General features: G+C 42.5%; 5 protein-coding genes across 42 annotated transcripts; 3 read left to right on the top strand and 2 right to left on the bottom strand.

Moving 5' to 3' along the window:
• Positions 1 to 29,951: 29,951 nt before the first annotated feature.
• Positions 29,952 to 106,363, bottom strand: PAPSS1 (3'-phosphoadenosine 5'-phosphosulfate synthase 1). 3 transcript variants are annotated; one of them, XM_045019551.1, is made up of 12 exons: positions 106,099 to 106,363; positions 97,449 to 97,563; positions 88,806 to 89,041; positions 87,490 to 87,628; positions 85,759 to 85,877; positions 69,853 to 69,966; positions 68,109 to 68,220; positions 63,061 to 63,266; positions 60,475 to 60,610; positions 56,911 to 57,179; positions 43,465 to 43,694; positions 29,952 to 30,636 (listed from the first exon to the last, which is right to left on the bottom strand). In XM_045019551.1, the coding sequence occupies exons 1-12, from the start codon at positions 106,144 to 106,146 to the stop codon at positions 30,498 to 30,500; spliced, it is 1,863 nt and encodes a 620-aa protein (XP_044875486.1). In that variant the 5' UTR covers positions 106,147 to 106,363; the 3' UTR covers positions 29,952 to 30,497. The 3 variants fall into 3 exon arrangements, with proteins under 3 accessions (XP_044875486.1, XP_044875485.1, XP_044875487.1); XM_045019550.1 differs by having other exon boundaries at positions 106,087 to 106,362; XM_045019552.1 differs by lacking the exon at positions 106,099 to 106,363 and adding an exon at positions 105,868 to 105,886.
• Positions 106,364 to 141,407: 35,044 nt separating this feature from the next.
• On the top strand, positions 141,408 to 226,024 carry SGMS2 (sphingomyelin synthase 2). Of its 24 annotated transcripts, none has more exons than XM_045019817.1 (12): positions 141,451 to 141,471; positions 147,852 to 147,883; positions 157,716 to 157,855; positions 166,301 to 166,399; positions 167,758 to 167,945; positions 168,708 to 168,823; positions 169,643 to 169,727; positions 210,684 to 211,354; positions 212,567 to 212,684; positions 218,462 to 218,615; positions 221,488 to 221,654; positions 222,397 to 226,024. In XM_045019817.1, the coding sequence occupies exons 8-12, from the start codon at positions 210,900 to 210,902 to the stop codon at positions 222,598 to 222,600; spliced, it is 1,098 nt and encodes a 365-aa protein (XP_044875752.1). In that variant the 5' UTR covers positions 141,451 to 141,471; positions 147,852 to 147,883; positions 157,716 to 157,855; positions 166,301 to 166,399; positions 167,758 to 167,945; positions 168,708 to 168,823; positions 169,643 to 169,727; positions 210,684 to 210,899; the 3' UTR covers positions 222,601 to 226,024. The 24 variants fall into 24 exon arrangements, with proteins under 24 accessions (XP_044875760.1, XP_044875752.1, XP_044875746.1 ...); XM_045019811.1 differs by lacking the exons at positions 141,451 to 141,471; positions 147,852 to 147,883; positions 157,716 to 157,855 and adding exons at positions 157,226 to 157,670; positions 208,185 to 208,255; positions 210,006 to 210,095; XM_045019827.1 differs by lacking the exons at positions 141,451 to 141,471; positions 147,852 to 147,883; positions 166,301 to 166,399; positions 167,758 to 167,945; positions 168,708 to 168,823 and adding exons at positions 157,226 to 157,491; positions 210,006 to 210,095.
• Positions 226,025 to 233,069: 7,045 nt separating this feature from the next.
• On the top strand, positions 233,070 to 270,658 carry LOC123371846 (cytochrome P450 2U1). Of its 5 annotated transcripts, XM_045019721.1 has the most exons (8): positions 233,070 to 233,502; positions 245,823 to 246,458; positions 251,354 to 251,515; positions 253,409 to 253,576; positions 254,117 to 254,369; positions 256,017 to 256,156; positions 262,764 to 262,844; positions 270,576 to 270,658. In XM_045019721.1, exons 1-5 carry the CDS (start codon positions 233,070 to 233,072, stop codon positions 254,293 to 254,295), a joined length of 1,578 nt encoding a protein of 525 aa, XP_044875656.1. In that variant the 3' UTR covers positions 254,296 to 254,369; positions 256,017 to 256,156; positions 262,764 to 262,844; positions 270,576 to 270,658. The 5 variants fall into 5 exon arrangements, with proteins under 5 accessions (XP_044875656.1, XP_044875655.1, XP_044875652.1 ...); XM_045019720.1 differs by lacking the exon at positions 270,576 to 270,658 and having other exon boundaries at positions 262,767 to 263,771; XM_045019717.1 differs by lacking the exon at positions 270,576 to 270,658 and having other exon boundaries at positions 262,764 to 263,771.
• Positions 270,659 to 271,317: 659 nt separating this feature from the next.
• HADH (hydroxyacyl-CoA dehydrogenase) lies at positions 271,318 to 307,134 on the top strand. Its single transcript, XM_045018478.1, has 8 exons — positions 271,318 to 271,473; positions 278,187 to 278,315; positions 283,949 to 284,106; positions 291,140 to 291,266; positions 297,682 to 297,771; positions 299,383 to 299,455; positions 303,427 to 303,543; positions 306,631 to 307,134. Exons 1-8 carry the CDS (start codon positions 271,348 to 271,350, stop codon positions 306,747 to 306,749), a joined length of 939 nt encoding a protein of 312 aa, XP_044874413.1. The 5' UTR covers positions 271,318 to 271,347; the 3' UTR covers positions 306,750 to 307,134.
• Positions 307,135 to 315,909: 8,775 nt separating this feature from the next.
• On the bottom strand, positions 315,910 to 416,965 carry LEF1 (lymphoid enhancer binding factor 1). 9 transcript variants are annotated; one of them, XM_045018760.1, is made up of 13 exons: positions 416,443 to 416,965; positions 416,073 to 416,092; positions 415,612 to 415,788; positions 413,266 to 413,329; positions 411,677 to 411,810; positions 359,725 to 359,857; positions 349,990 to 350,080; positions 346,953 to 347,036; positions 345,071 to 345,193; positions 343,801 to 343,963; positions 338,332 to 338,439; positions 333,105 to 333,153; positions 315,910 to 317,060 (listed from the first exon to the last, which is right to left on the bottom strand). In XM_045018760.1, the coding sequence occupies exons 3-13, from the start codon at positions 415,756 to 415,758 to the stop codon at positions 316,981 to 316,983; spliced, it is 1,176 nt and encodes a 391-aa protein (XP_044874695.1). In that variant the 5' UTR covers positions 415,759 to 415,788; positions 416,073 to 416,092; positions 416,443 to 416,965; the 3' UTR covers positions 315,910 to 316,980. The 9 variants fall into 9 exon arrangements, with proteins under 9 accessions (XP_044874695.1, XP_044874697.1, XP_044874696.1 ...); XM_045018757.1 differs by lacking the exon at positions 416,073 to 416,092 and adding an exon at positions 332,412 to 332,452 and having other exon boundaries at positions 315,930 to 317,060; positions 415,612 to 415,862; positions 416,443 to 416,939; XM_045018758.1 differs by lacking the exons at positions 315,910 to 317,060; positions 416,073 to 416,092 and adding exons at positions 325,369 to 325,472; positions 332,412 to 332,452 and having other exon boundaries at positions 415,612 to 415,862; positions 416,443 to 416,939.
• Between the last annotated feature and the right edge of the window lie 159,751 nt (positions 416,966 to 576,716).

Raw genomic sequence — 576,716 nt, 5'->3', positions numbered from 1 at the left:
CCAACTACAGCATGGAAAAGCAATGTTTTTTAAAAAGTATTTCTTTTTAGCTATCTTAAGTGTGATGAAAGTTTTGCCCTTGTTAAATATACTCACACTTTCTGCTTTCGCTCTTCATTGTGAACTTTGACTCTTGGTTCCAAATAAGAATTCTGCCAAAATCACTGTTTAGCTGCAAATAAAATAAAATTATTGTTTACAGGATGAATATAAAACCCACAGTAAGATATTTAACCTACCTTTGTTACGGTGCTTGAGATCTGTGAATGTAGGCTGCAATTTTCAGAGGAGTCTATAGGAATTACAGAAAGTACATAAATTCTGCCTAGTTCACCTGGGCCCCCTTGAAAATTCAAGCTGAAAAAGCACAGTTTGAGCCTGATCCAAAGCCCATTGACGTCAATGGAAAAACTCCCATCAATTTCAGTCAGGTCTGGATCACTATCAGAGCTAAGTATCATTATGTTATGATGGGACAATAATTTTTATAGACAATTTGCACTATTGCCCAATTAGAACATAGCCCAGTTTGAACCATAGCTATTGGCAGAAGGGAACAACCAGTTCACTGAAGCACCACAGCAATTTTCACATTATTTGCAAATAGATGTGAGCAGAGCCTTAAGGAAGATGTGAAGAAAGTTTGCTGCTAGGAGACACAGTTCAGTTTGCCCAGTCTGTTAGGCTTAGTAGATTTTAGTGTTGAAACACTATAAAAAGAGGGTGGGTGCTGTCTATCCAAGTCAGATGTATTTATTGCCACTCTTATCCCCTCACCTCACTCCACCCCATTCCTCTCTAGGAAAGATTGCACTCAGAGATCCCTTGCCATGCTCCCTGTCTGTGGAAAGGAAGAGGTTCCCATCCCCAGGCAGAGGGACAGGGAACATGAGGCCTGCTGATCAGCCCCTATGTCAGTCCAGCTCCTCCTCCCCAACTCTCAGTGCTTCCCTGGCTTCTCAGAGGGGTTTCACTGAGCAGGGTGGGAAACCGTGCCAGTGAATGCTAACCTAGTTTGTATTGAGTGGTCCTGCTGATAGTGGCTGCTGCACCTGCCAGAGCATTTGGGGGAAAATATCCCTCAAGTCCAGAACCCGATCCTTGCCCAACACTTTGTGTTCCACTCTCTTTGCTGGGAGGAGGGAGTGACGCTGGAACTTTGACTTACACAGTGGCATTGCAATAAATCAGATTACTCCCTGAAAATTAGCAACCTTCACTTTTCTGTTCAATCTTCTAATCCTGTTACCCCTGTTTGGTTCTGCAATGAGTCACTGCTCTCTGTCAGAGAAAGGGGCTCACTCAAGTACTGTTGAACTTTACTAAACAGAAAGGTGTGAAAATGTAACCGAGGGCTATAAATACCTGCCTCATGTTACAAGGCCCGGTGCTTTCACATTAAACTAAGTTATACAACAGCCACCTTTAGTGGCTCGCTTTATGGTTTACATTTGGATTACTGGTTGTGAAAATACTTCCAATAGGCACCAAATATGAGAGGGAAACTTCCGTTGTAAAATTGACATGCTGTACGTGACAAGAAAACAAATGACAGTAATGGCCCTTTTAAAAAACTGCAGTTCTCAGATTCCCACTCCCCATGGTGATCAGTGGTAAGAATAGAATTAATACCTGCTAATCAGTCCAGCATTCTGTTGCCTTGAGCAGTACAGGTGCCCTAGATCTAGATTAAATGCAGAAATCATGCATGCTTTCAGAGGTTGTGGGTCCTCCCTCCCCACAGTAATCTATAATACTCCTGGCTATAAATTGTTCCTTCCTAGCAACCACATGCTATGATTTCACTGGCTATTTTTATTCATTAATACCAGCTGCTTAGCAGTGCCTGAAGGTAACAGAAAAATATGCATAGATGTTTTTACCACATGGTTTGTTAAAAGATGATGAAGCCCTTTCATGTAAGGGTGGGTTTGTCCATTCATACTTGGTTAAATTTACTCCTGTGCAGAGCACAAGACCTACTCAGCATTTGTGCCCTCGGTGGTTTATGATATTGTGTGCCAGACCCTCAGCAGGTGTAAACTGGCATAGCTCCATTGATTTCAATAGAGCTCCAGTTTACATCAACTGAGAATTTTGCCATTAAGAGGTGCATTGGTCTTGTGCTGGCCATCTGCACGAGTGCAAATTTCACCCACTGAGTTTGCAGAAGAAAACTTATCAAAGCTAGTGAGGGATCATGCTGCAAAGTGACAAGTTCTTTTTGCCACTTTTAATTAATGGTAGTCTTTGTACCACAGCAGTGAAGATGCCTACACTGTTCAAATGCCACAATAAGCTTTGCTTTGAAATCACCCAACAGATTATACGGAGACAAAGCAAAAATATGATGAGCTATTTTCTATGTTAAATATTTGAGTGAAGCTTGTTTTAACTTTGTAAAAGATTCTTTACACTTATGATTTTGTCTTGGTTACCACTTTAAAAAAACAATAAGGTTTAATCAAAGCTTTTTGCATTTTTTTAAAATTGATTATTTATTAAATGTTTTCAATCTTTTTTCTTATAACAAACTAAACAAATTCTAGGTGCCCACATATACAACAAAGTACAGAAGTAGCATACATCAGAGAAGACCAAATATTGACACAATATTTGGATTTCCCATGTATTCCCAGCACATGGACTTTTAGGTCACATATCAAAAACAAACAAATAAAATTAAGGAAACTGAGTCAAGAGGAGAAGATGTTGGGGGGAGGGGGGAATGGGCCACAAAGAAGAGAGGATATGGGAAATGGAGTGTGTTTGTGTGGATTTATCTTCTGCCCAGGGGCGGCTCTAGACATTTTGCCGCCCCAAGCACAGAGGGTCCGCTGGTCCCGGGACCAGCGGACCCTCAGCAGGCAAGCCGCCAAAGGCAGCCAGCCTGCCTGCCGCCCTCCCGGCACCGGCAGAGCACCCCCCACGCGCTTGGAGCGCTGGTGCCTGGAGCCGCCCCTGCTTCTGCCTGTCATCTAGGCCTCCTACAGGGATCTTTAGTTGGCCAGTTTTAGGCAACTGATCCAAATGGATTCAAATATATTTGGGGTTTGCTGTCTACTGAATATAGTCCTTTTGTTCACAGTCAGGTCAGCCAGCCCAGTTTTTTAATTATTTTGAAAGTATTTCTACTGAATGACATAAAATCCCTTCTATTCACATAATAGGCATTAAAAAAAGAGAGAGAGAGAAAACCTTGTGAGTTACTCACTCACCTCACCTCAGTCCCCCTTTTTTTTCCTCCCATTCCCTTCAGTTTTAAAAATGCTGCTTACTAACATGTCCAGCTATCTTGAACATTCATTTGCATTGTATCTTAATAATAAAAATCATCATAAACAAAAAATATTGGGGGGGAGGTGCAGGAAATCAGGGCATAATACCTTCAAATTTCCCACTGGCTCAACTTGAGAAAAACTAACTTTAAGGGTGGAGTGCACATCAGTATTACTTGCAGCTAAGTTTTCACAGAAGTCTTTACTAATATCAAGAGGTAAATTCTACTCTATGTGGCACCAACTTCAGTTCTGCCAAGGGATTTAAATTCTATAAATACAGAAGAGTTAATTATGAACATTTTTTTAGTATATTCTGCATAAATATGAAGCTAATTCAAACCATGAGTTTTCTGTATTACATGTTACTGAAGGAAAGAAATTAAAAGCCTTTTTGAATTTAAAACAGGCTTTGTGAAAGCTGGAACAGTAATAAAAGCTTATTGCAATTAAAAGTTTCTTTATCTTTGAGCTTACCTAGAAAACTTTGCTTAATCAGAATTCTCCAGTATTAACTACTCTGTCTTTGCAGTTGGGTACACACAGAGTTTTTCCAAGAAAAATCAATTAAAGTGAGGTATTGCTAAGCAGTATGTGCTGTTCTAGCTGGAGTGGACATTACGAAGAATTCTAAGAAGCTTCTCCTGACAGTTTTATTAAGATAAATCAACTGGAAAAGAACAAGGATTCTGTAGGTTGGTGCAGGTCCATGAAAAACATTGGTTTTCATTAACAATTCCTTATGTAATTACCAAATACAAGAATTAAAATATGCCGCATACTGTAGATATAGATCACATTTCCTGTAATGCTTTGTGCACCATTCTTGTGGTCATTTACATATAATTACAAGTGTGGAATGAGGAAAGGAAGAGAAGAATATGGAAAATGAGGGAGAACGAAGAACTTCTGTCTTCAAAGATGCTGATTCTCAAACTACTGGTGCCATGAGAAAGTTAATTCTAGTTCAAGTTAAAAGATGAAGATTTATGTCTACACGCACATGAAAGCAACAAGCTTTTTTTTTTATGTTGGCAAAGTAAGACCTCTTCTTGTGTTGACTTCAGGAATGTTACTAAAGTCTGACATACAACACAGGCCCCCATTAAATCTCAGCCAAGGAGTCAACCCTGAAAAAGTGTCATTTCAGCTTGTGGAGGTTTTCTGTGTTTGTTTTATTTTATAAAATAAAATATTTTATTTTAGTTTTGTAATTGCTAGCACAGTAAACACAACCTGAGATCTGAAAAATCAGGTTGTGTTCTTTCTGCTTATAAAGATTGCACAATCAGAACGTAGCTGGCTGTTCGGTTGATAATGTAGAATGGAACGTAGCTGGCTGTTCCAGAGCTGTATTGATCTGCAATGCCAACAGGAATAAACACTTGGTTTTGTTGCTAAAGAAAGCAGATGAGACTCTAAGGATGCACATTTCTTTGAGGAAGCAGATGCGATTAGACTAACTTAAAATCTGATATGAATTTTACATCACTGGTGCTCTGACTTAAATGGTGTTGCACCCAGTTTACCCAGGCATGAAATCAGAATCAAGCCTCAATTTTATTTGCCTACTCTTCTGATGCTGATAAATCTAATGTTTTACTATTTTAGTCATCGCATAGAATGAGAAAACTGGAAGGGACCTCAAGAGGTCATCTAGTCCAGTCCCCCGCACTTGTGGCAGGACTAAGTATTATCTAGACCAGTGCTTCTCAAAGTGGTGGTCCGCGAGCTATCGGCTGCCAGTCTGCGGCAAGTTTCCTCATAAGACTGTCAAATAGGATAATAATATGGCACCGGTCCCTGGCACATTGGAAAAAAAATTGCCGGTCCCCCATATCAGATAGCTTGAGAAGCACTGTTCTAGACCATTCCTGACAGGTGTTTGTCTAACCTGCACTTAAAAATCTCCAATGATGGAGATTCCACAACCTCCCTAGGCAATTTATTCCAGTGCTTAACCACCCTGACAGTTAGGAAGTTTTTCCTAATGTGCAACCTAAATCTCCCTTGCTGCAATTTAAGCCCATTGCTTCTTGTTCTAGCCTCAGAGGTTAAGAAAAACAATTTTTCTTCCTCCTCCTTGTAACAACTTTTTACATACTTGAAAACTGTTATGTCCCCTCTCAGTCTTCTCTTTTCCAGATGAAACAAGCCCAATTTTTTCAATCTTCCCTCACTTTTCATGCAAGCAGGTATATGGAATTTTGAAAATTTAGCTATTAGCTATGATAGTTCATATGAGCTGAGCTCTTGAAGAGAGAACTGTATAAATTATTTTTATTACAGTAACACCTAGACACCCTGATCAAGTTCAGAATCCTATTGTGCTAGGTAAAGTACAAACAGAGGCAGTCATAGCTTCTTCCCTCTAGGACTTGCAATCTAAGGAGTGGTAACTTTTATTCTAATTATTACAGGTATATTTTGATTTCTTTTATTATTACACCATGCTATGGACTTCACACAGAAAAAAAATCAATGTTAGCAGCTTGGTCTTCAAGAGAAGCTGGATGACAGAAAAGGAGAATGTTTCAAATGCTTTATTTAGTGTGCAATCTACAACTGTCTGCATAAAAAGAAAACCCTAATTGCCCTGTAATCCTATTCAGTTCCTGCATTCTGATTTGGGCAAAAGATCAGAGTGAATGGAAATAAGTGTGTCACATATGAGTAGAAGGTCTGCTTAGTGTGCAATTATTGGAAAGATATTACAGTCCTGCTTGTTCAGCACAAAACTGTGTGGAGAAACGTTTATTCTTCCATGTAATATCATTTATTGAGCATTTTATAGTTTTACAAAAACTACACAGATAATAAGGCAAAGAAAAATCCAGTAAGATAAAAAATGAAGACATTTCTGAGACTTTCAGGCAATATTCCAGCCTCATAGTCAACTCATTCCAATTTAGAAGAAAACAAAGCTTGTTTGGAAAAAGGTCAAGGATTGACTATACCATTGGGACATTTTCCTCACAATTACACGTAGTAGCCTTTCCAGGGCAGGGGGCTAGATTCAGCTGACTTCTGCCAACAAAGACTGCAGTAGAAGACTCAAATAGCCGAAAGTCCAAGAGGGGTGAGTTTGTGGCAGTTGCCGAGACTGTGGGAGGCCTGTGGGGAACAAATAAACAGGGGCGGCTCTAGGAATTTGGCCGCCCCAAGCATGGCGGCATGCCGCAGGGGGGCGCGCTGCCGGTCCCGTGGCTCCGGGGGACCTCTTGCAGACGTGCCTGTGAATGGTGCACTGGGAGGGCGGCAGGCAGCTCCGTCATGCCTGCGGGAGGTCCACCAGAGCCGCAGGACCAGCGAACCCTTCGCAGTCATGCTTGGCGCGCTGGGGTCTGGAGCCGGCCCTGCAAATAAAACCCCAAAAATGTGAAGTGCTGACAGAGAAGGGGCATGGCTAGGTAGCTAGAGAATGCACTGATACAGCTATCAACAGAGCAACTTCTTCCTATCAAGTACTGGGCCTCATTAAAGCTGAACACATCAAATTAATCCCTGGGGAAGGTATGGAAGATCAGGCTGGTGCACGGGAAATTGACCCTGCCCAGAAATGGCAGCAGGATTAGAGAAATATAGAGGGGTGCTTTATACCACCTTAGTATATACACTGTAGATCCAACCCTAAATTTTCAGACCAGGTTTAACACACTAGTTGTAGTGTAACACACCTTACTGCAAAATGTCCTACAGTTTTAGCCTGATATAAAAACAAAAGGTAATTCAAAACAAAACCTTGGCAAAGAAGTTCTCAGCCAAAACATGATTTTATTTTATTTACAGACTTACGGGTGGGGGCGGGAGGAGAGAGGGAGACACACAAAAAAAGTTTGGCTATTTTTAAGTAATACAAACATTTAAAAAAGAAAAACCCATTAGAAGTTTACCAGTTTCAGATGCTTCCCCCCCCCATACACACACACACACATATAAATTAAAAAACTGTGTTGATTTAAGAAATTAAATCTGACAGTGCTTAGACTAAAAGTGAAAGCTAGTTTTAGAACAAGAAGTGGCAACACTCGCTATAAAAAAACAACAGACCCGATCATGCAGTCCTAATGTATGCAAAGTCTCAGTGGCAGTTTTGTCAGCATGAGGCCCAATATTAGTCAAATAATTTAATTTCTTTTCTCTTTTATTGCATCTGGTTTCAAATAGCCTTTAAGAAATTTTCAAAATATTTTGCCCCCCTTACTGACTTGGTATGTCTCTGTCTGGAGCGCATCAAGATTTCTCCTTCCTTCTGTGTTTCTAATGGAGCTTGAAATGAAGATGGCTTTTTGATTATTTCCTGGTTTGTGCATCAGTATCATGGATGATGTTAGAGCAGCTCTGGGAACATTTTGTCAGTGAAGTGATGCTAGCAGGAGAATAAGTGTATGACACATTGCTAAACTAGAGGATTTTCCCCATCACCATTATTATTATTTATACTACAGTATAGACTTGAAGCCCCAAATCAAGGATCAGAGCTGCATTAGACTAGCACGGTACCAATAGGTAACAATAAAAATACCCCCTGAACCAGAGAGCTCATTATCTAGGTATCAGACAGGACACAGTAGGGCGATGGTGGGGATGAGTTGGGAAGATAAGGCAACAATAAAATGAACAGAATTTAGTAGGAAAGCAAAAGTCACAGCTAATCACTTGCCTAACCAAAACACCAGCGAGAATATGTTTAAAGTAGGTCCAGTTTAGAACTTCATCTGCTTCAGTGTCCCTTAGACTTAGAAAAGCTGGTGCTGCTTTTCCTCAGCAAATCCAAGTTTTGAGGCCCACAGGAGCCTTTCTGATTTTGGGGACTAATAAATGGCAAAGCTGCATGCCAAGGTAGGAAGAAATGAAAGGACTTCTGCATTCTAATTCCAGCTCTAGCACCAACTCCTTCCTTGGACTACATTATTTAATGTTTAGATTACAATAGTGCCCAGAAGTCTCATTCAGGATCACAGCTTTATTGAGGTAGGGGCTTCACAACCAAAGGTAGCCAAAGGCTCTGCTTTGAAGAACTCATAATCTAAGATGAACACATGAAAGGCTGGGCAGAAGGAGGCAGACAGATGTATCCCATTTTTATATACTTACGTTGGTTTTACATAAATATTAACTAATTTTCTCCCCAAACTCTCAACCCACCCATACTATAGTGATGGGTGTCATTGTATGAACCTGGGCAGAAAAGCCATCATATGTTAGCTGTTTCTTGTAGACATACGAGAAGAAAAGGAGTTTGGGTTAAATAGAAATGTGTAATTAGCTGATGGATACTGCTTACTTCATCCACCTTCTGTCCTTCTTTATCTTTAATATTTCCCCCTCTTTTTCTTCTGTTTTTATTTCTTCAACTGCACCAATTCCCTTCCCTAATTTTATATAAAAAAAGAACCCATGAACTGTTATATAAGAGCTTGAGATCTAAATAGGCAAGACTGCAAAAAGGTGAAAGAAAAGAAATATTATCCCTGATTTACAGACAGGGAACTGCAGCACCAGAAGATGAAGCAATTTGCTCAAAGTCAGTCTATGGCTGAGCTGGGAACTGAACACAGATCTCGTGAATCCCCGTTTAGAGCCTTAACCATGTAACCATCCTTCCTTTCATGAACTCCTCTCTTACTGTTACCTACATTATTTTAATTCCCCTCTCCTAGAGTATGCCTACACTGCAATTAGATACCCACGGCTGGCCTGTGCCAGCTGACTCAGGCTCGTGGAGCTCAGTCTAAGGGGCTGTTTAATTGCAGTGTAGATGTTTGGGCTCAGCTGCAGCCCAGTTTCTGGGACCCTCCCACCGTGCAGGGTTCTAGAGCGCAGGCTCTAGCCTGAGCCCAAATATCTAAACCACAGTTAAACAGCCCCTTAGCTGAGCCTCACAAGCCTGTGTCAGCTGGCATGGGCCCATCATGGGTATTTAAATGCAGTGTAGCCACACTCATACACTACATTTCCCCTATCTCTATAAACTGGGGAAATGTAGAGTAAGAGAGGAAAGTAGTCCCTTCCCTTCTGAGGCATTTTAAACTGTGTGGACCGTCTCTGTTTCCACTCACAGTTGGGTTTGATAATTACGTGGCTTTTTACAAGTTGTGAATCCATGATGAGAGAGACATAATTTGGTTGAGTTTTTCATAGTTTACATGATAAAACTCTTAACTGTGGTATTTTTCTTGCAGATATGTCCAAATTCAAGACAAACTTTCAGCCTGAAACAATAAAGGACTCTTTTATGAGAAAAGGAAGAGAGGATACAGGAGTGGAATGCCCCATGGGCACGTGTTTTATTAAAATTGCACATGGAGGTTGAATAAATATTAAATATCCCACAGCAACCATAAAATGCACAGTAAATGTGTACAGTGTGGAGTCATCTTCAAAACAGGAATCCTTTACATTAAATGCATCTCCCCTGAGGAAACAAAGGCACAAAGAATTGTGGGATATGGTGGGCAATAGGACACATTTTTGTTCATTTTGTGGGTCATGGACCAAAACATTTTTAAAAACCTAAAGTAAACGTTATAGAATCTTCACTTAGCTATTTAAGCCAAGTTCATCACAATGAAGTTCCAAGCAATCTTGTCACAGTTCACTTGGTGGCTTTTCCCATTTCCTGTCATCAAACAAACCCTGCATGTTTATAGCCCACTTTCAGTCACGTAAGAAGAGAACTAGCTCATTTGAGATGTTTTGCAGAGACACTCAGTGAGTCTGAATCACAGTTTGTCCACAGCCAGCTAAGTTTTTCTTTAAGCTGCCATTTTAAAGACTGAAGATATCTGGCTGACTTCTTTCAAAATGTTCTTCATAAAACTGGTGTGAGAAGGCTTCCTGAGCATCAGTGTAAAAATCTGTGCTCCAAAGATGTGATACTGAATGCAAGATTTGAAAGTAGTTTTGGAAGAGGGAGAGAGATTACTATTGGCGGAGAGGCATGTGGATGTTGCAGGATGAGAAAGGCAATGACTACCTGCATAAGTAGACCAGAGACATTCATGCATTTCTCTCCTTTGGTTGCTTTTAAACTCACAAGTGAAACACACAACAGAGTATTTGAGTGAAATGAGCAGTTTTTGGTTTGATCAAAGAGCTGTTGCAAGTGATGTCCATAGGTCAGTTCAGTGAAAATGTTCAGCAAATTCTCTCACTGATGATGATTCAACAGTTAGATGAGAGAAACAATGGAAGCCAGTAGCATCAAGGCTCATGTCCAAATATAGCACAAGAGAGACCTGATCATTCTAGTCTCAGTTATATGACTATTTTATGGGCTCTATAAAACACATCTTTTGTTGTGAAAAATGTGTTCTCCAGAGAATACTTAAAGGATTAAAAGGATGATTTTTCTATCAGGTATATATCCAAATGACCAAAGGACATTCATTCTCCCTTTTTTTCCTGTTCAGTTAGAGATTGCTTTAAATCTAGAAATGTGTATTTGTTTTGCCCTTGAAAATAAAAATCCTCCACAGGTAATTAAAACAATGAGCTATAAACTATTCTTTGTGAAGATATAGCAAAAATCTTCTGCATTACATGAGGTGATCATTTATTTAATTTATAATAGATCCGGTGTTTCACTAATTCAGTTTGAGGGTTCATCCTCTCACCACACTGGCTTTAAACAAAGCCAAAATCTTATCTCCAGCTTTTAGAGTTGGTGTTTCACAAGAAGCAACTGCAACACAGAGGGCACTGAGCTGAATACTTGTGTAAGAAGGAAATAATCAGACCGCAACTGTTGACTAGTGGCTTCCATTTGAACAGTTTTCTGTATGCAAGCTAGCTATTCTCCGAATAAGATAGTTAGCCCTTCTAGAGACAAAAATTATAAAACAAATGTAAAATGTGACCCAAGAGGGATGTTTAGTAATTGACAACTAAATATCTTAAATTGGTGCTATTGTTCACAAGAGCCTATTAATTTGGAGTTTAAGAATTAGCTACAAAAACCCTACAGTTAGAAAAACTTGAAGCAGAACAGTAAATGCGAGAGCTGAAAATAACCAGTAGTTAATTGTTACTCAATGTTAACTGTCAAGTAGATTGGGAGACTTCTGACTCAAGCATCTGTGCTTGTGGTTTAGAGAAATAACCAATAAAGCAATAGTAATAGAAGTTACTTATAAAGGCCTCTAAATAATTAGCAATGATCATACAGAGCTCATTTATAGTGTTTTTCATGTTGGCACCGATGGCATGTTCCACCAAAGGTGCCTCACTTCTGCCCTGCTGGCGCTCTCAGCTAGTAAGTCAGGGAAGCTCCAGCTTCAGAAGAGCGCACAGTTGACCGACAGGCTCCTTCAGCTTTGGTCGTGGGTAAAAACTACAGACTTGCATTCTTGCCTGGAAAGTAGGACTGAGTTGTATCTGGTCTATGTTTCATGCGGCCAAAGTATTGTTCAATTTCACAGCCTTCAAATTTCCACCTGGATGCCTTTTGGAGAGTAACATTTGCCCAACCTGACATTCACCCAGAAATTGTGTCTTAAAAGTAACTACAGACTTTGGGTGTTTAAGTTTCTGGGTGCTCAAAACTGACACTTAATGGGGCCTCATTTCACAGTTCAGCCATTTCTGAGAGTCAGGCCTCTTTAGGGTGTCTCACATTAGGCACCCAAAAGCTGAGTCATCCAAAATCACTAGTCAATGAGGCTATGTCTGCACTCTGAGCTAGGGGTGTGATTCCCAGCTCACATACACATATTTGAGCTAGCTCAATGATAGCTAGCGTGAGGATAAAAGTAGTGTAGCCTCAGTGGCATAGGCAACAGCAGCACAGCTTAGCCATGCCAAGTACATACCCACAGGGTTCAGGTAGGTTTGTATTCATTATGGCTAAACTGTGCTACCACTGCTCATGCTACCATGGCTACACTACTATTTATACTTTCACCAGCTCTCATTGAGCTAGCACAAGTATGTGCACTGTAAGCTGAGAATCACACCCATCGCTCATAACCTAGACATAGTCTGAAAGCGGAAAAGATTTTCATAAATCTTGGAGGGCAGATTCTGTTCACAGCTATGCTAGTACAAATCTGAGGTAATTCCTTTAGTGCGTTAACTCCAGATTTACGTCACTCAATGTTTTGGATAAGTATCTGACAGTGTTTTCAAGTCATTCCATGGAGTAAATGTCAATGTATGGAATAAAATTCACATTCCTAAAATCTATGCCCATTTTACAGTGAACTACTATTGCATGGTGCTCAGCACAGAGATTTCTGGCACTAAAACTATTAAAACCATCACCTCCTCCTCAAGGCGCCTGATCCACAGCCCATTTGAAGTCACTGGGAGTGTTTTCATTTGACTCAAATGGGCTCCAGTTCAGACTAAAAAAAGACAAGAAAAGTTTAGTGAGCAAGTCCTGGAAGGCTTTATAGAGGAAGTTGTTAACAAAATATAAAATTAAATTGAATAGAAAGGATCCTGGTCCAGGACTAGGGCTCCTAGGCACTATGGTAATACAAATAAAATAATTATATATAGCAGAGTTCTCCTAATTTTTTGTAGCGGGGACCACATTTTAATACAGATAATGTATATGTCACTCCATTTGTGATTACATTTCATCCTTGTTGCAACAGCAGCAGGTCCTAAGGTGGAAGAGTACTTACTGGATTCAGCAGCTAGAAATGAGGCAGAAAAGCCAACATCATGTGCCCAGCCATCTCTCGGCAGGTAACAAAGAAGTGCTCTATGTGGTCACCAGACCTCCAGCCTATTTATAATGCAATAATGGATTTATGCAACACGTTATACACCGACTTCACAATTCTCATCTGACATTTTAAGACCCCATGGCTTACTCTCATTAAAGCCAATGGGGTTTTTGCCATTGGCCTCAATTGGTCATAAAACCTTTGTGCTATTCACTTTCTCCATAACATTCATGGTTTTATGGACCTCGATCATATCCCCCCACCTTAGTCAGCACTTTTCTAAATTAAACAGTCCCAGCCTGTTTAATCTGTCCTGGTATGGAAGCTGTTCCATACCCCTAATCATTTTCATTGCCCTTTTCTGTGCCTTTTTCCAATTCTAAGATATCTTTTTTGAGATGGGGCAACCAGAACTGCACATAGTACTCAAGGTATGAGCTTACCATGGATTTATATAGTGGTGTAGCGAGGCAGTGGGATACCCCACAGCCCCGCCGAGGGATGAACCGCCCCTAACACCAAGGTGGGCGGAGCCACCAGGTCCTGTGCCCACCCCTCAGAGGTCACGGCGCCAACCCGGAAGTATAAAAACTCACCAGCAGAGTTCAGTGGAGAACCAGCCACCGGAGAGACCAGACGTCTGCGACTGAGCTCCCTCCTGGGAGACAGCAGCAGGCCCCGGCCAGCCGGAGGTCGCACCGGGCCAGCCAAGCCTACTCCTCGCTCGTTACCCCGAGGACTGGCCAAGCCTGCCCCTTTTCAGCTACCCCAAGGACTGGCCAGGCCTGCCCCTTGCCAGCTACCCAGAGGATGAGCCGAGCCTGCTCCTTGCCAACTACCCCGAGGAGCAGCTGAGTCTACCGGTCACTACCTACCCGGAGGAACCGATGGTGTTCGAGACCGCCGAGGACGCTAGCCTGACCAGGTACCCTACAAGGGGGGGTGTGGAAGTAGCCCGGGGGCAGCCGACCCCAGTCTGGCTGCAGCACTGCCTGAACCTATATCAGTGTGTTGCAGCCAGGATCCTCACTGACAGCAGCGAGTCTTTGCCGCTGCTAGGGCCCCGGGCTGGGATGCAGTGGAGCGGGAGGGCCTGCGTCCCCCCTGCCACCCACTCCTTGGGTGACAGACTCCCCCTTTTTCCCTGGCCTGGAGAGGCTAGGGCTGCTATTTAACTACTGACTCAGCCCCTGCTTAGAGGCCTGAGTCCTTGACTGTTTAGTTGCTGCCCCGCCCTGACCTAGGGCCTGGGCTGCTTTGAACTATTGACTCAGCCCCTGCTTAAAGGTCTGAGCCCCTAACCATGTGCTTGCCGTCCCACTGCCGCAGAGCCCGGACTGACGGCGAATTAGAGTAAGGTGGTGTTTATCTACGTCTGATAATTCTGTTCTTTACTATAGTTTCAACGAATTAATCTCAGCCAACCAGCAACCCTCAGGAAATGGCCCAGCAAGATGTTATAACTGCTGTGACAAAGTTCCTCCTCTACCTTGGTGGGTCCTGCGCTTATTGGCAGATTTGCTCACCTCAGTGATCTTCCCCACAGTCTGTATCAATTCCTCCTGTGTCTGATCAGGAGTTGGGAGGTTTGGGAGGAACCCGGGCCCGCCCTCTACTCCAGGTTCCAGCCCAGGGCCCTGTGGATTGCAGCTGTCTATAGTGCCTCCTGTAACAGCTGCATGACAGCTACAACTCCCTGGGCTACTTCCCCATGGCCTCCTCCAAACACCTTCTTTATCCTCACCACAGGACCTTCCTCCTGGTGTCTGATAACGCTTGTACTCTTTAGTCCTCCAGCAGCACACCCTCTCAGCTCCATGTGCCTCTTGCTCCCCGCTCCTCACACGCACTTCCTCTCCTCTGGCTCCCTCCTCCCCCGCCACCTGACTAGAGTGAGCTCCTTTTTAAACCCAGGTGCCCTGATTAGCCTGCCTTGATTGGCTGCAGGTGATCTAATTAGCCTCTCTGCCTTAATTGGTTCTAGCAGGTTCCTGATTACTCTAGTGCAGCCCCTGCTCTGATCACTCAGGGAACAGAAAACTACTCATCCAGTGACCAGTATATTTGCCCTCTACCAGACTCCTGTACCACACTGGTCTGGGTCTGTCACACTGCTGTTCTAAGATGAAACGGGAAGAGTGAAATAAGAGTAAATAATAAGAGATGAAATTTCAAGTGGGATGTTTAGGATATGATCCCTTGAGTGCAGAGGAATAGCACGAGGCCTATGCACCACTTATGTCCCACTGGGATTTACGTTGAATAAGATGCCATTTTATATACAGGTAGCCTTCTGACTATAACCACTCTGCATATAAGTACTTTGAAAGAGGGAATCCTTTGACTGAATCTAAGTCTTATGGAATTTTATGGCACACCTCTGTGCTCCGTTTTAACTTGGAACTATTTATTGTCTTTAAGAATTCCAGATGTACTTTAAAGCACTGATCTAGTTTTCAGTGATGCTGCCTTCCCCCTTCAGCTTCAAAATGATATCAAGATGGTGTTTCTAGAGCACTCAGCTCTGGTAATGTCACAAGAATGATACTGGTGCATGCGCACACACACTCCTACCTGCCCTCCCTATAAAGGAGCAAAATGTAACATTTTCATAAAAGCTAAATAATGAAAGGGATACATGTAAAAACCCCAAAAATCGTAAGGGTGGGCACGAGGTTTGCAAGAGACTCAGAAACCTCATCTCCACTTTGAAGGGTGTGTAGAAGTCCAACTTGTTACATAATCAAAACAAAGTTTATTATGAAAGTAGAAAACAAATTTAAAAGAGGCCCTGCTATTTCAACCCTCAGGCTTTCTTCAAGGTAAAACAACACAGCTGTGCAGAAACTCTTACATGTTCCTCTCTCAAATCACGAACTGACTAACAGCTGCTGCATTGTCAAGAGCTCTGTGGTATCTAGCAGGCATACTGACCATAGGGCAGGCTTACACTTTTAAAATTGCATGATACAGTCTATTGACTTTTTTTTTTTAACATTATACATTGGAAGAAAAGGGGGAAAATACCAAATATCAAACTCATCTTTTAAAGCTCTCAGATTGAAAAACAAACAAACAACCCCAAATTCTGAGTAACTTCCAAGAGCCAATTCTTGTGCCAGGACAAAGTACTAGTTTTGAGCCAACAGTTGCTCTCTCTTTCAAGCATCCATTAGTCAGCGCACTCATGCACTTTAAGATCATCACTTTCAGATTGGAATTTCTAGCCGCCTTATAGTTTTAGCAAGATATTTTATTCCACTTATGGAGTAGGTTGAACTCAATGAAGACACAGTGACCTTATTTGCACACATCTTAGGAAGAGCAGACACCAGAGAAGGGTAATTTATGCTTGAATTAGGGAGGACGCAATGTCCTCTGTGGCTTTTCAGCTAAACATTGACCAGTGACTCTAAGGCTAGGTCTACATTTGCAAGCATATTTGGGTAGTTGATCATGTACATGATCGCCCATATGCCCCACATATGTGCAGAGTGTCCACATATGCTGTGCTGGACATGGGTATATGCTGTCTCTATTTGGTATGCTACATTAGCACTATCATTTTGGGGGCAGTATTCCCGGGTCATAGAAGACACTCTAGGACGGGGTGGGCAAACTACAGCCTGTGAGCCAGATGTAGCCCATTGGACCATCCTGCCCAGCCCCTGAGCTCCTGGCCCAGGATACTGTCCTCCCTCTCCTGCAGCCTCAGCTCGCTTGCTCCACCGCCGGCACAATGCTCTGGCTGTGAGCTCCTGGGGCAGCGCAGCTGCAGAGCCCAGCCTGACCTGGTGCTCTGTGCTGTGGCGGTGGCGGCGTAGCCCGGCTCCAGCCCGGCGGCGCAGCTGTAGCACCGCCAGCCACCAGTGCTCCAGGCAGCGCGGTAAGGGGGAATGGAGCAGGGGGTATTGGATAGAGGGCAGAGGAGTTTGGGGTGGTGGTCAGGGAGTGGGGGTGTGGATGGGGTCGGGGCAGTCATGGGGAAATAAGAGGGTTGAATGGGGGCAGGGATCCCAGGGGGGCAGTCAGGAAGGAGGGGGGGTAGGATGGGGCAGCAGGGGGAAGTCAGGGGCAGGGGTTCTGGGGGCGGGCAGGGGACAGGGAGAAGGGGTGTTTGAAGGGGGCAAGAGTCCCAGGGGGGCTGTCAGGAATAAGAGGAGGGTTTGGATGGGGTGGCGGGCGTCCAAGGGCAGTCAGGGGACAGGAAACGGGGGGATGGATGGGGCAGGAGTCTGGGAAGGGGGCAGACAGGAGGTGGGGGTCAGGCCACAACCCCCGCCTCTAACCGGCCCTCCATACAATTTCCGAAACCCGATGCAGCCCTCAGGCCAAAAAGTTTGCCTGACCCTGCTCTAGGAACTGTCTTGCAGAATGTAGTTGGTACTCTCCACCACCTTCTCTCATTTGCCCATGGCAGTTCCCACTCACCTCTCTCTTCTGCCAAACTTGAGGAAGACTTGGAACAAGTGAACGATTATGTGGTTCTGCTCCTGCTCTATCTCATGGCGCAAAAGTTTCTGCAGTGCAGTAGTCACTGAGATAATGGATAGAATCAGGCCAGAACTTTCTGACATGCCAAAGAAGGCTGACTGAGAGGGTAACTGACTATCCACTATGGTCCCATGGAACAGATATGGAGACTGCCAGTGTTGCCACCAATGCAGGAGAACCAGCCTGGTGTGGTAGGATCACATTGTTTTGGAAACCTGGGATGATGAGCAGTGGCTTCAAGGCAATCAATACTATCATCTACACATGGGTGGTTGCCATAACCCAGACATTCTACCTGGATTTTAGAGGATGGGGTTTTCTGAACAGTGCAGGGACCATCAATGGCACTCACATCCCAATACTTTGCCCATCAAAAGGGGCATGTGAGTTTGTGAATCAAAAAGGTTACTAATTCATTTGTTCTGCAAGGCTTAGTGTACCACAGAGGATTATTCACGATTACCAAGACTGGAAACACAGGAAAGGTTCATGATGACAGAGTGCTGAGGAGATTGGGATTGTACTTCAAGGGTGGAGATGGGAATTTATTTCCCAAACATGACATGGTTTTCTATGGTAGTCTGTGACAATGGTTATTTTGGGGGACCAGACACACAAGCTCCTAATTTGGATCACAAAATGGTACCCCAACATCCATGATCCAGGAAAAAGTGACTTCAGCTACAAACTGAGTAGTTGCAGAATGGTCATGGAGGGGGGAACTGAAGGCTCATTGGCATCCAGACAGGTGTGTAGGCCTCGCAAATGTGGCCAACACAATTTGCATAATCATGACCTGCTGTGCCCTCCACAACATATGCAATGGTTAAGGGGAGTATTTCTGCACAGAGTGGGCACAAAATGGGATTCGTTTGCAAAGCCTTTTCAGCTAGCCAGAGCCCACCCATGTGCACACTGGTGCTGATTCCCAGCAGACAAGGAAAATCTTGGATGCCATATTTGCACACATCCTGGAACAGGCGGAAGACATTGGGTGATGACTGCCTGTGCCAAATGACACCATCACGCCATATGCAGCTGCTGAAACAGCACAAGAGAGAACATTGATACATAGCGTGACAACATACCTTTGTGAGGGTTTTGTTCCCCTCTAGCCGACGTTTCTGTACCGATGTAATTAGCCATTCATTTCTGTAACTACTGACTCCTGGTAGGGTACCTCCACAAGGTTAACACCTCAGAGGATGGCTTTTGTGCTGCTGAGGGTGTTGACCCAGTTCTATTGGGATCACTGTGAAATGCTTTTGTGTTAACTTCAAACAAGTGTTAACATTAACAATTTCAGGAGCACTCAATCAGTTCAAAGATGAAAATGTTCTTTAAGGGTCCAGAAGAACTTCAGAAATTCTCTTTTCACACTTGACTGAGTGTGGTGATAACAGCACTCATCAGCTATTATGCATGACTACACCCAAAATTGAAACAGGTCAAATTTTGGTGGGGATGAGGGGCCATTTAATCACTGTTCAGTGCCTGGTGTCTTTATTGTTACATTAATTTAATTGTGTTTCCTTGTTCTGTATGTAACTTCTGCCAGGTTGAGTCATCGGCCATGAGGGCCAGGTTCAATATCTAGGGGGTTCCTCTTAATGATACAAAACAGAACCGGCTTGAGCCTCCAATAACTAATCTGGGAAAATTAAACACCACCCCAGGATGCCTCTAAGAGGCAATACTTCCCTTCTCGCAAATACTGAGTCTCTATGTAGCAAAGAAAACTTTTAATAAAAAGAAAAAAAGGAAGCCAGCATTAATTTGGGAAAACACCATAACTATGATTCAAAAGTATATAGCATGAGAAAAACACCCACCCCAGAGTACATTGGGTAGTTTCCTTTGTCTCAGTTTCTCATCTTGTGGTGCAAAAGTCCAACAAACAAATGTTCCTTTAACATGCCACTCCCCTCTCCTCCACCGCACCCCACTCACCCCACAGTTGCTGTCCTTGGTCAGCAAAGACTCAGAATTCAGAGGAGCATTCGCATGTGTTCAACACCTCCCACCCCAGTGAGGGGGGAAGGCGTCCATCAAGACCTCATCTGCTGTGGCCACCACTGCAACTGTCTCACAGTTGCTACTGTTCACTTTGCATTGCTGCCCAACGCTGCCACCATTGTCTGCTGAACTGTCATACACTATGCTGCACCTTAGCTTCTTTGCTGCACCTGCCTCTCTACTGCACCCTCTGTGACACCACATCTTGAGGTCCCACCACTTAACCGAGCTCTCCATGATTTCACCAGTTAGTGGGGAACCTCACTGCTAGAGTGCAGGCTGTGCAGTGTCTTTCACTAACACATCCCACACCACGTCTAAAGCTTAGCTCTCAGACCTAGTTATCAGTGATTTCAGTTCTAATAATCACTAAACAAAGGAAGGTCTGGCAGTTGAGTCTAATTAGCTCAATCTTTAAACAATGAAGAAAGAGAGAGTTAAATAGTGCCTAGGACATGTTAGGCAGAACCTACACCACTGGGTAGGAACACCTGTCCCACCCTCTCTCTTTCACTGGGATTTGGCATCTCAACCACCTGTTTAGCAAGTGAGGTTCAGTTGAGGTGACCCATTCAATCAGGACAAACTAAGTACAGTTAGTTTGCTGCCCGTTGTTAGTTTGCTGCCCGTTACTCATACCAATCAGGGTAATATTTCATTACACCAGCAAAATTGATCACTGACAAAGCAGTTCCCTCTGCTGAATTCCTAGGCAGAGTAGGTATGTTTATGTAAATGCGGTCTGTTCCTGAAATCTTTTCCCCCAGCTCATCACTAGATGTCAAGGGAGTGGGGCGGGAAAGGTCATTCAGATCCTGCTTACGTGTACACCTCTACCCCAATATAGCGCAACCCGATATAACATGAATTCGGATATAGCGCGGTAAAGCAGCGCTCCAGGGGGGTGGGGATGGGGCTGCGCACTCTGGCAGATCAAAGCAAGTTTGATATAATGCGGTTTTCACCTATAATGCAGTAAGATTTTTTGGCTCCCGAGGACAGAGTTATAGAGGTGTATATGAACCAAGCCATAAATAAGTTTATTTAACCTTTCTCTGTTTTGTGACTTCTGCACATGTTAAAACTACCTGTGCATTATGAGCACATCTTACTTTCCCCATCCTTCTGGTATATTCTTTGGAATTTGGATATTTATGGGGGCGTGAAGTGGGTGTGGGAGGGAAAAATAATTCTTTGCAGTGTGCTGACTCCACAGAGTGTTACACAAATCAAAGTAATGAGATTTGAATTGGGGGCTCTATACCAAACCAGAAGAAATGTCCTATTCAGGCAGGAGGGTCCACACACAAGTCAAGGAAACTGTAACATTTATTAAAAGTGACACGTATCATAAAAGTAAAACTTTTTAAAGAGGAACTGCATGTCAAAACACAATGGGTGCCTCACTCCCTGAGCACCATACATTCATTATCGTGTGAACTTGTCTCCTTATCAGGGCTGGCTCCAGGCACCAGCGAAGGAAGCAGGTGCTTGGGGCAGCCAATGGAAAGGGGCGGCACATCCAGATCTTTGGCGGCAATTCAGCGGCGGGTCACCCAGTCTCTTTGAGCTGCCGCCAAAGTGCCGATCAACTTTATCTTTTTTTTTTTTTTTGCTTCGCCACTTGGGGCGGCAAAAGAGCTGGAGCCAGCTCTGCTCCTTACCCTCCCACTCCCTCTGACAAGAGAGGAAATGGCTACAGAAAACAGTTCAGGGTCGGGGGAAGGAGAGTAGGGAACAACTGGGGATGTCTCCTGGATAGGGTTGTCTACTTTCTAATTTCTGAAAACCGAACACCCTTGCTCCGCCTCTTCTCCTGAGGCCCAGCCCCCTGCTCAGTCCTCACCCCCTCACCCCGCATCCCTCGCTCACTCCCTCCTCTCCCAGGACTCACCTGCTGCCTGCAGAGTCAGGCTGGCAGAAGCTGACTGGAGCCTGCCCACCTGCTCAATTGGGGCACAGTGGGGGGTTGGTCCCTGGAGCAAGGGATTAGGGCAGGGAGCGGTCGGACTGTTCCGAGGGCCAGAAGCTGCTCCCTGCCCAGAGTCTCTGGGTCCGAGCCTTGTGAACGGAGCCCATCGACTACACGGTTTGGTCTTTGTGTCATGCCATAGGGTTGCCATGGAGATGGGCCTAGCAGCCTAATCCTGTGCACTGGAGGTACCTGGAGCCACCGGCCCAGCCCTGAGCATGCCCTGCCGCCTGTCTGTGAGAAGGGTGAAAAACAGAACCACGCAGAGGGGAGTTGTTAGAATGCCAGCAGACCAGGAGTTATCAGCCGGGTAGTGAACACTGGGCTGGGACTAGCCTTAGAAGGGAGGAGGGAAGGAGAGAGGGGCCTGACAGAAAGGGAGAGAGATCATTCATTCACAGACAGAGGCATTACATACACACACACACACACACACACACATGATTTTTGGCTCAATTGTGTGCGCAAAAAAGGCACACTCACAATTATGGTAGTTGTATGTTCAAATAATCAAGCTGCATGCTTGTCCATGATAATTGCAATTGAAATATTGCAGGTGCTTTTTGTATTATTATTATCGCATATGCAGTTCTGCACTTAGCACTTGAAAGAGCAGACCCAGGGTGTGTGAGAATAGGTAGGGAGAGCGTGTGCGTGCTCTCTCCTCTCTCTCATCTGCAAGTAGAAAGCCACCATCCTTGCTGTTTAGCTCTGAGCATTGCAGACTGAGCAATGCAAGCATAGGGCTGACTACTACCTGGAGCTCGGAACTGCAGTCAACTGCAACCAGGAACCTTGGGTTCTTGCAGGATGAGGCCTGAGCGAGGTGCCCAGAGCCACCTCTGACTGCGAGGAGAAGGTGAGGAGCAGCTGCAGCCCGGAAGCAGGGCCCAGGGAGGAACGGGATTGCCCGAGCAGTTTGTCCCGCTGTGGAGGGAGCTGCTGCATGCAGGTGCTGGGATGGGATGGAGCTGACAGCTACTGTGCCTGACCGGATGCTGCCAGCTTTATGAGGGCTTTCAGGTGCTGATGGAGGGGTGTTTGTATCAAGAGTCATGCAGGCTCCTCCTAGTCACTCAGGGGGGTTGGGTCCTCCACCACAGAAGCACCTTATTAGACTGCAGCTGGAGATGGTGGTGGTGCCAGTTCCCACAGAGGAGCAGTGCCCATGGCAGCAGGCAGGCCCCGAATTCTTTCAGCTACCAGTTGTATGAGTGACCACCAGGGCATGCTCCCATTTTGGGGGGGCAAGCACTCATTCCCTGTGGCGTGCATCGTGCTCCAGGAACTGGTTCATCAGTACCTCTTCCTATTAAAGAAACTGATCCTCCTGTGCTCTGAGGAACTGAAACTGCTCCTGGTTCCTCGTCTCCATATCAATGAGCAAGTCCTCCGAGGTCCTTCTCCATCTGCCTTGGAATGGTTTCCCTCTCTGCAGCTCAAAGTCCTACAAGACAAGGATAGCAATTTATTTTAAATTATTTTGGACAAAGCTAACCACCCCCCGGCCCCCAGCACATAACTTTGCTGTTGAAGACCACAATATCAATACTTTTTAGCATTTCAGGAATGCAACTGTTAAACTATCCTTGCTTCTCAGACAACTTTTGCAGTCCCCAAGGAGCAGAGGCTAATAATGGTAAGATACATATAGCAATGCTTTTAAAAAATAATTGTTAGTGTCTCAAGTGGGCAGTTGGGATGGAGTTCAGGTCCTTCAAGGGGCTATATTACCAATTGCCAATTTCTTCTTTAAAGGCTGGCCAGCATTTGGAGAACACACTAGTTTTCAAGGTACCAGAACGAGAGAGAGAGATGTGGCTTTTCAGTCCCACGGAGATGATTCATCAATCAATGCCAGAGAGATGTTTCTGTTAATGATTAACCCTCTACATATTGCTGAATGGAGGGTTTTGGTCAGCTATGAAGGTGAACCACATTTGCACTGCTGCTGAACCTCAAGAACCAGCTGGAATTTCTGCTACCCCAGAAATTTGCTGAAATATGCTTATGGGTGTGGGAGGCAATTTGACAGGAAATTGATTATATTCTATGCAAGCAGATGGAGTTTCCATAGAAGGAGAGAAGCAAACCACTAAGAACATTCACCCATCCCCAGCTGCCCCTGCATCACCAGAAAAATCCGGCCCCTGTGTCCAGCAAACAGCAGTGAAAGGGGCAGGGAAGGAAAGAGACACACCACCACTTTATTTTGTTCCCTGAACTTCGTGATCAACACTGCAAGCTACTCACCAGTCCACTGCAAAGGAACACTGCATTGTGTTTTCGCAACCGCTGAAGCGGATACTGCACCCAGCCCACACCTCTCCTGGCTTCTCAACATGGCTAGGAGCAGGGAGATGCCAGACACCACGGCCTGGGAATGGTTAAAAAACTCTATCAATCTTCAAAGGGAGATAGGACTGCTGTGATATTCCTTGGACAACCAAAGGATTCCCTTTCCCTTCCCATATCTAACCAACCCTTCACCCCCTCAGGCCCCCCAGTTTCACACAACTTTCATTTGTAAGAGGACAGTAAGCCAGGGTGAGGAGAAAGGGTTAATTCAGGTAAATCATTCAAACTTTTTTGTAATCGTCAAAGGAGACAAAAAGACAACTGTAACTGTGGACAACCGTACGTTTTCGACAACTATCCTATCCCCAACCAGGCATTTTCCAAACCCATCCCTTCCCTTGGGCTGCTTGGCCCCAGGACTATCGCTGACAGCACGCTGGCCAAGAAAGGCACAGACACAAGGGCACAATGATAGTTCACTAATAATTTGTTTTATAGCTTCAGGTCAGGAGCTAACCAACAGGAGCAGCAAAAAGGGGAGTTTTGTGAGGGAGTTCTCCAGGTGAAGGAGGAGAGACTACGTGACCCTTGGGGAGAGTGAGTTTGTTAATTTGTTTGTTTGCTGCGTGCAAACTACAGTGCAGTCTCTTCTGGGGGCTGTGTGCAGAGCCAAAGGGCCAGCAAGGCTAGGCTGAGAGCTTACTAATGAGACTCTAGTCTGCCATCCTGCTAGGGTGATCAGATGTCCAGATTTTGTAGGGACAGTCCCGATTTTGGGGTCTTTTTCTTATATAGGCTCCTATTACCTCCCACCCCATCCCGGTTTTTCACATTTGCTGTCTGGTCACCCTACGTCCTGCAATCCCTTGACTGGTGCGGGGGTAACTCAGTAGAACAGGAGTTTAAAAAGCCAGGAGCAGCAAACGGGGGAGTTTTGCAAGGGAGTGTGAGAGGCAAATACACCTAACAAACATGCTCTAAACTTAGGTTAATAAACCCACCCCCGCCCCCCAAAAGAACTGCAGGAGTACAAATAAAGCAGGCAGAAGTCCAGCAGCAGAGTGAGGGCTATCCACTTCACTGCACTAAATGCAGCATGTGCAATTATCTGCATTCTGCAATTCTGAACAGGTGGCATGGGTGTGCATGCAGTACAAGCAGCTCGTGGCCCTCTGACAGTACAGGCTCTTGAGGACAGAGTGGCTGAACTGGAGGAGCTAAGAGAGACAGAGAGGTACACAAAGGAGACTTTAAGGGACACAATAAAGCAGTCCCACCACCAGTCTGACAGCCTCTATGCTGTTAAAGAGGATGAAAGTCTCAGAGAAAGATAACATCAAGCTGTAGCAGAAGGAAACAATCCCATAGTTGGGACCCTCCTTCCAGAAGATGTCACATAGTATCCTCTCACACTGAGGATACTCCTCCTAAGGAGGGAACCTGTTACTAGGAAGAGCCAGGCAATAGTAATGGGTTTGTGACAATCAGGAGAACTGCATGGCAAATTGTCGGCTGGGTGCAAAGGGTGCAGATCTCACAAAACATCTAGACAGACTTATGTGCAGTGCTGGAGAGGAGTGGTCAAGGTACATGTAGGTACCAAAGACATAGGGAAAGATCCTGAAAGCCAAATTTACACTATTAGGTAAGAGATTAAAGTCCAGGATCTTCATGGTAGCATTTTCCGAAATGCTTCCAGTTCCACACACAGGGTCAGTTAACCAGGCAGAACTGCAGAGTTTTAATGGAGTGAAAGGGGCAGACAATGGTGTAGGGAACAGGGTTTTAGGTGTATTAGGAACTGAGGAACCTTTTGGGAAAGGAGAAGCCTATGCAGGAAAGATGCATGTATATAAAATCATGTTCTGCCAAATACATAATAGTGTTTCATGGTAATTCAGTAAAATCATTGATTTACAGCCATGTCTTGCTTGGGGACCATTCTGAAGTAGAGTGGAGATGGGGCTGGGCTTAAAATCAGACATGTAGCCCCAGAGCATGAGGGGATATTGGCAGGGAAGAGGCAGGGGTGGGTCTATTAGAGCTTACTAGCCTTCGGTACTTATTTCTGCCTTGGCTCAGAGTCATCCCCAGGCTCATCAGTGGGGGCTTGCTCAGCTGTCTCCTCTAGGTGCATAGTGACAATCTCTTCTTCCTGTGGGACTTCTGGGGTTTCCTCCACAGTCCCTGCTGCCTCCTTACCCTGGCCCTCATTGGTATCCCGATAGATGACGAGGCTGTCAGGGTCGAGGTAGGGGGAGTCATTAGCCAATCCAGGCTCTGCACTGGGGACCTTAGATTCACCCAGTCCAGTTTATCATAGAATGGGCACGTATGATCATCCCTCCTGGAGTGACTGTTTTGGTCTCCAGTACAGGTGCCTCAGGTGTTCCTGACGCTGGGACAGAGTCCAACAAATGCCCATCTCCTGCAGCCTCTGTAAATTTTCCCAGTATAGATGAAAGTTCCTGCAGCTCTGGGAGAAATCATGGAGGACAGTGTATTCCAACCACACATTGACCAACACCCATGTGTGCTTGGTGGACTAGGCAGCTGCTCTCAGAACATGATCCATGTTCACCTGTATTGATCAAAAGAGTGCAGCGGAAAACACATTCTCAGTTGGTCAGCAAGTTCGCTACGCCCAGTGACAAGGGGCAGACAGGGATCTTTATAGATTGGACCACCAAGGGATCATTGCATTGTAGAAGTGGGGCTGGAGAACTACTGAAATTTGGCACCTGGTATTGGCCCATGCCCTCATCCCTACTGCCCCGTAGGATGGATATGTGACTGTGCTAGTGCGAGATGTGCATATACCCACACTCAAGTGTGTTGGCTTACATGCCCTGTATTCATCTTCAGACAGGCTTCAGGGGATCTAGATGTGGGAAAGAGAAGGGTTATGGCACAACTATGAGCATGGACATGTGTACAGTTGTTAGTGTAGATGCACCTTAATTCACATTCCATCGGGAATAGGAATAGGAGGGCCAGGACTTCCTGGTTAGCATTTCCTGAGTTACAAACACTATGGCCCAAGGTGTATTTTTCTTGTAGATCATTAATAGTCATTGGGCCTGATCCTGCAAGGGGCTCCACTCATGGAACTCTCACTGAAGGCAATGAATTAGGGCAAAACTGAAGTCCAGATACAAAGCACATGGAGGACTGGCCCCACAGCAATTAAGATCCACTCTAAGATCTATGATCACTCAAATCCTTTTATTCCCCATCCAAAACACTGAGTATATTTGATTCTTGCTGATTTTTATTGAAGAATTATTCCAGATGTAGAAGTTTGGGTTATCTCCAGGCTTTTGCCTTAATAGTTTATGCAACCTATTCCACATTTTCCATGTCTGGAATATTACTGAGTTGTTAGTGTTTAGATCCCTTATTGAAATATATAGATAGGAACCAGTATCCTCAGTCTTTGTTAGCTGCTTTTCCATCACAAACCAGGGCATCTGATTTGGAACATTACGCCACACAACTTACACTCACAAGCAGTTTGGTGTAACCTTAAAATAGGCAGCCTGAGTTCTCCATTCTATGCTTCCTGGTGACTCCACAGGAAAACTCATACAATTTTTTCAAGTTGCTCAATGCATGTTGCTGGAATTGGCATCATCTGGAATAAATAATGTCACTGAGGAGCTGTAATCATTTTGTAACACTTATTCAGCCCCAAAGACCAGGACTTGGTAAACTCCATCCACCTCATTAACTCTTGCATTTTGGAAAGCTGGGTCCAGTTTGTCCCTGCATCATTGATACAGGGTTTTAAAATCAGCAGGAAAGGGGCTTAGTTTTTTGGTGTTTTATTACTTTTTTAAGCCATTATACTCAATATGTCAGAATGATTTGATAGTGGTGAGTAAGAGTTCCAGGGCTCTGCAAAAAGTATCGGAGAACAGCCATATGGTCCCCCTGTGTAAGATCAGAAGGGGAGGCCACTGCCCATTTGTAAGGATTTTAGCCAGAGAGCGAGAGGGGAAAAAAAAAAAAAGTCACCTTGAAATTTGTGTCTAATCCAAATTCTTTGAGTCAGAATCAACTCTGGTCGGTTATACTTTAGGAAGATGATCTTCAAAAAGAAGAACTTTGGATGGGTGCTCTATTATCGTTAAATAAATACATCTTTATCTTTTTACAATTCAGAGCTACATCAGTATTTCCAAAAGTTGTTAATTTCACTTGTTCCTGAGATAAATAGTTCCTGTTAGCCTTTAACACCTTGGCCAGTCTTCAGTTACATCAAATGCCAAAAGCTACGTGGATAGGTTTGGGATAAATTTACCTCTCTAATTCATTAGTCCTGCTACTACCTGTGTAAGGCACTTATTGCTAGTTTCTTCATAAGGCTCTCAAAGTTATGGCCCCCTGGTAGGTAGCACCCACTGTAAAGAAAAGGATGCCAGCGCCAGGCAGTAAAGGACACTGAGAAGCTCCTCTAGTTAAGCTGCAGAGCAGCTATAGAAAAGGTTCTGAATCACTATATAGGCATGAATGAGACACCACAGAGGAGTCTGTGGCAAGGAGCAGCATTTCTGTTGTATGCCTCTTTACACAGAAAAAGCATTCTGAAGAGACAGTTTGTCTACAGAGGAGAAGCAGAATTAATCACTCAGTTTCATTACTGGGAGAGGGAGAAAAAGAAGATTAAGGTACAGCCAAAGCACATGGCGAGCAGAGAGCTGCTGCACTAAGATCCAGTGCTGCCCATACAGACCAGTCTCTCCACTCCTAGCTGAGCCTTATGAGCCTGCAAAGGACAGTGGGGATGGTATGGGCTGCTTATTTAAAACAAGAATAAAGTTGAATGCTTGTTAATAGAGAGGCTGGTTAGGAGACACATCCAGAACTAACAATGTAACAGAGTTTCAGCCTCAAAGCGGCCGAAGTGTGGAATCTAGAGTTGCCCATTACCCTTTTTATATTCTGGTCTCTACATTCAATGACGTGGGGGGGGGCACATTCTTGAGCCTGCCTACCTGTTCACACTGGATTTCTGACCTTTACATCATACAGTGGAAACTGTATTTTTACAGTATCAATTCTTAAGCTGAGCTCTTATGCCTCTGTGTTTGCATCTCTACACCAACTATCTGTCAAAGTATTGTAATTATATGACATTATAGCTAATGGAGTTAGCAAACGCGACAACTGGAGGCCAAGCTCCAACTTTCATTGTAATCCACATTTCAGCTGCTGCTAACATTAGCTCACCCAGATGTTACAACTGGAAACTTTGCATGTGCAACTTAAAGAAAGTGCTGAGCTAATTTTGTTCATACTTCTCAAGTGTTGTAGATCTTGCCGAGATCTAAAAAGAAAGCAAAGTTTGAAGAAAATCTGTACAGCAATGTTAAAGTGATAAGCTTTTACAATTTTCCCCCTCACTCAGACATTGGTTAGAAGCTGTTGATGTGCATAGGTGCAATCAGTGTTCCCTCTTTGCTCTCTGCGATAGCACTGTGCTCTCCGTAAATGGGGATAACTTGATGGAATCCCAATCGCTCAGTTTTATTTTATACCGAAAAAGACTTGAGAGCCAGAAAGTTGTATTTCACTCTTCTGAGAATTTGCTTTTTGTAATTTTTGCAATAAATATTGATTTGGTTGCTGAATTAAACTAGTTGAAGATTTTTACTGGACCTTTGAAGTGTGTGTTGGCTTCACCGTTTACATAAACTAAGAAGTTCTAGGGAAAAAAAAGGCTAGATTTTATTTTGCATCAAGAACTCTTGAAAAGATGGAAATAGGGAGTTCAAATGTTGGGCTAAATTCTCTCATGAGACATGTATTTATATTGCAATAGTAGCCAAGACAAAGATTTTTTTGGTGAGAATGAACGCTGCCTAAGAACATATGCAGAAATAGAAGTAACTAGAAAAATGGATGCATGATTTCCCACAATTTTTTTTTTTTTTTAAGTATTGGGGTCATGAGACAATAATTGGCACCAAATACTGGGAACACTTAAAATCCAACTAGATAAAATATTCACACTAAGTACATATTACACCATTGGCAACAAGCAAATAAAAGAAATCCAACCACCACCCTAAACCTCTGGGATAAGCATTACATATAATTAATAGTAAAGCCTGTATTTTTTTCTACTCATGAGTTATGCATTTTCTCTCACTTTGCTGCTCCAATGCAGAAGAGAAGTACAAAATAAAATAATAAACACCAAAATGTAATACAGAAAGCAAAAAAGTTTAATTGAGCTGCATAAAGAAGTTTTCTCTGAGATTACATATAACAAGAGCTTAAAGTTACAATGCTTCTGTGATCACTAGTTGACAGAAAAAGTATTGAGTTTAGTTTTAAAATATTTCATTTACTTCCATAGTTCTAATCATTACATTTATCCTGCAAACAATGAAATCAAAAACTACCAGACTGCTTAAATAGTGTATGAAAATTTTTTTGCATCAATATAACAGTTGCAGAGTTCATAGGACAGAGGCATAAAAATAATATAAAAAAGACAAGAGTTAAAAATCCTACTGCAAGAGTATTGACTGCAATAAAACAGAAGACATTAAAACCAGCAGTTTGTTAGGTGCCAATACATAATAGAACCCATAAGACAGGCAACGAATGATGCTAAGTTCGGGAGAAAGAGTCTGTTTCCAGGGAAGAACTTCCTGACAGACACCACAACAAAGCAGCATGAACGGTGACTGTGTGGTCCCCTGCTTGGTAATAAATCAAGCGTCAAAGATTGATCTGCAGTTAATAAGAGGCCTAAGCCTTCTCCAAGGATTTGTAGTACTCTGTCAGCACAGTCCAGGCTTTGGGAGCCATGAAACCTTCAGGAGGGTTTTGTCCTTCCCGAGCCAACTTGCGCATGCGGGTTCCTGATATAAACTCAAAGTCTTCATGGCTAAAAATGTAAATAAAAAGAGACTGTAAATTTAAAAGATGGAAGTTATAGCCGAGACCGATCTTACCTCCTCTTTTTTTTTGATAATGACTTTATACTACTTTCATAAAACCCCACCTTGGAGTGTGATATTTGAGAACACAACTGTGGTTTCAGACATGCTGCTAATGAAGAGTACCAGAAAATCCTGAAAATACATACACCCTATAAAATATACATAATATATTCTTAAGATAAATAAGGGGTACGTGTGTATGTCCGCACATGCTCAAGATAGATAGTTTCATCCTGGTCCACCACATATCTTCCTACAGCTATAATTCCTAAAGATAAAATTCAGCAGGAGACATGGAAAATTGAGAGCAATCAGGATTATCTATCATCATCTAACTACTCAAGATCAACATCCTACAGCATTTTAAACACCAAAGGCAATAGTAATCCAGTCAGAGTGGGTGACAAGAAGGAAAAATCCCAAGAGTTCTAACCAGATAAACTACTTTCTCTTCATCAGAGTTAAACACAGTCGAAAACAAAGACACAGTGTCAGAAAATCCACCAAGTGTTCCTAAGCAAAAGTGATTTATTGTTAAATTAAATACAGCAATTTTACTTACTTCATTTGTTCAATTTGCAACATGTATTTGTTACTCATTCTTCCCTGGTCTGTTTGAAATAAAAGCCAAATACTGACCTCACATGCACATGGTTCAGACTGAAACAAATGAGAACCAAGTGTGTGCATCAGAGGGCAGAGTTTAGCTTTAAGTGCTAAACCATGCTTAGTAATGAGCTGGAGGTTAGCAAGGTACAGAAAGCATTCCACAGTCCCCTTTCACAATGCATACCATACAAGCTGTTAGCAGCACAACTTTTTGATCTGAATTGTAGTCTGGTGGAGAACAGTAAAGCCTAGAATGATCTTCCTGCTCTCAGTAGTGTTGATGCCCAGATTGTGGAAACAAAGGAGAAATATTTATATATATATATATTATATATATAAATATTAATGTACTTCAACTACACAGAACATATAACACACATCAGATAAGAAAACTTAACTGAACTATTTTTTTAAAGGGAGGGTACTGGAACGGAGAAAAGCTGTGCTCTGAATTAGACCGAAAAATAGGGAACATTTATCAAGTTTCTTCCCCAGCATAGATAGGACTCTGGTGTCTAACAGCCTCTCAATAACTGTGTTGGAAAGAGTTTTGTCCTATCTACACAAGCAGCTGTTTTCTACTGGGTGCCTCCTCCTGCAAACTACTGGTTAATTTCCTACTGTGAATAAGACAGTGCAGCGTTTACAGATTAAGTCAGCTGTAGGGGAATGGACTCCCCACATTCTAACTCTGTGGGGTGTTAATTCTGAAGCTTGCGTACAATTTATATGTCAACACTTAGCTGTTTAGAGGCAGGGAATGGGGTGGGAATTTGAACAGAGGCTCAAGTTCCCAGAAGGGATCAGAAGAGGGTACCAGCCTTTGGACTTAAAGAGACTCAGATATGCTATTTAAGTGCATCTCAATAAAGGCATGGTCTATTTGACCTCTTCCTGGCCCTGTTTGAACAACAGCACCCCTAAGGAGCAGCCAAGTGGAGCACAGACCTGAAGACTTCGAGCAAGATGTGTCAGATGGCTAAGAGCCTCTGATGAGAGAATTATAGGGACTATTATAAAGTCACCTAGGGGTCCACTGCTGCATTAAAAAGTTTTAATTTTTTAAGAAACAGGAAGAAGTTTTAATATCTAAAAAAGATTTACACACATTTTCATAAAATTAAATTTTGGTTTGGTCAAGGAGTTATTCCTCCTCTTCCTCACTTTTCTTTTTTACTCCAGCAAACATTTTCTTTTATAATGCATGGCTTTTATAATGCATGGCTTTCCAGTGAGCCAGATTCTTAGCAGCTGGCATAAATAAGTTTAGCTAAACTGACAAATGAAACTATTCCGATTTAAACCTGCTACTGATCTCATCCAATAATGTTTGCTTAGCGTATTAGCAATGGAGGATGTAACTAGCAAGAAAAGCAAGCCTTGTCCAATATCATTACTGAAACTGTAGAAGCAGCAAAGAATCCTGTGGCACCTTATAGACTAACAGACGTTTTGCAGCATGAGCTTTCGTGGGTGAATTTGCACTTGCATCCGAAGAACTGGGTATTCACCCACGAAAACTCATGCAGCAAAACGTCTGTTAGTCTATAAGGTGCCACAGGATTCTTTGCTGCTTCTACAGAACCAGACTAACACGGCTACCCCTCTGATTACTGAAACTATGATTCAGTAAGACCCAGCATTCTTTTGAAATAACACATATTGGTAAAGGTAATTTGCTTCCAGATGAAAAAGGTGCTACTTGAGAAAAACAAATATCTTAAACAACACAAATCAAGGAGGACTGCTAAGGAGGACTCCTGGATGAGTTAGGAGTTCTTGGGCTCATTACTCTGTAGAATGGGAAATTGGGCAGGAATAAAATGGGATGAGGAAAGGGAGAGAAAGACACCTTTACCATCAGAGTAATGTTGATGTTGGGTGGACACTTCAAGGGCACCTAAGTCTGATTTCCAAAAAAGACTTAGGCACTTAGAAACTTAAATCTCATTTAAATTAAGGGAATTTAGGCTCCTAAGTACTTAAATCACTTTTGAAAATAGGACTTAGGCACGTCTGAAAATTATATCTACAGGATGGAATTAGCTTTGACTGAGCCAAGTTATATTACAATATATGCTTCCACAAGTTATTTACTATTATTTTCCTGCCAGTTGTGTTTCAGACTGTAGCACTTATGTGATGGAGTACCTTTTACAAGAATAAAGGTTACCCACAGCCTTTCAGAAGTGGCCAACAACAACAAAAGAGAGTGGGTCCCCTTAGTTTATTTCCTCCTTAGCCTGGTAACATTTAAACTATTTTTGTTTTGGGGAGCAGCTATATGGATTGGTTGGTACAGCAGGGAATTTCATGAAGGATCTGCACAAGGATTAACATCTCCACTTACATTTACAATTTGTGGAGCAACAGCAATTAAACACACATTCCAAAAAGACAAGAATAAATCAGCTATGAAAACTGTCAACATGGCGTGGGAAACAGAAAACTTGATCTTCAAAATATGCACCAGTGAGATGATGAAAGTTTCTCCAAAGCATACTGTACTGGAGCTCTGTTATATTGAAGCTGTAAAATCACTCCATGAGAGTGCTATGAAATATGTTTTGTGAGCGGGCATTGGAGTTTGGGGTATATTGCTCTATTAAACCCATAGCTGGGGTGGGGATGAGGGAGGGAGGAAGAAAAAGCTCCATAGTATTCCTCATGCCTCCACTGTAGCTGAAAGGGCATTTGAAGGTCAATAATGCCCCAGATTTATAGCTTGGTGTAAGCCTGAGACCCAAAAACACCTACAGTCTGTTGTAGCTCAGTTCTAAAGAGCTAGACAGTTGAATAGGGGGGAAATGGCAATAAGTCAATTAAAAAGACAAGATGGATAGAGAGAGAAAGGGCATTTTACATGTGGAAACCTATATTCTATTAGGATGCAAGCAGAGAACAATTTGGTGCTGTCCCCTTGGTCTTCACATTACTCATGTTGTATATCAGTAACAAAACAGGACTATACCAATAATCACTATATAAAAATCAAACAAAGTATGTGATAATTGACAAACCAGACAAAACAGATTAACAGTTCATTATCTCCTTTCATTTTTCAAGACCAGAGTTCTTATCACTCCGGTAAAATGGGCTTCTCTCTCTCTTTAAAGATTACAAGTTTAACCATTCAAGAATTTTTTGCATTAGAGTAGCATCAAGAGGCCCCAGCAGAGATCAGGGTCAATGTTGTGCCCTGCTATGAGCTTTATATACAAAAAATACGAAGAAAGTCACTAACCCAAATAGCTTACAGTCCACATAGGCAAGACAAAGGGTAGGAGAAAGGAAATATTACCTCTGTTTTGAGATGGGGAATTGAGGCACAGAAATTAAGGGACTTGGCCAAGGTCACATAGGAAGTCTGTGGCACAGGCAGGAACTGAACCCAGCTTTCCAGAGTCTCAGTCTCTGTCTGGTGCCTTAACCTCCAGGAAAGTGTCTGCTCATAGCAGAACGATAGCAGGCTACTGAGAAAAGTGCAATGTTTAGTTTAAACAAATTGAAGTTTCCCCCCACACTTTTAAAATAAGTGTTTAACATTTTAAGTTTACCATTTTCTATTGGGAGCACCAAAAACCATTATCAGGGCCAACGGAGTGGGATAAAGAAGCATCCTAGTTCATCAGCAGAACACTTGAGAACAAAATTATCCTTGCATATGTAGATGCACTAGCTTCATGCACATTTTAGAGAGAGGACAAACAGCCTGCTCTGGTAGCTGTATTTATGGGCTTCCTATGGCTAAGAGGATCTCACAGAGTTCTGTGTTAAGACAGAATTATTAATTTTTCCAAAGATTGCTGTGGTTTCTTTTGATTGTTAAACAAATCAGCTGCCTTTTCATCGTTACCATCATAGCATATTTTTGGCTAGCAAGCAGATTTTGCACCCACCTAGTGCACTGTTATGATTACAATTCATTTGGAAGGTTTCTCCAAATGTCTTGGTTGTATTAATGTTAACTGAGTCAGTTATCAGTGGGTAAGTATGATAAAATGTTACATTAAAGGTTAGGGTTAGCACAGGACCATAGTGCTGTACCATCTTGGTTTCTGCATGCAGTAGTTCACTGAAGTAGAATGTACTCTTGTGGGGAAATTCTACAAAACTTCAGCAAAAATGCTCAAGTTTTCCTGCAGAAAGGTAGGTGAGATCAGCTATCCGGCAATGCAAAGAAATGGTAACACACCATGCTAGACAATTCTGCTTTGATCATTTGACAAAAGGAAAAGCACAGAACCCATTTAAGTCTGTTTTCCCCTCCGCAATGCCAAGCTCTCTGAGACCCCAGGTGGTTGGCTTGCATTCCCTTTGTAAAAGGATTTAAAACTCAGCTTCCTAAGCACCTCTTTTTCTGAGAGTGCTTCACCATACAAAGGGGAGTTCTGTTGTCACATTTCAACAGAAATGTCTGTTTTGCTGTCTGTTGCTGGTTCCCTTTCACACAACTAAAGAAAACATTTTTCAGTTGCTTAATTCTCTAGTTCCTAGCCCCACATTTGTAGTTTTTACTCTTTACATTACCCTTTCCATGAAGACTCCTCTTGACTTGCCCAATGTTTGGTTGGATATAATACTCAATATTAATTGCTACTGTATCTATTGCAAGGACCCTTAAATAGTAGGTTAATCTACTGGCCGTGCCTGCATATTTATTCAATGCACTAGCAGTGACAGTACCTTATCAGTATAATATACGGATAGTCTCCCCATGCACTATCCCATGTTACAAGTGGGTAGACTCAATGATTTAACTTTCTTGCCATTGCTAACATTGCTGATTTAGGACCACATGGCACATGATATCACTATACTCTGACATCTTCAAGTAACAATATATTCACGTCATTAGTTTGACATTACTATAAAAGCTTGTAGTTTATTTTATACAAATGCTGAAACATTTAGGTGCTGTTAGTAACTTTTAAATATTAAGTAGTTCTACTGCTCTCAGTTATTATAAACAACACCAGTCCAAACTATGTACGTAATCCCTGTCCCTAATCCCACATTAGCTTTTAAAATTAAGCCTTTTTAAAAAATAAACTGGGGTAAAATTTACAAGAGGGACTAAGTCCCATGTTCAAAAATCACTTAGACACTTAGGGCTTGGCTACACTTGCGAGTTACAGCGCAATAAAGGAGCCCCGGGCACCATAGCTCATTCCCCATCCACACTGGCAAGGCACGTAGAGCGCTCTGATTCCGCAGCTACAGCACTGCTGGTACTCCACCTCGGTGAGAGGAATAACGTTTGCTGCGCCTTGGCTACAATGCACAGGTGTCAGTGTGAACGAGGTGCTGGGTTACTGTGCTCTGATCGGCCTCCGGAAACATCCCACTTAAGTCAAGTGGCCACTCTTGTCGTCGTTTTGAACTCCTGTAGGAATGCGAAAATGACCTTTCAAAGCTCCGTTTCAGACAGCCAGCATGCAAGCCATTAGTGTGGAATGCTGTGTGTGTGAGAGAGAGAGAGAGAGAGAGAGAGGCGGGGGGTTGCTGCTGTCTGAACTTACAAGATAACATGCTGACATGCTCTCAGCCCCCCAAAACCTCTCTCTCTCCCCACACATACACACAACACACTCCCTGTCACACTCCACCCCCATTTGAAAAGCACGTTGCAGTCACTTGCATGCTGGGATAGCTGCCCATAATGCACCACTCCCAATGCCGCTGCAAGTGCCGCAAACATGGCCACACCAGTGCGCTTGCAGCTGTGGGTGTGGAGAGACTGCAGCGCTTTCCCTACTGCGCTCTATGAAGGCGGGTTTCACTCACAGAGCTCTACATCTGCAAGTGTAGCCATGCCCTGAGGCCTCTGAGGCCTGGTCTACACTAGGACTTTAATTCGAATTTAGCAGCGTTAATTCGAATTAACCGTGCACCCGTCCACACCAGGAAGCCATTTAATTCGACCTAGAGGGCTCTTTAGTTCAAATTCGGTACTCCACCCCGACGAGGGGAGTAGCGCTAAATTCGACATGGCTATGTTGAATTAGGCTAGGTATGGATGCAAATCGAACTTACTAGCTCCGGGAGCTATCCCACACTGCACCACTCTGTTGATGCTCTGGACAGCAGTCCGAGCTCGGATGCTCTGACCAGCCACACAGGAAAAGTCCCGGGAAAATTTGAATTCCTTTTCCTGTCTGGACAGTTAGAATCTCATTTCGTGGTTGGACATCGGGGCGAGCTCAGCAGCACCGGCAGCGATGCAGAGCTCTCCAGCAGAGGAGTGAGGGGCGAGGAGTCTGTGCTTTCGGAGCTGCGCTCCAAATAACGGAATGCAAAGACCTACGAGAAGGTCTCCAAAGCCATGAGAGACAGAGGATACAGCCGGGATGCAAGGCAGCGCCGCGTGAAAATCAAGGACCCCAGACAAGGCTACCAAAAAATCAAAGCGGCAAACGGACGCTACGGAGCCTGCCACCACTGCCCCACCAGTGACCATGGACTCTGACGATGGGACAGTGTCGACGGCCAGTTCCTCGGCGATGTTCGCGGACGGGGAAGATGAGGAAGGGTTTGTGGAGGACGAGGCAGGCGACAGCGCTTACAACGCTGGTTTCCCCGACAGCCAGGATCTCTTCATCACCGTCACGGAGATCCCCTACCAACCCTCCCCGGCCATTAACCCAGATCCTGAATCAGGGGAAGGAGCAGTCGGTAAGTGCTTTAACCATGTAAACTTTTATTCTTAATATAACAGGAATCTGAAGTATGTGAAAAGGAGGTCTTTCTATATATGGGGATAGAACAGAAATCCTCCTGGGAGATCTCCACGAAGCTCTCCTGGAGGTAATCGAAAAGCCTCCGCAGGAGGTTCCTGGGGAGAGCTGCCTTATTGGGTGCTCCGTGGTAGCACACTTTTCCGCGCCAGGCTTTCATGAGGTACTCAGGGAGCATTGCCTCCCCGAGCACGGCTGCGTAGGGCCCTGGTTTGTGCTGGCTTTCACGCAGCATGTGCTCTCTATCTCCTTCAGTGACCGTCCTCAGGGTGATCTCGCTCGGAGACTCCTGCATCTAATTAGGGGAATTACTGTAATGTTACGCCTGGTCAAAAGTATTTTTAAAAAATCTCCGGACAGACGGCATAGCAGAGACTCAGCATGCTGCTGCGTGACAAGCGTAACGGAAAGCCAAAGAATCAAATGGACGCTCATGGAGGGAGGGGGGACTGAGGACGCAAGGTATCCCACAGTTCCTGCTGTCTCTGAAAAGGATTTGCATTCTTGGCTGAGCTCCAAATGCTTCTAGGGTCAAAAACAGTGTCCGCGGTGGGTCAGGGCATAGCTCGGCAATTTACGCAGCCCCCCAACCACCCCCAGAAGTGAAAGGGAAAACAATCCTCTCTTGACTCTTTTACATGTCACCCTATCTTTACTGAATGCTGCAGATAGACGCGATGGTGCAGCACTCAACACCAACATCCTTGCTCCCCCCACGCTATGGATGGCTGATGGTACAATACGACTGGTATCCGTCGTCATCATCAGCCTATTGGCACATGGGGCAGTGCAAAAGGACTGGTAACCATGCAGACTACCATCCGTTAGGTCGATCAAGGGCGCCTGGCCCTAATTTTTCCTGGTAGATGGTACAATATGGCTGATAACCATCGTCATCATAGCAACAGGGGGCTGAGCTTCATCAGCACCCACCCTTCATGTGTAAAGAAAAGATTCAATTGCCCCTGGACTAGCAGCAGGATGCTGGGCTCCTCTCCTCCACACTTAATGTCCTATCTGAACTATCATAGCAGCTGGAGGCTGCCTTCCACTCATTTCTCACTAACAAGTCACTGTGTCTTATTCCTGCATTTTTTATTACTTCATCACACAAGTGGGGGGACAATGCTATAGTAGCCCAGGAAGGCTGGGGAAGAATGGAATGAACAGGTGGGGTTGTTGCAGGAGCACCCCCTGTGAATAGCATACAGCTCATAATCTATGCAGGATCTGACACAGAGCAGCTGTGCTCTCTGGTTCTCTGATACAGTGGTTCTCTAGTATACTTGCCCATATTCTAGGCAGGACTGATTCTATTTTTAGATACCAAAAAGGAGGGATTGACTCAGGGAGTCATTCCCAATTTTGGCTTTTGCGCCCCTGGCTAAGAGCAGCCAGGGGCACTTATGACAGCAGCAAATGGTGCAGTGCAAAAGGACTGGTAACCATGCCCATCTTATTACCAATTTATGGTGTGGTAGATGGTACAATATGGCTGGTAACCATCTCTGCTGTCATGCAAAAGCAAAAGCATGCTGCTGTGTAGCGCTGCTGGACCGCCTCTGTCAGCGGCATCTAGTACACATACGGTGACAGGCACAAAAGGCAAAACAGGCTCCATGGTTTCCACGCTGTGGCGTCTGCCAGGGCAACCCAGGGAAAACGGGCTTGAAATGATTGTCTGCTGTAGCTTTCCCGGAGGAAGGGATGACTGACGACATTTACCCAGAACCACCCGCGAAAATGGTTTTTGCCCCATCAGGCACTGGGATCTCAACCCAGAATTCACAGAGACAGATTAGACTGTGTTCATTCTTCGCAAAAATTTATCTTGGCAAGGAATTCACTCCCTTTTTCCCCATCACACAGCTTGGACTGTCTCCAGACCTGCCACAGCATCCCCCTCACAGAGGCTGGCAAAGATTAGGCGGTGAAATAAAAAGACACAGGACGAGATGTTCGCTGAACTTATGGGGTGCTCCCGAGACGACGCGGACCAGCAGAGCCAGTGGAGGGAGACCCTCTCTCTGTACCAGCGCTCACACAGCGAACGGGAGGAGAGGTAGCGTGAGGAAGACAAGCAGGCGACTCAAACGCTGCTTGGACTAATGAGAGAGCAAACGGACATGCTCCTGCGCCTTGTGCATGTTCTGCAGGACCTCCGGCAGGAGGACAGAGCCCCCCTGCAGTGTATCTGCAACGCCCTCCCCCGCCACAAAGTCCCATACCCCCCTCACCCAAAATAACCAGAAGGAGGGGCGCCAGAGGCCGTGTAAACTGTCACTGCACCCCAGCAGAGTGCTCAAGTACCCAAAAGCTCTCATACCCTAAATTTTGAAAAGTCCTTTCCTTCCCGCCTCACCCAAGCCCCCATCCCAGTTTCATCCCCTAACTGTCTAGTTGATAATAAAAAATACTTTTCTGTTAATTACTGTATCCGTCATGTTCTTTTAGAGGAGACTGTGTTTGAAGGGGGGGAAGGGGGTTGGTAATTTGACAGGACAATCACCTTTACCAGGGTACAGACATGGGGGCAGGATCAGCAGCAGGTCACACACACACTGCAATCAGTACGCACCCTGGTCGGTATGGGAGGTGGTTTGCAGGTTCTGGGTGGGTGGGGGGGTACGTGGCTTTGTAGCGGGGGAGGGCGGTTACAGATCTCATGCAACGGTCCCTGTCCTGGACCACAGAGCCACGCAGCAGAGGAATCTGTATCCATCCTCCCCCGCCAAAAGGCCACATAGCCCACGCACACAGAGTCCCAAAAAGGAGGGATGGCAGGCTCCGTTGAAACATCCAGTCCGGCACTGCAGACCGCTCTGGGAGCAGGAGCCTGTCATTCCTCGAGTTTACAGGCGGTCTTTACATCACTACACACCCTACCCAGCACAGTCCGTGTCCCAGTTTCAACCCTGTAATGCAAAGTCATCAATAAAGAAATCTTTGTAAAGTTACAGTGGAACATGTATTTTATTTTTAAACGTGTGTTGGAAGTTGGGGAAGCGGGGTGGGCGGGGTATGTAACTGCAGATGCTAGTCAACAGTCACTTGGTAAAGAAACAGGGGCAGCTTCAGCTTCTCTGTAAAGAAACTGAACAGTCACAGGTCACGCTGCTCACTGCTCGCTGGTACTTGAAGAGTTCCTTGTCGCTGTGCAAGGCGCCTGCATAGGGCTTCACGAGCCAGGGCATTAGCGGGTAGGCTGGGTTCCCGACGATCACTATAGGCATCTGCACATCCCCAAGACTTATTTTGTGGTCCTGGAAGAAACTACCTTCCTGGAGGCGTCTAAACAGACCAGAGTTCCTGAAAACACGCACGTCATGAACTTTGCCTGGCCACCCGACGTAGATGTTGGTAAAACGTCCCCCATGGTCCACCAGTGCTCGCAGCACCATTGAAAAGTAGCCCTATTTCTCAGCAGCTGACTGTGGAAGAGGTGGACAATAAGGTGCGAGGAGTTGACAACGGCCATAACTGCAGCGGGATCCGTGCTCAAAGTGCTGTGGCGCCCGCGCTGTCACTGAGCAGAAAAGTGCACGAACAGATTGCCCGCACGCGCTTTCAGGGAGGGAGGGAGGGAGGGCGTGATTGACGGTTCAATGATGACAGTTACCCAAAACCACCCTCGACACATTTTTCCCCCCAGCATGCATTGGGGGGAAATCCCAGGATTCCAATGGGCAGCGGGGAGTGCGGGAACTGTGGGATAGCTTCCCACAGTGCACCGCTTCCAAAGTCGACACTGGCCCCGTTACTGTGGACTTACACAGTCGAACTAGTGTATTTAGTGTGGATACACAACTTCGACTTCATAAGGTCGATTCCACAAATTCGAATTAAGTTGATTCGAAATAGGGTACGTCTACACTACAAGACTAAGTGTTGTAAACACTTACTACAGCGAACGAAGCAGTTCTTTCATCCACTTCTCTGAGAGCCAGTAGGTAGGTCGATGGAAGCATTCTTCCATCAACCTAAAGTTGTCTACATTGGGGCTTAAACTGGTTTAATTACATTGCACAGGGCATGGCATTTTCCCCAGCACTGAGCGATGTAAATAAGCATGCCTAACTCTGCAGCATAGACCAGCCCTTAGTCTCACTGAAACTCAATGAGACTTGGGCGCCTTAGCACCTACAGCACTTTTGAAAATTACTCCAGCTCAGTAGACACCCAAAACTACTGAAGCATCATACAGGGCCCAGACACAACATGGTTATATGAGCTGTCCAAATGCCTGCATCACTTCCCTCTGTAAATTTGCCATATAATCCTTGTCGGCACTGCTGCGAGGCTGAACATAGCAGGTCTGTCCACCTTTTTCTCTTCCCCACCCCCAGTCAGCCAGCTAATGTGAAGGGGATGGGAATGCCTGCTCAGCTCTACAAGAGTGAAAGCCATGGTCCTATGGAGTTATTTAGCTCCTGAAAAAACACAGCTTCAGTCACTTTCAATCTTGCAGAGTTTAGGATATCATCTTAGTTCAGAATAGCATCTTAAAGCCTCCCTACTTCCATTTGCCCTCACTCCTCTAGTAAAAAAACAAACAACATTTAACCTCTCTCTTGTCTTAGCAATTGCCTGGGCTTGCAAGCACTAGCCTCAAACAAATGATAGGAGAAAAAAAAGCACTGTCTCTCTTATATGGCCCTCATCACCATGGGATCTGGATGTCTCAAATCACCGACTGATTTTATCTTCACAATATACCCCTGGAAGGTAGGGAAGTATTATTCCCATTTTACAGAAGGGGAGCTGAGGCATGAGGTAGATTGAGTGATAGACCAGGTCAGTATCCAGAAGGGACAGGAAGCTCTCACAAAGGCTAGCCACTGGGGGGGGGGGGGGGGGAGGAAGAAATGCCACACAACACCCCTCAGCAGGCCACGTGATCAGGGCAAGCAAACTGCCTGTATAATTGAGACCTGATAGATCATATAGCATACAGATGTAGTATAGGGTAGATGTATGCTATAGACATAATGTACCTAATTTATGCTGTCTTTTTAAAAAGACATCTACCCTTGCTGCTTGTGGCGATATCAACTATCATCAAATGAAAGCAGCTGTGTTTTAAACTCCTGAAGAAAGTGGGCTGAAATGAAATGGCAAATGATCTCCACCTACAGTGGCACTGCACTGATAGGCACAACAGTAATATATATACAGAAATTGTTTTTAGACACACAGAGGGAACAACCACCTCAAAAGAGGTGGAGCTTAAAATAATTTCTTCTATACGAAGATCATAAAACAAGTTAAGAAGTGTGAACTGAGACTAAGTGTTCCCAAACCAAGCCCTCTTATCTCTGAGAAGCTTCTATTTATTCAAAAACTAGGTAATAAATGCTGAAAGACTTAGCAAAAAAAAAAATTGTTTTTTACTCAGAATGCTTTAGTTTTAAAATTAAAACAACTTACTGTTCAGAGTCATAATAATCCATGCCCTTCTTTTTCTTATTGTAAGCTGCAACTCTGAAGGGTACAATTTCCAATGTTTTGAGGCCTGGTGCCATAGTCAGCACTTTTGCACCATGGGTTGGTTCATAGAGATCTTTCCCAGTCTCAGGGTGTGGCATGCCTGCTGGATCCCGTCCCACGATGTAGAAGTTAGCTCCTGCTACCATCCGTGACCTGCAATGCCATTGAACCTGGAACACAATTTGGGAAAAATAAATGAACAGGAGACAAAGAGCAGCTGTGGGGAGGCAAGGGGGATGACCAACAATGCTATCGCTACTGCTAAACTAACACTATTGCCTATGATGCAGAACTATGCTCTGGTGTCTCATGCGTCCCAAGAAAATAAATAAGATGTGCATCTCTGTATATATTTTTGTTGCTATTCTATAGTCAAAATATAAAACAAGAGTTTGCATGAAAGCAATATTACATCTCAGTTTGCTAAGCAGTTCTCAAGCCATAAATCAGCGAGTGTTCAACAGAGCACTTGCTATTAGGTTCATGAAGACCTGACTGGTCTCAGTGCTGGTTTTCCCATTGCCAGCTGATAAGTTTCATTAAAAGACAGTCAGGCTACAATGAATACTTCCCGCTTACTTTTCCATGTAACCAATTGCTGTAGTTGCCCTAGGGATGTCATGTTAAGATGCAGGGAGAAGCTTCTGTAGGAGATTAATAGGACTACATAGCTTGGAAAGAATATGTTGACATGACAGATGAATGGAATGAATAACGAATGGAATGGTCAGCTGGGACCTCTAAATTTAAAGGCACTAAATTAAAAAAAAATCTATAAGGGCAAACGCTAAGTAATATAATTAGCCTATGCAACTCCCTTGTGTAGGATAGCGTGGAAGTAAATAGCTCAATCAGATTCAAAACAGATTAGCTGTTCACGTGCATAAGAATATCTGTAGTTGTATTAACAACAATGAAGTTAAAAGAGTTATCATGTTTCAGCCTTCTAAACATAAGCTTAACAGCTAGGGAAGAAAGTTTCCCCTTGAGGTGAAAAATTGGAGTGTTAAAGTAGATATATTTCAGAGATTTTTTACACCTTCCTCTGAAACATGTGGTATTGCCCACTATAAAAGACAAGAGACTACAACAGAGACACCTAATGTGTAAATCACTATGTTTTTAATGTTTAACAGCAGTGTCAAAATTAACCTGCCTGTAGAGAGCAATGCAGAAGTGCTGTTCGGATAAGCCTACAAAAATCAAGAAATGTAACTGAACTAACGTGCCATGTCAGAAGAGTGTCTCTCGCCCTTCAAACAGTGGATGACCATAGGCAGGTAGCCTCGATTGATAATACAGAAATGACTTCCACATCCTAATCTAAACACAAACAAGTTTTTCCTCAAATATTTAAACATGTAAATACAAGTCTTCATCTAGACCTAGCCTAAAATTAAATCAGTTATCTGCATCATTTTTATATGTATTGCCCATAAGTGGTGCTTCATCTCCAGGCAATCCAAGGACATCTAAGATTGCTTTGGGTCTTTTACACATTTAAAATACAGTAATTTAGCATAGTGTTTGGAACACTGATCTGAGACACGAGGGAGCACATATCCTGGAGTATTCTTGAGGGTAATAAAATACTAAAATAAATTACAGCAATAGTTTAGGCCCAAGCACACACTATTTCTCCATTCCGTAATATTACAATTTCTAGGAGCAATCCTCAATACTCTCCCCAAAATGTAAAAGTTAATCTGATGGACTAAAATGCACTTCCCTAAAAGATTATGCATTCTCTCACAATGTTGTTTTTCATCAGCAAAATTCGGAAATGCATATTTAAAAGTACACCAGTGTTCAATTAACTATGCTTCTTATTTTGTACTAAAAAGGAAAAAAAAAAAAGTCCATGAGCTGAATATACAGTGTCCCAACAAAATGTTAAAAAGCAGGTACGGTTGCTCAACTGCATATATCACCAATACAACAATAAAGAAAAAAAAAGGAAATAAAAAGCCACCACAAGAAATCCCTAACTCAATGCTCACCCATCCACCATAGTTTTGCCATACGTATATTACTTCACCCAGATACACCCACCATAATACATGTCTGTCCTCTTCATCTCAGCATAAAATGTGCAACATTTATCTCCAACCATAAATGCCAATTACTGGAAAAATAGTTATGTATAAAACACCACATCACTTACGTAACACGGACGAACAATAATTTCCCATATTAATACACTGCAACCTATTGTTACTTTAAAAAACTCCCGTCGTTAACAAATCACCCAGTATAACACACTGAAACATAAACCATTAATTAAAATCTACAGGATTCACACATTAGCCATCTACTTCAATATATCAATTCAATACTCCAACCAGTAAGAAGGAGGCTATTTCTAACCACACAGTTGGGGTAAACATTGCACTGTTTTGCATGGAAGTAGGGAACACGTAGCGCACAGATGGCTCAAGCACTCTGCACCCCGGGCACTCCTGCTTTGTCTCTCAGCGAACCAAGCAAGAGTGGAGGTGGCTATGAGCACCTCTGATGAGATTCTGGGCTCCCTGCTCTCAACACCTCTGCATATCACTGCTAAATCCAAAGCTCCCCAAAGCCTCTCTCTCAGAAATCCTGCTCGGGTGTTTTTGAAAATCCCACTAGGTGCCTATCTGCATCTCTCAGCACCTAAACACCTTTGGAAATTGGGTCCTTAGGCACTTTTGAAAATCCCACCTGCAAATCCTAATAAACTATATTATTATTATTTTGGGGGAGGGGGGCTGAGGTGGAGAAAAGGGTTGTTCGTTTGTGTTTAACACAGTTGGGAAGAAAAATTAAGCAATCTAATTTTTTTGTTATCCTTTTTGGGAACACTTAGTAGTTTCTCTGAACATGTTTTATTTTGGGGTAATTTATTGGCCTATAGTATAATGACATTTTAATACAAAGGAAGTCTTTCCATCAATGAAATGTGATCTGGCTCCACATTTCCATTTTAAAATGAAATACATTCCTCCTCTAAAAGACATGCAGCCCAGTAATTCGCTGCCAAAAATCCCATCAGAGCAATAAAAAAATTACATATATAAACATTTTAATTGCAAGCATTACTATAGGTTAATCAGTACTATGAAATAAACATTTACCCACTTTCAGCAGTTTTACTTCTGCCAAACTGAAGTCAAACTAAAAACAACTCTCCATCTGCGTTTCCCTGGCCTTCCAAACTGCACTGGGTGGCCATAGTAGATCAGGAGGCATCTGGCATCTTGAAGACAGTTTGATCAATTAGCAAGTTCTGCAAGATGGCAAGAGACTAAAGAGACTGGTGGAAGGCAGAGTGCCAAAGGACTGCATATTCCCCACCGTCCTTTTCTTTTATCATAAGGAGTTTTCACAGTAGAATAAGTCAGCAAATTACAAGAATTGAGCAATTAAATAGAAAAATGTTAACTTCTGATGAATGACTTTTAGGTCATAATCAAAGTTATACTGGAATGAGCGATTTCTTACCTGATAATTTTCTGTTAACAGCTTCTCTCCTCATGCATCACTACTGGGTTAATACCATTTACCTAAGAAATTTGGAGGCAATCCAGTGTTGCTGTAGGCTCCAGCACTAAGCCCCACCCTGCAGCAGCTAAGGCCACCAGAAGAGTTCTTCCAAAACTGTAAAAATCCTCCAGCAACGGATTAGCATTAAAATAATAACTTGATTTATATATAATAACCTTAAAGCAATTAAGTGTTCATCAAGTCTTCTTTAGAGAAAAATTCCAATTTGTTACAAATTGCATTCTAGTCATTTACCAGACCACCAGGGTAGGTTGAATAAGGAGAGAATCTGCTAACAAAGAGAATTACCAGGTCACAAATTTCTCATTCTGTCACACAGCTTTTCTCCTCTTTCATCACTAATAGGAAGTAGTGTACCACAGAACCACTGAGTGAAAGGATAAGCAGAGTTTTAATTACTGTAATAGAATTACAGGCAGAAACCGACATTCCCCCCATATACTGCAAGAGATTTGTAATTTAAAGGAATTATTTGGGAACCCAGCAGCACCTCCTACAAGTAGATACCTCTGCAGAGAAATGGAAACCTACTCTGCAAATCTTCCTCAGATGAGGCTTCCTGCAAGGCCACTAGGAACACTGTAGCGGGAGCTTCATAAATAGTTTTTCGGATGCCTAGCATTCCAAATGGTCCAACATCTTGCCTGCAGCAACTTTGAAGACCTAGGCTGTGCCATTTTGGATAGAATGAAATAAAAGTGGTACAACTGGCATGTGCTTGAAATATAACTTTACAGCTCTAGGATGACCAAAGCGGTGCTAAGGATTGGAACAAGATGATGCGAGAATTATTTCCCACTAACTGTGGAAAGAAGAATTCATTTTGGGTCTAAGAGATCCTGGAGCTATAAGAATAATCTTTTCCTTACAATGACAGGATAAAACAACTAATTCTAAACCCTGCCTTTCAGAGGTAACGGCACCTGGAAAGGCCAGCCACAGGCTTGTCTAATCTGTCATTCTGATGATACTCAGATTCTCTGATCTGTCTGCATAAAGAATGCCATTAGGGCTGTTACACACTCAGACTGGATTCCTACAACCAAGCACCATAGCAATCGGCTTGGAGAAACTCTAGTGTAGCCAGGATCCCTCAAACTTTATGATTATTTGTCTCTAGATGCTACAATAATAGAAGGGCCCCACCATGCTGGGCAGTATACAAATAAAGAGACAGTCCGTGTCCCAGATCGCTTTCTGTTTCCTCTCATACCAGAAACGTGATTCCATCTAATCAATAAATAAAATTTCCTTGTTACATTTTGTCTGGATACCCCCAAAATACCGATGAAATGAATGGAGAATCTCTACTGAACTACACTTCTCTTCCCATGACTAGGCTGTTAGCTGTAGGTCAACCAGCTTCAAATGAAGGAATTCTTGTTTCAAGAGATCTGGAGTTTTCTAAAAGTGCAATAGAGGTAACTGTCTATCAAGTCTGATGTACCTTTCGGGCTAGTGGAGGAGAACTTCAGTTTTCCCACTTCCTCTAGTCTGCACCTTTTACGTGAACTATCATGAAAAACAGCAGATTCTTCTCTTTCCAGAACACTACTTCCATTGCCACAGAGAGGCTTTGACCTCTGGTTACTCCTTGGTTTTGTAAGGCCTGGTCTACACTAGGGGGGGAAAATCGATCTAAGATACGCAACTTCAGCTATGAGAATAGCGTAGCTGAAGTTGACGTATCTTAGATTGACTTACCTTCCGTCCTCACGGCGCGGGATCGATGGCCCCGGCTCCCCCGTCGACTCAGCTTCTGCCTCTTGCCCTGGTGGAGTTCCGGAGTTGACGGGGAGTACATTCGGGGATCGATCGCTACCCACTACCCGCTACACTCATGCTTCAATCATAAGCAAACCAACCTCTAACAAAAAGAGAAAGGAAACTTCCCCTGGGAGCCCCATAACTGCCCACTACACGGTTTCTTGTACACTCCTCTGAAGTAAATGCTACTGGCCATGGTCACAGATAGGACAGTGGACTTGACGGAGCCCTGTCTGAACCCGTGTGGCCGTGGCTGTATGCTTTTGTTCAGACACACCACTGACACAGTTGTCAATGTGAACTAAAAGGATGTGTACTCTAAGATTCTGGAAGTTTGTTTTTCAACTATGCTGTCCTACCTACAAGGCTTGCTTCTGCAATAAGTCTAATGGAAAAACTGGACTGCCTGTCAGCATATTGTTTGTATTTACCCTCCCACAAAGGGACATTCAGATATGATCTGGGAATGACACTTGATTTTCCACTCCATCCAGTGAGTTGTTCCATGCCCTCAGAAAAAATTCCTGGGGATGAAGCTGATACATGGCACCAGCAATCCTAGCTGCTGGAGATAACTGGCTATGGATGACCACTGCCAGGAAGTGATTGATAGCATGAAGTTTTGGATCTTTGCACACCTTTACCACAATGGTAAAATTATGTCCATAGCAATGTCTGTTTTGACCTCTGGGTGAATAATTCTCTGCATCAGATTTTTAAAAGTCTTGATTTTGAACATCTGATAGGTATGAATCCTTTCCAGCCCTGTGAAAGTGTGTCTGGGAGGAAAAAAGCCTCAGCAAACACATCCCCCTCAGGATGGGAAGTCAGACAAAGGGTTAAACCCCACTTGCTCATTAACAATATGAATTATTGCATTATGAAGGGAGGTTTGCTTTTGCCTTTTTTGAAAGGCTCTCTGGAGTTCACAACTTAGCCCCTCACAGCCTGATGAGGGGTTTTCTTCATGAAAATTCTCATGCTCCTGGTTCAGCCTCCCATATTCGAGCCTCAACCCTGCCCACACACCTGTCTGAGTCAAAGCCCCATGTCCTGGCAGGGTGAGTGCTTTACAGCTGCTGGGCACAATTTGCCTTCCCAAACCTGTACCCTAGCAAAGTGAGGGTCTATGGTTTATGATAGCAGGGCAGCTCGCCCCCTGAGGGTCCCAAAAATCTGCCTACAGCACATCTTGGACTTGGTTCAATGGTTGCAAGGCTGCTCTGCTGTGTTTGGGGGGGAGGGCAGGTTAGGGGGGGCAGGTGCTGTACCAGAGAAGCTGAAATAAAGTCACTACTGCACAAAAACAAATACAACTTAAAGTTAAGACAAAATGGTCAGGAGAAACTAAACCACTATTTTGTTATACCACTGGATGCAGAAGATCTGGTGGCCTGAGCTGAAGGGCAAAGCTTAGTCCTGGAGACTCCAGCAGTAACACTGGACCACATCCAAATTCCATGGGTAACATTACCCATTAGTGATGGAGGAGGAGAGTAGCTCTGCAGCAGAAAGGAGATGAAATCTCAACTTTCGAGAGTTGAAGACAGATTAGCTATTAGGGATTAGGATGAGACTTTCATGGGGCCATATTACCCCATGTCAACCTATCAAGCAGTTGCTTGCAGCTTTCTGGCACCATCCACTGATGGAGATAGGATACTGAACTAGACAGACCTTGGGTCTGATCCCATACGGCTATTCCTGTGGGAAAGAGCAGTTCTCACCAAGAACTACTTCAAGATATACAGAAGAGCCCAAACTGACAAACACAGGAAATGAAGTTTTTCCATTTGGCATGCAAGTTGCCTATACTGGAATTGGAAAAGGTTCAGAAAAGGGCAACAAAAATTATTAGGGGTATGGAATGGCTTCCGTAAGAGGAGAGATTAATAAGACTGGGACTTTTCAGCTTGGAAAAGAGACAACTAAGGTAGAATATGATTGAGGTCTATAAAATCATGACTGGTGTAGAGAAAATAGATAAGGAAGTGTTGTTTACTACTTCTCATAACACAAGAACTAGAGGTCACCAAATGAAATTAATAGGCAGCAGGTTTAAAACAAACAAAAGGAAGTCTTTCTTCACACAACGCACAGTCAACCTCTGGAACTCTACAAATCCTTTGCCAGAGGATGTTGTGAAGGCCAAAGACTATAAGAGAATTCACAAAGGAACTAGATAAATTCATGGAGGATAGGTCCATTAATGGCTATTAGCCACAATGGGCAGGGATGGTGTACCTAGTCTTGGTTTGCCAGAAGCTGGGAATGAGTGACAGGGAATGGATCACTTGATGATTACCTGTTCTGTTCATTCCCTCTGGGGCAGCTGGCATTGGCCACTGTCAAAAGACAGGATACTGGACTAGATGGACCATTGGTCTGACCCATTATGGCTGCTCTTATAAAGATCCAGAAGATGTAGGGACATCATTTCTGAAGTGTTCAGTACTCAAAACTGGGGCTATTTGTTCTACGAGCTCAGCACCTATTTAGGTACCTCAATGAAGTAGCGAAATTTTCAAGAGTGTTCAGTACCCAGCAGCTCCCATTAGTCTCAACAGATACTGAGCACAAATGAAAAATCTGTCCACTTTGTTTAGGTGTTTAAACAGGAGCTATTGCATGCTGAGCTCTTTTGAAAATCTGTCCCTTAGAGTCTTAGAAGATGGGTATTCCCCATGTCACATACACTAGAAATACTGTACCTTTGTCTATTTCCAAAGTCACTGCTATTTCTACAATACCCACCTGCTGAAGTGAAAAAACAGATTGACAGAGCCAGAAGAGTACCCAGAAGCCACCTACTACAGGACAGGCCTAAAAAAGAAAACAACAGAACACCACTAGCCATCACCTACAGCCCCCAACTAAAACCTCTCCAGCGCATCATCAAAGATTTACAACCTATCCTTAAAGATGATCCCTCACTCTCACAGATCTTGGGAGACAGGCCAGTCCTCGCTTATAGACAGCCTCCCAACCTGAAGCAAATACTCACCAGCAACCGCACACCATACAACATAAACACTAACCCAGGAACCTATCTTTGCAACAAAGCCCGATGCCAGCTCTGTCCACATATCCATTCAAGTGACACCATCATAGGACCTAATCACATCAGACACGCCTTCAGGGGCTCGAACACCTGCACATCTACCAACGTGATATATGCCATCATGTGCCAGCAATGCCCTTCTGCCATGTACATTGGCCAAACCGGACAGTCTCTACGCAAAAGAATAAATGGACACAAATCTGACATCAGGAATCATAACATTCAAAAACCAGTGGGAGAACACTTCAGCCTCTCTAACCACTCAGTGACAGACTTGAAGGTGGCAATTTTGCAACAAAAAAACTTCAAAAACAGACTCCAAAGAGAAACTGCTGAACTTGAATTAATATGCAAACTAGATTCAATTAACTGTGGCCTAAACAGAGACTGGAAATGGTTGGGTCATTACACTAATTGAATCTATTTCCCTATGTTAAGTTCTCCTCACACCTTCTATGGGCCATCTTAATTATCACTTCAAAAAGTTTTTTTTCCTCCTGCTGATGATAGCTCATCTCAATTGATTAGTCTCTTCCTGTTGGTATGCATACTTCCACCTTTTCATGTTCTCTGTATGTATAAATATCTCCTGTCTGTGTGTTCCATTCTATGCAGCCGAAGAAGTGAGCTGCAGCTCACGAAAGCTCATGCTAAAATAAATTTGTTAGTCTTTAAGGTGCCACAAGTACTCCTGTTCTTACTGCTATTTCTGTTAGCAATATATTCAGGCAGACTAGGTTGTCAAGAGAAAGATTCAGGAACTTAAAAGAATACAACTTTACTACAATTAGTTCGCCTACAACAAGAGAAATAGTTTTAAAACTGCAAATCTTAACAGTCAGAAAATGTGAAAGTTACAGTTCCCACAGCAATTTTAAACACAGCCGTACTGCATCTGTGCACTATTTCTGATTACTTTTTAGACTGAAATATATCCTGAATTTAAAAGTGAGGAAATAACACTTATTTGAAACTTTACCTTTGCATTTCCTGACTTTTTGTTAAAATTTCAATCTTAAAGCAGCATTGACATATTAAAACATATTTCGGGGTTGGTTTGTTTTTAATATGCACTTATATACACACACATTTTAAAAACTGACAACTTTTTTTTCCTACATTACTTTTTGTAAAGTTCATAGTTACAAGTGCTTCACTCATTCCATCAGCTCGACTTTGTCACATTTTTCCCCCTATAGCTAAGCTATTTATTGAAGGCAGAATTTTTTTTTCTTTAAAAAGCAAATTCTGTGTACAGGCTATGCCACATTAAACAGAACTGACATTCCTCTACAGCCAAACACAGAGAACTGTTTTCAGAGAACTGAGGAACTCGTTTAACTTTTGTCTGTAGAAAATCCTCATTAACATAATAGGTGGATAGCAGATTGCAAGTAATACTTACCAGATTCCAAAGTGTAACATATCCTGTGATTCCATGTACGTTTTAGATATTTTTCCTAGTATTCAAAATAAGCCTAAGGGATTTGGGCATCCAAATCCCATTGAATTTCACTGCAAGTTGAGCACCTAATTCCCTCACCTTTGAAATCCCAATCTAAGTGCGCTATGAGTAAAACCACTTGGAGTCTTTTTATGATGTAATCTCTGATAGGACAAAGTAACACCTATCAATTAAATATCTTTGGTTCTTACGGAACTAGATTTTTTGGTAACCAAGTAACAGTTCTGTGGCTTCTAGGATAACCAGTTATACCATCAGATCTTAAGCAAATTTTCTTGTTCCATTGCTGGTTGTAATATTTTCAGTGTGTGGCTTAGCTGTACAATATAAAGTAAGTAATTGACTAAAAATGATAGAGAAGTTCAGCGGATATCAATTTATCTCCTTAACGGGAAATATTCTCATGTTTGTCAACCTTTGCACTTTAATCGGAACATCTTTTTGATGTGCACATGTGGGGGAAAATTAAATACAGCTTAACAAGTACAGCACATTGTGCATGTGCACATTTTCGTTCAGTGTACAGTCCTGAGGCCTTAAAATTCTACTTATCTTGAGGAAAGGTGTGTCTTTTATAGGAAATCAATAGAATTCACCCTGCAAGTTAGAAAATTCCCTGCAGGGCAGGTGACTTTTTAAGACTCCAAGAGTGTAGCTTACAGAATTTTGCACTTGATAATGTGAAGACAAAATTTAAAAAATAACTATAAACTAACATACATAATATAAAATAGACACACTCAGTTAGACAGTAATTAAAATGTCTTAAAAGAAAAATACCAGGCAACCACTGAGAAAAAGTAATACAGAAGATCCATCATAGGGCGAGACTGTTATGTTACTGTGACATTATAAACATGCAAGTTTAGAAATAATTAATTGTGTCAGCAAAAAGTTAGGTTTAACAGACTGCTGCAGACACCTATAATCATCTTCCTACTCCAAACATTTACATGCAAAAATGTAAATTCACATTTTTACAGTTTTAAGAGTCAAGAGCCTGCTTCTGCAGCTGCTTCATACTCATATATCCTATTGAAAGATGAATATCCTTTGTGTTAATTACTATGCATGACATTGTATTCTGCATTAAATTATACTGCAAGTCTTAACAGTGTTAACAGGGCAAGAAATATAGGATTTAACATTTAAGAGGGGAGCTCATATAGTATCTAAGTACTGTGCAAATACTGGAACCAGAAACAAATTACTGAATTACCACTGTACAACTGGTATGAATTTTCACCTTGACCACAGCTAGACAGCACATGTACCGGATTCCATTGCTGATGAGGGCTATGGGTGCAAAGAAAGCATCTGAAGTCTGTTAGGCATGCCTGCTATTTTACACATTTACACCACAAAGACACCATCACTTACACAAGCAACATGCAGATGGGCCAGTACAGCTGGTGGGCTTTTCCTGATCTCTAAAGGAAAATTTTGTTTTCTACTATCATACTAATAGCTAATATTGTCTAATAGCAACCAAGAAATCTCAGCCACAATGAGACCTGGTGGAGGATACCACTGGTGTTTCATTAGAATAATTTCAAAAAGTTTTAGAATCATATAAAGTGTAAGTGTGAGAGGCAAGAAAATAATCAGCAGCTATTGTCCAAGTGTAATGCATTCGTATTCCATGGCACAGGGCCGGCTCCAGGCACCAGCGAACGAAACAGGTGCTTGAAGCAGCCAATGGGAAGGGGCAGCACGTCTGGGTCTTCGGCAGCAGGTCCCTCAGTCCCTCTTGGAGTGAAGGACCTGCCGCCAAATTGCCGCCGAGGAATGAAGCAGCGCGGTTGAGCTGACGCCAACATGCCGCCGACCGCAGCTTCCTCCCGCCCCCTTCACTGCTTGGGGCAGCAAAAAAGCCTGAGCCAGCCCTACCTTGGCATGTGGTCATGTTTCCCAGTGGGTGAAGCAGTTAAGGTTTTTATATGGCATTTACCCTTTTTGGAATTGATTCTTTTCCTTCAGAGATAACTGTCAGGACTGCAAATATAGTTTCCTAGCTGGTTACCCAACACACCATAAAAAGAGGTTTTTAAAGTACAAAAATGCTAAATTGAGGCCTACAAAACATGCCCATTAAATCTTTACAGACTGGAAAACCATGTACATCCTGTTGATAACCATACTGGCTCAACAGCTGCCTGTTGTTCTGTAAATCATTTGCACTAAAGAAACAAATCTGGTACCAATGTCTTCTAAATGACCTACAGAAAATGATTAAAGGAAGAGTGTCTTTTTTTTTTCCTTTTTTTCCCCTAACTGGTTACAACACATTACTGGCAGGCTGCTTTCTGAGGTCATTGGAAATGCTGCATAAAGTAGGAGATGTTTCTTATTTTATTCAATATCACGACTGAAGGCTGTGGGTAGTTTTGTTCAAATCCCTCTTACACACTCAAGATTTGCACTTGGAAAACATGGAAACAGGGACATTGTATTCATAAGCAACTTAATTTACGGTTGTTTGGTTTCTTAAACCACAACACAGTACAACAAGCAGCCAAAAGCAAAAATATTGTTAATGTCGAAACGGAGAATTTTTTTAAAATACTGCACGAGTCTAGTTTTAGTGAAAGGTGGCAACACATCCACCGCAAGCAACAGCTCAAGCTTCCCATGGTGCCTGGCTAACATGACTCAACTGTGATCTGGGGCTACCTTTCTCTGTGGGCCAAAAGGCAGTTCAGTCTCCATAACTACCTTGCCTGCCAACAATGAGAGGGAACCGAACATTAAATGCGACTGCTGATTTTTGCTATGTGGACTCCCTGTCTATGGTAACTAGACTAAGTCCATCAAAACGCCATCCGATGGTTAATTTTCAGTTATTGTGAACCTAGTCAGTATCTGAACTTCCCATGGCCTGAAGAAAAAAAAAAATCATAATGAGATATAGAACCAATGTCCCCCGAGTCAAATAATCTCCCCCAAATGTCAACATTTAATTCTCTTCACTGCATCCCACAACCTCTAGCGGGTTCAATTTGAATGCAAACCTCTAAATAAAATCTTGCCAAAAGTTATTTCATAGTCATTTTATGTAACGCTGTAAAGCAATTCTCCCTAGATTAAGTTTGCCAAAGACACACACCCATCCACCCACCTCACTGTCCCATTTTTAATTGGGACATAAAACTGTGATCTCTAAAATCCTGTTTTTTGGCAATTATTCAATATGTTAAAAGACTTCACAACTTCATCTAAAAAGAAAAGGTGAAGAGATAATACATCATCATGTCTTTTTAACTGTAAAAAAGGAAACAGCATCTAAAAATTTGACACTGCTCTGTCTCCCATCTCCCACTTTAAACCCTCTAAAACAAACAGGAATTACTGCATAGAAACATGGATATTTGCCTGGATAGGAAAGGGATTTCTGTGGTGCTGTTTGCTAAGGAAGAGAAGATTATTATTAAAGGCTCAACTGCCAGTTTAAAAAAAAATACTAACCACAGCACAATAATACACAGCGCAATAATACAAAACATTACAGAGTAACACTGGAATTGTTTTTATACTCTCAGAATTTATCTACCTCCGTTGGTCCGGCATACATCATGGGAGATGGAAATATGGCCACCACTGTTGTTTCTGGATTCAATATTCCTTCCTCCAGTACTGCTGCATGTTGCTTCATACGCCACATCAGGGGAACATCATCATCTTTTGTCCATCCACCAAGTGGATGCAAGAGCAGAACTGGACGCCGGTAGCCCCGTTCTAGAAGCTGCTTATGGGTATCCTGCATTAACAGAGCATGGCCATTGTGCACTGGGTTGCGCAACTGGAATGCAAAGACAGCATCTATGGGAAGAAAAAAAGGGCCAAAATGGTTAGAGTTACTATTTGCGAAGTTCAGACCATGAGCAGTGGGCTGCAAGATTCAACAATGTTAAATTGTGATCGCTGCTCTATGTATTTTAATCAGCATTCTGGAACTAGCCAAACAGCATGGAGTCACAGCTTACTCACAGGGCAGAGGCAAAAAATAAGTCCAGGTTTTGGCTATCAAGTTGTGTCAATAATGGATTGCCTATACAGTTACATTAATCACCCAGAAATCAGACTACTGCAATGAGCTCTACACAGAGCTACTCCCCCTTCAATGTATTCAGAAAAACAGACTAAAAAACAAGTCTGCTTATTAAGTGGGGAATCTCTCCAAGAGCATATTGCAGCCGTGATCCATGATCTGCACTGGTTACCAAGAGGTTCTCAAATCATGGTCCACAGAAAGCTAACTGGGCCCATGGTCTCTTCCATGCAGTGGTCTGCGTCTCCTGTCTAGGAGCGTGACCAGGGACAGCTGCTGGTGAACCTGGTGCTTGCCCCAGTGGGTAGGGCTAGGGGCTGTACAGCCATGCCGTAGAGCTGCCCGGGATTGGGCACTTGCTCCTGCAAGTGGCGGCCTGACCTGCTGATGCTTTTGCTGCTGCAGTTCCTGGCACGGTTGCTGGCCATGGCCCTGCTGGTCTTGCTCATTTACAGGTATCTCCACAGATATCCGCAGATATAAATTTTGTATCTACTCAAGGCTCTACCTATTGGATTCTGGATGAAATTGAAGATATTGGTTTTGTTTTAGGAATACATAATATCCACAGAAGAAAATGTTATCGAATACACAAACTTTTCTCTATACGCAACAGCAATGGCATTTGCTGAATATAAAGCTGCCAGAGTGATCCAAATCCAGTAGCTTGCTGCTGAACTCTACCAAACAGGCATCACATTATCAGTGATTCCAGAACATGAAAGGTCTTTGGACACGGAGGTCTTAATGAACTAGCCTACAAAATAACCGGCCCATAAACTTGAGGAAGCACGCAGTCTTCAGAACATCGGAGATGCCAATAAAATTCTTCTAATATCCCACCTTGCTTCCTGCCCCTTCCCTCCCCTTCCTCCAGCCCCCACTATAAAAGGAATGTAGCCTACCTTTTACAAAGGGATTTGACACAACCTAATACGTCTCTTCCACCTTTAATCATCATAGTGGAGTTTATGCAGTGTAAGCAGCTGACACAGGTAGACTAGAGTTAATATTACCTTAAAGTCATTTCAACAATACATCAAACCAAAAAAACCCGGTGTTTCTCCTTCCACTGAAAATCAATGAGGTACATGAGGATAACGTATGACTGCACAGTAGCACCACCACCTTGTTATAAGGAAACAATGAATAACAGGATAACAGGCTTTTCAGGTGTCAGACAACTGTCTGTTCACTGGATAACTAAGAGTTAAAGTAAGGATTCTACATCTCAAACTCTGTATATATGGGAAAACTCAATTTAATGTATTATAAAACAGAACCCAGACCTTAGCTGATTTGGGTTCCATCTTTCACCTCTCTCTCCCACACCTTATAGTGCTTTCTTAGCAGCCTGTTTGTTGCTGCTCTGCTAGAAGAGCAAAGAACAAACAACTATACTGCCAAGCCATTACCACTTGGTCTGTTACTTATTTATCTAACACGAACCTCTAAAAACGGAAAACAAATAAACTAACACACGGTGGTTACTTTTCTCTGATGTGAAGCTAGTAATTGGACCCCAAATACTTTCAAAAGAGTGCTAATACCTTTTGTTAGGCTAGTTTCCTTGCAAGGCTCATGTGTTTTGTTCCCAAAGAGCAGCATGGAATAGATTTAATTAAAAAGAGTGTAAAAGGCAATGAAGATAATATGTAAGGAAAAACACTAAAGGCATTCCAAAGAATTAAACACACAGAACACAAATAATATTTGGCTCGTTTAAAGGGCAGTCATCAAAGGTGACCTGCAAAAAAACTATACTTTTGCTTTTTTGGTTTCTTTATGATGTACAAAGGAGGTCTGAAAGTTTTTATTTTCAAGAAAGGGTTAATTTTTTGCCATTCAAGCCATTAGAAATACCAATTGTCTTCCCTGTTTTTGCTGGAGGACTTCTTTGAAGACTAGGAACTGAAGTGGGAGCGTTCTTGGCATTCAACTGAAAGATCAGGCATGTCAAATCTTTCACAGAAAAAAGCCATGTACCCACCCCCTCCATCCCATCAAGAGTTTGTCAGGAGTCTGAGTTTCACAGGTATTATCAGACACACACAGTTTTAGACAGCCTGACAAAAAATAGCTTCCTCTCCAACTAGTTCAGATTTCAGTCTTTAGTTAGTCAAGCTAATCCAGTCCTCTAACTCTGTGTGTGTGTGCGCGCACACACACACACACACACACACACACACACATTATTTCTAACAAACAAAAGCAGAGAGTTTTGAAAACAGTCAGGCTCTCTTTATACATCTGGAAGGAGAAAAAAGGCACTGTCTTGTTTTTGAAGATTACCTTTTTGGCTCAATATTGCAATGGCTTAGTGAATTCTTTCTGAAGAACTGAATTAAAACAAACAAACAAAAAAATCAGACTTGCACTCTTTTATCCAGCTGGGAACATAGGACTATAACAGCGTTTAAAAGAGAACTGGATAAATTCATGGTGGTTAAGTCCATAATTAGCTATTAGCCAGGATGGGTAAGGAATGGTGTCCCTAGCCTCTGTTTGTCAGAGGATGAAGATGGATGGCAGGAGAGAGATCACTTGATCATTGCCTGTTAGGTTCACTCCCTCTGGGGCACCTGGCATTGGCCCCTGTCGGTAGACAGATACTGGGCTAGATAGATCTTTGGTCTGACCTGGTACGGCCGTTCTTATGTAGTATACTGGGGAGAGGTTGAGTGTACATCTACCTTATGATTATTTAAAATCATGCTGCACCACAATCTGGTGTTACCTTCTTTTCTTGAGTTGTGGAATGTAGTTGTGGAGCATCTGTCTAGTGGTTTCTGAAGGGTTCTGGGAAGACAGGACTTCAGTGGTCACTGACTTGCTATGATGCCTTAGGCAAGTCACAGCTCACCCAAATTTTTAAAAATAATATGTCTGTCCATTTTCCATTTGGAAGACAGAATTTCAAGTTTCCAAGATACTGAAAGCATTTTCAAAATACATGTCCCACAAATGATGTTTGTTCCCACTAGGGAAGAAGCCCATTCAGTCTTGCAGCAGTAAACTTCTGGATAATACGGAGAATACTAGAATACAGCTACAAAAGTGACTCACCAGCATTCATTTCTTTGAACTTCTGCTTTAGTTCAGCAGGATTGAGACGGTATTGATCAAGACCATCATTCCAATAAATACGGTCAAGGACTTGTAGATCTCCACCAATAAGCCAGTCCCCTTGCTCCATCACCATCTAGGAGAAAGAGCAGAAGAGGTTTTGTCAGCATATAAATTAAAACAAAAACACTTCAGTTACAGAAGACAGTTGTCAGCTGTCCTGAGCATCCCATCCAAAGGATTTCACTTCAATGTAATGGCCAAAATCTGTTTTGAGTTAATTCTATTTTATAGAGACTCTCTGAGTCTAAGTGGTAATTTTTAAAATCACTGAAATGTGATCTGAATCAGTTATAGTGTAGGGCAAAGAAGGTGAGAATAACTAATCCGTGACTGACGCATGTATTTCTCTTCAAAATACTGCACAATGCATTGCTGCATAGAAATGTAAAGTAGCTAACATCTTAACCAGTGTAATTACGCAACATCCACAGCCAAAAGATGTGGATGCCTGGGAAGCTTCCTACTTCAAGTCACATGCCATTTAATTGTTGTTCAAACTTCTCACTCCCAGTATTGGACTGAAGCCTACAAAAACTCTGGTCAACCCAAAATCAATAAGTAACAACAAGAATTTAGTAGCAAATAAGGAAATAAAGTTTTGGATGACTATTAATCCATTACAATGATTTACATTTGTGAATAGAAGTGGAATCTTAGGGAACTTAAAAGTTTTTAGATTTATTTTGCCTTGACTTTTATTGATCGGTGTCATAACAGGTATTTACTTATTTATAACTTTTAAGAAGTATTCTATTAGTGTCATCTCATCCTTTATCAGCAAATATTAATGTATGGCAAATTTTAAGTAGACAGAGAAGTAGTATATGTGTGGAAATCAAGTAAGAAATTCATGTTCTTGAAAGGCTAGAGCTGCCTTTCTGTGAGGATACACAAATGAGCAACTAAGCCAGTAACTGTCCAGTTGTACAAAAGAGCAATTGTGTGCACAAATTTATCCTTAAATTCCAGCATTATGGAATTTGAAGAATACAAAATTTGTGCCACACCTGCATGCAAAATGTTACAATAAGGCAGTAATACGGGAAAGGGTGTTTTTTTTAAACTGCACAAATCAGGATATTGAAGTAACAAAGCCTAGAATATCTGCTCCAGCCAAGTTGCACTTGATGGCAAATCTAACTTATGTTGTGCTTCCAGTTCTCCAAAGGGACCATTACAACAGCGAGGGATCACTGCAGTTTAAGAATGCCAAAACGATTCCCTTTTCTGGGGAAAAAAAAAAAAAAAAAAAAAAGGACTGCTGAAATGGAGGCCCAAGGGCAGAAAAAAGTGGGCATGTGGAAAACATATAGAAACTACTATGATACCTAGACAGTCCCCTTAACTAAGGGGAATTCTAAGGGGCCAGATCTACTGCTCTGGGCTGACAATGTGGTGCAAAGCTGCCAAGCAGACATGAGAAGAGGGCCCATATTTTCCACACCAATCTTAACCAAGTCATATTGCGATTGGTGGCATACTATAAGGTGGCATTCACCTGTTGTATGCATTCCATTGTCTTGGATTTCTTTAACCGATATAATTGTCAGCTTTCACTGAACTTGCAATCTCACCATCCATCTGTCATATCCACAGGACCTGTCATTGTACAGGACGGAATGCATGATCATTGAAATAATTTTAGCTGCAGCTAAATATGCAATATTCCAGATATAGTCATACTCCCGCAAGAATGTCCAACAGCGCTATGTTATTAAAAAGGCTAATGTAAAGTAGGGCAGTGTGCAGTTTTCAAGTTTGTGTAAGTATTAGTTGTATATTTTTTTTAAACATATCAATAACTTTTCCTTTTTTTAGGACAAAGTCACAGTTAGTCTGAGTTTTTTAAAAAATAAGCTGGTTTTCAGTCATTAGTATGCCAACAAGACTACTCAAAAAATATCTCCACTAGGGATAACCCAGGTAATCTTTAATACAGTATCCACATAGAGCTTACAAACCCTAACACACAGGAGTTTACAAACCTTAAGACACAGTCATGAAGACTACTCAATGATCAGAACGTGCATTGGGGTAGGCAGAGTGCAAGGAAACAGGAAAGATAATTATCGCTATGGGAGGGGAGACAATGTTTCAATACTTTCAAACCACCCACTATATATTCAGAAAGGATAGATACACTCCATATGCACCATGTTCATCTGCTGCTTGAGTAGTTTTGATGACCCATCTGGGCCCACCTTGAACAGAAGGTTGCATTTCCTAAGTGTACCCAAGGATCTCTTCTCTGATCTATTGCCGATTCTATGGCACATTCTATACGTTTCACATGCAGATCATCCATTGATGTTAGAATGCCACACTAACAAGTGAAGAGTATGCAACAGAGATCAGCTGCATCAAACAGAAAAAGTTGTACTTTTGTCTAAAAATTAAACAGAAGAGCAAAGAATTTTGGGTCAAGGTAAACAGTTCCCGGTGTCAATTCTACTCCACTTGCAACTATAACTCTACAAACAGGATAACTTTAATTAGAGTTAGATAACACAGCTTTCAAACAACCTTGATGTAGGGATGTTCCTTGCATATTGTTCCCCACTGTCTGGCGCAGCGTTCCTCTTTCCTGTGTTCATAAAACTCTGGGTTACGAAGAATGGCCACACGACGCCCCTCATACACCAATGCAAGAGCTGTACACCCATCCAGTCTCTCTTTGTCTTCCCGGCTAGCTGTCAGTACTATAGGCACGGACAGGTTAATCACTCCCCCTGTAGGATAAAGAATACACACTTAACAAAGGGTTACCAAAAGGCATATGCAAACCCAATCTTCTCTTTCTAACAAGTTATAATACAAGCTACACATTCCATGACACACGGTTCAAGTAATTACACTTAACTGGTGCTAAAGGGGCAAATTTTAGAATAAAAAACTTGAGATTGTGCTCCTGTATGAGATACAAGGTTGCTATACAGTAATCTAGGCACCAAGTCTTAGAGAAAGAACCAGCATGTTTAAAAATTGGTTGTGACACAATCAACATGTGCACTAATAAAAACGGTACCAAAACCTTCTAATCTACACAGACAGAACTATCTGTCAAAAGATTGACGCTAGACACAAATACTTGGAGTCTAAAGATAGTCCATGTTTTATGGCTGCCGGAACAGCCTTACATACTAGGATATGTGGTTCCAGAACTGACATTCAGAGAGTAAAAGGTGGCTCTTCACTTCTTGTTCAATGTTGCCTTTTAAATCAGAAGATCATCTAAAAATCACTTCGGCACAAATCTGCATTTTAACCTCTGGTACCCACTAACATTTTTGTTAGTTGTACGTCAGATGCTTGGGAAAGTTCAATGTGATGGAAGGTGATCAAAAACATCAAAACAGCTAGTGTATATTATTCAATTAATTCAAAAGTTAAGTTTTACTACTATAATATTTAGAGAACCAACATATGGGTTCAAGTAGTTCAGTCAGAAAATATGTATCAAAACAGATTAACAACTGAGTTGGTCAGACATTTAGCATATGTTTGTTTAGTTGCAATCTTATCAACTGTCAGCTTCCCACAAAACTAGCCCACAGCATGACAATTCTAAAGCTACATGTGCTCTTAATTTTTAAAGATTTACTTCATTACTACATGCTGGAAGTCTTATTTTTCTTGACAACAATAAGGGAGTTAGGTTATGAGAGACTAGTGGACTAGTTATTGTAAATTAACTGCAAAAGCTTGAAGTCTTAATGTCATACTTACCATAAGAATGAGAAACTCCAGGGTATTCACCTAGGGCAAAATCCTGCCCCCACTGAAGTCAATGGGAGTTTGGCCAATGAATTCAGTGGGGTTAGGAATTCACCTCTGGCCTTATGCTAAACTCGCATCTATGGACAATACATTTTAGAAACCTTTCAAACCTGCCCCTAGAGTCAGGAAGTTAAAAATGATGAAGTTGGCTGGAAAAGATTAAGAGAAAATGCAGTATTTTTTTATTCCCAGTCTCTCGTATAATCTGAAATGAAAGGTGTGCTGCATACTTGCACTCAGAATTTAGTCTTAGTATCCAGATTCTTTGTTTTCCAAAGCAATCAAAGGATAAAGCAGCACTTATCAAGCACTTAGTTGTACAGAAGAGAAACATTTACTGTGTTGCAAAAGTGTCAAACCTTTTATCAGCCAAAGTCTACTTGCCCACCACTAAGGTTTCGTTGCAAAAAAAATGTTACATAATTAATATTTCACTTGACAGTCAAAAATTGCTAACTCTGGTTTACTATAATTTTGTAAAATGCATTAATAAATGCATACAAACACACTGGAAGTTAAGCAGCCTTATGACATAGGTGAGAAAATTAAGGCAGGGTTGGTGTCCAACTAGACACCTCTTAAAAAGGACCTGATTTTAGACACCCACCCATTGGAAAAAATAAGGCCCCAGTCAGACCCTCAAAAATTGAGGCACCCATGATCATGGGTCATTTCTGAAAATTTAAGCTGATTTTTCCACTTTTCCCTATTTTTCAAATGACAATGTAAAAATAATAATCAGCCCGACAAAAAAACTTGTAACATAATTAACACAGTTACTTTGATGTTAAACTTATCAACCTAAGAGTCTCACATGCAGTTCACTTTGTGCATTGGAATGCACTTTGAGCAGAATCAGTTTCACTCCATAGTTTCGGCCCTTCACTCAGCAATGGGGCTATGGCTACACTTGCACTTCAAAGCGCTGCCGCGGAAGCGCTAAGTGTAGTCAAAGCGCCAGCGCTGGGAGAGAGCTCTCCCAGCGCTGTCCATACTCCACCTCCCTGTGGGGAATAACGTACAGCGCTGGGAGCCGCGCTCCCAGCGCTGGGGCTTTGACCACACTGGCGCTTTGCAGCGCCGCAATTTGCGGCGCTGGAGAGGGTGTGTTTTCACACCCTGCTGCAGCGCTGCAAATTTGCAAGTGTAGCCATGGCCTGAAAGAGAGAATTTTTTTTAATTGGAAGTTGTGAGTGTAAAAACCACAAATGTCACAGAGGGGACTCAGGCATGTGCAGTATATGGGGAAAAAAAAATTCCCCCACCTCCTTGTTGTTTTTTAAGAGTCCCTTTAAAGACAGCTGATTTCAGGTTGCATCAACTTTATTAAAACCTCAGGTGTGCAAGTATGGAGAATGAGGGAGATATCTGTATTGTGTTGACTAGAATATATACCTCGGTTTACCTGCTTGATATTATTCAGTCTGATTACACAGAATTAAATCAAAGGAGCCGTTAGCAATAGCAAACAGAAAGTGAAATAACAATAGAAACACCACCACTTGGCTAAACAACTTCAAGGAAGTTAAGATAACAGTGGCTAAGCCATTAATTGGAAAGATGTTGCTTCCAGGCACCAGCCAAGTTACAGAGCAGTTTTGCCAAAGCCAGAGCCTAGAGATCAAAATGAGCATCAGTTAAAAAAACCTGCCTAGAGAAGGAAGAGTGGGGAGGAGTGGGAAGCAGCAGAAGAGATGAAGTGGGAGAGACAGAGAAGAAGAATGCAGTGTGTCTTTCCCAGCCTGGAAGTCAGGGTACCTAGGCTGGATGAAGCTTCCCAGAACTTTCAAGGAAAGGAAAAGATTTAGCTAAGATTCAGACATGTAGGTGTTTTGTTGTTTTAACTCACATCTCTGAATGCTATGTATCTTTAGGTGAATAAATTATGCTTCCCAGACAGAAGTTTCATGCAGGTGTTAAACACAATTGGGGCCTGTCATATTAATATTGTTCAGAACCAGTGTGGGCTGCAACCCAGAGATCTAGTGTAGCAGTGATTGAACCATGGGGTTCCACCTAGAGAGGTGGTGAAGGCAGCATAGCCTGTTGCCTGAGATGTACACTCAAGAGGAACTGTAAGGGGGTCTAAAGCGCAATTTGCTCTATAACTGTGACAGCAAGTCTAGGGCTGCAAACTAAAGCTGTGAAGGAAAAAATTGGGGGCTATGTACTTTGAAACTGCATTGTGCTGAAGTAAACTTTATTCGCACAAAGAATGGGGAAAACAGGGGAATGCATGTTGTTATTTGTTCAAAATAATTTTAGCTTGTAATTAACTGGTAATACACAAAGAGAAAAATGTAAGGAACAGAACAGGTGAACAGAAGAAGTGATTTTGGGACAAAAGCATGTTTCAAAATGAATACCACCAAACTAACACTACCAAATGGCTGCTATCACCTCCTTAGGCACCACATTTCCTCTCTACCTTCAATCTGAAAATTGAAGTTTCTTTTCTACCTCACTGAAGGACCTGCCCTCAAATGACCATCTGTGAAATGACAGGCCTCTGAAATGTTGAAAAATCTGTGATCAAAGGATAGATTGTAGGTGTACTGACAGGGGTGCAGGTGTTTCTACCCCTCACCCCAACATCTTTCTTCCCACATGTTCCCTACAGTGCTACTCTCTCCATGTGTCTGACCTAAATAAGAATCAAAGGAAGAAATGGAGGCAATACTGAAAGCTGCTGCATTTACAGATACAACCGCCAAAATAACAGAATTGCAAGACAGCTAGGCACAGACAGAGATACATTCTGTTTCAAAAAAAGTAACCAGATATTCTTCCAAAGAATCTTAAAATACTCCCCCATTTTAAAACTCTTTTCACTAAACTTTTTATCTGCATTTATAGTTCCACTACAAAAGGATGTATATTTTGTTAAACAACAGTACATTCAGTCACGTACAAGATGCAAAAAGAAGCTGAAGTCTCTATATGAATGAGCTTTACAGGGCAGCGAGACAAAGAAATTGAATGGTATGGAAAGAGAGAGAAGTCTCAGAGGGAGGTGCAAATGAAGAGTATGAAATAATGATGGCATTTTATTATACAGGTTAGCATTTGAGATATTTGTAAAAGAAATATGGGGATTTAAAGAGGTATTTGTATGAAGAGAGAATAGGTATCTGGAACACTGGGATAAGACAGGAGTAACAAGTGTTGGAGGCAGCATGGCAGACAAAGAATAGTAGCAGGAAATGGTGAGACGGGAGTCATTTCTGTAGCAAAGGGGAGCTGTAAGAGGCAAAAGCAAAATCAGACAGGGCTGGAGTCAAGCAGAGCTTCAAAGAGGACCAGAAGGGGCATGAACCTTCTTCTTGGTTTTGTCTGCCATGGCTCCAAGCCTCAGCAGAGAATCATTTTGCACTCCCTTCACTCCATCACAGCCACAGAACATGTCTTTAGACAATCTTGGTCTAGAGTTGCATACTAAGAGTTATTTATCAGTAATCCTGAATGCCAAAAATTAACAAGACTGGAGAAGGACAAAGTTTTTCAAAAGTGAATAGAAAAGTTTGAAAAACATATACATTGCTGAAGATAATTATTAATTGTGGAAGGGTTTTCATTTATGAAACTAATCCAATCACAAGAAAGCAGGAGCTAAAAGCAAGATATTATTTCATATTAAGTTTAATCATTTGCAAGTTTTGATTCTCTGTCCTCAGGAGAGGATACACACATCTAATGCAGTTCTCTCCCATGACAAATCAACGTACCACAACAAAGCTACAGAGCTGAGTGCTTCAATTGGTTTTAAAAAGTATTTTTAAACTGAAATGCCTTACCATCCAGAAGACAGTCAAAATGAAGGCACTGCAAGTATTCTCTCTCTCTCATAAAGCCATTAAGTGGTGTCGCCCAACCCTCTGCCAGTACTTGCACCCATTGCATATCCACCTGGTAAAGAGACAGAGATACACACATGCTAACACCAGTGAACTCCATGCACTGAGCCAAGTAACCTTTGAGAATTTTTTTCAGAATACAGATATATCCTCCATACTAAATCTAATGTGTGTGTAAGTACAGCTCAGCTTTTAATAGAGAGCATTAATCATCAGGAGCACAGAGCTCGAAGTCTCTTCATTCAGAAAAAAATGTCTTTTTCCTCCTCACAATTTATAAATATGAGCTACTTTTCACATTTCCAGCATATCATTAGCTGAATTTCCAATGCTATGCTAGAAATAAATGAATTGCAGTTTACAGGGAATTTCCTCCCTTAACACTTAGTAAAGGCCACACAGTGAGATGTATCACAACCGTTTTATTATTTCTGTATGTACATTACTGAGACTGAGTCAAGAGCTTTTCACAAGGAAGAGCTTGCTGAGCTTGTACAGATCCGTTGTGCAAGAGCGCATGTAATACAAGTACATGACTAATATTTACTACTTTGTTTACCTCATGTTGAGACAATTAAGATGCAGATTTCTCCCACAGCTTATGCTATATACTTGTTTGGTAGTTAGTAACAAAAAAAAGGAGGGGGGGGAATTATTTTTCTAGACAGATCTATTTTCTTACCAATAGAGAGGAAGCAATTTACAATAAAAGACTAAGGAAGCTTGATACTAGTGACCAATAAGCTACTTTAATTCAGAAAAGCAACAGATAACTTCACAGAAAGCAGCAGAGCAAGGAATCTAGTAAACTGCAGTGAGGGGAAGTGTTAAAATCCACAGGTGTGGAAAAAAAGACTGGAAATCTTAAGACATCCTTCCAAGACAGACTGAGACCTTGATCCCACAAAAGCACCTAAAGTTAAGCATATGCTTAAGCACTAGTAACCTCATTAAAAAGTTAATAGGAAAACTCATGTGCTTATAGTTAAGTCTGTGTTTAAGTGCTTTGCTGGCTCATGGCCCAATTCCTCTGAAAAAAGAAGAATACAAGGAACAAAAAGCAGTCAGTCTGTGTTTTCAAAAGACTGCCTCAAATCTGAACTGGAAGAGCAGCAAATTAATCAAATAAGAACAGAGTAGGTCAAGGCATCCAGCAGGGAAGCCAAGAGGAGTGAAAAAGCAGCGTGATGTCATGATAGCCAAAGGCATAAAAGAAAAATAAGTGACAGGAAAAAATAATCTAACTCGGTTAATAAAAAGAAAAGGATGAAATTACTAAGAGTCACCTTCTATAGTATAAATCTGTTTTTAAGAAAAATAAAAAAGTCTGGACATTTGTAAAATAATTAAGACCTTATACAAAAAGCTATCAATAAAAGGCAGGTAGGAGACTGCTTTGCTTAGGAAACTAGAAAACATATATCATCCAGACCATCTGACTCATATGTCACAGAGATGTTAAGGGAATTAACTAAAATTTATTTTAAATGCTAACGATTAGTTCTGAGGTCATGGAGACTCAAAAATACTGAAAGAACAGAAAAGCAAATGTTGTAGCAATCTTTAAAAAGTTACAGTTTGTAACTAGTTTAGGTACTATGCTATACCTCCTGAATGACAGATTAGGCTCTGGCTTCAGCTTCAGAAATCAAATCACCGAAACACAATACAATTACTCCTCTACCTTATTTATTTCCAGCGTTAGCAGAGTCTCTGCATCACTTTTGGCTAATTTGAGCTTGTTTTCTGGCACATACAGCTCTTTCACCTCATAAGAGGCATCCACCGGTACAATGTCCTACATAAAAAAAAAATCATAATTCAATACTCACTCAAAATGCTTTTCAGCTGCTGAACATATGGTCAAGGTAATATTTTATTGTTGCAGAATCTCTCTACTGAGCAGTATATATCTTAAATCATTTTTATTCAGTTGAAAACCAAATGTATTCTAAAATTTTGATATATTGCTAGCTAAGTTGCTGGCTAGAAGTATTAATTTTTCCAGAGGTGAAGTGCCCTGATAAGAAACCTTTTTCTGAACTCTTATAATTATATAGTATGGTATACACTCTAGCAACTACAGAGTAACTATTTATCACTGAACTGAACACAATTTTTCATTAGTACTGTATTTGTCATTTACAAAATTAGCTAGTGTCAGAGCATATAAAAAAATTTTTAAATTTATTTCTTAAGCAGAAAGACAACATTCATTTTGGAATTTAAGCAACTAATTGCACAGGAGACTTTAGCAAGGTTAACAAAGCAGGTGTAAAGTATGCTTCTTAAGCAAATTTGATTACTGGCACAAATTTAAATATTACATTTAAATAGTAGGATAATACAAGTACACCAATCGAAACACTAACATGAGTAGTTTCACGCAAGAAGTTTTACTGAGTTCAATGGAAACAAACACTCTATGCATAAAGTTACACATGTACATAAGTGTTTGTAGGATTAGGATTTGAACTAAAGTCTTGACAAGAGAAAACTGCACAGATGAAGAAATTTCAAGCTTCCTCTTCTGTTTCTTGGTATTCTATTGTCATCCTCAGTCTTTCTCTGGCCCTTATCCTCCCAAGTTCAAGATATATGACATGGCAGTCAGATAGCAACAATAAAAGTACTATGATAGCTATAACCCAAAATCCAAATCTACATCATTTAAAGTCTAAAATAAAAATTAAATGTCTATTCCATGTCTGTCTACTTTAAAAATGTATATTGTATTGTGTAAGAGATTCCACGAGATGTACAGGACACACACAAGTGTCCATTCACCATCTTAGAGAAGAATGATAAATATTTGAAGCAGGAAAAGGAGGAATACCATATAATTTCACCAGAAAATTAATTCCTCTCCAATGATGGCTAGTTTCAGAATCCAACCAAGTGTTCCACCCGTATTAGTAACTAAAGTCAGTGAAACATTCGTCAGTCAGCTACCGTAATTTTTAGATTATGATGTTCATTTTTGCAAAAAACTGTTAATTGCGCTTTGCTTTTGATGCAGGAAAAAAAAACTGGTCCAGACAGCATTAAAATAAATCATTTGCAAAAGCATAGCATGAATATAAATCTATTCCTAAATTCTTCCATTTCCTGCAACTAATATACAGATTGGTGCTTCTGTAATTCGCTGAAAGTTTGTTCTCAGTGTTGCAAAAAGGAATGTTTTCTGCAACTGGCATCATTTGAGTAGAGAGCATGACAGATAATGGGTATCATTTGCAGAAATCAAGGTGGGACAGAGAGGTAGTAAGTGATAAAGCACCTGTAGTTATGGAAAAAAAGAGGACTGGCTGGACAATTATTAGACTAGTAACTAATAAATCTCCATAGACAAGAGTGAAAATAATGCCATCTCTTAGAACTAGTTTATGTGAAAAGAAAGCTCCAACAAACGTACATGGCACAAAAGCAGTTGGTTTTATTAGCTGTTCATTAAGATTTGCACAATACATGCCACTGCAGGAAAGAAGGCAAAATGAGCATTCTACTCCTCCACAAACAACACAGCAGACTCATGGCTATGAGAGCTATTTTGCATAGTAAACCATCTTCTCAACCCAGACTGCACATCCTATACACCAGACTCAAGCATCGACTGATGTGAAGAGCAGTCTGCATACTTTGCTGACAAGGTCAACTGAATACATATGGGGCTACCTGGGAAAGAAGATTCCAGCACTGACCAGATAGTATTATCCATTCCACTGCACCTGACTGAGTTTGGACCCATCACACATGCCAAAACTCAAGAAGCCCTAAAAAAATACTCTAAGACACTGTCTCCACATTCCACTGAAGGTACACAGCCGCCATTCATCAATGTGGTAAAAGCCTCAGGATGCTTTCTGACCACTCAGTAAGCTTGAATGAAGAGGAAACATCAGTTTCTAAAAAATGTCGTCTTTCACCTCCAGTTCACTAGGAAACTTCATCCCTTCTTCCCAGGTCACATAATCTGGTCACAAGGGTCCATGCATTTGTCACATCTAGGCTAGATTACAGCTGAACGTGAAGCCTATGCACAAACTTTAGATGTTCCAGAAAGCATCTGCTAACCTTCCCCATGGCTTAGGCCACTGTGAGCGTATCAGGTCCATGATCAAATCTCTCACCTGGCATTCAGTCATCTTCTGATGGTCAGCGGTATAAAATGCTGAGGTATATAAGATTCAAAAGGCATATGTTGACATTAGAAATACTGTGTTATCTTCCACATAAAGAACCATTTTAGACAATCTTGCTAAACCAGGAGTCACTGACTAACCCAGGAACATAGCAGTAGTCATCTATGCTTCCATGCAAAATTGAAGGAGGGTTCTCAAAGAGCTCAATATAGTTATTCAATTTGAGAGCGATACTGGCAAGCAGGACCCAAAAGACCATCATCTAGACCTTCACATAAGAATGTTGCGAGCCAAGCAGGGAGGATTCTAGAGGTAAAAGCTGCAGAGATGCATAGTCCACTAGGAAAAGAGCAAAAAGTGCATCATTAATAATATTTAGGCTGTCAGTATGTTCCCTTAAGTATTTCGGGAAGAATCCAATTTATTTATCCCTAACACAAAGAAAATACCATTTCTAGACAGTTCCAGTTGAGCAAGATAGATCCTGGAGATTTCTTAGGTACTATCTGCTAATCCTTACAGTTTCTAAACAAGATTACAAGTGATAATAATTTGTTCATGGGAACAGTCTGGCAGTTATTTTGTTACAAGCCTGATGTGTTTGTACACATGAAAAAAATTAAATATTACATTCTTTATTTTAAAGAAAAATCTTAAACTCCACAGTGCAGCTTTTCAAAATCCATACATTTTTCTACCATAAAAATGTTAGTAAAAATATTTTTTTTAAAAGTTGATCTACTGCAGAGGCAGAATGCAAAACAAAAATTAAGATATTCAATTTTAATAATTATGAATATAAGGAGAAAATACAGAATCAATTACATTCATAATTAAATGGAAAAAGTTACATAAGATCCAGCTAAGAATACATCAATGATATGTATCTATTATTGCTGCCAGATCTCTCATTTTTAAAAATAAAATTTTGCAATGTTTATTTGGTCATCTTTCATACATCTTAATGCTTAGCCTCTGTTTTTATTTTAACTTCCATCACATGGCTATGAGAAAATTATAGCTTCAACTAATGATAGAGTCAAACCATTGCTCCCTCCCCCTCCCACCAAAAAAAAATTATCAAGAAACAAAAAAATAAAAAAGCACAACTTTGACGCTCATGGAGCAAACTGAAAGAGAGGTGAATGACTCTTCCTTAAATGTAAAAGCATTTTGGTATATTGTTAATAAAACACTGTGCTCTCACATAACATTATGACATTCCCACCTCCCCCATTTTCTGCACCAAATTTCCCTTTGAAAGTTAAACGTAGTCATATTTTATGTCTATTAAAATCTCTGTCTGAACTGTATAATGTGTATATTACACACACACTCCCCCATCCAAAGGGGTGAACACTACTCAATGATATATTTGACAGCACGTTAAAATTCGTTTGCGAAACCTGTTTTTTATGTGCAGTGTAAAATTCACTTTGGAACATTAAACCATTTCACAAAGAGACAGACATTTAAATAACTTATAGCATTAGTAAATCTAGTGTTCCTGGTAGATATAAAAACAGTATTTAAAACATCACTTTAGATTAAAAACAGCAGCAAGAAGAATCCATATGTCTTCAAACCATATGAAATTTCAGTAAAAAGGCTATGCTAGCAGGCCATCTAGTGACCACTTTAGGTTGATAAAGTTGCACTGAACATCCCTCAGTGCTTATAAGCATTTCCCTTTTTTTTTGGTACATTTATATAATTACATGCCAAACCAATATAAAAATAAAAACTAGGCATTTCAAGAGAATACATACTGTATTTAAAAAGCTATTTATTAAGCACATCAGATAGTAGCGGAAAACATACACTATTAGAGGAAGGAACAGTCAGTCTTCAGTTAAGTTACACCAGTCATTCAACTAACATGGAGTTAAGCCCACAAAAAACAGATATTAAAAATGAAGTAGTACAGACACTTGCTGTACTGCAATTACCATTAAAGTTCTGATACTTTCAGCTTAGAATACCATTTGCTGCAGTAGTCCAAGTACAGTCTCATAGACAAGGTCAGAGTTGCAGTGAAACAACTGTCAAGATCTTAATGGTGACCACTGTATATTCATATTAGTCACAAGTATTTTACAGTATTAAAAAGACATCAGTGTTCATTGGGAATTTTAAATGTTGTGGTGGCCGACGGGTAGCAAACTGGGTACATGACACTGATGATATTTTCTGCTTTAAATAGCCTTGGTGAAAACAAGTGCACTTAGAGCCCGCTCCAATTATGGATCAACATTTTAAATACACTTTGTTTTTTCACGTGAAAATAATATTTAGACAAACAGTAAACATATTTTAGGCCAAAGCTGCAAACGTAGTTAAAACCACAATACATGCATAAGTATGTATATTTTATGCATGCACAAATAGTTTTAAAGATGTAATTATTTGTTTAAATACACCGTGGGTTCAAATTAGGCACCTATGTTTTCAAAGTTACCCCATATTCTGTAAAAAAAGCAACTTAAGAGGAAGCGGGGCAGAGGGAAAGTTTCACTCCTACACCTTTTCTGTATTAGCAAATCAGTCCTCCCCGATCCTTGTTTATAGAAGTTATAGACAACATGACATACATTGAGAGCATGTAGCATTGGATAAAATAGAAACCACAGCAGAACCTCATTAATGACTGGGAGATTCAGTGCAAGTTTGTAAATCAGCAAATTAATTAACTCAAACCAATTATACCTGTATTTTATTCATTTGATCAACTACAGTTTTGTTTTATTTTTATACCAAATAGCATACCCCATCAACACACTGTAGTATATTTCGTAAAGATAAAGAAAACTTATGCAACTTAAATACCATATGTGCTGTTCAATTTTGCAAAGAGATATGGGAAGAGATCCACTTTGTGTGTTGACTATATGATGTGAAGATTAGTGAAGTTTAATGTATATAGAAATTCTTCATCATACTTAATATTACGAGCACTTTTTATGATGCAGGCTTTTCTCTGCCCACAGTGGTTGTGTTGTGTGTTCAGATCTTCAATTTAGAAGTATAAAAGTATAAAAATAATCATATATTTTAGGAATTAGATAGAAGTCTCTTTAAACCAATTCACCAGTGTTTTTCCCCTCATTTGTGTCAAAATATAGCTGTCATTCTTATGATGCAAAAACAATGTATTTCATTCAGACCATTATGTTAAGTCATTCTCTCCCCCTCTTACTACTGAAATTGACTGCCAATCTTATTCTTACACACTTACAAATCTCCTCAAGGTAACATCAACAATGAACTTTTCTCCATTAACTTATCTTTTGATATCCCAGAGCATGCAGTGCTGGCACACACTGAAGATTTAGAAACAAGCTGCTCAGTAGATTTCTTCCTGTGCATTACATTTTATCCGGTAAGTCCTTCCCACACCGTGAGAAATCTATAACTCAGTTAAGTTACCTTATACTCAGCACTTTTTCTTATGACTTCAAAGAAGTCCCACCCAATCATCCTCTGTGATAGATAGTTAGCTAAGAAAAGGTCTCAAGGATTCAATGGGGGACTGCCTAGGAATACAATTGGCTACTGGGGACATTTGGGGGAGAGCATGAGACAGGAAAGAAGGTTTTACGTAAAATAATTATTCAAAATTTACTAAAAGATGGGTATAATCAATTGTGTGTCAAATGCACTCTATTGCTTCCCTAATTTATATTAAAATGATGAAAATGCAGTGGATTCAAGATTATATACGCATGCTTTATGTTGATATTGAAAATATTAGGCTCCTATGCTTGAAATGGCCTAAGTTTCTTAATAAAAGAATATTGAAAGATGTATGTGGGCCTGTAATAATTCAATTTTATGACACAGGGGGACCTCCAGAGTGCCCTTTACTCTTATTTTTGAATATCAAGGTATATTTCTGTTCCACTAAACAGACAGATACAAATCAAAAATATAGCACAGATAATACAGAATTTCTGTATATGTTTATGCATATTTACAACTGTGTATTTTCCAGGAGCCATGTGAGAAACAGAGAGCCTTATCCTTTAGTTCCAGCAAAGTATTCCTACAGACCTCACTAAGGGCTTTCTGCACATAAGGACTGGCTTTCAGGTTCCTATTGTCTTTATAAAGAAAGCCCTCCTGGGCGATGCCCACTCATGACAACGTAATATCTTGTATTGAACCAACTTGTGTTGGTGGAAGGTATACGCCTTCAAGCTACAAAAAGCTCCTCTTCAGTAGGTCGAATAAAAGATATTACCTCACCTACCTAGTCTCTCTCTTATCCTAGGACTAACATGATTACAACAATGTTGCAAACAACTATGCTTCACTGGTTTAACACATACTAGCCAGTAAATTTTGCACCAGCCAGTAGAATAAGTTCTATTTGTTAATGTCTCTTTGGGGCTCCATGAGAGCAATAATCATTTCAACCAAGAATTCATTAAAAACCTGTCTGGTCCCAGATGGAGGATGGTCTTCCAATAGCAGACTTCTAATAAGACAGAGACATCCAAAGATCCAACACACAGATAGCAGCCACAGGGCCCTTTGTCTACTGTTTCCAGATGCAATGAGATTGATCAGTTCACCAAACTGACTTTAAGATAAGATATATATCTGGGTGTAGCAGCAACCCTGCTAATCTGGCTTCTTGGTGTTCACATCCCCCATAGTTCGCAGTGCGCAGAGACAGGAAAGTTTGTTCTGCCCAGAACTGAAGAATCCCCTCATAATAGCAGTGCGGAAAACTCTTTCAGACATACCAACTATCGCGATCAGAACAAGTCTGTTATCCATGGAAGGAGCAGTGCTCAGAGACCTCAATTAATCGTGTTCCAGCGGGTGGCTGCTGGGCTGAACTGGGTAGATTCCTTCAAAAAATCTGCCTCTTTGCATACACCAGTTGTGGGAAAGAAGACTGTGCAAGTGGGCACCCATGTGCCAATGGGTGAGACAGGGTAATATGGCTGTAGAGTGGGTAGGAAAAGAATTCGGAGTTACTGGGCAGGTACACGTAATGGCGTTTTGACCCCTAAGGGCCTCGGGCCCAACCAGCCCTGTTCTGAGCCAGAGACCTATTAAGAACAGGTGTTTGGGTCTGGTAGAGGGGATTATCAGCTCCAGCTGGGATGGGGGGTTAGGTGATTATAGGAATCAGGTGCATATCAGGCAAAGACTGAAACTGCTCAGTTTCATGAGCAGGGGCTCCAGGATGCAGATTAACCCCTGTGACAGGAAGACCGGGGAAGAGTTGCCAGGAACAGGGAAGCTCTGGCAAAAGGAGAGGTAGCTGTTTGACTTTGCTGAACTGTTTTATTTTGCAATTTGCTGAAAGTTATCAATGCAATGAATAAAGGGTGCCCTGAAGAAAAGGCCTGAACAGACTGGGCATAGTGTTTAACCCTAGGCTCCCTATACAATGAACGGGTACAGACAGGCACCTAAGAACCAGCGCACTAGGCAGGGAGATACCTAAGGTAGCCTGTGTAGCAGATGCCAAGGAAAGGGGTGTGTTCTAAGTTCTGCCCTTTTCTGGGAGTTAGGCACCTGAGTCCGAGTTGTAAGTAGGTGCCTCCCTCTGCTTGGGATCCACAGCTTCTCTCCTGGAGTTAGGCACCTAAGCAGTTTTTTTGCAAGAAATGCCAGAGGAGGTGGTGGTGATGCCTCCCTTATTACTCAGAACACTCACTCAGAAGGTGAGACGCCCAGGTTCAGTGCCTCCCTCGGCTGTAATGAGAGAGGGTTTGAACAGGTGTCTCCCACTTCTCAGGACAGTGTGAAAGCAAGATGACAGCCTGGTGGTTAGGACGCTCTCCTGAGAGGTGAGGTCCAGTTGTCCTGCTCCAAATGGCTAATTAACTAACCAACGTAGAACAGCTTTAACAGGGGAGAGCAAGAGACCCATAGCAGAATACCCCATAGCTCAGTTTTAGGGCACTCTCCCGATTGGTGGGAGACTCAAGTTCAAACACTCCCTCCCCATCAGGCAGTGGGGAGACTTGAGACACAGGGAACACACACAAGATCAAACAATAAATGATCTAAGTTGTGAGAAGGAAGAGGCAGTTATCCAGCTGCAAAACAGAATTGGCTGAGGACAGAAAAAATGGGAATGCTTTAAAGATAAGCCTTCATTATGAATTTTAGATGTTTCAGTGTCCTACTCTGCTTGTCCCTGGTTCTGAGCCTAGAAATAGGACGGGAAGCAGATCACAATGCTCCACTCTGAAGTAAATGACGGATGCCTTCATTTGTGTTGTGGCCTTCTGGTGGGTTGTTGAGACTAGGAATAGGACAACACTGCTCCTGAAGTTCTTTCACAGCTCTGCAGCATACCACTCAAGACAGCGTCCAGGAACCTCAGATGACCAAAGCTATAGGTAGTCCTTTTTCTCCCAAACGGAGAGAGCCGGCACTAAGTGAGGGTCTAACTCCAGCTAGGGTGAGTTAAAAGATCTGTAGATAGCGCTGAGGCAAAAGAGAGCAACTTCTGACCCTGATCTAGCAACTTGATCTAGCAACCACGTGCAGAGGTATTTTCTCCTGTTGTACTTCAGACTACTTCAAAAAATCCCTTTCTAGAACTGGCAGGGGTCAGGATTTTAAGCAGACTTTTCTAATGACTGAATAACCTCAGCTCTCCATAAAGTTTCCTATTGCATGGCACCAAGATAACTCAGAACTGATTGTCTGAGCACCTGACTTCACAGACCAAAGCTCCATACATCTGCCTAAAATAGATCTGAATCCCATTCCCTACAATCAGCAAGACAGAAGCCCTTTGACTGCACACACAGGAATTTTCTGGCCTTATACAATGGAGAAAAGAAATGGTGGGCAGAAAGGAAAGGGGAGTTAAGGGGATAATCTCTTCAAGAACCGAATGTAGCCCCGGACAAAGCCATGGATATATTGACCTGAAATGTTAGTTTGAAAATTGGAAATGAAGTTTGGAATGGTCCTCAATAATGCTCTGCAATAAGAAGGTCTTGCTAAGCCATTGTCTGCTGCAGAGACAGATAAAATCGTAGGTTATTTCAGAAAGTGGGACATTCTCCTGTTGCCAGTAACTGACAGGTTCTGCCCCCACGCTGCAGTACCATTGTAATGAATCTGTGGACCTCAGCATGAAGGAAAATAGCTTCCAACCCACCTTAATATTGGTCTATCACAAAACAATACTTTATTTTATCATGTTAAACCATTTCTTCTTCCAAATAAATCCAGCAGCAGGGTGGACACTGATCTATTATCCCTACATAAATTCTCCAGGGTGACTTTCTATGGCTTGTGTGTGACTAGTGTTCCACATCAAGTTAATAGAACACATTGTTCAGTATTTCAGTAACATCACAGGCTAAACACAGTGACACAAGGCAATTGTTTTTGTACTACAACTTAAACATGGTGTTCTATCCTGTAATCATCAGCCTTTTCCTGTATTTTTTTACCCCACACTGTGCATTCACAGTGACAGATTGGGACACTCCAAAATAAATATTAATATGAGTCAATACTGTTAAATAGTCTGTTTAGTTGTTTCACATTTGTATTTATGCTATAGAAGTCAGTGCCGTCCACATTCATATGTTATGTTTGTTGCAGTTTATTTGAGCAATTTTTAAAATGCATCTCTTTGGATCTTTACCTTAAGAGGTATATAGCTCTACTAACTCCTTTTGTGTAAAGTTATAACATGCTGTACCGCATTAATAATTGCTTTGAATAAAAGCATCAGCTAAATGATTTGGTGGTGGTGGTGATAATGATTAATAAATAAATAATAATAGCAACATTTTGCTCAGTTAGAATGTTGGATGGTTCTGTTCCATGTTTAATATGTTCAAAGTCTAAAGAAGTTACTTATGGTAAATGAGATGTTTCTCAAATGAATAAAAAAAAAGATGGTTTCTAAAACGAGTTGATTTCATCCACACTTTGCGATTCCCATTGTAAAAATCAACCACTTATAAGAATTGAATCATCTGGGATGTATGTGATTCTTCTAAAAGGAGTGCACTGTATGAGAACAGAACCAACACTAATTTGAACTCTAAGAGTTCACCCAGAGGTTTCCTTGGCCTTTGTTTCAATTTCAATATTAAACCCCCCGTCAACTATTTCTTAATACCACGATATTACCGTCTAACTAAAAATAAATGAAATTACGTATTCGTTAATCAAAATTAACCCCTGGAATGCCACACATAGTTGTCATTTACTTTGCTGAAAGAGGTGGTCACTGCCCAGAGCGTGGCCTAATATCATCCTTTCCCAGCAGAAGACTCAGTGACACCATTGCAATTTAAACTTGTATTTTATACATTTTATATACCTGCAGATTACTGGTTATTGCTCATAGGATGGGCAGTGTATGTCCTGCATGGTATTGCTGACCAGAGGAGGTGAAACTATGATCAATAAGAAATTTGAGGGAGACCAAGAACCCTAATGACAAATAGCTTCTTCTTAGAAACACCAGTGAGAAACTGGCTGATGAGCAGCAATGAGGTTCTAGGCACCACAGCTTGTGTAAATTATAAGAAAGTAACTACACCTCTACCTCGATATAACACGGTCCTTGGGAGCCAAAAAAAAATCTTATTGCGTTATAGGTGAAACTGCGTAATAACAAACTTGCTTTGATCCACCGGAGTACACAGCCCCACCCCCCTGGAGCACTGCTTTACCACGTTATAACTGAATTCGTGTTATATCGGGTTGCATTATATCGAGGTAGAGGTGCATCATCAAAACTAGAGAAAAATACAGAAAAGCATAGAAGACAAGAGTATTTTGCCAAAAGACAAAAAAAAGCCAGAAGATATAGGTCCAAATTCTGCTCTGTTACAACTCTACAGATCAGGAGCCAATCCAGTAAATTTAATGAAGTTACTCTAATTTTACAGTAATATGATAAAACCAAATTTAGATTACAGGAGATGCAAAGCCAGTTTTTAAACGATCTCAAGGATGTTGCTAGAGACAGAAGCTTTTCCTCTTGTTTGCGGAATAAACAACCATAAATGCATGTCTTTCAGACACACAAGCTATATTTCTATAAAACACTATTTCAGGCTACGCAAAACCAGAGCTCATTTCAAGTGTGTGACAGCACTTTATCAATGCTGAATATAAGAAGAGAGAAATTCTTCCTATTTATAGCCAATACAAAGTAAGCAATCTGTTGGCATGTATACTGACTTACACATTTGTGTTTAAAGGAGACCCCCGATGCAAGTATCTTGCTGAGCTTTTGACACTCAAGTGGATTGGAGAGTATGGGGCTTTGAGTTCTGAAGGCTCTTGTGATTCAGACTCTGCCCATATCTTGGTTTCCTTAGTTCTCAGTTAGTGTAATACCCTGAATCTCACAACTACCATAAGTTTGGGGGGTTTTTTTGTTGTGGGGGAGGTTTTGAGGGGGGGGTTAAATAAAGGCTAATATCTTTTTTGTTTGTCAAGGCTTTTGGCATACTGCTGAAATTGTGCTCGGATCTTATTTGATTGATTTTGTCTTAATAGCTGTTCTTTGTTGTGAAATGTATAAAACACTAGAGGGGACAGTGTTTCAAACACAATGTGTTTTTTAAGACTGACAGAATCTAGGATGTCACATCCTGGAAAGTGTGCCAGCTAGGAGAATTTCCTCAGAACAGATTATGGGACCATGTGTAACTAAGCAAATGAAGGGAATGGAAAATAATTAGCCCTAAACAATAAACAAAAGAAAAACAGCTAGCAACAATATCGCTGGTAAAATTAAGCACCCTTCAGGTATGTCTACACTGCAATTAAAAACCTGCAGCTAGCCCATGGTAGCTGACTCAGGCTCGGGCTCAGGGACTATTTAATTGTGGTGTACATGTTCGGACTCTGGCTGGAGCCTGGGCTCTAGGACCCAGATCTTGGATGGAAGCCTGAGCCGGAACATCTATACCACAATTAAATAGCCCCTTAGCCTGAGCCCTACAAGCCTGAGTCAGCTGGCACAGGCCAGCCACAGGTGTCTAATTGCAGTGTAGACATACCCTTAGAGAACAATTCATTATTTCTAGCTGTTCACATCACACACAGGCCAGTTCCCCTCCTGGTTTAACAATGAGAACATTAGTCTCTCAGGCACAGACAAGGAAGTTTGAGCGTTATCCATTCTGCTGCAATATAGGTTTAACAATCAGTAAAAAGCATATTGGTAAAGGGAGAGCATATTTATACGCTAGTTTGTCATTCAGGTTTCTTAATTTTAATATGTGGGGCAGCGGTGAGAAGGTTCTTTCTTTACAGGGTGCTTGAGGTTTTTCAGCCACCAAACCAACTATAACCAAAAGAAACTCAAATTCCTACATTTCATCTGTGTCCTAAGTCCTTTCTTTCCCTCCTCTCTTCTGATTTCCAGTAAGGTTTCTTCAAAACCCCCTTTGATTTCTCACTTCTCTCCCGTACTTCCTTATTCTCTAGTCTCCCTCACACCTTTTCTCCCAGGAGCCCCTGGAGATGTATTTTGTATCTTCTTCCCCCTCTACATGCACAGAGTCCCATTTCAGAGTCAATTTCTCATCAACTCTCCTTCCCGAATCCCACTGATGCTATTTCTTCAGCTATATCACCAAAGAGCATATGAACCAAACCCAGCAAGAACTAACATCTTCTGCTATTTCACTACTACCTTCCATCTTTTTGTATATCTCCACAATTCAACTCTTAGTCTGAAACTCCCCACTGAAACTCATCTTCTCCTTCTATTATTTGTGGCTCTCCATGCCCCCTAGTGGAGGACTGTACCTGTACAGTAACTCCTTGCTTAACACTAGTTATGTTCCTGAAAAATGAGACTTTAAGCAAAATGATGTTAAGTGAATCCAATTTCCCCATAAGAAATCATGTAAAGGAGGGGTTAGGTTCCAGGGAATTTTTTTTCGCTATACAAAAGGGGTGTGTGTGTGTATACACACACACACACCCACCATATATATATATATATATATGTATATATACATATAATATATATATATATATGTATATATACATATACACACACACCTTATACACACACACCATATACATATACGCGTGTGTGTGTGTATATATATATGTGTGTGTGTGTGTGTGTATACACACACAGTATAAGTTTTAAACAAACAATTTAATACTAAACACTGCAATGATGATTGTGAAGCTTGGTTGAGGTGGTGGAGTCAAGAGAATTATGTATGCATTTAGCACAGATTTCAGGAAGACATCAAAGTTGCTTGTTTCCATTCAAAAAATTGGTCATCTGAAATTCAAGAAATACTAACATTTTGCATAAGGTTTTGGTTCATAGCTATTTTAAACAAAATCAAATTTTTTAATCCTTCTTCCCTCTGCTGCTTTTCCTCTGCTAGTCTTAACGGATTACTAAAGAAGAAAATCCACATGCTTATTATAGGTAAAATACTATTCCTAATAGAGTCTTAAAGCCTACATAATTCACTTGAGACTAAGGCTATATGTCTACACTACAAATTACTTTGATATAACTTACATCACTCATGGGTGTGAAAAATCCACGCCCCTGAGTGACGTACATTATACTGACCTAAGCACTGGTGTAGACAGCACTATGTGAATGGCAGAAGCTCCTCTGCCAACATAGCTACCGCCTCTCGTGGAGGCAGGAGTTAAGCCGATAGGAGAGTTCTGTCCCATCAGCTTAGAGGGTCTTCACCAGAAGCACTACTGCTGCGCCACTGTAAATGATGTAGTGTAGACGGTCTCCGGCACAGCAACACTCACCTCCCTTATGGATTCACCCTCTTCGTCCGTCAGGGGAGAAATGGCAAGAACATCTCCCACGCCCTTCCCTAAATAGTTATTCACTCTCACTCTTCTTAGTAAGTGCTAAAGTATGGCCTAAGCTAGGGGCAGGGTAAACCCTGTTTAATTGAGACAAATGCCAAATCCTATTCAGCACAGCAGACCCAGTGCACTAAGCAAAGAACTGGAGGCTCGTTACATGGGCTCACATGCTGCTAGTCTCTTGAATTATGAAGTTTTAGAACAAAGATGGCTTTTCCTACTAGCAAGTGCAAGAGATCCTGTGATCCAGTTATTACTAGCATCCTATATATGCAGGGCTGGCGCTTCCATTAGGTGACCCTAGGCGGTCGCCTAGGGCGACAGGATTCAGGGAGCAGCATTTTGTGCGCTCCCTATGGGGCGCACGGGAGCTTCCGGTTCGGCTCCCGTCGCGCCGCCGAAGAAGGACCTTCTGCCGACGTGCCACGGAAAACAGCGGCAGGCAACTGAACAGCTCAATGAGAGAGAGAGAGAGAGAAACTGCAGCCTGCCAGTTACACTCTGGCTCTCACCATCCTTGGTTATACTGCAGGGTAACCACATCACATCCTCAGTCCCAGATTCCCCTCCCCCGAAATGTACCGTATGTCTCTTGGACTGTTCAAATGTATTAAGTCAATTATTCTTTTAAGGGAATAATGTACCAGCTTATTATCTTAAATAGTTACCCAGACACTCAACTTAAACACACTGGAATAGATAAAACAAGTATATTAACTACAAAGACAGAGATTTTAAGTGAGTATAAGTAATGAGGCATAAAAGTCAGAAATGGTTACACGAAACATCAAGATAAAACGCTTACTGGTGCCTAACAAAGTATATTAGATTGAAGCAAAATTTCTCACCAAACGCTTCCAGCAAGATTAGTTACCAAACTCTTCAGGTCAGGACCCACACCCCCTCCCAACCTCTCCAGAATCCAATGGCTGTTTTCCTCTGTCTTCTTAGGTGCCATGCCAGAGGCAGATGGGGCGTGGGGGGATCCCTTGGGGTGTTTGCCCCTGTTCCTCTTTTACAAGCTTTTCCAGTTGGAAACTAGGAGACTGCCCAGCCTCAGGAGGAAAAAATCTCCATGCTGTTTCTGTGCTAAGATGCAAGTCTTTGTCCTTGCTCCCCTTGTTTTGTAAATAATGGCTCATTAGCTTTGTTGACATCTGGCTGGGGCATCAACTTGCCCTTTGTCTTTGAGAAACTGGTTTAACCACTCCCCAGACTTAACTGGGAGATATTCTTCAGCCATGATTTCAGTTTATGTTCATAACTATATATAATGTTGCTATATGCAACCTTACCATGATATTACTGATGAACAAGTTGTGAGGCATCAGAGCACCTCACTTTTTGCGTCTCTCAGCTTGGACAATGAAAACAGATTAAGTTTCATTTTTGTTTACAGTGCATTTCCATTTTCATGTTTTTACTGCTACGACGTTTGTTTTTAAGACTCTGCAGGGTGTTTTTAAAGACAAATCTTTACAGTGGTATTTTTTTTTAATTGTGGAAAAAGTTTTTATTGCTCTTTAGTTTTATAAAACTTATTTTTAAAAGAATTCAAATTTGGAGATAAATTTAAATCAAAATTTAAATCAATATCAGAAGACACCACCATATCTCCTTACCCTTTCTTGAAGGAGTTCCACTACTTGTTGAATGCAATCATTCACGTCACAGGAATCAGTTTTCAGCACTAGTTCTGGCGCCTCAGGCTTTTCATACTCAGAGTCAATACCAGTAAAACCTGCATGACAGAAAACAGAACTGAAAATTCCTCCATACTTCAGATTGGTTCTTGTATTATTCGACTGTGGCTGCCTGGTTGTAGGCAGACATGCAGTATGGCAGAGTACGTAGTTTTAACTTCTTTGATGCTATTTTGTATGGTGACTGAATTTTTTTTTAAATGAGGCCCTTTATTATCACTGCCTGATCTTTCTAAATGCAACCTTCTACACTAAACAACAGAATATACCATGGATGAGGAAGAAGGAAGCAAAAGCACAATGTGCAACAATCTTGAGTTACTAGTTAGACACCCTTTTGGCTGTCCTTACTGTAATTGCTTTGATATGGAATGCATTGTTAAATAATCTTTTTACATATTTTGCTTATCTGCACGCAAGACTGGTTAACAAGTTTTTGATTCAACAGGCAGAACGCTAAAGGGCAAAACATCACAGTGGTTTTTCTGGCACGCTGGTATGGCTAATAGAGCTGAAGTAGTTAAGTGAGCTAATAAAGCCAGCTATACATGGCTATTACACTCCTAAAGACTGCATTTACATCCCAAATCAGACACCATATAATTTTCTCTGCCATCTCTACTTAATATGCTACTCTGAAACAGAGGAGCTTTTAACCAATCATGCCTCTCGTCCAGGGAGGCAATCCCATAATCACCGCCACGGAAATCCAGATATGCATTAAGCAGTCTTTGATTCGATAGCTTCATCTTCTCTAGAGAAAAAGATGGTGGATTCTCTGTAACTTGAAGTCTTTAAATCAAGATTTCAGTAACTCAGCAAGAGGTTATGGGTTTATTGCAGGTTTTGTAGCCTGCAACGTGCAGGTCAGACTAGATGATCATGATGGTCCCTTCTGCCCTTAAAGTCTATGAGATCGAGTAGCTGAAGCAGATACTATACAACACTGTTTTGCTTCCAAATACAGGCAGAATAACTATTGCTAACCACTATAAGTTGCAGGACTACTATCCAGCAAAAAGGCACTTCTACGAGGTTATCCTTAAACAAAATTGCTGACTGATTCCAATCCATTTGGATATGATTTCCAGCTTTAATTTTTTCTAGTGGGGCTTATTTGTGGTATTAAAATGCAACAGGGCATCAGCACACAACCATAGCTTCTTCAGCACCACAAAAATAAATTTGTAAAAGCGTTCTTCATGATGCAGCTTTACAGAAGGAAGGATTGTGAATGTACTTTGTTTCCATTACTTTTTGGGCAGGCCATTATGAGCATTACAGTAGTGTCTGCACGTGGAAACTAGATCAGGGCCCCACGGTGGTTGGCACTGTACAAACAGAGTGGAGAAACTGTTCTTGCTCCAAGGAGCCTACAATCTAAATAGAGAACACAGATAAAGGGTGAGAGGGGAAACAGTCGCAGAGAGACAAAGCAACTTGCCCAAGGTTACACAGCAGGCTTACAGCAGAGCAGGGAATAGAAATCAGGTTTTTTTGAGTCCAAGCCCAGTGTCTATCCACTGGACCATAATGCGCCTTAATGAAATGTGGCCTGGAGTGTGCCATTTATTTATTTGTCCATAAAGCCAATCACTACAACATCATCAAAGTTTAGCATGGAAAAGATGTGACTATACTTAGATTCACCTTTAATTTCTCCAGCCCGAGCTTTTTTGTAGAGTCCTTTGACATCTCTCTTTTCACAGACATGCAGTGGAGCATCCACAAATACTTCAAAAAAAGGCAAATTTGCACCTTCGTGAATCTGCCTGGCATTGCTCCGATCCTGAACGGGGAGGGTGGAAGGGGGAAAAGAAAACAGATTTTAAATAGAATTTTGAATCAGAAAAAAAATTAAAGAAGAATATTTGAAGGACATTAGCTTATTTAAGATTGCGATCACAAAACAGAGGGAAAGGGGAAAATAGATATGTTCTTTTCATAAAGTACAAACTACATATGATTAGTTGGTCTGCTGCTTTCAGCATAGTAAAATTGACACCAAATTCAGAGGTAGTTTATACAGAACTGGATTTATATACCTAAGTCATATGTACAATGGGATATTCTATTTCCTACTCTCTCCCCCCCACACCCTCAAAAATATTAGGAGTTACCTCCCATTGAGAGTAATACATCTACCCCATTCTCACTTTGAAACTTTCACACTATAGACCTCATGCATAAACACTATTTTTAAAGATGCTCCCTGGTGTCCATTCGCCAACTCTCTCTCCTTCATTCACTGAGTAGTAATCTCCACAGACACAATGAAAAATTCTTAACAGTATAAAATGTACACACACATTTAGGCTGTATTTCCAAAAAAACACATCTAAATACACATGCAAAACTGCAAACAACAACAAACTGAACAAGTTGAACACAGTTACCCATTTTGCAAGCTCAACTGCATATTTTTCTTGCACAATTTAGGCACAATTTTGGGAAGTAAAGACCAAGCATATTCTCCACCTTCTTGGTATTTAAAAAGCGAGGAAATCCAGATGACTCTAAGCTGGACAAGTGAAAAAAACCCTGAAATTGTGGTTTGTCTTTTCTCCTTTTCCCTCTTGTCCTAATACCAAATTTGTATCTCTCAGCTGTGACAAAATTACACTGAAAGGCAGCTACCATTTTAAATTTAGTAGAAGCAGGGACTGCACTAATACTGAAAAAAGTTCAACTTGTCTAGGAAATTCATGAGATGTCACCTACAGTTGTATCTCTAAGGCAACTCAAAGGAAATTCAAGCTTAAATATAATTTAAAATTTTAGTATGTATCAACTGGAGAGAGGCTAAATGGAGGATGCCTAGAGCTCAAAAATTTTCCATGAGTGACACTGACTTATATTTTGCATGTGTTTTCTGCAGTGAGACTGGTGATATGAACATATTCGTGGCATAGCAAAACTACTGCATCCTGTAGCACCATAAATATGTATCAGGGCAGTATGCTTACCTGCGTATAAGGAGAGATAAAACTAGCAATGCACACCAGACCAGCATCTGCAAACAACTTAGCAACCTCAGCAATACGTCGGACATTTTCTTCCCTGTCTTCCGGACTGAAGCCCAGATTCTTATTAAGGCCTTGGCGAATATTGTCACCATCCAATGTGTAGCATGGAATATCATGGCACACTAAATACTCCTCCAATGCCATGCTAACTGTGGTCTTTCCAGCCCCAGACAGCCCTAAACAAATCAAAAACAAAAAAATGTTAGACCAATTCACCGTTCAACATACATCACTTTAAGAAATGGGAGAAAAATTACGTTAAACTCCATCAGCTTCCTCTATTTATATTCAGTCACTCTCTCACACTCCCCTCAAATATTTTTAAGCAGATGAAGGAAAATTGAGCCAGAGAGGCTATATGAATAGGAGCGCCACAGTCTACAATAAGAAGCTGCTTACTGCACTGCTACTTTCACATTCTAGACTTTGACTACCCGCTGGCAGGAGCCAGCGGACGGAACCCCAGACTGACAGCAGGTTGAGCGGCCTGGGGTTCCGACCACCGGCCCCACTCAGCCCACTGCGGGGCCTGGATAGATGGAACCCTGGGCCGACAGCTGCCGCCGGCCCGCTCAGCCCGCTGCCAGTCTGGGGTTCCATCTGCTGACCCCTGTAATCGTTAAAATGTATTACGGGCACGCCAAACCTTAAATTACAGTGAATAAACGAAGACTCAGCACACCACTTCTGAAAGGTTGCCGACCCCTGATCTATGGGATCCAACAAGAATTAGGTTTCCATTGTGCTGTCCAAAAAAGTAAAACAGAGGGAGCTCATCATCTGCAGAACCCTCTGACATCCTCTATACAAGTTTTAAAATCGTGTATTGTTTTGTGCAGAGATAGCCTTAAACTTTTTTGCATCTCTTATAGACTTTTAGTAGGATTTTGAAAAGCGATGATGCACCTTAGGAGCACGTCCCATGGAGAGTCTTGTGATCCTAAGTCACTTGCCACTTTTGAAAATCCCATCCTTTTGTAGTGCAGCTTCAAGGTTTTTCTGAAACAGCCCTTCCAACTCTCTGCCTGGAGTCTAGACTGGCAATAAGGGGCCAATTTCATCCTGTGAATCCTGACAGAAATCAGTCCTTTTACTTCTGGTTTTCCTCCAAGTCTGCTTACCTCGGTGCTTAGAATTTACCATATTTATATTTGGAACCAGCAGTGAGACCTGAATCAATCCTGGTGGTGTATTTCTAGTCCTAAATCAGCAGAGCTATCAGTCCATCATCTTGAGGCACATGACTTCCCCTAATAGTCTTATTCTAGCATTCTGTTCCCATAGATCTTAATCCTCCTACTCGGTCCTTTATCCCACCTCTTCCTCAACAACAAAACTGAGGGACAAAGATTTCATTATTGAGGCAGCTTCCTGGAAAGGTGGTCACATATTCTTAGCTGCCTAAGTCCTTACTGCAACTGTCTGGAAAAGCGGTTACTGGGAGTCAGAGAAATGGTCTGCAAACTATAACAGTTTAAAATGAATTCTTGCCTGGTTTAGTGAGTGTGTGTTACGATGAAGTTGTACTACAACTATAACAAGTTATATTAAAAAAGTTATTTGACAAAGTTTTTGACTTGCATATTGTATTTAAAAATAAAAAGCTTTCCCCTCTCCATTCCAATTTTTGTCAGAGGGACCAGCAATTAAAAACTTATCCTGGCTCATTTATATGACTAAAGCAGCATAACAATGTGACTTTCACACTTGCAAGATAATATCAAAAACATTAGACTAATCCAGATCATGTCTATGAAATACTTAGTGCTCTCGGCAGACATAACATGCAACTCCCCAATAGACAAAAAAGAAGTCTGAAGATTACGACTAAGGGTATGGCTACACTTACAGATCTGCAGCGCTGGTCGTCCAGCTGTGCAGGGCCAGCACTGGTGTGTGGCCACACTCACAGCTACCAGCGCTGGTGTGTGGCCACATTTGCAGTATTTGCAGCGCTGTTGGGAGTGATGCATTATGGGCAGCTATCCCAGCATTCAAGTGGCAGCAACGGTGCTTTTCAAAAGAGGGGGGTGGGGTGGGGCGTAGTGTGACAGGGAGCGGGGGGAGAGAGAGAGAGAGTGGATTTTTGGAGCCAACACTGTGTGTTACCTTCCTGACTTGAAAAATCAGAACATGTTCCCGATCCCTTAGCCTTAACTCTTAACTGCAAACAGCCTGCAGCCAACACGACTCCCTTTCTCCCGGCTGTTTCTGTCAAGCAAACACTCACTCCCTGCCTGCCTCATTATCTCATTTGATTGTTCACAGATTGATCACAGCAAACAGGAGCTGTGTTTGTAGATAAACAGCTCCGGGATCAACGGAGCTCCGGAGTTCACAACAAAACAAAGAGAGGCTGCATAACAAAACAAAGAGAGTACGGTAATTTATAAAAGCATTCTGGGATACATCCTTATACCCTGGAGGCCAATCACAGCGCTGGTGTGTGGCCACACTTGATGACCAGCGCTGGAATCCTTATTCCCCATGCCGAGTGAGGTGTACGGCCAGCGCTGCAGCCAGGGAGTTGCAGCGCTGGAAGTGCCCTGCTGGTGTGGCCACTTACTAATTGCAGCACTGGTGGAGGCTTTCCAGGGCTGCAACTCGCCAGTGTAGCCATACCCTAAGGCTGATCAAGACTGGTGCATAGTGCTGTAGAGATGTGGAGAGCAAGGGCATCAACTTCTTATTACCCAAAGAGTGAACATGATATAACAGGCTGAATTCCAAATGTGCTGCTTGACTGGGCTCCTTGGTTGATGTTTTTTCTACCTTTGTCATTATCAAACCTTTCACACAAGCTTTATTTATGCTAGGGAAATTTCCCATAACTAGAGTTTGTTCCCCATAAAACTATAATGCCACATCTTGTGTCCACACCCAAGAGTGATGCAAACTGGTTTGCAAGTAGGGTAAATTACTGTTTGGTTTTTTTTTCAATTTAAGCCTTTAAGAACTCCACATCAGAGTTCATTTAAAGCTCGAGGTAACATTGATATATAGATATATTTAAATAAATTAAATAAATAAAATAACCAACCACCACAGGAGTTAGGAAATGCAGTCATCCAAAGAAGCAGCACCTCTCCTTCCTCCCACAATTTCTTTTATCCCTGGTCATCTGACCAATACAGCTTAAAACCATGACAGCATTTTCCCACTAAACAGAAATTCCACTGGGTCAGCATTCAGCCAATGCCCATTCAAACAGATGGGCTTTGCATTGCACCTGGAACACCTACAGATTCAGGCTCTCTTGGCCCTGAGAGATGTGGGGGTGAGAATATATCAAAGAAAAAGGGCCCTGACAGACAATGCTTTGCCATTAGCCTCCTCCCGCTTCGGGCACATCTACACTTGCAAAGTTACAGCACCAGCAGTTACAGCGCCGCTCAGAGAGCGCAAAAGGAAAAACACTGTTCACACTGACAGCTGCCTGCGCAATAACGTGCTCACACTTGCAGCGCTATTTGGAGCGGTGCACTCTGGGCAGCTATCCCACAGAACACCTCTTTCTCTTTTGCCGCTAAGACTTGGGGGAAGGCAGAAGGGGTTGCGGGGCATCCTGGGTTCTGTCCCAATGCCCCATGATGCATTGCTTCACATCTCAGCAATCCCTGTGCTTCCATCCACATTTGGCGCCATCTTTCAATGGTTTGTATACTGCACGCCCTGCCCTGCCTCTTTCGGGCTACAGGAATGGATCCTGAGCTGCTGACTAGTATGCTGCTCACACTGACCAACACGTCACGAATGGGGGTGGAGTTATTACTTAAACTACACAGGCAAGAGGAGTGTGACATTGATCTCACCATGCATACTAGCTATGACAAGATTACTTGTGGCATTTGTGGAGGTGCTGATCACAGTGGAATGGCACTTTTGGGCTCAGGAAACAAGCACAGAGTGGTGGGATCACATCGTGATGCATGTCTGAGATGATGAGCAGTGGCTGCAGAACTTTTGCATGAGGAAAGACACATTCATGGGACTGTGTGATGAGCTTGCCCCAGCCCTGCAGCACAAGTACATGAGAACGAGAAATGCCCTGCCGGTGGAGAAGTGCGTGGCAATTGCACTGTGGAAGCTGGCTACTCCAGACTGTTACCACTCGGTCGCTAACCAATTTGGAGTGGGAAAGTCAACTGTTGGGGGTCATGTTGATAGAAGTGTGCAGGGCCATTAATCGCATCCTGCTCCGAAAGATCGTGACTCTGGGCAACGTGCAGGACATTGTCGATGGCTTTGCACAAACGGGCTTCCCTAAACGCAGAGGGGTGATCGATGCACATTCCAATTCTGGCACCAGACCACCTAGCCACTGAGTATATTAATCGCAAGGGGTATTGCGATTAATACCCCTCAATGGTTCTCCAAATGCTTGTGGATCACCGTGGGCATTTCACAGACATTAACACAGGCTGGTCCAGAGAGGTGCATGACACACGCATCTTTCGGAACACTGGCCTGTTCAGGAAGCTGCAAGCAAGGGCTTTCTTCCCTGACCAGAAGATCACTGTAGGGGAAGTCAAAATGTCCATTGTGACCCTGGGAGACACCCCCCTACCCCTTAATGCCATGGCTCATGAAGCTGTACACAGGGCAACTTGACAACAGCAAGGAGCAGTTCAACAACAAGATGAGCAAGTGCAGAATGACTGTGGAGTGTACATTTGGCCGTTTAAAAGCCCGCTGGCAATGCCTGTATGGGAAGCTGGACATGGCTGATGACAATATTCCTATGCTTATAGCTGCGGTGCTGTATGCTCCATAATATTTGTGAAGGGAAGGGTGAAAACTTCACTCAGGGCTGGACCACAGAGGCTCAGCCCCTGGAGGATGAGTTTGAACAGCCAGAGACCAGGGCTATTAGAGGGGCACAGCACGGGACCATAAGGCTCAGGGATGCTTTGAGGCAGCAATTTGAAGCTGAAAGCCTCTAATTTTTGTTGCTATGCTCAGGACTGCAGTGCTTGTAATGCTAGGAGGTGATTGGATCACATGATGCAAGAAGGGACTTTAACATAATTGTATGTTGCTTTGCAGTGCTCTTTTTGCTTTCACTTAATAGAATAAAGATTGCTTTCAAACAAACAATTCCTTTATTGAAAGACAACCACCAGAGGAGAGAGTCAAACGAAAATCATCAGCAGGGAGGGTGATGGGGGGAAGGGAACGTCTCAAGAGAAGGAGGGGTCCCGGGACAGCTACAGATTTGTGTATGTCCACAGATCATACCCAACCTTCTCCTTTGGAATACTATGCAGCGGGTGCTGGACTTCAGTAGGGCCAAACTGCAGTGGGATGGGTGTTGAGTGCAGTGGGTAGTGGAAGTCCACAGTGCTGAACTGTGAGGAGGGAGGAGTGGAATGCTGCAGGTAGAGAACGGAGCCAGGAGGTTGATAACAGTGGGGGGGGGGGCGGTGCATGGGAAAGTGTTTTGCGACAGGGGAGGGTAGGCGTGGAATTGTTCGCTTTGAAGAGCTAGTATCGCCTGGAGTGTGTCCGCTTGGCGCTCCATAACTGTTAAGAGCCGCTCTGTGGCTTCTTTCTGGTGTGCTGCGTTCTCCTTTCGGTCCCTCTTCTCGCTGTCCCGCCACTCCTTCAATTCTTTTTTCTCGGCGGTGGAGTGCATCATAAGCTCACGCATAAAGTCCTCCTTAGTTGTTCTTGGCCCCTTTCTAATTCTGCACAGCCATTCTGCCGCCGATAAAGAGGGAGGCTGTGCTCCCAAGGTGATCTCTGTGAAGTTTAAATGCAACATTTTACAGAAGCAGTATTGTTTGCAACACAGACACTGTTTCAGTGCTTTAAAACACAGCCAGTACTCTCACACCTGTCACTAACTGGCTGACCCCAGCAAACACACATGAGCCACAAAACCCTCAAAATGGTGAGTAGCTGCAGGGCCAGCACTGTAGGTGGGGGCCTGATAATCATTCTTGTCCCCACACTTTCCACAGGAGGTGATCATTATGGAAGATATCTCACTGCTGAGGGTGAGCAGGGAAATCAAAGGGGGGTCTTCTCCAAGCCTGCAGCTTCCGCCCTAGCGCCTATGCAGCTAGCCTGTGTGCAGCAATGGTCCCCCCACCCGTCACGGCAAAGTGTCATAGGGAAGTTACCATTAATGGGGCAAGAAACAAAGCAGCTCTGCCGAGGAACTTGTGACAGCGGATTGACCAGTATCTCCACGAGAGTTTCCTGGACATCTCTGAGGGAGATTCCCGTGAACTGAGGGAGTCAATCAACAGCCTGTTCCGCTCAGATTAGGCATGAGTGGGAGACAAGCCTGCTTTCTGCAACCCTTCTGCCCCCAACAACTTGCTTCAGCAATTCCCAAAATCAGAGCCACTTACCAGGGGCCTCCTCTCCTGTTTGTGCTTCATCAAGATCCAACAGCTGTGACTGGCTAGGTTCCTCCGGAGTAGAAAAGAGCTCCTGGCTGCATGTATCTCTGGCCTCTGAGTCATCCTCTGCCTCTGGGTCCCCCTCCCCCTCTTCATCAAGATTCCCTCCTCCTAGCTCGGTCCACCTTGATTGGCACAAGAGCTAACGAAATATCCACAGGGTGCTTCACAATGGAGGGCGGGGGGGTCGCCACCGAGTATCACGTCCAGCTCTTTGTAGAACTGGCAGTTCATGGGCGCAGCACCAGATTGGCAGTCTGCCTCCCGCACCTTGTGGTAGGCGTTCAGCAGCTCCCTCTCTTTGACCCTGCACTGCAATATGTCCCGGTCATGGCCCCTTTCTATCATGCATCATTAAATCTGTCCGTAGGTATCATAATCCCAACGGCTGGAGCACAGCTGGGACTGCACTGCCTCCTCTCCCCAAATGCTGATGAGGTTCAGCAGCTCGGCACTGCTCCATGCAGGGGACTGCCTGGTGCATGGAGCAGGCGTGGCCACCTGGAAAGATGCGCTGAGACCACTGCACGCATCACTGAGCAAACAGGAAGGGGACTATCAAATCTGCAAAGGAATGTACGGGGTGGGGCTGACGGTTGGTTACCTGAGGGCAGGGCAGTAGAGTTCAAGCCAATGGCCAGAGAGGTGAGAACAGGCATTGTGGGACACCTCCCGGCAGCCAATCACAAAGCTGTAATCATCATGGGTATCTACACTGGCACTGCAATGCTGTAGCCCTGGCGCAGAAAGCTCTACGCCTCTCGTCTGGGTGGTTTTTTTAGAGTGCTGTTTCTGCGCACTAAGTGGCTTGGCAGTGTGTACACCTTGGGCGTTACAGCGCAGAAAGCTGCTTTACTGTGCAGAAACTTGCCAGTGTAGACGTGGCCTTCTCCATCTTTGCTTATTTTTGAACAGAGGCTCGAGCTCAATGACCTTAGCTGTGGAACCGAAACCCCACCTCTCTCCATACCATAAATAGGCAGGAACCAAGCCAAGCCATTTAGGACCTTATAGGTCAAAAGCCAACACCTTGAACTTCACTCTAAATCCAATGGGCAGCCAGTGCAGTTCCCACAGCAATGGTAGCTCTCAAGAAGCTCCACTTAACAGGGTGCTAGATACTGCAGCAGGTTATATTTGCAGCTGGATTCAGTGCCAGTGTTAATGCTATCTAGCTGTAATTGTTCAACTAGTCCTCCCACAATAGTGCTGTAATATACTGGTAGCCTTTTAAAAGTCCCATAATGCACTGCTACTGGAAGTTGTGCTGAGAAGTGAGGGATAGGATTAGGTACCTAGACAAATCTGCAAATGAAGCAGTTTAAAACAGCGTTAAGTGTGAACATAAAGCAAATATGTAGGGGTATAAACCCTGATCCATTTGGGTTTAAACCACTGCAGTACAATGGGTTAATTTACACATAGTCCAACTCTGGTGTAGAAAATGCCCCAGCAGCACAGGTAATATGCTGCTTTAATAATGAGTCTGATAACTGAATCAGGTTTTTGTTTTTTGTTTTTTTGGTTAAAAGAAAGAGACAGAAATCCAAAGCCAGAGTAAAAGGAAAAATCATGAAAAAACGTTAAAAAGGACTTAACAAAAGTGAAAGAGAATGACTCAACAGTGCCATTTAAAATGATATTTTGAAGAAAATTCTTGATCCTGGCATGGTGCTGTCTTGTTTACACAAATGTAAGCTATTTGGCCTACTTGAAATTATGTTAAAAGCAGAAAGACCATTTTACTGTCTGTCTTACAGTAAATTCCTGCAAGCCTGACCAGGATCCCACTACACAGATTTATAGAGAAACGTTTGCTCTCCTACACAAACTTTTTGTATTTTATGAGACCTGTGATTCTACAGAACACTGCCCTTCCAAGAACCTCTCTTTAAAAAAAGAAAAAAAAAAGGAAAAAAAAGAAGAAAAGAAAAAAGAAAAGGGACTGAATATCTCCTTTTACAGCTAACACTCAGCTCTCTGTAGGACATAAGCAAACTTTTCCCTACTCTGACTGTGAAGTCAATAAACTAGCAGTAGCCCCTTTGTTTTAATCTAAGCCTCATACCGACATTTAGCAAGAAAAAGCTGAAAAGAAGAAAAAGAGAAGATACAATGGGCAAACAAAAATGAAGAAAAGCTTCATAAATCCATGCAGAGAGTTTGACGGTACCTGTTAACCAGACTGTGCAGCCCCGAAAGCCACCTCTCGTCCCCACCACTTGGCCTCTCTTGCTCCTGCTGACATGATGGGCTTGATAAGTGACATTGGTAGCTCTCTGCATTCCCTGTAGATAGGACAGTTGATTAGGTTAAGTTATTCACGCATACAAAGGGAGACTGACAGGCACACTAATAAAAGCAAAGATAACATTCAATCAATCCTCAGCTGCATAAAGCCAAAGGGCACAAAGGAAGTTAAACAGACCACCTGTGTGGACTACATATATTGAACTCCCCACTTTCCACCATAGGGATGGCTCGGCTAGTCAATTATTGCATGCAAATTTGACTGGCTAAAAAATATGAGGTCAGATTCTAAAACACCCTTATTTAGGTAATTAGAAAACTAGTTAGATTTTTTCAGCAGTACTGTAAATTCTTTAGATTAAAGAGAAACTATTCTCACAGGATTGTAACAAGGTTCCCATTATAAGGCTTAATCTTGGCGCCTTTCTAAATTCCCCAAAAAGGGTCCTTTTCCCTGCAAATTGTGCACATGTGGTCTGATTTCCAACTAGACCACCTTGCCTTTAGGTAAATCTTCTTTCAACCTCTAACATGCCTTCCACTATCATTCCAACCTAAATGTAGCACTTTGCCTATGGTCTTATAGCTATATGGTTTTCTGCCATGAGACATTCAACCCCAAAGTGCTAGCGGTGTCCTGGAGACTTTGAAGGGCAGGGCTGAAATTCTCTGCCTTCTCCACAAGCAAGGCAATGTCGGTGGCATAGTCTTGATTAGTGGACGCTTCTTGGCCAGCCTTGATTCCAACACATGGAGCAGCAAGTCCTAATATCCAGTCAGCGGCTCTACAGAAGAGTGCTAGGGTTAGAATGCATCCCTGCTGCACACCTGAGATTTTGCTGAAATGCAGCAGAAGCCATGACTCAAAGTGCACTCCTCACTGGTGTGAAGATTGCGTGCCAGGTTTAACAAGACATCTAGAATGCCAACTCCTTTCAGTCTGAGCCCAAGTGTTGACCTATCAACCAAACTGAACACCGCTTTGATACCAATAAATGCCATGTGATGCAGGAGGTTAAATTCTCAGCACAGCTCAGCCAGGAGCTGGAGGATAGGGACAGCATCCAGTGTCAATCACCCATCAGTGAAACCTGATTGCTGTGGATGACAATATCTGTCATGCAGCAGCTGCATCCTACTAAACAGAATGAGACCAAAGACCTTTCCAGGTACTGATAACAATGAGATCAGCCTATAGTTCCCAGACTCGGTGCGAGATTCTTAGCCCTTGTTCAGGGACACTATGATGCCAACTTTCTATTCTGGTGGTAATTTGCCTGCACTTTTAAGAACAGTCGATGCTCACTGATTCCAAGGCACTTTTGAGTAGCTCAGATGGAATACCATCAGGTCCAGCAGCACTTCCATTCTGCACCTTTGGGAAGGCCTGTCGTACTTCCTCAAGTGACAGAGGATTAGTGTTTTCCCCATGCGGGCCATGCAGTTTACCAGATCACATAGCTCTGGACAGTTGTCAGCAGGTGTGTGGTTCAATACACTTTCATAATATGTTTTCCATCTGTCCAGGACATCATTTGTTGATGAGAAAGGATTACGGGGAGAGGGGTTAATAGCTTTGGCCAAGATGTTTTATAAAGAATTATTTTATAATATAAATAACCTACTTATATAGCACTGTAAGCATGTGTGACACAATCTAGTCAAAAAATAAGTCATTCCTGTCAAGGTGACCTTACAATCTAAGGCTCTAAACCAGCAGAGTGATCAGCATGGGCGGTCCCTTAAATTCAGTGGGATTTCATAAAGGCTTAGAGGGCTGCTCATGTGAATCAGTGCAAGATTGAGGCCTAAATTAGGTAATCAGACAACAGATCATAAGAGATATGACAATAAAGGAGAAAAACAACAACACAAAGCACCTTAGAAAAGGATTCTCAAAAAATGCTGAATTTGCTTAAACAAACACACTGACATGACTAAATTCACTTTCTGGATTCAGCAACTGGTTAGTTTTAAAGTGAGGTTTATGAGGGACAGGTAGTTTGGAGTCCAAAGTGAGATGCTTAATTAGGAGAAGTTCAGAGATATGATACAGAATACTAAAAATGTCCACTGCAGAAACAATAATGGGAAAATACCAGCCACCCATATTTAGTATGTTCATCAGCACTTCGCTCTTAGACCCATGTCTACACTTACCGGTAGATCGGCACTGCTGCGATCGATGCAGCGGGTGTCAATTTAGCAGGTCTGGTGAAAACAAGCTAAGTCAATGGCAGAGCGCTCTCCCGGCCACTTCTATCCTCCACCTCCCCGAGAAGCATAAGGTAAGTCAGCGGGAAAGCGTCTCCCATCAACACAGCGTGGTGCAGACATCATTGTAAGTCAACCTAAGCTATGTTGACTTCAGTTACGTTATTCACCTAACTGGAGTAGCATAACTTAGGTCGTCTATACTACCGCGGTAAGTCAAGGCCTTACTTTTGCTTCAGATATCTTCAATAGCATGGGAAACCTTATTCCCCCTGCCACATAAATCTCGCACAGTCTCAACTGGGGCGCGGGGGGAAAGACAGTCAGTGGGAAGCAACACACTAGCATCTCCTTTAACAATAACCTGAAGTATTAAAAAAAATTAGTATTTTCCCTCAGTTGTATGTACAGAAAGACCCTGTTTAATCTAGTAAAAGAAGCATTCATCCATCATCACTATTTCCAGTGGCATGCACAATGCCATCCTCATTCTCGCTTTCCCCTATCCCCCAACATACAGTGTCAAAGACACCTTTCAAAACAAAAACCCAGGGCACATTATCCCAGAGCTTCAGCTGCTGGCTCTCCCAAGCTGCAGCAGCAGCAGTCATAGTTTTCCCTGGTGTTATAGAGAAAGCTGTAGGCAGCAATGAAAGTGACAAAGATCAGGTCATTATCATTCTGCGGCTGCTTGAAAGAACTGTGAACTGCAGCAGAAAGAGGCGGTGGAGTCATTTGCTAGGGAGGAAGACTCAGTCTGAGTCTGACCAAGGATAAATTAGCAGACACTTCACAAGCAGAAAGCTGAGGGAGTGGAGAAGAGAGACACACACCCAGCACAGCAGCCAGGCGGCTCTGTGGGTGTACACCTCCACCTCAATATAACGCTGTCTTCGGGAGCCAAAAAAAAAAAAAAAAATCTTACTGCGTTATAGGTGAAACCGCATTAGATCGAACTTGCTTTGATCCACTGGAGTGTGCAGCCCCACCCCCCGGAGTACTGCTTTACCACGTTATATCTGAATTTGTGCTATATCGGGTCACATTATATTGAGGTAGGGGTGTAGTCATGGCTGGTACCCAGCAAGCTGTGGCCCAGGTCCTGCCTGGTCCAAGAGTAGCCAATGTGTAGAATTCAACCTCAGGAGAGAGAAAGGCCTGACACCTGTGTTGGGGTATACTTCTTGGGGTCTCGTGGAGGAACAGCAGTGCATAAGTCCAGTAACAGTGGCAGTGTTGCATTTATGGCCTTTAGGCTGTTAAAAATCTTAGGCTTTGGCTACACTTACACTTCAAAGCGCTGCTGCGGCAGCGCTTTGAAGCGCTAAGTGTAGTCAAAGCGCCAGCGCTGGGAGAAAGCTCTCCCAGCGCTGTCCGTACTCCACCTCCCTGTGGGGAATAATGTACAGCGCTGGGAGCCGCGCTCCCAGCGCTGGGGCTTTGACCACACTGGCGCTTTGCAGCGCTGGAGAGAGTGTGTTTTCACACCCTGCTGCAGCGCTGCAAATTTGTAAGTGTAGCCAAGCCCTCATAGTATAAAGGTGCTGTTGAATTTGGCCAACAAGAATGGCTCATTTATATAAATCTAATTATATCCTTCCAGTGCTGATTCACATCTGTAGATAAACCTTATTATATTGGCACCATTCATTCTGATATACATAAAGGCTTTCTCAGCATTTATATTGTAAAATATAAATCCCTGAATAAATTAACTGTTCGCTTCTTCCAACTGAAATTAGATGTACATAAACGTATTGCCAGGAAATACTGTATTCAAGTAGAGCCAAAAAAACAAACAAACTGTCTTTAGACTTTGTGTACTTATTATTTTAGCACTTTTTGGTCTTTCTGCAACCTTTCAGACTATAATTTGAAATTTTACATTTAAAATCAACTTAATATTTTGGAAAACTGCACATTTTGAGTGATAATTGTTAATTTTTCTTAACATTTAAGTGTGATATGCAAAATTAAAACTATTGCATATTGCGGATTGGTGCAACAGTGCAATATTGTGCAATATTGATTTGTGTCACTTTAAGATCCCAAAAGTGAGATTTCCAAAAGCACCCAAGTGACTTAAGAACACAAGTCTTATAAACTCCAGTGACTTATGTGCTTTAGAAAATCCCACTTTAAATAACGTGTAAGTGTTATGAGTATGTTTACCTAAGATAGTAAGTGTATGTTACATGCTTCCCTGAGACTTTTTCCTTACAAAAGAAAATTATTTTGAAGTAATAAGACTGGGACGTCCTTGTAATGAATGAATGTAATATTCCCGGGTTGTTGTATAGATATTTTTGTATCAAAGGTATATAAACTTTTTCTGGAAAATCAGTATTTATAGTGTCTGTCTATTGGAACATTTACTCTTTCACAAGTGAATGGCTTATTTCTGTTAAACGTGACTGGGTGGGTAGGACTGAATGGATACTCTTGTTCTCCTCTACTGCAGGGCCAGCTGTTCCAAATACATATTTTTTTCCTTCTTTGAAATCAGGAAGTGAGACTAGCCAATCAGCTTTCTGGAGTATCTCCAATTTATTATATGTACCTGAACTAGTTTGTTTCTTGAATCTATTCCAAAGTTGTCTGGCTACTGAATTAATACATTGGTTGTAGCTTTATAAAAGCCTCCTTGTTAACTTCTGCAGGCAGACAGAGCAAGAATTGGGAAACCCGCCTGCTTACTGCTCAAGTGGGAATCTTACATGGAAACTGAAGAAGTCTGAACCATTAGTTAGTGTGGAATTCAAACTTTCATTGAAAAAAAATTTCAAAGGTACATTGGTGCACTATCGTTATCTTTAATTAGAAAGAACAACAGCCCTAGTGTTCCTGCAACTGCTCTTGGTTTTGCTAGCACAGTAAGATTGACTGGATGCTTTTGCATTTCAGTGCAACCCTATGGGCAGTATTAAAACTGGCAGGAATCATGACAATTTTGCTCAACTTTCCCAAGCAGCTGATCCTAAGCCCTAGAGCTGTTGCTTGGATCAAGCTGGTAACCATTGCCTCACATCTTACTCCCCTCTCTTTTTTTGTGCTGTTACCTAGCTGGTTGGTTTATACCTCTGACTCATATGATTGGTAAATTTCTGGAGCCCTGAGGTCAGCTGGAAACATACCCACAGAATTACTGAAAAACCCTTTTGTTCTGGAGGTATTTAAATCTCCCAAGTGTTCAAATGTTGGAAATTCTTCACCAAAAATCAAGCTGAACACAGAGGTCTATGTCAGCTCTCCCAACCCTTCCCTTCTCCAGCCAAAAATGCTAGAGAATCATAGTTTGTCAAACATAATGCAACATGCCCAAGTATAGACTGCAAAATAAACAAGCCAAGGTTAAGATGTGGTACAGAAACGGAGGTAATTTTCCATTATTTAGGGCAGTGGTGCTAGAGCTTCTGAGGCTGCTGTGAATCATTCACTATAAATAATCCCGTTTTCTGTAGCACCGGCTGCACAATTTGGTGGTAGGCTGTCTAGACTAGGAAAATTTGTGTTGCATGAAAACCGGCTTAATTTCCCAATTATGCTCAATTGAGAACAAATTAACAAAGTCATTAAATCTTAGTGTAACTCTGTATTAAAAGCTGCTCTCAAGAGATTTAGTCCAGATTCAGCTCTCATTTGGAGTTATGGGGGTTTTGTCATTTACTTGAGAAGTAATAGTATTGAGCCCTTTGGTTTTAAATTTGAACTGCAAAATGAAAAATTAGTTGTGTTGTTAGGAAAGGGGTGTATTCTGGGATTCATAACCTTTGGAACCTTTTTATGGTTTCCTGACTCATAGCTGCCACCCATAGGTTTTTGACACTGAAAGCACACCTCTACCCTGCTATAACGCGACCCGATATAAACACAGGTTCACATGTAGCGCAGTAGCAGCAGGGCTCCAGCGGCGCTTTAAAGGGTCCAGACTCCCCGCAGCGGCCGGAGCTCTTTAAATCACTGCTAGACCCCTGCCACCCCTACCCCGATATAACAAGGTTTCAGCTATAACGCGGTGAGAGGGATTTTTGGCTCCCCATGACCAGGTTATAGCGGGGGTAGAGGTGTATCATGCTGACTTCCACAGTAGCCTCACTTAGGGGAACATCCAGCACATATTGGTGAAGTTAATAGCATTTGCTACTTTACCTTTGTAGGTTACTCACATCACCACAGTTAAGTATTACACAGTACTAGAGAAAACTCAACAATGTACATGGACTATTGACATTAACTGTCTTAATGAATAAAAACATTGTTAAAATTAAGTGACACTGCTGAGGCAAATTTGCCCTGACAATTTAGATTTGGTAAGCAAGTGAGTTTATACAATCCTAAAACCAACAGACATGGGGAAGGAGTGTGTTAAAATTCCAGATGAGACCAAAACAAAAACATCCCCTGCAGTGTTTATAACTCAGGCAATGAACTAACCCAGGAAAAAGCAAGACTGTCTATAAAACAAAAATAAGAGTGACTAGCCTTACATATCTTTTCAGTTATATAAAACACCAGCAGGAACAGTGACCAGCAGGGTTTTTTTTTTAAATGTTTTAAAAACACATGGAGTTGCTAGTAACTTGTTTTGTTTTTCAAAATATTTGATTTTAACCAGTATTCCCTTAATGCCAACTGCCCAGAATGTCATAAAATACTAGGTTTCAGAGGGGTAGCCGTGTTAGTCTGTATCAGCCCTTGTGGCACCGTAGAGACTAACAAATTTATTTGGGCACAAGCTTTTGTGGACTAAAACTCACTATGATGAAGTGGGTTTTGGCATAAGCTTTTGTGGGCTAAAACCCACTTCATCATAGTGAGTTTTAGTCCACAAAAGCTTGTGCCCAAATAAATTTGTTAGTCTCTAAGGTGCCACAAGGACTCTTCAAAAATACTAGGTGAAGACAATGGACAAAATTCATTCTTACATAAACCCATTGTAGTCAATTACAACAACGATTTTGGATCAAAGGGTTCTCCTACACTAGAAGCCAGAATAACTGAACACAAACAGTTTAAGAGCAAAAGATTAAAAATATGTCACATGTTCCTCATTCTTGACACAGAATTAAGAACTTCCAACAATTTGATACAATAAATTAGTATGGAAACAACTTACAGGCACATGTTATGACCAAAAGTATTATCTCTAAATAATACCGAAGGAAAGAGTTGAACACCAAACAATTTAGGAACAGAGATCCCACCTGTTTTGTCTAACATTCATGTGGTCCTACATCAAGACATACTAGTTTTCAATTTTGAAGTTTCCTTACCAAAGGAATTTGTAGGAAACTACAGATCAATATTTTGACACTAGCTGCTTGATTATTTCTACAATATTAATGGTATAGTAAGAAATATTACTTATTATGGCAAGGAACAGAGGCCAATCTCTCCAAATCACATCTGCTTAAAGATAGCATTATTTTCAAACTCCCAATCATTTTCACACACTATCAAAAATAACATAAAAGTGTTCTCAGGGAAGGATTCTTCTTTCTCCCTGGTTTGAGTGTCTTTGGCCTGCACTGTAAATTGATCTGCCCATATGCCCACACCTCTATGAATAAGAACCATGGTTTTCATTGTTTGGCTTAAATCTTACTTTGACAGTTTTCCATTTAGCCACCACATTACAAAGAACCTCAGTCTTAAGCTGCCCCAGATTTATGAATGGTTACATTGTACATTGAATCCTTCATCTTTCCCTCTGCCAACATATTTGAAGCAGAGGAACCAAGGTGCAAAAGACAGGAGTGAAAGCCTGAAATCTGCATTCTTCCCTGTGCAAACCCACCTTCCTACCTCTTCCCCCGGAGCCCAACTTTCAAAACATAAAGAACGGCCCCTGAAGGCAGAGCCCCAGTGAATGAAGAGATGCGCTGGTACCCAGACTCACTCGCCGGGGAGAGGGAGGCTTTCACGGGTATATTCATTTTAAGGAAACATTTACATTCTCTGAGTAGGGAGATTCTGATGTTTCAATGAGACATTTACAATCCGATTGCACCGCCACACCCTATCCCATCCAAGTACCAAGGATTCAAGTCACCGTCGCTCGAAACTCACACGCACACACCCACCCCCGTGTGCAAACGGCACGCACATCCTCCCTCGCCGCCCCTCACCTTCTGCAAACTGCAGACCCAGCCCGTGCAATGGGGACCGCGAGCCGGGGACACGGGCTGCTGCTGCTGCTGCCGCCGCCTCTCTGGAGCTAGCAACCCGGTCTGCAGACGAGCAATGCCACATCAGCACAGGCAGACAGAGAGCCACCAGTTTCCCAATTTCTCTCCCTCCTCCCCCCCCGCCCCTGCGCTACCGGTGCAGCTCCCCAAGCCGCTCACCCAGCTTCGCACCGCGTTGCTCAGCTTGACTTTCTTGCTCTGACTCCCAGGCCGCTCCATCGCCAGCAGAAGGGCGCGCGCGGAGCGAGGACGGGCGGGGTGGGGGGAGGCTTCCAAACAGGGTGTGGGGGGTGAGTGGCGGAGAAGAGACTCTTCGAACGCTGCCGGCTCGCGCTGAGCTATCAGTTGCTCGTGCGCGAGCGCCAGCTGCGGGAGGGCGGGGCGGGCACGCGCCGAATCGCCGAGACGGCAGAAGCGACCTATAGCAGCAGCAGCCGCGCGCGCCCCAGCCTTCCGCTACGCACAGGGAAGAGAGAGAGCGCGCGCGCGCCGCTCGGTTGTGACGCGCGAGAGGCCGGCGGTACCACGCACACACCCGAGAGGGAAGGGCAGGGGTGGGTTTGGGCTCTTCCGGTGTGGCCGCTCTAGCCGCGCGGTCCTTCGCTCTTTTGTCCCCTAGAGCCGGGCAGGGGGGAGGCGCCAGGCCCGGGGGCAGGAGTGCGATGGGTGATTGATGTGCTGCTGGTAGCCCAGGCCCGGCCTCATGCACATCCCCGGGGCAGCTGGCTGGGTCCCTCCAGCCTGGCTTGGGGGGCTGCCTAGAAATCCCTGCATAGGGAGCAGCCCCCTTGTCCTCCCCAAGCCCCTGGCCTCAGGTGTGACCAGGGTCCCAGACTGGGACGGCGGCACCGGGTTGTGGCAGCTCAGTGAAGCACTCCCCATCAGCACACAGCATCACCGCTTAATGATTGAGTTGTACAAGTTGTATTGCAGTACTGCCAACAACCATCAAGGCCCTGTGGGCTAGGCCCTGTACATGCACCCAGTAAGAGACAGGGCCTGCATTGAGCTATCTACAATCAAAATAGACAAGACAAAGCTGGGAAGGGAACCAGTGGCAGAAAGGGGAAGTGAAGACATGTTGCCGTAACACCCGACTGTTGAACCACAACATTGTCACACCACATCAAGGATTTTTTGACACACATTGCTTCACATCATCACCATGTTACATCATGACATGATGAAAACTTGTCACGACACATTGCACCATTGTCACATTACATTGTGACACCTCACAGTGTATTGTAACATCGTTCTGTTGTGGCACAATGTGTGATTCTGCTGCGTTGTTGTCAGGTTGGAGAATGACAGCAAGCTATATCCTGACAGGATGATATTTTAATGTACCACCATCACTTTGCAATGCATTGTGCCAATGCAATGTTAGGAATTTGTAACACATAAATTTGCCTCTTAAGACTGATTTACAAAATCAGCCCTATTTTGATTGTGCCCAAAAGAAGAAAAATGTTTTTAAAATGCATCTTAAAATGTTTATTCATGATATCATCTGACATACCATTAAAAGCTGGGGTTATAGAGAATCTGAGAGCAGTGAATTCACTGATGCCTATAATCAAAGGTCCAGCTTATGTAATCTGTACACCAATTAGAACAATGCATACGCCCAGCTATAGCTGGCCACCACTGCAAACAGGTGAAGAGGGAATGCTGTGGCCAAGGGAACTTACAAAACACGGAAAGAAGAAAAGCAAAAACATAACAAAAAGAACATTAAAATAAAAGCAATCACGGAAGTGTTCCAATGATAATATTATACTCTCACAGTGCCTGATCTTACTGAAGTCAAGACCCCATTGGACCCCTGCTTTTGTGTTATTTTATATTCTAGGAGCCTTTTCTTAATGGACATTGGAAAGAGAGAACTTGCAGGTCCCTAAGCATCAGCTTTATCACTTGTGCTAAATGTAAGAGAAATGATAGTGACAATCTGTACTTTGAATCACTGATATGTAATATATTTACTATATAAATTAGACATTTTACAGATGTCTGTACATTGTATGTTATCTGACAAAGGCCCTGTTCTAAGGAGAATGTTTCACTCACAACCACAAGTTAGAAAGATACCTTCTCAGAGGTACCGACTTGCAAGGTTTATGTATTCATCTAAAGTTTAAATCACTTACAAAAGTTTGAGAGTTCTTTGAAATGGGAAAATTGTTGGAAATATGCCCAGATAAATTATTAGCAAGAAAGAAATAAACAAACAATTAGCAAATCAGTATTAATAAATGTATGGAATTAGGAAATACATTTATTGTAGTTGTGGATTGAGGACTGAAGTGAATGATAAGGTAACATTCAGCCTGCTAATGAAGAACTTAACACTGGGTATGGTGTGGGGGGAGGCTTTTCAAGAACTATAAACAGATGATCCCTTGTTATCTAGGGACACACTGACCATGATGGAGATTGACAGTCACAGTCCTTGGATAAATGAGTCTCACACAGACTTCCATAGATTGACAGAAAGAGCATCCAGCTGCAGAACTAAAACTTAAAAATGTCCTTCTGTTTTACTACTAGGTTGAATTAGGTCAGGCCTAGTTAACTGTTTCCCACACTGTAAGTCTAGCTACTATATTCAGCTTAATTTTTGTGTGAGATTTTCTATTTATTTTCAGCTGCATGCTGTGATGCTTCCACGGCATACCCAGGGTTGTGAGGTGCCTCGCTACCAGCTGCCCTTAGCATGAGGAAGCCTTGCCTGTGCCTGCCATAGGTCAGCAACCTGATTCCACTGGCCATGAGCAATGCAAGCACTTTTCTTTTGACCTACAGAAGCTCTGCTGTCCCTCTGCAAGTTAGCGATAACCATGCTCCAACCCTGGAGACCTCTGAGCAACCCCCTGGAGCAGGGATAGACAACCTATGGCACGGGTGCCAAAGGCAGCATGCGAGCTGCTTTTCAGTGGCACTCACACTGCCCAGGTCCTGGCCACCAGTCCAGAGAGCTCTGCATTTTAATTTAATTTTAAATGAAGTTTCTCAAACAATTTAAAAATCTTATTTACTTTACATACAACAATAGTTTAATTATATATTATAGACTTATAGAAAGAGACCTTCTAAAAACTTTAAAATGTATTACTGGCACACGAAACCTTAAATAAGAGTGAATAAATGAAGATTTGGCACACCACTTCTGAAAGGTTGCCGACCTCTGCCCTGGAGTGTCCAGCCCTTGGTCCCCTGAACACTCTCAGAATTCACAGATTTGCTGCTCCCAAAGGAATAGTACCCCTCAGTTTACCAGTTACACCTCAGATCACAGCTCTGCTTAACACACATCACTTAAATATGTTGATAGTGAAAAAAGCACAAGTTTATTTAACAAAAAGCAGAGATTCTAAAGATAAGAATTATTGGTAACAAATGATTACATATAAAATAAAAACATAACACACATTTTAGAGCCTAGACTTACTTAATTAGTTTACTAGAGATACAAGGTGGGTTAGGTAATATTCTTTTATTGGGCCAATTTCTGTTGGTGAGAAAGACAAGCTTTTGAGCTGCACAGAGCTCTTCTTCAGGTCTGGGAAAGGAACTCCCAGCATCACAGTAAAATGCAAAGTGGAACAGGTTGTGTAGCATAAGTAGGTAGCACCTATTGTAAGGGACAATTCAAGGTAGAGTGGGCCATTAACACCTCTACAGTTACATCTCTTACAAAACTGGGTGACTGGGCAACAAAATGGCAGATGAAATTCAATGTTGATAAATGCAAAGTAATGTACATTGGAAAACATAATCCCAGCTATACACATAAAATGATGGGGTCTAAATTAGCTGTTACCACTCAAGAAAGAGATTTTGGAGTCATTGTGGCTTGTTCTCTGAAAACATCCACTCAATGTGCAGCGGCAGTCAAAAAAGCAAACAGAACGTTGGAATCATTAAGAAAGGGATAGATAATAGGACAGAAAATATCATATTGCCAATATATAAATCCATGGTAGGCCCACATCTTAAATACTGTGTGCAGATGTGGTTGCTCCAACTCAAAAAAGATATATTGGAATTGGAAAAGGTTCAGAAAAAGGCAACAAAAATGATTATGGGTATGGAACAGTTTCCGTATGAGGAGACATTAATATGACTGGGACTTTTCAGGTTGCAGAAGAGACAACTAAGGAGGGATATGATAGAGGTCTATAAAATCATGACTGGTGTGAAGAAAGTAAATAAAGAAGTGTTATTTATTCCTTCTCATAACACAAGAATTAGGCAGTCACCAAATGAAATTAATAGGCAGCAGATTTAAAACAAAAAAGTATTTTATCATACAACACACAGTCAACCTGTGGAACTCCTTGCCAGAGGATGTTGTGAAGACCAAGACTATAACAGGGTTCAAAAAAGTACTAGATAAGTTCATGGAGGATAGGTCCATCAATGGCTGTTAGCCAGGATGGGCAGGAATGGTGTCCCTAGCCTCTCTTTGCCAGAAGCTGGGAATGGGCGAGAGGGGATGGATCACTTGATGATTACCTGTTCTGTTCATTCCCTGTGGGTCACCTGCCATTGGCCACAGGATACTGGGCTAGATGGACCTTTGGTCTGACCCAGTATGGCCATTCTTATGTAAAGTCATAGGACAAAAAGAAGGGGTTAGTAGGTTACAGATTGTTGTAATAAACCATAAATGCAGTGTCTCTGGACACCAAAAATCATGGACTGAACAGAGACACTGGATTTATCATTTATTACAATAAACCATAAATTATCCCAAATCTCTATGGTATATCCATTTATAGTATGAGATTATTAAACAACTTTTAACTGTTGATGTCTTCAGAGAATGATGGCCTGTAGTGGAGGTATGAGACTAGAATTGGGGTATGCTGAATTTGTCAGGCCAGTGGAAACTCACTACCCGGTACCAGTGAGTCCCTTGCCCTCTTGCATTGGGATGCTGTTAGAATCACAGAATGCTACTTTATTTCTATTTTAAATACTTTGGAGATGCTCAGATATCATATCATGAAGATGGGAGCCATATAAGTACCTCACAACTGGATCTTCCAGTCACTAAAACACTACATAAACTTGTACTGAAACCAGGTTATCAAGACCTGTTTAAATAATCTGTACTTTGATTTCTGCACTAATAAAATCTGCTAGTGTTGCTGATTGTCCACTCTATCTAATCTCTCTCTCTTCCTCCTATATATTGCCTTTTATGATCAGGTTTATAGTATTCTTGCCAGCAAGTTAAAGAAGTATGGATTGGATAGAAAGCTGACTAGATTGTCAGGCTCAACAGGTAATGATCAACAGCTCCATGTCTAGTTGGCAGCCAGTATCAAGCGGAGTGCCCCAGGGTTTGGTCCTGTGGCCAGTTTTGTTCAACATCTTTATTAATGATCTGGTAATGGGATTAATTGCACCCTCAGCAAGTTCGCAGATGACACTAGGGTGGGGGGAGTGGTAGATATGCTGGAGGGTAGGGATAGGGTCCAGAGTGACCTAGATAAATTGGAGGATTGGGCCAAAAGAAATCTGATGAGGTTCAACAAGGACAAGTGCAGAGTCCTGTACTTAGGAAGGAAAAATCCCATGCACCTCTACAGGCTGGCTAAGCAACAGTTCTGCAGAAAAGCACGTGGGGATTACAGTGGATGAGAAGCTAGATATGAGTCAGCAGTGTGCCCTTGTTGCCAAAAAGGCCAACAGCATATTGGGCTGTATTAGTAGGAGCATTTCCAGCAGATCGAGGGAAGTGATCATTCTCCTCTATTCGGCACTGGTGTGGCCACACCTGGAGTATTGTGTCCAGTTTGGTCCCCCCACTACAGAAGGGATGTGAACAAATTGGAGAGAGTCTAGCGGAGGGCAACCAAAATGATTAGGGGCTGGGGTACATGACTTATGAGGAGAGGCTGAGGGAACTGGGGTTATTTAGTCTGCAGAAGAGAAGAGCGAGGGGGGATTTGATAGCAGCTTTCAACTACCTGAAGGGGGGTTCCACAGAGGATGGAGATAGGCTGTTCTCAATGGTGGCAGATGACAGAACGAGAAGCAATGGTCTCAAGTTGCAGTGGGGGAGGTCTAGGTTGGATATTAGGAAACACTATTTCACTAGGAGGGTGGTGAAACACTGGAATGGGTTACCTTGGGAGGTGGTGGAATCTCCATCCTTAGAGGTTTTTAAGGCCCAGCTTGACAAAGCCCTGGGTCAGATGATTTAGTTGGTGTTGGTCCTGCTTTGAGCAGGGGATTGGACTAGATGATCTCCTGAGGTCTCTTCCACCTTAATATTCTATGGGTCAAGGAATTTATTTCAAGGATAGCTTTCTTGGTGTTTTCTTGGTTTTCTCTGAGGCAGTGCTACTTGTATAGCCAGGAGAGCTTAAGGTACCGTCTAAGAGTAATAAGAAAGATGGAAACATAGTCGTAACTGAGCAGGCAGATGAAGGCAAGAGATTTACAAGTACCTCACCAACACTTGTGGCAAGGAAACTTGCATAAACTATGTGGTTTTGGGGAGAGCCATAAGACCTGAAGAGTTTTAGATGGGGATTATAGGTACAAGGTATCCTGGCCATACAAGTAGCACTGCCTCAGAGAAAACAAACCAAGAAAACATATATGAGGGGAGAAAGAGAAAGAGATTTAGATTACCACATAGCAGACAATCAGCAACACAGTTTCAGCACAAGTTTATGTAGAGTTTTAGTGCCTGGAAAATCCTGTTCCATTTAGGTACTGATGTGGCTCCCATCTTCATAATATCTGAAGTAATCCACATTTTTTAAATTGAAATAAAGTAACATTCTGTGATCCTAACAGCATCCCAATGCAAGAGGGCAAGAGCCTCACTAGTATCCAGTAGTGAGTTTCTGCTGGCCTGACTAGTTCAGTGCAGCCCAATTCTAGTCTCACGCCTTAACTACAGGCCATCTGTGATGCATGGCTAGAAAGGGTTAAACATCCTGCAAAATAAATAACCCTCAAAAGACATGTGGGGACATAATGTTTGTGTTTTTGTGTATTTACAGATGTATGAGTAGGGTGGACTGTAATCAACAGTCCCAGTCTATGCTGTATTCTGATATCCCATGTTTACAATTTATTTAAATGATATCTCGGTATTGATCTCTATTTGAAATGCACTGTGAATAGTGGAGGAAAAAGCAAATGGCCTTATGTTAATTTGTATAGCTAAGTACCGGTGATGGACCTCCTTCAAAGTCATCCTAATTACCTTTTGTTCCCCGCCCCCCAACTTGTCAAAGAGGACAAGAAATTGTATAAAAGATCCTTGGGTCCTGATTCTGTCATCTCACATCTGCTTAGACTTCATCAGGGGAAGTTTGAGTCGCAAGACTGAGGTCCCAGTTATGCTGGTATGCCCTGATGATGAGATTTGGACATTGGACTATGACCTCTATGACCTGAATTCTAAAGGAACTCTTTGCAACTACAACGCTCACCATCTCTGCTGTGAACCTGAACCTCAATGAATTGAACTCATGTCTGTATGTATATTGATCTTTTAACCATACTCTCTCTCTTTGTTTTTTAATAAATTTTAGTTTAGTTAAAAAAAATTGGCTGTATTGTGAATTTGGGTAAAATCTGAAACATTCGTTAACCTGGGAGGTAATGTGTCTGAGCCCTTGGGATTGGTAGAACCTTTTCTTTTATATGATGAAATAAGGTTTACAAAAATTATCATATTTGACATGGGTACCTGGATGGAGGCCTGAGGCTGGATCACTTTAAGGGAACTGTGTTGTTTGGACTTCTGACTAACCAGTAAGGTAATAAAGAAGCTGTTTTATGCTGGTTTGGTGAATCTAAGTATTGGACTATCCACCAGCTTTTGGGGGCTTGGTTGCCCCATTCTTTGCAGTTCACCCTAACTGAGTGACCATAGCTGGCCCCCACTAGGACCTTGGTCACACCATCATTCTGTGAGGTTGTCAACAGTTAAAAGCTGTTTAGGATCTCATGCTATAAATGGATATACCACAGAAATATGGGATGATTTTTAAAAACACTATCCAGGAAAATTATAGGGGGCTCACTCTTAATTTTTAGAATGAATAAAATACTGGCTGAGCTCATTAGAAATGTTAAATGGTTATAAATTATATGCAAATAAGTTTTCCAAATGGATTATACTGCTGGGAAGCAAAATAGTGGAGCTAGTTTTCATCATACAATATATCCCTCTCCCTTGGTGGTCACTAGTGTAACACAGGATTAGAGCTATGATGATTTAATGAGTCATCTTTCTCAAGACAACATCAGGTCTTTCAAAGCCCAGAAAGTGCTGGAATCTCTCTCTCAGTGTCATAATCTAGCTTCCCTTTGAAAAGTGAGTTTTGGTATGTGTAGAAAGTGGGTTTTCCATTTTTCACATTACAAGATTTCTGAAATACTTTTTTAATTAATTCTACCATTGTAATATTGGTTGAGCAGGATGAATTAAAATGAACAATGAATTGCAAAGGAATACACACCTTTGTATAGGAAACCATTTTGACATTTGGAAAAAGCCTTATGTAGCTAATTGAAGAGGGTTTTTTTTCCCCCTATTCACTAAGATTGAAGAATCAGCAGCAGCCCCTCTTGGGAACATTTTTAACTGACAAACATGAAACTTACCCACAAAACAAAAACAAACAAACAAACAAACAAAGACAGTTGCACATGTCCACTGCTATTTTATCACATTATTTCATCTATCAGCTAGCAAAACTGATTTTGTAGGTTTTCCAGCTATACCCTCATATGCAGATCATTTTACGGTTTGTAAAACCCCTAGTGAGAAATAGGAGGCTGTTTGAGTGGGGAAGTTGACGGTTTGTGCATTTGGAGTTTGTTCTACAATTAGTTCTCAAAACTATGTAGAAATTGGAGCCATAACGGGAATCTAGCTAGGTGGTGCATCTGTACACATGCTTGAAAAAAAAAAAAACCACAACTCACAGGGAAAGGACATCCTGCTAGAAAGGTTGGGGTTTGTAGCTTACCATTAGTACTTATGCATTTTTCTCTGGGGGTATGTTAATTTAAAGGCCTAACAAACTTAATTTCTTTTTACATTATATATAAATTAATTGGCATTCTTCCATCATGACATGACATGAAAAATCAGGCTGGCCAGATGCTGATCAGTGTATATCAGAAATGGAGAAACTTTATTAGCTTGAACAGAGTTATTCTGAATCAATTCATGTTAGAAGGAGAGTTCTCTGTTCTTGGGAAGAGTAAAATCTGAGAAAGGCAGTTTAGTGGTTCGGGGAAAAGCCTAGGATATGGGAGACATGAATTCAGTTCTCTCTCTACAGAGGAAGAATCAATGAGTGGCATCTGTCCCCCTCCCCACCTTTGGGGATTGGCTAGCTTTTCACAGTGTAAAATCAGGAACTAAGACAAGGAATCATGGGAGAAGGGTTTTGGTGAGGGACCAAGGAAGTTGGCAAAGTAGGAAGAAAAATGCTGCCAGTTCACTGTCATGCTGTCTGGAGTGGCTCACAACTGCCAGTACCTACCTCAGGGCAGACTGTCAAAAACAGGACAGACACCCCAAACTGTTGGTGTGTTCTATAATTAGTTTTCACCAAGTCAGTAACAAATGTGAACTCCGAATCACTGTAACAGTCTTACCATCGAGCCACAAACAGTCCCCTTAGACTCGCCAGTCTATCTTGCCACCCAGGCAAGCTGGACTTAGTCACTTACACCAAAAATCATAAACTATTCTGATTGTTTCCAGCCCCAAGAGACCAGTCACTTACCCCAGATCAATTGATACCTACATTTTACACCAAAACAGCTCCTGTAGCCAATCCTGTAATAAACTACAGTTTATTAACTAGGAAAAATAAATAAAAGTATTATTTACAGGTTAAAACAAGCAAACATACCCACAAATGAGTTGCAATATAAATCCTAAGGGTGACAGAACTGTCGTGAGTTGTCAATTCAAAATGTCTTTCAGAACAATCCAGGGTAACCCCAGGGAATATCTGGCTTCAGTTTAGTGTCTCTGGCCCTGTGAGAGTTCAAACAGCAAAGAGATGGAAAACTCTCCTGTAACTTCCCCCCCTAGCCAGTGCCTGTCTGTTTAGAAGAACTATCAAAATGAGATGGGCCATCAACGAACATCTCAATACAAAGGATTGGTTAATGGCCCTATTGCACCTTGGAAATATTATGTGCAAGGAAGCGCTTCCTATAGACTTGGAGGCTGAATGAAGGAAATAAAACAATCTGAGTTCACAGCAAACATTTTCAAAGTTAGAAAGCCAAACTTGCATATTTCCTTATAGCATGGAATATAGACATCGCAAATGCATGCAGCAACATTCTATAGAATTTAAACACTAAAAACATTCTTATAAGACTAATACCTAGTTTGAGCTAAATCCTATTGTTTTAATGCATAAGTGAACTGGTCTGGTCTCCAGCTACGAACTTCTCAGTTCTTAGCTAATGCCTGCCCTGCAGCCTTGGCAAAAACTGGCAGGTGGCCTGCCAAGGTCACAAATTCCCTCTCCCAGCTTTCCATTCTGAGATGCTCTACTGTAAAGGGAAGAGACCAGCATTTATCCCTGTGATCCTTTCACTGTTCTCTCCTTCTCCCAACCTCTCTCCAATCTAGCTATTATCATGCCAATTCTCCTCAATACACCACAAATTCATCCATACTAATCTTCATCCACCTACACTCATCCCTGCCAACCCAACTGATTCTGATCCCAGCTCAGGTCTTCCCCCAAGTTGCCTCTGCTTCCTCTGATCCCACATCCTCAGCATCCATTTCCCACCAGACCCTCGCATCCCACAGCCAACCCTCACATTCAGCCTTATCAAACTCAAAAACCTCTTTCCTCCTTAGTTTTAAAACACTCCAGGCTCAGAACACCTTTCTGCCCAACTTTCAACTTAAGACTCTTTCTCCTTACCACCTCAGCCCTTCCTCCCAGCTCTGAAACCTCTCCCCTTCTTTGTCATGGTGTCCAGTTTTCAACTGGAACACCAAGTCGAAAAGGGACCCTCCCCAGCCTAGTGCAAATGAGCGATGGAGGGAAGGGGGATGGAGTGAGCAGGGTGGGGCTTCGGAGAAGGGGCTAGGTTTTGTGTGCTTAGAAAGTTGGCAACCCTATGACATTGTCTTATGATGACATTGCTTCCCTGCAACCTCACCATGGGGTTAACTGTTGAGAGTCGCTCTTGAGAATGGGGAAGTCCAGGTAAAAGATTTGAGCTGGTAAAGAAGAGTATCCCACTCTGGTTTCATGTAAACACCAAAGACCATCACATTAGGTGAAGAGTGCTTGAAAGAAAGACAAGAAAGACTTGGCACAACCATCTTCCTCTTTTTATTGAAACAGGAGGTGAACCAACTATGCTCCAACAATGGAACCAACTGTGATTAGAAGAGACTAAAGATTAACTCCATAGCTAATGAAAGGGTGTCTGGACACAGGGATCTGTCTGTAAAATTAGAAACTCAGACACATACAGAATTTTAACTCCAGATGTATTACAGCTGTAATGATAGTATAAGTTATAGCTCTAAAATACACTAGGCCGGAAGAAAGATGCCTGCTTTGTGCCATGTGGCATTCAAATACACTGGAGCATCATTATTCCATTAGCCAGTGGGCCCTCGATGTGTATAAAAGGTGGGTCCCCATCACAAATGCAAGATGGCTGACTGCAGCCATTTACCATGACAGGATGTCAGGTTTTGGAGCTTGTCCACACATGAAAGTTACTTTGAAATAAGATAGGGAGTGAATTTAAAGCAGGATACATATTCTGGGATATCTCAAACCCTTCTTTATGCCTCTTGACTCTTATTCCCATTGTTGTACACAGTATAGTTGTAGCCATGTCAGTCCCAGGATATTAGAGAGACAAGGTGGGTGAGGCAATATCTTTTATTGGACCAACTTGTTGGTAATAAGGTTATAACTTTTATTGGACAGAAGATATTAACTCACCCATATCGTTTCCTTATTCCCCTGGCAGTTATGTTCCCAGAAATGTCATTGGGCTTTACAAACATGCAAGGGTGGCCCTGGGACTGGGTGAGATTAGGGGATAATTAAAAACTCACAAGAGAGCTACATTCAGGGGATTGGCAATAGGAATGCAGACCCCTTTGCCCCTAGATTGGTAGTTCAAATCTTCCAACTATATTTGGTAGTGACCCAGAGTCAGTATACCATGTGAGAGCAGCTTTCTGTTTAAAGAAGTTGAGCTGCAGAGGGAGCAAGTGAGCAGCTGATGCAGGGAGTAGAGGTGGAGAGAGTGACAGATGTACAGAGAGGAGCAACCAACTCTTGAGGTTGAGCAGTGGACATGCAAGAGGTAGTGGCACCACACAACAGGAAGAGGTTGACCCTGAAAGGAGCAGATGACATACAGGAAGTAATAAGTTTCCCCTACTAAACATCAAAAAAGAGTTTGGGCAGGCATGATATTGAAGGTGAGTCCTTACTTGATTTTTTCTCCTCACCCAGCATGTCAAAACATCCAAATAGACCATTAGATGCTACAGAGCACTCCTTGTGGAGGGTCTCATTTAGTAACAGAAGAGCCAATGCAGACCCTTTGGAGTTCCCCTCTGACTAAACTTGGGTAACCTTTATAGGTCCAGGTGTTTGTTTACTAGTCAGGCACCTGGAACACTAAACAGTTAAACATTGTTCGTGCTTACAAGTATCGAGACATCTGCCTGCCATGGAACTAAGCAAGTTACCATTTACCTTTTAATAAAGAAACAAACAATTCAAGCATATGAAATATACAGTATGAAGTAAGGGTTTCATTTTAACAATATCCCTAATTCCCTTCATTTGTAAAGTGTTTTTATAGGGAAAATACCCTGTAATGGAATCCCAGACTGTATTATACTGTTCAGCCACTAGATGACCCCATATATAAAATACCTGGGTTGGTAATAGCTATAGCCTGCAGTGCATTAAAGGCTCTTATGGAAACCTCTCTGGTGTATTTGTCTATAAAAGAAGCTCTGTAGCCACTTCTTATCTGGTACAAGAGCTTGACCTACTAGTAGCAGCCCTGCTACCTACCCATACAAAGTGTAGGACCTCCATGGTAGCATTCTCTGAAATGCTTCCAGTTCCATATGCAGGGTCAACAGTTAGGCAGAACTGCAGGGTCTCAATGCATGGATGAGACAATGGTGTTGGGAGGAGGCATTTAAGTTTATTAGGAACTGAGGAACCATTTGGGAAAGGAGGAGCCTATACAGGAAGGATGGGCTCCGTCTAAACCAAAAGGAACCAGATTGCTGGCATGTAAAATTAAAAATTTATAGGGGAGTTTTTAAACTAAGAGCTAGGGGAAAGCTGACAGTTGTGAAGGAGCACGAGGTTTGGACAGAGACATCCTTTAGAGGAGGATTTGTTAGAGAGGATACTCTATCTATATCCTAGTAAAGAGGATAGGATAGAAACTGATAAAGGTAGAAACTGAAGAGAAATAGTCAAAGGAAAGAGTTCCATTCAGTTACATCAGATGATAGCAGACAACTAAATATTCACAAATTTTATAAGTACTTGTATACCAATACTAGATCTCTAAATACTAAGATGGGTGAACCTGACTGCCTTAGTATTAAATGAGAATATTGATATAGTAGGCATCACAGAAACTTGGAACAATGATAATCAATGGGACACAGTAATACATACCCAGGTGCAAAATATATAGAAATGACAGAGTAGGTCATACTGGTGAGGGAGTGGCACTGTAGGTGAAAGAAAGCATAGAGTCAAACATAGCAAAAATCTTAAATGAATCAAACTGTACCATAGAATCTCTACAGATACAAATTCTGTACTTGAACAATAAAAGTATAGCACTAGGACTATACTGATCACCTGACCAAGATGATGATGATTGTGAAATGTTCAGTGAGATTAGAAAAGCTACAAAAACAGAAAATGCAATAATAATGGGGGATTTCAATAATCCCCACATTGACTAAGTATATGTCACCTTAGGATGCAGCTGCTACTTTCTGTCTGGGTTGAGAGAAGTAAGTGAGTAGCCATCCTTCCCCTACTACTGTCTCCCCCTTTATAAGGCCCAGGTGCCCTCCCTTAAGCCCAGTTGGGTAGCAGGTAATCAGTTACAGGTGCACTGGGGCCCCCAGCCCCTTAGAGGAACCAGGGAGACAGGGAGAGATGGCTCCATAATAACTAGATTGAAATGGGAGAAGTTAAGACAAGGGGAAAACAGGAAAGGAATCACAGAGAAGTAAATGCTCTTTTCTACCACTCTGTCTTTTGTTGTAAAATGTCCCCATTTTTCCTTTTTGAAAGAGAGAGGTTTGTAAAAGAGTGTAGTGATCAGGGTCTAGAAGGCATACCCCAATTGTGAGTTCAATTGTTGGAAAGTGGGTAAAGATTCATAAAATATCACAAATCACTGGTAACAGTGAATGTAATAGAAAAAGATACCAAAGCAAGACTGATTGGATTAATCCAAATAAAAAGGTCTATTTATACTATCCAAGGACAGTTTTAAGATCATGAATGGATACATAAAAGAATGGACTCAGAAATTAAGGAACCAAAACTCATGTGGGGAAATCTATGTGATTTTGGACGTGAATGATGCCACAGAAAATGGTTTGTCCTTGGGCCCATTTCTCTACAGCCAGTCACACCGTCCAAAACCCAAGCAGTCCAGTCCCAAATATGTAAAGGGCACATAAGGGTTTCTGTGGTATCAGAGAGAGAGTTACAGTGCCACTTAGGTTCAACCACCCTCTAATTGAAAATTTTGGGCCATTTAAAAAATAAAATACAAGTGGGGGTGGGGGAAGGGGGAAGAAGAAAGAAAGAAACAAAAAAAGATGATCTGTCCCTACATACTGGCATTTACACTGATATGAAATCTGTAATGGTATATGTCCTCCACTAGAGGTCACAAATGAATGAGAAATAATGTAAAGCTGATGATCTTTAGTTTTCTTTTTTTAAAAAAAATGATAGCTAATGTTGCTCTACTATTTTTCTTCCTTTTACAACAGTCAGGAGTGGCAAATTAAATAAAAGTTTTGGATTTTCATCTACCATTCTGATGGTGTAAAACACAGATATATTTGTGTGGTAAAGACTAGGTTTTCCACAGGGCACTTTAATCATGCAAATATGAACAATAATGTTCAAATTTTCTCTCTCAGAAAAATTCAGTTTGAAAAGTGCAGTAGAAATACCTAGGAAAAATTAAATAATTATTTTGTCTCCCTTCTATGAACAGTGTAATTCAGCTAAATTATTGCCCTTAGTTGTTCACACAACATATCAGATGTTCACAAAAATGCAGGGAGAAGCTTGTGAACTTGTAAATATCCACTGAACAATACCTCGCCAAGCCCATCATCTTCAAACATATACGCATGAATATGTTGATTTGCTCCAATATTATTATGTATCTCATATCCACTATGGAAACTGCCTCTAGCTTCGTCTTCCTCTTCATCCAAAGAGTAAGACAAACTAATAGGAGGTGAACTTTATTTTTAAATGATACTGGGACAAAATAGTTATTCAGCTTAATATGTTTAGATATCATATTCCCATTCCTTTCACAGACATGACTGATAGTTTGTCATAACTATATCTTTGAAATATTCACTCCTCCATAGAAACTCAAGAACTCTTTGTTATTAACAAGATAAAGGGTAAAATTTCAAAAAGCACATATCTGTACCTTTAGGGAAGATTTTAAAAGGCATTTAAACATCTAAAGATACAGACAGATGCCTAGGTACTGTTGAAGATTCCACTAGGCACCAAACATCAATGGGAGTTAGGCACCTAAGTCACTTAGGTACTCTTGAAAATTTTACCCCAAAGCATCTTTTTTTCTGTTCTGTCTCATTCTTGGTCAAAATGCCTACAGTGAAAATATAGGGTATATTACTATAGAGTAGGAGCAGTATAGGCACATTTGGCAGCCTATTTCAGTTGTACTGTAAGACGTACAACAAAATTGAGGATCTCTTTCCATGACTAAAAGTTCTTTATCTGAATTGTGCTGTTAGATTAGACATGTTAGATTAGAATGTGTTGTTAGATTAGACATGAAAAAATGTCTTTAAGAGTGTTTGTTAGACAGCAAATTGTGTTTTTAGATCTTGTGGGCCCAAATGCAGAAGTCCTGGAATGCAGGATTTGGCTGTGTTTATTAAATACTAAAAGAGGCAGAGGAAAATAAACAAAAAGACATGCTAGAGAAAGCAAAGGAAGTCGATGGAATTTTGCTTATAAGATTGGACCAAGGAATTTAATAAATTAAATAATATATATTTATAGAAAGTCTGTATGATACAGTCAAAATTAGATATAAACATGGTTAAATTTACCAATGTTATGAATGTTTCCTGGGGATGTGAGGACTATGGATATGAGGTATATTATTTCTTTAAATCTTTAGTGGGAAACCAGTCAGGGCTGAGGATAGGGAAGGCTCTAGACAGAACTCTATAGTGAAACAGAGAGACAGAGAAAGAGACTTTAGACTTTTAAAACATTTTTAATAAAATCAATACAGAAACAGTAAAAACAAGACAATAAATTACAAATTCAAAAGTAATTGCCCATCCTGAGCAGTACAAAGTGCATTTCCGATAGCCCACCTCTGAATAGGTTGATCCAAATTGCTTGAGTATAATATCTAAACTCCAAACGAACACGTAAAACCACTACAAATTAAAAAAAGCATGCATAACATCGGCCACCCCAGTATCACATAATTTACATTGTCTCCTTTTTAAAATAGCCAACTATGCTTGACCCCAAAATAAATTTGCAAGGCATACCATAGATCAGGGGTAGGCAACCTATGGCACGCGTGCCGAAGGCGGCACGCGAGCTGATTTTCAGTGGCACTCACACTACGTGGGCCCTGGCCACCAGTCTGGGAGGCTCTGCATTTTAATTTAATTTTAAATGAAGCTTCTTAAATATTTTAAGAACCTTATTTACTTTACATACAACAATAGTTTAGTTATATATTATAGACTTATAGAAAGAGACCTTCTAAAAACATTAAAATGTATTACTGGCATGCAAGACCTTAAATTAGAGTGAATAAATGAAGACTTGGCACACCACTTCTGAAAGGTTGCTGACCCCTGCCATAGATCTATTTGCGAACGTATGCTTAATAGTAAAAATAAATATAGTAGGAGAAAAATCTAGGGACAATAACTGAAAAAACCCTGAAGTAAAACAAATAATGAAGTAAAACAAGTAAGAAACATGTGTCTCCCTTAGTCATTTGAATTGTAGGAAATAGAGAGCAAAGCATTGCAAACAGAGTGCTTTTCAATAATTCATTATTCCTTAACATGCATATCCATGGCCTAAGTACAGTACAGGAGCACAATTTGTACCTCTAACTATGTTTAAAGGATACTTGAATAGTTAAATAGATGGTTGTTTCCCAGGCCCACTCACTTATTTTGCAGTGGCTCTTAAGTGCTACTTTTTGGAAATAGCTTCAGGTGCAATTGCCTGACGTCACATTTGCCAGTGGAACTATGGCACATCATTTAAAAAATTTAACCCAGAAGCAATTTATTTTAATGAAGTTTCACAAAACTTATTTTATTCATCTTTACCAGTGAATAAAATGAAGTTGGATCAATTTAAATACAGTCAAGTTTTTAAGCTTTAAATTGGTTTCAATTTTTTAAATGAACCTTGGCAACTAGTTCATGATAACATATATAGAATAGGCTACCAAAGACACCAAAGAAGAGTTAGAAAAGCACTTAACGTGGAACATTTTACAGAGTACCAATGTTACGCATGTGGACAAAGACCACATATGTGGCCCATTACTATATTAGCATTAAACATTAAAAACAGCTATTATGAAATTTGTATTACAGAATTACAAAAGAGAATACAGTCTTTTGGTTAGAGCAGAGGATAAGGAGTTAGGAACTGTGCATTCAGTTCCCAACGTGTAACATTGGGGAAGTCGCTTAGGTTCCAATTCTTAAAAAAAACTCCATCAGTTTTTGGTGCCCTCAATTTTCAGGTGCTCAGCTTGAGACACCTTGATCTGATTTTTAATTTGCTGGATGTCCACTCTGCAGTTTAAGAAAATAGGAACTGTAGATGCCCAGTACCGCTTGAAAATAAGGTGTCTCAAAGTACCTTAGTTGGGTCCCCCAAAATCAGTGATCACTTTTGAAAATTTTGTCCTTAGCCTTTCTATGCTTCAGTCTCCCTTCTGTAAGATATGAATAATCATGTCTATTTTACAGGGATGTTTCAGGATGAATTAATTTTTGGAAAATGCTTTGAAATCCCAGAATCATTTTGTGCAAGACCTAAATATTATTTTATTTACATAACTTTCTGTGATATCATATGCATTTCAATTAAGTACAGCCAAGGGCTAAGCTGACAGATATGATCAAAACCCTTTTAGAATTCAGTTTATGAAGTGATTTATTCCCAGTAATTAAAGTGCAGGCAAGATTAATTTTCTTTTCTAATCTAATATCTTTAATAAAAAGATATAATTTTCCTTAAGGTAAGAAATATATAGGAGATATTTGCCAAACTGGCAGGCTTGAAACAGCCTAATCTGAGAGGCTTTCTTCAGAACATCTCTGAGAAACATCTCTTCTTCTGTCTTCCTAGTTTGTGGGAGTTTACAGAATTAGGGCCATATACCACCCTCAGTCTGTGATGGGTCTCCCAATGGGGTTTGTGAGTATGGATCAAAGGCAGTATAGAATATTGCCTATAAGATCTCTGTAAGATCCCTTCTAACTAAAAGACTCTCATGACTTCAGTTAGCAGTGGATCAGGCCCTTAGTGCTTTCATCCCCCACCACCTCACAGGAGGCCGTTCGTATTCTATCTGGCAGGACCACTTCTTTCTCTGGCTAGATAGTGATTTTCCCCTACTGAACTCATCCTGTTGGCTAAAAAGTCTTGCTTGTCCCATATCTCTAACTAATCTAAACTTTGCTCATAAGACCAAAAATGTTAGACTCATTCTTGATTTTTTCTTTTCTTTTACAGCTTGTTCATAAATCTGCCTATTCTATTTCAGAAAATTACAACCATTTGTCCTTATTTGGAGTCTCTGCTATAATACACATTTTATGCCTTTGATACTTAACTATTGCAGTTCCCTCTTTCTAAATCTTTACTCTCTAAATTTAAAGTGGTATAGAATTCTGCAGCCAGATTACTCTCACTCCCTGAAAACAGAACCATATTATCCCTATTTTGCATCACCTGTAGTGGCTTTCTACTGCATACTCAGGTAGCAACAGTAGTGAGAAGTGCCTTTCTCTGCCCACAACTTGCCAGAAAACTACTCATCTTCCTCTCACTCAAGGATCTATATGTTCATCATACCCAGGTTAGACTATTCTAATTCATTCTGTCTAGGGCTCAAGCAACATGGAAACTCCAACTAGTGTAAAAATGCAGCAGCCCTCCTCCTTAGCAAGAAGAAGCCCTGAGAACATAGCACGCTGGTTTCTGACATCTTCATCAAATTCCTAGTTCAGTTCTGGTGCCAGTTCAAGGCTGGTTATCATCTTTAAAGATTCTCAGGTTGAGGGATGGCAACATTACAGACAGCATCTCCCTTTGTGACCAACAGAAGCAGCTATATTCCTCTGAGACAAATACAACTAACACTGATCATGGTGTCAGATCAATTGAGCAGGAGAGAAAGCATTTTCGATTGAAGGTGGAACAATATATCAGATAAAAGACTGATCCCACAGAGTTGCAAGGCTCACTTTTTTGCAAAAGCCTTCTTGCAGTAACCTGACACAAGGAATTGTAACAACAAGCAACAATAAGTCATTGGGAGCTGTAGATGGTCAAGGTACTGGAACCTGTGAAACTCAGGCCAGTTATTTGGATTCAGGTGCTTAACTTGATGATGTATCAGATTGCTAACCTATCCCTACAATACTATGAAACCAGAATGCTGGCTGGTCATCCACCCAGTAGTATGGTCGTCCATCACACACAATAATCATATCAGATGGAATTTTTCCAACAGACGGAATTTGTACCTGTGTTCCGGGCTTTAACTTGACCAGCTTAGCATGTGTTAAGCCATACACTGCTTGTTTACACTAGACTTTTAGAACATGTTAGCATATGTTAGCTACATATTTGAACTAACAACACACATTTAAGTTCTATCTTAGAACAAGTCTACAGATCTGCTGTCAGAAAGACTAGAGCAATGAGATCTTTCTGAGAAAGTTCCCACTCCCACCCCAACCCCATTGTGAGAGAAAGGGCACAGCTTACTTTGGCCTGGTCTACACTAGGCGTTTAAATCGGTTTTAGGAGCATAAAACCGATTTAACGCCACACCCGTCCACACTAGGAGGCACCTTATATCGATTTTAATGGCTCTTTAAATCGGTTTCTGTACTCCTCCCCGACGAGAGGAGTAGCGCTAATATCGGGATTAACATATCGGAATAGGGTTAGTGTGGCCGCAAATCGACGGTATTGGCCTCCGGGCAGTATCCCACAGTGCACCACTGTGACCGCTCTGGACAGCATTCTGAACTCTGATGCACTGGCCAGGTAGACAGGAAAAGCCCCGCGAACTTTTGAAATTCATTTCCTGCTTCCCCAGTGTGGAGAGCTCATCAGCACAGGTGACCACGCACAGCTCATCTGCACAGATAACAATGCAGTCTCCTGAGAATCGAAAAAGAGCCCCAGCATGGACTGCACGGGAGGTACTGGAGCTGATCGCTATATGGGGAGAGGATTCAGTGCTAACAGAACTGCGTTCCAAAAGACGAAATGAAAAAATATTTGAAAGAATTTCTAAGGCTATGATGGATAAAGGCCACAGCAGGGACTCAGTGCAGTGCAGAGTGAAAGTTAAGGAGCTCAGACAAGCCTACCAGAAAACCAAAGAAGCAAACGGAAGGTCCAGGGAAGGTCGAAAAACATGCCGCTTCTATGCTGAGCTGCATGCAATTTTAGGGGGCTGCGCCACAAGTACCCCACCCCTGACCGTGGATTCCGAGGTGGGGGTTGTAATCTCTGCCATGGCTGAGGATTATGCAGACGGGGAAGATGAAGATGAAGAAGAGGAGGACGACCTAGCAGAGAGCACACAGCACTCCGTGAGCCCCAGCAGCCAGGTGCTTTTTATCACCCTGACGGAATTACCCTCCTCCCAGCCCTCCCAAGCAACTATCCCAGACAATGACGCCATGGAAGGGACCTCTGGTGAGTGTACCTTTGCAAATAGCAAACATTTTTTTTAAGCAAGCGTTTTTTAATTATTGATTTGCCCTGAGGACTTGGGATGCATTCGCAGACAGTATAGTTACTTAGAAAAGTTTGTTAACATGTCCTGGGATTGAGAGGAAATCCTCCAGGGACATCTCGATGAAGCGCTCCTGTAGGTACTCCAGAAGCCTTTGCAGAAGGTTTCTGGGCAAGGCAGCCTTGTTCCGCCCACCATGGTAGGACACTTTACCACGCCATGCATGTAGCAAGTAATCAGGTATCATTGCATGGCAAAGCATAGCAGCATATGGTCCCGGTGATTGCTGGCATTCAAGAAGCATCCGCTCTTTATCTTGTTCTGTTATCCTCAGCAAAGTGATATCGTTCAGGATAACCTGGTTAAAAATCAGGAATTTAAGTAAGAGGGATGGCTTTTTTCACACTGGGTTCGTGGACTGCAGCAGCTTAAAAAAAAATCCTTTCCTGCACGTAGCCAAGCGGGGGGAGGGAAGGAGTGAAATGCCGATGATCTTTTTTGTGTTTGGTCAGCGGGGCTTCCCCAAGCTACCAGCCACGCAGTGGGTGGGGGCGTGGGGGGGTGGGAAGGGTGTTGATTAGCAGGGACCTAGTATTAGCCATGCGTTGGGGGGAGGGGTAAATCACTACAGAAGCCGAAAGACAGTGGCTTGCAATGGCCGCATGCAAGCTGAATTCTGATGCCTGGACCTGTGTCTGTGAGATCTGTAACTCCAGAGCTGCAGGCACTCAGTATTAAGATGAAAAATGCAACCTTGTAGGGAAATCACATGTGCTATGTAAGGTGAATAGTGCTGTTCACTGTGAAAGAGTATAACCATTGTTCTGTAAAATGTATCTTTTTAAATATTTCTCTCCCTCATGCAGCTGCAAATTTTTCAAGCGTCCCTCCTCCATCCCAAAGGCTAACACAGATAAGGCGGAGGAAAAAGAAGACGTGAGATGAAATGTTCTCGGATATTATGGAAGTTACACGCAATGAAAGAGCTCATCTGAATGAGTGGAAGGACGTGGTATCAAATTACAGGAAAGAGGCCAGTGAACGTGAGGACAGGAGGGACACCCGAGATGAGAGGTGGCGGCAGGAAGACCGGCAGGAAAATCAGCGGTGGCGGGATGCAACTCTGGGGCTGCTGCGTGATCAAACTGACATGCTCCGGCGTCTGGTGGAGCTTCAGGAATGGCAGCAGGATCACAGAGTGCCGCTGCAGCCCCTGTATAACCACCCTCAACCCTCACCATGTTCCACATCTTCCTCACCCAGACATGTAAGAACGTGTGGGGGGAGGCTCCGTGCACCCGCCCACTCCACCCCCATGGACAGCCCAACCAGAAGGCTGTCATTACTGTGAAATTTTTTTAATGGCCTTCTCCATCCCTCCTATCCTCCTCCCAAACCACACCCTTACTTCTCTCCCTCTTTTTATAATGAATTAATAAAGAATATATGATTTTTAAACGAGAGTGACTTTATTTGCATAAGTAAGCTGTACTCGAAGGGGGAGGGGGAGTTGCTTACAGGGAATGAGTCAATCAAGGGGGGGTGGGTGTTCATCAACAAACACAGCAGTCACACTGTACTCTGGCCATTGATGAAGCTCGTTTTCAAAGCTTCTCTGATGCGCACCGCTTCCTGGTGTGCTCTTCTAATCTCCCTGGTGTCTGGCTGCGCGTAATCAGCGGCCAAGTGATTTGCCTCAGCCTCCCACCCCGGCGTAAAGGTCTCCCCGTTACTCTCACAGAGATTGTGGAGAATACAGCAAGCAGCAATAACATAGGGGACATTGGTTTGGCTGAGGTCTGAGCGAGTCAGTAATGTGCGCCAGCGCGCCTTTAAACGGCCAAATGCACATTCCACCACCATTCTGCACTTGCTCAGCCTGTAATTGAACAGATCCTGACCACTGTCCAGGCTGCCTGTGTATGGCTTCATGAGCCATGGCATCAAGGGGTAGGCTGGGTCCCCCAGGATAACGACAGGCATTTCAACATCTCCAACTGTTATTTTCTGGTCTGGGAAGTAATTCCCTTGCTGCAGCCGTGTAAACAGAGTAGTGCTTCTGAATACGCGAGCATCATGAACCCTCCCTGGCCATCCCACGTGGATGTTTGTGAAACGTCCCTTGTGATCCACCAGTGCTTGCAGCACCATTGAAAAGTACCCCTTCTGGTTTACGTACTGGGTGCCCTGGTGCTGCGGTGCCAAGATAGGGATATGGGTTCCATCTATCGCCCCACCACAGTTAGGGAATCCCAGTGCAGCAAAGCCATCCACTATGGCCTGCACGTTTCCCAGAGTCACAACCTTTCGTAGCAGCAGCTTAGTGATTGCTTTGGCTACTTGCATCACAGCAGCCCCCACAGTAGATTTTCCAACTCCAAATTGATTCCCGACTGACCGGTAGCTGTCTGGCGTTGCAAGCTTCCACAGGGCTATCGCCACTCGCTTCTCTACTGTGAGGGCTGCTCTCATCTTGGTATTTTGGCATTTCAGGGCAGGGGCAAGCAAGTCAAAGTTCCATGAAAGTGCCCTTACGCATGCGAAAGTTTCGCAGCCACTGGGAATCGTCCCACACCTGCAACACAATGCGGTCCCACCAGTCAGTGCTTGTTTCACGGGCCCAAAATCAGCGTTCAATGGATAGAATCTGCCCCATTACCATCAGGATCTCCAAAGCGCAGGGGCCCGCGGTTTGAGAGAATTCTGTGTCTACGTCCTCATCACTGTCATCGCCGCGCTGCCGTATCCGCCTCCTCCTCGCCTCGGTGTGAAGGTCCTGGTTCACCATATACTGCACGAGAGTGTGCGAGGTGTTTAAAACATCCACGATTGCGGTATTGAGCTGAGCAGGGTCCATGCTTGCTGTGCTATGGCGTCTGCACAGTTCACCAAGCAAAAAAGGCGCAAAACGCTTGTCTGCTGCTTTCAGGGAGGGAGGGGTGAGGCTGTACCCAGAACCACCCGCGACAATGATTTTTGCCCCATCAGGCACTGGGATCTCAACCCGGAAATTCCAAGGGGTGGGGGAGGCTGCGGGAACTATGGGATAGCTACGGGATAGCTACCCACAGTGCAACGCTCCAGAAATCGACGCTAGCCTCGGACCATGGACGCACACCACCGATTTAATGTGTTTAGTGTGGCCACGCGCACTCGATTTTATACAATCTGTTTTGCTAAACCGGTTTATGTAAATTCAGAATAATCCCGTAGTGTAGACGTACCCTTTGACACAGAACCTGATAGGGTAGTTGAATGGCTCTGTAAACGGGCGGTACTCACCCCTGCGGCGCCTCCTGCTGGTTGGTCTCGGAATTTCCCGCAGTCCAGCCCTGGAGCGCCCTCGGCAGGCTGGTGATCCCCCTGTTCGCAGGCCCCCATGTCCCTCCCTGAACCCGGTGCCCCTTTCTATAATTGGGTCTCCCCCCTCCCAGGGGAACCCCCACCCTACTATCCCCACTTTGCCTCAGTAGTGGCCACTGACAGTCATGGTCTAGCCCCACACCCTGGGGCAGACTACAGTATCAGCCCACTCATCACAGGCAATAGGGGTTTGGACCTGCTGCTTGTCCTACCCCTGGGCTGCCCTCTGCAACCCCCAGTACCTTTGGCCCTTTGCTAGGCCGCAGCCTGGGGCTTTCCAGGCTGGAGCTTCCCTAGCTCCTCAGCCTGTTCCCAGCCCTGCTTCACTCAGGTATCTAGCCTCAAGCCCTAAGCAGCCAGGCCCATCCCTCTCTGAAGGCAGAGAGAGACTGTCTGGGCTCTGGCTTCCCTGCTTCTTATAAGCCCCAGGGCTTCAGTTTGGGGCGTGGCCCCCAGCTGCAGCCACTTTCCCAATCAGCCCAGCTCTGTCAGGCCACTTTTAACCCCTTAAAACCCCGGAGCAGGGTCCACCCTGCTACAGGCTCCCTTCTGGAGTGTCTAATGTGGCAATGTGCACTCTGCGTATACAGAACACATTATCATGATCACATTTATTGTATTATGTTTCTTTTGCTCATGACTTAAGTGATAGGGGTTTGTTTGGCTTTTGTCTAAATCTGTCTTTAAAGAGACGTATGTTACCTGTGCATAGTATTTAAATTTATAATCGCTTACATACTAATTCACACAGAGAAATCAGTAATCTACAGTGGGATTCCTCACTGATAGAGGTTTTAGAGATTTTAGAGATTAGAGATTTTACTGGGTTCCCATAGAAATTCTCTTATCTCAATTGATAATTTTTCATATCAAAAGTTAGATTGCAGTGATGTATAGTATGGCCAGGCAGGGAAAAGAACCTTTTAATAGTGAGTTTTTGTTCTCTAGGGAATTATACCATAGAATAACATTTCAAGATGTATGGAGAGAATGAAAAATAAAGGTCCCAGTATCTAGGAGCATCTGGATAGGAAGGACAAACTGGCAAAAAGGAAGAAGCTACTAAAAGCTAAAGAGGGAGAAAACAAAGAATGCTTTGAATGTTAAAGCTAAGGGTAACACCAACAGAATCATCAACATATTTTTGTTCATATTTTCCCCTCCACGTTCCCTCTCATTTCAATCTGCTCTTAATCTGGTCATCTGGGCAGTTCATCAGGATCAAATGGCTTGAAATTTAAAGTTATGCAGACTAAAAGTTACTCCCTTAATAAAATCACTCTTCCCAAGTAAATTTTATAAACAAGTGGCAGTGATCCATAAGCATCATTACAATACTTGCAATGCTTAAAACACTGACATCTGTTTTAGGACTTAGAGTTTAAGGCCCGAAGAGACCATCATGATCATCTAGCCTGACCTTCTGCATGTTGCAGGCCACAGAATTTCATCCACGCAGCCCTGTAATAGGCCCATCCCTCTGGCTGAGTTCCCAAAGTCCTCAAATCTTGATTTAAAAATGTCACATTACAGGGAATCTACCATTATTTCAAACTAGCAAGTGACCCATGCTGTAAAAGAAGGTGAAAAATCCCCAAGCCCTCTGCCAATTTTACTTGGGGCAAATTACTTCATGACCCCACATATGGCAATCAGTTAGACCCTGAGCATGTGGGTGAGACCTACCAGCCACACACCTGGCAAAGAATTTTCTGTTGTAGCTCAGAACCATCCCCTTCTTGCATCCGATCTCTAGCCATTGGAGATATTTGCAAATAGCAGTCCCAGATTAGCCATATGCCATAGTAGGCAACCTCATCATATGGTACAATGCTCTCTGTTATCAAGCTCAGCCTTGAAACAAGTTAGGTTTGTTGCCTCCACTACTCCTCTTGGAAGACTGTTCCAGAAATTCACTCCTCTGATTGTTAGAAACCTTCATCTAATTTCAAGACTATACTTGATGACCAGTTTATATCCATTTATTCTTGTGTCAGCATTGGTCCTTAACCTAAATAACTCCTTTCCTTCCCAGGTGTTTATCCCTCTGATGTATTTATAGAGATCAATCATATCTCCCCTCAACCTTCACGTAAGTCACTCTGCCATTGCCCCGAAGCTTCTCAATATCCTTATTAAAAACTGAGGCAAAGTATTTGTTTAGGCCACACTGTGATTATTCTTAATTTCCACCCCATCCTCAGTGCTTAGCAGTTACACTTTTTCTTTCTTTGTTTTCTTTTTATTTATATGGCTTAAGAATCTTTTACTATTGGTTTTAATTTCCTTTGCAAAGTCCAGCTCTGCTCGTAAAGACGAGCAGAGCTGGACTTTGCAAAGGAAATTAAAACCAATAGTAAAAGATTCTTAAGCCATATAAATAAAAAGAAAACATCTGGGCAGTTCATCACTTTTTTAAATTAAACCAATAGTAAAAGATTCTTAAGCTTTTACTATTAAACCAATTAAACCAATAGTAAAAGATTCTTAAGCTTTTACACTTTTTTAAATTAAACCAATAGTAAAAGATTCTTAAGCCATATAAATAAAAAGAAAACATCTGGGCAGTTCTCACTTTTTTCGCTACACTTTTTGACCTCCAAGAAGTAGCTTTCCTTGCTGATCCATCCCTTCTTCCATTATTTGTAGGCTTTCGGCTTTCTCTTAATAGCCTATTTAAGATGCTTGTTCATCCAGTGTGGGCTGCAACAGTTCCTTAGGAATTTTTTTCCTTGCTTGGGATGCAGGCTCCAGATAGTTCTGCAACTATGACTTAAAAGTAATTTCAAGCCTCCTCCAAATTCAGATATTTGAGTTCTTCAGTCCAGTCCACTTCCCTAACTAATTCCCTTAATAGTTTTATTTAACTTTCCATTTAGTTTAAATTGAATTAACTCATGATCACTCAAACAAAAGTTGTCCTTTACAATCAGTTCTTCTGAGGTCCTCACTACTTACCAATATTAAATCTAAAATGGCATCACCTCTTGTTGGTTTGATGACTATTTGGTGAAGAACTCTGTTGACTATCAGATCCAGGAATATCTGGACCCTACCATTATTAGTAGCATTTGTCCTCCAATTTATATCTGGGAAATCAGTCTCCTATAGTCACACAATTCCCAGGAGTACTTATTTCATTAAAAATATTAAAGAGGTCTCTATCCATATCCAAATTGGATCCTGAGGGGTCTGTAGCAGACTCCAAGCACTAGAGAGAGCCTTTGTTACCATTCTTTCCCAAAGTGATTTTGATCCAAACAAATTCTGTTTTATCCATTCCATCAGTAATTTTGGAGTTTTAGCTTAGATCTTCTGCCTTGATTCCTTACCTAAATTGACTACATTGATATAAAGCACTCAGATTCCCTGATCATTGACCTGTGACTCTCCAGGGTGGACACACAGAGGTATATCTCCTTCCTCTAGCCAATTGAGATGGGGCAGAAACTCTGAAAGAACTTCACCCAAGAAGCAACCTCTCTCTGGGAAAAAAAGACCAAGACAAGCCGAAGAGGCTTCATGGCAAGCTGAGAGCTGAGCTGGAAAGCTGTATTGGGATTCCCTCATAGACCTGTTCTCACTTGGCTTATCCAGAATACCTCATCCAGTTTTCTAGAATCCAAAAACTCGGTTTGACTCCAGCTCATCACTCAGGTTGCTTTATTAGGCAAGTAACAGTTCTTTGCCCACACAGGAGAGGCCAAGATGCAGGGCTTAGGTTCAGGGTGATACCACAATTCCAATTCATGTTACACGCTACACAGTTTATATACATCTTTCCTAGCTATTAACATCTATACTTCTTCCATATAAGGACCAATCACTTTGCAGACTGCATAAGAACCAACCACTTCGCAGATTGTGGAAAGCAAGCATAAGTTCAGGGTGTTCCTACCTACTTTGTTTACTACACATGTACCCACAATAGTTAGTTTAGTTAGTAAGGGCGACAAACACTATAAACAAATTCACAATAGTTAGTTGTTTCAGCAGTTACTTTTGTTTGGGTTTGTTCAGCAGTTACTTGATCAGGCATGTCTTGTCTTAACTTGGGTCTGCTCATGTCAGCTAAGTTAGCCCTATATGCTGGAGTTGGAGGAGCTGTATGGTGAACTGAGAAAAGCATGGAGTAGCAAGCTGGGAGCAGAGCCGGGAAGCAGGCTGTAGAGAAGTCAAACAAGGGAGCAGAAGCTGAAGAGCTGCGTGTGGAGCAGGCTGTGATGGCAGACACTGAAGCTAGATATAGGGCTGCACAAAACTTTTGGGGAGCAGCAGAAATAGAGCAGAGAGGGGTCTGGAGAGAACTCTTGGGAACATAGAGCCAGCAGCTAGATCGGGTTGCTAAAGGGACAGGAGTCTGAAGAATGCTATTGCAGATAAGGTGCCCTATACATTGGTGACTAGACTCGGAAGTGGTCAATGTGCTCTGATTAGGGATTGGACCCAACAGAAGGGACTACTATCCTTGTATACAGCCAGGCACTGGGGGGCCATCTATCCTAGCCACCACTGCCACTGGAGCAGCCCATTTTCAGGAGCTGTGGAGGAACTGCTGCCTTACCAGCAGCGAAAGTGCAGAGGGGCCCCCAAAGACAGACACAATGGACTGGTCCCTGCAAGGAAACCTGCAAGTTACCTATTTCCCTTTAATACTGGAAAAGACACCCAAGGCACTAGGGCTGACGAGCCATAATCCTCTATTGAACTATCCCCAGAAGCCAAGCTAGGAACCACTGTAGTTTTACCTTGAATTATAATTGGTTACGCCACTGTACCTAGGGAATTTGCTTCCTTTTCCTGCCAACCCTAGTAAAATATCCCTTTCTCCACATGTCTCAGTGCTTGTTGGGAGTCACCAGCGCTAGCGGCTATATGGCCTAACAGCTGAAGCACCTTCAGCACCTGCCTCCAAAATGTGTACAGCTGATGCTTTGGAGAAGCATAAGAGGTGTAGTGTACCACAGCACAGAGCAGCTGTATCTATTACAAAATCTTTTGCACGTCACCTTTAGCAGCTAATTGCCTACTTTCTATTATTTCTGACAAGAGAACAGATACCCATTATGTTGGAAACACCCACTTGTTAATGCCACAGCTAGTACTTGTATTTCATAATAATATAAATATTATTTAAATAGAGTTTGTAAATCGCTTTGTGATCCTTAGAGGCAAGGTGCTATAGAAATGGGGATGGGCAGGAAGTTATACACATTCAAATATAAGTTTTCTTTCATATAAGCCAGCCTCTCATTTAAGCAATGTTGAAACCAATAGTATTGACTTGTGAACAAGCACTCCACCTCTCACCCCAAATGATGAGTGGAAATTTATACATAAATTTTGTAGCATATACACTAATATATATTGTTAAATGTGTACCAAATGGACACAGAAGATTCTGTAGCAAGCAATACTTCCAGTTGTAACACTATCATGGGCTGACTTGCACTCGTGACGAGCAGCAGTCTGGCTAAATCACAAGACTGACCGCACAGTTTGTGTTGGTGTTTTTCCTCCCTTCCTTCCTTTCTTTCTTTTAAAGTCTAAACTTTTAAAAATACTGTTTTGCTAACCAGTGGAGTGGGGTAGGATGTGGAGTGTACTGTTGGACTATGGAGTGAGGTAAAATATAAAAAGAGATAAAAGTTCCCCTTGATATTTTCTCCACACTCTTTTCTTGCCTTGTAGAATTCCAAAACCAGAAGATGATAAACTATGATAATCATGGGAACCATCATGACAAAGAAGACAACCAGAAACAAACAAGAAACAATTTAGATTCCAAATTCCTCTAATCAAGGTAACTCAAAACATGAGAGCTGGGCATGAAGTTCTCTCCAAATCAATTATTTCATTTCTGCTTGCTGTTAAATATTATTTTCCCCTCTCTTAATGTTTTAAATTGCTTGATTCAGGTACAGTGTTTTCATATAAAATTCACTGTTTTGATTTTATTTGTTCCTACTCTTACTGATTTCTTGTCCTATGGTTTGGTAGTTTGGGGACATTTTTCCTTACTTGGCTTGAGGCTGATCTTGCTTTTAAGAGTTTATTTTGAACAGCTGGCTAGCCACTAGCCACTGTTTATACTGGGTACAGTTTCTCTCCCTGTGATACCGAGCATCTGTGTCTAACACCTTTGATCTGGTTAAACTGCATGATATTATAAAATTACCTCACATCTTTCTTCCACTCACATTTCATGCTGATTTGTGTGCCTGGAACAATATCCCTTTCCTTATGCACTAAAACACCTCCCTCCCTTTCACCCTCCTTTCATTTAACTCTCTCTTTAACAAAACACTCTTTATGTAGTCTTTTGTGATATCAGCACTAATCATTATGGATCTCTCTATATATATAAACAGTTATCAAATTAGGGTGTGATTTATCTCCGTGCACCAAAGATGCTGGGCATTTGTCCACTTTGGTCCCTGAAATCTCCTCAGTGACAGCTGCAGAGGGGACCAAGAGGAAGGCAATACAACTCTGAGTTGAAGTAACTTTTTGCCTAGATTTCTGCATGGAAATTGTACACATAGTGGTATCTCCTCCTGTCCTATCCTTCCTGCTCCCAGCCATTCACAGAGCCTGGGGACATCCTGGGGTGTGGGTAGAGGACATCTGCTCCGAGACACGGAACGGGAAGATGGGGCCATAGAGTCAGCACTCCACAGCTACTCTGTGAAAATTCAGAAATCCAGACAAGAAAGGAGTCCTCCAGGTGTGGATCAACAGAGGGATGAACTGGGGGCATAATTTGTAAAGTGCTTTGAGATAAAGGGTGCTATAGTACATGTAAAAATATTACCACAGTACAATCTACTTCATTGGAATAAGCTGGCCAGACTCCCTTATCAATATAAAGTGAATAAAATTCTCCAGATAAAAAGCATAGGTCATGTGTCACTCAGGGTACAGGGTGGGTAGACAAAGGGGTGATACTTGTCTTATAGGCAGGATCAGGCTCTGTGTTGAGGAGAATCTCCCCATGCGGCTTCCAAGAGCCCACAGCAGTAACCTGTGTTATGGAAGAAGAACAAAGGGAGCTGCTGAGCATAGAATGGGAGACTTGCTCCAAATTCTGGGACAAAATCCTGAAAAAATAGGACTGTCCTAGATAAAACAAGACATATGGTCACTTTATATAGTCTTATGAAGTTACCAAGTATTGTTTTTAAGGTTGTTTTATGGCTACTGTGACTCTTTATTCTAACCTTTTTTGGTTTTATAAAGAGCTAAAAATGAACAGAGGGATTTTCCTAGAACCTGTAGTTAGGTCAGCAGATGCACACAGTCAGTGAAAATTACAACAGATGAGTGCCTAGTGCAATTAGTGTGGGAAACCACATCAAGCACCAGTCTGGGTCTATTTACACAGCAGCCAATAAAGCATTATTCTGATCTGACATATGACTGTGTCCTCCATAATTTTCTGTGTAATTTAAAGTTTTAGAAGCACACTTTAATGGATCTCTCTTGGCTCAGGGAATGCATTCGTCCTCTGAGAATTTAGTACCTCTTGGGACATTTCCCAGAGATGTAAGTAAGCGGGGAAGGGGTTTCCTGTCAAAAAATAGGGGGCAGAAAAGTAGAAAAGGGGGACAAGCAAGCCAAAATAAGCAAATTACATGTAGTCTTCTTTCAAACATTGGGGAGGGGGCAGTTGAGGGTAGAAATCTAAACCAGACTAAGATTATAAAGGCATCTTTATCTGGTTTGACAGGTACTAACTCAGATGACAAGTACTAACTCACCAGATATCCAAAGTCATGGTGACCATTGGCAGCATAGCAAGGGTCATGCTTTCACAAAGAGGAACACTTCGTCCAATGTGTAAGGTACAGACAAGCTTTTCTTCATATGCTTTCCTACCCACCTACCCTGACCCCCCCAATTTCCCTTTCAAACAATACAGATGAGTTTTTTAAACGTAATTAGCTCAGATTCAGCATTTGGTTTTCAGTGGCTTGCTGCTTGGTTAAATTTACAGTAGCGTAGGCTGAAGTACAGAAAGGTCATGGTCTTTCCCCAAGGTGGCCCAGGGAATCAGCATTTCTCATTGGACTAGAAAATGGGATAAACAACTCCTTGTTGAAGTAAAATAACCAGCCCAAAACTATGTGCATCCCATAGAATCTAAACCTTCTTCAGATTCAGATAAGTCACCCATGACCTCACTACAGCTTCCCTCCTTCTGACCTACAGCCATAACTTCCAGCCCATTAATTTGTCAGGGCCCCATTAGAGCATTAGATGTTTGGCAGTTTCCTGTGGTGCATCCAGATGCTATTTCCTCAAATCTTGAAGTCACACTGGAGCTTTCCTATTAATGATACTCCAGAGTGTATAATACATGTTTGAAGTGCCTTCTCCATTCAGATTTAAAATGCTTTGAAAATATCCGAACAAATTCCACTCTTGAGTAATGATTAAGTCCAAGGTTGTGCAAAGAGTGAAAGAGAGCGAAAGCCCAGAGGAGAGCCACAAAAATGATAAAAGGTTTAGAAAACCTGACCCATGAGGAAAGGTTAAAAAAACTGGGCATGTTCTGTCTTGGGAAAAGAAGGAGGACCTGATAATAGTCTTCAAATAAGTTAAGGTCTGTTATAAAGAGGATAGTGATCAATTGTTCTCCACTGAAGTTAGGACAGGATGTAATGGACTTGACCTACAGCAACGGAGATTTAGGTTAAATATTAGGAAAATCTGTCTAGATTAAAGGGTAATTAATTTCTAGAATAGGTTTTCCGGGAAGGTTGTGGAATCCCCATCACTGCAGGCTTTTAAGAACCGGTTGGACAAACACCTGTCAGGGATGAACTAGATATACTTGGTCCACCCTCAGAGCAGGGGGATGGACTTGATGACTTCCATCCTTACATTTCTATGATTCCATGACCAGCATTCAGTGACAAGACCAACAATCTAGGACATCAAGCACATGGAGGCCAGTACAGAGATGAATCTTCAGGGTCAGGGTGTTAGAGAAAGTTGCCCTGAAGAACCATGAAGCCAACTAAGAGCTGAATGGGATGCTCACAGAGACAGTAGTTTACTGGTAGCTCAGAGAAGAGCTGTTTCACCCAATTAGTGGGGAAATGGCCTCCGGTGAAGACCAGATCCATGGGCTATGCTTCCAGCAAACAGATCTCTGAAGGGAACTTGTTTTTCTAAAGAACAGATGATTAAAGGGGTAACTGCACTGTTGGGACAACTGGTGGGCCTGACTCAATACTGAAACCATCACAATTAATTAGAAGGGTCAAGAGGTTTTGGCCTTCCTACTATACACTCAGATGTACAGACAGAGATTTAACACCTCCATCCTGTTCAAAGCAGAGGTTTATCACCTCTCACTCATTAATGCTATGGAATCTGTGGTAACTATGTGCTTTAGAACAGTGCTTCTCAAAGCCGGTCCATCACTTGTTCAGGGAAAGCCCCTGGTGGTCCAGGCCGGTTTGTTTACCTGCCGCGTCCGCAGGTTCGGCTCCCACTGGCCGCAGTTCGCTGTCCCAGGCCAATGGGGGCTGCGGGAAGTGGCGCGGGCTGAAGGATGTGCTGGCCGCCCTTCCCGCAGCCCCAATTGGCCTGGAGCAGTGAACCACGGCCAGTGGGAGCCACAATGGGCCAAACCTGCGGATGTGGCAGGTAAACAAACCGGCCCGGACCGCCAAGGGCTTTCCCTGAACAAGCGGTGGCCCAACTTTGAGAAGCACTGCTTTAAAAGATCCCATCAGGGCTAACTCTCACACTAAAAATCATGAGATTTTAACGAAAATCATGAATTTGGAGATCTGGTTCTTGAGCCTTTTGGGTACACTGGGGTCACATTTCCAAGCTTTTCTTCACAACTGTGAGGGCTCAATTTCAAGTTTTGGAGAACCTGATTAGTCTATTTTTCTATAATATTTTCTATAATAAATAGCATTCTCAACAGTTACAACAGCATCAATATGGTGACATTTTTCCAAGCTGCTGCTGTGGGTGCATGTGTCCCTCCATTTTGTCAATTACGCTTTTGCTCCCATCAGGGCAACTAAGGGTTTATCTTCACTGTGATAAAGACTTAGGGAGGGATTCTATCTGCTACCATTACTCCTGTAAAATACGACGAAAGCCCCTTAGCCAGCACAGGCATCCTTGCAAGTCCTGGCATGGGGTGGGGAGTTGTCATGAGAATTCCCTTTTTACCCAAAACATGTGTAGCTGCGGAGATTCTTCACTGCTGCGGAGCAGCCCACAGGCAGCAGGGGGAAGGTGGATAATTTAGAGAAGCTCCTGGCTGCTTTGCTTTATGCTGGGGACTGTTTTGGTCCCCAGAGCAGCCTGAATCAGATGAGTGCAAAGGTGACATAAATCCACCTTTGCTACCTCTTCTCCTGAGCTGTGCCACACTGTGCTGTGCCTTGTGGAGGTTCAGCACAGATCTCAGCCCTAGTTTTTAAATCACCCTTTCTGAAGTGATACAGTGTGTCCTTGTGTAGACTTGCACCTATGCAGTGTTCAGCACTGGTTCAGTTGCACCTATTGCTGACACCTGTGGTCAGCAAACGTCTTTTGCAATGTTGAAACGGCTTAAGAGTAGTTAGGTTTTTTAAACCAGTTTTATCTGAAGCCCTGAGTTGTCACCAAATAGGGACTAATGGCCAGAGCCTACTGAAGTCAATGCAAGTGATTCCAGCTGTGGATCAGGCTCTAAACTGTAATGGACTGGCTGAGCCTGAGTGTCCCAGCACAGTGTGGTGAATCTGCTGGGGGTGAATATGCTGCTGCTCTTTTCCTCCTGCTCAGCAGGGATACAGGTCACCAGGAGGAGAAATTGCCATGGCAGTTGGAAGGCAGTTGGTGAGGAGGGAGGACAGGGAGGGGGTGCCTGGGGCCCTAGCGGGAGCAGGGTGGCAGCTGGCGGCAGGCGGGTGCTTGGGGCCCTGGCAGGAGCAGGGAGGCAGCTCGAGGAGGGTGCTTGGGGCCCGGGCGGGAGCAGGGTGGCAGCTCAAGGAGGGTGCTTGTGGCCTGGGCGGGAGCAGGGAGGCAGCTCGAGGAGGGTGCTTGGGGCCCAGGCGGGAGCAGGGTGGCAGCTCGAGGAGGGTGCTTGGGGCCCAGGCGGGAGCAGGGTGGCAGCTCGAGGAGGGTGCTTGGGGCCCTGGCAGGAGCAGGGTGGCAGCTTGAGGAGGGTGCTTGTGGCCCGGGCGGGAGCAGGGTGGCAGCTCGAGGAGGGTGCTTGTGGCCCGGGCGGGAGCAGGGTGGCAGCTCGAGGAGGGTGCTTGGGGCCCGGCCGGGAGCAGGGTGGCAGCTGGGGGGAGGCGGGTGCCTGGGGTCCTGGCAGGAGCAGGGTGGCAGCTCGAGGAGGGTGCTTGGGGCCCGGGCGGGAGCAGGGTGGCAGCTCAAGGAGGGTGCTTGGGGCCCTGGCAGGAGCAGGGTGGCAGCTCGAGGAGGGTGCTTGGGGCCCGGGCGGGAGCAGGGTGGCAGCTCAAGGAGGGTGCTTGGGGCCCTGGCAGGAGCAGGGTGCTTAGGGACCTTTGAGTGGTAGCTGGAGGCACCGGGAGGAGTTCTGTTTGGAGCTTGCCAGGTGCCTGTCTAGCAGCTGAAAGCTCTACAGCACTTGCCTAGGAGTGGTACCTGACATGCTATGGGGGACTGATGACTGCAGTGCAACAGCGCTCACAATAGTGGGTGATAATTAATTTTTTTGGTTTAGGGATACATTTTATAGCAAGGATATCATAAAGGCATAGGAAAATTCCCTCTCTCCTCCCTCCCAGCCCCAATGTTTACATAGGGATGTAAAATAAACAGCAAAAGACAACATTTACAATTTCCCAAACAACTACACCCTAAACCGGTCATGCAGAGAAATCTGTCCAGAACTTACTTTTTTTAAACCCATTGTTTTCTACATAGAAAAAGATAATATTGTTAAGGGAGCTGTATTTTCAAGTTCTTAAGAATATTACAAAAACTTAGAGTGAAAGAAAATTAAAACTGACAATATGTCTTTGATTTACACTTGAATTATAAATCAAACCCTGCTTTAATCTCACTCAAGAAAAAGGAAGGCTTTACAATAACTTTTGATCTCCTCCACCAGGCACACATGCACATTAACACACGATCTGCTTAGGAATTTTCCTCCCATTGAATATTTTTTCCCCCATAATTTCAAACAGGAACACTTTTTTTCTTTAAATTAACGACATTGGATCCCAGGATGTTCAACAGGGGAAAAGCAGGGAAAAAACAAAACAAACAAACAAAGCAAAATACATAGGGAGACAGAATTTAGGATCATCACATTTGAAACTCCTCTGTTGCTATACTACCCAGTGTTGTGGTGTTTAACAACTAGTAATCAGAGGATATTACTAAAGCCACTAAGTGTAAAGAGCTAGACAACAGCCCTGATACAACTTCATTGGTCTGATTCTCCTTTCACCTAACTTTTGTCTATTAGAAAACTTGCACGGGTAAACCTAAAATTGATCCAGTTACAATGGTGCAGCCCATAATATAGATGCACTTAAACAGATTTAAATTGTCCTTAATCCAGTTTAAACTGATTTAAGTGCATCTCTATTAGGGATTTGCAGTGGTGTAACTAGATAGATTTTTAATTACATTGATGGATGTTTTGTTATATAGACAGCGCCTTACACCCATTTTACCCTAGTGTAACTGTTTTATTGGAATTATTCCAGTATAAGAGAGAGGGAATTAAGGCCCACACATTATAACTACATCTGCAAAGAGGCTACAAAGGGCCTTAAGAAAATATTTATTTTACAGAGTCATTGTATTGTATTTATGTTCCATTTATTTAATTTCTTAATCTGTGCTTCAGATTTATTTACTTTATGTTATTTATTTTAGTGAATGTAGTTCTCTTGAAAGCTACTGAATGGGCCTGGACACAAATCTTCTGTTTCTCCCAGAACAGTTGTAACACACACTGTGGCAATGCAAGGTCCCTACACTGCCTCACAGCCTGGATCATATTTGTGGTGAGAGGGCAACTCTGCCTCCATGTCCATTTTTAACTTGGCATGCCTTCTGAGACAGTCAACATTTCTTCCAGATACTCAAGGGTTAAATCAATAGAGAGTGCACTCTTCTTCCCCTGCTAAAAGCAAGGGGTCAGCTGCCCCTCCTCTCTTTGGCTGGGGTAAGCAGTGCTCCCCTTTCTCCTTGGCTGGTGCAGTGAGAGCTCCCCACTCCTGTGTGTCTACTTTAACCATTGCAAATAGTCATAGTGATGTTTTGTGATGCAAAGATATATCCACTGGAAACTGGACTGTGAACACCAACTAAATTAATACAGAACTCATTTGGTACAGCATTCTGGTCCCTTTCAAACTGTGTTGGATTAGAACTAGTATCCTAGCAGTATTAATAGGCTTAGAGCACATCAATTACAAATTCCTGGAGCCATCTACCAGGGCTGGTTCCACATACATATGGGGATTAGTAATCAGAACACAGGAAGTTCCAGGAACTTCCAGAGTTCTAATTATAGCTCAATTGTCTTCTTCTGTGACCAGTTTATTAACCTTACTAACATCTTTTCCCCAATCTCTTAAATGGGAGAAATATTTACCTACTTCACAGGCTTGATGTAAGGATTATTTCCTTAGTCTCCACTTTGAAGAGAAAAAAGTGCTAATATTGGGATGTGTTAATCTGGGAGCAAATGGATCCTGTAGCATTTTATTTTATACTGCTCCTATATCACAAGGCATCACTTGGTGCAGGGTATTTTACTAATTGGTGTAATAAAATGATGTTATGCATTGGGGAGATTTTCCTTCCAGTGACGTGATTCATCACACTCTGGATTCTACTGAATCATGCCTTCTTGAGACAGTTTTTACTGTTGGAGCTCATAAAAATATTTCAAAAAAAAACAACCAATATTTTAAACTTTTGGAATGTATCAGATTGTACTATTAGATATTGTCAACTTTTTTCCGTAGTAGAATGCACCCAATCTCCATTCCTTTACAAGGTCATCACCCTGCCCTAACCTGCACCCCTCACTTCACAATACACAAGTTGAATAGTGTGTAACTATACAGTGCTATCAATACACTTAGTATATATCAGGGGTCAGGGTGGGTGCAAGGATGTTTTGCACACTAGGCCAAACTTCCATCTTGCACCCCCCACGAGCCCTGTGGCAGCTCTCCAACCCCCACTCTGCCCTAAGGCGCCCCCCGTGGTAGCTCCCCAACTCCCCTCTGCCCTGAAGTGCCCCCCCATGGAAGATCCCCCTCTCTGCCCTGAGGCCCCTCCCTGCGGCAGCTCCCCCCGGCCCAGGAAGCCGTGCGGCAGCAAGGCAGGTGCAAGGATGTTTCGTGCCCTAGGCGAAACTTCCACCTTGTGCCCCCTCCCTGAGCCCTGTGGCAGCTCTCCACCCCTCCCCTCAGCCCTGAGGTGCCCCCCTCCACAGAAGCTCCCCCCCTCTGCCCTGAGGCTCCCCCGTGGCAGCTCCCCCTGGCCCAGGGAGCCATGTGGCAGCTCCCCGCCTCAGCTCACCTCTGCTCCTCCTCCTCCCCGAGCACGCCGTTGCTGCTCCACTTCTCCCACCTCCCAGGCTTGCGGCGCCAATCAGCTGTTTGGCACCGCAAGCCTGGGAGGGAGAGAAGCAGAGTGGGGCGGCGTGCTTAGGGGAGGAGGCGGAGCAGAGGTGAGCTGGGGCAGGGAGCGGTTCCCCTGCGAGCCGCGCCCCCTCTTACTTGCTGCAGGCGGCCCTCCTCACGCCCCCCTGCCCCAGGTCCCTCCGCCTAAATGCCGATGACAACTGGGGCGGCCCAAGATCCGGCCGCCGCAGTCACCACCGAAGGACCCAAAATGCTGCCCCCTAAAGGCTAGCGCCTTTGGCGACCGCCTAGGTCACCTAATGGGTTGCACCAGCCCTGTCAGGGGTCCTCAAACTGGGGATCAGGACCCCTGAGGGGGTGATGAGGTTATTACATGGGGGGTCGCGAGCTGTCAGCCTCCACCCCAAACCCCACTTTGTGTCCAGCATTTATAATGGTGTTAAATATATTTTAAAGTGTTTTTAATTTATAAGGGGAGGGGTCGCACTCAGATGCTTGCTGTGTGAAAGGGGTCAGTACAAAAGTTTGAGAACCACTGGTATGAGCCAGATCCTGAAATACTCACTCACAAGTAATCTTTACTCATGCAGCTTGTCCTAGTGATGTTCATGGGAGTACCTGAATGCATGAGAATTACTCATGTAAGTGATGATTGAAGATCAGGATGCATATTGTTTGAGACCAAAGGGAAAATTTTGCTGCAGAAGGGCACTTAATAAAATTGTTTGCCAGGTGGTGCAGCCTTCCTCCTTAGTTATGAATATGAGAAAGTCTTTTCGTTTAGATAGGAAAATATATGAATAGATTCCCCAACTCACCTCTCATGTCAGCAGTACATGTGGTCCTGCCTGCATGGGGTTTATCAAAAGCTAAAAAGGAAAAAATTAATGTGAGAGCCCTTCATTAAAATATTTCACTGTCAGCACATAATTGGACTGTTACGGGAACACAAAGTAAAATATTTTATTAGCAAATGAACTAATTTACAATTACTACCCAAAACAACCGCACATCTTACATCTGTTATGAAAAATAATGCAGCTATAAAGATTAATTGAGACCTTTCAGGGAAGTATGGTGATTCTTAATCATAAATGGAAAGGCCATCTTAGATGCTGTAAAAAGAAACTGAAAAAAAATTGATTGAAATACTTTGAGCCTGCGATGCTGTACAATCCCATGTGTCCACACACAAATGCAATCACCATTATTTACAACCATTGATTGTACCAGGGGTTACAATGCTTTGGATGAGGTCTTTAGCTCAGGTCTACATGAAGTGATATATTCAACGATAATTTCGCCCCAATGTGAACAGGAATACAGAGGCCCTGTTGTTGACTCTGTTCAGCCAGTCCTCCTATCTCCATGCCACAATACAGTACCTTGAATTTAGAAATTACCCAAAAGCCAAGTGCTAGATAAGTATGCCATTGTGCTAATAGATAGTTGCTCCAGACATCCCAGGGTGCACTGGTACAACTTAAGTGGAGAGAAAGAATAGCTTCAGGGACAATATTGTCTTATAGCTGATCAAATTCCTTGTTCATAGAATATTAGGGTTGGAAGGGACCTCAGGAGGTCATCTAGTCCAACCCCCTGCTCAAAGGATGACAAATCCCCAGACAGATTTTTGCCCCAAATGGCCCCCTCAGGGATTGAGCTCACAACCCTGGGTTTAGCAGGCCAATGCTCACTGAGCTATCCCTTACATGCTTGAAGACTGGCTTTTCTGTGATTTCTTGTCATTGTCACATAACACCTCTCCAAATACTGACCCAACCTGAAACCTGCTTGGTTTAAGATCCGATGAGATTATAACACAAAGTGGCAGAGCTGCACACCATGCTAGTTACAAATACTCAAGACATATGCTTTGACACCCCACTCCCAAGAATCACCAAGTCAATGGCTGCAATCCAGAATTCCTAAGAAACCCCACCCTATGCCAACATTTAAGTGGGCGTGCAGATTGAAGGGAAAGCCAGTTGGAATAAATTAAAAGGAGAGATTTTCCAGCTACCACTGAGTTATTTTAACTTTAAGTAATACCTCAATAACCATCCTTTCAAAATGGAAAAAGCAAATGATATCTACCTGTCACCTCTTTAGATTATAGGATCCAGCTCAGATTTCTGGAGCAAATAGCCTGAAGACGAGATATATTTGTAGCTACCAATTTCAAGCTATCACTACTTAGCACAAAAATATCTTTCCACTTTGTTTTCTGAATAGGGAGTACTTTATACTTTTTTCTTCCTACACATTATTGGATCCATGCCTTGCATTCCCAGAGCACCAAGAGGACCTTGACCCTGCAACAGTTGTCCACAGGCACACATCTCCCACTGAAATAAACAGTGGGGTTCTGTTCACAGTGACTGCAGGATCAGGCTTCCAAAGAGCAGTTTGCAGCAGTGCATTTAAGCAAACATGATGAACTGATATGTGGAGAGGCCCATTTGAATTAATGACAAATTATGTAATAATCTGAGTAGCAGGGTAATAATTAATAATGCTTTTGATGACAATTGATGACAATTTCTAATTCTAAATAATTAGAAAGGATAATTCCATAATGGGCAAAAGAAAACGTTAACAGCATTTTACTGCTTTCCTCCCTTTTTACAGGTTTTTCCAGACCTGCTGCACTAAAATGAAGGGTGAGTAAAGACAAATATTTGGATTTAGTACAATGTAAACTTATTTCAACCTATGCATTATTCATGAACTATTGAATTCCATCAAGGCTTGCAAAAGCGACAAGTGATATTGGCTGCCTCCATTTTTGTGTGCCGAGTTTAAGACAATTTAAAGATCCCAGATTTTCAACAAGTGCTCATCATAAACCCTCTGAAAATCAGGGCTCTTTAAGGTGTCTCAAGCTGAATACCCAAAAACTGAGGAACCCCAGATCACTAGTCACTTTTGAAAATCTTGTTCAACTATATCTTAAACCAGGGGTTGGCAACCTTTCAGAAGTGGTGTGCCGAGTCTTCATTTATTCACTCTAATTTAAGGTTTCGTGTGCCAGTAATACATTTTAATGTATTTAGAAGGTCTCTTTCTATAAGTCTATAATATATAACTAAACTATTGTTGTATGTAAAGTAAGTAAATAAATAAGTTTTTAAAATGTTTAAGAAGCTTCATTTAAAACTAAATTAAAATGCAGAGCCCATCAGACCAATGGCCAGGACCCGGGCAGTGTGAGTGCCATTGAAAATCAGCTCGCATGCCGCCTTTGGCACTCGTGCCATAGGTTGCCTACCCCTGTCTTAAACTATTTGCTACTAGTTCTTCAGTGTCGGCTCAGTTCTGCCACCCTTACGCACACTGAATAGTACCTTACTACAAACTAAGGGTTTAATCCAATTCCCCTTGAAGGTTGATTAGGCCCATAGTCCCATTCAGTGGGATTAAGAGTGACAAAATCAGGCCCCATGTGATTAATTTATTTAAGTCACATGCCAGCATGGTATTGTTTCTGAGACATAAAAAGGACCAGCACTTTCGGCACAAATAGAAAATACCAATATATGCACACAAATACCTATGTGTGTAAATATAGGCATTTGCACAAACAGGCTTTCCTCAACATTAATGTGAGGAAAAATCCACCCACACAAATCTTCTTGGTAATGTGAACATAAAGGAGTGCAAACGTGGCAAACTGGAAATGATTCACAAATCACAAAAATATTCAGGAAATAAATTCCCACTACTTGGCCAGTTGTACTCATTATGCATCAATAGCTTTATTTTTCAATGTTTGAGAATAGCTTTTCACATAATTGGTGGAGTATTATTAGCAACTGAATGGTTGTCAGAAATCGCTATAGAAAAGCCAGCTGACTTTACAGTTCTGTTGCTCTTAACATGGATTGCAGTAAGGTTCTCTTCAAGTACCTGATTTATCTTAGATATGCATAATTTATAGACTTCGTTTATAAAACACCATCAAGGATCAATGCAGATATAAAAAATATCAACTATTGTAAATGCCTAAACAACAGCGATTGCAAAATGCCATGCTGTTCGTTTCCCAGAATGAACTACACACATTAATATGGGTTTAACACAGATTGTTTTCCTTAAATTATGCATGCCCTAACTGAAATACATGACTGTGCTGTGGAAAGAGCTACCCACACATGCATCAGCTAGTAGTGAATGTAAAAACTGTTAGTTCTTATACATTTCTACTAATTATATTGTCAGGTAACAAGAAAGAATAAAGCTGTTTCTTATCAGTGTTCAGATTAGACAAAAAGAATGGATACGCTCTTCTCAAGACCCATTCATTTTTTCTAGCCAGGGGCGGCTCCAGGCCCCAGCACGCCAAGCGCGTGCTTGGGGTGGCACGCCGGAGGGGGCGCTCTGCCGGTCGCCGGGAGAGCGGCAGGCGGCTCCAGTGGACCTCCCGCAGGCATGCTGGTCCCGCGGCTCTGGTGGAGCATCCGCAGGCACGCCTGCAGGAGGTCTATCGGAGCCGCGGGACCAGCGGACCCTCCAAAAGCACATCTGTGGGAGGTCCACCGGAGCCGCGGGACCGGCGACCGGCAAAGCGCCCCCTACGGCGTGCTGCCATGCTTGGGGCGGCGAAATGGCTAGAGCTGCCCCTGTTTCTAGCTACACTCATAATCCTAGAGAGATGCATGTTTCTGCCAAAGAGATCAGTAATGAAATGGGTAACGGTGTTGACAGAGCCTGATTTTTCAAAATGGAGGTTGGCAAGGTGTTTTACATGTGCATTACCATAGTAACGCATTTGTGTGCTAAATACCCAGAAGTGCATTTGAAAATTGGATATTTTTAGTGCAAATAGTTAGGTGCCCTACTATCCATTTGCTTGCCCTTCTATCCAGAGATAGACATGCAGCATGGGTAATTGCACGTAAATGTATTTGAGGGAGCATCTGGTTTTGGGGTGGGGTTTTTTTTTGGTAAAACAAATTGAAAAAAAATAAAATCATCCCTTTTATTGTCATAAATAGGCTCCAAAGTCAGCATTAGTATGAATGGGGCTATGCAGTCCTATCTTAGTTCATTTGAGCCAATTCAGAAGTTCTTTTCTAAGGTTGAGACACATAAGTTAGGCAACTTAAGCAATCAATATATGCAACAGAATGGAGGACAAATCTAAATTTGTTCCATAAGCACTATGAGTCATCAATGTGTAAATAAAGCTTTGAATTGAAGTCTACTCTCTAATGACTTATGTTTAATACCAGAAAATCCCAATGTGAGGATGATGACAGACCTAGAGTGGTTAGTATCCGCAAATAGCAACATGTTCTGAAAATGTATTACATATACAACACACCCATAATTAATGGTTTTAGCTGGGTGGCTTTCTATTTAAACCTCAGAAACTTATGGCAGACGGCATAAGTGGAGAGTTCTCTACCCATCAGTTACAGTATAATACTGTAACCAAGATTTGCCTGGCTGGGAAAAAAAGCAAACAAACTGATGTTTCTTTAAGCCATTTTGATCAGGGAGAAGGTAAAGATTTAAGCTAGTTACATTTCTGCATACAATTACACCAATGTTGCCAAAATTGGGCCCGTGAGAGAGAATGACTCTTTAGCCCAGTGGTTAGGGCACTCACCTGGGAGATGAGTAGTCAGGGTACAGACACCCTGCTCCAATGAATGTTTAACTAATAATCAGTGGGAGAGACAGAGAGACCTGCCCCAAAATACTCTGAAGCCTAGTGGTTTGGACACACACCTGGGATGGAGGAGTACCAAGTTAAAATCCCTCCTTGGTGAATGCTTTAACTACTGGGCGTGGGTAGCAACCTCCTCTTCCTCTGGCTATTTTGCGTAGCTTTAGGTATGCATTGAGAATGCCTATTTGATCAGGTCCCACAAGGGAATGCCTCGTTTGAGAGTCCCACTCAGGTTTACACATGGGATACGTGCCTAGACTGAGGCAGCTGTGCGCATACTTACTGGCAAAAAAATAGGTGCCTTGAATATTTTAACAGTAGGACTTTAGGCACCTACAGAGTTCGGTGACAGCTTAGCAGGCATTTTGGGAATCTCAGTGGTGACTAAATGTTGAACTCAGGTGCCTAAGTCCTTTTGTGAATCTTGCTCATACTGTTTTTTCAAACCAGACTCCACCATTCCCTGTGCCACAGAAAAACTCTCTCTTATATTCTGATCTCTGGCTGTTCAAATTCAGCCTCCAGGTGTTGAACCTCCATGGTCCATGCCTAAGTGAAGCTTTCTCCCTTCCCTTCACAAATGTTATGGAGGGTACAGCACACGGATATAACCATAGGGATGTTGTCATCGGCCAGGTCCAGCTTCCCATACAGACAGAGCCAGCGGCCCTTTAAACGGCCAAAAGCACACTCAGCAGTCATTCTGCACCGACTCAGCCTGTTGTTGAACCGCTCCTTGCTGCTGTCAAGGCTCTCTGTGTAGGGTTTCATGAGCCATGGCATTAAAGGATAAGCGGGGGTCTCCAAGGATCATAATGGCCATTTCGACTTCTCTTACGGTGATCTTCTGGTCTGGGAAGAAAGTCCTGGCTTGCAGCTTCCTGAACTGGCCTGTGTTTCTAAAGATGGGTGCATCATGCACCTTTTCGGACCAGTCTGTGTTAATGTCCATGAAACGCCCACGGTGCTCCACAAGCGCCTGGAGAACCATCGAGAAATACCCCTTCCAATTTATGTACTCGGAAGCTAGATGGTCTGGTGCCAGAACTGGAATATGCGTCCCATCTATCACCCCTCTGAAGTTAGGGAAACCCATTTGTGCAAAGCCAGCTACAATTTCACGCACGTTGCCCAGAGTCACAGTTCTTCTGAGCAGGATGCGATTAATGGCCCTGCAAACTTGCATCAACACGATTCCAACCAGGGCGGGTGCAAGGATGTTTCGCATCTTAGGCAAAACTTCCACCTTGCGCGCCTCTTCCCCTGAGCCCTGTGGCAGCTCTCTGCCCCTCTCCTCCACCCTAAGGTGCCCCCCCCTGCAGCAGCTCCCCACCCCCCCTCTGCCCTGAGGTGCCCTCCTCCCCGCTTCTCCCACCTCCCAGGCTTGCAGCACCAATCAACTGTTTGGTGCCGCAAGCCTGGGAAGGAGAGAAGCAGAGTGGGGCAGCGTGCTCAGGGGAGGAGGCAGAGCAGAGGTGAGCTAGGGCGGGGAGCAGTTCCCCTGCGTGCCGCGCCCCCCCTTACTTGCTGCAGGCGGCCCTCCCCGCGCTCCCCTGCCCCAGGTCCCTCTGCCTAAATGCCGACGACCGGGATGGCCGAAGATCCGGCCACTGCGGTCGCCACCGAAGGACCCAAAATGCCGCCCCCTAAATGCTAGCACCCTAGGCGACCGCCTAGGTCTCCTAATGGGTTGCACTGCCCCTGATTCCAATGGTCAACTTTCCCACACTACACTGGTTAGCGACCAATCGGTAGCTTCCAGATTGCAATTGCCACGTGCTTCTCCACTGGCAGGGCAGCTCTCAATCTCGTGTCCTTGCGCCGCAGGGTGGGGGCAAGCTCAGCACACAGTCCCATGAAAGTGGCTTTCCTCATCTGAAAGTTCTGCAGCCATTGCTCGTCATCACAGACTTGCATGATGATGTGATCCTACCACTCAGTGCTACGTCCGTGAATGCCACAAGCAATCTCATGTCATATGTGTTATGCAAATCAACATCATCTTCGGACTCCTCACTGTCACTTTGTAGCTTAAGGAGTAACTCGACTGCAGTTCGTGACATGCTGGCGAGACCCATCAGCATATTTCTCACAAGTTCAGGATCCATTCCTTCAGACCGAAAGGGAAGACAGAGCGCGTGGTACAAAAAATGTTCAAAGATGGTGCCAAATGTGGACAGAAGCACACGGGTTGCTGAGATGTGAAGCGATGCATCACGGGGCATTGGGAAAGGACCAGGGGTGAAAGTAACTTAAAAGACTTACCGGTATGCCGGAGTCCTGAGCGGGGGCGTGGCCTCAACTGGAAAAGGCAGGGCCTTTCAAGATTTAAAGGCCCTGAGGCTCCAGCTGTGGCTGGGAGCCCCAGGGCCTTTAAATCACCCCGGAGCTCCCAGCTGCAGAGGCAGCTGGGAGCTCCGGGGCTCAGGGGCAAATTAAAGGGCCTGGGGCTCCAGCCGCCGCAGAACTCCAGGCCCTTTAAATCACCGCAGGAGCCCGGATGCCAGAGCTCTGGCCGTGCCTTAAAGGGCCTGGGGCTCCCCACAGCAGCTGGAGCCCTAGGCCCTTTAAATCACTGCCGCGGAAGCCGGTCCAGTCCAGCACGGCGTAACGGCTTACTTTCACCTCTGGACAGGACCCAGAATGCCCCGCACCCTCCATCCCTCTTCCCACAAGCCACAGCGCCAGAATGGGAAAAGGTGTTCTGTGGGGTAGCAGCCCATAATGCACTGCTCCCAGTGCCGCTGCAAGTGCCGCAAATGTGCCTATGCCACTGCACTTGCAGCTGACAGTGTGAACACACGGCAGCGCTTTCACTGCTGCGGTCTCCAGCCCTTGGTGCTCTACATCTGCAAGTGTAGCCATGCCCTGAAATTTCATTTACTGGTGAATCAATTAGGCTGGCTTTTTTGTAAAATGTTTTGAGATATCTAGAGTGTGAAAAAGCTATAAGAGCCCAGTTCTATGGAAGAGATAACAGTTAGGAAGATGGAGCTCAAATTGTGTTGAATAAATGGCATTCCTGTTCATTATATTATCTGATTCTAAAACTTTACCATTTACTTAAGTTTGTAGAAAATGGGCATTTCACACATACCAACTTGAGCTGGAATCAACTAATGTGGTGGTTTTCTATATAAATATGGGCTAGTGCACTTCAGTTCCATTCTTAACTCTTTGCTTCATGACCAGAGAAAATTAACTTCCCTTTGACTCTGTTTACCCATCTCTAAATTGGGAATAACAAATAATGTGTACCTACTGTACATAGGGCTGTTGTGAGAACTAGGCTCCAGTTTTGCAACTGGATGTGTGGGCACATTGCAGAATCAGGGTCTTGGTTTTTAAAGCACCTAGAGATTATCAGATGAAAGAGGAGCTCTGCTCTAAATGTGGGTTTATGCTACAAAAAAAACTTGTCTTTAAATCTCCCACTGATGCAGCTGCACAGCAGGAGTGTAGCATGTGTGGAGTTTGGGAGACCGATGGTTGTAAAACTTCAATGGGATTGCACAAATAGGTAAAGTTAAGTATGTTCATGCATGTTTGCAGGATCTACCCATTAGGTCTGCATCCTGAAATATTCTCTGAAAGGGTGGCTCCCTGTGCCCTTGCAGAGCCCCATTCACTTCCACATACCTGCCAAAGTCTGCCTGCCTGTATCTTATTGCAGGATTAGGTCATAGTTTGTACTGCTGTTTACCATGACTATAAACTGTAAGATCAGTTTGAATGAGAAATTCCTATAAGCTTATTCCGTATTCTGATGTCTCAACCCTTCCCGCTCCCCCCAATCACAGATACAGCTTTAGTTCTGTCCCATGGGCCATGTGCAGCATTCTAGCTGCAGTGTTTCCTTTGAAAATTGCCTAGCATCTTTTTGGAAATAATTACAATTTTAATGCACAAGCTGGCTTTGTCCATTTATAGTATTACTGTTTCCAATAATATCCCTGCTGATCTCATGGAAGAAAAAAAAGTAATGAAAAAGATGCTTGGGTTTGCTTCAGCTGACATGAACAGTAAGTTCTCTCTGATCTTTCTTTTTCTCTCCTCCCCACCCTCAAAAATGCTTAGGGAAAAATGATATACTCTGATCTGCCCATGGAAATCTGCACATGTTGGAGAGAGCAACATTTTGGAGAACAGATTTTTTTCCTTAAAATGATAAAACTCCTTTGAAGATCTTAAAGGGCCACATTCTCCTATAGTTATTTTAAAGGGACAGTCTCATTTTTAAAATCTAATGAGTTTCAATTAACAAATTTATGGTTGTTTCAGTACTATACTGTCCCTGAGTCCCCTGCCAATTTTTTTGACTTTCAAGTTATTTACTTATTTTTAAAATATTTTTCTTCTCATTTCTTGTTGTGTGAAAGAGTCCTGCAAAAAATAGAGAAAAGCAACTATGGCCCAGATCCTGCAAGCTGATCTGCATGGATGGATCTTTGTGCTCACACAGAGCCTCAGTGATTTCAGGAGTTCCACACTGACACAAGCGTCCACCCACATGGCTCAGCACTAATTTGGTATAAACCAAGTGCTGTCATGGACAAAGTAAACAAATGAAAACAGTAGATATACATTTTTTTCCTCCAATGATCTCTTTCAGCTATAGTAGTCTAAGGCATTACCTGTAACCAAAGTAAATGTAACATTTTAAAAAAAAATTGTTGAAAATAAATATTTTGGAGGAATTGCTATCAACTGTTCACCTTGTTACATTTTATTATGTAAAGGAATCAGAGACAAATTAGTTTTAAAAAGAAAAAATTGACAGACTTGTTAAGCTAAATGTACTTCTATGCCCACATCACTGTAAGAAACTCTTACTCTTATAACCCCTATTTTCCTTGCACATTCCTCTACCCGTTGTTTGTTACCCTCTCATTATATCGCATCTTCAGCTAAGATCCAGTCCTGTACGTTTGTGCATAAGTAGGATCAGGACTTTAAGCTTTAAGTCCTTCAGGGCAGGAATCTCATTTGTTTGTATTGTTCCTTTCCTATAAAGCAACTAGCAAACTTTTGGATGCTGTGGAAATAATACTTTACAGCACCAAAAGACCATTTTGCACTTTACAGATGGAAGTATAGATGTATTTCCCACTATTACACTAATACTTGTGCATATCTATCAGTGATAGCATGAAGAGGAGCATTATTAGTTGCCTTTGCATAAAGCATTCTCATCTGGTGCTGCCCATACTAGCTCTGACTCTAGAAGATGCAGTACCTACAACTTTGATGGCCACCAGCAACCTGTTTATACTAGCATTTCCTCTGTTGCTACCACTGCTGGTGCAATCACAGGAAATTTTAAGAAAAATGCTACTGTAGATAAGACCACAAATAGTAAGAAGACATGGGCCAAACCTGAGCTACAAGTGCACATTGTTAATCCATGCCTGATTTCTGTGGGTGCAGTTGCACCCACAACATGGACCCAAGTTAAAGCTGCCCCAGGTAAAACTTTAAAAAGTGACTTATTCCCATTGACTTTAGGATTTAGGTTCCCTAGTCACTTTAGCACTTTTGAAATTTTACCCTCAGGTGCCTGCCCCAAAGAGTCTGTGGCTTCAGTTTTTCAAACAGACATGAGCTTAACTTTGCACCCATGAGCAGTCTCTTGGAGGTCAGTGGAACTATTCACATGCATAAAGTTAAGCACCTCTGCAGGATCAGGACCAATGTAACTGAGCAATGATGGTTCTGTGGTCTTGGATATTCTGTGGTTTGGATATTTTATATAGAGAGATGTATTTTTGTCAGCCAGTTGAATATGACTTTGAGGGGGAGGGTTTTGTTGTCTCCTGGAAGAAATGTGTTTTAACCAGGAGAGGGGGTGGGCATATAGCGTTGGTTTTAGGGAGTGGACTTCAGCATAGGGAGAAAGCAAGGAGGTCTGCCAAAAGCTCACACATGAGAAGGAGGGCTCGTTTGTTTGGGTATTAATTTTAAGGCAGCTTATACACCTTCGGAAGAGTTTTGCCGTACGTTTTTAGTCAGACAAATGCAATCTCGCTCATTCACATTGTCCCTGCCTGACAGCTCTGTATTAAGCGCTTGTAGCAAGTAAGCAGGCAGGCACTGAGCAAACTCATTCCTTAGGTCAGTGCCAAGCTCTCTCTCCACCTTTAGTAGCCGGGGGGTGGGTTTCTTTACCGGTGTTACCGGTTTTTCTAGCCTTGCCTTTGAATAGCAGCAGCACTCGGGTGAGTCACTGTTTGGAAATGGAGTGGGCGGGCGCGTGTGAGTGTGTAAGAGAATGAATGATGTCAGGCAAGATTCAGGCGCGGGGGGGGAGCAAGGAGCATGAAACTGACTGTAAACACAGCAGCAGCAGCACGTAGAGAAAGCTGCCTCGAGTTTCCCCTCGCCCTCCCTTCTGCCTGGAGCCGCCCTCAATCAGGAGAGCTTCTCCAGCTGTAGCATTGCTGAGGTAACAGTGCATACGGATCTGGCAGTCATTTCAAGGAAACCTTACTAGAAGTATCGCCCTCCCCGTTGTCCTTAAGGCCAGTCTCCGTTGCCAGGAAGGAGAGGAGAGGCGCAAGAGGCTGTGAGAGAAGAGAATTGTAGGAGAAGATAAAGGTGTGGGCAAACTTTCTAGCTGCTTCTTGCTTCAGCTACCACCCAGAAGTGGGAGTGTCTGTGTCTTTGGCCATAAAGAGCTGCAAAGCCCAAATGTCAAAGAGTCCTGAGGCTGCAAAGGAGACCTCCCTGCTGCCTTTGGAGGAGGAACTACCTTCAGCTCCAGTGCTTCCTTGTGGGTACGTTGACAATGACTCAAATCAATACAACTTTGTATTCTGCAGAGTAAGGATGGGAATGATGGAATGTGGCTTGTTACTGACGTGTACCACGACAGCCTGAGTATTTCACATAAGATGTCCAAAACTAGACTGGACAGAGTACTAGAAAATGCAACTGTAGAGAACAATCCTGCATTGGCAAGGTAATCTAATAGGTCTTTTTAATTTCTAACATGATTTATTAATTTCTTTCACAGACTGTTCACTTCTTTACTTCTGCCAAATCATTTTTACTTTTTTAAAAAAGTGTTTCTTTAACGGAGGAAAAATATTGTAAGTGTATGAGTGATACTATAGGCTGCTTTGTTTCTCTTATAAATACCTATTTAATGTGAGGAACAGATTTATGTATCTTTTAAAATATACATTCGTTACCCAAGAGTTATAACTGGACCCTTTGGAGCCATGCTACGTGCATATTTGAGCAATGGTTTGTAAGAACTTTTAAAAGTTCTTAACTTTTTTAAAAAAATGTTTGTACATTCTAGACCACAGTGGCTTTGTAAAGTCAGCTTCTTGCTCCTATTGATGCTTATGGGACTCTTGCCCTTGGCTTCAATGGGAGCACGTCTGGCTATAAATCTTTATGAAGTTACCTTCTATATTAATTGGATGAATGCATACCTAAGATGCACTTTTTGCAGAGTAAAATAAAACTTAAAAATCCTTATGAAATGTAGTTACAGCATAGGAGAAACTGATTGAAATGTAGAATATTGATAACTTTTTTTTTCTTAAAAAACCAAGTGATTAGATCATACTATGGACTAGTTGCTTTTCAACTTCTTTTGCAAACAAAACTGTCTTTTTTTTTTTTTTTTTAAATTTTTTTGTTAATCCTTTGAGCTTTATAAAATCAAATAAAACTCTTTTTATATTCAGGACTCAAGAACCAGTGAACAGTTTGTTTTTGATATTGGAAAGAAAATTATATTCTAAAAATGTCTGTCAAGTTTTGTTTGAATGAAAGTTTCCTGTCAGATTATAACCCTATAAATAGATATTTATACATCTGAAATGTTAATATTGTAACAGTGGGACTACAGGTCTGTCGCATCTTACGCACATTTAACATGCGCGAATTCAGCTTTACGTGGTTGGCAAAAACAAAAAAAAAAGAGAAAAATAACAATTTAAATACTGTTCCTGTAGTGCGGGCGATTCTACCCGCCATTACACTCAATGTAATTTTGACTATACGCGGTTTTTGCTTGACGCGCTGGCCGCGGAACGTAACCCCAGCGTAAGATGAGACAGACCTGTACTACTCTATAAAGTTAACCAAGTGTTTAAAATTTGCAGGATTGGGGCCTATGGTAGCATTAGCAGTTGCCATTTAAATTAAAATATAGTCCTCATATTTGGATTAAATTTAAAGAATGATACTTTCTATCACTGCAATGTATGTGTTTTCATTCTCCCTCTTTGGATCTTATATTTACAGAAGGTGGTAGTTCTGTATTGGAGTTAGGTATTAGGCATTGTAGTGTAGTTATGGTGTTTAGAGGTGCTGTTATTTGAAAGATTATTTTAGTGTATTTTTTTATAGGGATAAATTATATTACCCGTGTAATTTTTAATAACTTCATTTACCTTTATACAATTAGGATAGGGTTTAGATATGTAAGTTAAATAAAAGCTGATCTAGAGCCTGATCCATTGCCCATTAAAGTCAATGGCAGTCTTTCCTTTCCATTGATTACAGTGGACATGGTATAGGGTCCTTAGTGCTGTCGGGGAAGATTTCTTAGTAGGGACCCTTGATACCTAAGAAATATATGGAGATGCTTCTGTGTTCTTCCCAAGGACATTTAAAAAATGTTCCATACAAAGTAGGCTTAGTAAGCGGTGGCATTTGGAACCCCCCCTAAAATTTTAATGGAGATGGGGCTTTTCCCAACTATATTCAGTAAGTTTTATGCTGTTGGCCCAGAGAATTGCAGAATGAAGAAACAACCAAGTCTTCCAGACTTTCATGCTCTGGTGGGCATCTAGTGAGCATGATGGGTCTCTAGATAGTGATACTCTTTATGAAGTAACCAACTAAGAAAGCCAATCTTTCAAATGAGCTCGCAGAGAGGACAGTAGTTATGGCACAAAATGAAAATGAGAGAAAAAGTATGACCGGAAACCAGGAGTGTGATGCTCAGTAACATTTCAAAATAAAAATGTTAGAGTTAGTCTGTACGCAACTTGTGTTTTCACAGGCTTTCTAAATAAACTCCTATTTTTTGAGCTTTGGTTGAGGAGTTGACTTGCAAATGTCCCTTTCCGGGCCGTAAAACCTCCTTCTGATTTAACTCCTTTTTTTTTTTTTAAACCTTACAAACAAGCTACCTCTCACAATTAAGGGTCAAATGCTGGTATAAGTTGCACTGATAACAATTGTCTACAATGGAGTTATTCCTCGTTTCCACCAGCAATACTGAGAACAGAATTTCAGTCAACATGTTTAGATTCAATAATGTAATTCTACTGTGGCCCTCATTACAAGACTTGAAATGACATTCTGCATTGCCAGTTTGGATTTATGCACACACTGTATTCTCCATCAGCATCTCCTGTCATTTTGTTTGCTCTCCTGAAAAAGCAATAATTTATATAAAATCACTTATGCACCATTTTAGGACTCACCCTGTAGTCAATCCCCTCCTGACTGAAATTTTCCATTGACTTCAAGGGGAGTTGTGTGAGCAAAATTATTGCTGATTGGGCACAGTAATTACATATCAATATATTTTCACAGAAATTATTTCTCTTCTGAATTTTGCCAGATACCTCAGATTTTAAAAGTGCTTGTATTAAGTGAATAGTCTTTCAGGAAACTGTGTTCAGATGATTGTCTACTGTTTTTACTTATCAGTCCCAGAACAGAATATTTCTCTGGAGACCCAAATTATACACCAAGAATACTGTAATTTGTAACACTTCCTTTTTTTGTCTATATAGATACCATATTTAGAGGCAATCTGTTAAGCCACACACTTACCACCTAGGTTTGCAAATGAGTTTTTTAGGAGTTGTTTGCTTCGGCAATGTACACTGATATATCTCAGATAATATTCTACCATACCATCAGCTATTTGCCACCTCAGACTCCAAAGGTTAAACAATACCTAAACTCTCAGCTTTGGTATCTGTAAGCATAAAACCATTTCCCCTGTCACTAAAGTTATCTTGCAATAGGAAGAGATATTAATAGGCTATGATATTATGAGGTAATAGACACCCTTGGGCATTAAAACTATATAGTCACACCTTGTAAGGAGCCTGTCTTCTTGGCTAATATAAACTTATTACTTCGACAAAAGTCAAGTTGAGTTACCTGAGACAGAAGTGCAGGATTGGGTCTACAAACACAAACCTAATTTTTATTCCTGGAACTTTATTCTATTTTGCCAAGTAATTTCTGTGCAAAGGAAGAGACTAGTCTGTTTTCATTATCTGTGCTGAGAAACATACAAAAAGTACACAAGCAGAAAAAAGTAGGAAACAATTATATTTTTAGATTCTTCCTATTTATTGACACAAGTCAGTATCTCTTTAAAACTCCCTCTTTATAGTCTTTAGCCTCTAGGAACAGTGTTCTGGAGTATTACTCGTCCACATTTTCTTTTCTAATACAAGACTTTACTGTGAAGCTGAAATTATTAGTAACCAATACATATTTTTGTTTAATTTATATTTCTATAGGCTATCAGTTCACAAGATAGTTTCACAATATTAATATAGGATAGAGTAGACAATGCAGACGGTATTTATTTAGTATGGTTACAATACTACAGTACTAACAGAGGCTGGGAATATTAATGTAACAGAGACTACTGTCTTCACAGATCTGTGTCTGCTGGGAGAATTATTGTACCATGGACACTACTGTCCCAGAAGATGCTCTGAGACTTTAGGAGCTAAAACAGGCATTGATGGGAAAGTTTACGTAACACAGATACTACTGTCTTCTCGGATCTGTATCTGCTGAGAGAGCTGCTTAACCATACTGGGCATTACTGTTCTAGCAGATGCTATGATATTTTAATGACAACAGGCCCCACTGTCCCAGCATATCTTTGTTTGCACTATCACTGTTACAGATTGTTAGTATGTGTATGTGTAACATTCACACTAATAGAAAATAGTGTAGCTATAACAGTGTAGCTAATTGGGAGGTGGGGTAAAATAAAATTTCCTTTCCCAAGTTCATTAGTAAGTCCTGTTGTATAAATTTTGTTGGACGGTGGATATTTATATTGCCAAAGGTTCTGGGATGCTCAAAGTACTTCTGAGCCTCAAGAGGTGTTGTTTGCTTATCAAGGGGTGGAGGGCCATGCAGTCATTCATTATGGTTTCTCACCCTGGAGATGCCCGTGGTCTTGATTTAGTCATTCATTTCAGATTCCTGCCCCACCCTGCTCCCTCATACCAGATACGAAGTCATGTATAGATCCTCTCAGTAGTTTTTATAGTGTGTGCTGTTAGATTGCAGAACAGTCCTCCAGTGTCAATGATGAAAATGTGTTAAGTTTTAAAATTCCAAAGGACTGTTTTCTTGGAGAAATCCTCAAATGCTACGTTTTTGTTTGTAAGGTGTGTTTTTTTTTAAGCTCAACAGTTTTAGGACCCATGACAATTTTGAGTTTTGGGGATTCCTTGTATTTGATTTTCCCTTTTGCAGAAGTCTAGGTATGATCACTAGATGCCCCCTTTTTTATCACCAGGCAAGATACGATAGAGCTAATGCCATGCTTCCTCGCTATTACAGTAATTTATTTCAATCCAGTTTTAGTGAAACTGCCTTTACCAGGTATGGTAACCCATGTGCCCATGAAAATGGGAGATGTCACAGTTCTCAGGGCCTGTCCCAGTCACGTCTTTTTAAAAAAAAAGAAAAGTGATTGTTCATGGGTCTACATACTCTTCACTCTGGCCAGTTGAGCCATTGAAATTGACGAGAGGCTGTCTTAAAGCACATGTGAATGTCAAGGATCTCCCAACTAGGATATTTTCTTAAAATTGGTGAACAAGAGAAGTTATGAATCACTCTCAGGTGAACTATGAAACTTCCAAAATGTACACTTAAGTAATATGTGCAGCTTTGCATTCCTGAAACTGTTGCCCTTTTCCTACCTCCTCCCCACTATGCACCTGTTGCATCTTGTACCTATTTAGATTGTAATCTCTTTGTGGCATGGAATCGTGTTTTTTTAATATTATGTTTGTACAATGCCCCACCTAATGGAACCTCAACCCTGAATGAGGCCTCTGGACGCTATTGTAACATAACAAAATATTGCTACCCTGTTTTACCCATGTATCTCTAAGTCAGTCTCCCTCTCCACTCAAGTCCCCATCAGTCTTCCAGTCTCCACATAGGTTCATACTACTTCTGATTCATGGCACTTCTGTGAGCAGCTCAGTTCACATTAACTCATTTTCTTCTGATCACCAATCTGCAAGCAGACTCTTAGAGAGCCTCCTGGGTTTCCAGTGGAGAGCAAACCAATCAAGCATTTCGCAAAATGAGCTGCTTCCTAGTAATGTGCAGGATGGGCAGCAAAGTTTTTCCACAGTGTACTACGGTCCTAGTGCTAGAGTAGCCATATTTCAGGGGTAGGGGGTGCTATGGACTCTGGGATATGGTTACTTTGACTCAGGTTTGTGCACTGAAGAGTGGACACCGAAGTCTTAGGTTTGACATAGATTAGAAAAGTCTTACCATAGGGTTAAAATACAATGTAGATACTCAAGCCCCAGGAAATGGAACTCAAGGATCAGCTGACTTGAGTTCCATTAACCCTGGGCTTATATTGTGGTGTAGACATAGCCAAAGTACATTTATTCCTCAATTCATAATCTAATCTCAAATCACCCCATTTTCATTGCATCTGTGCAAAGCTGCATGAAACAGTTCAGAATTATTTTCTGATTAACTGAATGAGTGATAGACATCAGAAGGAACTTGCCTAACACTTTAGCAAGGTAGCTAACACCATAGTTAATGGGTCAGTTGTCATTACCATTAATGTGCCAAGGTATCACTGCTGAAAATGGTAAAAGGTTATTTTACAAATTCTGGTAACTTTCAAGTGAAAAAAACCCTTTCACCCAGCGTAGTTCAATGATACCTTATTTCCAGGTAAGATATAACATATTGGAACACTTTACATTTGACCCCTTTGCTTTCCAAAATTGGTAATTTGTAAACATTGTATATACATTGATACATCTTGGTGTTGATGTCTGATTTTTCTGCAATTGCTGAACTAACTAGGTATAGAAAGCCTAAAAGTAAAATAGATTTTAGGCCATAGTGTGAAACTGCGTTCCCTCAAAACTAAAAGCAATTTGCGTACTCAAAATATTATTGTATTTTGTTTATTTACATACATTTCTTTGGTATATATCACCATTGTATCTGAACACCACAAAACCACTAATTTATCCTGACAACATCAGGGAGGTATTATTAGGGATAGAGAAGTTAAATGATTAGTCCAAGGTCAAACAGGAGGTCTCTGGCAGGAGCAACAATATAGAACCCAGATTTCCTGACTCCCAGTTTAGTGACCTAAGTATAAGATCATCCTTCCTTATACTGCAATACAGGTAGAGTTATTTGCATCAAGCCAATACTTTTCTTTATTAATGTTTCACCTGCTCTTCCTGTATGTTTCCCACCTGAAATGTTTATCTAGATTTTCAGGTGTTGAGTGCTTCAAGAAAGCTTAACTTATTTATTTTAAGACTCCAAGTATCTTCAACTGCCAACCAATTAATTAACAGAAAGAGCAAGGAATACTGAATTGTTTCTCACACTTAGTTTCAGTTACATTTAATTTACATAAACCAGTGACAAATTGTTTGCTTACCCACACCTCAAGATCCTGCTTACATTGACACATTGAAGTTCAATGGTGTTGAGTAGTGGGGTAATTGTACAGACTTCCTGTATTATCTTAAGGAACATAATAGCTGTTAAAGTGGAATGACAACAGGGACAAAGGTCATGCCCCCCATGGTAATTAAAGTCTTTTTTACATAGGGAGGACACAACAAAAGTCAAACACCTGGTAGGTGGCTCTGTATATTTCCTGTCACAGCAATTCCAGCTTGCTGCTGCTGCTTTTGTCCCTCCCCCACATCAACCTCACAAATGGGGAAACAGCACTTGCTGTTTGTAGATGCTTTATTAGGATGCCAAATGCTGCAGCCAGTGTCCGTTTGAGTCTGAACACAGGCTGTATTGAAGCAAAGTGTTCTCATCACCGCAGCCTCAAAAGAACATGTTAAAATTGGAATGCCACATTCTTGCTTTGGCAGTACTAAAAAAACATGCTGAATGTAATTTGTACATTATGTAGTTTGATCTTTTCTCATTATTCCCATTTAAATTTCTATACCATACAAATTTTTAATTCTAAAGAATTAAAAATAACTTTAAAAGATACAAGTTTTCTAGTTCTAAATTTAACATCTAGAAACATGAAGTGCTACAGTTTTAATTGGCTTAATTCATACTTATATGTTCAGATTTGCTGATAATTTGTTAGCTTTGTAGGCTCATTCTAAGGGATGTTGATTTAGATTTTACTTACCCGTATCGGCGGGTAGCAATCGATTTCTCGGGGATCGATATATCGCGTCTCATCTAGACACGATATATCGATCCCCAAACGCGCTCCTGTCGACTCCGGAACTCCACCAACCCGAACAGTGGTAGCGGAGTCGACATGGGGAGCCGCGGACATTGATCCCGCGCCGTGAGGACGGTAGGTAATTCGATATAAGATACTTCAATTTCAGCTCAGCTACGTTATTCACGTAGCTGAAGTTGCGTATCTTAGATCGATTTTTTTTCCCCCCGTAGTGTAGACCAGCCCTAAGGGAACGTCTACACAGCAACTAGAAACCTGTGGCTGTCCCATGCCTACCAATGCTCGGTTACAGGGGTTGGGCCAGTCACAGGTGTCCTGTTGCTGTGCAGACATACCCTAAGAATGCTATGTAAATGACAGTGTATGAGTAAAGTTAAGTTCCATTTTTGGAAGCATGAGCATGGTTCCTGGTGACTTCACTAGGAGCTTGCACTCAAATCCAACTGCATAATGTGACCATGAGAGCCCATTCCTGTCCTCCAGCGTAACCAGGCAACTCCTGTTGACTTTAACGGGGGTTGTGTATGACGATTGAATTTGGATCTCACAAGTTTATTAGGTAATAAGGCCAAATAAAGATGCTGTTGCCCTGTAAAAGTTACTGACGTGCCGATGCTGTAAGGTCTGCAGTCCGCACAGAGTGGTTTTGTTTTTGTGTGTATATATGCTTTGCATGGAATTTTGAGGTGTGATTTGGAAAGTAAAATCAATTACACTATTTTGCAATGTGATGCAAATGAACAAAAGATTTCAAATGAAAAAATCTACATGCTTTAGAAATACAAGATGTCGTAACTAGTATGTTGGTATTTTTCTTCAAAATAAGATAGAAATTAGAACACAGCTTGGAACATAATCAGTTGTGTTTTCACAGCCTGAAAAAGGCCCTAAGGCTGATGCATTGTTTTGAATCTTGTTTTTCTGTTTTTCATACAGGATTACTTGGAACAATAAATAATATATTTTTCCAGGTCATTTTAGAAGGACTTTGGGCTTTCACATTAGACTGTAGTCTCAACAATAAACAAACCCCAAGTAAGTCCCTTACCTTTGAAATATAATGAATTGTTTCAAAGAATTTCTTCCCCCAAGATTCTCAGACAGTCTTAAATATTATGTCACAAGACCATTTATTGACAAATCATTGACAAAATTTATGATGCATTTTTCAAAGATGATGCCTTTTTTGAGATTATATCCTGTATTTGTAGGCAGTTGTGCTCAATAATAAGTCTTTTTTTTTCCTCCAATTTCTGCTATTTATTTTATAAGGTGCATCTAACTAAAAACAAGTTATTCAACTTCAGTTGAGGTTTCATGTCTAATATCTTTGACCTGCAAGCACACTGTTCTGAGTGACAATCATGGTTACCTTTAAAACTGGTAATTTAGTTTTAATGTTAAAATTTAATATTAGCTTGACATCTGCTCAATTTTTTAAAATGAGTTTAAAAGTAGATTCAGATTGCTCCTCCCAGTGATTGTGGTTTTACAGTAACTTCTTCCTGCTCCATATGGGTTTTCCCCCCCCTCCCTTTTGTATGAAAGACCCCTCTGAACAGAGGAAATGGACTATCAGACTGACTGTATCAGCAGTTCTTAAACTCTTGCATGTAGGCTGCAATCAATATTACTAAAATCTAGTATCAGAATAAGAATTGGTTTTAACTACACTAATTAAAATTAAGATGACATACTAAGAACCATTTAGTTTTTGATGTGGTACTATAGGTAGACTTTACCCAAAGTGCTGTCACATATATAAACTAAATAAACAAGATTAAATAGAGAAACATTTGTTGTTTGCTTATCCCTTTCAGCTACAGTAGTAATTGTAGTTTTAAAATGATCACACTTCTATTTGAAAATTCTGTTGACAATTTTCCTTTAACATTTAGACCCTTCCCCATGTTGAGAAGGTGTTTTGCAAGGAATAGAGTCATCTGCCAGATTACAACTGGTTTATACTATTATGGTTGTAAGTAAGACTTATAAACAAACATAGAGCAGTCGGCAATTTTAGGAAATTACCTTGCATTGCAGCATGGATATTTTTCATAACAGGTTTCTGTAGTCTTTCAATTTGAATATATGAACATACTAAAATATCATAGTTCTCTCATGCTAAGGGGAACATTTAAGCATACAAAAATCTACCTGTCTTTCAAATGCTGTTATACATGACATTTTTTAATATATTGGTTAGTTGGAAATTAATTTTGTACTTGTACTCCTTCACCACTGAATATATTTGAATTATTGCTCCTATGCAGGGTGAAACTTGGAGTTGGGTGGGAAGTTGTTGAGGGGAAGGAGGGCCATGTGCTGCAACCATCTGTTTACATAGCTGTACCTGTCTGGGGTCAACAGGTTAAACAGTGTGCTTTCCCCAGGTTCATCCTAATCTTATTTCATCCTGCACTCAAGTCATAAAGCTGGTCTTTTGGTATCAGAAGTCCTTCCAGAACAACAGACTGTGTTATGAAGATAAACACAAGTTAGACTTCACGGTGGTATCAGGCTGAAGGAAAAGTTGGCCTACCAGCTAGGGAGCTCTTGCAATTAACATAGTTGTGACACTGTAAGTAGAATACAGAAGATGAGTACTTATGACATTTCTTCAGATATAGAAACTTCAGTGTGAAAGTCCCTCTTCAAGTAAAATATCATTCCAGAAGTTTGTTCATTTGTTATTTCATCAAAAAGACCAACATCTTGTAAATGGCAGGGGACTGTATTTGTGGTGATGCCTCTGTGTAATGATGTGGTTTAGTAAATTGAGATCCATAATTTTACTTTTAGTTGTGGACAGAAAATGTTTACTTGTGTGCACCAGTCATCTCCCTTTCATGTCAGTCATGATTAATATGTTTCACCAATATTCCAGATTATTCTTTTCATTTCTCTCGTTTTCTCCATTTGTCACAAATCAGCTAAGTCTTGGATAGACAACTGTACTGCATCTTTTTTGTTACTGCTCTTATCATCTCTGTATTGTGTGGTAAGATTAAACGTGGGAAGGGATTTTTAGAAGCACTTCTTTGTTGGTTCAATGGACCATGCTGATCATTGTGTTAATTAGCAAAAGGGTAAAGGAAAGGTCTGTGTCTCCAGCTCCAGTTCCCTCTTATCAAGTGTCTTGTGGGGAAGCTTGACCATCTCTGTAGACAGCATCCTCCTCAGAGCCCAAGCCTGGACAGTGCCTTCTCACCATCCAGGCAGGAAAGACACTGGGCAGGTTTGGAGAGACCAACTCTGCTAGGGGAGATGTAGGCACTGTCTCAGCAGCCCAGTCCTAGTAGGGTTACCTTGCTTGCTGTCTTCAAACTCCCCTCTATCCTAGGCAGCAAACAAGGCAAGCAGGCCGGAGTGGAAAAGCTGGCTGCAGAGACAAGTGGCTCCACATCTCCATGAAGGGGGCAACTCCAGAAGGGCAGCATGCCAGGTAGAAGGTTGCATGTAAGTCTCTAGAACCCATAGCAGCAGCCATGCTCCTGATTACAGAGTTCAGCCACTTCACCTAGTCAAGGCATAGTTGAACACAACATGGACACTGCTAGTTAAGTGCATTAAAAGGGTCATCAAACCCTACTACTTCTATAACAAGTTTTCCAGGGCTTTTTTGCTTATGTTCCAGGGTAAGGCTTTCAGAGGAAAAGCAGATTCGTCAGTCTTGTGGAGAGTCCATTCTTGAATCACATCCCACTCTTTGAGAGACCCAGAATGATCCCCTGAGAGACAGGGGACATAATAAGCCCACCTTATTCAAGGGCAGGAACAGTCCAGATAAACTGAAACTTTTCAGTTGTACTCCCTGTGCCCAGTTTCTTTATCACACTCTGAAGCAGCATCGGAGGGCCCAACATTCAAGGGGGAAAGAAATAAAATAGTTTAAAAAAAAAAACCCAAAACATCACCTACATGGAATGCAGCAAGATGGACAAGTTCGGGGGGTGGGAAATAAGACCTGGGCCTACACTTATTTCTCTGTACAGAAAATGCAAAAAGTACCTCTAGAGACGAGGCCCAGTTGTTTAAATCAGAGTCAGGATATCAAAATAATATAATTTTTATAATAAGATATAAGTTGTCTTTTATAGGAGAATTTTCATTTAAAAGAACAGCCCCAAAAGCATAAACAAATGCCTTAATTAATATGCTATCCTATAGAGAGTGTGTGGTGTGGTGTGTGTTTTTTTGTTTTTTTTTTTGTTTTTTTTTACAAAACTGTGAAGGATTTAAGAGTGTAACTGAATCGTATTTTCTTCCTTTTTACAGACCTGTCAGGGAATAATCTTCTACCATACGTCACTTCAGAAAGAGTCATGTTGAATTGCCTGTCTCTTTTTCCATGTCTATAAATGTAAGTTTGAAGTTTTAAACTTTGTTGTAACTTTGCAATATAAGGGAATAGGGAGCAGCCCCCATAGCTGTCTCATGTTTGCCGTGAAGTCTAATGCAAAAAATTAGTATTTTCTACTTATGGTTTTCTTTTATAAAAAGTTGCTTGTTTTGTAAAATACATGACTGTCTTGCTGTTGAATTTTTAAAACCCCTTCATCATCACTTACAGCAGAACTACTGAGTTGATCCTTTGGTAATTCAACGCTTATTTGTATGTGGCAGAAATTTTGTGTGAGAACTGTCAACCCAGATGCATCGCCTTTGATAGATGATAGGATTTTAAAATCACTTTGAACACTAATATTTACTCTCTAGTGGACTCTGTTACACCCATTATAATGTCCACAGGTTGGACAAGTTGTAGACTTAAAACTGTATTATGGTAGTTGGTGATAATACTAAGTGGAGCCAAAATATTGTACAGTAATTCCAATATTGAAGTAACACAATAGCTCTGGTTCTTCAGATATCCTACTGTAAATATGGTATCTGAGCTTTTGAAGTAAGGTGCAGATGAAAATTGGGCTTAAAATGGAAAGCAAATTATAATTTAACTATGGAGTCAATTCCTTCACTTTGCAAAAGAAAAGTGATTGGCAGTGATGTTAGTACCATAGATTAAACTTTTTCATCAAAGAATTTGAAAATACAGAAAAAAGTATTCAGCTGGGGTGCACTCTTAAATGGCTATAGTCACTATGCCATGTTAACTAGCATTTTGATTAGCTAAGAGGGTTTGAAGTGTCTTATACTTCAAACAGCTTCCATAAAGGAGGAGACTCGGACAGAGGAAGAAACAGTGTATTGTAGGAGCAGAAATGACAAGAGGATATCAGATATGAGTATCTCATCGAGCTGGAAGGCACCCTGAAAGGTCATTGAGTCCAGCCCCCTGCCTTCACTAGCAGGACCAAGTACTGATTTTGCCCAAGATCCCTAAGTGGCCCCCCTCAAGGATTGAGTTCACAACCCTGGGTTTAGCAGGACAATGCTCAAACCACTGAGCTATCCCTCCCCAGTTTGATACTAGTGTCAAAGGCTGTCTTGAGAATAAGGATGTAGAACGGGGCTTTATCAACACAGAATGGCTAGCTGAATGACTTTTATGCTGTGGCCAGCACAAAACTCAATGGAAAATGGTGAAGAATGTTTTGTCAGTGGTGACTGAAGAGTGAGACACAGTAACTTTCTCAAGCACTTTGCTGACAAAGATAATTTTGAAAATTAAGTCAGTAATTAGTATGAGGATTTAAAACACACTTGACAGTAGCAGACTTTAGAGGACTGTGGAATGTACCTGAGGCAAACTAATTGTCTTAAGGGAACTATTGTGTCTCAAAGAACTGTAGGGGACAAGGAAGGAAAAGGTATCTGTAGAGAGGAGGACATATTGTTACAGGTTTGAATGAAAAGAGGAAATGAATTCCTCACACCTAGTTGAGAGAGAGGAGAAGACTGTTCTCCTGTTAATAGCAAAACTTGAACTTGCAATCTTACCAAAAGCAAACTGGTAGGAAATCACAGGGCTATTTGACTATGATCATTTAAAAAAATGTGTTTTTCATGTAAAATACCACCCACCAAATCTATGAAACACAACAAAAGAATTCTGAATAAGGGTTTTCATACAAGTTCTGGTGATGTCACAAACCCCTCCAGCTTTGCTCTCATGGTTACCAGGATGTTATTGGAATCAGTTGATATTACCTTTGAGTTCATTCCTTTTATGTAAGTTTTTACTTTCCATTCAGGCATGTATATAGGAAGAACATGGATTAGATGCTAGTTAAAATTGCTAATAAGTCTGTCACTTCTGCTTCATAAAGCTCTGGCATCACTTTCAAAAAGATGTGGAGTGAAGGAACATGCACTGATAGCAGGTCAGACATAGTGGGGAGGGGGAATAGTAAATATGGGGTGGCTTTTGGGAAGAGGGAAACTTAGTTTCCTGTGTCAGTGCCATTTGAATGTGGCATTCTCAAGTATCCAGCCCTTCATTCTCTTGATTGAGATCAGCAATGATGCCATCAAATCTTACTAACTAAGGACATGATGATGACTCAGTACTTGGATGAAAGACCTCCAAAGACTTCCTAAGAACGTATGAATTGTCTCTCCCCTTGTGGGTTTCAGGAAAAGCTGGTCCAAGAAGCAGTCCTTTAGGGTGTCTACAATTTTTATCTCTGCATCCCTTCCTGAGGTGACACATATCTACTCAATATGAGAATAAATCCCCATTATTATTGCATTTTCTGTCTTTGTAGCCTCTCCAATCTCTCTGAGCATTTTACAATCATCACCACCATCCTGGTCACGTAGTCAGTAGTATATTCCTACTGCTGTACTCTTTAGTATTCAAGAATGGAATTAATGATTCGGGGCAGGTGTACACTACAGCCTAAGTCGATATAATTTGTCTTTCTCAGGGTATGAAAAAGCCTCCCCTCTCCCAAGCAACACAAGTTTCACGCTGTACACACCATTGCTACGTTGGTGGGAGATGCTCTCCCGCTGATATAGATTCTGTTTCTTGACGAGGTGGTGTAATTATGCCAATGGGGGAGCGCTCTCCCATCATCATAGTACGTCTTCACCAGTTGCACTACAGAGGCACAGTTACATCAGTGCAGCTGTGCTAATGTAGCGCTGTAGTGTAGACTTGCCCTCCGTAAATGAAACTCTTCCAAGTAAATAATGAACAGGATCTTCATTAGGGCTTGTCTATACAGGTAATGCTCAGGAAGGATAAGCCAAATCAACTAAAGGCGTGAATTTAAAGTGTGTTAATGAAAGCACATAAAAATCCCTGTGTGGATACTATTGTTCAGAAGTGAAATGGCCTGAGTTTGGTTTAATTTTATCCAATGAATTCAATTCTATATATCTATTAATTCACTGACTAAGCTACAACAAACTAAGCTATTTTACTTCTGAAAGAGAAGGTTCACACAGGGTTTAATGTGCTGTAACTGATTCGCTTTAAATTTGCACCTTTTGTTAATTCAGTTTAGTTTTCCCTGAGAGCCCCTGTCTAGATAAGCCCTTAGAATAGTGCTAAGAGGTGCTGTTGGAGCTTCTGACTTGCAGGTAAAATATAAAATGAAAGTCCTGATTATTTGTGGTTTTGACTATTAAAGACACTTTTTGCAAGAGTATGGATGGTGTTCCTGATATTCTGAACAAATTCCATTCTGAGTTATTACATTTGCCCTACCTTGTTTATTGCTGCTGTGAACTGCTGGAGCTGCCACATTCAACCTCAAAGGTGAATTGTGCATCAGTGGTAGGCAAAGTGATTCCAGAGGTGGAAAAGATGGTCCCTGTTGAAGCACTTTGGACTCTTTTGGGATCAAAGAGGCTACATATTTATTCTGAAGTTTTAGGTTGGTAGTTTTTATTGTACTACTGTATAGTGATCTTAGTGCATGGGTGAATATTTTATGAATATTACTATTAATTCTATAAATATGAACTGTTTATTCTTCTTCGAGTGATTGCTCCTATGCATTCCAGTTAGTTGTGCGCGCCGCGCGTGCACGGCTCTTCGGAAGATTTTTACCCTAGCAACTCCGGCGGGTCGGCCGGGCGCCCCCTGGAGTGGCGCCGCTATAGCGCTAGATATATACCCCAGCCAACCCGTCCGCTCCTCAGTTCCTTCTTACCGCCCGTGACGGCCGTTGGAACAGTGGAGTGCTCCTTTGACCTCCACATCCCTAGCTTATCTCTCGTTCTTGTTGTATTTAGTGTATATAGTTATTTAAAATAGTTAGTTTAGTTAGTTTGTTAGTGGATTCGGGGAATCGGGGGGGGGGGGGGCTAGCCCCTCTTTTCCCGAACCGGTGCGGGCTCATGCCCAAGGCACCGGGGTTTAAGCCCTGTTCGGCTTGCCAGCGGCCCATGCCGATTGGAGACCCTCACGACTCCTGCCTGCACTGCTTAGGAGAGTCCCATCGTGCAGATAAGTGCCCTATTTGCAAGTCGTTTAAGCCGAGGACAAAGAAAGAGAGAGACTTTCGGTTAAAGCGGCTCTCAATGGAGTCGGCACTTAGCCCTACGGTGCCGACACCAGCAGCTCAGCAGTCGTCTTCGGTGCAGAGCGCACCAGCGGTCCCGAGCCGGTCCGGTACCGAGACTTTGAAAAAACAACAGCCGGCACCGACGTCCCGGCACCGTTCCCTTTCTCCTGCGAGGAAGCGTAAGCCAGCGCAGACGACCTCCAAGCCTCCTGCACCGAGACCGCTCGCCCAGCCACCGCCGGTACCCCCGGCACCGACTGTGGTGGTGCACAAACCGTGCACAGTACCGTCGACTCCGGCACCGCAAGAGCTGTTGAGTCCGGTACCGCCCTGCTCCCCGGTGCAAACCGTGGTCGAGCTGCCTCTCCCGTCGACGCCCGAGACTTTCTTGACGGCGAGAGAGCTGATAGAGCTCACAGAGCCACCGTGTCTCCAGCCCCCGGCACTGCCGGTGCGGGCTGTGAAGTCAGTGGGCAAGCCGGCCATCATGAGGCCTCCTTCCCCTGACAGACGGGATAGAAGGCATTCCAGGTCCCGGTCCCGATCCCGGAGACGTTCGCCTTCTCGCCGATCCAGATCCCGGCGCCGGTCACAATCCCGGTACCGTTCTCCATCTCGGCGCCGGTCACAGTCCCGGTACCGCTCCACATCGCGGTACCGGTCGCACTCCCGGAGACGATCCCGGTCCCACGAGCGGTACCGACGAAGGTCCGGATCCCGGTACCGCTCGTGGTACCGGTCATCTCGCAGCCGCTCCCACTGATGTCAGTCGAGATCTCGGTCGACCTCCCGGCACCGGCACGGTTGATGGTCCCGTTCTCGCTCCCGGCACTGCGACGACCGGCACCGTTCCCCAGCACCGTCCAGGGACAGACCGGCGGCATCGACGGCACAGTCTTACAGTGCCTCTGCCCCCCCGTGGCATTCCTGCCTGCCTTCAGTCTCCTCCCAAGCGGGCAGTGTGGGTGATCTACGCGCCAACCCCCAAGGGCAGGACCACGGCCCCCAACAATGGGGCTTCTGGACCCCCTGGGCCTATCACGAGGCTCAAGGGGTCCCCTTCGCTCAGCGGCCCAGGACTTCCGATCACAGGGCACCGGAAGCCACGGTCAGCGGACCTCCTCCATCACAGTTGGTGGAGGAACCGCCGCCACTTGTAGTGGGAGAGCATCCCACAGACGCGGAGGCCTCGCAGCGCATGGACGAGCCCCCACCGGAAGCCCTGACCCAGGGCCTGTCATCGTCTTCCTCACCAGATGAGGCAGTGGCGGGGACATCGGCATCGGGCCCTCCACCGATTGACCTGCGGGCCCACCAGGACTTGCTTCGATGGAAGGCCCAGAACATTAACCTCCCTGTCGAGGAGGTTGCTGAGGACGATGACCCGGTGACCAGCATAATTGGAGCTGAGGCCCCGCTGCGGGTGGCCTTGCCCTTCATTCGGACCATACAGAGAAATGCCAATATGGTGTGGCAGTCACCGGCTTCCATTCCTCCCACCGCTCGAGGGGTGGAAAGGAAATACTCAGTTCCACCCAACGGGTATGAGTATTTATACACGCACCCAGCTCCGAACTCCTTAGTAGTGCAGTCCGTTAATGACCGGGAGCGGCATGGGCAACCAGCTCCAGCACCAAAATCAAAAGAAGCGCAGAGGATGGATCTGTTGGGCCAGAAGGTCTATTTGGCCGGTGGCCTCCAGCTAAGGATTGCCAATCAACTGGCTCTCCTCGGCCGCTACACTTACGATACCTTGGTGTCACTCTCAAAGTTTACGGAGCTGGTACCAACGGACTCCCGACCTGAATTCTCAGCCCTTATTGAAGAGGGCAAGAAAGCCTCCCCGTCATCCCTCCAGGCCTCTCTGGACTCAGCAGACTCAGGAGCCAGAACTCTGGCCTCGGGAGTGACCATGAGGAGGATCTCCTGGCTGCAGGCCTCCACCTTGCCGCCCGAGGTCCAGCACACTATTCAAGACCTTCCATTCGACACGAAGGGCCTCTTCTCTGAGAAAATGGACTCGAGGCTTCAGACTCTCAAAGATGGCCGAATCGCCATCCGCACCCTGGGCATGCACACGCTGGCTACCCAGAGGAGGTCCTTCCGGCAGCAGCCATACCGCCAGTTTAATCAGGTCAGGCCACGGCCTGATAATAGGCGCAGAGGCAGGGTGAACCGCCGTAGACCGTCGGGCAACCGGGGTAATCAGTCCCAAGCGCCCTCCAAGCCCCCTCAGGGGCCTAAGCAAGCCTTTTGATGGGACGCCCGAGGATGGCCCATCAGTGTATTCACCGGATCCTTCCCCGTTATTTTTCGACCGTCTTTCCCACTTCCTCCCGGCGTGGTCCCAGATAACAATGGACAACTGGGTGCTTCGCACGGTGGAGTATGGTTACCGCCTTCAGTTTGTTTCGCCCCCTCCCCGTCCCTCTTCAGGGACCCCTCTCACGAGCAATTCCTCTTGCAAGAGGTCGAGACTCTGTTGAGTTTGGGTGCCATAGAGGAGGTGCCGAACGACAAGCGAGGCAGGGGATTTTATTCCCGATATTTCCTAATCCCCAAGGCGAAGGGAGGTCTACGACCTATACTAGACCTCAAGTTTCGCATGGTAACCCTGGGGACCATTATTCCTTCCCTGGATCCGGGAGACTGGTTTGCCGCCCTCGACATGAAGGACGCGTATTTCCACATTGCGATTTACCCTCCTCATCGACGCTACCTGCGTTTCGTCGTCAACGACATGCACTACCAGTTTACGGTGCTACCCTTCGGCCTCTCCACCGCGCCGAGGGTCTTCACCAAGTGCATGGCAGTGGTTGCCGCAGCCCTCCGCCGTCGTCACATACATGTGTACCCGTATCTCGACGACTGGTTGGTCCGCGGACCATCCCGCCAGCTGGTAGCATGTCAACTGGCCGAGATCCTAGCCCTTTTTCGACGCCTAGGACTTATGATAAATGCCGAGAAGTCCACTTTGGCTCCATCACAGAGGGTGGAGTTCATCGGAGCGGTCCTGGATTCCAATTTGGCCAGGGCCTGCCTCCCTCGACCTCGGCACCAGACTATGGTTTCCTTCGTTCGGGACCTACAATCCTTTCCCACAACAACGGTGCGGTCCTGCCTCCGACTCCTGGGCCACATGGCGTCATGCACGTTTGTGACCATGTACGCGAGGCTGCGTCTTCGCACATTTCAAACTTGGCTTGCGTCGGTGTACCGCCCGCATCGCGACTCCATAGACATGGTAGTCACAGTCACAAAACCGACCCTCAATTCGCTCAACTGGTGGCTGGACCCAGAGGTCGTGTGTGCCGGAGTCCCATTCCATCCTCCTCGCCCGTCGGTCACCCTGACCACGGATGCCTCGGCATTGGGGTGGGGGGCACACCTCGGCGACCTACACACCCAGGGTCTCTGGTCGCCCCGAGAGCTCTCCCTCCATATCGATGTCAGGGAGCTGCGGGCGATCCGCTTGGCATGTCAAACCTTCCACGCCCATCTCCAAGGGCGCTGTGTGGCTGTTTTCACAGACAACACGACGGCGATGTTTTACGTCAACAGACAGGGCGGGGCTCGCTCCTCCCTGCTTTGCACGGAAGCGATGCTCCTTTGGGACTTCTGCATAACCCACTCTATTCACCTGGTAGCGTCATTTCTTCCAGGAGTGCAGAACACGCTGGCCGACCATCTCAGCAGGTCATTCCTCTCCCACAAGTGGTCCCTTCGTCCCGATGTGGTGCACACAATTTTCCAAAGGTGGGGGTTTCTCCAGATAGACCTGTTTGCCTCCAAAGAGAACAGGAAATGCCACCAGTTCTGCTCTTACCAGGGTGGCTCCCACGGCTCCCTATCGGACGCATTCCTGCGCCCCTGGTCGGGTCACCTGTTATATGCCTTCCCTCCGTTTCCCCTCGTGCACCGCGTGCTACTCAAGCTCCGGAGGGACAGGGCCTGCCTCATACTCATCGCTCCGGCCTGGCCAAGACAGCACTGGTACACCCTGCTGCTCGAGCTCTTGGTACGGGATCCCATTCCCCTCCCATTATGGCCGGGCCTGATAACACAGGACTTCGGCAGGCTTCGCCACCCGGACCTGCAGTCCCTCCATCTTACAGCTTGGTTCCTACGTGGCTGACCCGAGCGGAACGTGACTGCTCTGTGGCGGTGCAACAAGTCCTGATGGAAAGCAGGAAGCCTTCCACTCGAGCGACCTACCTAGCGAAGTGGAAGCGTTTCGCACTCTGGTGCGACCAGAAGGGTCTCAATCCTTTCACAGTCCCTATTCCTACGATACTGGACTACCTCTGGTCTCTCAAGGAGCAAGACCTCGCGGTCTCCTCCTTGAAGGTGCACCTGGCGGCAATTTCTGCCTTTCGACCTGGCATAGGGGAACGGTCCATCTTTTCCAACCAGATGGTTTCCCACTTCCTTAAGGGACTAGATCGCTTGTACCCGCCCATACGGCGTCCTACACCCTCTTGGGATTTGAACTTAGTTCTCGCTAAGCTTATGGGAGCCCCATTTGAGCCCTTGGCCACATGTTCCCTTCTTTATTTATCATGGAAAATGGCCTTTCTCGTTGCTATAACATCAGCAAGACGAGTTTCCGAGCTACACGCCCTAACGGCTGGTCCACCGTATACCATCTTCCATGCGGACAAGGTACAGCTTCGGCCACACCCAGCCTTCCTCCTAAGGTGGTGTCGGCCTTCCATTTGAACCAGGACATTTTCCTCCCGGTCTTTTTCCCGAAGCCGCACGCCTCAAGTCGTGAACAACAGCTTCACACCCTTGACATCCGCAGGGCCCTCGCATTTTACATAGAGCGGACGAAACCCTTCCGGCGTTCGCCCCAGCTATTCGTAGCGGTTGCTGATCACATGAAAGGCAAGCCGGTTTCCTCTCAGAGGATTTCCTCCTGGGTAACATCATGCATCCGGACATGTTACGAGCTTGCTCGTGTGCCAGCTAGCTGCCTCACCGCTCATTCTACGAGAACGCAAGCCTCGTCTGCCGCCTTCCTAGCTCATGTCCCCATCCAGGACATCTGTAGAGCGGCCACCTGGTCTTCTGTCCACACCTTCGCTTCCCACTACGCGTTGGTGCAACAATCTAGAGACGATGCAGCCTTCGGCTCAGCAGTCTTACACTCTGCCACGTCTCACTCCGACCCCACCGCCTAGGTAAGGCTTGGGAATCACCTAACTGGAATGCATAGGAGCAATCCCTCGAAGAAGAAAAGACGGTTACTCACCGTTGTAACTGTTGTTCTTCGAGATGTGTTGCTCCTATCCATTCCAGACCCGCCCTCCTTCCCCACTGTCGGAATAGCTGGCAAGAAGGAACTGAGGAGCGGACGGGTCGGCTGGGGTATATATCTAGCGCTATAGCGGCGCCACTCCAGGGGGCGCCCGGCCGACCCGCCGGAGTTGCTAGGGTAAAAATCTTCTGAAGAGCTGTGCACGCGCGGCGCGCACACCTAACTGGAATGGATAGGAGCAACACATCTCGAAGAACAACAGTTACAACGGTGAGTAACCGTCTTTTTTCCAGTTGGCATGGCATTCCTTTCAGGAAAGGTGTGAATAACTTGCTTGACTGCTAACTCCATTGCTATTGTGTCCCATGGCATAGTGGTCATTCTGAAATATTTTCAGGATGAGACACAGTGGGTGAGGTTATTTTTTTATATATATATATATATATATATATATAATATATATAATTTTTTTTTTTTTTTTGGGACCAATTTCTGTTGGTGAGAGAGACCAGCTTTTGAGCCACACAGAGTTCTTCTTCAGGTCTGGGAAAGGTACTCTGAGCATACAGCTAAATACAGGGTGTTACCTCACCCACCTTATCTCTCTTGTACCAACACAGCTACACTGCATATTTTCAGGATGTCTCATGCACAGTGAACTGTTAATAAAAAGGAAGTCACTTGCTTCCTGATAACTGCCTATTGACAGACACCCTATAGCAGAGGCACATTGAATTACAGATTACTCAATGCAGTCTCCACCCTTTAGACATTATGACTAAACTATTACTCTCTCTGGGGCTCTCTGTTTCAATCTTTACCCTTCTGCAACTAGGGGAAAGATTTTGAATTGGAAAGAAGAGAGCAAGTGTTGTATGTGACAACTTTAATGTGGAATGTTCAATCCCTTTTACATGGAATTTCTTGTCCCCTTGATCACTGGTTTTCTTCAAGTTTTATTTGATGAGGGAGAGAGTGGGCATTTGGACAAGCATTTGTGGTGCTTGAGTTGCCAACAAACCTTGACACCTATTCTGGTTTTTACAGGATAATCTTTTGTTGTATAGTAGTGCAGTGATGATGGCCAGTGCAGCAACAGTAGAAAATCCGAGTCAGAGATCATGACTATGTTGATGAAACCACAGACCCCCATCAAAAGTGGGACCCACAGTACCGGTCATATAGAGAGATTTTTTTCCCTTTTATTTAAAAAAAAATAGTGATTTTGCTCTTCTCATTATGATGGATATTTCTCCTCAACAGTTCATGCCAGGCAGGCTTGCCAGCTAGCTAGCTGGATCCCCCTAGGGATAAACCTTGCCCATGTGCAAACTTCAGCCTCCACACTTTTTTTTTTTTTTGGAGGAGAAAAAAGCCCCTATAAAGCCATTCTCAGGACCATCCATGGAAGAAGTTTAGTCAAAATACATATATTATGTACGAACATTCTACAGTACCTCGGAACAAAAGCCATTTCAAATCAAGATTACTGGACTTTCTTGTGGCTGTAATTCTTTTTGTTTATGACTTTTTAAAATCTTTTTCGGGCAGAGTAAAACTACTGTACCACCATAGGTCTGTAAGGCTTGTGGAATATTAGTTGTGAATAAGATCTACACTTCAATGAGTGGCAAGATAACAGTAATATTTCTCTGTAGTGTTACTGAATATATAGCAGTAGAATCCTTATTTATTTTTGCGTTGATTGAAAGTTGTCTGAATTAAGAGAGTGAGTGTTTCTGAGTCATAACTTTGCCTCTGCAGTTTTTAAGTTTAACTTATTGCATTTTTTCTGTTAGATCTAACCATATTGAAATTCCTTTGACCCCAGTAAAGGATAAATTCTTTAGAATGTGAGATTAAATGCTTTTAGTAGCTTTTATATGACCCAGAAATTTGTGGCTAGATTGCAAAAGTTTTGTTAATAGCAGTTTTGAGGGCATGATTGTTATCCTTAAAGTCCCTGGTAAAATTTACCTATATCTAGCAAGCTCTTAGACCATGGGTAGGCAACCTATGGCACGTGTGCCGAAGGCGGCACGCAAGCTGATTTTCAGTGGCACTCTCACTGCCCGGGTCCTGGCCACCAGTCCGGGGGGCTCTGCATTTTAATTTAATTTTAAATGAAGCTTCTTAAACACTTTAAAAACCTTTATTTACTTTACCTACAACAATAGTTTAGTTATATATTGTAGACTTTTATAGAAAGAGACCTTCTAAAAACGTTAAAATGTGTTACTGGCACACGAAACCTTAAACTAGAGTGAATAAATGAAGACTCGCACACCACTTCTGAAAGGTTGCCGACCCCTGTCTTAGACAGTGCTCTGTATGCTAAAAGATATTCTAAATTAGGGGTAGGCAACCTATGGCACGCGTGCCAAAGACGGCACGCGAGCTGATTTTGAGTAGCACTCACACTGCCCAGGTCCTGGCCACCAGTCCCGGGGGCTCTGCTGCTGGCCTGGGGTACCGGCCACAGGCCCCCTGCCAGCTGGGGTTCCGTCTGCTGGCTCCGCTTAGCCCGCTGCCGGCCCCAGGTCCTGGTCACCAGTCCGGGGGGCTCTGCTGCCGGCCTGAGGGCCTGGCCATCAGCCTGGGACTCTGAGGGGTGCAGGCAGGGGCAAGAGGGAGTGCAGCTCAGCAGCCCCACCTTAAAAATTGTTCCAGTGCCACTGTGCTGGGATATTTTTAAGTCCTGATTTGCTGCTTACATCACTGCATGGAACAGCGCACTGCGTTTGATGTTGAGATTAGAATGTATGTGCAAGAACAAGAATCAGAATTTTCTGACCGATTTTAAGATTTCTAGCTATTTGGCCTGATGCTTTCTTTTCTAATTAAACCTGAAAAGTTCAACGAAAGCGACTTGGATTTGTCTGTATTTCAGTGGATGGGTGCTGAAGGTTTCGAAATGCAGCTCATTCAGTTTAAAAACCTCAGAATTGTGGGCATCAAAGTTTGGAGATCTGTGGAGTGCACTTGAAGCTACCGAGAGAGATCATGGGGCCTCTATGCTGACCTGCTGGATGTCCCTGCCAGTGAAATTTAACTGTTTGAAGAAAATTTGTGTTTGCAATACTTTCAGCATTTGGATCCAAATACCTGTGTGAACAAGTATTTTCACACATGAAATCTGTCCTCTGTCCCTCTCGGAGCTGGTTAACAACTGATCACTCAGAAGCCTGTGTGTAGCTTAAAGTATCCAAATACGTGCCAGACATTGGAAAACTCAGCAAGGATCACACTAAACTGATAAGATCTGCATTTTAATTTAATTTAAATGAAGCTTCTTAAACATTTTAAAAACCTTATTTACTTTACATACAACAATAGTTTAGTTATATATTATAGACTTATAGAAAGAGACCTTCTAAAAATGTTAAAATGTATTACTGGCATGCGAAACCTTAAATCAGAGTGAATAAATGAAGACTCGGCACACCACTTCTGAAAGGTTGCCAACCCCTGTCTAAATAAACCTATGATTTTGGCCAAAGAAGGCTGAACCTAACCTTTCCTTTCATTGGCTGAAAGGATGAGGAGAGGTAACACTTACCATTGATAGTGCTGCTCATCTTCAGAGAGCTGTAGAAGCATTAGCAGGGAGGTAGAGATCTGTCCCCTTTTTATAGACAAGGAAACTAGGCAGATACCAAACAGTTATTCTCTTTGCAACTATCAGAGCTCATGTAAGAATGCAGGTAATCGTTACTCCTGGCCCTGTTGCCTCTTCCCCAGTGGGGTCTACAGAAGTTCAAACCCCATTGCCAAGGACTGAGTCTTTTGATATTTGGTGGAGTTCTTTTGTTTGTTTGTTTTTCCTGTATCCTGTTGCTCTCTTTCTCTCTGGTGGCTGCACAATGGAGAGGCAGAAAGGCCTCCTGGCTGCTTGAAGACAGGGGCCTCAGAGGCCCATGGTAGGCAGGAGAAGCAGCTGCAACATCTACCCACAACCCAATATAAGAAGGAAGATCACAGCTGGGACATGGGCAAGCATTATGTGGCTGCCAAATAAGAAGGTCACCTCAGTTGCATGACACTTCCCTGTGCTGCAGAGCTACTACTAGTGATGATGCATAAAAAGGAAAGAACCCAGCTAGACTGAATCCCAGATTGAGGTTATAAGGCTAGATGGGAGCAGGGGGGCAGGGAAAGAAATTATCCAACTTCTATAAACTGACATTTTGTTCTGGGAATCGTTAAGGGACAAATGTAGAATTTCAACTACCTTTTTGCAAAGTCATATTTCACAGTGAAATAATTCTTTCTTTAAGAACGTACCCATGATAACGACATTCTGCATCTGTGTGCATGTCAGAACTTCTCATTATTATTCTGAAATGCACAATAAATCCAGGGTCAAGTTCAAAGACTGTATATCCATTTATGGATAGTGCTGTTCTGGCCTCATAAGAGACCACTCCCACTAAAATCGACAGGAATCTTTCCATTGACTTCAGTAGCTGCTGGACTGGGCCTTCGTTAAGGAACGGAACACTGAAAAACAATCCTCTGTTCTGAGGAAAACCATTGTTTCGTTCCATGGAAACTGTACCATTGCAATCCAATCTTAAGTCTCCTATTGAGCTTTAGTTTGGATTGGGTGCAACATCTGAACAGGCAGGGTATCTAGGAATTTCTCTCAAAAATTCCTAAACGGTTCTGTTAACAGGCATCCATTTATTCTTGTAGACATATATTTATACAGGTGTGGGTACAAGCATCAGTACTGGAGTTCTGAAAGTTTTCAAGTGCAGTACTGATGAGCATATTCACTGTAGAAAATATTTTATGTAATAAGTAAACCTATGAAAATATTTGAGAATCTTGCAAACAAATTTGTTCACACTTAATATTTTGTTATGATCTTGGCTCAAGTCAAGTCTGACAGTTTTATTTTCACAGATATGAGTTCTAGACTAGACATGAATGGCAGCACTGCAGATCTGAAAGCTTTCAAAAGTCCTGTCCAGCAATGTGCTGAGCACTGTCCACTTCCATTGCCTTCAGTGGGAGTGAGGGGAACGCAGTACCTCTTGTGGTCTGATCCCAGCTGCATCCTAGTAGATTATATTCAGTGTAGGAAAATATGATTTATAATGTATGTGATAAGTAAACCTTTTAAAATATTTGAGAAACTAGCAAACAGTTTATTGACATGTTTTGTATGATCTAAGATCAGGTATAGCACTAATAACCATCTTTTACATAATTTTTCCTGATCTCTCAGAGTAAGTGGCTTAGCTATTTCTGAACTGCCTCCAAACAGTACATATATACTGCTCTGTCTCTGGCATTCCTTTCAACACACCCCAACCACAAATATAAAACACACACAAATATTATTTAGAATTGTTTTCATAAGTGTGCACATGCCCTAATAAAGCTATTTTGCTTTGAAAGTAAAATTATTGAGAAACTGATTTACATTTAAAATCTAAATTTATAGAACAGCACATATTTAGCATGGAACCTAATGAAAAGATGCCCTTAATAGTAATATTTGTTTAAAATCCTCTTCAAGGGCATTTTTATCAATGTAACAGGAATACCTAATTATCCTCACTTAGGGTAGCATAATTACAAATTGAAAAGAAATTTGTAAATTCAGAAATTCTGTGCAGGTGTTCCAAGTTTCTGCAGTAAAGAATCTGATACACAAATTTTAGGATTATTGCATGTATTTTAAGAAATGCATGTTGATTAAATATTTAAAAATCAGTGTAAATGTTTCAAATCTTGGAAATAACTAGCACAAAGAATGAACCTTGCATGAAAATCCTGAGATTGACAAAGAAGTTGAGTAAATTGCATATGTTCTTATGCACTTACCTCTTCGCACCAAAGCTTTCTTAAAATAACAACATTGCTGAAAATAAAATAATTGATTGGTTATACAGCCCAGAGAAGATTTCTTGCCTGTAACACTCGAGAGAGGACTACTTGCCAAGAATGGTAAGAACATTCTGCTATCCCACATTTAAAAGCTGCTTGTAGTTTATTACAGCCATTTACCTTTTTGTTTTATATACTCTGCTCACTTGCTTTTTTTCCTCCAAATTTGTCATCTTTGAAACATGTTAATTACATTAGTAATTCTTATTCTTATGATAACATCACTGGCTAAGCAACTCTGCTTCTTGAAAAGGATATTTTTATTTTTAATGTCTTTCTGTTTACCTCAGTCTTTGCAGCTCAATCCTAAGTGGCTCATTTAGGGAAACTAAAATCTCATCAGCCATATTGTAGAAGACAACATGCCACAGTGATATGTTCTTATAGCTATGAAGCATAAGTCTGAAGGACTGGATCCCAAAATGATGCAAAGATGATGTAGTTCTGCTTTTTCTTGGGCTTCTTCCAGTGTTGCTATAGCTACAATGGAACTTTTCCATTTCAATCTTCCTGCAGTGCAGTCTATTAATAAAACAAAATGAAAGTTTGGCCAGCTAGATAATTTTAGTGGGTAGTTGTCACAGGCTGACTGGTTCCTTTAAAAGGGAGCAGTTGGGCCAGTGCCCGTGTAACTCAATTGGGCTTAAAAAAGGACATCTGAACCCTAGAGGGGAAAATATTTGGTGAGTTGGAGCCTGAGAGGGGTCAGGAAGGGGCAGGTGAGAGCTGCCAGAGACCCAGACAAGAGAGAATTAGCAAGAAAATGGTGGCAGGAGTTGCTTGGAGGAGAGCTGAGTTTGGAAGGAAAGCAGTAACTGTGAGCTGCCGGTGAGGAGCTTGGCAGAGAGCTGTTGGGTGAGAACTGACTGAAGCTGGGGTCCCCTGACAAGCAGACGGCATGGACAACGGCCCCTAGGAAAAGGAGAAGATCTGGCTTGGTCAGGGGAAGCCGAGCCCAGAAACAAGAGGGTTACTGCAGAAGGGTAGATCCTCTGTGCAGGGGTATGACTCAAAGGCATGGAGGAGTGGAACACTGCAAGATGGGGAGCCCTCGGGATGAAGACCTGAGTGAAGGGGTGTGGGAAGACTGGTCACTCTCAGGCTTGAGGAGGCAGATGCCTGGCTCCGGGGCCAAAGGAACCGAGACCGAAGTGCTGCTATTGACTCTTGGGTGGGTGACTTGCTGTTGATGTCCCTGGAGAGAGGCATGGGAAACACCTGCTGTATGTTTGTTAATTGTGGAAATTGGAAATTGGTTTTACTACAGGGTTTGGGGGAAATACTGCACTGGTGTATGTGAATATATTATACCCAGAGGTGGGCTTTATGTCAGATGCTAAGAGACTGTCCCTTTGATAGGCAGAAGGATGTGGGAAACTGAGGCAGATGAACCTGTCATGCTGCAGCTTGCAGCAGGAATGCATCTCAGGTGGGAGTCGCCTTATCCGAGTAGTGCAATTTAGGTTTATATGAATGCTGATTAACAAAGACCATTTGTAATGACCTGGCTGCATCCCCCTAGTGGACAGTCCTCAGTCTGTTGTAATTGAACTCAACATTTGTGTCCCACATGCTTTCAAGCCAGCTGGTCAGGGCAGAGTCCAGACTCCATTTCTAGCTCTGGATTTCTAAGGAACGCTCACAGGTGTGGATTACCTGTCTGCGGCCCTCTGTTGGGATGTGGGATTTTGCATTCCAACTGCCCAAGACCATGAAACCAATTCTGACACTTCCCAAATCTCCCCAGTTATTTATAAACACTTCCTCAGAGTTTCACCTCGCCATGGAGGTACGTTTGTTTATAGTTTTAACTCTTGGGAACGACGTGGCAGGTAAGATAAGGAATACAGGTTTAAGCCTTTAACTTTTTTACCTTTTAAAGCAGATGGAAGTTACAGATATGCGAGGAAAGACAGTGAAAAACCTATATAATCTTTCCCTGGGGCTATGCTGACCTCTTCTTGTGGGTCCTAGGTTAGGTGAATAGACCTCTTTCTTGAGTTCTTCTGTTGTCTGGGAATGGTCAGCCAGAGAGAGAGAGCCTGGAGCAGATCCTGTTCTTAATAAGGTTTTAGTTACCCCTCTCATGTGACCAGCTGATCAGCTTCAGAACCCCAGTCAGGTGGCTAACTGGTAAATGCCAGCCCCCTTCTCCCAACTCCAAACTGGGAAAACCAGTTTCCTTTGGTCTGGCCACTTTCTGTAGCAAAACCATTGTTCTAGGGGTGGACCCCTTTGATTGGAAGACAATCAAAGTTTATTACTCTTTGTGTAGCCCTTCAGAGCATTGTCAGGCATTACAGTAAGCTGTCCTTGGTCTGTCCTTGACCTGTAGGTAATTACAACGTAGGTCACATTCTTTAAAATGGTGTGAGTACCAATTAAAAGTCACAATTTGATACAGACATTATACTGATCCTTCACACTACTGGAAATAGATTTGTATTGTTCTAAGAAGCAAGCTGAAATTCTGAAAGCAAACAATTCTGAAAGAATGGGGTAATAGTTTATACTCTGTAATGGATTGTCAGCTGTCAGTCAGTATATTTAGTACTGCTGAAGATTAATTAACTGCTTACTGATTCACTGTTCCATTCACCTGGCTCTTAGAAGGTGCGAGCATCCCTGCGGTATAAGTCTCAAGCTGTCATTGTCATTAGTGCAGTTCTCATGGTTTCCATTAATAGTCTATAGATTTAAAAAAATACAAAGACTTTGCCTAAATCTTGTGATGTTATAGCTGAAATAGTCCAGTGTTATATTAATAGATATGTGAAATTTATAATCTCTTTCCTCTACTTTGCACATCTGAGATAACTAGTTAAAAAGCAATATTGCCATATATGCATAAATACAGGACTTGGGGGTATTTCTCAGGCCATCAAAACTGCCTCAAAAATCTCAGGATTCTTGTTTGTGCTACAGATACTAGGCAGTATCTGTAGCATGAAATAGACTTAAGACAAAGAAGAGAGCTGAAGGAGATTTCAAACAAATAATTGGAGTTCTTGAGCCCCTACCATTGTCAGTCTACCTAAAGTGGCTGTCGCTTTAAATTAAGCCTTGATCACAAAGCATGCATTGCTTCAAACGATCTTGCTATACATAGAGCATGAGAAGTGGTAGATCAATATACTTTAACTTCTTCAGTAAAGTTTCAAGAAACAAGCACTTCTCCCATACACTTTATGAATAACTTGGTTTTAAATATGCAGTTAACAAAAGTGCCTGACTGTCAGATAAGTTTGGTTTGAGTTAGGGTTATCCCTTTATTTGATGGTTATCTTCTATGTCCTGGAAGCTACACTTTGAAGTCATCAAGTGTCCTGAAAAATCAAGTATCATTGGTGCCAAAGCATCATCATCACATCATTGTGTACTGATGACTGTTTTCTTTTTTAAATAAAATTGTAAAGTGGAGGTGAAGGAAGAAAGGGAAAAACTGTTGTCTTGACCTAGTATGTGATGGCCATTCACTGTTATGTAATTTTTCGTAACTAAAATTTCTCTGCTTTCCTGGGACAATTCTGGGTATAGAAAAGAGCTTAATTTTTTCCCCCCAAATCTTGTGGACATAATTTGATGCAAATAGAGGTCTTTATAATATCCTCTCAGGTGAATATGTAGGTAGATTCTAAGTAAAAATATTTTGAGGAATCAAGGGCAGGCTAAAGCTGGTAATTTTCCTTATATTTCCGCATATGAAGACCTAGAAAATGGAGCTCTTGGTTAGCTCCATTAGATGTGTTCATCAGGTCAAATATCTTCCTATAATCCATGCTGGATGCATGCAGTATCATAAGGGATAGATATATTTGGGAGAGAATTTTGATTTTGGGGGGGTCTCTGGGTTAGCCATTGACCAGTTTTTTGGGTTTTTTTTATATATAGGATAATGCCCAAAGCTATTAAGTATGGGGATTTATTATGTAAGTAGTCTATTGGACTAAAAAACTACAGACTGGAGCCCATAGTTGACTGTGTCTTTAAGGACAAATATTTTTAAGGCATATAAATTGTCCTGATATAGGAGGAACAATCCTGATATTTCATAAGCAAAATATTTAATATTTTGTCAGACTGTCATATTTTAAGAGTTAAAAAGTATATGCCTATATTTTCCCACAAATGTCCCTGTGGTTGCATTCACACATTGGCAGGGATGAAAGATCGAGGGAGAGCTTTCCCAGGGTGAGTTAGATCTTCTTGGCATTTAGGTATATGAAGTGTCTGAATTGTATACTTTGGAAAAAGGGGACTGGGTTACCAACAAGTTTATAGATGACCTTGATGGGCAATGTGAGGAGGAGATATAGATGCTGTTTTCAAGTACAGTTTTATCTCTCTCTTTATCTACTGCTTGACCAGGTTAATCATAAATGTCTTGGACGGGTCAGAAGAACTAGTTTAAATCAGGGCTGCCCGGGGGGGGAGGGGGCAAGAGGGGCAATTTGCCCCGGGCCCCGCAGGGGCCCCCACGAGAGTTTTTCAGGGCCCCTGGAGCAGGATCCTTCACTCGCTCCGGGGGCCCCGGAAAACTCTCGCGGGGTCCGGGCCCCTGGAGCTTTTTCCGCTCCGGGTCTTCGGCGGCAATTCGGCAGCGGGGGATCCTTCCACTCCGGGACCTGCCGCCAAAGTGCCCCGAAGACCTGCGGCGGCGGGTCCTTCTGGCACTTCAGTGGCAGGTCCCAGGCCAGGTCTTTGGCGGCAATTCGGCGGCGGGGGGCCCCTGAATCCTCTGGGCGGCCCTGGTTTAAATAGTCATTTTACTGGTAGTAAAATTATAATTTCCTAGGAATGCATTCAGGCTTTCATATGTAGGGTATATTTAAATAAAAGAAAATACAAGGAACTAAATTCCACCCTCATCATACCTGTGCAAAGCCATTGACTTCAGTGTGATTGCAGTAGTGCAACTGAGGCCAGCATATGGCTCTGTGTTGGGGCCTGTAGCAGGTTAGTTACTCGCTCCTGCCCTTGGGGGCTTAAAATAGCCCAGGAGAGGGCTGTAGCTGGGGCAAGAAGCCTGGGCTGATTGGGAGAAAGCAGGCTCAGCTGTGGCCAGGTCCCAATCAGGCTCAGCTGGCCCCTATAAGAGGCAGTGAGCCAGGCACCCAGACAGTCTTTCTCTGCCGGTAGAGGGAGATGGGCCTGGCTGCAGGAAGCTAGAGACAGGGTACCTGAAGGAGCAGGGCTGGGGAAAGGCAGAGGAGCTGGGGAAGCTCCAGCCTGGAAAGCCCCAGGCTGTGGCCTAGCATAAGGCCAAGAGGTACTGGGGGTTGCAGGGGGCAGCCCAGGGGTAGGCAAAGGCAGCAGGTCCAAACCCCTTTGCTGATGATGAGTGGCTGATACTGCAGTGTGCCCCAGTGAACAGGGGCTAGATGGAGACTGGGCAGTAGCTAATACTGAGGCAAAGTGGGGATAGTGGGGTGGGGGTTCCCCTGGGAGGGGGATACCCAGTGAAAGGGGCACCGGGGTCCAGAGAGGGACATGGGGGCCAAGAGGACAGGCGGATCACTGGCCTGCAGAGGGTGCTCCAGATGCTGGAATGAGCTAATTCCTGAGAACAACCAGCAGGAGGCGCCGCAGGGGTGAGTCTGGCCCGTCTACAGGGCCCCTTCAGTTTCCTTTCTCTTTGCCTTGCACAGACTGCTCAGACCTTCTTTTGTGTAGATACCACCATGCAGTGTATTTACCGTGTTACACTCTACCACCTTCTACATGCTTGTGCAGTCACAGTATTTATGATGTGTTTTAGTTTTACTATCTCTTCTCCAAAGGGTGAGGAGAAAACATGTCTCCTCCCAGAGAATGCCCTTTCGTCAGGCCCTACTAGTCTTTCTCTCTCTTCTGCTTCTCTCCCCTTGCACTTCCTTCCTGTGCTCTTTTATCCAGTCTCCTAGTTAAGGGGCTAATCAGCCCATTAGCTATCTGGCCCCAATCTGATCTGGTAATCAGAAACTCCTCTTCTTAATCAGGAGTTGGATTTAGCTTGGGGGGGGGGGAAGAGAGAGAGAAAAGAGACTTTTTTTATAGTTAATGAACTCTGTCATGTAAATTCAGTCCTGCATGGCCACCTTTGAAGGCAGTGGGTGTTCTGTGTGCAGAGGACTTGAAGGATTAGGACCTTTGCTCTTCAGGGTAATATTGAAAGGACATGCAAGACTTTCTGAAGGGTGGAAAGGGGATTTGAAAGGTCCTCCACCCAAAGTGCATTTTAGTTGTCTGGCTAGCTTGGAAGGACCATGTACAATCTCATCAAAACAACACCAGAGGACCTAACGAAACTTCAGTTGAAGGTGAGTTTCAGTCACCGTATGTCTGGTAATCTGAGGTGATACTGCAGTGTTTTAACAAGGCAGGACGTGGAATACACTCTTAAAATGTCCCTAACTGGGAAAGAGGCAGTTAAATTCTGGAAAAAATAGATTTTTAGGTCCAATATTAGATAACACAGCAATCTTTATGTGCCTTCCTTAGTATGAGTGTTTCAGTTAATACAAATGAAATTAAGTATAGAGCTACTCATGTAGCTTCCTGATAAAAGTACCCATTATGTATCCATGTTAAAGTGAACTGACTGGTTAGAGGTTTCCTCAGATTGCTGCATTTTGCTTGGATCTCAGTCACTGGAGCTTATTTAGATAGAACTTTTAAAAGTTTACTTACATATTTTACCCATGCATCCGACGAAGTGGGTATTCACCCATGATAGCGCATGCTCCAAAACGTCTGTTAGTCTATAAGGTGCCACAGGACTCTTTGCTGCTTTTACATATCTTGTCCACATATGTTAATACAATGCATACCTAAATATGTACAATATAAAACAAAATGGGAAAGGACCCAAACCTGAAGAAGAGCTCTCTCTGGCTCAAAAGCTTGTCCCTTTTAACAACAGAAAGTTGGTCCAATAAAAGAGGATTTATAAATTAGTCAATTTTTGCACAAGGCCTTATCAAAGAAAGGGAAGCTCAGCAAAAACCAGAGGAGCCCTTCTCTTTTCACTTCCTCTTTTATTAGTCACCTCCAGAATATAGAAGCAAAATCACACAAGGAAATGACCAAAATATTAAGATAAATGTGATTCTTTACGCACTCAATCCAGACAAGACAGGCTTCTTCCCTTGGAATATTTTGAAACTATTAAGGACAGTAGCTGCTTCTTGAGTGATTCATCAGGGAAGAGAAAGAGTCAAGAGTTGGAAGTAGGAAGAAAGAAAGGGCAGAGAAATCATGCAAAAATCTTTTCCCCCAGGCTCTATGCTATAGGGCGTATATCTTTATGCTTAAGAAATGATGTAACTAAGTCAGAATGGGAATCCCCAGTAAAACTAAAATGCCTTCAGCAGCTCCAACTTGTTTTGCAAGAGGTGACCTCATTAGTATCCCTGCCATGTAAAATCAAGAAAACACAAGCCTAGGGGCAAACTTAGAGATCTCTGGGCTTCTTTATTTCTGACACATTACCTGGATGCACTACATTCCTGACTGGTCAATAACTTCTCATGCAGGCACATGTGGCTCTGGAAGTGAAAAGCAGCTATTGGATACTTCAAAATTATTGAGAGAGAATCCTTTTGAGGATCCATTAGACAAGGCTAAGAAACTAAAAGATTTCTCCTACCCACTTGGTAATACCAGGAATAGTATAATGATATTACAAAATTAAGCAATCTTTTTTTAACAGATTCATTCCTCAAAGAAATGTGAAAAGAGGAAAAAGTCAATGAAACAGGATGAGGGTGATTGAAGAGAGAAATATGTTAAGTGACAAGGTGATCCTTGCATAGGTGGCAGGTTTGTATAATTTTTGGTGGGGCCCAAAATGGTGGTGCCCCCCCGCTCCCTAAGACAATATAAAATGAAGCTACAACACGTCAGTGCCACAAGATTACAAGGGTCAATTAAAAGTGGAAAGTCAGAAGCAGCACTTGCCTACTTCAATATACAGTATTATATTTTGTTGCACCTGTTGTGATGAAGTGGGAATGTTCTTAATATTTTCTCTGAATACTGTGTGGGTGCCTCAGTTTCCCCTGCAAGATGCCAACTGAAGGTGTTGGGGACAAAGAGATCAGGTGGCCTCCTTGTCCGGAAGAGACACAGAGGCCAGAGGAGGGAGTGTCAGTTTGGAGCTGTCTGGGGAAATGGGGAGAGACCCAGAACTTGGTTCTGGGCCCCCCAACCCCCCCAAGATGGACCTGACAGAGGGGTTCTGTTTTCTGTACCAACAAGCTCTGTTTAAACTGTGTTCCCGTCATCTAACAAACCTTCTGTTTTACTGTCTGGCTGAGAGTCACATCTGACTGCGGAGTGGGGTGCAGGGACTCGCTGTGGAAAGTTAATACTAACAACTGGTTCCCTCCTCCTCACCCCAGGAGGGGATCATGCCCCCCCCAGGGGACTCCTGCCCCATCCAACCCCCCCATGTTCCTTGACAGCCCCCCCCCCGGGACCCGTGCCCTATCCACCCCCCTTCCCTGTCCCCTGACTGCCCCTTGCCACCCCATCCAACCCCTTCTCTCATTCCTGATGGCACCCCGGGACCCCTGCCCCATCCAACCTCCCCTTCCCTCTGTCCCCTGACTGTCCCTGGAATCCCTACCCCTAACTGCCCCCCACTGCCCCATCCAACCCCTACTCCTTCCTGACTGCCCCCCTGGACCCTTGCCCCCATTCAATCCCCCTGTTCCCTGCCCTCTGAACGCCCCGACACTAATCCACCCCCCCAACTCCCCTGCCCTCTATCCAACACGCCCTCCCTGCTCCCTTACCGTGCTGCCTGGAGATGGGGGCCGGGCTGGGCTGGGGCTGGGAACGGAGCCACCCGGCCGGAGCCCGGGGCAGGAACCGCGCTGCCTGGCCGGAACCCGGGAGCCGGAGCCCGAGGGCCGGGGCAGGAGCCGCCCGGCCGAGCTTGCGGCAGGACCCGGGGGCCGGGGCAGAAGCCGCGCTGCCCTGCCCGGCGAGGTCGCAGCTCGATCCCGGGGGCCAGGAGCCGAGCCACGCTGCCCAGCCCCAGGGTCCGGCCGCGACCTCACCGGGCGGCGCGGCGCCTGGAGCCCTTCTTCTGCTGGCGCCCCCGCCCTCCAGCCTCAGCCCCAGCTCAAACTTACCTGCAGGAAGCCACTGCTTTCTTCTCAGCCCTCCCAGGCTTCCCGCGCGAACAGCTGATTTGCGGGAAGCTGGGGAGGGGGAGGAGAAGCTGGAGGAGCATTCAGAAGAGGAGGCGGAGTGAGGTGAGGTGGGGCCGGGGGAAGAGTAGGGAGCTGCTAGAGCTTTTATTAAATTTAAAAGCCCTTTTGGAACTAGTTGTTCCTCCAGGAACAACCGGTTCTAAACGGGCTTCTAAATTTAACAACCAGTACGAACCGGCTGCAGCTCACCACTGGGTGAGAGGCGGGGGCGGGCGCTCCAAGCAGGGGAGAAATCTAGCTCCAAATATTGGTGGAGCAGAGCCCCTGACTTTGAATATTCCTGGGGCTTTAGCCCCAGGAGCCCATATAAGTTGGCGCCCATGGATCCTTGGTATACAATTTTCACAAAATACTGTAAGTCCTGAGCAAATGGTACCTTTGGGTGAAGGATATTACATGCCTGAGGAATTTTTTTTTAACGGTGTATATTTTGATCAGAAATCACTTCAGTTTTTTCCTTCCCCAGTTGTACACATCTCAGAAAAATCCTACAGTGAAAATCTGTGGACTGGCTTATGATGAACAGAAAATTCTTTTTTTTATACCTAAAATTGTTTTTCTTCAAATCAGCAGGTCCACAAATCTGACCCACCCAAGATCAATTTGGGACTCAGGGAAAGCTGCCACTCTGCAGTAGCACAATTTCTCATTACATTATCTGACATTAGTCTGTGGTGCAGCTGGGACTTAAACTACAGTCTCCCCATACCTAAGCTAGTGAACCATCCTTCCTCTTCTTCTACGGAAAGGTATTCAAAGGGAAAGATTTGGCCTGTGTTACTGACTGACGGGCCCAGAATTACTTCTAGAGTTGCAAGTAGACTAAAGATCCACTGGGTGGATCTGTGGATCTGCTTATGTAAAGAGAGAGGAGAACATTCAGGTGAGTAGAAGCACATTTATCCTAGAATAAGCATTATGGGCTCAAGACAGCTAATTTTCCTGAGGCTAAAATGACATAAAGATATTATCCTTATTGTTAAATTTGGTAGTATTTTTCTTTAGTAGGACAGTAAACCTTTCAAGTGGTCATATTTTTTAATTTTGCTAATATATTAAGGTCTGATAACAGTGTTCGAGTACAGTCTTGCTTTACTTCTGGTGCCTCAGCAGCCATGTCCTGAAGGGCTTTTGTAGAGAACAGAGTTAATCTTTTATTATTCATATACAATTTTAGTACAGCACAAACAAAGCTTAGGTGGTTTATTTAGGTGAGTGTGCATTTTATACATATATCCTCTTATGCCCCAATCTTGCAAATACTTACACATAAAAGTTAAGCATGTATGTATGAGAAGTCTTGTTCAAGTCAATAGAAATACTCATATGAATAAAGTTATGCTTAAATGTTTGTAGGATCAGGCCCTACAGATTGAGGAGATCATAATAAACTGATAAGTCTTCAAATATGTTATGGGCTGTTATAAAAAGGATGGTGATCAATTGTTTTCCATGTCCACAGAAGGTAGGACAAGAAGTAATGGGCTGCATCAAGGGAGATTTAGGTTAGATATTAGGAAAGACTTGCTATCTATAAGGGCAATTAAGCTCTGGAATAGGGCTCCCAGGGAGGTTGTGGAATCCCCATCGTTGGAGGTTTTTAAGCACAGGTTGGGCATATAACCTGCCAGGGATGATATTGGTTTATTTGGTCCTATCCCAGTGAAGAGGGCTGACTTCTTGAGGTTCCTTACAGCCCAGCATTTCTATGATTCCAAAATATTTTATATGAGATGGTAAAATAATGGCAGTTGCTGAGCTGTATTCCACTGATCCATTTGACTCTTCTGGAGTAATTTCCAGGCACCATTATTTCAGTATGTGACTGAATGTAACAGTTTGTAAACAAATAATCCTGTAACATAAAATACAAAATATGAAAAATGTAGGGACTATGTATGTGCTGCTGCTTGCCTCCTTTTGGTTTTATATTTAAAAATCAAAACCAATACACTTAATATAGGTGCCACACACACACACACACACACACACACAAATATTAAATTAGTTCCCATTGCTACAGTAATATACACCTTGCAAAAAATACATACCAGAAACATTCCAGTTAATAGGAGCTATGGAATAAAAAGTATGGAAATGATCAATTAAGGAAATAAGGATAAATATTGCAGTACCCTGACAGTTCATAGATTGTCTTAAAATTGTAGATATGGAAATTCTAACAACATGAGTAGCTTCATTGAAGTGGACTGGAGAGAAAAATATGCTGCCAAAAATACTGATATTTATTGCTTGAAAATGATCCTGTGTACAAGGTTAAGATGATTATTTACTAAGTAAGACCTTGATCTTGCAATCTATTCTTTGTGGGCAGATCCCTATACCCCCACCACAATGCAAGTTCGAGGCCTAAATCTTTAGCTTGATTACAAGAAAATGGTAGAAACTTCACAAATTTCAGAACAGTCATTTCTTCAACTGAAAAAAAAATGTTTTTTTAAATTTCCTTCACATTTTGGGGGAAATTGCTACTTTTTCACAGCTAATCTTCAAATTTTGGAAACAGACTTTTCTCAGTGTTACAAAATGAGAGTTAGAGGTGAAAAATCCTGCTTACAATTTTCTCTTTATCTATGCATGATATCAGCCTACTTTCTGTGCAGCAATAGCTCTTCTATTTTGTGATCTACGTTATCATGGTAGCCTTTATGTAGTAAGAACATTTTGCTTTTTTGATATAATCAGTGTCTCAGAGATCAAGTTAAAACAGATGCAAGTGGAACCTTTACTGACATGATACACAAATGTAAAATGTGTGCCTAAACCACCTGGCAGTGCCCTTTTTAATATGCCATTTTAAACTATACTGTCAGCTACTTAAATAATGTCTGTGCATCTTTTTTTACTCCTACATGCCTTTTAGAAGCTTAATAGAACAATCCCATTTACTGACCATTGTCCTTTTTCTGTTTGTCTTTTCCCTTTGTTTCTAATGCAGCAGAAGCAGCTCACTCTGTTATTTAGTCTCTGGTATTTATTAATATACATATACAATATCACCATAAATAAGAGTGCTTCTGCTGCATTTTGTATACATTCAAAAAAAAAAAAAGGGGGCTCTGTCATCCTTAGTGATGTCATCAGGAATATGTTCAGCTCTGGGAGCAGTGCTTGTTGGACAGAGAACCCATGCAAGGGGAACAAGAGAGGATTGTTTTAAAAAAGTTCTATTTTTGGATTTGCTTATCTATAAAAGAGTGGGAGAAACACTGGTTCGGTGGATCAAGTATTGTCTTGGGAGTCAAGACACCTAGGTTCTAATCATGGCTCTGCAATTAATCTGCTGTATCACCTTGAGTAAGTCGCTTCACCTGTCTGTGTGGAATTTTCAAAAGTGCTCAGCTTTGGTCTAATTCTGCTTCAAATGAATTTTCTAAAGCATTGTTCCTCCATTTTCTGATTGGTAAAATGGGGATAATGGTTCTTTCCTTTTAAAAACAAAACAAAACACTTTTGAGATGTATGGAAAAGCTCTTTTGTGATCTCACTAGCTGTTATAACGATGTGTTTGGGGAGGACAGACTTCGAATTGATATTTATAGATGTTCCCCATCACACTGTAAACCACTGTAAAGACTGATGCACGATTCTTTGCTGACGTACCTCGCATGATTTCGGTGGAATTATACAGCATTTGTGGCAGGGAAAATGAGCCACATGGATTCAGTTTGTACCCTAATTTGAGTCTCCTTTAAAAGCAAATATGGATTTTTGAAGGACAAATATATGCATCTTTTCACTACATTTACAGAGGAGCAATCATTTGTAGGCATGAGCCATTCAGATGGCTAGTCTCTCATTTAGGAAAGCAGTATTTTACCCAAGACAGTGCCTTCTTTTTGTTTTGAATTTATCTTTCACTAGCTGCTTTCCAAAAAGAGGTGAATCTCTTGAACGGCCTCAGAGGCTGCATGTAATAAATTTAACAGTGCTGCTGTTGCTAGGGGTCTGTTGCTTCTGCTATTGTACAGATCTGCTCAAAATCTCTTGCTTCCCACAATAAGAAACACCACTGCATTTATTTATTTATTTAAACAGCAGGAAGATTTTAAATGGTTAGAAATATGGTATATTGTTTAATCTATGTACTTTGTACACAGTTAAATGGAAGGGAGGGAGTGTGAAAGGGGATACTGTGGTCGGAACATGGGACTAGTTGCTTTGGAGGACTCTGCATCTTCCTCTTCATAAGCAGATTTTCCTCAGATCTCTACTGTGTTTCCTTCAGTCAAGACTGCTACCTGCTCTTAATTCATTACCCAGTCCTAATTGTGTCTAGATGCCCTGTAAAAACAACCATGTCAAGGGACCTGGTTAAAACATAGTTGTCACCTGTCATGGTAAAAACACAGTTCCATCAAGCAATACTACAGCCTCCATCTGTCCAACATCCCACAGACCTAAAAATCACAAATTGAATTTGGGTAAGAAAATCCCCTTGCATCTCTCATGGCACTGTGTCACAATGCCACTGGATCACCACTAACTTCATGACATAAGATTTTTATCTCCTACTTCCAACAGGATAACTGTCAAGGGTGGTGACCCTACTTCAGTCTTCTCACTTTTCTGAGGTTTATTCACTATTGCATCTCTTGGTAACAGTGAGACAAAGTATTTGAACTCTGTAGAAGCAGCAAAGAATCCTGTGGCACCTTATAGACTAACAGACGTTTTGCAGCATGAGCTTTCGTGGGTGAATACCCACTTCTTCGGATGCAAGTGACTTGCATCCGAAGAAGTGGGTATTCACCCACGAAAGCTCATGCTGCAAAACGTCTGTTAGTCTATAAGGTGCCACAGGATTCTTTGCTGCTTCTACAGAACCAGACTAACACGGCTACCCCTCTGATATTTGAACTCTGAAACTTGGCAGTTTGGGGTCATAGAAATTTGTACAGACCTTTTTTTGTTTTATTTTTTCTGTTTTCTGTTCATGTGGGTTTATATTCCCTGATCTTACCACAAAACTCAGAGTGAATAATTAATGAACCTAAAAACGGAAATCAAAACTCAAACAAAACCACCAACTTTTACCTAGTTGGGGGTAGACATCCTGTGAAATGGCCCAGTTTTTCATAGTTTCAATTCAAAATGGCAACTAGTCAGATTCACTGAACACCTTGCCATGTTGGCCTGAGTTTCAAGTTGGTAAGATGACCCAAAAGCAGTTGATTTCTGCCACATGTTCATTACTACATTAAATGTTTCACAAAGTTCCATTTGGTACACAAAATAGAAGCTAGCCTTTCTGTGCATGAAAGACACAGCAGCCAACTGCGCATAAGTAGAAGTCTGTGACTGCTTTATTCCTGAGTTTGGGTGTAATTTGTGCATGGGTCCTAGGCAGCTTGTGGAAAAGTGCCACAAGGTCAGGGAGGTGGAACAAGTGCTGGTTTTCAGCCCAGGCCTTGAGGGCAGCCAGCTTTGTTGGCTTGAAGTATAGAGCAGGTGCCAATTCATAAGAGATCCGTAAAACTCAGAAGGAAACCAGTCTAACGTACTGGCTCTCTTTCACGTTTCCTCTCTCCATGTCTATTAAGCCTTTCTGTATAGATTGTGACTGTCTCCAGTGTACAAAGTTTTTGTATACCCTAAAATGTTTGGGATTAGTTTCAAACCCTGTAATCTTTATTACAATAAGTCAGAAAGAGAACGGGCAGGAACTCTTCCAAATGAGATGTTATCCACCCTTTAGTTGCATGACAAATATACATCACTTAATATGGTTTTTATCTGTCAATATTTAGATTAGCAAATCAGAAACAAATATTTTGGACAAAGATTTTTCCTGTATGTATTGCATTTTATTTTAAGATATATTAAAATATTTACTTAATAAATATTGACCTGCAAATTTAGGGGCCCAGAATCTGATCCAAAGCTCATTAAAGTGAATGGATGTCTTTATGTTGATTTCAGTGGGCTTCAGTTCAGATCCTCAGTGATTATCACAATGACCATTTATTTAAAATGAGGTACTCGTGGCAGTAATAACTGTGCCTGGTAATAAGTGTTTGTAGGATTAGGCCCTTAATTAGATTTTTAAATACCCTGTCCTTGTATCGATGTAAATTCACTGTTACACTGTACTTCATTAAATTGTCAGTGCAGATATCATTAAAGAAAAAGTAAAAGGCAACTTAGTAACTTATTTTTTTTGCCAGCTTTCAAAGGAAACATTGGTAGAAATTTTAGAATTCCTTTAGTTTCATGTTATTTTACAATTGATAAATCCTAATTTCATAGAAAATGTTTACATATGATTTTCTGCTGTGATTTGTACACAGTTATATTTATACATTTCTGCTTTTTATAACCATTGCTAACTAAACATTTTTAGGCTGTGTGCATGAAGAAGGAGGTAGCTAAAGTGTAGTTTTATGTATCTTGGAACAAATTTTTATAAGGAAGAGTATATATTAAAACAGACAAGGGTTTTGCCTCATTTTAAGAAATTCAGCTATGTAAATCGTTATTCCATTTTGTGTGCATGTATTATGTAAATATGAAAACCAAGTAGGAAAAAAAAATTTCAATAAGACTATAAACTTTACCTGTGGAGTTAGTCTCTTTTTAATAGTGCTGCAAGATATTTTATCCTTTTTGCTTTTTCTCCAGTATATTGAATTCAGGAGATTGTTCTTTCATCTACAGTGACTGCAGGGAGTGTGAATCTTCTTGTTTGTTTGCAGAAAATGATCCCTGAAATATACACCTCTACCCCAATATAACGCGACCCGATATAACACAAATTTGGATATAACGTGGTAAAACAGTGCTCGGGGGGGGGGGGCTCCGCAGTCCAGTGGATCAAAGCAAGTTCGATATAATGCGGTTTCCCCTATAACGGTAAGATTTTTTTGGCTCCTGAAGACAGCGTTATATTGAGGTAGAGATGTATACTGAAAATGAAGATTAAATGGTGGGAAACAGAAAAATGAGTGGCTTCATTTACAAATGTTGCATTAGTATAATATTCCATTAACATAATTTAGAGTTGCATTTAAATTCTGGTGGCAGAAACTGGAGCCAGACAGCTACATTTAGTTGTGGGGAAGGTTTTTTTTTGTTTTGTTTTGGTTTTGGGTTTTTTGTATTTCTTTTTAAAAAGTGACTTCATGCATATTTTTTATTACTTTAGAAAATTAAGACTAAATGCAGGTTGTATATTGTCAAAATAACACTGTAGTGTAAGAATTACTTCCCTTCCCCTCACTCCCAAGAACAAAATCATGGTTACACATTTAGCTAAGCATAGAAGTCCCCAGTTTCTATTCATACCATTTGGAACAAAAGCCTAGGTGAAAGTCAAATCCTTGAACACAGTGGGCTGAATTTACCACTGACAGAAATGGGCACAATTCAGTAGAATTTTATTTGCTTATGATAGAAATAAATTTGGCTTACAGTGTTCATTTTTAGGGTAGAATAAAAGGATATGTGATGTATTTGATCCTGTAGCTGTCATCTACACACACGCATCACTGAGTATTGAGTTCTTTGCTCATTCACCATGCTTCCATAAAAATATACTAATCGCAAGTTCCAGGTTAGCTGGTTTAAAGCAATGTTTCAATAGCATTGAGGCAGGGTTTGGAAGTTATGTAATGTCTATCTCTAATACTTTTATAATCCATACTACAGTATCTAGGCATCAGCTTTTGTGTTTTGACAACAGTAATATTTTAATTTTAACATACAGAAGGGAAGGTAACATCATTGTTCTACTTCAGTAGAGTTTCCAAATGAAGGGAGCATATCCTGCATGGCATTTCTGTTTGCGGTTCTATCCACTGATCAAAGAAATGTGAAAACAAAGGTGAGCCAGAGCAAATGTATTTAGTGATTAGAACATACAGTTAGTATATGAGTCACAGATCATTCAATAGGGGAAACCAGTAAGTGATTCTGATCTGTCTACTTTGAGGCGTAATTGTAACCACCTTTCTCAGACTGCTACAAATATTTTTTTTTGTTTTGTTTCTTAACCCAGACATCAAACAAATAGGTGAAACTAGGATTAGGATGGCTCAGAAGCTTGATGATGAATGTGAAAACCTTTACTACCAAAGTTATTGGTTTAAATCCATCCCAGGTCAAAAATGCCTTCAAGTCATTGGCCTCAGATGGCTGTTCATCCTATATCAAATGATTTGTTGTAATCTAGTTGTCACTGGATATGTGTCCATGTCATTATGATTGCTGTGTGGTGATGCTCTTAAAGGAGAGGGACAGTCTAGTGATTAGAATGCTAGCCTGGGCTGATGACCCTTATTCAGGTGCAAAACCTTCCTTTGCCACACACTGTATGAGCTTGTGCAGATCAGTTTCTCTGTACTTCGGTTCCCTATCTGTAGAATGGGAATAATAGCACTTCCCTTCCTCGCAGGAGTATTGTCAGAATCAACACATTAAAGATTGTGAGGTGCTCAGATGTGACAATAATGGGGGGCCATATAAATAGCTAAGATAAATAAAAGTGTATCATAAAACCTGTTAGCAGTCCCGGTAGAGAAGCATAGGTCTTGAATGGTTTCTGCGGAACACAGATGAGTTAGTGGGGTATAGGGTGACCAGATAGGATGTGGAAAAATTAGGACACTTCCCACCCCCTCAGGGAGAGGGGTATAAATGCATATATAAGACAAAGCCCCTAATATCTGGATATCTGGTCACCCTAATGGGGCGACAAAGATGAAGCTTGCCTTGCTGCTGTTTGTTCAATATCTGTTCTGTAAATAACCATGGTTGGTCACATGATACCTTTCCTAACTCCAAATTCACTTTAAAAGATATGTTCTACTGTTGGGAGTTGAAATGTAGAGAAACATTTAGTTTTCATAGGTTTATAGGTTCACAGATATAGAAATGTATTAGATAGAGTTGGACAGGAAATGATTTTCCCATCCTATGAAAATTTTAAGATTTGACATCTTTCATGTTCTGCTCTGGGATGAACCTGAGGCCTTTTGACACTTTTTTTTTTTTTTGAGTGGGGCACAAAAAACAAAGAGAATAGCCAATAAGCCAGAGGGTAGGGTACTCACCTGGGATGTGGGGACCCAGGTTCTAGTCCCTGTTCTGCCTGATTCAGCCTTTAACCTGCATCTCCCACATCCCAGGTGAGTCCCTTACTCACTGAGCTAGTAGCTCTTCTGGAGTGGGTCTTGTTCTGTGGCCATAACCAGAAATTCCATCCTGGACCTGAGAAATCTTTCTTGAGAAGTTTGATTTTGACAAATTGTAATTTCTTGAGCGAGTGCCATTTCTTTGAAAAATTCCTAACCAGCTCTATTATAGGGCCATGTAACAGGGTTGTCCTCCAACTGAGCACTGTCTCCAGGCTAGAGGTCATGCTGTAGCGCCTGCCTCGGTTTTCCTTCTTGGCTGCTCAGTAACTCATCACCATCCAAAAGGTAATTAAAACTCTCCCCTTCTGGGGTTCAATTTATTTAATCTTTACACACATTGGCCCTGCAGGCCCCATTCCCAGTTTAGTGCATCTCTCTCTCCTCTAGGTAGGGAGTCCACAGCCTTCCTTCCTGGAGCAGGGTCTAGGTTCACCAGCTCTCAGTTCTTTATGTGGCTGGACCTCAGCCTTCAGGCTCTGACTTCCAAATTTGCTTGGCTTAGGTTATTCACAGTCCTCCTAGCTAGGACTTGAGACTCCCTGGTCTCAAGGTCTTCCCTGCAGAAGCCTTTCCACAGTCTCTCTGCAGTCTCTGTCACTTTAATAATCTGGGTTGGCTAACTCCAGGCCTTCCAGCAATCATTAAAGAACAAGCCACCCTAGTGTAGACCATCTAATGCATTTTCCTGTTAGTACAGTATTGTGTCCTATCAATGGTTCAATCATACTGTTTAGGCACAGCCCATAGTAAGGGATTCCTCCCTTAGCTTCTTGGTGCATGGTAGGAGGACACCAATTGCTGTAGCCTTTTATAGCATGCATCACATTCCAACCTACTCTGCCTCCATGTTGCTCTTGCTCTGCGGTCTGAAGACTCACTCAAGAGCTTGGAGGATGGAGCAAGACCAGGCCTCTGCCTTTGTAGGGACACTGTGCACCCCTGGGTAGTATGTAGTCTCACTGCTTCCCTGAATTGCCTGGCTCTTAGAGAGACCCCACTGAGGGGCAATAATGCTTTGAGTGTAGCACTCACACACTAACATACATTTTGTAATTTAAGTGTAACTTTTTTGATGGAAGAACGTGGTGGAATGCCAGCCAGGGCTATATCTTCCAGTGCCCTATCGCTTTTAAGGTTTGGAACTGTGCTAAAGAGGCTCAAGGGGGGAAAAGGTCTGGGGAGCAAGATGTGGTCAAAAGAGTTGGGTGTTCCTGGTAAGCTCTCCAGCAATAGGGCGCATGTAAGCTGTGATGTGTTGGATTTTGACACGTTTTAATAAAATGCTTTAGTTTAAAATAACACTCTGGTCTGGTAGTGTAACACTGCATACTTCTCTCCTCAGTGTATCTGCATGGAGGGCGGGGGAGAGGTACAATCTGACCTATAGTTTTTAATAGAGAATAATTAATATATATAATCTTTCTTTCATTCATTTGTACATAGCTGCCACTTACAGCAGATGAATCCAGAAACAGTTAATAGCAAACATCCAAGCTGTCTGTTTTCTGTTGTTGCATTTTGTTTAGAGACAGTCTTCCTTGGATTTATTCTTGGTGGAGCAGTGTTAACATCACTTTGTTAAACAACTTGCTTTCCATTGCTAATCTGTGGATACTTGCCATAGAAAATTAACATTGTGTGTTCTTTCTAAACTACTGCTAAAAAAGGTGTCCTGTGAGTCAGTCTAATTTTTAAAAATGGCATAAATGAATCTGATATATAATGACATGTTTGACATTTCTACAGGAACTTAGGATTTCTCACAGAATACTGGGAGTGTACAAAACATGGAACAACATGGAACAATAAAATCTTTAAAAAAAAATCAAAATCTAGTTTTCAAGAAACATCAAATCAGATTATTAATAATACTCCTGAAATATGCAATGGCATTAGTAAGAAAGCCTTAAAACTATAAAGGCTCGATCCTGCTTCCATTGAAATCAATGCTAAGACTCTGTTGATGAGTATTATGTGTTCAGGATTGGGCCTTAACTGTATCAAAGGTTAAAAGATGGAAGTGTCCCTTGCATTTTTTAAAAAACAAAAATTGAGTAATGCTTTGACTAGTTTCTGTGTTATGATGATAGTTTTTTGAGGAAGGACCTGCACAAATGTGTTGTATTTAGAGTGTTCTTGTGTACGTTCTCTCTAAAGATTCATAAGAAGTTCGCTAATGTTATTGCTAGTAGGGGGCTATGGACTACCACAAAGAGCCTATTACTATGCTAACCTGAATACCATTATACATACCATTACATTGAAAGAACATTATTAAGGCTGCAAAGTCAAGCATTCAAAAATTAGGCCATATGACACTACAGCTGGGATTGATGCTCTGAGATCGACCCACCAGCGGTCGATTTAGCGGGTCTAGTGAAGACCCACCAAATCGACAGCAGATCACTCTCCAGGCAACCCCTGTACTCTACCCCCGACCAGAAGAGTAAAGCAAGTGGACAGGAGAGTTTCTCCAGTCAACCCCCCCGCAGTGTAGACCCTAAGGTATGTCAACTCCAGCTACATTAGTTGTGTAGCGTAGGTCAACTTACCTTGGTAGTGTAGACATAGCCTTAGAAAAGTCAAGAATTAAGCTTGCCTGTGCAGTGTTAATTTAGCCCCCTTGTGTTTATGCATTATGACACTTCCACACAGTCCTTAATTTCATGATCATAAATTATCTTTTTTTCTACAGGACCCTTGTCTCCTTCAGAGCACAGGAAAGATGGTGCTCACTTAAGGACCTGCTAGTCAATATTTTATTTTCTCCATTGTTCAGTGTGTTACTCCAGGCCTTATTTACTTCTCCTTCCCCCACCTCCCATTTCTCTTACTGGCTTTTTCTATTTCTCCAGTCCCCCTCCTCACCAACTCCCAGTATCCCCAAACTCCTTGTCCCAAACTGCTCCTTTTTCTCCCCTCGCCCCTAATTCAGCTTTTATCTCTTCTGTATTCAAATTGGATGGTTTCTTCCTCCATGTTTGCTGGATGCCAGCAGAAGGGTCATATAAGAGGGAGGCTTCCTGTTCTCAGTTCCAGTGTCTGACCCAGAGCAGCTGGGAGCAGTAATTACAAGGAAAGTTTTTCTGATTTCCCCCATGTACAGTCAAGTCACACATAGAAGTTGACAGGCTGGAGCATGCTTCTTGAGGAGTGATTATCTGGAGATTTTAGCTGTTAAAATACAAGAGTTCTCTACATATGTGAGTCTCTTTAAAACCTTCTTGCTTGGCCAATCTTGGGTGGATTTTCATGATGAAGGCAAAAAGCATGTTGCTGGACACAAAGTTGAACTTCAAGTCCCTCCTTCAAAGCATATGGGAGCTAACGCATTTCAAAGAAACAGTCTCAATTTTTTAACATGTAAAAATATATTTTGCCCCTTGCCTCATTTTTGGAAATGGCTTAACTCGTTTTGGCTGAAAATTCCTTTTCTCCTCCTCCTTCTGCTCCCCCCCCAAAACAAAACAAACAAAAACAGAACAGCCTGAGGCAGATGCAATTTTGGCCCAAATGGTTATTTTTGCAAAGTTATAAGTAAGGTTACGATTTAGTCACAGAGGTCACGGCAGTCACGGATTCTGTGACTTTACTGGACCTCCATGACTTCTTCCGCTTCAGCTGTTAGCAGCTGAAGCTGGGACTGCAGCCGGGCTGTGCATCCCTGTCCCGCAGCTATAGCCAGCTCCAGAGTGGGGGCTATGCTGGGGCCGCGTTCCCCTGGCCAGCGGCTGCAGCGGGAGCCATGTTCCCCGTTAACGGCTTCCCAGAGCAAGGCACTCCCCCACCGGCTGCTGCTTTGGCTTGGCAGGGGCTGCAGCTGGGTTTTGCGCCCCTGTCCCACAGCTGTGGCCAGCTCCAGAGTGGGGGCTGTGTGCCCCCCATGGCTGTGCCCCCACTGTAGCCGCTGGGGCTGTGCCCCCCACCTTGGCAGGGGTCTCATCTGTCCGTCCCCTCCTCCCCCGTGGGATTCCATTCCCTCACTTACTTAGCCCAGGCCCCAGGTATTTTTAGTAAAGTCACGGACAGGTCATGGGCTCTGTGAATTTTTTGTTTATTGCCCGTGACCTATCTGACTTTTTTTTTTTTTTACTAAAAATAACAGTGACAAAATCTTAGCATTAGTTATAAGCAACTGAAAACAGAGTGTTTTTATGGGAAGCGTAGGGAAACCTTACAATAAGCCCCACCTATAATATTGTTCATTGCTAGTAATTCAGTTAAATTTATGAGAAAGTAAGCAGTCTTCAGCCCTACCAAGAGAATAATCTAATAATACAGATTGTAGTTTTTTTCCTTTCTTGATTAAACTTCACCCAATTATTATACTGACATAATTTTAGATTTTTCTCCTTTTTTCTTAGTCTGTTATTTTTAATGTAAATTAAATCAGAAGCATTTATATGTGTGTTTGTTCATTTGCCTTCTAACTTAAGGCTATGCATAGACTTGCTTCCATTATTATGACATGAAGAGGGGCAGAACGGTCCAAGTCCTGCAGAGAAGGACTTGGGGTGAGAGGAGGAATGTTCTTGTAACACTACTGAATAGCTCATCCTCTCCCTTTTGCAGCTGCTTTGCAGATGCATTCTCCTCTGCTGTAGGAGGCATAGCTGAGAGAAGTCAGATGACCAGCTGCTCTGTGAGGCATGCTCTCCTCTTAGGGCAACAGAATTTACAATTCAAAATAAAGCCTCGAAGTTACTGCTGCCCTCATTAAATCCTCCTCTGTGGCTTTCAGACATTGCCAGAGGAATACTGGGGGGGAAAGACAGCCAATGGCAGCACGCCAAGTTTGCTAGATGTACTGCAGTTACTGTGAGAGGCCTAGATGGGAACATCAAGTATAGTGGATTTTCATGATATATTTTGCATTTATTCCCACAGATCTTAGTCTCAGTGTGTTTTGGAGGCCCTGCCCACTTCTCAGACCCAGCTCTGAGAAGAGAAAGTGGTGGGTGAGGGATGGGAATTAAAACTGCCTATGTTAGATATTCCCCTGTGAGCCTGTTTTCAGAAGGAAAATTTTAATTGGTTCATTTTTTAAAAACATATGTTTTGCTTGTCCATAAAATTTGCTGTATTTATAAAATTTTTAGACTGTGTAGATTCACAATATGACTTTTTTTTTAACTATCATTCTGTCAGTGAGGCAGGAAGAAAAATAGAAATGTTGTTTTGACATAGCAGGTAAAGCACACTTTTATTTTGCTAACTTACAAACACTCTTCCTTGGACTGCATAAACACACCTATCCCAGGTTTTAGGTTTGTAATGAAATTGTGCAAAATGATTTTGGGCCTTACTACAAATATTACAAGTTTGTATCATGAAAGTTATCTAGAGCCCAATCCCAAGAGTCTGTATGCTGAGGATCTCTGAGAAGGCATTCATTAACTCAGAGATGAGGCCAATAGTTTGGCAATGAATATGCCCAATTGTTCCATCCATACACTCAGCAACTTGACTAGAGGAAATTTGGACTAGGTGGGTCTTTCTAAGGGCGGGAGAATGAAAGAGCAGAGTTGCCTCTGAGAACTGCTTCTTTAAGAGGAAATGAAAAGGAGCAGAGGACCCAACTGGGTGGAAAGCCAAAGCATCCACAAGAGCAGTATGAACAGTAGTTGCAGAGGAGCTCTGCAAAGTGGTCGGAACCAGCATCTGTTGTTGTTTTGACGTGGGACATCATTAATTGAGTCGATTGGGTAACAGTGGTGGCCAGAATTAGTTGGTTAAATGGATTGTCTCCCTCCAATAAATCTGTCAGAGTTGTGGGTTTTTTGTTTTGTTTTTGTTTTTTGGTGGGGAGTCAAGATGTGACAATATAATTCAATTGGTGTGACTTTGGGGGGAGGGTAGTTTTGGAGGGTATGGGAGAGGTTCTCCCATGTTAAGAGGCTTTAATCCTCACATGAGGTGTTGGAAACTCTCAATCCTTGAATGTGTTGGACTTCTTAAAGTCTTTCATCATATTTCAAAAGCTCAATAATTACACTGAAGTTATTTTTCAGTAGTTTTTCTTTAAATCAAACTCTGACATAACTCGGACATATGTGATCTAATGATGTAAAGTGCTATGAAAAGCCAGGTGATATTATTATAACAGTGGGAAAGACTGGCAACTCTACTTCCATCATGATATAATACAAAAAGTATGCTATCCTCCATCCAAGCTGTGGCTACTATGTCAGTATGATGGAACATGAGGTGATGACAGTGCTGTGCCTCTGCCCATAAAGAAGCCAGAAAGGGTGAGCATTATGAGTACTCACACTGTTAGTTGAAGGTAAATGTTTTGCAGATAAGTGGGCTATTATTCATAGCTTCGTCTGAGCCATATTGAGTCATACAAATTTGTGTGCCATAGCTATGATATGAATGTACAGTAGCATAGGACTTTCAAATCAATAGGAAATTTTCAGCCATTATTTGAGCACTACAGTCTTGGAGATAGACTAGCCGTTTCTGTTCTATAGATGCAAGTAACATTCCTTTTCTTTGTGTAAAAGTTCCTTATAAAAGCACATTCTTGTGTAATGAAGATATTCTTCAGTAAAACTCCTACCTTTTTTTTTTTAAATGCAGCCTGAAACATTTTTACAATAGTACCAAAATATGCTTCCTATGCCTACGTTACAATCATACTATCAAAAAGCTTGCATAAACCTAGGAGTAAATATTGAACTCATTTGTATTTCCTCAATACAGAGTCAATGCCTGCTTCTGCTCTGCTGAGGAAATTCTCAAAATGTGCACACATGTCAGAAGCTAATTAACAGATTTACTGCTGAAAAATTGGTGAGGCTACACCAGGATCAAGTGAGGATCAAGCCCAAATAGTGTTTTGCTCTGAGTTTCTGGCCCATCCCCAGGGTTAAATAAGCCATTTGTCAATTTTATGGACATAATTGACTAATTTCTGGTGTGATCTCCATGCAGTTGTGTTGAATTTAGTAGGGTTGCTGTGGGGCGTAAGCCAGCATGGAATTCTGTTCAGTGTGTTTACATTTAATATGGTCAATGTCTGGGGAAATCTTGACTCATTGACAATTCAGAAAATCAACACTGTAATGCCAGCTGCTGTTCAAGCCATGTAAATGCTAACTCTTTGGACGAGGTTGATACCACCCACTAAAAGGACCGAGTCAAGATCAAAACCAAGTTATTCCACCTTAATTTAAAAGTTAACACCATCTACTTGGATTAACCTAGTGAACGTTTTTAATACTGCCTAATATTTGGCTGCTTTGTTTCCACAACTTCCATGTGAAGCAAACTGTGTTGATATTTAGAATGCAGATTTCCCTAAGCTATTTTTGTATTTCATTTGTGCATTGTCATGTTGCCAGCTGTACAGTTTCTGAATATGATTTTGTTGTTTTACAGATGATACAGTAAGAGCTTTTGAGGAAATAAACTGAGATTTATCTCAAAGATCTGTTGCAGAACAACTGAAAAGAGAGAGAGAATGGACAACTTCTGAAGATTTTTATTAGAGAACAAAAATCAACTGGAAACATAAGGTGGACTTAGAGGAGTAAGAAACTTTAAAAAGCATCCAGAAATTGCTAATTCCCTGGTTTGGCTCAAGGTCTTGGGATAATGGATACCATTGAGACTGCAAAGCTTGAAGAGCACATGGAAGGTCAAAACAATGACACCTCAAATGGTTATGTTCGACCTACGCTATCTGTCAGTGAGGAAAGCAAAAATGGCAATACCAAACCGAAGGGTTTACCTAATGGTTTGCGAAAAAGCACAAAGAAATATCCAGACTATATTCAGATTTCTATGCCTGCTGAATCTAGGAACAAATTTCCTTTGGAATGGTGGAAAACAGGCATTGCCTTTGTGTATGCTCTCTTCAATTTAATTCTAACGACTGTCATGATCACCGTGGTTCATGAGAGGGTACCTCCCAAGGAGCTCAGTCCTCCATTGCCAGATAAATTTTTTGATTATATTGATCGTGTGAAATGGGCTTTTTCTGTATCAGAAATAAATGGAATGATACTAGTTGGATTATGGATAATCCAGTGGCTATTTCTCAGATACAAGTAAGTAGCTGTATTTATTTCTGCTTCTACTTAGTAACAGAATTTGCTTCTGGCATCCTTATTCATGTTGAGTAGCACTTTTCTCTGAGTAGTTACGGTGATTTCCCAAAATGAATATAGGTAATAGATTGTTTTAAAGAAAACTTGCAGCTAGGCTCTGCACCCATATGTTGGAGTAGAGTTGACTTGAAAACCACAATTAAGTTTCATGAGAAATGTTGAGGTTTCAAAATTTTGTTTTCATTCTGATGCAGAATAAAAACAAGACCTATTCAGAGTAGGGACCTGAACCTTGGTCTCTCTCATTCCCACAGAGCAATTTAATCACCAGGCGATTGGCTATTCTGAGATAAATCTCTGGCTATAAATTCCATTGTTGATTTCAGAGACCTTACAGATGACATTTTCATTAAAGTGATACCATTCCCCAAAACGTTTCAGTTTTGACTAAACTGCACTCTTTGACAAAGTGCTGTGAGACCTTAGTACCCCTAAGTAGAGCTGATTGAAACATTTTCAATTAAACTTTTTTTTTTTTTTTAATTTCTGACAAGGCACTAGACAGTTCACTAGCATTATACAGGATGCTCGAGCTAGTCACATCTCTGAGAACATCAGCCCATCTTTCCCTCCAGATCACCACCTGTTTCCTCAAGAAACAATCTCTACAGATACTTTAAAGGAAAACAAACATTATTTGACATGCGATTGAAAATGAAAAGGAGATTACAAAATAATTACCAAGCAAAATAAAAACACTGCTAGGAGAACACTAGAGCTATTAAATAGGCCTGAATTTACTTACCAGCTAGTGGTTAAATTAAACAAAATCATTACATTTGCAGCAATTTCTTTCTCTCTCTTAACTGCAGCACACTCATGTTTCAATTTCTGTCTCTGCCTCTCGTTTTTCTGTGTGACATAACCCAGAAAGATGTGTCCAGACATCTGTGTGTGTGTGTGTGTGTGTGTGTGTGTGTGAGAGAGAGAGAGATCTCTCACATGGAAGTAGTACTATTGAAACTTTGTTTTCATATTGGTTAATCACAATTTAAAAGCTCTAATAAATTTAAATGTAGGGTGTTAACCATTTAATGAGGCTACGGCTACGCTGGAGGCACCATACCTCCCTCTCTCCTTGTGACAAGTAAATATATCCTGCCTTCGAGTTTATGCTTGCTTTCTTCTCTCTCCCTCCCTCCTTGTTTTCAGATCAATAGTGGGACGCAGGTTCTTTTTTATAATTGGAACTTTGTACCTGTACCGCTGTATTACCATGTATGTTACCACCCTACCTGTGCCTGGAATGCATTTTCAGTGTGCTCCAAAGGTAAGAAATCTTGGTATTGGCCAAAGTATTACACCAAATACAGTATCTGAAAAAGACATATTGGTACATTCATTTATTTTAATAAAGTTAATGTTTTTCTCCAGATATTATATGATACTCTTCAGAGATAAGAGTGGCTCCTGGCAGGTGTCTTCATATTTTTATTTTGGTGATTGCTAGGTTTTTCATTTTATTTATTGCTGTTAGTAAGGCAGGATTTTGTGAACAGTGAGCATCTTTTGTTCTTGGTTTTATGTACATATAGATATGTCAGGATTATTCCAGGCTAGAGTTTATTTATTAAAAAATCAGCCATCTAGGCTCATATCTTCAGAGAGATTTTTTTTCATCTGAGACCTACATAATATACCTTACTTTACTTTGTCAGCTGACGTACAAACCAGCTACTTGGAGGACAAGCCAGTAAAGCCTTGCATGGCAGCTAGATTTTTTGAGAGGCAATGGTGGCATGCTGTAAGCATGTTTGCCAGTGATGTTGTTTTGGCCAGGGCTGTCTGGGGCTTCTAAATCCAGATTGGGCAGCTGATACTCATGGCAATAGGTATGTAAACATGGGAAAAGCAAATATTTGTGCAAATGTAATTGTTTGTCAGTGGTACTTCTGTTGCATTTAGAGCACATCATCATTTAGTTCTGAAGATTGATTTTTTTTTCTAGAAGACATTTAATTAAATAGTCCACTACACACTGGCTTGTAAATACTAGTAAAGATATACATTATATCATAGAATGTAGGGCTGGAAAGGACCTCAAGAGATCATCTAGTCCATCCCCCTTGCTGAGGCAGGAGTAAGCATACCTATACCATACCTGAAAGGTGTTTGTCTAACCTGTTCTTAAAAACCTCCAATGACAGGGATTCCACAACCTCCCTATGTAACCTGTCCCAGTGCTTAACTATCCTTGTAGTTACAAAGTTTTCCTAACATGAAACCTAAATCCCCCTTACTGCAAACTAAGCTGATTACTGCTTCTCCTATTCTTGGCGGGCATGGAAAACAATCCATCGCCATCCTCTTTATAACAATCTTATACATGTGAAGACTGTTTATCATGACCCCCGTCAACCTTCTCTTTTCCAGACTAAACACACCAGTTCTTTCAACCTTTCCTCATAGCCCCCGTTTTTTCTAAAAAAAATTTATAATTTTTGTTGCTCCCCTCGACTCTCTCCAATTTATTAACATTTGTCTTAAAGTATATAGTAAGCAACAAATCAAAGAGTTAACTAATTAATAGTGGTACATGCAGTGTTTGTTGTAGCCATGTCTGTCCCAGGATATAAGAGAAACAAGGTGGGTGAGGTAATATCTTCCATTGGACCAACCTCTGTTGGCGAGATAGAAAAGCTTTTGAAAGCTTCTCCCTCTCACCAACAGAAGTTGGTCCAACAAAAGATATTCTTCAACACACATTGTCTGTCTAATACTGGTACAGTAAGAAATCAAACATTTTCTTCCAAGTCAGAATATTAAGTATACAGACTGAATTTAACATCCAAAAAAAAAAACCACACTAAAAGAATGTGAAGGTTGATAAATCAAGCAATGAAAAGTTAGGAACCACCAGCATTAAGGATGCCTGTGCAAATCTAATTCAGCCCCCACATGCTATGGAAGTTATTACAGGATTCCAGCAATATGTGTGAGAGAAGCAACAGCCCCAGGGAGGCTGTTCTGTCCCCTGCAATGTGACCCGGGATGCAGGAAACGTGCAAAGGAGTAAGGGAGAGCATTACCTTTTATGGCCCCTTTACTCGCCTGTGCAAGTGTATATAGTGAGTTTTGATTTTCTCCTGTGTGATTCTGTTCAGAACCTTGTACTTTATATACAATCTGTGCCTAGAACCTTGCATTTCCCTGGAGCCGCTGGTTAATTGAGGAAGGAACAACAATTTTAGCATTAGTCAAGGTGGCTGCGCTTTAACTGACAATGGAAACAACTTTTGTCTATCTATAAATGCGTTCTTTCATAATGTCTACATCTCACAACCCAAACACGGTCCCACCCACTCAGCAAGAAGCAAATTATGCCAACAATTTTTTTTTCTTTTTCTTTTTCTTTTCTTTTTTTTTTTTTTGCACCATACCTATTTGAGTCCCAGTTCTGTATTGTGATCTGTTTGAGCAGACGGCTGTGCCCACACAGAGCCCCTCTGAAGTCAGTAGGGCTCTGAGCAGGGCCTACTGACATCAGAGAGGCTCTGCATGGCACAGCCGTCTGCTCAAACAGATCACAATACAGGATCCAAGCCGAAACTTGGCAAAATATTGCCTACTGTCCCAATAAAATTATTTCCAAAGCTTATTTTCACTATCAAGAAGAAGTGGGGGGAAAAGGCTACAAAGGTCCAAAGTCATTTGAAGTGGTGATTTACCTGTTATGAAACAAATTTATAGGAAAAAGTAAATGTATAAGTAAAAGAATTGGCTTAGCCAAACATGTAGTTAGTTAAATTACTTTATTATAATTGGATAACAACAACAGGAAGATTTATCATCCACCTACATTACTCAAGCTGTCATGTTTTGCCATGTCAATGAATTACAGAAGAAAAAACTGTTCATAAGATTTAACAAATACACAATAGCAGCTCTTTTTGGTTCACTGAATAGAGATAGGCCTTGGCAAAACTGAATGTAATATCTCCAAAGAAGTTATTTTTATGTACACAAAAATTTGTTTGCATATTATAAAATAAAGTTGTTTGTTTATACAGTATTGACATGGGATAGAAATCTGCTTATGCTATCTGTCTCGGAGAGTACCCACTTCACAAATCATATCCGTTATTTTTAGTTCATACCATGTCAGATTTAAAATGCTGCCTTAAGTAAAACTGATGCAGATTTCTTTAAGTTATGGGTCTGAATTTTAAAATGTATAAAAATCAGCAATACCACAATGCTTGGAAGAAGTGTAGAATAAAGAATGAAAACACCAAACTATCAACATCAAGCAAATTTAAAAAGCAAAAAAAAAAAAAATTGATATATTTTCCTAGTGTAGACAGGACCAAACACAGTACCACACAGTAACGTGTTATCACTGGAGGTCTCGCAGCCAAGTACAGACCACGTTTAATTCTGCTTAGTTTGAGAATTTTGAGAAGTTTACACACCATGATTGCAATTTTTAATCACAGTGAAATAGTATTATGTATATATGAAATGTTAAATTATTTTACTAAAATTATTCTGGTACCTGATTGTATGTGGTGATGGTGGAGAACTGGCTTAGGCTTCTGTTATGATAACTCCAGGTCGCCAAACTAAGATTCCATAGCCCCTTTAAAAAGATTTCTTTATTGACATGTTAAGGACCGTTGAATTGTTGCTTTTTGGAAGTTTTTCTAATACTAACGTTAGCACGTTGCAGCATCTACACTAGAATTTGTATTTTAAATTGCACATTTCTGATTTTTGCTTTCAGTATTAATCCCATTCCTGAATGCTGCAATTAAAATTGGATATATGGCAATTTAAAAACAAACTTTATCCTATCAAGTATCACAGAACAAACAGTAGAATTACTCGGGACAGCTTTGGAGGAACAGAATTTCTCACTAGCAACTCAGTTCAATGAATTAATATTTCATGGCTATTCTAGAGATGGGGGGGGGGGGATATTCATTCTTGATATAATTGCTTTGTCTTAATTGGAGTTAAACCGGGGATGAACTTGTCTGGGGAATATATATTAAAATGTATGACTCTGGCACACTCTAGAGCTTTGCAAAATTTGGTTGGTTGGTTTGCAGTGTATGAATCATTTCTTCAGTTTTGATTCTGGTGGATTCATGTCTTCCCTTTGCCCCTCTCCCCCAGCCCACAACAAGTTAATCTTAGTGAAAACTGATATGAAACTGAGCATTTGCACAGTATCAGTAAGAAACTATAAATTAGCCCAAGTGTATTTGAAACGTCTATAAACATGTCAACAAACCTAGGCTGACTTTTGACTATTAACTAAGCCCCAAATTGGGCAAATTTCGTGTAGTTTGAAGTCTTGATTTGTGAACACTTTACTCCGCTCTGGATAAAGAGTGAATGACTTGCATGCAACACCTCACACAGTGATAATTTATATTGGTTCTGTTTAGAATAATTTCTCACAGTTCAGGGCAACTGAACCTGTATTCCCTTTAGTGATCCAGCAAAGGCACCCAGTCTCAGGTTTCCAGGCCCCTAGTCATTGCCTCTCTCGGGTAGAGACCTGTGTGTCTCTCCATCCTGACTAGGGCATTTCCAGGCTTCACAGTCCCTTGACTATACTGTGATATCTCCAGCAAAAGACAAGCAGCCAAAGCAGGCTTCTCCTGCTTTCTTTTCAGAGACTACTAACCGTAATTGCCAACAGTTGCAAGTTACCACATAGCACTTCCTATGAAAGCATATTTATTCTTATGGTAAAAGCATTACAGAGAAAACATATTAAAATAATAAAAGAACCTACACACGTGCTAATAAGCTTACCAGAGATCACTCCAACTGCCTCTAACATGGGCTCTGACAGGTCAGTCCTTCAAACCTCCCAAAGGGTTCTCTTTTGTGGTCACAAGTTCATAACAGCTTCAGTTCAGAACCCAGTCTTATGAGGCCTCAGGAGGCAAAGTCCTTCCAACCCTTCCCTAAGGATTCAGGCCCTCCATGGACCAGAGTTCCTGTCTGTTTGCTGGATCAGGAAGAAAGCCCTGAGTCAGCTTTAAACTCAGGCTAGTTATTCAAAAGTCCTCTCTTTGTTGCTCCCTGGAGAAACCAAACTGGGTCTTTCAACTGTCCTCAGAGCAACAGGTGATCAGCAGACGACAAGTCTCCTGTTCAGGACGAAGCTTCAAAGGCTGAGTTCATAGGTACTTCTTAGAAACTCCACTTCACACACATTGTCCCAAAAGATCAATCATGTCTGCTATATTGTTTAACATAGTCTTTTGAAGTTCATGATATCTCCTTGTTCCTCCTAAAAATTCAATAAGGTTTAACTTAACTCCATAAGGTTGCCCCAGGCTATTGCAGATACTGGCATGTGTCACCATTCTTGAAAGAGTTCTGGGGTGCGTCACACAAATGACATATATGTAATATGCACTTACACAATTCTTAATGTGTCCACCCTTTTGAAATATACTGATCAATATTATATAATGCATACAGAAAGCTTTGCGGTTATTTTTATGAAGGACGTGCACACTTTGATTGGAAAACAAGAAACAAAAAGGTTTAAAATCCAGCAAAGCATATCCTAGTCCAGGGATCAGCAACCTTTGGCCCACGACCCACCAGGGTAAGCACCCTGGAGGGCTGGGCCAGTTTGTTTACCTGCTGCGTCCGCAGGTTTGGCCGATGGCAGCTCCCATTGGCCACGGTTCACTGTTCCAGACCAATGGGGGCTGCGGGAGGGGCAGCATGCACATCCCTCAGCCCGCGCCGCTTCCCACCACCATCAGCCGAACCTTCAGACGTGGCAGGTAAACAAACCAGCCTGGCCCGCCAGGATACTTACCCTGGCGGGCCGCATGCCAAAGGTTGCCGATCCCTGTCCTAGTCTAATCCTGTAATGCCCAGCCTTGGTTGTTGACAGATTTTTTTTCTGGTAAACATGCTATTATCTTTGAGAAATACATAGACAATAGACAAAGAAGATTCAGATGTTTTAGTAGATAGAGCTTTTCATTATTATATTTTTAAGCACAAGTTGACTTAAACTTCTTGTCCAAACATATATGTTCTTCATCTTGAATTTTTCTCATTTCCCAGTTGAATGGAGATTCACAGGCTAAGGTGCAGAGGATCCTACGATTGATTTCTGGTGGTGGTCTGTCCATAACTGGATCACATATCTTATGTGGAGACTTCCTGTTCAGCGGTCACACAGTAGTGCTAACACTCACCTACCTGTTTATCAAGGAATGTAAGTTACAGTATTTAAATACAGTTGTGTTGCTGATGCCTGTGTTACAAGAAGAGCACTTAAGCTAAAACCACTTTGTTGTATTCATACATGTTTTATTTTTTTACAACATAAAACAAATGGCAAAACTGCAATACACAGTTTGACAAAATGCACTTGACCCTTCCAGAGGGTGGCTTCTGGAATGAAAGTACCACTGGCAAACATCTGTGTGTTTTGGGAGACTGATGATGTGGGAGGGGGATGGTGAAGGTAAGGTTGAGAGACAGGCTGAATCAGCTAAGTGACTATCTGTCTTTACCTCAAACAGAAGTGATATCAGCAAATAATTCTCTAGTTAATTATTTGAGAGAGAGAAATGACTCCCCTTGCTTCAATGGGAGTTATGCCTGCCTACCCCAGTGCTGAATTTGGTGCTGAGTTTGGCTTGCACAATGGAGGATACTTTTTTATAACCTCGTTTTACAGTGGTCTGTCAAAAATCTAGCTCCTGAGGGCAGTAGGGAACTCTGTGGCTTCTGGAGTCTCCCAGTATGAGTTTCAAGATTATGTAACTGAGGATCAGACTGTAAGCTGTAATATGGAGAATGCACCACTCGGACCTCAATAATTTGGCTACTTGTTTGACCATATGTCAGTACAGTAGCATTTTCTTTTAAATTCACGGCATGGCATGTATCTTAATATTAGAATCTGTCCCTATTTTATTGCTGGTTTCCTGAGTACTTTGATTGAGGCGTTAGACTTCATTACATTATTTTTCGAACTTCAGCATACAGGATAACTTAAAACATTCTTTTTTGTAAAAGAACGTCCCATCATTTGATGATTAGGCAAACAATGTTACTTGACAGTGTAAAGAGAGACCGAGAACTTCCATGTGGACATAAGACCTTTTATTTCCTTAAACAACAAAGGATTATAGCATGGTGACTATTAAGTCTAAGTCTTTGTACTATGAAATTTTCTGGTATTGTATTGTGTGTAATTAATCAATCAAAACTGCTAGAAGAACAGATGGCAGTCAGCCTAATGTTCCATGAGTAGGTGGCGACAGGATTTCCTGCTTTCTGTTTTATTAATTTTGTACATGTGTGTGTTATCAGAGCTTAACAGTGGTCATTTAAATCTTATCCTGTAATATATGCCACAGACAAGATATATTTAACTCTTTTTAAAGATTTTTTTGGTACAGTAGCATAATTCAGATGTCTTTAAATAGCAGGGCAAGAGTGGGGGAGAATAACAAGCAGACTGTACCTATAATAAGCTTTGTAAATGCTGCTTAAGAATTGGCCATGTATCCCATCTGAATTCCTCTGCTTTGTAATCAAAGTGCTCTGTACATCAGAAGTGCATAATGTACCCATTTCTATTTCCTGTGTAATTAGGAAAATGTAGTTTTCTGAGCAAGAGCATATACTAGATCATTGTTTTGAATTAGAGGTTACTTACAATATGCTCTGCTGGTCTCTTTGATCAGGCACGTTTCTTGTGAGCGAGACCTTGTTTATTTCTAGGTGTAGTTCCCCCCCGCTGCTCCCTATCCTCCCATCTTTGGCAATTGTCAGTTCATTTTACTCATAGGCAGGAAAGGCCAGGGGAGCTTTCTCCTGACCCCATGCTTCTTTCTCTCAGAACAGGGGAAAATATACTAGTGTGGAGTATCACTTCTGTCTGGAGCTTGCTTCCTCAACTAAATGACAGGATGAGACTCCAAATCCTGGTCCACAAATCAGTGGGGTGGACTCAGCCTTAGCATTTTGAGGGGGATTCTATGATGATTTTCAGTTTTTCCCCCCCCTTCCCCCCCTCCTCCAAAACATAACTGAGTCCTGACTACAGTGACTAGGTAACATTATGCACAGGGCCAGCCTCTTTGAGTAAGATCACTGATATAATATTTACGGTACCCCAAACCTAACAGACTCATTTTACATAAAAAGTGGGGTTGGAATCTTCGGGGGTCCACCACCAGCCTCCCACTCCAGGAGAAGTGTAGACAGCTGCCTGTCATGAGGTCCATAGTTGCCAACGTCAAAAGCATTTTTCAAGGAAAAATTTCCAGCTAAACTGCCAGCTGCGAGCATTCTGGATAACTTTAGCACTTGCATACTGCTTCACAAACATTAACAAATTAATCACCACAATGTACTCCCATATGTGGTATACAAGCCCCATTTCACAGACCAGGACACTAATTTAGAAAAAAAAGTTGTCTTGACTAAAACCACAGATCGTGTCAGATCTGGAATTAAAACCCTGGAGTTCCTTGCTCCCAGTTCCACATCTAACCCATTAGAATAGATTGCCTCTTACGCTATTGAGCTTACTCCTCTTGTGGCCAGAAGCCATTTTGGATGTTAAGCAGAAGAGCAGTTTCAGCTGAAGGTAGCTGGCTGGGAGGCATCTTGCAATTAACATCCAAAACAGGAGCTTGGACAGCACCACCCACCCTCAGCTGTGAATTGGTCTTGGTTCCTCTCTCCACAAAATGGTGGAAGGACTCTGAATTAGACCATGATCTTTAGGGAAAATTACAATGACAAACTTTTGAGTCTTAGTGGTCAACTTTTGTCCTTTCTTTAGTAATATGAACTAAAAACTACTTTACTTTAAAAATGAAAGCTTAGATTAGTCTTAACCTTCATCGGTTCCTCAGCTGAAGGTCTATGGGCCCTAATGGCCATATTTCAGCAGATGATACCTCTGCATGAGTAAACTTTCTTAGTTGTTCAAAGTGCATTTTTACTAAAGCAGAGATTCATTCTCTCTCTCTCTCCATACCCATGCACATCACATAGGTTCAAAAGTTCTTCTAAAGTTAATCTTGGATATTTTATAGAAACGTATAATTCTCTCCTTTTGACAGACTCACCTCGCCACTTTTGGTGGTATCATTTGATCTGCTGGTTGTTGAGTGCCGCTGGTATAATCTGCATTCTTGTTGCCCATGAACACTACACTGTGGATGTTATCGTTGCTTATTATATCACCACAAGGCTCTTCTGGTGGTACCACTCAATGGCTAATGAAAAGGTGAGTGCAAAGGATATATATAATGCACATATTTTGTGTGTGTAAACTGCTATAAACCCAATAATGGCCTCTCCTTGTAAATTCCACAGAAAAGGTCCTAATGGCCTTCAAATTATTAGATGAGATCTGGGGCAGAAATAGAATTTTGCTACAGAAATTGAAGCACAAGTTTAAAGTTAAGCAGATGCTTATGTGCCTTCCTGAATTGGGTCCCACGTTAAGAAGAAAATAATCTGTCATTTCTGGCATGCATATGTTTTTAAGATCTAACGTCTTTCTAAACATGAATACTTTACCACTGTTTTAGGTAGATAGGATAGGCCACACCATATCTTAATTAGTAAATAGTAGCTACTAACATTATTAGAGATCTTAAATTACCCAGCCTTTTTAAAATTCCAGTTACATTTCCTGCAGTAAATTGGACAAAGGTTGGCTATATCCTTTTTTAAATTATTCCTTCTGTTGGCTTTAAATATACTTCTTTTCAATTTGAGTCTCCTCTTTATTCTTTTTTTGTGTGACACACTAGAAAGAAAGTGTTCAGTTCTCATTATGGAATACTCAAGTCACATCAAACTGTTTTCCTTTCTGGGTTAAATAAACTTACTATTTGCAGAATTTCATTCAAATATACTGTAATTGTCATACTCTTCTTTATGATTCAGCTAATGTGATTGGTTCTACTGTCTAAACTTGTTTTGTTTCTTCCGACTCGCCCCCTTCCCCTCCCCCAATATAGAACTTGAAGATCTCTTCACAGACTAATTTTCTCTCTCGAGCATGGTGGTATCCGATATTTTATTTCTTTGAGAAGAATATACAAGGCTCAGTTCCTTGCTGTTTCTCATGGCCAATATCTTGGCCTCCTAGCTGCTTCAAATCTTCGTGCAAAAAATATTCACGGGTTCAGAAGACAGGAGAGGACAATGAAAAATCCACCTGAAAGAAAGATGAAGAAAGGAAAGAAATCATCTGCTCTTCATTTTACCAAAATATTAATGCTATAACCAAAGTTCTTAAAAGGACTAGATTGTAGGGGAATAAGTGGACCAAATTCTTGTGCAATTGTACAAGACAATTGTAGACAAAATAAAACACACATTGACATGTTTTCTATTCATCACATTGTACAGAGCTATTCTACTCTTCAGTGCTAGGAGTGCACCACAGATAGGATTTTTCCCTGAGAAAGAAAAAAGAAGCAGGAGTTTGATTTACTTATGAGATTGAGGTGCCAAAGAACACATCACACCTTTTATTAATGATCACTCATCCACAAAAATCTCATATTTAGAGTTCTGGAATTTGAGGGCAAAAGCATACTAAAATTTAAAGTTACAATATCTGTCTACAATGGTGGGAAGTAGTTTACTGTATTCTTCTTGCTAATGAAGGTACGACTTACGATACATGACTGGTGAAGCTGGAAGTGAGCCTTGACATTTTATGCTCTATGGGAATGAATGTACTATGACCCTGAAGTACTCCCACCTCCCATGTACTCTGATATACCAATTTTTTTACATTTTGTATTGGTAATTTTATTTTTTTAAAAACAAACAAAAAAAGAACCTGAAAAAGAAAGCTGTTGTGATATGATGACATTACAAATTATAAATAATAGCTGCTAACATCATTGGAGCTCTACAAGCATGGAAGTATTTTTATTTTTAAAACATATATCTATGTAACAAGAAGAAAATTATTTCAAAGTCTAAACAGTTAATGGCAAGTTAGCCTGGGTCTGTATGTATTATGTGTATATATAACTATGTAATGCATATAGGTGTATATATACATACTTTTGTGTATTCACACACATTAACCAATATTAGATAAATGAAAAGAAAGCTGTGTATAATGTGTTATTGTAAGCAAAAACTCCCACTGATTTTCCTTCACCTGCTTTAATACTGCAAAATCAGTTCCTAAATGGGAAATGTAAAAATCAAACATTTTAAATTTTTAGTTGTTATATCTTGATGACACTATATAAACATTGTGCTTGAGAGCCTGATGTTATGCATTTAGAGGTTTGGGGGTTTTGTTTTTTGGTGGTTGTTTTTTTTGGTGGTTTTCTTTTTTTTTATTTATTTGTTTTCTATTTTTTATAAACCGTTGGCACAAATCTCAGTGACTCATAAACAGGTGCTAAGGTGAATAAACTCCAACAGCAACACTTCTTCCACTGTTACCTAACAATATTTATTATTAAATGGTGCTGTCATATAACTGACCCGCTATTCCTTCCTATCAGGACTTGTTTGTCCAACCAAAGTATCTACACAAGTATGTTGGTTTAGTATGTGGGAATACACAACTTTGTTCGTGTACAACTGAACTGCAGATTAGCAGCTAACCTGGTCAACGTTGTTTTTGTTGTATTTCATGTTGTTCTTGGGGAAGCAAAGTGGATACTGCGCACCCCAGAGTTTAACGGTTAATTTGTTCTGTATTCATTTCCTCAGCTACTCAAGTGTTTTATTTCAAAACCTTCAGTAAAAGCTGATCACAGAGGCAATAATTGTGTTAATAGTTAAATTAACCTGTAACCTGAGTGAAAAATTTGCTCTCATTTTTTAGAATGCCTTGACAAGTGTGAACACTAAAAAGAAAATTAAATAATGACATTCTCATTTTAAAAATATCCTGTTAGAAAAATTGCTACAAATAAAATGAAATATACAGTACCCAGATCTGATTTCTTTTTCAGTGCAGAGGGTCAATGACTATAAAATTGTACACCAGAAAAATATTTTTGTGCATTATCAAAGCGTAACACAAACTGCATTTCTTACAGTACCTTCTGGTAAAACATAGCAAAGTAATGATATCCAAGCTCCTTTTTTTTTAAATTTTTATTTTAAAAATTTTATTTCTCCTCACTAGAAATATTTAACATCAGGCTGGGGAGTCTGATGTTGTGCGTATGGACACAAGGTAAATGTTTTCCTGGCAGAACTTGAGTGCCTCACAAGCCGAACCCAAGGACATACATTTTGAGATGTGTTCCTTCAATTATTAGCTATCCAATCCTATTAGTACAATATCAGCCTTTGCACATCCCCAACGTTGTTGTTTTATTTCTTGTTTGAGTTCATCTACATGGACCACAATGTCTTTGAAGTCAAACCACAGACTACTGGGCTATAGCTTAATCTCCTAACTGACATGTTAATTATTTTTAGTTGAACCACTTCTAATAGCAAAGTCTATGGAGGGAAATATGGGTGAATTTCATTAGTAAACCTGCTTCAATATACCGGTAAGCACTGTGGTCTGAACATTCTAGGAAGGATCAGAAACTATGGTTTTCACTTGGTAGCCTGTTAGCTTACTGAATAACACATCCATTGATAGCCTAGATAGATTACAACAAAGTTCCACTGAGATATTTAGAAGGGTATTTAGCTAATGACTGACCTATAGAATATATCAAGTGCTCTGCTCATAACCAATATTCTTATTCAGTACAATTTGAGGTCCCATTTTGTTTAGATGATAAAGAATTAAAATTGAGTGAGTAGTTGTAGTTTTGGATTAGGCCTGCTAAGTGCTCAAATTCCCTCCATTCTCATATATGTCAACAGAAATTGCTTGCATACTTTGGCCTTTAAACAATAGAGATGGAGTATCTCAAAAGTTCTTCTTATTGATACGAAGAAAGTAGTAAATTTATTGAATCCAGTTTTTTGAAAAGTGCTCATCTCATTTAGAAACATTTTAAGCTTAAATCTATGCAAGAATGTAGAATTACACCCTTACATTTTCACATAATATAATTATAGCCCATTCTTTATTACCACACTGCACTAACAAATCAGGTATAGGTGACAGTCAGTATATATGAAAAGAAGCGTAAAGAATTAACAGTGATTGTGATAAATGTTGGAATATAAAGAAGTTCCACAAAATTTCAGGATGGGAAGAAATGGAGTAAAGCGGATACAATCCAAAAGTAAAAAAAAGCTATCTGGAATTCATTCATGAACCTTCACAGGGTTGAGTGCAGGATTTTATTCCTGATGCCTTTTTATATACCTTTCATTTTACGTAATTTTTCTGAAACTTTTCTTTGATTTAAATACTGTCTGTATCTGCTGCTATGCCACAAGACAGAGAATCATAGGTGAGCTGCAATTTCTGTCCTTTGAAGAGAGCCTGGATTGGCCCTTCTGAAATCCGTGGAAGTTTCATATGTGCATCTGCCACATCACTGAAGACACAGGAGTTGCTGGGTCCTTGACACTTCTGAAATCCAGGTCTCTCATCTATGTGTCTAAATGGATTTGGAAGCCTAAATTGGGCACCCATATTAAAAAAAAATCTTGGCCATGGTCATTACTTAAAAGGGTAATATGATAATATGCTCAGTCTACAGCTGGTTTGCAACAGATCTGTCATATTAGCAAATAAACTTGGCCTTGTTCAACCACTTTAGATTTTGTCTCCATGGTGTGTCCTTAATGCCCCCTTGTGGCTATAAATGTTATGTGTTCAATATCACTTTAAAAATTGTCTTTTTAGGGCAATTATTAAGGGTTGGGCAACCAGTCCAGAAAAAATTTTTTGCCAACACTAGGACTGATTTTTTTTTTTAAATATACAAATGAATGTGGTTAGGTTGACTATTTTTATGCATTTTTACATGTTTCTACATTACCTAGTTTTGGCCAGGACCCAGAAATAACGTGCTAATATGAAGTGGTGGTGGTCTTGCATAATCAGCAACCCAGCTAGAACTAAGAAGTGTCAGGAAAAAAATTTTCATGAGACTTGCAGACAAGCTATTTAGATACTGTGGGATAATCATCTCAAATCGAATCAATCCTCCAAACTCTGAGTTTCACCCATTGCTAGTGTTTTCATCACCAGATGACTTGTCCTGTTTGTTTAAAGTACACAAAGTGCCAATCAAGATCTGTTTCTTACTATATTGGATATGAAACATGATCTAGTGCTTTACAATCTGATCACTGAAGTGGGGAGTCTTCCCATTTATTGCAAAGGACGAGCCCTTAAGCAAAGTCATGGGAAACTGCAGATTCTGATTCTGCTCCCAGCTCTGCTACTGATTTGTTGTGTGGATATGGGAAGCCATAACCTTTTCATCCTGATTATCAGAGCCACCAAAGTTCCATTTGTTTTTGCTAGGAGTTGAGAGCTCAGTACCTCTGAAAATTCTGTGTCTCAGTTTCACCATCTGTAAAATAGAGAGACTGCTTCCCAGTCTTATAACCCTACTGAGGCTTAGTGTTTGCAAAGAACTTCTAGATGATTGGATGGAAGGTGCTATAGAAGTGCAAATATTTTATTTCTGGTAAAACACTCCTTTAAAATGAAGTCATGTGAGGTATGTTGTGAGAGTTAGTCTACACTGAACGCTAAAGAGCTGCCAAGGCAGTGCTTTAACGTGGCTTGTGTGGCTTTTTTTTTTTTTTTTTAGAGAGCTCTCCCAGTGCTCTAAAAAAACCCACCTCCACAAGGGGTGTAGCACGGCTCCCAGCGCTGGTGCACTGTCTACACGAACACTTTACAGCACTGTAACTTGCTGTGCTGGGGGGGATGAGAAAGTTGCAGCACTATAAATTGCCAATGTAGACAAGCTCTTACATGGCTGCACCAGGCATGTATAACCAGTGAGAGGTTTTAACCAGACCCCACTTTTTAAGCCACCTTTTTCAGTGGCTGAATTTGATAGTCAGCCAAATCCATATTGCTGTTTAACTGCATGTGAGAATAACTTCCCAGTACAGAATTAATGCCATGTAACACTAGAACAGCATTTTCTTCAAATAAAGTGCCTGTGAAAGCAAAGCTCCAAATGGTTATCAACAATTTGAAATGAACTTTATAAAGCGAATAAAAAGACAAGCTCCTTGCTTAGAAAAGTCTACAATCTAACTTAAACACTTTACATTGGTCGATAATGCAAAAAGTGATAACAGCTGAATTGTAACCTACAGAAGTCCTTTGTATCCATAAAACTACAATGGTACTATAGTTTTGAAACAGAGACAGACCAAGATAGGGGTAGTTTATAAGAGTTTGATAGTAAATTTACCAGTAAATTGAGAATTATTTTTTACTAATTAATAGAATTTCAAAAGTTTTGCAAGTTTAATTTCATAACTGTTCTCAGTTGCTTTTATAAGTACAGAATAAGTGACTGTTCTGAATGTAGTGGATATTTCCTTATTTTCAAAAGTATGTATGAATCTTTATGATGCTAAGGCACTTGTATTTTTGTCTGCCCAGAGTAGGGGGATAGGTAAATTGTGCACGTGCTGTCCCACTGAAAGGCTGGGGAGAGTGTTGGGAATGGGTTGGTGCCAGTGCTCTGGCACTGAAAGGGAAACACTTGGGAGAATGGAAGGAAGAGGTGTTGTCTGTGCCACTGTAGGGGTTATACCAGCTAAGAAGTAAATGGGAAGGTGATGCCAAATCATTATCAATAGTATTGAAAGGGTTACGTCTGCAGGAAAGTGAATAGGAGGGAAGTTGTTGCCTGCTTTAGCCATTCTATCTTTCCAATGCTATGACTGACACCCTAATTTCTGCCATCACATTTCCAGTCTCCATCCCCCAATCCTTCTAGACTCTCTGCCTTCCTTTACTTATTGCCCGTCTCTCTCCCTCTAATTCCTGTCCCCCCAAGCTTCCCTGAGATTTTATGACTTTGTGCCTTCCTTTCAATGAAGCTGGTGCCCCGCTCCCTCTTGTCAGTTCTGGTGATGCTCTGCTGCCAGTGGCTGAGCAGTCACCCTCCTCATTCATTTGTTCTTTTGCTAGTGTGTTCTAAACCCCAAGACATCCTAGTCTTTTGTGCTTGGAGTGGAAGTGGGGCAGATTAGATGGAGAGAGGAAAATAACTTACTGCCACATTTACTTGTGACAGAAAGGAGCCCAATTACTGGAATCTATGCAGGTGCATCTCTGGTGCCCTGGTCCTTCTGAAACTGGAGGTCTTAATAACCTGCTCAGGTGGGAACAGAGGGAGGGTCAAGAGTCCACATTCATTCCCATGCCCTGGCCTTTTGAGGAAAGGCATGCAGAGAATGAAATGAAGTCTCTGAAGAAAAGCAGAGGGAGTCAAAAAAAAGATGTGGTTGCCAGTTGGTAGCATAGCCCTTAGTGGATGGATGATCCAGTTATTTGGGGGGCAAGGTGAGAGAATGTTTAATGCATGTATCCCAGTTACATCTGGGGCAGATGGATCAGACTATGAGGATCAAGTATGAGACTGAATCACAAAATCCAGGACACTGTCAATTCCTCACGCTTTAGAGCCTTGTCTTTACTACTGTTCTGACCATTATTCTGTTGAAATAATTATGTCATTAGAGAGGCAGAAGGGATGGATCATGCATTGCTAAGTGTGGGAGAGTAAGTTAATACCTCTAAGGGGAAAAAAGCGTCTGCAATTCATCATTTCATTCAAATTGTCCAGATACATGAAAGTCTGACATTTTGAGGAGTGTTTGCTTAAAAAATGGCTGTTTCACTCAGCAATCCTCGGGGGGAGGCATCAAGATTTCAAAATTTTAAACTTTAATACTGTCATAATTTGAATTTTAGCTTTTTTCTATGTGAAAACCCCATTTTTTTGAAATTTCACACACAGGTGAAATTTTGCTTGCATAAAGTCACCTGAAATGAAATCATGAAAAAATGAAGGACATATCCTGTTCAGAAGGAATGCAAAACACATTGTGACTTATTTTTCCTTAATAAATTTTTCTCACACACACCCAACCACACCCACAGAAAAATAAATAAGCCTATCAACTGATCAAGCTACTTCTCCAACAGATTATGAAAGAAGGAAGAAGAGAAGTTATTCCTATTTTTAAAGACATGGGAGATATTCTGATTTTAACATAATGGGAGCCATATAAATATGGGGATAGATAGGGATAATCTTCCTATGCTATGTGGCTGGGTTTGGTAACCCTAGATACCTTTCTTCTCTAATTTCTATGGTGACAAAGTTGAATTAAAATAGTGAATGCAGCTACAATGAGTGGAGAGGAAAGTGGTTGGGAGGGGGCACACATTCACCTGATAGTGTTTTCCCCCATAAAAACAGCAGAATTCTTCAATAGTCTATTTATTGGTTCTTAATGCTTTAGCCTTTCTCTTTCTAAATTAAGACTGCAAAATAGATTGTAATTTTTCCTTATTCTGATAAAATGCCTAGTTCAGCTAAACAGTTGCGTGCCCACACTGTCTCATGCTATGTTTTCTTCATATTGTTCCAAGCTATCTGCATTCTTTTAAATGTTACTTCCCTATTTATAGAAACATGTTTTCTGCTGACTGTTCTAATTAAAGTACTGAGCGTTTCAGCCAAATCCAACAGAAGAGGCTGCATTAGGTTCTTCTTTTTCAATCTGATTTGTCTCCATTAACTTAATTTCTGTTGTATTGTATGTGAGCAGCTAATAAAGTATCAGCCCCTTATATGGAGCAGAATAGTGAGAGACTGTATCTAACAGTTTCATATTTGTTTGAAGAAAAATTGGCCTTGACTGTTTTAAATTTCAAATATGCCCACTTCAATAGACTCCTTTATAATCACCATACATTGTTTTTAAATATAGCTCAGCTAATGTCATGGAGCTTTTTATGGTAAATTGCTGTAGAGTTAGTGACATTCTAATACTGAAAAAATAAACTATTTGGGGTCCTCACCAACCCACTTCCTCCTTTGCAGCTGCCTCATTGGAGAATTAAGGCTACAGTGCTGGTGTATACGTGCCCTTTCTCAACAACCTTGTTTAGTAAATGCTACTGATATTCTGCCTTAAAATATAATGTATCAGTTTCATAACACAATGAGGTTGTGCAGTAACATGTCTTCTAGCACAGTGTCCAAGGCTGGGCAAAACACACATTATGGGAGGTGCAAGAGTGCCTTTCTAGAGGTGAAGCTCAGAATTGTGATGACCAGTCATGGAAGAGCTACATTAAGCCCTCCTTCTCGGAGAGCAGGCGATTATAACAGCAGGGATTTAGAGTGTCGCAAATTAAAAGGGTAGGTGAAATGGAAAAGATTTCTGGAAAGAAACATACAGTTCTGTTCATCAGAATTTCTTTGGTTCCAACTACAAGCTTAAAGTGAAAGCTCCTCAAAGCAAGGACTGTCCTCCTGAAGGCTTTGAAAGGCATCTATAATATAGTTACAGCCATGGAAAATGAATAAATCCAGGCTGATTCCACCCCTCCCCTGCTGCGCCATTCCTACAGTCTTGTCTATATCAGTGACATCTGAAGGTGAGTAATTTGGGAGTGAGAAAAGCAGTGGCTTAAGACAGACTCTATGCTATCAGATTGACCAATGAAATGAAAAAGAAGATCAATTCTTATTGAACAATTAGTGAAACTGAGCAAGAAAGAAGGACTTCTTCCTTTTTAATAGTTTGGCAGCATTCTGAGTTGTGCAAATCATTCATAATAAAAATGGGTGAAACATGGTGCTCTTGGCTGAGTTTTGGACATTGTCCCAACTACTGTTCAGGCATCCTGGCTTCTTCTTCATTAACAACGTAGTAGATCATCTTTCCTGTGTCTGCACCCCAATGTGGTTTGGGGGTTATCGCTCGAGTTTGAGGGTCTAATGTTACTGCAAACTTGCAAACTGTTCTTGTGAGATTTTGCCCCTAAATTATGGAAAACTCATCAGTTCAGCTGATTTAATGAGAATGCTACACTCATGAATAGTGCAACCTAGTTGAAGTCCAGCAGTTCTCACAAGGCTTCAGTTTTGTGCCAAAATCTCATGAAAATGGAAGTTCTTGTGAGATTTTGGTCACGTGAATTGGAGCTGGAACATATACTTTTAGTTTTGGATCCAGCCTAGAACCAAATCAGCAGGGACAGTTTCACACCTGGGAAGTTGAATCAAAACCTCCTCCTGAAATTAGAAATAGGTTGGACTTCAAATTGTGGTTTTGGCCCATCTCATATTACTTGTGAACTTTGGCATCAAACATACTGGAGGGTGAGTGTGTGGTGGGGGGAGAATTTTGTAAATCATACCTGAGAATTACAAAAAAGTTAACCAGTGATATTCCTGGGTGAAATGTTGCAGCTGTGCATGACAAATCTTGTCACAACTGTCTGATATTTATAGTTCATGCCTATATTTTATGGCATCATAGACAATAGCGTAGGATAGGCCCAGAAATGCACAGTTCCAGTGCCAGTGGAAGCTTGTTGTGGATGCAAGGTGGTGCTCTAGATGGGGAGATGGGGCGGTAATAGCAGAGGGGAATGTTGGGGTGTCGGGGATAGGAGTGGGAAGGGCTGGTGCTCAGTGAAGGGCATTAAAGAGACTTCACGGATGTGTGTGTCCTACCTGCTCCCCATCTGCATCCCAGATGTGATGACCAGTCCCTGCTCTTGCCTCCACCCCACCTTGCACGAACTGTGAGCTGTTTATGGGCAGTGACAGAGGGGCAGAAACATAGATCAACCCAGCCCACCCCACCCTCACTATATTTCCACTGGTTTTGCTGCCCCCGCAGTTTCTTCATTTATTTATTATAGTTCCTCAAACTATGTCTATCTTTGGGACATTGTCATCACTGGTGGCCCACCAGAGCTCCACGCTGATTCAGCAAAGCACTTAAGTGCTTTGATAAATAGGGATGGTCTGAGGCACATGCTTAAGGCTGATGTGCTTAATTTCTTCTTTTAAAAGGGATTAAGCTAAAAGAAACTAAGGCTTCTTTACTTCTGAATAAGAGCATCCACACAGGGGGCTGATGCACTTTAACTAACACACTTTAAAGTCGTGCCTTTAGTTAATCTGGCTTAATGTTCCTGAGTGTCTCTGAGCAGAGGTATCCCCAGACTGTTATGTTGGTTTTAATTATTAGCACATCCCGGTGCCAGCCACGGGAGTGGGTGGGGCCAAGAGGAAAATGAAAGGGGATATTTACTGACCCTATGGGCAGCCCCATTTGCCAATATCTAGGAGTCGCTGAAGGGATTAGGCAGGTGCCAAGTCCCTTCTTTCTTCGCAGCCTGCCACCACCACTGGCAGGAACGGCAAAGCAACGTTGGGGGGGCGGGGACGGACCGACAATAACTCAGTCAGAGCCTTGTGCTGCTTTATTTACTCTCCTCCCACCCCCGATCTCTCTGCAGGGCTGAGGGCCGCTGCTGCGGCTGCTGCACGAAAGGGACAGCGAGCGGAGGCAGGACTCAGGGGAAGGCCGGGGGGCGGGGGGGAACCCCCTAGGCTGGAGACGTCACGCGGCCAGCTGGGGGGCGGAGTCGGGGACTCTCCCCGGCGGCTGGGCCGAGTCGCACGCACGGAGCTCGGCGCGCAGCCAATCCCAGGAGACGAGGCGGGCGCTGGCTGCAGCGGCAGCGCCTCGGGGATGTAGCGGCGGCCGGGGCGGGATGGCCTGCGCCGGGCTGGCGGGCTGGTCCTGGCCGCTGCGGGACCCGGGCTGCTACGCGCTGCTGGCGGCCGCCGGGCTCTTGCTGGGGCTCTGCTGGCTGCTGAGCCGCCCGCCCCGGGGGCTCCCGCCCGGCCCCAGCCCCTGGCCGCTGGTGGGCACCTTCGGCTACGCGCTGCTGCCCGGCCCGCTGCGGAAGCGGTGGCTGCTGGGCGGGCGGGCCGGGCAGGGGGGCTCCCGGCCGCTCTCCCCGCACCTGCTCCTGACCGGCCTGGCCAAGGTCTACGGCAGCGTCTTCAGCCTCTTCGTGGGCAGCCGCCCCATGATCGTGCTCAGCGACTTCGAGGCGGTGCGGGAGGCGCTGGTCAGCCAGGCCGAGGTGTTCAGCGACCGGCCCAGCGTCCCCATCGTGGCCATGCTCACCAAGAAGAAGGGTGAGCGCCGGGGCTGGGGGAGCAGCCGGGGGAGCCCCCGGCCCGGCTCGGGCCCGGTCCTGGCGCCGTCCGGCCGGGGCTGCAGATCCAGGGGTGGCTCCCCCGCATTGCACGGGGGTCCCTGCAGGAGGGAAGTGTGGCCAGGTGGCTCCCTTCGAGCCGGTGCAGCGTCCTCTCCAGGCAGGTTTTCCCAGCCGGCCTTGTGGGAGAGGGTGCCAGGGAAGGGGCAAACCTCACCTCTCCAAACAGGGAAGCCCCTCGCCCTGGCAATGGAGCCTTAAGGGGTGGCCTGCTGGATTCCTTATACTCACAACAAAAAGGGCTTGAGACACAGCAGGGCTGGGGAGAGATTGGCCTTTATTTCCTGGCCCCAGTCTATTGACATGGGTCAGATGATTAAAGGTCCCGTGGCGGCCGGGGTCAGTATCCACTGACTGGTGGTTGTCATTACTCCCCTTCCCCCATGTATGGAGATACAAACAAGCATGAGACAAAATGTGTCTGGGTGTAGCCCGAAGAATTGGCTTGCTTACCTTTCCCAAAAGTCTTAGGCCCTGCGTGCAGGGTGGAAGGATGGTGTAGCAAAGGCCTCATCTACATTCAAAAGTTGAGTCAACCCAGCTACGTCACTCGGGGTGTGAAAAATCCACATCCCTGAGTGACGTAGTTAAGTTGGAATAGCCCCTGGAGTAGACAGCGCTAGGTTGATGGAAGAATTCTTCTTTCGACTTAGCTACTGCCTCTTGGGGAGGTGGATTAACTAAGCCAACTGGAGAACCCCCCTCGTCACTGTAATGAGTGTCTACAATGAGCTCTATAGCAATGCTGATGTAGTGTTTCAAGTGCAGACAAGCCCTAAGTCACTGGATCGGATCTCGGTACATTTGGGTTCAGTTATCAGATCTACCACAGACTTCCTGCAAGGCTTGGGCAAGACTCTCTCTCTCTTTATTCCCCATCTTTAAAGTTGGGAGAACAGTATTTCTGTATGTAACAGGGGGAGGTATTACAGTAAATCTATTACCTTTTTGCAAGATGTTCAGATACGATAGTGATGGGTTGGGACCTATGTAAATAAAAGTTGGATAGGAATTGGCTATATTTAGGCCTGGTCTATACTAAAAAATTAGGTTGGTTTAACTACCTGAGTCGAGTGAAAAATCCACACCTCTGGGCACCATAATTAAACCAATCTAAATACCCATGTAGACAGCGCTAGGTTGACAGAAGAATTCTTCTGTTGACGTAGCTACTGCCTTTCAGGGAGGTGAATTACCTATGCCATCGGGAAGCTCTACAGTGGCACGGCTGCAACTGTGCAGCTGTGCCTCTCTAACATTTAAACTGTAGACAAGCCCTTAGTGGGGATGAATAAGAAGAACAGGGATTGTTTTGTATTATTAGTCTAGTGTCCAAGACTTAATATATTTAGTCCTAGATCAGTACCAAAATATCACTATAATTCTGAGGGGCCAATGGCATCTAATGTGTCCTATGTTCATCATGCTGGTATCTGAGTGTACAACAAATAAGTGGTTTCCTGACACAGGGTCTGTCTCCTTCTCGTTAGTAGGTGTTAGAATTCTTAGGCTTTGGCACATCTTACTTTTGGGAATTCTAGCTTATAGAGGGGGAGTTTTGTATTTTGTCCTAACCGTGGCATGTTCTGCAATCCAATCCAGAGCATGGAGATCCATGTCTGAGGGCTGGCTTCTGACAGCTCTTCCCCCTCTTTTGTGAATTTCAGCCATTGATGTTTTCGTTGTTTCTAATGAGTATAATAGATTTAGTGGCTCTTGATCTCTGAGGTAGTCCAGACCTGGCCCACTGAGGGCTTTAAATGTCAAGGCTAGAAGTTTGAATTTGATCTATATCTCACAGGGAGCCAATGAAATGTGCAGAGTCCCAAGGTGACATGGTTGTGTGGGCTGGAAAGCAGTTTGCTGCATTTTTAACCAGCTGTTGCTTTTATTAGACTTTAAGTTCTGATGCCTTGTGAACCAGAGCTGAAAAATTCACTGGACTCCTAGTAACCAGGTGTGAAAGGTTGGGGCAAGGATGCTACCACTTAAGGCCTGTGGTAGCATCTTTTCTCCTCTCTGGACCTCCTGGTTGCCATGTATACTTGAGGGGAAACTATCAACTCGAAAATCTTGGCTGCTGTTTAGGATGGAGAGTGTATTTCACTCTCCCAGCCTCCGTTTGTTGGGTCTTCTCATGAATAACTTCAGTGCCTGCCTCTGCTGCGCTGTGTAGCCTTCTTGAGCAGCAGCAGATTGAAAGTGACGTGATCTTTGACCATTTAACTGCAACCCACCAAGTTCTGAGTAGCAGCTATGAAACTAACTGATCCTGTTAGCCCACATGTACACTACGCTCACATTTTTCTTCAAGCTTTCCACCAGAAAACTGCCACAGCGCAGCTCCACCTGTGGCAGCAATGTGGGGCATTAATGTAGTCTGGCAGCTTCCAGCAACCTCTGTTTTAACCACCACATCATCCAGAGCTGCTCTGAGCAGTGTTAGACAAGGTAGTGATAAAAGCACCAGCAGCAAGTCCATCCTAGCATTTGCACCGTTGCTGTGACCACTGAAGCTGCACCATGCAATGGCTATGCAATGATGAGAAAGCTGATGAGAGTGGAATGCGAGTGGAAATAAGGCCTACAGGTAGAGCTGTTGTTTTTTGTTTTTTTTCTCAATAAGGTGAGATGAGGTCTGAGTTGTGTCCTCTGCAGTTTTTCTGCTACAAAACCAAGGCTGGGCCATAGCTCATTAATGGTAGCATACACCAGTTATCCTATTCAATTTGTGTGTATTTTGGAAAGTCTGGGAAGGTAACCCATAATAAATACTTCTACAGGGCACAGAGTGCCCTGAGGACATACACAGATAGGGGCATCAGCACCACATGCAAAAGTGCATCCTGGGATATTTTTTTTTCTACTCTATGGTAAGAATGAGTCATGCCATGCCAGTCAATATAGTGCAAAATAAGCATGTGCTTGGTGGTTATGGTAAGATAACTGTTTGCTAGCCTAGCCCCTTATCAGGGTGGTACAGAGTGGGCCAGCACTATAACCAGTGCATGCAAGCATTTTAAATAGAATATCAACAACAATTTAAATTCCAGAGGTGGAGAGGGGAGTTGTAGTACAGGGAATGTCTGAATTTCACTCTGCAGCTGCTTTGAAAAGCTCTGTGTAGCAGCCAAGAAATTGAAGTCTGCAGGCTCTAGCAGGTAACATGACACTGGCTTATCTGTGGTTCATGTTTGGAAAGGTATCTCAGCAGTACGCTATGCTCTGTTATGGGTTAGCTGCCCAGAGCATCCCCAAGTGTGTTGAATTTTTGAAAATGAAATCTTAAATTCTACAGAAACTGATTTGGAAGCCCAGGACTTGGTTCGAACTATGGCAAATAGTGGACTATTGGATTTTAATGATCATTCTGGTCACTGTAAAATACTTGCCTCTATTTTCCTTGAGAGAGTGGAGCTAGAATCTGTGTTATGCTCTCTGAAAGTTCTGCATTCCACACTTTCTATAGCATAGGCACAGTGTTAATCTCTAATTCCAGCAGATCATGAGATATTGGCTAAATTGTTTGTGTAACCCACTGGTCAGTGTGTATTGTGTTCCCCTGATTCACAGAGGATTTACAGCTCCTAGCTAGAGAGTTTAGCTCTTTGGCTCAAGCTGTAGATACTTATGCTTTTAAGACTGGAGGTGATTAGTTCAATCCCTGCTGTCAGCCAAGGTGATAGCTGTAACATCAGCATGTGTGGGTGTAAGTAAGTTGATTGTTGGAATTGTTAATATGATTTAAGATCTGTTGTTTCACAACATTGTCAGAGCTTGGAATCAGGACATACAGGTGTGTGGTGTGATTGGTTTTTTTAAAAAACAAACCAAAATTTTTTTTTCTACATACTGGCTCAGGATCAGTGATAAAATAGTGATCCTTGGTTTTTAATGTTGTTGTATTGTTAAGAAAACTACTACTCTCCAAGTGAGAATACACTATTCAGAACAGTTTTCAGAGTGGTAGCCGTGTTAGTCTGTATCAGCAAAAAGAACAAGGAGTACTTGTGCACCTTAGAGACTAACAAATTTATTTGGGCATAAGTTTCGTGGGCTAAAACCCACTTCATCGGATGCATGCAGACTCCAACAAGAAACTGCAGAACTGGAATTAATTTGCAAACTGGACACCATTAAATTAGGCTTAAATAAAGACTGGGAATGGATGGGTCATTACACAAAGTAAAAACTATTTCCCCATGTTAATTTTTCCCCTACTGTTACTCACACCTTCTCGTCAACTGTTTGAAATGGGCCATCCTGATTATCCCTACAAAAGTTTTTTTTTCTCTTGCTGATAATAGCCCACCTTAATTGATTAGTCTCGTTAGATTTGGTATGGCAACACCTATTTTTTCATGTTCTTGGTGTGTATATATATCTTCCTACTGTATTTTCCACGGCATGAATCTGATGAAGTGGGTTTTAGCCCAGGAAAGCTTATGCCCAAATAAAATGTTAGTCTCTAAGGTGCCACAAGTACTCCTCCGTTTTTTTTTTTATTCAGAACAGTGTATTTGACTATCTTTTTCTTCCGGACTCTGTAGCCTCCCATTGTCAAAAAATGCTTAGTTGTTTTCTCTTCAGTGCAATCCATTCTCCTTTCTCTCATTCACTTAAGTTATCCAGAAAGGGATATAGTCACATGCAATTCTTTGTAGGGTACATGCTTTCAGCAGAGCAAACAAAACCGACACTAAAATTGCTAAAAAGTAAACCAATTTAGTAATTCCAGTAGCTCCAAATAACTGGTTTTTTTTTTCTCCTTGGGCACCAGTGATCCCTGTACTACTTTATCCTTTTCAACATATTATCATCACTGACGCCCCACTCTCCATGCTTCTCCTCTAATCCAATCCACATTTTTAAAAAAGAGCCTACATTTTCAGTTGAATGCAACGACTGTATTTTTCTTATTTACATTGCCATAAAGAGTTAATTTTTATTTTACAAACAAATACATGATGCAAATTGCCTGGAAAGTAAACATGATATATGTACTGTTTTTTGTAATGCACATTCCCCATAGACAAATACCACCAAAAAGTAACAATTCTCCTGCTTTTTCATGTACTGATATAATTGATCTTAGATAAAGTTAATTAACTTGTTTATGGTTTCAGGAGTAAGTTTATCATCTAGTCTAAAAACTTCTTGTAGTGACAAATCCAAAAATGGAGTTGTATTAAACCCAGAAGCCATGTTGACATAATTTAAAATACATAGATTTGTGTTTTATGGGAGGTCAGCAGACTTTGTGCCAGTATTGGCAATATTAAGTACGGTCTTCCATGTTGAAGTAGTTGTTGGAAGACATCTTGGATAACTCAGAAATATATAGTGGCTGAACGGTTGTGTGGGAGAGTTTCTGTCATAAGTAGTATGCCTTGTCTATAGATGGGGAGGTTTCTTGGTTTGGGTTTTTTGGCAAAAACCCCCAAAACTCTCACTGATATAACTCCAACAGTGGTAGCAATGGTGTGAGCTCTAGCATTATGAACCTAGAAGCCTAATAAGACCATCTAATTCAGGGATTTGGAGCAATCAAATTTTTGAATTGCTCCTCTCCAGCTCCACTCTGGCACCAATAGTGACTGCTCCAGCTCCGCTCCAATTCTGCTCCGTGCGCCGACTCAAATTAATTTTTAACTAAAAAAAGTACATATTGTAATTTTGAATACATTTTTATTCAGACTTTTAAAACAATTTAAATGTCATCAATAATGATACAAACTAAAATCATTCATAATTCATTCTGTAAAAAATTATTGCAGCAATCAAGTCATCTTTCATAGCCTGCCGCAAATCATTTAAAATTAACTTTAAAGCCGAAAACGGTCGCTCTACACTAACTTGAGTTGTTGGCATGCTCAAAGCAATTCTACAGGCATCCTGAATGTGGTGTGGATAGCTGTGAATGGCCTCAAAAACAGACTTAACTTTTAGCCTACCAATAGACTTCATTGCCTCACAATCTTCCTGAAAGTTTCTCTTGAATAATGCTTCATTACATTTTATGAATATCCAATTTCTTTTCGAAGTCATCATCTTCTGAAGAATTGATACTTGAATTATCTCCATTTTCCCGTGATGGTTGAAGACATTTCCGGGATGGATGCTCGAACAAGTTCAGAGTGGAGACGGAAGTTTGAGAACAGCCTGCTATTTCTGAAGGATGTGAACTTTCCGAAACTGCAAATTCGATTGTTGATGACTCCTTTTGTTGTGTTTCATTTTCTTCAACCTCTTTTGCCGAGTTCAAATGTAGCAATAGATTGTGTTGTTCAAGTTGTTGAGCAATATCAGGGAGCCCTTCTTTTGCCCTTGGTATTTCCCTTGAGGTAAGAAGAATCTGATACCGTGGGTCAACATAAACTCTAGCAAGGAAATGAATATTGTCAAAAAGCTTCTCTTCATGTTTCTGCATGGAGGATAGAATTCCTTCTGCAATTTGTCCACCATTTTCTTGCAAAAATTTTGACAGTTTACGCCATTCCTTCATTAAAACTCTCGGGGTTACATCGACAGCTTGAAGATTCACGGTTGTTTGGTTTGACTTTGCCAAGAGGTCTCACAGGTTCTTCGCTTTGTCCCATTCAGCTTTTGTTAACTTGAGTTCTCTTGTTCCAGCAGCAGCTACTTGTTCACAGTAAGATTGAAAAATGAGAAGTTGATCAATCATTGCAAATGTTGAACCCCAGCAAGTCACAGTATCCAATGATTAAGTTACCCCATGTAGACCAAGCAGAATACTTTGAATACTTGGAGTTCGTAGTTTGACAACAACTTGCCGAATTTTTGCCAGAAATTTCTTCGCATGTTCTTTGTTCAGTCCATCCCAGATTGCCAACTGAAGAGTGTGAATACCACACCTCATCAGTTGGACTTTTGAACTCATCATGAAGCCATGTTGGAAGTATGAGGCTAGGTTCATTAACCCATTGCGCAGCAGCATCCATGTTGAGTTCGATTTCATCCATTCCTTTAGTTCCTTCATCAGGCAAAGTAGCTTCAGTTCTGTCCACATCCCTGTTCTCAGAAATGGTTTCATTGTCCTCCTTGAAATTTTTGACAGCACACATCATGTTTGCTGCATTGTCAACACAGATGCTCAGCACTGGCATTTCACTGATCCCAAATTTTTCTAAAATAGCTTTTGCTTGACTTTTCATGTATGAAGAATTGTGACACCCTTCAGTGTTGATTATGTCCAAGGTTTTTACCACAGCTTTATCTTTTCCTTCTTTGTAGTACTCAGCATTGATTGCAAGGAAATTTCTGTTTCCACGGGTTGCCGCATCCATTTTCAGGTAGCACAATTTTTGCTCCAAAGCTTTCTTGAGCTCTTGGTGACTAGACTCAGCTGTGCTGACAACTAAATGATGAACCTCATCGTGCCCTGCCAATCCATTTCACCTGCAATTTTTTGGAATCCTTTGTTCTTTAGCCTGAAGGTAGTGAGCGCTGTTGAACTCAAGGAAACCATTTCCATCAGCCCTTCATGGAAAGTATTGGCATCCATAATGACTCTAATCTTTGAGGACTTCAAATATGAGTCAAGTTTTGTTTGGTCAATTTTGGGTTTCTTTTCAGATGAAGCTCTGCAAAAAATCTTTTTTCCAGGAGTTTTCAAAGAGCCAGATAAATTGCAAGTTTTTCTTATGAAAATTTGCGGTAAAAATATTCAAAATATTTTCCAAGTTTTTAATTAATATCTCAAAAATGCTTTAATGTAGCTATATCAATGAAATTTTGTGTGTGCCATAGTGTTAGTATGTGCTATTGCTGTTCCACAACACTAATTGTTGGGAAATAACGAGGCTGTGTTACAAAGTTGAAAATAAGCTTTCCCGTTAAACTTTATTTCCAATGTTCTATCATACAACATTATTCAAATAAAATTATTTAAACTACAGGCGTCGTGAACTGGGGGGACTGGGCCAATTATATTTAATTTTTTTTTAATCTTTGACTATTTAACAGATACGACCCTGGAATATGATTTAATGCTAAAACATGCATTAAAATGGTACTCTTAATTTATTTTGTGTAATTGTTTCTGAGAAAACTGTTTAAAAATTTTAATCTGCTTAGATGCTTAGAATGATACAAATAATTTTACTTATTACTTATTTTTAACTTTGGAACCATACATTTTAAATGTAGTAATAATAAATAATAACCAAAATGTATTAACTTATTATGAAACATAATATTACCGCTCGTAGCCAGAGGCAGTCGACGACAAGCCTTTTTTGAAATATGAAATAAAAATGACCAACTGTCAGTTTGGGACGCTTATGGTTTAAATAGTTTTGGATAATGTAATATGGTAGCACATACTAACGCTAAGACACAGACATGATTTCATTACTGTATATTAAAGTGTTTTTTGAGATATTAATCAGAAATTCACTTTTCATCATCTCCTTGAAGGGACTGTTGCTCCTTTAGGAAGAATTTTAGGACACGTGTTCACAAAAACGTTTTTTCTTAAAATGACCTAAGGATTCACCCCCAAAGTTGTGTTGGACATTTTCCAATCACTCTGGATATATCACAAAAATCACTCCTAATTTATGCAAAAATGTTTACTGTGTGTGTGTGCGTGTGTGTATGTATATATGTATATATATATGTGTATGTATATATGTGTATATATATATATGTATATATGTGTGTGTGTGTGTGTGTATATATATATATATATATATATATATATATATATATATATATATATAAAAAATGCCTGCTGCACGTGACTTTTTCAGTATATTTAAAATTACAAACAACGCTACCAAAAGACAGTTGAACAGGTGACATATAAAATAAGTCCGCCAGAGTGATACGGGAGCATGTACAAATGAACAAATATAACAGGAGCCCGTGTGAGAAATAAGCTTAAGTGGTTAATATCTCTTGCAATATCTTAATACATCAATAAACAAACTTTTTTTTGCAATATATCTGTTTGTGATATCTTAAATGTTACATCTTGCGTCACACTTTTCCATAATCGCAGCATTCAGCGTGTCTCATTGATCAACCCTTACAAAAGAAGTATCAACACATACCTATCTATGCGAGTACATACTCGCCTAACCTTGGCACAAGGGTGAGAGCAGTCTGCAGTGTTGCCGGATGTCTGATAATTATCTGATTCTTTACTAAAACACATCTCCAAAAAACTTTATAATTTTGTATCTGTACATTAAATCTTGATTTCGGCCGAAGTGAGAATAACTGTGACATATTATGTAAAGTGGTAAAGTAGATGTTAATATCAATTGTTATACAATCTGAAACTTTTTGGCACCTTTAGGACTTTTTTTGCTAAATATCATTCATTTTGGATTGAAAATGTGGGGGGCGGAGACCTGGAGCAGTCAAGATTTTCTGTGCTCCAGCTCTGTTCCAGCTCCAGGCAAAAACCTGCAGCTCCACTGCTCCGGGCTCTGCTCCAAAGCCCTGGTCTAATTCTTGTTTCTTGATGCACTTCTATGGCTTATTCAAATTCTTCCTTGTATATACCCATTCCTGGGTACACTTGGCTCTCAGCTCATGTACAGAGCAAGTGCTGTTTTCCCTAGCTTTTGTTTATTAACAGACGATCATTGGGGGGGGGGGGGGAGTGCCCAATTACTCATCTTTATTTTTACCTGGCACTCAGCCAACGGATTCAGGTTTCTTCTCTGATCTCCGTTGTTGCTCTAATCTAATGCTCTTTCTCCTTTTTAATCTATTTCTCCATCTCTGTTAGTTTCTGCCTATAGTAAGCTAGTTGTCAGTGCTCCTAAATGAGCTGGGATTTCCATGATTTTGATGATCTCATATGACAGTCTTCTCTGTGGAACCATGTCTGAAAAGATTTTTTTACAGTAGAACCTCAGAGTTATGAACACTTTGGGAATGGAGGTTGTTCACAACTCTGAACAAAATGTTATGGTGTTCTTTCAAAAGTTTACAACTGAACATTGACTTCATACAGCTTTGAAACTTTACTATGTAGAAGAAAAATGCTGCTTTCACTTCATTTTTTTTTAGTAGCTTACGTGTAACACAGTACGTTTTTGATTATGCTGCTGCCTGATTGCATACTTCCAGTTCCAAATGAGATGTATGGTTGACTGGTCAGTTCCTAACTCTAAGGTTCTACTGTAGTATGAAATTGGGACAGTCTTGGTTCGCCAGCTCAGCTTTTAATGCGTACATTGAAGGGAGTTTGCTCCCTTAAAAGATGATGAGACTGTTTTCTCCTGTGGATGGTACTCTTCCCCCTTCTGGAGGCAGGAAAAGGTAGTGCTGAACTGTGGTTTGGTTTTTGTTGTTGTACTTGCTTTAGGCCAAGATAGAAGTGTTCTGTTTCACTGGAATGATTAATATGTTCTTGGCCTATTTCAGTATCAGATGTGTCTTAATTTTTCACTTGTCCCAGTTGATGTTACTGCTGCTACATAGAACCACTGCCCTGGGGTCGGTAATCTGACAAGCTAAGAAAACCAACAAAAACAAAAAAGTGTTCTATACCGAAAATGTATTGCTGAGAAGCTGTCCTTCAAAGCATATTTATAGGAAGACAAAATGAGGTTCATTTTGAATAGCTGTTCACTCAGTTGGTAAAGTACAGTGACTTTCTTCTTAATCAAGGACTGATCATAATACTCTACTTAATTTGTTCAAGACCTTTGGAACTAAACAATGTATTCAGATTTTTCAGCCTAATACAGTCTCACTTTAATAGATAATTCAGTCAGAAAAATCTAATCATGAAGACCACATACCAATCTTTATTTTGCCCTTCCATATCTCTTAGATTGTCCTGACCCTGAATAGTTTACATTCTCTTTGGCATATACTACCCTTTGTACATTATTATACCCACTCTTTTAAATAACTTTGGATTTATTTTAGTGTTAATTCATTTTCATGTTTTGACTATTAGGTCCTTTTATCAAAATGTGGATGCCTATCCAGTATTAAGAACACATATCTTTCTGTTACCAATTTCTAATGGTCACTGAGTTTCTCTCTTGTTCTATATCTGGCCATATGTTAGATTAGGCATTAAGCTCTTACCAACCTGCCTTTCACAAATCAATTAATTTAAAAAAAAGATCTTTGAAACTTAACATTAATGGTGAGATGTGTGGTTATCATGTAGCTTTTGTGAAACAAGCTGCTCTTTCTAAAAAAACATAATGTGAGTTCACCATAAGTAGCACTAAAATATTGGTTCTTGCTCTGATGGCTTAAAATATTTTTCCAAGTTAACCAAATTAATCTAAACCTGATCAGAGAAAGTCACTGTAGCTAGCTGTTTTTTGTTTTGTTTATATAGTTAGTACTGTAAATGTGTACATTGTCTATTGTCAAACACAACAAGATGCATCTAGTTGCATGTAAACTAATATTTATAGTTGACTCCAAAGAAGCCCATGAACAAAAAAGTATAGAATATTGACTCGGGGGTAGACTTCATAACATGAAACACCCATGGAGAACATGTGTCTAAAGTTTTGAAAACTCCGCACTGATGCAAATCCAAGGGCATTTTTACCCAGAAGTTTTAAATATATAGTCACCTTCCCAGTCTGTCTGTAGCTTTTATATCCTGTTGCCTAATTGTTTCATAAAAATGTAGGCGTCAACTTGAATTTTCTCTTTCATGGGAGTTGCATGCACACAGACAGTACTGGGAGGTGTGTACCATGGAGAGGGTCGTCCTGTAATGTCACAGTGCAGAACAAACTGTGTTTGAATATTTGGTTATCTCCATCTTGCTCATGGCATTTGTGTAGGAGGGCCTCCCCTTTTTTTGAATGGGGGGAGGCAGGGGGGTCATTTGTTTAAAGGGTTACTGCTAACATATGTCCAAAGTTTGACATTGCTGTGAAATGCTTACAAGACAGTAAACAATAATGGTTCTATAGTGCCTTCCAGCTGAGGATCTCAAAACATATTTCAAACACTAAGCCTGTTGAGGTAGCCATTTTATAGATTGGAAAACTGAGGTACAGAGTTGCCCAAGGCCATGTAAGAAGTCTTAGAGCTGGAACAGAGTCATCTTTCTCTGGCTCCTAGTTCTGGGCCTTCATCACATAACTCTCCTTCCTTTTTGGAAAGTTGCTGATCTGGTTGTGAGGGTTGGGTTGTTTTTTTTTGGGGGGGGGGAATTAAATGTCACCTTGAGAATATAGCTGCTCAGTTTGGGATTCACCCCTTCTTCTCCTCCCCCAGGTATTGTTTTTGCACCATATGGCCCGGTATGGAGACAACAGAGGAAGTTTTCTCACTCAACTCTTCGTCATTTTGGATTAGGAAAGCATAGCCTGGAACCCAAAATCATTGAAGAACTGAAGTATGTGAAAGAAGAAATGCTAAGATACGGAAAAGATCCGTTTAACCCCTTTCCTATTATCAGCAACTCTGTGTCCAATGTTATCTGTTCTATGGCCTTTGGCAGGCGCTTTGACTATGAAGATGTTGAGTTTAAGACCATGCTAAGTCTCATGTCACGTGCGCTAGAGATAAGTGTAAACAGCCATGTACTTCTGGTCAACATTTGTCCTTGGTTGTATTATCTTCCCTTTGGCCCTTTCAGAGAACTGAGACAAATTGAGTTTGATGTCACAGCTTTTCTAAAGAAAATAATTGCACAGCACAGGGACACTCTGGATAGAGAAAATCCCAGGGACTTCATCGATATGTATCTTTTCCAAGTGGAAGAAGAGAGAGAGAGCAACAATGAGAGCAGCTTTAACGAAGACTACCTGTTTTTTATCATTGGTGACCTCTTCGTCGCAGGCACTGACACCACTACCAACACACTGCTCTGGTGTCTGCTCTATATGTCTCTCCACCCAGAAGTACAAGGTAAATGAGACTTTTCTAACCGTATTTATTGTATGCTGGACTACAAGACTGTTGTTGTTGTTTTTATAGAGTGCTGTATTTTATCAGGAAGGCAGACAGGCAAGTAACCCAAAATTGTGTTAATCTGAAATTAAAGTTATAAATAGGTCTAAGGGTATGGCTACACTTGCGAGTTGCAGCGCTGGTGGAGGCTTTCCAGCGCTGCAATTAGTAAGTGTCCACACCTGCAGGGCACATCCAGCACTGCAACTCCCTGGCTGCAGCGCTGGCCGTACACCCGGCTCAGCATGGGGAATAAAGATTGCAGTGCTGGTGCTGCAGCGCTGGTCATCAAGTGTGGCCACACAAGCGCTGTTATTGGCCTCCAGGGTATTAGCAGATATCCCAGAATGCTTTTATAAATTACTCTCTTTGTTTTGTTAAGCAGCCTCTCTTTGTTTTGTTGTGAACTCAGAGCTCCGTAGCTCCGTTGATCCCGGAGCTGCTTATCTACAAACACAGCTCCTGTTTGCTGTGATCAATCTGTGAACAATCAAATGAGATAATGAGGCAGGCAGGGAGTGAGTGTTTGCTTGAAAGAAACGGGGCAGAGGGGAGAGAGGGAGTCCGTTGGCTGCAGGCTGTTTGCAGTTAAGGGTAAGGGATCGGGAACATGTTCTGATTTTTCAAGGCAGGAAGGTAACACACAGTGTTGGCTCCAAAAATCCACACTCTCTCTCTCTCTCTCACCCGCTCCCTGTCACACTACGCCCCACCCCACCCCACCCTCTTTTGAAAAGCACGTTGCTGCCACTTGAATGCTGGGATAGCTGCCCATAATGCATCACTCCCAACAGCGCTGCAAATGTGGCCACACACCAGCGCTGGCCCTGCACAGCTGGACGACCAGCGCTGCAACTACCAGCGCTGCAGATTTGTAAGTGTAGCCATACCCTAAGTAACTTAAAGGGCTAAGCACCTCAATATTCTAGTTTTATCAAATACAAGCGCCCCCCCAAAAAAAACCAAACCAACCATGAGTACCCCAAATGGCATTAACGTTGCCCATCCCTGCCATACTGTGCATTTACCACCTAAATTTTCTAGATATGCATCTAAGGCAAGTATTGCAGCTAGTTGACATGTCAAACTTGGATACATTGATGTTTTGGCCAGGAAACCCCCGCCCCCTCTAGGTTTCAGAGCCTGAGCTCCAGCCCGAGCTGCTGTCTACTAGACAAGGAAGGTTTCAAGTACGAGGCACTGTGACGTGGCTGTAGTAAGTACTGCCTACAACACTTCTGTCAGTGCCTCCTAATCTAGAGTAATCTCTTTTAAAAGGTCAAGGTAATAGTTTAGTCTCTAAACTCAATCATAAATCTTTTTCAGGCAAAGATTGTACAATAGGACAGCAGTTCAGCATTCTGGAGATAAATGAGTTCACTCAGTGCTAATTTAAAGCACCATTTTATTGCCTGTTGTTAGATTGGAACAAGAACAGCCAAACTCTGTCACCTAGGGACAAACTCTTTTCTAGGGTGACCATACTTCTTAAAGTAAAAACAGGATGGCTCAGGGCTCGCCCAAGCCATTGCGTTACCTATGTTGACCTTAATAGTCCTCCAGCAGCTGTCCCACAGTGCCTAATACTGACTGCTCTGGTCGCAACTCTGAACTCCACTGCTGAGGGCTCACAGGGACTGGAAATTGCCCCCTTAAAGTCCTACAAAATGTTTAAACACATTTTCCTGATTGTCCAGCTTGGAAGTTGGTGAGCATATCTAGCAGTTCTCCATTGTTGTGTGCAACTCCCCAGCTGACCATGCCGGCTGCATGCTCTAGAGATGCTCTGTCCTGGAGTAAACAGGAGATATTGGATCTCTTGGGCCTGTGGGGAGAAAAGACTGTGCAGGCACAGCTACAGACCAGCTGTAGAAATGTGAACATCTGCAAGCAGGTTGCTCAGGGAATGCAGGAGAAGGGGTACGACAGGGATCAGCAGCAGTGCCTCATGAAAGCGTCTCTCTTTCACCAACAGAAATCTGTCCAATAAAAGAGATTTCCTCACCCAACTTTGTCTCTCTAATAGGAGTTGGAGTATTTTTACCACTTCGGCTAACAGAGCAATAATATGAATGAAAAACATTTTAAAATCCACTTCATGGGTTGGGGTTTAGAAGGTGTTTGAGTTTTGTGTCTTTAGCCTCTTTCTCCACTTACACATGCTAGTAATTTTTCTCCTTTTTGCTGTTGATTTGAACCATTTTTGTCACTTGTCTTTGAACCCCATCTCTTTCTGCTGTTTTGAGATGAGATGACCAGAACTGAGTGTAGTATTCCAGGGGAGTGTGAAACATTGGTTATATAACAGCACTATCTCCTTGCCAGTGTGATCTGCCATCCCATACTTTATACATCATAATATTTTTCTCTGCTTTCATTTGGCCTGCCTGGGAGTCTTGCTGTGCCACCTCTTGTTCCTGGCCATGAGGCTTCTTCAGCTCTTGTGAGGAAGTGGCCTGGTCAGGCAGTTCACAGAACTAGCACTTGTTGGGGGCAAACTCTTCCTGTCAAGAGCTAGAAGGGAGGCAAGGTGGGAAGAAAGAGTTGGACTTGCTATTTGCTGGAAGAAGGAGCTCCACTTTTAGCTCCCACAAGAGCTAAAGAGGGAGAGACAGGGAGGAGGGAGACAGAGAAAGGAAAGAGACATGCATGATCAAAACTAACTGGGCTCCAGTCCTATCTGAATTCCACAGATAAGTATATTTGTCCAGGATCTGAGGGACTTTTAATTACTGCTTTTTTTTCCTAAGCGAAGATAATGTAACAGTCTAGACATGCTATTAGCTAAAAAGTCAAGAAATCTTGCACTTTGCAGTCAGCTGTGCAAACAGCAAAGCATCTAGGTAGTTTTATTACAGTCCCACAAATCTCTTCAGGATCCCGCCGACTTCATCCTGGGGATACAACACTTTGGTGACTTAGGTGTGTGTGTAGACAAGTGAACAACCCTGAGCTCACGAAAGCTCATGCTACAATAAATTTGTTAGTCTTTAAGGTGCCACAAGTACTCCTGTTTTTTTTGCGGATACAGACTAACACGGCTGCTACTCTGAACCCTGAGATGGCTTATCCTCAAAATAAAATTATTTTCTGCCCCTTGAAAACTGTTTTCCATTGAACCACTCTGGATATGCCAGGCACTAGTTCAAGGGTCAGAATCTATCAATGTGAAAAGCAACTCTGGTATTTTAAACAGGCAAATGGGTAACCCACTGTCATCACTGTAAAGAAGTTTGTTTACTTTGTGTTCCTCATTTGAGCAGAAATTTCCTTAGCAAATCCATAGATGGCAGCATATGTCTGTTTAGCAAGTGATGATTGCTGAATCTCTTTCCCTGCCTTTGTGGTAATACCAAGAACTTTTTCTTATGCTGACTGAGCAGATAATTAACCTTAAATCGCTGTTGAGGATGTGGCAGGTCTAATGCTGAAAGGTAGAACTGGCAAGCAGAAGAACCACTACAGGCACAGGGTTTCCAGGGACGTTGTGGATAACTAATATTAGCTATTACTTAAACAAACAAACAACTCAGTTTGGATATTTTTCCCCTCTGGCCTGCCCTTCATCTTTTGCTTGTCTTTTTAGATTGAGAGTTCTTTCTCCATCTTCATAGCTGGGTGGAAAGCACCTAGTGAATGCTGCTGTAATGAACTTAATACTATATGATGAGCCCTCAATGCAATGATAAATAGGTTGAAAGAAGGAGATTGCACCTTCCTCCATTACTTTGGGCCTAATATACATGACAGGGTAGGATAGAATAGAGGATCGGCTTTCATTTATCCTTTGGTAGCTTGGGTGAGATGAGGAAAGAGAGTGTGTAGAAACTCTTTCCAACAGTGTGGCTGATGAGATTTTTGTGTACTGATAATGGGTGTTGTGTGTTGTTAAACCATTACCCCACCACTCTGAGGAAGGCTGTGCAATCCCTGAGCCAAGTAGAGTGCCAGAGAGGCCAGGACTGAGAATCGCAGGCCCAAAGGGAGAGACTTTAGTTCAAGTTAATGTTTTGATTTAATGAAGTAGAACCCCAGTCTATTACTACAGAGGTCTGCTGTGTATCTGAGAGGGCTACTGCTGCTACTCAGGTACTCGTATACTGGAGCTGGAACCCCAACAGCCATGGCTGCCCCTCCATATGCCAGTAAAGGAAGGTAATCATCTTGCAGCTAAGGAAGGTGTCTGTGCCTGGTCATCCCTCCTTGATAGGAGGGTCGGTGAAGAAGGGGAGTCTCAGAATCCCACTTTTGGTACCAGTTGTCATGGGGCATGCCTACCCTGGAGCACCCTGCTGAGCTAGTGTGGCTCTGCAGGCACTCCCTGCCTTGGTTTCATTTCTCTGAGGGCCATTTAAGACCTCACGCAGCCCACACGGGTATAAGAACAATCCCCCTCCTGGGGATGTAGTTTAGTTCCAGATTATTTTGGATTTTAAAAGGGCTCTTTCCCTAGTCTCAAGGGTTGCACAGCCCTCCTCCTGGGGGCCTGTGGTTCTCAGTCCTGGAACTCCTTTCCTTTGGGAGAGGTTCTCTCTCTGTGAGCATCTACCTGTAACTGAGCTCTGATGATCTTTTATTGGCCCAGGTGTTCATTAGCCAGATGGGCTCTAATTTAGGTCCTTGTGGGTAGTCTGGGCACAGACTCTCTTTAAAGGACCAGCAACCTCTAAACTGTCATTAGAAAACTCCTATGCACTTGGCTGCCTAGAAGTGAAAGTCTCTAGCCATCCTATTATCAGTACTCAGTTTTCCTCAACTGTATCATGATTGAGTGTAATGTAAATCTGAAAGTGTGTCAGTGCCTTTGCTCCTAGTTTTCATCTTTCTTTTTACTCCTCCCTTCTTTTGCATAGAAAAGGTTCATACAGAAATTGAAGTGGTCATTGGGCGTGACAGAGCTCCTTCTCTCACTGACAAGGCTCATATGCCCTTCACAGAGGCGACCATCATGGAGGTCCAAAGAATGACTGTGGTTGTTCCTCTTTCTGTTCCTCGAATGGCCTCAGCAACTACTGGTAAGTGTTTGTAGGTTTGTTTGGTTTTGGAGGCTTTGGTTTTTTTTTTTTTTTTTTTTTTACATTTTGTGGCTGAAATGTCTGATGGGACAGGTGGTGAGAACTTTATGAAGATTGCAGTTGTGCAGGTACAGATGTAACTTCAGTGTGTAAAATGCCATCTCTTTAGACAGAAGGGCTAGGAATGTTTATCCGATCATCCATCAGTGGTTAACTGAAGATGCCCAAGTATTTCATAATTAGAGTCCTATCTGTTGATGAACAGGAATTGTGTGAGCATTTGTTGATAGACTCAGCCTTTGGGAACAGTAAAGAGAATCTCAGCTTTCATTTTACAAAAACAAAAAAGTCTCTAGCCCTTTTCCTGGCACAAAGAGCCTTGAAAATATTTACATGATGTAAACGGATTGCTAAGCTGGAAAGGAATGTGCTGCTGGTTTTTATTTCTACAGAAAACAATCTCACCCTCTCCCAAAGTCCGGTTGCTGGTCCCTATTGCCAGGAGTGTGATAGCGGTAGACAGGAATTGATTAACCTGGGTGGGTGGTAGCAAAAAACATCTTGCAAGCCACCCAAAAGCATATCCTTCTTTAAATTTTTCAACTCCTGCTACAGTGTTGCTAGCTGCTTCAAGGAGAATTCCCTCCTTTTATCCCCCCACAGTGCCTCAAGGTGGTCATGGAGAGATGAACTAGTTCCCTTTACCACATCCTTCTGCTAGACTCTACAACAGTGTTTGTGGAGGAGGAGAGCTGGTGCCAAGCCACTGCTGCTTTGAGTGGGATTCCTGTAGCTGCTACAGGCAGACCCTCTCCTTGCCAATGTTTGCCTTCCTCTCAGGGTCTTAGGAGCTGACACTGGGTGCTTTGGCCTGGAGCTCTGACACCTCCAGCACAAATCCAACTGACCACTGAGCTGGACATCAGAGGGGACATCATCCCCACCCAGTCAAATAGCTTGCAGACAGACTACAGGACAAATTGCTGGTTGCAATCAGAGTTTGTGGGATGGCCTGCCAGCTCTGATAAACAGCTGCCAGCTAGGGGAGCCTCAGTGAATTACCAGGAACTAGAAAGGGGAAACATGATAGACCAAGACTTACTAGACTGGAGATTGGGAAGGATTATGGGTGTGAGGATGGGGAAGGGAAGATGGAATTAGTGGACCTGGGGGAGAGGACAAGGTTTTGGAATGGATAGATGTTTGTGGGCAGGGGAATATTGTTGAAGTGGAATACATTTTGAGGAAGTCCTGTGTTCAAAATGCTGGCAGTATAGGCCTGGTCCTGTCTGTGTTCCGGTGAAACTTTTTGGGTCAGTTTAATGGTTGCAACAGTAGAAGATCTGAAATGTCTCTGCTATTCTAGATAATGGTAAATGATCTTAGTAAACTAAAGGGATTCGCACACATCATGCAGTGTTTGCTTTGCAGTGCATCACTGGTGAATTCTAGTTTTATCAGCATTAGCTAGTTATGGGAGGATCATCCCAATGTAAGGGGTTCCTTTAGTGGGACAACGTCTTCTGTTCAATCTTACTGTCTTCTGCTGCTGGCATATTGAGTGAGACTTTCTGGAAACATAACATGGCTGAGATTTTCCCACACCCTGTTGATCCCTGACTGTTAGCATAATTTAGTATACTTCTGGCTGCTGTTAATTGTGCTGAGAGACTAAGCTGGCACACAGCCAGCCCAGAATCAGGGGCGCACGAGGACCACCTTTGCACCCAGTCTTCTGTCCTCTGTCCTGAGATGTGGTAGGTGTTCGTTGTCCATAGCTGAGGATCTGAGCTATTGTTTAATTACTATAGTCCCTCTTCTGTTAAGTGCGAAATCTCTCATGTTTGCTCTTAACACCTGTCAAATCTCCTGTCTCTGGTTTTTGTTTTGAAGTGCTACGGGGATATACTATTCCTAAAGGCAGTGTGATTGTGCCCAACTTATGGTCAGTGCACAGAGATCCAAATATGTGGGAGAGACCAGATGACTTCCAACCAACAAGATTTCTGGATGAAAATGGCCAGCTAATCAAAAGAGAAATGTTCATTCCTTTCGGAATTGGTAAAATATCTAGATACAGCTGGAATGGGCTTTTTTGTTTAAAGATTGGGGTGAGAGTTGCACTTCCAAAAAGCCTTTGGCATCTGCCATTTTCTTATTTTGTCATAGAAAATAATATTCATTGTTGAAAATAGAATAAAAGTTGAATGTATATGGTGCACACTGATTACTTAAGTTTTTTATGGGGTTTTTTAAACCTCTTGGGAGTGTCCTGCAAAATACAGTAATTTAGTTCCTACCAACTCCAGCTGCCAGTTTAAATAAGTGCAACCTTCTCCCACTTAAATAAGTGTCCCCAAGATGGATCAGATACTATAGAAGTGGTTTTACTGCCATAAAGTATTAAGACTGTATGTGCTTCTAATGTTAAACAATAAAACCCAGTGAAATCCAAACCAAGACTCTGAATCTTAACTTTAGAAAGTTCAGATCTGAGTCCTTCTCTGCTTGGAACAAGGTTGTAGGGAAATTGTAGGGCTGTATTTGAATGAGTCAACAGTATAAGAATCAGTAATATTTACCTTTCTAACCTCTCTTTAGGTAAACGTGTGTGCATGGGAGAGCAGCTGGCAAAAATGGAGCTGTTCTTGATGTTTGTAAATCTCATGCAAAATTTCACCTTTTTGTATCCTGAGAATGCTACAAAACCAGCCATGGAAGGAAGATTTGGTCTAACTTTAGCTCCATTTCCATTCAATATAATTGCTTTGAAGAGATGAAGAAACTTGAAAAAAGACTAAATGAAGAGATACTGCACTTGGCAAATTCAGTTTTATATTTTTATCGCTCTAAGGTATGAAAACATATGAACTAGTAACTCAAGGTTAGCTGCTGAGTTCCAAAAGTGACTAGATGAGAGTATGTCAGCCAGTCTGATGTTCTTCGCCTTTATATTTCTTTACCGAATCTGTTACCATTAATTTTGGGACAAAGGACCCATAATAACACATGACGCTTTACAAGTATCAAGTGTCATTTTGGTCAATATGTTGTCAAAGTGCTTTGGGTATACACTTGGCAAACAAAAGGAAGGATATGATCAACTAATACTAGAGGAAGCATTAAATGACTTAAGGGATTTGTATGTTTGTATGAAGAAACATGGTGACTAAATGCTATGTTGCTGAAGAGTGTTAGAAATGACAAGAACAGTGATACTAAGGCTCGCAAGTGGCTCTTTAACGTTTCTCCTGCAGCTCTTTGCAGCACTAGATATTAAAACACACTGTGTTTTTAATTAACCAATCAGGATACTTTTACTATGTTAACCAATTGTAGGTGATAAAACAATACTTGGTCTGTCATTTTGCTGTGAGAACTATATATAAAAAACTATATATTTCTCTATCATACTATTTAAATATGAATATATAGTACTATAGTAAATGAAACAATGAATTCATACTACCGTGGCTCTTTTGGATAATGCTGATCGCAAATTTGGCTCCTGAACCACTGAGGTCTGAGTATCACTGGACTAGAGGACACGTTCTGTAATCTTGGGAGGATTTTTTTAATCTAAATGACTTGTAATTTATAGATGGAAGGCAAACCAAAATGCCTCACTGGATCCTGGATCAGAACACTCCTGAGTATTGGGACTTTGTGAAAATTCAGATTCACACTCCAAGGAGAGCCCTATCTCATGCTCTCTATGGGTACGTCTACACAGCCAGTAGGAGCAAGCTTCAGACTGAGTCAACAGACTCGAGCTCACGCTAATGTGCTAGAAATAGCTCTGAGGACAGAGCTTTTAAGTTGTGGCTTGGCACACCCCCGTTCTCTAGATTTAAGAGCCTGAGCCCCAGCCTTAGCTGCAATGTCTACGCAGCTATTTGTAGTGTGGTAATCAGAACATAAGAATGGCCCTACTGGGTCAGACCAAAGGTCCATCTAGCCCAGTATCCTGTCTTCCGACAGTGGTCAGTGCCAGGTGCCTCAGAGAATGAACAGAACAGGTAATCATCAAGTGATTCATCCCGTTGCTCATTCCCAGTTTCTGGCAAACAGAGAGGCTAGGGACACCATGTGGGCCCAAGTCTGTCAACCTGAGCTCAGAGGCTTGCTGCCGTGGACTGTGTAGACCTACACTAATAGGCCAAATTAAAATTCCAGCTCCAACAACCATCAAACTGTGAAAGTGAAAATAAAACTGGAAAATTTATATACAATATGAGTATAGAAGCAATAACAAACTGTAATTTAATGAGCTGTAATTTGTCTTTTCAAACAAGCATCTTAAAACTGTTATAGGATAGTAAAGAGTTGAGTTGGAACCAATACTAGCAGTGTTAGTAGTAGTAATGGCTAAGAGGGGTGAAAACATTATCTACTATTTAACTGCTTTGAAATATTTACTGCTCTTTTATATTGCTTTCATCTCTTGCAAGACAAAAACCTTCATTTAATGCTCCCATTACATGTTTTGTTTACACAACAGATGTTGTCAAAAGGCTATGAGACATCAATTTGTTGATCTCCTGGTATGGTTTTAGCAATGTGAAATCTGAGCCCTTGTCAGGGACAACATCGAAGAACCGTTGGACCAGCTCCACATGTGTACCAACTTAATTCTAGAAGGTCTGTCTCATGCTAAGCATGACTATCTTTCAAGAGTTCTTAAGGAGAATGACGTTTTCTTGTAGAGTAACATCGTCACTCATGCTGCAGATTATGAGCAAGACATAAAATTCCTGTTTGTTAGCTTGTTGCCACCATGAACAACAAAGTATTGCCTTGCCATGTATATTAGGCACGGTCTTAAAGATGTCTCAGTCCTGGAGGAGTTTACTTTGCTGCACTAAGAATCAGACAACTGATCATAACTAATGTGTGCAGACTTTCAAATCTTGAATAGCTGAAGCACATATTACTATTTTCTCCCCACCAAGCTATGTATCTGGGTGATTTTAATAGCCACCACTCACAGTAGGGCTATAGCAGAAATGATGAAGCTGGTTAGCAACTCACTGGTTGGGCCTTGTTTGCAAATGTCCATTTTTTATTTTATTTTATTTTTTTAACCCTAAAACTATTGACTTTTCACTTGGCCAGATGGAATACTAAACACAATCTTGACCTATTCTTTCTGATTTAAAGACAATTCTGGTATTCCTCTGCAAGCTTCAGGAACAGTCCTTAGAAATTTCCTTGCCGCCAACAATGGCAAATTATTCTGCATGTCTGCTTTGGGGTTCCATTTATTGAATCGGCACCGAAACCATGCAAGAATTTCTGCAAAGCAAACTGGGTTGCATATACTGCAGAAGTTGAAGACTGGATACACCGTATCAAACCAATCCCAGAAAATTGACCGCTTTGTTCACCTTCTTATTAAATGCATTCCTCACACCTATCGCAGGGTCTATATTTCTTGCTGGCAGCTGGAGACAGAAGCACTCTTCAAAGAATATGAGAAGAGTGGTGATCCAGACACTGAAAAAGCAGGAATAGAGTCACTGAACTCTGCTCGCCTGAAGAGATTGAATGAGACAGTGGAGGATCTTGACTTCACCCATTTCCGTTGCAAAGCCTTGGCATTCCTCCATAAGCTTGGAGCTGCTGACTTAATGAAACAACACCAACTGAAAATTTCAGCCAGTTGTGTTGCCACACACCTTCTCTGTAAATCAAAGATCAAAACCGACAAGTTGACTAGACAGAAGATTGAGGAAAGAGCTATTTTCAAATGTCTGACACAGCCCTACCACTTCGCTGCTATCATCTCCTTATACTGCAGAAGAAATAAACAAGGCTCTCATTGCCTCCAAAAGCGGAAAAGCTGCTGGCAAGGGTGGCATTTATCCTGATTTCCTTGAGAATTTAGGGACCAAAGGGACAAGCGTGGCTGGCAGACTTATTCACTGCCATGTATTTAAACAGGGAAGAGTCCAAAAAGCTGGAATGAGGCAATAGTCATTGGCCTCCTCAAACATGGGAAACCACCAAATGATGCTACCAGTTATCACCCAATATTGCTCCTCTCCACAACTTGTAAGTTAATGGGAGCGGGTTTTACTGGCCCATCTCACCCCTATCTTTGAGGCCATCCTGCCAAAGGAACAGGCCAGTTTCAGACTGGGACAAAGTTGCTGTGACCAGGTTCTCACCATTAATAGTTACATTGAAGCTGGCTTCCAGAAGAATCTAAAACCCAGAACAGCACTAATAGATTTATCCACTGCCTATGACATAATATGAAGAGTATGGCTATGGCTCAAGGTATCAAGGGTCATCAAATACCAACTCCTGACCACAATGTTCAGCAACTGTAAATATTGCATCCCTTTTGAAAGGGCAGATCAGCAAAGCATGCATCTTCAATGATGGTTAACCTCAAGGATCCCTGCTGGCTCTTTCACTATTCAACATCTATATTAGTGATTTATGTTACACAATTTCACATAAATTAATTTATGCTAGTGACATTGCTCTTGTGGTACAAGGCAAAAGGCCTCACTATCATCGGCAACATCCTCTTCACCAGCCTCAAGATAATGGCAGAATACTTTCAATATTGGAAACTCGGCCCCCAATGCCGCCTCCAAAAATCTTGGTAACTGCCTTTCTCCTAAGCAACAAAGCTGCCAAGGAACTACTTAGTGTGACCTTCAGCGATCAACAGGTCCAAAATGAGCCCTATCCAAGGTTCCTGGGTGCACCTTTAGACAGCAGCTTGACTTTTTAAGTTCATCTGAAGAAGACATGCAAAAAGCAAAGACTAGCTTTGTCCAAAAGCATGCAGACACAACATGGGGTGCCACTATATGTGGATGCTTCAAACAGTGCATCTAGCATGTGTTTTTGATTGCTGAATATTGTGCATCGGTCTGGATAGGCAGCTTAATGCTACAATGAGAATTATAACAAACATGAAAATCAACACCTGTTCAATGGTTGCCCAGTCTGGCACATACACTCTCATCTAAGATCCAGAGAGAGAGAGACGCATACAGCTTGTGAGTACAAGTGAACCATGTCTAGCCTGAACTTACCAGTTCATGCGGACCTCTAGAAGCTTCCAAAGACATGCCTGAAATCTCTCCATCCTTTTTGGGATTGGGTAAAGCTCTTAAATTGTCCTCACTCATTCCTGAGGCCCATTGGAATAATGGGATAATGTCTCAAACACCTGATTGCAGACACCAGAAAAGAACTTGAAGGACCTCGGAGTCCTGGTTGATCGCAGGATGACTGAGTCGGCAAAGTGATGTGGCCGTTAAAAAAGCTAATGCGGTCTTGGGATGCATTAGGCGAGGTATTTCTAGTAGAGATAAGGAGGTGCTAGTCCCGTTATACAAGGCGTTGGTGAGACCTCATTTGGAGTACTGTGTGCAGTTTTGGTCTCCCATGTTTAAGAAGGATGAAATCAAACTGGAACGGGTACAAAGAAGGGCCACTAGAATGATCCGAGGAATGGAAAGCCTGTTGTATGAAAGGAGACTTGAGGAGCTCGGTTTGTTTTCCTTAACCAAAAGAAGGTTGAGAGGAGATATGATTGCTCTCTTTAAATATATCAAAGGGATAAATACCAGGGAGGGAGAGGAATTATTTCAGCTCAGTACTAATGTGGACACGAGAACAAATGGATATAAATTGGCAGTCGGGAAGTTTAGGCTTGAAATTAGACGAAGGTTTCTAACCATCAGGGGAGTGAAATTCTGGAACAGCCTACCGAGGGAAACAGTTGGGGCGAAGGACCCCTCTGGCTTTAAGATTAAGCTTGATAAGTTTATGGAGGGAATGGTTTGATAGGATAACGTGATTTAGTCAATAGGTCAATAATGTGCAACCACTGGTAATTAGTACCGAGGGTCAATGTTGGGATATTGAAAGTCTTTTTCCTGAGTGTCTGGCTGGAGAGTCTTGCCCGCATGCTCGGGGTTAAGCTGATTGCCATATTTGGGGTCGGGAAGGAATTTTCCTCCAGGGTAGATTGGCAGTGGCCCTGGAGGTTTTTCGCCTTCCTCCGCAGCATGGGGCAGGGGTCACTTGCTGGAGGATTATCTGCTACTTGAAGTCTTTAAATCAGGATTTGGGGACTTCAACAGCTGAGTCAAGGGAGAGAATTATTTCAGGAGTGGGTGGGTCAGCTTTTGTGGCCTGCATCTTGCGGGAGGTCAGACTAGATGATCATAATGGTCCCTTCTGATCTTGAATTCTATGATTCTGTGAACTTCTAGGACTCAATCTACCCCCAAAACAGTGGTCCACATTGTACTGTTTGAGAACATCACGTGGTAGATGCTGTCAACTTTCTCATCTCTGGAAGATTAGAGACAAAGCACAATGTGTCTATGGAATTGTCACGGAGTGTGGGGGAGTCAGGGCCCTGCACCCCCGGGCTCCCTGCGATTCACCAGGACTCTCAGCCAGCCAGTAAAGCAGAAGGTTTATTTAGCTGACAGGAACACAGTCCAACACAGGTCTTGCAGGCACAGATAACAGGATCCCCCCGGTTAGGTCCATCTTGGGGCCCCAGGAGCCCCACAGCCCCCATTGGGGATCAGAGCCCTGTCTGAGCTTCCCTTCTTTCCCCAGCCAGTTCCAGTCTGCCCAGCCTCCTCCAGCCCCTCCTCTCTGCTCAGCCCCTTTCCCGGGCCAGGAGGTCACCTGACCCCTTTGTCTCCAACACCTTTAGTTGCACCTTTGCAGGGGAGGGGCCCGGGCCATCAGTTGCTAGGAGACCGAGTGTCAGGCATTCGGTTGCACTGGCCTTTTGCTTTGCTAGATACTTAAGAACTGCACACAGCACCCCAGTAAGAACAGTCCGACTTCGTCACAGGAACCCAGTTGCAAAATGTGGGACCAGTCTGTAAGTCAATTATAGAGGTGGTTGAACTACCAGCTTCAACCACCTCTACAATTGTTTGATGCTAGACATTAATACATGCCAGCATAAGAATCTCTCTCATTTTAGTAGTGCCCATCCTTCCAAAACAGTTAAAATGTTGACACCCTGAAAAAGGAAGAATGGTGGAGTGGGGAATAAAGAGGATGGGGGGTGGGGAGAAATAGGGAGGGAATGGGGGTGCACAGAGCCCCTGGCAGGGGTGGCTCTAGGAATTTGGCCGCCCCAAGCACGGCAGCACGCCGCGGGGGGCGCGCTGGTGGTCGCCGGTCCCACGTCTCCGGGGGACATCCCGCAGTCATGCCTGCAGAAGGTCCACCGGAGCCGCGCGACCAGCGGAACTCCCGCAGGCATGACTGCGGGAGGTCCGCCGGAGCCGCCTGCTGCCCTCCCGGCAAAATGCCGCCCCAAGCGCGCGCTTGGCGCGCTGGGGTCTGGAGCCGGCCCTGGCCCCTGGCATGGTGGGAGAAAATGGGGTACCTTGGCATGAGAGATAGGGGGAGGGGTGTTGCAGACAGTCTTTGAAATGGAACAGGATCAGTGGTGGCACAGTGGGAGCTTGGGTGGAATAGAGGGATGTAAAAAGCCCCTGGCACATTGCTTTTGTAGGCTGAACTCACTTCACAACTAGTATTCATAATTTTACATTGGACTCCTTGCTCCCCTCTGTACTCCTTGGGGAATTTTGACTGCTGTTAGCATTGGAAATATTAAAGTAAAGCTACTATAACATTAACTTGGCCTGATTTTACCTGTATGACCTACTATCAGTACTGCAAAATTGTGGGCGTTTTTACATACACAAGATTTAAATATAATAGAATTAGGCTTGGTCTATACTTAAAATTTAGGTCAGCATAGCTACAGCACTTAGAACTGTGAAAAATCCATATCCCGCAGCGCCATAGTTATGCTGCACTTATCCCAGTGTAAACCGTTGATGAATATATGCTAGCCAGCATCTAAATAAATATATATAATAAAAAATAGTATGCATTAGACTATCACTATTATAATATTTATGCTTAAACTGCCTTATACCATAATCCTGTTAATTTATTCTAAGTATCCCATAACACCTTGCATTTGCTGAAGTCAGCATTTGGTGCAAAAAGTTAGGAAACTTGTCAAGATACGTTCATTCTCTGCCATAGTACAAAGCTAGGGAAGTGCCTTCATGCAAAAGTACCTGGAATGCTGGTATCCAAAACAAAGATAAGGAAGGGACAGAACAACAAGTTAAGGAACTGGAACAAACGGATGGGTTGGATTTTAGTGTAGGTGGATTTGGGTTGGATTTTACGTGTAGGGAAATGTAACTTGTAAAATCATGTAAATAACGGCAGCTGAAATGTATAACTTGGGGAGCACACCTTCTGTATAAGGTGATTGTAACATTACTGCCTGGGATGGCTCTTCAGAGACGGGTATTGAACCTTTTTCCTGTATCATATTAATAAATCTCACTGAGTGGTTATTTGGTCTCTTGACCATATATTTCGTAATGAAATAATAAACCAAAATGTGATTAAGCAATTGACTATACAATTTATCAACAAGACACAGCTGGATCTATGCTTGTCAACTTAACTACCATCAGCGCTCAGGGAGGTGGTGTTCCTAAAACAAAAGAAAAACCTTTTCCATCACTGTAGGCTCTCTCTCCACTACAGGATTATGCTAAAATAGGTATGGTGACAAAGCTATGATACTATAGTCCCTGTAATGTAGACATGGCCTTTGTAAAGATATAACTAAATTGGTAACTTCATGAGAGCAAACAAGTTGAATAGGGTCACACTCTGGCACAGTATGTTAAAGTAACTTACATGCCAGTGGGCTATATTGCCTACTTGAAAAAGGGATGTTAGTTCAGATGCCATTCAAGCCAAGCAGACCATATGACAAATTACCCATTTAGCATGGCAAGAATATTAAAGATTATTATCGTTACTGTTTATACAACACCACACTTGGGAGTAGGGAACATAGGAACTGGGAGTGTCACCTTAATAGCTCCAAGAATTGGAACCTTGTCTGTACCAAAATCATAATCATTCTATATTATTATTTGTATTACTGTAGCACCTAGAAGCCCTAGTCATGAACCAGGACCACCTTGTACTAGGCATTGTACAAACACAGAATGAAAAGATGAGGCCTGCCCTAAAGAGCTAATAATCTAAGTATAGAAGATAACTTTGATGCCATGTAGGCTGGCAATGCTGCCTGAAAACCCCACTTTGTTACTTGATGATCCTGTTGAGAAAGGATTTTTTAAATTTATAATGGAAGAGAAGTAGAAAGTTAGTGATGGGGGTGTATGTTTGGTTTCAGCAGCAGCAGAGGAAGACAGCAGCAGCAGCATTTTGAAAATACTGTAAGGGGAGAGATTATCAAGACATGCACCAGATAAAGGTGAGAGCAGTTCTGTTTCTCCTGCTGAACCTAATAGGAGAGCTCTCCCCTCCTGTCTTTCGTACAAAATACTGTGGGGTCCACCTAGCTGAAGAGAAGCGGATCTTCTTTTTCTCTTGTGCTCCTGGGAGTCCTAACTAGGGAGCTTTGCTTATTTTGCTTAATATTCTGCATATGTGACCAGGATTTGAGTGTTTGTTTGGTAAAGTCTCCATCAGGCAGAGCTGGGGTGAGCTCAGTGCAGGCGTTCAGTTCATATCTATGAATACTGAGCAATAGATTTTCTGTTTGGGTGATGCTTATTTTCAGCTGTAATTGGCTAGTCCTGAATAATCTTCAGTCAGATAAAGTTTACTAAGGAACAAAGCACCTCATCTGTATCTCAAAACCGGCTTTTGTTGCAGTGATCTTTTAGCACAAAATGCCAAAGATGAATGCACTTAATTTCTTCTGAGGAAACAACTTAACCTGGTGAATTGCTCAAATAAACTTTGTCACAGTATGTTGCCAAATGGTGGGATTTTATAGTGTGTCTCTCTCTCAATAATAAGTGTTTTTCTTAAAGTCCAGCATTTATATTCTTGTGATTCAGATTGTAATTTAAAAAAAATAAAATTGGGAAGAAAAGCCTGAATGTGTGATCCAGGTGTAACCCAACAGACTCAAAACACTACATAGATTCGAAGGCCAGAAGGGACCATTGGATCTAGTCTGACCTCCTTTATATCACAAGCCATTGAACTGCCCCAGAATAAAAAGCTGCCCAAGCAAGCATTTGAAAGCAAATAAAAACACAGTATACTTGTGACACCCTGACATCCCAATATTCACCACTGTCATGTAATTAGGATGTGTTTTGTACCAAGTATGTCTTGTGAGATGTCATTCTAAAAGTCAAGTATCAGAGGGGTAGCAGTGTTTGTCTGGATCTTTAAAAGCAGCAAAGAGTCCTGTGGCACCTTTATAGACTAACAGATGTTTTGGAGCATGAGCTTTCGTGGGTGAAGTGGGTATTCACCCACGAAAGCTCATGCTCCAAAATGTCTGTTAGTATATAAGGTGCCACAGGACTCTTTGCTGATTCTAAAAGTCTTGATCTGCTAGACATTAATATCTCACTGGATTGTATGTGCTATCATTGTATGTGAAGTTCCGAAGTTTGGCTTGTATGTGTTACTGTAACATGCTGTGAGTTTGAAAGCACCACAAGCAGCCTCTCAAGTACAACAGTAGAAAGGCCAAAAAATGTTAATGACTTATTGAGGAAATGCACACAAGCACAAGGATTACCCCAGGAACTGTGTGCAATAGAAACCTCTCAGAGATAGCACTACACAATGGGAACTGTTTGACCCAGGTCACAGCAAAAGAGCTTCCCAGATATAAAAGGCTGGGACAATGACATCATAGGGGGACCTCAATCTCCCTGCAACAACATACCTGGAAACACCTAAGGGGCAAGGACTGAACCGTGGGAAGTGGTGGTCCCAGGCTAGAAGGATCTTTAGCCTGTGTATGAAAATGTGGGAAAGCCAAGGCAACTTGTGCCTTAAGGGTCTGCCAGGCTGCTTACCACTCAGCATGAGAATTTGCTAATATATATCCTACCTATCTAGTGTGTTAAGCTCAGTTTGTGGCTTTTGTTTATTTACTAAGGTAATCTGCTTTGATCTATTTGCTAACCCTTACGATCGCTTAAAATCTACCTTTTGTAGTTTATAGACTTTTGTTTTTCTCTAATCCCACTTCATGGAATTCAGTGTGTGTCTGTCTGTCTCTCTCTCTCTCCACATTGAGGGAGAGGGTGAATTTAAATTTGCTTATGCTGTCCAGTGTGTTTAGAGGAGGCTTGAGGGCCTGGCTCAGCAGGACAAGGTGAGGGAGCCCAGGCTGGTGGAATAGGAGAGCTCATTGGTACCCAATACATCAGGTGCCACCCCAGAATGGGGGGTAACCCTTCATAATACTATTTTAAAAAAACCACTTGTGGTGGCAGTACTGCAGTTGGTGCTTGCTCAGGCTGTTCTTTAGTAGATTAGAGAGGGAGAAGTGAGATTTCCCCTATATACCAAAGTTAATGTAATCACTGGGATAAGACAGTAGAGTTGAGTATGCTTGTGCCAGCATTGAGGTTGAGCTAAAATCTTTAGAATGGTCTCATGGCAGGGCAGTTGCTGGTAAAACGGATTTCTCAATAATGGAAAAAGCTGGGTAAAAGGGAATGTAAAATGTATTGCTTGCCTTGAACAGATGTAAAATGCCAAATATTTGTTTTCTTTTTAAACTGTGTTTCTGTGAATTTAACATTTGTATTTTTTTCCTTACACAAACTCAATATTTCTTACAAATGTTTAACAATCTTTTCAACTCAACAAACATTTGGGTAGTGCTTGTCCTGTACAAGCAAAAATGGTTCAATTTGGTTTGAACATGTCAAATAGGATTATACAATCCGCTTTAAGGGCCTGAATCTGTACCCTATTTGCATGTGTAACTCAGGCCCTAAGCTTTTACTTAAATTGATAGATCTTGGAGGCAGGTTTTGATACTATTATTGTGGTGTAGAAGAAAATTGCAATTAAATGATTATAAATAATCATGTTTAAAGCTTGTTTCCTGAGTGCCCTGAAGTCTGAGTGCAGTCAGGGGGAATTGATGGAGCTTGGTATAATTCAGCTTTCACTATCCTACAAGGAAAGGATCACCTGTTAAATAAGGGGTCCAGTTTTGTTTACTGCCCATTAGAACTAACATCAAAACTTTCTAGCCTAAACTTACTATTGTTATATGTTATAGCATACAACTTATTGTGAGGAATTATTATAATCCATAACAGCAGTTATGATACCTTTGCATGCAATAAAATCTGACCTTTGCTATTGTATATATCTTAGGCCTGGTCTACACTAGGACTTTAAATCGAAATTAGCAGCGTTAATTCGAACTAACCGCTCAACCGTCCACACCAGGAAGCCATTTAATTCGAACTAGAGGGCTCTTTAGTTCGAATTCGGTACTCCACCCCGACAGGTGGAGTAACGCTAAATTCGACATGGCTAGCTCAAATTAGGCTAGGTGTGGATGCAAATCGAACTTAGTAGCTCCGGGAGCTATCCCACAGTGCACCACTCTGACGCTCTGGACAGCAGTCCGAGCTTGGATTCTCTGACCAGCCACACAGGAAATGACCCGGGAAAATTTGAATTCCTTTTCCTGTCTGGGCACTTTGAATCTGACGTCCTGGCTGGACATCGGGGCGAGCTCCGCAGCACCTGCAACGATGCAGAGCTCTCCAGCAGAGGAGTCCGGCCAATCCAAGAATAGAAAGAGGTCCCCAGCATGGACAGACCGGGAAGTCCTGGATCTGATCGGTGTGTGGGGCGAGGAGTCTGTGCTGTCGGAGCTGCGCTCCAGCAAGCGAAATGCAAAGACCTTCGAGAAGGTCTCCAAAGCAATGATAGAGAAAGGATACAGCCGGGATGCAATGCAATGCAGTGCCGCGTGAAAATCAAGGACCTGAGACAAGGCTACCAAAAAGTCAGAGCGGCAAACGGACGCTCCGGAGCCCAGCCCCAGACATGCCGCTTCTACGAGGCACTGCATGCCATTCTAGGTGGGTCTGCCACCACTGCCCCACCAGTGACCGTGGACTCAGTGGATGGCATAGTGAACCTGGACAGTTCCTCCTCGATCTTCGCCGATGGGGAAGATGAGGAAGGGTCTGTGGAGGACGGCGCAGGCGACAGCGAACACAAAACCGCTTTCCCTGACAGCCAGGATCTCTTCATCACCCTCACAGAGATCCCCTACCAACCCTCCCCGGCCGTTAACCCGGACTCTGAATCAGGGGAAGGATCAGGCGGTAAGTGCTATAAACATGTAAACATTTATTTTTTATAAAACAGGTATAAAAAAATAGAAATACTATATATAAAATTTTCAATGAAAAACTATATGAAAAGTAGGTCCACACATATAGGGACTGAACAATAATCCTCCAGGGACAATTCAAGAAAGGTCTCATTTAGGTCCTCGAAAAGCCTCCGCAGGAGGTTCCTGGGGAGAGGTGCCTTGTTGGGTGCTCCGTGGAAGCACACTCTTCCGCGCCAGGACATCCTTATGTAGATGGGAATCATCGCCTCCACAAGCATGGCCGCATATGGTCCTGGTCTCTGCAGGGCTTCCCTTAGCATCCGCTCTTTGTGACTCCGAGGGACCCGCATCAGGGTGATCTCGTTCATGAAATGCTGCATCTAATTAGGGCAATTAGTGTATTGTTACTTTTGTGAATGGTTGACTTTTACTTTGCATAACAATGACCCTCGCTTAACAGCCACGTGTTGTAGGCCACATAGGAAAAGCATACATTGATCTTTCCCGTGCACTGGCGGGAGTGGCTGGAAAAGGGTCAGAGTGTATGATTTCCAGATTGCCTTTAGCGGGAGGGCACAGCTATCCATTAACTGATAAGCGGAATGTACTGTAAGGCTTACCAGGACTGTCTGCTAGACGGATTCAGCTGTCTCTCCCCACTTGTCCGCTCTCCTGTGCAATGCCGCAGCCAATGAGAGCGTATTCCGAAATCTCGAACTTGTCCTGAGATCTCGTGAGACTTGTTGCCCTGTATGGTCTTGTTCAGAGAAACTGACTAGACTGTGTTCACTGTTCGCAAACATGTATCTGTTCAAGGAAATCACTTACTTTTCCCATCACACAGCTTCGGCTCTTTCCCAGACTGCCCCGGCATCCCCCTCGCAGAGGCTGGCGCAGATTAGGCGGCGAAAGAAAAAGACTAGGGACAAGATGTTCGCGGAACTGATGGCCTGCTCCAGAGCCGAGGCGGCAGAGCAGAGACAGTGGAGGGAGACCCTATGTCAACAGCATCGCACACACATCGAACGGGAGGATAGGTGGCGGCAGGAAGACCAGCAGGCGACTCAAACGCTGCTTGGGCTAATGAGGGAGCAAACGGACACGCTCCGGCGCCTTGTTGATGTTCTGCAGGACCGCAGGCAGGAGGACAGAGCCCCCCTGCAGTGTATCTGCAACCGCCCTCCCCCGCCAAGAAGTCCTGCCCCCCCCTCACCCAAAAGTACAAGACGGAGGGGCAGTAGGGGCCGTGAGAACTGTCACTGCACCACTGCATAGCACTAATGTACCACACACCTCTCACGCTATACATTTGTAGAAGTGCTTCCCTTACAGGCTCACCCAGTCCCAAATCCAAGTTTCATCCCCCCACTGTGTATTAGATTATTAAAAGCTGTTTGCTGTTATTCACTGTTTCGGTCACGTCTTTCGTGTCAGAGGATTTTTTTGTGTATGGGGGGGGGAGGGGATTTATAATTGCACGGTATAGCCTACATTACCAGGGTACAGACTTGGGGGCATGATCAACTGCAGGGCACACACACACTGCAGTCAGTAGGCACCAGGGTCACTCTGTGTGGTGTATGCTGCCCCGGGTCATTCTGTGATGTGTATGCTTGTCCAGGGTCCTAGCGCCTGCCACCCCCTTAATGTTAAGGCACGCTGCCCTTACCATGCACTTCCACCGTAGCAACGAGCCTCTCCGCTGCCCTGAGCCCCAACAAGAGCCCTCATCCACGGACAGATACTCACCCTTCCCCCACACCCCTCACCCCTTCCTACGCCCAAACCCGCAGCCCACTGCCGTCATCCAAACCCCTATCCAAAGAAGGCACCACTCGCCCCTTCCTGCAAACCCACCCCTTCCTGCAATCCCTCCCCTTGATGCACAACCACTTGCAACCGTCCCCCACCCCAGAGACCTATGTAGGAGCAGGAGGATGTCATTCCTCTATGGAACAAGCGGTCTGTACATCAGTGCACACCGTGCCCAGCACAGTATGCGTCCATGTTTCAACACCTGAACAGAAATGCAAAGTAAAACAAAGATTTATTAATAATGAGTGTAACAATTAATTTGCTTTAAAACGTGCTTTGGAAGTGGGGGAAACTTGGAGAACGGGGTATGTAACCGCAGATCGAAATCGACACATACAGACACAGGCCCAGGGTCAGTTTCTCTTGAAAGCAAGTGGAGAGTCATAGGTTACCCTGCTCTCTGAGGAAACTTGCTTTCAAAGCCTCCCGGATACACAGCGCTTCCCGCTGGGATATTCTCTCGGCACGGGTGTCTGGCTGAGCGTAAACTGCAGGCGATTTGCCTCAACCTCCCATCCGGACAAAAAGGTCTCGCCCTTGCTCTCACAGAGATTGTGTAGCACACAGCAAGCAGCAATAACTACGGGGATATTCTTTTCGCTGATGTCCAAGCGAGTCAGTAAGCTCCGCCATCTCCCCTTGAGACGTCCGAAAGCACACTCCACCACCATTCTGCACTTGCTCAGCCGGTAGTTGAAGAGTTCCTTCTCTCTGTCCAAGGCGCCTGTATAGGGCTTCATGAGCCAGGGCATTAGCGGGTAGGCTGGGTCCCCGAGGATCACTGTAGGCATCTGCACATCCCCCAACCGGTATTTTGTGGTCCGGGAAGAAAGTACCTGCCTGGAGGCGTTTAAACAGACCAGAGTTCCTGAACACATGCGCGTCATGAACCTTGCCCGCCCACCCAACGAAGATGTTGGTAAAACGTCCCCTATGGTCTACCAGTGCTTGCAGCACCATTGAAAAGTAGCCCTTTCGGTTAATGTACTCGCTGGCCTGGTGGGCTGGTGCCAGGATAGGGATGTGAGTCCCATCTATAGCCCCACCGCAGTTTGGGAATCCCATCGCGGCGAAGCCATCTATGATGTCCTGGACGTTTCCGAGAGTCACTACCTTTGAGAGAAGTTGCTCAACGATTGCGTGGGCTACTTCAATCACAGCAACCCCCACGGTAGATTTGCCCACGCCAAAGTGGTTCGCTACTGACCGGTAGCTGTCTGGCGTGGCAAGTTTCCAGAGGGCTATGGCCACTCGCTTCTGCACACTCAGGGCTGCTCGCATCCGGGTGTCCTGGTGCTTCAGGGCAGGGGACAGCAAGTCACAGAGTTCAAGGAAAGTGCCCTTACGCATCCTGAAGTTTCGCAGCCACTGTGATTCATCCCAGACCTGCAGTACTATGCGGTCCCACCAGTCCGTGCTTGTTTCCCGGGCCCAGAATCGCCGTTCCACACCATGAACTTGACACATTGCCACCATGATCTCCACGGCGCGGCGTACCCTGCTTTGTGAGAGGTCTGCGCCACTCTGTGACTTCCTGTCCTCACCGCGCTGCCGGAGCCTCCTCGCCCGATTTCTCAGCAGCTGACTGTGGAAGAGGTGGACGATAAGGTGCGAGGAGTTGACAACGGCCATAAGTGCAGCGATGATCGCAGCGGGCTCCATGCTCGCAGTGCTGTGGCGTACGGGCTGTAACTGACAAGAGAAGGGCGCGAACAGATTTCCCGCCGGCGCTTTCAGGGAGGGAGGGCGTGATTGACGGTTCAATGCCAACAGTTACCCAAAAGCACCCTCGACACATTTTTCCCCCAGGAGGCATTGGGGGCTCTACCCAGCATTCCAATGGGCAGCGGGGACTGCGGGAACTGTGGGATAGCTTCCCACAGTGCACCGCTTCCAAAGTCGACGCCAGCCCTGTTACTGTGGACTCAGAAATTCGAATTAGTGTATTTACTGTGGATACACAAATTCGACTTCATAAGACCGAATCCACAAATTCGACTTAAGTAGATTCGAAATAGTCTTGTAGTGTAGACAAGGCCTTAGGCAGTTACTTCAGTGAGTCCACCAGTAGCAGATTCCACCAAGCAGGCTGTTTTGAACATGTATGGGAGTTTGCTGTAGGGGGCCTGGTATTGCTGTTTTAACCCTTTGAGGAATCAGAATTGGTAATGGGGAAAGCATTAAACTACCCCCAGGACACCTCATTCACTTTATAAAGGTGGTAGAACCTTTAAGAATTAAAATCAGGGCCACCATTATATGCAATTTTCTTTCTCTCTCAAACTAGTATAAGAGTGAAGGATGACGTGGCTGTACTGACCCTTATCTTTAGTATGAGCATTCCTGCCCCCCATGGCTTGTGCATCCACCAAAGAGAAGAAAAAAGGGACATGCATTGTGATGCATGGGCCAAATGTTACCTGTGGGTTATTTTTGCACATTTTGCTGTTTGTTATGGAGAGAGAGAGTGTGTGTGTGAGTGCACACGGCCCTTTCAAGGCCCTGGGTAGCGCTTGCCCAGGGGGTGGGGTGGGATGCCCAGGCGTGTGTGGGGGTGGCTCTTGCCCCTGTGGCGGGCCCTCTGCCTAGCATCTGGCCCCGGCTGCCACGCGGATGGCTCTTGCCCAGGGCCGGGCGTGTGGGCGATTGCTGCCCATGACAGCCGCGGGGCGGCCGGTATCGCGGCGGTGGGGGGGCGCCGAGGCCCCGGGGTGGGCGTGGCCAGAGGCGGCCGCGGCCCCGCCCCGCCCGTGACACCGCCCCCCAGCTGGGCTGCTGCTGCCTGCGGCCGCCCCCGCCGCTCACTCCGCTCGCCATGGCCTTCGCCACGCGCCGCTTCGCGCGCGCCGCGTCCTCCGCCGCCACCGCGGCCGCCAAGAAGCTGATCGTGAAGCACGTGACCGTGATCGGGGGCGGCCTGATGGGCGCGGGCATCGCGCAGGTGAGCGGCCGGGCCGGGCCCCACCCCGCCGGGGAACGGGAGACCCGGGGCGCCCCCCGCGTGTCACCAGGGCCGGCGGGAAGCACCGCTGCGGGGAGCCCGGGCTCGGGGGCAGCCCCTGGCCCGCCTCGCCGTGCAGCCCCCCGGGCGCCCTGCCCAGCGCGATCCCGTAACGCGGAGCTCCCGCGGGCCTGCCTGCCCCTGTGCGCCCCCGGGCCCGGCGGGGTGGCTGCGCTCCGCCCCGGGAGCGCCTCCCGCAGCGGCGGCGGCGGCGTGTCCTCTCCGCGCCGCCCTTCGGAGGTGGGAGTCTGCCCTGCGGCCGTGAGCCCGGCTGGCTGCGCTGCTCTCCGTGCATTGGGGTGGGGGGTCATGGGCATGTGGAGGGGGGAACAGGCCCCTTTTCTAGCTGCTCCTGGCTTTGTTGCGCTTTCTTCCCACTTCGCCCCGGACCGCTTCAGCCAGTTGTCTCCCCAGCCACTGTATATTAACTGTCATAGATTATTTGAGAGCAGGAACCTCCTGGTATGTATTTGTACCGTGCCTAGCACCCTGGGGCCCTGATCCTGATTAGGGCCCCAGGGAATTAGCATAATATAAATAACGCTGCCTCTGCCACTTCTTCGCTCTTATGGTTTCTGTTATATCTTGTCGTTTCTGCCACAGGCTCTCTTTCTGCCCTGAGTCACTTAACTTGGCTTGATATTTTAACTCTGAGCAAATAATTAGCTGCATAAATGTCCTATGTAGGCAGGTCGTCAAAACTTTGTTCTTAAACATCTGATAACCTGGGACTTTGGATTACAAAAGCACTCGGTTCAATTTTTGAGTACATTCTAACCCAGGGGTAGGCAACCTGTGGCACTGGTGCCAAAGGGTACTCACGCCCTGGCCACTGGTCTGGGGGGCTCTGCATTTTAATTTAATTTTAGATGAAGCTTCTTAAACATTTTAAAAACGTTATTTACTTTACATACAACAATAGTTATATATTATAGACTTATCGAAAGAGATCTTTTAAAATGTTAAAATGTATTACCAACATTCAAAACCTTAAATTAGAGTGAATAAATGAAGACTCGGCACACCATTTCTGAAAGGTTGCCGACCCCTGTTCTAACCTGCACGTGGTCATCTCTTATCTCTGCATAAAAATGTGAGAAACTGCAGTAACCTGTTCAGCATAGAGTTGATGTATTCATTTTCTTCATCCGCCTTTGTGCTCCACATTAGTATTAGAATGGATATGAATTGAATTCAGCTTCAGTAGGGACACAGTAAATATGTAAGGCCTGGTCCACACTAAAAAGGGGGTTCGAATTAGGGTACGCAAATTCAGCTACGTGAATAGCGTAGCTGAATTCGAAGTACCCTAATTCGAACTACTCACCCGTCCAGACGCGGCAGGGTCGAACTCCGCGGCTCCAAGGTCGACTCCGCCACCGCCGTTTGCAGTGGTGGAGTACCGGAGTCGACCGCGGCGCTTCCGGAGTTCGAACTATCGCGTCTAGATCAGACGCGATAGTTTGAACTCCGAGAAGTCGAACTCACCGCGTCGACCCGGACAGTAAGTGTGGACTAGCCCCAGGTTGGTCCATTTTCAAAAAAGGAATTAAAAGTAGTTTCAGGTATTGCACCTACTGCTGAGTTACCCTGTTTTGTGATTATACAATAACATTTTCCAGTCTTTTAAAATGTTTATGGGGGGTTGACAAAACAATGGAGAAACTGACTATGTAGGGGAAATGGTAACTATACACAAAGTGTGGTCATACACAAAGCAAACACTGCAAAAACAAATATTTTTAAAATCTTTACTGTAGCAATCTTAGACCCTCGTCTTGAAATTAGCTCCCATGCTGTCCCACTGAAGCCAGTGGGGTTCTGTGAGAGACATGCAGCCTGCCCATTTGGACTCAGTGCAGGATCACGCCAGAGTGATTACTTGCAACACTATGAGGTACAAAATAAGTAGATGATTTTTTTTGTTTGTTTTTTAAAATCTTAATACAAGCCGTGCCTTTCCAATGTATATTTGTGTTCAGGGTGTTCTTCGCAATTCTCCAATCTGTATTTGTCATGGAAAAGTACAAAGTTTGGGTTTTTCTTGTGAATCTTTCACACACTGCCTGACTGATAAGGCAGAAGAAGAAAGCCCCGTGAAAATGATTTAGTACCAGCTTGACACGGAATAGATTGATTGACAGTCTCACTAAATAGCGAGAGAACTAAATTTCATTTTGTTAAAATACTGTATCCTTATTTGTAATCTGTAGTGTTTTACAGTGGGTTAATTAAATGGGATTTGCTTGTTTTCCCAGAGTGTTCAGCCATTATAGCCTTTGACTTGTAAAGCTCACTTTTAACTTGACATTTTTATTCATCAAATGGCTGATTGCTAAGCCAGGGACAGGACTATTTCAGATATATTTACTTATTTTACAAGGAAAATAATACTTTGAACATCTATGGCACCTTTCGTTTACAGATCTCAAAGCACTTTACAAACAATAATTAAGCCACACAGCACTCCTGTGAGGTAAGGGTGCTATTATTTCCCCCATTTTACAGACAGGAAAACAGGCACAGAGAGGTAAAGTGATTTGCCCAAGGTCACAAAGCAAACTCGGAGCAAATCCCAGGAGTTCCTAACTTTGCATTTCCTGTTCTAACAACTCAGTAGTGCTCCCTCAGAGGTATAGCTTTTTCTGATATTCTTGTTGCATCTATTATAGAAAGAGGTCCATGCATTTGTCTGCTACCTAAAGTGAGGTTAGTCATCTATAACTTTAATTTCTTTATACAAATAATCTCTCTCACCCTTATCACTGGAATTTGGGATTTCTTCTGAAAGAGCCTCAAGGCCTTTCTCAATAAATTCAGTGCCACATGAGTATGTGGTAAGATCCATAAATATGTGCTCTGAAGTTTCAGGAATGTGCGCACTGTTTAATATTCATTAGTCCAGAGAGACAACTGAAGGCCATTGTGAATTCTGTTACATGTTCTGACTCTTGCTGGCAACTGTTTGTAAAGAGAAACAGGCATGGTTCTTGACAGGGACCCTGGCATGCAGGAATCCAAGTCCTCAGGGTGAAGGGATGCTTTGAGTGTCTTTGCTTCCTTGTGCTCACTGCATCCTATTGTAATTATAAATATGGGGTTATTCCAGAGTCAGGGTGACTGTGGTACTGCCTGGGAGCAACACTTCATTTTTTTTAATTTGCAGTGACATTTTTTTTCTTTTAAGGCTTTGGAAGATGCCTTCTTTTAAACCTTTCTGTACGTACTGCGAGTGGGGGAGGTTGGCTGTTGCTCAAGTATAGGTGTGACATACAGTACAATCCAGACTAAGGAGCATCTGTGTCACCCCTGCCCTGCAACCTTGGTTGCCTTGCAGTACCTTGCTTTACAATACCTCACAAACAGCCTTCCAGCATGCATGCCCCACCCTCAGTGTCTGTGCAGTTGCAGCCTACTGACTTCACTTGGGTTACACTCTTGCTTTCACTAGCCTTGGTTATACTGCAGGGTAATCCCAACACACCCCTAGTCCTCGATTTTCCCACAGAAATACATGTCTTGTACTCCCCAGCCCTCTCCTGGACAATACAAGTTATATTAAGCCTGTTATTCCTTTAATAGAAATAATATGCACACAACTTGTCACCCCAAATGGAGTTTCCCACACACTTCAATTTAAACACACTGGATTCGATAAAACAATAACATTTGTTTATTAACTACACAGAGAGAGATTTTTAAGTGTGTAGAAGTAATGAGGCATAAAAGTCAGAATTGATTACAAGAAAAATAAAGAAAAAATGCTATTGATGCCTAATTTAACAAACTGTTAAATTAAAAAATGTTTTCTCACCACATGCTTTCAGTAGTCTTACTGATCAAACTTCGTATATCAGGACATCCTCCCCCCCCTCCCCCCGTCCAACAGCTGTTTTGTCCCTTCAGGTGCAGTGAACTGATGGGTAGGGGGTGGGTGGTCCCTTGGCGTGTTTCTCCCTCCTTTTTATAGTCTCACACACACTCTCTCTCTTCCTCTTCCAGCTCAGTACCAGGAGGCAAAAAGTTTGTGGAAGGATGTTCCCTGCTGCTTTTTTCTCAGCTGTTGAGCTTCCTTTGTTTCCGTTCCTGCTTGATGCCTCTGTTTACTGCTTAAATGCAAATTAAGCAGGGCACATATTCCTTTGTTTAGGACAAACTTGTTTCTCAACTTCTGTTTGGAACATGTGTTAATAACACAGTGGAATCTTGTAACTTCACATGCAGTGTTGCCACAAATATTTTACCATTACAATAATGACCAGCAAATTGAGTTTTTAAATAATACTCAAAAGATACGATTTGTACAAAGATTATTACAATAGTGTGTAGGGCAGTGGTTCTCAACCTGTAGCCCAGGCAGTCAGTAGCTGCGGCCCATGTGACACACTCAGGGCCTTGCAGGTAGTACACCTCTACCTCGAAATAACGCAGCCCTCAGGAGCCAAAAAATCTCACCATTTTATAGGAGAGACTGTGTTATATCAGGGTAGAGAGAGGAACCGCTTCCTGCCCCAGTTCACCTCTGCTTCCTCCCTGAGCTCACTGCCGCTCCTCTGCTTCTCCCTCCCTCCTTCCCTTTCAGGCTTGCTGCACCAATCAGCTGTTTGGCCCGGCAAACCTGGAAGGGCGGGGGGAGAAGCGGAGCGGTGGCAGTGTGCTCAGGGGAGGAGATGGAGATGAGCTGGAGTGGGGAGCGATTCTTCTGCACCCCCCCTTATTTGCTCCCCCCCAGCTCACCTCTGCTCCGCTTCTCCCACGAGCGCCGAGGAACCGCTTGCGGTAACATGAATTCAGATATAACGAGGTAAAGCAGCCCTGTTCCCCACAGCGCTGCTTTACTGCTTTATATCCAAATTCACGTTATATTGGACAACATTATATCAGGGTAGAGGTGTATGTATATTGTGTGGATGCAGCCCACATAACACAGAGAGAGCTGCATATGCAGTCCAAAATGGTAAATAAGTTGAGAACCACTGGTGGAGGGTGTGAATACAAGAGTACATTCTGTCACAATAGGATTAGGAACAGGGATTTTTTATTCTATTCCTGATTTTGCCACATGGACCTTGCGTGACTTCAGGCAAGTCACATTCCTTTCTGCCAGTTCCTCATGTAAAATAGGGACAGTGCTACTTGACTCTCAGGGTTGTCTTGTTTCTTATTGACCATTTGTAAAAAGCTTGGCTTCTTGGATGGAAAGTACTATTAGTGCAATGTTACTACAGTAAACTGACCAGCACCTCTTCCTGTTTTTCTTCTCTTTTTTGAAAGAAGAAACTGTGAATGTGGCTGTGGTCGGAGTGAGGGCCTGAAAGAGGTGGTAGTCTTTTTAATAACTCCCTTCTCTCTAGTAGTCTCTGCCACCTGCTGTATTTTAGCATAGCACCCTAGAAAACAATAAACTAGTTCAAGGGAATTTTTGTTGCATCATTTCTTTGTCCAAGTTGGAAGCACTACTTTGTTCAGCACCATATAGAAAGACTAAACAAAAGACAGGGAATACATAGTTATAGCACATTGCAATGCAGCCCTGTAGAACGGTGATTTTCAACCTTTTTACATTTGTGGACCCTTTAAAAAATTTCAAATGGAGTGCGGACTCCTAGACGTGATCCGTAGTGCAGCCACTGATGTAGAATGTTATAACCATCTTTTATCCTTGACCATCAGTATGGTGCCTCCTAACTGCACTTTTTCTTCATACCATCCTTGTACTACTTGTTTTGGTGTACAAGTAATTTGCAATAGATGAAATGTGAAGGGAGGAATTGTCTCTCAAGCCTGATAAATTACAATATATAGAATTTTTGAAATCTTACACCATGGCTGTGGTGGAAATAAGGAAAGCAGTCTTGTCTTCCACTGTGTCACTCATATCTATGAAATCTTGATCAACTGAGATATTCCAGGTGGTGGAAAAAGCTTATACAGAACTAAAGGCCAAAAGAAATGTGTGTAACTTAAAAAAAAAAAATTCCAGTGAAAACAGATGTTTGAGCAAATTAATGTTTCCTAGCAGAGTTTGCAACCCAACAGTGCAGCACTGTATTAGTGCTTAGAAACCTGCAGATTAAAGCAACTAATATTTTTCATTGTCCAACATGAGAAGAATGAAAATGCATAAACAATGAATAGTGATCAAAGCCCCCCGCCCCCACAGCACACCTTTCAAGATCATGTGGTGTACTTCATCCAGTGCCCAAAAAACTATGTGGGTGAAATCTGACAATCAGTATGCCCTTAGAGGAACCATCACAGAAAAATGTGTCTTGTATATCCTGGGACCAACACAGCTGCAACATCACTGCAAATAAATAATGAAGTAGCATAGATAGTAAAAAGCTGACTTTTTAAGATTGAGTTGTAATAATCTGAGCTGTATGTAACATACGAAAGAACATTAGGCGTATTTTTAAGATTTTAAGCTGACAAGTCTCTCTTTTTTAATATTGTTTATAGATGAGCCAATATTTAGGTGCCACATACAAAATCAAGATTATCTGAGATGAACTCAGTTCTCTTTATCCTATAGAGTAACTGCTTAATTTAATTTTCTCCCCTCCCCTTCCTCATTTTTCCTCCTATTAGCCCAATTGACTTGTCTCTTTGACATTCTTAATAGCTCCTTTCTTCCCCTTCCTTCTCCCCAGGTTGCTGCAGCAACTGGTCACACTGTGGTGTTAGTGGACCAGACAGATGAAATCCTGAAGAACTCCAGGAAAGGGATTGAGGATAGTTTGAAAAGAATGACAAAGAAGATGTTTGCAGACAAGCCTGAGGTGACATCTTGGTATTTATAAACACTAGACAAACTTTATGGAATTTGATAGAATTACTATTTTAATGTTGTGATCGTTGGCAATTAGTGCACAGATGAATACAGGAGAATCAGATTGGTAGAATAGTATTAAAAATGCATTCAAAAAGCTAGGAAATAAGAAGTTAAAATATTTTCAGGGTTTTTTTGATCGGGAAAGTTGGTGCATCGTGTCTTTTTCTGGTTTTTCAGATTGTAGTCTTAAATGACAGATTAACTTCAAAAGCTGGGAAGCCTTTGAAAACTAAGGTTATAGCTCAAAGTTTAAGTGGTACATTATTTATCCTTATCTAATAGTAAGGTTTCTTTAAACCATCGTAAAGTGCTATACACCAACTTCACCCAAAAGCAGAAATTACGGAATTGTAATTATACCATTTAAGGAACCTCAGATAGATTTGCTTTAGTCGCTGCATGGGGGAAGGGGAGAAGCATAGCTTTGCATTTTACGGCAGACATCTGTTCTCCCTTTGTATCAGGATCACAGCTTACCCAAAAATGGTGGGCATAACTAATGTGCTTGAAATAATTGCTGGCTTTGAAAGAGTGGGCTTTCCAAACTGTACTGGGGCTATTGATGGCACTCATATGTCCATAATGTGCCCTCCACCGGGAGCAGATGAATATGTCAACCCAAAAGGTAATACTCCATTGTTCTGCAGGCCTTGGTCAACCACAGAGACAGGTTCCTGGATACTGTGAGATGTACTGGTTCTGCGGAGATGCCATGAACACTGTGAGATAGCAGGGTTCTGTGGAGATCAGGCACTTACCATTTTGGACAAGTGGGAACCATGTACCTCCCAAATTGTTATCAGTGGGGTCTCAGTGCCCCCTGTTATATTAGGAGACCTTGTATACCCTCTTCTACCATGGTTCATGAAACTATGCCCTAGGGTTAGAGGACTTGGCAAAAGAAGGTTCAGGAGTTGCTGGATGGTGCTGGAGTGTGCATTTGCAGACTCAAAGCAAGATGGGACTAGAATCATGGAACCATAGGGTTAGAAGGGACCAAAACGGTCATCTAGTCTGTCTGTAAAAACATTTGGATGTCAGTGTTGTCAGTGCCATCCATATTATTGTGTCCTGTTGTCCGCTGCACGATTTCTGCAAGGCGAAATGGAGAATGTTTTCACCTGAAGTGGACTCAGGATACTGCTGGTTTGTAAGCCTGGTACAGACAAGTAGACAATGCACCTGCCACTACTGAGGTTGGATCTGGACAGGCAAGGGAAATCAGAGATGCCTTGTTTGTTCACAGGGTGCAATGCATGAGAGGATGTGATTTTTAACATGCTAACGAACGGGGCACATTGCAGCTTATGTGCCACTGCTTTATTGTATGTAGGCATTAAGCTACTGCTATATTATGGATTTTGATTCTTCTGGATTTAATAAATCCTTTGGCTAGAACATTGAGACATTATTTTTGCAACCAAAATAGTTTATTGAAAAATATTCATTCCAATTACATTGAAAAATCCTTGGCATCCCAGCTGCCATCAAAAAACCAAAACAAACGAACAACCACACCAAAAGAGCAGAATAGGCAAACAGCCAGCCAGAAGTGGCAAACTGTATAAGTTCAACCACCATGGTTGTACCGGTAGTGAAACTGAATGTCTCTTGTGTGTGTGTTCTCCTTTGCCCTGGTGGAGTGTGTTGTGTTGGATGTCTGTAGATGTAGTGTTCCGTGAGTGGTTCATGGCCCACTGAACCCCTGAATTCTCCAGTGGCTGTACAGGCTGCAGGAAGTGGTAGCATGATGGGGATTCTGTGTTTGCTGGAGCTGGGACTTGCTGCCTGGTGGCTATGAGCAGGGGCGGCTCTAGGAATTTGGCCGCCCCAAGCAGTCATGCCTGCGGGAGGTGTATCGGAGCCGTGGGACCAGCGGACCTCCCGCAGGCATGACTGCGGAGGGTCCGCTGGTCCCGTGGCTCCAGTGGACCTCCCGCAGCTGTGGAGGGTCCGCTGGTCCCGCGGCTCCGGTGGAGCATCCGCAATCATGCCTGCGGGAGGTCCACCTGAGCCGCGGGACCAACGGACCTCCCGCAGGCATGACGGCGGAAGATCCGCCGGACCCGCCCTGCCGGCAAAATGCCGCCCCAAGCGCGCGCTTGGCGCGCTGGGGTCTGGAGCCGGCCCTGGCTATGAGTGCAAGCAGCCTCTCACACGGGTCCTTCTCCCTCAGTTTCTGTTCATGATCAAGGAACGATGTCTCCACTTTCTCTCCCAACTTGTCTCCCTCCCTCCCTCTCTGAACCTTCCAATCCTCCTTCCCTCTCTGGAAGACCAGTTGCTCATCGTCAGCTCCCCAAGACATCTAGTTTAATGCCTGTCCAACAGAGGTGGAAAGGCCTGCTGCGGAAATGAAAGTGCATTATTTTGTGTCCATTGGACAGGGAGGAAAGAAAGCAATCCCTTGCCCCTTTTTACATTCTGCATTATGGCAAGACTACAAGCTGATACTTTTATCTCCTTGGTGGTGGTATTTATATTATTGTTCATTCTTTATTCACTGGCCTGTTAAGAAGCTCTAGCCAGCTACATTTCCAGCCCAGATACATTATAGTAAGAATTGCATATTAGAGTCAATTAAAAATCCTCTTAAAAAATTTCACCTGTGGCTGGGGAGTGGAGCGGGTCTTCATGCCAAAGGGCCTGTTATAAATGTCTATTTTAACATTATTTCAGGCTAAGTAAGCCTTAGAAGACATACATCTGCCAGAGGGATCTATTATTGCAGGCCAGCGGAGGAATACCACTCCTCTATGCAAAGGAGATTTTTCAGTGTCGGGTGACTGAACAGCATGTCTATGAAAGGAATGGGCTAGTGAGCTACAGAGTTGGCTGTAAGAAGTGTGCCCTGCCCTGGAATCTGACCAGCCATATAGTTTCTGCTGCATGAAAAGTTTTCAAGCACTTACCAGCCAGGAGTGAGTGAAAATTCTGGCAAAAATCAGTAAGATGCTGAACCAGGATGGAAATGCTTTATAGCTATGGAACAGGCCACCTTCCGCTGCCACTTCCACCCTGGACTATGTTGGACAGCATGCTACGAGTGGACAGGGACCCAGGCAACAAAATACAGCCACTGCAGCCATTAGGACTGGTAATTCAAACAGAGACCTGCACCAGTGCAGGCAGCGATGAAACTCAAAACAACATAGCACTACGTGGTGAAATATGCACCCACGCTTGCTGAGATTATTACCCCTTTTCTAACAATAACCATACAACCAGTAAAAAGCTATCGCTAGCTGCTTGTTTTAATTTTTTTCCTTTCCTGACATCCATCAATAATCCCACATGGAATTGAGGGGTGGGTGGGGAAATGGCCTGGCTTGTGGTCTCAGGTTACATACTCCCTGTATGTGATTTTTCTCTATAATAATAATTGTATTGGTCATAGCCTGGAAATCTCTCCCACTTGTTCTAATAACCAAGATTTTGGGTGCCATTTACCAGACTACAACTCCTGCTGCATTGTCACTTCCTCTCCTGGCTGTTCCATCCCCATCCCCAAACAGTCACTGTGAATATGGGCCCAGGATGTCCCCTAATTGATCCAGACCCGATGCCAGCACCCTGCTGTGTTCGGGGTTTTGCTCCTGTGACTCTAGTGGTGTCCCTTTCTCTGCCTCCAGGATTCTAAGCATATCAGCCTGACTCAGGAGACAGGATTGTAGACTCTGTACTGGGGTTGGTTCCCAGCTTCTGGTTGAATTCCTTGTAATAAAAGTGGCCAGGGAGTTCCCTGGCTGACCATTCCCATCCTTTGCTTTGCAGTAGATGATCTTGAGGTGCATGATTTACACTCATCACTGGACAGTGGTCTGGTTGAGCCCCGACTCTGTCAAGCTCCTGTGCTGGTTTTTGTTGCTTTTCCCAAAATCTTGAGCCTTGCGGTCCTCACACCATAGACTGACAAGAAACCTGGCATGGACTTCTCTCTGCTTTTTGGACAAGCAAGGCTCAGCTGTGTTTGAAGTTGGGCAGTTTGCATGCAGTGAAGAGTTAAATGTAGAGCAGCTGCATTTGAACTAACAGGTTGCTTTCAATGCATGGGGGGTGAGTGAGAAGTTGGGAGGTAGAAGAGCTGGAGCATACAGACCCCAGGAATTGTGGGATCACATTGGTGGTTTATCAGAACACAAGCACCACAACACGTGTTTTAGCTATGTCCTCACTGCAAAGTGAGAAGGCTGGGACATAGGCTACAGCATGACACTTTTATCTGTGCCCCTGCATGAGCCAGCAAGCCTGTGTTCTGAGGCGGTAACAAGCATAGGTTAGAAGGCTCTGTGTGTGGATGGTAGGGAGGTTGGGTTTAAGCATGTGTCAGAGCCCATGTCTACACTATCATGTAGACATGCCCATGGCAGGAATAAGGTCTTGTCTGCATGGGGAAATTTACCAACATAAAAATACCAGTATAATTATATAGCTATAGGGCTTGTCTACATTACCCGCAGGATTGATGGGCAGCAATCCATCCAGCGGGGGTCGATTTATCATGTCTAGCGCTCTCCTGTCAACTCTGGTACGCCACCAGCGCAAGAGGTGCAGGCAGAGTCGAAGGGGGAGCATCAGCTGTCAACTCACTGCATGTAGTTGAAGTTGCATAACTTAGGTCGATCTCTCCCCCCTCCCCCGCCCGGTAGACCAAGCCATAGTTGTAGCAGTATAATTCCCTGTAGGAACACTATTCCAGAATAAGGAGTGCCTTTTTCCGATTTAGCTTATGCTGCTCTGGAACTGGTATAAGTTAAATTGGGAACAGGCACTCCTTATTCTGGAATACAAGTGTCCACATGAAGAGTTATACCAGCATAACTATCGCTGTATAATTATAGTAGTATAGTGATGCTGGTAAATTTCCCTGTGTAGACAAGTTCTGAGACCCCAAAATGTAGTGTACAAGTGTCTGTTTTCAGCTGTATGGCGTCTCCATTCTCTCTTGTTTAAAAAGCCTGTCTTTGTATTTGATCTGTCCTCATAAACTCTGTCAGTGATTAACAGCTTTGGCAGTCACAAAAGAGATTCAAAATTTTGTGCCCATTCCCAGGAGAACTCTAATACATTGAATGTTGCCTGTAAGCCATTTCATTCCCTGAGGTGTCCGTGAAGGGCTTTGAATTATAACAATGAGCTGTGAAACCAGATAGCTCACTTATGGAAGGAAAAACAATATAATGGTTTAAAACCGAAGAAGTCCATTTTCACTGAGGGCAGTCAGGATTCTCCTGGGACAGTATTGAAGTGATAAGTCAGTTGTTTACTGGAACTGTCATTCTGAAGGTTGAAATAAAGGGTGGGGTGGAGAACAGTCATCTTAAAAGAATGAAATAAAGGCTCTCTTGCTTGTGAGAAGACTTGAGTTGCTGTGAAAGTTTAGTCCATCTGTGGAAGTATAGTACCCTCATAAACTTAAAGCTTTCTAATTGATCTGGAAATATAGTGCAAGTTATAACGCCTAATATTTTTAAGGCTCAAAAAAGCGACCAATGAAATAAATTGACCTATGAGAACTTTCATACCAAAGAAACGAAACCTTTTAGAAATAGGTTTTGTGACTTCTGTTTTACCTTTCAGGCTGCTGCTCAGTTCATTGAGAAGACCTTAAAGAACCTAACAGTGAGCACAGACCCAGTAGCAGTGGTACACAGCACCGACCTTGTGATTGAGGCCATTGTGGAGAACCTGCAAGTGAAAAATGATCTCTTCAAGAGACTGGACAAGTTTGCTCCAGAGTATGTATGATTAAAGCACAATGAACTGGAATCCATCACCACTTGTCTCATCTCTTAAGTTGTTTTGAAATGTATAGCTAGTATCTTTTTCTTTAAATGACAGTTTTGTGTCATTTTCTTAGCTTCTACACTTAAGCAAGAAGCTTTTCTTAGGCTCCCTTTCACTCCAGACTATCACGTGATATGGAGTATTTGACATGCCAATTGCTGATTTTCTGAACACATGGCAAGTGTAGTTACCCAATTTATTTTCATATGTTATGCCTCATTCAAGGGATTTTGTGGTATGCCTAGGCAGAAAATGAGTTCATCGCAAATTCCTTCTGTTCCGTGGATTTGTAGTATACTTTTCCATGTCATGTTAAGGGTCTCTTTGTTTTAATTGTTCCAACAATATGTTTTTCAAGTCGAAGAGAAACATTAGGCCTGGGCTTTTCTTTTTCTGTGGCAGTGGTTTTAGGGTTTTGTTTATAACTTTTTAATACTGACAGTTGGTTAGCATGGCAGCCAGCAAACCAAAAGATGTAATTGTCCAACTTATTTCTATGTAGTATTTTATACACATTCCATCTTTCACCCCAATATTCGTCACAAATTTTATGCATACAGCACCAGTGCAATTCAGAATTCTTTCCCTCCCCCTATTAAAATAGGAATTGACCTCTAAGGGGAACAAAGGGCGCACAGTTCTCCAATCTGAGTTTGGTGAGCAAAGATTAAAAAAATACAGAGAACCCACTGAACCAATTAGAATGAATTATTTAACTAAAATCCCACCCCTCCCCCTTTCAACTCTTCACACCAAAGAGGTTTAATCTTTATTGGTGCTATAGAAATGGAGATCTGACAGGCCCTGTCCTAAAATGGAAAATATTATCAATTACTTTGTCATGCTGATAAATAATCAATCAAGGAGGCTGCAGAGGTGAGAATCATGATTCCAAACCCATTTTGTCATGTGCTTTTCAAAAACAGCTGCAGAAGTTCTGATCAGTAAAGGATTAGCAAAAGTCTGAGTTGCATTTAGGCAGCCTGTATGCTCTGAGATAAACATCACTCACATACAGTGGCTGGGGCAGGTACCAGCACTCATACAAATATTGTTGGTACCACTGAGCTGTAATCCTGCATTAAGGTGGTTGAACTAGAAGTATCTGTGCAAGCCCTAACCCAAATATACCCACAGAATGGTAATTTAAAGTTCTCCTGACACAGCTCTTGATAGGATTATTATACAGATTGTACTAAGTGCATACAATAAGTCAGTTCCAGTCTGTGGTATTTAAATCAAGTGGGGCCCAGGGTGAAGATGTGAGATTTCCCTGCATCTAGTGGCGATGACTTCCTCCTTCCGCTCTTCCTAGGTACAGCTAACCATCCAGGGTAGGGTGACATTTTATTGTGTGGCTCACAAAGTTATATGTTAATACAGTCCAGATTCCACCAACTGGCAAGTATGGGAGGGCAAGAAATTCCCCAGGGAGGAGACTTCCTTACAGAATCCCTCCCCCCCTTTAAAAAGCTCTATCCCTTTCCTGCTCCTCTGCGAATTATTCAGCTCAGGCTATGGAGAAGTGTTTGTATTTGGGAAAGATTGTCTACCTGGATAAGTACCCAGGATCAAATAATTTTGTTTGTATTATAAAGATAGCGTAACAGTTGTAATGAAGGTATAGAGTGTGCGCTAAATTCAGGAAATATGCTAAGTGGTTGAGGCACTCTGTGTAAAAAATAAAATAAAATTAATATGTTAGCACAGTATTTACTAACTGCTCTCATTCTTTCCACCAGCAGTGGTGGCTGCGTATTATATGTTTAAACATTATGTAGCATGGGATGCCTAGCTCTCTCTACTGAGGTTTAAGGTAGTGATCTATGACTTCTCATGTGGAGAGAATGAATGGTAAGAGGGAAGCAAACATATCTCTCTGATGGGTCACTAAATGCATATCTGTAAATGCTGACAACTACTGCATTTTCCTACTATGTATTTTGATTGATATTAGGCTTTTATTTTCATTATGGGTGTGAGGTGGGTTGTGAAGGAAAGAAAGAAGATCCTCCTGCCCCCACGCCTTCTTCAAATTGGCACAGAAATCGAAGGATGGTGGTGGTAGGGATTTATGTTACTGCTAAGTCTCTTTTCCCCACTGGCTCAACAAAGTGATAGGATTGTAGCCAAAAAGAATTCTAATATATTCCCTACCCTAGAATGAAGAATTTTGCTTTTATGTTTATTTCTCCATCTTCCTGTGCCTTCCCCATAGCTTGGAATAATGTTGGGGCCCCATGCCCCGTATGTGCACATACCCACAGAAGAGCTGCTAGTGGAAAGGAGACAGGTTCCTAAGTTGTTTTCTTTTTTCTCCCTCCATTAACTACCCATAAGCTTAATTGGCTTAAGAGCTGGTGAGATGGATTTGGATGGATTTAAGAGTGAATGAGGTTTGGGGTTAGCTGACTCCTCTCCCTTTCTTCTTGCAGGTCATGTATGTTGCTGTATGCCAGGTGGAAGGTTGGGTCTTTCCTTGTAACCCAAACCACTGGCAGTGGCAAATCTGGGTGGGGTCAGAGCTGAGACTCCTGCTCAGCAAATGTAGTGACAGCTCCTTGTGGAGGCACTCTGAGCTGTGCAGTGTTGGAGGGTGTGCCAGGTGCGGTCTCCTACAGCTTTTCCCTCAGAACTCCAGCCTGCTAGTAATTAGCCAAAGCACTGAGCAGCGTCAGCCCTGCATGGAGATAGCAGCCTATTCTCCCTTATCAGAAGAATCCTTGAACCATGGAAGCTATTGAAAATATACCTAATCCCTGTGACAGTGCAGCTAAAACCCTGACTGATCCATTCACAATTTTTCTCTTTGGCAAGGGGTGGTACAGACCTTCCTCCCCAAAAATATCTGTAGCTTGCTTAGGTTGAAGTGAAGACCAAGTATTGTATAGGTCGGTTTGAGCTAGAACTGAAAACTTATTTCAAGTAAGTAAGCTCAAGTAGCATTTCAGCTTATTGTTCAGAAAACTGTTTGAGTTGACTTAATAAGTTACTTATTGTACTTTCCTGCCCTTACCTCCATTTAGTATGCAGAAGCAGGTATATGTCTGTATTCTACACAGTAAATTTAGTTAACTTTATAGCTGTGATTGCTACAAGAAATATAACCCTTGTGCAGAACACATAATGAGCCCCAGCCTATTTCCTTCCTCCTCCATCCTCATCTTAAAGAAATGAGATGGAAAAAACCCCAAATCCCTCTGTGTGGAGGGCAAAGTTTTCTACATTGTTTCTTGTGTCCAGACTCCTTGGAAAATCTTTGTGCCAGGTGAATTGTTTTCTACTGTTGAAGGCTTAGGGTTCACAGGAGGGGAGCCTGCTGCTGTGAACCTTCTCAGAAACTTGTAGAAGTAAATTGGCTTATAGCTCAGCCAAGTTAGTGAGCTTTAAGCAGATTTGCTTCTACAATCATAAGTCTTTAAGGAGCTCAAATAAGGTGGGGCTGCCTCTATCTCCCTGTGGTGATGCTAAGCTACATTAAGCTACCTGGCAGCCCCACGCAGTTCACTACTTTGTGGAGTTGCTGAACTCTGTTGCAGTGGGGGGGAGGGAGTCAGCCTTGCCAACTCTCCATTTGTATAGCTTAATACTTTTGCAGGGGAATGAAAGCTGCATGGGGCAAACAGGTAGTCCGTGGGAATTTAGCATCCCCAGAGAGCACTGGGGAATGGAGGTAGCTATTGTCCCTGCTGACTGCATGAAATTTTATGCTTGTAGATACAAATTGACTTAAACTAAGCCAGTTAAGTGCTTTAACAGTACAGAAGTTTTGTACAAGTACAACTCAAAGCACTAAATCTGCACCCAGCAAGCTGAAGGGGCTCTGGCTGCAGCTGTCACCCATGGTTTCTATTTCAGCCTAGGTGAATCATGCCACTGATTTGTATGCATAGCACTCTGCATTCTTATGCCACCTTCCATCTGAGGATTTGCTGGCACTTTACAGACATTAATGAATTTACCCTCCCAGCAGCACAGGAAATAGAGAAGTGTAATTACTTCCTGGGGCTTTGCCTAATTGTGTTTGCAGGTTATCTTGTTTTCAGTATTACATTTGAGAATCCTCTTACTATTTGGAAATGTATTTATGATGCCTCCTCTTCATAAGTAATCAGTGACCCTGGGTAATGTCTCTGGGTTTGATTTTCAGCATAGTGTTATGGATGGGTTCCCCTCCTTATGCACTGCATGTCCTACTGTCATTGACTCAGTTCCTGTCCTGCTCTAAATAGACCAGTGTAGGATTTTCATGTCATTTCCTGCATTCATTATTATGTGTGCATTTAATTTATGTTGCTCCTACTTTAGACAGGAGTATCAGTCATCGGATAGTGAGAATTCTTCATTATTTCTTTTCCGGAGAGCCCCCCTGCCTTTTCTGTCTGCCTCCCTAACTGTACACTGCCAATTTCTGTGCAGTGGGCATTGCATATCATTTCTGTTGATCCAGGTTTTATCTTTCTGTTAAGGCAGCAACCTCAGCCGGGAGCTGGCTAGTGTCTGGATTGTGGTTTGTATTCTGAAATTGTGTTACAAAACTGGCCAGAAGGAGGAATTCTTTCATCCACAACTTCAGCATTTAAAAAAAATGGAGCTGGACAGTGTAGGTAACTTCACTGGAAGGCTATATTTTTTTCTCGTCTTTTGAGTTTTGAGATTCTGTATAATTCTTCTTCGGGCCCACTAGGTGGCACTGCAGGCAAGCACACCTGATGCCAAAATATTTCATTAGGGGTTTGTCAGTATTTCCATTTACTAAATGCTATTTTCAAAGGTTGTAAAACTTTGCTCAATGCTGGAACTTTGACTTTGAGTTCCAAGTCATGGAGGCGCTTATCCTCTATCTAAATTTGGTTTAAACAAGTTTATTGGTTTAAATAGATAATGTGGGCAAGGCACTCTCGGATACAATCTAGCTTTAATGAGGATTTTTTCCAAATTGTATTTATAGAACAATGCAAAGCTTTAATTTAACAGTAAGGTTCTGATTTTTACCCACAGAAGTGGGCATTTCAGAGATTAGAAGCTTAAGTAAAAAATTCGGATCATGCAACCATTAGTTTGTGAGAGAGAATCTTGTCTGTTAGGTTTGTTTAAGTATTTGAGACACTTCTGGATGGAAGTTCATTGGAAGCAATGGTGAACATTCTGAATAGGGTGGGTCATGAATTGTTGTTGTCCTTCATATTCTTTGACCTTTGGAAATCTTAACTACTGATATCAGAATTGTGGGTGAAAAACATTCTTTCAGTGCCCCGCCCCAGAATAATCTAAGGGCTTGTCTACACAGTGCATTAGTCTGCCTAGAGAGGTGTAAATGCTAATGTGCATTAGCATGTTGCATACTAACTGGCCTATGCGGACCCTGCTGGCACTCACTAAAAGTTCCCTAGTGCGCGTTAAGGTGCACTAGCATGGTGCACTCCTTACACTAGAATTTACATCCCACTACTGTGGACTAGTGCACTGTGTGGACAAGCCCTAAGGCTTGTTTTGTGGTGCTGTTGCCAGGGAGAAGTGATTAAAGGATAGCTGGGGAGATGTGTAGGTAAGTTTTTTAGAGACACACTTGTGATTGTCATACAAATTCAGATATTGTACATGAAATAAAAATGCAGCGGCTTTCACAGTCTCTTTTTACGTAACAATTGTTTTTCTAACCCCTCAAGATCTGTGATGCTCTCCTGACTCAAGGAAGAAACAGTTTCTCCAAAGCTTTTTCCTGTCCCAGAACATAGTTATAGCTAAGTGAACTATGGTACATAACAACATTTGACTGACTCCAGGGGATGTTTTTCTGCGAGGGAGTCTGGTTAGAACAGGCAGCTGGAAGTAAGGACTTCATTCCTGACTTTGCCACTGACTTGTGTGACCTAGAGCAAGTCACTTAATTTTTCTCTTCCTCAGTTTCCCCAACAGTAAAATAAACCTTATCTATCTAACAGGTGTTGTGAGGCTTAATAATTGAAAAATGCTCTGAAATCTCATTAACAGAAGGTAATATATGAATTATTTAAATTTAAGAACTGGTTTATGCCAATGGATGGATTTCCTTCCCTTGCCATTATAAATCTTAAAAAAACACCCCACCAACCACGTATCTGGATATGGTCCTGTCTGCCGAATGACTGTGCTGTATGCAGCAATTCTTGTCTCTTTGTGGCATCTCTGTTTTCCTGCTCTACTTTTCGCTTTTGCAATATATCTGCTGTCTAGATCTGTCAGTGTATACCAGGGGTAGGTAACCTATGGCACAGGTGCCAAAGGCGGTACACGAGCTGATTTTCAGTGGCACTCACACTGCCCGGGCCTGGCCATGTTCCAGGGGGCACTGCATTTTAATTTAATTTTAAATGAAGCTTCTAAAACATTTTAAAAAACCTTATTTACTTTACATACAGCAATAGTTTAGTTATATATTATAGATTTACAGAAAGAGACCTTCTAAAAATGTTAAAATGTATTACTGACATGTGAAACCTTAAATTAGAGTGAATAAATGAAGACTCGGCACACTGCTTCTGAAATGTTGCCGACCCCTGGTGTATACTGTAAAAAGATTATTGGCAAAAATTTTCAAAAGCTAGGCTCCTAGATCTGAATTTTCCTGAAATAAGAGATTTGTGATGGGGACTACAAAACTTTTCTACTTTTAATGAAAAAAAAACACCACTTTTCTTGATCCAGTGAGGTGACCTATATATTCTTCTTGGAGTTAAGAATTCATACAGCTTTCAGAGACAAGCTTAACTATTGGTCATTGCGGTGCTATTTTGTATGCTGTGGAAAGCAGTGAAGGGTAGTGTCAGCTATGTATGACGGGGTACTTTTAAAAACACTTGGCCTACCATAGGCTAGCTGAAAAAAAAAGACACTCCTGATTAGCCACTGAATGCCCATAGCAAGTCTGTTGATCTTTAGGGCACAGACCTTGTTCACAAAGATAGCTGTCATTTACACAATCCTCACTTCCTTTCCCCACAGAAACACAATATTTGCGAGCAACACTTCGTCTTTGCAAATAACAGACATAGCGAACTCCACCACCAGGCAGGACCGCTTTGGTGGCCTCCATTTCTTTAACCCAGTGCCTTTGATGAAGCTTGTGGAGGTAAGTGTTTGATAGTATTCTGATGATAAATATTATAGCATGGCAATATACTTGCACTTCACTGAGAGTTCATTAAAGTGATGTATCCCAGCGTGCAGCCCTCCATACCAGGAGGAGCTACTTTTAGAGGTAAGAAGATGAAATGACCTCCATTCCAAGAGAGGGAGATGAACTGAATAGTCCAACAGGACTCTTTCATCTATGACTCCTAAGATTCTCTGGTTGATCCATCTCCATGTCCAATCAGCTTCTGGCCTCTCTGCTGAGACTCCCAACAAGAGCATCAGTTTTGATGATGATTTCAGTCACATGGACAACTATCTGATAAGAACTTTTTGTGTTTTAAGTCATCAGGCAATGGGTAGAGAAATTTTGGTTCCTACGAGCCCGGGCTGGATATGAACTGACGTTAAAAGAGGTGAAAGACCCCATGTTCTGTTGCCAGTCCCTTCAGTCATTAATTCCTTTATTGTGAATGTTTCAGAACATTCTAATCTAATCCTCAGGATCTTTGAAACAATATATATTTTTATGCTTCTGCAATGTTTCAGGCGAAGTGTGTGGAGATTTTGAAATAATTTGTTTTTAATACCAGGTTTGAATCTTTATTTCTCAGTTGTATTAAGGTACGAAAAATACCATTATTTTAAAGCTACTTCACCATTCATCTAAAGGCACATGTGCCTGGTGCCTATCTTTTTAATAGATCATAAAATATGTATTCATCTTGCTACTTAGAGTAGAATAATAAATGCATCCCCTGTGGAAGTGTACAGGAGCACATGAAGTCCGTCCCATCATCATAACACTACTATAATCCTTGCACAATTTATCCCCCTCACCAAAAAATAATGACCAACATAACTATTTTTTCTAACCTCTGATGCCTATTCAGTGGGAATAGGGGTGAGCCATAACCCCAGATCTGAAGCACTTACCATAATTCCCCCACACTCGGGGGATGGGGGGCAGGGGAAAGGAGTTTGAATTTCACAGCTGTATTTATCTTTGAAATGGGTCAAACCAAAAACTGCAGAGACAAACACCTATGAACTTTTGGGTATGTCTGAAAGTGAACTTTGGGCCCATCTCTGCTACAAAGCAAGATTTCCTCCTCCCCACGCCCTAAAGTGCTGTGCTTTCTTTCTTTCTTTCTCTTTTTTTTTTTCCCCCTTGCCTCCAACATATGAATAATTCTAGAGTTTCCTCAGTAACAGCATTCACCTATGTTGTGCCATCTATTATAACGTCCTAGTTTCTGAGGCTTATTTTTTTGTAATAATTTTCTGGATGAAATCTTCCATGTCTTATTTCAGTCCTAAAATACATGATGATTCAAGAAAATTTGAACAAAATCTGCCCATCTTTTGAGTTCTGAAAATGTGAAATGATACACATTTTCTGCTGTAAAAATATTTCTCTCTCTCGAGGCATGAATCATATGGCAGATCTTTGCAGGCTGAAATTTTCCACCTCCGTAGTGAATACTGAGGACTAATCTTCAGGACAGCTTACAAAGTGGTATTTACAAGACTGTGTATCATCACTGGAGCTGGTCAAAACTCAGAATTTCCATTCCATGGGGAAACTCTGACAATGAGAAAATATTTTCCCACAGAAGAGAAATTCTAAAAAAATTTCATTTTGGAAAACTCAGGATGTTTCCGTTCAACTTTTTTCTCCAAAATGAAACGGAGCAGCCAGCAGGTCTTGGCTCCAAGGGACCCGGAGGGCTGCCTGGGGAATCCCCTGCTGTAGAGTGGGGAGTCTGAAAAGTCCAGAGAGCCCTGGTTCAAGCTGAGGCTGTCATGGTCCTGTCTCCACAGCAGGGAGTCTGGAAGCCCTGGGATCTGTGACTGAGGCAATCTGTATGGCACAGCTGCCCCAGAGCTGCAGGCCCTGGAAACCCAGGCTTCCCAGCAGCTCCTCAAGGTCGCTGGTAGAACACCAGGCATGTAGCCGGCAGGTTTCCATCAGAACTCTTGGAGTGCACTGGCAGAAGTTTGTCAAACTGAAATGAATGAACATTTTGGTTTGAAGAATTACCGTATTTATCGGCGTATAACACGCACAGGCGTATAACACGCACCTTCATTTTAAGGGGGAAATTTCAGGAAAAAAACTTAAATTTCAAATAAAGGACTTTGAAGCAAAATAAGGGTAGCTCAGAACTTGTTTTATTAATATTATTACCACTTATAAGGTAAATAATGTAAAAGGACAGTAAAAACAACTGTTTTAACAAAGAAACTTGGATATTCTATATTTTTACAAAAGTTTACTCAGAAATCGCTACTATCTGGGAAACCAAGAAACTCTTCATCTTCACTGCTATCTTCAAAATCACAATGAACACTGCTGCTTTCACTGCTAGCTCCCAGCTCCCATCCCCCTGTCAGGCATTGTTTCTTTGCTCCCCCCTGGCAGGCTTCTTTTGATACTCTGGTCCCCTTTAAATAGGTGCACACTGTTGCCTTTGCAGGGAGGGGGGCCTGCCTGCTAGTGTGCATCTCTTAGCTCCCCCCTTCCCCTGTCAGGCAGTGTCTATTATTCTCATTAGCAGATAGCGATATTTTATGTACCGTATACACCGGTATTTTATACGGTACAGTACTTTTAAACCTTAAAACTGGTACTCTACTTGTGGAGAAGAACAAAAGGGAGAAGAGGCACCTTTGAGTGTAGTATGAAAGAATTTTTATTACAAGATACAGTATTAGTAACTCACATTTAAACAAAGGGAAAGCCTGTGTTAGTTAGAAGAAGTGTCAGGTCCGCTTCACCAATTGCTCTTTTCCTGATATGGCAGAGGACGCGAGCGGGCTGCGGTTTCCAGCAACAAGAGGCAGCGGGTGACGTCACTCACTTATTTTTTTTGTACTCTACTTGTACCTGACGGGTACAAGCTCTCCTGCCTCAGACAACTCTCGCGAGGCTGCAAACTCTCGCGAGGCTGAAAACTCTCGCGAACCGTGCAGAGCGTTACCGTGGTTACGCTCCGCCGGCCGCGAGAATTAGACGTGAAGAGGAAGGCGCGGGTTGCCTGAGCAGTTACCGATGGCGGCTACTGATCCACTCGCCGCCGCCGCCATACGGTATGCACATGTATTTTGCTATACTTGATAATATATTGAAAATTACATGGCTTCTTAAGGTTATATCGGCGTATAACACGCACACATCATTTGCCCCCTATTTTCAGGGGAAAAAAGTGCGTGTTATACGCCGATAAATACGGTAGCTTTTTCCAATGAAAAACCGTTTTGTTTTAAAATTCCCAATCAGCTATAGTTGTCACTAGCCTGATCCTGCAAAGGGTGTTGGCATTGGGACTTTATGTAGCCATAAATATCTGTCTGAGTTCTCTTTTCGTAGGGTTGAAACCAATGTTAAAAACAGAAATAGACATATTAGTTTTTCCTTTTGTCTAGAGGCTCTTTCAATTTCAGGCTGTTCTGCAGCATCATAGTTTTTGGGTTGGCAAACACTGCAGACCAGTGTTCACTAGGTAGAATAGGTGTTTCAGATGGAAATAAAGAAAAAACATAGAAATATGTGTTTTATCACTACAACAGTGAGCTTTTGTTTAGAGAGACATCATACAATAATACAATCATCAGACCTCTCTAACAGGATGTTGCCTTATTACATAGTGAGCATCTTTACACTACCCGTGGCATGTCATCTCCAATGATTTTATCAAATTGAGTGAAAACTCTGACTACACATATTTAACAAACCAGGCATGGCTACAAATGCTAACATTCCAAAAAATTGGACAGGTATTTTGGGGGGTTTTGCAGGTGGAATGTTCTCTGTCTGAACATTGAGTAAGTGGTAACCAAATATGTAGAAACATTTCAGTTACCTGAGGTCTTATGAAGCTTATTTTTATGAAACCTCAATTTGGGGCCTAATTCCATGTGACATTAAACATTTATGTAAAGAAATACAAGTTCAGATTCCTATAGTAACAATAATTCATTCATATTGCACATATAGAGTATTTTAGATTAATAGTTTTGGTATTAAATGCTTGACAGGGCTCTGTCTACCCACAGTTTTGCACCAATGTGAACACTTCATTTTTGGTTAAGAGTGGCTTATTTCAGTTTAGCTTAAACATGTTCCCAACTTAAGTTGAACTGGAATAAGCTTTATTTAAATAAAAATAAAAATATCCACATGGCCTTTTGAATTGGCGTAACTAAATCTGTTTAAAAATCACACTTTATATTAATCAGAATAGGTGAAATCCACTTGCATTGCATTACCTAAAAGTGGAGGTCTGGAAGAAAGCAAACATATTTGAGGAGGAAAGAGATTCAGAACAGAATTGCAGGATAAGTGATGCTTTTGATTATACATCTGGAGAGAACGTACCCATGCCACTGCAGCAGGCTTCAGTATCGATTTGAAATGTTCTAGTGTATTTAAATTTTATATAGATTTTTTTTCAGTGGGACGTGCATTTTGATCCTGTGACACTTAAGCACTCGCTTTAAGGATTAACAGTTTGAACTCTGGACACTCTAGCCAGGTGGCTAACTAAAACTACACTGTTAAGATGCTGTGATGCTGAGGTCAAATCTGTCACAAATCCCTTTGAAGATTGTCTAAAGGTCACTTATTTAGTCCATGCAGAAATTCTCACTGAATCTAACTGGACACTTTTCACAGACAGATATTCTCGTGCCTGGTTGGTTCTTATTTGCATGGGTTTAACTGATCGCCAGATGTGGGGTCAGGAAGGAATTTTCCCCAGGTCAAATTGGCAGTGACCATGTGGGGGTTTCACCTTCCTCTGCAGCATGTGTGTGTGGGTAACTTGCCAGGATTATCTGGCTATATCTCACTTAATCTTTTCCCTGCCATTGCGGGGGTCTCGGGTATTGGTGCCCCTCAGACCCGTCCTATTCTCTGTCTGTGGTACACAACTGTCTAGTCTCCTATGGGCCATAATACTTGGTCTAATTTTGATAGTTGGAGTTAGTATGTGGGTGCTGGGTGATGTTTGTGGCATGTGATGTACAAGAGGTTAGACTAGATCAGGGGTCCACAATGCGGTGCCCGCGGGCACATGTGTGTACCTGCATACTGGCCGGCGGACAAGCATCCGCCGAAATGCCGCCGAAAAGTGGCATCACCAAGAGGTGTCGCTGCCGAAATGCCGCTGATTTTTGGTGGGATTTCGGCGGCGACACCTCTTGACATTGCCGCTTCACGGTCCTCGGTGGCTCGTCATCCGGCGCCTGCCACCTGGAAAAGGTTGGGGATGACTGGACTAGATGATCTGGTGATCCCTTCTGGCCTTAAACTCTGACTCCTTTTCAGAAAAGAAGAACAGAGTTTTTGGGGATTTTTCCTTTGACAGTTTGAGAGACTAGTATTTGGGCTTCAAAATTCCTAGAAGTAAAATAAATTTAAGCTTCCTTGAAACTGGTGTACCATCTTATGTGTGAATGTCTTCCAGATGCTTAGATTTAACTTCAGAAGAAAACACACTACCATTTTACTGCTGAGAAACAAATCCTGCGGTTTTTATTCCATGCTCACTGTGTTTTTGTGTTGATATCATCAGTCGTCATTCTGGTGTTTAGGAGACCAAATTCCACTGAAAATCTTGTGATATAGTCTGCCTCTCACTGCTTATGTAGCATAGTTGATTCTGAGTGGCGGCATAGAGAGTCCAAGTTAACTAACAAACGTTATTTCCAGAGCTGTTTTGGCATCATTTTCTCGTTCTGGGGCACTAATAAATAAGTAAACAGATATCTTGTTCAGTTCAAACTGTTAAAATCTTTAGAAAAATCCAAGTTTGCCAAAAGGTGAGGACAAAATTGCTAAGAAAATAACTTGGGTCCTTCCTGCTCTTAAGCTTATACAAGGCCTTTGCACAGTTTGAAAAGTAGAAATTAAAAACTGTTTTCTTTAGACTTCATGTGTTGATATAATAGTGTCTGTGCACCTGTTTATATTGGCCAAGGAAGCCATGTTACACCCTTTCTGTGAAGAACTGTGTGTAAACATGGTTCTCTAGAATGTCGCCAATGTGTTTCCCTGGGCATTAGAGACCATATGGCTTTTGAAGTTTTTATACTATCCACACAGGAGGCTTTGCAGTAGAGTTCTACAAAGATGAACTCCATTGCTTTGAACCTGATGGACTTTTTAAATGTCTTACAGTAACAATTTCAGAATGTGGAGGGTGCTTTGGAGTGCTTTAAAATAGGTTTCACTGTTTTGTTGTTCTATGTATATTTTTCTGGGTTAGTGTGACTGTTCTTCCTAATATAGATATTTTGTGGAATATTCAGAGAACATTCTGAATCATGGTTTAATTTTTGGCACAGTTATCGGGATGGGGAGAGAAAATGGCTTCTGGTTGCTTATTAACACGTTGGTTCCCTGCTAGGTCATCAAGACACCAATGACCAGCCAAAAGACTTTTGAATCACTCATGGAATTTACCAAAACATTGGGAAAGAATCCAATATCTTGCAAGGCAAGTAATTCTAGATTGTGAGGAGAGACGCGCAACACTCGGGGAGCTTCTGTTCTGCTCATTTTAAAAAACTCTTCATTTTAAGGTGGTGTGTAATTGCATGAATACAATGAAAATTTTCTACTCTGCTTCTGGTGCAGATCATCCGTTCCCATGTAGACCCCTTCAGGGGAGAACAACTCTCTAGCTAAAAGTCCTTGAAAGAGAGAGAGAGAGATCCCAGTCTGCCATATCAGTGTGTGAATGGGGTGGGTCTGGCTGTTGTGTGGAAAGGGCAAGGGATAGTTCTGGCAAACCTAGTGCAGATCAGGTATCACAGTTAACTGCTCCAGTCCATTCAGACCCTAACTACAGTGGAGAAGCAGAAACCCCTCCCACTGGAATCTTGGCCCCCTTGCCCTCCAAACACCTGAGGCACCACAGCCAGTTCATGTGCTGTTTTGCTTTTGGATCCTCCACTATGGGTAGTGTATGCACATTATTCCCTCTCAATGCCGGTCAGGCCAGTATTAATCTTCACTGCTTTCTGCTCATTAGCTGTAGAGGGCTTCTGGGGACAGGAGTTGTGGGGAAGGGGGGGCAGCGTGATTGCTCCCCACCTTTCATGGAGGCATCTGGCCCATAGTAAAAAGGAATTATTGTCAAGTAGTTGTTGGCATCCTGGGTTTTGTTTCCAGCTGTACCACTGCATTGCTTTGTGGTCTTTGGCAGGTTTTTTTAAAACCTCCGTATTCCCAAATCGTAAAGTGTAGATAACTCTTTCCGTTCTCATCAGTAACTGTTTGTAAAGTACTTTGAGTTCCATGAGTGAAAAGCTTTCCCCTGTGTAAAGTGGGGATTATAATGCTTCCCTAACATTGTGAAGTTCTCGGAGTATATACTTGCTGTAAGAGTGCGAGGTGTGGTGTTTTTATTAATTATCCTAACGTGATAGTATATTAAATAATACTGGTATTTACAGTACTCCTTCATATGTTCTATTTTTCATTTCCCTTTACATTTTTAATTACTATAGAAGCTTACATTAAAACAAGATCTTGGTTGTTTGAGAGTCAACCTGCCCCTGCTGCATAATTCTCAACCCAGATCATCACCTTCTGTTTGCAAAATTGGTATTGCTTGCTATTGAAGTGATTATGATGTCACAGAAGTTTGATTTACAATGATGAATAAACAGCAGGAGTAGATAAGCTCTTAAGCCATGAATGTGTTTATTAATAAATTCACACACAGAAGGGAAGAACTCCTCTCACTAGATCACCAAATACACCCAGTACCAGCAGAATTTTTCTGACTAGCTAGTATTTTCCAAGTAGCTTTCTAAGAGGCAACACTGAGTCTTCTAAGATGAATTAATAATTAAGAATGGGGATGAGGCACTTTTAGGTTCCTCAGCCATATTTGATCACATAATAGTTCTTAGTTATTAGATTCATTTCTGTTAAACAAAAGTAGTGAACAGGTAAATCAAGCAAAAGACCAGTAGTCCAGAGTGAACTGAAACTTGGTGAGTTAGTAAGAAACTTCCTTGTTGAACTTGTAATACAACATTTGGCAATAGTATCAGTATAGAGGGTTTATTTAGAATCTCTCTCTTTTTTTTTTTTACAGGATACCCCAGGATTTGTTGTAAATCGTCTCCTGGTGCCATACCTGATGGAAGCAGTCCGGCTTTATGAGAGAGGTATTTACCAGTGGTATTTACTCTGTGGGATGTTGATGTTACTCTGCTAGATATTAATCTCTTCCGATAAGTGTTGGGATTGTTATACATCTTTGATCTTTTAGGAATCAGTCAGGTGATAAAAGGTTGTGATCACATCAAATGTCAGCCTATAGATGTAATTAAAAGAATTTCTCACCTGAATTTTGAGACGCTGAGCAATCCCTGGATGCCAAATCAGTATTTATAAATTGGTTATGTGAATTTTCCGATGGCTGGGAAATGCTTGAAGTTTAGAGATGATGGGGAGAGTTGGCTTGGTTAGAACACCTGTTCTTGGGTTAAAATGGGTGACTTTTTGAACACATTTTAAAAGCCTAAGAGTATATGTACACATGAAAACTAATCCAGGATAAAGTAGGGTATGGGTTTAAAGTGGATTAACTATTCCAGATTAACTCCATGTGCGGACGCTCTTATTTCTGGAATAAGAGTGTCCGCACCTGAAATTAATCTGGAATGGCATTCTGGAATAACTCCTCTTGTAGATAAGCCCTAATACCCATTTTCAAAAGTGTCTTGGGCACATAGGAACCTTGGACTTTCTGCACTTAAACGTTATATCTGCATAGCTACAGTGGTCAAGGATTTGAAAAAAACTAACCCCTTGGCCAACATAGCTATGCCAACAAAATTCCCAGTGTAGGTGCAGCTGGTGTTCCTACACCAACAGAAAAACTACAGTTGTTGTAGGCTGTGTGTATACTGGGGTGTTATGCTGGCTGACTGAGCGACTCGGTAGTGTAGACAGAACCTCAGTCCCATTGACTCCCAGTAACCTCCTGCTCCTCTCCCACTAGCTCTAGTTGCTTTAGCACTAAAACAGGAGTTCCCAGTTTCTTTTGCATTAGGATTTGGAAGGGAAGGAATCCTGACTCCCATAACGAAGCCCCGTTAATCTTAAAAACCTAAACCATTTAAAAAAAAAGCTAGTAATGTGAGTGGATAAGGGCAAGTTACAGACGCCATGTCTACACTGCAAAATTAAGTTGCCCTAACTTACACTGGCATATAGGCACCGCAGTAATTACACTGTGCCTGTCTACGCTTTTTCTCCTTGTATCAGCAGTGCACATCCTCACCAGGAGCGCTTGTATCAATTGCACTGTCAGTTTGGGGCATTGTGGGACAGTTCCTGAAGGCCAGTAACAGCGTAGTGGGGCAGTTACGTCGGCAGGAGCAAAATCTAAGTGTAGACACTTCCATACTTAAGTCAACATAAGCTGCCTTGTGTCGACTTAACCTCGGTAGTGTAGACCAGACGTTAGTGCAATTGTTCTTATTTCAGGCATTCTGTTCATCGCTGCATGCTATTAAGATTGTCTTTTCAAAGTTTTGTTTTTGAAAGCAGCATTTTCTTACAGATGAAAGCACTCCATTACCAGGATTCCTGCTAATATGCTATAAATATTAAAAAATCTCCTTTATAGCTTATGGAAGTGATGGTTTGATCTCCAGGAGAAATTTAAACTTGTGCTACTTGTTTATCCATCAACAAATGTACCTAATTACATCTCGAAGGGAGAATAGAGCAAATTACAGTGACTTGAAAGGCAAAGGAGTGGGGGTGGAGAGGGACAGCTTTTCTCTTAATAAAATATCACAGTTTGGAATACATTGTGTGGGTGTTCTAATGTGTTAAGGAGATGCCTTTGTTAAATGACAGACGTGATTTTACGCACTTAGGAAGACAACAGATTTTTAAATTTATAGAAAAAATTGACAAAGATTTTATAATATCTACTCCCCTTTGCCTAAGCAAAAGCATTATTTTGATTTCAGCTTTGTTCTGGTTGGTGTTTTTGGTTGAACACTACAAGGATTCCACACTTGTTTAAAATTTATTAATGAACTTTAATTATTTAATGAATAAATGTAGTGTGTTGCTTGAAGTTGCATTAATGCCTGAAGACCTGAAGTTCACATTGATTCATATTCTCTGTTGGAATGTGTTGTATCCTATCTGTTCCTCTTGTGTTGATCCTCATGGTAGTGACTCGAGTCAGGTTAGAAAAAGAGCATTACTCTACTGACCTTGGCAGGGAAGCTAGGATATTTCTTGACAATAATAATCATTGAAACTTTAATTTTATGGGGTCAATCATTGAAGTCCTTAGGCATGCAAAGTACCCACTGACTCAAATGTGGTATTGTGCCTGAATAAAGATTTCAGGATTTCAGTTTTTGCATAGACTTTATTCCTCTAATGCAGGGGTCGGCAACTGGTGGCTCGCGGCTCGCCAGGGTAAGCACAGAGCTCTCCTGCCCACAAAGCTACCACTGCTTGTTGAGGGTGGAAGCTTTTTGTCAGCGGGAGAGCTCTCTCCTACCGACAAACAGTGGCACAGCTGTCGCTAAAAGGTGTGTAGTGTAGACAGAGCTTAAGTGGTAACGTATCTACTATAGCAAAGATTATTGCTGTTGTAAGTAGGTACAATTCCATGAACTTCAACCTAGTTGCATCCATTCAACTGTGATGAATTAGGCCCGATAGTTTAAATCACGTTGAAATTAAGCGTCATTAAAAAAATATTTTCTATTAGTGAAACAGGCTGGTTCTTACCATCTTTCAAAAGTAAAATGTGGATCCCAAACATTTCAACATGATTTTTTTAAAAAGGGCACAGAAAGGGAAATGAGCCTTAAAAACAGCTGCTTCAGAAGCGGATCAGCAATTGAAGGTGTCATGCTTAAATAAAAGGCAGTTTGAAAATGGATTGCTCATGTTCCACAATTCAGAGCATTCTCGTTGATTTATGAATAAGAATGGAGCCCAGGGGCTTGAATCCTACACGCTGCTGCACACTCTCATTTCTCAGCAATCTTAGTGGGAGTTGACTTGACGCATCACAGAATTGGGCCCTTTGAGACTTGTTTAACTCGATCACTTCAGGCTTGAACCAAAGTCCCTGGAAGTCAATCGAAAGATTCCCTTTGACTCTAAGGAGCTTTGTGTAAGTCCCCTTAATGGCTAGCCTGTCCTGACATCTTTCTCTGTATCTAATCTCTATCTGGCTGAGTTCTGTTCTACCTTCCTTTCCTTTCCTTTCCTTTCTTTTCTTTTTTTTTTTATTTAAACCACATTAAATTATTTCTCAGATTCACATTATAAAGCTATACATTAAAAGTCTCAGTGTTTTGGAATTTTATTAATGACATTTCTATGTATTTTGTATTTTTAGAAAGTCTGAAATGCAGAGACTTACACCGGAGCAAGATATTTTTATGAAAACTTAAAAATAATGAAGCACAAAATGTCTTCAAAGTGACTTGTTTGCAAGGTTTCAAACAACTTTAACCTTAGTTAAAATGGTGCTTTCTTCTTCTCCTGCTAGCGTGCCCTGGATTAGGGGGTCTTTTTTATTATGATCCTCACATACAGCACAAAAGCCTGTGCCGAAATAGGCAATAGAATAAGGACGAAGTCAGGAAAATAGGAATTAGGCCCACAAACATACTGTGGGAGAGGCCCCGCTTTGTACTCTTCTTTCTAGCACTTCCTGCCTGCTCCTGCTTTGCTGGCTGGGCCCACGTTTTGTAGCCGTTGAGCCCCCATGGGTCTATCGGGTTATTGGCTCCTGAATTTTTCTCACAACTTTGATCTATGGGTCCATGTATTTGGCCTTAATCTGTACTTGACAGTATGCCAGTGAGGATGATAGCGCTATTCTGTATGCCAGTGAGGATAGCCAGATAGCGCTATTCTGTATACTACTTAATATTTACTGTTTTCTATTTCTGCTGATAACCATGCCAAACACAACGCTTAGTTCCATAACACATTTACTGTGTGCTGGCTCAGTTTTAGTGGACCTGCAAAGATTACTGTAAAGAGCTGTGCCAGCATGAAATAACACTGTTAATTATTTAAAAATGATGGCAAATAGATGCAGAATCTTCTCTGTTCATCAAACTGTCAATATTTTCTCTAGGAGATGCATCAAAGGAAGATATTGATGTTGCTATGAAGCTGGGGGCTGGCTATCCCATGGGTCCATTTGAACTGCTGGACTATGTTGGGTTGGATACCAGTAAATACATTATAGATGGTACTGTATACGCATTTTCTTTCTTTCTTAGCTAAATTGTAACTGGAGGTGTCAACTTAAGTCTGACTCTTCCTCAGTTTAAACTGAGTGTAAGTGACTTTGCCAGTTAAGGATTGGGAGAATAATCCTGAATGATCAATCAGCATCAATAATAACACGCCTTCGTTTTCAAAGGCATGTGTGTGTACAACATAGGGATGGTTCATGCCAAGTGGCTATGGTGGTTCTGAGGGTCCCTTTGGTGCATCCGCACTAGAATAATTAGTACCCGTGTTGCAGCACTGGTGTTCAGCTGCTAATGCAGCCATGGCTCAGGCTTTGAGCAGTTTGCTTACATAGCCCACTGCTGGAATATAGGTGCTTTTCTAACAGGGACCAGGCCACAGTGTGTTGTGGGGGTGAGAGAAGCATGAAATGGAGCTGAACTGTTGAACTGTTCCTCTTCCCCTTTAAAGAATGTGAGGAGAGATGTTGTGCTCCAAAGAACACCATAAACTCACTCTGTAAAATCGCTTCCAAACTTCTCTGGCTTTAATTTGTAAAACTGATTTAAATCTCCTTGGTGAATGGTGCATGTGTATACATGAAGTGAAATAAGAAACCCTTTTGCCTATGCAGTTTTTGTTTTGTTTGGAGGAGCTCTACTAAGTGATTTCCAACAGTTATTTTGGAGAGAGAAACCCACCTCTTTAAAATAAATGTGGTTACTGCAACTCTAATCAAACAATTAGGAAAATGGATTGCACACTGCAGAAAAACAAGTTGGCTGCTTTTGAGTGCCAGAGTGACTGGAGAGTGTGGCAGTTCATAGCAGCATAAGGGGAAGCTATAAAGATTCAGCAAAAATATGTGAGAGGAATCACAGCATGATAAGGACGTGCAAATTCTAAATGCAGGCTTGTGTTTACTGGAGGTAATTGTGAGAGAGAACTTGGAAGTTTGCCATAGAGTTAAGCAAGTTGGGTGAAAGGGAGCTCCCTTCTCGTGGAATGGTGTAAAGATTGTGTGGAAAAGTAACTGGGAAACATCAGGAAGAGCGGTCAGAGTTCTCAGTTTACAGACACTTGTCTTGATACTAGGAGGGAAAAAGTGATCATTGGGAATCGTCTTAAACTAGTCTCTTTGTCAAGACGATCTCCAGTGGGTGAGCTGGGAGAGTAAGTCTTCAGATTGTGGGTAGTAGAGGCTTAAATAAGAAGCATAAATATGTACATATCACTTCTAATGAATTTCTCATATAAATATTATATAGTCTTCCTTCTGCTGTAACAAGTGTGTGAGTGTGTTCCCAGACACGTTTGTCATTATTGTTGCTCATACTCTACCTCTAGTGTTAAAGTGTTTATTGCTGAGCACGATACTTAAGTATTAATATCCTGAAAGCCCTTTTCAAATAAGAGCTCAATCCTCAAAACATCTCTGTGAGGTGTAGGGAAGTAGTAGTAGCCCCATTTTACTGATGGGAAAACCAAGAATGGTTATTTGGCTGATGTAGACTGTGTTTTCAACAGAGAGGTATCAATGCAGGTTAATAATCCCAATGAAACTGTAGAAGCTAATGAAAAATGGGGAAGAAAGGGAGAAGAGGGATGAATTGGAAGTGACAGGTATTTAGGAATATATTTCCTCCAGTTCATTTTCCAACATGTTTTACAAACCATATTTCACTACAGAGCTAATAGAGAAGTCATTTATATTTGTTAAAAGTTGAATGTCTCGTCATGTATAAGTGAACAACAAAATACGCAGTTCTAAAGCTCTTGGCTTCTCAATGGCTATAAGATGTCAGACCTCAAAAGAAGATGGTCTGAGTTTGATTCCAACCTATTATCCCTATAACCTAATGCCTCCCCTTGCTGTGCTCAGTAACAAGGGCCCATAGTAATTGGTTTCCTGTAGAATTATTCTGGCAAATGTATTCTGAGGGGTCAGGTATAAGTGCTGTCCTTGCAGAGGTTACCATAGTGACATGTTTCATGACAGCTGCTCCCCAGCATGCAGTAGGTCTCAAGATGAAGGGAAGGGCCCCTCTCACCCCAGTTGATAAATGGTTGGACACTGGTTTAATGACTGGCCCTGCTTTCCTGATCAGAAATAGGGGGCTGAGGAGCAGTTGACACATTGTCTGACTGGAATTGTTTAAACAGCTCAGATGTATTCAGCTGGTGTTCTAAAAAGGTCTGCTTGAAACAGAATTTCACTTCCAGAAAATGCTCTTCAGTAAATCACTGAGCTTTCTGTTAATCTATACTTCTGAGCAATGTTACGTTTTCTGACTGTTGCACAGATTAAAATCCTTCTTTCACCCTTGCTCTTCCAGTCCTTCCCTCTTGTCTCCTAGACTCTCCTCAGTATTTTTAGCACTATATAATATCCCAGCTGCTGGGACCATGGGGATAACCTCCTTCAATAATATGTAGAATATACCTAGGGTGTAATCCGTTAAGGTACATGGGTATCTGAGTCCTGTTTTTAGACACCACTGCAATGCACAAAACTTCCATTCAGCTGCCACCTAACCCTATAGGTGCTTAAGCTCACTCAGCACCTAAGCTTCTGCATCTGGTCATGCACACGGCAGCCTCTCTAGGGACCTGGGCAATCTCCCACCTGAGCCCCAGAGCAATTCACATCTCAGGGAAGATGGCTATCTAAGTCACATGCGGGGACTTGATCCAGTAGGCATGTGTGCTCCACCTCCTAGCTGAGCCCCCTCAGGTGAGTTCACACAGAACAGCTGGTGGGAGGGAGAGGAGGAGGACCTCTTTTATTATCTTTAATCTAGTGGTTAGGGAACTCACCCAGGATGTGGGAGACCTGTGCTCCCCCCCTCTGCCTGATAAGGAGAAGGGATTTGAACAAGGATCTGCCATCTGAGATGAGTGCCCTAATCACTAGGCTCTACAGTCACTAACTTTTTCTCTGGTCCAATTAATTAAAGTGGAAGAACTTACATAGGAGAGAATGACGAGACCCACATGAGAACATTTCATGGAAGAGTACTGAAGTGTTCCTGACATCTAGGAGCCTGTCGTCTTTGCAAATAATAAATGTCACCACTAACCTATCCTTCCTTTCTTCCACCAGGGTGGTATCTGTTAGAGCCAAACAATCCTCTGTTTGCTCCGAGCCCGCTGCTGAATAAATTAGTAGAGGAGAGGAAGATGGGTAAGAAGACTGGTGAAGGATTTTACAAATACAAATGAACTCCAGCATATGAGGAGTTGTCAAACCATCCATATAAGCATGTGCCATGCAGCATTTCTCCTACTACACTAGGAATGCTGCGTGACCAAGCCTTTCCTAGAATGTCACAGGCGGTTCTGTGCATTTTGATTGTAATCTGTCTCTGAAGTGATTGTTTACACCAGTTAACAATTTCTGTGCTGAGAGCCGATTTGGTAGATTAATTTTTTTTGTAATTCTGAAAGCTTTACACACATGGTGCCTTTGTTGATCTTCCAGGCACAAGACATTTTCTTGCAGACAAAAGTGAAAACAGCATTCATGTATTTGAACAGTTTATTATATTAACAAAATAACTCCTGCACATTTTAGTGAAAATAAAATTGTCAACAATTCTGTATTCAATCCACTGGCTTTGAATTGGTGTACTTGGTTCTAATCCACTGGGTGGCAGTCTATTTGCGTCCTGGTAAATGTAGAGGCAGAAATGCAATGTCTGATTGTGTTTTGACGTTTAAAAAAAAAAAAAAAAAAGCTAATCTATAGACCATAGTAATAGCTGGGTTACAATATAATAGTACCTTAAACAGATTATTTTGTAGGTTCTATATTTTTAAAAATTAATCTTGAAATGATTTGTACTGTCATTTGTGGCTGACTCCTCAGGAAAAAAGGTGTTTAATACTGTGTTTTAAAGCAGTAATAATTTCTATTGGGGTAGCACTTAAGGGCTCAAATCATTGTGCTAGCTGCTGTACAAATATATAACAAAGATGGCCCAGCCTGGAAGAATGTATATTCTTAAGTACATGGATTTATTTTAAGCAGCTAGAATAAAAAGCTTGTGAGCATTTTTATAGATTTTTGGGGAGTCCTATAAGCTAGCTTGTTTTTACTGGGACTTTTTCAAAAACTACATTTATTTTTCATAGTGTCACTCTCCTTGTACCAGGCTGCTGTAGTTGAGCTCTTTAAGATCAAGTCCCATCTGTGTAAACGTATAGGCAGGGCACTCTTTATAATGGGTCCTTGGGTTTGGAATTTTCTTTCCCCTGGGCTTGCAAGAGCCCACATTTTGTTAATATTTCATGCCTGGTGCAAAGCCCTCATTTTCTCAGGCTATTGTAGAGGAAATGGGCAGAGGGTCAGCGTGTTCATTTCTTTGGTAGCCCTTTTCTATTATTTAGTTCGTGATACTTTATAGGATGGGTGCCTTTAACTATATTTTATAAAGTTGAAGAAATAAGATGACAATTCTTCCATCCAAAGATCCCGCAGAGCTTTGCAAACCCTCATTGTACAGATAGAGAAACTGAGGCACAGACCATTAAGTGGCTTGGCCAAGGTCACATAGAACGTGTGTGTCAGAGGCAGGAAGAGAAATCATTAACTTCAGTGAGGCCAGGATTTCAGCCCAGATCTGATGCCCAGTCCTGTGCCCTATAAGAGCAATGTCATATTAAAGAAATCTTACTGTAAACCAAAATTGTTGGTACTGATCCCACCTTAGCTTGTTAAAATTGAATAATTTTTTAAAATATAGTTAACTTTTTATGATCAGTGCTCTTCACTTTTTGAAATTCTTCCAGCATGGACACAGAAATGGAGGAAGTTAGTTTCATTTTAAGGTTCTCAATATTTGAATTGTGAATCATGTGTTTTGTGGAAGCTTTTTTGTTTTAAACACAAAATCAATATTTGGGGCCAAATTTGAGTTGATAGTCTTCCCTTTAATCATAAGATCATCTTTCATTTAATTTGAAGGATTTATGTTTAAAGTCCTGCATGAGCTATTTCATCATAAACTTAAATATAATCAATCACCAGTAAATGTGATATTCTGGGAAAACAAACTTTCCCTTGTGCAATGTTTTCTTTTCAAGAGCTGTAACAGGTACAGTTTGTGTACGTGCATATAAAATATATAGCCAAAATCTGCAAGTGGCGTTTGTAGGTCCAGCTTGCTATTCCTGAAAAGTTTTCCCTCCAAAACAAATGGAACATTTGAAGATGCTTACTCTGAGGGAATGGTGTCTGTGTCCTTCAGGAATGCTTGGGACTGCTGTGCCAGACAAAGCAACATAGGTAAGAGATACCAGGTCACCATTTCAAACCTGAGTGCCCCATAAATCCATATCAAGGCACAGAAATATAGGGTATGCATAAGTCCCATTGAAGCTGCACTTTTGAAAACCAGTCAGTCTACTTTTGTTGATGCATCTTAATATGGATTTAAGGGGCTAACTTTAGACACCCAGGTTTGAGAACATGGGCCAACAGCCATCAAATAAAAAATACACTTTTTTTTAGGCTTACTGTTCTCAGGAATGCATAGAACTTGTTGGAAGTAACTTGTGTTCAAGGGATTATGATGAAACAAATCTGAAGTGATAACAGCTACAAAAAGCCTTTGTGCTACAGTTCAAATGTCCCTTCTCCAGAGATGATTATGCAGTAGTTTGAGTCAATTTAAGATTCAGATTAGGGCAGTGGTGATGCACGAGGGATCATACCCCTAAAGGAATGATTTCTTTTAATGACAAAATGGGATTCAAATCAAACTTGAAATGCAAATAGTAAATGGAAAATTGTAGAAGAACTTTTTCCATCATTTTCTGGCAAAAATTTGTTTAAAGACACCTTTGGGAAATTAGCTTAAAATGATGACTAATGAAATTCAACGAAGGAAACACCTGTTTGTACCTTTCATCACTAAAGATTACCCAAGGATTCAGCTCCTTGCCCTCAAGGGGATGAAAAGAGGATGTGGTAACCTGGCCCTGCTAACCACTTACGCTCTTCCTGATAAAGTAAAGGAAAGCAAATTGTGAAAACTGGGGAATAGGGAAGAACAAAATGTTTGTTGTTTCCTTCTCTACTTGCTTTTAAACCCTTTGTCTTCCTTGTCCTTTTTCTCAGCAGGAGCATTCACTGCATTTCCCTCAAAGCTTTGAGATGTGTGCTTGGCACACATCTGGGGGACAGCTTGACAGTCAACAGAGGAGTCGGACACAAGCCCAGATACTGCAGCTGGAAAGATGGCTCAGAACTTAGCATCTGGGTCATTTGGTTGCCAAGCATGCTCCATCTATGGTCATCCTAGCTGCTGACTGTTGAGGAGAGCACAGGAACATGGCCTACTTCACAAATGCAGTTTTAACCAGAATCTTAATTGGGCTGTCTTAGTTGGAATGCTTTGTACTGCTCCACTTTGAGAGGGAGGGAGGTGTAAAATGCAAGCCGTGGCAGTGAGTATGACAGGGATGCTAAGAAGGATCAAGCCTTATGCAAAGGTCATAACCTGGCTGCCTGTTGGTAGAGGAAACACTCTCTATGTTGTATCAGCCCCAAAGGATATTCCTTCTAATCTCTCTTTTTGGCTTCATAATTAACAGTTGCCCAGTAGATGAATGCAAGCATATTGTGGTTATGTTTGTACTTACAGATGTCAGTCTGATTCTCCAGCATGTTACTGTGTGTGATGGGAGCACTACTCTTTGCAGGATGGCACCTGGGGATTAACTCTGCCAGGCTGACACCCCTTCTAGTAGTTATACTCGGCCCCTCTCTCACTCCAGGAACTGCAGGGTCCTCTTTGTGACTCAGCCCTTGGGCCTGGTCACTATGTGGTTTCCCCTTCCAGGGATGTGTATCAAAGTCCCCGCTTACCAACAGTTTCAGGCAGTGCTCCCATTTGCTGCCCCAGGTGCCAGTCCCTCAGTGGCTGGTAGGGGAACCTGAGCCTGCCCTCTACTCTGGGTTCTGGCTGAGGGACCCTCTAAATAGTAGCCAAGGTGGGTTCTCTCCTGTGCCTTGCTGCCTTTCCCTGAGCCTCTCGGCCCTCCCAACTCCTCTGGGTTTCCCAGCTTCTCAACTCCCTCCTCCCAGGGAGTAACCATGAGCTATTTGTCTCTCTACACCCCCTTCCTCCTAGGGAATGACTGCAGACTTACCTCCCCACAATTTGCTGTCTTTCTATAAGCCCTGCCTGCTCCCACACAGGTGAGCTTCCCCTAGTTAGAGATTTCCACCCAGGCTTAATTCTCCCAGATTGCAGCCTAATTGGCTGATTGAGGCCAGTTGGCACAATTCAGCTCTTGCAGGGCCTGTGTGGAGTGTACACCCCATAGCACTGTGGTAGATATTTTCCTCCCTAGGTAGTGAGGATAGCAGCTAGATATCCATATTTAAATGACTCTAGGACGAGCCTATATGTAGTTGTTTTTTAAATGGTGTGGAGGACATTTGAGAACAGATTGTCTTGTGCACCACCTTTTTCCATTGGCAATCACAGAACATCTCTGGCAGCTGTAGCAATGGGTTAGATGAAAAAATAATACAAAAACAATTACATGTATTGTAGCTGTTTTTAGATTCACTTTTGGCAGCTGGAAATGAGAATCCATCACCATATGACCTAGCAGCTCTCCACTGACCACAGCTTCAGAATCTCTGCTGTGTTTTGTATGCCAGGAGGAAAGAGAGATTGCGCAGCCAAATGAAGCTACTTGAAAAAGGTAACCCTTTCATCCCTTAGACTGATTGCCCTTTGTGCCTCTCCCTCAGAGCGTTTGACCCAATGGTTTTGGGGCTAAAATGCAAACGTCATTTTAAACTAGCTTTTTGTTTTCTAAAATGTCAGCGAATTGTGACGAAAATGGAGCTATGCAACAGTTACGGCCCGGGTTCTTAACCTGAGAGGCACAACCCGGTGTCGGGGACTCAGTGCTGCAGGCATTCAACAACCATGAGTCGGGCCTCGAAACGATGATGTTGGCTTGAAAATCATGAGTTGGGGGGGGGCGTTTAAATGATAAATGCTTGTTTTATTAACCTGGTTTCTGAGCCTTTAGTGTGCACTCTGTCACATTTCAAGGTTTTCTCTACCACCATCAGGTTAGAAACTTCTCTTTTTAAATGAATGCTCAGATTCTCAGGGAATTGCCTGCCCCCAGAAGCTTTCCTGTATCATGAAAGCTGTCAGTGTGGGGTTGCAACTACTCTGCCCTTCCCATATTGCTAATATGGGTAGATCCCAGCTAGGGAGAGGGGACTCTGGGGAGTGTTGTTATGGAAAGGGGTGAGAACAACTTGTCTAAGGCCTGGTTGGGGAGGGGGGAGGGATAGCTCAGTGGTTTGAGCATTGGCCTGCTAAACCCAGGGTTGTGAGTTCAATCCTTGAGGAGGCCACTTAGGGATCTGGGGCAAAAATTGGTCCTGCCAGTGAAGGCAGGGGGCTGGACTCGATGACCTTTCGAGGTCCCTTCCAGTTCTAGGAGATTGGTATATCTCCAATTATTAAATTAAATATTAAATTAAATTAAATTAAATGGTCTACACTAAGAACAGGGGTCGAACTAGGGTACGCAAATTCAGCTACGTGAATAGCGTAGCTGAATTCGAAGTACCCTAGTTCAACCTACTCACCCATCCAGACGCGGCAGGGTTGAACTCCGCGGCTCCCCCGTCGACTCCGCCACCGCCGTTTGCAGTGGTGGAGTACCGGAGTCGACCGCAGCGCTTCCGGAGTTCAAACTATTGCGTCTAGATCAGACGCGATAGTTCAAACTCCGAGAAGTCGAACTCACCGCGTCAACCCGGAAGGTACCCTAAGACAAAGCCTTTTTACCTGTGTTCCCTCCTTTAGGATGTGTGTTGTAGCAGTAGTAGCTTCCACATGGTGGGATTCCACCGTTCCTTTAAAAAATAAAAAAAAGGGGTGACCACAGTTAGAGATCTCTGTACTGCTTGTTGTTGCTCTCTGAAGGATGATGAATTATTCCAATTCTTGCAGGAGAACTAAAATGAAATTACAATCTCTTAAGTGCAGTCTTCCTACTCTCTTGGATACTTGGAGTATCAAGGAGCTAGGATTTTTTTTTCTGCTTCATTTAGACAAATGCTCTTCAAACAAGTGTTTGTTTTGATGTATTCCTGATGATGATTTCAAATGTTTAAAACCCTCAGCTAAAAAAAAATCAGCCCATAATTGTCAAATAACATAACATGCTTTTGCCATTCTCAGAACTGGAAAAAGCCACTTGCCGGTAGCATGTTAGAAACTGTCCCTGCAAAGATGTTGGGGAATTGTATCTTGCACTGTACTGGAGGAGACTGCATATACATTCCTGTTGCTGCATGTGGAGGTAACGGTGTGATCTGGGTCAGGAAATCTACATAAGGGCCTGGCAGTGAACCGGTACAGAACAATAGGATTACTGCTATTTACATTAATTCACCATCCAGTTGTGTTTCTGTAGAGCCGCTCTGTGCTTATGTTAGTTATGTGGTTTTTTCCCCATCCCTACCCCTTTGTGTTAGTTTCTAGTGTGTGTTACCTTTTTGCATTTTGTTTTAAATTATAGTGCAAGCACTTTGGGGCAAGGGACAGAGACTTCCTGTGTGTTTGTACACAGCCTAGTGCAAATAGGGCTCCACTCCTGACGTATAAGTAACTTAATACTAGAAGTGCCAGTTCAGGTAGTTAACTCATGTATTTCTGCTGCATGTGGTGATGTTTATAATAAAATGAAGCAGGAAGTCAGCCTTGGTTCGGATGCTGCAGGTTGGGCAGAGTGCAGGAGGATTTTTAAGTACAGGGCAGCAGCTTAGCAGGCACTAAGGGCTAAATCCACAAAGGGACTTGGGTGTTACAATGCTGAGGGCCCTGCTGCCCAGTTAGACATGCAGGATCCCCATGCTTTGTGTGGGAAGAATTAGGGGCCTAAGAGGGATTCTCAGAAGTCCGCAAGATGAGTGGGGTGTTTCCTAAAAAAGGCAGAGGAGGGTTTAGGTCCCACCTCTCAAAGATAGTTGAGTGCCTAACTTTTGGGCTGAAGGGAGCACCTGGCTCTGCTCAGGATTCACAGCTGTGAACCCTCTTCTGGAGTTAGGCACCTATGCCAGGTCAGTCCTTTCCTGAGAAAAATGAGAGAGAGAGATTTGGCAATAGAGTGGGAGTCATAGTCCAGTGGTTAGATCACTCACCTGGGATGTGGAAGACATTTTTCCAAATCCCTGCTCTGCCTGACTTGAACTCGGCTCTCCCATAATCACGATGAGTGCACTGAGCACCGGGCTTTTCGTTTTTCTGGTGCAGATATACACACAGTATACTGTCTTCCTGCTCGGATCACCTCTGGCTCTCTTGTGGTTGGGTTACGTGTGCTCTCTGGATCAGGCTAGATAAGCAAGAGAATGCCTAGTATAAGAATCCCACTGGGCCTTGGGTGACTTTTGAGCATGCCTTCTAGCACAAACATTGGTGCCTAGGGCATTTAATTGCCTTCAAGGTTAGGTGGCAGCTAACCAGATTTTGAGGATCTCAGTTGTGCCTGAGTCCCTTTGTGGATCAAGCCATAAGTAACTGCACATATCCTGACTCTAGAGTTGGCTGTTCCAGACTGCCAGACCATAGGATTGTTCCTATTCTGTTCTCTGATACTATTTGTTGGTGCGTTTTTCTTCTGCTTAGTAACAGCCTGAGCTATTCTGGTCCCACATTTCTGCCAGCAACCACTTCTAGGGTGGTTTTCCATAACTGGACAAACCCTTACAGCAGACACACCATTCAAAAGAATGCAAAACGTTTGTCACTAGTAACCTAACCTCCCACTGAGGGCCTTAGCTCCAGCATTGAACGGCTTGCAGATTAACCACTTTTGCCAGCAAGCGGCTCTCTGCTGAGCTGTGGGAAGAAGGTTGTAAACCTGCTTTTGGGAAGGTTGGTCTACAATAAATAGCTGGTACATGTATATGGTGAATTAACACCAACTAAAATCCCCCTTTTCTGCTTAATTGTCATTGTAAGTCAGCATAATTGATTTAGTAAACATACAGTACAGCAGAAACTTGCTCAACTGCACATACAAATCAAATGGATTTTTGAGAGTGCACTGAGCAGTGAGATTTGGCTGCTATGATGAGGGCAGGGCTGGTATAGGTAACAATGCTCCCATGTTCTCTTGACATGCAATCATCATGCCATAGCTGAGCATGTCCACATCTAGTCTGTAAACTTCATCAATCCCTTGTACAGCTACTTTCTGTTCTGAGGCCTGCTATATTGATTCTTCTGGGAGGTAGGTTCAAGTACCTCGTCCAAATCAGGCAGAGTGAAGATTTGAACCCAGGTGAGCGCTCTAACTACAGGGCTGTTTGGTTCTCAGCAGGGTGGGTTTTTTGTGGGGGAAGAGGGTATATCTACCATCACCTCCATATTCGTGAGAAAGGGCTGAGCAGAAGATAGCTAGGCACTTCCCATTTCACCCCTGGCTTAGGTGCCCAAGAAAGGGATTCAAAGAACCTAGCAAGCTGAGTTACCCTCTCCAACACATGGGGAGAGTTAGGTGTCTAGGCTCCTGGCTGTGGATTCCATGGGGAAGGAAGGTGCTTAAGTCCCCGTTAGGGCCTAACCCTTGGTGGCCAAAGTTTTTCAAAACTGGCCCTAAGGGTGAGATTTTGAAATGTGCCTAAAAGATTTATCTGGGAGCCTAGTATTAGGCCCCTATTTTTGATAATCTTGGATTTGAGACTTAAAAACTAACACAGCATTAGATGAGCATGAGGAGTTTGCTACAAGTTCCCCACCAAGAGCTATCAGGAAGGCAGGTCTGCATTAGATAGCTCAGTGCATAAAGGAAAATGGAACAGAATCCCATCTTAATGTTCTCTCTGCTTGCCTGCTTATTCTTGCACAAACTCCTCTAGGAATGAGCAGTATCAATGTGGAGTTAAAAGCTTGTCACAGGCCCCACTTCAGCTAGTTTGTTCAAGAATTGGGGGTTTATTAAGAGAGTGATTGTACCAAGTGATAGTTTCTTTGGTATCACACATGCTTCAGAAGGTGGGAGAAATAGTGTGTGTGTTGATGGGTATAATTTAATCTACTCTTTCCCCAATAGCTATCGTGCAAGTGTTTAGGGAAGATCTGCAAAAGCGTGTAACAGTGCCCAGGGAAGGCTGTGGGGGGCTGGTCTGTAGTGTACAGCAGTTGTAGCGCTGATAGGGTACATATTGTTCGATGGCTTAAACCCCCAAAAGCAAACACACAAGTTGGGTCAGGTATGTTGGTAGTAGCAACCCTAACTGCTTCCCCGTGGAAGTCCTAATATCGTAATAAGCAGTAGTATAAGCCCCAACCTATTCACCCTGATTGAATCCTTAGGATTGTTCCAGCTGCTATGGATTGTAGTCCTTTTAAACTAGCGATGGCTCATGCTAAATTACTCTTAACTGGACAAGTGATGTTTTATTACAAAGCTTTTATTTAAAAAAAACAAATGCTCAGCACATTAACTCAAACTGGAATGACAAAATTCAGTTGACAGTATTTTTGGCAAAGGGCTGTGCCTTACTGTTAAAAAAAAATGGGTACATCGATGCTCATTTCAGTAACTGGCATAAAATCCCACTAACAGGCTAACAAAAACAGATACAAATACAGAACAAGTGAAGTAAATTCAAGTGCTGGGCTTTTTTGTTTTGTTTTTACAAGAAGGGAAAGGGGTGAGAAGAACTCACTGCAGTTGAATTTACTGGATGTATTGCTTATGTTTACAGAGTGTAAATGAAATAGGAGTGACATGTCTACTGACCAGCTGACTGTGGTGTTACATTTAGTTCTCTAGGACACTCTATTACATAGACTGAGAGGCCACTATTTGTTACAAATAGTTCAACAAAAAGCCACATTTTCCATAGGTTTTTTCTCCTCCGGCAGAAAAAAAAAGGACGAAAAAAAATCAGATACTTGAAGCTTATTTCAAAGCTCACAACTAGTAAAATATACACCAATGACGTTAGAAACTAAAAGTTAAAATATAAAAGCATTCAAGTTTCTTAAAGCTAAAAACAATTGATCCTTTTGCACCATTAAATAAAAATGTTTGAGCGTCTTCCTCAACCAGATGAATTCCATTCTTTGATGTGCTATATGAGGGTAGCTATTAGTCTACGTTATTCAGTTGGCTGAAGCAGGCAGAGACAGCTGACCTACCTGTTGCCGACTCAATATGGAGACAGAGGAGAGACAAACTTAGGAGTGCAAGGTGAAGATGTTCTGCTGACCTGGGAATTCTGAAATGCTCATTTGCTTCTTTTTATAATCAGGGTTGGGGTCCTGTGGTAGAGAAGAGTTTTGGCAGTGATTGTCTTTATGGTTCAGTGTCTTTAGCAGTGACATCATGGTGAATTCAACCTCCTAGAAAGACCCTGGGGTGGTCTGTGCAGATGAAGGACACACCTGGGGTTTTAACAAGCTTCCATTTCCAGAAGGGGTCCCGGTGTCGCTGCCTTTGCTTTGCATGTTGAGAAAGCATTTCTTTTCCCACCTACAGAGGAAGGAGGGGAAAAAAGTGTCAACCAAAACCAATTTGCTTTAAGCAATGTCCAAGGAGCCCTCTGAACAAATACACCTTAACCAGGCTTCCTCTGGGAATGCCTATGATGCTCACAGTAGTCTCATGGACCAGCTGCATTAGGGGAGTGATTTCGGAATAACTGGAGTTCTAGCAGTGCTTTGGCTCGTGGTGGAAGCCAGGTAGACTGTTCAGGGCTCTTGTTCTATATAGTCACCAGATTACTTTGCATTATTAACATTTAAGGTGCCTGTAGCTCTAGAATGTGAAAGTCAAAGTGTTAGGCGATGTCACATGACAAAATAAAACTACCTCCAACAAGGGGTGGTAGCTTTGGCCATGGGAGTCTAGCTCCCGTCAACGAAGCGCTGTCCACGCTTTTCATCAAACCTTGTGTCGTTCGGGGGGAATGGCAGTGGGCGTTTTCACACCTGAGTGACAAGTGCCAGTGTAGACCTAGCTTTAGAGAAATAATTCCCTGGAGGCGGGGAGGTTTAGTTCTTTGCAACATTTGACCTAGAAGTCTGTTAGAGGATTAGACATCCTCACCCCTCATTACAATAGTAGGAATCAATTAGAGTTCCAGCTTGGTTGGTGCCTCATGCCCTGCTCCACTGAGGCTATGTCTACACTACACAGCTTTTAGGGACATGGCTGTGTCACCACAACGGTGCTGCTAAAAGTCATGCAGTGTAGCGGCTGTTTGGTGGCTCTCCTGCTGACTAAAAGCGTCAACCCCCAATGAGCCGGCAGGAGAGCACTCCTGCTGACAATGCACTGTTCACACTGGCACCTGATGCGGTAAAACTTGTCTCTCTCCAGGGAGGGGGATTTTAACATCTCTGAACGACAAAAGTTGTGTTGTTCAATTACCGGTGCAGACAGCCTTTGAAACAAATTGTCTCTTTTAACCAACTATGGGGAAGGCCAAATGGGAGGCTGCTTAGCAGAGTCCTCTGAACCCGGGCCATAGTGTCAACAGTGAGAACAAGTTGTCCTATCAGCCAGTTAGTTAGGGCAGTGTTTCCCAAACTTGGGACACCGCTTGTGTAGGGAAAGTTGCTAACAGGCCAGGCGGGTTTGTTTACTTGCCCTATCTGCAGGTCTGGCCGATCGCAGCTCCCACTGGCCACGGTTCGCTGCTCCAGGCCAGTGGGAGCTGCTGGAAGTGGCGCAGGCCAAGGGACTTACTGGCCACTACTTCCACTGTCTCCCACTGGCCTGGAGCAGTGAACCATGGCTAGTGGGAGCCACAATCGGCCGAACCTGTGGACCCGGCAGGTAAACAAATCAGCCCAGCCGCCAGGGGCTTTCCCTTCACAAGCAGCATCCCAAGTTTGGGAAACACTGAGCTAGGGTCTGGCTTCTAGGTCATTCAGAGACTGCTGTCAGAGACCACAGGGCTGAGTTATCTGACAGCAGAGTCTGTAACGATCTTAGGAGTGGCTAATATTGTGGCATGCAAAAGGTCAACAGTGCAAACCTTAAGTACTGCTCATGCCCCCTCCAGAGAGAAACAATCGTGATTGTTAGCCAGGTTGAGGTAATACAGACACCTATAAAAACTAACACAGCTACTCCTCTGAACTGGAGACCTATGTAACTGATTCAACAGTCACCCCTGCCCTCCTGACCCAGACAGCAGGATTATAAAGAACACCTCCCAATGCACGTCTAGTGAGTCATAGCACAGTGCTAGATGGTGAATCAGGTATTTTCAGCATAAAGATCAATCTTCAATGGTGAGCTCAGTGTGGCTGTTATGCCATCAACATCTACTTGAACTGTAACCCTTCAGGTACTGCACAACTGCCAGTCACTTAAACTTTCTCATTAGAAGAGCGTTTAAATTTACTGAAAATTATCTCAGTCACAGACTTCATGGATAATCCAAAGATTTTTTTCAGCTATCCAAGATAAATGAGAATATCTTATTTGACCAACCTCTGATGGAGAGAGAAAAAAGCTTTGGTGCTTACAGAACTGCTCTACAGGGTCTGGGAAACTACAGTACAAGGTGGAACACATTGTTTAGCATAAGCAGTTAACACAATTTCAAGGGACCACAGAAGGAGACGTTGCCAGTTAACACCTCTCCCGTCATTGGGGGATGGGGAGGAGCAAAGGAGAAAAAAGAATGAAACACTAAAGAAAAGGTGGTAGTGATTTAACAAATGAGATAGTATAGCACCTTGGATCAGGTAAGCCACGAGATGATAAACCCTTTTCAAACAAATGAGTTATGTGGTTAGTTTATTATAATATACGTCAAAGCAGATATTAGGTTAGAGAATCATATTGCTGAGTGGCTCTATCATGTCATCAGAGCTGTAACTAAAGCCTGCTAACTTTACGGTGCAAATATTTATCTAGTGTGCCAGCCTTGAAAATGTAAAGTACATTCCTGTCAGCAGTTTAAACTGAAGTCTCACTAGAGAAGGTGTTTGTACAGTGCATCTTGGCTATTGGGTAGACAGTGGTTGACTTATACTTTATCTGAGCAATTATCCAAGCTAAAGCTCTCTAGGGACCAAATCCAAACACACACTGAAATCAAGACATTTTAGTAGGTGCAGGATCAGGTCCTAAATCCCAGCCAGTAAGTTGAATCATCAGAAGAGTCCACTAAGAACCATTATTGTGGTGGAAGAGAAAAGATGAGGGAGGACTAACACTGAATAAACAAGGCTGCTTCAGAAAAGCAGAACTGCACTAGAATGAAAATGCAAATCCTGCTGCAGAATCCATTCTGTCTCACCCTCCTCCCTACTTAGCTGAATAAGGGAAATTTTCACTTGGTGCTGTGCTTGGTAGTCACAAAAACAACAGCAAGTAAAGCTGCTGTGCCCTTAAAGAGCAAAGTCAAATGCTCATTGCAAAGAAACAGCTGTTTCAACGGACATGGTCTGTATTGACTAATTCAGTTCCTATTTCCTTGGAAAACCATCCCAAGCCCCAACTAAAAAAAGCCTCTTCAGTTTCCTGCATTTTTTTAAAGTAGCACATTGCTCCATATCATATGGGGATCAAAGAGTTATGAAGGGCTCTACCTTTCCAAGGAGCACGAGAGAGGCCAAGCAAACAGCAGAGGAACACTGGTGAGAGCACCCTGCAGATTTATATTTACTTTGTGCCTTTTCATCCCAGATTTTCAAAGGTTTGGTCCAGGTTGCTCTTCCTGGGAAGGTTTTCCTCTCAGTCTTACATGAAAACATTCAGCTTCCTGTTGAGGAATGGCCTTGAGGCGCCAGGCCAGTAGTTCACAGCAGTCTGATACAAGTGCTGTGATTTAGAACTACTCCCCATTAGCAGCCACCAACGTCTACTTCACTGAAGGAAATGAAATGCTCTTCTGTTGAGATGATTCCCTACCTCCTCCCCCTTCCCTTCCCAGCAAGCTGTCTTTGAAGTCAGGAGGTTAAAATAAGGACCACGGCCTTGCTCTGGCCTTCAGTTTTTAAACTGGGACCTTTACTACTTTGAGTCAAAGTACAACTGTAGCAATTTCTGGCTCATTTTCATAACCTCTCCCTTCCTCTCCTCACTCCTTTTTCCACCAGTAAAAAGAGGCTGCTTACATGATTCCAATTGTACAAAGGGGTGTTAAAAAGGCCTAAAGTTATTGTTTCCAGCATAATAGGACAGAAAATTACACTGTAGTTATCCTGAAAATGAGGGCTAGGATACAGTTTTCCCCAGCTGCCTATTTGTTAAGGCTACAAACTGAAAGTAACTTCTACTGCTGATAGACCAAACAGTACCTTTAAAAAAAACCCCGAACTACTATGCTGTTGCCTTAAAGATATAAAGCAGGTCAAATCAGGATTCTTTTCAAGAAACCACAGGCATGTGCTAAGGAGACTGAAGACTTCCCACATCTGAGACTTCACTGGGGGGCTGCAGCTGAAGTCTGGCCAAGCCAGGCATGCCCCAGCAAAGCCCAATCCACAAGTGAAGTCGGCGCAATCAAAGACTGCAATTACAGTTCCCTGGCTGTGGTTAGGCTTCAAAGAAAGTGCTGCAAGTCACATTTTACATATGTGAAGTCTTGAGCCTGAGCCACAGCCTGCCATTTGCACAGTACATCAGACTGGAGAAAATCCACACACCCCTCTTTGTCTTTGGACTAAGTAACCTAAATGGAAATAAAATCAAACAAAAAGCTCTTAGATTTTGATAAAGCTGAACTTCAGCAACTAGCAACCCCAGACTAGTGACTCACAACTGGAAGTTAGTTGGGTGAAACAAAAAACAGTGACTAAAGTTTTGCACACTTTTCCTCCCTACTCCTTGCAATGCAATGGAATGAACACTAGTCCCTGGAGGCCTTATCAGCCTCATCTCACAGAACGTTACAAAATAAAGTTTAGAGAGGCTGACATGCTGGGGATTACATAGATTCATCCAATTCAGATCAGTTATTGGAAGCAGGGTGTGTAAGTAGCCTTACAAAGGAGGTGGACAGCCCTCTGAAAAAGGCTATTTGAGAACAAGTGTGCTTTAAAATGAACTGCATTTCCCTGGTTTTTCCAGGACACTCTGGGGTGGGGCAGGGGAAGGGGGGGGGGGGTTTCCAGTTACAAAACCAGCTTTTTATTAGTGTGTTTTGAATGACATGTCATTCAAATGTCCTGCACAAAACTAATTAGAAATCCAAAAATGTTATTTTCTTTTGGAATTTGCAGAACTGCTGCTAAAGGCCCAACTTCTTGCCACTGTTTCACAAGATTAAAGACAAGTAAATAGAAAAAAATCTATCAAGCGAGGTGTTTATAAGTAACACACACAGTCACATTGAGGCCTTGTCTATCCAGGAAATTCTTAGTTTCTTCATCCATGATAGCACCAGTTCAGCTCCATTGCTGGCAATTACAATGGTATTACTAGTGTTATGCTGGTGTTTTATATAACATGAGTCAAACCTACTCCAAAGCAGGGGGGTTAATGACAGAGCTTAAAGTGCCAGTGGCTACCTAAAGCCCTGGCTACACTAAGGCTCCCACTGGTCAAGTAGAACCAGCAGCAGATTTTGTTAAAGGCATTCTAGAGAACCTGAAGATGACCCTCAAACTATCACTGTTACAGTGATTGAAGGTATTATACTGGAAACTTTGGACACGTTCTTTCCATTTCAGACAATGGACTTTGTGTAGTTTATAATAAAACCTTCAGGTTACCTCTAGGTAGCCAAGATTCCAGCAGCTTCTTTGAGGGAAGAATGAGCAGTATATTAAGTGACCTGCAAGGGAGGAAAATGGGTTTGTGCCCTTTTTGCTTCTTTATGATGTACAACGAACATTTGAAGGAATAAACTTTTCAAGGGTGGGGGGTGGTTGCTTTAATTTTTTACATTAGAAATTCAGTTCTTTGTCTACACTATTCCTGCTGAAAGATTTGGTCTGATAGAAGAAAGTAAGAATCAAGGAAGTAAAATTTGCACAATTGAGAGGAGAAGGGAATTTAGTCAAGGTTTCAAATTTTGTTAACGCACAACACTAACTCAAGCACCTGACAGTGTCAGGTGCAAAGATTCCTTCAATTCTCATGTTCCAAGAAAGTTTCTTGCAATAACAGGGAAAACTTGATTTACTTTTTAAGTATCAAGAATATCAAGTAAAAATTTCTTCAGATAAAAAAAGATGCAGCAAAAAATGGCAAAAACTCTCCCCCTCCACCTCCCATTGCAAATCACATTTAAGCTATAGCAAGTACAATTTTTGGTTAGACTTAACTCTGATTTGAAGAACCAACCTCAAAATTCAGCCTATGCTCATAAGTGAGCTAATAGAGAAATAATTTTATATTGGAGCAAAAAATCTCTCCATTGTTACAGCCATCTGCTTTTACATAGCTCCATTATCCCTCTTTCCCAAGTCCAAAGTTTCCAATACAAAGTAGCAATGCATAGAACTCACTATCCCAGCACCATGGAATCCAAAGGCTCAATCATTCCCTAACCACCAACTGCTACAAACAACAAAAACCTTATCTTTGTTGTGCTCTCAAGCTGGAATACTTAAGGCAAATAGCAATACACAGTCTCCAATTCTAACAACTCATGAGGGGATAAATTTGCAAGAAAAAACAACAAAATCACAACAGTTTAAACAAAAAAAGCTTTCATCAACTTTCCAGTGAATGCAAATTTTTCCACAGTGGAACCTGGAGCTATTTTTGCACTAAAATTCTACCTTCTGACCTTTGAATATATTGAGGGAGGCTGTGCTTTCCAAAAGTCACATGCTGGGAATCAGGGTGTCCAGAGTTCTAATTCCCCCTAAATGAGAGCAGATTTCATAAGGTGAACTTCTGTAGCTCTTCATAAGCATTGTGTGCATAGCACATTATCCCCATTTTTACAATGAGGAAGCAGACTCAGAAAAAATAAGTGGAGCCACTCTCAGAATAGCACAGATGAATCTACATCAGCAGGTCCATGCAGGGGAAGAGGAAGTCCTGTCCTTCCCCATCCAGGCCAGGACTAGCAGCTAGGAGCCCCCGGCTGGGGTGCTCCCAGCAGCAGCAGCACAGAGGAGATCAGACCCACCTCCAGAAACCTCCCCCGGCTTCAGGAAGCTTCACGGCTTCTGAGAGCTCAACTCTGAAGGCAGCGCAGAAGTGAGGGTGGCAATCCCGTGACCCCTCCCCCCAACAGCTTTGCGACCCCCCAACCCTTTTTTGGGTCTAACTCCCAGTTACAGCATTGTGATCTTTCAGATGTAAACATCTGAAAATGTGAAATTGAGGAATTTTAAAGCCCTCTGGCCATGAAATCGAACAAAATGGACTGTGAATTTGGTAAGGCCCTACCTATACATGTGGCTGTGGAAGTCTGTACACCTTCAGATTTTTGCTCATGGTCGAAGACTTTAAACTGGGGAGAGGATCAAAGATTGATTAAATAGACTTGTGTGAGGGGCATCGAGAGCTAGTTGTTTAAGTACCAGATCAGGCTCAGGAGACTGGTTCAGTTAACAATTGGCAGAGGTCACGCTGCCAAATCAAAACCTCTGAGCCTCAGGTTGCTTACATGTAAGATGGTTGTTTTCATGTTTTACTTACTGCATAATGTTAGAATGTTTCCCAAGGGCAAAGTACTATAAAATGCCAGCCAATGGTAGAGGGAAATAGAACTCGGGACTAGAGCTGGTCGGAGAATCAATGGAACCACATTCTGTTGGAATATGCAGTTCCATTGAAACTGAAACGCTTCATGATTTGCTTGATTTTGCCAAAAATTCCTATCAGGAGGGGAAAAAAAGAAAAATTCTGAATGTCAAAACAGGATGATTTGAACATTTTTCGGACAAAATATTTTGATACGACTTTTTATTTTTGTAAAGGAGAATGCTGAAATTTTCAAGTTTCATTCTGATTTGAAATTAAATCTTAAAATAGTTTGTGAAACAGAATTTCCGTCCTCAATACGAGGCTCTACTCAGAACTTCAGTTGCCTGTCTGGTGCTAAATTCACTAAACCATGCAATTCTGAGCAGGGGTGGAGATGGACTACCAGCAGCCTTCTCCTCTCCCCCCCCCGCTTTTTCCCAAAGGTCAAAATTAGAGCAAAAGTTTCACATTCCGCCCCCTCACTCCAATAATACCTTAAAGGTATTTTTAAAAAAAATATTTTCTATGGAGGGGATTTCAAGATCTTGTAAAACAACTCCTGCCTCTCAGAAGCTTCCTTTGAAACGGGGTTTTGTTTTATTAATTTAAAATGTTGATTCTAAATAGTCACTGATTTACTTACTTTTTGGACTTCATAAATTTGGAACATGAAAAGGGACAAGTCAGTTTCACTTGTGTATAGCTCATCTGATTTCACTTTCTAGCTCTTGTAGTAGAGTATGTGGGTTGCAAATATTGCAGGTTGGGATTTAAATACCAATCAATGTAATAGTTTAAATCCATGGAATTACTTTGACCTTAAATTTGTAAAAAAAGTTTAGAAAATTTATATGTTCACCCTAGATTCACCTGCCAATGGTCCCTTAAAAATCAAAAACAAATAAACCACACACTATGCCCTAGGCAACAGTTAGAGACATGGCACAAAAACTTAACAGGTTTATTCTGGAATCTACTACAAATGCCAAAAGGTAAGTAGAAGAACGTTCTATTCCTCATCTCTCCCAATAGGGGGTCACTGTAGTCTCTAAATGTCACCTGAAAAGGATAATTTAAAAAAAAAAGTTTGTCTTTTTTGTTGCTTCATAATGTGTGAACACCTGAAGGGAGGAGACTTTTTCCTTCTTCTTTATATTTCACATTAGAAATGTCACTATCAAATCTGATCTCCCCTTGCTTTTCTGGCAGACCTGCTGTATCCGTTAAGTCCATGTGTGCTTTTACACATTCTTTGAAGCTTCAACAAAAAGATACCTACAGGTATTTCCAAAATGTTATTCCCTGATATTAACACCTGTTTCAACAAAAACATTGTAAATAGCTTGACAAATTATCTTCTGCTCAGCGGCCCAGTTTTCACTCTCTCAAAACATGATGTCATCATTACCCTATTTTTCCAGGGATCAGAGAGCTTCCAGGGTAGACAAGACCTAATTTCTCATGTGATAACAGATTTTTTAAAAAATGCAAATAAGCTTTATACATCATAAAGCACCAGAAGAGACCATGCACTTTGCTAGTCACTTTTAAGGCTTAGAAATTAGATTCACTGCAGTAGTCATATTGCTATTTTTTAAAAGGGAAAGTGGCAGGGTAATTATTTTCACCATTATAGCTTAGGGTATTGATAAGATATACTAGAGTGAACACACACACTTGCTTGTCTGCCAGATAGCATACAGGGTCACAATGTTCATACCTCAAAAACACTTTTGCTGCCAGCCACCTTGCCTATATCCAAACACACTTTATACATTTCATTTGTGGTGCACAGTTATTCTAGTCAGCGTTAAAGTAAATAAAACCTGAATTACTCCCCCTCCCAACTCCTGACACATTAACAGGGATAGCTCAGTGGTTTGAGCATTGGCCCACTAAACCCAGGGTTGTGAGTTCAATCCTTGAGGAGGCCACTTAGGGATCTGGGGCAAAAATTGGTCCTGCTAGTGAAGGCAGGGGGCTGGACTCGATGACCTTTCAAGGTCCCTTCCAGTTCTAGGAGATTGGTATATCTCCAATTATTACCTGTCACTGGATTGCTTTCGTTTTTTTACTCATCTACCAGCAATTTAAAGAGCTTTACCAGACAAGCAATAAGATGTGTACTTCATCTTTATGTTTCTAAATGACATCGGCCAGGAAACTACCTGGTTAACTGCAGTCATCTGTTCCTTTCCATGTATTATTTATGGCAGTAAGTTTGGTCTAGTTCATATTGTTTGTCACTGTCTCACACATTTCCACTACTGCTTAGAAATAAATTTTGGTTTGCATTTGTTAGTTACCAGCCATTCAAAATCTCATCGCTTTTTAAATAGAATGTGGCTCCAATATTCCTGTAAGGGAACAGATACTTACATATAAAATAATTAGTCTTCCACTTAAGCCTCACCAAAAAAGCCTCTTTAATATGTTTTGATTGTAAATAAAAATGATTCAGGATTTCTCCTCATGTTTGAGAGTGCTGCTGAACTAAATGCTAAAGCTGCAAATAAGGATATATTTAATTCTCCCAGCTTTATTTCTAATTACTTTATCACTCCTTAACCAGCTGAGAACTTGACATATGGCAGGGTGCAAATCATTAAGTGATATGCCAGTCGCAGTTCTTGTATATGTCAAGTTAAATATTGCCACATTTCAGTGTAACAATCTGCCTCGCCCCTCCCCCCCCGAGTGACCTTTTCATTATCAATTCATTGATCTGAAGCCACCCTCCCCACCAAAAATGCCACTTTTACCATTGGCAAGTCATATGGCACCTTCAGACTGATTCTAGAAAAAGTGTTTTTCCAACAAAGCAGCAGTATTTGTGATGCTGTGTTAAGCAATATCTGCTTAAAACCACCACCACCACCACGACGTTTGGAGACAATTCTGTAATGCTTTGAAATCCGCCATATGCATTTGAGGATCACAGAGTAGTTTCCAAACACTGGATTGCCAAGCACCGAGCTCAGCATTGCAGCATGCCATTTTCAAACAACTTTATTAAGCTTAGTCAGAATCCAATCTCCAAGTCTCATGCAGCAGACATGTCAGCATGAAACAGGGTTTCAAATGAAAACCAACTTTAAATCACCAACAGTGGAGCAGTAACAAGTTTATGGGTGTCCACATGTGGAGAGGTGAGTAACTAGTAAAGTGATTAGTTCTCATTAAATGATGGATGAGCAAAAAGTTTGAGGCCCTGGCTTAACTCGGATACTCTCAAACAGATCTGGGCACACCTTTCTATATACCTTAACTCAGTGGCTCTCAACTTTTCCAGACTACTGTACCCCTTTCAGGAGTCTTGTGTACCCCGCTCCTCCTCGCGAGCTTCAGCAAAACTACTTTCTTACAAATCAGATACAAAAAGGTGCCACAGCCCACTAGTACTGAAAAATTGCTGACTCTCTCATTTTACCATATAATTATACATCAATTGGAATATAAATATTGTACTTACATTTCAGTGTATCGTATATAGAGCAGTATAAATAAGTCATTGTATGAAATTCCAGTTTGTACTGGCTTTGCTGGTGCTTTTTGTGTAGCCTGTTGTAAAACTAGGCAAATATTTAGAGGAGTTGATGTACCCCCAGAAGAGCTCTGTGTGCCCCTGATTGAGAACCACTGCCTTAACCCATCTCTCTTTGAATGCATCTTCTTCTTACCCCTCCCTTCATCCCATCCTTCTTTCAACTACGCTCCCCTTAGTACAGAAGGCTCAAGCTGACCTCCCCTGCTTAGACCTATGGATTCTCTCTTTGCTCCCTCCCAACTAATTTCTGTTTATCCTCAGAGCCCTAACCGCTTGTCCTCTGACCTCCAATGGACTCCCTACATTTGTAGAGATGGTGTGTGGTGTGCCAATTTAGCACTTTCTGCTTCCCTGAGATCTTCAGATCTCAGACCCTTTAGTGAATCTCATTCTAAGGGCACTCCCACATGCATTATCATCGCTCATCCCCAGGGAAGTCCCAGAGACTGATTTCAGAAAGGTCTGGCCAGTACAGACTGCAACAGCCCTATTGTGGACATTGTAGTATATTAAGGAAACTGATGCCTATTGTAGGAAAAATATACCCTGGACAGGGTGTGGAAAGGATACCTATCCTAGCCTTCACAGTAAACGTCCATTATTTTAAGTTTGGGGGACTTATGTTTTCTGAATCAGTCTGCCCATTCGTATCTCTCACTGGAACACATTTGCACTGCCCTTATCACACACAATCACTTTATCAACAAGTATCATTCAAAAAAAGCTACCTGCACCAATGGAGAAAAAGATACCTACCATTCTCAAATTCCATGTTACAAACTGCGTGAGGATAGAGAGACAGGTATTATAACACTTCCCACGCCAGTTAGGGAAAAACAAACGCAACACATTCATTCACTTCTATTTCAGCTAGTAAGAACATTCTCTTTGTTATCGACAGAGTTCATGAAAATATTCCAAATACAAATAATTCACTTGAGGCAGGGCATCTGTTCTGAGAATCAAAGCAATCCAAGAAAAACTGAAAATTTCCCAATGTTCAAGAGCTTTTAACTGAGTGGAATATATTGAAGTTTGATGTCTTACATGTTAACAGATTTTAACCACTTAAGTATTTTGCCCATCTACAAGAATTCAGAAAGGGTGTAAATTTGGACCTGTGATGATAGTAAGTCAAAAGATCAGTTTTATCATAACTCTAAAGCCCACGATTAAACCATGTACATGACATTTTTATTAAATTTGGCAAGGAGATAAAGGTTGAGCCAAGTAGGATATTATTCACATGCTGAGAAGTGTCATGGTTTGTATTTCCCAATTTTAATACTTGGGCCACCACTGTTCTCTTACTGGGCAAAAATGATTCCATGAAAATAGCAAGAACCATCCTACCTGGTATGCCTGCATAATAAAAGTAGACTAGTTCCACATGATCTACATGCATATAATCTGCAAAAAAGGGACCCTTCCTAAGTATTTTCAATTTCAATACAATTGACAATATTTACTAGAGGCTCCTTTTTCTGTTTTATCATTAGGGATATGTAGAGATGATTTTTGCTGTTTAGGCATCAGTTCCCGCTTCTTGTTCCTCCACTTGCAGTCATGAGCTTTTTCACTATATAAATGACCTCTACAAATAGTAGTGAGGTCTCAGAGAAGAGGATTTCAGGTGAATAAGCAACCGCTTGCAGATGAGTTTCTAACAAAGAATGAGCCTGTTTTTCTGCATGGTACAGAGCGTGTGTTTTAGCACAGTACTCCATAAAACTTGTATTTAGCGATGGCAAGGAAGGAGGTACTGAGTCTAATACTTAAGGCATTCAGGTTTACTTTTGACAAATCTGACTTCAGAACAATATTTGCTGTGCAGACTCTAATAAAGTCAGGTTTACTATAGAAAGGGTCTGGATCAGATTTTCTGAAATTTTGCATAAAAGGCAAAACATCCAACCTTACATTTACTTGTATATCCCCCCCCCCCAACACACACACACACACACACACACTCTTCATTTCAACCAGATCGCACCCCTTAGATTTCACTACTGAAAACAACAAATAGCTCTTCAACACAACCCAGTTTAGACTGAACAACATGACAGCATAACATGCAGAAGGGTAGTGAGTCGTATTCTGAGTGGCATATAGCACAGGGGAAATACTAGAGTAGCTTAGCTTGTATTCCTCTGGTAGCGCACAAGCAGCTGTACATCCAATAGGTAACAGTTTTACTGGCTACTTTCAAAGCATGAAGTCAGCCATGGAAACAAACAATAGAAGATTTAGTAGCGACACACATTTTCTTTCTGTAGCCAAGAGTTTTTCAGGACCAGAGAGAGAGAGAGAAGGGACCTGGAATGTGGTTCAGACCCCACACTGGCAATGAAAGGGTTATGGGGCATTGGTGAGCTCAATTAGCACCTACAGGGCATGTCAGGCTCAATTAAGGCTACTATGTAGGGGAGGAGCTTTGTGGTTAATATAAAGAGAAGGTTTCAGGGCAAAGGGGAAAAGCAGCCCAGGAGAGTAGGCCCTGGTGTTCTCTCCTGAGAAAGAAAGTCTGAATGGGTCAGGAGAGAGACTAAGAAACTACAGGGGTGGATAAAAGGGCAAGAACCACATGTCCTGGGGGGAAAACTCTGGGCATTGTTGCTCACTACCAGAGCCAGAAAGGAGTTGGGCAAGAGGGCCTAGAAACAGACCAAGATAGGAAGAACCCAGGAAACAGCAAGGAGTTGGAGGGAGCAGACCTTGGGACCAGGACCAGAACCCAGAGGGGTTGGGGGGCATCTGGGTTCCTCTCCCCAAACCAAGGATGGTGGTGTGAAAGATCTAAAGACTGCTGGAAGCCCTGAGACAAGAAAGTGGAAGGACCACTGGACTCAGGGTTAGGGGCCAAAAACCCGACATAAGGTCACTGAATTCCGTTTGTCGGTTGGACTTTGTTACCCTGGTGGGGAGAGACGAAGGGTACGTCTACACTACAAAATTAGGTCGAATTTACAGAAGTAGATTTTTTAGAAATGGATTTTATACAGTCGACTGTGTGTCCCCCCCACTTAAGACCATTAACTTGGAGTGCGTCCACAGTACCGAGGCTAGCGTCAACTTCCAGAGTGTTGCACTGTGGGTAGTTATCCCACAGTTGCTGTAGTCTCCACCGCCCATTGGAATTCTGGGTTGAGATGTATAAGAGAGATGGAGTGGATCAAAAGAAGAAAGAGACCAGATTTGGTTTGTATTCATTTGCTCACCCCTCCCTCCCTCTGCGAAATCAATGTCCGACAATAGTTTTGGTGAGGTCTGTCAGGGGCACCTTGAAAAGTTTAATGGAGATTTGGTCTTGCCTCAAATAGTCAGGGGGAGGGATAGCTCAGTGGTTTGAGCATTGGCCTGCTAAACCCAGGGTTCCGAGTTCAATCCTTCAGGGGGCCATTCTGTGTGACGGTTGTGTGCCTTTCTCCTTGACGCAAACCCACCCCCTTTGTTGATTTTAATTCCCTGTAAGCCATGTCCTCAGTTGACCCTCCCTCAGCACTGCTGCAGGTCTCTGTTATAGCCTCTGTCCTTCATGCCTTAGAGATTTTTTTCAAACGTTTGGGCATTTCGTCTTTTGGAACGGAGTTCTGATAGCACGGATTCATCTCCCCATACAGTGATCAGATCCCATACCTCCTGTTCAGTCCATGCTGGACCTCTTTTGCAATTCTGGGACTCCATTATGGTCACCTCTGCTGATGAGATCTGTACTCACCTGCAGATCGCCACACTGGCCAAACAGAAAATGAGATTCAAAAGTTCACGGGCCTTTTCTTGTCTATCTAGCCAGTGCATCTGAGTTGAGAGCACTGTCCAAAGCGGTCACAATGCAGCTCCCGGAGGCCAATACCATCGAATTGCGATCACACTACCCCAAATTTGACCCAGCAAGGTTGATTTCAGTGCTAATCCCCTCGTCAGGGAGGAGTATAGAAATCCATTTTAAGAGCCCTTTAAGTCAAAAAAACAGCTTTGTCGTGTGGACGGAGGCAGGGTTAAATCGATGTAATGCTGCTAAATTTAACCTAAACTCGTAGTGTAGACCAGGACTAAGTGACCTGCCAGAGATGAAGAGAGAAGAATCTCTAATCTCTAAACTGGAGAACAGAAATTGCAATTTAAAAACAAACAGAGACTTAGCCCAATCATCACGGGAGAAAAATTCTTAATAGCTGAAATAGTCTATTTTCTTATACCTCGCTTTTTGTTAGTGTTTATGAATCATTTTCAATTAAAGTACAAGACTATGAGAAAAAGCAAACCAGTGCACCCAGCCAACCAGCATCTTAAAGTCAGCAACAAGTTAATTGCAGTGCTACAAAGCACAGCTCTAACCTCCCCTTTATGAATTGTGTGTGGTGTGCTGGCTGGAAGGGGTTATATTGCTTAATAAAGCCATCCTTGTGCTTCACAGGCAGACTTGCAGCTAGTCAGTGAGGTATGGTCTGTTTGAAAAATGTAAATAAGAAAAGGGAAGTGGTAAATCTCTAATACATAGCCGGTATAAAAACCATCAATAATCAAAACAAGTTTTTTGGGGGATATGGTATTTCTATAATTTGTGCTAAATTTAGATTTAATTGTAGAATTAAATCTAAGTAGTTTTACAAGAGTGTCTCTTTTACAACTGAATTTTAGCAGGAAAGCTTTAGAGATGTTCTTACCATGCTTCAGATGTAGGCAGCTGTCATTCTGGGACCTGTACCTGTAGAAGATTGTTGTTCTTTAACAAATTTCCATTGAAGAGGTTTTGCACATTCCAAATAAGTTTTATACTACAATATAATATAATTTGTTTTGTTCTTTTTTATGGTTCTTATACCAGCCATTTTGTTGTTTTTTTAAAAAATTTTCAAGTAAAAGGAAAAGAAAAGAAGAGACCTCACTGATGCTTTGAGCCAACCTATAAGGCAGCTGTTAGTGTACAAAAACTAAAATGTAAAAACACAATGGAAATACTACAGTGGTTCCTAAAGAGATATTAAAGGATTATTTAGTGTCAAATAATCACAGGTCTAACACACTTTCTTTGGTCTAAGTATGATAGGGAAATGTGCATAAAGGAAATAAACAAGCAAAACAAGACAAAGGTGGCAATGGATAAGTTTATCCAAAGTGAAAATACAGTTTCTATCTGAGAGTGAAAAAGCGTATTTGATGTATGTTTAGTCACTCACATTCAAAATATTTTAAATATAAAAAAAGAGGTGAATCAGAAACAAGTGAAAGTGTTCTGAAATGGAACAGTGTGTGTGTGTGTGTGTGTGTGTGTGTGTGTGTGTGTGTGTAAAAAGATTCCACATGTGACATGAAAAGTAAAAGAACAAAAACAAGAGACCCAGCCACTCTCAACATACCTGCCGTTGACTCCTGTAGCTTCTCTCTCTTCCTCTTCTTTTTCTTCCCCTGGAAGATAGATGATTTTACCATACCATTCTATATATAGAATTATTTTTCCTTTGTCACCACCACCCAATAACCATTAAATTAATTCTTTGCATAACACCCCAAATCTGAGGATACTGCAAGAAAGTGGCATTGAAGCAATAGCATTTTCAATGTAGTTAAAACCCAATCTTGCATTTCTTCCAGCTGTTCCAACTGTAGCCACAGTTTTACCCTTTTCATGCTTATGGAGAAACATGTGCAAGGGCCTTAGAATGTGTTTTTTTAAAATGTGACAAGTCTAGACATCTAGCATTTGCCAGCATTATTTCGTCCCAGGTAGACCATCAGCAGAAATATTTTCTTGCTGATGTAGAAACACTAGGTGAGTGCCATAATTTACAGTCTTAAGATGCCTTCATATTTCATCTTAGAATCTAACAGGAAAGAAACAGTCTTATGTGACACCAACAGAAGGGTTTTCTAGGTGCAGAAATAGTTGGCAACTAAACTTGCCCTCCTGTTATAAATCACTCAGGGAAAGTTTGTTCCAGTATGTTAACTGTAAAAATCAAGGCCCTGTGTGTCATGAGGCTGAACAATTTGCCATAGAAGCCACCCTTGGAGTAGAGTTGTGTTCCAGAAACTAAATTTTTATTTAAAAAAATTGTTAGTCCTTGTGCTCGCAAAGATAACCTTTTAAAAAACCATGAGCCAAATATAAAATCCATGCAGCATGGTCTGAGTTTGCAAAGAGCCTGAAACAATAGCTCAAAGAGCCAAGATGTGCTGAGGGGTCGGCTTAACTACATTGCTCAGGGGTGGGGATTTTTACACCCCAGAGCGATGTAACGGAGTCGACCTAACTTTTTAGTGTAGACCAGGCCTAAGACATTTTAAAAATCCAACTACAGGATACCAGAAATTTGCTTGGAATATATTGAGTTCAAATGTAGTTTTTGTTTACCATATTATTGATGAGTGGCAGTGTAAAACTCTCATGTTAATAGGTAAAGTGATCAGTCAAAAGGATTGGTGAACAACTCCTGATTTGTATCAGATCCTTCATTCAAGTATCTCAAAGCACTTTTGCAGACGCTAAATTCCAAATACATATGTGGTAGGTATATCTACTTCACATGTGTAAACGAAGGCACAAAACGTTAGATTATTTGTCCAGGATCACAACAATTTTTTAGCCACTGAATGCAACAGAATGGTTAAGGATAGGCCATAAAGGCTTTAGATGTGACCAGAACTCCTGCCTTCCTTTAGCACTATATGAGCACTTATGTGACCGCATGGCAGTCATGCCAACCCACATAGCAAAAGAATGTGTCAGGAGTTAACCGTTTCCCTCTTCATATATGAAAGAGGGCAGGACCTCATCTGTGATCTTTTACAAAGCTTCAATTTTTAACAAGGCCCACAATTTTAGCTTCTGTTGGCCTCAGCCCATTCTAACTGCCATCTCTACATCCTTTAGTGGCGTTTCTTTCCTGCCCTACATTGCTACCAAAACTCTGGTCTTCTAAACCTCCTTGGGGTGATGAGGAACAGTAAGTCTGATCTGACCCAGCTAGTATTCGTTAAGGGTCTGTTACCAAACATTATGCCAGTTTCTACTCAGCTCTTTGCAATCCTGGCCTGCATCACTCCTGATGTTCACCTCCTCGACTGTCCTCAGCAGAGCGCCAATAGCACCAGATAACTGGATATGAATCAACTTCCAGAGGCTAGATCAAGACCAAACACTTCAACTTGTGAGCGAAACCAAACTTTCAGGGCTCCAAAAGCACATCAGCACCTGTGCCACCTATACCTCTAGAGAGATTGCCTCTTTACAGAGCAGCTGTCATGATGCAACATGCAGTTTGAGAATATCAGGAGAGCAAGACCTTTTTTTGTTTGACCCAGCCATCTGAGGTGAAGTCATGAATACACTGGAGTATTAAGACAGATGAAAACTATTTGAAATTAGATCAGGAAATTCAGGAAAAGCTAGTTGTCAGCATGCCCCCAAAACGGTATTAAATTCTGGCAGCTCAGACATTGTTACATTAACATTATTTTCTTGGGTCTCCCGCAAAGGTGTTATTAAATGACGGAAGTAGTTTTGCTAGCAATTTCCCCCTCTTTACTGACAAGGACCCCAATACAATGTCTTTTCAAGAATACAATGAGAAATTTTGTGTGTTGCCAAGGATCTTGTCACCTTAAACAACAATGCACTTAGGAAATGTTTCTTCTCATGAGATTTGGAGAGAGCCCGAATAAAACAAAAGCATCACGTGGGGGTGGGGGGGGAAATGTTGTGTAAAACTCAGCCACCAGTACATTAATAGCCCCAAAACATAGTAACATTCAAGGGTATTTATACCTCATGTACTAGATGTATATTGACCAGTCTAAAGTCCAATTCAAACATAACCAGGCAAAGTGACCATTTTAAAAAAGTGAATCACTGTATAAACTGCTCTGTGCTGGGCTGTTCTGCTCATCACCTCTGCAACACAGAACTGTATTCTAAGAGGAAAAGGTACTGCAACCTTGTGTCCAACAGCATACTGCATCATATGCGGTGTCCATCATACACATGCACCCAGAGAAGTGTAAGAGTACTAAACAAAACAGTTGGTGACACCAAAAACAGGAGTGCCCTTATTTGCAATATCAAAAATACCCAAGAGAGTCTCAACATGGCACTTCTGCCTCACTGTCAGAATGTAATGGCTAGCAGCATGCTCTGAGTTGGGCTTGAAAATAATGCCAACAAATCATTAATCTGGAGGTGCTGCACTGGAGATAGACATCAAACCCAACTTCCCTATGGTCTCCCCTATATAGTTTATTGCCAGCATTTCCTCACACAGGTGCTGGTTCTCCTACCCAAGGCACGGTTACAGATATTGCCTAGCTCTCTGGTTCATCTATGGAGTACTGCTGGGCTGGCCATGCAACGGAACAGGGAGCCCGATGCAGCTGCAACTTAGAATATTCCATAAGAGGAGAGCTCTGTGGGGAGGTGCACAAATACCATGGTGATGGGTGGCACAGAAGAGTCTATTAATAGGTGAAACAGGTCAATCTCTTACCGTAGACAGGGCTTACAAAAAGTAATTGTGCGCTAACATATCTGGGAGTGGGAGTCAGGTGGGAATAAGCCATTTATTTTGGTAAAGATAATAGCCCTTAAACCACTTGACCTGACTAACACCTTCACTGCTAAGAATTCCCCACGTTTAACTCACAAATAAAAAAACCCTAAGAAAAACTGGTTTATAATGAAAACTGTAGCTGCCATGGGCTCTCTTAGGTATTTGTTTTCAGTTGACTCAGAACATCTGGAGTGCTTTGTTTTGATTCTGCTATTTTCTGATGTTTTTCAACCTGTGTGGGTTTTTATTTATTTATTTATATGATGATTTCAAATTCAAATGTGGCCAGTGTTTAGAGACTCAGAAGTCAAAACAAAACATTTTTTTCTTTTTAAATTCTTCTGTTTTTTTCTTGTTAAAAATCTGAGTCAAATTCAACCTGAATTCACAAGTAGGCTTTAGTGCTCCAAAACGATTAAAAAGGCAGCTTTATTTAGCCCCAGGATCAGCGCATCAAACAATGATTAGCATATTTATTCTCCCAACACCTGTAAGATGGTGTAATAAAGTGCATTTCACTAAGTGACCAAGATCACAGGTTGCAGAGGAGGAAATTAAACCCTACTCTCCCAATTCGGCGGCTAGGATGCTGCTTCCTACAGAACCACAAGCTTCATGTTTTGACCTGGTCACATTTTGACCTGTTAAAGTAGTTACAAGCACAGACATTATGAAATTAAGTTTTGAGCCTCCTTTTCAGCAATCAATGTGCGATAGATCAGCTTGGATACACCTTCATGAGTATAATGGTAGATTCAAAAGGCTACACTTTCAGAGCAGCAGATTGATATTTAATTGCTTGGCTCTCACAAGGCTAAATTCTCTCCACAGCTTTGAATATTCACTCCAGAATGCAGCATGAGCAAGGGCCGGATTTTAACCAACTGCATTTTCCGTCCATTCATAAATCTCTTACAATTACATGTACAATGGAGGAACATCCCATCAAACACTGTAAATAAGTCTTTTCCTCTACTTTGGATCTTACTCAGGGTGGCCTCATGCTGAAACTTTATTGACAACTTGATTTGGTATTTCAAAGTAATTTAGGATTTTTGGAGAAATGGGAAATTTTAAGATTTGAGATAAAGATCACTTTTCCGCAAACACACTGATTTTCATGTTCTCCTATACAAGTGTCCATTCTGTGGAAGTTCTCTCAAAAGAAGATTTCTGGATAGCAATTGGCCAAGATCAAATGGAAAACAGCACGTGAAATTTGAAAAAAGAGTTACTTTCACAGAGCTATAGGTAGTAATATAATAAATTGTATAGGCCATATGATAATCTTAAGGGAGAAAAAAATCTTAATTCACTAATTCTACATGTTGAACTTTGAGGCCTGGTCTACACTAAGGGGGGGGGGGGTGTCGAACTAAGGTACGCAAGTTCAGCTACGCAAATAGCGTAGCTGAACTCGAACTACCTTAGTTCGAAGTACTCACCCATCCAGACGCTGCGGGATCGAAGTCCGCGGCTCCCCCGTCGACTCCGCCACCGCCATTCGCGGTGGTGGAGTTCCGGAGTCGACGGGAGCGCGTTCGGAGTTCGATATATCGCATCTAGATTAGACGCGATATATCGAACTCCGAGAAGTCAAACGCTAGCCGCCGACCCGGACGGTAAGTATAGACATACCCTAAGTTTCCTCTTTCACAAAAACATGAGGCATCATGCTCATGCATCAGTCAGAAAGTATTAAGGCTACAAAGTTTTCCAAACTTGGATATTTAAAGTGAAGATCAAAACTTTTACACATCTATATGTATTGTCATTTTAGGCTAGGATTTTCAGAGAAGCCGAAGGGACTTAAGGTGACCAAACTCCCTTTGCTTCTTATCTACTCCACCCACACAGTTCTACACTAATTTGTAATTATGACACAAGAAGCACTAATGCAACCACTAGCAGATTTCCTTAAAGAAAAGTAAATACAAGGCTAATTTTTATGGCCCTTTACCACCCCACCTCCCAGAGCCTTTTAAAGTAAAAATCAGTTATGAAACACTAGTTGAAAATATCCATCAAGTGAATGACTTACATAGTTATCTCTTGCAGACCAGCCTGGGTAAAGCTGCATGTGTAGCTGCCTTTCTTTCCGAGCTAGTTCATAATATTTAGCTTGTTCTTCACGGGAGAGAGCATGCCACTGGAAAACAAAACAAACAGTGTTAAACTAGGAAATACATCACACCCAAGCAATGTGTCTCATGAACAAAATGTTTCTGTGACCCTTTTTTGGTCCTTTCCCCCTGCAAGTGGAGAAGAAATTCATTACTGATCATAAGCTCTAGCATTTCCTACCCAACCATTTGAACATTTGTCAGCATTATAAATGCCAGCTGCCTGGAGCAAGACAAAATTTGTTTATGCCAACTACAGGATTCTCCATATAATCTATTCAGGGAGCCATGATTGCTCATCATCACATGAGACGCCCACAGTACTGGTAATAAAACAAATTTGCCTTTACACAACCTTCTCCATTTCACATATTTGAGTGCAAACATTAAAGGTATGTCTGCACTACAGCAGTGAAACTGTGTAGCTGTAGCACCATAGTGTAGAAGCTTCCTACAATTGACGGAAGGGGTTTTTCCATCCGTGTAGTTAATCTGTCTCTCAAAAGGAAGTAGCTAGGTCAATGGAAGAATTTTTCCCATCAACCTTGCTGCATCTACTCCAGGGATTAGGTCAACCTAACCCCAGCATTTGGGGCAAATTTTTTCACAGCCCCAAACGACATACCTAGACTGGTCTTTTTTATTATTTTTTTTTTTTTTAAAGTTAAGACTAGGCCTAACACTTGGTCTACACCAGACATTAGGTTGCCATAGCTATGTTGGTCGTGGTGAGCCACACTACTGACAGACACAGCTATGTCAACCGAACCCTCAATACTGACACAGCTGTGTCAACGGAAGAATGTAGGTGATGTTCCTAAATTTACAGAAAAAACCCTCCCATAAGCATACAGGACATATGTCTACAGTACAGGGGAAGGCCGGCATAGCTATGCCAGTACTCTCTCCACAGTGGAGAGACAGCCTAACTAAGGCTCAAATACAAGAGAGCCTCCTGTCTTAGGTTTAAAAACAACTAATATATCCATATTCCTATAGGCTCGACTCTAACATGAAGGCTGAAATGAAGTTACAGAAAGAACGTCAGAAGCTATTTGGGGAAGGGACTTTTTGTTTGGTATCTGTACAGTGCCTAGCACAGTGGGATCCTGTTCCATGATTGGGACTCCTAGGCATTATGGTAATATAGAAAATTAACTTTTACAAGTTTGCACCAGTAAGGCAACCAGATAGCCCAAGCATATCCTAGTAACCATCAATTCCGCATTGCGGTGGCATCTGCAGCTCTGTCTGTGACCTGTCCCCCTGCAAACACTAAACCAGTCTTTTGCTGGCTCCTGGGTGCAGAGAAAAGTTTCTAAAAATACAAGGACATTCCTCCTTTCCATCTTCCTAGCTTCATTAGTGAATTTCCAAAGGCCAAAAAAAGGGATGCTTTGTTATTACCCACTTTTAAAAACTAATCTTCATAGTTGGCGGGGCACTGCCAGATAACGGGTCAGTGTTTGACCCTTTTCAACTTCAGAACTAAAGAGTTTAGATAACTTTTTTAACTTGTGCAGAGTCGAGTTCATGGTTTTCCTCAGAAGAGCCATTTCCCTTGTTTGTTTGGATTCTTCACACAACATGGAAGAGTTGTTTTTAAAAATAGTGATGTGACAAACTAGCAGGGAGACTCAGAAGCAGGAGTGCCCACCTGAAACTAACTACTTGTAACAAAGATGAGGATTTCAGGTCAGGAGTGTCCTTTTAATGTCTTTTTGACACTTATGTCAAAGATGCACAGTAAAAAGGTTTGGTTTTAACTTGGCAAGTTCCAATATGTTGCTGAAAGCATAACAATCTAGCCTATTGATGGCCTTCTACCAAACTAAATGCATGGTATCTCAATGCTCTCCAAAAAGCACCGACTATTCCAGAATAAATAATGTTAGTCTTTTACATCTGAGCAGTCAGTCAATCTGGGACACCCAGTAAAAGGAAAGTAACAGCTAGGGAACAAATTCCACACAAAGAAGGCCATTCAGGCAGCAGGTAGACACAACTAAGGCAGGCAGCTTTCAACAGAAAGAGAGGCTAGACTAGAAAGGTCTGAGTACCGCAACTAGCTGCCAGTTAGGCATTTCTGCTCCAATGCACGGAAAGTGAAAATGCTTAGAAAAGTGTTTAAGATAAGATAGACATTTTGGGGAAGATTATGCTGTTATAGCAAAATGATGCATTGAATATAGCTGCCTTATGACCATGAAAATAAAAACATCTAATAAAGGAAGCTTATTTTTCCATTCAAAACTTAGTAGGAAGTTTACAAGTAACATGAGGAGGTGAAAGTGCAGTGGCATGAGGAATTCCATTTTATTTTCTGGGGTCACTGGTTCCTAAAGGTCTGTAACTGTTTCTGATGTGGCAGAGCAGCAGGAGTTTCATTTCTCATTGGCTTAATCGTTCAGACTCCTGGACTATCCAGCAAAGCCTGGACTTCAAAGTCTTGCAGAAGATTTACTTGTACAAGTGCAGAGGCCCCTTTGCATAAAGGAGATGTTCTCCCATATCACATCTCTTGAAAGTGTGCTACACATGTTCAAATTAAGGTTTCATTTAATACTACTATATACAAGGATTTAAATTCAGGTTCTAAAAAAAGAACTCAGGAAAGCAAGAGAATTCAGAGTTTAGAATGCACATTGGAGGCTGGCATAGAGACCTTCATTCACAAAGTCATGCCAAGTGTGATGGGGGGTGTTAAGAGGGCAGGTATAACGATGCTAGTAAGGCTAGAATGATAGCCTAGATTTGCAGCCTTAAGGCTACATTTCCTGGCTTTTATGGGCATAAAACAATGCCCTATTACATTATCTGATGCTTTTTAAAAAGATAGGCATTAGGAGCCATCATAATCTATAGATAAATTCTAATTTCCACTATAGAGTAGACACGAAAGACCCATAAAGTTGCATTTTGTCAGATTCTGCAATTTTCATTGTTTTGTTTTTATTAGATATCTATGTCTTGATATTTAATTGTTGCATCCACTACAGGCAACAGTTCTCACTGATCCCAGAGTGCTGCCAACTTAAAACCTGCGCCTCTCTGGAGTCTAGAGAATAGGAACTCGTCTCACTTACAGCTAGGAATTTGTCAAAGAGGTCACCATTTCACAATAGCATCAAAATGCCCAAAAGCCTGCAAAGGTGTCAGAATACAAGCTCTTTGAGGCAGAGACCACATCCCTGTGTCTAACTGACAAGAGGCAATGAAAGGGGATGAAGGAGAGAGAGCAAATAAGGGCTCATCTTCACTTGACACACTAGGGTGGTGCAGCTGCAGCACTTCAGCATAGACACTATTTACACCAACAGGAGGGTTCTCCTATCAGCACAGGTAATCTACCTCCCCAAGAAGAGCTAGCTAGGTTGACAGAAGAATTTTTCCATTGGCCTAGCACTGTCTACATCAGGGGTAGTCAGCTTTATTGTGTTTCTCAGGGGTGTGGATTTTTCAGACTCCTGAACAATGTAGCTGGGTCAACCTAACTGGAGTGTAGACCAGGCCTAAGGTTACAAACACTCAGAAGGCACGCGCGCGCACACACACACACACTTTGTGTTTGTTTTGTTTCATTGAGGGAGATGGGGTGGTGGTGGATTAGTTAGAAAGTAAGAGCCACATAAAGTTGTTGGCACACCTTAAAAGTAGGTCTTGAGGTACTGTGACAGACCCAAACCAGTGGGGTACAGGAGTCTGGTAGAGGGCAAATATGCTGGTCACTGGATGAGTGGTTTTCTGTTCCCTGAGTGACCAGAGCAGGGGCTGCACTAGAGTAATCAGGAACCTGCTAGAACCAATTAAGGCAGACAGGCTGATTAGAACACCTGCAGCCAATCAAGGCAGGCTAATCAGGGCACCTGGGTTTAAAAAGGAGCTCACTCCAGTCAGGTGAAGGGGAGCCCGAGGAGAGGAAGTGCGTGTGAGGAGCGGGGAGCAAGAGGCGCAAGGAGCTGAGAGTGAGAGGGTGTGCTGCTGGAGGACTGAGGAGTACAAGCGTTATCAGACACCAGGAGGAAGGTCCTGTGGTGAGGATAAAGAAGGTGTTTGGAGGAGGCCATGGGGAAGTAGCCCAGGGAGTTGTAGCTGTCATGCAGCTGTTACAGGAGGCACTCTAGACAGCTGCAATCCACAGGGCCCTGGGCTGGAACCCGGAGTAGAGGGCGGGTCCGGGTTCCCCCCAAACCTCCCAACTCCTGATCAGACACAGGAGGAATTGATACAGACTGTGGGGAAGATCACTGAGGTGAGCAAATCTGCCAAATAAGCGCAGGACCCACCAAGGTAGAGGAGGAACTTTGTCACAGTACATTAGTGAGATTAGCGTGATAGCCTGGATTAAAAGATTCTGAGACTTGTGAGATAAACAAAATGGAGCATCAAGGCCAGAATGATTAGTGGAGAGGAGGTGAGTATATTATTTTTTATATGTTTTGATGGAGCCAGAAAGCAAACTTTACAATATTCTTTACAAACAGAACCGTAATCATGTTGACACCAAACTGTTTTAAAAGCCATGGGCTTTAAGTAGCTGGCAAGCACAGGTCAAACTAAAGAAGTCCCAGAAGAGAAAGAAAAACTGATCTTATTGGCAGTCTCAGAACTTGCACAGAAAGAGGAGAGAGAGGAGCTTTTTAATCATGTTACTTGGCACGTATTCTGATCTGATTTCTAAAGTAAAAATGCAGTGTACCAAGGCAACACAGCTTCACTACATCTCCTTGGCTAGTTTACTCATGCTGGGCATGGATAATTCTAAGGTCTGGTCTACAATAGGAAGATAGGTTGGTATAACTACATCACAGAGTGATGTGAAAAATTCACACCACAAACAATGCAGTTAAACCAACCTAACCCCCAGTGTAGACAGCAAAGAATCCTCCTGTCGACCTAACTACCACCTCTTGAGGATTATCTGCAATGAGAGCATCCCTCCTCTCAGCATAGGTAGTGTCTACACTGAAGCTACAGTGTCTAAGTGTAGACAAGTCCGAAGGATGGATTGTGGTCCTACTTAGAACATGCATTTTATTTTTAGATCAACTGTATCTAAAAAAAGTCTCTTTCCACTTGCTTTTTACTCCCAAGATGGAGTTAGTAAAATATTAAGACAGTCTTTGGTAACATACACATTAGACAAAATCACAACTTTTATGTCAAGTGCTGCAGTCAAAAAGAGAGGGGTAAGTCTGATGATATGGCTAACTCCTCTGCATGAAACCAAGATGACAGTTTTTATTTTTAGTTGCATATCCTTGCTTCTTCTACTAACCATTAATACATGTATTCTAGTCAACACATCAAGCCAGGAAGTTTGCCTTAAAACCCTCTAAAAAGGCTATATACACCAATTACTAGTAAATACATATTACTGTACATACCCTTCTGCCAAGAATCTGGTTGATCGCTGCGCTCTCTTTCAGAGTACACTCTGCTACGACGTTTGCTCTCATTTCTTTCATGTATAACATAAAAGCATTCAGAGGTTTTTTAATGTGAGGTCTTTTCGGCTCTTGCTCTTTTCTCTGTTCATGCTGAGGCTTCCTAAAACGTGGTGGGTGGGGGGAAGGCAGAACATCTATTTACCTTTAGCCTAAAAGTTATTGAGAGGAATATTTTCAAGCTTCAATTTCAAATTAAGGATGTGCTACTGTATGTTAAGTTTGAGAGCTCCTGTTTGATCTACTACTGCAACTTTTGAACTTACAGTAGAATCTCAATGTTACGAACACCAGAGTTACGAACCAACTGGTCAACCACATGCCTCATTTGGAACCAGAGATGGAAGGAGGAGAAGGAGGAAGATGAAGAAAAGAAAAGCAAATACTGTATAGTACTGCGTTAAACTACTAAAAAATAAAAGGGAAGTTTACTAAAAGTTTTGACGAGGTAAGGAAACTGTTTCTGTGCTTGTTGCATTTAAATTAAAATGGCTAAAAAACAGCATTTTTCTTCTGCCTAGCAAAGTTTCAAAGCTGTATTAAGTCAATGTTCGGTTGTAAACTTTTGAAAGAACCACCGTAACATTTTGTTCAGAGTTACAAACAACCTCCATTCCCGAGGTGTTCGTAACCGCGAGGTTCTACTGGATCCTGTACTTAGGACTGAATTTAGTGCTCATGGAGGAGTGTTGGACTGGCAGTCCTTGACGATCAATGAAACTGTACTTGATTTATCCATGAAACAAACACTCTGCCAGCATGTTTCCACAGTGCTCTGGAAGGCCATCTTTAGGAGTGAAAAGGTAGGTCAGTCTCCTTGCCCATTTATTTCTTGAGCCCTTTGTGTTCATCTGCTAAAAAGGATGCAAAATTATAGTGGTGGCTTTTGCAGTCAACACCTTTGCACTAGAAACTGACTGAGTATCAGCTCACAAGCCTAGCTTCAGATAAGCCACCAAATGGCAATACAGTTTTCGGCAGCCACCTTAGATAACATTCAAGGGAGCGACCTAGAAATAAAGGCTTCATATCAATACTCCTCCCATGAGCCATCCACTCCCCCCTTTAGTTATGGAAAATTTTTACAGAATCATAATTCAGAGTGACCATGAAGGACACTTGCTTCGTTTTTTACTTCTCAGCCCTCCTTTTAACGATTAATCTACAAACACTTCAGGATTTAAGGGCTAGCACAGGAAGGCAGACTCACACATGCATTAAGTCGCTGTCATTGTGTGGATGTTCTTGTTTGACTTGAGGTGTTACAATAGCTGGGTGAGGGATTCCAGTTGCGTGAGGGCCTGCAGGACCAGGAATCATATGATGTGAAAACCTAAAAAAACAAACCAAGTAGAGAGTCTATAACAATAGGAAGAACAGGCTGCATATCCAAAACTTGTACATTAGCAGTAGAACACTACAGAGCTTGCAACAAAGAATATGTAAAAATTAGTTAGCGAAGAGTCATGCATTGTATCTAAAGCTTATTCAAAATAGGCCAACATTTTGATCTGAAGAAGTTATTTTGTTACCTCTCAGATAAAGAGATGGCAATGTGCACAAGTAAGTGTAACATACCTACTGTTGCACTAGAGATCAACAAAAATACATTTTCCCTTAACCAAAAGGGGCATTTCTACAGCAGCATATAAATGCTGAAAATATCCATCACCAGCCAACAAAGGAGGGAACTGCCATGCGGGGGGAGGAGGGGGAGAGGGCAAAAAGGAAGAGAACAGTTCTTTCCAAAAAACCCATAGGTATGTTGGTATTTAGTTTAGAACCTTTTGCTTTTCAAAATATTTTAAAGTAAACATGTAAGGTTCCAAGATCATTTCACCTATACCCCTACTTCCCCGACATTCTGGGCTAAATCTTTTAACTCTGAAGGCAAATCTGGTATTCTGGAAGGGAAAACCAACTGGTTCTTCCAGAACTAGACGACTTTCCCTTTCATTGTGTTAAGTCAGAAGTCATCCTCATAATCAGGGGTACGATCCTCAAAGTGCTGAGCATTCTGGCTCCAATCAAGCAATGCACTCAAGCACGTTTATCTTTGAGCATGCAAAATAGTCTCACTGCTGTAAAAGCAAGCACATGCTTCAGTAGCTTGCTGGATTGCAGTCCCAAGTGTTCAGTACTTGCAGGATCAAGCCCCAAAGGAGAGCAGTTTACTGCATTTGTCAGTGTTAAAGCTTATGCTACAGTGATTTGCACAAGAGAACCCAGTAGCCCAACAGAATGAGGCTGGGAAGGGGCAAAGTTTGTTGTAGGGAGAGCAGCTATTTTCCTCTTGGATACCCTGACTGAAACATGCCTGTAGTTCACCTGAAATGGAGTAGAGGAAGAGTAATTAAACTGAGGAGCCCACCACTTAAGTGGACAATCCAAAGCCCAGCGTGAAAGCAAAACAAAATGCAGAGATGGGACATTGCAACCTTGTGTACACCAAGCACAGGATGTGTAAGCCATCTTTCCAGAGTGCAAAAGCATTACACAGAGAAGATTTGGAGTTTGGCCATGGCCAAGTCTCAGTTAGCATTGCTTGCTTGCGCTAATATGTAAACATAGTGCCTGATTCACACACCAGTACAGACATACTGTGTGTATTTACAGCTTGTTGGCATCCCTTTCCTTCTAATAGCTTTGGGCTAAGAAATTCCAACTTGGGAGTAGTTCTGCATATTTCCACATGGCACAGTACCCAATTTGAACTATTTAAGAGTGTAATTACATAATTCAAACTAGAATGAGAAGTTTTGCCTAGTTTCATATTTGAAGAATAAAAACGGGTATTTCCTAATATGTTGTGTCTAACAAAGCCCATTTTATATGACATGGTTTGATTATTGGTTAGCACAATTCATAAGTGTTCTAATTTCAATACTTCACTGACTGCCAGGGAAATACTGAATGAGACTAGTGTGGGATCCAGGCAAACTACATACACAAACATTTTAAATAAAAATTACACATACGTTTTTCGCTGACTGAAAAGCAAGCAAAGGCAGACCAAGATGCAAGCAGAAGAGCAACTTGCCCTTTAATGCCAGCAGTTACTCCCCGGTCAGTCATTCACCTCCTACACCTACCTGGACATGGAAGGGTCGATTGAGAGTGAGGATGGGTAGGGCTGCCTGAATCCACTCGAGATGGGATATACAGGCTGACCTTGCCTGAGGTCACAGAAGAAAGGAACCCATCAATAATATGATATTGTATTAAAAAGATACCCTAGAGTCACAAGCACTTGATGGGAACTCAGCACGGTAGCATAAACAGTCAGGTGCCATGTATTCTGTAGCTCATGGGTGTCTACATGCTTGCACTGAATAAGATTTCTCTCTCGCCCACTGAAAAAGATATTTGTAATCTAGATTTTGTTTAAAAAAACAAAAAACATTGCCTAGTTTTAAGTCATTGGGCCAGATTCCAATACCCTCAACTCCTGTGGAACAATAGTCCCATTGCAATCAGTGTATGAGTACCAGAGTCTGGCCCACTGTTAGTGTATTAACAGTGACTCCCACAGAACTATTTGGAGAGTTTTCTTTCCTTTTTTTGGGGTGCGGGTGGGGTGGGGGATTTTTGAAATCCCAGGCCTGTCTTCATTTTACATCTCATACAGCATGTCACAAGTTGTCGGCACTTTTAAGAAGCTAAACAAAAATTTTATTAATAAATATAAATAAAATGAAAAAGTACATTTTAGTTACTTGGGTTTAAGGTGGGTTTTTTGGGTTTTTTTTTTTTTTGCAATCAAGTGACTAAAACCAGCTCATTTGAAACCCCACTGTTCTTTAGAATTTCTTAAAGATATCGTCACTATATATGGAATTCTATCACCAATTAATGCTTCAAACACTTTGAACTTTTTCTGCTTAGTTCACATCATCTTCACTTCCAGTTGGCACTGATGCAACTCTTGAACAAGGATTAATGCACTTAAAAGTTCAGACAGAATAATTGATCCAGCTTTGAAAGAGTAAGCTCAATCAATTCTATTCAAACACTTATTGATAGACAAATTTAGTGTTAAAACTGGGACTTCCAAAGCTGCTGGCATTTCTAATGCTTGGGATGAGAGTTTTCACACTAAGTGAGCATGTGGGCGGGGGGGGGGGGGGGGCGGAGAGGAGAAGAGTGCTCAAAACCAGCAAAAAGGGGTGGAAATCTCAGTAATGCTGCAGCACAGAATTGAGCTGGAAAGAGGCACAGCATAACGGATTGTGGAATATGTTCAGGTATGAGTGAGCACCGCTGAGTGGATTTCCAAGTTTTACAATTCGATAGTCTCTCCTTTTCTTCCTTTTCCTTCCAGTTTCCTTCCTCCCTTCCACACCCTCCCAATCTTTGCATCAAGAAACTATTCAGAAGAAATGCTGGCACTTAACCAAAGCTGGAAAAGGACCACCAGAAGTCATCTGGTAGTGGTGGAGACGGCAGCTCAGTCTCGAGACCAGTGAGCAGTAAACTGGAAATCAGGTGCTCTGTCTTTGCTATTAACTTACTATTGTGGCTTTCAGCAAGTGATTTTTGTCCTGATACCACAAGGCACAGAGCACCCAGAGCTCAGACTTAATGTCCAGAAGGGACCATCATGATCATCTAGTCTGACCTGACCTCTTGCACACTGCAGGCCACAGACCCTTGCCCAGCCACTCCTGCAATAGACCCATAACCTCTGGCTGAGTTACTTAAATCTTCAAATCTTGATTTAAAGACTGCAAGTTTCAGAGAATCCACCATTTACTCTACTCCAGTTCAAACCAGTCAGTGACTTGTGCCCCATGCTGCAGAGGAGGGAGAAAGACTCCCTGAATCTCTGCCAATCTGATCTAGAGCGAAATTCTTTCCCAACTCCAAATATGGCGGTCAATTAGACCTTGAGCATGTGGGTGAGACCCACCAGCCAAACACCTGGGAAAGAATTCTCCGTAGTAACTCAGAGCCCTCCCCATCTACTGTCCTATTTCTGGCCATTGGAGATATTTGTCACTGTAAGCAATCATACCATCCCCTCCATAAACTTATCAAGCTCAGTCTTAAAACACATTATGTATTTTTGCCCCCCTTGGAAGGCTGTTCCAGACCTTCACTCCGCTGACCATCAGCAACCTACATTTTTAGTCTAAACTTCTTGATGGCCAATTTATATCCATTTGTTCCATCTTGTTCCCACTTTGGACCTTAATTTAAAGACTCTTCTCTCTCCCTGCTGTTTATCCCTCTGATGAATTTAGAGCAATCATTTCTCCTCAACCTTCATTTGGTTAAGATAAACAAGCCAGGCTCCTTAAGTTGAGAGGCTGTTCAGCACCTTGCATGATCTGGTCTGAAATGTATGTTGGTTTCCCCTCAATCTAAAATTGGAATGATAATACTTACCATTAGGTAGGGCACAGAATTGAGTAACAAGGTATGGGATTCTAATTCACTTAACCCCTCTGCATTCAGTTTGTCCTCCTATAGCTATATATACACATTTGTTATCCATTCTAAAATGCTTGGGGATTCTCAGAAAGTAAGCGTCAAGCATTATTGATCATCCTATAATGGGAGAGACTATACATAAATACTAGCTCCTGAAGGAATCCTACTCTGAGTATGGGAGTAGGATCCTTATACTGCTAGTGTTAAAAATTAACAAAAATATACAAACTCTCCAGTAACTGAGTACTGTCCTCAAATCTTACTGATTCTGTAAGGAACATAATATAAAGTTTGTTCTCTATTTTGGTGCAGTTTCCAGTAAAAAAAAACAAAAACAAAAATTCCATACTTGAAAGTTTGCTACAAGTAATTGCAATTCTTTTTGTTAAAAAAATTGCATCTTTAGTTTCTTGAGACCTGTTTTTCTGCAATTCTACCACACGTCAAGACCCAGAAGTGTGAACCATAAAAACTATTCACTTCAAAGTGAAATCTATGTATGTCAATTTCTGTACATGTTAAAAAACTGATCCAATTCATTTCAAAAATAAAAAATGATCTTTCAAACTAAAATAAAATAGTTATTTCTCTCACTGTAGTGATGTTTTTCTTAGTTCATAAATTCTGCAATTAATTCAATAATCCTAGAGAGGATGTGTGTCAACATATATCTAAGCAGCAGCAAGAGGATCTTACCAGCCAAGAGGTGGCGTTATCTGTCCTACACCACCAGGAGACAAGGGATAGAAGGTAGGGATATCAGGAGCTGGAGGATGTCTGGACATGCCTGTCAGAGTATGGAGAATAAGTTTGGTATTTGAGTGAAAATGTGGTGATTAATACTATAATACAAAAATAACATGGTTAACATCACAGTAAAAATTGTTGTTCTATACAAAAGTCTAGCTTCATTTTTGGTTAGTATTACAAGAAAAACACCATTAATTCCAAGCTTTAGAATAATAAGTAAAGCTTGCATCCTCTACTAGATTCAGGATTAAAAAAAAAAGGGGAGGGGGAGAGGGGGACCTCTTGGGAAAAGTAAAATGGAAGGAGAAGACAAAAACAACAACAAAAAACCCTGACCAATAATGCAGCTGCCATGAAATCTAAAAATCGTATGGAGATGCTGTGGCAATACTTCATCTCTGAAGTGCTGCACTGAACCTACTGACAGAGTCCTAAGCAAATGTTCTGAAGAGCCAAATGAAACGAGAAAAATAAAGCGTTTTCAAACAGGCAGCACACCAGAGCTAACAGATTAGGTAAATTGTTACTTGTACATTTTTCACTGGTTCCCTTATGAATTTACAGATTTTGGAAACTTGCTACCACAGAGGATCAGTAGTTAATTAAGAATCATTTTCAGGCCTGTAATGGTCACACTTGATATGATTCATTTGGCTTCTGATTGTCACTCCAGCTCCAACTAAGCTCTTCATCAAGTTGACTCCTATGGGCTCCAAGGTCAATCTCTGTTGCACTGGTAATGTTTCATGGAAAAAAATAAGAGTCCCATGAGAAGTGATCCATCAGTTCACATTCCCCAGAATACAAAGTCCTACAACTGTAAAAATCACCTCAAGATTAAAACTAATCCTAGTCCCAACTGGGTCTGTGGTTTTCATGTTTTACCTAAAACTCATGCTCCAAGGAGAGAAAGAATTATGGCTAGAGGCCACAGAGACATTGGTTTATTTAAAATATGTTTCAAGAGGAGGAGGGGTTTGGAACAGCAAGAATTGCAAATTTAACTTCACATGTTAAATCAGCTACTTGAAAATGTATATTAAATATTTATATAGAGACACTCTAAAGGTAAAAGATAGAACGTTTGTGATCTTTACTTTGAGACTCTTAATGTTGATATATTTTGACCACAAACTGATATTTAAAATCTGCATTTAAGAGATTTAAAAGGGTATGTTAGAAATCTTAAAATTGTAATGGGGAGGGGATGAGGATGGCAAAAATGTCACCTTAATGGTGTTGCTGCTACTCTGTCAGTTTTGACATTTCAGTAGGAGCTGAAATGAACAATTTAAGACCAGAAAATTCATGGTTACAAAGGGGGGGGGGGGGGAAGAAGGACACCCAGAAACTAGGATCTGAAGCAATTCATTTGATCGAGTCCTCAGATCAAAGAGCAACCAGGAGGTAGGACACAAACACCAATGGAAGCATATGGCAGCAAGTTTTCTTGAAATTTACTGGGGACATCTGGTCATTCTACATTTTATTAGGTTCTGGTGCACAGATAGTATTTAAATTGGGAGACCTAGTGTGACGGAGCGATTCTGGCGGGACCCAACTGAGAGTGCCAAATCAGGACCAATTGCTCAAATAGGGCAGTCACAGCCCTAGGCTGGGGTTTTTCCACCTCTAAGGCAAACCAAACCAGCCAGACAAAAAGGACTTTGGTCTCACCCCACTGGCTAACCACAAGTCACACAAGCAATTTCCTTAGACACACCAGTCTCCCAGTATCACCACCAGTGCACTCGTCCTGGGGATGAATGGTTATGAAAACCAACACCCCAATAAAGAAAAAGGTTCTCTCGATCCCAAAAGATCAAGCCCCAGACCCAGGTCAATATACACATCAGATCTTACCCACAAATCACGCTGTTGCCAATCCTTTAGAATCTAAAATCTAAAGGTTTATTTACAAAGGGAAAAAGGTAGAGATGAGAGGTAGAATTGGTTAAATGGAATCAATTACATACAGTAATGGCAAAGTTCTTAGTTCAGGCTTGCAGCAGTGCTGGAGTAAACTGCAGGTTCAAATCAAGTCTCTGGAACATCCCCCGCTGGGATGGGTCAACAGTCCTTCGTGCAGAGCTTCCATTTGTAGCAAAGTCCTTCCAGAGGTCAGAAGCAGGATTGAAGACAAGATGGAGATGAAGCATCAGCCTTATATAGACTTTTCCAGGTGTAAGAATCTCTTTGTCTTCACTGTGGAAATTTACAGCAAAATGGAGCCTGGAGTCACATGGGCCAGTCCCTGCATACTTTGCTGAGTCACAAGGCGTGTCTGCCTTCTCTCCATGGGTCCATTGTGTAGCTGACGGTCCTTAATGGGCCATCAAACAGGCTAGGCAGAGCTAACACCAGCTTGTCTGGGAGGCTTCCCCCAGAAGCACAGCACAAACTTGAAATACAGACAGCATAGAGCCAACATTCATAACTTCAACTAAAAATGATACAGACATATAGACAGCATAATTATAATCAGCAACCCAGAACCTGGTCTTAGACACCTTATATGACCCCCTTTACTTAGGATTTGGAGCCACTACAGGACCTTAGTTGCAACCCATGTTCTATATGGTCCCCATTTATATCAATAACGTCACACCCCCAACGCAAAATTGATGCAGGAAGGGATGACAAAACATCGCTGACTGCATCCCAAGAGCCCCCTTTCCTTGGGTCTGTCTCACTACAGCTAGTGTTGGGCTAGAGGCCGTACCAGTGTATAACCGAAATGGTTTATCAAAGTCATGTTCAATAACATGAATGGATCTCTTTACAAACTCAAGGTATAACTTGGTTAGCTTTTGCAGCATGGTTCCTGTATGTTTCATGTGATCTTGCCAAGAGCTAAAGAAAATAGCTACTTTATCCATACCAGTTCTGGCCAATGTTTTGAACCCAAATAACATTAAACCAATGTAGATATTGAGGTTGTTCATAGTACAGGAATCTTGGCATTTAGCCATGAAAGCAATATGGTAGTGTGCCTCAGTTTCCCCTTTCATACAGCACATCAGGTCTGGAATGTATTTTCCCCTGTGAAAAGTTCCAACACTGTTTACATGCATTAACTGTGAAACATCAGTATAGCAAGGCCCTTTAACATAAAGTGTGTTTTCATGTATTCCTTTCAACATGTTTAAGGGATTTTCCAAAAGATTAGGCACATTGTACATTGTTACAGTTCTTGGCCATAGCAACACATTAGTTACAAAAATTAGCATTAGCAATAACAACAAATTCATTGCAAGTGTCCATTTACAATCATGTTTGTCATGCCACACCCTTGGCTCAATACCATTGGAGTTTGGGCATTTTAGGGTTAACCTGTGGCTTCCCTTTGCAAAATTCAGTCTTCTCTTTCCTTCTGGATTAAACCCTGATTTCTCTTGCTTAACAGAATTCACTGGCTGATGGGGCGGGCCCTCTGTGCTAACAGCTATTAGCAATTCTGTCTTCTCCCTGCCAGCCAAGTAATTCGCATCAACACAGACACTAGCTTTTAACTCTTCAGCTGCTATGGATTCCAAGGCTGGACTTTGTCTCACAGAGGTACCACACAAATCCAAAGAGTCTGAGGGTGAGAGCTGGCTTGCTCTCCCCTGCCTCCTCAAGCATTTAGCCATACAACTGTTCTGCTCTGAAACACCAGTAACTGAATCTGTCCTCAGATCCTGAAGCACAGACTGCTCACTTACAGATTCAGCATGGAGACATTCCTGTCCCAACAGCATTGTCTCCCCACCAACAAGCTGGCCACACACAGCCAGGTGGTTATAGGGCTGCTCAACTTCCTTAACAGCTTCTACTCCATCTGAGACCTTTTCAAAGCTGCCCACACTGGATCTCTCAAAAGGAAAGTCAGTGGATCCATTCACAACAGAAAATTTCTGGCTGTTAGGAACTGAAACTTTCTTGATTAAATCACTTTTACACCCTTCAGTTGCAGTAAACTGCTTGCACAGGCTACCATGAGGATTCCTTTCCCTAGGAGCTTCTCTAAGCAGCAATTCACCCCTCACAGAAATTCTGCCCTTCCCCTCTTCACCTAGGGCTTGCTCTACAGGAACACTTCCCTGAGCAACCACAGATGCTACAGACTTTCTAGATAACAGGTTAGAAACAATCTCCTTCCCTTGGCCATGAACAAGTTCAGGAATCTTTTCCTTCTTGCTACAAGTTGTCAAACTGTCAGTCGGTAACACAATTAAATCACCTTTATGCTCTCCTTGTGCCCTGGCTGGGGTATCACCCTGATCAGACAGAGTTGCTGCACCCTTTTCCAACCACACATGAGCAACTGGCAAACCACAAGCACCAGAATTGTCTGTTCTCTGGGATTTTGCTAAGACACTAACTGGATGCAACCTAGTCACAGTGCCATTCTCCCCAGCAGACCCAAACTCAGGACCATTCCCTTCCTGGGCTTTAGCTGTATTTACAACCAACTTCGAGACAACTGAATCACCCTCAACCATCACAGGCTGACAGGCACCTTCTGTCTGCTCCACAGACACAGAAGAGCCGGAGACACATTCTCCTTTACCAGACACACAGCTTGGGATTTTACTTCCCTTGTCCCAGCACACAGGGCTGTTCACAGACAACTGCTTGGAGACTGGGGTAGCTTCCTTTATAGGCAAGTCAATACTCCTGACAGACACAGGCACATTCCCTCCACTGTCACATTTCTCCACACAGGAAACAGGTAAGGGATATGGACACTCATCTTCCACTATCCCTCCCTTCCCAAACTGCTGATTAGACAAAGCCATCAGCTCACAAGGCTGCCTAGGCTCCTCCAAACTTTCCCTTCCAGGCACATTGCCTCTTCCAACAGATAAGCTGCTGCTCTTTTCACTACACTGAGCTACTTTTAGCAAATCACAGTTACCCATTTCAGGTTTACTTCTACAAGCTGCACTAGCCACCAATCCATTACCCATTACAAATTTACCCTTTCCTTCCTCAGTTAGGGCTTTAACCTGACCATTTACTTTAATCTGCTCCTGAGAAACCTTTTCCTCCCCAATGAGATCTTTCTGCTCTTGATCTAACTCCAGATTAACTTCTGAGACATTAGACAGACATTCAGAAACTTCATTCCCAGACACACTGCTTTTTTGCACAGACAAACCTTTGGAGCAACCCACCTCAGGCAAATTATTGCTCACAATAGACACAGGTCTAAGATTATTCCTCTCCTGTGACTGGCTACCTGGATTGAACAAAGCTTTAACATTTTCCCCAATTAAAAGATCTTTAGGCAATAACTTCCTGACGCCAGCTATCACCTCATGCTGAGCCCCATTCCACTCAAGGTGGATTCTGGCTAAAGGCACACGGACCGTAAACTCACAGAGGATCACAACATTCACACTCTGATTTGGTAAATAATCTTCCTCTTTGACCAGATCTGCTCTAACAAGAGTGATGTTAGAAGCCATAATTTGCCCTAAACAGCTTTTACCATTGACTTTTACACACTCTATGAATTTTCCATTACCATTCCCATCCATAGCACTGGCACAATTTATGGGGCCACCCCCTACTGAACCCACAGTAACAGCATTGACATAAAAGGTGGCATTGTTGGGGTACATTTGGTTACCCCCAGACAACTGCTCAGAGTTATACAACATACCAACATTGTTACCAACTGGACTTTCAAGAGGATACAGTCTCTGCTTTTCTTCCATTGCTTTTTTGACTTGGAGCTGGAGTCTAGCTGTCTCCTGTTGCATCTGTCGAGTTTTCTCCTCAGCAGCCAGCAGCTCCAGACGCCTCTTACGAGCTTTTTCTTCTCTCTTAGCAACTTCTTTCTTTCTCTCATCAGCCTCTTTCTCCATTCGAATTTCTGCCAGTTCTTGCTCATAATCAAACTGCAGACTGTCTCTCAAGGCTTGCAGTTTCCTTGCTTTTCCTGATGCTCTCTGTCGCATGGTCACTGATCTTTAACCAACCAAACTCTCAATCCCAAAGTTAAAATTTGGATAGCGTGGGGTTCTGACCCAAAGCTTAATTGACCTGGTTCTGTGGATCCAAGCACGACTACGCCACTGTGACGGAGCGATTCTGGCGGGACCCAACTGAGAGTGCCAAATCAGGACCAATTGCTCAAACAGGGCAGTCACAGCCCTAGGCTGGGGTTTTTCCACCTCTAAGGCCAACCAAACCAGCCAGACAAAAAGGACTTTGGTCTCACCCCACTGGCTAACCACAAGTCACACAAGCAATTTCCTTAGACACTCCAGTCTCCCAGTATCACCACCAGTGCACTCGTCCTGGGGATGAATGGTTATGAAAACCAACACCCCAATAAAGAAAAAGGTTCTCTCGATCCCAAAAGATCAAGCCCCAGACCCAGGTCAATATACACATCAGATCTTACCCACAAATCACGCTGTTGCCAATCCTTTAGAATCTAAAATCTAAAGGTTTATTTACAAAGGGAAAAAGGTAGAGATGAGAGGTAGAATTGGTTAAATGGAATCAATTACATACAGTAATGGCAAAGTTCTTAGTTCAGGCTTGCAGCAGTGCTGGAGTAAACTGCAGGTTCAAATCAAGTCTCTGGAACATCCCCCGCTGGGATGGGTCAACAGTCCTTCGTGCAGAGCTTCCATTTGTAGCAAAGTCCTTCCAGAGGTCAGAAGCAGGATTGAAGACAAGATGGAGATGAAGCATCAGCCTTATATAGACTTTTCCAGGTGTAAGAATCTCTTTGTCTTCACTGTGGAAATTTACAGCAAAATGGAGCCTGGAGTCACATGGGCCAGTCCCTGCATACTTTGCTGAGTCACAAGGCGTGTCTGCCTTCTCTCCATGGGTCCATTGTGTAGCTGACGGTCCTTAATGGGCCATCAAACAGGCTAGGCAGAGCTAACACCAGCTTGTCTGGGAGGCTTCCCCCAGAAGCACAGCACAAACTTGAAATACAGACAGCATAGAGCCAACATTCATAACTTCAACTAAAAATGATACAGACATATAGACAGCATAATTATAATCAGCAACCCAGAACCTGGTCTTAGACACCTTATATGACCCCCTTTACTTAGGATTTGGAGCCACTACAGGACCTTAGTTGCAACCCATGTTCTATATGGTCCCCATTTATATCAATAACGTCACACCTAGTTTAACTAAAACCGTGGAATATTTGGTCACCTCAGAGGCCTCCAGCCTTCTCATTTATTCCCACTTCCAGCAACCTTTCATCTGCTCAGAGGCATGAGCACTGTAAGATCCCCCAGTCCAGTGAGAATAGGATCTATGCCTTGTGTTAAGGGCAAGAGAGATCTGACAAGGAGGGAGAAAGGAAGGACAACAACAGAAGGAACCAAAATAAGGGAGGACTTTAAGCTAGGGCCTATGGTGGACACAAGAGGAAAATGACTGTAGTACAGAAAGACAAATGAAAAGCAAATCCTGGCTGAAGTCTCAACATCTTTGGAATTCCCGTGCTGTGCGCCCGATGAGCCACCAAAGGCTGGCAACTCTGACATAAGGGATAAAACTTCAGTGTCATAATGGGGGCACATCATAGCAATGGGACTGAGTAATTTGTTCAAAGTCCCCAATGAATTAATTCATATACATATTTATCTTCTGCATTCATGCCCAGAGAGCAAGACTCACAAGGCCAGCAGAGTCAGTACTATTGTCCACGTTGCAGGAGCTGGAGTAGTGCCCTGGTCTATACTTGCTTGCCCCAATGCTTAAATTCAGACCATCTCACAAGCTAGACTTTTAGGAATTAAACAGAAATCACACAGGAGTGTGACTGGTTCTTGGATACAGTCCATTGATATTGGTGGCATAGGAAGGACAATCAGCACACAAAGGATACATGGGATGAGTTTAGAAAACCTCCCTCAAATGGACAATACTGACAAGTACTCAACGATTTGTCTAGAGATGGGCTTGCACCAGGACCCCAATCCAGAACTCAATGGACCTTCACATTCTAGCTGTGCAGCTTGGCAGTCCTCCAGGCATATACAGGAGTACTGAAACCAAAGGAGGCAACTGCTACTGATTTCAGCCTATGGATTACGCACATAGCTAGTCCCCTACGCAACCTGAGCCAGCTGCCACCAGTCCCTCCACAAGGCCAAGTCTGCTGCCTTTCTTTCCCCAGTAGAGACCATGACCATCACAGACCCAAGGGAGCAGTCTCTGAGCAGGCCCTCTATGGAAGGTCAGGAGCTTTGCTTTCTCTTCTCCGGGTGGTACTGGTTGCCCTAACATCCAAGGGAAGCAAGAGACTTTTCTACAGCCTCCTAACTACCTGTTTTAATAATCAAAGCATCTGTTATATCTGTGCCTCTGTTGCTCCATCTGCTGGGCTACCCTGGCCCCTGAATCCTCTGTTGTTCTTTTCCTTATCTCCAAATGCTGTGCCACTATCTTCTGCCCTGGATCACTCTTCCACTCTCCCTAGCTCCACCTTGTTCATCACTGTGCCTCTTGTGTCTAGCTTCTACCCACCTCGCTTGCTCCTTCCTTGTTCTTGCCAATCCCCTGCCCTCACCACACCACACTCCCCTCCTTCTCATTTCCCCTCTTGGGGATCTCATTGGGAACTTGTTTCCTTGCTCTCAAATCCACTCATCTCCATCGCGTTCTGTGCATCTTCATTCTGGTGATCTGTCTCAGTCAAGGTTAGTGCACTCCCACACCACGTTTTAGGTGCAACTGAACCATGAGACTAAATTAATCAAGACCCACATGGTTTTAGGTGAAAACCACCAGCACCCCTGGTTTCAAACAGATTTGTAGATCTTCTCAAGTCTTTCAGTGAAGCCCCATAAATTGCATTTAGTGACATTGTGTTTGTATGTTGCAGGACAAAGCTGCCCAGCAAACTGTAAATCTGTTCAATGGCCGCTACATCCAGGAGATAAACTTACAAAACTATTTGGTTTTGAATGTTTTACATGCACAAAGAAACAGCTGACATCTAAAGATGCATACATCTAAAAATCAGTGTTTTTGCAAGATTAGAAATCTTACACAATTCAACTACATGCCCAAGATTCTGTTATACTTACATTGCCTCAAATTGTGTGTTCTGAAAACTACAAATGTATTTTATAGACCACTACTCAATTAAGGTAAGTGACAATAAGGAGAGAAAGGGAACTGAGAACCTTCCTCTTGCACGGCACTACATTTTGGAATATGATGAAATATGGGAAGGAAATAAAGACATGAAATACAAGTTTGAGAAAACAAGGAACTTAAGGTTTTAAATATATAATTCAACTCACTTTCCTGTGTCTCAAATAACTGAGATTTCATATTATGTCTGAATGCTGCAAAACTTGGGCACAACAGGGGGCGCCAAGGACTAATTTTTTTTTTAAATAATTTTAAAATATTTTGATGAGCAAAATAAGGCAAAGTGATAAAAATGTGCATTGTTCTCCAACTTTAAACAGCCAGTTAAGAGATCTGTACTATGTAAGAATAGCTGTCCCATACCAACACATTACATGTCAAGTTTCAGAGGAAGATAATTTGCTAAATTATGAGACCCTTGAAACCAGGATTTAGAATAGATCCTTTGATATGCTGGTGATGTTGGCGGGCTTCAGGGTACTAGAGCTCCAAAACTAGCATTCACAGTTGTTTCTTGCGCTTTCCTTTAGTTGTTAGAAGTAGCCTCACCTTGTTTTGAGTTGACATCTGAGGGGATGTGTGAAGGGTGTGACCCTGGAGAAAAGTGCTCGTCGCTGTAAGTGATAAGTGGGGTGAGAGGGTGAACTGCATGTGAAGGCTGCACCACTGGCACCTTATTTGACTGCAAGAGAGTAAAAACAAGAAGTATTAGTAATAATTCTCAATTCTAATAGGTTTTTTCGGGGGGGGGGGGAAGTGGACACTCACGGTAACTTGTTTTAAAAAGATTTGTATTACTAACTATATTTAACCTTCTTGCTCCTGAACATAGAAAACATGGGACTCTCACCTGCTAGGACAGAGTGCTTTTGAGGGGGATGAGGCATGACAGTCAAGCTTGTAGTGGCAGCCTGAAGACTGTTGGGGTGGACCAGATAGAGAGGGTGCTGAAGCAACAGCCAGAAAGTTTCTATGGTTAGGTAGAGAGACAGCTGCAGCTGCTCTTGGGGGGCCTAGTGGAGTGGGATTATGGGAAGAAGCAAGAGGAGGAGCTGACTGGTAGGAGGGCAAGCAGAGGCCAAGCAGTCCATATAGTACCAGAATACACAGCAGAAATGAAATTATGGGAAAGCTCTACACCACCAATTACAGTTTGCATTTCTTCAGCCTTGAACAGCAAAACCAGTCTGATCAGTGTCATTTTTGTTTGACATCACTGTCTGGTTCTTATGTATTAATACAGTGCTATACTGTTGAAAATTTCCAACACTGCTGAGGTATTGTCTCCTTCCTTCTGCCCTACTCCAATTCCCCCAAAAGAGTGATGAATTTTTAAATAAATATTTCAGTTCATAGCAGGGAACAGAACAGTCCCCCACAAGAGTGTAACGTAGGGTATAAGGAGTTGACAGTGTCCCTTTAACAAACTAGGTTGCTTATGATCAAAACATACCAGCTCAATTTCTGGAGAAGGGTAGCACCAGATCCCTGCTGCTTAGGTTGACATGTACTATGTTTCTAAGAACTGAAAAGTGCTAAGAATGCGTGAGAAGACCAGTATTGTCGTGTTATGCTCCCAACTGGGTGTTGGGGGAAAAAATACAGATATAAATAAAACACACACTTGTATTTGATATTTTCTACAAATTAGACAGCCATTAAAAACAAAAACAAAAAGTCTTTGCCTGACACACGCAGGAGTGGCCTGAAACTGAAGAAACACCACTAGCAGTAATTCTTCTCACAGCCCAAACATTATCCCCAACACTTTACAAAAAACAAACAAACAACAAAAAAACCCACCACCCTAGAAAACAACGGTTTTGGGGACTCAACCAGGCCATGTGCACAGTACCTATTTTCCTACATATCCTCATTCCTCGCTTCTCATAGCAGGACTATGCTATAGTAATCCTAGCATGTAACAGATCGATTACTCATCATTTTTACCCCAGTATTCTGTCTGCTACCCCTCCGCAAAAATAATTATGCTACAAACAGAGGTTTTAAATTAAAAATGAATAAAGTAGTCAGAACAAAATGCTCTTAAAGCTCAGCAAGGACACTAACTGCCAAATATTTGGAATTAAGAAAAAAAATTAAGAGCCCATTGAAATTAATTTTATTTGAATCCCGATATTCAAACCCTGGCATCATAATAGATTTTAGGACTATATTTCAAAGTCTAAATCAAGGATTTCTTTAGACTTCTAGAACTAGAAGCGTTAAGTGGATAACTATATTTAAAAAAAGGCTGATAAAAGTGCATGGAGGAGTGTGGCTGGGAACCAGTGCAGTATTTTCTGCTTTCCTTGTTTTCAGAGCACCACCTTAAGGAACTTGCATTAGAAGGCAGTATCTTCTTAATGTCTGACCTATCCCTCCAGTCATATAGCTCAGAATCTAGTGCCATGATATTTTGCTAAATTATGCTATCCTTGCTCTCCTCTTAATTTTACGGTTTTCAGCACAGATTTGCTTTCCTGTGGGAAGGAGATAAGAACCTGAGGATTTTAATTTAAGCTTTGGCCTTGTCTTATATTTTGCAAGATGGAGAGAGAAAGCAGCGCTAGTAGGTGTTTTAAAGCCAACAAGCATTAGGTCCATTTTTATGACCAAATAATAGAAGCAATATAAATTTTCAATAATATGTAGGAGTTCAGTTCTAAAGGTGATCGCTCAGACTGCTGTTCATCCCTCCTTTTTGTATAAATTAAATAAAATAGGTGCCAAATTTCAGATGATTTGCAAATCATGTCTCAGTCTTTAGCTGCAAGATTCGTGCATTGACTCTCCAATCAGCAGTTACTTTAGCTACAATAATCAGTGTATTGTAGGTCTGTAGAGGTGTTTACATCACACATCAGTTAGGCAGTATTGATTGTTCAAGTTTGGTAACTAACCTTTTGTACCATGTCGAGTACAATTAGTCTGCATGTTCCACGGTAGCAGGGTTACTCAGGAATTAGTTTTAGATATTATCCATTTATGCTTTTAGTTAGCCCTTCCTTCTATACTCTAGGTCTTCAGTGTCCTGGTGACTTATTTATTTAAACATCTTATTTCACACACCATAGACATCAGGTTATCCAGCGTGCCTGCCACATGCTGCTTTTAAGTACTTGGAGTAGGTAGAGCATGTTGTTTACCTAGCCCCCTCTCAAGAGCAGCGAGTGCATCACTCAGTAGCTTCTGTAAGAGGAATGGTGGCATCAGTCCACTTCCTACTGGATAGTTGTCTACACTAAAAAAAAATTAGCCAGAATGGATGGCAAAGGCCCCCAAGGACTGAATGGACAGACTACTGAACAACCCACTCACCTCTAGAGATTGTACCCTATATATGAGGAACTAGACACATTGGTGATGGGATTGTGGGGAAGGGAACTTTACCACCATTGCGTGTGCCATTACCATCCTAAGAACAGAGGAATTCCCTCTAAGTGTCTCAATCCAGCTATTACAATGAATAGAAAATTAGAACCAATGGATACTCTTTTAGAAGACTGCCATTCCTAGAAGTACCAGGACAAAAAGTGATCTTAAATCGGCTGATCCATGAACGGATACTCCTTCAAGTCACTACTTGCCAGAAGTTGCATTTCTGGTAGTGGCTGTGCTTGAGACCCCATAGATTCAGATTACTTATTGGCAAGTAGCAAAGATGTACCCCATTGTATATATCTCTAGATTTCATTTCAAAGCTGGGGCATTGAATCAAACTCTGCTTGGAAAGTTTCATGTTCAGTTTCAATTTTTAAAAAAATGTATTTTAATCAAAGTTCTTTTGGTGATCACTGAGGAACGCCAACGTTCCACAAACTCATTCACAGAAAGGGATTCAACCTGGGCTCGGTGTTCATTAAAAGCCTTTTGTAAGTCTGGTATTAGTGAAAAAGTGATACTGTGCTTTACCCATTCATTTCCCTCAATCTTAAGGCCCGTGACTGGGCTCTCCAGGGTATGGGCCCTCATGGGCTGAAAATCTGCCAGAAGCAAGGGGCAGAGATCAATGCACATCACCCAAAACCGTCACTCTACTGAAGAGGCCAGAGTCATCTCACCCTGATAATATAATGGGATGGGCCAAGCATTCAATCAGGCCTGGTCTAAATGGGTGGGAAAGATTCCGAACATATGAATAAGAGCTGATATAGTTATGCCACTATTATTCCCCCATAGACACTTTTTGCAGGATACAAGGGGGCCTTTTTTCAGTTCAGGTTGCTTGGGGAGGGAGAATATCTATACTGTGTACAGCTATATTGTGGTAGCAAGCTCTCAGTGCCTCTTCCAGCAGGGTTCTTATGGAGCCCTGATCAATTTTTAGAGCTGCCTCTCAAGTGCGTGGTGCGTAGAAATTCCTGAGGGAGGACACCAGATAGAGGTTTCTAAGGAGAGGGAAGTGGAGTCACAAAAGTGCAGCTTGCCTGTATACACCCAAAGGGCGTTTTAAAGTTAACCTACAAATATCAATTTTCATCTATGGCATTTCATCGCTATATGCGGCATTCCACCAATCTAACAGAGGAATATTATAAAAGTTGCTGCCAAGTCAGTGTTCTTATAACATGATACAAATCCTGCCTAAGTGTTAACTACAATACTAAGTGATAACTGCTATTAATCCTGCTCATGCTGAAAAGCTAGCAAGGTTTTGTTTTTCACTCAGAGGGTCTCCTTTCCAGAGTATATTTTATTCATGTATAATGTGACAAGACAGTTAGAGGGAGGGTGGGAAGAAAAAAAAAAGGGGGGGGGGGAGAACGTGGATTTTTAAGTCTTTGCAAAAAGAGATGACTAGCTAAATCATGTAGAGAATGTGTTGAGTTCCATCTCTCTCCAGGCCAAAGCCAGAGGTAATAGGATGTTGTACTGGAGAGCATCAACAGACACAATGGCCACAATCTAGGTCATGTAGAGTAGGAGAGGAAATCAAATAATTTGGTATCTCTTCTTGTACAGTTTGATAAAGGAAACCAATTTTCAACCATTTTAGAGACTGGTTTCCCTTTATCAATTTGTATTATGGACTGTGCACATCAGCCTTTCCCCAATTATTCTATAATGTAATGTACTTTACTGCAAAAGACGTGAGCAATTCAAATAGATCTGAACCTAGGGCCTATCACAGTTTGGGTCATAGACACTAAGCTCCAGGAAATGGAGACTATTTATGCCTTCTATGTTTTGCACAGTATTCAGTATAGACTCAGTGACTACACAATTTAAAAAAAAAATAGCTTTTACTACCACATACAAGTTTCAAGGTTTAGATTTTTATACTGGTGTGATGCTTGTGTGTGTACAACATACCTTTCATCCCAAATAATTTACAAACTTGGAATCTAATCCTGTAAACCCTTAATCATTTGATCAATCCAGTTGAAGACAATGGGACTATTTGCATGACTATGGAGCACTTTTGTGGACTGGTAAGAGTTTCAGGAGTCTGTTCCTATAAAGGAAGTTGAATCCCTCATTGAAATGCAATGTTTGGATACAATACCATAAAGCAGTTTATGATTCACTTCTTAAAATATAGGTCTTTTAATAAAGTCATACATATGCTGAAATGGCTCCTCACCCAACTCCCAGATTGCATATAAACAGACTGAAGCCTATGTATTTGGGGAGGAAATGAGTAGTTAAGCATGTTGATGTTTGTATATACGAACACCCATTTCATTATTGTATTGGAAAATACAGTTGAACTTAAAATTTTCCTAAAATTCCACAGAAAATTAACAACTCCAACTGTTTTGTATGTCAGTCTGTACCCCAAAAAAATGACATGCCTTCTAAGAGACATGCCTTCTATCAGTCCAGACTTACTGAACAAAATATTTCCTCTGCTGTTTAGAAGAATGCTGTAAGACACATACATAATCTCATTTTTGTGCAAAGTGTGGAAGATACCCTCCCATAGGACAACAAAAAAAACCACCACACCCCCTGAAGAAGCAGAGGTTCACAGATTTGCAAACCTAAAAACCTGTGTTATGCTTTAAGCTACCTTGTCATAGAGATGTTATACTAGGTACCATTAAAGGTTAATTGCAAAGAAACACTGAAGCCCATTAACCTGAGTGCATGCCACTTATACTCTCACTGACCAGGCTCAAAAGGGCAGTCACACCTGAACAGCTAAAAACTAACCCTGCTCTTTAAGGTTGAACAGAGTCATGTCACTGGCTCTCTCTCTGTTACCTAACTAGGGTGATCAGATGTCCCGTTTTAATAGGGACAGTCTTGTTTTTTGGGACTCTCTTATATAGGCGCCTATTACCCCCCACCCCCTGTCCCGTTTTTGCACAGTTGCTATCTGGTCACCCTATACATAACAGATAAACCTCCATTGGAGCATGGGGTCTCAAGTGCGTGGTGCGATTTTCAGTATCCCATGTACGTTAATAGCTGATACTTAATGAATCCTCTCTGGGCCACTTCCACACGTCATGGAAGTTTTGCCATTACCTGTGACCTCGCACAATGATACATCATTATTTGTTACTAGCATAGTGCTAACAGACTGCTAGATACTTTGCAAGCAGGTAAGAAAGTCCCTGCTCCAGAGAACTTGCAATCTAGACTGAGAGGTCACAGCAGAGCTGGCTGGCCTGACAACTAAAGAAAACAAACACACACACACCAGTTTGCTTCACTGTGCATGCTGAACTCCTCTGACATCTTGAGACATCTCCTGGGCATTCAGACGACACTGGTAAAGTTACTAGTGAAATATTGGATGTTGCCTTAAAGTAATTCAAAATCTTACAACTGCACCTACTATTTCCACAAATGAAAAACAAAATGTGTTTAATAGAAAAATAATAATAAATACAGCCACAAAAAGAAACCACACTTTTCTAGCAGGATCTTTCCCATGTACAGAATGTCAGCCTAAAATTTTTTTTTTTAATGAGTTTATGAGCAGAAGCAGAACATTTTTAAGAGTTAATACAAAGACAAACAGGTTTTCTGGCTGATGGCTTTTTCTTTCACAGACTACTAGGGCTTTATCTACATTAGACTTTAAGAAATCTACCATTATGACATTACCACAACTGGAATTTCATTGTTGACAATTTCCACAAAACATTCCATTGTAAGAAAGGCTTTAGAGAACATATTCCACATATCTGCAAAAAGAATCTAAGCCAAGCTTTCGGAAGTGACTAGTGATTTTAGATGCCTTACTTCTTTGGGGCCCAACTTGAGATATCTTAGAGGGGCTTGATTTTCAAGCAGTGAATGCCCAGAACTTTCTGAAGAGTGCATTTAAAGGTGCTCCAAGTTGAGCAACCAATAATTGGGATATCCAAAAGTAGTCACTTTTGGAGAAAAAAAAATCTTGGCCATAATTTTCACTTTCAAAGAAAAAAAAAAAGATTTAGATGAGCATTCCTCCAACACCACTCAAGAATACATTCAAATCAATTCATCTGAGGAGACTTTGGGGGGATAACAATGCCATATATTAGATTCAGTTTAACTCCTAAACATTTTTGTTCTATTTTTAAAGGTCTGTGAAGGAAAAATGATTAATTGAAGCTTCAGTGAAAGCTAGCAGCTGTAAGATATCCTATATGCAACAAGTGTGCAAAACTATAAAAAGCCCAAGACTGAGCCACCGCAGAAATGTTTGTTGGTTAACACTAGCGATGAGTCAAGCTGTTTTGGAAACTTGCATTGAGCTGAATGGAGACTTTGTTCCACCAGGTGCTGAAAGATATTAAATTAATAATCTTCCAGAGGGCTCCTGTATCCATGATGATGAGGAGTTAACAATTGGACAAGGAGTTTAAGGAAGATACAACCTATGATCCAAACACCATGAGCAAATGTGGAGAATATGGGGGTAATAAGTGGACAGATACCCTTATTGAAGAGGAGTAAAGTTCATGCAGTCACCCTCATTCATTTCAATGGTAGTCACTGCATGTATTAAGTGTGTATATACACATACAAACAGCCGCCACCAAATCAGAGGACTGAGTCAAATCAAGTTACCAGATTACCTTTGTTGTTTTGGGCAGTACCTAAACAACTAGGTAGCTCTGATATTTTATTTGTGACATCCCCACCACCACCCACAATCTGTTTGCAACCTAGAGGGGCTTTAATCCCAGTCTTTGTTTGAAACCATTCCAGAGAATCCTCATATTATGTCAAATCCCTTCATTTGACATAATCCAGGCTGACCTGCCCCATGGCCTGATCTCAGCTACACAAGTTTCTGAAGTGCAACCATCAGTAATTACTCTGCCTCTAGGCTAAAATAGCTCTGAACCTCAGCCACTGGACGGATACAGTGGTATCAAAAATATAACAAGACTCAAGGAGTCAGAAGTATAAAAATGATGTAGGAGTAAGATAGCCTGCCTATACTTTACACAGAAAGGAAACACCAAAATGCAATTGTTCCACTGGCTGATTTTTATGTTCCATTGGTAGACACTGTTAAAATACTATCTGCACTCTACTTGTTTCATGCTGCTGTTAAGAGATGAATTTAATTAATACAACAATTATATGAACTTGCTACAGTGACACAGAATTCAGTGGTACACCTGTTTTATAGATTACCTCTCCAACCCGATCCCATTGGAACCTCTCAGACCACTCTGCTTTTCTCAGCAACTGTAGAATATTTCATATGTAATTTATTTTCTCTTTTTTCAAGCAAGGCATGTTTATGCAGATTAAGTTATAATTACAGCTGAAACAATAGCCAGTGAAATAGTGTTACTATGTTACACTCACAAAATTCACGTACCAGGGAGCAGGCACTTGCAGAGGGGCAAAAGGACCTAGAAATTAATTTGATCCCCAGCCAACTTAAAAACATTAAATCATTATCAATGAGAGGCACCATGACCTGGATAGCAAATTCATGTTCAATACCCTTAGCAGGGAATATTCATGCTTTGTCCCTGAAAACAGAGTTGCTAGTTTAAATAAATATAAAAAAAAATACCACACACAACCACCCAATATTTGACACGTTAATGAAAAGTTTAACGAATAAGAATTTGGAAAATTTCAGCTAGATCCCCTAGGGAAAAACACAAACACAAACACAGCATTGCTAACATAGCAAGTGTTTAATTCTCTCTTAAAAGAAGCAGAGACCTTGTGGGAGGGGATCTCCTCACCTGAGAAAGATTTTTGGGGGAAAAGACATCTGACACTTGGTATCCAATTTTGTCAATTCCAAGAGAAGTGTTGTGCTCTGACATATCAGAGATTAAAATTATTTTTAGTAAGGAGGATTTAGCAGACCAAGAGAGGGGCAACCCCAAAGGCAAGGGATATCATCCCAATCTTCCCATCAAAACAGTGACTGAATTGTAATGGATTTGCAAATCCTTAGGTTTATGCATATGAGGACTGGTTTTGTTCCAATAAATGTAGTTTTGAGCAATGTAGGTGGTGAGGAGCCTAAAGACCTTCATGAGGTTAGCCTCCCATTGCCACAAAGTTTTACAGGCAGAAACAAGACTTAACAGGTGGGTGAAATGAATGTGTGGGCTGGATGGTGGGTAGAGAGGATGTGGGTAACAAGAATAGAATGTTTTAGCATAAACTAGCTACATGTAGGTATAAAATGATGATCAGTGTCATAGTAATTGCAACTCACCACTTTACTAGCAGGTATTAGATAGTAGCTTTTTGGGGACGTCCTGGCAGAGGTGTGGCAAGCTTGAGATATCTAAAGTTCAAGTTATTTTTCCTCCTCCCACCAAAAAAACATTTACTGACAGTAATAATTTTTATACAGAATGAACACTAAGTATCCTTCTCTAGGTGCTTGCAGAATGAGGACTCTTCATCTGACATGCAGAGATTATTTTAAAGAGACAATAGAAAATAATGCTATACTCAAAATGTATTCAAGTCTCTGAATTACTGCATGACCTTAAGTGAAAGGTAGCAAAGATGAAGAGGACCAGACAAGGACAACAAAGATGGTTAGTGATGCAGCAAGAACTAACATAATGGGTGTCCACAAAAAATTAGGTTAATATACCCTGTAAAAGTAAAGAGTCACTGGGGGTTTCAGGAAAGTATTCAAAGTTGTGAAAGTCACTGTAAAACCTGAACCAGACCATCCTTTGGCCCTGCTTCATAACATGACAAAAAGCCATTTAAATAAGGTATATGTATAACTAAGAAGGAAAATGTTTAAGTGTATCAATCCATGGATTTGCTACTCCAGCAGGGCAGAGTCAAATACTGCAGCCACTCAAATAAGGGATTGATTAGTTTTATAAAAAAACTGATACACCTCTATCCCAATATAACACGACCCGATATAACACGAATTCGGATATAACGCGGTAAAGCAGCGCTCCGGGGGGAAGGCGGGGCTGCACACGCCAGTGGATCAAAGCAAGTTCGATATAACGTGGTTTCACCTATAACGTGGTAAGATTTTTTGGCTTCGAGGACAGCGTTATATCGAGGTAGAATAGTAACTAAATCTCATGCTTTAGGGGATAAACTGATCACCTGCAGAGTCAGAAAGGAATTAGTGTGCAGTTGCAGTCAGACAACTAAGTTACCGAGTTGGGGAGGGGGGGAGAAAGAGAGGGGATGTCCTCTGAATTAGGCATTCACTACAGAGGCAAATACCCAACTTGGACAAAGTGGTCTGAAATGGTATGGCAAATCCTATATTCTTATGCACAGGAGGTTGTGAGGGTGCAGTAATTCTCTTCATCCAAAGAAGCTAACAGCTCATTTTGTAAATGAAGTGCTACACATTCAATATCACTCTCCACCTGGAGCTTTATGCAAGACAGGATCAGAGCTGAGATAGCATGGGAGACCAAGAGGATATAAGGGAAAAAAGCAGCCAGGGCCAGGCCACCAGAGCCAAAAAGCAGATGACCAGTAAGGGGCAGGGAAATGTGCTAAAAAAAAGTCTACCTTATTGCAGAAATTGTCTGCCATTGCTAGGGAGCAGAAGAAAGCAACTGGTAACTAATTTAAAGGAGCCTGTTTGTCTTCTAGCTGTCCTCTAGTTCCTGGGCAGCCCTGTAGCAACTGGCCATAGCTGCACCACATGGGAAGACAGTCTGCGGCAGCAGCATCCAAACAGATGTTTTTACCAGTCACCCAATGGGCTAAGGGGGCAGATAATAAGGAAAGAGACAGAATGGGGGTGGGGGGGAGGTTAATATGTGAATGAAGAGGATGGGAAAGCCCTCCCTCCAGAAAAATGGGGGTGAGGGGAAAGCAAGGGTGGCAACTTAAGAAATGCAGGTTGTGGGAAGGGTTGGAGGCAAAAAACCCTAAATTTGTACTTTGGGGCCCATCAGATGCATAGATTTCAAGGCCCGAAGGGGCCAGTATGAGCATTTAGTCTGACTTCCAGTACAGTAACTTCTCACTTAACGTTGTAGTTATGTTCCTGAAAAATGCGACTAAGTGAAACGACATTAAGCAAATCCAATTTCTACAACAGAATGAATGTAAGTGGAGGGGTGGGGGGTAGGTTCCAGGGCAGCTTCCCTACTCTGCAAGCACCAGAGGCGGGGCGGGGGGGTTCAACCTTCAGCCCACCCACTCCTCTCCTTCCCCCAAACCCCCACCCTTGACCCACCTCTTCTCCCCCCCACTTCCTCCCCCTTTACTTTGCTCGCTGTGTCCTAGCTCCTCCTCTCTCCCTCCCCTCCCTTCTAAACACCAAGCCAGCTGAGTCGCCCCGAGTCCTCGCTCCTCCTCCCTCCCTCCTCGCTACTCCTCCCTCCCTCCTCCCTCCCTCTCCTGCCTCCCGAATGCTGCAAGCCAGCTGATTGCCGCAGGAAGGAGGCGGGGGGAGGCGTTGATCCACAGAGTCTGCCGGCAGGTGGGAGGCGCTGGGCGGAGGGGGCTGTAGGGAGCTGCCAGCTGTGGAGAAGCCAAACAACGTAAGCTTGGAGCATTGCACAACTTTAAATGAGTATGCTCCCTAATTGATCAGCAATGTAACAACGAAACAACATTAAGCAGGACGACTTTAAGTGAGGAGTTACTGTATAACACAGGCCAAAACCCATAACTTCTTTTTGAGCAATACCATATATTTTAAAAAGACTATATTCAGTCTTGATTTTAAAAGTCTTCACATTTGGAGAATCCACCATGTTGCAAAGTAAGCTGTTCAAATACTTAATTACCCTCACTGTTCAACAATGTGCACCTTATTACTAGTCTGAATTTGTCTGGCTTCAGTTTCCAACTACTGGATCTTGTTATGCGTTTTTCTGCTAGAAAACTATTATACCCCTGAGACACGGCGTTTCCAGCATGGCCAGTTCAGAAAGGATGAGAACCCTGTGGGTCTGCAGACAGTGACATGAGGTGGGTTACATAAGTAGCTTTGGATTTGCTTGCTGTTGGTATGCTTCGCAGTCAGGTATTTTTAAAATCGGTCAGAATAGAGTTTGCAACACATTGGCAGGGACATAGACCAGCATATAAATCAGAGTTTTAAGCATAAAAATAATGGAGCAAAGAGCTGGAAAATGATGGCAACACACAAGGAGGAGGAGTGAGACTTAAGTGCAAGCCAGACTGCAAAAAAGAGGTTCATTCTGTAAGGTCTACATAGTTAGCACATGGGAGCAAGCACGGGAACATTGTGAACAAAGAATGAAGGGGGGAAAAAATGAAAAATGCAAAAAATGAGTTGATAAAGACCACCACCTAATTGACCAGTTTTAAGTAGCTATTAATTGGTTCAGATTGTACAACATAGAGAAACAGCAAAATTGCAGACAGGTGACCTGTAAAGGATTTTTTTAAGAGAGAGTTTGTGCCCTTTTGCAATTATCATGCTACTTGTTTATTAGCAGTTTTAAGATTTAAAAAGAATCTGGCCTTCTTTGGTTTTGCTGGATGACCTCTAGCTGGGGCGGGGAGAGGAGGAAGACAATCTCAGATATGATTATTGTGAACTGACACCTTAAAAAAAAAAAGATGCCTTTATTCCATGTGTTCAGTAGGCACTGGAGATAAATGAGTGATTTAAGAAATAAAGTTTTAAACAGCATGATTAGAAATCATTGCCATATCAACTGTTGTTGTGCACTTGAGAGACCAAAAATTGACTTGTTTTTCAGTCTTCCAGAGTAGGCAAAAGCTGACTGTCTACTGCCGAACACAAGAAGCCTAAACAAACAGCAATAGGCACTTCTATCAAAGGACATAAGCCCATTTACAGATCACCATTAATATACTATGAGTTTACTCATAGTATAAGATCTGATACTTTTGAAAATAACTATTGATGAAGGAATGGAATGCTGACCAATATATTAGGCACTAGGACAATGCAATCAACAAGACAGTCATTCTCGAGAAAAGCTGTGTATTTACAATGTAAGCTACATCACTTATTAAAAATAGTCCTCATATTTAAACAGTTATCTTTCATTTTCAGCATATAGCATTAATTTCCAGGAAATGCCCTGCAACTTGAATACCGATTAAATATGTATTTAAAGTCAGTATTTTTCACTAGGGATTCCTTTAGTTTTGTCTAGTCTTAATATAGTTTTTTGATGTCTTTTGTAATATAAAAAATATTAAGGTTTCAAAGTCAAGCACTCAAGTTAGGAAATGTCAGAATTAATGTTGCCCATGCACCCTTAATATATGGAGATATACCTATCTCATAGAACTGGAAAGGACCCCGAAAGGTCATCGAGTCCAGCCCCCTGCCTTCACTAGCAGGACCAAGTACTGATTTTTGCCCCAGATCCCTAAGTGGCCCCCTCAAGGATTGAACTCACAACCCTGGGTACACAACCCTTGTACATATGTTATAAGCATCTCTTTAATTACATTTCACACACCTTTTTCAAAAGGACCCATGGGCAACCTTAAATTTTGGCATTTCATGGTTTGAGTTTGTGACTTTGAAACCTTAACATTTTGAACAAATTTTAATGTAATTTCCTTTTAAAAAAAAGAACTTTGTGAAATTATGTGCAATCTTTTTAACCCCCAACTTGGGTCATCAGCAGAGTTTGGATCCTTAGATCTGCAGCACAGTCCTCTGCCACTCGAGAAAAAGGAGCAATTGGTAGCAGTAGTAGGGTTTTATCCTCCCTCTGGAGGAGCCACTGCCAGAGGGTTTCACAGCTATTTCCTTACAGCAGAAGAATGTGGAGACTCAGGACACCTGGGTTCAATTCCAGGTTTTGGATGGGAATGTTCTCTAGTGGTTATAGACCCTTCTGTCCCTGTGCCCCCATCTTTCCAAACTCCCATTTTGCATCTTTCCAACTCCTCCTTCCTTACCCAACCTTCCCCTCCCCATCATGCCATAGGCAGATCCCCTCATTTCAAGGTGGTTTGACCTCAGGTCTCACCCTTTGTCCTGGGCTTTGCTATTTTTATTGTCTCAGAGGAGCACAGTTATCTTGATTTATAGATTGAAACATGGTCTTCAAAGCAATTAATGGACCAAACTCCAGATATGCTGAAGATTAGGACAGAAGACAAACTTGCATATGAAACTGCCTGGGAGCCAATGCAGGGGACTGATGTCCTTCCCCACATGCTTTTTACATACTGCTTCAGCACTGCTGCCCAGACCGGATTTGCTGAAGTGAGGATGTGCACTGCATGCAGGGCAGGAAGCCAGGTATTTTGCTGGGTGCCCCTATCACAAGGATCATCATCACCTTGTGTGACAAAGGTGCGGCTGCACAGTGGCATATTTAGAATACGTAATCTCACCAAGTTATGCTATTTTCTTTAAACAATTTTTAGCACTTCTAGCCCAGAAAAACTGCATGTGTTTACATTATCAAGGCTGTTGTGGTTCAGTGTCAGCAAACTCACTGACATCTCCAAGAGAGGTGCAAATTTCTTACTTTAATCTTATAGAGGCATTAGATTTAAAGCCTAGCAATGACCACTTAAGTGCCTTTTCAATGATGTTGTACCAGATACACCTAGCTAATATGCTTATCCACTATGGCTATTCATGTCCCTATGTTGAAGAGATTAAGAGGCTGCAAGTTTTGCATACCGTATATAATTTAATTGGTTAGTAATAAGTGTCTTGATCATCTTGAGACATTAAGGTAGAAATATTTTCAGGGCAGTTATCTTCAAAGTCTTGGAGTCCTGCAGTTTAGGATAGGATGGTTAAACAAAAACCCCTCAAACACTAGAAGCTGGTCCAGCAACAGACAAGTCACATCAGGACAATAAGATGACTACTTCTGAAACTCCTGGTGTCTTACAATGATATCTGGTATTGAAACACTGTGGGGGACTAAAGATGAATTTGCATTAATCGCTAGGAGATCATTTACAGATTGCTTGTTCCACATAATCTAGTGAACAGAACAAATTTAAAATCAGATGCATCACAAAACATACTTCGCTCATTTATTTTGTAAGGTGATGTTTAAGTTTACAACATAGCATGTTATAAATGTTTATATAGCATAGTACTGTATATAAATATTGTTAAAATAGTAAGGATTGAAGAATTCTGTAATGAGGTCTCATTACTGAGGATGAGGTGAGATTAGTAATAGTATTATTTTTCTTTGAACAGCAAATTGTCAGGTTTGTGGATTAGAGGAGCTATTGGTTTAAAATATGCAAGAATTACAGAAATTGGAAAATATTCCCCAGTCCTGCCTTTTGTCCCTGCTTACAATGCAAAAATTCTTGTGGCTCAGAGGGGTGTTTATGCAGACTCTCTTTATATATTTGGAACATCTGAAAGTAACAACAATTCTAGAGATCAATATACAAAAAGCCAAAGGAGCGAACTGCTAACTGCAGCAGCTGCTCAGTGATCAGACTTTGCTTTTATCAAGTCTTCTTCCTTGCAATGCCTTCATTAGTATTAAACATTTTATGCTGCAGTAAAACTGACAGTCTCTGCCCCAAAGAAACTGAAATATATAAAAACCTCACAACATAACAGGACCTTTCCCCCCAGCCACAATGTTGCTAACTTCAACAAGGTGCTAGCAGACACTGGTCTTTTTACCACCATCTACATCTGCTCTGAGTCTGCCACACCACAGAATACATGTCTGCTTGAAGCAAAGCACACAGCCTTGATTATGTTGAACATGATTATGAGACTTGTGACACTGCACAATGTAGTTAACATGCTGGTAACATAATATACAAAAGGGAAGAAGAGAAGCAGAGGGTCAGTTTATTGAAATTCAAGACTTCTGTAGACACTGACCCTGCACACACTCAGTGGAGAGAAAAAAGTTTTTAAACTAACTTTGAGTCCAGTTAAATCGTATTAACAGATTTATCCAATAATATGCAAATTTGGGTTTAAAAAAAGTCTTAAGTCTCATCTCTAAGTGATTTGACTTCTCCGCTGATGGAGTCTGCTAATGACTGAAGATTTAATGCATCAAGTCTTAGCATACATCAGTGCAGACAATATAGTCATTTATTGAAGGTAAAAAAGTCATCTCATTAGACATCCATCATTGGATATGGTCAAGATAGTCCAATGGCTTTAAATAAAATATTCATTTTAAACTGAAAAAAAATCCTCTAAAGGTCTAATGATTACACCCAAAGCAGCAGTCTGTCTACTAATGCTTCAATAAGATTGACAATGCAAGCTGCAGCACATCTGGAGGTAAAACATCTGCAAGTACTTGAAATTGTTGTGCCTTCTGTGGAATAGTTCTGAAGAATTTAACAGAAATTAACCCAACAGGGCCCTACTGCAGTTACTTCATTAAATAATCTCTTTTAGACAGGTTGTTTGAATTTTCCTACAGAATTTTATTGCCAGGATTAATTTTCTACTAAATTATACAAGAATTTGTAAGAACTGAAGAAACCTGTTGAAAAGATGTGGAATTTGAGAATAGGACTTTTCTATCAGAGCCCATAATTCAATTGTGACAAGAATAAGATGCAGATTTGATTTGCTTTGTAAACACATCTTAATTATGTTTATAAACAGAAGAACAAGAATAATTCGGAAGAGTTTAGGTACTGTTATATGTAAAGGGTATTGAAATCTACAGGTAGAAGATGACTTGTAATCCACACAGTATATATAGTAACTGACTCTTGCCAATAACCTCTTGAGCTGCCAATTGAAAGACTAACTGAACCCCAAGCTAGCTAGCTATATCTGCCCAATGCTTTTACCCAGTGTCAACATGCCATCTCTCTACCACATGTACAAATATGAAATGCTGATGAAAACTAACAACAGAAGTCAATGGGATTAATGTGCTTAAAGTTAAGTATGTGCGTATGCGCTTTGCTGGACTGGGGCCAGAACACTCAGCATCTTGCAGAATAGAGCATCTAGAATCTTCTCTAAAAATTACTCCATTAACGTTTTCATTTTACATGTAAAGGAGATGCTTCAGTGAGAGTCTTCTGTGAGTATCAGTCAAGCACTAAATATCCCTGACACATACTGGGCAGATCCATGAATCTGTCTGCGCAGGGAAGAGAGCAAAGCAAAAGAGAAAGGAGTGGTTTGAGGAGGAGTCATATGTGTGCCCTCACACATGTACATCATCGCTCATATGTGGAAAGATCAGAATTTTTGCAACAGTCTCCAAATGCTAAGGAAGGAGTTGATTGAGGCTTGCTTAACAATTCAGCAGCTCAGACTCTGGATAGACATCTGAATGCTGACCTGCTAGCTAAGTGTTTGAGGTTCGTCCATCATTACTAAGAATACATCTCCAGGATTTATCACGTTAATTAAGAAACGTTACACAGCTTCAGTACTCAATAAGTCAACTTTACAGTACTTTGGAAAGTGCAAACTTGCACTCTCTCAGCATTACCGAAACCAAAATGTCTTAATTGATCTTAGCATCTGTTTAACTGGCTGTAGGATTTCATCTAGTATACTATGTATCCCTTCCTCTTCCACATTGACCAGATGAACGGTCAGCAGTATTAATCCTGAGGGTGATCTGGACTCTCTTCTAATCGCTGTTGCTTAGGTTTTACAGAGGAGCCCAAACTGTACCTCAGGCTTGCGACAAAATGGACACTTCCTTTTACGTTTAGGCCTTGACTATACTGGGGGGAGGGGGGGAGGAGAAAGACACACAACCAATGGTTTTGACTCTCACGTCTCAGACTATTTTCAGTCGCTAGGAGCCAAACTGTTTTTCAAAGCAGGAAGAAGGGGGTCCAGAGGACCCATGACATATCAACCCATATCAAGCACGGACTGAGCCTTAGAAGCCCTGACTCCTCACTATTGGCAGTTGCACACTCCTGCTGCTTGAATGCCATACCTGCATGGCAGACCATGATCTGCCACATCAAGCACCTAGAGGGAGAGGCATGAACAAACTTCACAATAGCTGAGATTGCAGCAATGCTTCTCCTGACCTTCCTCTCCACCGCCCACCCAGTCATTTTGTTCTCTTACTCCTGAGCTCCTTCCTCCAGCTGGCCAAACGGCTTTAAAAAATAAATAAACAAATAAATAAATAAAAAAAAAAAAAACCACACACACTGTTGGTATATACAACACAGATGATTTTTAAATTTTATGTAGGACCTTCCTGTCTGCTGCTAGGCTTAATTTTTTATTCAAGAGCTGTCTTTTTAAGTTTAAAGGAGAAAAAATATTTTTCAAAAGTTTGAAGAGTTAAACAATTCTAATCTTTGCCCACTGTAAAGTAATCCTGTATATACTTGCCTGGCATATAAACAATACAAGGTCTTTTTGCGATGTTTAGTTTTTTAATTCAGATCTTTAGGAATCAACACTACTGGATGTACTTCTGTTGTACACAAACCTACTAGCATTAATAGATAAATGCAGACCAAAGTCAATCCTACAGAACTCTTTGGAACATTACAAATATGAATTATGCTTTTTTTTTTTTTTTTTTAAAAAGGACTTCTGAAGTTCACCATTATCCTTCCATTACAAATGGCTCTTTCAATTTCTCATGCAATTAGCACCTTCCCCTAAATATGTGAGGAGGATGGATGATTTTCCATCATAACTGCTTTCCTCCTTAGTAGTTTATAGGCCATAATATCCTCTGGGGAGAAAGAGAAACATTATATTAAGAGGGGCACATTGCAAAATGATTTATCAGACAAAAATTTGCATGTGTCAAAACAGCTTTTTAAGGCATTAAACTTAATATTTTTCCCCCAATCTCTTCATGTCACACAGGAGGTCACAAAATATAAACTTCAATAAGGGATATTCTTGCTTTAAAAGATTCTCACACTTATTCCTCATCACTAGATCTGGATTCTCACAATTATTCTACACATTAAAGCAGTGCCGTTACCACCACAAGGAGTTTAAGGGTTCAGGATTTCTGTCAGCTCTTTCATTTGTTCCAGGCTAAAAAGTTTAGCACATAAAAGGTCTTAGCCAGGCTGAGATTTGAAAGAGAAAGAAAAAACAACAAAAAAAATGTACAGCTTTAAAGAAAAGCTGAACAAGTGAGAAAGTATTATGGATGGACTAAAAGTGCGGTGCCTGCGTGCATCTTCCCATCCCCTACAGCCTCTACTTATATCTTGTTTTGACAAAACGTGAAAAGATATTTTAGGTTGCACAGGAAGATAGAGATATTTGATTGCTTGTGGAAAAACAAGAAATGACTGATGCGTGACCAGAGCCCACTAGCATGGAAGGTCTATCCCCTCAGAAGACAGGAGCAGCAAAACTAAGACAATTACTGAGTACAGGAATAAACACCACACAGAGAGAGAGGGAGAGGGAAAAAAACAAAAAAAAAAAACAAAACAGGGATGCAATTCATAAAAAGTGCCAGCGCGACAAGCTTGGAGACAAATCTAGTCTAAATTTCACCTCGTTACTCTGCCAATAAGGTGTCCCACCATGAACCCAGACCAACCACCTTTAGTGGCAATAATATAATTCACTTCAATACTCATCACCAGGTCTCCTAGACCTCTTCTATACAAGGAAGGGAATCTGCATCAGATGAACCCCCGGGTTCAGACAACATATTTCTTGTCAATCTGAACTCTCAGCTGTCAGCATCCTTCCTTGGTGGTCTTAAGAGCCAATCTGAACTTTTTTTTTTTAAATAAAGGGGTGGTTTTATTTTTTTGCACTGTAAAACTGTATTGACACCCACTCATTTCCCATAGGCCATTGCATAGCTGTCACATAACAAAACATTGATATTGCAGTAGAATCTGGTGGCCAGCCAGTGTAGAGCCTCATTGTGTTAAGCGCTGCAGTGACCATCACTATCCAATAACCATTTCAGTTGCTACTACCAATGTTAGCCAGATTTGAGCCAGTGACTAGGAGTAACAGGTTCTGTCCTATTAACTGAAGATAAAGTGGGGGGAGGGGCGGAGAGGAGGGCAAGGTGTCTGCTTAAATATTACCGAGATACTCTTGCAAAAGGAGCAGCATCCATCCACAGAAGCTATATCACAACAAGGGAAAAAGGTATGGCTTTGAAAGAGTCGAGCTGCTAGGCAAGCAATTAGGAGCAGTAATTATTTGAGGTCTGGTGCAACCATAAAGCAAAAGGCAAGGAAGGGGTTATGCTGCTGAAGAGCGACAGGATTTGATAGCCTTCAGCTACCTGAAGGGGGTTCCAAAGAGGATGGAGCGAGGCTGTTCTCAATGGTGGCAGATGACAGAACGAGAAGCAATGGTCTCAAGTTCAGTGGGGGAGGTCTAGGTTGGATATTAGGAAACACTATTTCACTAGGAGGGTGGTGAAGCACTGGAATGGGTTACCTAAGGAGGTGGTGGAATCTCCTTCCTTAGAGGTTAAGGCCCAGCTTGACAAAGCCCTGACCGGGATGATTTAGTTGGGGATTGGTCCTGCTTTGAGCAGGGGGTCGGACTAGATGACCACCTGAGGTATCTTCCAACCCTGATATTCTATGAACCTTCCAGAAGGCCTGAAGTTTTTACCAATCTTTCTTCAGCACAAATTGGCAGTGTCTTTTTTAATGAGTATTTCAAAAAGTTGAAGCCAGGATCCGGGGATACATCAGATCCTCCCATATTCCTCAGAGGAGGATGTTCTTTAGCCTACCATTCTCAGATTTCAGTGGCAGTTCAAGGTTTAGTTCTTAAGAAAAACACTCCAAACTTAATCACACTGCTGTCTGAATAGAGGGAAAAGACACCACACCACACCTGAAAGGGAGGGGAGAAAGCCTTTCAGTTTACTCTATGCATTTGACAGCACTTTTTTGACTAGGCAGTTTCACACTTTCCCCAGGTTATTTAGCATTCAGCAACAAGGGAGATATTAAAAAAAATGCAATTATGAAACCACAGAAATAAGGAGGGGGACTCAGACATCTGAAACTACCTTTATGTTAAGGCTGACAAGATTTAAAGTTGATTGGCTAGAACAAACAGTTTTGCTCATTCCCAGCACAAAGTGTCTCTTGCCCTGTAAATTTACGTATGCTGGTACCCATTCTCTCACCATGTTTAGTGAATTTGTATTTGTACACCTCACTCCCAGTCTAAAAAAGAATCTGCTTCACATATCTAAGGATTCCAACACATTTTCATCAGCTACCTTGTGCCAGCACCAACACGACAGCAAGCCATGAAAAGCAGGCAAAGGAATCAGTTAATCCTCCACATTTGAGGATGAAACTGGCCAGAACAGTTTATGCTGAACTGGTTTTTTAAAAACAGTTTTAAACTAGTTAAGGCTGACACTAGTTACGATTTGCCTGGTTGCTGTGGGCAAAGTTTTAAAACCATAATTGGATAGTCTAAAACGGAGTTCTTTAGAGGACTAAAAATCCCACCACAACCACTGAGGCTAGGTATATTTAACTAGAGCCAGTTTAAGGGCTTGTATACACCGTTTTTGTACTAATCTAAGTACTGCAACTCTTCACTTAATGCTGTAGTTATGTTCCTGAAAAATGCGACTTTAAGTGAAGCGATGTTAAGCGAATCCAATTTCCCCATAAGAATGAATGTAAATTGGGGGGGGGGGTTAGGATCCAGGAATTTTTTTTTGCCATACAGTACAGTACTATAGCTGGGAGGTGCCCCCGCCTTACCCGACACTGGCACAGCCCACTGGCACTGGAGCCAATGAGACAGGCAAGGAGGCTGAAGGTGCTGTAGGCTAAGAAGCATGTTGTGCAGCAGCAGCTTCCTCTACTCTGCAAGCACCAGGGGTGGGGGGGGCTCAACCTTTGGCCCGCCCATGCCACGCTTCCCCCAAGCCCCCCCTGAACCCACCTCTTCTCCCCCCCTCCCCCTTTACTCTGCCTGCCGTGTCCTTGCTCCTCCCCCCTCCGTCCCTCGCCTCCTGCTCATGGCAATCAGCTGGCTTGCGGCGTTCAGGAGGCAGGGAAGGGATTGAGTGGGGGCTGTGCATCAAGTCCTTGGTCCTTCCCCCTGAACACTGCAAGCCAGCTGATTGCCGCAGACAGGAGGAGGGGGAAGGCACTGATCCACGGGGTCTGCTGGCAGGCGGGAGGCGCCATGGGAAGGGGTGTAGCGAAGCTGATAGGGGGGCTGCCAGCTGTGGACAAAGCAGGCAGCCAAACGACATTATAGCGAAGCATTGCACAACTTTAAATGGAGCATGTTCTGTAACTGAGCAGGGACGAAAGAGCGAAACAACGTTAAGCGAGAGGACGTTAAGTGGGGAGTTACTGTAGGTGCAACCCCTTGCTGTGGGCACAAGTACAGTAGTACAAGGGTTCGTCTACACCAGAAGTTCTACCGTGGCACAGCTGCACTGATGTAGATGTGCTGCTACAGCGCGTCTGGAGAAGACACTTTATGCGGATAGGAAAGCTCTCCCATCGGCATAATAAAACCACCTTTGCAAGAGGCAGTAGCTATGCCAATGGGAGAAGCTCTCCTGCTGACCTGGCCGGTGGGGACAGCGCTCTTATGTTGCTCAAGGGGAGTGGTTTATTCACCTCCCCCCGAGCAACACAATTATGCTGACATAAGCAGTAGTGTAGACATAGCCTTAAGGTACTTGCTATACCACTATAAACCCTTTATACCAGCATAACTGCCCATGGTAGGGGACTGCATCTATTTACCCACGTCATTTTTACTACAAATTAGTTAGATACAAAAACTGCAAGCAGCCAAGCCTTAAAACCACTTCAGCTAAACTTTCTCTCCACCACCTTTCTCTCCTCCCACACATACTTTAACAATTTCTGCCTTTGTAGGCCAGCAGGCCAGAGACCAATATTCAGGGGCAGCTCTAGGGATTTTGCCGCCCCAAGCATGGGAGGCAGGGACCAGCGGATGCCTGCGGGAGGTCCACTGAAGCCGCGGGACCAGCGGACCCTCTGCAGGCAAACCGCCGGAGGCAGTCTGCCTGCCGCCCTCGCGGCGCCGGCAGAGCACCCCCTGTGGCTTGCCGCCCCAAGCACGCGCTTGGCATGCTGGGGCCTGGAGCCACCCCTGCCAATATTGTACCTAAACCTAGCAGAACAATGCAAGTTAGATCAGTGCCGTAACAAGGGCAAGGCGAGTCAGGCACTTGCCTTGGGCACGGAAGGTGAGGGGTGCAGAAAGTCTCTCCTTTGGCGGCAAGTCCTTCCCTCCCAGAGGGACTGAATTGCCACTGGTCATCGGCAAGGGAGAGGGGTGGCATGTCCGGCTCTTCGGCAGAAATTTGGCAGCAGGTCCCCCAGTCCCTCTCGGAGGGAAGGACCTGCCGCCGAAATGCTGCCGAAGAATGGCGGCAATTCAGTGGCAGGTCCTTCCCTCCAAGAGGAACCCGCCGTCGAAGAGCCAAAACGTGCCGCCCCTGTCCCTTGCCTTGGGTGCAAAAATCCCTAGATACGGCTGAGTTAGATTAAGACCATTCTCCTCCTATTGGAGAACTTCTCAGGTTTGTAAGCTAAATTCTGGAATCCCGAACAGTATAATCCAACACAGAGGGAAGACACAAACAGATCCTTAGAAGTCTACATTATTCAATTGCTTCAACATACCAGAAGGGTACACCCTCCTCAGCACACTATTTATACGATGTTTTTTGAAGAAGAAGAAGGAAAAAAAAAAGAAAGAAAGAAAGAAATGCTGCCTCCTCCACAAAACTAAGCAGCTAACCTCCCACACACCCCCCAAAAATTAATTTTACATACATATAGGGGGATGGATTTGCCGCCTCAGAAAACCTAGGCCAGGTGTTTCATGCTTTAGACTTCAGGGTAAGACCAGGCCAACTAATCTGTAGGCTCACTCAGTAATGAGATAAAGGATTTCAGTTAGATGCTGAAGCTTCTGCTGTGAGAGACGTGGGATGGAACAGTGCTAGCAGGCAGCAGAGGGTCACTCCTACTGGAATGCCTGACCTTTCCCAGGGCTTTGATCATGCTGACTCACAGTGTGAGATAACGAGCCCTCTGCAGAATCTGGTGGTGTTAAAAAAAAAAAAAAACCACAAAAAAAACCCACACACAGGCCACCGCACACCAGCAGCTTTGAGGCCTCATGTTTTTACTGCCAGATACCTACCTGTGCTTCCTGCACTCTACCCAATCCCCTGCTTTCCTTTCTAGAGATTGTTTCTAGACCTGAACTTTAAACGGACCCATTTTCTTTGGAGTAAATACTGACAAAGTTTTAGAAGTACAAATGGGAGCAGGTTAACCCCATCTTCAAGCCCTTGCTTACGACTGGTTTGTTTAAGAGTTAGAGCAATAGTCTCACACACACACAAACCTGCATATGGGCTGAAGTCTTTAGCCCCACTTCCATTTTGAATATTTAACCCATATTATTTATTATATATAGGGCTATTAAAAATAAGTTACATCTAATTTATAGGAGTCTCCCTCAGAATGGTTCATTTGGAATAATTTAAAATCAACAGCTATGGTACTAGGTTACTAAAGTAGAAACATCTGGAGTTCTGGGTAGACTGTGCTGAATATTGTATATGCTAATTAGATCAAATCTTAAATCGTTTTCTTTAATAAGACCCAAATCCACCTAACGCCTAGCCTATTTTTGGCTTTGTTTTACATAAATTTGCAAGTGGATCGTCTCAAATTATTATTGCTCATGCAATTTTAATATGATTTTAAAAAAAAAAAGTTGGCTACAATTCCTTAAATGGTATGTTGTGGACTGCATTGTCTGCAATGGTTTTACCACAAACATGGGTCACTGAGCAGAGCTCTCATCTGCTGCAGGCAGACTGAAGCCATATCTAGCAAACCTGGATGTTATCCTGGTTTAATAAAAAGCTGTCATCAGCCATGTTGTCTTTCTCTAAGAGGTTAACTGTGTAGATTTCAGATGCAAGTTTTACTTTAGGGCAGGTTCTATGATATTAAGAAAGTCTCCTTTAGCCTGCTGAAATTTCCTATGTATACATACTAGTGCTCTCTCATCTCTGTTAATTAGGTTTAGTGAAATCTTGAGGCTAAGAGGGAGGGTTGTCTATTAAAAGTGTGCTCTGCAGAAATGGATACAGAAGTGTTACATACTACAATACCAGGAGAAAGAAAGAACACCTCTTAGCGTACTGTTCAACTTTTGGAAGAACCTTTCTTCATCATAAAAAACAAACAAATGAGGAATCCTAACAGTTGACAAGAGGGGGGTGAATAGGGGATATTCAACTTGTCAACTGTTGGGAATGGGACACATCCACCCTAACTGAATTGGCCTCGTTAGCACTGATCCCCCAACTTGGTAAGGCAACTCCCATCTTTTCATGTGCCGTATATTTAGACTTGCTTACTGTATTTTTCACTCCATGCATCTGATGAAGTGGGTTATAGCCCACGAAAGCTTATGCACAAATTAATTTGTTAGTCTCTAAGGCGCCACAAGGACTCCTTGTTGTTTTGGCTGATACAGACTAACATGGCTACCTCTCTGTCATTTTTCAGGACAGATTTTCTTGAGCATTTGAAGAAACCCTTATGCTGCTGCTTCTCGCCCTGGTTACAGCTCTGCTGATTTTTTGTAAAGGTGCACTCCCCTGGAACCACAGGTGGATTTCTGTACCCTTTCTATTCAAGTTTCACGAAATAAAGATTTCATAGATGTTCCAGAGCTGAATCTCCTCACAAGTTCAGGTAAAGCCATCTCCTGGAATTAATACTTCCTTCAAATAGCAGCTATTACACCTAATCTGATAGTGATCCAAACTCTAAGCCTTTGAACCATCAAAGAGATGATGCAACCCTCCCACCCCCCAAAAAAATGCAACTGGTTTCCCCTCCCTGCCTCCCATACTATGATCTGGTACATATGACTCTACCATTAAGGACACAGTGGAGTTTTAGCCAGACTCCTATGCAGGATACATGTTCGGTTTTGCATTTGATAGAACTGTCCTCCTCCTGCACTCCACGTGGAGTGATGTAAAAGCTTGTGTGATGTAGCCAAGCACAGCTATTCCTACATCTACTATAAATGCAGTTGAGTTTCATTTTTAGTTAAGGGGTGGGTGTGGAGGCAGAAGATACGAAAGCATGGACACAGGCTACCCTGGCATTTCTCTTCTCCCCAAACCAGCTGCTGCAGCTATCACGAAGCTCACCCTCTCACCAGGATGCTGGAAAGCTGGCCTCCAAGGCAGTCATTAATCTCTGTTAACCAGCTGAGAGAGTGGGTGTTGCTTACATAGAGTCAGCTCTCTACCCTCCAAAACACCACTGGCCTCTCCTACAGACACGTGACAGGTCCCCAAAAGCCCACAATATACGACATAAGCCACAAGGCTACTGCCCAACCCAGGTTTCTTATGCACCAGGGTAATGAACCAGTGCTGCTAAATCACTGGACAGGCTAAGATAGCCTCACCTTAGAAGGGATGAGCAAAAATAATGCAGGAATATTTTATCTACACTTTGATGAAGCAAGCTTTGATACCATGGTGATGAATACCACAGAAAACCCTGTGGTAGGTAGATACAGAAGGCAGAGGTGGGTGGTGTTTCCATGGGAAGTGCCCAATGGTCTGGATCAGAGATTGGTTTCTCATAAGTTTGGAGAAACATCCTAGACATATGAAGTATATACAAGGGGAGAAACAGGTACTTGTAGTGTAGGTATCAGATACATGCAGGTCATGCACATGAAGAGGGAAAAATGCAACATTTACATGTGTGAAACATGAAGACAGTTAAGACGGTTTCATCATTTTAATCTTGCTGTTCAGCTAATTGTTAGTTTTGACCAAATCAGAGAAGAACTGGGAAAATGGACAGACATTGGTATAATTAAAAATCAAGGGTGCATAAGTCTTAGAGAGTTATGAGACATGTACAGTTTCAGTTCATTGAAGTGATGATGTAGCCAGAAAGTGTTTTTCGTTTAAGTTTCACTGTAAACATAACAGCATGTCACTCATGTTCCAAGATTAACTAACTGTACTTTCCTGAGGTAATCTGGAAATGTTTAGGACTGAGCTATGTAACGTGCTGTAGAGATCTCTCTCTTCAGTCTGCACCATCACTCAATCCCTTTCTAACTCAGCCTCTTACTGATCGATTCAGTTACTGCTTTTTCAGAACACTAGCTGTAAAAGAGTAAAAGCGTACTGAGAACTGTATGTACACATTTCTGCATCTACACAATCTACTAATAGGATTGTAGGATCTCAGATCTAGATTTCCTTCTGTGTACAGACACTGAAATGTTTGGTCCACCGGAGATATTGTTTATGTAAACATGTGGGGGAAGAAAGCTTGTCCAGCAGTGGGTTGGATATGAATTCTACTCTCAGCACATCAATTAGGTGGTGTGCCAATTAATAATTTTTTGTCACTGAAGTGTGAAAGCTGAGGCATGTGTGCCCAAAGTTGATTGCATGCTGAAATGGGGTGAAATTACAATATTGTGGTCCTCTCTAGAGGACAGAGAGCATTTCCTGTCTCGCATAAACTCAGTCAACTGCCGTAGGCATGCCAAGCATTAGGTTTCACTACCCCATGTCACGAATACAGACACAATAATGGAGGATTCCTTCATTAAGGCTGCCAGAAATAGTGGTACAAACAACCTAGGCACGGACTACTTTATCAATTACAACATGATCACAACAGTTCCTAATGCAGCCTTAGAGCATCTAGTATAGGGGACATCAAGTGAGACTTGGGTCCCCTCCACACTGTTCTCATGCTTGCATTCTCCTGCTGTGGTTACTACTGACCTCCCACCAGCAACATGCTGGATCTCTGCCCAACCTTCTTCCATAGCCCGCTCCCCCAACTCACCCATTCACTACGCAGTCTTGAAAAGTAAGTTTAATTAAAGTCCAGGCTGTCAATTAACGGAGCCAAATTCACCTCTGACGTTAAGTGGAGCTGCATCAGCTTGCACTAGTGGTGATTTAGCTCTATCGTGCTGGTTATTTTTGTAATTCAATACATTTATTTCTGGGTGAGGCTGATCAGACTTTTCAATTTGAAAGAAAGAGGACCGAGCTTTCTTTGGCATTGCTAACTGATCTGAAAAGGAAGGCAGTAGGGAAGGGAATTGAGATGAGTAAAGAAAAGACCAATTAAAAAGTTTCCTATAAAGTAGCAAAGGTTTGGTTTAAAAGTAAAGGATTGGTTTGAAAGTTAACTACAATAAAAGCCCAATACAGCAACTCTCAATCCATATAGCTTCAAGAACTTGGGACAGCTATACTGGAGATTTGGATTTCCCCTATTCCTACACAGCAGCAATAGTCCCCCAAAAGTCTAACTGCACAGTAAAGCAAGATGCATTATAAAGAGACAGTACTTCAGCCAAGTTTTGATAGTACAATTTCTGTAATACATGCAGTATAAACACTTTATGCATACAACTGCCTGTCACTCAGAGTTCCACTCCATCGGGATACAAATGGATAGAATTTAAGAGCATGGATGTATTTGAGGCAGCGTAACTACACAAACTTTTGCTCTCTGAGTAACAGTAAGGTTGTGAGAAAGACAAATGCAGAAATTCGGAGTTAAAAATGTAGCTTATTCATACTCCTGTGCCATTCTCAACCAGTGTCACACACTTAGCTTTGAGTTTTCTGGCTTTTCACCAGTGGTTTCATACTATTAACATTTCAGTCCATGGTTTTCATTTGGCATTGAGATACTATGTCCTACATAAAAGTAACACTTATTGTGCATAAGGATGCTGTTGACTCTAGTGTTCATGTGCATTTCTTTAGCATTCAGCACCATAAGGAGGAAGCAGTTTGGATTTTTTCCCCCAATAAATATAAAATTAGGTTTTTAGTAAATCAGTTCACTGTGATTAATTGTGCAGTTTTCAGACGAATGATTTCAGGTTTCAGTGCTATTTCATTCAGGGAAAAGTTACTTTAACTCCAGTAATTTAATTAGCTGATAACTGAGAATCTCAGAAACAGGCTGGATCAAAAAGGGATGTCATGTTTTACTCACTACTGGGTATAGAAACACAAAACTGGGGATAGATCATCAAGTTTTCATCTGAGGCACTTTAACCCAGCCACATCTAAAGCAGCATTATCCGAGGATCGCAAAGGAACATTAATGACTGCTTTTTAAGTGGCTTCCCATGATGGAGGCTTCAATTAGTTTTGGAGTGTGCTTTTTTTTGCTGTAGGATATGGAACAAGGAGAAAGAATGGAAGTCAAGAAACATGGCATTACTACACTTTTTTTAACCATTGTTCAAGTTGAATGTCAAAGTTAAATGATCCCATGATGATAATGTCTCTTACTTTTGGTGTCAGATTAAATCATTTAAAATCAGGTGCTTCTAGTCAAGACCTCTCATCTTGGTTCAAACCAACTAATTATCCAGTTATTCCTAGAGTCCTCCGGGATGGGGTGGGGTGGAGACACCCACACCCGCCTTTCAAGACTTTTTTAAATGCTAAGAGAGCAGAGGTCATCAACTCATGTTCCCCTCATTTGCAGGGTCTGATCTTACAAACACAACTTGTCTTAGTCCGACATTATACCCCAAACGAAGTATTTCCAGGATCAGACCCAAGTATTTTCAGGATCAGGCCCTCAGTTAGTGGTGTTTAACTATATTTGCCCCACAAATAGACAAAGTTTTGTATTCTATATAATGAATTAATCTCAGAAGGGATACTTGCATAATTTTGTGCTGCGATAGCACATAATTCAAGATGCTGCTGACAACTGATAATGATAATTGCAGTAGCTAAACAACATGGGTGGGGGGATACCGATGAATGGGAAAGTTGTTTCCAAAAATGCAGAAACACACACACGCACCATCCACTTTTCTGCTATTGCTGGCAGGCACCAGATTCAGTCCAGCTTCTCGTACAGTTTAACTACAACATCCCTGGTGACCGATACCGCACCACTGCTCTATACTGCAAAGTGTGAGGCAGCAAGGATTCCAGTTAAAACATGTTTCAAAACAAAATGATCTACAAGATGCTAATTTAATTTTTGATGAATGGAGTTAAGTTTTGAACAGGATTTTTTTTGGGGGGGGGGGGGGGAGGAAGTGGGGAGGTAGAGGGACAAACCACTAAGCAGTCTTCGGACATTCTGAATTGGTTAGAGGTGCTGGAATTTAATGCCTTCAGCCTGTCAATTTCAGAGATCCCCAGACTGTCACAATATAGACCATAACTTCAGACAGAATGCCTTGTGGTCCCCTTCTTTCCCCCCATTTGAGAGCCCATAACATCCTTCTGGCAGCTACTGAAACTGTTTTCATGGGAAAGTTATGAATTTTTAGCTGCCTTTAATTGCAATTTAGGATCAGGCAAATAGCCAGCTCTCTGCATTTCAGTAACAAGTGCTCCATGGGCCACAGTTTGAGAAGTGATGTAACACTATTCTGTTAATATTGCATGTTCAGTACTTTCTAAGGTAATGAGACGAAGTCCATGCCTTTTCTGGAACAAAAACTCCTTTAGGAATACTACTCCCCATATTCTCACAATTAAAAGCAGGAGCTATTGTATTTTTTGGTACAGGTTTAGTCCTGAAATATAGTGAGGAGTTCTTGATCTTTGGCACCTACATTTCATCAAGTACCATTTAATGCTAATTTTAAAAGTCAATCAAGCTATGAAATAGCATTTTTAAGAAACACTTTTAATACAAGAGGTCAGATGTTTCAGGAGTCTGTTTAAATTTAGGGCCTAAGAAAGAGCTTTCCTTTTAGCCTGGAAAGGTAAAAAGTTTTGTTTCAAACAAAAAACAAATTATACCTCTGAAGTTTTCTTACAAGCCTTTGAAATCAGAGCACCAAAGGCCTGTTTTTCAGAGATACTGAGAACTTACTACTACTCCTATTAAGGTCAAGTGGGCATTCTGTACCCACAAATGTCAGACAGACATCACTGATTGGGTCATATTAAAGAAAGTACGAACAAAGTTGCATTCTTCTTTTAAAATGCTCATTACAAAAATAGCACTAACAGACCTGGTTAGACCAATTCTATTTTGCAGAGCATGAGTACATGATAATATATTTTCCACCTCTTTTTGTGATACCAAAGTCCAATTATGGTGGCAAGTATGTGATCAGCAAAGTTAACAGGTTTGTTTTTGAGTGTGGTTTTAAACTCTGCTACATTTGCATACATAGCAAAGCATGTGTCTTAGCAGAATCAGGGAATGTGCTTAATTTTATACTCTGCAACTTCAGAAAGGCTCTGCAACTTCAGTGGGACTATTCCCAGTGCAAGATTGGGGTTTAGGATATTAAGGCCTGGTCTACACTTAAAATGCCATAGTTATGTCAAATGTCCACCCCCCACGAGCACCGTAGCTTTGCCAACCTAACCCCCAGCATAGATGCAACTAGGTCTTTGTCTGACAACTTAACTACCCTCGGTCAGGAAGGAGGTGTTCCTACTGTGATCGGGGGCGGGGGGGGACACGATGCATTTTCTTCACTGTAGGCTATATCCACACTATGGGGTTATGCTAGCATAACTAGATTGCAATAGCTGTACTGATATAGTCCCTGAACCATAGACAGCCTAAGTCATGTACCAAGGCAAACCAAAAATGCTTCATTAAGTTGGCACACACTAAGTTTCAGTTTTACACACTGAAAACAGAAAAACCTAGATTTCTCTTCTCAGTGCAATTTAAGATTTGGAGGGAGAAAAAGCACTACAGAGATTTGCCTCACTTTTCATTAGGGCTGTCAAGCGATTAAAAAAATTAATCACAATTAATCACCATTGATTAAAAAATTAATTGCACTGTTAACAGAATACCATTTATTTAAATATTCTGGATGCATTCTATGTTTCAAATACAAAATACAAAGTGTACAGTGCTCACTTTATATTTATTTTTGATTACAAGTGTTTGCACTGTAAAAATGATAATAGTATTTTTCAATTCCCCTAATACAAGTACTGCAGTGCAATCTCTATCATGAAAGTTGAACTTACAAATGTAGAATTATGTACAAAAAAGAAACGGCGTTAGAAAACAAAGAACAAATTAAAACTTCAGAGCCTGCAAGTCCACTCAGTCATAGTTCTTGTTCAGCCAATCACTCAGACAAACAAGTTTGTTTTACATTTCCAGGAGATAATGCTGCTTGCTTCTTGTTTACAATGTCACCTGAAAGTGAGAGCAGGTGTTCGCATGGCACTGTTGTAGCCCGCATTGCAAGATATTTACGTGCCAGATGCGCTAAAGTTTCATGCGTCCCTTCATGCTTCAACCATTCCAGGGGACATGCGTCCATGCTGATGATGGGTTCTGTTGGATGACAATCCTAAGCAGTGCAGACCAACGCGTATTCATTTTCATTATGCGAGTCAGAGGCCACCAGCAGAAGACTGATTTTATTTTTTGTGGTTCAGGTTCTGTAGTTTCCGCATTGGAGTGCTGCTCTTTAAGACTTCTGAAAGCATGCCCCACACCTTGTCACTCTCAGATTTTGGAAGGCACTTCAGATTCTTAAGCTTTGGGTGGAGTGCTGCAGCTCTCTTTAGAAATCTCACATTGGTACCTTTTGTGTTTTATGAAATCTGCAGTGAAAGCGTTCTTAAAATGAACATGTGCTGGGTCATCATCCGAGATGGCTATAACAAAATATATGGAAGAATGTGGGTAAAATAGAGCAGGGGACATACAATTCTCCCTCAAGGAGTTCCGTCACAAATTTAATTAACACTTTTTTTAAATGAGTGTCATCAGCATGGAAGCATGTCCTCTGGAACGGTGGCCAAAGCATGAGGGGGCATACAAAGTGTTTAGTGCATCTGGCATGTAAATATCTTGCAATGCCGGATACAAAAGTGCCATGCGAACACCTGTTCTCACTTTCAGGTGACATTGTAAACAAGAAGCAGGCAGCATTATCTCCTGGAAATGTAAACAAACTTGTTTGTCTGAGTGATTGGCTGAACAAAAACTATGACTGAGTGGACTTGCAGGCTCTGAAGTTTTACATTGTTTTATTTTTGAGTGCAGTTATGTAACAACAAAAAAAATCTACATTTGTAAATTTGCACTTTCACTACAGAGATTGCCCTATAGTACTTGTACACCTCTACCCCGATATAACCCAACCCGATATAACACAAATTCGTATATAGCGCGGTAAAGCAGTGCTCCAGGGAGGTGGGGCTGCGTGCTCGGGCGGATCAAAGCAAGTTCAATATAATGCGGTTTCACCTATAACGCAGTAAGGTTTTTTGGCTCCCAAGGACAGCGTTGTATCGGGGTAGAAGTGTATGAGGTGAATTGAAAAATACTATCATTTTTACAGTGCAAATATTTGCAATCAATACACACTTTGATTTCAATTACAACATAGAATACAATATATGAAAGTGTAGAAAAACCATCCAAAATATTTAATAAATTTCAATTGGTCTTCTATTGTGTAACAGTATGATTAAAACAACAATAATTTCAGTTAATCGTGTGAGTTAACTGTGATTGACAGCCCTATTTTCATTTAAGTTTGTATCTTTCACTAAAGATTTTCTTAAAAGTCTGCATTTATATACACAATATCAAGGGTCTATAAGAACCCCTCATACAGACGCTTCCCAACTTATGCAGGCATTCCGTTCCAGACCACCTCACGTAACTCGAATTTTGCATAAGTCGGAAACGTATACCCGACAATTACACAAGCCCCCCCCCCCAAAAAAAACAAACAAACAAGCTTTCTAGCTTACAGAACTTTTTCCATAAGTGCGGATTTGCCTAAATCAGGTTTGCGTAGCCCGGGGGCCGTCTGTATATTGTTGAAGTCTGCAGCAAAATAAACATGCAATCTAATTCCTGTGTGGTTATATTTAAGGGGGTGAGGGGAAGCAACTGTATTGAAGCCAATGCTTCAGGCAGCCCTGGAGCAGACTAGATCCAGTTTGAAAAGAATTGGCAACCCTAAAACTTTTTGATAAGATAAAATTTCATTGATGTTGGCTCACACTAGGCCCACTTCAACTCTGCACTTGTCCTCTGTGTTTCCTTGGCATATCTGTTCCTTTCCTCTATCTGCTTTAGCATAACTTTATTTTTCTCTTTTATCTTTAGATAACTGCACCCAAGGACCGGAGGGATTGATTTTTTGTTTTGACTTATTGTTTGAAGATCTGTAACTCAAAGCAGCTCTCACGCCTCTGATGTCTAAGCTTGAGCAGCATAAAAGGTAAACCTAGTCCTGTGTATCAAACTAAGCAGTGATACTATTTTATAATCAGTCATCTATGTGTTTTATTTTGCTTTTGTGGGGAAAGGAAGGCTATTTTAAGGCTTTATATTGTAGGTAACAAGATTTTGAATAAGTACTGGCATATACAGTAGTCATCATGAAGACTTATTTAAAAGAGAAACTTTGTGAACCGCAGACTACGACTGGGGGTGGAGGGTGGGAGAAGAGACCCTTATTCCGAACTTAAGTACATCATTACAGGTCATGTTATACTACATATGAGACTTCCACAACCAAAAACACTACCATGCAAGTCTCAAAACCACTACACACAATTACTTGAAGATGAATCATATGAAATTAACTTAATACCCCACAAAAAGGGGAAGATAGTAGGAGACACATTTGTGCAGAAACAGTAATGTGTCAACACAAAACATTCTGAGATAGGAAATCAAATCAATCGACAATTTAAAAAAAATTGTAACTTCCACATTAAGCTTCCTTTGTAATGATCTGAGATTCCCCTCTTCACCTTGCAGTTCTCTTCCTCCCCTTCCCCAAAGGTTGCTAAGATGTTTTAAATAATCAATTCTGTAAAATAATAATAAATAAAGCAGGCACTCAGATTTCCTATACTGGTGATATATTTTATATTACAGAAAGCCAATACACACACACACACACACACCCCTCTTGTTTATGATAGCCCATCTCATCTACTCCCTGAATTTACCCAGCTTTCTGAAATATGGTTACATATGCAAACATTATCTCCCAATTGTAACCTCATTTTCTGCTCTGCTGGACAGCGTGACCAGCATTTGTCATCATGCCTCCCCTGCCCACATCATTCATATGTCTATAATTGTCATCAAGATGTGGCATGTCAGCAGGACTCCAGCGTTCTCTGTTCACCATCTCCACACAGTAACTCAGGTAACAAACCCATAATCTCGTCCTGTTTTCATGATGGTTGAATTACACATAATTGTTTCTGCACAATGATTGATTTCTGCCTGAATAGAGACCTCTGCCTTTTTTCAATGCAAGCGAGTGGCAGCCAAGTCTCTCCATCTAGGAGGAGGCAGCAGCCTTTGAAGAGATCAAAGCCAAGGCCGCAAGCAGTTGTGCGCCCTGGGAATATGGAAAGCCTTTATGCTCTCAACCCCATTTCTAACATCATGTTGGATTGCAGCTGCATTACATTCTGCCAGCATTCTTAATGCTTTTAGTATTGACTCTGACATCACCAATAGCTGTTTTAAAGTAACAAAAGCTGAAAGATGACTTATTTTCACAAGTCTGTTTGGAACGTGCAAAGTTAAGGGAGGGAAGCATTTGTTTTTAATATGAAATAAAAGAAAGCACACAAATTATACACGTTTCAGACAATTAAAAACATGTTTTTCATATGGAAAGAACAGAGGGGGTATTTTATAGCTTGGACCACACAAAATGAGCCAATCATTATACACCTGCTTTTTCAAGCATTAAGACTTCAGTAAAAATACAAATGGATAAACAAGTCAAACTGGAGAAAATATTTTTACTGTCTAAGCACCTGATGTAAGGTGAAATAATACAGATGTCTAAGGATGGTCTCTCCTTCCCATCTTCTTGTAGTAAGCAGACAATGGTTCATTCGTGCATTTGTAATACATCATGTGTTCATTTTAGAAATGCATAAAATCCTCATTAGTTATCTAAAGGATTTAAAAAAAAAATCAGAGCAGCTTCCTTCGAGGCTTTTTCTCCACAGAAGCGCCTATACAGTCAGTCTCTCTCTCTCTCTCTCTCTCTCACACACACACACACACACACACACACACCACACTTATGCCATCTTAAAATTGTGCCTGCCACATCAGTGTTTTTACAATTGCCAAACACTCACATACAAACCACCATGACAAATTTTGACAGTGCAAACCAAAACAAACTGGATTTGTCTTTATCAAGACAAATTTTTCCAGATTCTGATTTTAAAAAACTTGCATAAACCAGATAAATTCCAGGAAGAAACTTTGAAGTTTAACAATTTGAGGAAATAGAAGTGGAGGAGGAGGTAAGGAGAAAAGAGTAGCAGCAGCATCAATAACCACACCGCAACTCTGAAACAGTACTCTGGCCACAGATGCACAGCACTGGGTATTTTGGTAAATAGTTTTTACCATTATGAAAAACTTGGATGGCAGCTATCTTAAAAATATAACGGGAATATAATAGAAACGTATCAGCTGCCAGCTAAAAATTTCTTAAATGTGTGGGTGCACAAATGCAGGAATGGAAGAATATGTAAAAATACAAGCAATGCCACTTTAAAAAAGGAATAAAGTGATGTTCATAATATTTTAAAGCCAACTCCTCTTTTTTCCTGTATTGTTTTAACATTTGCTTTTTTATTTCTTTAGTCATAGTGACCCTTGTCTTGGGGATTATTGATAGGAAATATTCTCTGCTCTAGTCCCTCTTTCTTATGGAAGCAGACCTTGCTGTTACATGCCTTTGTCACTTCAAGATTAGACTATTGTAATGTGTTCTCCATGGGCTACTCCTTAAAGCCATTCAAAGGCTGAAGCTGGTACAGAACATGTCGGTCCAATTTTGATTTCCTGGACATATTGTAAAAGCCATTTATATATTACAGGGCTTTGAGGATACGTTCTTAGGGATGATTTTTCTGGAGGGGAACAGGGGCAACAAGTGGGTTTTCCATTTTGTTAACTGGCCAAGATAAACTTAACTTCATTTGATTAATTAAGTCTATTGACAGAGTGTGAATTTAGAGAGCGAGATTAATGCTGGTGTGTGGTTACCACAGATTTAATTATCATGGTGCTCAGCACTTTTGTATGAGCATTTTTTATTGTTGTTAAATACAGTGAAACTGTATTCTGCTCCAATCCAGTCCCTTTCATCCCCACCCACCCTACTAAACAAGTTGGTAGCCTTGCACGGCCACTCCTGCTCTCCTGAAGATGGACTGGTTCTTCACAGCCTGTCTACTGTGAACCTCTCCCTCCACACCTGCTGATTCATGAGCGGAGTCAGAGGGCTCTGATTCAGTACAGTCTCTGGCCTTGAATCCCAAGAATGCTGCCTTAACCCATACCTCCTATAACAAGCCTACATGGCACATAAAAGGATGCATGATACACTTTTGTAATACATATTACCACTAACTCCACGCACAAAGGGATGTAAAAGTCAATTTTTCTGAGCTATGAGTTCTCTTCAGTTGGGGAGATACACGTTTGATTCTGTCATTGAGATAAATACTGCTCTACTGTGGACAACACAGGCCAACAACAACAAAAGTATGAGCAAAGAAAAGGAACCAGAGATCGAAGTGTTACACACAAAAACGCCTCCATCTGTTTTCCACTGGGAAAAAAAGGGAAGGAACCTAAAAACTCTACTTAAACATACACAAATCAGTTTTTTGCTGAAAAACTGGTAAGTTTTTTGAGGAAAAGGCTTTCTATAATGTTTTTATTTTTCCCAAAAGGCCTTTGTCAAGAAAATTTTGAACAAAATATTTTAGCCTCCTCTACTTGGGACCCTTATGGCAGACTGTTAATACCCCTTTGCTAGCAAGAACACAGTCAGTCAACTTTTACCTGTCATTCTGATAAGAAATGCCATCTATCTTATAGCCATGTACTGCAGTCGTTCCCAGTAAAAAAATCCAGTACGTTAGACAACAGTTAGGTGAAGGAATTTGAGTGAAGCATATCCTGTTTATTCTCTTCCTTTGTGCCCATCCATACACCAGTCACTCTCCAGTCCAAAAGCTTAATGACAAAGACCCAGTTTCAGATGCAGTTTCGAACCTTATCGCTTTAGTCCAGTTGTTCTCAAATTTCTGTATTGGTGACCTCTTTCACACAGCAAGCCTCTGAGCACGACCCCTCTCTCCTATAAATTAAAAATACTTTTTTTTTAAATGAAACACTATTATGAATGCTGGTGGTGAAGTAGGATATAGGGGTGAGGCTGACAGCTCATGATCCCCACATAACAACCTCATGACCCCCTGTTGTCATGACCCCCAGTTTGAGAGCCCCAACTTTATTCCTTGGGTTGGGATCACTGCAATAACCCACCTGCGCAATTTAGTTAAAATGTTTACCAGTCACAGACTTCCTCTTCTCCCAGTCGCAAGGGGTATGAGATATGAAAGTGAAGGAAAAAGAGGGGGTCTAATGCGAACAACCCAAAAATCACTATTTCAGTGAAGTGACAGTTCCTGTCAGACACTCAGCTTTTAAGAGATTGCTTTAGTTCCCCAGCAGGCAGGTAAGAAGGGAACAAGTTTTAAGAGCTTGAATAAAAATATCAAGGTTTTGCAGTTTTGGTTTAAGCTTTGGAGGACCAAAAGTGGGTGTAAGGCCATATCTACCTGATGCTGTACGGCTACTTCACCATTTGTGCCCTTGGGGGGAAAAAAAAACAAAAAAACCCCACAAACCTATGTGTGTTTCTAGAGACACTTATCACTGAAAATGTTTTGCACTATTATTTTGCTATTCAGTTTGTTTTTAAAAACAAAAACAACAGTTCCTTTGTAATTCTTATCAGATATAACACCATGTCCTCAATTAGCACTGCACATGTTTACACATGGTTTTTTTATATAAAGATTCTTGTATGTTGGAATAAAGTCTACAAAAATGTTCACTGAAAGGCTCAATCCAGCCTAAAAACTTCTGCAGTTGCTGGCTTACAGGGAAGCTGTTTTGTATTGCCATCTCTAGCAATCTGAATGTTAGATTAGGCATTCTGCAGCCATCCCATCCCCACCAAGATTTAGGTACCCTTGAATGACATCATGCTCCATTGAATAAAAAGTGTGTTCCTTCTCACCTGAACACACTCAGTCCCAGAAAATTTTTTGCAGAAGCTGAATCTGAAGTTGCTTGGCTTCCCCTAGCTGGCAGCTCTATTTTAGCAGTCAATCATCAGGAGAAAGAGGAAGGAACCATGCGGCTCTAAAGGCCACAAAAGGCAACTGGGTGAGGGGTAAGCCACCTCCTGAAGTCCAGCAATCAGACAGTATGGAACGTTCTTTCCCCTCCCCCTCAGGAAGTTATTGATTTGTGCTTAGTCCAGCCATCTGTCTCCAAACCCTTGATTGCCAGGAGTAACAGTATCTTGTGGTCTGCATAGCCCTAGATATTCAAAGTGGAGGAAGGAAGCTCATTGCAAGTTTTTCCACTCTTCCTCCTTTGCCTATTCCCCAGAGGTCTGCAAATTCTTGTTATCTGTAGAGGCCTCAAAGTATCTCGTCTGATCTTGCCCTGCATATACTGACATGACAAAGCCAGAATGAAACTGTGCTGTTAGAGTTTCAGAAGGAGCTGCAGATATAGTCCAGCAAGATTTTACTCCTTTTAACCAGACAATTCACATATAGCAGTCGATACCAGAAATCAGCATTTCCTGAAACACTCAGGAGTTTCTACATGAAATTAGAGTAGGCAAACCTCAGTCTGCTTTCTGCTTCCACTCACCGGTGCCCGTACAAGCAGTTTAAAAAAGCACCACTGAATGCACGGAAGCAGTGCTACAAGTCTAAATACAATAGGCCTTACCCCGGGGGCAAAAAAATCTGGAGTTTAGTCATGTTAAAAGGGGGCAAGTGTGATATCAGAAAGGTGAAAAGAGAATTGTTTTGTAAAAGTAGCCTATTACAACCATCCCAATTCTCCTTAGTCATAAATAGTCACAAGTGAACTTAAAAATGGCATCACAGCAGAAGAGACAGCCTTACTCTGTAGAGCAGGACAAATGCCAAGCTTCCCTCAGGAAGACTGCTTTTAGACTACTCCAGTGAAGTTGCAGCCATGGTGGGATCAATCATGATTACAATATGCTGGTCGGTTTGGTTTTAAACCAATCTGTCTCATTCCCCTCACCATACCCTCCCCAAGTCCACCCACAGCCATGGTACCACAATAACTACAACATGATATAATCATTCAAAACAACAAAGTTTGGGTCTTTTAAAGCACTGCAGTAGAGCCTCACTAATGGCCAGCACATGCACGGCATGTTACTGAACTTCGTAATTAGCAAATAAGATCCACATCACGGAGGCAACTTTGTTTGTAAATAAAGCTACATATTTTACACTTTTAAAAGGAAGTACTGCACTAGTTAGTGGTCTGTACTGTAATTTCTGAAGCGTTTTCTTTCTTGTGTTAATCCCACAAACAGCATCCACTCTACAAGTCCTCAGCTTCAAGGTACTCTGTTCAATGCCATATTCTTTATCACACCACCTGCTAACATGTCTTCCTTTGTGACATCCCACCACTACTTCTTGAGTCTTCCTCTGCCTTTTTTCCTTCAGTCTTGATCTGCTGGCTATTACTCACATAGTTGTCAGGACTGCGCTTTATATGACCAAAGTGTCCGAGCCTATACTCCCTCATTTTTCCCCTTTATTGGTGTTACTTGTATACACATTCCTCACATAGTCTTTCTTGCTTATACCATTCATCCACCTCAACATTTGCATTTCTGTTGAACAGATCATCTACTCATGTTTCTTCTTTGTTGCCAAACATTCAGCACCATATATTACCACTGGACGGACCACCATGTTATAGACTTTCCCTTGTAAGTGTAATTCTAAAAAGCAACATGCTTTTTTAATGCTAGACCTCACTAAGACACTATTAGATTCATAGATTCCAAGGCCAGAAGGGTCTTGTGATAATCTATTCTGATCTGTATAACAGGCCATAAATTAAAAGCAGGGAAGTGAGTAGAGGTGCCAACATGCAAGAACTGTGGGGGGAAAATGCCACCCGGGTCACTTTCATGAGCACTTAGTCTCAAGACATTGTTTTACTATATAAGAAAAAAATACAGACAAAATGGAATTATAACCCCATAATGCAGCTGAGTGACAAACACTGAGAAAACGTCTGAGCAGCTGACGAACCTTTAGCTGGAAGTTTACAGCTACATAACTTCCAACTTTACCTCTTTTGGGCTTTCTACAATACATTTATCTTCCCCTTATATTCATACCCTACAAAGGCTACCAGACCGCGTTCATTTTTTTCTGTTTGTGGTCCTTCCCAGATACTATTTGGGCACTGCCAGACTGGTTGTCATCTCATCCCTAGCACCAGCACCTGTCCTATATCTACTGCAAAGTATTGTCACGTAAGGCCCAAAGCCAAGATGTGCAGAGAAAAGTAGAACTCCCAATGACATCAGTGAGAATTCAACTTTCTTCACCTTTCAGCATCAGGCTTTTAAATCCTGCTAAGTCTTACTCTCTGGTGTGTTTTTTCCTTTGTTTTAATACTTGCAGTAGGTTTTAGATAGCAGGGCAGCGAGTGTCTTAAAGAATTTGTGAGTATGTACAGAGTCTAGCATAGTGGAGCCTTTAGGTTCTGCTGTTATAAAAAATATTTTCATTAAAATACATTTTAAGCCTCCCTTATCCTCAGAAAGGTGAACAAAGGATCATCTCCAAAACAAAAAATATTTTGCTATTTGAGACAGCATTACTAGGATTCCCCAGCAAACACACACCCCCACACACACACACACTGCAGCAACTGCTGGCATAAAGCCTAGAAAATTTCTAGAAGGCATATGTGCCTACATGCTGTGAAGTGGAATCACAGAATCCCAAGAGACCCGGTGCATCAGTTCGGGTTAAGTAGGATCTACCTAAACCCTTATGCAGTGGCACTTGAAATGAAGCCCTGAGTGTTGATTACAGAAACACTTGTGTGGATGAAAACCTTTGGGAGCACATCAATCCCTGTCTCACATAATAAATACAACCAAAATGGTTCTATATGAAAAAGTGTAAGGTTACAGGTAGTGTCAACAGTATGTTTGCTATTTAAATTACAGTTAATAAAGATGTAGTAAAAGCTAAGTAACTTAGTAATGATGGTCTGTGTTAGCCAAACTTGACGACTAAGCCATATTCCCAACTACATTAACAAACAAACAAAAAACAAGGACAGACATTTAAGTCCGCTTTCATCTCCAAGGAGGACAGTTAAGATCTTATCTGAAAAGATTATTTTCCTAGCTCAGAAATAAAATGTCACAAAACTGGGTGACTGGGCAACAATTGGCAGATGAAATTCAATATTGATAAATGCAAAGTAATGCACATTGGAAAACATAATCCCAACTCTCCATACAAAATGAATAGGTCTAAATCGGCTGTTACCACTCAAGAAGGATCTTGGACTCGTGGATAGTTTTCTGAAAACATCCGCTCAATGGGCAGCAGCAGTCCAAAAAAGCTAACAATGTTAGAAACCATTAGGAAAGGTAGCTAATAAGACAGAAAATATCATAATGCCTCTAAATAAATCTGTGGCACGCAAATCTGGACTACTGTGTGCAGATCTGGTTGTCCCATCCCAAAAAAGGTATTAGAAAAGATACAGAGAAGGGCAACAAAAATTAAGGCGTGGAACAGCTTTCATATGAGGAGAGATTAAAGAGACTGGGATTTTTTATCTTAGAAAAGAGACGACTAAGGGGGGGTATATTATAGAAGTCTATAAAATCTTGAATTGTGGGGAAAAAGTGAACAAGGAAGTGTTATTTACTCCTGCATACAATATATGAACCAGGGGTCACCCAATAAAATTAATGGGCCTCAGGTTTAAAACAAACAAAAGGAAGTACTTCTTCACCCAACACACAGTCAATCTCTTGGAACTCCTTGCCAGAGGATGAAGGCCAAAAGCATAACAGGGTTCAAAAAAGAAAGAACAAGATGTTTGTGGACAATAGGTCCATCAATGGCTAATTAGCCAGGATGGTCAGGGATGCAACACCATGCTTTAAGGGTCCCTATCCTGTTTGCCAGAAGCTCAGAGTGGATGATGGGATGGATCACTCAATGATTGCACTGTTCTGTTCATTCCCTCTGAAGCATCTGGCATTATTAGCCTAGTATCCTCTGTCTGAGTGGCCAGATAGACCATTGGTCTAACCCAGTATGGCCGTTCTTATGTCTTCATTAAAAAACAATTACAGTTTTAGTTACCCATCGGAATCTAAGTCAGTGAACACACATGTCCGCTGAATACACCCATGCTCTTCTAAAGTCATTCACATCGCCATTTTCCTCTCACAGGAGTGGACAATTCCTGATTGATTAGCACAGCTGGGGCACACGTTAACTCACTACTGTACTTTTAGTTCAAGCCCAAAGATTCAATTAATATATTTCTATTTAAGTGCTCAATCACTTTCTTGTTGAGTGGACAGATTCCTTAGAAGTGGGAGGTCAAAAATAAATAAAAAACTATCCCACAAGATTAGAGTCTCAAAATAGAAATTATTAGGCTGCTAAATTAAGTTATTTTGCATGTAATTTTAATATGAATTTAGTTTTGGCCCTCATAAGCACAGTAACTAGAGAGGCTAATCCTGGACACCCAGGGTAGGAACAGCCCACAAAGTAGCTATACAGTAACTCCTCGCTTAACGTTGTAGTTACATTCCTGAAAAATGCTACTTTAAGTGAAACGATGTTAAGCGAATTCAATTTCCCCATAAGAATTAATGTAAATGGGGGGATTTAGGCTCCAGGGAATTTTTTTTTTTGCCAGACAAAGGATATTATATACATATACAGTGCAAGTTTTAAACAAACAATTTAATACTCACCAATGATGATTGTGAAGCTTGGCTGAGGCAGGGGCATAGCAGGGTCAGGGCATGGGGGCTTGCCTCACTCTGCCTGCCTGGTGCTCCTGCTGGGGACTTGCCCATTCCCCAGCTGGAAAGCTGGGCGGACAGATTGGGGCAAGCCCCCAAGCCCCGACCCTGCTCGCCGGCAGGAGCACCAGGCGGGTGGGCGGAGAGGAGCAAGCCAAACAGAACATTGCACGACTTTAAACAAAGTATGTTCTCTAATAGATCAGCAACCTCATAAAAACGTCCAGGTTAACACTGTTTCGCTAAATGAGGAGTTACTGTACAAGCTTCTTCACAATGACCTACCAATGATCCCGATAGATCAATACCAGTGGCAAGAATGACATTCAGACTTCTTGCACAGTCTAATCCAGGGGTAGGCAACCTATGGCATGGGTGCCAAAAGGCGGCACACGAGCTGATTTTCAGTGGCACTCACACTACCCGGGTCCTGGCCACTGGTCCAGGTCGCTCTGCATTTTAATTTAAATTTTAAATGAAGCTTCTTAAACATTTTAAAAACCTTATTTACTTTACATACAATAATAGTTTAGTTATATAAAACAGACAGAGAGAGACCTAAAAACATTAAAATGTATTACTGGCATGCAAAACCTTAAATTAGAGTGAATAAATGAAGACTTGGCACACCACTTCTGAAAGGTTGCCGACCCCTGGTCTAATCTTGTTCCTCTCTGCCAACAAGAATGCCAACTATGTACCCCCACCAGGAACTGCCCTACCAGTAAAACTAAAGCACCTTATCTTCAGTCTTGGGATAGCTAGCACACATTCATATACGCACCCCCATCCCGGTGGAAACACCACTGCATTTTTATCTGTGAAGGCAAGCCCACATAGCGTAATTGAACCCACTGTAATGTCACTGCAAGTATGGTGGTGTACCAATCCCCTCTAGATGTGTGCTAGTATGTGCAGCGTACCCAAAAGTGCCAAGCACTAGGCTCTTCGATCTCTGGTCCTTAGTTGTTTCCCTTGAACATCCATGCTTCAAGTAACAGGATTCTTTTTATTAATGCTGCCAAATACTACAAGGTGCAAATATGCTAGTCACAGTGACTAGCTTATAATAAACAATAAGCCAACAGATCCAGCCACTCGGGACAGTCCAGGATAGGTTACAAGAATAACTAAACCTATGAGGACCCCTCAGGCTGCTACTGACATGGCTAGTGTTTTGTCAGCAAAAGACTACTTCTCTGTCCAGCTTTCAGGCCCATCTCTCAAGCGATCTGTTGCCCAGCCTCCCCTCTGAAGCCAGTTCCCTGACTGCGTTCTCTGGGCCAGGGGCGGCTCTAGGATTTGCGCCGCCCCAAGCAGGGCAGCACGCCGCGGGGGGCGCTCTGGCGGTCGCAGGTCCTGCGGCTCCAGTGGACCTCCCGCAGACGTGCCTGCGGAGGATCCGCTGGTCCCGCGGCTCCGGTGGACCTCCCGCAGGCATGCCTGCGGATGCTCCACTGGAGCCGTGGGACCGGTGGACCCTCCGCAGGCATGCCTGCGGGAGGTCCACCAGAGCCGCCTGCCACCCTCCTGCGGGACGCCGCCCCAAGCGCGCGCTTGGCGCGCTGGGGTCTGGAGCCGGCCCTGCTCTGGGCTTACTACTCTTGCTCACATGAAGCCACTGGCTCTCAATCTCATCCTCTGACTTAGGCTGTCTCTTCTCTACTCTGGGAAAGAAGGATCCCTCTATTTATTGGCTGTCATATGGGGGTGGTAACATTGCATAGTAGTGATCCAGCAGATTCGTTACAAACACGTTGTCCTCATCCACACAGGCCAGTTAAGATACACAAGCACATTGTTTAGCCATGCCACATAAGAACAGGAGTTAATTGTGATTTAGCTAATGTAGACATGGCTTAAGTTATGTACTAGAAGAGATTTTATTTGTGGTTCAACAACTCAAAATTAACAAAAAGTGAGTGTTCTTGTATACTAGTGGTAAGAGGCAAATTTTCATCACTATAGCACATGCATCTAACAAGGTTTTTAGAAGACATATACTGACACTTCACTATTTTAGTGACATTTTCTTCTCATATCAGAGGAGCTTTTCATACCTAAAACAGATTTTAGAAACTTACTAAATCAATCTTGCAGTTTTTCTACATCCAGACTGAATGACTGAAGAGTATGACTTGTATTTGGCAACATTTCTTCCCCTTTTGCATTCATGAACTCTACAGGTTCATGCTTTCTTCTTGGCATCTAACATTATGGATGTGATAACAAATGAACGCCTGTTTCTTTAGAGCCAGATCCTGCATGGTACTGAGAGCCTGCAACAGGCAATTCTGATCAACATTTTCTCTGGAGCATGATTGAAAAAGAAAAGATGAATACACCACCAATGGGATGACATTTTACTTTTAAACCTCCTTAAAATTAAAGTTGCAGTCTCCAGTTTTTTAAAGTTGCATTAAATTCGCTTGTCCAAACACAGCCTCTAACTATAGGGGGAAAATAAGAGATTGTCATAAATAACCAGATCAACTAAAGCTATGAAGAATCAAAAGTAGAGTAATGAGCAAAACTGCAATAAGAGTTTTAAAAACAGCGAGAGTCACGTACACACATTTATAGCTCAGTCCAAAGCCAACTGCTTTCTATTCCTCCACAGCCAGTAAAGATTTTTAACAACTGGTCAGTTTGTGGAAGTTCATTTCTAAGTAAAGTCACCCTGATTGCACCAGCTTATGGAAATGAAAGCAGCAGTGGAAAACCACTCTGTGCTGAATGCCCTCATTAACGCCTGGAGAAGGACAGTCAATACACAAGTGAAAAATTTGTCTTTTAAAAAAGTGTGCTGTATATGCACAGGACCTTTATAAGGCCCCAGTGAGCATCATTCTACATTGTCACAGCTGCTACAGTAGTCCTTTGAAACAGGGGCAAACCAGAGGTACTCAGGTAATTTCTGTTCTCTCTCACCCATTCCTCTTCCCAAATGCCCAGTGTACTTTGTTTAACAAACAAGAAACTTGAACCCCATATGGTTCATCTCTCTGTTTCAAAGGACCTATCTCAGACATCACAGACTGATGCTCCATGAGGCATCACAGCTGATCAGAGCCAGGCCAGCTGGTAGGAATGCTTGAAATAGTAAGGTTCACTTGTTCATGCTGAGGATTTCCCTTTTCTCCCCTCCATGTATGAGCTGGATGCCCACACTTGGATATTTTGATTTTTCTTTTTAAAACAATATCTGATCGAAGGGCCCCACTTCACTCCTATCCAGACTGTACCAATGAAGTACCAACTTAGGTACCAAGTTTTGTGTGGCTCCAAATGTGATTTTTTAAATGTACAGTATTTAATAAGCAAATTTGCTTAACCCCAAACGTCATCTTAAAAAAAAAAAAGTGTGGCATTTCAGTGCTGGTGAAAGAGTATCTTGACAGTATCTTGGTGAACAAAGTCCTCTATTTACCTATACACTGCCTAATATGCCACCATTGTGTAGGGGGGGGAAGGGAGGGAATGGAAAAGAGGGTGAAGAAAAGGGGTCATGGTTTAAAAAAAGCGTAAGAGGAGTAGTTTTGTCTAGGGCCCATACAGGTCTTGATCTCAAACAACTGATTCCAGCTCCCCCATCTCTCATCATCATATCTTGCACTAAGACCCAAAACATATCCATTAGAAATATAATTCCTGAATTAGGCTGGTTTCAAATTGGTGACTATCCAGTTTCCCAGTAAGTGTCAACGTTGACACCTTCAAGAATAAAGCTTGCTTTCTTGAAAGGTAAGTTTAAGAACTCAAGTTCTGAGCTATCTTCTGCTCTGGCTATAGAGGCACCAAACCCCCAACCCAAGATCTCATACTGTTTTCAGGCTCCCACAAACACTCCATAATCAAGTGCCCAACCCTGTTCTTGAAGCTCCCAATGACCAAAACTGTTAGTCTATATAATCAATTTTTGTCTTAAGTCTTCTCTCAACTCTGTTTCACTCATCTTGAGGTGTAAGCTCCTCAAGGCAGAAATTGTCTTGTGCACCTGTACAAAACCTAGCACAATCCGGGCTCCAAAAGCAATTGGAAATTTTGAACACCATTTTAATTACTTCCCACATTAGAATTCCTTCCTGTGGAACTTCTAGCAAATTCCATATGCACTGTCCATAGTGGACCATATCCAAGCCTTTTTGCAAATGTTGACAATATTCTTCGGTCTATTTAATAATTCCAGCTGCTAATCAAAAACCAGTTTGGACATTAAAATAATTCTTACTTTCTCGCATGTGTGTGCATACATGCTTGGGGGTGGGGGGGAAGTGTGGAAATAGAGTTGGAGGAATTCTATACCATACAATATAAAGCCTAATCCCTAGGAAAGAGATGCATTTAATAGCATAGTAGGAATTCATTGAGGAATTTAAAAAATACAAAGGTTTTTATGAAGGTTTTGCTCCAAAAACGCTACTTGAAACTAATCTTGCTCAAAGGGCAAAAAACAAACAGCTACCTACTTTTTCCTGTCTTCAACACCCACGCTATGTGCCAACAAAGAGAAACCACTAAGAGAACTCTCAACCTCACGGGACTCATATTCACCAGGTGTTATTGTGGTTTTCATATTATTGTGTGTACGCGCATCACTTTTGCTGCAGCTACCTAAACGTATTTCTTAGCTCTTTCGCCTACCCACCTATCTGATAAGGAGTACACTGTTATAGTGGCTTCTATTCTACAGCGCTGGAGGTACAGAAGAGCTTGTAGCTTGTTTTTCTGCAGGAAGTAAATGAAAGATCAGTTACCAAGGTGGGGGAAAAACACAGGAGGAGAAAGTAGCCTAACCCTAGTAGAATTGAACGCAAAATTGACTTTCATCTCTCTCTGTCAAGAACAGTGTCAATATCAGCTCATTAATTTTCCTTTTTTGATGTTTAGTACACATCTTGCACTTTACTATAGAGTTTAATTTCTGATTAAAGTCCAGCCAAAGAATCAAGTATGCATGGAGAAAAATTTTAGTGTTTTAAACATCAGCCTTTTAAGTCATTTTTCCATTGTTCTGACATTTTCAGTAATCTTGACTACAGTTTTTTCCACCCAGCATTTTTTCTAAGCATGATTAGTGACAGTATTGTTCTTCCTCTCCCAAATCAAATTAATCTTGACATTAACTCCTTGAAAACTTAGCTACAAACATCACTAGTACTCCCCTGGCCCTTGCATACAGGACTGTACGTGTTGCACATAAAGATCCAGAGGAAAAAAGTTGAGTGCCTGGACACAATTTGCCCACCCCAAACTGCAAGCCTCAGACAGGAGCAGCCCCATTAGCCTGACTGCCGCCCCCCCCCCAAAATATAGAAGTCAAATTACACCTATGGTTGAATGACCCAACCCTGCTGACAAACAGTGCACAGCTTTATGCATGTACCTAATTCCATTAAGATCAGTGGAATTATTCACATGCATAGGGTTAAGCATATGCAGCATTGGCAGGATCAGGGCCTGAGCTTGTATCCCTGTCCTCTGAAGGAAGAGCTGGTTTTACATTTTTGCATCTAATATCCTGAAATAAAATTGTGTTAATTAGAAAGGGCCACCAGAGCTAATATCCATTCAGTTTAAATGAGCATTTACTGGATTATCTGAACATAAGCAAGTCAGACTGTTCAGATAGTGTGAAAAATACCAGTACCCTGAGGTGATTTCAAATTCTGTCTAACACCTCCAGGCAACAGATGCAGTAAACAAGTGGTTGCTTTGTTATGCAAATTAAGAATCTCAGGTATACCACAAGGCTACTTCACACACAAATGGTCAGACTGACACCACTGATGAGAGCTTGGGTCTCTTAAACTGACTTATCTAAACTGTTTTTCAGTCTTGCTATCTGTAAGGAAACAGAGGGAAGTTGAATGGGTGACAGTTAGAAGCCCAACAAAGGTAGAGAGCAGAAGTGATGAGGTGGGAAGGCATAACTGCTTACCACATAGGTTGTGGTTAATAGCAAAGTAAGCGAGTATAATCTTCTGGATGCAGTATTTTGATCTCTCTCTCTCTCACACACACACTCTAAAAGACAGCTGTCAAGTATAAAAACAAAAGATGATAGTTCATTTAAACAAACAAAACAAAAGATTAACTCAGGTATGTAGCCTTGTGGTTAAGTCTGGAGATTTCAGTTTATGGTCAACATTAGTATATTACAAGAACACTATTTTACAGGAATTGTGGTGCTGCTTTAACATGCTCCCTTAAGACATTAGGCTGGGAGTATTACAATTAAATGATTCTGCTTTCTATCCCCCACAATATCAACTCAAATATTTCTACAATAGAAGGAAGCTGATCAATTTAGTCTGAAACGTTATTATTATTATTATTATTATTATTATTATCTACTTTCTGCAGAGGTGTACTAGTAGTATGCAAGTAAATAACTGATGTCCCACTGTGATGCATTTAAGAACAAAACATTTTGAGATTTTAAATTCTCTAGTCATTTTTATAGGGCAACATTAAGAAGTTGGATTTATTTTGCTTCCAAAACTTGCACTCTACGTGTATTGTTTCTTGGAGGTAGAGGAAGTAGCACAGGGTCTTATTAAATCCCTGATCTTCAAGGAGACATAGGTCTGAGCATTAAAGACTTCCAACTGACCGCATCCTTTTTGTCAGCAAGTCAGAACTGCAATTTAATCTGTCAAGAATTTTTATTTTACATATCTTTCAGCAGAAGCCAGTATAAAAAGACCACATGGGATATACACTGCTACCTCGATATAACGCAACCCGATATTACACGAATTCAGATATAAAGCGGTAAAGCAGTGCTCGGGGGGAGAGGGGGGGGCTGCACACTCCGGTGGATCAAAGCAAGTTCAATATAACACCGTTTCACCTATAACGCGATAAGATTTTTTGGCTCCTGAGGACAGCGTTATATCGAGGTAGAGGTGTAGTTTGAATGCTTCAAAATTAAGCATACATATATAGACCTTCAAGCTGAAATTAAAAAATAAATCTGTCTTGAATAAGAAGACGTTTAAGACACAAAACTATAAAAGCAGTATATTGTACACACCTTTGTTTTTATTCTTTCAAATGTAAATAAGGTTCCATAATATAAGACAAGCATTTGCAGCAGGTTTCAGAATGCCAGAATCTATTGTGTCATTCTGAATTCAAGCACCTTTATTTGGTGGAGACTGTCTCCAATATTTAAGTATAATGTTTTGCTGTTAAAAATACCAATACAGATCAAACAAGTTTCAAAAAAACCCACCAAAAACACAGAAATGAAGTTATAGAGTAGAGAAGTTGCCAATTAAACACTTCTGCATCTTACTAGCTCTTTGTTACTAGAAAAAAAATGCAATGCATACAATTAATAAAATGTATGAAATTGTTTTCCACTGAAATTATGATTCTACAACAGGTGACACAAACAACTTCTGGTTTTCCAAGGCAATTCTCCTAATGTGATTTCCTCAACTAGAATTAAATTTACAAAAAATCCCCACTCATTTACAAAAAGAAGTGGGAATTTAGTATACAGATGTTAATCAAGCACACTTCTACACCAACCAGAGACTATTACTCATCTTGACAGTAAATCAGGGCTAATGGCCACCACATGGTAGAGCACAACACACAAAAGTTGCTCTCAATTACATCTTACACACTTATCTTAGTTCATCCACAATTGTTTCACATGCTATATCTTCAACTATGGTTATTTTTCCTAGTGACAGTCAATCTCACAGACCCGACAACACAGGCTGCTAAGAACGAGTAGATGAGGAAAAACATTTGTCAGCTCTTTTTGAATGTCATGTACAGATTAGCAATTCCAGTAGTCCTACCCCCAATCCTCTGTTTTCCCTCCTAAGCAGGAGGGCTAAACTAAAGCCAGTATAGTAGTATCGCTGTCCTTCCTGTCACTGTAAAGGTAGCATTTACACCATTCCATCACAATTTATTCCACAAAGTCACATTAAAAAGTATCTTTTTCAGCCTTTTTCAAACACAAAACTCGATACTTCAGTTATCAGATTTGCAGCTTTTCCTCCACCAACCCAACCAAAATCGTCAGGAAGTTTATATACCAAATGAAAGGAGCATACAGAATGGAAATGCATTATTCATCTTAGTTGTATTTAACATAATATCAAAAGTGTAATACACTGAACAGAAAGCAATTTGTCTCTCCAAAGACTATTTGTACAACAGGTAACTCACTGTTCTAGGGATGGGTGGAGACAGAGATCCATTAGACATGTAGGGGTCATTGTTCATATTTGGCATCATGATATACCCAGAATAACCAGAGTATGATGGGCCTTTGCTGTATAAACCACCATCTGGATGTTTTCCTAGGAAAGAAAATAAGCGGAAGCTAAATTACCACCCCCTAAGTTTTTTCTGGTATATTAGAGGCATTTTACAGTAAGAAATACACAATATCTTTTAAAAAAATATTGGGGAGGGGGGACTGGAGGGGTGCATATTGCTAGGGACTTCCATTTTATTTTTATTGCATTTCTGGCAGCAGTTACTCCCTTAAATGGCTTATTAAACAGGCATTGGTTAGGAACTGCACTTAAAATATGGGAAGACTTCAGCCTAGCCAGTCTATTTTGTGAGTCTATTCAAACACAGAGATTGGACTAGGATGATTTGCATAAGAGCCTGGAAGAATGGACACACGTAATGCACTACATTAGATTCTAAAGCTACTTGGTGGTCTTTGGTTTTGGCCCCCATAATTTTTACAAGCCATAAGAGAAACACCATTTCTAGGCTGTGTTGGTGCATTTTCATTGCATGAACAGCAAGCAATGCTACAGACATCAAATACCAAATGGAGATAAAATTTATAAAGCAGTAATTCTTTCATTTTTGATAGCATCTATTGGAATTGTCCTGCATATGGACTTCTCCCATCAGTTACACAGCTGGTTGCAGGAAAGTGCAGTATTATGGTTAGACAGAGCCACTTCCTTCACTAAGTGACATACTGCATATATGAACAATTTTTCTGGTCATGCTAATTGAAAGTGATTAAGGAGAATAGGAATACAGGCTGGTGTACAAGGATACCCTACTGTTTATTGGGGCCTAAGAGGGTTCCACTTCTAATTTGTTTAATATCTAATTTAAATAATAAAAGGCTATTAACAAGGACCAGGACTGAAGAAAAGCTGAAGCCCCAAACTTTATGTCGAACTCTCATTTCAATTCTAATGGAGATCATCCTCCTTATCAACTAACTCCATTATAATAATATATTGAAGATAATCCTACATTACTGTCCAGCTTTCAAAACTAAACATGTACACTGTCAGTTTCACTCATCTTCCTTAATGAAGTATTAGAGTTCACTAATTTGCACATCAAAATGTTAGAATGTTGTTCCTGATTTTAAGGCATTTTTTTTAAGTGACAGACTTGGGTTGGAAAGTGAGCATACAACTTCTTAATATACATAACTCAGTAGGATTGTCAGAATGAGGGAAGAGCAAAGATTTTATATATGAACTACTGATACTCTAAAAATAGTTATTTCTTTAGCAAAAAGATCTGTCTGGCCTACTTGCTTCAATTGGCAAACAGCTGAAATAGCATTTAGTTACTGAAGTTAGATGAATAAACAGAAAATCTCATTTTTGCTCAATTTTGAAAATGTTTGGATTTTTCAATAAATACAGATCACATATTGTATATACATATTAAACTGATTGCTTACTAAAAGGCAATTACATCTGTGTACACTTTGAGAGGGACATAGATAAAGTAACAATATAGAGTAAAGAATAAGCACATCTCACCTTCTTCAGAATGGTCTCTGCCTTTGTCATGATAAGATTCCTGAGCTTGGGCTTGCCTGGAAACCTAGCCACAAAGAATCCACCATTAAAAATGGTATTTTATGCATATCTATTCACTTTTGCTTAGCACTCGATCTTTCAAAAAAAGTGTGTGTCTAGGTCAGGAGAAGAAATTGTATTTTTGTCCTACCTCATGCTAAAAAGGAAGTGTGCTAAAACATAGAATGGTCATTTTTATTACAAATTTAATAACCATGTGCTTCTACAAAGCAGTTCTGGCACAAGTAGTGCACTAAATTTACTAAAGGGGCTTATTTCTTAAGAATACTTTAAGCTTTAGGAACCAAAATAGTATTCCTAAACTGGTACCAAAGAATAATGAAAATTGAGTGCCCCCACTATATGAGCTTTTAAAAATTCCATCCTTGTTCTTAAGTTGTTTTCATGTTAGTGAATTGCTACCAAAACAGTTTGTGCAAATCCCTTAAAGAGTTTACGATTAATGCTCTGACCTTTGATTTTACCAAAGAAATTTCATGGCTACTTTAGGCCTAATACTATTATAGGATCCTGTGACTCATATGAACTTGCTTGTTCTGGGCTATGGAAACTGACATATGCAGGAGAGAGAAGGTCCTCCTGCATACACACTAAAAAGGTGTTTAGCACTCACTTAAAATATGTCAGTGCAACACTGCAAATTCCTTTATTTATTTTTTAAAAGGAAATTTTTACAATATGCAGTTTGGCTTGATCACGAGACAGGCTGGAACGGAGAAAAAAACAGCTAAGCTTTTGGATAGTCCCTGAGTGGAAGTTGCAGTAGAAGCCAAGAACCAGCATGTCAACTCTGACTACAAGTGAAAGGTTATTTGTTAGTTGGCAGTGTTAATCTACGGTCAAAAATAAGACTTCCGGAGTCAAAGCAAGGTAACTACTAATGTTAACTACTAATGCTGATTCTCAGTATTGCAACCCCAAATTTCTGACTAGATTAGCTTATTGCAAATGAACTCCCAATCAATATTGTTACTACACATTCACCTTCTATTACTCCACCCCCCCCCCAAAAAAATCCATGTCCATTCATTAGTTACTAGAAGTAGCACTATATTAACTCCACCAGTGCAGTCCATTAGTTGCTCATTCTAGTTTCTTAGGATCACTGCCAATTGAAATGCAGCAATTAGGGAGAAAAAAAACTGGTTAACAAAACGTTTGAGATGTGATCAAACTCAAATCTGAGTCTGCACAAATCTTGTCCAGCAATCTCGGATTGTTATCCAAATGCACCACTAAAACTTAAACACCAAAAATGAATGTAGCGAATGCATCAGATCTCAGGCATCAGATGTTTCCCCCTTCTTCCCATGGGGAGAAGTTAGCCATCTACAAAAATCTGACTCCCCAATGCAATGAACTGCCCCAAACCCCTCTGTGTTTGACAGATGATCTGCAATTTCTTCCCCCCTCCCTCCCTTTAAGAAAAAAGGAAAAAGGTCTAGTTGGTTCCCTCCCACAAGCACCCACGTGTCTCTATTTACTCTGCTCTGGTAGCTTACTGTACTATCAAGGCGCTCGAGCCGAAGGAGCCCCCTAAGCAAAGAACAAGCTTGATAATACACAGCACATGGCTCCAAAAAGGGCGTTTTATCGCAAGACGGACTGGAGCACACAAAGACCGGGAGAGCAACGACGCGGTCGTGCTGAATCGAGCATCACGGGTCTCCCAACGGTCTGAACCCAAAGTTGGGGGCAGATCAAAGAGCCGCCGGCACTGAATGAAGTAGTGCTATTGCCCAGGCTCTGCCCACATCTGCCCGGTTTGCAAAGAAGGTCTCAGTGTTCGCTCTTCCACTCCCACCCCCCCCCCATTGCCCTTTACACACTTCCAGGTGCCTGCCCTCCCATTCATGGGAAACTTGGCGTGTTAGTTTACAAAGCGCTTTGGTCAAAACCGCGTCCCACTTGGCGGCTGACGACGGCCTGTTTTCCTTTGCACCCCCGCCGTTCCCTGCCTTTCCCCTGCATTTTTGAAGCCTTCACTAAAAACAGAGGTGCCAGGAGCGGTGCACACAGTGCTGCTTGCATTCGACTGCATCGCCTTTAATTCACCCCGATCTATGAACCCGATCCAGGACCCTCGAGGTGTTTAACTGTGGAGCCAGAGAGGCCACGCCGGAACCAAGGTGCTTCAGAGCCCTGGAATGAGCAAAACCGTGAAGGGGCGCGTTGGTCTTCCCTGGCCTAAGCCCAGGACTGAAGTCTCTAGAGCTCCCCCCGCCCAGACCCCTTATCAGGGTGTCTCTGAACACTTGGCCTCACGAACCGCACCGGCCCCCCTACCTCATGCCCGTTGCTGTTGGGGGTGATCTCTGACTCGTTAACGAGGGAGGACTTGATGTCGGCCAAGTCTCCTTCTTCCTCCGGGTGGCTGATCTCCGCGAAGATTTTCTCCTTCTGGGGATCGCCTTCGTCTTTGAAAGGGATCATTTCATCCGTGGCGCACAGCTCCGGATCCCCCCCGCCGCCGCCTCCGGCTCCCGGCAGCTGAGGCATAATTGCGCTTTAATTCCTGCTCCGCCCGGGGAACACTACTAATAAAAAGGAATAAATAATATTAAGTCTTTACGAGCCGCGTGCCCTCACTAGTCTAAGCCTCCCCCCTCCCGAAAGAGAGAGCGGAGGCCAGGCAGGCACAGCCACCTGGGGGAAAGGAGGGTCGGTCTGTCTGCCTGACTTGTGGGTCCGTCTGCTGCTGCTGCTGCTGCTGTGCGCGGCGGCGGGGGGGACATGCACTTTTCCCCTCCCCCGCTTTCCGCTGTGTCTGCAAGAGGACAGAAGAGTTGGGAGAAGTTGGGGCCCTTCTGGAGCTGCTTTGATCTTCTCCGGGGCTTTTCTAAAAAGAGCGGCTCCCATTCCCCCTCCAGCTCCGGGCGGGGGGAGCCCATCCGGCGAGCTCCAGCTAGCGCAGCCGGAGGGGCGAGCCCGGTGCCGGGCAGAGCTGGGGCGTTCCCCGGCTCTCCTTTCCTGGGGGGAGGGGGCCCTACAAAGTTCGCCTCCAGAGTTAAGTGGGGGGTCCCCGCCCGCCCGCCCGCCGGGGAGGATGAGGGAGGCCCCGAAAGCGCTTCCACCGCGAGCGCTCACTAGCCACCGCGCGCGCAAAGCCAGACCCACCGAGACTCTCTGCTTTTGTCCTCTCTCGCCCGAGCTGCCCTCGGAGCGCCGCTCTCGCTCGCTCGCTCGCTCCCCTTCGCCGTGCCCGGCTCGCCCGGGCTGCTGGCGGCCCCCGAGGACAAGCGAGCCCCCCCCCAGCCAGGCGCGCGGGCAGGGAAAAGTTCTCTCCCGAGGAGTCCCAGCGGCCCAAGGCTCCTCCGCATTCACAACCCCTAAAGGGTGCCAGCCCCGTCTCCGCGAGCCGCCTGCTGCGGGCCGGGCACGGAGCCCCCCATGGAGGAGAGACGCCCAGCAGCCGCGGCCCCCTTCGCCTCCCCAGGTGCGGCGGCGGCGGCGGCTGCCAGGCTTGAGCGGCGCCCGCCCGCCCGGGGCACCGTCTCCCGCCTCTCCCGGGCTGGCCGAGGCGCTGCGCGGAGCCTGGAGGACGCGGTCTCGCGGCCTGGGCGCCTCTCGCTCCGTCGGTCGGGGCAGAAAGTGGAGAGGGACGGACGGACCGAGCGCGCTCGCCGGAGCGAAGTGGGAGCGAGTCTCTGTAATGTAACTTTAACATCCACTCCGCCCGCCCCGCCCCCGCCCCGTCCACAGAGAGAAGGCGGGGGCGGCGGGGGGGGGGGAGAAGATGAAAGAGAAGCCGCCGCTCTGATTGACAGCGCATTGACAGACACTCCGGAGAGAGCCGGGAAAGGGATCCGCGCAGCAGCCCGGCTTAGCCAGCGGCCAGGCAGCGGAGAGAGCTGCTGCAGCCTTCTCGTTAAATACAAAGAAGTCGCCTCGACTGTCATAAGCTAGTAACGAGGAATCGGTAAAGCGATCGATTCGTTCAGTTCCAGGGCAGGGGGGGGGAGGGTAGAAAGTAAGCGATTTGGGGGGAGGGGCAGGGGAAAAAATCTTTCTTTTGTAAAGTGCAGAACTCCTGCATGGTGCAAACCTCCGGCCGTCTGCATTTAGCCAGTGAGGATTTTGCAAGTTCTCAGCATCTTGCGGTAACGTTGATTATTTTTTATAATGCAGAGCCGCAAAGGGGGGAGGGGTCTCTGCAAGGAATTACTACTCTAGGGGGTGGAGGTTTATAATTCACCCCAAACGGAACACACACACACCCCGAGGAGGGCGAAGAATAGTTATCTAAACATCCCCAGACAAATCTGGAACTAGGATGCTTTGTTAAGACTTCCCCTTTTTGGAGGCATAGGGACTGCACACGCATTAAATTGTTCGCAGAGGGAAAGGGGCACTAAGTATTTTTTTTTAAATGTTTGCAGTAATTTCAGATGAAGGGCAGAGTTATTAGATCATCATTAAACGTAGCAAGCCAGCAACTGACTGAGAGAAGTACCTGGCTAGTAGTCCTTGAACGGACAATGAGATAAACAGGCATCCGGGACTCATGTTTCAAGTCATCAAAATAAACTCTGTAATAAAAAAAACAGGAATAGCAAAAGACAATCAACTCTCGTCCCTATCCCATTCATTTAGAATTTGTATTGTTAGCCCCTATGTATTAAACAGCATCCAGAGTATCTGTATAAAACAACCAGCGTTCAGGGTATTTGGAAATGTCACTAATATGCATTTACTCTGATTAGTCTGTCTATGTGGTGTAGTGAAATCATGTTGTGCAGAACCAGCTGAACTTACTTTGGCATTGGAAGACTACAACTCATGTTTTGTATAGATGTTGTAAAATTGATAAACATACAAGCTCAAGAACACGGTGAAATAGAAACGTAAAGATATCTTCAATCCGTTTTAAACACATTATAATTTTACACTTTATAAGAGACACCTAGAAGGTAAACCTGGCTCTCTGTGACATAATCATGAAAGTTAGGATGAAATTCCAAACGTTAAATATTTTCTTTACATCATTTCCCGTGCAAACTGTAATTAAAATCCAGCTGGAATATAAAACCAACAAACCCTGGTAAGAAAATAGGAAAAGAGAAATGGGATATGTTTGTCACGTTATTAAACAAGTGCACTATGTACATTAGAAAGCAAGACATTCAAAATACAGACCCCAAAAGAAGCTGAAGTGTACAGTGCGTCCGTAATTAAACAAACACTCTATAGAAGATGGGTTGAGTAAAGTAATTAAGAGGCGGTTGTTGGGAAAATAGGGACGTTAGTGATTATTTGTAACGTCTGAAAGCTACACCTAATTCAAATCCTATTTTCTCCTTCATGTTAATTGTGCGGACTTCCATACTCATTGCAGAACACCTCCCTTTGCTCTCGGGATTATTGCAGGCAAGAAGGATGCGTTTAAGCTACCTAATGGGACTCAATTTAGAGAGGAGGAGGAGATGTTCCATTTGGTGTTTTCTAGCAGGGATCTTCTATTCTGGAAAACTAACGAAGCCCATTAGATGCTCTAGGAATTTTCTTTAACATACACGTGTGATTTTTAGTGGCTTGATTGTATTTGTGTATATTGCTGTCCCGCTCTTGTCACACGTCCAGTTAAAGGGAACTCTTGGTAGCCGAAAGGGTTCGCTTACAGATCCAGAATAAAATAGTTTTGGCATGAAAAATAAAAAACAATCTGGAGAAGATGTTTTCAACCTTTCTATGATTAAAAAAAATCTTAAACAGACATTCTGTGTGAGAAGATTATACTAATTGTCACCACCATTAGCATGTGGGTCTCCAATCAGCGTGCAAACACCCAGGTATCTAATCGATTGGAATTGTCATTACGGCGGGAGGGGACGTTGCCCTGTTGAAATCCTTTCCAGTCCCAATGAGATGTGTCGATGTTGTTGTTTACTATGCAGAATACTGGAGGAGGATGAGGGGAGAAGGTGTGTTATAGGTTTCTTTTTACCAGGAGGTGAGGTTCACGTGGCGGATTTAACAATTAGCGAGCGATCTGTTTGTGTTTTGTCCTCTCTCTGCTTTCCTTACCTACAGGCACTGAGCCGGCTTCCTCTCTGTGGAGGTCCAAACAAAAGGGGTGGTTGGGAAAGTGGAGGCATGTCCAGTACACACTTCTGCCGTGTTACACACAGAGAGATGCCCTTCTCCGTATAGCCAGAGGGAGTAGGTAAAATCCGAACAGCGGTTCCCTGCCAAATTAGTCTGCACAAAAATAAACGGTGTGTTTAATTAAAGAGAAGGGAGCCGTGTCCCTCGTTAGAGGGCTCCTCGCGCCACCCCCTCCAGTTTTTCCTCCTTCATGTGGGCTGGAGTTTTTCCCTTGGCAGTTTTTTTGGTGGGAGCTTTTTGAAAGCAGAAGAGGGGGGGCGGGAGCGTAATGATTTACGACAAGAGAATAAACTCAGGAAACCTCAACTCCAACGCCAGACTTGACTGGAGACAACACAAAGCTGTCGGTATTTCCAATTCACAGGACGGGAGGGAGAAATGGAAGAGGAGGAAAAGGCAATTTAAGTCTCTTGCAAACAAGAGCGGGGACGTAGAGTTAAAATAGAGGGGGAGGAGCAGAGAGAGGAGAAAACAGAAAGATCGCAAACACGGAGACAGAACAAATCAGGTGGCAATCAGATCCCCCTCCCTCCAAACAAAACGATGGAAATAGGCCGTATTACCCGTTACCTCTTCCCTCCCTAGACACACACACACTCCCGCAGCCAGACCCAATATTCTTGCGGATCTGGTCTGAAGAGTTGGTGCAATGCAAGTGAAGGAGCCAGGTCATTGTTTGACAAATCAATCACGGTGTAACTCGAGACATCCTCTGAACTTTGGGGCTGGGGGGGCCAGGGGGACGAAAGTGAGCTGCGCTTTTAATATTACTTAAGCATAAAGGGCTGGATTTTTACCGCCCCAGATAATCAAGCTCAATTCGCCTTGGGGGCGGGGGAATAATTATAGGAAACCTACTAATCGGTAACGGAGCTGACTAAACACCAGCGGATGGACCAGTGGGATAAATCACTGGACTGAGAGTGAGGGTATTAGCCAAGGTCTGACATCAGGATATGACTAAATCGACCCGAGGCTGTAAATCCTCTATCAAAAGATAACACGACGTTTCCAACAGCCACAAATAATACAGAGGAGAGACCGCGACCTAATAGCTTGGTAAGAGCGGAGCAAGAGAAAATAGTGGGGATTACACATGCAAATGGGAACTCAAAACCTCCCCGCCCCCAATATTGTTAAATTCGTCAAGTAGAAAGGCCGCCTGGAATAAGTTTGTGAAGAAAGTAAATGCCCATCAGGGAGCCCGCCACCTTTCCCACCCTGTCTACAAATGTACATTCAAAACACAGCCTTCTAATTTGCTTCCATTCAAAATGGGGGTGGGGGAGATCATGGCAAATCTCTGGGAAGCAGAGAGCCGGCAGCGATACAGGGAGAGGGGATGATGTGGAGGGGGGAGCAGGCGGCATTGCGTGAGAAGAGCCCGCCGCTGAGAGCCTCCCCTTAAATAGGCAGAGGGCGGGGTACGGGGAGCGGAGGGGCGGGGCGGCAGCTCCCTTTGATGTCCCGTCGGCTGCCTCTTTCATCCTCTCCCCCCCACCCCCCATCCCCTTGCTGGCCCCTTTGTGTGACTAAATTTGGCAAGAACATGGAGACGAGCCAGGCTTTCCACGTGTGCTCAGAGCTCCCAGCTGAGCAGGCAAGGGTTCTCTTCCGGGTAAGGAGACAGAAAGAAAGATCAAAGAGTTTGTGGAGTTGGATCTGAAATGTGCATTGAAAATAAAAATCAAGCCTTGGACGCATTCCAACCCCGAGCAGCCTGACTGAGACACACAGAGGAGGGAGTGTTGGGCACGTGGGGTAAAATAGAAGAAATCAGAGGGGAAGAGTTATCCTGCCCCCCCCTCCTATTTTTTATGGAGGTTTTGCAATTATTTTCTTAAGGAAAATCTCACGTATATAATTACCATTCTGTGCAGCCAAATGGTTTCAACTGGAAGTATTATTTTAGCAGAAATGTGTCTCGCCCTTTTCTCCAGATGTGACAATCGGAACGGGAGTGCTGATGAGTGAGCTTTGTTATGACTCACTGCAAAATTTGTCATCAGAGGAGTGAAATACTTTACTAAACAAACAAAGAAAAACAACAACCCCCCCCTCCTTTCCCCGACTCAAAGTTTAATCCGCAATGAGGGAGGGAGGGAGTTTTGGCAGGTCTGCTGTAATGTTTAGAAACATGCTGTGTAGTGACAAAACATACAGCAGTGTATTCTTACCAAGGAAAAATATTTATAGACACATGCGTGAGATAGTGCCGGTATTCTCTGAAAATCAGAAGCCTAATGCAGACTTAACTGTCGGATCGCTATCATTGCCCCGCCGATAATACTTTATAAAAAAAATCCACCTCGGCAGACTTAAAATAGGGTGTAATGAACAGATTTTAAAGATATTGCTGATACAGAACATACCATTTTTGTATTTTTTTATTATTAACTGTGAGGTGTGTTTGCAGTACAGCTACAAAGTTGGAATGAGAGAACCAGCATTGAAACATTAACTGTCACAGCCTGGTGTTTGTTTCTCTGTAAACTTCCCACTTACTAAACTGTGTCAACATTCTGAGATAAAGCTGTCTCTGCTTTGCCTATATTTTATGTTTGCTGTCGTTGCTCCACTGGGATTAAAAAGAAAAGAAAAAGAAAGAAAAAGGATGCTAGATTCTAAACTAACCGTTGAACTTTTCTTTATAATGCTTTTTTAAAAGGCTACCTGATTGAATGAACATGCTTCCTGAGTCTTTGTTCACCACTGTATTTAGATAACATCTTGATTTATATGGAAGATTAATGTGTAGGCTAAATCCTGAAGTTCCTGCTCAGGCAAGCTCCCAAATGACAGGCGGCTTGGGTTAAATAAGGACTGAATAAAGGATTTATAATAACTAATTAATGCTTTGCACTTATAAAGTATTATTCAGCATTTGATTTCCGACAATTATTTCAGCACAATGGGTCCTGCTAAATTGACCAGCCCTTAGTTACACAATCACAAGCAACACAAATGTATATACTGTACAATGTTACCATTACAAGGCAAAACTTCAAAGAGTGTAAAAATTCTTGAAAGCTTTCAATTGTTGGATGCCCAACTCAAGACACTTAAAGGTGCGGAGCACCTGCAATTCCCATTGACTCACTTCACTAGGAGTTGTGAGTGCTGAGCACCTCTGAAAATAAGTCAAAGGTGCCTTAAAGCGGGCACCTTTCTCTCTGTAATCTGGTTCACCATCCCTAAAATGGGAATATACTCTCCGAATGGGGATTTATGAGGATAAATTCATATGTGTGTGTGAGATGCTCATGTACTATATTATCATATACTACAGTCAAGAGCACCATAGGAAAGCCTATAAATAATGAATTTGGATGACCACCCTAGAGAGTCAGAAGAGACCTCTGTTTTAAGGATGGCTCCTTTAACAATGCAAGTATCCCTTTAGTGCTTTTTCTAGCACTGGGTACAAGACCAACACTTCTTGCCTAAACACAAAAGTGCTACTAACAGATCCATACTGACTCTGCAATGTAAAATGAAGACAACAAGCATCATGCTAATCCAGCTGTTACTTTCAGTCACAAATTAATGTAAAGTCAGCTGCAATAATGACAGTCTCCCTTTACTCTTTTTAGTCTATAAAGGGAGTTTTAGTGAAAGGTACCAGGTTGACAGCACCGTAACCTAACCAAAATGCTTTGTTTACCCACAGGTCAGGTACAGCATGGGCCAGGCTGTACAACCCAGAGCCCATCAATGATCTTAATTCTTGACATAAAAGGACCACTTCCAGAGGTAAGAGGGGTCAATCTTTGGCCTCTGCTGAGACAGAGGTACTAACTGGTGCTAAGGCAACACCTATTTACGAGGCACTGGACGGTGACCACCCAGCCCATTTCCCATAGGTTTCTGAGCTGTCATCGAGTGACCTAGGGTTGACGGGCTATATCTCAATCCTGAACCACGGAGTTCCCAAACCTTTGATTTTAGCTGCAAATGGTTTGAGCTCAGATAATGAGGAAGTTGCGTGTTGCAGATTCAAAGTGTTTCATCAGTGAGGTGTCTGGTACATGAAATGATGCCATCTCGTTTGGGTGGTTGACTTGAAGCATATAGAAAAGTGATGTTAGTGGAACTCATTAAAAATGCAGAATTTCTTATGGAGTTTCCATTAAGTTACCAAAAGGGACTAAATCCTGAAGTTTTGACTCAGTCCTTACTCAAGCAAAACTCTTTTATTTAAGTCAATGGGTTGCTGAGTAAGGATCACAAAATCACTTCTGTACTTGTCCCATAATTTGGCCTTCACAAATTTGTTCTTTGAGAACAAGAAATATAGAATGAAATAATTTTATGTTTTTTTTTCAAACTCAGCTGTCATAAGAGTCTTTATAAAATAAACAATGTTATTTAAAGTAAAAGGGCATTTCGTTTATATATCTAGTAGCAGTATAAAAGGGCAACAATATTTTGGAACTGGTCATGTATAATACATATCAGATTAGGATGTTGTTTAATTATTATTTATTGATTATTATTATTTGTATCATACACATCCAGCTTTTCAGTCCTGGGATGCCATCAGTGTTCTTAACTCAGAATGACTGTACATAAAGTGCTGTTTTTTCTTAACTAAATCCCCATGAAATTAAGTGGGTTTGATGGGATTTTAATGGGCAATCTCAAATGAGTGTTTTTACTTGAGAAATTTTCTTTAGATGAAGATGTTGGTGGCCTAGAACTCATGAATACTTTTAAAATAACTTTAAAATTGAAACAGTTAACACTTTGGGGAGCTCCCTGGAATCATTTCTGTGTCAGAGAGATGAGAGTCAAGCTGTGCAATATTGACTCATTTAAGTAACAAATCGATTGTAGGTTTAACAAAATAGAATTGCCATGTCAGGGGCAAACTACACACCATATTTTCCCTTTATTCTCTATTATCTTCTTTTCCAAAGTACAGCTCTTCTTCTGTTTTGTTCTTTAACCGTCACACAAAAGGCATAAAAAATAGTATGGTTTGTTCAAATGAATTCTGTCACAGAAGATAATTTTGCTGACTCATGCTGATGTCAAGTACTGGGACTGTGCATAGAGATACAGAATTATTTCTGCTGATTCACCACACCAGGTGAATCCTATTAGCTCCAACCCAGGTCTATAAAAGAGATATGAGCCCATTCTTTAAGGGGGACAGAATTACTCACAATTCCAGACATTCAGGCACAGGTGAATGCTGAAGCTTATGTTTTGTTTTTCTTAATACGATAATAAAGGCAAGCCCTGTGAAGAGGATAATGATTCACTGGTTGTGCAGTGTTTTCAGAGCATGATGAGGACTCTATCTGATTACACAGTCCTAAAATATGTGCTAGTTGGAAAATATTTAGGCACCTTTGAAAATCCTATCTGTAATTACCCTAACATGAGGTAAAGCGGGCAATATAAGACACTGTACTTAGACCTTCTATTTGAAGAAAAGTGTTTCATTTCCAAAATAGCAACTTTGTCAGGTGATGCTGAAGTTTCTTAGAGTGAAATTCTGCCCTTGAATAGTTCGACATTGTGTGTGGACCAGTGTGGGGACCGGAGGTAATGGAATTCTCTCTTTCAATGAACTAGGACAGTGGATATCTAAGCTGCAGGTACATGGCTAAACTTTCAAAAGGGCCTAAAATCAAGCTCCATTTGCACGTGCTTTGTAATCATAAATGTTTGTGCACCCATCTTTGAGCATTACCACTTGCATGCACTAGTGACAATACTCAAAATGCCTATGCAAGTGCTGTTGTGTGCACCACAATGGAGGTCACCTGCTGAAAATGTTATGTATTGGTACTTGATAGTAGAAAGTGTTGTTATTTATATAGTGCCAAAAGTATGCTGGTTGCCCTACAGGCACATGATCCTCATAAAATACCTCTTTGCATGGACTTTTTTGAAACTCAAGCAACATTCTCATGTTGAGGTTCCTCACCAGTTAATATGCAGAACTCTCTGCATATCACTGTTTTCCCTTATCTGAAAGGGTGACTTGCTACCATCTCCATTCATTGAAGGAAATCTGCGATAGTAATTTTTAACTTGTTTTTAAATGACGTTATTTCCCTATGCTCTAACAAAATATTGCTAGCAGGAGAGGTCTGGTAGTTTCAGACAAGGTTCTCTGAAAGAGGTGGGAGGGGGTGAGTAGCAATGGGCAACTTTCCAGTGGCAGCTGTACACTGAAGGCATGAGAATGTGGGAGTCTCTGCTTGTTGAGTAAGACAGTTAAGCAATGCAATGAATGTTTGCTCCAAGTGCATGACTCCTATCTATTTTTTTAATTCTTTGACCGCTGTCTGACCAAGTCCATTTCACAAATGCAGCTGGAGATAGAAGGGGAGGATCTGTGGGCTATGCCACAGAATTGTCTGTATTGTAAGAAACAGCATTTCCAAAGGAATGTCATTAAAACAAATAATACAGAAATGTCTTTCCCCCCTTATTATGAGACATTTGGAGGTTTATTTTATTGTGAACTTGAGCCTCCTACTTCCTGGCGAAGTAACTGACATTCATTTGCTCAACCAAGGTATGAAGATTCCTAAATTAATAGTAACAGATGCATGCCAGCAGAATCCAGTGTTGTTTGCTAAAGAAATGTGTCAGAAGAATACAATTGGAAGGGTATTGTAGAAGTCTGTGGTATAGTTTAAGAGGGTCCTTATCAAAATGCCATAACTTCATGGTTTAGGAGCCTGATAATAAAAACATGCAGCTTGATGGTGATTGAAATACAAATAGTATATCAGAATAACATTTTCTCTTAAAAACAAAAAGGAAAAAAAATCTGAGTTGAGGCTGAAAACTTCACCTTTAATTCATTCCCGTTATGCATAGGCATTGTATAATATTGTTTGTCAAGAAGACGTTGGTTAAGTAGAAAATATACTATTCCTACCGGTGAGTGATTAAGTATTCTAAAATCACTCCCTAAGCTCAGGAAAATGAGGGAGTGTGGGCAGAATTACTTAACTCAGTTACCCCTTTTAGTACAGTATTATCAGAAAAGGAGACTGAAACAATACAATACGCTCTCGAGAAAAGAATTTTAGGCTAAATTCTACAGACATTAATCAGGAGTTTTGCCTGAGTGAAAACTGAAAGTTTAGAAATTGAGATGAAAAAAGAGAGAATATGAATTTAGCAAGAATGCAGGAACCAAGGTGGAGCTGTATTATTTAGTCTAGTGTCCCAAAATTCCTTATACTACATGGGTCTGACTTTCAGAGGTATTGAGCATCTACAGTTCCTATTGATTTCAGCTGGAGTTTGGCTGTTCAGTATTTATGTAAATCAATCCCTATATTTGTATCAGTCGTTGTTGTGGAATTTCCTAGAGGAGCAAAGATACTGCAGTGTCTACTCCTAGACTCAACTCATATTTAATATTGGAGTGGGGTTGTTATGATTGTTTTAAACTTTAAAAGCTCCATGAATGCAGTTTTACTGTGCTGTAGTGCAGTCAGAAGAAAGTTGCCCAGAGAGGCTCATACTGTTGCAACAAAGGTAAATTAGTGCCTCATTAGTAACTAGGAAATGACAAAAATAACAAGGAGTCCTTGTGACACCTTAGGCCTGGTCCACACTAGGACTTTAATTCGAATTTAGCAGCGTTAATTCGAATTAACCGTGCACCCGTCCACACCAGGAAGCCATTTAATTCGACCTAGATGGCTCTTTAGTTCGAATTCGATACTCCACCCCGACGAGGGGAGTAGCGCTAAATTCGACATGGCTATGTCGAATTAGGCTAGGTGTGGATGCAAATCGAACTTACTAGCTCCGGGAGCTATCCCACAGTTCACCACTGTGTTGACGCTCTGGACAGCAGTCCGAGCTCGGATGTTCTGATCAGCCATACAGGAAAAGCCCCGGGAAAATTTGAATTCCTTTTCCTGTCTGGCCAGTTTGAATCTCATTTCCTGTGTGGACATCGTGGAGAGCTCAGCAGCACTGGCAGCGATGCAGAGCTCTCCAGCAGAGGAGTCCATGCAATCTCAGAGTAGAAAGAGGGCCCCAGCATGGACTGACCGGGAAGTCTTGAATCTGATCGCTGTGTGGGGCGATGAGTCTGTGCTTTCAGAGCTGCGCTCCAAAAAACGGAATGCAAAGACCTACGAGAAGGTCTCCAAAGCCATGAGAGACAGAGGATACAGCCGGGATGCAACACAGCGCCGCGTGAAAATCAAGGACCCCAGACAAGGCTACCAAAAAATCAAAGCGGCAAACGGACGCTCCGGAGCCCAGCCCCAGACATGCCGCTTCTACGAGGCACTGCATGCCATTCTCGGTGGGTCTGCCACCACTGCCCCACCAGTGACCGTGGACTCTGAGGATGGGATAGTGTCGAGGGGCAGTTTCTTGGCGATGTTCGCCGATGGGGAAGATGAGGAAGGGTTTGTGGAGGACGAGGCAGGCGATAGCGGTTACAATACTGCTTTCCCCGACAGCCAGGATCTCTTCATCACCCTCACAGAGATCCCCTACCAACCCTCCCCGGCCGTTAACCCGGACTCCGAATCAGGGGAAGGATCAGTCGGTAAGTGCTATAAACATGTAAACATTTATTTCTTAACAAAACAGGAATAAAAACTATATAAAAAGAAGGTCAATGCATATAGGTATAGAACAAAAATCCTCTTGGGACAGTTCAACAAAGCTCTCTGAGAGGTACTCAAAAAGCCTCCTTAGGAGGTTCCTGGGGAGAGGTGCCTTGTTGGGTGCTCCGTGGAAGCACACTCTTCCGCGCCAGGCCATCAGGAGGTATAACGGTAGCATCGCCTCGACCAGCATGGCAGCATAGGGCCCTGGTCTGTGCAGGGATTCATGCAGCATTCGCTCTCTGTTTGTCCTGGAGACCTGCCTCAGGGTGATCTCGCTCGGCGACTGCTGCATCTAATTAGGGGAATTACTTTAATGTTACTATTGTGAATGCTTGACTTTTCCTTTGCATAACAATGACCGTCGTTTAACAGCCACGTGTTGTAGGCTGCAGAGGAAAAGCATACAGGGATCTTTCCCGGGGACAGCCGCGAGGGGCTGGAACAGGGTCAGACTTTATGCTTTCCAGATTGCCTGCAGCAGGAGGGCCCTGCTATCCATTAACTGTTAAGCAGCCTAAAGTTTCCGGCTTACCAGGCCTGGCTGCTACACGGATTCTGCTGTCCTGCCCCGCTTGTCCGATCTCCAGTGCAAGACCCCAGGCAATGAAAGCGAATGCCGAAAATTCGAACTTGTCCTGAGAGCACATGAGATTAGGTGCCCTGTATGGTCTTGTTCACAGAAACTGAGTAGACTGTGTTCAGTGTTCGCAAACATGTATCTTTGGAAGGAAATCACTTCCTTTTTCCCATCACACAGCTGCGGCTCTTTCCTGAACTGCCCCGGCATCCCCCTCACAGAGGCTGGCGCAGATTAGGCGGTGAAAGAAAAAGACTCGGGACGAGATGTTCTCTGAACTGATGGCCAGCTCCAGAGCCGAGGGGGCCCAGCAGAGCCAGTGGAGGGAGACCCTCTCTCAGCAGCAGCGCTCACACAGCGAACGGGAGGACAGGTGGCGGCAGGAAGACCAGCAGGCGACTCAAACGCTGCTTGGACTAATGAGGGAGCAAACGGACACGCTCCGGCGCCTTGTGGATGTTCTGCAGGACCGCAGGCAGGAGCAGAGAGCCCCCCTGAACTGTATCTGCAACCGCCCTCCCCCGCCACAAAGTCCTGTCCCCCCCTCACCCAAAATCACAAGAAGGAGGGGCGCTAGGGGCCGTGAAAACTGTCACTCCACCCCAGCAGAGCGCTCATGTACCAAACAGCTCTCATTCCCTAAAGTATGAGAATTGCTTGCCTTACTGGCTCACCCGATCCCAAATCCCAGTTACCAGGGTACAGACTTGGGGGCAGGATCAACAGCAGGACACACACAGACTGCAGCCACTAGGCACCAGGGTCATTCTGGGAGGTGAATGCTGCCCCGGGTCAGTCTGTGAGGTGTATGCTGCCCCAGGGTCCTAGCGCCTGCCATCCACAAATGGCAAGGCAGGCTGCCCTTACCATGCCCTTCCACCCTAGCCATGAACCTCTCCGATGCCCTGAGCCCCAGCCAGAGCCATCATCCACCCACACCTACTCACCCTTCCCACACACCCCTCACCCCTTCCTGCAAACCCACCCCTTCCTGCACACCCTCCGGTAACCGTCCTCCCCCCAGAGACCGCTGTAGGAGCAAGAGCCTGTCAGTCCTCGAGTGTAGAAGCGGTCTGTACATCACTGCACACCGTACCCACCACAGTCTGCGTCCCTGTTGGAACCCTTGAACGAGAATTCGTTAGTAAAGAAAACTTTGTTAATTAAAAATGTTCCAATAACTTTATTTTTAAACGTCTGTTGGAAGGGGGGAAACCTGGTGAACGGGGTATGTAACCGCTGAAAAAAGTCAATAGTAACTGAAACAGGGGCAGGTTCAGCTTCTCTGTAAAGAGACTGGACAGTCATAGGTTACCCTGCTCTCTGAGGAACCTAGCTTTCAAAGCCTCCCGGATGCACAGCGCTTCCCGCTGGGCTCTTCTAATCGCACAGGTGTCTGGTTGAGCGTAATCAGCAGCCAGGCGATTTGCCTCAACCTCCCATCCCGCCATAAAGGTCTCCCCCTTGCTCTCACAGAGATTGTGGAGCACACAGCAAGCTGCAATAACAATGGGGATATTGGTTTCGCTGAGATCCGAGCGAGTGAGTAAGCTCCTCCATCTCCCCTTGAGACGTCCGAAAGCACACTCCACCACCATTCTGCACTTGCTCAGCCGGTAGTTGAAGAGCTCCTTGTCACTGTCCAAGGCGCCTGTATAGGGCTTCATGAGCCAGGGCATTAGCGGGTAGGCTGGGTCCCCGAGGAGCACTGTAGGCATCTCCACATCCCCAACACTTACTTTGTGTTCCGGGAAGAAACTACCTTCCTGCAGGCGTCTAAACAGACCAGAGTTCCTGAACACACGCGCGTCATGAACCTTGCCCGGCCACCCGACGTAGATGTTGGTAAAATGTCCCTTATGGTCCACCAGTGCTTGCAGTACCATTGAAAAGTAGCCCTTTCGGTTAATATACTGGCTGGCCTGGTGGGCCGGTCCCAGGATAGGGATGTGAGTGCCATCTATAGCCCCACCGCAGTTTGGGAATCCCATCGCGGCGAAGCCATCTATGACGACCTGGACGTTTCCCAGGGTCACCACCTTTGAGAGCAGTAGGTCAACGATTGCGTGGGCTACTTGCATCACAGCAACCCCCACGGTAGATTTGCCCACGCCAAAGTGGTTCGCTACTGACCGGTAGCTGTCTGGCGTTGCAAGTTTCCAGAGGGCTATGGCCACTCGCTTCTGCACACTCAGGGCTGCTCGCATACGGGTGTCCTGGTGCTTCAGGGCAGGGGCCAGCAAGTCATACAGTTCAAGGAAAGTTCCCTTACGCATCCTGAAGTTTCGCAGCCACTGTGATTCATCCCAGACCTGCAGCACTATGCGGTCCCACCAGTCCGTGCTTGTTTCCCGGGCCCAGAATCGCCGTCCCATAGCATGAACGTGACCCATTGCCACCATAATCTCCACTGCGCGGCGTACCGTGCTTTGTGAGAGGTCTGTGCCACTCTGACACTTCACGTCCTCACCGCGCTGCTGGAGCCTCCTCGCCCGATTTCTCAGCAGCTGACTGTGGAAGAGGTGTTCGATAAGGTGCGAGGAGTTGACAACGGCCATAAGTGCAGCGATGATCGCAGCGGGCTCCATGCTCGCAGTGCTGTGGCGTCCGCGCTGTCACTGACCAGAAAAGTGCGCGAACAGAGTTCCCGCCGGCGCTTTCAAGGAGAGAGAGCGGGAGTGAGGGTTGAATGATGACAGTTACCCAAAACCACCCTCGACACATTTTTCCCCCAGAAAGCATTGGGGGCTCTACCCAGCATTCCAATGGGAAGCGGGGACTGCGGGAACTGTGGGATAGCTGCCCAGAATGCACCGCTTCCAATGTCGACGCTTGTCCCGTTAGTGTGGACTCACAAAGTCGAATTAGTGTCCTTGGTGTGGATACACAAATTCGAATTCATCAGGTCGAATCCACAAATTCGACCTAAGTTAAATCGAACTACTCCTGTAGTGTAGACATACCCTTAGAGACTAACAAATTTATTTGAGCATAAGCTTTCGTGGGCTAAAACCCACTTCATCAGATGCATGGAGTGAAAAAAACAGTAAGAAAAATATATATTATAGCAGATGAAAACAACGTAGGAAATGACACAGATACTCAGTGCTACTTCTGGGCATAGTGGACAAGATTTTCAAAAGTTATTAGCGTTTTTGGGTGTCTCAATTTTTGGATGCCCAACCTGAGAAAACTTTTAAAAGAGCCTGATTTTCAGAGGGTAGGTCCTCGACACTTTCTGAAAATCAACACCTTTAAGGTATCTCAGGTTGGGCACCCAAAAATGGAGGTATCCAGAATCACCAGTTGCTTCTGAAAATCTTGATCAGTGATACCTATATAGCGTTTACTGTTTAAAGTGCCTTCAGAACAAATTGTGTTTTGATGCCTAGTAGTCTGATACTGCTAACCTTCATTGTCTCAGCCAAAATAAATGTTGTAATAATTGGGGTCCACCAGGCCTACCCCAACTGTGAGCTCAATTATTAATAACTGTGTGGAAGTTCATAAAAGGTTACATTAACCTATAACAATCTTTAACTCCTTGAGCCCCTTTAATTTTATCGCAAATAACACAACAGAAGAACCGATAAAAAAATTGAACATATAGAAAAAAATATAAGCATCTTATGCAATTTAAAGATCAGACAACTTGCTGTCTTATCTGAGTTAAAATGAGATTTAATACATAAATTAAGAAGACCATATTTTCCCCACAACATTTGAATTTACAATGTACCATCAGTCACTAATTACAATGACTAAGCCTCAAGCAATAATGATGATTAATACCAGCTGATGTGCATGTGCCATTATTATGTTGATAATGAAATTAAACACTCCCTGTATCTAGCTTTCCTATCTATGAAATCAATTCTGCAGTTCTAACTCAGCCAAGACTCCTGTTCATATCAATATGTTTGGGTTGATGATCACCCAAACAATATTTCTAATTTAAAAAAAATACATACTAGAGTTTAAAAAAACCTACATCTTTGTATAAATACCAGCAATGTTACATGGGATTTATGTTCCTTTAAGGAAGATAACATTTGGCATGAATGCAGGCAGGTTGATACTGTGCCTTAAAATTGTATGCTAGCAAAGGATGTTTCATGAAAATTCACCATGAAGACAAAGCTAACCCACAATAAAAAGAGAAGGCAATTTTTTCCAGGGGATTTAATTTAATTTTTTATATACTATTTTAAGTTTCTGTAAAGCATTTTTTTCTTTTAATGCAAGTGGATTTCACAATACTTTGAGCTATTTTCTTTTCCTCTTGTGAATCCCCAGTTTAGCCCAGATACAGACGTCAAATTCACCAGATTATTTTGCATTAGAAAAGTTCTATCTTTAGCAAGAGCAATTAAAACAAAGGGGCTTCAGGCCAAAGTGCTAAAGCTGCATACGGATAGTGAAAGTTGTAGATTAAACTATATATTAATTATTGGATTCCCTACTGGGAGTTATGAATAGTTAATTCTTTAATTTATTTTGCGTTTTTAAGGTAGCTTATAGTTCAGTAAAACCCACCTCATTAGGAGTTTTTGCATGTGGATTTTAGAGTGAGGCTGTTTTAGAAATGTTATTTATACTCTGGAAAAAAAGCTCTGATGTACCAGGTATACAGGTACCCATAATTTTTATGGGTTCTTTGCTTTTAGACACAATGTTTTCTGCAGCTCTGACAGACTTGTGCTGAGTAACTTTTATTTTAAAAAGTTCTTGGATGTCTGCCCGTTTTTATTTCATTTAGCTGAATTTGTGGTTAAAGCATTATGACAACTGTGGTATGTTCTTCCAGTTCCTTACTCCTAGCCTCACCTGTGGTGTTTGCTAGGTGGATGCTAATTTATTGACATATTTGGATAGTATCAATAGTATGTGAGGTGCTATACAGATAGGGCCCAAATCCTGGGGGAGTTAGGAGCCTAAAACCTTTGAGGATAGGATACTACCCTAGACCCCAGCCCCAAAGAGTTTACAGTCTGCAAGAAGCTTGTTTCCTGGAACCAATAACTAAGGCCTGGTCTACATTAAGGGCGGGGGTCGAACTAGGGTACGCAAGTTCAGCTACGCGAATAGCGTAGCTGAACTCGAAGTACCCTAGTTCAACTTACTTACCCGTCCAGACGCGGTGGGGTCAAACTCCGTGGCTCCAAGGTCGACTCCGCCACCGCCGTTCGCGGTGGTGGAGTTCCGGAGTCGACCGGAGCACGCGGGGAGTTCGAACTATCGTGTCCAGATTAGACGCGATAGTTCGAACTGGGAGAAGTCGAACTCACCGCGTTGACCCGCGCGGTGAGTATGGACCTGCCCTAACTTGCTTAAGTTAGTCTGATTTGGGGAAATGAAATTATCCTTCTGTTGTATCTGGAGTTCTCACAGATAAGGATGAAGGCGAACTGAATGCTGACAGTGTTCTGAATGTACAGATCAGTACACCACTCCACACTGCCAAGTGTGAGTCAAGGGCCATGAGATAAGGATAATAATAATAATAACTGGAGATATACCTATCTCCTAGAACTGGAAGGGACCTTGAAAAGTCATTGAATCCAGTCTCCTGCCTTCACTAGCAGGAACACATACTGATTTTTGCCCCAAATTCCTAAGTGGCCCCCTCAAGGATTGAACTCAGAACCCTGGGTTTAGCAGGTCAATCCTCAAACCACTGAGCTATCCCTCCCTATGTTAGTGGGTTCTGTTTTGCCTTACACTATAATTCCCAATCAACTCTACACTGTGCTATTTGCCAGCTCCCAGCCTGACTTGCCTCCTCCAGACATATACCTTGGAGGGTTTGGTGGATCACCCATCCCCATCTTACAGCTACCCTTGAGTAAAAAGCCCAAGGGAAAATCTATGTAGCACAAAAGAGAGTTTCTATTTTAGGATGGAATCATCAAAGGGATCTTCAGATGATATTAGATCCAAATAGTACAGGACCTATCCTGCAAACTGAGGATACACCACAACCAGGAATTGTCTCTGACTTTCCAGAAGGTTTCACCAATACCATAGGTGTTGGAAAAATGTCCAAGCACAAGATCTAGCTAAAAAACGATGTGGTGCCTGTACACCATAAAATGCAAAACATACCAAATGCACTGAGACAGTTACTCAAGGAGGAGGTTCTGAATCTATGCAAAGCAGATATCATTGAACCTGTTGACTCATCAGAATGGGTTTCTCCTGTCATTCTTGCCAGGAAACCTAATGGTGCTATCTGCATGTGTGTAGACTTGAGAGATCTGAACTCCAACATTGTTGTGGATTGTCAGCCTCTACCCAACATCAATGAAGTGCTTCTCACCTTGAAGGAGGCAAGAGTCTTTACTATACTTGATTTATGCTCAGCTTAATACCGGATCCCCTTAATGGAAACATCCTTCAAGTACACAGCTTTCATCACACCAGAAGATTTGTGCCAATTCAAATGGACACCTTTTGGGTTAACCTCTGCAGCATCCATATTCCAAAGAATGATGCTTTGGCGAGACAGAGGGTATCAATTACTTCAAGATGACATTCTAGTGTATGGCAAAGATGAATCTGAACATGATGTCATCCTAAAAGAGGTTATAGAAAAACTTCAACGACATGGAAGAAATATCAATTCTGTATTGACTCAGTGACATATCTAGGACATACGATCTTTCAGAACAGTATACAACCAAGATGAGACCTAGTGAAAGTCATTTATGATGCACCAGAGCCTGACAACAAGAATAAACTTTGATCTGTCTTGAGATTGTGCAAGTACTATTCAAAGATTGTACATTGATTTGCTATGAAAGTAGTTCCTTTGCGTCATTTCCTAAAAAAGGAAGTCAGGTTTGAATGGGACGAAGCATGCAAGAACAGTTTAATGAGATAAAACAAGCAATTTCCACCAACCTGGCTCTTAGCCCTTTTGATTCTTGGTGCTGCCTTGACTCATAAAAAAAAATGGACAAGAAATCACTATTGAATTCACCTCCAGAATCCTAACTGATCCAGAAAAATCCTATTCTGTCCTTGAGAAAGAAGCTCTGGCATGGTTCCGGGCAATAAGATGCTTCAGAACCTATTTGTGGGGTAGGAGATTTATTTTAATGTCTGATCACAAACCGCTTTCAGCTTTATTGACCACATGAGGTTCTGGACAAGCAACTCCAAGAATTGCCAAATGGGCCACCAAATGAATGGACTTTGATTTCAGCTCTCTTCATCTTACAAATGCCAAGAACACTACTGCAGATTGTCTGTCTCACCTGCCCAGACCTTATCAAGAGGATGCCATAGAGAAAGATGATGAAAAGATTGTCATTGCACAGATCTCTGCTACAACTCAAGGAGTGATCACAGAATCTCAGAGTAGGCAAGAACTGAGAGAAGACAAGGTACCTCAGAACCTAAACACTTGCATAATCCATGGATGGCCTTGCAGGCCGGTGACATCAGAACACTAGCAACCATATACACATATATCACATTAGATCCCTTGTAAATGAATGAATTTTGAGACTTGACTGTCTTGTGTCTACACTTCTGAGAGAATGATTAATTCACCTGGCACATGAAGGACATCTGGGAATGAGTCTAACCAAAAGACGACTGAGACAAGACTTTTGGTGGCCAGGCATGGACAAGTAGTTGAGGAAATAAGAATTTCAAGGCTTTTGTTAGTAGTGATAAGTCTCGGAAAACCTTCAGCATCCCTCACACAACAGTTGACTATCCCAACTATCCATGGGAGAAACTGGCTCTTGACATAATGGGATCATTTGAAGATCAGCCTGTTACACAAAGGTTTGTCATAGTAATGGGAAAATATCTTTCAAAGTGGCTGGAAGTTACATTCACTGGTGATTAAATTCATGTATCAGTCTTCACCAGAGAAGGCTTTCCCAAGAAATTGATAACTGCCAATGGAATGCAATTCACCTATGCTGAAATGCAGCACTACCTCATTTGTAATGTTGTCAAGCACAAAACGGTTTCTTTATACCATCCGAGAGAATGAACAGACTGGTGAAAGAAAGTTTGCCACCTACCAGCTTTGCAGCAAGACCATGCAAAGAAGCTTTATGTGAAACACTGTTTGCTTACAGGACCACTCCACACTCAACAACAGGAGTATCACCCTTTAAACTATTAAGAGGACTTAAGGCCAATACATGACTATTAAGAGGACTTAAGGCCAATTTCAAGGGCTTACAGCTTCTACTTTGTCAACCAAACCTTCCAGTGAAACTATTTGTGGACATGTTAAGAACAAACAGAGGAAATACAGACAGTATGTAGATTGTAAGAAAGGTACTAAATTTCACAAATTTAAAATTGGAGATTTTGTTTGTGTGAAGCTGTCATACTGAGTCAAAAAGGATGTTCTAAATATTCATGTCCTCTGCAGATAACAGAAATCCAAGGTGATTCTGCTGCAATAATAGATGGAAAGAAATGGAAGATTTCAAGATTGTCCACAGTTCTTCAGCCAGCAGCTGAAGAATAGAATGCTGATTTCCATCTTGGACCAGAGAACATTGATGACACTGTTCTGTTGTCTTGGGGGAGGCTATGAATGAGCTGGCTGGAGGGCTGACTCACAAGAAATACACCACTGTGGAGCCAAAGCTGCTGTTGGTAGGGGGCACTAGATGAGAAGACCCTGGAATGCCAGGCCACTGCCATGAAGAGACATGCAAGTGGCGAGTGACTCTTTACACCATAGTGCCAGTGGGTGTTGCAAGTGCTCAGCATTCATTCCTGTCAGAATTCATTCCTGTGTCCTTAGAAGCAATAAGAGAGTTACAGTCAAGGACAGGAACTGTTCTGCTCCACTGAAGGCAGTGGGAATTTTGCTACCAATTTCAATGGGGTCAGGAGCAGTGCAGTTAAGGGCCACATTTTGCATTCTTCACTTCTTACTTAGACAAAACATCCATATCAATGGGAATCTTCCTCAAGAAAATGCTGCAGCAGGGTTTTGCCCAAAGTGCCACAGGGGACTTCTTTAAAAAACAAAACAAAACAAAAAAAAACCAAATAGGGTTGTGCAACAACATCTCTTGCAGAAGTAGCAAAATGACTCTCTGGGACAGTTATATTCCCATCTGTGGCCAGTCTCCTCTTTGACCCTTTTGTTCACTGTTATGTGAACAAGAGGACTAAGGATATGTCTACACTACAAGACTATTTCGAATCAACTTAAGTCGAATTTGTGGAATCGACCTTATGAAGTCGAGTTTGTGTATCCACACTAAAAACACTAATTCGACTGTGTGAGTCCACAGTAACGGGGCCAGCGTCGAATTTGGAAGCGGTGCACTGTGGGAAGCTATCCCACAGTTCCCGCACTCCCCGCTGCCCATTGGAATTCTGGGATTTCCCCCCAATGCATGCTGGGGGAAAAAATGTGTCGAGGGTGGTTTTGGGTAACTGTCATCATTGAACCGTCAATCACGCCCTCCCTCCCTCCCCCCCTCCCCGAAAGCGCCTGCGGGCAATCTGTTTGTGCACTTTTCTGCTCAGTGACAGCACGGGCACCACAGCACTGCGAGCATGGAGCCCGCGGCAGTTATGGCCGTTGTCAACTCCTCGCACTTTATCGTCCACCTCTTCCACAGTCAGCTGCTGAGAAATCGGGCTACTTTTCAATGGTGCTGCGAGCACTGGTGGACCATGGGGGACGTTTTACCAACATCAACGTCGGGTGGCCGGACAAGGTTCATGACGTGCGTGTTTTCAGGAACTCTGGTCTGCTTAGACGCCTGCAGGAAGGTAGTTTCTTCCCGGACCACAAAATAACTCTTGGGGATGTGCAGCTGCCTATAGTGATCCTCGGGGACCCAGCCTACCCGCTAATGCCCTGGCTCGTGAAGCTCTGTGCAGGCGCCTTGCACAGCGACAAGGAACTCTTCAAGTACCAGCGAGCAGCGTGACCTGTGACTGTTCAGTTTCTTTACAGAGAAGCTGAACCTGCCCCTGTTTCTTTACCAAGTTACTCTTGACTAGCATCTGCAGTTACATACCCCGTCCACCCCGCTTCCCCCACTTCCAACACACGTTTAAAAATAAAACAGATGGTCCACTGTGACTTTACAAAGGTTTCTTTATTGATGACTTTGCGTTAAAGGGTTGAAACTGGCACGCAGACTGTGCTGGGTAGGGTGTGCGGTGATGTAAAGACCGCCTCTAAACTCGAGGAATGACAGGCTCCTGCTCCCAGAGCGGTCCGCAGTGCCGGACTGGTTGTTTCAACGGAGCCTGCCATCCCTCCTTTTTGGGACTCTGTGTGCGGGGGCTATGTGGCCTTGCGGCGGGGGAGGACGGATACAGATTCCTCTGCTGCGTGGCTCTGTGGTCCAGGACAGGGACCGTTGCATGAGATCTGTAACCCCCCTCCCCCGCTACAAAGTCACGTACCCTTCCCCCCCCCCCACAGAACCTGCAAACCACCTCCCATACCGACCAGGGTGCCTACTGACTGCACTGTGTGTGTGACCTGCTGCTGATCCTGCGCCCGTCTCTGTACCCTGCTAAAGGTGACTGTCCTATGCAATACCCTACCCCCTTCCCCACCCACCCCTTCAAACGCAGCGTTGTGTAAAAAAGCATGAGGGAAACAGTAATTAACAGCAAAGTATTTTTAATAATTAACCAGACAGTCAGGGGATGAAACTGGGATTGGGGCTACGGTGAGTCAGGAAGGGAAGGAATTCTCAAAAATTAGGGTATGAGAGCTTTTGGGTACTTGAGCACTCTGCTGGGGTGCAGTGACAGTTTTCACGGCCCCTGGTGCCACTCCTTCTGGTTACTTTGGGTGACGGGAGGTATGGGACTTTGTGGCGGGGGAGGGCGGTTGCAGATACACTGTGGGGGGGCTCTGTCCTCCTGGCTGCGGTCCTGCAGAACATCCACAAGGCGCCGGAGCATGTCCATTTGCTCCCTCATTAGTCCAAGCAGCGTTTGAGTCGCCTGCTTGTCTTCCTCACGCCACCTCTCCTCCCGTTCGCTGTGTGAGCGCTGCTGCTGAGAGAGGGTCTCCCTCCACTGGCTCTGCTGGTCCGCCTCGGCTCGGGAGCACCCCATAACTTCAGCGATCATCTCATCCCATGTCTCTTTCGCCGCCTAATCTTTGCCAGCCTCTGTGAGGGGGATGCTGTGGCAGGTCTGGAGACAGTCGAAGCTGTGTGATGGGAAAGAGGGAGTGAATTCCTTGCAAAGATACATTTCTGCAAACAATGAACACAGTCTAGTCTGTGTCTGTGAACAACACCATGCACAGCACCTATCTCGTCCGCACTCCTGCAGCAGGCAATCCGGAAAGCATAAACTCTGCCCCTGTTCTACCCCATCGCAGTGTCCCCCGACCCTTGGACTTCTGGGTTGAGATCCCAGTGCCTGATGGTGCAAATTTCATTGTCGCGGGTGGTTCTGGGTAAATGTAGTCAGTCATTCCTTCTTCCGGGAAAGCAATGCCAGACAATCATTTTGAGCCCGTTTTCCCTGGATTGCCCTGGCATACGCCATAGCGTGGCAACCATGGAGCCTGTTTTGCCTTTTGTCACTCTCACCGTATGTGTACTAGATGCCGCGGACAGAGGCGATTCAGCAGCGCTACACAGCAGCATTCATTTGCTTTTGCATGACAGCAGAGATGGTTATCAGCCATACTGCACCATCTACCACGCCAATGTAAATTGGCAAGGTGATGACGGGTAGCTGTCCTATTGCACTACACCTTCTGCTGCTGTCATAAGTGCCCCTGGCTGAGATCGGCCGGGGGCGCAAAAGACAAAACTGGGAATGACTCCCCGAGTCAATCCCTCCTTTATGGTATCTAAAAATAGAAACAGTCCCGCCTAGAATATGGGGCAACTGTACTAGGGTTTTAGTGTATCAGAGAACTACAGAGCACAGCCGCTCTGTGTCAGATCCCACAGGAATGACGAGCTGCGTGCCATTCACAGGGGGTGCCCCTGCAACAACCCTACCTGTTGCTTCCCTCCTCCTCCAGCCTTCCCGGGCTACCGTTGTAGTGTCCCCCCATTTGTATGCTGAAGTAATAAGGAATGCAGGAATAAGAAACAGTGACTTGTTAGGGAAATGGAATGAGGGTAAGGCAGCCTCCAGCTGCTATGATAGTCCAGGCATTAGAGAATCTTTTCTTTACACATGAAGGGCGGGGGCTGATGGAGCTCAGCCCCCTGTTGCTATGATGAAGACGGTTAGCAGCCCGTCTACCTATGGGCTGATGATGAGGACAGGTAGCAGTCCTATTGCACTACATCATCTACCGCAAGGCTGATGATGAGGATGGGTACCAGTCGTATTGCACCATCAGTCAGCCATGAGGCGGGGGAGGGGAGGCGAGGAGGCTACCGTACCGTGCCGCAGCATCGCGTCTACCAGCAGCATTCAGTACACATAGGGTGACATTTACAAGAGTCAAGAGACAATTTCTTTCCCTTTTCCTTCTGGGGGTGGGGGGTGGCTGTACATTGATGAGCTATGCCCTGAACCACCGCGGACCCTGTGTTTGACCCTAGAAGCATTTGGAGCTCAGCCAAGAATGCAAATGATTTTCGGACACAGCGGGAACTGTGGGATAGCTTGCGTCCTCAGCCCCCCCCTCCCTCCTTCCCTCCATGAGCGTCCATTTGATTCTTTGGCTTCCCGTTACGCTTGTCACGCAGCAGCGTGCTGACTCTCTGCTACGCCGTCTGTCCGGAGATTTATTTAAAATACTTTGGACCGGGCGTAACATTACGGTAATTTTCCTAATTAGATGCAGGAGTCGCCGAGCGAGATCGCCCTGAGGAGGATCACTGAAGGAGATAGAGAGCGCATGCTGCGTGAAAGCCAGCACAAACCAGGGCCCTATGCAGCCATGCTCGGGGAGGCAATGCTCCCTGAGTACCTCATGAAAGCCTGGCACGGAAAGGTGTGCTACTACGGAGCACCCAATAAGGCAGCTCTCCCCAGGAACCTCCTGCGGAGGCTTTTCGATTACCTCTAGGAGAGCTTCGTGGAGATCTCCCAGGAGGATTTCTGTTCTATCCCCATATATATAGAGACCTCCTTTTCACATATTTCAGATTCCTGTTATATTAAGAATAAAAGTTTACATGTTTAAAGCACTTACCGAGTGATCCTTCCCCTGATTCAGGGTCCGGGTTAACGGCTGGGGAGGATTCATAGGGGCTCTCCGTGAGGGTGATGAAGAGATCCTGGCTGTCAGGGAAACCAGCGTTGTAAGTGCTGTCGCCTGCCTCGTCCTCCACAAACCCTTCCTCATCTTCCCTGTCCGCGAACATCGCCGAGGAACTGGCCGTCGACACTGTCCCATCGTCAGAGTCCACGGTCACTGGTGGGGCAGTGGTGGCAGGCTCCATAGCGTCCGTTTGCCGCTTTGATTTTTTGGTAGCCTTGTCTGGGGTCCTTGATTTTCACGCGGCGCTGCGTTGCATCCCGGCTGTATCCTCTGTCTCTCATGGCTTTGGAGACCTTCTCGTAGGTCTTTGCATTCCGTTTTTTGGAGCGCAGCTCTGAAAGCACAGACTCCTCGCCCCACACACCGATCAGATCCAAGAGTTCCCGGTCAGTCTATGCTGGGTCCCTCTTTCTATTCAGAGATTACATGAACTCCTCTGCTGGAGAGCTCTGCATTGCTGCCGGTGCTGCTGAGCTCGCCCCGATGTCCAACCACGAAATGAGATTCTAACTGTCCAGACAGGAAAAGGAATTCAAATTTTCCCGGGACTTTTCCTGTGTGGCTGGTCAGAGCATCCAAGCTCGGACTGCTGTCCAGAGCGTCAACAGAGTGGTGCAGAGTGGGATAGCTCCCGGAGCTACTAAGTTCGATTTGCATCCACACCTAGCCTAATTCGACATAGCCATGTCGAATTTAGCGCTACTCCCCTCGTCGGGGTGGAATACCGAATTCGAACTAAAGAGCCCTCTAGGTCGAATTAAATGGCTTCCTGGTGTGGGCGGGTGCGTGGTTAATTCGAATTAACGCTGCTAAATTCGAATTAAAGTCCTAGTGTAGACCAGGCCTAAGACAGACACCTGGCTTGCATCACTTGGTGCTATAGCTCAGCCTCATAAAAGTTGCTGCTTTGGGTACTGCTGCTACTGGCCTTCTTCCTGCTTCTTTAATTTTTGATGTTTGAATCCCCCCTGTACTATGTAACAATAACAGGTGTTCTCTGGATAAGTTTATTCCCTCTCTCATGGCCAGATTCTGCTACCTGTACCCATGTGGAGTAGTACCTGACTCTGGAAATACTCCTACTGATATCAATGGAACTGCTCTTAAAGTACTGCTCAGTGTGAGTATGAGTGACAGAATCTGTCTATCCTTTAATCAAAGAAAAAGACAAACAAAAATTAAATTGTTGATGACTAATTTTCTGGTAATTTAAAGGTCCAGTCCTGTAAAGACATCCTCAGCTCCTGCTTAAGTCAGTGAAAGTTGAGGAGGAGTAGCACTTCATAGGATCTGCCCTAAACTTGCTAAGATTATTTTAAATATTACATTGAAATTTCCTGTGCAGCTTCACAAATACTAGGCCACTGTAATTTCATCATGAACCAATTAGGAAGTACAATTTATCTTATCTAGTTTGTAAGCTGCCAATAGGAAGGACACTGAAGAATTAGTGGGTACATGTTTCAGAGAGTCTAAAATTAATCTTTGCTTATGGTTTTAGGGGCCTAATCATGCTCTTGTTGAAGTCTGCTGGATCCCAAGCTATGTCTGTGCAGTGCTCAGGAGGGGCAGCAAATGTGGCTTTAAACTGTCTTCACACTCCTAGTCCTGAGGCTGTCCCACTGCTGGTCCAGTACCCAGTGCAAAGGAAAGCAGCCTCAGTGCTGCTCTACTTTACACTGGCCAAAGGATGTTCCTGCATCTGGGGATCACCAGGGTTAAGGGGCACTACAGCCATTTCCTCTTTCTCCTGGCCACACCCCCGATGCTGATGTGATGGTGGGTGTGTGAAGATGATTGGTGTAGGAGTTGCTGTTGTGGCCCTATGCCATCATAAGCTTCTCCTATGCATGATGAATCTGTGCTGGTTAGATCTGCCAAGTTAGAGGCCAACTTATGCCAGCAGACCAACACAAGGTGGCCACAGTGTGGGCCTATAGCACTAAGTCTGTCAGGTTAAACGAGAAGGAAGAGATATCTGCACTCTCCAGAAGTGACCCTGTGTTCTAAAAATTAAAATTTCACTCTGTGTTCCTTGTGTAAGCTCCTCGAGCAGGACGATGTCTTTTTGCACGTATGTATCCAGTAACCAGCACAATGGGACCCCAATGCTAATTAGGGCTTCTGGATGCAATGGAAATGCAAAGAATAAATAATAATAGCAAGGTGAAGATTGTTGCAACCAAGACAGTGGCATAGGAGAATGGATCCTGAGATTCCTTAAGGCCAAGTCTTGCTTCCACTGAAGCCAATGGCAAAACTCCTATTGTCTTCAACAAAGCAGAATTGGGGTCTTGGACTCCATTCAGACAAAACTCCTATTGAAGCTCCTACTCAGGCTGAAATCAGGATTTAGCCCCTCATCTTTAGGATTACTGAATTTTATCTCTCCATTTTTTATTATGGTAATGGAAAGCCCAAATGTCCCCAAACAGAAATGAAAGCTGTCGAGTGCTCCTTCTACTTTTAAATTAGTGTATGATTAGTAAAGACAGAAAATAATCTCCACCTTCCAATTTAAGTCTTTGATCTTGAAACTTCTTGTGTGGCATGTAGCACAGGACGCCGCTGTACTATCCTACTGCACAGGCCTGATTCTATCCACCTATATGCACATTGGTGAATAGTTTACTCCTGTGCGTAGTCTTTTTCACTACAGCAGTACTACTTGTGTGAAGATGGGCTCCCCAGGCCGAGTAAGAGTTGCACAATTAGGCTTGAAGTGTTTTTCTGCTTGCTCTCCCTTTAGGCATTATTCTTACTACTAGAATAATGGGAGTGAGACTAGAGAACTTGGCAACTGTGCAGCAGCACTCTCATTAATGCAGGATCAGGTTTGCTTGCACTCTCTGTCCCTTGTGCTTACACATGCAACACTCCATGCCTGTTCTACAAAGCCGGATCAAGTCAACGTATGCATCTCTGTTTTATTCTGATTTTTCAAGGCTCTCATCTATATTACATCATTAGCCTAAGAGTGACACATCTCTGGAGATCCCCCATCTGAGCACCCGCACTTGTCCTGCATACCATATGAAAGTACAGGACTAGGGAAATACTTCAAAGGACCTGAATGCACAATACATTTATTTTCAAATGACTTTTCTTTTGAAGAAAGCAAACACAACCAAACTGAGAAGCAATGAGGGCTTTACAGTCTATTGTTTCCTAATGGGAAAAGAGTGGAAGAGTCTCAAAACTTGGGAGGGCTGCTGATGAACCAGGTGTTTTATTTGTCTTTACTGCTTGTTCATGTCTGACTGAGGTCAGTTCAGGTAGCAGCAATGCAATGCACAAAGCCATTTTATTTTCAGTTTCTTCTCCTTTCAAATGCAACATTCTGCATCAGTGCAAGGTACTGTGTATGAAAACAGCCCTTTGTGTAGTCAGATTGGGCTACACAATTAACCACATTTACTCAGCCTGGAAGGGTTTCTGTAGAAAACCCACCATCTGTTTAGTATAGTGTATGTCTGTCTGTAGAGAGAGATGATAGTGTGATGTGAAGGATTTATTGGCAGGAATTTGGGAGTTTTATTTTATTTAGACTTACACAAACTAAAAAAGGGCACCTAGCCAGGGTTCTAGGCACCCTTGACATAATCCCCTTAATCAAATTAAACAGCTAAAACCACACAATTTTTCCTTCTGTTCCCACAAATCTAATTCACGCCTCAACAGCCCATCTCCTCAGCAGCCTTTGCAAATAGAACTCCCCTGTAGCATACCTTGAGTGTCAATAGACCTGGGCTATTCTGGACTGGGAGGGAAAGTCTGATCTTGAGAAGCACCACTTAATAAGTGGGCCACTCCATTCTGCACCAACTTACATTTGTTGGGTTGTTTTAGGCATGTGACCACGTAGAGGGCTGTCTGTATTACTCACAGGTAGCAAGGTTGCTTGTGAGTTGTACAGATTACTCCAGATGAGCATTAATTAAAACCTTTATGCTACATCACACTGTTGGGCATTCTATATATCCAAAGTATCTTACTGAAAACTCTACTTTAGAGATATTTTGGAGTAGAGGTTCTCAAATGAGGGCTGTCAAGCAATTTTAAAAAATAGTCACAATTAACCGCTTTTTTAATTGCCATGTTAATAAGACAATACCAATTTAAATTAATTATAAATACTTTTGGGTGTTTTTCTACATTTTCAAATATATGTATTTAAATTACAACACAGAATTCAAAGTGTACAGTGCTCATTTTATATTATTTTTATTACAAATATTTGCACTGTAAGAAAGATAAACAAAATAAATAGTATTTTTCAATTCACCTCATACAAGTACTGTAGTGCAATCTCTTTATCATGAAAGTGCAACTTAAAAATGTAGATTTTTTTTATTACATAACTGCACTCAAAAATAAAACAATGTAAAACTTTAGTGCCTACAAGTCAAAGCATGAAGGGGCATACGAATGTTTAGCTATGCAGACACCTGTTCTCACTTTCAGGTGACATTGTAAATAAGAATTAGACAGCATTATCTCCCATAAATGTAAACAAACTTGTTTGTCTTAGTGATTGGCTGAACAAGAAGTAGGACTGAGTGGACTTGTAGGTTCTCAAGTTTTACATTGTTTTGGTTTTGAGTGCAATTATGTAACAAAAATAGCAACATTTGTAAATTGCACTTTCACCATAAAGAGATTGCACTACAGTAGTTGTATGAGGTGAATTGAAAAATACAATTTCTTTTGTTTGTTTTTCTTACAGTGAAAATATATTTGTAATAAAAATAGTAATATAAAATGAGCATTGAATTCTATGTTGTAATTGAAATACATATATTTGAAAATGTAGAAAACTCCCCAAAAGTATTTATAATAAATTTAAATTGGTATACTATTATTGTTTAACATTCCCATTAAAACTGCAATTAAGCGTGACTATTTTTTTAATATAGTTAATTTGTTTTGCGTTAATTACATGCATTAGCTGAGATTAATTGACAGCCCTATCTCAAACCTTTCCATAGTATGCACTGTATCTTAATGGAGTATCTTGTGGGCCTTTCCCTTCCATTCAAGATTTCCCAAGCTACTACCTCATATGCAATTTCATAGCATCCCTTGATGAACACAACTACTTTTATGAAAAAGTGCTGTAAGTGCTGAAAGAGAGTACTTAGTCTATTAACTTCTTTTAATGCACTTCAGAGCTGGAAACAAATAGGAGCCAGCAACATATGACCAACCAGCTCCCTATAGAACACCAGTGGTCTACAGTTTGGAAACTTCCATTTTACAGAGGTTTTGAAAATGTCCCTCCACCTGTATAATCCAACTCTCTTAGTCTTACAGCTATATGCTGAGGCTTCTTGCTTCTTCTCTGAAGGTCTGTTCAGTGCTGTGTGTTTCTTCAAAAACTGAACTCACTTGTCCAACTTGCTGATCTACCTGGTTAGTGTCACTTGTCTCAAGACAGAAAAGGGATATGATAATGTCATCTACCTTGCTTTGGAGTGAATCTAAGGAGATGATAGTTGAGTCTGTTCTGTGAAGATAACAGATTTCTGATGCTTCTAGCACTGGATCAGAGCTCTCGGGGGTGGGCAAAAGACCCATTCCCTCCAATTTTTCTTTGTATTTAGAATGATCTAGCCAGTGGGAAGTTTCTCTGCACTTTTACCTTAATATTTCTGTCTATTTTACTCTGTCTTTCTCTGCCAGCAGAGCTAAGGGTTTGCTGAGTTAAATTCATGCAGAGAGTTGACAGAACTTGATTGCCACCATTGTAGCTAGAATTATTTTACTGACTCTTCCCAAAAATCCTAATGCCATCCCTATACCCAGTAGTGTGATAAGAGTGGACAAAAATAGGTCATGTTTAATGGGTGGAGAGAAATGCCACAAACATGTCAAAGATGAGCTTTGTAACGAGGCAACAGACTTTTAGTGTATTTTACTTCATCTGGTGTGGAATCTCTCCACTCTACCAAGCAGGACATGTTTTTTTGGGGTGGGGAAGAGTTCTCAACAGTTTGTAATTGTAGACTCAGGAAGTTAGAAACATAACAGGGAAAAATGTTTTTTTTTGTAACTAAAATCAAGTGAGTATCAATGATCATTTAAAAAATCGAATGGTATTTTATTTAAGTGAACTATCACACCATTCTGTTAATACAATACTGGAGGCCACCAAGAGATTGTGCAGTGGTTTCTTCATGTATTCTGTTTCCTGGAGGACTTTCTAGGGGGAAAATAAATATAGGTAGAATCTATAAGGTAAAATAGTACAGCAGGGGTAGCTATTTCTGAAAGAGTAAACCCAATTTTCAAAAATGGTAATAATTGGATAATAGGTTATCAAACTATTATAGTTGAATACTCAAGTCAAGAGTAATTAAGGGTTACATTTTAAATGCTATTTAATTGATTAAAGATGCAGATAAGCTCTCCTTAAAATCCCAGTAGGTGCCTAAGTACCTTCAGCATCTACATGCTTTGAAAATCCCACAAGGCAACAACTTGCAACTTTAGATGCTTAAATACCTTTAAAAATCTGGCCCTAAATGTATATTTTGTATGTTCAGCTGCTGCTGTGAGTATCCAAATATGGAACATATATGTCCTGTCTAGGAGTTGACAATCAGTTTTTAAAAGTGGGATCTACTCTAAATAAAGGTTAGTAATTTGTTCTTTTAAAAACAACTCTGTATAAAACCATCTGTCTAAAATATCACACCTTTATAAACTTTATCCTTTCATAAAAGATGTCTCCCCGTTTTCTCTCTCTCTCTCTCTCTCTCTCTTTTTTTTTTTTGCACATGTTAAGTAATAATAATCCCAGTGCAGGATGTTTCATGGGGAATAGTGACTGTGAATTGATTGCCCAGGCTGGTAATTAAGATCCAGGAAATGTTTCTGCTCTGAGGTTTACATTGCTCTTTTAAATGTGTGAAGATACGTGAATACCTTATACTGACTCCCCTGTATTCCTTGTTTTCCTTTCTGATTTTATGGACTTGTCTGTGCTACTGCTTAAGTCGATGTAACTTACGTCCCTCAGGGATGGAAAACCTCCCCTTCCTCCCTGAGTGATGTAAGTTACATAGACTTAAAGCGGGGTCTGCACCTCTTGTTGAGGTGGAGTAATTACGTTGAGGGCAGAGGGCTCTTCTGTCAATGTAGCGTGTCTTCACCAGGCGCACTACATTGATTCAGCTGTGCTGATGTAGCACGGCAGTGAAGACAAACCTTATGTATGTTATGTTGTTAATGTGGCTATGTAGGGAATTACTGTCTGAATGATTCATGTTTGTTTGTTTTTAACTTGACTCCACACTGATATATGCAGGGCTGTTGTAGCTGTGTCAGTCCCAGGATATTTGAGAGACAAGGCCGGTGAGGTAATATCTTTTATTGGACCAACTTCTGTTGATGAGAGATTCAAGCTTTTGAGCTACACAGAGCTCTCTTTCAGGTCTGGGACAGGTACTGAGAATGTCACAGCTAAATACAAGATCGAACAAATAGTTTAGCATAAGTAGTTAGCACATATTATAAAGGACAGTTCAAGGGGAGGTGGTCTGTTAACACTCCTGTTCATAGAACAAAAAGGGAGGTTAGTGGGCTACAGATTGTTGTAATAAGCCACAAATCCAGTGTCTTTAGTAAGTCCATGATTTTTAGTGTCTAGCAAAGTTATGAATTTAAGCTCCCAGGCTTGTCTTTTGAAAGTGTTGTGCAGGTTTCCTTTGAGGATGAGGACTAATACATCAGATACAGAGTGATGGCTTTGTGAAAAGTGTACCGTGATTTGGTATTTATCTTTTATCATTTTCCTGTGTGAACTCATTCAGGAGCATAGCGATTATCTAGTTGTCCGGTTGTATGAGGTACACCTTGAGTTGTGATAGGCATGTGTAGGACTCCTGGATCTTGAAAGGTGTGTTGATCATTGTGGCAGTGGACATATGTCTGCAGATTTTGCATCTGTTCTGGCAAGATCTGGTGCCACACTGAAATGTCTATTAACACCAAAACTATGGCTTAAGTTCTCAGGTAGGATGGATTCTGCCCAGCCCAAGACCTGGATGTGGGAGAAAGGTAGCTCTAGGGCCTTAGGGCTGCCCAAATTTGCTCATGGCTGCCTATAGCCTCAAGAGGCCATTCTGGCAGCCAAGAACAGAAGGAGATACATTGTGCCTTCTGGCCCTTGTCTCTTCATACCCACTATACCAGGCACTGTGAAGGAAAGTGGTATAGAGCCATTGTAGCAGCTATATAACATGCAGGGAGTCCCCAGTGGCTGGACTGTCCCTTTGACTTTGATAAAAGCAGTGGCTGCATAGCCCCTCTGAAAACTAGGCCTTTACTCTGCCTCAGTGTCCAGGTTTATAAAGCAGGTAATAACTTAAGGAAGGATAGTCTTATGAGGTGTAACTTATAATGTGTGAAAGCATTTTCAGATTCTCAAGTAGAAAGTGCTATAGGAGTTACGGGGAAGATTGTTCCTTATTCGATATAGGCTACATGCCTCATTTGTCTCAGTAGAGTGGGGTGAGCTGCCTTCATGTTGCCCATTCTATACAGGTAGGTGAGGAGTGGGCTAGGTTTGATTTCACCTCAAAATGTGCCAGCTGGCACAGGTTTAGATCAGTAACAGTTCACTTCTCTCATGGAGTGACGATTCAGTCACCAAACCCTCTTGTTCAAACATTTGGTGCTTCTGTGACCTATAGAAACAAGGGCTATTGTCTGACTCGTGCAACAGAATCAGAGTTGTTAGAAAATAAGATGATGATGCATTGTCCACCTGAATTAATATTTTTAACTGTGAAAAAGTGATTTCTAAAAGGCGTTAAAATTATTATTTCACCTTGTTGGATTTTTACTAGGCTCAATTTATAGTTTATAAATATGTGAGGTTGTTAATTCAGTTTGTAACTTGTCTGAACCCTGCAGCTTGTGTCAATGCTGTTATCTATTATAGAAATGCAAACATGCTCTTTGATGTGTTATTCTGAGTGACTTGGGAGGATAAAGATGGAATACTCCGTGGACATGTATAAAAAGAATCCATAAATTGTAAGTCTACTAAGGCCCAATAATATGTTTCCATTTATTTTTGTTCCTCTCTCAATACATTTGATGACAATAACTTTAATGGGAAAGAAATAGTTCATCTATCTACATTCACTTAGCAGAAAAGCCCAAGCCAGTTCTCCTGCTATGCTGAGAGAGTTTTCTCTTTCTATAGTAGAATGGTGCTGTTACTTTCAAACATTATTGTATTTATTTTAGAAGATAAACTTAATGCAAACTGTCACATAGGGCTGTTGGGCAGAAGTTTTTGCTATATGAGCACCTCGTGCTAGTCACATCAAGGAACAACATCGACCTTGAATGACAATGGAATCTTATGTATTTCTGGCTTGCAAGAGCCCCACAAATGGGAATGTAAAATAATCAAAGTAGGATTTCCTGAAATTTAGGGGTAAAGGGATATAATCTGGACTGGCCTTCCGTTAGACTGTGAATGCAGTCAGTAACTGCTGTGGGGATTACCAGCAGCACAAGTGCTGCAAAAAATACCAACATGTTGATGGAGTGTTGGTATTCGAGATTCAATGTAAGGGCTGGATTTAAATCCCCATCAGGCACAGCTGCAGCAGGAGCAATGTAGAATACTCTTTAACTCACCTTAACTTAGTCCTACAAGACCCATGTTAAAGTGTGTAGAGATCTGTATATGTTAATGTGTCTGTAGGAACCTTTTTGGACAGAAACAATATCTCAAACATTTCTGAAAGAGATTAAAAGTTTCACTGGGACTATTTTTCAAATCCTTCTGGAGGCTCCGCCTCTGAAGCCAGGCTTCCTTAGTACTACAAGTCCAAGTATAAGTACTGCACAGAACTGAAAGAAGACAATTATAACTAATGTTTCTAAAACCTGTAAATATTACCTAAAACAGCCTTTTCAATATATAACAATACAATGTAAGGCTTGGAGTTTGAAAGGAGTTTATGTAAGTCAGGTACCCATGACCGGATCTTGCTCCCATGGAAGTAAATGGTACGCTCACCACTGACTTAAATAGTGAAGGACCAAGTCTCTAACTCACTGCATTTTAGTAGGAGTTGGGTGCCAAATCCCAGCTGAAGTCTAACTTCTGGCCTCCTAGATCAAGAAACAAGTGTTGTGTCTAGAGAATCTAGAACAAAGGTTAGGAGATATTGGACCTTAAGCTCATCACTGGTGCAGGAATGAATATAACCTGTTCTGGGCCTCAGACCAGTGTAATTTATTCAAGGTTAGGAAGAATCCCACATTTAGACAACAGAAGGAAATATTTTTGTAGCTATTGCGGTGTTTTGGTTTTATTTAGTGGTTGAGCAGCTTTCAGACCGCAAATGTTTGGGATGTTAAAAAGTAGGCTTAGCTGAGATAGATTAATGTGCCGAGTGTGGGGAGAGGTCATCAGAGGTGTATGATCCCATAGCCACACATGCATATCACCACCATGTATAAAGTCAATTAGATTTGTGCAGTGGTCTCCTATGCCAGCACAGAACTGAATGCAGATAATGGGGCTTAGGCACTATATCTAAGCAATGTGTGTTTGCACATGCGTGCATACACACTCAAGCAAGGTAATAGCAACTGTACATGACATCAACCAGTTTTACAATCAAAACTCCAGAACTTCGATTTCTATCTCTGGTGTGGTTAAAAGAAGAAATATTCATATATCTAACAAGCAGTGCTGTTTTATTTGCCATTGCTTTCAGAGCATTGATAATTAAATAGATTTTAGTTAGTTCTATCATATTTACTGCACTAAGGTGATTTTACTGCACAAAATTGATTAACCTGTTTAATGAGTACATGAGTGACCTATACTGACCTCACATCAAAATGTGTTATTGCTGCTGTGTGCTGACCTGAATTTTAATTTTTCACTAGGTTCTTTAATTGAACCACAGATGTGCTAGAGAATACGCTAGGCATCTTAGATGGCAGTGTATATATTATAAAACATCAGATGCTAGCTTCAATAGATTAGACATCTAACACACTGCTTTACAGGTATCCTAAGTTTAAAAGAAATCTTTGGCATTGTCTTAAAATAGGGAACAAATTTAATTTATATATTAAAACTTATCTACATGCACTACTGTATACCCGAGGCTTTTGAATAAAGGTATATAAATAAATCAACAATGAATAAATTAGGATTACAAGTGTGTGGGGGGGGGTTCCCATAAGGCTCATATATTCAGTCCTCGGAGTCAAAAAAAGCTCCTGCAGACAGATGTTTTTCCCTTCTTCAATATCATCAGTGTGATACATCTGTTGCTTCAGCCAGTGGCTATGCCAGACTCAAGAGAAAACATGCTGCTCCTTAGATGATGATAACTGCGGGAAATAAAATTTAAACATTCAAAGAACTACCGTGCTTTGCTTTTTATTGTAACAAATATCTTTTTTGGATGCCCTCTTAACGTAAAAGGGACCAACTCTACTCTCTCTGTCCCCATTCACCCATTTTTTGTTGGAGAAACATGCCTACAAATTTTCTTTCTCTATCCTTTGTTGTCTTTCCCCCATCCCCATCGCATCTTAAAGGAAAAATGCAACGTCCTTGTAGGCTTTGTTCCTATGATGTTTGTGACAAACCAGGTCAGATTAAGCAAGAACCTAGTGGCTTGCTCAGGAGATGGGTGGATTGTGCTACAAGGGAAAGACAGGAAACAAGGTTCATGTTTCATTAACACACTTTGAAACATACAAAGAGATTTAGGAACAAAACTCATTTCAATGAGTTAGGGTTTGTGAACATAACTCCATAATGTATATATTGAGATGAGTCTATCATCCTTAACTCTGCCTGAAATGAGTGTGATTTGCTTTTCTTGCATCCTCTTGTGCCGGTAGTATATCTAGACTGCCTCTAGCTTACCACTCACAGTGTTGTCTATAGTCAAGGAAGATGTTTGACTTCATGTGGATTTGACTTTGTGTGGAGCAGAGAGGGTTGGTTCAAGGACTTATGCCAAAATGGACTTTCTGCACTTGGAAAGGCTGTGGGGAGGGGCAGGAGGAAGGCAGCATGACAAAGTATGGCAGACTGAAGGGAAGAGATCCTGGAGGCACATATGCACTCAGTCAATTGGTGTCAATAGCTCAGCTGGCCACCACTCTGTTAGGTGGCTAGTCTACAGAAACGGAGATAACCCTCATCCCATCTTTTTTGTATAACTATTGAACACTGGATCAGGCCCTGGAAACCAGTCTTCCAAACTTTAATGATCACATACACATTGTACGAATATTCACCCAGAATGCAGTCCTATCCTGCATGCACTGGGCTTGATGTAAAACCTGGAATGGAGACTCCGGGGACAGTTTTTCTTCCCCCATGCCCACCCACCTCAAGGGCAGAATTGTTTGATCAGCAGTAAGTGAGTTCATCAAATGGATGTTGTTGTAAGGCTTTTGAAGCTTCCAAAGTGAATTGACTTGGGGGGAGGAGGGGAGAAACTCTCCTCCTTCCTCCCCACCCCCCCAGTGCTTCCTGACCAGAGTCCCACTGTGGCAGAAGACTTTGCAACCTGTTGCAGCTGGTCCTGCAGCAGAGTTCCTACATGTGACAGTTTTGAAGAGTGTTGGATTTAGATATTGTATCTGGTATATTGGTGTTTTCTACCATTTAATAAGATTTGCATATTCAATTTAGCATGTGCTTGATGTTAAAACTGTGAGTAGCCCCACTGATGTCAATGGAATATGCTTTAAATCAAGCACCCTCTTGAGTATTTTGCTGTATTGAAACCTTAGTCACTACACTCAAGCACATAACAGACCCTTGCTTCTTTCTTATAGTAGAACACTCACTTTTATGGAAATAATATTATAGTGGTTTTTTGTATTATAATGATCCTGTGCCTAGTCTAGCTGAATACATTTGCAGGGACAGAGGGTTAAAGAGTATGCATACTAGACAGAGCTAATCATCATCATAGCCCTGTTAGAGTCACAAATAAAAATATTATTTAGACGTGTATATGTGTACAATAGTGTCTTTTCATGTTTTAAATATTATCCCATATTTTTTCAGATCGCCTATATTTTATGTAGTTTGTAACAGAATGCTTGTGAAGGACAAATGTTTACCCAATACACATTGGTGCCTCCAAAACTAAATATCTTGGAACACTCTTGCCGAAAAAGAGAAAAAAATTCTGCACCTCCTAAAATCAAGAAACTTGCCAAAATAAATTGATTCTCAAAATAAAGAACTAGTATTAAAATAAAATTAAAATGGGGGTATCCCAAGATTAAATCCTAAAACAAGAGTTAATGGGGAAGAAATTTCTTAAGCTACTAAAATATAACTTTAAGGTATATATGTTAAAAAGATATACAAACTTATTTTACATTAAGACATGTCATTTCAAGAAAATAACCAGTTTAAAATTAAAATAATTTATTATCTATTAAAAATTATAACACAAGTGGAGGAAGGTTGGAGGTGAAATATTGGGTTTCCTTTGATAGGTAGCGTAATTATGAAGTGTGCTTTTGAAGTTCATGAAGACAGCCTTAGGACAAAACATTTTTTAAAGTAAAAATTGGCTTTGCACTCTGTTCGAGTGATTTATTTTACACTAAGAAATGGGTGTGAGACATGATGTGATTTAAAATTTTATCCCTTGATGGAACTGCTTGAGGGTGAGATTTTTTTCTTTTCTTTTCTATTTAGTTTTGTTTTATTTTATTTTATTTTTTTGGCTGTTCGATCTCTAATATTTTCTATCTCAAAGCAAATCTGCTGAAAATATTTAGGAAATAAAAAACTCAAGAGTGAGTAAACTTTCCCTTGATATTCAGGAAGCTACAATCTAGAGTCTAGAGAGAACCACCAGGCAGGCATACATTTTTCAGAGTATGATGTTCACCTTTTCTAATTTGTGCTGTCCACTGGACCGTTCTCTTTGGAATAAACAAAAGTTACTTACATGAACTTGATCAAAGGTAACCAATGAATCTTGGGGTACCCAGAACTGAGAGCCACCTTGTTACCCCCTGCTTCGAGCGTGAGAGTTTCTGTCTAGTAGTAGCTGGCTGTCAGCCCCTGACATCACCAGCCTTTTTAGGCACTCAAAAACTCTCTTCTGGGCTATGCCAGTTCTAATTTCACCTTACAGGTTAGCAGTAGGTGCACCCCAATCCTTGAGTTCCTTGGCAGTAGTTCCCTGTGATAACCAGCCCCTGACGCTATCTAGTTGCAGAAATCCCAGATCCTCGACACCCAAAAGATCAGTGTACCCAGTTTACCAGTTTGACTTTAGACCACTGCACCTCTAAACCACACAGTGCTAGTGAGCACTTATAAGAAAATGAAAACAGGTTTATTTAAGAAAGAATAAAGATTTAACTAGAAACAAGAGTGTGTGCAGGAAACAAATGATTACAATACAAACAAAATCCTAAAATGTAAGCCTGGGTCTACACTTATCAATTGTTCCCTAATAAAGTAGATTTTTTCTCCCCCAAAATATGGTCTGATGCAGAGATAGCTGGTTGCTCAAGAACCAGGCTCCAAATGTTCATGAAAGCACCCCCTACCCCACAAGTATGATGAATGGATACAGGGTGCTTTTCCCCTACTTCTTGTTATACTGAAAACAGCCTTTTGTTTCTATTCACAGGCAGGGTGGATGCCTGTCTTGTGGTAAAGTTTCTTTTTTTTAACCTTTAAGTGGTTTTGATTACTTGTCATTGCCTCTGTTAGTTTCCCACTCAAAGTCTTAGTAGTGTGCAAGGCTAAACAATTGAACCTTGCATTGCATCCCTGGCTGAACAGAGTGGGGTGTCAACTCCCCCTTGCCTCCCTGGGTCCTGACTGAGACACATTATCTTCTGGTGGCTAATTTCCACTCCAAGTCCATAAAGCATACTTTCAGTATAAATACATTATTCATAAATATTATCCATACATATGTCTTGCAATGGTTATGAAGCTTGACAAGTTACAAGCTTTCTGTGGGTACCTTACATGTTCCACTTTATTGATAAATAGCCAGTAAGATGTGTTTGGTGCAATGAGTTTGTCTGCTCTGAGGTGAGAGTTGTTTGCCAAGAACAGAGCCCTTTTGCCAAAGGGTCTCTGTCACAGAAACTTTTCTATTGATTTCAATGGGTGCAGAAGCAGGCCTTTACTGAGTAACATGTCACAGACATGCTTGCTCTACTAGTCTTTACAAACAATAGGGGGAAGAGTCAAAGATATGTGTGCTGGTAATGGGCCTAAGTGGCAAGGGTGGTGCTACAGGTCAGATTATGCCCTCAATGACATCTGTGCAACCTCAATGCCTTCAAAGGGTTTGCACAGGTTTAATGGTTCTTTTAGACAGTGTTGCTCACTCTTGTGACTTCATCACAAGTCTTGCAACAAGTTCTTAAAGCCCTAACTACTGGAGTCAAGTGACTGAAAATCTCTACTTCTATTTATAAACAATCAATCAATCAATCAATCAAACAACACCCCGCCCCCCAGTAAGTTTCAGGGTTGCAAAGAAACTTGAAAATATGATCAGAGTGCACCTTAAAGGCCCAGAAACTAGAAAGCAAAAAAGAACCATAAGTTTATTATTCTTTAAAAATCTCATGGGGTTTTTAAGATAACAGCATGACTTTTGAGGTCCTGCCTCATGACTTTTGAATTCTTGGGGGTTAGAAGCACCGCATAAGTTCTGTTAATGCATAAAAAGGGACAGAATCCAACTTGCTCCCTCTTAGCTGTATCAGCTTTGCAATGCCAACAGACTAAAACATAGCAAGATATGTTTAATCACTAACATGAGCAGATAAAACTGAATACACACAAGGAGCAGATCTGCTGGGTAAGAAGGTGCCACTTTTTCTTTGTCACTTTTCAGATTAGAAATCCCATTTAATCTAAAATAAATCACTCAAGATGAAAGTCCATGGATTCTTTTTGTGTGTGGAAAAAACATAACAAGGGTTATAACCAGACTCTCTATGAAACCAAGAAGGTTAAAAATAGCTGTGCAATCAAGGAGCAGAATTCACCTATAAATGGGTGGCACCATATACTCACACTTTCTACTATATTAAACAAAATCAAATGTTTTCTTTTCTTTGACCATTGCTGATCACTTTTTCTCTTGCCATGGGGAAATGTTCACGCTTTCCTATCATTGGACATCCCTCAACTATTTTTGTGGTCTCGTATGTTCATAAAAGATCTGTGTCAACAGCATACCAGTTTCATTTTGATTGCAAACAATACATAAATATTGCAAACATATTTCTAACAGGGTGGAGGGAAGCAACTTTTCTGAGAAAGAGCAGAAAGATTCTTGAGGGAAACTTATGACAATGGGGGCTTCAGACATAATACATTTTATTTTTGGGTCTTTGGTAAGAAATACAACTACTCTAATTACTAGGCAATATTGCTGCCACTTGATCTGCTTTCAATCCTTGTTTGACAGTTATGTGCCCCATCTGAATTTTATACTACCTTATATATATATATATGTTTTTGGTACAGTGGTTCTGGGAGATTCATCCCAATTTTGTCACAGATCAGCTACAAAGTGAATTGGGAAGTGTTGAGTGGCCATTAGAGCTGGGAACCATCGCTTATGGATTCCCATCTCCTGTGATGCACTATGACCAGGGACCTCCTCCCCTCTCCAAAAGGGGAGAAAGTGATACATCATGCGAGTTATAACCCCAACCCATAGGAGCATGGAGTACGAGGCACCCAATCTATAATTCCCAGAAGGCACCACAGTGCCATTTTGAGTAGAAATATTTTAGGTTTGGGCTACAATATTTTGTCGACAATTTGAAATTTTCTGTGAAGCCCCTTCCCCAGTTTTCCAACCAGCTCTGATTCCTAGATCTGCTACTACCTTTGTAGGAGGGCCTTGTCCCAGTCTATATGAACAGTAGCACAGGGAGGTCTTCCCTTTTTACAAATACAGTAGCTATATAATGCTTGGTGAGGCTTAATTTATTTACTTTTTTGTATTCGAAACCTTTGGGGGCAAGTTTTATACCTTCTTTTGTGTTTGTGGGTGCCACCAGAAACTAGGGCATTATTATATTTTAAGAGCTTAACATTTTGAGAATTGACAGAAAAATGTAGATTACTTTTTCCTGTACTAAACCACATTTTAACACACAACTTTAAAAGAGCAACACTGCCTGTTATTTCCTAATAGCACTACATCTTGGATGCAGTTTGAGGAATAAAGCCAAAGGTTGAATGTTTTCCACTGTCTGAGATATATGGTGATATCCTCAGAGCCTATCATGTCTTATTGCTGAATCAGTTCTTGAAACAAGTCTGGAAATCATAAGACTCAAACTAGTATGAAGCTGGGAATCACATGGCTAATCTACAAAAACTTAAATGTATGTAAAGCAACATGCAAATGACACCTGCTAATTGGAAATTGCAACAGATAAAAGAGGTTTGGCAGCTGAATCACAAATGATTCAGAGTAAATGCTCACACAGATTTAATAGCACAGAAATGGTTCTACGGTTTGAACAGAATTCAGCAGCATCAGGTAAGCAGAAGGAGTGGGCTACCTGGTCTAACAACAAGAACAAAATCTCACTAAGCAAACATTCCTTTTGAGGGCTTTATCCTTTGACTCTCAGCTGCAAGAGTTAAAACAAAAGAGAGAAAGTTTCTATAAGAGCAGAAAAGCAAAGGAAGTAAGAGACCATATCCCAGGCATCTAAGTATTATGTGTGGGGCTTCAGAGCTGATTTTATAGGCCACAATTCAGCAATGCATTTAAGCACGGGCTTAATTGACTTCGCTAGGACTTAAGCACATACTCAAGTATTCTTTTGAGTCAAAGCCTCACAGAGGAAGAATGACTTCATGGATAATATACTAAGCGGGGACTCAAGCAACCTAGGTTCAATGCCTGTCCCTGACTCCCTATGTAGCTGTGGACAAGTTACTTAATGTCTCTGTGCCTCAATTTCCCCATCTGTATAATAGGGATAATACTTCTCTGCCCTCATGGAGGTGTAGTGAGGATAAATCCATGAATTCTGTGGAGGCAGTCAGACACTATGATAATGGGTACTATATGAATACATGGAAATAGTAGGTAATCACTTTCCCTTGTGTGCCTGGCTGGGTCTACAGTCCCTGCTTTCTTTCTTCGCATTGCACACCTGTGGGATAGCTAAGTGGTGAGTTAAATCTCTGTATGCTGGTATTCAGGCAGAGCTTGTGAAAGTTGAAAAAGTAGCTTGCTTCATGCCAGAAAGTGCAGTTCCTATCTTTGCTGAAGGCAAATGAAACTAAGGAAACCTGCTGCAGCCATCTTTGCTATGGGAAGAGCACTGACTCCATGGATTAGAAGCACTTAACAGGGAACAGCTCATAAACTCTGCAGTAACAAAAGTGCATAGAACTAAGGAGGAAACAGCAATAAAATAGATAGAAGCCTTAAAGAAACTATATAAAATCACAGGTAGAGAAAAGTAAGAGCAAAGAGTTAATGCAAATGCCCTGCTGCTTTTCCTTTTATCTTCATCACTGGCATTTAATATCCAGGAGGTAAGACAGTTGCTCAGCAATGGCAGAAATGGAAAAGTACATTCAGGAATTTGTTCACTGCACTTCGAATTGGAAGTCTAAAATGACAGGGTTCCCACCTGCTACCCTAGTTGCCTATTGCAGGGAGGTGAAAGACATTTGAGTTGCTGCCCAACAAAATATCTAGCAAAGATTAAGATCTCCGTGAAAGAAAAATCCCTTAATGTTCTGATTTTCCATTTATCTGTAAAAAGAAGGCGTTAAATAAAATATTTATCTTCAGGCAAGAGAGACGAGAACCAGGGAAGACACTGACCTTAGGCCAAATTCCCCTAACAAGCACTCACACGTGAATTTGTTGACTTGGGTCATGAGCAAGATGCAAATTGTGTAACATTGTTCATCAACCAGCCTTGACAGAATAGCTGTTAGAGAACCAGAGCTTACATTGCACAGACTGTTAGACACAGTTATAGAAATGACAGAGTCCTAGGCTGTGAGTGTGGAAAAGAATGTAAAATGTGTGTGTATGCTGAAGACATATAAGCCTATGGTCCTCAGCAGGGCAAGCTTCAAGAAATGAGATTAATTTCCAAATCTTTAAAGAACATGAAGTGGATCACATCCCCACCCAGAGGATACTTGACTTGCCTGGCACTTGGAATAAAATATTGTAAATTGGCAAGACAATAGCACTTCATAACACAATGCCAATCCCAGAGAACAGAATTCAAATGGAAGTTAGGGAAAGGGAGAGCTAGCTGCTATGGACAAAGCAGACATACTGTCAATAAATAAGCAATGATTCCGAGTTGATCAGGGAGTGGCAATAAAGACTATACTGAATCCAGCCCTATCCTCTCCCTTCTAGATCCTGCTCTGTTTTTACCTGACGCCCTGATTCAGCAAAACACTTAACAGATGCTTAAAGTTAAGAATGCTTTTAAAGTCCTTTCCTATTCAGACAAGCATTTAAACCTATTCCTAAAGTTAAGCATATGCTTATGTGTTTTGCGGAATCAGAGCCTGAGTTTCTCTCCAACAGGGTTGAGGGAGCTGGGTAGCAGGACACAAGTAAAGAATAAAAACTCTTTAGCCCAACCAAAATGAACTTTAGATACAAAGATATGACAGCTTATTTTAGAAAATGTGATAAATATATTTAAGAGAACTGTCAAAATGTTTAATTAAACAACAGAGCCCCCTCCCCTTTTCCACCCTTCTGGATCTCCTAGGAGTAAGTTACTTGAAGTCTCATGTTCATTTATTCTTTTTGGGGTATCCTTGACTCCTTAAGGTGCTGCTACTTAGATGAATAGTTAAAGCTGAGCAGAGATCAAATGTGGTGTGCACTCAATTTAAGTGAAGCTGTTGTAAAATTTTCAGTTTGCTGCACAGAGTATCACAGACTCCAGGATTTTGCCATAGACTTAAGGGCCAGCCTGCCACAGAGTAGATGGGGGATTCATTGAGAGTCCCCAGGGAGGAAGAATGGCCAGTGGTTAGGGTGCTAGATTATGATTTGTCAGATGTGGGTTCTATTCCTTGCTCTGCCACTGACTTCCTGTGTGAGCCTGGGCAAGTCGCTTTGCCTCTCTGTGCCACAGTTCCCCACGATAGTAGGATGAAGATAACAATAATGATTAGGGGTCTGGAGCATCTGCCATATGAGGAGAGATTAATAAGACTGGGACTTTTCAGCTTGGAAAAAAGACAACTAAGAGGGGATATGTTAGAGGTCTATAAAAGCATGGTGTGGAGAAAACAAATAAAGCAGTGTTATTTACTCCTTCTCATAACACAAGAACTAGAGGTCACCCAATGAAATTAATAGGCAGCAGGTTTCAAAAACACAGAAGGAAATATTTTTTCACACAAGGCACAGCCAACCTGTGGAACTCCTTGCCAGAGGATGTTGTGAAGGCCAAGACTATAACAGGATTCAAAAAGGAACTAGATAAATTCATGGAGGATAGGTCCATCAATGGCTATTAGCCAGGATGGGCAGGGATTGTGTCCCTAGCCTCTGTTTGCTAGAAGCTGGGAATGGGCAACAGGGGATGGCTCACTCGATGATTACCTGTTCTGTTCATTCCCTCTGGGGCACCTGGCACTGTCCACTGTCGGAAGACAGGATACTGGGCTAGGTGGACCTTTGGTCTGCCCCAGTATGGCCATTCTTATGTTCTTAATACTGCCCTACCTCACATGGATGCTGTGAGGATAAACACACTAATGATGTGAGGTGTTCAGCTACTGCAGCAAAGGGGCATATAAGTACCTAACACAGGCAGATTCATTGGTAGATATGTTCTAAGCTCAGCTGATTGAATGTCACTGAGGTTCCCAAAGGATGAGTCTGTCCTTTGTGAAGGACAAAGCCTGTAACAACAATTATGGAAGATTCCTGCATGCCATGAGGCCAGTAGAATGTGTGTTCTATTCTGCTCTGTGTGGATCTGTTTATGGTTTCCATAACTATGCTTCTGGCAGGGATAGATATGATCTTTTGTGCCTAGCATGTGCCTCATTTTGACCATGTAACCCAAAATTTATTTCCTAGTCCTTTCTTTTTCAGCTGCAGCACAGCTCAACACCAGAGTCACTTTGATTCTATAAATGGTTCCAGTTATTAAACAAATATATTATTTATTTATTTTATTATAGCCAATCAACCTAATGAATTTGATCACTCTGTATGGTTTCACATTGTTTATAGTGGAGCAAGGAACTCAGAGTGAGACTTCATTCACAATGAGTTTCCAGAAGGGTTGCAAGGTACGGCAATGTACAAATTCAGGACCAGACTTCAAAGAGAAACTGCTGAGCTTCAGTTCATCTGCAAATTTGACACCATCAGCTCAGGATTAAACAAAGACTGTGAATGGCTTGCCAACTACAGAACCAGTTTCTCCTCCCTTGGTTTTCACACCTCTACTGCTAGAACAGGGCCTCATCCTCCCTGATTGAACTAACCTCGTTATCTCTAGCTTGCTTCTTGCTTGCATATATATACCTGCCCCTGGAAATTTCCACTACTTGCATCCGACGAAGTGGGTATTCACCCACGAAAGCTCATGCTGCAAAACGTCTGTTAGTCTATAAGGTGCCACAGGATTCTTTGCTGCTTTTACAGATCCAGACTTACACAGCTACCCCTCTGATAATGTACAAATTATGATGCTGGGGACATGTAATGACTGGAACTGTCCTAAATTGAATATGAAATATGTGGGCAAATACTGTATAGCATATTATATTTCATGTTCATAAATTTGTGTGAGATAAGCTGTTGGGACTTTGCAAATTCAAAATAAGATTGCTTATTTCTTAGAGAGTTCAGGGGAAGTTACAGATGCTCAACAGCTTTCAGGATCAGGCCTACATAATTCTAAAATAGTTAAATGAAATGCAAAATATTTTACACATATGATACTAACTTATTTTAAATATTTGGGTTAATTACTCATTGAAGAATACTGTTTAAATGTTAACATGGATTCTTTTCCCCAATTTATACCTGTCACAACTGGGAAAATCTATGAATGTATGTAATCCATCTGTTGATTTATTGGCCCAACTTCTTTCAGAGTGTGTCACAAATCCACATGCTGTCTCTGGGTGTTGGATTTTGTATTTGGATCTTTGAATAAAAACTCATGTAGACTGAGAGCTCCCTATTGGCTATACATCTGAGGAGCCGCAAGAGTGCCAGTTATTCCAGCAAGGGTCTGCTATAAATTACACCCAGTAAATTGGCTCCAGATAAGTCTATTTTGGATTGTGGAACATGAAGAACTTGTGTGGTGTGCTAAATCCTCCCCACTTTTTCCCAAACAATGTCCCTTTTTGGGGAGCTGCCATCACAGATGTGGAAGACATATTGATGTGGAGACTGGCACAAGTTGGATGGCAAAATCCTAGTGGATCAAATTTTGTGCAAAGGCCTCTGTCACCCCCTTAGACACATAAATTATTTAAAAACTGGGAGACATGCAGTGAGGATCTGAGCATAGAATCTGATCCTTCATTTCACTCTAGTGAGACCATTTTTATATGTCAAATAAGTAGCAATATGTATCTTGATCTCAATATATAGCTGAAGATGTGTAGTTAAATCTCAAAATTTGTTTTAAATCATTTACTGCCATGCATCTAAAATAAAGTGGTTATTCAAAACATATTTATATTTACAAAAATAGCAGTATGAAAAAATAAATACATATCAATAGTGAAAGACATATTTTGAGGCTTTAAGATTAAATAGATGTGTATATCTATTCCATAGTGGTAACACCTCAAATGTGTTTTTTAGTAATTCTTTGTGTGTATATATTGAACACAGAAGCATCTTGTTGAATTTGAATTTAGATTTCAACTGTAAGATAGGCAATGTGGGTCAAACTTACAAAAAAATCTTGGAAATTTGTACCTGTAGTGTTGCATGCATACACCATTACACATGCACAGTGAGGAGAGAGTAGTGATAATATAGTTCTCCTGATTATAGAACCACTTCCAATGCAGATTGTCCCCCACAGTTGAGTTTGATTTTCTTTAGCTATATTAATTTAGAAATGTTAGGCCAGAATCTCTAGTCTGTTAAGGACAAGCAGCGCTAACTGGCTTTAAAAGGTTGGAGATAGACAATGGAGAATTCCCCTTGAAAATAGGGGAACTCTCCACTGGAGTCATTTCTTATGCCAGTGGCTTCCAAATCTCCAGCATAAGGGCAAGGAGCCATGTGAGGGGCTTTCCAGAGACAGGGTATGGGAGGTGGGGTGGAATTCTGTTATGCCCTGATATAAGGGCCAAACTTCATGCCAGCAGGCCCCACTACTTTAACGTAGTGGAGAATTTGGGCCACAATTATTATTGCCAGTGATTCGTAGTTGTATGATCTCTCAATATATATACTTACACATGGTTAGCTACATCTCCTAGTTTAATCGCACATGGGCAAATCTTGCAGTCCTCACTCGGGCAAAGGTCCCACTGACTTCCCACTGGGAGTTTTGTATGAATAAAGCCTACAGAATTTGACCCAAAAACAACATTGTAAGAATATACAACCTGGATCCTTTTATATTATAGCGTGCTACTGGTTGGCTGTAGGCTGTTCCCTTCCTGTAGTAAAAAGGGTGTCATTTGAAATCCCCTTCAGACAATGAAGTTCTTTTCCTATAGAGAGATTGTCTTAAAAACAAAAACAACAAAACCCCACACAGAAGAGAGGGAGCGAGTACAATGAGCTAATTGTCTTGAGTGTGCACTCTGGGGGTTTCATCCTGACCTCATGCCAGTTTTTCACTGGCATAATCCTACTGTCTTCCATGGAGATATTCCTGTTTTACACTAGTGTGAGATCAAAATCAGGCCCTATACCTCTAAGGCACTTGTCTTCTACAATTTTGCTTCTTTACCTTTCCCTTATTTAGTAGCATGGATATATGGTCTGTTCCTGTAATATGCCCACCCCTGGAATTTTACAATTACAATCTTAGTGTTTCACATTTGACGCACACTCAGTCTCTTAATGTGATGATGATGTTGGTGTATTTATTCTTAGGAAGCCTCTCAATCCCCACAGTGGAGAAGTTTAGGTGGATATCTATCTTCCACACTATCAGACCCTATTTTGCATGTTTTTGTGAAAAGGGTAATGCAACACAGAATGCTGTACATGGGTTCTTCCAGCTATGAATTAGTCTCTTTTATCTGTCTCTGACCACAACAGAAGTTGGCAGCCTTTCTATTCCATATCCTCAAGTCAGACTAAGAATATCAGTTCCGCTTAGGGAAGCTGTTGGGAAAAGTTTAACCCTTTCAGCAGGTCTTTCCCTAATTTTTTTTTTAGTTCTTGACCTTCCTAGTTTAAAAAGAAAGAAAGAAAGTGTCTGTAAATGTCCACAATGATGAATGCAACTTTAGGAGGTTCCAAGAGTTGGAATTTAATAGGAGCACTTTTTATCATTTTTACATTTGCAGATAGCTTTCTTGCAGTGGGGATGTGTGGAGGGGAGATAGGGGGACTGCTGTACACGTTTCAAATGTACAGTTAGAGAATTTGCATAGAATGACAACAGTACCATAAGCTTTTGAGGGTTATAATGTCCAGCACTTAGAATGTGCTACTGTGCATCGTGGTAGGATATGGGTCTTTTCTGTGGAAAATGAACAGTCATTCCAGTAAGTCTTGGTACAATAAAGCTCTTGAAATGTCATTTGGAGGAAAATGAATTAATGTGAAAGGTACAGGGAGCTTGTATAGGAAGAAGGGAAGGAGAAGAATAGTTCATGAAATTAATCCAAATATTTGAGCACAGCATAAAATTATTTGACCTTATGACAAACAGTAAAATGCAAAGTAACACATTAAAAGCAGACGCAAGAGACAGTTGCAGTGTGTGTACCATGAATGTAATATTCCGGAAGAAGAAAGAACTCTTTAAATAGAGAGGAGGGTGCCAGTTTCTCAGTTCTGGATGTTTGAGTTGTACCCATGTGTGGGAAAGGAAATGGAGAAGTCTGTGAAGGTTTCCTAAATGCTATTGGTATTCTAGGTGATTTTCTTTTCTTTTTTGTATTATTCAAGAAAGCATATTTTGCTGAAATTTCTTTTTAAACTTCTCTTGAACCATTTGGTGAAAGGAAAATGGAAATGCCATGATTACAAGTAATACCTGTTTTTAAAATGGGCTTATTCTGAGTTCTCAGAACCTGGACTCATGAGACAGAGGAAACACCTTTCTCTTTGGCCTACAGGGAACTTGGAGAGTTGCAAGAGCGAACTCTGAGCCACATTGTTAGAATAGTATCAGAGGGGTAGCCATGTTAGTCTGAGCTTTCGTGGGTGAATACCACGTGCATCTGACGAAGTGGGTATTCACCCACGAAAGCTCATGCTCCAATACGTCTGTTAGTCTATAAGGTGCCACAGGACTCTTTGCATTGTTAGAATAAAGATTTCAGATATCTGAGACTGCCAGAAGTTTTAAGGTGGGATAGAGCGGGGGCAAAATCTACCTTCCATCTTTGCCATATTAATGTAGTTTTTATTTTCATAACTTGTTTGTGCCAGTCTTCCCTGATGTGAAAGTATATGATGAAATAACCAGTGATTTTCTTTCCTATAAATAGATACCTCAGTCTAATGAAATAATCAGTGATTTAATAGTGACTTGACACATTATTTTAAAGGCTTGACAAGATAATGCATATTTTCCCCTATAGGTAGAATTAACAAAAACCTTGCATACCTAGATTCCTTCAGGATAACCTTGGACTACTTACTTTCATCTTAAAACACAAATAAAAACAAGCAAGAAAAAACAAAGCCATGAGTACATAATGATAATTAATTCTGAGTGTACAAACAGTTTATAAATTAAAAATGAGTTAATTTGAAAGCCATAATTAAAAAGCATTCCATAAAAAGCTTGATAATGTGAAGTAATGTATACTTCACAAATTGCACTACATTCATCCTAGTTGTGAGACTCATGATTAACCTCCGCCTCTGAGGTTTCTGGCTAACAGTAAGATTGTATAGTGCAGTGCCAGAAACCAGCCTAGCGGTTCTTCTTACTGTTCACCCACAGTACTCATGCGTTAACTCTGGTCCTTATAAAGCCTAATGTGCAACTCATTAAATGTCTTCAAGGAAGGGAATGTAAGGATCTAATTTTATTGACTGACTTGGAGTGAAGAAGTATACCCAGCTTGCTCACATCCTCTGTGGGATTGGATGTGGAGACACCTCTTTTTTCCACTGCACAGAGACGCCATCACATATGTTCAGAGGCTGATGAACTGAAAAGATCTGTAGGCCACATGTGTCCAGCAGAACGCGTATCAGCCTGGATAAGAGTTTCTGTGGGAGATGGCTTTTGGGAAAATTCCCACACACAAGCCAGTGTAGCATTTCTGTTCTTCTTGAGCCTGACTCTCCTTCACACTGAGTCAGCCTGATGCTGCTCTGGCAACGTAAGAAGCCCTTTAGTGGACATAAGTGACATTTACAATCATTTTCAGGTTCCTTTATCCTGACAAAAGGGTGTAAAGGAGGCCTTGGTGTAAATGAGAATCAGGCAACTATTTCTTCACACAGTAGCTTCTGCTGAGTCACAGAGTCTGCCCCACAGCCAGTAAAGAGGAAAGGCTTGTTTTAATGAGTGAATATCAATACTATTCAGTGACTGCAGAGCAGATGGGAGCAGGGTGCACAGAGGTTCACAGAAGACATTTTGGTACCCTAGAATAAACACATTTCTGAGCGATGGAGGCTTAGATGGAAAGATTATATCTTAAAACAGGGTTCGGCAACCTTTCAGAAGTGCTGTGCCGAGTCTTCATTTATTCACTCTAATTTAAGGTTTTGCGTGCCAGTCATACATTTTAACGTTTTTAGAAGGTCGCTCTCCATAAGTCTATAAACTATTGTTGTATGTAAAGTAAACAAGTTTTTTAAAATGTTTAAGAAGCTTCATTTAAAATTAAATTAAAATGCAGATCTTATCAGTTTAGTGCAGTGGTTCTTAATCTGGGGTGCACGCATCCCCTGGGGCAGGGCCGGCGCAAGGATATTTTGCGCCCTAGGTGAAACTTCCACCTTGTGCCTCTCCCCCCACACTCCCCCACACATTGGTTCATTGAAGGGCAAATCCCAACGAGCCTTTATAGACCCCAGGGGCCAGCCATGCCCAGGGGCTGCTCCCCAGACCAGGTTCCTCCCTCCCCACCCTTTGAACTCCCCTGGAGGGTGCACAGCCCCCCCCCCCGTGAGCTCTCCTCACCCCACCCTGGTGGCCCCCGCCCCGAGTCCACTCACTGGCTTTGACGGGCTTGGGCCGCTGCAGCAGCTTGGCAGGGAGGAGCCGCCTTCCAGAGGCACCGGAGAGCCAGAGTGTCCCACTTGTGGCAGCAGCAAGCCCCAGCCATGGAGGAGCCGGCGCGGTGCAGGGGGACAACAGCCCTGCAAAGGCGACGGTGCTGCTAGTGGGGAGCAGCTGAGCTCCCCCCGCCCCTCCTGCCCAGGCTGCGGCACGGCGCCCCCCAGGGGCTCCTGTAGGCTGCAGTGGATGTATGCAGGTGCCAGTCCCCATGTGCCCCCTGGCTCCCCCCTCACCTAGGGTTACCATATTTCAACAATGAAAAAAGAGGGGCGAGTCCTGCCCTAGCCTCGCCCCCATCCACTCCCTCCCACTTCCCACCCCAACTGCCCCTGTCAGAACTCCCAACTCCCCCCTGCTCCTTGTCCCCTGATTACCCCCTCCTGGGACCCCTGCCCCTAACTGTCCCTCAGAACCCCACCCCCTACTTAAGCCTCCCTGCTCCTTGTCCCCTGACTGCTCCCTCCTGAGACCCCCACATCCTAACCGCCCCCTTAGTACCCTACCCCCGTCCTGTCCCCTGACTGCCAACTCCCTATCCACACCCCTGCCCCCAGACAGACCCCCGGGACTCCCATTCCCCATCCCCTGACAGGACCCCCAGAATTCCTGACTCATCCAACCCTCCCCCTGCTCCCTGACTGCCCCCTGATACTCCCCTTACCAGGCCCATGCTGGTCACGCTGGCTCCACATGAAGGCAAAACTCCACATGGAGTGCTGAGGCAGCGGGAGAGGGAGAGCTGTGGGAGGGGCAGTGGCGGTGGCTCACACTTCCGGGAGCCGCAGAACCCGAGCGCGGTGAGGAGGGAGCCAGGGGGCGCACCTGCCCGGGCTGCGGCCCGGTTCCCCCCCCCCGGGGGCTTCTGCAGTGGATGCATGGGGGCGGCGGTCCCCGTGCGCCCCCGGTACCCCCCTCGCCGTGCTTGGGCTCACTGTGCTTGGGCTCGCCGTGCTTGGGAGCCACAGAACCCGAGTGTGGTGAGGGGGGAGATGGGGGGCATGCTTGCCGCCGGTCTGGGGTCCTGGCCGCCTGCCCCGCTCAGCCTCCTGACAGCCTGGGGTTCCGTTCACTCAACTGGCAGCAGGCTGAGCAGGGCTGGTGGCCGGGACCCCAGCTGGCAGCCATGTGCCAGGCAAAATCCGCTCACGTGCCACCTTTGGCATGTGTGCCATAGGTTGCCAACCCCTGTCTTAAACAATAAGGACAAAATTATTTTTGTGGCTTAGCTTCCCACTGTGGATGGTGGGTTGATGTCCCTCCCTGCTTTTGTCCCACTTCTCGGTAAAGAAGGCAGCAAGTGCCTCAGACTGGTGTGCCAACTTCTAGGCATCAGCCTCAAGAACCATGGAGGACACGACAAGCTGGACATTCCAGCCATTTCAGACAAGGAAGTGGAGAAAGTGCTGCTCCTACCAGAGGACCTGCCAACACTCCAGTTCCAGGCTGCTGTGCTTGCAAGGTCCAGCCAAGCAACAGCTCAGCAGTTCCCCTGCCCAGCTACCTCCCAGGGTGAGGGGACCAAAACTGGGTAGCTTCACCACACTTTAGAGCTCCCACACAATGTCCATGTCTATGGGCTTGCTTGTGTGCCTTCTCACAGGTTGAGTAGGGGATTCACAATCTGGCCTTGGGAATCTTCTTCACTGGGAAGTGATACCTTATGTTTATTGTGCCTCAAGCAAAAAGAAAATCCAGCAATTGCTAAAATAAATTAACATTGTCTTATAAAGAATGCCTGGCCTGTTGGTAAATGTTTTCTAATAAGTGATAGGCAGAGGCTTTTTAAATTTTTTTATTTTTTTTATAAACTTGCTTGCAATAATGTGGTCTTCCTCTTTGCAGGATAATCAGTCTTTTAAGTGGGATACAACAACTTTCCTCAAAAGAGTGGAACACTAGACTCAGCCAAGAAACACTTTGAAATGATATTTAACCTAAGGCTGCTAGTGTTACAGAACATGAAGGGATAATATTCTCCTTTTCTCTCCTTCAGACTCACATGCACGTGCTTAATTGCATTATTTATCCATATCTAAATACTGTGTAAGGTGCTATCTTTATCCATCTCCATTGCAATTCAGCACTGAGGTATTTTTAGATGCTCCATACTGTATCTGCTCAGTGTTAATCTTTCTATTTCATTCATCTGTAATTTTGCATATGGGTATAATCCTAACGATTCTTCCTTTAGACTTGATAACCATCTGCTAGCTTTGGAAGGGTGTGAAGTGGGGATAATTATTATTTAGGGTAGACCAAATGGTATAACTAAGAGCAATGCATATACTTCCTTGTGGTGTGATCTTTTAGCTTGAGGAAGTCTTGTGAGGGAAATGGTGAAAGCCCTATCTGGGGATATTTAAAACTAGTCTGAATGCAATACTTGAGAATATACTGAATGGAATAAAGGGATGGACTAGTAAACATGAGGTCTTGTCTTTATGTACATTTTGTGGGCCACATGCTGCTCTCAGATGCCCTGAGGTAAATCTGAAATCAGTGTAATTACTTCTGATTTACATTGTTGTTAGTTATTATGTTTATCATAGTAGTGCTTAGGGGCCAGCTCATAATGATTAGGAATCACCATTATGAATGACAAGAGATAGTCTGTGGGCCAGGGGCCTATGATTCAATAGCCTGCTGGTTTGGGTGCTCACCTAGGAGGTGGGAGAGCTGAGTTCAAATCCCTTCTCCACATCAGACAGAGAGGGGAATTAACCCTTGCCTCATAAATTGGTGGTGAGTGTACTGGGTTAATGCATTCACATGCTTTTCTCAAAGTGCCTGATAATCAAAATTAATTTTTTTGGGTAGACACAAAACAAAGAGTTTTGTGTCAACATTAGTGAAATGTTCTGACTCTTCTGGTTCAATTTAAATGATTTGGCAAATCATGTGACACAAATTCACAAAAAGTTTTGCATTTTTTTTGGTGAATAAACTATTAATTAGAAAAAAAATTGCCTGGTTCTACCAACAGTCACTGTAATTTAAGATATAACAGGTCACACAATTGGCGCAGTTGTAAGTGCATTGGCAAGGGGTTCTAAAACTTATCAGTAGAGCTGGTCAAAAAAACAAAAAAAGGTGCCCGTATTTCTTAGTCTGTTTAGTTTTATTGGATTTTATAAACTGTTCACTTTTTGAAACTTTCCACATGTATTTGGTTTTTTTTTAAAAGGGTAATTTTTGAAAATGAGCATTTTTTTTTATTTTGAAAAACTCCACCATGTGACTAAGCTTGCCAATTAAAATTGGCAATGCACCCTTCAGTTAAAAAGCACACAGACCCTTGAAGATGAAAACTGATAAAATGAAAACTGATAAAATGTTGCCTAAGACTCTCCCCGACCCAACATAAAATGTTACAAAAAACAATCAATGTTGTCATGCAGGTTTCCAATTATGTTTTGTTTTTTTTAAGGGCCAAATTTAATTCAAAATCATTTGAACAAAAAGACTAGGCTAACTGTAGTTATTGGGCAGCTATTCAATGGGAGTGGCAAAAAGAGAAGCCTACCTGCCCTTAGGGAGAGCGAGAGAGTCTGGATGTGGGAAGCTCAGTTACGCATCAGGCGGATAATGCCACTTCAGCATGTCTAATTGTTTAATGCTGCAGTATGTGTAAACTAGGGCAAGCTGCATATCATATGAATTGAAACAACCCAAGGCTGTTTTTGCATTGCACACACTCTGCTGCTGTTGGAGAGGAGACTTACCATTGACTCTGATGGGAGAAGGAGCTGGTCCTGTGTTGTCTACTTTGTTGATCAATGGTTTCTAACACTAGGAACGTGAGAATGTAATGTGATCCTTTTTAGAAAACGAAGTCACATCAGCACCAAGTTAAATTTAAAAAAAACTTCCTGGGATACTGTTTTTTATGATCCCTGACAGTCCCTCAGATGTATCCTCTGCAGAGGTTCAAATGGGGGAAGTGCCACAGCTCTGCTTTGACTTCCAGCTGCAGGTGAGCACTGGGGTTGGAGTGAGGAGCACCACTCAATGGAAGCTCTGGGAGAGATTGTGCCTGGAGGTCTGCGGAGTGCAACCGTTGTGCCAACCTTCCCAAGGATTATTAGAGGCGTGGAAAAACTCATATGAAGAGAGTTTGAAAAGACTGGGCCTGTTTACCTTAAAGCAGTGGTTCTCAAAGTCAGTCCGTCACTTGTTCAGGGAAAGCCCCTGCCGCCCCTGTTTACCTGCCGCGTCTGCAGGTTTTGCCAATTGTGGCTCCTACTGGCTGCAGTTCGCCGTTCCAGGCCAATGGGGGCTGCGGGAAGCGACGCAGGCTGAGGGATGTGTTGGCTGCCCTTCCCGCAGCCCCTATTGGCCTGAAGCGGCAAACCGCAGCCAGTGGGAGCCACGATCGTCCGAACCTGTGGACGCAGCAGGTAAACAAACCGACCCGGCCAGCCAGGGTCTTTCCCTGAACAAGTGGCGGACCGACTTTGAGAACCACTGCCTTAAAGAAAAGATGAATAAGCGAATATGATAAAAAGTATACAAAATAATGAAAAAAAATGAGGAGTACTTGTAGCACCTTAGAGACTAACAAATTTATTTGGGCATAAGCTTTTGTGGGCTAAAACCCACTTCATCAAGGTTTCGCATGCAGCAAAAAATACAGTAGGAGGAAGATGTATATACACAGAAAACATGAAAAAATGAGCGTTGCCATACCAACTTTAACAAGACTAATCAATTAAGGTGGGCTATTATTGGCAGGAGAAAAAAATGTTTGTAGTGATAATAAGGATGGCCCATTTCAGACAGTTGACAAGAAGGTGTGAGTAACAGTAGGAGAAAAATTAACATGGGGAAATAGTTTTTACTTTGTGTAATGACCCATCCACTCCCAGTCTTTATTCAGGCCTAATTTAATGGTGTCCAGTTTGCAAATTAATTCAGTTCTGCAGTTTCTCATTGGAGTCTGTTTTTGAAGTTTTTGTTGTTGGAGAACTGCGATTTTAGGTCTGTAACTGAGTGACCAGGGAGGTTGAAGTGTTCTCCGACTGGTTTTTGAATGTTATAATTCTTGATGTCTGATTTGTGTCCATTTATTCTTTTGCATAGGGACTGTCCAGTTTGGCCAATGTACATGGCAAAAGGGCATTGCTGGCACGTGATGGTATATATCACGTTGGTAGACATGCAGGTGAACAAGCCTCTGATGGTGTGGCTGATATGATTAGGTCCTATGATGGTGTCCCTTGAATAGATATGTGGACAGAGTTGGCAATGGGCTTTGTTGCGAGGATAGGTTCCTGGGTTAGTGTTTTTGTTGTGTGGTGTGTGGTTGCTGGTGAGTATTTGCTTCAGGTTGGGGGGCTGTCTGTAAGCGAGGACTGGCCTGTCTCCCAAGATCTGTGAGAGTGAGGGATCATCCTTCAGGATAGGTTGTAGATCTTGATGATGCTCTGGAGAGGTTTTAGTTGGGGGCTGATGGTGATGGCTAGTGGCATTCTGATACTTTCTTTGTTGGGCCTGTCCTGGAGTAGATGACTTCTGGCTCTGTCAATCTGTTTCTTCACTTCAGCAGGTGGGTATTGTAGTTTTAAGAACACTTGTATATATATCTTCCTACTGTATTTTCCACTGCATGCATCCGATGAAGTGGGTTTTAGCCCACAGAAGCTTATGCCCAAATAAATTTGTTAGTCTCTAAGGTGCCACAAGTTCTCCTCGGTTTTTTTGCTGATACAGACTAACACGGCTACCACTCTGAAACAAAATAATGATTGGCAAAGAGAAGATAGATTGGGAACTTCTGTTCTCCCAGTCTCATAACACACTCCATTCCAAAGTCACTAAGTAACAGGATGACTAGAATTGGCCCGTTTCACTTGTTACTCATCTCGGAGGATTTACTGCCACTAACTGTAGTTCTCTGGATCTTTCCAATCCACCAGCTCTTGGATCCATCTTCTTATCACACTGTAGTTCTTTATAAGTTTTGATTATGCTCAGCTATCTTGTCAATTCTTAATTTAATCCAGAGAAGTCACATTCATTTTCTTGTCACTGTGGCATTGAATGTATTGTAAATGCTGTTCAGTTAACAAGGAGTTAAAGCGTGAGCTAATTTTGCTAAACAGGGAAGGGTTTGAAAGCTTGTGTCCTGTCACACATTTTTTGGTCTCCTCTCAGTATGAATGCAGCTAGTCTGGTGGTAACAAGTTACTCTAAAGAGTTCCAGCTAGTTCTAGGGGTGCTGACAGCTGCCTGTCTGGGTGCTAATAAAGCCTCCTGTGTTATACACATGACTGTAAGAAGAGAAATCATTTAGTTCAGAGCTATCATAGCAACCTGTATTATTTTAAAATTTCTTAGAAGAGTAACTTAAATCTCTGCAAAAATAAAAATGCTAAATTACAAACAGGACATTTAATATAAGGGCAAGAGGAGACATTTAAAAATATGCAAAGCATCCATTTATGGTATACACATAAAATAAGTGAGTAGGTGTTTCCCTTTGATAACTCTATTTTAATTTGTGATAGTCTGAAAGCCTTGAAAACACCTCCATGATGTGCCATGATCAGGGGCGGCTCAAGGTATTTTGCCTTTGGCGGCTTGCCTGCTGGAGGTCCTCGGCCCCGCGGATTCGGCGGCACGCCTACGGGAGGTCCGCCGAAGCCGCGGGACCAGCGGACCCTCCACAGGCATGCCATCGAAGGCAACCTGCCTGCTGCCCTCGCGGTGACCGGCAGAGCACCTCCCGTGGCTTGCCGCTCCAGGCACGCACTTGGCATGCTGGTGCCTGGAGCCGCCCCTGGCCATGATGGTAGATTGCCCAAGTGTAATGAGAAAAGATCAGAGTAGCAACTTGCCTTTCACCTTTGCAGACCTGAGGCTAGATTGTGATCTCAGTTATGCTGCTATAAATCAGGTGTAACTTCCCTGAATTAGGAGAATTACTACAGAATTACAGCAATGTACAAAGACTATAGTACAGGCCCCAAGTTCGTATGCTGCTTAAAGATCTTGTTGGTTTCAGTGTAGTCCACACTTCGCCACATTACAGAAGAAGAACCTAGTATTCTTGGGGAAGGACTAAGGCCCTACTCCTGGTCCCACTGAAGTTAAAGGGAGTTGAGATTTACTTTTCATGTTCAGACCTTTATGCACCTCTTAATTCTGGTTGGGGTTGAAAGTAGAAATGCTGAAAGGGCCTTGTGAGAGGGCTTGTTCTCATGGGCTTTTTTGGTCAGTTTGAAGACTCTAGAGATGTGGATAGTTAAGATAAGTTTCGGGTAAGCAACCAATCTGTAGAGTACTAATTAGAACTGAACCAAAACTTTGAATTGTTTGGGGTTATTCTGTCATTAGTTGCAGGTCACAGTTGAGATTCACTCTCAGGGATGTGTGAGGGACATGTTCACTGCATCCCACTGCACTATATTTGACCAGCCAGTATTATAAACCCTTCACTTTTATGTAGCACATATTGATTTACCAAAAACCTTGGTAGGATCATACTAAAAATTAAAAAGATCCTGATCCAAAACTCTAGATCTCAACACCCCCAAACTTCAGGTTGTTCAAAATTACGGTATAGATTTGAATTTTGCGTCTAAACCTAAAACAGCTATATGTCTACACAGTCCATGGAAGTGAGCCTCCCAGCCCGGGTCAACAGAACCCTACTAAAGCTCTTAAAATATCTGAGTGGACAGTGCTTTTGAAGTTGTAGCATGGGCTGGAGTTTGGGCTCTGAAGCCCACCCCCCTGCTTATGTTTCAGAGCCCGAGCTCCACCCTAGGCCACAACTTCAATGTGCTGTCCACAAAGCTATTTTTAGAGTGCTAGCCCCACTTGCCCTAGTCTGTCGACCTGGGCTGGAAGCTTGGTGCTGCAAGCTGTGTAAATGTATCCTATGAATTCAGTGCACTTGTGCTGTTCTCAAGCTAGCCAAGCAACTATCCGGAGAACTGATTAAAATCTTGATTACTGTGGGGATAAGCGTGAGATGACCCAAGAAATGGTGGCTAATATTTGATGTTATCTTGCAGAAGAACAGCCCTAGATCTTGAATTTGTTCGGTGCTCATTTAGTTTCCCATATATGGATGACATCAGTCATCCCCTGACAAACACCACTGATAATGAAGTGTATGTGTGACGGGTTGGATCACAGAAACCCTCTCAGGGCTGCCAACTGATGTGCCAAGACTACTACTGCCCCTGCTTTCCCTGCCAGCTTGGGACTCCAGCACCCTGTCTTGTTGAGCCAGACACGCCAGTCTGCTCCAACACAGACTCAGGGTCTGAACCATGTGCCCCAAAGCTGCAAACTTAACTAAAAGCAACTTAAGAAGTGTTCCTGTGTTCCTTAACACTCAGATGCCCAACTGTCAATGGGGGTCTAAACCCAAATAAATCCGTTTTACCCTGTAAAAGCTTATACAGGGTAAACTCATAAATTGTTTGCCCTCTATAACACTGATCGAGAGATATGCATAGCTGTCCCCCCCCCCCCCAGGTATTAATACATACTCTGGGTTAATTAATAAGTAAAAAGTGATTTTATTAAATACAGAAAGTAGAATTTAAGTGGTTCCAAGTAGTAACAGACAGAACAAAGTGAATTACTAAGTAAAATAAAACACGCAAGTCTGAGTCCCTAATACAATAAGAAGACTGAATACAGACAAAATCTCAACCTCAGTGGTGTTCCAGTAAGCTTCCTTTTACAGACTAGTCTCCTGCTAGTCTGGATCCAGCAATCACTCACACCCCTTGTAGTTACTGTCCTTTGTTCCAGTTTCTTTCAGATATCCTTGGGGGTGGAGAGGCTCTTTAGCCAGCTGAAGACAAAATGGAGGGGTCTCCCATGGGCTTAGATAGACTTTCTCTTGTGGGTGGAGACCCCCTCCGCTCTCCTATGCAAATTCCAGCTCCAAGATGGAGTTTTGGAGTCACATAGGCAAGTCACATGGATGTCCATGGATGACTCCGTTTTTACAGGCAGCAGCCATTGCTTACATGCTACCTTGAATGTCCTCAGTTAGACTTCTTATGTGGATTGGAGCCTTCTGAGATTCATTGTCCTTTAATGTTTCTTGATTGGGCACTTAATTTGCACATTCCTTTTCAAGAAGCTCACCAAATGCATTACTAAGGCTACTTAGAAATCAAGCAAGTACAAAGCCAATATTCATAAATTCAATACAACAATGACAAATGCATACAAATAGGATGAATAGATTCAGTAGATCATAACCTTTACAGAGATATGTTACATGGCATATATATATATATACATATTCATAAGCATATTTCCATAAAGCCGTATGGAGTGCACCATCACAGTATGTGTGGTGTAGGTAGTGATTGTTTTGCTGACAACTGCAAAGCCATTGCATACAAAATGAAAAAGGGCTGCTCGTCAAACACCGAAGGGCTAATTTTTCAGAGATGATGAACACCCGCAGCTCCCAGTGACTTGCTAGGAGTAGGGTGTTAAATATAATTGACCCACTTAGGGTCATCATCAGCATTTGAACCTGGGACCCTCAAGATTAAAAGCATGTGTCTCTTCCACTTGAGTTAAAGAAACAATTAAGTTAACTAGCAGATTCTTAACCCCTTATGTGACCCAGTCACTACAGGGAGGCAAAGACCCATACTGTCCTAATACCTCTTAAAATTAGGCCCTCGACTAGCTATAGTTACACACTGACAAAGAACTCTTGTCCCTTAATTAAACTGTATGTATTAAGAACTTACAAATGGCCATATTGTGTCAAACCAATGGTCCATCTAGCCCAGTATCCTGCCTCCCGACAGTGGCCAGTGCCAGATGCTTCAGAAGGAATGAACAGAGGTGGATAAGGAGCTGGTTAAAGGGGAGACTGCAGAGGGTCGTATTGAAGGGTGATCTGTCGGGTTGGAGGGGGGTTACCAGTGGAGTTCCTCAAGGTTCGGTTTTGGGTTCAATTTTATTCAATCTATTTATCGCTGACCTCGGAACCAAAAGTAGGAGTGGGCTGATAAAGTTTGCGGATGACACCAAGTTGGGAGGTATTGCCAATTCGGAAAAGGATCGGGATATCCTCCAGGGAGATTTGGATGACCTTGTAAACTGGAGTATTAGTAACAGGATGAAATACAATAGTGAGAAGTGTAAGGTTATGCATTTAGGGATGACTAACAAGAATTTTAGTTATAAGCTGGGGATGCACCAGTTGGAAGTAACGGAGGAGGAGAAGGACCTAGGAGTCCTGGTTGATTGTAGGATGACTATGAGTAGGCAATGTGATGTGGCCGCTAAAAAAGCTAATGCGGTCTTGGGATGCATTAGGCGAGGTATTTCTAGTAGAGATAAGGAGGTGCTAGTCCCGTTATATAAGGCATTGGTGAGACCTCATTTGGAGTATTGTGTGCAGTTTTGGTCTCCCATGTTTAAGAAGGATGAATTCAAACTGAAACGGGTACAAAGAAGGGCCACTAGAATGATCCGAGGAATGGAAAGCCTGTCATATGAAAGGAGACTTGAGGAGCTCGGTTTGTTTTCCTTAACCAAAAGAAGGATAAGAGGAGATATGATTGCACTCTTTAAATATATCAGAGGGATAAATACCAGGGAAGGAGAGGAATTATTTCAGCTCAGTGCTAATGTGGACACGAGGATAAACGGATATAAATTGTCAGTCAGGAAATTTAGGCTTGAAATTAGACGAAGGTTTCTAACCATCAGAGGAGTGCAATTCTGGAACAGCCTACCGAGGGAAACAGTGGGGGCGAAGGACCTCCATGACTTTAAGATTAAGCTAGATAAGTTTATGGAGGGGATGGTATGATAGGATAACGGGTTTAGTCAATAGGTCAATAACGTGCCACAATGGTAATTAGTACAAAGGGTCAATGATAGGATATTGTTAGCCTTTTCCCAGAGGGTCTGGCTGGAGAGTCTTGCCCGCATGCTCGGGGTTCAGCTGATCGCCATATTTGGGGTCGGGAAGGAATTTTCCTCCAGGGTAGATTGGCAGTGGCCCTGGAGGTTTTTCGCCTTCCTCCGAAGCATGGGGCAGGGGTCACTTGCTGGTGGATTATCTGCTACTAGAAGTCTTTAAATCATGATTTGGAGCATTCAACAGCAGAGTCAAGGGAGAGAATTATTTCAGGAGTGGGTGGATCGGCTTATGTGGCCTGCATCTTGCAGGAGGTCAGACTAGATGATCATAATGGTCCCTTCTGATCTTGAATTCTATGATTCTATGAACAGAAGAGGGCAATTTATCAAGTGATCCATCCCCTGTTGTCCAGTCCCAGTTTCTGGCAGTCAGAGCTTTAGGGACCTGCAGACCATGGGGTTGCATCCCTGACCATCTTGTCTAATAGCAATTGATGGACCTATCCTCCATGAAATTGTCTAATTGTTTTTTGAATCCAGTTATAGGTTTGGCCTTCACAACATCCAATTGGTTGAATGTGCGTTGTGTGAAAAAGTACTTCCTTATGATTGTTTTAAATGTACTGCCTATTAATTTTATTGGGGGATCCCTGGTTCTTGTGTTATGTGAAGAAGTAAGTACACCTCTACCTCGATATAACGCTGTCCTCGGGAGCCAAAAAATCTTACCGTGTTATAGGTGAAACCGTGTTATATTGAACTTGCTTTGATCCGCCGGAGTGCGCAGCTTTACCGCATTATATCAGAATTCGTGTTATATCGGGTCACGTTATATCGGGGTAGAGGTGTAATACTTCCCTATTCACTTTATCTACACCATTCATGACTTTGTAGATCTCTATCACATTCCTCTTTAGTCGTCTCTTTTCTAAGCTGAACAGTCCCAGCCTTTTTAATCTCCCCTCACATGGAAGCTGTTCCATATCCCAAAACATTTTTATTGCCCTTCTCTGTACCTTTTTCCAATTCTAATATCTTCTTTGAGATGGAATGACCAGAACTGCACACACTATTCAAAGTGTGGGCATATCATAGATTTATTTAGTGGCATTATGATATTTTCTGTCTTATTATCTATCCCTTTCCTAATGGTTCCTGATATTCTGGTAGCTTTTTTGATTGCCACTACACATGGAGCAGCTGTTTTCAGAGAACTCTCCACGATGACTCCGAGATCTTTCTTGAGTGGTAATAACGAATTTAGACCGCATCATTTTGTATCTATACATGGGATTGTTTTCCAATGTGCATTACTTTGTATTTATCGATATTGAATTTTCTTTGCCATTTTGTTGCCCAGCCACACAGTTTTATGAAATCTCTTTGTAACTCTTGGCAGTCAGCTTTGGACTTAACTATCTTGAGTAATTTTGTATCCTCTGCAAACTTTGCCACCTCACTGTTTACCCCTTTTTCCAGATCACTTATGAGTATGTTGAACAGCACTGCTATTTACCTCTCTGCATTATGGAAACTGATTATTCATTCCTACCCTTTGTTTCCTATCTTTTAACCAGTTACTGATCCATGAGAGGATCTTCTCTCTTATCCGGTGACTGCTTACTTTGCTTAAGAGCCTTTGGGGAGGGACCTTTTAGCCTCTGACACGAAGGCTTTCTGAAAGTCCAAGTACCCCACTGGATCACCCTTGTCCACATACTCCCTCAAAGAATTCTAATAGATTGGTCAGGCATGATTTCCCTTTAAAAAAGCTGTGTTGACTCTTTCCCAACATACGATGTTCATCTATGTCTGATAATTCTTGTTATTTACTATAGTTTCAACCAGTTTGCCTGGTGCTGAAGTTAGGCTTATCAGCCTGTATTTGCCGGATCATCCCTGGAGCCTTTCAAAAATCGGTGTTATATTAGCTATCCACCAGTCATCTGGTACAGAAGTTGGTTACATACCACAGAATTTCTTATTGGAATTCCAGAGAGAACTCTTGAGTGAATAGCATATGGTCCTGGTGATTTATTACTGTTTAATTTGTCAATTTGTTCCAAAACCTCTTCTATTGACACCTCAGTCTGGGACAGTTCCTCAGATTTGTCATCTAAAAAGAATGGCTCTGCTGTGGGATTCTCCCTCACCTCCTCTTCAGTGAAGACTGATGCTAAGAAATAATTTACTTTCTCCACAAAGGCCTTGTCTTCCCTGAGTGCTCATTTAGCACTTCAATCGTCCAGTAGCCCCAGACTGTTTCTGATGTACTTAAACAAAAATGTTTGCTGTTAGTTTTTGTGTCTTTTGCTAGTTGCTCTTGAAATTCTTTTTTGGCCTGCCTAATTATACTGTTACACTTGACTTGCAAGAGTTCATGCTCCTTTCTATTTTCCTCAGCAGGATTTGACTTCCAGTTTTTAAAAGATGTCTTTTTGTCTTTAACAGCCTCTTTTAGACATGGTGGCATTTTTCTGGTTCTCTTTCTTTTTCGTCTTTGTCTTCATCTTCTTTTTAATTTGAGATATACATATAGTTTAAGCCTCTATTATGATATTTTTTAAAAGTTTCCATGCAGCTTGCAGGCATTTCACTCTTGTGACTGTTCCTTTTAATTTCCATTTAACTAGCCTCTTCATTTTTGTGTAGTTCCTGTTTTTGAAGCTAAATGCTACTCTGGTGGCTTTCTTTGGTATTTCCCCCCTTACAAGGATGTTAAATTTAATTACATTATGTTCGTTATCACTGAGTGGTTCACTTATCTTCACCTCTTGGTATTATTTCTGGTAGTAATTACAATTTTTATTTCAATTGTTTTCATTAAGTTGGACACCAATGACTGATTTAACAGTCTGTCTCAAAGTCATTTTTTTTAACATACAGCTCCCTGCAACCAGAAGGACAAATAGCATGCTCTGCACAGTGAACTCGTGTGGTTTTGCAGCTACTACACTTAACAGAGAGATTAGTGTTACTATGATTTTGGAGATTTAGCTGTCGTCTTTCATTTACGTTTAAACCTCATTTTTTCCCCCTTCTTATCCTGGGGGCATTACATAAAGAGTTTCTTGTTAAATTTATGATGGAGTCATCCAAACTGAGAAAAAGAAAATGCTTACCCCACAGTTCCCATGTGAAATGTGGAAAGCAAGGAGGTTAATTTCAGCAAAGCTTTATTGGAAATTATTTTTATTGAGTGAGGAATGAGGAAGGCATGCAGTTTGAGCACATAGATCAAGAAGGCATCCAAAATTGAAAACATTATACAGACTACCCCCTATACTTAGAAGCCAGATCTTTTACTAATATTCTCAGCCTTTTCAGTCAGCATAATCCAAAAAGAGAAGGAAAAACACCCTAAAATTAACTAGTCATTTTTGTAAATGAAGACCATTCTGCAAGAAACAAATCATTATGGATCTGGATCAATCATTCAGTAGGAGCAATACCTGGGCAATGATTAAAGAGATAATTTAATTTAAGTAGGGTCCAGAGGCCCCAATCACGATCAGGACTCCATTGTGCTAGTTTCTGCAGCTACACGTGTCTATACACACATGCTTGCTCACTTGCTCAGACAGTCCCTGTCCCAAAGAGCTTACAAGCTAAAAAGAGGAAGCAAAAGCAAAAAAAGATGTTCTAATTTATTTCTACATTAATTTAACACCTAACTGACGCAATATAAAGTGTTTACATAGTACCAGTTTGTGCCTGTTTAATGAGAATACAGTACATGAACGAACGCCATGTTGTCAAAGACCTAGAATCAAGGCTTTCTCAGCTAAGGAAGGGAAAAAAGGGAACATGTCAACGGTTACTATCACATGCAGTAGTCTAGTTCTAGTCCTCCTTAGTTACTTCTGTGTCTCGGAGTAATACACTGGCCTAGTGCATATGATCGTGGCTCCCACTAACAGTTGGTCCAGAGATATTGGCCAAGATGCTCACTGGTATTTAGGTATCTAACTCCTATTGACTTTAACTCAAGTGGTAAAAGCCTATGCTCTTACTCAAGCATTAACTGCCATTGCTTAGGGACTCAAATTAATTTGCTGGATGATAATTGCCATGATCACTCATTCTTCCTTTAAATTTTTTTTTTTTAGTAGATGTGCCCTTTCTCCAGTGCCCTTGTACCTCTCGAGTTCTCCCCAATCTTTTGTCAGAGATTGTTATTTTTTTTGCTGCCATAAGTCCCTTCACCCCTTAAAAGACTTGTTATCTGGACCTCCTTAATTTTCCAAGTATACCCGTACCTGCTTTGTAACCACAACTCTTTTTACAAACCCTATTTCCTAATTGTCCAAGGAATCTAGTATGTCAGCAGTTTCAGAGTTATTCATATCATTCCTCTCCTCTTGTATGAATGACTCCATCTTTGCTCTAAAAATGTTCAGGAGGGGGACTGTGACGGGGCGGGACAGCCCCGCACTGGGACAGCGGGGGTAACCCTGCTTTGATAGCAGAGGAAGCCACGCCCAGGAAGCTCTGCTGGGCATGCTCCAACTGGCAGACTGGTATAAAAGCCTGCAGGTCTGCTCAGTTGGGGCTGACCACCGGGGAAGAAGGACGCAGACCGTCAGCTCCTGCAGGAGGAGAGCCAGTGCGCCTGGACCGGGGCGTCAGCCGAGCAGAGGCCGTACCGGAGACCCCGGGGGGGGGGCGCCTGCCAGGAGGGACCCACGGGGGAACCGCTCCCACAACGTCGACGTCCGGCTAGACAGGGTAGGAAGTGACCCAGGGGACTGTCGAGACTGACAGCCTTAAAGCTGCAGTACCGCTCGGCGTGTTGCGGGCGGATCCCCACCGAGCGGGGGAAGGGGTGTCTATGGACTCTGACCGCTAGGCCGTGCTACCCCGCTCTGAAGAGGGGGTTGTGGGACTCCGGCCGCTAGGCCGTGCTACCCCGCTCCGAAGAGGGGGGTTGTTGGACTCCGGCCGCTAGGCCATGCTACCCCGCTCTGAAGAGGGAGTTGTTGGACTCCGGCCGCTAGGCTGTGCTACCCCGCTCCGAAGAGGGGGTTGTTGGACTCCGGCCGCTAGGCCATGCTACCCCGCTCTGAAGAGGGAGTTGTTGGACTCCGGCCGCTAGGCTGTGCTACCCCGCTCCGAAGAGGGGGTTGTTGGACTCCGGCCGCTAGGCTGTGCTACCCCGCTCCGAAGAGGGGGTTGTTGGACTCCGGCCGCTAGGCCGTGCTACCCCGCTCCGAAGAGGGGGTTGTTGGACTCCGGCCGCTAGGCCGTGCTACCCCGCTCCGAAGAGGGGGTTGTTGGACTCCGGCCGCTAGGCCGTGCTACCCCGCCCCGAAGAGGGGAGTTGTTGGACACCGGCCGCTAGGCCGTGCTACCCCGCTCCGAGGAGGGGGGTTGTTGGACTCCGGCCGCTAGGCCGTGCTACCCCGCTCCGAGGGGGTGTCTAGGGACTTTGGCCGCTAGGCCATGCTACCCCGCTCTGAAGAGGGGGTTGTTGGACTCTGGCCGCTAGGCCGTGTTACCCCGCTCCGAGAGGGGGTGTTTATGTGAACTCTGGGCAGTAGGCCGTAATACGTCGGTTATCAGGGGCTGGCCGAGGAACAAGGGAGTGGCGGGCGCTAGGCTCCAGCTTGCCCCCACCACCAGGGGGTGCTGGGGTACCAGACCCGTCACAGGGACCCAAACATGTGTAGAAGCCATCCTAATTCCCCAAGCCCTGTTTGGCTCAAATTAACTTATTTTATTTGCTGCCTTTTATCTTTTCCTTGCAAACCTTAACTGACTGCTGCTCATTTAGTTTCTTCCTCCTCCGTTTCCCATGCAATTTATTCTTTGTCCTCAGAGCTTTGAGCAGCCCCTTGTGAAACCTCATTGGCTGCTGATGTGAGCACTGCAGTTTGCAGGAGAATCAGAAGTGCTTCGGCCTTGATTACCAGAAGGTCCCCCCTCCCACTTAAAGACTGCCTTGCAAACAATGGCAGGGAGGGGAAACATACAGTAGAGCGATACATTAATACACTTACAACAGCACCAGTTACCCAGGGGTGGCGGGGAAGAACACCTAACTTGAGAACAAAATTCATTTTTAAAATGTAGGTCATATGCTAATATATCTCCCAATGTAACCTGGATAGCACCACCCAGCATGAATGGTAACTGACAGTGCTTTTTTGTGTATTTACTTGCTTGCATTGTCTTTCATCTACTGTATGCATACAACTAAATCATCATTCAAATTCAGTGGCTGGGTTAAATGACAGACGGTGTGATCAGTTTATGACCAGTAACAAAATGTTTAATCAGACATGTTCCCAAGACAAAGCTAAGGATCCAAAACACCCCTAAACTTTGAGGGTGTTCAGAATGCAATCCCAGATCCAGCTCTTGAATATGAAAGTGACACCTAATTTTATAACAGGCCTAAGCCATACGCTAGATCTGAGGTCTGGTTTCAGAGCCAGATTTTTTGGCTTCTAACTGTAAGAGAGGGCTAGTCAAATCACATGCTTCATGGCAGCAACTGATTGGCACAGGCTTCAGGATGGAGTTTTTCATCCATGATCAACTTTACACAACTGGCCAGGTTTCTCATGGGTAACTGTTGTTTTTGTGTGCGTCTTCCTTTAAAGCCTTAAGTGTATGCCATTAATGAAATCAGGATACTACATTTGTATGACTGATCCGATGTGATAAGGCATTTTTTCTGTTCCCATTACAGTTTTAAGGGAAAATGTTTCTTTACTAGATCTATCAGAAAGTTCAGATTTGGAGCCAGACGCAAATTTTCACAAAGTTCAGGGCGATTTAAATGCTGGCTGTGATGAAGCTGGAGCTGCTGTGTAAGAATTGATGAAAACTATACGTTGACCTTTTTTGGGGGGGAGGGAGGGATGTTTATGTATGATTATGTTGGCTTTGTTTAATATGGGGGTTTGCGGGGGGAAAGAAGGCAAGAAGAGAAAGAATGGCTCAAGATAAGCCACTTCTCAGCAAACACTGAATTGTGAAGAGACAATGCTAGGACAGGGAGAGGCCCTGAACACAGGAGATCAAAAGAACTGTAGCAGGTTTTAAAAGGAACACACACTCAAGAGAGGGGGGTAATTGTTTTGGGGAACAAACACAGGCACCTGCTGACGATGTCTGAAGAAGTCAGGTCTGTCTAACCTGGATCAGGGGATGGTAAACTTTTAGTTGAGAGAGACTTGGATGTGGACTGTTTGTTTGTTTTTAAATCCTTTTTCTCTAAATGCTTTGTTCCTATTGTTAAAATAAACAGTATTTTTAAGCATGCTGTTTTATCGCTACACACCATTAGCCCAGGACTCCTGAAAGGAAGAACCTCAGGTCTCCAAACTCAGTTTTGCCTGCTGGGTAAACACGGTTGATGCACAGGGTACGGTAACCCAGAGCCCTGTAGCTCATGGTTGGGATAAGAGTGGGAGAATTGTGGAATTCCACCCCAGTACAGGAGGCATGAGGCCTGACACTAAGGGGGGTACACAGAGAAATTGAACAGAGGTGTAGCTGGCCCTGGATCATGACACAGGCCACTTTAGTGAAATATTTCTTTATTCCTTCTTTAGTAAAAGGACACACCAAATACTGAGTGCCAGGACTGAATGTATCTTTTATTGAGAAGTTCCTGAAAAAAGAAGGAAGTCTAATTCCTTGAATTAAAGCCCCGTTGTCTCTCTATGGTGAGGACAACAGCAGGGTGCAGTACCGGTAGCATTCTTCATGCCACATGTTAAAATCAGATTACATGGGACCAATATGTGACTCTGAGCTATCAGAGACTCCTTATCCTTCTACTTAATATCATGTGTACCATTTCTTACTACTGATGGCTACATGTATTAATCTTTGTCTGCAAAGGCTGTGTGTTTGGGAGGATGGTAGCATGAAGTGATGGGTCATGGCTTTGACATGTTCCACTTGAAGGGTCATCATACTGAACAAATGACTGTCCATTTAAACGTTTACTTAATTATTGTGGCACAGGTTTGTCCCACATTAGTTAAGGTTGTGCCAGCATTTTCACAAATAAACCTTCATTTTCTAAGTTTTATATCTGTCCATAAAAAGTTACCCCAGGCTGATAGAGGGATGTGGCATACAAGCTATGGAGATGCTGGTGGGGAGAGGCTAAACACCTGATATGAATTAAATTGCACCAAAATCTGAGGTAAGTATTTGCAGCTAGGTCCTTCATGGGAGCCTGGGATTAGTATTGTATCTGCTGTGAAGGAGCCATGGGTTTCATTCATGGTGTAGGTCCCTCATTCTCTTTGGATGAAGAAAAAGCTGAGAGTGCTGTGCTCTGGGGTGGGACACCATGTGTTGCTAACTGTTATCCTTTGAGATGGCGAAGGAAGACTGATGACGAGCCAAAAGATACACACACACCTCGTCAAATCCGTAACTGGCCAGAAGGGTCATGTCTAGAGTGAGAGAATTTAATGGTGAGGAGGAAAGCTGATAGAGTTGTGAAAATGGAATATAAAAATCTCATTCCTCATCTATCAGAAATAAGAGTGCTTTCAAATGCACCTTTCCTGCCTGTAACTCACATATCTGTCTATGTACTTTATATGGCCTCCATCAGAGTATCTCACAATTATTAATGAATTTCACCTCATAACACTTCTGTGAGACAGGGGAGTGCTGTTATCCCCATAGAACAGATGAGGGATGGAGGCACAAAGAACTGAAGTCTGTGGTGGAGCTGGGAATTGAACCCAGATGTCCAGAGTCCTTTGTGTGGAGGCCTTAAGCAACATCCCATCCTTTCTTCCTTCCTGGACAAACCTTTGTTCTTAAACTGAAATTTGTGTAAGTTTTTAATGGAAAAGAAGCTTTAATTCTGCTTCTGGATGAGAATATCCCACTGTGCCTCAGAAAGCCTAAGACCTATGAGTCAAATTTTCAAAGGCGCTTTAGCTCAGTCTCTAAATTTGCACATACAGATTTCACATGTGGTAACGCTCATTTTTGTTTTGTTTGTGCAGATCAGGTAGTTAAATATTTTTAAAAACCACAAAACCCCTGCCTTGACCATGTCTTTGGGTCATTTGCCTTGTGTGTAGGTAATCGCAGGGGCCTCTGATGAGTAAGTATGTTTGTCTTGTTGTTCTCATTAAACATTTGTTCAAAAGAATTGCACTTGGAATCCTTAATTAGAGGGCATGGAGCCATTAAAGAGTAAACCCTTTTGCCCTGGGGCTGATGGAGGACGCTGGTATTCAAAGCTACAAGCCCAGCCAGTTTTTCTACTCCCTTCCTTTTTGTCTGTGTAGAAATAGTCCATTTCGTTTGCCCTTCAGACTCAAGGTACTGTAATTTCCCATACCCAAACTGGGGTTGTCCTATTGGAATACTTTTGTATAGTGTCTTCTTTCAATGCAATCTTACAGGCATGTTCAGGGCTGCCATCCATTTCTCTCTGATGCCTGTTAACGATGGTCTCTGAACAGAATTTATTGTAGAAATGCTCCTTGTAGTACCTCATATGTTTTATTGTTAAAATACGTGTAAGCAAATAAAGCATAATCTACAAATGACACGCACATTTTTAATTGTATAGCAACAGCATAGAACCTCCCTTACTTGTGATTTCTCTGTTGTAACACACGTTCTGCCTAAGATCTTGGAACCACTGGCATGTCCTTTACAGTGTGAATCTTCTTTTTGTGGCTTCCAAGGAGCACATCACCAAAGCGAGAAGAAGAAAACAATCTGTGTAGCTTCAAAACAAAACAAAACAAAGAAAAAAGGAGAAAGAAACAAATGAAAAGAAGGAAAATGATGTTTTTTCTCTTGTTGTTATACAAATCCTGCTGTTCTTTATGTGGTGATGAGCCAGATGTCACTATGCCAGCCCAGGGGAGAATCAGGTTAGGCATCTGGGCATAAAGCCTGAATATTGTAAAGAATAATCATCATGAGGCACATGGTCTGAGACTATTAAGTGAACTTTCACTCACAACTTTGGCTTTTGCCAGGTTGCTTCCCTGTGATGGATGGAGAATGTACAGATGCAAGGAAGATGGAGCAGGCCACAGATGTTAGCAGCACAGGAGAAAGGAAAGCAAATAGGGATGAGCTGCTGCTGGGTAAAATATGTAAAGCTAATGTTTCCAGAGAATTTGTGTTTCTGAGTAATTAGGGTATTCTTCCAAGAGGTCAGTTTATGGTTGTGCTCTCCTCTCCTGCCCATGGTAAAGAAAACAAATAAAAGACACTGAAAAGGGATAGCCTCTCCTCTAGGAATGAAAAGTAAGCCAGAGAGATGGGGTATGCAGGCGGCAATCTCACTATTTGAGACCTGCATATTCAAGTGTATCAGCCAGTGAACTCTTAGTCATCTTATCGATTCCTACACTGTGTATATTCTCATGCTTTGCTCAAATGTGAAATTGCAGAACTACTAACTGTAGTCTGTAACCTATCATTTAAATCAGCTTCTGTACCAGATGACTGGAGGATAGCTAATGTGATGCCAATTTTTAAAAAGAGCTCCAGAGGTGATCCTGGTAATTACAGGCCTGGGCTTCAGTATTGGGCAAACTGGTTGAAACTATAATAAAGAACAATATTGTCAGACATATAGATGAACATAATTTGTTGAGGAAGAGTCAACATGGTTTTAGTAAAGGGAAATCATGCCTCACCAATCTACTAGAATTCTTTGAGGGAGTCAACAAGCATGTGGACCAAGGGTAACCAGTAGATATGGTGTACTTAGATTTTCAGAAAGCCTTTGTCAAGGTCCCTCATCAAAGGCTCTTATGCAAAGTAAGCGGCTACGGGATAACTATCTTTAGTAATTTTGTATCATCTGCAGATTTTGCCACCTCACTGTTTACCCCTTTTTCCAGATCATTTATGAATATGTTGAAAGGACTGGTCCCAGAACAGACCCCTGGGGGACACCACTATTTACCTTTCTCCATTCTGAGAACTGACCATTTATATCTACCCTTTGTTTCCTATATTTTAACCAGTTACCAATCCATGATGCCTGATCTTCCAGTTAGTCAGAGTGCAGGTGACCTGGCAGCTACTGCAGCATCCACATCTCCATCTCAGATGGATGTAACCATGCACATTCCTGAAGAAAAGTGTAGATCAGAGAAGAGTGTGGTGGAGGCATAAGAAACAGCTGCTGATTTTAGTCCCTTAAGTCTAGATGATCCAGGACTGTGGACACACTTGAACAGTAGCCTGAGGGACTTCCTTGTACTGCATGGGCCACAGTAAGTGAAAAACTTCATGTTCCCCAAAGACATTGAAAATAGAAGTTTCCATCCAACACATTCCTGGCGTGAAATCCCCACTGGTGACAAAGTGGAGAGGCCATGGCTTATATACTCGAAAACCCAGAATGCTGCATACTGTTTTTGTTGCAGACTCTTCCAGTCTAACATTCCTGCCACATTGGGTTCTACAGGAACAAAGGACAGGAAAAATATGGCTAGAAATCTGGCATGCCATGAAAAGACAGCAAATCACCAGAGAGCATTCCATAGGTGGAAAGAGCTTGAGATGAGACTAAGGTTAAAGGCCACCATAGATGATCAGCATCAAGAGAAGATTGCATCAGAGACTCTTTACTAGCAAAATGTTCTGAAAAGGCTCATTGCCATTCTGAGAATGCTTGCTACCCAAAGCCTAGCACTACATGGCACTTCAGATCAGCTGTATGTGTCAAACAATGGAAACTTCCTTAAAATTGTGGCGCTGATGGCTGAGTGTGATGTTATACTCCAAGAGCATCCAAGGAGAGTTACCGCCCAAGAAATGTACACACACCACTACCTTGGAAAAACAATTCAAAATGAGATCAGACAGTTACTGGCAACAAAAGTCAAACAGAAGATTGTGGCAGACCTGAAGTCAGCAAGATATTACTCTGTTATTCTGACATCAGCCATACGGAACAAATGACTTTAATGGTGCATTTTGTAACAACAACAGAACCTAGTGAAGATGTCCCTGCAGTGGTGACTGTCAGAGAGCATTTTCTAGAATTTATTGACATTGATGATATTACTGGAGCTGGTATGATAAATGTGCTTCTTAAAAAGCTGGAAGATACAGGAATTGCGATAGCTGATTTGAGAGGTCAGGGCTACAATAATGGTGCTAACATGAGAGGAAAGAACAGAGGAGTGCAGACACGGATCCGAGAGTTAAACCTTCAAGCTTTTTTTGTCTCAGGCAGTTCTCATTCATTGAACTTGGTGGTCAGTGATGCAGCATCAGCTTCTAGTGAGGCTGTTGAATTTTTTAATGTAATTCAAAGCATCTATGTATTTTTCTCTGCATCAACTCATCGATGGCAAATTTTAAAGCAACATCTGGGAACATCCTCTCTGACACAAACCACTGAGTGCCACACGATGGGAAAGTCGAGTGGAGGCGATAAAGCCTATCAAACACCAAATTGGGAAGATAGATGATGCTATAGTTGCCATTATGGAGGATAATGCTATGACAGGAACTGTTCATGGGAGAACAGTGGCAGAGGGAAATGGAATCACCAGAAACATGCATAACTTCAAATTTCCGTGTGGCTTAGTGTTGTGGCATGACATACTGTTTGAAATAAATGTTGTAAGCAAGAGACTCCAAGGTGTTGACCTTGCTATATCTGGAGCAATGGAACAACTGGACAAAGCAAAGTCATACCTACAGTCTTATCGGTCAGATGAGGGATTTCAAAACATTCTGAAGAGTGCACAGAAATTCGCAGAGGAACTTCACACTGAAGCTATTTTCCAACCCATTCAAGAATACACGAGTCACTGAAGAAGAAGATATTTTGATTACGAGGCATGGGATAATCCCATAAGAGACCCCAAACAACAATTCAAAGTTGAATTTTTTAACCAGATGCTAGATTGTGCAATACAGTCAGTTGAACGTTTCATGCAGCAGTATATTTGGGATGTTGTATGATATTCCAAAACTACTCACTATACCTGAAGAAGACCTCCACCAGCAATGCAGGGCACTAGAGACAGTGTTGACATATGATGACATGCATGATATTGATGCGACTGATTTAGATGATGAACTGAAAGCTCTTTCAAGATACATTTCAGCAAGATCAACTCCAAAGGCTGTTCTGGAATATATGTGCACAAATAAGATGACCACCCTCTTTCCAAATGCTTTTGTTGCTCTGCGCATATGTCTAACACTTCCTGTAACAGTTGCCAGTGGAGAACGCAGCTTCTCCAAGCTGAAGTTAATAAAAACACATCTACGCTCCACAATGACACAGGAGAGGCTGGTTGGCCTTGCAACCATCTCAATAGAGCATGAGCTGGCCCAGACTGTGAACCTTCAGGAGGCAGTTCAAATCTTTGCAACCAAGAAGGCACGGAAAGCACCACTTTGATTATTCAAACAGATAAAAATGCCAGTGTTTACTATGCAGACAAGAAAAGTTACATTTGTTGTTCAGGCATTTGAAAATTAAGTGTTACTTAAAATTTTTGAACAAGGCATTTCAAGTTGTGAGTTCTCCTTTATTGGAGTAGGGAACAGAGCAGTACCATGAGAGGAGTAGAACAGGAAGAAGGCAGAATTGAGACCTTTCAAAGTTTTGGCCCAAGTGAGGAGGCATGGGGGCATCATTTGAGCTCCCTGCCTCAGGTGCCAAAATGTTGTGGCCTGGCCCTGTTGGGGGTCATGGTGATAATCAGCTGAACGTGAGCTTCCAGTGCAATGCAGTGGCCAAAAAGACTAATGGGATTCTTAAGTACATAAACAGGGGAATCTTGAATAGGAATAGAGAGACTATCTTACCTCTGTATTTGGCGCTGATGTGACCACTGCTGTAATACTGTATTCAACTCTTGTGTCACAATTCAAGAAGGATTCTGATGAATTGGAGAGGGTTCAGAGAAGAGCCACGAGAATGATTAAAGGATTGGAAAACATGCCTTCTAGTGATAGTCTCAAGGAACTCAGTCTATTTAGCTTATCAGAGAGAAGCTTAAGGGGTGACTTGATCACAGTCTATCAGTACCTACATGGAGAACAAATATTTGACAATGGGCTCTTCAGTCTAGTAGTTAAAGGTTACAATTCTTGATGTCTGATTTGTGTCCATTTATTCTTTTGCATAGAGACTGTTTGGTTTGGCCAATGTACATGGCAGCAGTGTCCCTCTGCCATGTACATTGGCCAAACCGGACAGTCTCTATGCAAAAGACATCAAATCAGACATCAAGAATTGTAACATTCAAAAACCAGTAGGAGAGCACTTCAATCTCCCTGGACACTCAATAACAGACTTAAAAGTGGCAATTCTTCAACAAAAAAACTTCAAAAACCGACTTCAATGAGAAACTGCAGAACTGGAATTAATTTGCAAACTTGACACCATCAAATGGCTTAGGTACAGTCCATAGAAGACAGAGGTGATATTGGTGGTTCAGAAACCAGAGGAATCTTTGTTTAATCGTGTTGTGTTCTTTCAGACTGAAATCCTGGCCCCAGAGCTCAACATGAGCAGCTGAACTGTGCATTGGGGACTGGGGGGGGGGAAATCTGTTCCACCAGTTGAAGATGGCTCCCCACCAGCTGTGACTGGTGGCAGTCTAGCTAGATTCCCAGTTATTGCTGGGTGGCCATCTTTCATCAGTAGCCAATATGACCTTCTAACATTTGCATCTGGTGAGCAGGTCGAAGCCTTTTCTTTCCAAAGCAGACATTGTCGTCAGATGCTACCGGTGTGGTGCTCTGCTCTGTTCAATGTTGATATCAATCGGCTGCGTGCGTGTGTTCCCTCTGTGTGCTGCCCCAGCTCTGCGCAGATAGCTGACACAGCAGATCCCAAGAGAACCCCCAATGACCACAGACTCTAGTAAGGTACGAAGGCACTTCGGCCAGGTTTATTGTCAAACGAAGCACAATAATAGTTCCCTCTAGACTTTACTCTACAGGACTGTAGCAGGGTGGACCCCTGCTCTGGCCCTGAAGGGGTTAAAAACAGCCCTGGGAAGGGGTCAAGGCTCGAGAAAGCAGCTTTTAGGCTGGGCTGATTGGGAAGTGGCTGCAGCTGGGCCACGCCCCGATCAGGCCCAGCTGGCCCCTATAAAAGAGGCTGTAAGCCAGAAGCCAAGGCTGTCTCTCTCTGCCTTCAGAGAGAGAAGGGCCTAGCTGCAGGGAGCTTGAGACTGGATACCTGAGTGAAGCAGGGCTGGGGAAGGCTGGGGAGCTCCAGCCTGGAAAGCCCCAGGCTGCGGCCTAGCATTGGGCTAACAGGTACTGGGGGTTGCAGAGGGCAGCCCAAGGGTAGGCCACGGCAGCAGGTCCAAACCCTTCTTGCCAGTGATGAATAGGCTGATACTGCAGTCTGCTCCAGGACGTGGGGCTAGACAATGACTGGCAGTAGCCATACACTGAGGCAAGGTGGGGATAGAGGGTGGGGGTTCCCTGAGAGGGGAGACCCAGAGAGAAAGGGGTTACTGCTAGGGGGCAGCACCCCATGTAAAAGGGAACCGGGTCCAGGGAGGGACACGGGGGCCTGAGGACAGGTGGATCACCAGCCTGCAGAGGGCGTTCCAGCGCTGGAACAAGCTAATTCCCGGAGTCACCAGCAGGAGGCGCCGCAGGGGTGAGTCTGACCCGTCTACAAGGACATACTACAAATATGTGCCCCCTGGCAATGGACTCAGCTCAGTCAGTGGCGGGACTTTCCACTGCCCCCTAGGCTGGACAAAGACACTGCCCCAGAGATGCATTCTTATACACAGGTACAAACAAGTTACACATCACTCCTGACGTATTGAGGTGCAACCCTTCTACGTAGAAAGGTACAACCCCACTACATAGTAAGGTGCCGCCTCTCACCTTGTACATGTTGGTTCGAACAAAACAACTCTATCCATCATATTACCCTTTTGGCCCTGTCATTGGGATGGGTCAGCTTGTTCCTTGTTATCTGTGTGGAGTTACAAGTATGCGAATGTTCTGATATCTGGTGTCCAGTACCTTTTAGGTATGTCTCTTTTTGCAGCATCAGCCCTTTCCTTGCCAGCTTCTGTGAGCAGGGCCTGCCTCTGGCTCACAGCTTAACTTTGCTTTATGTTAGCAAAGTCTTGACCATTACTTTAGTTCAGGTCTTAGGCCTCATACCAGGCCTCTGATACCAAGGTTTATATCTCAGGGCCTCCTCTTACTACAGACATTGCCATGGTAATTCATATATTTGCGTTGTCACCTTAAGACTAAATTACTATAACGTGTTTTAGAGACAGTAGTTGTTCTCTGATAGCACATGTACCAGGACTCATACCTGAAGCGTGCCACTCACCTTTCTCCCCATACCTGGCTGTCCTCACTGCTGCCATGCCTGAAATAAAAGAAAGATGCAAATTCTCTTTATCCTTTTCTGAAGTTTATATGTTAGTAATGTCATGCCACTTCTTTAAAAAGATTCTACATGTTCCCTACATTCTCTTATAAATTACAGTCATGAATTTAACGTATTTACGTGGGAGTGAAAGAGGGAAGACTTTTGGCCCAAAGGGTTGATTATGGTGAACAGAAACTTTCCATATAGGGATATTTGTAATCTACCACATGGTGTGCATGAATTATGATCACAATTACACCAGTGCAAATCCAGAGTAATTCCACTGAAGTCAATTAAGTTACTCTACAACAGTGTAAATGAGTTCAGAATTTGTCCAGTGTGGGCTATGGCCTTCCTTGAATCCACATTTCCTTGAACCATGGTTGTGGTTGAACCATAGTTATGGCATCACTCTGACATCATAATTCTAAGTCTTTTCTGCCAAAAGATGAAGATCTGAGCTTTTCTTTGGGAAGAAGTTAAATTAGTTAATTTGCTGAATAAGTATGTGGTTGAGTTTTATGGGTAAGCCTAAGAGAGAAGATTGAAATAAAAAAACACATTGCACATCAGTTTACTGTATGAAAATCAAGACCAGGACAGTAGTAATTTTGTAGTAGATATTTAAGAAAAACTTCCATAATTTTGCATTAAAATTGTAATATTTTAGTACTTGTTTGTATAATGTTAACCTATAGCCCATCTTATATTAAGGTTTGGAGTTAGACGTGTCCTAATCGGCTCAGCAACATTTGTCTATTTGCAGAAAGTGTGGGAATTTTTTTCTCTCCTTTGCTATTTAACACCTAGTCTAGATATCTCCTCACTAGTGCTCTTTTTAATTTTAAAAGTACAATACACCAAGGAAAACTGCAGTCATGATTAACTATAGGTAATTAGATATTGTTTTAAATAAGAATATACTTATACTATATATATAGTGATAATAACTGTGTGATAAATTCTGGAGCCTGGTGATAAATTGCATGTATCATGCACTTTTGAATTTCTCACCTGCCTCCTATCCGTTTCAGCAGGGGTTTCTAATATTCTGCATCTCTGAGCACATTTCAAACCGCTGCCATTTAAAAAAAGAAATCTGACTGTAAAACTGTTTTGCCAGCCCAACAGCAATGCAGCAGCAAGTAGCTGCTGCAACAGCTGGGTCAGCTAACTAAGCTCCATTGCTCCGTGCAAGTGATGTATCAGGATTTGGGTAAGGAGGAATAGACAGAGATGGGGGAAAGGAGAGAAATGGAGTCAAAGAGAGAATGGAATAACTATAGAGGAGGGAGTGATGAGGAACCACAGAGGAAAAGAGGCATCCTTACGCCCCCAGAGATAGGGATATGCCTCTGAAGTTGCCATGGGGAATTGGTTGAAAGAGATGGGTTAAATTTCCCTTGAATGGCAATTAAAGAAAACTTTTTTCTAATAAGTCATGGTTATGTAAATGTTATGCTAATTTATGTAAATTTGATAGCTGGCTTTTACATAGCTCAGTGTAGGTAGGTGTATTCTCAATATGTGTTGAGTCCAGGAAGTGATAACTGAATGCCACATAGCTGCAAATCATCCTTGGAACAAGATAGACATTTAAACTGGGTAGACAGGAGGCTTAAGACAAGTTCCAGTCTCCAATCTCTTTATTCCTTTCCTCAGTCTGTGTTCCAATGGCTGCGTTGTCTTTTCAGTACTTGCTGAATTGGTGAGGTCAGTTTATTCTCAGTTTATGTATATATGTTATTTTCTGAAGTACCCAAATCCAGCATCTAGGATGATACATAAAATCTAAATAGTCAGTAGACCAGAACTCGACTCAATGACCCAGAAAAGCCAGCCACTCTAACAAAACAATTGGGGCATAATCCTACAGCTCATTAAGGGAGGCCACAATGGTTAGTGAAATCAGACGTCAGGAAAAAGTTCTTGAGGGCACAAAGGCTTTTGTTGTTGGTCTGACTGGACAAGAGTGATTCTAGGGGAATACTGGAGGTTTTTGGTTATTCTGATGGCCTGAGGTTTGCACTAGCTCCATTTTGCAGGACTATCTGGTTTCACACTAGTGAAAGAATGATGCTGGATTGGGGCCAAGGTTTTCCAAAATCATAGGGATAGGATGGGCACCTCAACTTTTGGATGCACAAAGTGAGACACCTTAAAGCAGCCTGGTTTTCAGAAGTGCTGAGTGCCGCCCTCCTCTGAAACTCAGGCCCCTTTCAGGTGTTTCAAGCTGGGCACCAAAAAATGGAGGCAACCAAAATCAGTAGTTACTCTTGAAAACTTTGGCCTGGTTTCATAATAATAATTTATACTAAGGATCTCAAAAGTGCTTTACAAGCTTTCAGTATTACCAACCCCAAGCATTCAAAATCATGAGTCAGACTCTAAAAACATCATGAGATTGGCTTGCAAATCATGAGGTTTGTAAAATAATAAATGCTGGGTTGTTTTTATTTGCCTCTTTGTGTTTGAGCATTTAGGGGGTCATATGTTCACTCTTTTCCTCAACTAAGAGAGAGAGGGAGAGGTCTTTTTTTTTTTAAATGAAAGCTGAGGTCCTCATGACTCCAGGAGTTGAGGCAATAAGAAAAACACCAAATATGAGACTTACAGTAAAATCATGAGAGTTGGCAACACTGAGTATGAATAAATTCAGCCTCACCACAACCATGAGGTAGGTAAGCAACATCAGCCCCATTTTAATGATGGGTAAACTGAGGCACAGAGCAGGTACTTTATTTGCCCCAAATCACTCAATACAGGAACATAACCCAGTAATCTTTACTTTGACTCCTCTGCTCTAACCACTGTGCTACATTGTTCTGCCTTGGTTATAACTTATTAATGGTGCTTAACGCTGGGCAACTGGAAACTGCTGTGACTTACTTTAGGGTTTGATTTTTGTGGTGACTTTTGTGACTTAATTTATCCAGATTCAGAATCATGTAAGTGGCATTTAGTAACCGAAAGGTACTTTCCATTTTCATCCTTTTCATAGTCCCTGAATTAGGTAATTGTGGAAAGAAGCCAACAATACACCTTTTTTGGCAAATAAATGTTAAAAACTAGATGCCTCAAGCATGTTCCATGCTTTGCAGGAAATTCCCAGACTTTTAGAGAGACAGGCAGATGTAAACTCTGCAGAGCAGATCAACATCACAGCTAGTTGCATAGGTGGCAAAAACTGGAGGAGTTAGATCAAGGGTAGGCAACCTATGGCACGGGTGCCGAACGCGGCACGCGAGCTGATTTTCAGTGGCATTCACACTGCCCAGGTCCTGGCCACCAGTCTGGGGGCCTCTGCATTTTAATTTAATTTTAAATGAAGCTTCTTAAACATTTAAAAAACCTTATTTACTTTACATACAACAATAGTTTAGTTATATATTATAGACTTATAGAAAGAGACCTTCTAAAAAGGTTAAAATGTATTACTGGCACACGAAACCTTAAATTAGAGTGACTAAATGAAGACTCGGCACATCACTTCTGAAAGGTTGCCAACCCCTGAGTTAGATGGTCAAGCTCATTTCCCCAAATCTAGGAGTTTTCTATCTAAATGTATCTCCTTTAATAGAGTTCGCTTTTGGAGCAGCCACTTCCAGAGTGAAAAATGTGCTTCTACTGATATTGCATCATGTACCATTTTATTATACAAACCAGGATTTTCATAAGCTCTTGCCTTTTTAACTGGGCTTTTAAAATGCTAAGGAGAGAAAAACAACTAAATCCAAATGCATCTGCATTATCATCGTTTGTTCCCCAATTGTTTCCCAATACCTTAGAGCTGACTTATTATTGACATATTGATGTGTCTTTTCGCCTCTCAATAATACTTAAGGGCACAATTGTGCCTGTGTATGGTAGTACCTGAAGTGTTTGGGGTGATGCCAAATGATCAATTCTCATGTGGCAGTGAGGAAGTAGCTAGACAACTAACTTCCTAATAATAATAGGGTGGTGAAGGGATTAGTATGTGTGTCATAGGGAGGTTGAGAACTACTTGTTTGGTTTTGTGTCTGTATAATATAACACTCTTTTAACCTTAACTATCTTTTAATTAAGTGTTTTGTATGGGATAGAACTACATAAAATGAAACTGCACAAGACAAGACACTGAGAGGTTGGAAGACACATTAATTACAGGTCAGTTCTATCATGCTGGGAGAACACAAGTAGATGACGATGATGCATTTGGTTTTGGCTGTTTTCCCTCCTTGCTATCTTGGACATGAACTAAGAACTCATGGACAGTCTAATTTGTACACCGAAATGGTGCCCAATACAATACAAGACACAATGCGTTTTGAAGTCCTTCCAAACCCAGACTTCTTTTTTTTTTTTATGTTGACATGCACCCAAATGAAACTCCTGGATCTGACCACCCCTGACCTTGGAAAAGTTCAGATAGAAAACCAGACCCACGCTTGCAGCTACTTCTATGTTTTAGAGACAGTAGTTGTTCTCTGATAGCACATGTACCAGGACTCATACTTGAAGTGTGCCACTCACCTTTCTCCCCACACCTGGCTGTCCTCACTGCTGCCATGCCTGAAATAAAAGAAAGCTAACACAACCATTAGCTAAAGAAAACAGGTGAGGGTGGCAACTGCTAACTGTGAAGGAAGAGGTTCAGGAGGTGAGGAGGTCACTTGATCCATAATTCTTTTATATCAATAGAAAGTTTCCATTGGCTTCAATGGGATTTGGATCAGACCTTCCCTGCAGAGGAAAGGGATGAAAATAGTGTTAGCTACTGGAGATGCATTTTCAAAAGTGCCTAAGTGACTTAGGTGCCTAGGAGTGAAATTTTTTGGCTCTGTTAAAGTAAATGGCAAAAACTCTATTGACATCAGTGGAGCCAGGATTTCAAGTCCCATTGTTAAAAGTGACTTAGGGCTTGTCTACTCAAACAATTAGACTGCAGCAAGCTGGGGTGTGAACCTGTCCCGCACTACTCTGCTGCAGTCTAGCTGTCCACGTGCACCCTGCTGATGCACATTACCAGTTTGTTAATCACTCTGAGCTAGTTCTCTTTACAATAGAATTAGCTCAAAGCGCTCTAATGAAATGTTAACGCATGTCAGCAGGGAATACATGGACAATTAGACTGCAGCAGGCTTGTGCGGGATGGATTCACACCTCAGTTTGCTGCGGTCTAATTGTTCATGTAGAAAAGCCCTTAGGTAGTTGGGAGCTTAAGTTTCATTGGAAGTCAGTGGCACTTAGGCTCCGAGTCACTTGTGAATATGGAACTTAGGCTCCTATGTCACTTAGGCACTTTGGAAAATTATACCCAAGGTCGGTAGGGCAGCACAATTACAAGAAAAGGCTAAGGAATACTTCACAATGAATTTGCTTTTCTTTCCCCTTCATTTTCATTCATTCATCTGACTGAGGAGTGCCGAATTTCAGGCATCTAAATTGGAATGTCTCTGAAAGTAGAGCTATGCAGAGTCTGTATAGTCCTGATCCATAACTCTTTCCATGCCAGAAAATGTTCTGCAGCTCAGGAGTTCTGACTCTTGCTGTTACTTAACATTTGCATGTGGTGCCATCGGAGATTTACACAGCAAGGTGATTTACATAGCACGGAAAGACATGGGCTCTGCTCTGGAACTAGAACAGCATTTGAATGAAAAATGAGGCTATATGTACACTAGGAGTTAAGGCCGTGTGATTCCCAGCTCGTGGAGACCTACTTGTGCTAGCTGTCAGAGCCAGCGTGCTAAAAACAGTAGTGTAGCCACGGTAGCATGGGCAGCAGCAGCACAGTCTAGCAGCTCTGAATACATACTTCTGGGTTTGTACTCGGGGTAGCTAGCCCATGCCACTATTCGCCCCTGCCCATTCTACTGTGTCTACACTGCTTTTTTTGGTATGCTAGTTCGATGACAGTGAGCACGAGCATGTCTACATAGCTGGGAATCACACCCCCAGCTGTAAGTGGCCATGTAAAAGAACTGAGGGGATCTCCTTTTCTTATAATCTACCTTTTTTTAGATTAAGGATGTACTAAATAATGAAATATAAAATGAGAACCATACCCCTACTTCACTTTGTGAGCCATCAATCATAACTCAAAATGAATCTTCCTGCAGGTTCAACAGAATTACTATTGTTCATTAATAATTACCATGAATTTCACTTTTGGGTCTCTCTGAACTTTGGGATTTTGTCTGGGACTGAAATAGCATGGGAGAGGATATCTTCACAATATTTCTATCCTAGTTTTGCTGGCACAGAAGGCTCAGATAGCTTGGCCATGCTGTAGTTAAACATTCAGACTTTCTTGGGGGGGTCTTATCCAGGCCAAACCTCCAAAACTTTTGGGCCTGATTCTCAGGTACACTGAGTCCCATTTTCTTTGCTCTGGTAATGTAAGAGGGCCTTAAAACTGATGTTTGTTCAGCCCTTTGAATTTCCTTCTTATACTATTTTTAACCCTCCTTCCTTGCTGTCAGCATATCTTTCTATAGACTTATTCCCTATTCATTCTACTTTACCTTCCTATTTAAAGACACCGTCTGCTCCCTGCAGCCCTTCATATCTGTTTTTCACTAATCCTTTGCTCAGTATTTGCTTCCTTTCACTCTTTTTCTGACACCCACTCTTCCCCAATTCCAGGTTTTTGTTCTTTCACCATCTCCCATGCCCTATACATTTAAGAAAATTTAAGAGACCTTTCCAGAAGTCCTCACAGTCAAAATGTATCTTTATGTTTACTGCCATCATCCCTACTCCTCATCCAATAGGAATATGCAGAATCACCTGATAGGGCCAAATCTCTTCCTTTAACTAGATTTCTAATCAATCTCTGAAAACAGACCCATTTGAAGTCCTGTCCATCTGATCTTTTATAACCATGTATGGAACTTTTTACAATTATGTTTATATTGTATCAAGGGCGGAGCATGATTAGTGTCCTCACACTCACAAAGTGTGTTACAACCTGAGCCAGTGAGAAATGATTCACCAAAAGAGAATTTACTTGTGGCCAATAAGGCCTATTCCTCAAAGGATAATCTTTATACAACAAAAGCAAAATAAGTAGAATAAATGTGACAGTGTGCTGGAAATCAGCCACTGAACCAACACTCTAGTCCAGGGGTCTCAAACATGCGGCCCGCGGGCCGCATGCGGCCCGCGGAGCTCTTCCCTGCGGCCCGCGGAGCTCCCCAGGGGAGCTCCGCAGGGGCCCCCAAGAGAAAAGCGGAGGCTCCCGCCTCCGCCCCTCTCCTGGAGCCTCAGGCGCCGAGTCTCCGTCCGAGCGCCTGAGCCCCGCCCCGATCCGAGCCGCGTGGGGAGGGGGCGGGGCTGGGAGCTCTGGGCTGAGCGCTGCGCTCGGCGTGGAGCTCCCAGCCCCGCCCCCTCACCACGCGGCTCTGAGCGGGACCGCCGGAGACGCGCTCGGGTAAGGGGGGGGGGAAAGCGGGACCCGCCGGGGCCGGGCTGGGGGGGGGGGAAGGGAAGCGCTCAGGGCTGGGGCAGAGGATTAGGGTGCGGGGGGATGAGGGGTTCATGATGTGGGGGCGCTCAGGGCTGGGGCAGAGGATTAGGGTGCGGGGGGATGAGGGGTTCATGATGTGGGGGCGCTCAGGGCTGGGGCAGAGGATTAGGGTGCGGGGGGATGAGGGGTTCATGATGTGGGGGCGCTCAGGGCTGGGGCAGAGGATTAGGGTGTGGGGGGATGAGGGCTCTGGCTGGGGTTGAGGATTAGGGTGCAGGGTCCTAGTGCCTGCCCTCCGCCAGTACTGGCAAGGCAGGCTTCCCTTACCCTGAGCCTCTCCAACCCCAAACCCTCAGCCCCAGCCAGAGCCCTCATTCCCCCCGCACCCTAATCCTCAGCCCCAGCCCTGAGCACCCCCACATCATGAACCCCTCATCCCCCTGCACCCTAATCCTCAGCCCCAGCCAGAGCCCTCATCCCCCCACACCCTAATCCTCTGCCCCAGCCCTGAGCGCCCCCACATCATGAACCCCTCATCCCCCCGCACCCTAATCCTCTGCCCCAGCCCTGAGCGCCCCCACATCATGAACCCCTCATCCACAGCCCTCACCCCACACTCCAAACCTCTTCCCTAGCCCTGAGCCCCCTCACATCATGAACCCCTCATCCACAGCCCTCACCCCACAGCCCAACCCTCTTCCCTAGCCCTGAGCCCCCTCGCATCATGAACCCCTCATCCACAGCCCTCACCCCACAGCCCAACCCTCTTCCCTAGCCCTGAGCCCCCTCGCATCATGAACCCCTCATCCACAGCCCTCACCCCACAGCCCAACCCTCTTCCCTAGCCCTGAGCCCCCTCCTGCATCATGTACCCCTCGCCCTCAGCCCCACAGCCCTCACCCCTGCACTCCCTCCTATCCCCAAACTCCGTCCCAAAGCCTGCACCCCCACCCCCTGCCGCAGCCTGGAGCCTGCATCGAGCACAGAGCCTGCATCCAGACCCCCTCCCCCACCCAAACTCCCTCCCAGAGCCTTAGGCAGTAAATCTAAGTGCGTGTTTTGTCCTTTGAGTGAGGTGCATTACTGAGTGTATATATTTATTAAAACTGCGCGCGCTTAGGGGAGGAGGTGGAGAAGAGACAGGGCAGGGGCGGGGCCTCATGGAAGGGGTGGATTGGGGGTGGGGCCAGGGGCAGCAAGGGGGCGTGTCAGTGATGCGGCCCTCGGGCCAATGCACTAGTCCTCATGCGGCCCTCGGGGTCATTTGAGTTTGAGACCCCTGCTCTAGTCACTCTTTAACCAATTAGGCCCACGGAGAGGGCCTGAATAAGTAGAAGGGTTCCTGATTATCAAGTCAGATTGGGGATGGATAGCGAATGAGCTAACTAGCCCATTAACAAGGAGACTGGATAAAAGAGCACGGGAACCAAGTGGGGGGGGGGGCACAGAAGAGAGAGAGAGAGGAAAGGTGAGGTGGACCTGATAAAGGGAGCTCTTTGTGTAGTGAGACCTTTCCCACCCCTAGGGAGCAGGGGTAGTTAAGCTGAATGAGTCTGTAAATAGGTGTCTACAAAAGGAAGGTCTCTGGGTGGTCTGTGTAAGAGTAGAGGGTGTCCCATCACAATAAATAACAAAGGTAATAGAAATATCCGCAGTATGGATCCTGCCAAGACCTGCTCTATGATCTTGCTACAGGCGTGTCCCAAATGCATTCACTCTGCTGTCTCCCACCAGATGATCCTGTGTCAATTTTTGCTTCCATACTAGAAACTTATTCTTCTCCCAAGCCTGTCTTACATACCCAGTGCTCTGGTCAAATTTCCAGTACTGCACATTCCAGGAGATGGGGTGCTCCCAATTGTTTGACTTCATAGTTTATTAAAGGTGATATGTATGTTTTGGAGCAGAATGCGCCACAAGTAAAATCAGAATTCAAGATGATCTACCCTAGTTTTCTTGTTAATAGAAGTCATTCAAATAGAACATTTCCTATTAGAAGTTGGAATATGTATGGGTATTCTATGTGTGTGCCTCATTCACCTTAGCAGTCTGTCTTAAGGTAGGGTAGCAGCACTCTTACATTTGTTTTCTTGTTAAAAAAAACTACAAAGCAGAATTTATTGTTGAATTGCAATTGGAGTGTTATACTTATTTTCCCAAAAATAAGAGAACAACAGGCTCTGAAGTAATTTCCTGCTAAAGGAAACATTTTGGTAGAAATCACAAATTCTCTGTGGAAAAAATAAAATTCTGTGGGGAACATTAATTCTGAGCAAATTCTGCATTGCACAGCAGCGCAGAATTCCAGCAGGAGTATTTTAGCATCTCCTTCTACTAGAGAAGGTACATACGTCACAATGATACATACCCAATTGTATTTTTATACAAAGTACTCAAGAGGTATTAATGCTAATTCAATACGGTTTAACTGAGTTCAATAAATTTTATCTTAATTCCATAAGGTTTGTTCAGGATATTGTCAGTCTGTCACAAAGACCAATAGAATGAAGATCATGAGTGAAGGGTAGGATTATTCTTCACGTATGTTGCTTTGAGTTTTGATTTTTCACAGTAGAAGAAAGTGAGTGAGTGAAGTGACACACAGGAACACCCACAACTTCTATCCAGCCTTTTACACTGAAGCCAAGGAAGCATCGCTCAGGAATAAGGGCTTGCCCATGAGTCATTTATAACTGAACTGGATAAAGTCTGAGATAATGGGGTATATTCAGCACTCTGATATGTGGACAGATTTTCCATAGAAAATACATAGAAGTTAAATACATAAATCCAAGGGCAGAATTTGGGTCTAATCTCTGAGCGTTTGATAACTGAATTGTAATAATAATAAAAAAAGCCACTCAGGGCTGAAATCTCAAATATCTGTATAACCCATTAACTTCAGTGGGTTTGCATGGGTGTGACTGGGACCAGAATTTGGCCTACTTTATTATACCATCCTCAGCAAAGGCTTTTTAGGTGCAGGAAGGAGCCAGTGATCCTAAAATATGAAATATGAGCAGAGCCAGGGTTTTATCCCAATACTGTTTCTACTTTAAGCCAGGGCAACATCTAGTCCCAACTCACAATTTATGACTGCTCTTTATAGTAATAAAAAGTTTGGAAAGAAGCTTCCTGGCACTGGTTGCTGAAATTTTCTTTCTTTTAACACAGTCAGATGATTCTTAATAGAAAGCGTGAGTGTACTGTTTGCTCTGTAGTGGTTACACTGAAACTCATTAAGCACAACTGCATCCAAGTTTACTGTTTTATGTAAATAAGACCTCTGAGAAAGATATAAATGTGCAATAAAGATGAAAAGAAAAGCAACAGACTAATGTTGGGACAAATTAATACCGGCCTTGTCATATTCAAGAAGAAAAAATCATTTGCTATGCAATAACTGTATGTTTCAAAGCAGGACAGGGGTAAGGGATAGCTCAGTGGTTTGAGCATTGGCCTGCTAAACCCAGGGTTGTGAGATCAATCATTGAAGGGGCCATTTGGGGAACTGGGGTAAAAATCTGGGGATTGGTCCTGCTTTGAGCAGGGGGTTGGACTAGATGATCTCCTGAGGTCCCTTCTAACCCTGATATTCTATGATTCTATGAAGGTGAGAGAGCAGTAGAGTTTGAGAGAAGTAAAGATTCATATAGACAGGATTAACTGCAGATGTTACTGGTAGTAAAGTGGGTCAGCTCTAGTTCTGAAGCTATTACAGAGAAAAAGTCAGCAACAAAACAGGCAAGTGTCCTGTTGGCCTACCAGAGGCGTAAGTTCAGTGTTTTACTTTGTCAGTGCTCTTTGCTGTGACCAAGAGGGGTGGGGTGGGGCACCACATTGAATTCTTGTTATTAAAAGCATAATCCAGCACTGTTCGTGCCTCACTTCTCTTATCCAGGGATTTAGGTTACCAGGTGGCTTTAGCTATGGTCTTTGCTGTTTTTAACATATTAAAGAAAAAAGTCATGGTGTGATAATTCACGTCTTCACTATGCCATCCTTTACAAAATAAAGACCTGCAATCATGTAGGGGTAACCGGGGCACTGTTTGAAGGGCTGGGATTGTATGAGGACTAGGAAAGAAGTTCTTGAGATTTGTACGAGCAGGGCTCACAAAACTTGGATGGTTTGGATAATCTGAACTGAACCCATACTTAATTTTCACATGACTGGTTCTGGCTAAGACTAGAAGTGGTGTACCAGAGTATTGCAAGAATGGACATTCCTGTGAAATTTCCAGTTTTGCAAACCGGAGAGATATGGATAGTTCTAATAATTAGGCTTTCTTTATACTAGAAGGTGCCTCAGTTCAACTGACTCAATTAAAAAAAAATCATGCCAATAAGTTACCATATAAGCTAAATCGATATAACAAAGGAATAAGAGTTCAGACATTGTCAACACTAGGTACTTTCATTGATTTAACTAGATTGGTTTAGTTAAACTAGTGCACTCTGATAGTAAAGACAAGTTCTAAGGCTCAGGAAATCTGGGACAGGTCAGAAGTAATGTGCGATTTCCATCATATAACTCAGCTAAATAGGTTTGAACTCAAAATACATCAACGTCAGTCTGTAAAGATCAGTTATCCAGAAAATTCAAGATAAAGCATCCATGGAGATTTAATGGCCACAAACAAAATTCATGCTGGTTTGAAGATGCAGTTTGAACTGGAACCAGGGAGAATTTAAAGAACAGTTGGGGTGTCAAACTGATTTCATATGGCAGGCCTGCCACTTGATGCAAGACACATTCAGAAGTTATTCAGACAGAAATGGATAAAGACAAACCATGTTGGTAATTATTTACATTCATCCTTTGATTTATTTTAAGATAATTTTTCTTGGGATATCTACTCTCCAGCTGGAGGGTAAGCACTCTTCAGTGCCATTTCCCCTTACCTGGACATGTACCCTTATCTAAAGGGGTGTCAAATGTATCCAGCCCACAGAATAGTTTCATCCAGCCTGTGAACTTTCCATGAATATTTGGGCTTGTCTGCATGACCCTGGAGTCCAGACTATTTATGTTGCTCTGTAACTCCCCCGTGAGGACCCTGTTGGCCTGCACTAAATGTTCCTTAGTGCACATTTATATAGTCCTATTTGAAGCAGGACTATATCAATGCACACCAGCAGAGTCTACATGGGGAGTTAGTCAGTAACTACTGTCAGAGTTACTGCTACATCTGGAACATTGACTTCAATATTTTTGATTGACAAAGCTTAAATCAACATATAACTGAAGATATAGACTGCAATAGGTGTTTCTGCAGCATGTGTAGATTACTGAATAATGATTTTCAAAGAGTATGGTATACTCTGTTTAATCAGGATGTGCGTAACAGCCAATTTAAGGGAATTTATGTAACCTAATGATAGTAAATAGCAATGACTGCTAATGAATAGAGCTGGTCAGGCATTTTTTACAATATTTTTCATCAAAAAATACCAATTTATCAAAATGGAAATTGTTTCAGGGTCAGTCTCAACAAATCTCCCACCTCAAAAAATGCTGGGGGGAAAAAGTTTTCAAAATTGTTGAAATGTTCCATTTTGACATTTTTTTAGACAAATTCTGTTTTTCTAATTCAAAATGACTTAGGCTAAAAAAAAGGTGAAAAAAGATTAAAATGGAAACAAAATGTGTTGATTGACACAAAGTGAAATTTTTTTGGATTTGCTAAATTTTCAAGATTTTGACTTTTGTCTTGATTCAAGATGGGAAAAATCAAACTCTTGAAAATATTTGAAGGATAGGAAAACTTTCCCACAGGTTTACTGACAAACAAAAGTCAATCACAGAACAAAGTCTGCTTGATGGAGATAGATTTTCCTGCTTCAAATGGTTAAAGGGAAGTTCTACTTTGAAAAATAGCATTGTGGGGTCCTATGTTCATTGATCTGGAAATCAGAAAGAGACTTATTTGCTCAGCTTATAGTAAAATGATGTGTTCTCTAACCAGTATTGCAAACTCACTCTGGAATGTGAAAGCCAAGCGTATTCTGTCATTTCCAGTAAACCTGACTCAACTATGATGTGCAATAGGAATATACACAGTTGCATCTTATCTGCAGTTATATGATACTTCACATAACTTAAATATGAACCAGGTTAGACCAATGTTCAGTGATTTGAAAAACCATCTTAACCCAGGGCTGAGACCACTATTAATTAATTTTTACTCCAAGGAACAATTGGCTTTCAGAGACACTTCTTTTTCTTTTCATTGCTTTTATTACTTCTCTCTTTCTAGTTTGCTTTCTTCCTGTTACGGTAATGATAGTAAATGTCAATGAAACACTGCTTTTGGTCCAAAGTTGGGAAAGTCAATTTTGGTAATTAGTTTGAGTATTTAACACCAGAGCCTGGACTTTTTTGAGTTGGTTATTGATGAATTAGGTTATTCAATTCCCCACAAAGCTATTAGGTATCACTGGTGGTAACTGTAATTTCAACTCTAGCCCATTCCTGAACATAATAAATAAATCATGAGTTACCCAGCTGGAATCTTGCATCAACCAAACATAAACAAATGGGTAGTTGGAAAGGTCATAGATTAAATAGCACCTCCTAGCCAACTGTTATCTGGAAAGCCCCAAAATGTTCATTGTTAATGTGCAAAACTCAAGACAGCTCAGAGTGCCCACAATGACAATGTCCACTGACAGGAGAATTCAGCTGTGGACCATATGCCAATCCATAAGCCTTTCTGGAGAGCTCACCTCAGTCACAAACCATAAAGGTAGGAAAAGAATGAATTCAGAGCCTGTAAAATTTAACCACTTTAGAGTTAACACAGGATTGATTTTATGCTAAACTGTGTTACATCTAAAACCAACATCAGAATTCAAAACCAGTTCTACAATGGGATGTATTAAGGCAGCAGACTGAATGGGATTTTCCCCTTACCCATAGTTAGAGTGTGATATATGTTTCAAAAGACAGAGGATCTGCGTTCACCTAACAAATCGCCATTTTGCTTGCCTTTCTTCCTTAATTGACTTTTTTCTGGACATCCAACTTACAAACAGGTAACCTACTGGCAGCAGGACAGCCATATGTACATATAGGGAAGCACTTCCATAAATCACATATTAGCTGTTCACCAATGGCAGATGATATAGCCTCTCTCTGTCTTCCTCCAGTGAATATTTCACTATAAAAAATGATCTGCATCCAACAGACTTGAAAACTAAGAGTTGGTATATGCCTGACAGTTATATTACTCTTAAATATGTAGGTTTAACAATCAAAAGGCAGAGGATTATTGGTCCAGTTGTAGAAAAGCAGATAGTGCTTTTTTCAGATACACACTGATTTTTCCACCAGCACAAAAATCCCAACAAGTGAAATGAAAGAACTACTGGCACTGATATATATATATATTTGCCTGTTAGGGATTTCCCCCACCCTGCCCCACTTACAAAGCACAGGCCTTAATGAGTTCCAGGGGGACAGTGACCTGTCAATCACAATATACTTTTCAAGTATAGTCATCTTTGCCCCATCACAGAACCACAAGGCATGAAATAATTAGAAAGCCCACAGTAACTGCTCTGTTTTACAAGAGCAAAATCCTTGTGTGGATCATTTACATAAACTTGTCACTTCGCATTATAGTTCTAATGCAGGTTGGGTAATAATCATGGGACCAGAGAGGGAAGGTCAAGGTACAGTGTCCCTCCATGTTTGAAGCGCAAGGTACATATGTGCCCAGCTTTCCATCCCCCCCACTGAATTAATGTAAAGTATCTTTTATTTTCCATTAAAGAAAAACTATTCATGCTGCTATGGCAGCAGACCATGTGCCGCCTCTTCTTCTTAAGAGAGAAAAAAAGGCTTTTGCGTCAAGCCATTGTTAGGGGAGAATTCACTTTGAGGAGCATTTCAAAGCTGATCCGATTGGGGAAAGAATAATGTTAAATGTTTCATATGAAATATTTATAAGATGTGCACATGAGCCTCTGACAATTTTAGCTTTATTTTTTAATGATGGGGTAGAGTGTGTGTGTGTGTGCACAGGTGGGGGGGCTGTATATATGTATAAATACATATAAAGGACAGGCAGACACACTCATGCGCAAACAGTTGAATGGGTTGATGGGATTTAAGGCAATCTGCATCTGAATGCTGCTTCCCAAATATGGTAGGAATAAGAGATTGCTGGAGACTGTTTTAATAATTGTGAACGAGAAAGCCCTGCACTAATGCCAGTAGCAAGGGACATCCATAGAGTAACAGAAGCGGCAGTGGCTGCTGCTGTTCTCTGGCAACCATTTTGTTGGTATTCTTCACAGCCATCATAGGGGATCATCCACAGTTCTGCCACAAGAAAGCGAGCCTCTTTGCATTCTGAAGGGGATTGACCTTCCACATAATTTTTTTTAAATGAGTGCCTATAATGATAAGCCAAGAGCAGATTTGCGTACAGCCATCCAAACTTCTGAAGTATTTTTTTAACCTTTTCATCTCTTTAGGATGGGGGTGCGGTGGGGGGGGGGATCTAGATTTTTGCATGGGTATGGCAGAGATCTTATAAAATGGGTTGTAATTGCATGTTATAGTCCTCATGGCAATAGGTAAATACAGATTTTTAATGGCCGGCGCTTCATGACATTTTCAGTGACGTGCATGATATGGCACATGTTACATACACAGAATCAAACAAATCACATTATCTGCTTCTCTTGTAAAATAACCTTCCCCCCGAAGCAGTATTCCCTTTCCCTTTATCTTTTGATGTCTCTCCTCTTTGCATACCCCACCTCTAACTACTGTGGTCTGTTGTCATTTTTTGCTGTGATATCTATCTAATTTAGCCTGCAAGCGACTTGGGGCAAGGACCTCACTTGTCTATTAAACTCCATGCACACCTATAGGGCCATATCATTAAAAGCAATGCTTTTGATGTATGAAAGAGTCGTATGTTTCTCTAGGTGGTTTGGAAGAATAGCGCACTATCATTTTTAAAAGTGTTAGAGCAGACACATCCAGCAGACTCCATAGATTGTACAACATGTATCATATGAATGGTATGAATGATGACAGATGGTATCATTTGCTCTATTTCTGCCAGTATGGCCGTTTTTTCTTTTGTCTTTGAGTGGGGTACATGGGGAAATGGGGAGAGGTAGGATATGAACTGTGTCCAGCCTCTTGCTTCTTATCTCCAAGATCACCAAGAGGGAAAGCATTGTTGATGGATTTAGATCAGCTTTTCCCCCTCTTCAGGCACAACAAAAGTCTAAATCCCTTTTCAGGCCAGATTGCTCCATTTCACTGCATGGGCTAGGCAGATTGGAAACATGTTTGTCATTCAGCTTTACTCCCAATGTAATCAGTAGACACTGGGGTGGTGGGATTTCAATGTTCAGTGTATCGCCCTTTAATCTATGGAGTCTGCCTTTAAAAGCTGCTGCTGCCATCACTGCTATGTGCGAGCTGCTTCTGTCTGTCATCTCCGGAGACAGCTATAAAAATAATGTTAACCATGAGCATAAGCAGAGGGTTTAGCAGGGATTTGAATCTAAAATGCGATACTTCACACAGACCAACCTGATGTGGTCCAGCAGAGCTGAACCCCTTGTTCTGTTCTAACAAAGTGAGTCATATAATGGAGGAAATTGTAGTGGGATTTATTGCTTCTCTGTTTTAGTTTTGCTGCTGAATAGGCCTAAATGGTAAATAAATATTGGTTACAATGAACTATGGTCAGAGCAAAGTGGCTTGGCAGACATGACAATAGATTTCAAAGGTCTCTTTGGTAACGCCACAGGCTCATCAGCTTCTTCAAGTTCACTGGGGTTTAGTGCATGGTGTATCAGCTCCATCTGTGCCAGCGACAGTAGCCTTAAAGAGACAAGTCGTTGCACCAAATAGGTGTGAAGGCACAGGCTAGCTTTGTTTTGAGTGTTTGTATTTGTACCCCACTGATGTTTGCACAGGTTAATTTAATCCTGTTTTGTTGTGTGTATGTCTGGTGAGAAATTGTATTAAAAATAATTAGGTAGACTGTGTTGATGAATATATGCTGGCTATCATATCATATTAATAACATCTGTTATCTGCATCATATTTATATATTAGTAACATTAAGCACAAATATTGTAACAATGATATAGCCTAAACTGGCCTATATCCTAATCCTGTTCCTGTATGCTAAGAATCCCATAACTCCTTGCATTTGCTGAAGAAAGCATTTGACATAAGCAGATCAGAAACTTGTCAGAATCAAGTTACATTCATTCTATGTCTTAGAACAAGCAGGGGAAGTACCTTCACGGACCAGTATCTGGATTGCTAATATCCAAAACAAAGATAAAGAGGGAACAGAACAACAAGTTAGGGATCTGGGACAAACTGATAGGTTGGATTTTAGTGATGTGGGAAGAGATGTGTAACTTGTAAAATTATATTAATAATAGCAGCTGAAATGTGTAACTTGGGGAATGCACCTTCTGCAGAAGGTGAATGTACCATTTCTATATGGGATAGCTCCTTGGAGACTGGTATTGAACAGAACCTTTTTCCTGTCCCTATTAATAAACCTGACTGACAATGGATATTGGTCTCTTGAGCATATTTTTTTAATGAACCAAAATGTTGTCCAGAAATTGATTATATAATTGATCAACAACTGTAAATTCTTCAGGACAAGGATTGTCTCTTATGATGTGTATGTCCAACCCCTAGCACAATGGGGTCTCAGTCCTGGCTCAGACCTCTAGATGCTCCCATAATACAGTAATAAAAAAATGATGTGATTCTTGGGTGAGATGTTTTGCACCTTCTGGATGTGCAGTAAAATTTCAAATCTTACCTGCTGTTACACAAATATGTTATGGATGTATGCAGTACCTTAGCAAAGCCACACCAGTACCCACACATGTTGGATATAGCCTATCCTTTTCTGTGACATTCAAGGGGATTAGTAAAATAGAGCCATATGTGACAGATTTCCCCAGGGTGCAACTTATAACTGGGGTATTGATGAGCCCTCTGTTTTACCAGTCTGGGTTCCCTCTCACACTGTGATGTCGTGACAAGCTGCCATGCCCTCCAAGTTTGCCCTCACACAAACATCCGCAGTCAGGAACCACACCCAGCTGTGTTCATGAATGCTTTGGCCAGCTACTGCATGAACCAACAATAGAGAGACTACAGCCAATATACCCCCAGCACCCCAGCCTGTGACCCCAGAGCTGTACCGTCCTGCCCTGGACAAAAGTTGGACCAGTCTGAAATGATTACCGAGTCCACCACTTCTACAAAGGAAAGTGAACGTGCACCAACTCTTGTTCCTGAGCTGAGATTTTTCCCCAAGCACTTCACTCAAACCACACTGGTTTTGGTAAAATATAAAACAGATTTATTAACTACAGAAAGATAGATTTTAAGTGATTATAAGTGATAGCAAACAGATCAACATAGATTACTTAGCCAATAAACAAAAAACACAATCTAAGCCTAATATACTGGATAGGATTTGAATTAAGCAGTGTCTCAACCTGTTAGATAGTATAAACAGTCCAGCAAGGATTCATACACAGGCAGGCTTCCTTCTTTCCTGCCTGGGACCAGCTCTTTCCCCAGTTCAGTCTTTGTTCCTCAGGTGTTTCCAGGGGTTCCTTTGTGTGGGGAGTGAGGCCAGTTGCTGATGTAATATCCCCCTTTTATAGCTTCTTCCATATGGCGGGAAACCTTTGTTCCAAGCCCAGTTTGTGGAAAAATACAGGTACCAACATGGAGTTCAGTATCATGTGATTTAGTCACATGCCCTTCCATACTTCGATGAATCATGGCAGCCATTATCCATAGGCCGGCTGAAGAGTCCCCAGGACAGTTCATCAAGCATCAGGTGAAGATATGCTTTCCCCATGGCCCATTGTCCTTGATTATAGGCCATTCAACTTGAATAGGCCAATCACAGTGTGCTGGCAGACTGTATGTAAAGCTTTGTGAGTGCTATCCTGGTGCAAGCACATTTGAAATACAAATACATAGTTAATATTCATAACTCCAGGTACAAAAATGATGCATTCATACAAATAAGATAATCATATTCAGAAAACTATAACTTTTACATAGACACCTCACACGGCATATCCTGTACAAGATGCATCATAATTATATCATAATCCTATTACTATGTTGAATAAGGGGTGTGGAGTGTCACACCATATTTACCAGCCTGGCTTTCTTTGTGTCCTATCTGGCACATGTAGGCAATGTGAATTTTGGGGACATGAAGTGGCTGTGAATGGCCAGTTATTTTATTACTTTAAATGTTAAGTAACCCCTAGATCAGGGGTAGGCAACCTATGGCACGTGTGCCGAAGGCGGCACGCAAGCTGATTGTCAGTGGCAGTCACACTGCCCGGGTCCTGGTCACCAGTCCGGGGGGCTCTGCATTTTAATTTAATTTTAAATAAAGCTTCTTAAACATTTTAAAAACCTTATTTACTTTACATACAACAATAGTTTAGTTATATATTATAGACTTATAGAAAGAGCCCTTCTAAAAACGTTAACATGTATTACCGGCACGCGAAACCTTAAATTACAGTGAATAAACGTAGACTCGGCACACCACTTCTGAAAGGTTGCCGACCCCTGCCCTAGATGCTTTTTGTACAAGAACAGTGGGGAAATATCAACCTCATGGTCATAGGGAAAGCCACAAATATTGAATTGCTCTCCGGAATACAAGCCTTCAAATCTAGACGATCTCAAATGTAGCATAAATAAGAACATTTTCCTGTGGGCATTTTCTATCCTGCAAATTGCTCATCATCCATAATTCCCATTATAGGCTTCAGTTGTGGATGCTCCCAACAGTGACCAGGGTCAAGATCTACGGCTTTTATATAGACCAGAAGGGCACCATGGAATGAACATGGTATCAGAAACAATCAGGCCATGTAATGGATTACAGCAGCATTTTTAAATTCGGGTATCTAGCGATAGGCATCTAAATAAGAATGGGATGTGGAAATAAATGGGAGTTTAGGGGGCTCAGCAATTTGAACCACTGAGCCTTAAAAAAGAATCACTAATGACTCTCTCTCTTCAGGAGCAGATGGGAGGACATGGAAAGGAGGTTAAAGTGGAGACAAAAGTAGGGAGGACCCTAGGGGTAGGTCTTCACTACCCCTTATGTCAGCAAAAACACCCCCCCCTCCGAGCAACATAGGCCTGGCCTACACTAGGACTTTAAATCGAATTTAGCAGCGTTAATTCGAATTAACCGCTCAACCGTCCACACCAGGAAGCCGTTTAATTCGACCTAGAGGGCTCTTTAGTTCAAATTCGGTACTCCACCCCGACGAGGGGAGTAGCGCTAAATTCGACATGGCTATCTCGAATTAGGCTATGTGTGGATGTAAATCGAACTTAGTAGCTCCAGGAGCTATCCCACAGTGCACCACTCTGTTGACGCTCTGGACAGCAGTCCAAGCTTGGATTCTCTGACCAGCCACACAGGAAACGACCTGGGAAAATTTGAATTCCTTTTCCTGTCTGGGCACTTTGAATCTGATGTCCTGGTTGGACATCGGGGCGAGCTCAGCAGCACCTGCATCGATGCAGAGCTCTCCAGCAGAGGAGTCCATGCAATCCCAGAATAGAAAGAGGTCCCCAGCATGGACAGACCGGGAAGTCCTGGATCTGATCGCTGTGTGGGGCGATGAGTCTGTGCTTTCGGAGCTGCGCTCCAACAAACGGAATGCAAAGACCTACGAGAAGGTCTCCAAAGCCATGGCACTCAGAGGATACAGCCGGGATACAATGCAGTGCCGCGTGAAAATCAAGGACCTGAGACAAGGCTACCAAAAAGTCAGAGCGGCAAACGGACGCTCCGGAGCCCAGCCCCAGACATGCCGCTTCTACGAGGCACTGCATGCCATTCTAGGTGGGTCTGCCACCACTGCCCCACCAGTGACCGTGGACTCTGAGGATGGGATAGTGTCGACGGCCAGTTCCTCGGCGATGTTCGCCGATGGGGAAGATGAGGAAGGGTTTGTGGAGGACGACGCAGGCGACAGCGCTTACAATACCGCTTTCCCCGACAGCCAGGATCTCTTCATCACCCTCACAGAGATCCCCTACCAACCCTCCCCGGCCGTTAACCCGGACTCAGAATCAGGGGAAGGATCAGTCGGTAAGTGCTATAAACATGGAAACATTTATTTTTTAAAAAACAGGAATAAAAAATATATAAAAACTATATAAAAACTTTTCCATATAAAATTATATAAAAAGAAGGTCCACACATATAGGGATGGAACAGAAATCCTCCTGGGACACTTCCACGAAGCTCTCGTACAGGAGCTCGAAAAGCCTCCGCAGGAGGTTCCTGGGGAGAGGTGCCTTATTTGGTGCTCCGTGGAAGCACACTCTTCCGCGCCAGGCCATCCTAATGTACAGCGGAATCATTGCCTCCACCAGCATGGCAGCATACGGTCCTGGTCTGTGCAGGGATTCTAGCAGCATCCTCTCTCTCTCTCTCTCCGAGTGACCCGCCTCAGGGTAATCTCGTTCGGCGACTGCTGCATCTAATTAGGGCAATTAGTGTACTGTTACTATTGTGAATGCTTGACTTTTACTTTGCATAGCAATGACCTTCGTTTAACAGCCATGTGTTGGAGGCCGCAGAGGAAAAGCATACAGTGATCTTTCCCGGGCACAGCCGCGAGGGGCTGGAACAGGGTCAGACTTTATGCTTTCCAGATTGCCTTCAGCGGGAGGGCACAGCTATCCATTAACTGTTAAGCAGCCTATAGTGTAGTGCTTACCAGGCCTGGCTGCTACACGGATTCAGCTGTACCGCCCCGCTTGTCCGATCTCCTGTGCAAGACCGCAGCCAATGAAAGCGTATTCCGAAATCTCGAACTTGTCCTGAGAGCTCGTGAGACTAGGTGCCCTGTATGGTCTTGTTCACAGAAACTGAGTAGACTGTGTTCAGTGTTCACAAATATGTATCTTTTCAAGGAAATCACTTCCTTTTTCCCATCACACAGCTGCGGCTCTTTCACGAACTGCCCCGGCATCCCCCTCACAGAGGCTGGCGCAGATTAGGCGGCGAAAGAAAAAGACTCGGGACGAGATGTTCTCTGAACTGATGGCCAGCTCCAGAGCCGAGGCGGCCCAGCAGAGCCAGTGGAGGGAGACCCTTTCTCAGCAGCAGCGCTCACACAGCGAACGGGAGGACAGGTGGCGGCAGGAAGACCAGCAGGCGACTCAAACGCTGCTTGGACTAATGGGGGAGCAAACGGACACGCTCCGGCGCCTTGTGGATGTTCTGCAGGACCGCAGGGAGGAGCAGAGAGCCCCCCTGAACTGTCTCTGCAACCGCCTTCCCCCGCCACAAAGTCCTGTCCCCCCCTCACCCAAAATCACAAGAAGGAGGGGCGCTAGGGACCGTGAAAACTGTCACTCCACCCCAGCAGAGCGCTCATGTACCAAACAGCTCTCATGGCATAAATTTTGAGAAGTGCTTCCCTTCCTGGATCACCCAGTCCCAAATCCAAGTTTCATCCCCCCACTGTGTAGTTGAGTATTAAGAGTAGTTTGTTGTTATTCACTGTTTCCGTCACGTTTTCCTTGTCAGAAGACTTTGTGTGAAGGGGGGGAGGGGTTTTTTAATTGCATAGGACAGCCTCCATTACCAGGGTACAGACTTGGGGGCAGGATCAACAGCAGGACACACACAGACTGCAGTCACTAGGCACCAGGGTCATTCTGTGAGGTGAATGCTGCCCCGGGTCAGTCTGTGAGGTGTATGCTGCCCCAGGGTCCTAGCGCCTGCCATCCACAAATGGCAAGGCAGGCTGCCCTTACCATGCCCTTCCACCCTAGCCATGAGCCTCTCCGATGCCCTGAGCCCCAGCAAGAGCCCTCATCCATGGACACATACTCACCCTTCCCACACACCCCTCACCCCTTCCTATGCCCCAACCCCCAGCCCAGAGCCTGCATCCAAACTCCGTCCCAAAGACGGCACCCCTCACCCCTTCCTGCAAACCCACCCCTTCCTGCACACCCACCTGCAACCGTCCTCCCCCCAGAGACCACTGTAGGAACAGGAGCCTGTCATTCCTCTAGTGTAGAAGCGGTCTGTACATCAGTGCACACCGTACCCACCACAGTCTGTGTCCATGTTTCAACCCTTGAACAGGAATTCATAATTAAAGAAAACTTTATTAATAATCAGTGTTCCATTAAATTTATTTTAAAACGTGTGTTGGAAGGGGGGAAACCTGGAGAACGGGGTATGTAACCGCAGATCGAAGTCAACAGTCACTGAAACAGGCTCAGGTTCAGCTTCTCTGTAAATCAACTGGAGAGTCATAGGTTACCCTGCTCTCCGAGGAACCTATCTTTCAAAGCCTCCCGGATGCACAGCGCTTCCCGCTGGGATCTTCTATCGGCACGGCTGTCTGGCTGAGCGTAATCAGCAGCCAGGCGATTTGCCTCAACCTCCCATCCCGCCATAAAGGTCTCCCCCTTGCTCTCACAGAGATTGTGGAGCACACAGCAAGCAGCAATAACAACGGGGATATTTTTTTCGCTGAGGTCCGAGTGAGTCAGTAAGCTTCGCCATCTCCCCTTGAGACGTCCGAAAGCACACTCCACCACCATTCTGCACTTGCTCAGCCGGTAGTTGAAGAGTTCCTTCTCACTGTCCAAGGCGCCTGTATAGGGCTTCATGAGCCAGGGCATTAGCGGGTAGGCTGGGTCCCCGAGGATCACTGTAGGCATCTGCACATCCCCAACCATTATTTTGTGGTCCGGGAAGAAACTACCTGCCTGGAGGCGTTTAAACAGACCAGAGTTCCTGAACACACGTGCGTCATGAACCTTGCCCGGCCACCCGACGTAGATGTTGGTAAAACATCCCCTATGGTCCACCAGTGCTTGCAGCACCATAGAAAAGTAGCCCTTTCGGTTAATGTACTCGCTGGCCTGGTGTGCTGGTCCCAGGATAGGGCTGTGAGTCCCATCTATAGCCCCACCGCAGTTTGGGAATCCCATCGCGGCGAAGCCATCTCTGACGACCTGGACGTTTCCTAGAGTCACTACCTTTGAGAGCAGTTGCTCAATGATTGCGTGGGCTACTTGAATCACAGCAAGCCCTACGGTAGATTTGCCCACGCCAAAGTGGTTCGCTACTGACCGGTAGCTGTCTGGCGTTGCAAGTTTCCAGAGGGCTATGGCCACTCGCTTCTGCACACTCAGGGCTGCTCGCATCCGGGTGTCCTGGCGCTTCAGGGCAGGGGACAGCAAGTCACAGAGTTCAAGGAAAGTGCCCTTACGCATCCTGAAGTTTCGCATCCACTGTGATTCATCCCAGACCTGCAGCACTATGCGGTCCCACCAGTCCATGCTTGTTTCCCGGGCCCAGAATCGCCGTTCCACACCATGAACTTGACCCATTGCCACCATGATCTCCACTGCGCGGCGTACCCTGCTTTGTGAGAGGTCTGCGCCACTCTGTGACTTCCTGTCCTCACCGCGCTGACGGAGCCTCCTCGCCCGATTTCTCAGCAGCTGACTGTGGAAGAGGTGGACGATAAGGTGCGAGGAGTTGACAACGGCCATAAGTGCAGCGATGATCGCAGCGGGCTCCATGCTCGCAGTGCTGTGGCGTCCGAGCTGTAACCGACCAGAGAAGGGCGCGAACAGATTTCCCGCCGGCGCTTTCAAGGAGAGAGGGCGGGAGTGACGGTTGAATGATGACAGTTACCCAAACCCACCCTCGACACATTTTTTCCCCCAGCAGGCATTGGGGGCTCTACCCAGCATTCCAATGGGCAGCGGGGACTGCGGGAACTGTGGGATAGCTTCCCACAGTGCACCGCTTCCAAAGTCGACGCTGGCCCCGTTACTGTGGACTCAGACAGTTGAATTAGTGTATTTACTGTGGATACACAAATTCGACTTCATAAGGTCGATTCCACAAATTCGAATTAAGTAGATTCGAAATAGTCTTGTAGTGTAGACGTACCCATAGGTTTTGCCGACATAAGTGCTCATGTGCACTATGCTATGTCGGTGGGAGACACTCTCTCACCAACATAGCTACTGCCATTCGTTTAGATTTTTTTTATGTGAACGTGAGAGCTAGTAAGCTTGCTAGTGTAGACATGGCCTTGAAAAAGTGAAGAAATGTCTAGTTTTTTAAACACAATGGATGACATCCTAGCTCGACTGAAATCAATGGCAAAACCCTTGTTGACTTCAGTGGCTTAAAGGTTGCACTCAGTGTTTCTAAATCTCTGACCTGTGTCTCCCCATTGGATTACAGATTGCAGCATATTAACAATGAGAAGCCAAGAGTGGGAGGCTGGGAAGAGAGGTAATCATCAAGAAGCTCACCCTCCTTCAAAGTGGCCTGCATACATAATCATTTAAAACAGCCAATTTAATTAAAGAAAATTCCTTGCAGGCTGAGACTTCACATGACAAGATTCAACCAGGAATTATTTTTTTTAAAAGCTGCTTTCAGGCATAAACCCATAAAGCATAAGGGTTTGATATTGCAACACAAAAAGCTCTACTAGCCGTTAGCTGGTCAAACATATTGATCAGATTTACAGAAAGATCAGATCTCTGAATGGCTAACAAAACTCCCCCCTTATTGTGGACACCAACCATGGCCATAAGGATTCAGGCTTGTTAGCCACATTAGCCTCCCATTAATTCAGATGCCTGAGAAGGTAAAATTAAACCCAAGAAGTAAAAATCTTGTCTATTTTGAACCTGAACGTGAATAGTGCTGAGCACCCACAGTTCTTGGACGTTGGTGGGTGCTGAGAGTGCTCTGCATTTTTCTAAATCAGGCCCCATTTTAAAAAAAAATAGTGCAAGTAAAATGAATACAGAAGACTAGAGATGAGTAGCAGGATGCAGTATTTCCCCACCAGCACCCATTTCCTGTCTGCTCTGGCCACATCTGAGGTCTCACACATGCAGATTTACAAGGCACAATAGGTAGCAATGCCATAGGATGGAATTAAAGAAGAAAAGTTTTTTAAATTAAGTAAATGCCAGGATACACTTCTCAGTGAGGATACTGATTAGATTAGAATAGTCTCCTATTTATGACAAAAGATTGGAAAAATCACCTGAATTATGGAAAGAACAGTCCTGCATTGAGAGGATTAACCAGATGATTTAGAAGGTCTTTTCTACCTCTAATTTCTTTGATTTGAACTTTTAACTATTTGCCTCCTCTTCTAGCTTTCTCATTCTCTAGATAAGAGCTAGGTATTATTATTTATTATTATTGCTCTCTCACTGCTCTATACTACGTTGTTCTGCTATTGTACATGCTAATACTTATTCTGTTTTCTTCTCTACAAGCCACATCCCAGAAGAGCTGGGTGCACAGTGACCACTGAAGGTGAAAGCATCCTCCATTTCTTCTCTGCACCCTGCCGAAGCCTCTTTATTAGTGTTCTGTTGGACCCAGCATCTGTATGTAGGGAGGAGGCAGTACCAGGCTTACTGTTCATGTCAATGGCATTATCTCCTCCAACCAACCTGGTGGGGAATCTCCTCCTAAGGAAATGATGAGTAATTTAGCTTTAATTGAGGAAAATACCTTCTTTGCACCCAGTCTCCTAAGGCTGTCCCCAGAGACCCTCGTTTATATGGACAGTGGCCAATAGGGGAATATTTGCAAGTGTAGCATGCTACCGTGGAGGTAGGGAAGCAGTGTAAAGACAGAGAAGCTGTAAGCCCACTGCCTTGTGAAGTTTCCATCCAGTCCCCTACAAAGTAGTCAGTCATGCACATAGGCTATACATTTCAGTCTGTTCATTCTCTCTTTCTCCATTACTCCCCTCTAAACTGCTTCCATTGGAGCAACAACACAAGCACAATAACTGGCTACTGTGGAAACTATTATGATGATATCACTCGTAGGGTTATGACAACAGCCACCTGAGAAGCAGATGAACTCTTAACACCTGAAAATCAAGTAAATGTCCTTAAAAATAACAAGAGCAAGGGAGAGAGAAATGCTGAAGAACTGTTCTCTGAGCTATGTTGCTTCTAAACAGGATACTCTTCCAAATTATATACTAGACTTCTTCAGCATTGTAATTTACTTATGAGTCATGTCTCTTTAGCAGAAAGTGGCTTGCTTTTATAATTTCTTTTCCAGGATTATCTTCACTTTAAAGTGAAGGTGAGCATTCAGTCAAAATATTCCAGCTCTCATCCATGGACCTGATAATATGCATAGATCCCTTCCCAAAACACTGCCATCAATAAGTTGTCTGCGTGAGAATGATGCCAAGCCAAACTGTTTGAAGTCCCACCTACTATCAAGAATCCCAGCAAAGACTGAGAAGTTAGTTTTGACAACCACTATACTACTTAAATTATGTTCTTAGTTCTTTTTCCACTCTAGGCCTTTGGATATTTAGACAGATGTATATAGAGACTTGCAAAAATTAAGGGAGCAGCCAGGTTACCTCACTTTTTACTGTTTAATAACAAAAGTAAATAAATAAATGCTATCGCCAGAAGTGAATGAGAGGTCAGGGCCTGGCTATTATAGAGTGTATTGGGTTTGTCCTTTGTTTTCACTGATATTGGGTATCAGTCAGTGAAAGTGTGGAGTCTCTTCTGTACTGAATTCCCATTGGTCTTGCTCCCTGATGACAATACTTTAGACCTCTATTGCACCTTCTATCTGAGGTCTCAAAGTGTTTAATAAAGATTAACAAATGAAACCTCACCAGGGGCTTTGAACTGCAGTGGGAATGGGATGCCTAATTCCGTTAGACTTTGGTGAAAATCCTACTCTTAACTGCAAAAATATGTCATTATAATTTAAGCTTTTGGTGGGAGCAAGGTTCTTTTCTTGAGCGATGGTTATGTCTACTACTACTGCCGCTGCCCAAGGACAGTCTTGTAAATGAAGTATTACACCTAAGTGACTTATCCTGGTGGGGAAAAAAAAAAGAATTAATTTCCTTTACAACTCAATGGACCCCAACAAATAAGAAACAAGAGTGTCTGTTTGCAGAGCACCATGAGAGGCAGGTCACCTGGCCTTGTTTGGTTTGGCAGAGCCAGAGCATTAGTATGAAATGAAGCTGCTACAACATGCCTTCCCTTTTCCTAAAGACACTAAGACTCCTTTACCAAGAGGAGCGTTCCAGCACAGCACACGCAGCAGGTAAGTGTCTGCCAAATGACAAAAAAACCACAAAACGCCTAACAAGCATGTGAGGATGGGGTGGGGATTCCAAATAGAGACAAATCTATGTCCCTCAGGGAGTTGGTATTGAGCTGATCAGTGTGAGATATTTCACCACTAATTAAGTCTTGATCCTTTGGCTGCACTTGAAACAGATCAGGAGTATATCAAGTCTGAGAGCAGGTGCTGACTAGTTTGAAAGCACTGGTCCATCAAATCAGGTAAGGGTTTTACATACAGTAACTCCCTTTAAAAGGGAGAATGTAACTTGCTAAGTGATATATATATACCAGACTCTTTCAAGTATAATACATTATTGACAGAGTTATAATGCCTCTGATTTTGTTTTATTCCCCAGAATGTTTGTAAAATTCCCCTCTGCTGCAAAAGATCTATCTCTGTCTCAGATTCTGTCCTCGTCAGTGTTTTTCTTGTGCTGAATGAGTGCTTAAGGAAGCAGGACCAGGTGCAGCTTAGAAGCCAAGAGAGATTACATTTTTGCACAGGCTGGCTTGGTAGGATCTCAGACTCAAGTAAGAAATTCTGATTTTTATGGGAGATACGTCTGTCATTTAGTTTAAACCCTCAAAGGCTTCAAAGGGCAAGAGCAGAAGAACATGCAAGAGATCAGATACTTAGTTGAACTCTATCCCAAACTAGTAGAATCTTTTCGGGATTGGGTCAGTGTCTGTAGTAGCACATAGGTTTCTGGTGCAGGTGGGAATGAGGAAATGCAGAGGTAAATGAAAGTGAAAAATAATAATACCTCTGAGCATTTTTGAATCCCAGAAAGAGTTAACTTCAGATTTGGGATAAGCTTTGTATAACATTTTGCAGTACATGAAAAGCAAACACATACTTTCAGTCTGAATTATCTTTATTCTAGAGTAAAGGAGAACAGCAAACCAGGACAGAATAAAAAGAAAGCCCCCATACGAATGTGCAACATGACTTCCCTCTGATAGGACTGGCTGTGAACTGAACTCAAGATGGTAGCCTGCTTTGCAGACATGAATACTCCCACCATTGCTAATTCAAAGTGTTCACAATCACAAGACTGACTTAAAAATCATAAGAATTTTTTTAAAAATAATACAACTAGGTTTCTTTTTATTTAATAAGAACATAAGAACGGCCATACTGAGTTAGACCATTGGTCCATCTAATCCAGTGTCCTGTCTTCTGACAGTGACCAGTGCCAGATGCTTCATAGGGAATGAATAGAACAGTGCAATTTATCCATTGATCCATCCTCTGTTGTCCAGTCCCAGCTTTTGGCAGTCAGAGTTTAGGGACACCCAGAGCATAGGGTTGCATCCCCAACCACCTTGGCTAATAGTCATTGATGGACCTATCCTCCATGAACTTATCTAATTCTTTTTTTAACACAGTTATACTTTTGGCCTTGGCAATATCCCCTGGAAATGAGTTCCACAGGCTGGCTATGCGTTGTGTGAAAAAATACTTCCTTATGTTTGTTTCAAACCTGATACCTATAATTTCATGGTGACCCTTGGTTCTTTTGTTACATGAATGGGGGAAATAATACTTTCCTGTTCACTTTCTCCACACGGTTCATGATTTTATAGACCCCTTTCATATCCTCCCTAGTCATCTCTTTTCTAAGCAGAAAGACCCAGTATTTTTAATCTCTCCTCATATGGAAGCTGTTCCATACCCCTGATAATCTTCATTGCCCTTCTCTGTACCTTTTCCAATTCTTGAGATTGGGCAACCAGGACTACACACAATATTCAAAGTGTGAGCATACTATGGATTTATGTAGTGGCATGATATTTTCTGTCTTATTATCTATCCCTTTTCTAATGGTTCCTAACATTCTGTTAGTTTTTTTGACTACTGCTGCATATTAAGCAGATGTTTTCAGAGAATTATCCACAGTGACTCTAAGACCTGTTTCTTGAGTGGCAATAGCTAATTTAGACTCCATCATTTTGTATGTATAGTTGGGATTATGTTTTCCAATGTGCATTACTTTGCATTTAGCAATATTGGATTTCATCTGCCATTTTGTTGCCCAATCACCCAGTTTTGTGAGATCCCTTTGTAACTCTTTGCATTTAGCTTTGGACTTAACTATCTCTATTTGCCTTCTGGTGTTTGAGAATTACCTTTTTAACCTTTCTCTGCCACCATGAGATCTAGGTATTTATTTTAGTCATAGCAGAGATTCTCACATAATCAAATGGGGATTTAAGAAAAGCACCAAATATCACAAGACTCATGACAAAATTATGAGAATTGTCAACACTGAAAGGTGCTTACCTTAGTGACCATAATTCACTTTACATTGAAATGATCAGCGTGGTCTTCACAGCCACATCTGTTCCTATTACCTGCTGCCATTTTGCTGAGAGCTCCTCGCTTTGGCACTGGTGGGGTTGCCTGATCCAGGAGTGAGGTACTTGATTTCCTTCTGCCTGAGGGGAGATGAGTGTGTGCAGGCAAAGCTATGCCACTCCCCCAGTTTATATTGCAAGATGAACACAAACCCAGCTCTAGTGCCTATGTTATCATCAAATCCTCCTCCAGACTGGCAGACAAGCATATGTCTGCAGGAAATTTCTCTTTTCAAATAGCATTTTTATTGCAAAGGCCCTTACTGCATCAATAGTGCAATGCTGATAGCAAATCAAATGAGGCAGCATTAGTAATAAATGGTTTAATGAGGTTTAAATAATAGGGTTGCAGGTGTATATACAGGGTGTGCATACACACATCATGGTTCTCTAACAGAGCAGTGCTTTTAAGACATTACAGGTAGGTTGGCAAGGCACCATAAATTACGAATAGAAACACATACAGTGCACTTAGAATTAGTAATTCAAGATCACACAACACACTGTACATTTCCTCTTATAGTCGACATAGCATTGTGACATTACACTGATATGGAGGCACTGTACACCATCTGGAAAGGCACCAGGACCCTCAACCACAAACTCATACATACACACCGGCGTTAGAAAAATTCCTGGTGAGGCATGGCTGGGGTGGGGACAGAGCACAGAAGTGAGCAAACACACTTAGACTCATAGACTTTAAGGTCAGAAGGGACCATTATGATCATCTACTCTGACCTCCTGCACAATGCAGGCCACAGAATCTCACCTTTCACCTGCTGGCCTTTGCAGTGCTACGGCCTCCGGCTGGAGCAGTCTGTTAACTTTTACACATTTAGCTTTCCAGTCTGTTAGTGCAGTTTCCAGACCTTTTCCAGCAAGGAGTATTTAAGCTTTGCCTAGACATTGCAAGGCAGAGCTGCTTTGGCCAGCACACTGTGGTATGACACATTCTCATGCCACTCCACCAGAACCACTGAGGGGGATCAGTGTGGAAAACAGCTTGGCTGCATATGTCTCCAGGCCTCTTGAACAGCTCCTTGCTCTGCCACTCTGGGATCTGTCTGCTGGATAAATCCTTAGGGATCATGACTGCCTGAAATAGGTGCAGCTGTTTTTACTAAACAGTATCCGTTTATATACCACAATAACCTCCTCCTACACCTGTTCCTCTTAAATGGCTTGGTTAAGAACTCCAATATACTCACCCTCTGTGAGATCTAAGACTCATGATGCTCTTGTAATTCTGAGGTGGTGCACATATGAATACTGCGTGAGGTGGGAAAATCTGACTAGCTGCAACAGTTATCTGGTGTGAAACACCAGCGCCTACCCAACCTAACCATTGTTCTCTGTTTGTTCATCACTGACCTCAGCTGGGAGAATCCTGAGGAGAGCCCCACGTACACCTGCAGAGCATCAGGTCACTCTCAGGGCCAAAAGGAAGTGCACAAAGGAGATCATGTTCTCTGAGACTGTACAGGGCTCCAGGCAAAATGCAGAGGATGCTAGGGAGTGGCATGAACAGCTGCTGGAAGAGACGAAGAAGGACAGACAGGTGCAGAAAGACATACAGCAGCTACTGGGGCTGCAGACCCAGCTGCTTGAATTAATTGTTAACTAGGGAGTACCAAGGACACCACTGTTGTACTTCCACCCACTCCAAAGCCTGGACAATATTGGCGACTGGCAGGGATCATACACCCCAAACTCCTTGAGTCCCCCTGCCCCAGGTCATTTTTCATTGCACTCTACTGCAGGGAACAAAAATAACTGCTTTGATTATAAGTCCTGTCATCTGTGATGCGCTGACAGCCAGTCTGCACATTGCACTTTGTGTGCATAGCTATGGTGTGCAGTTAGTAGAGTCACAGTTGTTTGTAAGTGGCTGCCTCTCTTTTGTGATGCCTGGCATATTGTGTACATGTTGTTTGCATCTTTATTGTGATTGCTAACATTGCAGAGCTGCCTATAGTGCTAGAGAGTAATCTATATGGCCAGAAAGGATTTCATACCTCATTAACTTAATAAACAAATACTTCAAAGTCCATAATCCATATATACTACAGAAACAATTGCCTTTGCTCAGTCTATAAATAACCAACAATTATTTTACTATTGTCAGTCTTCTGTACTCCAGTCAAATACTTCTTAACATTGATTAATTAACGTATGTTACAGAACAAAACAAAAAGACCTACTCAAGCAGTGTATAAATACAATGTACCACTGGTTGCACTAATATAATTCCTTGGACAGTGAGCAACAGCCTGCCAATGTTTCTGTAGGTATGTCTACACTAGATCTGGAAGGTATAATTTCCAGCTCAAGGAGACATACCCATGCTAGCTCTTTTCTAGTGTGCTAACTCAATCAGAGCTAGCGTGGGTATGTCTCCTTGAGCTGAAAATTATACCTTCCAGTCTAGTGCAGACATACCCACAGAAACACTGGCAGGCTATTACCCAATGTCCAAATAAGCTTTTAAAGCTTCCCTAACCTGAACTGCACTGGCAGTGGCTGTTAGCTAACCTGCTTTCAGGCTGTTGGAATTCAGCAGACAGCCTGTCCACCTCGCTCATCCACCCCGGGGACAGGGTCTTAGACTTGGTCTCACAGATGTTATGTAATGCAGAGCATGCAGCAGTATTTGGGGGAATATGTTTCCCACTGAGATCAAACCTTTTCATGAGACATCTCCACCTGCCCTTCCATCTGCTCAGGTGGCAAACAAACCTTTCCATGCTTTTCTTTGTTTGTGTCTAGCTCACTGGCATATGAGCCAGGGAAATAAAGGGTAAACTGGGTCATGAATAATAATAATTGGCATATAAACCCCATTAATGTCAATTGGATAATCTGTTAAAAAGTCCCCACTTTCAGCTTGTTGAAAAGTGCACTGCTTTTAAAAATCTGGGCATCGTGAACTATTCAGACCAGCCAACATTTATGTCAGTAAATTGTCCATGGTGATCTGCCAAGGCCTTCATAATCATTGAGCAGTACTCCTTTTTGCTTATGTACTCAGAGTCTAGGGTGTGTGTGTGTACATCTATTATTTCCTGCATGTTGTCTAACCTGACTACCCTGTACAGCCCAAAACTGCCATCCCAGATACAGTTGTTCTGTGGCTAAGGGTAAATGTATGATCATGTCAGCACCGTGTGAGTATTCACAAACAAAGCACTCACCAAGGCCTAACTTGTAGCCACAATGGGACAAATTCTGCTCTTGGTTAAATTAGTGGGGTTGCCCGGATATAGTTGGGAGCAAAATTTGGCTCAGTGGAGTTACACTAATATGAGTTTAGTCAAATATGCTTTGTACTGTATACATGTTCTGCATACTCCACACACAGTTGTACTAGTGTCACAAGATGGACTGGCCCATTAAGAGGGAACTGGTTCAGCCCACCTGTGCCTCATTAACAGCCTCACAATGGGACCTGACTGAGGGAAACTGGTTTTCATAAAGAGCCAGACTGAGGCAGAGACTTCAAAAAAGCTGCAGTGAGCAAGTGGCTCCTGCAGGAAACCTCTAACTTGGAGAAGGGAGAAGACTCAAGGAGAAGACTCCTGGTAGGAAGGCCTGAGAATGGCTGCTGAGCAGAGAGTGTTTCAAGGAGCCCAGTCCACCCTGTGACAACTAGCAAGAGGACTTTCAACTTCTAGCGGCAGATCCTCAGCTGGTGTAAATTTTTGTCCATTGCTCCATTGATGGAACCATGACAATTTACACTTATTGAGCATCTTTCACCCAGTAGGCTCCACACAAGAGGGATTACACAGGTACATTGTCCTGTATGTTACAACGGCAAGAAATAAATGAGATTGAAGGAGAAATCCAAAAGCCCAACAACAAATGCTGAAACAGTATTGGGAAGTCATGACACTTAGAAATAAGTTAAAGACATTCATATTTGAACTGACTATATTACTGTGCACATGTACGGATAAGAAACACTTCAACATTTAAAAATACATTGTTCTGCTGACAAACCTAATTGCTTTCTGCTACAATTACTTACTGGTTCCTCTGAACAAAGACCAATATCAGCCATTGGAAACTTGAAAGGTAGAAGTTCAAATGACAATACACAATAATTTGAAATGAATTTGCAAAATACTAAGAAAAACTATATAACTCAGAGGCTCCAGACTCAAACCTAGGAATTAAGCAACCAACCAACCCCTCATCCTCAATAACCGTGCTTTATCTACACATACATCTAATCAGATCACTAAATACCCAAGAAGTACAAACGTAGACACACTTAAGGTGGAGTTTGCAAAAGTGTTTAGCTTTGACCTAACTCAGCTACCATTGAAGTCAGTGGTAAAACACCCCAAGGCTTCAATAGGAGCAGAGATATGGTGACACTCAGCTGAGTGCTTTTGAAAATCCTAGTCTAAAAGTTTACCCAGGAACAATTCACCTGCTCTAGACTGTTTTCTTAGAGTTTCCTACAAAAAATATCTACAGAGATACCTCGTCTTTTTTTAATCACATCCTAGAAACACCCTAAGTGTCTCTTCCCACAAGTTCCAGTTATTCCCCGTGTCAGAATGTCCCCTTGGGGCCAGAGACAATATCACAGTTCAAGTTAGAGCATCTTTGAGGCTGTTTTAACCTGCAGCAGAGGCCTCTGCATTTCTGAGCACAGCTCTTCTCCTGAATGCAGTTTTCATAGAGGTTTAGAAATCACTGTGTTAGACTTTAAACTAGACGTGGCCTACTTCTTTCCCTCCCTCATTCCAATCCTTTCCTTGTTTTGATACTAGTGCTAGGCCTTGGATGAACCAAACGAGGCCGATCGAAGTATCACAACCGTTGGCTCCTTTCTAACCTCCATCTTCTAAACCCCCCCCCCTCAGGATTAATGTACATCACCTCCAAGATATGGCAAACTTCCAGCTGCTTGGGAGCCCATGGCCATGCACTTGAGCTTGGAGCTACCAACTGTCAGAGGAAGCAGCCCTATGCCTTCGGAATGGTTACAACCAGTTTCTTTGAAGTCCTAACCCATCCGTTATCTCCTGTTGCACAGTGCTTGTGATACACAAGTCTATTTCATGCAGCTGCCACCATTTAAGTCAGCAGGCATTTGGCGACATACCGGCTACCCCAGTGAAAGAGAGGAGAGTTTAACAAAATGTTCATCTTCAATTAAATTATTTGGATGCTGCATAAGAATAAGATTCCAGGCACGTTTTCCCTATAAAGCCAATGACATGTCAGATCTCTTTAATAATAACAATAATAAAAAGAACTCAGGCAGCTGCCAAGGATTCTGGTAATGGTGAAAAAAGTTAGAACCAAAGCTCTGGATCAATACTGGGACTGATTAATTCACCTGTCAGATGGTGATTTTAGCTGCTCCATGCCTTCTTCTTGCTGCCTTCATAACAGCCAGTGACTCCTTTGCCAGCCCAAGGCTGACAAATTTGCTGTTGAACATATGCTATAGGAAGCCAATAGGATAATAATAATACTCAAGCCTGGTCTACACTAGGCGTTTAAACCGGTTTTAGGAGCGTAAAACCGATTTAACGCCACAACCGTCCACACTAGGAGGCACCTTATATCGATTTTAATGGCTCTTTAAACCGGTTTCTGTACTCCTCCCTAACGAGAGGAGTAACGCTAGTATCGGTATTAACATATCGGATTAGGGTTAGTGTGGACGCTGATCGACGGTATTGGCCTCCGGGAGCTATCCCACAGTGCACCAGTGACCGCTCTGGACCGCAATCTGAACTCGGATGCAGTGGTCAGGTAGACAGGAAAAGCCCCGCGAACTTTTGAATATTTCCTGTTTGCCCAGCGTGGAGCTCCGATCAGCACGGGTGGCGATGCAGTCCGAAATCAAAATAAAAAAAGAGCTCCAGCACGGACCATGCGGATGTGATCGCTGTAAGGGCAGGCAAATCCGTTCTATCAGCGCTCCGTTACAGAAGATGAAATTCAGAATCCTTTTTTAAAAATCTCCAGACAGACGCCATAGCAGGGTCTCAGCGCACTGCAGCGTGACAAGTGTAACGGAAAGCCAAAGAATCAAATGGACGCTCATGGACTGGAGGACTGAAGCTATCCCACAGTTCCTGCAGCCTCCGAAAAGTATTTGCATTCTTGGCTGAGCTCCAAATGCTTCTAGGGTCAAACACAGTGTCCGCGGTGGGTCAGGGCATAGCTTGGCAATCTACTCACCCCCCCACCGACCCCCAGAAGCGAAAGGGAAAACAATCCTCTGACTCTTTTACATGTCACCCTATCTTTACTGAATGCTGCAGATAGACACGATGCTGCAGCCGTCAACACCAACATCCTCACTCCCCCCCTGCCATGGGTGGCTGATGGTACAAAAGGACTGGTAACCGTCCTCGTCATCAGCCTATTGGCACATGGGGCAGTAACCATGCTGACTAGCATCCGTCAGGTCGATCAAGGGCGCCTGGCCCTAATTTTTTCTGGTGGATGGTGCAATATGGCTGGTAACCATCGTCATCATAGCAACAGGGGGCTGAGCTCCATCAGCCCCCACCCTTCATGTGTAAAGAAAAGATTCAGTTGCCCCTGGACTAGCAGAGGGATGCTGGGCTTCTCTCCTACACACTGCTTAATGTCCTGTCTGGACTATCATAGCAGCTGGAGGCTGCCTTCCACTCATTTCTCACTAACAAGTCACCATGTCTTATTCCTGCATTCTTTATTACTTCATCACACAAGTGGGGGGACAATGCTACGGTAGCCCAGAAAGGCTGGGGGAAGAACGGAATCAACAGGTGGGGTTGTTACAGGAGCACCCCCTGTGAATAGCATACAGATCATAATTTCTGCAGGATCTGACACAGAGCAGCTGTGCTCTCTGGTTCTATGATACAGTGGTTATCTAGTACACTTGCCTATATTCTAGGCAGGACTGATTCTATTTTTAGATACCAAAAAGGAGGGATTGACTCAGGGAGTCATTCCCAATTTTGGCTTTTGCGCCCCTGGCTAAGAGCAGCCAGGGGCACTTATGACAGCAGCAAATGGTACAAAAGGACTGGTAGCCATGATCATCTTAGTTCCAATTTATGGAAGGGTTGGATGGTGCAATATGGCTAGTAACCATCTCTGCTGTCATGCAAAAGCAAAAGCATGCTTCTGTGTAGCGCTGCTGAATCGCCTCTGTCAGCGGCATCTAGTACACATACGGTGAGAGTCACAAAAGGCAAAACAAGCTCCATGATTGCCATGCTATGGCATCTGCCAGGGCAATCCAGGGGAAAAAGGCGCGAAATGCTTGTCTGCCGTTGCTTTCCCAGAGGAAGGAGTGACTAACGACATTTACCCAGAACCACCCGCGACAATGATTTTTGCCCCATCAGGCACTGGGATCTCAACCCGAAAGTTCCAAGGGGCGAGGGAGGCTGCGGGAACTATGGGATAGCTAGGGAATAGCTACCCACAGTGCAACGCTCCAGAAGCCGACGCTAGCCTCGGACCGTGGACGCACACCACCGAATTAATGTGCTTAGTGTGGCCGCGCGCAATTGATTTTATAAAATCTGTTTTACAAAACCGGTTTATGCAAATTCGGAATAGTCCTGTAGTGTAGACGTACCCTCAGACAGCTGAACCGTGAACACAAACAGTGGGTTTTTAAAATATGTCCTCACAATGAGCCAAATTCAGCTCTAGAGTAAGGGCAACTGCCACTGATGTCAGGTCCACACATCTCTCATTGAAGCCAAGGTCCAGGTTCTCCTCTCAGACCAGCGTATCTCCACTGATGTCAGTGAAGTTAGTCCTGATTTACAACAGAGTGAGAAGAGAATGTGGCCTTGTTGCCTGTTGCACCAACTTACTCCTGGGCTGAATTTGCCCCAGTGTCTTTCTTTATCACTTAACAAATATGCCATCTGTAGCAACAGACTTCGGCACCTGCGTCTCCCCCACCCTGTGGGCCTCATCGCTCTGAAAATCATTTTATCTACCGCAGCAAGAGAAGACATTCCCTCAGAGGAGATTTCTCAGAATCACAAATGCTGCTTGACAAGAAACAGACACTTCATGTGCATTAACTGTGCAAGTATTTCAAAGCTTGGCTTTCTGGGTTTATTTGTCTGTTACTATGAATTCTACATTCTGGAGAATTTGCTCCCAACTTCTAGAGTGAGTATGATGCAAATTGCATAACAAAACTATTGACAATACACGTTCACATGAGTAAATCCACTTGTGTTCTTTAAGACCTGGCTTTTGCTCTCCCTGACCAGCTGGCCTCCCTTAGCAACTAGTGCACATAGCAATCCTGCTGAGAAATCAAATGTCAGAAAGTAAAATTTTCATTAAAAAAACCAAAAAACCGGCAGTAGGGAAAGCTGTAACAGCTAAGTTACAAACTGCTGTCAGGCCAGGATAGCTAGCTTGGCAGTCCATGATCAAACCAGAATTTTTTGCCATTAATGCAAGTGGGAAATGTTCTTGTCATTCACAGTCAAAGCGTATCAAAGGAATTCATGGTATGAAAGTTGTCTGTCTCCTCCTGCTTCTGCATACACCATGTGCTGGGCCACTTGGCAGGCCAGGAGATTACGTAAAAAATCTTGGAAAGTCGGCTGCCTTTGTTTGCTATACCAGAAATGCTTTCCTTCCACAGCAGCAGCCCTGTTACTGGAGATTTCAAACAGAGAAACAAGGCCTACATCGAGGCCAAACTAAAAACTGCCCTTCTCCCATTCATTCCCAGGCCTTCAATAAGGTGCCCTGGGGACAGATTCACAAGAACCATGATGGGCTCCAACATGTGGTGCGATTCCTGTTCCACTCTTCACCCAAAAGAAATGCATTCATGTTTGCCAGGAATTTAGGCAAATCAAAGAAAATCATACTAGCTGTGCTCTGCAGGCAATAACACAGCGGGTGGGCTGGGGGATATAGGGGAACGGTTTTGAAAGCAGTCCAGTGGATTTAGCCACACACACCCCCAATGATATTAATGCAAGCTGTGTAGCTGAAATCTCCTGGCCTGCTTTGAAAATCTCACCCTAAGTATCTCTTCCCACACAGAGCTGAGCTAGGGTGAACCTGATACTTCCCTTCCCCCACCAAGGGATGGGATCTGAAGGAGGGCTTCTATCAAGTTAAAAATTATATATTTACAATGGATCAGATTTCTTTACCCTATTTAACGAAAACATAATTTTAAAATGACAAATTACTCTTCACTGTTTCTTTTGTTTATTGTTTACATTTAACTAAGCTTGGAAGATGAAAATAGACGAGTCAATTTCCCATGTGCTTCCAGTTGTTTTTCAGTCAATTACAGGTTCAGGTTCTCATGCACTAGCACAATATTATGATTTTGGGCTGCAAACAGAACTGAAGAATACCTGTTTGGTTTTTTTAAAGAAAAGAAACAGTTTCAATTTGGGTTAAAAATAATAGAAATATTGATATTAAGATTTCATCAAAAGTTATTTATTTTACTTTATTTTTCAATAAAGCCTAAATTTTTAAGCAAACTCAACCTAACACTCTCCATTTAAAATAGTCACCATTCCTTGAGAGGTACTTGAAAGATTAAGAAAGAAGTTAAAGGGATAAGTGATCAGAGAAATTTCTGTAGAATTTAATTGGTTTTATCACAATTAAATTTTTTAGGACTTTTCTGTATAGGAATGGCTGTGAAACATCATTCACAGAGGAAAGGGACTTTTCTATTTGAGCTATTTTCCTTCAGAGCTGGTTCAAACTTGTATAGTGCTATGAACCTACCCTTTGTAAAATACCGTTCTTGACCGTGTTTAGCTCTAATTTATCAGTTGGTCTGGCTCATTTCTCATGGGCAGTTGTGATGAGAGTCGTGCAGTTGCCTCTGGGTCTGTCATGAGGCTAGGCTGCTGATTAATTTTCTGAGAATTGGTACAACATACTTTCACATGCTGGAAAAGTATCTTCTTGTACTAATGCCTGTGGCATTTACATATTATACAGGCCCCTTTTTATGGCAGAAAAAACAGTGTTTTCCCATGAACATAGTTAATGTGCTGTAAATCTATGAACTGTTTGGATTCCAGGGCCACCTCTCAATATACATATGTACTGAGAATACACTTTCCTCTGGAAAAGACTTGACATACCAGTATACTATGAATTTTTCATCCAGAGTGGCTAGGGCTTTAGCCTTGACTTGGGATACCTGGGTTCAAGTCCTACCTCCCCCACAGATTCTCTGTGTGACCCAAAGTTGCTAACACCAGTCAAGATAATCTGGTTCAAAACGGGGTTCAAAAGGGAGCTAGATAGATTCATAGAAGATAGGTCCATCAATGGCTATTAGCCAGGATGGGCAGGAATGGTGTCCTTAGCCTCTGTTTGCCAGAAGCTGGGATTGGGTGACAGGGTATAATGATTGAGCAGTTTCATCCTAAGCCCCTGTCAACATAAGAACGGCCATACTGGGTCAGACCAAAGGTCTATCAAGCCCAGTATCCTATCCTCTGACAACGGCCAATGGCAGGTGCCCCAAAGGGAATGAACAGACAGGTTATCAACAAGTGATCACTTGTTGATAACCTGTCTGTTCATTCCCTTTGGGGCACCTGCCATTGGCCGTTGTCAGAGGATAGGATACTGGGCTTGATAGACCTTTGGTCTGACCCAGTATGGCCGTTCTTATGTTGACAGGGGCTTAGGATGAAACTGCTCAATCATTATACAGTAGGAGCTAGAGAAGATGGAGGCAGTTCCCTCCTGTGAGAGAAAAGATCAGCTATGTGCAATGGTGACAGGTGAATGGACGTTGTTAGTATGGGAGCTGAACTCTGCACCAGCAGCAGCACAGCAGAATCCTGTTTAGAAGGGGTTTTTTTGTGTGGGGGACAGGGGGCAGTGTATGGCCGATTGGCCAGTTATGCAGATGTAGTGACCAAAACCTCTTATTCAGATAGGATACAATGGTCAACGTTCTTATTCCATACAAAATCTAGAATAGTAGCTGTCGATGGGTTGCTCCCACACCCTGACATTTAGTTAGCAGGAGTGCATGTGTGTTTCACTTTCAGTGGCCTTAGGACAACAGATGGGTCCAGCTGTTGAATACCCAAGTGTGCCAGGGCCCCAATGTTGAATGTTAAAATTAGCCTTTTTAAATGCATAAAACAAAAGATTTTTTTAAAACCCAAAATAATTCATGCAACTGCCTTTTGACACGTGTTCATCATACCCAGCAAAAAGAGATCAAGACACATTGCATCAGCAGGGACCAAAATACTTCTACACTAAGAGCGGAGTAACCAACTAACTCCTCTGCATTAAGCAGCCTTTTATATAACCCTGGGAGAGTTCCCATAAATCCCTTCGTTCTTGGGCATAGATTCACTCTGCTGCAGGCACCCAATTTGTTTTAAGACAACTCCCTTTCTCTGAGGTTTCTAAGTCACCAGGAAATTTAATTCAGAAGCCCAACAACAAAACGATAGATCTTCACAGGTTCATCCTCTTGGTAAGTAATCTGCCTCACAGAGGCTGGCAGCTCATCTGTGATCAGAGAAGTCCCTTTCTGGGAGGAAAATTTGGTATAAAATGAAGGGAAAGAGTTGTTGGCCAGCTAGAGAGCTACAAAAGGGAAAGGCATTTGCTCAGAGCCAGGAGGTTTCTCTCCATTGCAACTAGATTCATTCCCCAGCAGGTAAGTAAAGGAATGTGGAGAGAGGGAAGCATGAACCTTATAAGGAGGGAGTCTTGCTTGAATATTTCACCTTCTCTGGGAAAGGAAGAGGAAACTCCTGCCCATATACTCCCCACTCATCACAGTTCTGTCTTGGAAGTCCTTGAACAGAGAGGTGCAAAGATACCAGAGTAAAAACCCTCTGCCTGTGACTGAGCCCCTCTGTCCAGCATAGCCCAAAGCCCAATACCAGAGAACTATTCCAAACAACAAGGACCCCTCTAAAAAACAAAGAGCCCCTATACTAATAAACTGGAGGTCTATCTTACAAAGTAGTTTGGGGCAGTTGGCTTTGTTTCCCTTTAACTCTTAGCCCTAATCAATATAAAAATGGTCTTAGCTGAGGTAATACTACTCTCTCCCATGCCTGTTGCTTAGCTTGCCTTTAGATTTTCTGCTTCCTCCTACAGCAGTTTAACAGCAACCCAGTGTCTGACTGCTAGAGTTGGTAGAACAGTACTTAAAGTCTCCCATTTCCATTGCTGGGCTCTCTTTTGCTTCTTCCCTCCTCCAGATTGTGGAACATGTTTAATTAAATTTTGAAACTTCAGTATGAAGATTAGGAGAAAATAAAGATACCGTTACGGGGGAGAAAAAGAAAAATTTTTAAAGTCAGCTTCATTAACTACCAGGCTATTAGAACGAGGGTCACTTTGCCCAGACTGAAATAACTGCATATCCCTAATTGCGTTTTATTTAAGTAATTTCTTGTTAGCAATTTAATATGGCTGGAAGCACAAATTAATTATACCTGGCAGCTAGCGGCAGGAAAGTCATACTGATCAATGTTTAGGCTGTTTGGCTTTTTTTTAATGTTTACCTTTAGTTTATATACTTGGGTCAGTTTCTTTCAGTCATGTATAAATGTTTACAGCTCATCTGTTGCCATGAAAATGGGATTAATTTTACCATATTCATGGGAGAGAGACACCACCACCTATCCTCAGTATTAAGCTGGTGGAATAAGGAATGAATTTTGTTAGTAGTGAATGAGCTAGATAGGCAAAAAAATCCAGCATAAGCCTTCTTATCCAAAAGAGCTTGGGGGCGTCCAAAGTATTTGGATAAATGAGGGGTTAGAGCAATTGGGGGAGTGCTAGGGAAAGTGACCCCAGCTGGGGCACCTACGCTTTAAAATGGACTTGTAGTTAAATAGTGCTTGGGTAAGCAGGTTGTAAAAGGGGTTAGATTTTGGATATGGTCACAATTCTGCTCTTACCTACATTTCTGCTCTTATAACATCATATACCCTTTCTTACCACTTATACTCCTTTATATCTTTTTTTCTGGACTCACCCACTGGGATAGAATGCACCCCTGTATTCACACCCTACACACTCCTGTAATAATCTTTGTACAAGGTATGCCTTGTGAGGTATCATTTGAAAACTCATAACTTGCTGAGCAGTAATATGGTAAAATTCATGTAGCAACATTATGTGTAAAGTCATGAACATAAGCTGAACTCATGACAAAAGTGTGTTTCCCAGATAAATCTAGGGAGTGGCTAAACCAGTTTCTCCAAGATAAAGGGCAAATTTACACCTCAGCCAGGTGTCAACAAAACTGATGGACCTATCAAGTGACCATCCATTGGCAAGAACATGGGGCAGGGACAAAGAGATCTGCATTTTAGCATAGAAACAGCATGAAGTCTCCTTCCTTTCCCGGCCCCCCTGTCTCTTGGTTCTCAGCTGGAAATGCTTTTCAAAGAGGGACTGAAACATAAAAACGAGGGGCAAACACCCCAAGATATCCCTCCTTTCTCTCCCCGTCCATCTCACTCTTTGAATCTGAGAAGACAAAGGAAACAGCTGTTGGATTCTGAGGGAGGTGTCCTGACCTGAAGAGATTGGTCAGTAATGCTGTTGGACACATGTGGTGAGAAACTTTGCTTGAATCTAATATAGTTTAAGTTTAGCACTAGAAAGTGTTTTAATTTTATTTTTCTTGTAACTATTTCTTACTCTTATGCCTCATTGCTTGTACTCACTTAAAATCTAAGTTTTTGTAGTTTATAAACTTGTTTTATTGTTTTATCTAATCAAGTGTGTTTAAGTTAAAGTGGCTGGGCAACTGCATTTAAGATGGCAAGTTGTTGTATATCGTTCCCTTAAAGGAATAAGGGACTTAATATATTTGGACTATCCAGGAGCAGGCAGGGGAGTACAAGACATATGTTTATGAAGGAAAATCTGGGACTCGGGAGTGTGTTGGGGTCGCCCTGAAGTATAATCAAGGCTGGTGAGAGCCAGGGTATGATTGGCAGGCTGTAGTTACACCAACCCATCTGGGAGTGACCTGCATGCTAGCAAGCCATTTGTGAGTGGTCCAGGTTGGGATCTACAACAGCAAGACCTTGTGAGGCACCCCAGGTTGCAGGGCAAAGGTGACACAGTGCCTCACTGGTCTGGATTGCACCCTGGTATGTCACACCCACTTAGGAGAGAGGCTGGTTTTTTTATTAAAGCACTGGACTGGGATTTAGGAGATCTGTGTTCAGTCCTGCATCTTCCATGGACTTCCTGAGATTAATTTCTTGGTGCTTCAATCCCGCCTCTGTAACCTGGGGATAATAATACTTCCCTACCTCACAGGGACTTTCCCTAATGATTGTGAAGCACTCAGATACTTCAGTGATGAGGCCATGTAACTACACAAGTATAATCAATAGCTAGATTGCACTCAGTGCCTTCGGTTCCCATTAATTTTAATGAGCTGAGAAATCAATGCCTTGGAAGACTGAACCTCCTCTCTCCTCCTTCCCTCCATTTTTGTGCATTTGTTTTCATGCCGCCCCCTACCCTTTTGTACAGCATTCCATTTCCTGAGTGCCAAGCATCCAGCCTTTCTTTCTTCAAATCTGTCCTTCAACCCCATTTCTTCTGTGGAGACTTCCTATGACAATCACCTTGCCAACCATGCCCACGAGCCTTCTTGCAACTGCACTGTGCTGCCGTGTACATTCCTTTTCTGTGCAATCGCAAGATCCTTGGGACAGTGATCTAGCTGTTTATATGTTTTGTAATGTCCCATGCAGACTTATGGGGAACTGTGAACAATAAACAACATGTGATATCGAATCTACTGGAAAAGACAGGAAATTAATTCTTGCCTCTTGGGCAAGTCACTTCATATATCTGTCTCTATTTACCCCTTTTCAAAATGGGCTTTTCTTTAACTATCACAGAGGGGGTTGTGAGAATTAGATAATAATCTTAGTGCACTTCTTTGAAACTACACAGGAAATCTTGTGTATTGTTGTTGTTTATTAGCTAAGGAACAGGTCAATTATCAGCTGAGGAACTGGTCAGTCAGTTCCCAAAGGGTCAAAGCAAAACCAGCTGGCAAAATATATCTGAGAGCTCAGGGAATCAGGACCAAAAGCTTGATTCTTCCTGTGTCTATGGTATTAGAGAGCCCCGTAGTGAGCTCTGGAAGGCATAATTACTCTCAGATGATGATCTCCCAGGTGTGCAGGGAACGCATGCTGTCTGCATGGCCCCTTAGGATGGTGCAGCATGTGTTCACATCTGCAGCTAGTCAGCTCCAGTGGGTAGTACATAGGGAGGGATGATGCCTTCTTCTCCTCATCCCACCAGCTGGCACCTGAGGTGTGCCAGGAAGTTGCAGTCCTTGCACTCAGGACAGCATGGGGACGCTGACTGTGCCATACTCCTTGTGCCCACCCCACCCACATACTGCACACAAACTTGTAGGCCAGGCACAGTCCTGCCCAATGTGATTCTTGTGCACTTCTTGCAAATATTGGTAATGGTTGGGTTTCTAATCGCATTGCTGTACTCAGAGGTTGCCCTCTCAATGCAGAGATGAATCCTTTTCAGGGGATTGTTTCTCTTTTCCCAGCTTTCACAGCAATGAGGGTGGGTCGTCTTTTACAGAAAACCACACTGCTGAAAAATGTTCATTGGTGGAGTGAAAAACCTTTTTAGTTGGGGATGTGACCCTTTTAGATTTTTCAGCAGATGAACTGGTTGTGGAAATGCGGTTCCTTTTGAGGTGACAAGTTGCTGAGGGGTCTATGCTTTGTTTTTGTGCCATAATACAGTATCAGGACCAAGAGCATTCCTCCAGGAAATAAAGGCACAGAACTTATGTAGTGCTGAAGCCAGAAAGCTGGGATCACTTCAGTAATGCAGTGGCTCTCAAACTTTTTCAAATTGTGGACTGTTCCTAAGGGAGGTTATTTTGTGAGAGTTGGTAGGTGCTCGCCACTTCCGAAAATCAGGCTGCTTATTTAGGCATCTACATGAGGAGTTAAGAGCTTAACTTTGAGCTCCAGGGCTGTAAATCCCATCCACAGTGCTAAAAGGGCAAAACCCCCTAGTTCATGACTCATCAGCCCAGGCCACTCCCTTCACTGTATGCAGTCATTAAAGGATTCCGATACATGTTGTATCTGCCTGTTGTCTCTTGTCTTAGTCTGTGCCCCAAATAGGGTTATGTAGTCTATCTTTTTGTTATGTGCACACAGAGCCCCAGTCCTTAGGTCTCGATCCTTGATTGAGGCCACTAGGTTCTACCACAATATATAAAATAATACACAGTAAGGGCCTGGACCTGTTCCAGCAAACTCTATGAGAATTTTTTCCAAGTATGGCTATGCAGTTCACTTATGAAATTATCAAATGTCTTTTAAAGATCTAGCTTATTAGGGGTGTGAGTATAAAATGACTCTGTGTAAAGTGGACTGAAGAAGAGAAATACAGCTTCTCACTGGAACCTCAGTCCTTTGGAAGACTTGCAGTCTTGCATCCTCACAAGTTTCTTTTATCAACATTTTTAGCTGCTGAGAGCAGTAGATTTGCAATAAGCGCAATATGTTCTTGTGTTTCTATTTTGTGTTCCATGATGCTCTGAGTTTTCTGGCACACGGTTTAAATTGAGCTGCCGCCTTAATATCAACAGCATTCTTTGTATTTTTGAAGGGGTGTTCTAGTCAAACATTATTTAAGAATGACTTCTAATGGGTATGGTCAAGTTACTGTCCAAAGTTGTTTCCCGTGAATCCCATGAACATGCTGGTGAAACGTTTCACACCTACATGCTATGGGCAGTGTCTTTCTTTTTAGGCCAGTAGAGGCTCTAGAGCAGAATTTTAAGTGGGGCATTGTAATTACATATTCATTACTTAAATGCATTTTTGAAGATGTCCTGCAGAGCTCTGACGTGACTGATAGGCTATGCAGTACTGCTTTGGAGCCCCCTACTGGAAAGTCTGCATCAAGCATGGAACATTGGAGTCGTGTTGTCCAATATGGAACCTTCATGGAAGAGCTATTCTGTTAACAGCTGTGAATGGTGCAAATGAAAGGAGTTGAAGGGAAGCTTATTTTATCATGATATTTCTCAGTTGCTCCCCCAGGTAGGTGCCCTATTAATAGAGCTTCCATTAACATAAGCCTTTTTTTTTAAGTTGGAGTAATTCTTTTGGAAGCAAAACCAATTGTGGGCTCATTATGTAACAGAACCAAATCTGCTTTGTAAGGGTATTGGCAGTCATTTTTAAGTGTTTTATTTGGAACAAAGTAATCCTAGATAAGAATGTTTCTTATCAGTTACTTTGCCTTTTCCACTGTTTTAATGGATTTTGCTTCAGATAGCTATTTAGTTGGCTCACATACTTGGGTGTCGGTGGGGATTCGTGGCTTTCATCCAGCAGGCACGCATGTCAATTATGGTAGGCATTCCACAAGAACCCTGCCAGTGGAGGTTGCCCAGATGCTCTGTTCATGCTGCCTTCTTGGCCAGTGCTGCCTATTTTTGGCTGGCTGGCTGGCTATTGGACCTTCAGTGGAGCAAAGTTGTGCACATCCCCCTCTAGGTGGAATTTGTCTCTAGGTTACAGAGTAGAAGCTGGTGTAACCATGGGATGAATGAAGCCTGCAGTCCTTTTGCTATAACTCTCTAAGTAGCATGGTTACCAAACCACTGACATTTGTGGCAAGACTTTGGAAAAGTTCATAAGCATTCCTAAGTATGTCTATAATTCCTATTAATCTGAGATACCACCACTTTCCTAGTAACTTTGAAGTTCTCAAATTTAATGCCTTTTTTGGATAATATGTTTCTCAGCTATTTAAGCTCTGGTGTTTTGAAGTTTTCCTTTATTAAATCTGAAACCCTCTTTTCATTCCAGTCAGAGCTTTTCTTAATCTAATCTATCATAGGGTATGTCTACACTACGAAATTAGTAGAAGTCGATTTTATAGAAGTCGATTTTTTAGAAATCGATTTTATACAGTCGATTGTGTGTCCCCACTTAAGACCATTAACTTGGCGGAGTGCGTCCACAGTACCGAGGCTAGCATTGACTTCCGGAGTGTTGCACTGTGGTAGCTATCTGACAGTTCCCGCAGTCTCCGCTGCCCATTGGAATTCTGGGTTGAGATCCAAATGCCTGATGGCTCAAAAACATTGTCACAGGTGGTTCTGGGTACATGTCGTCAGGCCCCCACTTCCTCCCTCCCTCCTTGAAAGCAATGGCAGACAACCATTTTGAGCCTTATTTCCTGGGTTACCCGTGCACATGCCATACCATGGCAAGCATGGAGCCCGCTCAGTTCACCATCACCATACGTTTCCTGGGTGCTGGCAGACGTGGCACTGCATTGCTACAAGCAGCAGCTCATTGCCTTTTGGCAGCAGACAGTGCATTATGACTGGTAGCCATCGTTGTTGTCTCCTGGGTGCTCTTTTAGCCAACCTTGGTGAGTTCTGTCAGGGAACCTGGACATAAATGGGAGTGACTCCAGGTCATTCTCTTTTTAAGTTTCATCTCATGGAGATTCAGTCTGCAGTCGTACTGCACCGTCTTCTGGCGAGCACCCAGGAGACGACGATGGCTAGCAATCGTACTGCACCATCTGCTGCCAGCCTAAGAGAGATGGAGTGGATCAAAACAAGAAAGAGACCAGATTTGTTTTGTATTCATTTGCTCCCCCTCCCTCCCTCTGTGAATAGTGTGGGGAGGAATAGCTCAGTGGTTTGAGCATTGGCCTGCTAAACTCAGGGTTTTGAGATCAATCTTTGAGGGGGCCATTCTGTGTGACAGTTGTGTGTGTTTCTCCTTGATGCAAACCCACCCCCTTTGTTGATTTTAATTCCCTGTAAGCCAAATCACCCCTCCCTCCGTCAGAGCAACAGCAGACAATCGTTTTGCACCTTTTTTCAGCGCAGACACCATAGCATGGGAAGCATGGAGTCCACTCAGATCACTGTGGCAATTATGAGCACTGTAAACACCATGCGAGTGGCAATAGCCCTGTGGAACCTTGCAATGCCAGACAGCTACTGGTCAGTCGGGCATCAATTTGGAGTGAGGAAATCTACTGTGGGGGCTGCTGTGATCCAAGTAGTGAATGCAATCAAAGGGCTGCTGATATCAAGGGTAGCGAAATGTGCAGGTCATAGTGGATGGCTTTGCTGCAATGGGATTCCCTAACTGTGGTGGGGCGATAGACGGAAACCATATCCCTATCTTGGCACTGGAGCACCAAGGCAGCGAGTACATAAACCGCAAAGGGTACTTTTCAGTGGTGCTGCAAGCACTGGTAGATCACAAGGGACGTTTCACCAATATCAGTGTGGGATGGCCAGGAAAGGTACATGATGCTCGCATCTTCAGGAATTCTGGTCTGTTTCAAAAGCTGCAGCAAGGGACATTTTTCCCAGACCAGAAAATAACTGTTGGGGATGTTGAAATGCCTATAGTTATCCTTGGGGACCCAGCCTACCCCTTAATGCCATGGCTCATGAAGCTATACACAGGCAGCTGGACAGTAGTCAGGAGCTGTTCAACTATAGGCTGAGCAAGTGCAGAATGGTGGTAGAATGTGCATTTGGACATTTAAAAGTGCGCTGGCACAGTTTACTGACTTGGATAGACCTCAGTGAAACCAATATTCCCATTGTTATTACCGCTTGCTGTGCGCTGCACAATATCTGTGAGAGTAAGGGGGAGATGTTTATGGTGCGGTGGGAGGTTGAGGCAAATCGCCTGGCTGCTGATTATGCGCAGCTCAGACACCAGGGTGGTTAGCAGAGTACAGGAGGGCGCGGTGCGCATCAGAGAAGCTTTGAAAACCAGTTTCATGACTGGCCAGGCTACAGTGTGAAAGTTCTGTTTGTTTCTCCTTGATGAACCCCCCCTCCTTGGTTCACTCTACTTCCCTGTAAGCTAACCACCCTCCCCTCCCCCCTTCGATCACCGCTTGCAGAGGCAATAAAGTCGTTGTTGCTTCACATTCCTGCATTCTTTATTAATTCATCACACAAATAGGGGGATAACTGCCAAGGTAGCCCGGGAGGAGGGAAGCACCGGGTGGGGTGGGGGAGGAGGGAAGGACAAGGCCACACTGCACTTTAAAACTTATTGAATGCCAGCTTTCTGTTGCTTGGGCAGTCCTCTGGGGTGGAGTGGTTGGGTGCCCGGAGGCCTCCCCATCGCGTTCTTGGGCGCTTGGGTGAGAGGCTATGGAACTTGGGGAGGAGGCCAGTTGGGGAGGAGGCAGACGTTAGCTGCCTGTGTATGCCTGTGTATGGCTGTAGCAGCGGTCTGTGCTCATGCTGCCTTTCCTGAACGTCAACCGGAGCATATCAGTTTGTTCCTCCAGTAGCCTCAGCATTGCCTCTTGCCTTCTGTCACCAAGCTGATGCCACCTATCATCTTCAGCCCGCCACCTGTCCTCGCATTCATATTGTGCTTTCTTGGACTCTGACATTGTCTGCCTCCACGCATTCTGCTGGGCTCTTTCATCATGGGAGAACTGCATGAGCTCAGAGAACATTTCATCGCGAGTGCGGTTTTTTTGCCTTCTAATCTTTGCTAGCCTCTGGGAAGGAGAAGATAGCGTGAGGGTTGAAACATTTGCAGCTGGTGGAGGAAAAAAAAGGGAGCGTGGTAGTTAAAAAGACACATTTTAGAGAACAATGGGTAGACTCTTTCATGGTAAACCTTGCTGTTAATATTACGTAGCACATGTGCTTTCAATACAAGGTTGCATTTTGCCTCTTATTGAGGATATGCCAGTTTGGTGTGAGAGATCACTCACGCAGGGCCGGGCAACAGAATTCGGCTTGCAGGCAGCTATGGTAAGATACAGTCTTTTGGCTTCTTTAACCTTCATAACATGTGGGAATGGTTTCAAACAGCAGCACCCTCATTTCCCATACCAAGCAGCCATTGGATTGGTCATTTAAAATGGGTTGGCAATTTAAAAGGAGGGGCTGCAATTTTCGGGTTAATGTGCTGCACAAACCCAACTAACTCCCCCACCCCCAATTTTCTGGGATGATCGCTTCACCCCTCCCCCCACTGCGTGGCTAACAGCGGGGAACATTTCTGTTCAGCAACAGGCAAACAGCCCAGCAGGAACGGGTACCTCTGAATGTCCCCTTAATAAAAGCACCCTATTTCAACCAGGTGACCATGAATGCTATCACTCTTCTGAAGATAACACAGAGAGATAAAGAACAGATGTTGTTTGAATGCCAGCAAATACCGGGACTATATGCTGTGTTATGCAATGATTCCAGACTATGTGCTACTGGCCTGGAGTGGTAAAGTGTCCTACCATGGTAGGACGGAATAAGACTGCCCTCCCCAGAAACCTTTTGCAAAGGCTTTGGGATTACATCTAGGAGAGCTTTATGGAGATGTCCCTGGAGGATTTCTGCTCCCTCCCCAGACACGTTAACAGACTTTTCCAGTAGCTGTACTGGCTGCGAATGCCAGGGCAAATTAATCATTAAACATGCTTGCTTTTAAAGCATGTATAATATTTACAAAGGTACAATCACCAGAGGTCCCGTCTCTGCCTTTGGTGGGTTTGGGGGGTACTGACTCCAGGTCCAGGGTGAGAAACAGTTCCTGGCTGTCGAGGAAAATGATTTCTCCGCTTGCTTGCTGTGAGCTATCTTCCTCATCCCCAAAACCTGCATCCCTGTTGCGTGCTACTCAATTGACGGAATCAAAGCACAGGAGTGGGGTAGTTGTAGGGGCACCTCCTAGAATGGCATGCAGCTCATCATAGAAGCGGCATGTCTGGGGCTGTGACCCGGAGTGGCTGTTTGCCTCTCTGTTTTTTTGGTAGGCTTGCCTCAGCTCCTTAAGTTTCACATGGCACTGCTGCGGGTCCCTGTTATAGTCTCTGTCCTTCATGCCCTTGGAGATTTTTTCAAATGTTTGGGCATTTCGTCTTTTGGAACGGAGTTCTGTTAGCACGGATTCTTCTCCCCATACAGCGATCAGATCCCGTACCTCCCGTTCAGTCCATGCTGGGGCTCTTTTGCAATTCTGGGACTCCATTATGGTCACCTTTGCTGATGAGATCTGCACTCACCTGCAGATTGCCATGCTGGCCAAACAGGAAATGAGATTCAAAAGTTTGCAGGCCTTTTCCTGTCTATCTGGCCAGTGCATCTGGTCATTATGGGGCACTCTGGGATAGCTCCCGGCGGGCAAAACCATCGAATTGTGACCACACTACCCCAAATTCAACTCGGCAAGGTCAATTTCAGCACTAAAAGCATCCCTTCGTCGGGGGGGTGTACAGAAATTGATTTTAAGAGCCCTTTAAGTAGGAAAAAATGGCTTCGTTGTGTGGATGGGTGCAGGGTTAAATCAATGTAACATTGCTAAATTCGGCCTAAACTCGTAGTGTAGACCAGGGCATATATTCCTCTCTGGTTTTGCCCTAGATCACCACACCTGAGGTACAACTCTGCTCAGTTCTAGTGCAACAGAGTTAAGACATGATAGTAGTAAGATGCAGTATCTCGCCGATGTGTGGCGTGCCTAGAATTCTCCTGGTCAGATTTGCTTAACTCCACTGGATGCATCTACAACAGTGAAGTATTCAGTTCCATCAAGAGTGCTACTTATTTCTTCCCCAATGGGAGCTTTATTGTTTTCTATAGCTTTATTTAATCTATTTAGATTTCAGACACTTTTTTTAGTACTACTGCTATTGGAAGTCCTATTGGTCAGGAGAGTAGCAGTTTAAACCAGCCCAAGAAAAGTAAATATGATGATGACTGATATGAAAATAATACTCAGGAGAAAATGGATGGGAAAATTAGCCTACATTGATGGAAAGGTTGTTTTCTGCCTCTGTAGGGACACCACCCACTCAAGTGATGGTAGGTAGGTCAATGGAATCATTTTAGCCGTGTCTACTTTGGAGACTACACAGTATGCTCTTCTGGTATAAACAGATATTGCACTTTGTCTTCTAAGGCCTGGTCTACACTAAGGGGGGGGGGGGTCGAACTAGGGTACGCAAGTTCAGCTACGCGAATAGCGTAGCTGAACTCGAAGTACCCTAGTTTGACTGACTTACCCGTCCAGACGCAGCGGGGTCGAACTCCGCGGCTCCAAGGTCGAATCCGCCACCGCCATTCGCGGTGGTGGAGTTCCGGAGTCGACCGCAGCGCGCGGGGAGTTCGAACTATTGCGTCTTGATTAGACGCGATAGTTCGAACTCCGAGAAGTCGAACTCACCGCGTCGACCCGGACGGTGAGTATAGACCTACCCTAAGTGACTGTAAAAATGCTTTGAAAAGTGACTGTCAACATCATATTCTAAGATCAATATACTAAGTTTTTTGAATTTCAGCGACTCTATAAAATTTTCATAGTTTACAAATAAAAAGATATTTTTTACTAATCACTGTCCTTACAAATTGAGCCTAGGATCTGAATGTCAGAAAGATTTTGCATCTATAATGTAGTTCACAACTCTGATCATGATACCTAAACCAGAAAAAAATCCAGTTTATTCTCCCATTGCTGTTTAGTCCTGCAGTGTGAAATGGAACAGGGAGGAGTACAAATGTGGTGTTTTTTTTGTTGTCACTGTAGTAATTAGGGATGACTCCATGTGCATGGAGAACAAATCCACTGGATAAAATGATGCCAGTGCTCTTTTATGTAGGCAATTTTCTAATGCCAGCCAGGCTTTGAGTGGTTTGAAACCGAAAAGTTTAATATATTCTCAGAGTCTTGATTCTATTGCCCAGACACTATCAACAAGCAATAAATAATAAGTTAGTATTTTTAGGTACTGGATTCCCTTACTGGTGCAGTTGGCAACTTTATTTGCTTTTTGGTGCATTGTCACTGCTGACAGGCTGCATTCGGATTCCGTTCTCCACAGAGGACTCTTGTTCCAGTATTGTAAAGGGCACAGAATTAGACAGTCCACTATACCTGCTGTAGGACCTTGTTTTGCTGTCCTGAGGGTGAATAGTCTATGACAGGTTGCTATTACAGTACTACCAGCACCAACTGTTCAAAGAGTGGATTAAAATCATGAGATTTTTAGAAAGTAATACTTTTGGGGATCTTTCCATTTGCCTCCTAGTTTTTGAGCCTTTATGGTTCACATTTTCAAGCTTTTCTCCACAATAATGAGGGCTAGGAACTTTTTTTTTTAAGTGAAAGCTGAGATTCTCACATCATCACATGACTCCAGAAGCTAGAGCATTAAGAAAAGCACCAAGTATCATGAGAGCCATAATAAAATTGTGAGAGTTGGCAACACTATTGCTATTCTAGCTCTTATCACAGCAGCTGCTTGTGTGGCTGGTGGGTGCCAGAAAGAACTGTAATTTTTATAACACTGGTGATGCTGCCTTTTACCCAGGTTTAGGCATAGGCCATATCTGTTCCCCCTGCCATGTACTGTCTTTGCACGTGGGTAACTAAATTCTTTCCATAGGAACAGCACAGGGTGGAATTTTGCTCCACTATTTTGATGTATTGTTGAGTGTATTCTGTTTCCATGTGAATATTGTGCTACAGGGGCTATTTATGCCCTAGCTGTATAAGAGAATAGAGACAAACCACAACAGCAAGGAGAGGGTGTGATTTTTACTTTTGTGTTTTTCCTATTTATATATTTGCCCGTCAGATAGGATTCACCAAGTCTGGACTGAATCCATTGTTCTCCTTTACTGTATAGCCAATTCAGTAGCTAATGCTAGCAAAAGATGAAAGGTAAAATAAATACCGCTGGCAGATACAGTATATGTTATAGTGCTCTGCAAGGTTTCAAGAAACACAGCTTTATAGAGCATTTGAGTCTCTGCTCTGCTTAGAAGTTACCACTGTATGTCTCACTGCCAAGGGTCAGCCCTTTTAATCTTCCACAATAATAAGAGCTACTTGGGCCCTTACAAGAACAAAGGGACACATAATTTTGCCCACTAAATGAGCTTTAAAACTGATCAAGTCCAGCTCATTGTTAGCACCTGGACACACAGCAAGCCGTGAAATTAAAATTTTAATATATACCATTGAATCTACATGAATGAAGGAGAAAACAAAAGCAGGCAAAAATAAATTAACTATCAAATGGGAAGTACTTGAGGACAGAGTTCATGATGTTTCAAAGCATGAATTGTAATATGTGTTTAAAACATGACTGAGTCTTTATTCTCAGCACATGCGTTATACTTAGAATATGGAACAAGAATAGAGCTCTTTTTCAGGAGCTGCATTCTTAACAAGTTTTTCTTAAAATGAAACTGTTTAATAAAACTGCTTTTTAACTGCTGTAGGAAACCATGCATTATTAACAGACAACTATACATAATACAGTACAGCGCTCTGCAAAGTTACAAAGATTCGGCTAACTCATTCATTACAGTTTTGAACCTTGTAACTTTTTTTATTTTAGAAGATATTGGGTATTGATTTTACAAATGATCAGGAGACTAGCGCACAGGACAGTTAAACTGGCACAACGTCAGCTCTGGAAAGTTCATGATGGTTTGCAGACAGCAGGTGGGTGAGAGACCTACACTGCAGGGCAGATTGTGCAGCTGTGATATGTGGAATTCCCCTTAAAAGGATCGGCACGCCTTTGAAAATAAATTCATCATTAAAATAAAAGAGATTTCTGAAGCCATGGAGGAAAATAGGTGCTTGATTAGTTTCAAATTAACACTTTTTGCATTTCTTTTGCCTTCCTCTTTTTTTTTAATTACTGTGGTTTTCAAGAGAGAATGCAAGAGATTTTTTTTGACAGCTTTTAAAATATTATACTGAAATGTTGCAAGACATTCTTTAGTGCAGCTTGATTCACTGCAAACACATGGAATGGTGGAAGCTGGTTATATTCAGGAAATTTGCTTTAGGAATTCATTGAGTTTACACTAGTGTCTGGTAGGGTGTGCATTCATGGACTTTTCCCTGTAGACGCTTAAAATGGCTGTTCGTGAAGAATTATTTTCTACTGTATATTTTTCTGGGTGATAATAACAAACCACAAAGATTAGCAGAGTACCTGATGGGTGCACAGTATTTTATGCTCCAAAGATTTTGGGTCTGATTCTGCAAGGTGCTGGCTTGAGTGGGAGGTAAGGATGTTCAGCACCTGACAGCTAGGACCCGAGGGTGCTATATAATGAAGAGCCGTGGTAGTATTTATTTCTTGGCTGCAGGAATGAAAACCCTCATATTTCAACACCAGATTTCTCCTCTTATGTTTTTGATGGACTTTGAACACTGGTTATCTTTATAATTATAAATAGCTTAAGCATCAGTAAGGATTCAAATGTATGAGCTATGTCTTTGCCAGTGAAGGTGTCCTACCATCAGGAGGATCTGTTGTAGGTTATGGCTGGTGGCATCAGACCACAAGAAAACAAATGTCAAATCAGCTGCAAAACACATGAAAAAGTTTTTGTTCTATTTTGCAGTATCAGCATTTTCTATTGCTGATCAACATTTTACTATTAATGGTTTCATGACTGTGAATCTGGGTTAAAAAAAATACCAAAAATCAAAAAAACCCAAACTGTTGCATCTGATAACATTTTTATTGTGATATCATGCTCCAAATAACATGCTCCAAGCAATTCCTGGAAAAAGATACATTAACTTGGGTTTGAATAATACTCTCAAATATTAAAGCTGCCAACTGAAAAGAGAACAGATAATTAGAAAATGACAACAGAAAGCACAAAGCCAATGGAGGAAAAACTGGAACACAGCTAGACAGCAACACCGACCATCTAATCCATTAATGGCATACTATAATTATGTTTTGCTCTGGCATTAAACTGGTATGAAGCACAAATAAGATATTACTGAAGTTTTAATCTCTAGAAAAAGAAATCTCATCCTGCCTAACAGCAAGCAGCACACACAGAAATGCGGCTTCAATTAGCACTACTGTAAATGTTAATTTAGCACTTGGTAGGAGCATTCAACTAATATATTCAAATAAAGGGGGGCATGATGTTCCTTTAAAGGTGTTCTGTGCTATTATTCTATTGATCCACTGCTCTCTCCAGTTCATTTTATTGAGATGGAGGGAGGAGGGTTTAGAAAAATAACTCATGAAAGATGCCCAGGTTTTTTTTTCTATCCACACTGCACCTATCTTGATATTCATACCCTGTTCCTTACCATGGTGTCTCTGATAGCTGACATCTCTCAAAACTGAAGTCTTCTGTTTTATGTTCAGAACAGGATAGCATGTTTAGCAGCAGTGCAAGTTTCTTCACTCTGCCCCACCTATGGGCTTTTTCAACCTTGTTGCAGAGGGACCAGCTATAGGAATCTCTGAGACCCCTTTACTGTCAGTGCCAATTATTGCCCATTATTATGTTGGCTTTTGGGCGGTGGACACCTATCTATTGTGAACGGGAGTGAGACCACCAAACTCCTTTTGTCTAATCATTTTTATTTTATTTCATATGTTTGACTGGAAAAGTGGCGACAGCCCAATGGGTTAATAGTTAGCAACTGTGTATGTTTAAATGCTGCACAGTGATGTGTTTTCTGGTTGTTGCCATTCAAAGAAGACTTGCAAATTTGCTCCAGTCAAGCTTTAGTATTCAGTTCAGTCATGGTGCACATAGCTCTTCTTTTTACAGGATTATCTTGTGTGAGCAGCATGCAGGTTTAGTTCTAGTAGTCAACTGCAATATTTGAGTTTGGTTTAGCATATTAAAGTACCAAGTACTTCTTTTGGTTGTTGTTTAAAATTATTCCCTGGTGGCAGTGCTTATGTGTGTTTAAACCACACACACCTGTATTTATACATTTAAATTGTGTAAAATGTCACTATTATTTGTTTAAAAAATTATGCTAGGGTTGCCGCAAAGTCTAGTGTGGTTTATTGTACAGCCCCATACTATGTCATTTTAGTAAGAATCTTTAACAGGGCTCATGGATTGCCCCCCTCCCCTTTTTTTTTCTGTTTGTTCTGCTCTTTAATTACATTCATATCAGCTACTTTGAAGTTAATGAGACTGTTGGGATATGTAAAAGAGAATCCTGTATTGATTTCACTCCTAATATCTTATCTTGGCATCTTCATTTGGTGCACGTAATGTGTACTGACTGAGTCACATTTACTGACATGTTGTGATGGGTATAAAAAATTTGGTCCTTATCATGTAAAATAGAAAAACCTGACAAACTCCATACAAAACCTCCACAATTCCATCTCCAGCCTTTTGATTGGCTAACAGGGTTTGAAATGTACAGGTTGTAATTCATTAAAGCCACAAGGGATCCTTTCGCATTCAATTTCTAAATTGTCAGAAATATAACCTGATTTTCCCATTGTTTTTAAAGAAGAAATTATTTCTAAAGACAGGCCAAAGAGACGTTGCTCAGGTTGGGATGCACATCAGGGTAGGGCAGCATTCATGGCCAAAGCAGAACTTGGGTTCAGGTTCAATGGAGATGATATTTTGTGAGCTGACAATCACAGTTCAGGGCAACTGCATCTGTATTTCCCTCTCCATAATCCCTTTAGGACACCTGCTCTAAACTTGCAGCATCTCCTCAATTGTCACCTCTCTTGGGTGGAGACCCGTCTCTCTTTTCCTTCTGACCAGGGTTTTTCTTGGTTGCACAGCTCCTGGCCCTCACTGTGATATCCCCAGCAAGCCAGACTGCCTGAACAGGCCAAAGTCTGAACTTTACTTTCTCTTTGAAGTCTATGTAACAATGTAATTGTCAGCAGTTATGAGTTACCACAGATCTCTTTAGAGGCCAACACATTTGTTCTGAAGGTGAAAGCATTACAGAGAAAACGTCTATAAAACAATAAAAGCTCACTAGAAGTCACCCATCAGTCTTGTGGGGGTCTCTGTAGTCCAAAATCCTTTCCACTCTTCCCAGGAAGGACTGGGGCCCCTCTTAGACACACAGTCCTGTCCATTTGCTGGATTAGAAAAGCCATGAGTCAGTTTAAACTCAGCCTATTTATCCAAAAGTCCTTTCTTTGTCTGTTGGTCTCTGAAGACTCTAGTCTGAACTAGTATATGTGAGCCTCTCCAGGTGGTGTTACTACCTGATTGATTTTGCCTTGCTATCCCCCACTGTTACTAGTTCCTGGCAGAGCTGTTGTCACCCTTCCCAATGGAGTTACATACAATCCCTGGCACAATGATTCATAAACTTCAAACAGCCAGATCTCCCCAAGATATTGCAGGCAATTGCCATATCTGTCACACTAACCTTGTGAGATGTCCATCATTTAGGGCCAAATTGTTGGGAGATCATGAAGGGCTTCTTTTGTTTTGAGATGATGGAAATCTCCTGCGATCAACTGTCCATAAGAGTGTTCTTCTATCTTGGACAGAAATCTCGTAATCATGGCAAAATAACCAGAGGTCGTCTACATCCAAGACAAAACCAGTAAATAGGCACAACTGTGGTTTTGGAACAGACTTGGAAGCGTAACCATGAAGGCAGGTTCAAGTTCCAGGATTCAGTCCCTCATTGAAATTCCAGTAGATTCTTTACATTTGTTTTTGTTGAATTCTACTGGTCTCTGCTCATTTTGTTTGGTGGCCCAGTAACCAATAGCTCAATAAATCCATGGCTCTGTTCCAGAACCTAGTTGCCCAACTGGAATCTGTAAGAATCAGTTGCACATTTTTAACTGGAATATGCGGCAAGGCACCTCTCCATTTCCCTAGGGTACACTCTGACTGCACGCATCTATTGAAATTTGAAGAGGCGAGATATGAAGCGTCAGTTTTTGATTCAGCTCTGATTAAAACTGTAGCTTTCTCTCATGTAGACTGTGTTTTGTAGGTGGCATTCGTGTGAGAAATCTATATTTTGAATAGGCAGGGATTTGTTCTATCTTCTTATTTGGTTTCAGGTTGCCTGGGGTTGCCAAATCCACCCAAAAACTCAGAGTAAAACTTGGTTGACTCCATCAAAGTTCATTTAATTTCCTATCAAAATGTTGAGTTTGTCATAGTTTTGGTCTGAAACCATAAATTGCCCTTTGTTTGCTTGAAAGGCTTAGGGAACTCTAGAAAGTCTTAACCTGTGCTGTCTGAAGTTTGTAAAGAGACCTGAAACCTGGTCAGTTTGTTGCTAATATTATGTACACCCCTACTTACCCTAAGGTTTATTGTACCTCCATAAAATACTAGGCTGCATTTTCTCTAGTGCAGGCAGGTCCCCAAATTCTTTGATTCATTAAAGAACTCTTCACCTTATGCAATTTAAATAGACTCTTCTTTGGGCCTCAAGAGTTTAATTAGATAATTAAAGTACAACAGTCAGGTTTACAAAGCACCCCCCCCCCCACAAATGCGACCCGCTTGCCCAGGGCCTCTCTGTCACACAGATGCATGACCAAAATGGAGCAGAGTGACACCACTACTGGCTTATGGATAGATGCTGTAGACCCCCAATTTAAGAGTGCCTTATTGAAATTGATAGGATTACTCATGTGCTTAAAGTTAAGCACAGGCTTAAATGCTTTCCTGGACTGGCACCTATAACAGCGTGACCTCAAAGAGTGCACTATAAAATAGTACTTAAGGGGTTAATCTTCTTCACTGTGAAAGTGAAGTCTGTATCTGGGTAAAGACAGCTCCTTTCTGTGAAGCTTTCCCTGGTAATGCCAGGTTTCTTGCCTCTGCTGGGCTGGAAATCTGTGTCCTCATTCCATGTGCATTAAGGAGAGGGTCTTAAAGATGCAGTTGTCATTTTGGATGACCGATCACCTGAAATTGTTATTTTATAGTCCCAAATATGTTCTCTTCAGTTGGCTTTTTTTTTTTTAACTCAGAACCGTTTATTCCACCCTAGAGATGAGTTGGTGCATTCCATTCTTAGCTTCTTTAAAACAAAATGCTACTGCTACAGAAGCAACCTTGGGCTTGAGAAGCAGATAAACACCAGCAGCAAGTGTCATTGGCCCATCGGTTTGTACAGGTTAGAGGAGGAGGGGAAGCCACTTGCTTCTGGTTGAATTTGTCATTACAAAGGCTGTTGCTCACATGTAGAGCACCATGCCTATCATCCCATAGACAGATCAATGAAGGTCAGGGATGAAGTGCGCAACCCAACTGAGTCTTGGCAGGACCTGAAACTTAGGGCTGTCCTACACCCTTTTTAGCCATCTTTTCTCTTTAAAAGCAGTGTTTTATTTACAAAAATGTCTCCTTTAACCACACGCAAATAGCAAAGGCTGCTTCTGGGAAGGAATCACTGGAAAATTTCCAGGCTCTCTGTCTTAAGTTTCACTTTTTGTTTACCAAGTGTTGCCCTCAATATACTTCAGCGTCAGTGGACCAAGACATTTTTAAAGGCCTTGAATAACAAAATAGCACATGACACTCATGCATTGCCTAGTAGTGTCTGGGCTTATCTTTTCCAATCTGCTTCAGGTAGTCAAAACAACAGTCAACTCAAAGGCCTTCAGGTTTCAAGCTCCTACTTGTATGAAGATCAATGGTATAGCTTAAAAAGCCCAGAACATAATATGGCTGAGCTGGTTTCAAAGCCTTGTCAGTTTTAGAAAAATTACTTACACGTGAATTTGTACAAGATACGTGTACAATGTTTGCAATAAGGCTCAAAATTAGATGAAACCCACCTGGTTTTAATGCCAACATGCAACTTGACTCTCAGTTACAAACCTAGGGCACAAGGAAGAAACCACTGAGGTCCCAGTGGTCAGGGTGCTACTCTGGGACTCAGGAGACCCAGGTTCAATTCCCTGCTCCTTGCCTAGCCAGTCCCATTCTCCCTTTGGGGGCTCAAAGAGTGGTTCTCCCAGCTCCACCTATAATTGAACATCTACCATCTCACCGCAAATGAAGCGAGGACATTTCGGCATATCCAATCTGCTTCACCTGCATGTTGGTCGCGGTGTCTGAGGGAAGAAAGTATTGCTTCTAGCTCAGTGCAGTGGCAACGGTGAGCTCCCATTTGGAGTCCCACTATTGCTGCACTGATGAAACACTGCACACGTCTGATGGGAATGAGGGAAGGAGAGGAGCAGGAGAAGAGGGGAGGGTTCTAAGAGACATCCCTGTCACTTGGCTACATAAAAATGGCTTGGTTGAAGGCTGCAGACTGAACAGGCATTCTATCCTTGTGACTGACTCCCAGAAAAAGCACCCATCCTGTCTCTGTAGCCTCTTTACCAAATAGATTATTATAATACAGCCAAAACTGCCACTCCACTGAAAGGCAAAGGCATCTCATTTAAAACCCCTTTCTCCACTTGCCTCTTCCTCCCCTCTCTGCAATGGGAAAAGCAGCTGCCAGCTCTTCCCAATTCAGCATTGGTAGTAGCTGGACCCCAAAGAATATGTATATATGTGGTGTGCTAAATTACAAAGCCACGTGATAAACCGTTTCTCATACATTTTTTACTTCACCTGCCCACTGCCTCCTAATCTGTCTCTTCCAGGTTTTAGCTGAATCCTCTAAACCCCGGAACAACTTCAAACCTGCCACAAAACCCATCCTCCTTCCCCTCCCCGCTCTCCCCAAATGTGAGATCCCTTACATGCAGAACTACGCTGCTTCAAAGTGCAGGGTGGGCAACATTCACTATTGGAACAATGACATGTTAAAGCTCAGTATTTTGTGACTCATCACCTTTTGACACCATTAAAAATAGCAAATGACTAAAAAGTTACCTACATTAATTTTTCTATGCAGAATAACATTGACTATATATTATATTCATACACGTTCATTCATCTCAGACTGGAAGTCAGGATATCCATGTTTCTATTCCCAACTCTCTGACTGATTTGTTGTTTGGCCTTAAGCAACTCTCTTCACTTCTGTGCTTCATTTTCCCCACTTGAAATAACGCTTCCCATCTTTCTAAAGCTCTTAGAACTTTTTATTCATACATGTCAATGCCAGTGCTAATATACATGTTTCATTACACAGACACACCCACACACCAGAAATATGTTTAGTTGATGTCCTGTTTTAATGATTTCCTTAATTGTAGATGTCCTTAATTTGTAGATTCCTTAATTGTGGCTTAATTGTGAGCTCCTTGTAATTGCAAAAACTTTGTAATTTGCTACTCGCCAAAAAAAACTTCTACCCTCTATGTTTCTGGTAAAAATAATCTATTCTCAAAACTTCTTTTTTACTTAAAATCAGATTATTCCTTCCACAGTCCCATCTGAAAAAATTATCTTGGTGCAACAAAACTTATTTTTTTTTGAAAGGGGATATCAGATCTATTAATCATTTCCTAAATTCAATCCTTTTTCACATCATTCTGCGGGGGGGGGGGAAGTGCTAAATTATGTTGTCAAACAATGACAGCGAAAGAAATTCCCAAAATAGACTGAAACACTGCAATGGTCAAATTTATTTCTATTCTAAAAATATGGATTTTACTAATCCTTAATCATAACTTTGTTATAGGGCTGTAAGAAAATGATATAATATAATTTAAATAATTATATTTAAATAATCATAACAGTTCAATCTACTCTTGTTTGAGCAGTTTAGATTTTGGATTCCCATACTATGAACATGAGAAGTGGCAGGCAAGGACAATTATGACATAATGAGCAAAAGTCCATGATTCAGATCCAGCAGAGTTAGGGGAATGAATAAAATAAGTGCAACTCTCTCATTGCTCCACCCCAATACACTTCTTGCATTAAGCAGGAGAGTTGAAGACTCTGTATTAGAACTGAACTCTTTACTGAAACTTGCAGCAATTTCAGCAGGGCATGTTCTTGAAATTGCATAAAGCAGCAATCACTCATTATTATTTATTAGTAATATTATTATAGTGCTTAGGAGCCCAAGTAATGAACAGGACCCCATTATGCTGGATGATGTACAAACACAGAATGAAAAGATGGTCCCTGCCCCAAGGAGCTAATCACTAGGAGACTGGTGTGGTCTGAGGTGCAATCCAGACCACTGAGGGATTGTGTCACTGCTTGTCTCTGTGCTAGAGAGTCCTGGTTCAGCAGCTCTGGCCCCTGCAGCCTGTCTACAGCTCCACAGCCCAACTCTGGCTTCCAGCAATCTTGGTTACTACTTGCAAGGTTATCCCCAACACACCCCCAGTCCTGAATTTTCCCCAAAGTGTATGCTCTGCAACATCCAGCCCTCTCCTGTACAGTTCAGAGAAACAGTAGGGGTTGTTTTCTCCTTTAAGGAGACAAAACATACCAGTTTGCCACATTAATTGGAGCTGACATTCCCTTTAATACAAACTCAGCACAGTAGGTTAGATTAATAGTAAAATAAGTTTATTAACAAAAGAAGTGAGTTCAAGTATAAGAGATGAAGTTAGAAATGGTTACAAGCAAATAAAAGTGCAAACACACCTAAAAGTCTAAAACTGAACCTAGCAAGTGTTGGTTCAAGGCTTTCTTCAAGGTAGCCTTTCTCATCCAGGGCCTTTTAGCAAGGTGGTGGCTGACCCTCTCCTCAATCAGGATGTCTTCCAGAGACCCAGTGGTGCTGGTGCCCTTGTCTTTTTAGGGGAAAGAGAGAAGTTGGCATTCCCTGCCCCTTTCTTTTATAGTCCATTGAATCTCTGAGGTAGATTCTTCTGAAGACTAACCCTCAATTAGAGCTTATTCAAGTAGGGAGGAAGGTGACATGGAGTCTCGAGGTAAAGGAGGCTGCAGGCTCTTTTCTCCCCATGTGTATTTGCTGAAATGCAAATTGTTCTGTTCCCTGCCATCTTCTCCCCCTGCTCCCTTGATGACCCTGTTCTCTACCTATATGTAATTTGAGGTAAACACACCTTCCTTTGTTTAGGATAGGCCTGTTTAACAACTTTTGCTTGGGCAGGGCTGTCTGGTTTTGAACAAATACCACCATAGAGAGGGAATTCATAACTTTATATAAAATGTTGCTACATACACTTCAACATGATATTATTGACCAGTGAGTTATTAGTTTTCAAATGATATCTCACAAGGCATATTTTGTACAAAAATTATTCCAATAGCGTGTAGGGTAAGAATTCAGGGGTGCATTGGGTTACAGAGATAAACACCTTCTGTTATTTCGTGGCACGGCTTTCTCTCCCCCTTTTCTGTCTTAGGTACTGAAATCTATAGATATGCTCTAAGAATAATTTTGCCCTGATCCTTCAATCATTCTCCTTCCCTTACCCAGCAGCTTCCCTCCCATATGAAAATCTTTGGACACATGTGACCAAACTTTCAGGATGCACAGTCATTTGCAAGCACAGCCCCTCAGATCTGCAGGTGCTGATACTCTCGCCAATAATAGAGGTGAAATTAAGGAGGCCTGCTAAAATATTAGTTTGCTTTCTTTTGGATCTCCTTCTAACATATTTTTTGGAATGACTGTCCCAGTCAGATAAACCATTTTATGTTTTGGGGATCAGCTTAAAATGGTCAAAATTCTGCAGGTTGGAAAATTTTAGAAACATTCAACATTCCAATGGAAAATTTCCCATTATAACTGCAGAATTTTTTCCTCCAATTTTTTGACCACATGTAATAATAAGCAGTCAAGACAAAAGAGGCAGATTTAGGAGTATTAAGGCTCCATTAATGTCCTTAACAGCAATAAAACACCTTTAAACAGCTGTGTTTACCAAGTCTCTCCTCCCTATGCAAATACAAAAGGCTATGCCTGCCCCAATCCGATCATTACAAGATACAATAACTGGAAAGGTCTGTTTTAAAGATCGTAGTTCTCCCTGAGCTCTACCTACGCTCACACTGGGATGCTGAAAGATAATGTTCAGTTCCTAGTAGTTTTTCCACTGCCTAGTGATGTACTTCTATGGAAACCAAGCAGTAAAGTTTGAAGAGTTTGTGGTAGTGCATAGCATGAGGATTTCCATGGTTTCAAAGAGTTAAATCAATAACTTATCTGGACCTGTACATGTGTGCACATATAAAGAAGTTATTCCTTCACATACATGCTGCTGCTCTGGTCTTACTAGCAGGCACTAATGCTAGGGGGGAACCATAAATTGTCCCCCAATTGATACTATTCTTATACTACTATCGTGACAGTTTTGGTGGTGGATACATTAATTGGGGTTTAAAAAGCAAGCCCTGCTCACTGCCCTCCTCCCCCCAGACTCCTTCCCCAAAGTATCAACATTTTGGGTCTATTTATGAGCTTCCAAACTGAAGGTTTGATGTTACTGTACTTTGTCTGCAAGTAGCAGGGGGCTGGCCTCCTGTACAATTCTGTTTCCATCTCCTGCTTTCATGTGGTGAGGAGAGTAATGGTTTTTGTTGTTGTTGTTGCTTGTTCTCTCCTGAAGTGTGACACTTTGGGTGTGGGGGAAAGGGAGGGCTGTGGTAGGTTCTGTATGCTCCATTCTGGCAGCTTTCCAACCCACCTGTAAGTGATATGCTTGTCTGCAGCCTCCCCAGTCATGGTTCTGTCCTTGGGGAACACAGGAATTGCCATACCAGATTAGACCAATAATCCACTAATTCCTGTATCCTATTTCTGACGGTGGCCAGAGCTGAAGAAGGGGGTGGTGGAGAAATTGTTCTGAGCTCAGAGGGCCTCCCAAAACATCTGCAACATCTGTGTAAATACATTGAAATAAGAGGGGAAGGTGCTTCAGTCAACATGATGTACCATGACCCCAAATTTCTCTCAATGGGCCTGACAGTTGCCAATACTTGATGATTCAGAGAAAGGCACAAGAACCCATACAGTGGGTGATTATGGGCTAAACCAGGGGTCGGCAACCTTTCAGAAGTGGTGTGCCGAGTCTTCATTTATTCACTCTAATTTAAGGTTTCGCATGCTGGTAATACATGTTTACGTTTTTAGAAGGTCTCTTTCTATAAGTCTATAATATATAACTAAGCTATTGTTGTGTGTAAAGTAAATAAGGTTTGTAAAATGTTTAAGAAACTTCATTTAAAATTAAATTAAAATGTGGAGCCCCCGGGACCGGTGGCCAGGACCCGGGCAGCGTGAGTGCCTCTGAAAATGAGCTTGTGTGCCGCCTTCGGCACACGTGCCATAGGTTGCTAAACCACCCCCAGACAGTTTCTACCTGACCGTACTAGTTAGAGGTTGTCTTATGCCCTGAAGCATGAGGGTTTATATCCTTTCCAAAATTCTGTTTTGTAAATTATTTTTATTTCATGCTGTTGTAATTCTTGTTAACCATATAAATGTGTGATCCTTTTTTTTAATCCTATTAAACTTTTGAGCTCTTGATGAGTAAAGTGGGGGAACAGAACACTCTTCTTCTGAAGTCCCTATTACCTTTGTGCAGATCTGAAGAGAAATCATTTTCACCTTATCCAATGGCTGGCATTTCTCAGCCAACCACAGTCTTGTTTTAGGAATTTTATTTTTACACAGTAACTCAGAGCACTTGCAAAAGGGGAGAGCTAATAGACAATGTTCTGGCTAAGCAGGACTTCCAAACATTTGATCTGCATTGTCACATAACCCTGATCAGGGATATATAACAATGCCAAGGCAGTCCTGCAGCCTGACACCCTTGTTATAATTCTAATAAACTCTGTGAGATCTTTTATACTTTGCCTGAAAAGCATTTATTTATCAAAGAGGAAAAATGTGAAAGTGCAAGTGAGGTTAGCAAACAATCCTACATGCAAGTTTTCTCATTTGTTGGGTTTTGGAGGTGACAGGGTGGGTGGCTGATCCTTCAGAAAAGAGGTCCTGTCTGTTTCCTTTAAATGTTTTAAAACAGCCACATATAAGTCACATGGTCCTGTGCTTTATAGATTGACTCCCTCCTAGGCCACATAATAGTGCTTAGCACTTCTAGAACACACATCTTCAAAATCACTGTACAAATATGAATTGTCAATTGCCTTGCCAGAATCACTTGACCCTTGTGCTTTTAGGTCTAAAGCTGATGCTCTTGTTGAATGAGATTCAGGCTGTACAATTAAAAAAAAAAAAGGCAGGAGTATGACCCAATGAGCTCTATCCAACTACAGGTTGTCTGGAGTTTAGTGTGTGTGTGTGATTAGTGGAACAACAGGAAACTGTACACAATTAACCTACCAACTGCTCGGAGCAGGTAAAGAGGGAACAGAATGATTTTTCCATTTGCAAGGTGAACTGATACTAATAACTCCTTTGCTGAGTCACTGCCACAGAGTTCAGGTCTGTTGTTAGAGGCTCTCTTTGAAGAACCAAACCAGAAACGATGTCACTTAAAACATCAGCGATCTTGGGGAGGAGAAAACAATTTTAGTCCTGTTTGAGGGTGGAAATGCCTGCTTGGTTTTTGTTTGATGATTTTTTTCCCCAATGCCATTTGAGCACTCCAGAAAGGGGTTAGCTTGACTAACCTCATGACCAAAGTCCTTTTTCCTGAGAACAGCACAGGAAGTGGTAGTGTTAGCGTCTATATCCTTCCTTGTGAATGAGCCTCACCTGATTAAATCCTCTTGGAGGGGGGGGGACACTTTATTCTCCAGCCCTTTGCCCCTCTTGCCTCATGAGACTTTACCAACAATTAGTGCTAAGTGTGATTGTTTAGAGCTGGTCAAAACATTCGGGTTTTTTTAACATTTTCTGCAATCTTTTCATGTTCGTTTTGGTTTTTCATCAAACTTCCCCCCTTTTCTCCCCCCCGCTCCATTCTTCCCACTCCAGTAGCAAAATGGAAAAAAGGAAGGGGATGGGGTGAGGGAAGGGTGGTAGAGGGGAAGAAAGTGCTGAAAGGAGGAAAAGGCCAGAGCAGTAATGTTTTTGGTTTCCAGTTTTCAAAAATTGAAACACTTTGTTTTTGGTTCTTTGCTGAAAAACTGAGAAACTTCAAATTAAACAAATTTTTGGTGAAAAGTTTCATTTAGAAAAAAGTACCCAAAACTTTTTTGCCAGCTGTAGTGGTGACAGCTTTTCTGATGGGTTCACCTTGTCATTTGCAAGGGATGAAAGCCGCCAAAATCACTTCCCATAGACTGAGCAACCATCAGTAGCAGCTTTCGTTCCCAACACAGTCAGAATTTAACTGGTACCTAAGAGATTAAAGGATCTTTATTTCATTACTCGTCCCTAAAAGCTTTTTAGTCCCCCATAATCCCTTTTTTTTTTTTACAAACCATGTGTTCAAAGGCTCCATTTTATGTTTTTGTGATACTATATGTTAAGAATGCTACATAATAATATGTATTTACATTTAATGTAAATTTTGCATGTCATATATATATATATATATATATATATATATATATATATATATATATAGCATTTAGTATCTCACCAGAACTATTATTTTTCTATTTTATGGTAGTGCTTAGGAGCCCCAGTAATGGCCAGGACACCATTGTGCTTAGCACTGTACAGACACAGAACAAACACATGGTTCCTGCCCATCCCTCCCCTTCCCCCCCCCCAAAAAAAAGATCTTACAGTCTAGTTAGAAGACAAGAAACAACAGCTGGATACAGACAGAGGCACGAGCACAAGAAAACAACTAGACGATGCCGGTCAGTGTGATAAGCAGCAGTCTCAGCACAGCAGCTGCCTGACCATTGCTGATTGCTGCTTAATGCTTTTGCCACCCTGGTCTCATTGGATTTCATGGCTAATGTAGCAACTTCTTTCAAAACTCTCTGCAATCAGTAATCGGCATAATTTAAAGAATTACCCAAATCTCCCTCTGTGCTATAAAATAATTACTGCAATTTTCTTTCAGAATTTTAAACTTGAATGCTTAAACTCTAATATTCCTTGTAAGGTAAAACTAATGCTGAATGTTTAGACTGTAGAAAAGAGTCACGGATCTCTCGTATGGAGGCTGCACTGACAAACCCAAACAAGAGGACTCTGTGAGACATTTGCCTGTGTGGTCAGGGGCTAGTTTACTGATTAATGACTTTTTTGTAGCCTCCCCAGAATTGTGAGCCGGGCTCCCCCTTCCTGAGGGCATATGCTAAGAATCCTCTGATCTCAAGGCAACTCTCAGGAAATGGGTGAGTCAAGGGGTACAGGCCTCAAATGAATTTTTGTTTTACAAGAGATTCTGAAATTAATACTGACAAAACTCCAGTTGGAATGAATGGAGCCATTCTTGTCAATGGGATGTGGGTGGGTGGAGGCTGTCATCAGAGAGAACCTGCTAGACTTTAAAAAGCCCAACAATCTATTTATATACTGTATGTCTCACAACTCTGACCAGTTTCACTCATGATAATCCTGTCCCAGCAATGCATCCTTGTTTGCCATGTCTCTGCCCCTTGCTCAGGTTTCTCCCTGCTCCTCTAGACACAGTATCAGCATGGATCACTTTTTTTTTCAGCACACCCTTATCTTCAGTGAGTTTGATGACTTCTCCTTCTGCACTGACGTCTTGCCTGACCCTTTAGCCTCCTACCTCTGCTCCCTCACCTCTTCATTTGACCTTCAGCCCTGGATCAACAATCTCACTCACCAAAATGGCCTTTCACTTTTGTCTTTCCTAAACACTGCTTCTAGTCTGATCATTCTAGCACCAAATTCCCTTTCTCTGACTATCACTTCATTTGCTTCAACAAAGCAAATTTACCCTCTGACTCTCCACCCTGGCCTTTAAGGCTTCCAATCCATTAGTACATCACTTATCCGCCACTCTCAGCACTTTCTTTTCTCTCACTCTGCTCCCTCAAGGGACCCACTTATTGATTCTCTCCACTTCACTCTTTCCTTCACCTTTGGTTCTTTTGTCACTCTATCCAATCACACAACCCACCCCCTCTCCCCCAACACTGGTTCACCTCCACCATTGGATTCCTCCAACAATGCTACTTTTGATCCCATGTATCTGTTTATCCTATCTACTTGTGTGCTTGCGTCTGTACCACTTCTTACCAAGGAACACCCTCCCTGAATTAGACTGATAGACTAATTCCTCTGTCCTCCTTCAAATCCCTGTTTTGAGACCTATTTCTACCATGCTATCTAAAGGTAACACCTGGGTAGAGGGCCAGTTTAGAAAAGTTGATACCAATTTAAAACAAACATATTACTTTGATTGTATATTTTATTCCTCTCCTTCGCCTGTTGTTTGTTTTAATTAAATTGTGAGCTCTTTGGTGGCTTCCTATAGGTTTGGGCAGTACCTACCACAAAACAAATAGTTGGCCCTTATGAACAAGGGGCATCAACAATGTGTCCCTGAGCCCTTTCCTCAGCTGTGGACAAACATGGTCTTGCTTCCAGGACTGACAAAGCACAGTTCCTAGAATGTGAGTTAATCACTGTGTGGTCACCCCAGTTTGGTACTACTTTTGTTGCTGGGGACAACTATACTCCACTATGGCTCTAAATCCTACGGTAGCATAGTCACAAACTGCAATTGTAACAAACAATCGCTTTGTGCTTTATATTTTGATTAAATATTCTGTTTATCAGACTGAGCACATTTATATCTTAAGAGTGGGATTTGTTCACATCAGTGAGTGTATTTATATAACTAACGGAGACTGATTTCTGAAGGAGCAAGGCCAAGCATGGCAGATGTTACTATTGAATTGCTATCTTTAGCTCTATTATTTTTAAATATCAAGAAATTATGAAACATGGCAACAATATCTAGCAAAAAGACCCCAAGAAACAACAAAAATATCAACCTTTGCCTCTTCCCCCCCCCCAAAAAAAAATAAAAAGAAGAAACAACAAAACACATGAAATACCCACAAATCCTTAAGAAGGACCCTGTAACTAGGGACCAGAGAAGAGCAGAAAACTCCATGAAATCCACTAGGAACTACGTCTTGCCAATCTAATTCAAGTGGGAGGCAATCAGATGCTACAGTGATGGGTGCTAGCACAAAACCCTAAGATAGAGAGAAAAATACTGGACCAGCCCATGACAAGCAAACACTGACACTATACTTCAGAGGATAAATGTGCCTAGGCTTTAATTGTTCATTAAATAATTTAATAGCCAAATCTTCTGCACCTTAACACGTTAATTAAATCAAGAATGACCATATAGACAACAATCATTTGAACAGCTGCAGCTACCAAACAAAAGAGGCTACAGAAGAGACTAAGCCATGAACTCTTAGTTTAGTCTCCCACCCAAAAATCCCCAAACCAACCTTGGTTTTGGTGTTGCAAAACAAATCCCCAATTGATGATGATCTGCAAACACAAAATGTTGTTGTTCATCACTACTTATGAAAAGCTTGAGATGCTGGTAGAAAGACTCTGGTGACAAGGACTGGTGGGATGGAATACAGGGACACAGAATCCATCATGAGCCCAGTTAAAATTGACAAATGTATGTTTACTTTTCTGTTTTGCAGTCAATTTAACTTATTTTCCATATGCCACTGTGGTGGCAGGCATGGTAGTTTCATTTCTTACAGGCATGGCTGGCTGGCAGAAGTCTTGGTATCCATTAATGGACTATACCAAAGCCTGTTATCAACCAGCCTAACAGTCACCTTTCCCAGGACCTGATTTTTCTTTGCTAAGAGTGTAACACTCCAGAGTATAGGGTATCATATCACAGAACAGAACTGGGTTTATGGCATCTTTTAGGAAATACAGGTGCTCAGAGGGAACTACAGAATTACAGCATTTGGAAGGGAAAAGAAATTTATCTGGGGAAACGTTTTTATGTTTTTTTCCATACACAGTGAGCAATCAGAATGATTAAGAGAACAGGACAAGAAAGAACAAAAGTCTCCAGGAAAAAGCACGGTGTGTGTGTCTCTTCACACTCAGGCTGTATGGAGCTTCGAGAAAAAAATGGCAGCAGAATTCTGTACACTCGAAGAATGCCTAGAAATGTAAAGGTGCACTACACCAAGCACAGCTTCATAGAAACATACGCAACAACTATGAAAACTCTCCTGAATTTATATATAAAAAAGCAGTTCGGTTTGCTGAATTCAAAGCTGAGGAACTGGACTTTTCATGAAAGTTGCATTATTTCTCTTCACTGTGGTAAATCTATTGATGGGTGAATTGGTTGAAATAAAATTAAAAACAAATAAAATAAACAAGACTTCCTGTCCCTGAGAGAACCAGAAGTGGAAGCTCTCATTATTGTTACAGTATGGAGTGCTAGCTGTTGGGATCTCTTCAGCTGTCTTTGCTGGCTATGAGATTAGGCATTAATTTTTAAGCAGAGAGCTATTTCTGTTTGTGTTGGGCATTGGGTAAAGCTTGGTTTTGCTCTGTTGAATTTATCAGGCCATCAACTTTTCTGCTTTACTGAGTTTGGGAACTACCAGAATTCTGCTGATTATTGAGTTAAGATCAGCTGCACACTATCTAATTTGTTCTGGTCTGAGGCTTGATTTTTAAGTCTGGTTGATAATACCACTTTAATTTTCTTTGGCCTCAGTTGAGCTCATATGGGGTTTATATACCTTCTGGAGTTAGTTTGGGAATTTTGAATCTTGAACTTGTTGAATGTTGTTGATCCTATTTCCCACGGAAAGTCACAGGATGGCTTATAAGCTTCAACCTAAAGCCAGTAGGAGACAGGTTTGTTGAAGAAATCTTTAACTTTTGACCTACTCCCAGATCAATAGGGAACAGGAACCTAAGGGAGAAATTCTTATTCCTAGGTGTTGTCTCCGTAGAGAGAATGTATCGACGGAGCTTTCCTAAGCTGCACAGGCAACGTTGTCTACATTCAAAGCTGGTCATGGCTAATTAAATTAGATTGTACTGAATAGTATTTTTGATGCAATAGTGAACTTGAAAAGAAAGTTTACTCTTCTATTGAGTCCTTGTTTTGTTACTAATGATGCAAAAACTGAACAGGTAGAAAATAATACTGATGTGCCAAGATTGTGAAATAATCTGGAGAAATCCAAAATTCTGACAAGATTCTTGATTAAAGACCATGCTAGACTCTGGAAAAATTGAGAATTGAAAAATTTTTCAAAACTTATAGCCTGAAAAGGGATGGAAGAAGCTGATGATGTTTGACTTGACCCTGAATGAAAAATATGAGTCCCCTCTAAATCTGATTAAAGCTTTCTGAATTCTCCTGAAATTCTGTGATTGCACTTAAAAGTTTTCTTTAGTTTTGAAACATCTTCCTGGTTACTTCCCATTGTAATTACAGGGCAGTGGTTCTTAGCTTCTCAGACTGTGATCCTATGTTACAACAGAAGGAAGTTTTGGGACCTTCCATCCATTTAGCCAGAAAGAAAGAAAGATCCCCACCTGCCAGGAAAAGGTTAAAGAGCACTTCTGGGCACAATCGACCCAAACCCCATGCACCTGTGAGGTCTGTGAAGCCTGGAGATGGGCTTGTCCTTAATGGGAGGATCACTGCTCAATGGAGGATAGTGCTCTGAAGGAGGACTGCGAGTCAGAGTTCCCTGGAAGAAAGAGTTGCTGAGTGGTGAAATAGCTTGAGAGCCTTGGCTGCCCAGGTCCTCCTGGCAGAAAGGTACTTTTCCTTTTTCCTTTCTTTTGGCTTCCTGAAAGCCTAGGCTCTGCTTTTTGTGTGCTGCTGAAGCATATATTAACTTTTTGTTTGGACTGTTTAACTTCCCCTCAAAAGGGGTTGGAGATCCTGAATAGTATAGCCAGAGGGGCTGTACTGTGGATTCTGTGACGGGAGCAGTGCCCACCCCTCTCCCCAAGGGGGCAATGGAGAGGTATAGCCTGCTACAGTGGTCCTGACTAGAGCTGGATGAAACCCTTTTTTGAGAAAATAAATCCAAATTTGAGTTGACCAAAACAGTTCAAGAACTTGGGTCCAGTTTGGCAAATTATTTTGGTTGGGGGTGGAAAAAGAGAAATGTTTTGAAAATGTTGGAACAGCTTGCTCTGGCACTTCCAGAATGAAACTTTTTTTTTTTTTTTTTGGAAAAGGTTTCATTTTAGAATTTCCCTCAGTTTTATTTAAAAATGTTTTAAAACATCTTAAAAACCTCAATCAAAACTAAACTTTTTTTTTTGACACTTTGGTATGCTGAAAAATTTGAAACATTTTTGGGTTGACTCGAGATGAATTCCCCTCTCTCTCCCCAGTGTTTTTGGATCTGCACCTTAGCCAAATATTCAGTTACTTCCATGGCAGTGGTCCTGACTGCTAGGCTGAAAACCCAGGTGACAGGGAATTTCTCACAAACAGCTAAAATCTTTCAGAACAGGAGAAACTGAGAACTGGTTTCTAAATGAAGCAGATTACATGTCCCCTACTTCGTGAATCTAGGCCTCATTTGGGGCCTGCCAGGACAGGAGTCATTTCTACAATGTCACTTTCATCATTCTGGCACCTGTGGCCATAGTACCTGCTATGGTCACTGCGGCCAAACAAACCCAACTCCTGAGGTTTTGGGAGCAGTTCTGAGGGCTTGGGAACCCCTAAAAGCCTAATCCCTAAATCCAAAGTTTTGGGACAGGAAAATATGTCTTTTTGCCATCTTCTATTCTCTTCTATAAACCTCTCTGTTTCATCTGTCCAAACAGCGGTTATGCCTAGCATTCCTTCGGCCTGATCCTGTAGTCCTATACTCACAGGGCGTACTGCCTGAGTAAGGACTGTAGGATTGGGCCTCTTGTCTGTTATCTGCATTATATCTAGTTGGACCTTAGTGAACTCTTCAGGGTACAGTTTCAGTCTCTGCTATATGTTTTGGGATGGTTTAAAAATCTGTCAGATGCAGATCACTGCAGAAGTGACACCGCTACCAGCAAGCATGTGGTCTCCTCCTCCCATCCCTGATGAGCTTTCACTGTCTTTGTGCTCAGCTGAGTAAAGGGCCCTGAAGACATCCCCCACTTGTTTTTTTGTTTGTTTGTTCCCGCCTTCCTCCCTGTAGAGAGTCTCTGTGCCAATACTTCCTCCAGCCAGGAGGGCTGGCTAGGGCTTCCTGCAGAATCTGTCCAGGACCAATCTGTAATGGCTGCTCTGAGAGTGTTCCGAGGCTACCCCCAAAGCAGAACACATTGCCTCCCACTCCCTCAGGTCTGCCAAGCAGGATGACAAATCTGAAATTAAAGTGCTGCAGAAAGAGGCCATGCGGGCTGGCTGTAAACAGAGAATCACAAATCACAGTCCTCAGCATTGCTTTTCCATTGACGTAGAACAAAAATCTAAAGAACAGATCCTGTAGACTGCGGGGTATAGAAAATACACTCTCATATTGTGTAGTGCTGATATATTTTCTGTGCTGAACAAATAGGACTGAATTCTGGTCCCCTGGCTTATGAATAATAGCACTGTGCTTTATAAGTATTTGTTATGGGCCATTTTGTGATAATCTTTCTTCTGTTGGACAGCACCACTCATAATCTGCCCTGGGATAAACAACAACAGCCCTCTCCTCCCTCCCCCCCCCCCAAAAGAAAAAGTGTGTGGGTTTTTTTGTTCATGTCCACTTCACCTCCAGCTACTGGAGATGATACCCAGATTGGATCCGAGCCTTGTCAAGTTTGGATCCAAATTCAGTTTGCTATAACAGTTCGGATTGTAGAAAATCAACACAGATTTTGGATGGGGTTTATTTTTTCTTTCAACACAATTATGCAAACATTTACTACTGTAGGATGTGCTTATTATCAGGAGAAACCACTACAGCCAGTAGTAAGTGTTTATGGGGTTGAACTATTGCACAGGAAGTAGGTAAAGAGATTAAATGAAGGTAAAACATGGAATTTTGAAAGTCTTACCTCTCTTTAATAAAAATCTTTTCCCTGAGAAGAAGCACTGCAAATCAAGATAAGATGTCACATTAGGTCAAAGAAACGTCCTTCATGCCAAACTAGTCATGGTCATGAACACAGCCGTCAGAAAATTCTCCCAAATGTGGATTGTGTGTCTGCTGTCCAGATTGATTCACTAGCGTCAAAGGGTTATCTGCACGGAAACAAGGAAGGAAGTGAATGTGAAAATAGCATTGAAACTTGTACACAATGTCTGATGGGGTTTGATCCATTGACAAACCGTTGACAGTTTTTCCACTGAAGTCTGTGTGAAAGCTTCCAGTGATGGGGGAGGAGGAAATACAGCAAGAAACCAAGACCAAAGCAGAGTTTGCGCTGGTCACATGATATGAAAATAAAGAGAGCTAAATCTATGGCCCCCCACCCCCATCACAGCCACCTCCTGCAGATATTGAGGTGGATTACATTTACTGGTTCCACACCAGTGGGTCTTAAACTTTTTTACTGGCCACCCCTTTGACATTGCAAGCCTCTGAGTGTCACCCCCGCCCAATAAATTAAACACAGTTTTTAATATATTTAACACCATTATAAATGCTGGAGGCAAAGTGGGGTTTGGGGTGGAGGCTGACAGCTCACGACCCCTCATGTAATGACCTCGCAACCCCCTGAGGGGTCCTGACCCCCAGTTTGAGAACCCCTGTTTGTATCGGATGGGGAAACAGAGGCACAAAGAGGGGAAATGACGTGCCTAAAGCCACTCAGCAAATCAGGAACAGAGCTGGGACCATGGGCGGCTCTAGGCACATTGCCGCCCCAAGCACGGCGGCTTGCCTGCGGAGGGTCCGCTGGTCCCGCGGCTTCCGCGGACCCTCCGCAGGGACGCCTGCGGGAGGTCCGCTGAAGCCGCGGGACCAGCGGACCCTCCGCAGGCAAGCCACCAAAGGCAACCTGCCTGCCGCCCTTGCGGCGACCGGCAGAGCGCCCCCCAGTGGCTTGCCACCCCAAGCACGTGCTTGGTGTGCTGGGGCCTGGAGCCGCCCCTGGCTGGGACTAAACCCAATCAATTCTATATCCTGGATTGCTGCTGTAACCTTTGGCTTACACTCAGCCGGCCTGTGGACAGCACAGGAAACAGAATATTCTTCAGAATTTTTTTTTTTTTTTTTTTACTGACCAGAGAGGATGGGTGGGTCAGTGATTAGGGCACAAACCTGGAGCTTAACGACTCAGCTCCACTACAAACTTCCTGTGTGATCTTGAGCAAGTCACTTGGTTTAGTTGGGAGCTAAGCACCGAAATACCTTTGAGAACCTTGGGCGTAGTCTCTCTGTGCCTCATTTTTACATCTGTAAAATGGGGGAAATAGCACTGCCTTACCTCACAGGAGGGTTGTGAGGGTAAAGACATCAAAGACTGGGAAGTTCTACAGTTGTGCGGGATATATAAGCGCCTCAGATAGAACAAGCTGTTTCTCTTCCCTTATACCATTTGCACAACTTTAAGTTGCAAATTAGTCCAAAAATTAATCCAAAATAGCTCCTAACATCCCTTGAAATGCTTTTATTAAGGAGTTTATGTGCGCTAATTTAATATTTTTTGCCACTTTTCTTCTTCGGTCACAATCCATGTAGCATTGTCTGAGAATCCGGGATAAAATGGGACAGAGATGCTGAACATGCAGATCCCAAGGAGATGGTTTCTTACCACCAGTAACCATGTGAAAGCTTCCAGAACTTTCTCCTCTTTCTCATGACATCCTTTTTGTCTTACTTTTTAGAATTGTGACAAGTAAAGTAATCCAGATGTGGAATTCCTTATTGTAAATCTTCTTAGAGTATGCACAACGTGCCTCAGGTGGCATGTGACCAATTAAATCTTTAATAGCTAACACCTGGGAGTGCATGTATACTTTAAAATGGATGGTTCAGTCTTTGCTAGTTTGCACTGAACTTAATCTTACACCGGTGTGAAATGCAGACACGAGTTAGAGCCAGGGCCAGCTCTAGCTTTTTTGCCGCTCCAAGCAAAAAAATAAACAAAACAAAAAACCAACAAAAAAACCCCTCCTACTGCCTGCCGGACTGCCGAAGGAAAAAAATAAAATAAGGCAGCCTCAGGGAGCGCGTGGAGGGCGGTCAAAGCGGCTCGCAGGGTGGTGAAGGGCAGCTCTGCAACTCACTCGCAGCCGGGCAAGAGGGGTTCCTCTCTCCGGCCTTGGGGTGCTTCTCCCAGCCAGGCAGGCGAAGCCCCCGGGGGCTGCAGGAGGTGCTGGCTCAGCCACTCCTTTAAAGGCAGCTCGGCCGGGCTGGGCTCAGAGCGGTGCGGGAGGTGGAGGCCGGTGCAGGCAGCGGGGAGTGGCACGTTCTGGGTAGCCCAGCGGCACGGTGAGCAGCGGGAATTGCTAGTTCCTGCCCACCCGGGCCGGGGTCTGTGCTCCGGCTGGGCTGGGATTGGCAGAGCGTAGGGAGCTGCGGACCGGGCTGCCAAAGCAAAAAAAAAAAAAAAAAAGAACCACGGCAGGGCAGCCAGAATGTGCTGCCCTAAGATTGGCTGGAATACTGCCCCTTACAATGTGTCACCCCAGGCAAGGGCTTTCTCATCTGGTGC

This window comes from Mauremys mutica, chromosome 5 (genome assembly GCF_020497125.1).
Source record: "Mauremys mutica isolate MM-2020 ecotype Southern chromosome 5, ASM2049712v1, whole genome shotgun sequence".
Taxonomy (NCBI): domain Eukaryota; kingdom Metazoa; phylum Chordata; order Testudines; family Geoemydidae; genus Mauremys; species Mauremys mutica.
The sequence above is the reverse complement of the archived record's forward strand: the minus strand, read 5'-3'. Positions and strand labels throughout refer to the sequence as shown.

What these genes read in the sequence shown, in the direction of transcription:
- SGMS2 (XM_045019825.1), top strand. Translation starts at nt 210,900, where the DNA reads ATGGATACCATTGAGACTGCAAAGCTTGAAGAGCACATGGAAGGTCAA. An exon ending in ATTTTCAGTGTGCTCCAAAG is followed by an intron (nt 212,685 to 218,461) that starts GTAAGAAATCTT and finishes CTCATTTCCCAG; the next exon opens with TTGAATGGAGATTCACAGGC. An exon ending in CTACCTGTTTATCAAGGAAT is followed by an intron (nt 218,616 to 221,487) that starts GTAAGTTACAGT and finishes TCCTTTTGACAG; the next exon opens with ACTCACCTCGCCACTTTTGG.
- HADH (XM_045018478.1), top strand. Translation starts at nt 271,348, where the DNA reads ATGGCCTTCGCCACGCGCCGCTTCGCGCGCGCCGCGTCCTCCGCCGCC. An exon ending in CTTTGATGAAGCTTGTGGAG is followed by an intron (nt 291,267 to 297,681) that starts GTAAGTGTTTGA and finishes GTTCCCTGCTAG; the next exon opens with GTCATCAAGACACCAATGAC. An exon ending in AGTCCGGCTTTATGAGAGAG is followed by an intron (nt 299,456 to 303,426) that starts GTATTTACCAGT and finishes TATTTTCTCTAG; the next exon opens with GAGATGCATCAAAGGAAGAT.
- LEF1 (XM_045018754.1), bottom strand. Translation starts at nt 415,824, where the DNA reads ATGCCTCAGCTGCCGGGAGCCGGAGGCGGCGGCGGGGGGGATCCGGAG. An exon ending in GACAGCGACTTAATGCATGT is followed by an intron (nt 343,964 to 345,070) that starts GTGAGTCTGCCT and finishes ACCACGTTTTAG; the next exon opens with GAAGCCTCAGCATGAACAGA. An exon ending in GGTCTGCAAGAGATAACTAT is followed by an intron (nt 333,154 to 338,331) that starts GTAAGTCATTCA and finishes TCTATCTTCCAG; the next exon opens with GGGAAGAAAAAGAAGAGGAA.
- PAPSS1 (XM_045019550.1), bottom strand. Translation starts at nt 106,146, where the DNA reads ATGGAGCGGCCTGGGAGTCAGAGCAAGAAAGTCAAGCTGAGCAACGCG. An exon ending in CTGCACAGTCTGGTTAACAG is followed by an intron (nt 89,042 to 97,448) that starts GTACCGTCAAAC and finishes TGATTTGTTTAG; the next exon opens with GGCTGTCTGGGGCTGGAAAG. An exon ending in TGTATGCCGGACCAACGGAG is followed by an intron (nt 43,695 to 56,910) that starts GTAGATAAATTC and finishes ATTGTGTTCCAG; the next exon opens with GTTCAATGGCATTGCAGGTC.
- LOC123371846 (XM_045019721.1), top strand. Translation starts at nt 233,070, where the DNA reads ATGGCCTGCGCCGGGCTGGCGGGCTGGTCCTGGCCGCTGCGGGACCCG. An exon ending in CATGCTCACCAAGAAGAAGG is followed by an intron (nt 233,503 to 245,822) that starts GTGAGCGCCGGG and finishes CTCCTCCCCCAG; the next exon opens with GTATTGTTTTTGCACCATAT. An exon ending in TCTCCACCCAGAAGTACAAG is followed by an intron (nt 246,459 to 251,353) that starts GTAAATGAGACT and finishes TCTTTTGCATAG; the next exon opens with AAAAGGTTCATACAGAAATT.